Source organism: Chiloscyllium punctatum, chromosome 11 (genome assembly GCF_047496795.1).
Source record: "Chiloscyllium punctatum isolate Juve2018m chromosome 11, sChiPun1.3, whole genome shotgun sequence".
NCBI lineage: Eukaryota > Metazoa > Chordata > Chondrichthyes > Orectolobiformes > Hemiscylliidae > Chiloscyllium > Chiloscyllium punctatum.
In genome coordinates, this window is record NC_092749.1 from 111,732,705 (window position 1) to 112,309,420 (window position 576,716).

The window sequence follows — 576,716 nt, forward strand, 5'->3', positions numbered from 1 at the left end:
GTGTGGACACAGGGTGCATTTGGCCAGTGGACATGGAGATGTGAGATGTTGGTGCCCGGTGTCCAACCTGAAGATTCTTCAGAGCAAGCAGCAAGCTCAATCCACCCATGCTTGGCTTCTGGCTTCCACGTCGTGTTTTCTCCAGCCAGTTTGGTCAGATAGGGAGCTGAAAGTTAATGAGGCAAGTCAGGCAGTTATCAGGGTGTTTATCAAGCAACTATCCCCTTTAATTGGCAGTTCGTCACTGCCTAAGAAGAATCTCACCACGCCACTTGTCAAAATCATGGAAGGTGGAGTGAGCTATGTCCAATGTAAAGATTAGTGTAGCCAAATTCTCATCTGATTCTGTCTCAAATCTCACCACAGACTATGTTGCTCAGACACCTACAAGATTCTACCCCAAGTCTTTGAATATTTCTAAGGTACAGGTGGATAGGTCTTTAATAAGCAATGGGCTAAATGGTTATTGGGGCTGGGGGGAAGAGGACAGGCAGAAATGTGAAGTATTCAGATCCACCATGATCTTATTGAATGGTGGAGCCAGCTCCTCATTTGTATGTTCACACGTCATTCCTGTGACTTTCTGAAACTGCTGCACTGTCAGCCCAAGGACAGAACTGGAAGAGTGATGGCTAACAGAAAGCTGGACTTTTGAAAACAATTCTACCACTAACAATGCAGTCTCCTTCTTTATGTGAGACACATAAATCAAATTGGCTTTGATTTAATGAGTATATCAATTATAATGAAGGGATGATGTATGAAGAATTTAATTAGGGCTCATGGTGTTGTTTAATGTGTCATGAACTGTGTAGGATTACTACAGTTTAAAGCAACAGGTACAATTATAAGTTGATATATGAACTACAAACGATCAAATCATGGAGTGATTCACTCATCATGCCTGTGCTGGGTCCTTAAAAGCTATCTGTTTAATCCTACTTCTGCTCTTTCCCCATAATCCTGCAAACTTTTCTATCCTTTTCAAGAACCCATCTAATTCTCTTTTAGAAAATACCATTGAACCAGCTTGCACTTTCAGCTAACTTCTCATAAAAAAAACTTCCCCATCTCCCTTTTGTTCCTTTTGTCAATATTGCACAATATTGTAAATTCCCTTTGGTGCAATTATTTCAAAATCACCTTTTGTGCAAACACTGGTACTTGTTGTCTATGTAAGATGTGAACCAAAATCTGGCCCCAGTGCAATCAGCACAATAGAATAATGTGTATAGATCACATTGGAGGAATGGTACTGATGTTTATAGATAGAATCCCTGTAGTGTGAAAACAGGCCATTTGGCCCATAAAGTCCACATCGATCCTCCAAAGAGATCCTCCGAAGACCCTGCCATCCAGATCGTCTGCCCAATCCCACTCTCTCCTAACCCACCCAGCCTGCACATCCCTAAATATTACAGGCACGTTAGCATAGCAAATCCACCTAAGCTGCACATCTTTGGACTGTGGGAGGAAACGAGCACCTGGAGGAAACCCACACAGATACAAGGAGAACGTGGAAACTCTATACTGGCAATCATCTGAGGCTGCAATTGAACCCGGGTGCCTGGCACTGTCAGATATAAATATTCGTCTGAGTGCTGGCACCTTAGATGAGAGAGTATGAATGATTAGCTCTCAAAGCTAGACTGTCATGTGTCACATAATTTGTATAAATATTGTGTAATAGGACAGACCATTTTTAATTTACCAGTGCCGATCTTAAAGTCTACAAAGCTTTAAAGGTTCATGCCCTATACCACAAATATTTGCAAAATGCTTAAAAAGGTATTAAGATGTAATATGAAAGCAATTCAAGACAAATTAGAGTGCATCAAATTGCTAGTTGACCTCTGTTAACTATCTTTTTTCTATAATACCAATTGTGATATTCTCACCATTGGGTAATATCTGCAAATCATTGAAGTGGTGGATTTGAACGTTCAAAACGCATTTGGATAAGTACATCAATAGGAAAGGTTTAGAGAGATAAAAGCCAGGAGCAGGCAGGTGGGACTTGTTTAGTTTTGGATTACGTTCGGCGTGAGCTGGTTAGACCGAAGGATCTGGTTCCATGCCGTATGATTCTATCTACACAATTGATAGTGAAATCCTTTTGTTCCCAATCCGCATGGAGAGCTGGAGCTTTCTTCATTCTACCAATGTTGACTTCAGGGTAATGTATTTGAGGTATCTAGGATAATGGAAGAACTCAACTTTATCCAGTGCAAGCATAACATTTCAGCCCTTAAATACAATACTGGAAAGACATAGACATCTTTGGCTGAACCAGCATTTATTACCCATTCCTTAGTGCCTTTGGAGAAGGTGGTGGTGAGCTGCCTTCTTTACCATTGCAGTCCTGGAGTGTAGTGACAACCACAATCTTGTTAGGGAAAGTAGTAACAGGATTTTAACCCAGTGACAGTGAAAGAACAGCAACATATTTCCAAGTTAGGATGGTGAGTGGCTTGGAGGGGCGCAGGTTGTGATGTTCCCATGTACCTGCTGCCCTTGTCCTTGTAGATGGTAGGAATCACAGGTGTAAAAAGGAGGAAACATTTACATTCAGATGAAGCAGAGCAAGCAATTAGAAAGGCAAAGAGTAGGTTAACTTTGCTACAAAGGGCTTGAAGCAATCATACAAGCTATTAGTGAGGCCACACCCAGAGTTGTATGTTGTTTTGGTCTCCTTAATAGAATGCATTCTTGGCTTGGAGAGGGATTGTACTAGTTCCTGGGATGAGAGGATGATCTCACAAGATAAATTTGAGTTAATGATGTCTATATTCTCTGTAGTGGTAATCCAAATGAAACAAAATATTTAAAGGAGTTTGAAAGGGGAGACGCTGAAAAAAATATTTTCCTCCTGGCTGAGGAATCTACAATACAGGGTCACAGTCTCAAGTCAACTGTTTAGGAAGAGACCTTTCTTTGTTCAAATGGTTATGAAGATATGGAATTCTCTAGCCCAGAGAGTTGTGAATGCCCAGTCAGACAGTATATGCAAAGCATCAACAGTGTTAATGTGGGATCCAAGATGACGGCGACTTAGCAAGTCTGAGTCTATAGTACTCCTCCCAAGATTTGTGCAAAGTGGGCCACCCGCCTCTACCACACTTACCAAATGATTTAAAATAGCTTTTACTTAATGTAGTTAGTTGCACAGTACTAAATTTAAACAGTCTACTCTCCTGTAAAAATGACTAGGGGGAAAGGAGCCTGCAGTTCTCAGCAGGGAGGAGCCCCTCCCCCACCCTCCCCAGCCACCCCGGGGGACTTACCTACAGTGGCGAGCCTTGTGGAAATAATCTCCAAACTTGATGTGAAGATCGATGCTTTCATTGAAGAGTCTCAGAGCCGATGGGACTCACTCTTGGCCGCGCTACAAAAGCACGACCAAGACATCGAGGAAATCGAGCGCCGAGTCAGAGGGGCGGCGTTAAAGGCCACGACCTCCGAGGCCATTGCAGAATCAGCCTTGGATCGGGTCTGGACTCTCGAACAGCACGTCTGGACCTTAGAGAATCACACTCCAAGGTCATCGAAAAAATATTCGTTTGCTGGGCCTTCCTGAACGGGAAGAAGGCCAGCTTAGTGTTCCTCGAGCAGTGGCTTCCACAGCTGTTAAATCTGGAGGCTAGATCTGGCCAGGTAAGGGTGGAATGGGGCTACTGGGTTGCAGTGCATGGGCCTGGCTCGAACCACCCCCCCGCCCGGTCCTGTTCTGGCTGCAGAGCTACAAAGAGAGGCAGATGCTCTTGAAAGTTTCCAGAAATCTTGGGAAAGATCCCCAAGCCATGATTTATAAAGGATCCAAGATTATGTTATTTCAGGACTTTTCCCCAGCTTTGGTCTGAAAGAGGAAGGCATTTGACGAAGCGAAGAAGTGCTTAAGGGACTTAAATATTCAGTACTCCTTGCGCTATCCAGCTATGTTACTCTTCAGCCATGAAGGGTCCGTGTATAACTTCGGATCGCTGGAGAAGGCCAAGGAATTTTTGAACTCTCTTAGATAAATTGTAAGAGTTCATTGATGTTGTTTTGCCCTCCCCCCCCCCCCGGTTTAGCCCCCTTTTTTTCCTTTCATTACCTTACTGTTTAATATTATCTCCGGGGGGTGGGGAGAGGGGTTTAACTCATTGTTAATTCTAGCTCAGTAGTATATTTGAATTTTCTTTATCCTATCATGGGGTGCCTGGGTCAAGGGTAGGGCACTGGTTGGGAGAGGTTATGATGGGCTTTTGGAAAGGAAGTGATGCCCCCTGGGAACAAGGGGGAAGATCTCCGTTTAAATAAGTTTTATTTTTTTTATTTAGAAATAGTTTTTTTATTATATTGATCTGAGTGTACTAAAGACCCTTTATTTTTGTGAATTTTATATGCTCTATGCTCGGGATGTTTTGGATAGGGTTTCTTCTCTCGAGCGGTCTCGAACTTGCCCGATGATTATGGTTAATCAGTCTATTAAATGGTGCACCTGGAATGTCACGGGGAGTAATTCACCAATCAAAAGGAGGACAATAGTATCAAACCTCAAGAAAGAAAGAAAGAATGATATAGCTCTCCTTTAGGAGACATATTTATTGGATAAAGAACACCTGAAATTATGACAGGGAAGAGATTATTTTCCATTCTCTCCTTCTGTGCAAGGAAAAACATTTTGGTAAACTGGGTGGCTGAGGGCCCTCATGGACTTTCGAATTGGCACAGAATTCTTTTGGAATATACTCCCCCTGACTTCCTTACAAATATGGTGCACCAAAAAAAAACAAATTATTCCACAAAATATGGCAGCCCTTCTTGAAATACACAAATATAGGTATTTCGGTTATCCTAACAAGGGCCTTTATTTAATTGAGAGGATGAACCTGGCTGGTCCGGGGCTCCTTGGGAGAGGAATCCCGCACGAATACGGGTTTTGTTATGATCTGATGTGAACACATTCCGAGCATGTATCTCACTACTCAATTTCTGTGTTATCCATCGTTTATTTTTTCTCTTGAATAATGTAAGAGATTTAATCATACACTCTGGTTAGTTGTAGGTTACATGAGTAGTAAGTTGAGTTTTGGTTTGTTTTCCTCTTGGTATTTCTTTTTTTTCTGTTTGATAGATTTTGGCTATTATTTATTTAAGATTTGATTGTATATCAATGTTTATACTTGGGGTTTATTTTAAATTTTCTTTGTTTTTACACGTTTACATGTTGAATTTTCAATAAAGATATCTATTAAAAGAAAATGTTAATGGGTAGATGGGGAAACTGAGAGAAAGGCAGAGTAAGAAGTAGAAGATTCAGCTACCAGCAGAGTCTGTGGCCTTGTAAATGGAGTGAAGAGTCAAGAGATAGTAAAGGTAAAGCTGCCAGGTACTGGGAGGGGGGGGGAGCAGGGCGGGGTTGGAGAGGACTGGTGGTGGGCTTAACCTTAGCATCAGCACACCTCAGGTGAGGGGAGAAAGAGTTTGAAAAGCAGTATCTTTCATGATAACCTCATGGGATTGAACCCACACTTTTGATATCAGTCTGCACCACCAACCAACCCCCATGTCAGACATATATGTGTATGTAGCAGAGGTTTTTTTAAAAAAACGGGGATAAGTGAGAGAAGTTGTACAATAACAAGGTAAGTGCGAGGATGCATAGAAGTCCAGAGGCTATGGCTGCCTTGAAGCTCACAAAGCCAAAATTTAGCTTGTGACTCCATATGGCGTTGTCACCCCTCACTGATCCAAATCATTAAACTGGCTTCAACTGTGAGAAGTGAGCTCCAAACCAAACTGGAAACCCAGAACAATTTACACATTTGGAGTTGATTTTCTTTCTGTTTGAGTCTGTCAACACAAATATCATAGCGCCAATAACTGTGAACAGTTGAAATTATGTCAGATGACAATCAAAAAGCAAATATTGTTAAGTGCCTCCAGAACAAACTGTCCTGGGAGGAACTTGTTCTGCACTGTCAACCAATTTTTTTTTGCTTTTCATTTGGGAACCATTAATAGGTGTTAAGAGGTGAACTTGTAAATAATCGTTCAAATTCTGCAATCTGACTGCTTTCAGTAGTTTGGAAGCACAGCACTGTCAGTTTCAAGCTGAAAGATTACCCAGTTTTTCACTGAAGTCCTCCAGTGTAAATATTGCAATAATCTAGAATTGAAAATACTAAAACAAAAACACGCCATAAAATCTAGCCGAAGTAATATTCAACAGAGCAAAAGTTCAGATTTAGTGGGGACATGAAACTGTAGTGTGGGAGGTCAATTTTATTGTCATTACTGGGGGGGGGTACAGCAATTATCTCCTATTGAGTTACACTTCCTGTCCAGTCTGCAGGATGTTATTAACAACTTGAGTTACACTTCGATGACAATGTTGTTAATGTACAAGAAATGGCATAGAGAAAATATGTTGAAATATTTTGTCCCTGAACATGGCCTGAAAAATCAACGAATGCATGATCTGGTCATAAAAGTTGACTTTTCAGGAGCACAACAGGCAGTGGGAAACCAGAAAATGTTCACATCTATAAAGACACCATGTTATTGCTGAGTATGATTTATCGGTAGACTTTATCGGTATAATGACTGATAAACCTCCCTGAAACAGAGGCAGAGGTCCATTCAAATGTCACAAAACACTGACATAAGATGAAACAGTTTTAGAACTGATGAACTCCTGTACTGGTGGTCACTGTTTCAAAATGAGAGGGAGAAATGAAAGGCAGAGAGGGAGAAATTCTCTCACAGAGGTTAGTGTCTCTTTGGAACTCTCCTACACAAAAGCCATTGGAAGCTGACAACTTGAATATTTTGAGGCAGATGTAGCTAGATTTTGATAAGGGGGTGAAAGGTTATCAGTAAGTGGGAATGTGGAGTAATCAACTCAGTTATGGTCTTGCAGCATGATAGAATAGGGCTCAAAGAGCTGAATGATCTTATTTTGCTTTAAAATTTGTATATTGTCCATTTGCAGTTCCAGTGAGCTTGGTATTTCTCAGTTTGGCTACAATTAAATCCACAGGCAACTATTAAAAGGCTAAAAGAATTATAATTCTTTTTTGAGGTGCATTTTTTACATTGGAGTTCCTTTATTAATTTTGACGCTGTGTTTGGTTTTTCACTTATTTCAGAAGAGAGAACTTTCTTTTCCCCCAGCAGCTCAGTAGAATCGAGAGTTTGGTTCAGAAGGGACAATAGTTTTCTCTGAAGAGGGGAACCAGTCATTCTAGCTGAAGGGTTGTCTGTTTGTGGAGCTTCCAAACCAGGAGAGTTTGTATAAAATTCTTCAATTAGTTAGAACAGAGAAAGTTTTGGCCATCAGAATTGTGAAAAGTTCATGGCAATAGAATTGGAAAGGAATTAAGCAGTTGAGTAAAAACATTAAATAGTTGACACACAAGCATACTTCTCTGAAATTAAGCATCTTGAAAAGGATAATGTTGGGAAATAGCTTGAAACTTTGTTTTGCAGTTCACATTAAGATCTTTCTATCACATTGATATAGTATTTAATGCTAAAAATCACAACACCAGGTTACTGTCCTACAGGTTTACTTGGAAGCACAAGCTTTCGCAGCGCTGCTCCTTCATCAGGTAGCTGTGGAGCAGGATCATACGACACAGAATTTATAGCAAAAGATCACAGTGTCATGCAACTGAAATTATGTATTGAACAAATCTAGCTTGCTGTTAATAATGGGTTGCAGGTTTCAGTTCATTAATATGTAAATCCCAGAACTTCTTTTAAGTCACATTCCTGAGATAACTTGTTTTATAAAAAAAGTGACATCTCAGCTCAGACAATGAATGCATTAAAAGGTGTGAGGTTAGAGTCTGGCTATATCCTAATCTTGAGTCAGACTAGTTCTATTTGCAAAGTGGAATTTATAAAATATTACATGGATTGACTGCCTGCAGACCGCGCTTTTTGAGTATTCTGGGATATGACTTGTTCAGTATTACGATCTTAGAATAATGAAACATCCCAACGAAACTCCTACAGGTAACAAGATAGGTGAATGTGTCAACTAATCAGTCTCTATCCTAATGGACACTTCAATCATTTATGCATCTAAAAATTATTACACTTATCATTTCAACCATTACACCAAACTGATTTGGCCTTCAGCCTCCTAATTATGTAGTTCATGAATACCAAATATAAATGCATTAGCATCTGAAAAATAGATTAAGCATATTTATTTGAATTCTTCTGTTATATCCATTAGAAAAGAAACATTTATTTTCTGTAGGCCACACGTATAGATCTAAAGATTCATTTAATGCTTCAGATTCATTACACTATTCATAACCAATCTTCTCTTGTATGTCTTCCATTTAACTCTAATGCCTTTGATTCAATCTGCCAATTTTCATAGGTCACCAGAATTGCCCTTTAAATCCAGTCATTAGATGTAGATTAGACATGATCTTAAGAGAACGGCAAAACAGGCTCAAGAGGCTTATATGATCTACTCTTGCTCCTATTCCTTATGATCTAACAGTCTAGATTAGAGTGGTGCTGGAAAAGCACAGCAGGTCAGGCAGCATCCGAGGAGCAGGAAAATCGATGTTTTGGGCAAAAGCCCTTCATCAGGAATCCATTCCTGACCTGCTGTGCTTTTCCAGCACCACTCTGATCTAGACTCTGGTTTCCAGCATCTGCAGTCCCCACTTTTACCTTATGATCTAACACCATATTCATGTGTGCTCTTAGTCAAATATCATTTTGAATGTTAATAGAGCAAAACACTAAAAACAGATGCAATCACAGAAAATTTATACGTAGGTACTGCAGGTGACTAAGGTGGCTAGTGAAATCTTGATGTTTATTACAAGAGGAATTAAATCAGTGTTTCTAAAGCTCTACTGGGTATTAGTAATACTTGGAGGATTGTGCCTAGTTTTGATCTCTTTATTTAAGACAAGGGGTGCACGGTGGCTCAGTTGTTGGCCCTGCTGCCTCACAGTGCCAGGGACCCAGGTTCGATTCCAGCCTCAGATGACTGCTGTGTGGAGTTTGCACACTCTCCCACACTCCAAAGATGTGCAGGTTAGGTAAATTGGCCATGTTAAATTGCCCATAGTCTACAGGGATGTGGGGATGTGCACGTTTGGTGCATTAGTCAGGGGTAAATGTAGAGGAATGGGTCTGGGTGGGTTTCTCTTTGGAGGGTCAGTGTGGACTTGTTGGGGCAAAGGGCCTGTTTCCACACTGTATGGACTCTGTGATTCTATAAATGGTAGGTTACTAGATGCTCAGAGGAAAAAGGAATCTTGAGTTGTTTGCCCACAGATCCCTGAAGGCTGTTAAAAAAAAAAGTTGGTAGGGTGGCTAAAGCGGCACATGGGACATTCCATCATTCATGACAGGGATCACAAGAGCAGGCAGGTCATGTTGCTTTCTTCAGAGCAAAGGCGGCTAAGGAGGCACTTGTCTGAGAGGTATAAAATTACAAGGGGCATGGATAAGGTGGATAGAAAGCAGTGGCTCCCTTTTTGAAGGGTCAATCACGAGGGGGCATAATTTTAATTCCTTTTCTCCAAAAAAAAACAATACAAATTTTATTTCAATGAACGTGCTGAATATTTTTCAGATTTCAAAATTTGAAGTTTCGAAATAGAAAATTCTGCAAGCCGAGAATAATATTCTGTGAGCACAATTCTTCCTAAGGCAAGGTGAGATATTTGGGAAGAAGCTCTTGGCAAAAATATTCATTCCAAATTTACATTTCTGGGAAAGACCAAGACTTTTAATTAAAATCTTTAACGGAAGCATTAAAAGACACATTAATAGCTAAATGCAATAACTCTGTTGTGGATTGTGCCATTTAAACTAAAAAATTTTAAGTCTAATTCTAAAAGTTAGTGCAAGATGAGAAATTCAGAAGTTATTTTGAATGATTGTATCTCTGATGGTTGTAGCAGTTACTGTGTCTCAGTAATCACAAGTATTGTAGATATTTTAGTAGTTGCCAATGAGCCACCACATCCTCATATAACAAATTTAAAATATGAAGTGAGCCAACACAGCAACTCAAAATAGCAAGACAATTTGTACATAGCTGAAAATGATGTTTTGTTGAAGTTTTTTTTTTGCCCTGCATTATTCAGGATAATTAGCAAGAATACCAATTCAACAGGAAGAACACCACATACTGTACAGGAGGAGAATACAGACTGGTTGGTAAGTGGGCTCTGATTGGTTGACATGTTAATGATGTCTGACACTGCTTGCAAATTGCCCTGATGAATGCAAATTGAAACGTTTTGGCAAAATGTCTTTCTTTAGCAATAATCATTTCCATATTACCAAAAACATTAAGTGCATACTGTATTGACAAATCTGTACACCAATTATTTTCCAAGCCAGCTTCATTTAAACAAAATTCAACATTATAAAAATAATTATTTCAAATATATATCCAACCTACAAGGTAAAAAGATGTTATGATTTTAACCTATTTTTGGTTTATCTAGAAGCAGTGCACATTACAGAGAAATTCAACTGCAATCAACGATACTGCTTTTAAATAATGGCCATGAGCACGTCACACCAAGACAAGATTTCACTTTGACTTTCTCACCATACCACTGCTGACAACTAAAGAGCCTTGCCACGTAGAAGGAAATTGCCAGATTTACTGGGGAGATAGACAGGAAGGGACTCTGAAAGTGTTATTTCACTGGGATATTCACCAAATCCATAAAGAAAGTTGAATTTGGAAACATTTTTAAATTAATACATTTCTATCCATTGCTATGCAAAACTCAGCATTTATAGCGACTTCCCAGATCTAAGTCCATTCAACACGAACAATGGCATTCACCTTTCCATCAGTTTTAAAACCTGATGAATGGCTTTTGCCCGAAACGACAACTTTCCTGCACCTTGGATGCTGCCTGACCTGCTGTGCTTTTCCAACATCACTCTAATTTTGACATCAGTTTTAAAACCCTATTAATCTATAGGACCATCATCAGCATCAGCCTTCTCTTCAGTAGCAGTACTGTTACAAATGCACATCCAGCTGGTGATCAACAGGAATTCTATTACTGGGGGGAATAGAAGGAGGAGTGCTAAAAGCCCCTTATATTGAGTGCACACTGCAGAGAACCCACAGAGGTTAGTTTCAGAGTCACCTTGGTGGTTAGGTAGTCAAGGAGAAAGTGAGGACTGCAGATGCTGGAGATCAGAGTTGAGAGTGTGTGGTGCAGGAAAAGCACAGCAGGTCAGGCAGCATCTGAGGAGCAAGAGAATCAGGCATAAGCCCTTCATCAGGAATGAGGTAGTCAGACCCACACCAACCATAGAGGAAGGATGGTTACCAAAATCAGAAGTTGAAATTAGCATTAGACACCTCAATGCATTAGTGCACCACTCCAATCTGAAGCAGTTCAGCCAGATAAGCCTAGACATCCCTTTCAGATTCCAGGAATTCCATTGACACCAGAGCAATTTGTGGGCATTTCTGTAATCAAATCAGAACTTTGAAGTCAGTCACATAGATTTTTTTTCTTTAAATTTGTTTTATTGCTTTACATCTGAACTCAAACAGACTGGTTGCTGTAAAAATGCACACCTAAGGAGGTATTAGGCATTCAAAAACAATGTGCACTCTGGCCAAAAAACGTATATTCTTCACTGCCTCTCTAGTACAAACCAGAGATGTTTTGCAAATTTTACTCAGTAGTTGAACTTAATTCCAGTGGGGCATGCTTGAATCAGTTGACAAATGTGGACACTAACTCCACAGTAAAACTTCAAAACTGCTTTATGTTTGGCTCTTTCCTGACCTGTCATTGAGGTCCTCTTTAAATGAAAGACAAAACTAGACTTTGCACTGAAGTTGCCAAAACCGGAGGACTCTTGTGCTAGCACATGTAGCTTGCTAGGACGACTAAAAAGCCCAAAAATAATCCCCTTGTTTTCACTAGTACAATGGTAACAATAAACTGAAATATCACTCCTTAATGCTTATCTAGCAACAAGCAAAATTCTGAAAACTTTATGTCCTTCCCCTAACTATCCATCAAAGCAGACACTGAAAAGGCTCAAATTCCATTTCCAGAACTCAGTGAACTAATAATTTTAAAGTGACAGATGATTCAAACCTAGATATGAATTAGTAACAAGAGGGCAGTCATGTGATTCTGAACATAAAAAGTTAATTCAAGCCAATAAACGTCAGTGCTAGTGCAATCAGAAAGAAAACAGATTCGCTCAGTGCTCCAAGGTGAAAGGTACAAAAAACAAGTTTCATTTTTTATTTCTTACAAATCTATTAGCTTCTTTTGTTAGTGTTTCAATATCTTCATCACTATCTGAACTTGGCTCCCAATCAGAATCCTCATCAGTTGGTTCCAGATCCTCCTCTTCATCGTCAATAAAGCTATCATTCAGGTCATACTGGTTAGGTTCACCATCATCATCACTCTCACCATTCAGACCTCTTTTATCTGGCAGAAGAAAAACATTTGAGATTGACAATTATTGGCACATGAGGTAAAAACAATGACTGCAGATGCTGGAAACCAGATTCTGGATGAGTGATGCTGGAAGAGCACAGCAGTTCAGGCAGCATCCAAGTAGCTTCGAAATCGACGTTTCGGGCAAAAGCCTTGCCCGAAACGTCGATTTCAAAGCTACTTGGATGCTGCCTGAACTGCTGTGCTCTTCCAGCATCACTAATCCAGAATTATTGGCACATATTAGTTCCACAACAGAGCATTCACTACATATCAAGAGTTATACCATTGCAGTAGAGGGGAATGATGAGCTCCTATTTGACAACATTAATCCAACTTGGTCTTAAGCTTGCTTCTGTTTGCAGTGTGGAATTGTAATATTTCTTAGATAATTCTGCTCATAGCTTCAAATCTTGAAGTGTTTGTTGGATTCAGATGTATGCCTGTTTTCTATTTCCCAATATGAATTGACAATGCTGTGTATGGAGATATATTAGAATAATTGAGGATTTAGATAAGACATGTTGCTTGGCAACTGATCCTAACTGAGTTACATGCATATATGTTACTTTCTAGTGGACATTAAAAATTATTTACAAAATGGGGACACATAAATGAACCGTTCAGCTCCTTGAGCCCGATTTGTCATTCAGTTAGGTTTTAACCACTCGGAATGTCAACTCCCTTTACCCACTATTTGATCAGAATCTTTTGATGCCCTCACGTTAAACAAAATGCTGTAGACTTTGGTCTTGAAAACAGGCAGGTATATTAATACAAAAGCAAAAAAAAACTACAGATGTTGGAAGTCTGATGCCATGGTAGGTTTAGGAGGTCAAATTATTGAACTTAATATTTATGCAGAATTAAAAGATATATTCATCAATACACAGGATGTCTGAGACAACTATTAGAAATTTAAGCACATTATATTAGATAAATCATGAATAAGGGTATTTGACAGATACAAGATTTTTCTCTTTGTATATAACTTCTGCCATTATTTCACCAAACTGCGTATTAAGTAAACACAAAATTCACATTGAATGTTGTGCAGTCTACCAAACAAAGAATGTCATTTTATCCAATGTTGGTTTCGCTTTCACTTTTAACTCTATTTAATGTTTCGGGGTCCTTCTTCCACATCAAATTCCTGAAGAAGGGCTCATGCCCGAAACGTCAATTCTCCTGCTCCTTGGACGCTGCCTGACCTGCTGCGCTTTTCCAGCAACACATTTTCAGCTTCCACATCAAATGTCAAGCTAAGAATGTGGGTATACGTTAATTGGGCTCTTTAATAACAAGATCACCGTATACAATCAAACATACTGTTCTGTTCCATTGCCTATCTAATCCAAGAACACCAATTTTCTGTAACAAAAACTGAACACAAATGTGAACTGATTGGAACATTGTAAGCTCTCAGCATAACATCTCTAGACTTGTCCATTATTATTCGAATAAGATACCTTAACTATTGGCTTTTCTAATCCCTTTGTCTGAACACTGATAGTAATGGCATGTCTATGATTAATGTCGTATGACGATTTAAATCAAAAAAGTTTCCACGGCCTTTTAGAGTGAAAAATCTCCACATTTCTAGTACCCCTTTTTTATGATAAAGGGCTCAAATTTCATTTGTTATTGGTTACAATTTTGAAGACTGTACACTTTTGTTCTGAATTTCCTTAGGTGAATAAAATAGCTTCTCTTCATTAAGTCTAAATCTTGACTCCTTTTATTATTGTCATCATCTTTCAACTATGGACCAACTATTTTATGCAACCTATCCTCATAATTTAACTCTTTGAAGCAATGCCGTAATTCTAATACTGTGTCTAAAGCTGAACGTCGTTCTTCATAAGCCAGTTTTAAAAATGTATGCCATTATGAGATGTGGATATTGCTGACAAGGCGACAATATCGCCTGACCGTAACAACACCTTTAACTGAGAACCTTGATAGGCTATTTCAGAGGCCTATTGAGTACAACCACATTGCAGTGGATCTGGAATCAGATATCCACAAATGAGGCAAATGACAAATTTTGATTGCACTGGTTGAAGAATGACAATCTAAGTGTGATTTTTAAAAAACTCTTACCTTTTTGAGACCCTTTCCTCTTTGGTCTTCTGAATTCACTTTCTAAAATTATAATGTTATCAAATAAGAAAACCCAAATAACATGATTATAAATGACAAATTACAGCAATCTGAATTCTTGCACAAAATTCAACCAGTCTGAAGTAAATAACTATTTTTGCAGGTGATAAGGTGATGTCACTAGTTAATGCAGAAATCACATTCATTTATGACTGACTATAATGGTTTTGTTTACAAACACATGCAAGAACTGGTACCACAATGGGTTATGCTTACTATTAATTCATCTTTAGAGCCTTGGTTTGAACTTTCCACTGAAGAAAAAAACTTCTCTCTGCTATAGGAGCAAATTATTGCAGATGCTGGAATTGGTACTGAAAACAAAGTGCTGGAGATCACAGTGGGTCAGGCAGTGTCCATGGAGAGAACACAAGCTGGAGGGAGCAGCAATGGGGGGTAAGAAGGGGAGAAATGTGGAGTGAAACTGGTTGTTCTTTCCAGTCTGACAGTTAGACACACCATTTGTTCTGCAATTCCCACATTCCGATCACTTAATCTGCCTGATCAGGACCCTTTCTCCCCTAGCACTCCACAGCTTTGCCTCCCTGCTCCCCACCTCCCCTCACCACCCCACCACCCCACAACTTCCACATATACACTGATCCCTCCACACATCAGTTCTGATGAAGTTTCATCTAGACTCGAAACATTAGCTTGCTCTCTCTCCACAGATGCTGCTTGGCACGCTGTGATCTCCAGCATTTTTCATTTTCATTAATCTCTGCTGGCCTTGAGCATTTACACAGGAACCACGATTATCCAGCATTTGATTAACCGAACTTCGGATCATCCGAACAAGATTGCAAGGTCCCAATGCATGGCTAACTATGTTATCCGGTATTCGATTAACCGAGCGAAATACTCCCGCCTGTGTCCTTTCAATAATCAAGGTTCCTCTGATATGAAATGGGTTTCAACAGTCTTGAGACAACAACTTTAGCCCCGGGCACAAATTACAGCACTGGTTCTTACGTGGCAGCAACCTGCCATCTCCCTCACCGAAAGTGTAAAAGTGAACAGTGCGTAAAGGGGATAGTGAGAAATGGGGAAAAAAAGAAGTGATTGACGTGGTACAGACTGCTATTCTGAACCCGAGGTTAAGTCACCTCGTTGAAGAAATACTCTCCATATGGCTGTGATAAGCTTAGCCTGACTGTGTTGAATCCTGACCGGGAGTGCTTGAAAGAAAAGAAAAAGGCTTCCGCTTCTCCAGAGAGATATTCCATTCACTGCTCAGCATCAAATTAATCTTTATAACATCTTAATCATAAATATTTACATGTCTCTTAGATGCACATCGGTCTATATCGTAGCGCTGGTAATTTTACTTACCATTCTCTTAGAACAAAGCACACACTTACTTATAAACTGCAAGTGAAACTATGATTTATATCTATTTTGCTCAACCATACTATGCAATAAATGAATCAAAGAAAGGTACTTCTATCTATCTTGACTTAAAATGGAAGCTAGAACTGAATTAAAGTTTATTGGGAATGAATGTGACAACGCAGATGATGATGCAATTCTGATATCAGACAGAGACATGCTTTTGGGATCCAAAGACAAAAGGAACAGAACTATATTTTAGATGTGTAATCAGTATTCTCTGTTTCAGTATTTAAATAAAGAGTTCACCAGAACTCCTAAGATTCAACATCTTAAGTCGCACTCATATAAGGCGGAGGTAGAAGTGCCACAGAATCAGAGTGAGAACAGTCTGGCTAAGTACAGTATTCTCAAGAGTGCAATACAGAACTGATCACACAGAGCCCATTGTAGGCAGAATCCACCAGGGCAGAATTAAATACAGTGCAATCCATGGAATCCACAGATGACTATGTTTCATCCATGCATGAATAACAGTTAACAGAGAAATGGAATTGTGGACTTTTATGATGGCATAGAAAACTTTGTTATAACTGGCACCTTATGAAGTGGCACTCTTGATAAACCAGCAAAAATTACATATCTAAAATACTGGAAGTTTACTGTATTATTGCAACCTCCGCAATGTCGAGTGGTCAGTTGAAGGCGAGAGTGAGAAGGCATTCTGCGGGTAAGCTTTATTTAAGGTAAGCTTGTATTATTTAAGTGCTTTATGGTGTAAGCAATGTATAACAGTGATGTGCATCCTCTTGCATCACATTTCTATTATTTAGTCTGTGTTTTTACGTTGACCATGCGGTCCTCTTGAGCAAGTAGAATATTTGTCAACTGGCACATTCCTGGTCTAAGAGGTACTGGTTACGAAATCATTTGCTATAACATTATTTACATTTGAAATTCAGGTCAAGTTGACCTAGATTTGTCATTACACTAAAAAAAAGGTGATTGCTTTTCATGGCACTAAGTCATTTACTACTTTCTGAAATTGCTGTATCATAAAGGAGTATCTATAAGACACAGGAGTGGAAGTAAAGCCATTCAATGCCACTTACCCGCACTCTAATATAGTTCTGTTCCTTGCAAGGTCAAGAATTTATCAATCTCTGCCTTGAAGACATTTAACTTGCCAGCCTCCACTGCACACCGTGGCAATGAATTCCATAGGCTTGCCACTCTCTGGCTGAAGAAATGTCTCCTCATTTCCGTTCTAAATTGACCCCCTCTAATGCTAAGGCTATGCCCACGGGTCCTAGTCTCCCCGCCTAATGGAAACAAATTCCCAACGTCCACCCTTTCTAAGCCATGCATTATCTTGTAAGTTTCTATTAGATCTCCCCTCAACCTTCTAAACTCTAATGAATACAATCCCAGGATCCTCAGCCATTCATCCTATGTTAGTCCCACCATTCCAGGGATCATCCATGTGAATCTCTGTTGGACACACACCAGTGCCAATATGTTCTTCCTGAGGTGTGGGGCCCAAAATTGGACACCATATTCTAAATGGAGCCTAACTAGAGCTTTATAAAGTCTCAGAAGCACATCGCTGCTTTTATCTTCCAACCCTCTTGAGATAAATGATATTACATTTGCTTTCTTAACCATGGACTCAACCTGCAAAGAATCCTGGACTAGCACTCCCAGATCCCCTTTGTATTTTGGCTTTATGAAGTTTCTTGCCCAAAGTTTTGTTTTATGTCATCAGTGAATCATAAGGGCTCCTTCCATGGAAGTTTTCATGGAAGAACTGACAAGTTCAAACAAAGATTGCACATCAATTATCAGAAGGTACAATTAAACCTAATGTTATACCTGGAGTTGGAAAACGTGAAATAAAAGTCATCCTTGTTATTTGTTAACTTGTTGATATAATCTACTCATTATTTCCAGCATGTTGATGTTTGAAATGTCCAACTCAAAGTAAAGAAAAACTTTAAAAACATTTAAAATACTTTGAAAAATTACCATTTATGTTTGTGTGAAAAATGATAGGGATATAGATGAAAGCAGAATCAAATTTATTATAAACTTCTGTAGTTAGAGAAAATGTATAACAAAACCAAGATATCAATTAAACTTTATGGATACTGAAATCAATACCTGGAGGTTGCGTGTGCTTGTACTCCTTCTTGTGTTGGGGATTCTTCCTGTAAAGAAATGAAACACGTTAATTTATTAATTAAACACAATATATGCCCTAAACTGCTAACATGCTTCATTCTATTAGCCTTTACAAATGGTAGTAGGATTATTTAAACAGGACAGTGGAGTGATCAGAAATATTCACTGGCTACACTTTTCCAGTTTTGCCTTAAAACATTCACCATGTTTAACAATTTTATTTCCAATTCTATTCTGAAGGCATTTTATTTCTGTTGGGTGAAAGTCCCATAGGTTCCAATCTCACCCAAATTGCCTACATCGAGGGCTTTAATATTCAGCTCTCCATTCACATGGAGATCAACAAAGGTACTATTTTTGCAGATGCCACCTAGAGGAAAGCTAGGTTATAAAATATTGAAAAAACAATGAGCATAACGGGGCACACATCACCTCTTACAAAAGTGAGGTACTTTAGGGAACTCAAGTTCAGAGCGACATCCACCTAGTCCAGTTTGATTCTCTAGGTGAATTGTGGAAGAATTTGAGAGAGACTGTTTCCAAAATTGCCTAATATTTTCATCCTTTGTTTCATCGCTCCTTAGAGATTACAAGGTTTATGGGTAGCATGTGAACTGTATTTACCAAGATGTGGAACCTACTGCAGCTGTGTGGGACAGGCTGGACAGAACATAGAGTATTGACCTATAATTATAATTGACATCATATTTTTATGTAATTCATCTCTGAAAAGTAATGTTTCTCTGTGACAGTTTCACAATTCCTTGCAGCTATACTGTGTGATACCAGAATACATTGATAAAGTGTGTAGAACTGGTTAAGGTGTCAGTTTTGAAGCTGAAGTCAATCAGCACGAATGAAACTAATTTCAGCACCTCAATAACACTTTCTAGGAATTTGTTTTAATTTTACTTTGTATGTTATAGTAGATAGGTGCCTTTGAAGGTGGTCAAGTATATTCATTATGTTCTGTAAACATTACGGAGCAAATAACAACCATGCAGGTATAAAATAATTGTCTTCAAACTGCCATTTCTACAGAAAGAACACAGTCTTTTCATAGCAATAACTGTTAACTTCATCACTGGGCTAGGAGAAAGGGACATGGCCACTGTTAAAATAAAACCCATCCATCAAATCACTTAAGTGCTTGGCACCCGCAAAGTGGTGTTAAGTATTAACTGCACTTAAATGTGAATTGCACAACTCAAGGATGGGTGGGAATGCACAGAACATTTTCACCTGTATCTTAACAAGATAGGATTCAGAGTAGCAATAAGATGACTGGGTTGCCCTTATTTTGAAAAGTTTATAAATCTAAGTTAAATCAACAATTAATAAAACATAACTTCAATAGGATTGAATTTTCCACATGACTTGTCAGTTTCATGGTATTAGGGGATTCTGAGGTTTTCACCCATTAAGCGACCTAAGGAAATTTATCTATTAAAATCAAAATAGCTTTAAATTGAAGCGAATATACAACAATTTTTCTCTCCCCGCAAAATAATTGTTGTAGCATAAATTACTAACCTATAGCAAGCAGTACCAAAAGGACACTCTGGTTTGTCATCATCTTCCTCCTCACCTGCTAACTCCTCGTAATCAGGATCGCCAGGATGACTCAACTCTTGAAAATGCAATGGATTTTTCCTGAGGAAAAGGTGAGTTTATACATCATGTAAGAATAAAAGTGTTACAATTATGTAGTTATTAGGTCATTATAACTGAAACTTTATCTTCAAAATGAAGATAAATGAAGGGGGTCACTGATCTGTTCTACAGGTAGCTGACAGCAAGCATGAGCTGCTCCATTGCTAGAGTTTAAAGGGAGGCAGAGATTGTTTTAATTGGAAGATGCAGCAACATATTTAAGCTTGGAGACGGTCTCTTCAGTTTATAATGAGCAGACTGGTTTTCCTAAAGTCTTAGAAAAAAAATAGTAAATAGTTGTGCTGTGAATTATTCTTTTACTTCTAAGGTGAAATAGAAGTTCAGGTCAAAACAGTCCATTGCTACTTGAAATGAGGTAAATGAGTTTCTCATTGTTATGGAGAAGAAAACAAAGGCAGCCTGCAACCTGTTGTCAAAAATAGCTATGTGACAAATAAAGGTCTGTATGGTCAGCAGAAAGAAATGGCTACTGGCTATATGGAACACCATAGCCAGATGCAGGAGAATGGCAGAGTCTAGTCTATGGGGTGCATCCTGCAACAGTTTAGAGATTCCAGGTGGTTTGCTCTGGCATGTCCAGAGAAACACATCATCAGAATTGGCCTGACTGCCGGGGTGATTTAAGAAACTCTCTGAAAACAAAGGACAGCACTTAGAGACAGTCACCTAAAAGTTACTACACAATGAAGTGTGATTACGGAAACCTACTGGAAACTGTAGCAACTGTGGACTGTTTCCCAAGATGATTGTAATTCTTTGGACAATGTGATATCTGATGAATATACAGGGGAACGGCTGTAGTTAAAGAATTAGTCACTGCTAAATGAAAAAAGTGTTTAGTCAATAGCAGTTCTTCAATAATTTGTTACAGTAAAAACTTTACAACTTGGAATCTAGTCAGGTCATTCTTTCAGGTAACAAAACAGAAATATAATTTTTAAACACTGTCAGTCTCTAAGGAGACGGCAGCTTTATAATGTGAAAATGTCAAAATACTTATTATGTTACACAATAATAAAAGCCATAGATATAGCTAGAATTAGCAATATTTACACTAATGTGAATGCTTCTAAATGTGACACAGAGAGAGGTCTTTGGCTCAATGACTATTGTAATTAACTCTAAGCCAGCTCAGTGTTTAAGTCTCACTCTGGGACTTGGTCACATTCTGTTGCAAAGTTGTATGCCTCTCCTGCTCAGCCAAGATTGTGAGTTGGTTGCAGCCCAACAACCACCCTGCATTAAAAGGCTCCACCCACAGGTCCTTGATACATGATATAGTCCACAGCAAGTGTCTTCCACAAGACTGCAAGCAAAGGAGAGAGAAATGTGCTGCTTTTGCGAAACATGGAAAATCAATTTGCTAAATATTTTAAGTTGATAGTTCCATGTTGTGATTTGAATTGGATAGCAAGAGCATGCACACTTCTAACCATGGTAAATCCTTGGTCAATGCAGCATATTTAGGAGTGGCATTAGCAGGGGAAAACATTACCAAATTGCATAAAGATGTGGTGAACTCATAATCCCAACTAGAATGCATCTATAACTGAGTCACTATTCAATCAGAATACATCACACAGCCATTAAAACACAAATCAGTAAAAAAAAATTTCATTAACTGGTTTTATGTTTGAGGTTTGTTCGCTATGTGAAGTAGGTTAGAACGGTCAAATAAAACAGCAACGATGTCAACAAATTCATTAAAACCAGAGACAGTCCAGCAAGCTTTGTCTACAGCATGTAGGTTTTCCCATCTAGAATTCTCCAAAAACTCTTCTAATCAGACATTAGAAGTTTTCCCGATTAAATGGAGCACAAAATAACTTTAATTTTAAAATCAAGTTACACTCCATAAATGGGAATCTATATTTCTGCCTTTTATCTGTAGCTTAGGGGCTTCAAAAGTTTGTTTGCAGTAAATTCAAACTGATATTCAGACAGAGAACAAAACTCTTAACTGTCCTGCATATTGGCGTTTCAGCAAGACTTCCAAACTCTCAGGAAATCAAAGAATAACTATATTTGCACAGCGAGAAACCGTAATGATCTCCTCAGAAGACAGACACACGCTGCAACAGACAAAGTACTGTTGTCCTATACTTCCCGAGAACCAAATGACTACGCCATGTTCTTCGCAGTCTGCAACACATTATCAATGAGGATGAATACCTCGCCAAGACCTTCCCCATGCCACCACTTCTCACCTTTAAACAACCACCAAACCTTAAACAGATCATGATTCGTTGCAAACTGCCCAGCCTTCAGGACAATGCCACCGTACAAACCCTGCCACAGCAGTTGCTGCAAATGTTAAGAGTATCGACACAGGTAACACCATTACACATGGGAACACCTCCCACCATGCACGCGGCAAGTACTCATGTGACTCTCACAGGATGCAGGCAAGGACGGCCTGAGATATGGTATATTGGTGAGATCAAGCAGAGACTATGACTATGGATGAATGGACACTGTATATCAATCACCAGGCAGGAATATTCCCTCCCAGTTGGGGAACACTTCAGCGGTCCTGGACATTCGGCCTTGGTCCTTCGGGTGACCATTCTCCAAGGCAGACTTCGGGACAATGCAAATGTTGCTGCGCTGAGACTGATAGCCAAGTTTGGCATCCATGAGGATGGCGTCAACTGGGACCTTGAGTTCATATCACACCACAGGTGACCCCATTTCACGATGCACTCTCTCACATACACACACTCTCTCTTTCTCATATGCACACACATGCACCTCCCACACACACATCAACACTTGCACCCTCTCACACATATCCGATCACACACACACACTTAACCAAACTCACACACAACTATCACGTGCACTCACACCCACATGCACATGCTCAATCTGTTGCTGCAACATACCCACACATATAAGCTTATGGGGTGAATTTGTTTGTAATTGAAAAGAAGTTCTGGGGTTTACATATCAAAGAACAGAAACCAGCATATCCCATTATAAAAGATGAAAGAGTTAATCTAAGATTGTTTACTGTATCACATCTCCCTGACACTGGACTCCTTTGGCTATAAATTCTGTGAGCATGATCTTAACATCCACAACCACCTGATGAAGGAGCGTCGCTCCGAAAGCAAGTGCTTCCAAATAAACCTGTTGGACAATAGCCTGGTGTTGCGAGATTTTTAACTTTATATTTGCGAAGTGAACAGTCAACTCTTCAGAAACCCCAAAGAACCGAAGCCATAGACATTATGCTTTCTTGCAGTTTTCTCTCAGTTTTCATAAACCCAATTATTTCTTTGCCTCATTATTTTTCTCTAACTCTCATCATTTTTGCTCCGTTTCTTTTTAAGAAAATTACCATCTAAGTTAGTCATTACAATTTCAAAGTTGGATTGAATATTATGGATCAGTCTTCCCTTCATAATGCATGTACTACTTAATGCCAAAACTTTCTTAACCCTTTCTAAACCTTGCCTAGAACCGATTTTCTGTGCCATTTAGTATAGTCTTTAAGATACTTTTCCCAACCAGTGCACAATCCATAATCTGCTTTCTACTATTCAGAATTATCCTGATTTATTACATTTTGTTCTTCTTACATTTAGGGAAAAAAAATTCTAGAACGTGAACTTTATTTTAAAATTGAAGTGTTATTGATTAAACAACAACTGCTAGAACCAATGCTTTGAGAGATACTGCTCCCTTGTGGAGAAGTCAATATAAGATGCATTCCTGATAAGTTTAACTCCAGAGCTCCATTGTCAGTCAGTCATATGCAAATCTGAACCTTGAGACCAGGAAGGTTCACTTCCACATTAAATGTTGGGCCATAATATAAATCAACACTGAGCTGCAAAATATTTGCTAAGCTAGATATCTTAGACATCAAGGTAAAATCTACATGATGGACCGGAGCAGTAGCCATTATGAAATAAAATGCACATCTTTTCCTGGCAGTCCCACAGAACAAGAAGGAAACTTTCCAGGGAGTCTTTACAGAAGGAGGAGGCTATCACACTGCAGCAACTCACTGTTCTGGCTGACCAGAAACTCTCGCATTTATTTCATCTGACATAAGTGTACAGGCCGTTCTGCTATAACACGACAGCTGTGTTCTTCTGCAACCTTGCACTACAGAAAATCACACTGTGAAAAACTGCCATGGAAAATCACATTGTAGAAGATCACTAATAGAAAATCACTAAACCCATTCAGTAGAAAGCTCGCATTATCCAAACAACGTCCCCAATTATTCAATCGCGTTATACCCAATTTGTGCTGATCAAACATGCCTTATAGCAGAGTGACCTGTATTAAAAAGGATTTTCAGGGTGATGACCAACCTGACTGGCCACATCATATCTTCCATGGCCATTAAGTCTTAGAGCGTGACCTGAACGTGGGGTCTCTGCTTCAGAGGCAGAGACACTACCACTGCACCATAAGGCTTATTACTACAGCAACATACATCTACAGAATTCAAACAGCCAAGACAGCTCAACATTTACAGCACGAAGCTTTAAAGTTAAATAGTTGTTTCAAAATGTAAACAAAACAAAAAAAAATCCCATTCCTGGGCCAATGATTTGGAATTATATAAAGTCTTTATTCCCTTTAAATTCATTCTAGGAATGTGAGAACTAATGGCGTTTATTGTCAACCCATGTCTCTTCAACAGGCAATTCAGAGTACAACACTTTCCACCTCACCCCTTTACTGGTTGCCCTATTGGCTTCCCTCACTCTTTACCATATTTATCTGCACTTTTTCTGCCAACGTTGGAAGTTTTGGTTGTACTGGATTGCACTCACCTCTGTGTCATCCACCCCCAACATTATCACACCTGTACATCTTCATTCCAAGTTCATATCTGTTCTAAACATCTACATAGCCTGAAGGTAAACTCTCAATTGATGACCACATATATTTGCACCCTACTCTGCCAACATTGACTGCTCCAACTTATCCCACCCAGACTACATGGAAATATGGAAGACTGATCGCTTCCTTCACTTACACTTGATCCCAACTCTTGATGGAAGCTTTGTCTCCATTCCTGTTCTCCTCAACACCACTCCACAAGATCAAGAATCCATCTGTCTTCTTAGCCTTGAATATACACAGTGACCTAACCTCCACAGTCCTCTGGCACAAAGAATTCCATAAATTTACTACCCTTAATGAAGAAATTTCCCCTCAACTCAGTCTTAAATGTGAGATCCCTTAGTCTAGGATTATGTTCTCTCACCCTCAAGAGGTAACAGCCCTTCTGCATCTACTCTGTCAAGTCCTCTAAAAGAACCTTAAAAGTTTCAAGAAGGTCACCTCTCATTCCTTTATGTTCTAACAAGCACATACCCAACCTATCAACCAGTCCTAAGAGTCCCTCTGCACTTGGTATCAACCTAGTACTTGCATTCCAAACATTACCCATTCTCAAGGTTGCCCACTGCTTCACTGAGATCCCTCAATGTGATTTTTCAACCATCATTTCTAACTCCAAAGAGCCTTGATGTACATATCTTGAGTCACTGCAGTTTACATGTGTTCTGAAAGATATAATCCAGCAATTGCCTGAGATTCTTGTGCTAACATTACTGGCTCAGAGATCTGGCATCCGCTTGCTCTGGTTTCACTTAGATTTATATTCCTGGAGGCATTCATTCCCAATCTTCTTCACTTTCTCTTGAATTGTGCAACTTGTGTCTATCATATTACAAACTGTGCTCCCAATTCTAAGTTACCAGCATAGTGAAGCCAAAAGGATTTAAAAAAAAATAAATGTTGTGTGTAAATTCTCTTCTTCAGTTGCAAATTTTGCTGACAACTCCTATTTGAATTCCTGCTTTCACATCTTCAGCAGTTGCTACTGAATTTTCTAAAGTTTTTTTTTAATCATTGAAAAGCTTGCTTGATAACTTCCTTTAAATCTTCAAACGTAATCTGTTTCACTCCTCAAGCAAAACACAAAGATTAGTACTTGAAAGATGCAATAGATACAGCCATACACACATTTCTAAAATGTGATTATACTTATCTGTTAATATACAAATTGTTGATACCTGTAACAATTACTTCCATACATGCAGGGGGCTCTCCGAGGCTTGCTCTGCTCTACAGTTTGAAAAGTCTTTGTGCCTTCTGCTGCTCCTGCTTCATCAGGAGCTGGCCTGCTGCTTTTATCCCTTGTGTGAGAGGTCTCCAATGTCTGTGCACTCTTCTGCTCACTTTGTCTGCTCATCAATTCCACTTCTTCCTCCTCCTCCTTCTCTTTAACATTCATTTCCCAGTCACTTAGCTCATGGGACCGCTGAGAATCAAGACCGTGTCGGTTTTTGGCTTCCCCACTATCACCGACCATCAATTTGTAATTACACCTGGAAGGTCCATCGAGATTGTTCTTCTTTTCCTCTTTGCTTTTCGCATTAGCAGAATTTGCACCTGGAGTATTCCCTTCAGTATTGTTCTAGGAGACACAGAATTGTAGCCATCTGTCACAGAAGATATTTACTTATTTTTGCACAGAATTATACAAAATTGCATAAAGAAAATTTCTATGAAAGCACAATACAATGGATGCTGGAAATCTGAAATAAAAAGCTTAACTACTCAATTGGTCAGGCAGCAGCGAAGAGAGAAAGAGTCAATGTCTCAGAAATGGTCAAATTAGAGATCATAATTTCAAGCAACTACAAAGACAAAAACAGGAAAAGCCAAATAGAGGGATGATAAAAATGAACTTCAGACCAGATTTAAAACAAAAAAAACTCTCCACCTAACATGTCAACTTTTCATTGTATTTCTCGCATTTATCTTCTTCATCATAGTTCACTGCTTTCAAGTTGGTGACATGACAACCATATGTACATATTAATGCTGACTTGTTTGATGATAGAGGGTACACACTCAAAGCATCAAAATCATTTTCTCTTCAGAGATGCTGACAAGCCTGCTATACATTTCCAACATATTGAGCTTTTACTTCAGCTCTGCAGATATTCCTTCTTCAAAGTAAGAAAATAGATATTTTAAAAACCCAGTTTCAAAATACACAATTATAAATTTTTTGCCATTAAAAAAAAGTACTCTCAATAAAATTTCATCATAAGGAGCTGATTTTTTTCCCCATCAAGTTGCAAGCTCAGAAAACGAAATGATGAACACTTCAAGAATATTACAGAAAAATCCTTGATTAAGTAGGAAATTGAAATTAGGATTGGTAAAATTGGTAGGATTGTCCAGTTAAACCAAGATCCCGAGAATAGACTTTAAACTGGTCCCAGCTTGTTACGGCAAACATGCTGCTCATTCATTACTTTAATATTAATGTGAAGCATGCAGAACATAAATTATGAATACCATACCTTGCTTTGGTCTTCATCTTTATTTGGTTGTGTTTTCCTTCTCCTACCTTTTTTCTCCTGTGGTTGATCTGTTGCTTCATTCTCTCGGACATTCTCACCAGACTCATGTCTTTTTCTTCCTGGTTGTGTTACCTGAGTTTTTGTCTGCCCTGCATTACCTCTTCCCTGCCCCATTGCATTTCCTAAAGTAAAATGAAGACATAAAAAACCATGGATATGACAAAGTAGCCAAAAAATAACTGGAAATGCAAAGAAAGAACAAAGAAAATTTACAGCCCAGGAACAGGCCCTTCGGCCCTCCAAGCCTGAGCCGATCCAAATGTACTGTTTAAACCTGTCGGTCAATTCCTAACCATCTGTATCCCTCTGCTCCCCACCTACTCATGCATCTGTCCAGACGCATCTAAATGAATCTACTGTGCCTGCCTCTACTACCTCTGCTGGCAACACGTTCCAAACGCCCACCACCCTCTGTGTGAAGTACTTACCATGTGTACCCCTCCTTAAACTTTCCACCTCTCCTCTTGAAAGCGTGACCTCTCGTTATTGAATCCTTCACCCTGGGAAAAAGCTTGTCTCTATCCACCTTGTCCATACCCTTCATGATTTTGTAAACCTCAAATCAGGTCCCCCCTCAATCTCCTTTTTTCTAATGAAAATAAACTAAGATTAACAGGGAAAGATACTTTCCAAAGATAACAGTTCCCAATAGATTCTATCACTATTCCACAACAGATGCACAAGTGGATGGTATATCGCTAATATAATAAAAAGCATTAAATCAAATCTGGAAGGGAATGGCTTGTAAAGAAGCCATCATGATCATGCTGTGTATTGGTATCTGACAGAATTAACATATTAATGACTGCTATATGATTGCATAGCAACCTTATGAAAAATACAACAGCTTTTGTTAACAATCTCAATGATTAGAAACATTGTTAAATGTCGAAACATCTTGCTGCACCATTATGTCACCGGATCATCTCGGAACTGAAACTTTGATTACTTTCAACAACTCACATTTGTTTTTTTTTGACATACAGAAACATGACAGCACCCGATAGGGAGAAGCAGGAGGGTTACTGGGGAAGAGGAGTTGTTTATTCAATCCTTAGCAGAGATTTACTTTTTATAACAATGGTATTTTCCTGCAGCAAATAAAGATGTCCCTCCAAAGAACTCAACATTCCTCACTGTTTCTCTTAAAACTCAGAAATAAATTTATCTTATTGGAGATATGCACCTCCCTCCCTTCAACTGCATAACTGGACAAACCAAGAATAACGCCAAGGCAACAACTTAAGATATATTTTCTCCTTTCTCCATGTCCCATTTATTTATTTGAAATAAACTGTCCAGAATTCATCTCATCAGACAAAGTTAGTTCATGTGTTTTGTAATTTTTAATACATTGAGTAATGCTGAGAATTCACCTTCAATGATACTTTGATTAAACTAATGCTGGGCATTCTATTTGGATTTGCAGCATGAATTATAAAATATTATTTCAGAGATTTAGCTTGGAGCTATGTGATAACTTACTTGTGAAACTTGTTTATTTGCATGTCAATTCTTACATTTAACAAGTAACTTTTTAAAATTCAGTCTATTTTATTTGATAAAAGCATGTGGCGGCACGGTGGCACAGTGGTTAGCACTGCTGCCTCACAGCGCCAGAGACCCGGGTTCAATTCCCGCCTCAGGCGACTGACTGTGTGGAGTTTGCACATTCTCCCCGTGTCTGCGTGGGTTTCCTCCGGGTTCTCCGGTTTCCTCCCACAGTCCAAAGATGTGCAGGTCAGGTGAATTGGCCATGCTAAATTGTCCGTAGCGTTAGGTAAGGGGTAAATGTAGGGGTATGGGTGGGTTGCGCTTCGGCGGGGCGGTGTGGACTTGTTGGGCCGAAGGGCCTGTTTCCACACTGTAAGTAAAAAAATAAATAAATAAATAGCTTGAGATTGGTTATCAAGATCTTTCAGAGTGTAATTTTTAATTAACAAAAGACAGCCATATGTTTAAATTGCAATTTTCACAAAACGCCTACACTGAAAAAGGAATACACTGAATTGCTGAAGGCACTGGAGACTGCAAAGGCCCTGGCAACATTCTGGCAATATTTGTGCCCCAGAACTAGCTCAGCCTATTGCCAAGTTGCTCCAATACAGCTACAATACTGGCATCCACCTGACAATGTGGAAAATTGTCATGTATGTCTTGTGCACAAAAGGCAGGACAAATCCAACCAGGTCAATTACCACCCCATCAGTCAATTCTCGATCATCAGTAACAGATGAGATCATCAACAGTTCTGTCAAGTGACGCTTATGAAGAAATAACCCGCACACTGACTAAGTTTGGGTTCCACCAGGATCATGAAGCTTCTGGCCTCATTAAACCTTGGTACAAACATGGACAAAACAGCTAAACTCCAAGAGTGAGATGACAGTGACTACCCCGGACATCAACACAGCATTTGGTTGAGAATAGCATCAAGGAGCCCTAGAAGGTAATCAGGGGATTGGAGGAATACCTACCAAAAAAAGATGTAGTTGGTGGAGGTCATCAACACAGCCACTGGACATCACTGTAGGACATTCAAAGGATCGTACCCTAAACTCAAAAATCTCAGTGGCTTCATTAATGATCCTTACTCCATCCTAGCTCTGATGTGGTGATATTTGCTGGTGACTACACAATATTCAACACCATTCACGATACCTCAGCTACTGAAGCAGTCCAAATCTATGTGGGCTAAGACCTGAACAACATTCACGCTTAGACCAACAGGCAGAAGTAACATTCACAGAAGTGTCAGACTATGACCATCACACCATGATATTCAACAATATTATGATCAAAGAGTTCCCCTCACCATCAATATCATGCAAATTGCTATTGGCCAAAACTGGTCACTGAACTGGACCAGCCATATAAAAACTGCAGCTATAAGAGCAGGTCAGAGTTTAGGAAGCTAACAGAGAGTAATTCACTTGTCAGTCAAAGCTTGCCCATCATCCAAAGGCATGAGTGATAGAATGCTCAACAACTGCCTGTATGAGTTCAACCTCAAAAAACACCCAAGAAGCTCGACACCATTCAGGACAGAGTGGCAGTAAAGTGCGTCTATTACCTTCAACATGCACTTGCTTCATCACCAACAAGTGAAGGCAGTGTGCACCATCTACAGGACATACTGCAGCATCACCCAGATTCCTTCGACAGTACCTTCCAAACCTACAACCTCCGCTACTTAGAAGGACAAAGGCTTAGGAACATCACCACTTGCAACTTCCCCTCTAAGTCACACACAATCCCTGACTTGGAAATTTACTGCATTTCCTTCACCCTTTGAGGTAAAACCCTAACACCACAAGGACTGCAGTGGCTCAAGGACGTAGCTCACATCGCAGCAATAAATGTTGGCTTAGCCAACACCACCCAGGTCTCATGAACAGAGAAAAGAAAATGCTGCCAATGGATACACGTAGGCTGGGATTTTATCAGAGTGATGCAGGTTTCATCTAAGTTGGTGAACTCTCAGTTCTGTCTTGATGTAATCAAAATCCACTGTTGGGTCTTTGCTATGATTGAGGTTCCCAAATGTTCCATCCATCAAACAGAAGCCAGCAGCCTATCTCACTGCCAGTACAGCAGGTCTGTCACTGTTGGTGGCACCAACATGGCATCCCCTCCCCCACAGGCCAAATGTAAATAAAGGTGGGATGGGTGCAGGTACCAGGGAGCTGGAAGCAAAACCTGGGGATAGCTTTCAGCTCCCAACTGATACAGGGTTCCTCAGGATGCCTGACCATGCTGAACTCCCACCTGAGAAAGCTGCTGGGGAGACCAAGGGTTCTCTGAGCCATTCCTAAATGAAGAGCTGCCATGTAATCCTTGAGCATCTGTTCAGAAATAATAGACTTAAATTGGCTCATCAGTGATTCATCTGACATCCTGTCTCTGGTGGCTGGAATCCAAAATCACCCCCTTCTACTTTGCTGTAGCAGGAGACTGATGTAGGGTCTCTCCTAAGACGAGCTGGCCACTGTAGCCAAATGTTCAGCCACAACAGACAGTATTAAAATCCAGCCTATTGTTTCACCGTTATTTTTGTCAGACATTAAATTCCTTGAATTATCGACCTTAAATGAAACAGATGGAAAAAACAAGTTTTTATATATATATATATATAGAGAGAGAGAGAGAGAGAGAGCACGAGAAAATACAATGACAAGTTCTCTCATTTAACTATAACAAAAAAAGAAATTTAAAAATCCTAAGTAATGGAAAAGCCATTAAGTAATGTCGAGTGTAGTGTTTTGATCACAGTAAAGTCTGTTGGAAAATAAAATATTCAGTCCAAGTGGAATAGTATTACAGGCTATTATGCACAATTTTAATCTGGCAAAAGCTAGCTATTATTTGGTTTTCAGTTAAAATGAAAACCTAAAAATGGCTATAATAACTAATATCATTTAGAAACTGTTGGATATGCTTGACTGCAGCCTCACAATTGGCTAACCTTTCCGAAGGGAAAAGGACTTGTATTCAATAAAACAATTAGTTCTTTAGAGAAGAGATAGGGAATTCATAAGGCAATTCAGTTTTCTGAAAAGTATGTGTTTAAGAGTTTAAATATAAGAACACTACATTTTGTTTAAATAAATTGAATGAATTGCATATAGTCCCTCTCTAAACATTTAGTACAGAGCATGAAGATGCATAACCTTTGAGTGCTTGCGTCGCCTTCTTCACACTAATTACCTCATTATAGTATTGTCATTTACACACCGAGAGATGTATGGGATGGTGGCAATGTTACAGGATTAGTAATCTAAGGGGCCAAGGTAAATGCCCTGGCAACCTGTTCAAATTCCACCATAAAAGGTGATGAAATTTAAATTCAATTTAGAAATTTGGAGTTGAAGGAAAATGAAAGTAAGAGCAACTATGAAAAACAACTACAGATTGTTGTAAAAACTCATTTTGTCCATGAATCTCCTTTAGGGAAGTTTAAAAAGGTGTTATGCCTAGTCTGGCCTACATCTGACTCCAGACCTACAGCAACGTGGTCAACTCTTAAATGCCTTCTGAAATAACATTAAAGCAAAGTGTGTAACTTTACACTAGAATGTGATATGTCACAATGTCATGTAACTATCTCAAACGTACTGGTCTGTAGTCTCAATTATAATGCATCTTCAAAACATCTCAAAAATATATATCTTTGACCATTCTTTTCATCGCTTCAACTCCTCACTTCATACTCTCAGTCCTGTTTTCCTCACTTCTTTTTCCTCTTTCTTTGAAGTATTTCAGGACATTTATCCATTTAAACATACCTTCCAACCACAGGATTTGACAGGAGTTAGTTACATTGTCGAGTGCAGTGTCTGAGCAAACTTAAGCAACCTTCTTGTCTTGAGGCTGTTTTAAGTTGCTGCAAAGTCACTGTTGTGATTTTGGTAGTTGGTTCACTGTGGTTCAACATTCAATTCCAACAGATAATGCACATGGCACAATTTGGTTTCCATGATACAGAATTTTATTTAAAACGTCCTGAAGACAGTTACAAGGCTAGAGATGACGACTTGTCCTAATGATAGGATCCAGCTGCAGGGTCTGTTTTGGATTTTTCACTGGTATATTTCTTACATACTTCCCACAATTGATTATTTCTCAACATATATTTTAACGAGATCAGCACTGCAGCATGTTATCAATTTGCTGTTGAAGTAAAGAAAGCAACATAAAAGTACATAAAGCTCTGAAAACAAAGTATATCAAACTTCAGCTGCTGATCACCCCTATCTGCTGTTATTCTTTATGTATTCAAAACCACTAGAAAATCCCAGCAAATGAAATGCTGTGCTAAAGGATTTACATCAAAATATTTATACTATTCATCTTGCATATGTTTTAAAAAAAACAAAAACCCTTCCCTAAACAATAACCTATCCAGGAAAATTTTAGAAATCTGAGCCAGGCTAATTTGCTGACACAGTATGCTTCTTGCTTCATCAAGTGAATCATTTGTGTTTTTGTCTTCCATGCAGAGATATTTGCACTAGCAGCAAGCTGCTTCAGTTAAACCACAATTTCAAGTATTTTCATCTACAAAGGACAGATGTAAACAAGTAGTTGGTTGTGACTACTCTAAATGGTCATATTACTACAATATGGAACTATTTTTACACTGTATCATTTACTTTACTAATGAAATTTATTTTCAAATTGTATAATGTCAGAACACATGATTTCCAAAGAAATCTGACTTCATTCATTGAAGGTCAAAACCAGAAATAATATCTTCTTGCTAATACAAAGTCACCAAAAATAGTTTCCATGCTCCACATTATATTCTTCTCAAGATCCTTAGTGGACAGATCAGGTTGCAAACTACAACCTTGAGGATTATACAATTCAATTTTGCACTAGAGGATAAACTTAACTAGAAAGCCACTGAAAGGTAAGTATTTCAATGCTATACCATTAACCTGAAGGAAAGCTAAATTTGCTTATTCGCCCAAGAACGATGGCAAACAATTTCAAACAGAGCATTCTTTTTAAAAATCCACAGATGCAGAATGAAGCCTTCTTCTTCCTGGCTGTAAGAGCTGTGTGAAAACAAACCGAGAATGCTTAACCTAATTTCTGATGGCTAAAGACTCACAGAATAAGTCTGTACCTTAACCAGCAGCAAACCAATAAACGTGCTTCATATAAAAATACTGTGTGTGTGAACTAATCAGATCACATTGGTGCAATGGGATACTCATCTCAGATTGGGGTTAAAATAATAAGAATAGCGTAAAGAATGTTTGTAAGGCTGTATTTGTGCTAGGTGGAGCACTGTCCACATGCATGCAACAAAGTGTGGCTTTTAAATACATGTCCTGCTGCAGAGCGCTATGCATTCTGAATAAATGTAAATGAGGTCATCAGGACAAAAGAATTGCAAGAACATCTGGGTGGAGCCCTTGGCAATTGTTTTGAAAGTGCCGAGTGAGTTTAGAATTTTGAATAAATCATTTCTGCTGTGTTTTAATATAACCTACGTACATCAATGTCATTTACCTAGCTCTGACTTTCAGTCAAGGGCGCTCTTTCTGTTCACTGAGAAAATATTAAATTCTACGATAGGGCATACAATAGCAGAGAATTTAGAAATACATTACATAATCTAATCAAGACGACTCAACATTGTCTGATGAAGGAGATATTATACCTGACAAATATTAGATTCTTTAAGATGAGACAAGCAGGAAAGTTGGGAATTGGAAGATGCAATATATTTGCATTATCAATAGGCGTACAGTAAAGTACCACAAATAAGGCCACATCATATTAGTATAGATATAGAATTGGCTAACTAATAAAAGACTTGGGATAGAGGGATGCATTTTCAGGGTGGCGATCTTAACTACTGGAGTGCTGGAGCCTCAACTGCTTACATATCAATGAATTACATAATAATAACAGATGAAGGAAGTGAATGTACTAAAGCCAAGTTTTGAGATGACATCGAAGTAGGGAAGGCAGCAATTATTGAGGGGGACGAAATGAGCCTGCAAAGGGATACTGACAGATCAAGTGAGCGGGCAAACATTCGACATGGAATTTAAGATGGAAAAATGCATTTTGACAAGAGGAATAAAGAAGCAGAATATTAAAGTGGAGAAAAACTACAGAAAGCAGCACTGAGATGTGGGCTCCTCATGGACATTAGCTTTTTATGATTTGTGCAAGTTCAGCCAGTAATAGGGAAGACCAATGGACAACTGGAATTGGAACATAAAAGTAGGGAAGTCTTACTGAAATCATACAAGGTACTAGTTAAATCAAAGCTGGAATACTGAGAACAGTTATGTCCAACGAAAATTACATTGGCATTCGAGGCAGTTGCGAGAAAGGGAATTAGGTTGATTCAAGGTACAGAGGGATTTTCTTTTAGCAGGAGAGATTCAGTAGTTTGTACTCATTGGAGTTTAAAGGTCTGAGGTGCAATCTTATTGAAATATATAAGACTTTTAGCGGACTTGATTGTATAGATGTGGAAAGGCTGTTCCCCCTTGTCGGAGAGTATAGGACCAGAGAGTGTAATTCCAGAGTAAGCAATTACCCATCTAAGACAAAGATGGGAATGAATTTCTTTCAGAGGATATTGAATCTGTGGAATTCATTACCAGAGAGAACTGTAGAGGCTGGGTATGATGACATTCAAGTTTTAGACAGATTTTTCACCTGTAAGGGAGTGAAATGTTACAGAGAAAAAAAAGCAGGAAAGCAGAGTTGGCGTTATCAGAATGCTGGAGATCTAAATCAAAAGCAGAAACAGAAATTGCTGAAGAAATTCAGCAGGACTGGCAGCATTAGACATGGTCACATTGAATAGTGAAGCAGACTTGATGGGTGAAATGACCCATTTCTGGTTCTATATCTTAAGACCCACCAGCTTCCTGTTTTTAATTGTGGAAATAAGTCTGACTGATTTTACAATCTTTCGGCTTTTGTTTAACATCCTATTATTTGGCGCACTGGTGGTTTCCAACTTTGAGATGTCATCAAGAGCTTTTACATTAAATACCTGTCAAGACATTCTTCCTATTAAAGCAAAGTACTGTGGAAACCAGAAACATGCTCTTCCTATTTGAGCCTGTTGCAAGTGCACTGTGGGTGCATCAATACATGCGCCAAAGGATCATTGCCATTAAAAATACGCACTGTGCCCTCTCATCTACTTTGGGAACACAGCTTGTGCAGCTTAGCATTTTATATGATGGCTGGAATAAATGACTAAACTGAGAATGTTGTTGCACATGTCAGCCCACATCTCTCATCTAAAAAACACATTAGCTATACCGAAAACCTTTACTCACTGCAATACTCATCAGATGAGTTTTGATGTGGCTTCTTTAGAAAAATCCGTTAACCTTCTATTACAGAAATCTACATCAAAGTTTGTTAATTTTTTGAAGACAATGACACAAAAATCCAACACATAGAAACTTCACAAATTTTAAAAGGAATTTACATGAGGAACATAGTTTTCTAAAGTATTTGGAGAACGAAACCCAAAGTAGACAATTGTAAAAAGCTATTTTAGTGAACGCTCATATGGTAACTATAAAAAGTGAATTTGATATACTGCTAAGTTTCTTGCATTACTCAAGTGACACTGAAAATCAGGATGATACTTCAACTAAAAAAAATTCATTATTTAAACTGAAGTGATCAATAAGCCAGTGAACCATAACAGATAAGAAATAAAAACAAATTGCTGGCGAACCTCAGCAGGTCTGGCAAGGGGTTCTGAAGGTCCACTGTACTCAAAGTGTTAAAGCTGCTTTCTCCCCACAGATGCTGCCAGTCCTGCTGACTTTCTCCAGCAATTTCTGTTTCTGCTTTTGATTTGGATCTCCAGCACTTACAGTTCTTCATTTCATTTTCATGATAGAAAGGTCCTGTAGCAAGTATTCAGTAGAGTCAGCACTGCATAAGAGGTCAAACAATTTTACTATTATTGCAACAGATCTGCTTCTATGCTTAATTTAAATTCAAAATTAAAATACAAATATAAACTATTGTAATTAACGTGCAACTCAATGCTACCGTCATTGAGCCAGAGTACCCACTGAAAAATGACTCAAAACTATATGGAGAAGAATCAAATGGCAATTTTCAGCATTTTTAGAATTAATGTTCAAACCCAGCAACCTGTTTAAACAATACTGCCAGCAATACTTGAATTTATACAAGCCAAACATGTTTACTGAAAGGCTCCAAATTTGTCATTTTAATTGCTTTAAAGATTAACAATCTTCCAATTTTATCAAAACAAAAGCAAACTCTTATGCTGCACTTCAATTTCTGAAAGACTACCCATAAACGTCAAGCCATGTACATTCATAATGATTTGTGACTGCAGACAAGAGTTATTTAAGAACTGATGCCAAAACTAACCCATATTGCAAGAATAAATGGAGAATGATTCAATTATTGTAAAGCGCAATGGAAAAATAAAGCTTCCGCCCTTTTAAATCATTTAATGAAATAGAACATGCCATTTATATAACAGACAGAAGCAAAGAAGAATATTGACTGGCTGGAGGTCATTGGTCTCAAGTTATATACACTCTGACCCTCCTGGAAAAGTGCCCCAACACTGGAGTGATAATAATATTGAGTTTCATTATGATTCTCTGCATGATGGATCACCCTGGCTATATCAAACATTTCATACGTTACAATAGGCCACTGAGGTGACAAGGCAGAAAAGTGGATTTGCCTGCCACACATGCCACAAAACCATCCGGAAAAGAGAGGACATGTGAGGAAACCTTTTCCCCTGAGATTAGCTGGTGAATTCTTTGCTATGAGTTCGAGAAAGTTAGATGACTGAAACTAACGTCAGTCAAAGATTTACTTACTCAAACTCAGCATTTTTGAAATTTGAAACCTTTTGAATGATACAATGCCATCTTGATTTCTTGCTGTGATTAATACCAGTGCCTTCCAACCTTGGAATGTGTGTCTGACAACAAGAAATATGATAAACTATTAATAAAAACAAACAACTGCGGATGCTAGAAATCTGAAACAAAAAGAAACTGCTGAAAACTTGGCAGGTAATAGAGTCAGAGTCATAAAGCATGGAAAGTGTCTAGCAGCATCTGTGGAGACAGAAATGAGAGTTAACGTTTCAAATGTGATATGACTCTTCTTCAGATAAACCAGTGTTCATTATCTGCCATTATCAATTTCCCTCTCTACATTTGTTTACTTGCAAATAGCAAGTAGAAAACTCTAGTCCTTTTAGAACTCCATGAGGAAATCCCATGATGACGCAGTATTCTGTTGAAATCACTCTCCCTTCCCATTATTTGACACCTATTCCAGTTTTTGCTTCACCTGCCTGATTCTGGAACTGTTAGATCTCGTTAGACTCTTCCCATACAATGTTCGTGTTTATCTTAAGTAGCCAAGAGACTTCCAAACAGCATCTTCAACAGTGCAAATGATACAAAATGACATCAGCAGATCTATGATGGAATGACATTCGGATCCACTAGGCATGCTCAGCACAGATAATGCTGGACAGTTACCAAGGTGAGACAGTGGTGCAGTAGACATGTCACTGAACTGTTTATACACAGGCCCAGACTATTTGCGCTGGGGGCCATGGTAGCCAGTGGAATTTGAATTCAATAAATAAACCTGTATAATAAAGCTGAACTCAATACTGGTGACCTTGAAAACTATCTTCTACTGTAAAAGCCCTTGTGATTCATCAATGTACTTTATGGAAGAAACCCTCACCTACTCTGGCCTACATGTGACTCCACACCCACAGCAATGTGGATGAGTAGCCTATCAAACCACTCAGTTCAAGCATAATTAGGAATGGATAACAAATGTTGACCTTGACAGAAGTATGCAGAGCCAGTGAAAGAAATAAAAAAGCTATTACCTTTAGCATATTTAAACGTTTCTTTGCTAATATTAAAACTTTTGAAGTGAGTCTTTTGAAGCTCATTCCTAAATCCATTTCTCCAGCTCGCTCAATATCATCATTGCCTTTATTATTAGACTCCTTGTCTGACATCCAATCCTGTTAAAGTTAAAAATCTCACAGCACCAGGTTACAGTCCAAAAGGTTTATTTGAAAGTACAAACTTTTGGGGTGCTGCTCCTTCTTTAGATAGCTAATGGGGCAGGTATACAGGACACAAAGTTTATAAGTAAAAGATCAAAGTGTCATACAGCTGATGCAATGTATTGGACAAACCTAGATTTGACCAATACATCACATCAGTTGTGTGACACTTTGAGCTTTTACTTATTAATTCTGTGTCCTATGCACCTGCCCCACTAGCTACCTGATGAAGAAAACTGGTACTTCCAAATAAACCTATTGGACCATAACCTGGTGTTGTGAGATTTTTAACTTTCTCCACCCCAGTCCAACACTGGCACCTCCACGCCCTTAGATAAAAACCAGGGTACACTGAAGTAACTAGGAGAAAGATTTGTTGGTGTACACAAACTTACATCAATTCTTCTGGAGCAATGAAAGCAGCACCTCAGAAACAAAGTACTCCCTCACAGTCTTTTACTTTGCCACAATCTCCAAACTGTCACATTTCATTCTATTTCCTTTTCAACTATTCTTGGGTAGATCTTGTTGAAACATTCAAAAGTCTGAAAGGACTTAATTAGGGTAGGCACTGAAATGATGCTCCCTCCCCACGGGATTCTAGAACTAGGAGACACAGTTTAAAAACATTTGGTCCTTGATTAAATGTATTAATGTTTTAACTTGAAAGCCTTAAACATTCTCAAATATCAGAAAGTATTTGTGGTAATTTTCTTTACAGCTTTCCCAATGTGCCAGCAATTTGCTGGAAGACTCAGTCTAAGCATACACAGCATGAATTTGACATTGGCACGATATGTCCTCATAAAATCAGAGCCTTCTTAGTTAAAGCACACAAATAAAACAGGAATTTCAGTCAGGATTTTCAAGTTTTTTTTCCCAAATTTTGCTTTAGAAAGGCATATACTCTTATTTTGGATCTTTATTTTCTGGATTTGAGCAGATTCAGAGGCAATCTTGTTGAAATATATAAAATTCTTGGATGGTTTAACATATGCAAGGGCTTCCTTGGCCAGAGCACCCAGAGTCACTGACTCAGGGTAAGGAGATGGTCATTTCAGACTGTCATGAGAAGTTTCTTTGCTCAGAAGGTTATGAATCTTTTGAATTATCTATCTCACAAAGTTATGGATGCTGAGTTGATCAGGATATTGAAGGCCAATTATGAGAATCAGGCAGCAACACCATCCACTTCTTCTCAGCAGCTTGCTTGAATTGCCTTTATATTCCTCCTAGTCAATGAATGTTAACACAAGACAACAGATTCTGTACCACTCAATGTCCCTGTGCAAGTATGTTGAACATCGTAGAACAGAAACAATGGAAAAAGTAGCAGCCAGAATTTGCATCATCACGTCTGACTGACTTCCAGCTCAGATCGATCTGCTCAGCATCAATCTTTGCGATATATGCAGCATATTGATATGCTGAACCTGTAAATCTGAATAGGTACTCCTTAAAACAAAAAGTATCCTCATGTGATAACCAACCTTAGGATTTGTAAAAATTAAACATGTCTGGAAAAAGTGAGACTTAAAATTGATAAATGATAATGCATCCAACCTGCTTCACCCCCAGTGGATGAAGGAATAAGTCCTGAACTCATGATTTTGAAAAAAGTTACGCTTGCAGGCGCTTTATTTTGTTTCAAAGCATAATTTGAATGTAATATTAAAATTGCCATTCTGGACAGCTAAAAGAGGAATTATACTGAGGTTTCTACAAACAGGTCAGATGCCTACACTGTCTTTTTGTGCTCCAGTAACTCTGATTAAGGAAGGACCTACAGAAGGATTTAAATCGCTCTCCACATGAGACAGAGTTTAAAGTGATACAAGTGTCTAGGAGTTATTGCCACAAGGAATGTGAAATTATGTCCTTGGAATTTCACATCTACTTTCTGGATTGTTGTACAATGAGGAAACTCACCTGCAGAAACTCATTCCCAGTTGTAAGCAGAGTTCTAGCTTAAGAAATACATAGGTATGATAATTACAAACATAACAGTAACACATATTTAGTTGCTTAAGGCTTTACTTTTGTTGGCTCTATTTAATGCAGTTAATGAAAGCAGCCGCAGAAGATTCAACAGACTATTTAATTTTACACAGTGTGAAAATGCATCATAAGCATCAGAAATTAAAGCAGCTAGCATCAGCAAGCTTTCTGACTGAAAGCCAGCTGCACATTACACATTCCATTGGGTTGCTTACTCAAAATAAAATAATGAAATCAAACCACTAAATAAAACAAAATTGACCAAGAACAGCAACTTGGAATTATTTCAACAGGCCACTGTCAAAATAAAAGTAATTAATGCAAATTCTAATCAGAGTAATACCCCAATTTCTTTGCGATTACTTAAATGAAAAGCAATTTTCAAAACGAGATGATAAAATTATGATTCTGAGTTGTCAAGTAGAGTTTCTTGATTCTTGATTCAATATTGTGTGTCTATACATATAAAGATGTATCAGGAAAATACTAATCAGGGCATGACAGTATCACAGTTATGATATTAGATTAGGAGGAGGATACTAGGAAACGTAAGTTCAAATATAAGCTCAAATCCACCAAAATAGTCAAGCAATTTACATTTAGTTAAATAAGTAAATCTGGAATAAACAGCCAGTATCAGTAAAAGTAACAAGTAGCTACTGAATTGTCCTAAAACCCAATCAGATTCACAAATACTCCTCAGGAAAAGAAACTCGCTGTTCTTACCTTGCCTGACTTGATAGGGGGCTTCAGACACATAGTGCAGTCACACTGCCAATGAACCAGCATATCAAGCCACACAATTGTGCTCAAGAGAGCAAACACAGTTGGAAAATAAATACTGGCCTTGCTAGTGTTACCCTCATCCTGAAAAAGGAATGATAAAAATACAATCTAGAATAAAAGTACACTGTTCAGTTAAGACAATTCAGTTCATAACTGAAGTAAGGCAAATTTTAATGGTATGAAACAAAAACTTTCAAAAGTTGGATAAAGGGACGACTGACAAGTGCATTATGTCCCTGTTCGAGTACAGTAAGGTTGGTAAGACTAGGGAGCAATGAATGAATAAAGATCTTGAGGTTTTCGTCAAGAATAATAAGTATTAAGTTAGATATAGACTACTGGGATCAAATGAACCCCTTGAAGTGTATAAAGAGAGTGCAGTAGCATTCTTAAGAGGGAAACCAGGAAGGCAAAGGGGTGGTACGAGATAAGGCAGATGAGGCTAAGGATAGCACAGTGGTTCAGTGGTTAGCACTGCTGCCTCTCAGTGCCAGGGAACTAGGTTCAATTTCAGCTTCGGGTGACAGTCTGTGTGGCATCTGCACATTCGCCCTGTGTCTGCGTGGGTTTCCTCTGAGTGCTTCGGTTTCCTCACACAATTCAAAGATGTGCAGGTCAGGTGAATCGGCCCTGCTAAATTGCTCATAGTGTTCGAGGATTTGTAGGTTAGCCAGGGGTAAATGAAGAGTAAGAGAGTAGGGGAATGGGTCTGGGTGGGTTACTCTTTGGAGGGTCAGTGTGGACTTATTGGGCCGAAGGGCCTGTTTCCACACTGTAGGGATTCTATGATAATCCAAAGAAATTCTACAAGTACACTGAGAGAGAGAGAGAGAGAGAGAGAGAGAGAGAGATAGAGAGAGATAGAGAGAGAGAGATAGAGAGAGATCCCTTAAAGACCACTGAGTTGCCTTTGTGCTAAACTTCAGGAGATGGGAGAGATATTAAGTTAATGTTTTGCATGAGCTTTTACTACAGAGAAAGAAATTGAGGCTGGAGAACTCAGGGACATAAATATTCATACTTTGAAAACAGTTCACATTACAGAAGAGGAAGTCCTAGAGGTCTTAGAAAACACAAAAGGTGGATAAATCTCCAGGACCTAATCAAGTGTATCCCAGGACATTGTGAAAAGTTAAGGAGGAAATTGCGGGGCTCCTAGCAGAAAATTCATATTCATATCATCTATAACCAAAAGACTGAGGGTGGCTAAAGTTGTGCCTTTATTTAAGAAAGGATGTAATGAGAATCCTGGGAACTACAGACCTGAGAGTCAGTAGTGAGTCAGTTGTTGCTGTTGATTCTGAAGATGGGATTTCTATGCATTTAGAGGGACAAGGAATGATTAGGGATAGTCAGCATAGTTTCGTGCAAGGGATATTGTATCTCACAAACTTGATTGAGTTTTTTCAGGAAGTAACCAAAACGATTGAGGGCAGAACAGTAGATGTTGTTTACTTGGACTTTAGTAAAGCCTTTGATAAGATTTTGCATGGTAAGCTAATTAGCAAAGTTAGATTGCATGGGATTCAGGGTGAGCTTGCAAATGGATACAAAATTCGCTTTATGGTAGCAGAGGGTGGTGGTGGAAGGTTTGTTTTTGGACTGGAGACCTGTGATGAGACATGTTCCACAGGATTGGTACTGGGTCCACTATTGCTTGTCATTTATGTAAATGATTTGAATGAGAATATAGGAGGCATGGTTTGAAAGTTTACAGGTGACAGCAAAATTGGTGGAATAGTGGACAGTGCAGGTAGTTATCAAAAATTACAAAGAGATAATGATCAATGGAATGAGATGTCAGAGGAAATGGTGGAGGCTGGTACCCAAGGGGCAACTTTTTCAAACAGAGGGTGGTACGTGTATGGAATGAGCTGGCAGAGGAAGTGGTGGAGGCTGGTACAATTGCAACATTTAAAAGGCATTTGGATGGGTATACGAATAGGAAGGGTTTGGAGGGATATGGATCAGGATACCCGGTCAGCATGAACTGGTTGGACCGAAGGGTCTGTTTCCGTGCTGTACATGTTTATGACTCTAATTGGATCAAGGCGCTAAGAAGTAGGAGATAGAAGTTAACTTGGATAAATACAAGGGGTTGCATTTTGGCAAAACAAACAAGGGCAGGACTTTTACAATTAAAGGTAGACCCCTGGATGGTGTTGCAGAACAGAGATACCTCGGGGTTCAAGTTCAAATTCTTTGATTTGGAGCAACGGTCTGAAAGCTAATGCTTCCAAATAAACCTGTTGAAGTATAACCTGGTGTTGTGATTTTTAACATAATCCTTTGAAATTTGAATCACGGTAGACAGAGTGATTAAGAAGGCATTTTGCACACATAGCTTTCATTGCTCAGACATTCTGAGTATAGGAGTTGGGGTGCCATGTTGAGGTTGTACAGGACATTGGTGAGGCCTCTTCTGGAGAACAATGTGCAGTTCTGGTTGCCCTGTTTATAGAAAGGATATTATTAAACTGGAGACAGTACAGAAAAGATTTATCAAGGTGTCGCCAAGAATGGAGCGTTTGAGACTGGATAGAGTCATAGAGATATACAGCATGGAAACAGACCCTTCGGTCCAACCCATCCATGCTGACTAGATATCCTAAATTAATCTAGTCTCACCTGCCAGCACCCGGCCCATATCCCTCAAAACTCTTCCTATTCATATACCCATCCAAATGCCTCTTAAATGTTGCAATTGTACCAGCCTCCACCACTTCCTCTGGCAGCTCATTCCATACACGTACCACCCTCTGTGTGAAAATGTAGCCCCTTAGGTCTCTTTTATATCATTTCCCTCTCACCCTAAACCTATGCCCTCTAGTTCTGGACTCCCCAAACCCAGAGAAAAGACTTTGTCTATTTATCCTATCCATGCCCTTCATAATTTTGTAAACCTCTATAAGGTCACTCCTCAGCCTCCGATGCTCCAGGGAAAACAGCCCCAGCCTGTTCAGCCTCTCCCGATAGCTCAAATTCCCCAACCCTGGCAACATCCTTGTAAATCTTTTCTGAACCCTTTCAAGTTTCACAACAACTTTCCGATAGGAAGGAGACCAGAATTGCACCCAATATTGCAACAGTGGCCTAACCAATGCCCTGTACAGCCGCAACATGACCTCCCAACTCCCGTACTCAGTACTCTGACCAATAAACAAAAGCATACCAAACGCTTTCCCACGTACAAAACTATGTTGACTATCCCTAATCAGACCTTGCTTTTCCAAATACATGTACATACTGTCCCTCAGGATTTCCTCCAACAACTTGCCCACCATTGACATCAAGTTCACTGGTCTATAGTTCCCTGGCTTGTCCTTACCATCCTTCTTAAACAGTGGTACCACGTCAGCCAACCTCCAGTCTTCCAGCACCTCACCTGTGACAATCGATGATACAAATATCTCAGCAAGAGGCCCAGCAATCACTTCTCTAGCTTCCCACAGAGTTCCATGGTACACCTGATCAGGTCCTGGGGATTTATCCACATTTATGCATTTCAAGACATCCAGCACTTCCTCCTCTCTAATTTGGACATTTTGCAAGGTGTTACTATCTATTTCCCTAGTCTATATCTTCCATATTCTTTCCACAGTAAATACTGATGCAAAATACTAGTTTAGTATCGCCCCCATTTTCTGTGGCTCCACAAAACGGCCACCTTGCTGATCTTTGAGGGGCTGAAAATGTGTTGCTGGAAAAGCGCAGCAGGTCAGGCAGCATCTAAGGAACAGGAGAATTGACGTTTTGGGCATCAGCCCTTCTTCAGGAATGAGGAAAGTGTGTCCAGCAGGCTAAGATAAAAGGTAGGGAGGAGGGACTTGGGGGAGGGGCTTTGGGAATGCAATAGGTGGAAGGAGGTCAAGGTGAGGGTGATAGGCTGGAGTGGAGTGGGGTGGGGTCAGAGAGGTCAGGAAGAAGATTGCAGGTAAGGAAGGCGGTGCTGAGTTCGAGGGATTTGACTGAGACAAGGTGGGGGGAGGGGAAATGAGGAAACTGGAGAAATCAGGAGTTCATCCCTTGTGGTTGGAGGGTTCCCAGGCGCAAGATGAGGCGCTCTTCCTCCAACCGTTGCATTGCCATGGTCTGGTGATGGAGTCGTCCAAGGACCTGCATGTCCTTGGTGGAGTGGGAGGGGGAGTTGAAGTGTTGGGCTACGGGGTGGTTGGTCCGGGTGTCCCAGAACTGGAGAGATTTCTTCAGTTTCCTCATTTCCCCTCCCCTCCAGCCTATCACCCTCACCTTGACCTCCTTCCACCTATCGCATTCCCAACGCCCCTCCCCCAAGTCCCTCCTCCCTAACTGCTGGACACACTTTCCTCATTCCTGATCTTTGAGGGGCCCTATTTTCTCCCTAGTTACCCTTTAGTCCTTAACGTATCTGTAAAGACCCTTTGGATTCTCCTTACTTCTATTTGCCAAAGCTATTTTTTTGCCCTCCTGATTTCCCTCTTAAGTATATTCCTACTGCCTTTATACTCTTCTAAGGATTCACTTGATCTATCCTGTCTATACCTTACATGTGCTTCCTTCTTTTTCTTAACCAAACCCTCAATTTCTTTAGTCATCCAGCGTTCCCTATATCTACCAGCCTTTCCTTTCACCCTGACAGGAATATACTTTCTCTGGATTCTTGTTATCTCATTTCTGAAGGCTTCCCATTTTTCAGCCGTACCTTTACCTGTGAACATCTGTCCCCAATCAGTTTTCGAAAGTTCCTGCCTAATACCATCAAAATTTGCCTTTCTCCAATTTAGAACTTCAACTTTTAGATCTGGTCTATCCTTTAAACTTTAAATCTAATAGAATTACGGTCGCTGGTCCCAAAGTGCTCTCCCACTGACACCTCAGTCACCTGCCCTGCCTTATTTCCCTACCGTAAGTATAAAACTTGATCTTCTCGAGTAGGTACATCCACATACTGAATCAGAAAATTGGGACTTTTTTCACTGATGCGGAGGTTGAGGAGTGAGCTTATAGAGATTCATAAAATCATGAGGGATGTAGATAAGGTGAATAGCAGAGGTCTTTTCCCTAAGGTGGGTAGATTTCAAAACTAGGAGGCAAATTTTAAGATGAGAGCATAAAAATTTAAAAAGGACATGGGGGCAACTTTTTTTTCCCCCAGAGAATAGTTAATGTGTGGAATGCACTGCCGGAAGTAGTGGCAGATGTAGGTACAGTTACATTAAAAAGACATTTGGATTAGTACATGAATAGGAAAGGTTTGAAGGGATATGGGTCAAACGCAGGTACGTTTGGGAACATGGTTGGCATGGACTAGTTTAATCAAAGGTTTTGTTTCCTTGACAAAGCTTCTTTCCATCAAAACTCTTGCACTAATTACCCACTGGCATCCGAAACTACCCTTCCTCACTATATCACTTTAACACTATTGCTGTCAGCTCTCCTTCTTAGTTCAATCAGACAACAGAATGATAACTCTCACTCCTGACTTTCAATCTTGGCTCTGCCTCTCCATGTTTACTCAGCTAGTTCTGCATCAGCCAGAATTAATTTTAAGATGATGTAAGATGCGTTAATAATTAGAAAATTCAAGTTTATAAGGAAAAAGCTCATAAGCTGTTACATTCTATCCATTCTCCTGTCTGCCTCAGAAATCTGGACAATGAATAAAGATTGCTAGAAGAAATAAGAGGCTCTATAAAATAATAAGACATCTGCTAAAAAAAAAACTCCCACATACTGACCAGAAGATAAGTGAAGAGGTACTTGAATTTCTAAGCACACAAAGAACTCTTAAAAAGTGGCATCCAGAAATGAAAATGTCAGTATATCAACAATTTTATCGTAGACGTAAAACTACAGAGACCTAGAGGGCAAAGTGGAGGGTGGCAGATAGTGGTATAATCGACATCACTGTGGTCACAGGTGAGCTTCAGTGAATGTGAGAGATTGGCACAAAACAGATGAATGCGACATACCATGATAACAGATCGCCGAACAGAAGTGGCGACAACAGCAATATCTAACACGGTGCCTCCCTTCAATTTGAAATCTGCCACAATTCAAATTTGTTAGAATGAAGGTCTGCCATTCAAATATCACAGATTTGGTGGAGCAAGAAGACAGCTTACAGGGAATAGGGAAGACACCTCAATGTGTGTTCTTCCTCCAGTTTGTAGTTTGTCTTTATTGCATTTGAAAAGTAATGATAAACAAAATACAGTCGCGTTTCCAGATTGAGGCAGAGATTTGGATTGTTTTTCTTCTAATGCAACAGGGCCAGAGACAGTTGACAGAAACATTCTGCACCAGTTCTTGCATGTGATATTTGAAAACATCTCACTCTTCCGACTTCACGCGAGATATCTATGCTGATTTATCTGGCAGAGGACAGTGGTCAGTTAGAGTGCCAAAGTATGAAAAATTCCCGGTAGCAGCTTCTCCACCTCACCACAGGTTTAATAGCCAAGATAGCAACTCATTCTCCAAACTCCAGACTTCACTCTAAACTTCTGCAGATGCTGCTATCTGGTCAGTGAAGCAAAGCAGTCACCATCCACATACAAAGATTATTATTACTGCTAATGCTGCAAATATTAGGTTCTCATCTGGCTTGTAAGAATACAGAATGTTACATTATGAGCTTATGGTGCACTTCAAACATTTCTCAAAGATTTCACAGAGGTATATCCCACACAATGAGCATAAGTAAAATGTGTTCCTTAAAATATTTATCCATGAAGGGTTGCATTCTCTGAGCAGAAAGCATAGCTTGTCGTTCAGCAAAATCCAAGTTATCTCATCCTGTTTAACCACAAAATAGTTAGCGATATTCAACAGTTACCAAGGCAAACATCTGTTTAAGCAGTTTCCACATTAGACTGAAACATCCACATCATGTACTCATGAGAGATCTAACATATTGTAATTGTCATCGAAGTGCCATTTCATGGGTGTGCATTGTCTTTCCGATCACAGCAACAGTGGGTGGCTTGGTTGTTGGAGCTCAGATTAAGCCAGTCTTTGATGTTTGTTATGGACTGGGCCAGAACCCCTCAAAACATTTCAAGAAGGTAGCCCAGACCTTAACTTTGTTATTTGTTTTAAGCAAGTGAACAGTGGATATTCCAGGAGAGAACCAGCTGGGCAAACTACTTAGTTTTAGACAAAACAGAATTTATTTACAAGATTACTGAACGAAACACAAAGAACAGAAAATAGAATACACAGAATAACCTATCCTATCTGAAAACCAACAAGCTTCCAAAATACTTGCAACAGAGTGAGAAAGAGAGAGGGGAGAGCAGAGACAGTGAAGAGAGGAAGAGAGAAGAGGTGAGAGTAAAAGAGAGAGAGAGAGAGAGAGAGAGAGAGAGAGAAGCAGACTTTCTTCTCTCTCACACACACACACCTGCATGAAAATCAAACCAGAGAAGAACTGAGCTGGGAGAATTGGCCACCCACTTTTCATTATACAAGTTTTTTTAAAACTTGAAAGCCTTCTGCCTGCAGCAGTATCTGTTAACTATTATCAAACTGACCCTAAAACCCATCTAAACTCAGACTTTTCAGAACCTGTGTTTTTAATGACCACCTGAAGAAAAAAAAAACAAGGACAGCATAACCTTATTAAAGGTACAACTTCATCACATGTTGTCTACAGGCTTCCATCACTTTCAGCTGCTTTATCTTTATCAGTTAATTCTTTTCGTATTGATTAAACACGTCAACACTTCTGCATGGATAATATGCCTGAAGAGCTCCATCGTCTTCTCTTGACAATTTCGGAGTTCACTTGTTCTTTTTGCCTTATTCACTACCTTGTTAGTTCATTTCTCCATCCAGGTTACCCTCATAATCCTTTAGCACCATATTTTAAGGCTGTCCCACACTTTGGTAATCTACTGAAATTCAAACCAGAATCACCAAGTATCCAAGACATTTATTCATCAAGTCCCTAACTATCAACATTCTAGGTGACACTACTGAACAAGATCAACTTGGCAACAGGAGGTTTATACACGAGCAGCATTTAATTGCCTAATCCTTTGGAGCCTCTACACAACCTACGTAGCTCATGTTAAGACTATGATACAACACTCAACAAGATGCAACTTCAACAACAATTAAGAGGTTCAATGCCATTCAGGACATGGGAGGTTGCTTTGATTGACACTTATGCTATTAAACTCAATTTGCTTTCTAGCTTTGGCATGCTGTAGGCACAACCTGCAGAAACTAACAAACCTCACTTTAACACCAGCTCTCAATCCTCCATGGGCCAAGAACTGTATGGTCACAGAAACATCATTACCTATTAACCTCAAAGGCACACACCTGCCAGACTTGGATGTATATCATTCCTTCACCATTGTAAGGAAAAATGCTGAAATTATCTCCTCTAACACCACAGTACAAAAATGAAAGACCATGCTAGCTTAAAAGCTAACATATGCCACCATCTTCTTGAGGCAATGAGTTGTTGACAAATATGCAACCTTTGCAGCATAATTTATATCGAGAATAAGGCAAAACTATTCCACGAGTTTGCATTTTCATCAAGTGATTGGCTGCTTTCCATTGGATTAAAATCAAAAGATGCCTTCATTGATAAGTAATAAAAAAGGCAACTGCAAATGGAAAAATACACCACAGAGCAGATAAAGACCTCACAAATTTAGAATTTATATCATTTCTGTCTGAGAGCAGCAAGGAAGTAATAATAACAGAACCTTCTAAACAAGTGGGCAAAGAAAGGCTTTCGCAAATAGTTAGCCTTCAAAGGCAGTGAGTTGTGAGAGCCTTCACTAGCACAAGAGATGTTGGAGGACAGTTGTAAACCATCCTTCTACAGTGAAGTAAGATAACCTACTGATGAGAAAAGCATGGTGTGTTCTTTATGTTTGATGATTATTTGAAAATAAATTATGCAGACAGAATTGAGTAACTTAGTTCAATGATAACTGTTATTTTATTATGATGGTATGACAGTGAAAGGAAGCATCTGGCTCCAATTAAATTCAACCTGGATTCATATTAGCAAGATTGAATCACAGAATGGCACAGGACAGAAAGCAGTTACTCAGCCAACTGAATCTGCATTATATTAATTAAACATGAATTAAAAGACAGCTGAAATTTGGACTTGGGTGAAGGAATTGAAAGCATTGTTACAAAGTTGGCAGATGACCCAAAGATAGGTGGTGGGATAGGTAATGCTGAGGAAGTGGAGAGGCTGCAGAACGTGAACAAGCTAGGAGAGTTGGCAAAAAAGTGGCAGATGGAAACAATGTGGACAAGTGAGAGCTTACACACTTCGGTTAAAGAATAGAGGTGTACACTATTTTCTAAAAGGGAAAGGCTTCAGAAACCTGATCATAACTTAAAAACTAGGAGCAGGAGTAGGCCATCCAGCCCCTCATGCCTGCTTTGTCACTCAATAAGATCCTGGCTGATCTTTTCGTGGCCTCAATTCCACTCCTTTACTGATCAAAACATTTTCTCTCTTAACGTTAAAAAGATTTACTGAGGAAGCCTCAACCACTTCACTGGACAGAGAATTCCACAGATTCACAACCCTCTGGGTGAAAAAGTTCCTTCTCAATTCAGTTGTGAATCTGATCCCCCTAATTTTGGTGCTATGCCCTCTTGTCCTAGTTTCACCCACCAGTGGACACATCCTCTCTACTTCTAACTTATCTATTCCCTTCATAATTTTATATGTTTCTATAAGATTCCGCACCCCCCCATTCTTCTGAATTCCAAAGACTATAATCCCAGTCTACTCAGTGTCTCCTCATAAGCCAAACCTCTCAACTCCAGAATCAACCTAATGAACCTCCTCTGCACCCCCTCTAGTGCCAGTATATCCTTTCTCAAATAAGGAAACCAAAACTGCACGCAGTACTCCAGGTGTGGCCTCACCAGCACCCTATACAGCTGTAACATAACCTCTCTACTTTTAAATTCAATTCCTTTAGCAATGAAGGTCAAAATTCCATTTGCCTTCCTAATTACCTGTTGCATCTGTAGACACCCAGGTCCCACTGTACATTATTCAAGTAATAGTCCTTTTTACTGTTATTCCTACTGAAATGGATGACTTCACATTAATTAACATTGTACTCCATCTGCCAGACCTTTGCCCACTCACAAACTATGTCCTTTTGCAAAGTTTTACAGTCCACTGCACACTTTGCTCAACCACTCAGCTTAGTGTCATCCGCAAACTTTCACAAACTACACATGGTCCACAACTCCAAATCATCTATATAAATTGCGAATAATTGTGGTCCCAACACTAATCCCTGAGGCACACCACTGGTCACTCAGAACAGCACTCATTTATTCCCACTCTTTGCTTCCTGTTGGTTAATGAATCCTCTAACCATGCTAATTGATTGCCAGTAACGCCTTGCATCTTTACCTTATAAAGCAGCCTTTTGTGTGGAACCTTGTCAAGTGTATTTTGGAAATCTAGATGATACACCACATCTACTGGGTGCCACTGTCCATTACATTCGCACTGCCTTCAGACAATTCCAAAACATTAGTTCAGCATTATTTGCCCTTCATGAATCCATGCTGCATCTGCCCAACAGAACAATTTCCAACCAGATGCCTTGCTATTTCTTCCTTGATAATAGACTCAAGCATTTTCCCCAGTACAGAAGTTAAGCTAACTGGTTTATAATTCCCCATATTTTGTCTACCTCTTTTTTAAACAGTGGCATCACATTTGCTATTTTCCAGCTTGCTGGAACAGCCCCAGAGTCCAGAGAATTTTGGAAAATTACCGCAATTGCAATTTCTCCTGCCATCTCTTTCAGTACCTTGGCATGCATTCCATTAGGGCCAGGAGACTTGTGTATCCCTAGCTCCATTAGCTTGTACAAAACTACCTCTTTTGTGATAATGATTGGTTCCAGGTCTTCATCTACCTTTGTCTCTTTGTCAAGGGCACGTTATTCATGTCCTCCACTGTAAAGACAGACACATGATACCTATTCAATGCCGCGGCCATTTCTTCATAACCCATTACTATATCTCCTTCTCATCCTGAAGCACAGAAGAGACTTGGGAGTCCTAGTTCAGACTGTCTTAGGTTAACATGTAGGTTCAGTTGGCACTTAGGAAGGCAAGTGCAACATTCACATTCATTTCAAGAGGACTAGAATATCACAGCAGAGATGCATTGCTGAGGCTGTACAAGACTCTGGCCAGACCGCATTTGGAATATTGAGAGTAGTTTTGGGCCCTGTAAGGATGAGCTGGCATTGGAGGAGGTCCAGAAGAGATTTACAAGAATGATCCTGATACTGAATGGCTTGTCATACAAGGAGTGGTTGAAGACTCTGGAGTTAATGGAGTTTAGAAGGAATGGGGGGGGGGGGGGGGGAATCTCAGTGAAACTTACAGAATACGGAGAGGCCTGGATAGAGTGGGCATGGAGAAGTTGTTTCCATGGTAGGAGATACGAGGATGTGAGAACACAGCTTCAGAGTGAGGAGGAATTTCTTCAGCCAGACAATGGCTAATCTGTGGAACTCATTGCCACTGTAGACTGTGGAGGCCACATCACTGTGTGTATTTAAGATAACAGGTTCTTGATTAGTGAGGGGATCAAGGATTACAGGCCGTTTTTCATCATTTGTATAAATGAATTGGATGTGAGCCTATGAGGTATGCTTAGTAAGTTTGCAGATGACACCAAAATTGGAGGTGTAGTGGACAGCAAAGAAGGTTACCTCAGATTACAATGGGATGTTGATCAGGGCTGAGGAGTGGCAGATGGAGATTAATTTAGATAAATGTGAGGTGCCGCATTTTAGGAAAGCAAATCTTAGTAGGACTTATACACTTAATGGTAAGGTCCTAGGGAGTGTTTCTGAACAAAGAGACCTTGGAGTGCAGGTTCATAGCTCCTTGAAAGTAGAGTCGGAGGTAGATAGGATTGTGAAGGCGATGTTTGGTATGCTTTCCTCTCTTGGTCAGAGTACTGAATACAGGAGTTGGGAGGTCATGTGGCGGCTGTACAGGACATTGGTTAGGCCACTTTTGGAATACTGCGTGCAATTCTGGTCTCCTTCCTATTGGAAAGTTGTTGTGAAACTTGAAAGGGTTCAGAAAAGGTTTACAAGGATGTTGCCAGGGTTGGAGGATTTGAGCTATAGGGAGGGGCTGAACCTGCTGGGGCTGTTTTCCCTGGAGTGTCAGAGGCTGAAGGGTGACCTTATAGAGGTTTATAAAATCAAGAGGGGAATGGATAGGATAAATAGACAACGTCTTTCCCTGGGGTCAGGGAGTCCAGAACTAGACGGCATAGGTTTACGGTGAGAGGGGGAAGATATAAGAGCGACCTAAGGGGCAACTTTTTCATGCAGAGGTGGGTACGTGTATGGAATGAGCTGCGAGAGGAAGTGGTAGAGGCTGGTACAATTGCAACATTTAAAAGGCATCTGGATGGGTACATGAATAGGAAGGGTTTGGAGGGATATGGACCGGGTTCTGGCAGGTGAGATCAGATTGGTTTGGGATATCTGGTCGGCATGGACGGGTTGGATTGAAGGGTCTGTTTCTGTGCTGTACACCTCTATGAAGCTAAAATACAACCGATCCATTTGCAATTGATGCAAATTCTTAAAGCTCCACTTCCCACCTTCCACTTCAGGACATCTAAAGTTCTAAGTCCCATTTACCTATGCTTACTGATTTCCATTGGTTCGGAGTTAAACAATTATTTGCTTTTTAAAAATTTGTGATTCACATTTTCAAAACTTTCCATCAGTTCATCCCTTTTAAACGTCTTCGCCATCTAAACGTCTTCCTATCTCTGTAACTTACCCTAGCCCGAGACATCTCCCTCCTTCTCGAGCTGCGAGACCCCCTCCCTATCCCTGTAACCTCCTCCTGCACTTCAACCCCCTCCCCATCGCTAACATCTCCAGCCCCATTTATATTCAGTTACCTTCTCCAACCCCAGACCTCTCTCATCTCTATAACCTCCTCTGACCCATACACTTCTCACTATATCTGTCATCTCCTCCAGCCCATAAAACTCTCCCATCTCTACCCCCTCCCTCTCTCCTAAACTTCCCCCAACTCCTAGACCTTTCCTTATCACTATAACTTTCCCATTGCCCTTTCAAACCTCTTCATCACTGTCAACTCCTCCAGCCTCACAACCCACCACAATACTTGTACTCCTCTACCTCTGGCCATTTGATCATCCTGATTTTAATCCCTTCACTGTTGGCAGCCATGCCTTCAGCTACCCAAGCCCTTAGTTCTTCAATTTCTTCAGTAAATGTCACCTTGCCTCAGTTTCTCCTCCTTAAACCTTACCTCTTTGACTAAGTTTTCTTTATTGGTCCTATTATCTCCCGATGTGGTTCGGTTTGCTCTAAAGCACTTCTGTGAAACATCGCGGGGTGCTTGACTACATCAAAGGCAGGATATGAGCACAAGTTGTTTTTCTGGAGCTGCCTCCTTAAGTTGAAGTTCAAGATGACAACACACAGACAGCATTAACTCCAGAAAGCAACTAATGATAAAAATATAAGGAGTTTTAGAGCCAATCACATCACTAAACAAAACTTGGGATTACACCCTATGACAAGCCAGTGATCCCAGAGTTTATTTTGTATCAAAGGGTAATTACCACTTTCTCCACTCAACATCAGTGTGGTTTAGTGAGACAGATAGGTGAAGGTAGCACTGCCAGAAAATGCGAAGCTGTACCTAAATCCCAACACCAATTGCAAACCTCCAAAGCCCTTGAATCTGTATAGCACTCATTACAAATCAGGATGTCTGAAAATGTTTCAGTCAGGTCCTCCCCTGCTCTTCTAAGAGTGTCACAGATATCCTGGAACTTAAATCATAATATTAGTCTGCAGCTGCAGTGAGGGATTGGTAAGGTAAATGGAATGTTACCTTTTATTGCCAGGGGAATGGAATATAAAAGTAAGGATGTTCTGTGACAACTGCATTTTGCACAGGTGAAACCTTAGCTGGGGTACCGTGTGCAGTTTTGGTCTCCTTATTTAAGAAAGGATGCAATTGTATTATAGGCAGTTCAGAAAATGAGACGGCTATTTTATGAGGAAATATCAGACAGGCTGTGCTCCATCTACTGGAATTTAGAAGATAAAAAGCGATCTGACTTTTCAGGCTAGAAGGTGGCATGTAGTGGTTAGTATTGAGACGCTTGCCTTTTCTGACATACATAAATGATGTGGACCTTGATGTATAGGGGACAATTGTGAAATTTGTAATGACCCAAAACTTGGGAAAACTGTATCCAGTGAGGACGACAGTGTAGAACATCAACAGAATATTGACGTGTTGGTGGGGTGGGCAGATGGGTAGCAGAAGTGAGAGGTGATGCACTTTGATACAAAGATCATGGAGAGTCAGTATAAAATAAAGGATACAATTTGAAAAAGTGTGCAGGAGTAGAGAGACTTGGATGTGCCTCACGATGTGAAATACATGAATGCATTGCTGGGGGGGGTTGCAAAAGGTTATCAGAATGGTGGCAGGGATGGGACACTTGAGAAATGAGGAAAATGTGTAGAAGTTGGGCATGTTTTTCCAGAGAGAGAAGGCAAATAGGAGATTTGATGACAGTTTTCAAGAACCTGAGTGGATAGGGAGAAACTATTCCCGCTCATAAAAGGATTTAGATCTAGAAAGCACAGTTTTAAAGTGTTTTGCAAAAAGAAGCAAATGTGAGGTGAGAAAAATCTTTTCCATGCAGCGAATAGGAAGGATACAGAATGCACTGTTTGTGATGGAAGTAGGTTCTACTGAGGCATTGAAAAGGGCAATGGATGATTATTTAAATAGAAACAATGGGTAGAGCTAGGGGGGAGAAACGCAGGAGGGTAGCATTAAAGTTAAAGCTCTCAGAGCCAGTGCAGACATAATGGGCTGAATGGTCTCCTCCTGCACTATAACAACTGAGAGATTCTGTGAGGCATACAAGATCCCAAAAGGAGTTGAAAGGTTGGATGCTGAGAGGATTTCTCTCCTGTGGAAGAGACTAGAACAAGGTAGAGAATTTAAAAACAAAAGGCATTCTATTTCAGACAGAGATAAGGATTATTTTTCTTACAGGGTTGAGAATTTTTGGAATTGTCTTTCCCTGAGAGGAGTGCAGATGAAATAACTGAATATTTTGAGGTAACCATCAGCAACTGTGACCTTACTGAATGGTGGCACAGGGTAGAGGGGCCAAAAGGCCTACGCTTGCTTCAAATCTGTGTGTTAACATAGGGCCTTTAGCTGCATCCGAGAAGGCAGAAATTGCCTCAGTGAAATATCCCAACTAAGTGCCAGTGGACTCCTCTACCAAAGTGTAAGATTTAAAAACTCTGATCTTCACAATGTCAGGTTTTCAAATCTATTTTAAAAACGTAAAGACATTATTGCAAAACCTACAGCAGTTTGATCTTTCTTTCCATTTAGAAACAGCAGTGACAGTATGACATGCTATGATATTTGTTTTGTCACACTAATGATCAGAAGTTTGGATCTGCAGACAGCAAAGAAGGTGCATGACTCAACAGCCATAAAAGGATATTGCTGGACAAAAAAAGTATTATTGCATTAAACAAGAACTCAATTAGAATTATTTGCTGTTAATGCAGCAAACATCTTTAGTAGTCTGCAGTCCTACCTTTTTTACTGACTGCCGATGAAGAGTCTTGCATTTCTGCAGTAACTTGCAGCATCCAAGCTGGCAAGATTCTTTTCCTTTGTACAGTGGCTGGTGCTGCATGACCACTCTTCAACTGCTCGCTCTCTGACTAAAAGAACACAAGATTGGTTTGGTTAGCAGAGGATGGGTCACACTACCTCAACTTATTTTAATACTTGTCTCAAATGGGATTAGAAAATTGGAACATTACAACAGAATCCAATCACATCGTATTTCAAGAGTGACAGTCATTTCATTGTGATCAGGACCTAAAGCTGTGACCAAATGGTTTTTCTTGACTTAATAACTGAGCTGAAAGCACTGATGTTAACTGAAGGTCTAAGGTGAGGTGCTAACCTATATGATTCAGCAGCTTACGAGATGACTTTACTGATACATTGTGAAAGCCCGAAGCAGTAATTTTCAATGTTTGTTAGAAAGGACTTCTCTTGTTTACTTGGCTATTGCTTAAAAAAAGAGTTTTTTTTTAAAAACTTGATTGAATTATCAACTTCTAAAGTCTAGAAGAAAGGGCAGTAAAAGACTACATTTTTAAAGGACAATCAGAAAGCTTTCAGTTGTTTCTTTCAATTCCAAGAACCTTAAATTCATATTTCATGAAATCAAACTTCTAGCTTGTTCCTACAAGATTGGAGCAAACCATGTACTTTGTGGATCAAATTTCCCAATTGGGAAATGGATTCAGAACATTTTAAGCAACTATCTGTCTGCAAGTGCGGAGAGTACCTACTGTTGCAAAGTCGGGCTAACTGAACTAACGAATACCCATTAAGACCATCAGCATAAACAACATTAATCTTCCAGACTCCTGATATGAAGAAAACGATTGGTATTTATATGACACTTTGCATGACCATATAGTATCTGTAATGATCTGGAATCAGAGAAATAATGCAAATTGGCAATGGCAACGAGCTAAAACAATCAAACCAGGGCAAGGTGTGAAGTGGAAGGGATTAAAAAGGACTTTAGTTGAGTATAAGTAAGTATTTGTGTTTATTTCAAATAACTGGTTATAATTCTTTCACCTGTGGTTAGCTTTGCTTCATTATAATTTCAGTAACTTGCATGATGTGTAATAACCAAAAAGAAATCAAGTTAGAAAAAGTCACTGTATAAAAGCACGCATACAACAACTGTGACGTCTAAGTGAGGACCTTATCCTACTCTCTTTTCATTCACCCATGAGACATGGGCACCGCTGACTGGCCAGCATTTATTGCCCATCCCTAGCTGCCATTGTTACAAATGGATGCGTGCATATACTTCTTTTTAAGGCAATAAGATGAATTTAAAAAGAGGATTCTAAATCTCCCCTGTGCCTTCAGCCACATTAAAAAACCCAGAATGTCCTTCTCCTCCTTTAACAACTATTCTCAAAACACATCCTGGTCAAACCTTTGGTAACCTTTGACTCTGTGTATCTTTGTCGTCTGTGCCTCTGAAGGTCCTTGGGTCAGTTCACAACATTAGAAAGTTCTATATAACTGAAAACTGAAATTGCTATCACAGCAATTCAAACATTGTATTTGAGATGTACTGTCTGTGAACTTGGCTAAACAGCCTTAACATTCTTAAAAACTAGAACTAGATATAAAAATTAAAATGAAGTGGCAATGTTCTCTTCAAACCACACTTAATAGATAATATCAGGCAATTCAAATTCATTCAAAAAGTGATCGCTGCATGGCAAGAATTCTTACTTTATAATAGACCATAAAAACTCTTCGGGTTTACATCAAAGAAAGAGGCAGTGTTTGTGTTCTTTAATTTTTTTAAAAATGGTTAACAAAGATCTTACACTAATTATATTCATAATATTTGGGTGTAAAAGTGTGTACTTGGACTGAGGCAAAGTGACAGCCTCTTTAAAACTCCACAGTAATCAAGGTAAAAGAGAGTTAGATTAAATAACAAATCAATTAAAAACAAACAGGACCATTTGGTTACAATTTTAAGTTAAATGGATGGATTTCACCCAAGTTGTTGTTCCTTTCATGCAAGCGGAGCATCAATAATTCAAATATGTAAATCAGTAATTCAATCCAACCGACATGTACACTTGCAGCAGAAAAATTAGTAGATTCCAATCAGCATTCAGAACCAGCAACTCAATCTATTGCCTCCCTTGTCCGAGAGCTGTGGCAAATTGTGACTGACCCAAGTAAGTTAGCCTACTTTAATATGTTTGCATACTTCAATATTAATTTGCTTACACTGAATAATCCTGCAGACCAAGTCAAAGATCCACAACAGTCCTAGTTCTAAAAGCTTCAGACTGAATCCTAGAAGATTACAGGGAGTTGATCCAGTCCTACCTCAGCAGGTGCAGTATTAGACTGGGGTTAAATGAGTATTCATTGCTTTAAACATTTAAGTGTAAAATCGGCTAATTACATGACCCTTACCACTTTCTGCAAGATGCCATTTGGTTCAATTCTGCTGGATTGCTGTCGGAAATAATTATCTGCTGTTAATGCCTCAGATGATGTCGTGGGTTTTTGTGAGTAACCCAGAGGTATATCTGGGCCCTCGCTGACATCCCCTTTCTCCTTATGCAAACTTCCTGCAGGATTAGATTGCTCATCATCCTCAAAACTTGACAGATCGCTGTTTCTGCAATGCATTAAAAGGTGGCATAAATGCATTTTCATAGACTAAAGAAAAATCTTCTAGACATGAATCAAAATTCGTAATTGAATTTGCTTGTCAATATAATTACCATTTCAGGTTTCAGTGCAACATATGAATCTAAATTTCTTCTCGCAGTTTGGTTCAATTTAACACCACCTTTTAAAATCCACCAACAAAACAAATCCTTCTCTCAAAACACTATTGATTAATGAAGGCATTTTGAACAGAATATTTATAATTCATGTTTAATGAGTATTACAAATATTCAGTTACAAGTTAATAAATATACATTTATTTCCTCAAAGCATATTTTAAATATCCTCATTCAGGTGAGAACCTACACTGGTAGTATAGCCTTATGCAGTATATAGTTGATTACACTTGTCACTAAAAGTGAGTTTTGTAGTACACTTCAAAGGTTTTATGAAAATAACATGGTGTTACAGAGACCCAAGTTACTTTATTCCAAAATTTACTTTACATATATATTTCACTAACTCTTCAAGCTAATCAATTCAGGACACGGACAAAACTGAAGGATAGAAAGAGGTTTAAGGGAAGGGAAAAATGTCTGAGCCAAAAAGATACTGTTAAGAATAATTTTTATTATTAAGAACAAATTATAACCTTACTGCAATACTTATTTTCTATATAGAACAGAACTTCTAAAGCACTGAAGCACAGAAACAATTATCAAGTAGGATAATACATTAACTTTTCTCCATTGTATACCTTCCAGAATTCTCAAGTGCAGAGGAATTGAGGTGTTCCAGTGCATCAGTTACAACAGATTTGCATGGAGGTACAGCACTTAATTATGAAGTCTACTGGAGTGCTATTGTTTATTATAGGAAGAACTGAAAACAAACATAAGGATGCTACACTTCAGTTATACAGGGCTTTGTTAAAACATCTTGAATACTGTGTGTAGTTTGAATCTCTGTTTGAGAGTTGGAGGTGGTTCAGAGGAGCTTTACTAGTCTGGATGGGTTGTCTTAGGTTGGACAGACTGGACTTTTTTTCTACTGGGAGTTTAGAAGAGTGAGAGGTGACTTGATGGTAGCGAATATGATCTTGCATGGCATCAACAAGAGTCGATACAGGAATGATGTTTCCTCCTGTGGCTGAGTCCAGAAGTAGAGAGCACGGTCTTAAAATTAGTGATTTTTCTTTCTCTCTCTCAAAATGTGGTGGAATTTTGGAACACTCTGCCTCAGAAGGTGGTGGAGGCAGTGTCACTGACTATGTTTGAAACAGAGGTGGATAATCTCCTGCAGGATAAGGGGAGTAAAGGATAATCAGCAGTAGATGGCAATTTGAAGGATAAACATATCTACCACAATCTTATTGGATGGTGAAGCAGGCTTGAGGAGGCGAATGGACTGCTTCAGTTCTTAGTTCATATGATTCTAAGCATTTTCATGGACAGCAGAGCAAGTTTAAACAGATTTATCCATCAATTTATGGCAACTGTGAAAATAGAACCAATCAATTCTCATACAAAAATAGCTTAAGATACGAACTATTCAACATGAGTTAGATGATATATTGATCTAACTGTTCAAAGACATAGTTCACCAAAAATGACCATGGTAGCTTGTTATAACAGGGTTCAATGTGGTTTGAATTTGCTTATTGCTGGGAGTTGCACAGCTCCCAGAAACCAGCAAATAGTTATCTAAATCCTTGTTTTGCTGTTACAAATAGGAAAAAGTAAGCATTTTCTTATTAGTGTGGCCCAGCTAACCAATTCACGTTTAGGACTGGAAACATCTGGGTTACAACAGACTTCTACCATACTGTCCTAACCTTTACAATATCGGAATGGGAAGTCATTACATTACATTAGATAATGTAATGTTGTTAACTTTCTGTGAAAACATCATACCATTAATGTTGAATGCATTCATAGACAGAGATATGATTAATGTTCATTTGCTTCTGATTTAAAGATGAAGTCACCTTAACGTCTGTTCGAAGCTGGGTAAGATTACTTTGAATATGTATTTATCTGGCAGTAAAGAAAAACAGTCTCCTGGGTTCAGCCAGTGCCATTCATCCTTAGCCAGGGGCAGAAGCTGGTCTCCATTTGATGACCGATAGAAGCATGGATTGGTGTGTAACTGGAATAAAGAACAGAGATGAGCAATACCTGATGCAAACTGACATCCTAACAATACTAAGTGGTTAAATAATGCACCATTTCTCTATCTTGAGTCCAGAAAGGCTTTTCGGGAGGTCCACAAAATAGTTAATTCACCCTGCCACAGCTCACCTGTTGTTGAAATGATTAAATCTTGCTTCTGTTAGCCAGAATTGATTTATAAAACAAGATTTACAAGCTGGAGTTGACCATTAGGCCTTAGAGCATGTCTGGACCACCATTTGATAAGATCACGAATGATCTGATTGTGGTTTGAGATCTACACCTCCTAGCCTGCCTATCACACACCCATCTCCAACATTACTGAAGTAGGGATACAAGTGATAATTGACAGTTAAACCTCAAACTTTCAACACAATTGGCAAACATTAATGAGTCTGAATCATTGTTTCTTCAACCACAGATGTTGCCTGACTTGCTGAGTACTTCCTGCATTTTCTGTTCAAATTGCTGGTTTCACATTGGTTTCTGAGGTTTCATTTTTGGAACTCCAACTATTTTTCCACAAAAACTGGATCATTTGTCTTAACAGTAGCCATTGCAGAGACAGCAGTTTACAGAGGAAATTGTGTGAGTGACAAATAGCTACCATGAGATTTTCTTTTACAAGTTCACATAGGAGGAGGAGAACGAGATTTGGATCATTGAGTCACACAGCACGGAGAGAGACTCTTCGGTCCAACCAGTTCAGGCCGACCATAATCCCAAACTAAACTAGGCCCACTTGCCTGCACTTGGCCTATATCCCTCCAAATTTTTCTTATTCATGTACTTATCCAAAAGTGTTTTAAACGTTGTTACTGTACCCACATCTGCCATTTTGTCTGGAAGTTCATTCCACACACAAACCACTCTGTATATAAAAAAAAGTTGCCCCTCGTATCCTTTTTAAATCTCACCTTAAAAAGATGTCCCCCAGTCTTGAAATTCACCATTATCGGGAAAAGACACTTGCCATTCACCTTATCCACACCCCTCACAATTTTAAGAACCCCTATAAGGCCACCACTCAATTGCCTACACTCCAATGAAGACAGTCCCAGCCTGTCCAGTCTCTCCCTATAATTCAAACTTTCCATTCCCAGCAACAGCCCGGTAAATGTTTTCTGAGCCCTCTCCAGCTTAATAATAGTGGATAGTGGAATCAAGGGTTATGGAGATAAGACAGGAACAGGATACTGATTAAGGATGATCAGCCATGATCATATTGATGGTGGTGCAGGCTCGAAGGGCAGAATGGCCTACTCCTGCACCTATTGTCTATTGTCTATTATCCTTCCTATAACAGGGCAACCAGAACTGCACATAGTACTCCAGAAGAAACCTTACCAATGTCCTGTACAACCTCAACATAACTTCACAATTCCTATACTTAATGATCTGAGTAATGAAGGCAAATATCTTCTTAATCACCCTGTCTACATGACATAAACTTCAAACAATTACATGCCCGAATCCTTGGGTCCCTCTGTTTTACCATTCTTCCCAAAGCTCATCTTTAACTGTGTAAATCCTGCCCTTATTTGTTTCATCAAAACGCAATACCTTGCATTTATCCAAAATAAACTCCATCTGCTCCTCTTCAGCCCATTGACCCAATCGATCAAGATTTGTTTGTAATCTTCGATAACTTTCTTCACTGTCCACTATACCACCAATTTTGGTGTCATCCGCAAATTTACTAACCAGATCTTCTATATTCTCATTTAAATCATTTACATAAATGACAAACAAAACACCGATCCCTGTGAAGCACTGCTGCTAACAGACCTCAAGTCCGAAAAAACAACCCTCAACCACCACCAACGTCTCCTGCCAATAAGCCAATTACATATTCAATTGGAAAGCTCACCCTGAATCCCATGCAATCTAACTTTACCAGTTAGTCTAGCATGCAGAATCGTTACCAAGACTTTACTAAAGTCCAAGTAAACAATGTCGCCAGCTCTGCCCTCAACAATCATTTTGGTTACTTCCTGTGTTTTCTCTTTGCAGCCGGACACTTCTGCTGTGCTGTTCACAAACAAAGGCCATCATCCTCTTCCCAGGAACCAATCAACATGTTGTCAGGCAGTCATCGCTTAATATACAATTTATAATGCTCCTGGAAATTTTATTTTTAAAGCTGCAAACATCTCTGCACAATCTTCATGGCTTAAAACAATATATTTTCCCATCTTGAGTCCACAGTCTAAAAGGAAAATGGCCTTTACATTGACTAGGAGAAAGTGAGGACTGCAGACGCTGGAGATCAGAGCACTGGTGAGGCAGCTTCTGAAATGTCAATTCTCCGGCTCCTCAGATGCTGCCTGACCTGCTGTGCTTTTCCAGCACCACATTCTTTCCATTTACTATAGTTGGAAATTGAAGTTGGACAGCTACATAACTAAAGATAGTAGGAGGGTTTTAGTAACTTGAGGATCAAGTGGGATTATGTCGTGGACAGTTCAGCTGCACAGGCTTCTGCTACTTCACTGAGTAGTAAAGTGGATAATTTATGGGACAGAATGACATTAGCAGTCTCTGAGTTGAGGAAATAATAATGACAACTTGTTCTTGCCCCTAACGACAGCCCTTGGATTGGTCAAGCCACAGATTGTTACAGAACTCAATGTCATCCAGAAGCCTGTATCCAAAAAACATCTTTCACCATCTGACCATGAAAAACACACAACCTGAAACCTCTGAAAGGAAAGAATTTCAAATCAACACCTAGTTCTACCCAATCAGCTACAGAATCAAACCACCATTCTTCAGACATTGTGTCAACGTTGCTAAAATAAAAATCAAAAGGATCAAACTTGTATAAAACTTATTTTAAAAAGCTATCTGGTTCACTAATGCCATCTGGGAAGGATATCTGCCATCTTTATCCAGCCTTACCTACATGGGATTGCAGACCCAAAGCAATATTCTGCCCTCTGAAATAATCGAGCTGTTCACTTGGTTCAAGGCAGTTATGGGCGGGTAACTCTCATGCATGAAAGAATTTAGACAAGGATGACCAGAATTTTGGGTTCAGATTCCATAATTCCATCTTTCTTTCATGTAGCAGATCAGTGACTGAAAACTAATAAGTCAAGTTCTATTTTTCACTACGCTGGTTTTATGACTTTTTTTAAACAAATGTTTTGGTAATTTCTTTCTGGAGTTTCAAATACTTACAACATATCAAGTGATATGGAAGCAAATACCATCTTGCTTTGCTGGAACATGCTGTAGAGCCTCAACAGTTCTACAGTAAATAATGCAGAATTTCTCAATATAAAACAAGCACGTTCATGTGTTACAATCACCAGTATTTAGTTTGAAACAAATTCAATCAGACTTATACTAGAGAAATGTCATCTTAATGCAGAAGGCCTGAATGGTCATCAATTGGACTATGCTAATCATTTGCCATTAAGGTTTAAATTGAAGGGAAAAGAGGTGTATGATGGACACTGAATTTTCATGAATTACCAACAAGTGGTGGGCATGTTCAAGAGTTTAATTTTCTAATTTAACAAAACGCATAAATATACTACAAAAAAAAATCAATCCAGATATAAAATTCTCTACTCCTGCTTAATCATTACCTTGCCTTCATTTATTTTCAGCAGAACTTTACAATATTAATAAAAATTAGGCCCATATTTTAATAGTTTCAGAATGGCCTAAAATAATTAATAACTAGTTACTGGTTATCCTTCAAAAAATTCCAATTTATACAGGTACATTGTAACATAAAACACACTTGCACAGGTCTAAAAAGAAGTTATCTTAACCCAGTGCTGCATCAGAACAGATTAAATCCCAAGAGTATGAAGAACCATGTTGTCATTTTTATTTATGGCTTAAATAGATCCCACTACAGAAGGTTACTGTTTTGTTTCTCCAGAATTAATTTTAAACATGAAAAATATAAGTGATATAAAACAACTGTTGAACTGAGATAATGCTGTTAAATCTAATATTTTCTGAAAGAAAAGTGCTAATTTGCCTCAATGTATTTATAAATTTTATTTGTGGATTCTGCTGCAGAAACCCATATCCATACTCGTGTTCTTTCTAAATTCCACTATTCAGTAAGATTTTAATAATGCTGGAAATGCTCAGCAGGTCAGGTAGCATCTTTGGAGTCAGAAACAGAATTAACATTTAAGGTGTGGGGGCGAACCTTTCATCAGGTCCACTATTTGAATGTTCTGCAATCACCATCTAATTATCCATCCCTTGTAAACGTTGGCTCGCCCAAAGCTCTACATTTCATACCTTGTAATAAGTACTACAGGGTACTTACTAATCAGCCCTGCGCCCTCTTAGCTGGATTAGGAGCTAAACTTTATAACCTGAAAATTGAAACCCCATTTTAAAATCCTTCCAGTACATTATCTTACCCTAACCCTATAATCTCCTCTAGCCTGAGGGCACAGAGATCCTTTCATACCTGCAACTGCAATCTCTTACTCAGTTTATATATGAACATACAAATTGAAGGAATAGGTCATTCAGTCGATGTGAAGCTAGAAGAGTACAGCATGTCAGACAGCATCCAAGGAGCAGGAAAGTTAACGTTTCCTGGGTCAATGGAAAGATTCTTGGTAGTGTGGATGTGCAAAGGGATCTTGAAGTCCATGTACATAGATCCCTGAAAGTTGCCACCCAGGTTGATAGTGCTGTTAAGAAGGCATACCGTGTGTTAGGTTTTACTGATAAAGGAATCGAGTTTCGGAGCGGTAATCTCATGCTGCAACTACATAAAATGCTAGTGCGGCTGCACCTTGAATACTGTGTACAGTTCTGGTCGCCCCCTTACAGGAAGCATTGGAAAAGGTGCAGAGGAGATTTACCAGGATGCCGCCTGTTCTGAAGGAAAGGTTTTATGAGGAAATGCTGAGAGACTTGGGTTTGTTCTCATTGGAAAGAAGGCTAAGAGGGAATTTGATAGAGACATACAAGATGATCAGAGGATTAGACAGGGCAGACAGTGGAAGTCTTTTTCCTAGGATGATGATGTCAGCGTGTATGAGGGGGCATAGCTACAAATTGAGGGGTGATAGATTTAAGAAAGATGTCAGAGGCAGGTTCTTTACTCAGAGTGGTAAGGGTGTGGAATGCCCTGCCTGCCAATGTAGTTAAGTCAGCCACATTAGGGAGATTTAAACAATCCTTGGATAAGCACATGGATGATGATAGGATAATGTAGGGGGACAGGCTTAGATTAGTTCACAGATCAGCGCAACATCATGGGCTGAAGGGCCTGTTCTACGCTGTATTGTTCTATGTTCTATGTTCTAAAACCTTTGTCAGGACTGAGGAGGGGAAGGGGAAGGGGAGCCCAGATGTAAATAGAGGGACAGGGGTGACACTTCGCCCAGCGTCAACTCCATCCCTCTATTTACTTCTGGGTTCCCCTCCCCCTCCCCAGCCCTGACAAAGGTTTTCAGCCCGAAACGTTAACTTTCCTGCCCCTTGGATGCTCTCTGACCGGTTGTGCTCTTCCAGCCTCACATCTATTGACTCTGACTTCTGACATCTGCAGTCCTTACTGTCTCCCTGTTGCAAAGGCCATTTAGTCCCTTAAGCCTGGTCCACTTTCCAGTAAGATCATGGCTGATTGGATTGTGACCTCTACTCCAACACGCTTTGAACCCCTTGTTGTCGAGAAACTATCTCTGCCTTAAAAATATTTCATTCATCCTGCCTCTATCACACTTTGGGGAAGACAGTTCTGCAGACTTTCAACTCTTAGAAACAAATTCTCATCTCCATCTGAAATGAGATATATATATATTTACTTTTAAACTGTATTCTTCTAGCTTATGTCTTGCCCACAAAGGGAAACATCTGTAAAACTTGAAAGGGTTCAGAAAAGATTTACAAGGATGTTGCCAGGTGTTATGACACGGGGTAAACCCTCCTTCTTATTTTAAAACCAGCAACACAGCAAAGATTTATCCCGCGCAGTAATCTGTAAAAACTTGAGTTGCCAAGAACTATTTAAAGTTAAAACTTACCAACATTATTTCTTTCAGTATAACAGAAAATAATTAACTAATAACTATTTATCATTTCTTCCTCTAACTTATCTTTTACCTTTCTTTCTATAATATTAGTACGATAAAACTCCCAATTAAAAATTTACAAAACTACACTTCTTATCTCAAAACCAGGCAACTTTCGTTCTTCTATTTTGATCTCCTGTGTCTTCTTTCCTTTTTGTTAGGAATTTCTGTGTCACAGGCTATTGATCGAAAAGGTCCTTTTACGAGAGCTATTTTTCGAGCAGTTTGTTTACAGGCTAGGCTTGGCAGTTCTCCTCCCAGCTGTTCAATTTTCCCCAGTCTTATACCCCCAAAGCATCAGATCGTGTCATTGGCTTTTAAGATTGTCAATATATTCAATTCAAACTGGATTGGAGTTTGATATTTTTCAGGGTATAATTTAAACTAATTGGCCAAATTCAAATTTATTTTTGTCTCCAGGCAATGAACTAATCGAGTTGCTCCACCCAGTGCTACATTGTTACCTTATTGAGAACACTTGGTGCTGTGTCCAGTAGTTCTGCTGCTTTTAACTCTTTTAAAGTATACGCATATCTTCATAACACAGAGGTGGAGGATTTGAGCCAAATGGAGAGGTTGAATAGGCTGGGGCTGTTTTCCTGAAGCATTGGAGGCTGAGGGGTGACCTTAGAGGTTTATAAGATCATGAGGAGCATGGATAGGGTAAAAAGACAAAGTATTTTCCCTGGGGTGGGAGAGTCCAAAACTAGAGAGCATAGGTTTAGGGTGAGAGGGGAAAGATTTAAAAGAGACCTAAGGGGCAACCTTCTTCACAGAGAAGGTGGTATGTGTATGGAATGAGCTGCCAGAGGAAGTGGTGGAGGCTGGTACAATTGCAACATTTAAAAGGCATCTGGATGGGCATATGAATATGGGCCTGGTGCTGGCAAGTGGGAGTAGATTAGATTGGGATATCTGGTGAGCATGGACGAGTTGGACCGAAGGATCTGTTTCCATGCTGTACATCTCTATGACTCTATCCTTTCAGCATCCACCAGTCAAGTGCCTTACTTTGCTGTGCACTGTTAGCAATCATGGCCTTCAACTTGGTCAAAAGCCTGGAAATCTCTTCCCATTAGCACATTACTGCTGCAGCAGTACAAGACAGCAGCTCAGCACCATCTTTTCAAGTGCAATTAGTTGTCTGTATGAACAAAATAAACAGAAACTGCTGCAACCCTAAGTTCTGCAATTCTCTCCCTATCCCAACCTTGTCCTTCTTCAACATCTACCTATTCTCAATTTGTCCTGAACCTCATGCCCCTCAATGTTACATCTGGTCGGACAACAGATCCCATGAAGTGTCTGAGAATACTTCACTATATTAATGACAATATACATGCAAGCTGTTGCTGCAGTAGGCACTATCTAAGTGCAAGCTCTTGCCATAGCAAATATAAAGTTCTACTCAAATGTGGTTTAGATGTCAGTTGAAACGAATTAAAAATATGGCCTGGTTCAGAAGTAGTTTCTCTCTTTCCAAAATGATTGGGAACTAGCTGCCCTCTACCAGTAACCTGGTGCAAAACACCTTGCAGAACTTGATTTACATTCTAGCAAAGTATTCTATTTCTCTTTCCTGACTAATACCAAAATTTTAAATAAAAATCACACATAACAATTACAATATTTGTGGAAAAGATAGATCACTGACTTAATAGACACAGGAAGAAATATATTTGCAGGTTTAAATTTATCAGGGTTTAGTGCAATCTGCATAATAGATATCAAAGTGTAAAATGACAAACATACTTTTTTTAAACACATTTTTGAGGATTATAAATCAAAATTTCCTTCACCTCGTGTTGGCAGCAATTGTAGCTAATGTACATGTGTTCAAACTCCCCTTTTAGTTAATGGCCCACATACTATCAACTTGACCAAAGATAATATGTGGTCAGTATAATTGTCATTCTGCTGAAAATAAATAAGTTACAATTTTTAAACATTGGCAGAGACACCCACAAACGCATATAAAGAATTACATTTTCTGCAAATATCGATTGCGTGTTTTGGAACTAAATCCTTTGCTGTCACATTTAGATGATAAATCAGCATCACAGTGATGAGCACAAGTCCAAATGAATGTGACAAACTTTCAAAATGTCACTTTCATAAACAATAAACAAAAGATTGAATAATTATTCAAAGAATCTACCACAGCATTAAATCTCAGTATTCAAAGCTGAAAAGTAAGCATGTATTTCTCAGCTCAAAGACTTGGATCCCAGTATAAAAATATGGCCTGGTTCCTGAAAAAGGACTTATGCCCGACATGTCGATTTTCCTGCTCCTCGGATGCTGCCTGGCCTGCTGTGTTTTTCCAGCACCACGTTTTTCAACTGTGTTGATGACAGAACACCCACATTTTGCCCTCCAGTATGCTTGAGCCATTGTATGCATTCAGAAATTAATAGACCCATATTAACCTTTGTTCAACCTCATACTTCTTTCTATTATTCATTCTTGGGAGTTGGGTATCGACCAGCACTTATTGTCCACTCCTAATTGTTCTTGTGAAGGTGCCTTTTTGAACTGCTGAATCGGTACACCCACAGTGCTGTCAGGGAGGGATTTCCAGTTTTTTTTTGACCCAGTGACAGCAAAGGTAAAGCTATCGGAACCACGTGAAATCGGCATAGTCAGAACTTGTGAAACCCTCTAATATGAATTGTGCTTTTGTTTTCACTAGGCCCATAATGCACTGTGTATCTCAATATTGCAGAATAGGAACAGCGCCACTAATGTTCCCATATGAATGTGGATTTAATAAAATCCAAAGTAACTTCTGTAGAAGCTAAGTCATAAAATGAAGCCAATCTAATGACACAGCACTGCTGTAATGCCGAGCCATCACAGAAATCGATGAAGATTATAATCTATGACACCCAATATTCCCAGAGAGAACACCATTTAAGGACTAACTAGGCCTGACTCTGATGCTTTAGAGATTAGGTAAAAACAATGACTGCAGATGCTGAAAATCAAATACTGGATTAGTGGTGCTGGAAGAGCACAGCAGTTCAGGCAGCATCCAACGAGCAGCGAAATCAACGTTTCGGGCAAAAGCCCTTCATCAGGAATAAAGGCAGTGAGCCTGCAGCATGGAGAGATAAGCTAGAGGAGCTAATATCACTAGTTATAAATTATTATCTATACTTGCAGAAGTTTCACTATTAGATAGAAACCTACTCACTGGTTTGATGCGCAACTTCCCATCGAGCACTTCCAGCAGACCATGATTCCTGGACACTCGTTTATCAGAAACCTGAAATTGAAAGAATCCATCAAAAGAGTTACATATAATTACCACAGCATTGTACTTACCTATTTGAATGCTAAGATCCCGAACTGAAAATAAACTAAGAATAGTATAAACCAGAGCAGAACATTTGTTAGACAGATAAAACAAGCACAGAAAATGCCATGAGAAGGAGAGATGTGAAAAAGCAGAGAGATATGTGGGTTCAGTGATTGGCAGTGGTAATGCCCCATAATTTGTCTCTGTTCTCTGGCCTTGACTCTTTAAAATTGCAACACAGCCATCTTAAAGGGAATGCTGATTGTCCACACCACATTCCTAATTGCAGCAAAGCCCTTGGGTAATGTAGTGAGTACTTGGCAGACTTTTGGGCCGAAGAGCCTGTTCTATGCTGTATTATTCTAACCTACTGGAGATTTTTGGCCAAGAGAAAGGAAGAGTGACGACTGATGAGACTGTCTTAAATTCAGCAACAATATGCTTGCAGTTTCCTCATCTGAGATGAGGGTGCAGGCAGAGGACTTCAGGGAGACAACTCATTGAAGACAGATGAAGCAGGGGGTTATCTTCACTTTCCATGTTGATTCTGTAAGGAGAACCCATTCTGACAATGACTGATGCTGTACAATCAGATTAGAACAAGAAACAGCAATGCCAATATGCATGCCTTAGACTGGAGAAGGATGGCAAAAACTGAAGTAAACTAGAGGGAACAATTAACATCAGAAACAGTGATGTGTCTTCTACTGGTCAAATTTATGAAACAGAGTTCAGAATGATTGCTTGTTTGTTAATTGTTGGAATCTGGCAACTAGGAGAGGTTTTTGTGTGTGCAACAAAGGAAATAGGATTGAAAGGGGTTAGTTATAATACAAAAAATATTACCTCCCTGCTTTTAAACTCAATCCCTTTAGCAATGAGGGATAAAATTCTATTTGCCTTCCTAATTACATACAAACCAACCTTCTGTGATTCATGCACAAGGACACCCAGATCCCTCTGCATAGCAGCATGCTGCAAATTTTTACCATTCAAGTAACTTTTTTTTATTTTTACTCCTATCAAAATGTATGACTTCACATTTATTAACATTGCATTCAAGCTGCCAGACCTTTGCCCACGCAACGTATCCATATTCCTCTGCAAACTTTCAGTCTTCTGCAACTCATCTTAGTGTCATCTGCAAACTTTGACACTATACATGTCCCCAGCTCCCAATCATTTACATAAATTGTGAATAATTGTGGTCCCAACACTGAATCCTGATTGCCAGGTAGAAGTGCACTCCTTCATCCCCACTCTTTGCTCCCTGTTAGTCAACAAACCTTCTATCCATGCTAATACTTTACCCATTATGCCATGCATCCTTATCTTACACAGCAGCTTTTTGTGTAGCACTTTGTCGAATGCCTTTTAGAAATCTAGGTGCATCACATTGACTGGGTCTCCGTTGTCCACCGTGCTCATTGTGTCTTTACAGAATTCCAAAAGATTTGTTAAGCATGACCTGCCCTTCATGACCGCATGTTGCATCTTCCCAATGGGACAATTTTTATTAGAATGCCTTGCTATTTCTTCCTTGATAATTGACTCACCATCTTCCCCACAACACAGGTTAAGCTAACCAGTCTATAATTCGCCATCTTTTAAACCATCTATCACCATTTTTAAACAGTGGGGTCACATTTGCTGTTTTCCAATCTGCTGGGACTGCCCCAGAGTACAGTGAATTTTAGAAAATTACCACCAGGGCGCACGTGCTATTTCTCCCGCCATCTCTTTTCGTACCCTGGGATGCAATTCATCAGAGCCAGGAGACTTGTCGGTCCTTAGCTCCATTAACTTGCCCAACACTACCTCTTCTGTAATAATGATTGTTTCCAGGTCCTCATCTACCTTCACCTCTGTCAGTACTGGCCTGTTATTAGTGTCCTCCACTGTGAGGACCGATACAAATACTGGTACAATGACTTGGCCATTTCATCATTTCCCATAACTAAATGCCCCTTCTCATCCTCTAAAAAGAGCAATGTTAATTTTAGACACACCTTTTCATTTTATATTAGCCAGTTTTGAGGAAATTTGTTACATATATTTTATATATTTATGGAAACCTTTGCTATCTGTGCTAGCTTTTTTTTCTCATGTTCTATCTTAGTTTTATTGTGGCTTTCTGTTGACCTTTAAAGTTTTCCCAATCTTCTAGTGTCGAGTTGTTTTTGGTCACTTCGTACGTCTTCTCTTTTTTTTTGATAACCTCACTTAGACACCCCTGGCAGATTACCCTTTTTCTAGGAAGGGGTGCCCCCCAGGAAGTGGTGCGGGGTCAGACACGGCGAGGGATGGAGTGTTCGGAAGACAGAGGGAGTGAGGGAGGGGAGTGAGGGAGGGGAGTGAGGGAGGGGAGTGAGGGAGGGGACTGGGGCAGCTGCTGAGGCGCAGGGGGGTGCAGGAGGGAGGGGGGTGTGGTCGGTCTCTCACCCGGAGCAGAGGGCCGCGGCCTACGGCGGTCAGGCCTCCCGCTAGAGCGATATTCCCGCTCCCGTCCTCTGGCTCCAGTTCCATCTACCTCCCGTCCCTGGGAAGAAGCTCACATTCCTCCCGCTGCTCTAAGGTGGCGCTCACCGTGCGTGCCCAACACAAACTGTCCCTCCGCTGGGACCGGGAGAAAGAAGAAGCGAGGAGTACCGTCAGAACTTGCCTAAACTACAACTCCCAGGATCCTTCGCGGCCGGCTAACGGCCGCCGGCCCCCCACGCGCCTGCGCCCTGCTGACGGCTAACGGCCGCCGGCCCCCACGAGCCTGCGCCCTGCTGACGGCCGCCGGCCGCCCACGCGCCTGCGCCCTGCTGACGGCAAACGGTTGGATGCCCCGTGCGGTGTGAATGCGGAAGCGGTGCGCGAGAGAGTGACGTCGCAGAAAAACAAACATCAACGGCCGGAGATTTAAACTGAAAACAAACAAGATCAGAATAAAGTGAGAGAGAGAGAGGGAGTGGGAGAGGGAGAGGGAGGGAGAGGGAGAGGGAGAGGGAGAGGGAGAGGGAGGGAGTCAGAGGAGAACGAGGGCTCGGGGGTTAGTGAGGGGAATAGGTGAGAGGGAGTCTGTGGGGATAGGCGAGTGGGGAGTGGGGAGTGGGGAGTGGGGAGGGGGGAGCGAGGATGGAGGGATGATGGGGGGGTGGGGAGGGATGATGGGGGGGTGGGGAGGGATGATGGGGGGATGATGGGGGGGTGGGGAGGGATGATGGAGGGGTGGGGAGGGATGATGGGGGGGAGGGGTGGGGAGGGATGATGGGGGGGAGGGGTGGGGAGGGATGATGGGGGGGAGGGGTGGGGAGGGATGATGGGGGGGTGGGGAGGGATGATGGGGGGATGATGGGGGGGTGGGGAGGGAGGATGGGGGGGTGGGGAGGGAGGATGGGGGGATGGGGAGGGATGATGGGGGGGTGGGGAGGGAGGATGGGGGGATGATGGGGGGGTGGGGAGCGAGGATGGGGGGGTGGGGAGGGAGGATGGAGGGATGATGGGGGGGTGGGGAGGGAGGATGGGGGGATGATGGGGGGGTGGGGAGCGAGGATGGAGGGATGATGGGGGGGTGGGGAGCGAGGATGGAGGGATGATGGGGGGGTGGGGAGCGAGGATGGAGGGATGATGGGGGGGTGGGGAGCGAGGATGGAGGGATGATGGGGGGGTGGGGAGCGAGGATGGAGGGATGATGGGGGGGTGGGGAGCGAGGATGGAGGGATGATGGGGGGGTGGGGAGCGAGGATGGAGGGATGATGGGGGGGTGGGGAGCGAGGATGGAGGGATGATGGGGGGGTGGGGAGCGAGGATGGAGGGATGATGGGGGGGTGGGGAGCGAGGATGGAGGGATGATGGGGGGGTGGGGAGCGAGGATGGAGGGATGATGGGGGGGTGGGGAGCGAGGATGGAGGGATGATGGGGGGGTGGGGAGCGAGGATGGAGGGATGATGGGGGGGTGGGGAGCGAGGATGGAGGGATGATGGGGGGGTGGGGAGCGAGGATGGAGGGATGATGGGGGGGTGGGGAGCGAGGATGGAGGGATGATGGGGGGGTGGGGAGCGAGGATGGAGGGATGATGGGGGGGTGGGGAGCGAGGATGGAGGGATGATGGGGGGGTGGGGAGCGAGGATGGAGGGATGATGGGGGGGTGGGGAGCGAGGATGGAGGGATGATGGGGGGGTGGGGAGCGAGGATGGAGGGATGATGGGGGGGTGGGGAGCGAGGATGGAGGGATGATGGGGGGGTGGGGAGCGAGGATGGAGGGATGATGGGGGGGTGGGGAGCGAGGATGGAGGGATGATGGGGGGGTGGGGAGCGAGGATGGAGGGATGATGGGGGGGTGGGGAGCGAGGATGGAGGGATGATGGGGGGGTGGGGAGCGAGGATGGAGGGATGATGGGGGGGTGGGGAGCGAGGATGGAGGGATGATGGGGGGGTGGGGAGCGAGGATGGAGGGATGATGGGGGGGTGGGGAGCGAGGATGGAGGGATGATGGGGGGGTGGGGAGCGAGGATGGAGGGATGATGGGGGGGTGGGGAGCGAGGATGGAGGGATGATGGGGGGGTGGGGAGCGAGGATGGAGGGATGATGGGGGGGTGGGGAGCGAGGATGGAGCGATGATGGGGAGTGAGGTTGGGGGCATGATGGGGAGTGAGGATGGGGGAGCGAGGATGATGGGGAGTGAGGATGGGGGAGCGAGGATGGTGAGGAGAGGATGGGGAGCGAGGATGGGGGGATGATGGGGAGTGAGGATGGGGGAGCGGGGATGATGGGGAGTGAGGATGGGGGAGCGGGGATGATGGGGAGTGAGGATGGGGGAGCGGGGATGGGGGGATGATGGGGAGTGACGATGGGGGAGCGGGGATGGGGGGATGATGGGGGGGTGGGGAGCGAGGATGGAGGGATGATGGGGGGGTGGGGAGCGAGGATGGAGGGATGATGGGGGGGTGGGGAGCGAGGATGGAGCGATGATGGGGAGTGAGGTTGGGGGCATGATGGGGAGTGAGGATGGGGGAGCGAGGATGGGGGGATGATGGGGGAGCGAGGATGGTGGGGAGAGGATGGGGGGATGATGGGGGAGCAAGGATGGTGGGGAGATGATGGGGAGATGATGGGGAGCGAGGATGGGGGGATGATGGGGAGTGAGGATGGGGGAGCGAGGATGATGGGGAGTGAGGATGGGGGAGCCAGGATGATGGGGAGTGAGGATGGGGGAGCGGGGATGATGGGGAGTGAGGATGGGGGAGCGGGGATGATGGGGAGTGAGAATGGGGGAGCGGGGATGATGGGGAGTGAGGATGGAGCGGGGATGATGGGGAGTGAGGATGGGGGAGCGAGGATGATGGGGAGTGAGGATGGGGGAGCGGGGATGATGGGGAGTGAGGATGGGGGAGCGAGGATGATGGGGAGTGAGGATGGGGGAGCGGGGATGATGGGGAGTGAGGATGGGGGAGCGGGGATGATGGGGAGTGAGGATGGGGGAGCGGGGATGATGGGGAGTGAGGATGGGGGAGCGGGGATGGGGGGATGATGGGGATGGGGGAGCGGGGATGGGGGGATGATGGGGAGTGAGGATGGGGGAGCGGGGATGGGGGGATGATGGGGAGTGAGGATGGGGGAGCGGGGATGGGGGGATGATGGGGAGTGAGGATGGGGGAGCGGGGATGGGGGGATGATGGGGAGTGAGGATGGGGGGATGATGGGGAGTGAGGATGGGGGAGCGGGGATGGGGGGATGATGGGGAGTGAGGATGGGGGGATGGTGGGGATGGTGGGGAGTGAGGATGGAGGGGATGGTGGGGAGTGGGGATGGGGGAGTGAGAATAGGGGAGTGGGGATAGGGGAGTGAGGATGGAAGGAGAGAGCAGGTAGTGAGGATGGAGGGGGGAGACAGCGGGAGAGTGAGGATGAAGTGGGTAAGTAGTAGAAACAGAGAAGGCAATGCCTCCAGAAGTAAGCAACAGATTGGACCTCTCAAATCTCAAATCTAATGTTGATCGTGTTTTTTATGTACCTTCTTCGCAGTCATAACTTTGTATTCCTCCCTCTGTTCGATCACTCTATTATCTTTGTATGTTATGCTTTGTCTGTACTACACACAAAACAAAACTTTTCACTATTCGTGGTACAAGTGACGATAATAAATCAAATCAAATACATGTCAAATCAGGACAGTCATCTCTTGATGATAAGCCATGGAACATGAAAAATGTGTCATGGTCCTGTGATGAATACAGAAAAACATTGACAGAAGATGGGGTTTAAAAAAAACTAAATTTCAGATTAATTTGGCAGGTACAGAGAGTTAAGCTGTAAATAGTTGTGCTAAAAGGACAGGCTAAACTATACAGACCAAAATATGCACTTTACATATTCAAAGATATCATGCCCAATTATCCTGCATTTGATTATCCGGAATTCGATTAACTGAACAAAATACTGCCTGTCCTGTGTCCTTTGGATAATTGAGGTTTCTCTGTACATGGATAAACAGTGTAGACTGATGATTTACAGGCAGTGAAAGAAGTTTCACAGTTTGCAGATTCAGGTACAGATTCAGGTTATGCAATTAATAGTTGAAGGATAACTTGGTATAAATTAGCAATTTGTAATCCAGGACCAATTACATATTCTGTATTTTAATTTAACAGGCAGCAGGTTAAAACTGACATGCTAAAGCCTTTCTACTAATGATGAAATCAGAAGTTGCTGTAAAAAGTCAGTAGGTCTGGCAGCATCTGGGGAGTGAAAGCAGAGTAAACATTTCAGGTCCAGTAACCCTTCTTCAGAACCTTTACTGGATCCAAAACGTTAACTTTGCTTTCTCTCCACAAATGCTGCACAACTGCTGAGTTTTTCTGGCAATATTTTGTTTCTGATTTCCAACATCTGCAGTCCCTTGGTTTTTCCTTTCTGTTAATGATTTGCTGTGTGTCTCGAACATTAAAAAATCTAAAAAAGAATAAATCTGTAAACAATATTTTTCAGAGGTCTGCAGAGTAGCACATGGCCTGAGGAGAGGAGACTGAGGAGCTCATAAGACAACCGAAAGAAAGGAGACTAAAGAAAAAAACAGCAATAACAGTGATGTAAGAAATTCACAAAAAAAGGGATCAGTAATAAATAGAAGGACAAGCAATTTGGTGATAACGTCTTATGTCAGTGAGACAGAGAATCAACTAATAAGATTAGTTAAAATTTGATTTGGTTGATTTAAAAGATCTCTTGAGATTCTGGAACAAAAATAAACTATGCAAAGGTCTTGCAAAAGAAATAAGCAGATTGCTATTCGTGAAGACAAAACTATTTTCTCCACTGGGCAGAAAAAACTACAAAATCGTTATGATTTTGCCCAGTTTTTGCCACGAGAGTTAACTCTGAAAATTTTCAGCGAACTGGACATTCGAAGCCTGGCTAATGCTGCAATGACATGCAAAGCATGGAATGATCTGATCGAAACCAGTGACAGCCTGTGGTACAATCATTGCCTGACCGTATTGGCTGTGTGCAAGAGAGAGGTACAGTGGGATCGAGCACATGGACTTTCATGGAAGGTTTGTGCAGTTGGCAGTGATTTGCATGAAAGTTTAAGCATTTTTATTGTCGACCTCCACCCTATTCCTTTTTTCTCAAGAGTGTTTCACTGTCACCTCTGTTTCTCTTTTTCACCAGTATTCTCCCTGCTGTAGTCCAATATATCATTATAGATGCAAATGTTATAGGAATGGAAGCACTTTAAGGAGAATGCTCATTCCATCCAGCAGGGAGCAGCATGCACTTCTGATATAAAAAATTATTAGCGAAGTCCAGGATAGACAAGTATGGTAATGCCAAAGACCATATGAGATGAAGAAGACCATGATAGATGTTAAGAGGATATAGAAAGGCTGGTGGAGTGGACATCATACAGTAAAGCAGGTAAATAGCTATATAGTAGTAGTGTCATTGGACTAATGATACTGGTACTACTTTGGACATGCGGGTTCAATTGTAAACAGGCCTGTTTGAAAAGAATACAGAGTTTGGAGAGAATACAAGTATTCTCTCCAAAATCTTTGTGTTCTTTTCAAATTGAACCCAAATCTCCAAAGCAGTACCACTATTATTAGTCCAGTGACACTACTACTACATCACCAAGATAGTTCAAGGGATGAGGGATTACAGTTATGCAGAGACACTGGAGAACTGGGATTGTTCTCATTGCAGAAAAGGCTAAAAGGAGGTTTGATGAAGGTATTTAAAATTGGAGAGTAGAGAGGGAGTAAGATCTATTTCCAATTGATAACCAGAGTACACAATTCTGAGTTGATTAGTAAAAGAATGCGGAGTGATATGAGAAAATCATTTTTGCAGCAAGCGGTTATCATTTGGAATATGCCATTTGATAGGCTGATGGAAACAGTTTTGACAGGAGCCCCCTCAAAAAAGAATTGGATAAAGACATGAGAAAGAAAATGTTTCAGGAACTTGGAAAAAGAGCTGACTAATGAGAGTAACTCAATTGATCTTTGAAAGAGCTGGCACAAAATTGATGATCCAAATAGCCACCTTCAGGATATTTTCTGATCAACCTGTTCAGAAATTTTATTACACGCCTCTGGAGCAGATGCGACTTGAAATCCAGACCTCCTCCTATATTAGTCAATGATTTTATGACCTCTGTTTATGCAGTACAGGTCATATAAGCATAACTACATTTTGTAATGTGACTTTCACAGAAAAAAGATATGAATATAAGCAGAGTTGATTAATGACTAGATAAAAAGCAGATTGATAGTTTCAAAACAAAAATAGGGAATGCTGGTATTACCACATCAGGTCTTTCAGCATCAGGTTGATGACCTTTCATCAGGACTGGGTGAAGTTTAAGATGAAATAGATTTTGAATGAGGACTGGGTGAGATAAGGATAAAAGAAAGACCTGTGATGGAATGGAAATCAGGAGGAACTGAGTGGTAGAAGAGCTAGGCCCCAGGGCCAAAGAAAGTAAAGGTGGAACAAGGAAAGAAACAAAGATGTCCCGAGAACAGGTGTACAATGCTAATATGGTCATCCATATAGTGGAAAAAGAGTTTAAGGAGGGGATCTGAGTAGGACTGGAGCAAGGAATGTACCCCATATCTGATAAAAAGATTGGCATGGCTAGGATCTAAATGGATATGCATAGAAACACTTTTTTGGAGGTAGTGAAATGAATTAAAGGAGAAATCGTTAAGTCTGATCGCAGATTTCGCCAGATGGACGGTGCTAGTGGTCAACAGGCACATTTTTTATTTGCATTAATTTATTTTTCTTTCGGTTTGGCACCCGTTCTTGGCACATCATTTAGAATCATAGCACAGAAACATATCCTTTGGTCCAACCAGTCCATGCTGAACATAATTCCAAACTAAACCAGACCCACCTGCCTGCATTTGACCCATATCCCTCCAAATATGTTTTTATTCATGTCCTTATCTAAATGTCTTTTAAATGTTACAACTGTACCTGTATCCACACCCTCCCCTGGAAGTTCATTCCACATATGGACTACACTCTGTGTAAACCAATTGCCCCTCATGTCTTCTCAAAATCTTTCTCCTCTCACCAGAAAAACATGCCCCCAATCTTGAAATGCCCCACCCTAGGCAAAAGATAACCACTATTCCCTGGAACTATATCTGTCATAATTTTATAAATCTCTCTAAGGTGACAACTCAAAACCTTCATTTGCAGCACCATCCTAGTTAATCTGTTCTGAACCCTCTCCAGCTTAACGATATCTTTCCTATAATAGTTAAAAATCACACAACACCAGGTTATAGTCCAACAGGTTTAATTGGAAGCACACTAGTTTTCGGAGCGACACTTCTTTATCAGTCCAGATAAAGGAGCGACGCTCCGAAAGTTAGCGTGCTTCCAATTAAACCTGTTGGACTATAACCTGGTGTTGTGTGATTTTTAACTTTGTACACCCCAGTCCAACACCGGCATCTCCAAATCTTCCTATAATAGGGAGACCTGCTGTCAGTGCATCTTTTGCCTTTTTCCTTGTCCCATCTGCATTCTCTTTGACCCATAGGTTTAACTCTTCTGTATTCAATTCCTCCTGTCTTCCTATCACAGACCCTCTTTTTGTTCTTGCCCTACCCAGCCCTCATTCAAAACCTATTCTATCTCTTTAAAAAAATTATCGACTTAAATCATTAACTCAGTTTCCCCTGTCCACAGAAGCTGAGTCTTTCCAGCATTTTTGGTTCCTGTTTCAAATTTCTGGCATCAGCAGTGTTCTGATTGCCAGTCATAGTGTTTCCTTTTATTGATATTTATAAACCAGTGTAGTTTCTGAATCACTTCACCATGCTGATTTTGAAACTTATCACTATTCCTTCAGTGTCGGGTGGTGACAATCCTGGAACTCCCTCCCTAACCTACAGTGTCTACCTAGAGCACATGGACTGCAGCTGTTCAAGAAGGCAGCTCTCCACTACCTTCCCAAGGGCAACCAATAATAAATGCAGGCCCAGCCACTTAAGCCCACATTTCCATCAATAAATAAAAAAAACTTTATTTATATGACCCACATTTGTAGAGTTCTGCAATAAACATTTGTTGCAATCTTTCTTAAAAACTTTTGTATTGTATTGAAAATTGGATAATTCCATCTGTAATAACCGTGGGGACTGCAGTGTACTTTAGTTTGGCATACTCAATGTTTTGACTGTGCCAAAGCAGGTCCTGAAGGGAATATTAATGGCAAAAATATGAACACATCCACATCCCTGAGTTCATGATCATCACTGTTTTCATTTTTCAAGTTGTAGCAACATAGGAGAAAGAATATGTCGTTCAGCTCCTCAAGTCTTCTCCGCCATTCTAATTAATGGGCTATAATCTACCACAATGTTATATTACCATGCTAGCTTCATATTCCTTGATGTCATTAGTAACTAGAAATCTATAAATCTCTGCCATGAACCTACTTAATCACTGAGCTTCTACAGCTGTCTGGGGTAGAGAATTTCAAAGATTCACTATCCTCTGAGTGATTTCTTCTCACCTCATTCCCAAAGAAGTTGCGGGTTATTCTGAGACTATGCCCCCCACCCTGAGTGTAAAGCAACATCCCTTGTGCATCTAATCTGTCTATCCCTTGATGAATTTTGCAAGTTATTTGAGGCCAATTCTCATTTTTAATGTAAGAGAATGCAGGCCCAGTTTCCTATTTCTCTGCTCCTGGATAGCTCCATCATCCCAGGAATTCCTCTGTGGCAAGTGTACCCTTCTTTACTGCACACAGTATTCCCAATATGCTCTAACACAGGTTCTATGCAATTGAAATTTTCCTACCTCTGTGCTGCCATCCTCTTGTGATTAAAAATAAACATGCTGTCTACCTTCCAAATTGCTTGCTTTCAGCAACTTTGGAATGAGGTCATCCAGGTCCCTTTGGATTTACTAATCTCTCATCATTTCATAAATACTCTGAACCTTCATTCCTCCTACTTAAGTGAATATTGTCACACCTATCCACATCATGGTCCACCTGGTAACCTCTTGCCCCATTCACTCAGCATGTCTAAATCCAGCTGAATCTGTTTGCATTCTCCTCACAACTCTCATTCTCTCAACTATCAACTTCAATCTTAGAAATAATACAGTCTGTCCCCATATCCAAATCATTGACATAGATTGTGAACAACTGGGACCCAAGCACTGATACCTGTAGTACCTCGCTGGTCACAGCCTGCCAATCTGAGAGTGATCCATTTATTTCTGCTCTCTGTTTTCTGCCTGTTAACATCTTCAATCCATGCTAGATTTTGCTTTAAACTTAAATAACTTTCTGAGTTGGACTTTATCAGAAGTCTTGTGAAAATCCAAATATTTCCACTGGTTCCCCCACACCAACTTTATTGATAATATCCTCAAAAAGCCACATCAGGCTTGTCAAACGCGATTTCCCCTTCATTAATTCATGTTGATTCTTCCCAATCAGACAATTATTTTCTGTGAGGCGCCTTGGGTAGACAAGGTCAGAAGTCACATGACACCAGGTTATCGTCCAACAGGTTTATTTGAAATCGCAAGCTTTTGGAGCACTGCTCCTTCTGCAGGTGGCTTCATCTGAAAGGTTGTGATTTGGAGTTCACCTGTTAACTTATAACCTGCTGTCAAATTTTTTTTTCTAACTTTCCAGAAATCACAATCTTGTATAATAGTTTAGAGTATTCTTATTATTACTAAAGTCAAGCTAACAAGTCTGTAATCCCCTGCTTTGGAAGCCCCTTCCTTTGCTGTCTGGTTTTATGCATCTTTCTGTTTACTTTCATATTCTATTCAGTTTGTCTTAATTAATTGCTTGGTCTTCCTTAACTGAATTCTAAAATTCTCCCAATCCTCAGACTTGCAACACTTTTCTATCTTAACCAGACGTTTAGCACATTTTCATTCACCTTTAGGACCTAGCTTCAATCCATCTTAGACTGATGGAAAAAAAAGTTTATTTTTTTTCTGTTTGAAGAAATTATGCATGCAGTTTGGGCATTTTTAACCCAGTTTGACCATATGTTTATTCTATAATCAGCCACACTGTTGGGATTGTAGGATCCCTCAGCAACCTGCCATCTATTTCTAGTAGCAATGTAAAGTTTCCTCTTTACAGGGAGAATTATAACCAAGATATCATAGCAAAGTCAATACTTTGCATCTATTTTTTAAACAGAGATTTCAATTGTATCTTTCACTAGTAAATCTTAAAAGAAACTCCATGTGAGAGCTCCTAGCACAAGAGTCTCTGTTCATTAACCCCGATATTGTTGTTAAAAAATTAACAAGTGTTTGCCGATCTATTGTTGACTAAGAGATCACGAAATGTGTGGTTATGACAAAAACAGTTTCATGTATTTACATAATGTCATTAATATAATAAGACATACCTGCAGGAAAGTGCTATGAAGCACAATTTCTCACCAAATCCCAAGTGGGTAGATGACCAAAAGCTTGCTCAAAAAAGTCAGATTAAGGAGCTTCTTAAATGAGGTGGAGAGGCCAACCAGTTTGGGGAGGGAATTCCATAATTTGCGGCTGCATTGGTAGGGCAATGAAAATTCAGGGTGCTTTTAAAATTGAAATGTTTGACCAGGATACAAGGTAGATCAGAAAACAAAAAGGTTAATGGTTAAGGCAACAGAGTTTAATGATAAATTATAACATGTATTGTATAAAAATCATGCCATGCTGAAAAATAACATTGCATTCACAACATTTTTAAACAACTGACCAGCCTTTTTTCCTCAGTCATTCAGAGATGAAATCAGATATTGTGCAGCATTTTCATCAAATGTAACTTTCTACTTAGTGCAAATACATTCTTGGCAAGTGGAATGACCTTAGTTGTTGATTTAGCCCATATACGCTGTTTGGCTTTTATTTCATAAGTGATAAAAGGAATATTAAAATTGAAACATTTTATTTGCTTAATATTTAGGTTACTCTGATGAGGAACTACAAGAAAAGCAACATAAAACGCGCATGGTTAGATGGTCAATACAGTCACATTCATTCTGCAGAGGAGCTTCTGCACAACAGTATGTGTGAAATGGATGCAGATGCTTGGGGAGAGATACTGAAGGCAGAACTGGAAAGATAGTATTGTGTTAAGTTGGGGCATTTTTTTTGCAGCATCATGCACTTACAAAACAAAGCTAAAAGCACTAAAATAAAAGTTTTATTTGTCAAATGGTTTATGCTTTAAAAATAGTAAATAAGAAGTTTTATTGCATTTGTAATCTTTGAATAGTTAGAAATGGAATTTATTTTGAAGTTGCAATTTTATTGGAATATTTAAAAGTATAGCTCCTTTTTCAAGAAATGTGTTCCACTGTTTTAAGCACTTTTGTTTTTCTTTGTAAATTGATCATGGAGGTGTGATAACACTATTTTTGATTTCTTTCTGTTTGTAATGTACAGTCAGAAATAAACCTTGGACCTAGTTGTTTTGACTCATCCGTCTGCTTCCAATTTTTGCAATTCTGTACTTCATTCAGCACCACTTTAAAAAATCTAATAGATTTAGGTGTGCTGCATGAGTGAATATAATCATTACCTTTTTCAAATCTTAATAATATTGAATTATGCAGTCAACGCATTTGTTTCTGGTTTCTGTTAACTTTGAGGTTTGTTTTATTATGAAATTAAAGTTATCAATTTTTTGATGACTTTGTTGATCAATGCAAAGACTGAAGAAAACAGACTGAAAGGTTCACTGCTGGTCTGGGCTTGGTTAGCTATCCTCAACTGAAACTACGGTAGAGATATCGTAGTTCACCCTCATGGCTTTTATGAGAATTGGAATAATAATCACATTTGTAATCATATCTTTTTATTCCTAGAATGTGAGTTCAGATGCTAAAACTAGACAGCATAGTTTAAAGTGAGAGGAGAGAGACACAAAAGGGTCTAGTGGGCCAATGTTTCCATACAGAGGGTGGTGAGCGTCTGGAACAGGCTACCAGAGGTAGCAGTGGAGGCGAGTACAACATTACTTTTTAAGAAACATTTGAACAGGTACATGGATGGGATAGATATGGACTAGACAAACGGGACAAGTTCCTTTAATCAGCTCCATGTTTTGATTGTCCCCACCCCCTGCACCTTGCTGCCCCATTCTATGCCTCCTAAGTCTTGTCTAATCGCATTATAATTGCCCTTCTCCCATCTATAACTCTTGCCCTTTGGAATGTACCTATCCCTTTCTCTCACTGAACTAAACGTTACCAATTTATGGTCACTCTCTCCAAAGTGCTCACCTATCACTAAATCAAACACCTGGCCTGGTTCATTACCAAGTACCAGATCCAGTGTGGCTCCTCACCTCTTGTCAGTCCTTCGATATACTGTGTCAGGAAACCCTCCTGCACACATTGGACAAAAACTTTCCCCAGAATGAGCCTCAATTCCATAAACCTGTAACCCTCCCTCCTGCACCATCCCTGCAGCCATGTCTTCAGCTGATAACTCTCTCTATTCCTTGCTTTGCTATCACATGGCATGGGTAACAAACCAGAGATAACAACTCTGTTCTAGCTCTCAGCTTCCACCCTAGCTCCCTGAAATCCTGCCTTACATCCCTATCCCTCTTTCTACCTATGTCGTTGGTGCCTACATGGACAACGACTTGGGGCTGGTCACCCTCTCCCTTCAGGACCCCAAAGACACGATCCGAGACATCACGGGCCATGGCACCTGAGAGGCAACACACCAACCGTGAGTCTCTTTCGTTCCCAACAAACCTTGTATCTGACTCTCTCACTACTGAGTCCCCAATGACTAACACTCTCCTCCTTTCCCCCCTTTCCCTTCTGTGCAACAGAGGTAGACCCTGTGCCAAAGACCTGAACCACAGTGCATGCCCCTCGTAAGTTGTTGCTCCCCAACAGTATCCAAAAGGGTATACTTGTTTTCCAGGGGAACAATCACAGGGACCTCTGCACTGGCTGTTTTTCCCCTTCTAAAGGTTACCCAGCTTTCTTCATGCCTAGGGGTAACTACTTCCCTGTAACTCTTATCTATCACAGCCTCTGCCTCCCGAATGATCCGAAGTTCATCCAGCTCCCGCTCCAGTTCCCTAACACAGTCTTGGAGGAGCAAGAGTTGGGTGCACTACATGCAGATGTACTTGAATGTGACACTAATGGCGTCCCTCACCTCAAACATCATGCCGGAGGAACGTTCCTCTCCCTGCACTGCCATCCCAGCTCGACTTCTTATCAGAAAGTTTAAAAAAAGAAGAGAAGCTTACCTGATGTCTCCCTGGTGTTTAAGGTTAGAGGAGGTGGATGGGTGGGCGGCCCTTCAAGCGTAGAGTCTCAGGTTTAGAAAACACTCACTTATAAAGCTGAGGGGGAGAAAATGTCCCTCCTTTGCCAGAAACCTCTGCTGTCCAAGGTGCTGCTGACGCTCAAGGTGACTTTTAAAGTTTAAAATCAGTGACTCACCTTTCCCGACAGGCCCCTGGTCCAAGCTCCTGTTCTTCCTGCTGCTGGCAACTGAAATGGAGGGCTCTGATGCTCGAGGGAAGCACAAGTGGTAAAATCCCACATGTAGGAAGTTCAGATTTGCTGATCTTTAATAAGATGCAGATGTTTGACTGTACTGGCATGTACATATATTAGTGCACAGGGGCCTTATTTTTGCAGACAGAATATGCATGCACTTGGCCTTTTCAACTCAACAAAGTAAGTGACAGCCGTTTCCTAGTTTCGTTCTTCAGGGCAATGCCTTGGCCAAGCAGACTCAATCAGACTGGTTTAAATTTAAACAAGCTCGGTAGTTAACTGTCGGTCACCATTCAACTGGTGCATTCTCCATGGCAATGCCTCTACCAATCAGAGCTCACTTGCCAACCAGTCAGTACACTCTTTTCACACAGGAGAGAGATGCAAATAATCCTGGTGGGTGCAAACAAAAAAACTTCAAATTTTTTGTATGTTTTTCAGCAGAATTAAGTTGCGTTGTACTATATTTGAGATTGGTGGATGTTAACAAAAGGCATGAAGGAATATGGGACAAAGGTGGGAATGTGGAGTTAGATTGCAATGAGCCATGATCTGATGGGAATGGTGGGACAGCCGCATGAGGCTAAATGAACCCCTTCTCTGTGACCCCAAATGGTAATGTATCTGGGCCAACAGCATTCTCTCATACTTTACACTGTGTAATCCAATAGGATGAATTGATTATATTTACTCGAGCTTGATTGAATTCTGAAAAAGAAAATGATAGGAATCTGAAAGGGAAGACTGAGAGTCACAGGAACAGGAGTAGGCCATTCAGCCCCTTGATCCTGCCCTGCAATTCAATAATATCATGGCTGTGGGCAGCTCTTCTATATTCATGAGGAGTCAATTCCAGCGTCACCTCTCCAATGTTCAAGTGAAGACAGAAGTACAAGAATGAATTGTGTGCTATACTTCACACCAATAGTTGGCAATGCAGCTCACAAATTTACGTCATTGTAGGAAGTGCCGCTTAGCTAATCAGCTCAGCACAGACACAGTAATTCACAGACTATTAAAAATGTACTTGAGTGAAAGTTGATCAAAAACAAAGTTTCTGCCCATCCATATCTCTCTTGTGTGGAATTAACAAACAGTGACATTTTAACAATGCCAGAGGTTGGATAACTTTTCTGTTAACTTTGAGTACACAGCAACACAGTAAATATGGATTAATAGAGCTGAACATAGTTTATTAGTTAGTCACGGCAAATGTTAGATTCCACTTGATGAATTTATTCCTTATTTGTCAAGAATAAAGGTGACCTCCTTTACATCTCTCATGGGATACATCATGTTTAAACCTAACTTGGGATCAGAACCTTCTGGGAGAAAACAATTCCTTACTTTGTACACATTCTTGAAGAACGTTACAGTTATGTAGAACAGACGATGGCCGCTCTGTCCATTGTGTGTGTGCTGGTTCTTTGACAGTATGATTGAGCTAGTCCCACTGCCGCCGCCTTTCCCATCAGCATTGCATTTTTATCCTCTTAATGTATTTCTCAGTTGCAGTTTGCAATATCAGATTTGTTTATACCATCCTTTCAGACAGCCTGTTCCAGAATGGCACACTTTTCTTTCCTTCCGATGGAGATTGCAACCATGGGAACTGGACAGATCTTTAAAAAAGCAGCCTCAGATTGAAAGAGCACCTCTTTATGGTTCTTTATATTGAATGAAGTACTTCTGAAACCTAGAAAATGAGGCAAACAGTTGGAGCATAGCAAGATCTCACAACCATTCATATAATTAAAAACTGGCACACCTGGGTAACTCAGGGGCTAGCACCAGGGACTCGGGTTCAATTCCACCCTCGGGGCGACTGTCTGTGTGGGGTTTGCACATTCTCCCCATGTCTGCGTGGGTTTCCTCCGGGTGCTCTGGTTTCCTCCCACAATCCATTCTCTGGCCTTGCTAAATTGCCCATAGTTTCCAGGGATGTGCAAGTGAGGTGGGTTAGCCATGACAAACGCAGGATGACAGGGATAGGCTGGGTCTGGGTGGGATACTCTTCGGAGAGCCAGTGTGGACTCACTGGGCCAAATGGCCTGCTTCCAAGCTGGAGGGATTCTATGATCTGTTAACAGGGTGATGCAGATGGAGGCATCAGTTTTGTGGAAGGAAAGCAGGAAGAGCTGCTCTGCTATTCTTAGAATCGCGTCATGAGACTTGAACCCACAAGTCTGCGACGCTACCACAGAGCTGAAGCTGGCTCTTGATAATCATATTTCCAGTTCAAAACTCAGCCCTGCTCTCTGTGGGTTTTCCAGCAAGGACAACAGCAATGAGCTCAAAGGTTTGCACCTGATCCCTCCCAAGAACAATCCAATAGTATTTCTTCACTTGTGGATATTTGACAATCATGGATCACTGTGGTGATGTGCTGCTCTGATATCCCCCAGAACATATCTGACCATAGACTGGACCTTTTGTGTATCCATGTGTACAGTAGCACAGTGGTTATGTTACAAGACAAAATTAATGCAAATTCAGTCTGCAATCTAAAGGACATTGCTAATAGTGAGCAAGAAGCTACCAGATTGCTGTTAAAAGAATCCCCTCACCTAATTTACAAATGTCCTTCAGAGCAGGAAGCTTGGCAATCTTCCTCAATCTGTCTGACCTGTGGGTCCAGACACACAAGGTTTCCTCTTAACCACTATCTGAGGTGGTGAACAAGTCACTCTGTTGTATCAAACCAATATGAAAACACTGAATAAGAACAAAATTGGTCAGACCGCCAAACAAAATGGAGGCACATTCTGATAGGCTCACACTGCAAAGTCTGACACGACCACTCTCTATGACTCTATGACTCTGTATTAACATCTTGGGATGGGGTTCAGGGGAGGGCATGCGCCAAAATTGGGAAAGCAATCCCCAGATCAGCACAGCTACAATACCGGTATCTGTTTGGTAAAGTGGAAAATAGTCCAGGTATGTTTGTTGGCAAGAGGAGGTTAAGAGGGGATTTGATAGAGGTTTCTAAAGCCTGGTAACATGAGAGCAGCAGAGAAAGATTCTGCTGAACGCTGCACAGATTAATATAAACATATAGCATTGAAATTGGCCATTCAGCCCAACTGGCCCATGCTGGTGTTTATACAGCACACAAACCTCTTCCCCCACCCTGCTTCTCTTCATCCTACCCTAGAGTATATCCCTCTCTTTCTTTGTCTTTCATCTGCTTGTCTAAATTCCCCTTAATCTGTAACACTCAACCCAATTCCTCAATGTAGTATCAAGGTCCACTTTCTCACTACTCTCTGGATAAAGAGTTTTCTTTTGAATTTCCCCTTCGGATCTGTTAGCAATTATTGAATATTTATAGCCTCCTGGTGTTCGTCTCCCTGACAATTGGAAACAAAATCCCCATGTTTACCCTGTCAAAAGTTGCAAAATTTTATAAACCTCCAGCAGGTCACCCCTCAAATCTTCACAGAACCCCAACCTCTTTGACACTTTCAGAGGGAGATAATATTTTCAAATGTCTCTGCTTCCTGTTCATCAATGTGAGGTTCTGCATTTTGGAAAAGCAAATCAGGGCAGGAGTTACACAATTAATAGTATGGTCCTAGGGAGTGGTGCTGAACAAAGAGACATTGGAGAACTCATTGAAAGTGGAATCACAAGTAGACAGGATAGTGAAGAAGGTGTTTGGTATGCTTGCCTTTATCAGCCAGTGTATTGACTATCGGACTTCGGAGGTCATATTGCAGTTGTACAGGACATTGGTTAGGCCACTTTTGGAATGCTGTGTTCTATTCAGGAGAGGCCGAATAGGCTGGGGCTATTTTCCCTGGATCATCGGAATGACCTTACAGGGGTTTATAAAATCATGAGGGACATGGTTAGGGTAAGTAGCCAAGGTCTTTTTCCCGAGGTGGGGGAGTCCAAAACTAGAGGGCATAGGTTTAAGGTGTGAAAAGATAGATTTAAAAGGGACCCAAGGGACAACTTTTTTCACGCAGAGGGTGGTACGTTTATGGAATGAGCTACCAGAGGAAGTGGTGGAGGCTGGTACAATTATATTTAAAAGATATCTGGAGGGCATATGAATAGGAAGGGTTAAGAGGGATCTGGGCCAACTACTGGCAAATGGGACTAGATTAGGTTAGAATACCTAGTCAGCATGGACAAATTGGACTCTCTATGAGCTCACCTTTGCTCGTATTGATTTCTAGCTCCAACAGAAAAGCATCTTTGTCTAAAAATTGTCTGCCTTATTTCCAAAAGCCTCTATGGTTTCATACCTCCTTATTGACTGAACCTCCTTCAGCCCCACAATCTCTGAGCTCCTCTGATTCTGGCCTTTAGAGCACCTCTCATTTTAACTGCGACATCATTGGTGACTATGCCTTCAGCTGCCTGAGCTCTAAGCTCTGGGGTATGCACCCCTAATCTCTTCATATTTCTTTCCTCTTTTACCAAGCTTCTTGAAGCCTATCTCTGCGACTCAAGCCTTTTGTTCCTCCTTTTAATACTTCCCCATGTGGTTCAGTCTCAAATCGTAGTTGATGGAACCTTTAGTTAATGGTCTTGGGTCATTTTTGGGTGACAAAAGGAATTGGCTAAACGTTATTGTTGATGTTCATGAATCATTTCAAAGTTAGATTTGCATAAATGCTGTGACAGTGTGAATACATTTCATAGTTCTTTACAAATGAGGCATTTCCTGTGTGGTCATAGGTCAGGGTCAGCTGAAATAAGGTCTATGTGTGTGACAGGAAATGAGGAACTTGTAACTATTTGAAAATTACCAACAGCATTGAAGGGAAACTTACCGTGCTGAGGGGGTTGTGATCTTGTATTCATCTGATATTGCAGCTTCTCCGACATAGAACGTAGAACATTGAACATTCCTTTGGCCCTCGATGTTGTGCCGACCTGTGGAACCAAGCTGAAGCCCATCTATCCTACACTATTCCATTTTCATCCACATGTCTATCCAATGTCCATTTAAATGCCCTTAAAGTTGGTGAGTTTACAACTGTTGCAGGCAGGGCATTCGACGACCCTACTACTCTCTGAGTAAAGAAACTACCTCTGACACCTGTCCTATATCTATCACCCCTCAATTTAAAGCTATGTCCCTTCATGCTAACAATCACTATCTAAGGAAAAAGGCTCTCACTGTCCACCCTATCTAACCCTCTGATTAGCTTACCCAGTGATTGGAAAAAATCTGAACTGTTCCAAACAAGAGATTATGAAAGAAATTTTGGCAATGGGCCACTTAAAGAGACAGGTAAGCAGGTTACCGGAAACCTGGACAGAGATATCAGGTTTTTGAGGTGGGACTTAGAGAAGAGAGAGAGAGCTAAGGGAGCCTTAAGGAGGGAACTGCAGACTAGGCAGGCGGACAAAGAGATGTTTGAGTGATTGGATTCAGGGGTGCTCTCAAGAGGCTAGAATTTGGAGGAACATAGATAGCTTGGAGGCTTGTGGAATTGGAAGTAGTTGTGGAAATAAGGAAGGTGGAGACTGTGGTGAAAATAAGGATAAAAACTTTGAAGTTCAGCATTTCTCATTTTGACTGCTTTTGGAACTTAACCGTACAGAAGAGCACTCTGAGAGCCAGTCAAAAACCACTCCTTACGATCAATCAACATTCTCCTGTTGCTAGTAGGTAAGAATGGTCACAGATTTGTTAAGGTGTAACCAAACAAGGTCTAACTGTTTAAATCAAGTTTGATGTTGCATTTAAGTCAACTTCAGGAAGTGTTAAATATTAATAGTCCCTGAGACTTGCTTCCTCAGTCAATTCTCTCTCCTTGCACTTTATTTTTCAATCATTGAATCCCTACAGCAGGCCACTCAGCCCACCAAGTCCCTCTGACCCTCTGAAGGACGTACGATCCAAACCCACCCACCACCATATTCCTTTAACCCTGCATTTTCCATGCCAACCACTACACTTCCAGGAAGTGCATTCCAGACCACAGCCACAGGTTGTGTGGAAGAAGTTTTCCTCACATCACATTTGCTCCTTTTGCAAATTCTTCTCAATCTTGTTCTTGATCCTTTTCAAGTGAGAACAGTATCTCCTTATCCCCTCAACCCAGTTCCCACACGGGTGGACATGACACCCATCCAAGAAAAACTTGCCAAATGGAATTGAAAACTACATTGAGGGGGCTTTTCAATTTTGAATTTTCAACTGCGTTGAGGGGGTTGTAATCTTGTATTCATCTGATATTGCGGCTTCTCTGGCATAGAACATAGAACATTAGAGCACAGTACAGGCCCTTCGGCCCTCAATGTTGTGGTGACCTGTGGAACCAATCTGAAGCCCATTTATCCTACACTATTCCATTAAAATTGAAAACTCCTCACATAAAATAAGAATGGGACCAATGTCCTAGTGGCAAGGATAAATGAATTAAAAATTGAAATTGTGGACATCTGAATGTTACTGCTCATGTAATGTGTGGAGGAGACATACTAAACAGTTCCAATTTGTCATTAGTTCCTGTGCAGTAAGATCTTGCTGTCGCTCACTTCTCTTTCACCATCTGGTGCTTTCTCCTCTCCTTGCGTACGTGTGATCTCTGTGAGAAAGTTTCTATTTCTGTTCCCTCACTACCGAGCTTGGTGGGATTGTTAATGTGATAGAGCTTTTGCTGTTCCTGGCCTACAGCAATGATGAGGAGCAGAAATCTATGGAGAGGCTGGATTTGTCTCCATGGGTACGCAGGACAGGGATGGATGGAGGTTTTGACACAGCATTGATGCCTCAGTTCTCACCAGTATTTAGGTTCCACCATCTGAAATGATTCCAGCAGAATCAGGGGTAACAGTATCACCAGACAGAAAATGGAACTGTAAGCTGGCTGTTACTATTGGCACTTTTCAACACAGAAAAGAAACAGGAGCCGGGGGGGGGGTGGGGGGGGGGGAGGTGGAGGCAGTGAGTTGGCTTTTCTACAGGAACAGGAGGCAAATGTGCGCTGACTTTGGCCATTCGAAAAGAGGAGAGTCTCCTAAGTGACTTTTAAATATCCAGTTTCACAGGACAACTTCCAAGAGGGGGAGTGACACCCCAGAGAGCGGACAACCACCTGATGAAGGAGCAGCGCTCCCAAAGCTAGTGCTTCCAAATAAACCTGTTGGACTATAACCTGTTCATTGTGTGATTTTTAACTTTGTCCACCCCAGTCCAACACCGGCATCTCCAAATCATGACAATCTCTCCTGACCGACAGAGGAACGGAAACAAAAACAGGATCATGTGTGAGCTGGTATAGGGGTGTATTGGATGTAGACCTTAGGGATGACTTTCCCTCAGACAGTCAGGAACCATTCCCTGGTCCCTATTCTTGGACATAGCAAGACAGTTTTGGGGGAGATGTGTTGGTGGGTCTCTGACCACCATCCACTTTGGGATGGGGAAGACACTTCCAAGGGACAGGAGGTGATGAGCCCCAGAGATTAACCTCCCCTCCACACACACACACACAGACTGGAAAACTCAGCTTCCACCAGGGACAGGACTGCATGACTTCCACTTTGCTGACTTAAATGGCAAAGTACGGTTTGGCTACCGCTTTCATCCAAAGGTTCCTGCTCTGTAGCCAATTCCTCAGTTTGGATAAGGTACTGACACAGCATGGTGCTGACACTATTATACAAGGCTGTGGTTCTGAAAGGGTTAAGGTTGGACATGGCATCAAGTTCCACCCAACCTGATGATGTCATACAGTTTTGGGGCGGGGTAAAGAGGAGTCTTGCTTGAATGGAGACCAATGTGTCCATGCTATTTATTTTTTTTTTTTCTTCTTTCTTTATTTTACCAGGAAGATAGGAAAGACACCCGAGTGGCCAGTGACAAGCACTGCCCACAGGGCAATGCTGTGTGAGCAAAACAGTGAAGGGGAGGGTAGGGACTAAATCAAAATAGAGTTGGAGGGAGAAATGATGCACTCCACTCCCTGCGGCGCCCACCTCTCCCTGAACGACTCCAGGGTGTTGGTGGACACCGCGTGCTCCTTCTCCAAGGACACCCGGGCTCTAACGTAACCCCGGAAGAGGGGCAGGCAGTCGGCCCTAACGACCCCCTCCACGGCCCGCTGCCTGGACCTGTTGATGGCCAGTTTGGCCAGGCCCAGGAGCAGACCCACGAGTGTCCATGTTATTATGTGTAACCAGCCAATGTAACTTTCCTATCATGCAATAAACTCATTAAGCTAAATGCCTCTTTTTGTTGAGACTTCTTATCCTGTACCAGTGTTCACCAAATAAGCCCTTAGACTACAGGCTAATAGGAGGATTGGCCTCTAGAGACTAGTGGGCACTACGATGGCTGGGGTGCATCAGCCCAGATAGTGATACTTTGACTTGGTATTTATACATTTCCATTGATCGTCACATTTTGGTTTTGTCACTATGCCCCAGTGGGTGCTGTTTAATTTTGCAGCACTTACAACACACCCCTCTGACAATTATAGGACACCAACGACAAATACCTCATGCAAACCAGCTTACTGCTTGCTCACTGTTGCCGGGTAGGCAGGCTAACGTCACTGAAACATTGCCAGGGGACAAATTGCTTGGAGGTGGCAACAGGCCAGTAAGCCACCTGCCATCTCCTTGCATAAAAATTGCCATCAATCCAGGCTCTGAACCCACCATCCCCATAATAGCAAAGTTCCAATCCCACAACAATGTTTAGCCCAGTTAATGGGACAGGCTCAGAGAATAGTGTCATTCTTCAGGTAAGGCAGAGATAGATGCAGAGCAGACTCTGAGTGAAGACAGACTCTGTCTAAGAGAACAGCCATCACAATGCAGTATAGAAGCTTTAGTCTGAGATTCATGGGTAGAATCCCTGAGGACAGAGTGACTGAGGGTGATATCCCTCGAGGCAGATCTACCCACAGTCCAGCTCAAACCATTGGAGGCTTTTCTGAAATATAAACACCACTGTCATGGCTCAGATGGGCTGAAAGTACAGTTTTGGTCCCCTTGTTTAGCGAAAATATTACATCATTGGGGGCAGTTCAGAGAAGGTTCATAAGGATTCCTACAATGGAAGGTTGAATTCTGAGCGAAAGGTAAAACAGGTTGGGACTCTACAGACTGGAGTTTGGAAGAATGACAGGTGATCCCATTAAAACATATCAGATTCTTAATGGGGCTTGACAGGGTCAATTATTAGAGGATGTTGCTCCTCATGGGAGAGCCCAGGAGCAGAGGGTATAGTCTCAGAATAAAGGGGCACCAACTTCAGACTGAGATGGGGAGGAATTCCTTCTCTCAGCAGGTTGTGAGTCTTTGGAATTCCTTGCCACAGAGAGCTATGGTAGCAGTGTATACTTAAGGCTGAGATGGATAGATGCTTGATCAGTCGAGGAATGAAGGGTTATGGAGAAAGGGCAGGAAAGTGAACATGAGGAATGTTGGATCAGCCATCATCCTATTGAATGGCACAACAGGATTGAGGGGCTGAATGGCCTCCTCCGATTCCTATTCCTTAGGTGAAATGGTCTTAAGGTGAAATGTTCCTGTGCTGTACACTTTCTGTTATTCTATGTACACTCACTGCTGGTTTTTAAAATTGGACATCCACGAGGGAAGGCACAACAACCTCCAATACTGGGAGCTTCTGACAGTTCCATTACACAAGGCAGTTTGCATCAGTGCAGAACAGCTTCAGCTGTGAAGTCAAAATGCGCCCACATATCTCCTTTTTTTCAAAAGATAGCACCAAAACTTGTTCAAGACTTTCAAAATGCATTATCAGGCCGTGAGTTAGTCAACATGCTATTACTAAATGTGGAACTGTCAGGCAGATAGAGGGATGGCCATAATGTCGCATATCATTCCTGACAAACCACACGAACCATGTTTACAGGGAGGTTTTGTATCTTTCACAGCAACCAGCATCCTGCGTGTCTGTGTGTACGTGTGTGTGCGTGCGTGTGTGTATGTATGTGCATGTGTGTGTGTGTGCGTGTGTGTGTGCGCATGTGTGTGCATGTGTGTGTGCGCATGTGTGTGCATGTGTGTGTGCGCGCGCGTGTGTGTGTGTGTGTGTGTATGCATGTGTGTGTGTGTGTGTGTGTGTGGAGGTTGGGGGCGGGGTTGTTGGGTGGTGGTTTCGGTGGATGGAGCTCCTACACACAGTAACCGGTCAGAATTTGTGAGAACATATTCCCACAAGGCACATCATACTTGAATGAACAATAAACTGGGCACAATGTTAAGACCTGCATTTGTTCTCACATTCTCATTTATTGGCGTTGGGTGGGTGTTGGTGACTCTTAGAGTGGACGTATTCTTGTATTCAAACCCAAGGATGTCTTCAGAGTGAAATTCACCAACAGCTGGGGAAATCAACTCGTGACTCACTGGCAGCTGACTTTTTGCCTGTGCTTATTTGCCATTGACTTGGAAAATATAGACAAAATTTTAAAATCCAAATTGAGTCAAAATGACTGAGACTTGGAGTTCAGTTTTCCAGGCAGAGCTGGGACGATTGGTGTGTGAACTTCAGTGAAAAAGTTTTGGTGAAAAATCAGCTACTAATTTGATGCGAGATTCTTTAGTCTTGATACCTTGGATTGATTTCACTCTCAACAGTTCTTCACTTCCTCAAGACCATTCATATAGGAGCCGAATTTGGCCATTCAGCCCATCGAGATTGCTCTGGCTAATGAATCATGGCTGATGTGTTTCTCAGTCCCATTGTCCTGTCCTGTCTCCATAAACCTTGATCCCCTTACCAATCAAGAATCTATCTACCTCAATGATTTGCCCTCCATAGCTCCATGTGCCAATGAGTTCCATACATTCACCACCCTCTGGCTGAATAAATTCTTCCTTATCTCAGTTCAAAATGGTTGCCTTTTCATTCTGAGCCTATGCCCTTGGGTCCTAGTCTTTCTTATGAGTGGAAACATTTTCTCCATGTCCACTCTATCCAGGCCTGTCAATAATCTGTAAGTTTAAAGAGATGGGTGGCTCAAGGGGCCGAATGGCCTACTTCTGCTCCTAATTCATATGTTCACCTGCCGAACCCCCCCCCCCACCACCACCACCACCCCGCAATAAGTATCGACTTACTTGTTAGCCAAAATCTGTCTTTCTCTGCCTTAAAAATATCCTTTGATCCTGCCACCTCTGCTGCCTGGGCAAGAGCATTCCAAAACCTCATGACCATCTGAGAGGAAAGGTTCTCCTCATCTCTGTCTTAAATGGGAGATCCCTTTCCTCTTCTCCACAGCATTGAGAATGTCTGCCCATTCAGGTGTTTATTTAATTCCCTTTTAAAAGCCACAATTGAATGCACCTCCACCACAGTCCCAGGCAGCACATTCCAGGACTTAAGCACTCAATGCGTGAAAATGTCTTGCCCTTTGATGTAATTGGTGCTTTTTCCAGTCACACTGTGCGGTGTTCTCGAACCTTACACCCTAAGAAATAGTTTCCACCTATTCACTTTTCCACCTATCCACTCTGTCCAGATCCCTTATAACTTTGAACCACTTTACCACAACCCCATCTGTTTTATAGTTGTAAAATGACTGAGCCTGAATGGAATAAATGCCTTTTGTCACATTCTTGACCTTTGTTACTCTGTGCAGTGAGAGTTTGGTGAATTGCAATAACTTGCAATAACTTTATTGCTCAATCTAACTCTACGGTGATGTAATGCAGTGTCATTTTCTTTCTTCTCTCATGGCATATTAGAATCACAGCATCTCGAAATGCCCTTGAATTGCACGGCTTGCTAGGCCCTTTCAGAGGGCAATTAAGAGTCATAGTCATACAGCACAGAAACAGCCCCTTCGGCCCAACCAGTCCATGCTGAACATAATCCCAAACTAAACTAGTCCCACCTACCTGCTCCTGTGCTTCCTAGTCTTGAAATTCCCCATTTTAGGGAAAAGACAACTACTATCAACTCTATCTATAGCTCTCATTATTTTATAAACTTCTATCAGGTCACCTCTCAACCTCCCTTGCTGCATGTAGGCCAGACCAGATAAGGACAGCAGATTTCCTTCCCCAAAGGGGCACCAGTGAACCTGATGGTTCTTATCGATGGTGGTTTCATGCCATCATTATTGAGGATTGCTTTACATTCTGGGTTTATTCATCACGTGATTTGAACCTGTGTCCCAAGAGCTAAAGGTCTGGCCTTGTGGACTACTCAGTCAATGACATTGCCCCTTGTAACATGGCCTCCCTCCATAGTTGCAGCAAGTGAACAGCCTGGCCCAGAAACACAGACAAACGTTCAAACGTGGGAGTACTTGCAGAAGTGAGCACTGGGTGTGGTGCTGAAACTAAAGAGGTGACAAACTGCAGCTGAGCTGCTGAGTTAAAGGGACTTTGTTCTCTGGCATCAAGTAACGTTGTGGTAAATAAACCGAGCAGCTATGACAATATGCCAAAGACTGAACAGTTTACACAATGTCAAGAGATTGATTTTGAGTTTGTGACAGAGACCATTTCCATATTCTGTTCATAAAAGTACATATTTGCCCAAATGTCAAAACAAGAGTGCACTATCTGCTCAGCGGCATTTATTTACCTAACCAGTCATTCCTAAAGGGTCATGTAAGGGTTTTTAAAACTCTATTCATTAGATGTGGGCATTACTGGCTGGACCTACATTTATTACCCATCCCTAACTGCCCTTGAGAAGGTGGTGGAAAGCAGCCTTCTTGAACCACCACATTCCACATGTTGAAGGTAGACGCACAATGCTGCTGGGGAGGGACTTGCAGGATTTTGACCCAGTGACACTGAAGGAACGGTGATTTTTTTCCCCAAGTCAGGATGGCGAGTGGCTTGGAGACAAGCCCCAGGTGGTGGTTTCCTCATGAATCTGCTGCCCTTGTCCTTCTAGATGGTAGATGTTGCATGTTGGGAATGTGCTTGGTGCATTCCTGCACTGCCTCTTGTAGATAATCAACTCTGCTGCTCCTGAGCGTCAGTGTTGGAGGGAATGGATGTTTATGGAAGTGGTGCCAATCAAGTGGGCTGCTTTGTCCTGGATGGTGTCGAGCTTCTTGAGTGTTGTTGGAGCTGCCCCCATCCAGGCAAGTGGGGAGTATTCCATCACACTCCTGAGTCAGGAGGTGAGCCTCTGACCTGCTCTTGCTTATTTGACTGGTCCAGTTGAGTTTCCAGTAAAGCATCGATTTTAGTGAGGGCCAGGGGAATCATTAGTGCTTTTCCCAGCTTCCCAAACACTTTCACCCCCCACTGTTGCTTAATCCGAACAGGCTGATGCCAAGGAGAACCACACCTTCAAAATGGAGTGGGGCAATGAAGTGTGGGTGCTGCACCCACCCACTGCCCAGTCTCTGGCTGCTCCAGGACACTATCAGCCCCACTGTAAAACAGCCAAAGGTCAGCCCAGACATTAAGGTCATTCCATAATGTAATTCCTCCCCCTTCCCCACCCTGAGGTAGGAGTGGAGTGGGGGTGGGGGTGGGGGTGGTGGTGGGGAGTTATAAATCAGCCGGGGGTGTGATCTAATGCCTTCGCTGGGGTAGGTGTGAAAGTAGTAGGGGTCTTTGGTTTGCTTCTTTGCCACCAAGCCACCTCTACCTGATGACATTCGGTGCAGAAAAGCTCACAGTTATTTTGCCTTAACGCTGAATGAAGCCTTTCGAGTTGGCAATGGCAGAACTGTGGAGCAGAACAAGTTCATTCAGTCCATTGGTTTGTGCTCGCTGAGCATTTCAACTTTGTGTCGAATCCCTGCCTATTGCCCGTAGCCCTGCATGTCGTTTCTGTTTATCCAATGCCCTCTCAAATGCCTCGATTAAATCTACTCCCACCACAGGCAATACATCCTCTCACCTGTGTGAAACCGCTTTTCCTTGTACTTTCAAAACAATTTAAAATTGTGCCTCTGGTTGTCAATGCATTTATAAGTGAAAACAATTTCTCCCTATCAATTCTCTGGACCCCTCAGGATTTTGAAGACGTCTATCAACTCGCCCCTCCAAGGGGGAACCACACGAATCTTTCTGACCATTCCACATCCCTAGAACCATTCGTGTAAATCACATCGTTCCTAAACATGCAGTAGTGCCCATAACTACACAGAATACTCCAGCTGAGAACTGAATAGTGTCCTATGTAGATCCAGGTAATTTCTCAGCTCCTGTATGGGACTGACATGAGGAGAGATGATTTAGAATCATAGAATCCCTACAGTGTGGAAGCAGGCCATTCAGCCCAACAAGTCCGCACAAACCCTTCAAAGAGCATCCCTCCCAGACCCACCCTCTTTTTTATCCTTGCATTACTCAGAGGTGGCACTGTGGCTCAGTGGTTAGGGTCCATGGTTCAATTCCAGCCTCAGGTGACTGTCTGTGTGGAGTTTGCGCATTCTCCCCGTGTCTGCGTGGGTTTCCTCCGGGTGCTCCAGTTTCCTCCCACAGTCCAAAGTTGTGCTGGTCAGCCAGCATGGATTTGTGAGGGGCAGGTCTTGCCTTGCAGGTCTTATTGAATTCTTTGAGGAGGTGACCAAGCATGTGGATGAGGGTAGAGCAGTGGATGTAGTGTACATGGATTTTAGTAAGGCATTTGATAAGGTTCCCCATGGTAGGCTTATGCGGAAAGTCAGGAGACATGGGATAGTGGGAAATTTGGCCAGTTGGATAGAGAACTGGCTAACCGGTTCAGCCTAGAGCCCAGTTACAAGTGAAGTTCTGCAGGGATCAGTTCTGGGTCCTCTGCTGTTTGTAATTTTTATTAATGACTTGGAAGAGGGAGTCGAAGGGTGGGTCAGTAAATTTGCAGACGATACGAAGCTTGGTGGAGTTGTGGATAGTGAGGAGGGCTGTTGTCGGCTGCAAAGGGACTTAGATATGATGCAGAGCTGGGCTGAGGAATGGCAGATGGAATTCAACCCTGTCAAGTGTGAGGTTGTCCATTTTGGAAGGACAAATAAGAATGTGGAATACAGGGTTAACGGTAGGGTTCTTAGTAAGGTGGAGGAGCAGAGGGATCTTGGGGTCTATGTTCATAGCTCTTTGAAAGTTGCCACTCAGGTGGATAGAGCTTTTAAGAAGGCCTATGGTGTATTAGCATTCATTAGCAGAGGGATTGAATTCAAGAGTCGTGAGGTGATGTTGCAGCTGTACAGGACCTTGGTAAGGCCACATTTGGAGTACTGTGTGCAGTTCTGGTCGCCTCACTTTAGGAAAGATGTGGAAGCTTTGGAGAGGGTGCAGAGGAGATTTACCAGGATGTTGCCTGGATTGGAGAATAGGTCGTACGAGGATAGGTTGAGAGTTCTAGGCCTTTTCTCATTGGAACGGCGAAGGATGAGGGGTGACTTGATAGAGGTTTATAAGATGATCAGGGGAATAGATAGAGTAGACAGTCAGAGACTTTTTTGCTGGGTACAACAGAGTGTTACAAGGGGACATAAATTTAAGGTGAAGGGTGGAAGTCAGGGGTAGGTTTTTTACCCAGAGAGTGGTGGGGGCATGGAATGCGCTGCCTGTGGGAGTGGCAGAGTCAGAATCATTGGCGACCTTTAAGCGGCAATTGGATAGGTACATGGATGGGTGCCTAAGCTAGGATAAATGTTCGGCACAACATCATGGGCCGAAGGGCCTGTTCAGTGCTGTATTGTTCTATGGTCATGCTAAATTGCCCATAGTGTTAGGTACATTAGTCAGAGGGAAATGGGTCTGGGTGGGTTACTCTTCGGGGGGTCGGTGTAGACTGAAGGGCCTGTTTCCACACTGTAGGGAATCTAATCTAATCCATGTAACCTTCACATCCATGGACACCACAGACAATTTCACAGATCCAATCCACCCTAACCTGCATACTTTTGGACCGTGGGAGGAAACCGGAGCACCCAGAGGAAACCCACGCAGACACGGGGGGAATGTGCAAACTCCACACAGACAGTCACCCGAGGGTGGAATCGAACCCAGGTCCTTGGTGCTATGAGGCAGTAGTGCTAACCACTGAGCCACCGTGCTGCCCACTTTTAATCCAAACTTTTAATTAACCTTTTAATTCAAAAGGTTTTGAAGTCTTTACCTCAAAGGGTTGTGAATACACCAACATTAAATATATTTAAAGCTGAGATAGAAATTTAGTATCCAAGGGAATTCCGGGATATCTGGAACAGGCAGGAAAGTGGATTTGAAGACCAAAATTGTATAGAATGGTGAAGCAGTGTCAATGTGCCAAATGGTCTACACATACTCTATTTCTTGTCATCCTTTGTTTTTGTTAGTCGTTCCACTACATTAAAGGTGCTACATAAATGCAAGTAATATTGGAGAAAACTGAAACATGAGACGCTTTTAAGTTGCTGAACAAGGAAGAAAGGACTTCAATTGGAATTGATGAAATAAAGAATTTATTAATTCTCCAATAACAAAGTCTTCTCAGTGTAACGGTTTATTAATAAACTTGTAAGGAGTGCCATCAGTTTTAGATTTGCATCAAATGCTAGTCCAGCCTCTGTACTGAATTTTGCAATGAAAACAATCTCCTGCAGGCATCACAGAGTGACAATTGATTAGTATCATTCACATTATTTCTCCACGATATTACCAGCATAGGGTGCATGCTCGACATATCAACATCATTGCAGCGCTTGCTATAAATACACTGTTAATATTTGCCACAAATAAAGTTTAGAATAAAAACGAATGAAGCATACAATAAAAAGGAAGTGAAAAACAGCCTGTAATTGTCTCTCTTCGGCTAGAGAAATATTCACTAGTTACCAAGAGACAATAAGAGACATTGCTGGAAAAGCTCAGTAGGTCTGGCAGCATCTGTGGAGAGAAACCAAAGTTAACGTTTCAGGTCCAGTGACCCTTCTTCAGTATCCTAAACAATAACTCTGAGCTTTTCCTGCAATTTCTGTTTTTGTCTCTGATTTACAGCGTCCACAGATCTTTCGGTTTTTATTTAGTAATGAGTTACTAAGACACTGCTTTAGCCATTGTGCGTATACATCTAGTTGTTTATATCACTGCTGCCAGCAATAAAAGAGATGATTATTTATTTTGAGAGCTAGTTAATGTCTTTAAAGTTCCGGAGAATCAACAATGTGGTATTTGCTTGGTTCCATTTTTATTTCCCGGTACTTGCTACACTTTTAATAACCTTTATCCACTCAGTGAGCTCTTCCCGCGTTGCAGCCTGGATCAGGTAGTGCACTTCATCTGATGTGATGATTTCAAAGAGATTCCCCTTAACATCAGATTTCTTTCCTGTAAAGGAAATTCTTGGCATGAAATATTTGGTGATTAAACTCGATACAGACCACGAAACCATTATCTCCACAACCAAAAACTAAAAACAGATAAACACGGCAGTGCACCTACTGAGTTCCGTCCCTTTGGAAAAGACTTTGCTTTTAGCTCAACAGAGTTTTTTTTAACCAAAGGGTCCAAACAGACTATAATGGACCCAACCACTGAAAGTATACCTTATCAATAAGTCAGCTGTTCTGAGATTTTTGGATAAAGGATTGCTGGCCTATATCAAAAAGAAATCATCAAGACCTTACTGGCAATAATGTGCCCTCCATCAGGCAAATTCGGTAAAATACATAAAAACATTGAAAAAAGGAGCAGGAGTCGGCCTTTCGGCCTTTCAAGCCTGCTCCCCCATTCGATTTGATCATGGCTGATAATCCAACTGAGTCTCCCCTTAAATAGATTAGGAGGGCTGTGAAGACTGGATCAGGTTAGAGAGATTGTGTAGATTGTAGGGGCTTCAGGAAGTTACAGAAATAAGGAAGAGTGTAGGGGCTGGAGGGGGTTACAGAAGTAGGGAGGGGTGTAGGGGGCTTAAAGGGGTTACAGAATTAAGGTAGATTTTAGGGGAGGGAGGAGTTTACGGAATTAGGGCAGATTGTAGGGACTGGAGGGGGCTACAGATATTTGGAAGGGTCAGGGAGGGATTGAAACCAAGGAGGAGAATTTAGAAATTGGGGTGTTGATGCCTCAAATCAGATTACTGCTTGGAAATTACTTATAGGCATTCTTCTTGATGGGTTTGTAACCTGGTATCAGCGTCCCCTATCTCCGATAAAGAGGGACACTTACCATCTGAAAGACCATCAGTTGCTGTCACTACACAACTCCGCAAGTGAATGGAACCAAGAGGCTGGTCCTGATCATCCTGTGGAGGCAACAGAGTAGAAAACAGAGTCAATACATTCCAACCCCTGGGACTGGCCTCTTAATGGATCATGTCAGATTGGCACAAGAGTAAATAAGGAGGAGGGTTAGTAACCAGTGAAATGTCAATTTCATGCAATTGGCGAAAGAACCAGGCGTGCGATGAGGATAGAAAAATGCAGCAAGTTATTAGGATCTGGAATGAGCTGCATTAAAGGATGGTGGGAGGAGATTCAGTGGAGACATTCAGAAAGGATTTTGATAAATACTGTACTTGACAGGATAAGATTTCCCAGAGATTAGGGGAAGTGGGATTGATGCAACAATTCTACCAAAGAGTAAGTACAGGCACAATGGAAGAATGGCCACCTTCTGGGCTGTCCTGGGATCTAAGAACTCGAGCATGATGTCTCTAAAACGACATCTGTCTGCTTTACCATCGCTTGTATCTTGTGGCCTGGTGGCATTGATTAGATTAGATTCCCTTCAGTGTGAAAACAGGCCCTTCGGCCCAACAAGCCCACACCGACCCTCTGAAGAGTAACCCACCCAGACCCATTTCCCTCTGACTAATGCACCTAACACCATGGGCAATTTACCTAACCTGCTCATCTTTGGACTGTGGGAGGAAAGCGGAGCATCCATAGGAAACCCATACAGACGTGGGGCAAATGTGCAAACTCCACACAGACAGTCACCCGAGATGGGAATCGAACCTAGGACCCTGGTGCGGTGAGACAGCAGTGCTAACCACTGAGCCATCGTGCCGCCCAATAGGCTCAGGATAGCATGTGAGCTGCTGAAGCCTGTACCAACGTGGAATTGCTGAGCAGTTTCTGCCGGGCTGGACAGACTTTGTTTCTCTGAATGAGTCTCGGTGACCCACCTGGAACAGGGCGGAAACCTTTCCATCTCCAGCTGGCAGAAACAAGAATTAAAGACACTAACACACCATTTTTATTGAATGGTGGAGGAGAGAGCAGGTTCGAAGGGCCGAACGGCCCACTCCTGATTTCAAGGGAGCAAGATACAAACCGTGCACAGGCACAGTTCCTGCAGATAAGTTGTCAGGGTGGGGTTGCAGGAAGGGATAGGCATTGGAGCAGTGGGGGTAGTGCCCAGGAGGAGGCTCAGAGAAGGACAAAGGCTGATGGAACGCAGCAGGAAAGGATGGTTAGTACATGCTTCGTCCGAACTGGTGGGGGAGCAGAAGGTGCAGCGAAATGTCTGCAGGGGACTGTGTACCGCCGCTGGGTCGTAGTAATGCAGGTAGGCAGGATCATCGTGCAGAACAAACTTTCGGACTTTCCAGTTCTTCCTCCGGTGACCCTGTTGGAGAGGAAAGATGATGGCATCAATACCCTCAGCCAAAACTTCCACCTGAACAAATGTGAACACTTAGGGTCACCATGTCCACACTGACCATAATCCCAAACACAGTTAATGATCCGAGTCTGATAGACTTTCCTTCAGATCCAAAGGGGATTGGGAAAGTTGCAGCTTTGATACTGTTAAAAAAAAGGCGAAGGAGGAGCAAGTGGAATAGATGGGAAAGGTGAGCCAGTGCAAAATGGAAGGCTGGAGCTAAAGGTAGTAAAGAAGTGATAGAAATGTGGAATAGGTGTTAATGGTAGGTGTTAATAGATCAGAAAGAAAATTGCAGGAAAAACTCAGCAGGTCGGACAGCATCTGTGGAGAGAAATCAGAGTTAACATTTTAGGTCCAGTGATTCTTTTTCAGAACTGGAGAAAATCTGCTTCAGAAAATAGACCAATTCTGCTGAGAGCAAACCCATACAAACAAGATGACAAAACTCTTCCTGCCCTCACTCCCAGTGCAATGCATGCACACGTACACACACACACACTTACCCTCACCCACACCGGTGCACAAACACAACACACACACTCCCCCCCATCCCTGCCAGACACACACTCACACTCTCACAGATAGGCACTCACACATGCACACATAGACAGGTACACACACACACACACACACAGGTACACACACACACACACACAGACAGGTACACACACACACATACATACACAGTTTGCTAGTGTCTACTTGTAGGAGTAGAGAGTTGCACTAAAACAAATCAACTATGGTACAATACTGTTGTTCATCTCATGGTTTCACACTTTTATTCCATAGAACAGTATTGCTGTCTCTTCACCCCTGGACTCTCAAATGACCCAGGTCCAAGTCCTGTCTTACCCACCTGCTTCAGCAAACAGCCCTGTTTCACAATGACTCCTCGAAACTCCTCTTTTAAAATTTCTTCGTCATCATCTGAGCTTCCTTCACTGAAAAAGCCGCTGTCAGCCTGGAAGGTGAAGGAAATGCCTGCAGTGAGACACAACAAACACCCTCCCAAAATAAGGAATATTCAAATTGCACTGAACTGATCGAGACACGTCTTATTTTTGCTGGTTGTATGAGCAGCATAACTGGGTATAGCTGGAACTGATTATTGAGTCATCAGATACAGAAACAGATCCTTGTTGGAACAGTACCTGCATCTACCACTTCCTCTGGCAGTTCGTTCCACATACGAATCACCTTGTGTGTGTCAAAATGCTGATTCTCAGGTCCCTATTAATTCTTTCTCCTCTCACCTTCAAAATATGCCCCCTAGTTTAGAACAGCCCCACCTGAGGCAAAAGACCTTTGCTATTTACCTTATCTATGCCCCTCGTGATTTTTAAAATCACTATAATGTTACCCCTCAATCTCCTATGCTCCAGAGAAAAGAATTCCAGCCTATCCAGCCTCTCCTTGTAACTCAAACCTTCCACACCCGGCCATATCCTGGTAAATCTATTCTGAACCCTCTCCAGTTTAATAACATCCTTCCTATGACAGGGTGACCAGAACTGCATGCAATACTTCACAAGAGACCTCATTAGCATCCTGTACAACCTCAACATGACATCCCAACTCCTATACTCAAAAGGTCTGAGCAATGAGGGCAAGTGTGCTAAATGCCTTCTTAACCACCCTGTCTACCTGTGACACAAATTTCAAAGAACTATGTACCCGAACCCCCTAGATCTCTCTGTTCTACAACACTACCCTGGCCCCACCATTGACTGGACATAAGTCTTGTTCTTGTTTGTTTTACCAAAATGCAATATCTCACATTTATCCAAATTAAACTCCATCTGCCACTCCTGAGCCCATTGGCCCAATTGATCAAGATCCCTCTGTGATCTTAGATACTTTCTTCACTGTCATCCTGAACCATACTAACCACGCCTCCTAACCTCACAATCAAATCATTTACATAAATTACCAACCCTGCACCAATCCCTGTGGATCAGGGGATTCCTGGGGAGGCAATGGCCTAGTAGTATTATTGCTAAACTATTAATTCAGAAACTCAGCTAACCTTCTGGGCACCCTTACTGACATTGTGGGCCACAGCCAAAATTGGGAGAGCTGTCTCACAGACTAGTCAAGCAACAGCCTGACACAGTCAAACTCACAGAATCACGGAAAAGTGATGGAAGGTGTCATCCACAGTGCTGTCCAGCAGCACCTGCTCAGCAATAACCTACGCAGTGACGCCCAGTTTGGCTTTTGCCAGGGCCACTCAGCTCCTGACTCATTACACCTTCATTCAACTATGGGCAAAAGAGCTGAATTCCACAGCTGAGGTGAGAGTGACAGCATTTGGCATCAAGGCTGCATTCGACAGTGTGGCATCAAGGATTAGATTAGATTCCCAACTGTGTGGAAACAGGCTCTTCAGCCCAACAAGTCCTCACTGACTCTCCGAAGAGCAACCCACCTCCCTCTGACTAATGCAGCTAACACTATGGGCAATTTAGAATGGCCAACTCACCTGACTTGCACATCTTTGGACTGTGGGAGGAAACCGGAGCATCGGAGGAAACCCATGCACACACGGGGAGAATGTGCCCAAGTAAAACTGGAATCAGTGGGTATCAGGGACAAACTCTCCACTGATTGGTGTCATAGGACATAGGAAGATAGTTGTGGTTGTTGGAAGTCAGTCATCTCAGCTCAAGGACATCTCTGGGTAGTATCCATGGCCCAACCATCTTCAGCTGCTTCACCAATGACCTTCCCTCCATCATAAGTTCAGAAGTGGGGATGTTCGTTGATAATTGCACCATATTCAACATCATTCCTGACTCTTCAGATACCGAAGCAGTCCATTTTCAAATGCAACAAGATCTGGGCAATATCCAGGGTTGGATTAACAAGTGGCAAGTAACATTTATGTCACACATATACCAAGCTATGACCATCACCAATAACAGACAATCAAACCACCGCCCCATGATATTGAATGGTCTCACCATCACTGAACCACCCACAATCAATATTCTGGGTGTTTTCATTGACCAGTAACTCAACTGAACTCACCACATAAACACAGTGACTCCAAAGAAGAGGTCAGAAGCGAAGAATACTGTAGCAATCCTGACTCCTGAAGAATCCTGACTCCCCACATCTCTCTATCATCTACAATGCACAAGTCAGGAGTGTGATGGAATACTTCCCAACTGCCTGGATGAATGGAGCTCCAACAACATTCAAGAAGCTTAACACCATCCAGAACAAAGCAGCTGCTTCATTGGCACCACATCCACAAGTGTCCACTCCCTCCATCACTGGCACTCAGTAGCAGCAGTGTGTACTATCTACAAGATGCAGTGCAGCAATTCACCAAAGATCCTTAGATAGCACCTTCCAAACCCACGACCACTTCCATCTAAAAGCACCACCACCTACAAGTTCCCTTCCAAGCCACCCACCATCTTGACTTGGAAATATATCGCTGTTCTTTCAAGGTGGCTGGTCAAAATCCTGGAATTGCCTCCCCAAGGGCATTGGGGGATCTATCTACAACAGGTGGACTGCAGTGGTACAAGAAGGCAGCTCACCCCTCCTTCTCAAATGGCAACTAGGAACAGGCAATAAATGCTGGGCCCAGCAACTGTGCCCACATCCCACAAATGAATGAAGAAAAAGACACTGCTGGTCACAGGCATCCAGTCTGAGAAACAACCCTCCACCACCACCCTCTGTCTCCTACTTTCAAGCCAATTTTGTATCTAATTTGTAAGCTCTCCCTGAGTCTCTTGGATCTAACTTCATTAATTAGCTGACCATGTGAAAACTTATCATTGGCTTTAGTGCCTGATCCAGTGAATGGAGATTGGAAGGGGGAGGGAGAGAGAGAAAGGGGGGGGAAGAGAGAGAAAGGTGGGGCGGAGAGAGAAAGAGGGGGAACGGGGAAAGCGGGGGTGGGGAAAGGGGGAAGGGGAGAAGCAGAGAGGGGGAGAAGCAGGTAGGGGGAAGGGGGTAGGGGGCAATGCCCTTTTTTTGCTGCTAAACTGCCTCTTCTTGTCTGCTCTGATACCACATCGAGATGTTTTTCTGAGGCAGCTAACATTTCAGTGTTCAAAGTAATTAGTGCTGAAGGACTCCTGCACCGTCAGAGACCCTGTCCTTTGGAAGACATGCCTGGAGACTTCACCTGGAATTGTTGTGAATTGTTCCACAAACAACAGGAAGAAAGGAGTGTCTCTTTGGAGCAAGTGTGGTGTCGATTCACTAGAAGAAGACCTGGGTCAGTGATTTTTTAAATCAACTCACTCAGGGGATGTTATTACAAACTTCTCAACAGGTGGAACTTAAACCTGGGCTCCTAGTTCAGAAGTAGGGACACTACCACTGCATCACACAAGCCCTTCAGCCAGGATTGTTTTCTCTGGGATTTAGGAGGCTCAAGGAGGATTTGGTTCAAGTTTTCAAAACACGAAGAAAAACAGAGAGGGTCAACGGAAATCCACTACTTCTGCTGGTTGGGCAGAGGTGTCTAGAACTGACATTTCAAGCTGAATTCCTGAACATTAAAATTCAGAACTGACATGAGGAAACACCTCTTTAAACAAAAAGCGATTGGTATTTTTGTAAAAAAAAACCAAAGACCTGCAGGTGCTGGAAATCAGAAACAAAAACAGCAAAAGTGATGTGAACTTTTTGGGTCCACCGACCCTTCTTCAAAATTCTTCTGATTTCTGCTTTCTCTCCCAGATTCTGCCAAGGCTGCTGAGATTTTCCCACAATTTCTGTTTTTGTTAGACTATTTTGGACCTCTTCTTCCAACAGCTATTGATGCTACGTCAATAGTTAATTTTAAATCAGAGAGACTGATGGGGTAAGGACAGCCATACGGAGTTAGGTCACAGATCAGCCACGATCTCACTGAATAGTGGAACAGACCTGAGGGGCTGAATGGCCTACTCAAGATTCAAAAGGGGCAACATTTTTCATACTGAAGGAATAATCTGCCAGGGTAAGTGGTGGAGGCTGGTACAATTACAACATTTAAAATACATGTGGACAGGTACATGGATAGGAAAAGGTTTAAAGGGATATGGGCCAAATGCAGGCAAATGGGACTAGATTAATCTAGGAAATCTGGTTGGCATGGGCCGAAGGGGGTGTTTCAATGCTGTACAACTCTATGACCCTAAAACAACTTATCTCAGTGATGTGTGTGAACAAATTTGTGTACATTTCCAAACTGACTAAAATACTATTCACCCTGTGGAAATTCAGCAAAGAATTTAACTATACTCTGATAATTGCAAGCATTTTTCTTGCCATGGAGAAAAGTAAAAGTTGCTCCAGTTGGTGTGATGATATCAAAGCACAGGCAATGGGGATAAGGCAGGGGAATGGGATAATTTGAAAAGGTCTCCACAGATGCTACCTGATCTGTCGAGTTTCTCCAGCATGCTTTGTCTATCTGATCTCCTGCCCATGTACTATTTTATTTTTATTCACATGTCAGCACAAGCCTAAGAGACTAGGATCTGTCCCTCCAGGTTGTATCCTTCTATGCCTGTATAAGTGAAGATGTTACAGAACCCAGAGGGATTGTTGATGCATGAATGATTTCAAACATTTCTGTTAAGACTCCCTTTCAAACCCCCACCCACCCCATCCAAGGTCGTACGTAATCCAAGCAGAGAAAGGGATAATGTTTTTGGTTGCATTCGTCTTTCATCCAAACAGATCCATTGATTTCAGACACACCACAAAAACATGATAATGGAATGCAAGACAGAAATCTTCTGAGCTCTTACGAAGTAATAATATGCATTGGAGTCATCAATAAAGCAGTTTTCAGTGATGCGCTCAGCTGCTGATTTGGCCTTCTCTTCAGCTGGCTGAACGTAACCATCACAAACAAGGGCTGCTGCCAGCATCATTCCCTCTCGTCGATTCCTGACAAAGTTAGATGACAGCAACCAGTCAATCACAGAGGCACCTGCAATAATAACGCAAAAAACAAATCACTTTGTGTTCTTTATTCTAGGGATGCAAGCAACACAGGGGCAAGGTTTTATTTCATACCCACCCATAATTGCTCCTAAGATCGTGATAGGACAGTCAATCACTTATTGCAGGATTGGAGTCTAGATTAGGAAGGATTTGGTATCTCAGAGGCCCAGGCAAACATTCATGGCGTATGGGTTCAAATCCTACCATGGTAACTGATGGAATTCAAATTCAATTGGTAACATTTGTAAAAGAAGGTTCATCTGAGCAATAGCGATCATGAAACTTCCATCAATTATTGTTAAAACAAAAACATCAGGTTCACTAATGTCCTTTGGAGAAGGAACGCAAATCTGCTGTTTCCACATAGTCTGGCCAACGAGTGACTCCAGACCCACTGCAATGTGGGTGACTCTTAACTGATGTCATCGACATAGAGTCATAGAGATGTACAGCATGGAAACAAACCCTTCGGTCCAACCTGTCCACGCCGACCAGATATCCCAACTCAATCTAGTCCCATCTGCTAGCACCCGGCCCATATCCCTCCAAACCCTTTCTATTCATATACCTATCCAAATGCCTTTTAAATGTCTACCTGCGACTCCACTTTCAAGGAGCTATGAACCTACAGTCCAAGGTCTCTTTGTTCAGAAACACTCCCTAGGACCTTACCATTAAGTATATAAGTCCTGCTAAGATTTGCTTTCCCAAAGTGTAGCACCTCGCATTTATCTGAATTAAACTCCATCTGCCACTTCTTAGCCCATTGGCCCATCTGGTCCAGATCCTGTTGTAATCTGAGGTAACCCTCTTCGCTGTCCACTACACCTCCAATTTTGGTATCATCTGCAAACTTACTAACTGTACCTCTTATGCTCGCATCCAAATCGTTTATGTAAGTGACAAAAAGTAGAGGACCCAGCGCCGATCAACTGAGTAAAACTCAGTTTGAAGGGTAATTAGGGATGTGAAACAAATACTGATCTTGTTTGCAATGCCCACATACTGCGAAAGAATAAAACGTAAACACTGATCAATTCATGAACCTTCACATTAATTATGTGAGTGACAAGACTTTAATACAGATCACCAGATTTATCACAACATGCAATAGTGAGGTTTGAGTTCTTGTTTATATTTATTCACGGGCATTGCTGCTGGGTCAGCATTTAGTGCCCATTCTAATTATCTTGAAGAAGGTGGTGGTGAGCTGCCATCTTGAACTACTGCATTCCTGAGGGTCCACATTATCCTGCTATCTAAGTGACTTATCAAATAGAGTCATAGAGTCATACAGTGTGGAAACAGACCCTTCAGTCCAACTAATCTATGCTCAACATTATCCCCAAACTAAACCAGTCCCACCTGCCTGCTCCCAGCCCATATCCCTCCAAACCTTTCCTATTCATGTACTTATCCAAATGTCTTTTAGATGTTTTAATTTTACTTGCATCCCCACTTCCCTCAGGAAGTTCATTCCACAAGAGAGCCAGCCCCTGTGTAAAAAAATTGCCCCCATGCCTATTTTAAAATCTCACTATTCTCACCTTAAAAATGCGCCCTTGAGTCTCGAAATCCCCCATCCTAGGGAAAAGACAGCTACCATCTATACCTCTCACTGTTTTATAAACTTCTATAAGGTTTCCTTTCCCCCTTGTAATCTTAATAGTTTCAAAGCCTTATTAACATGCACATTTATCATATATACATATCTTCCATTGAAATTAATGTCCATTTTTCTTTGATTAGCTCAAATAAATTTATTAGCCTGCATATATACACCGACACAGACTCCACAACGGAGCATATTGTATCTATGTAGTTTTCCATTGTTCAGATTTTACCATCAGAGACAACGTTATTCTATTTGCCACTCACTCTGAGGAGAGATGCAATCTGTGTCACAGATTTGCCCTATCCTGATGCCAGTTTGAATCTGGTGCTAAGTTAAGGGGGATCTACAGGAACCCAGCAACAGTGACATCATCAAGCAAGCTAACGACCAATAGCATTAATGTATTCTTGCTGACAGCAAATCAAGAACGGATGATTATCTTCCACTTTTTATACATTTTATAGAAGGCAAAATAAATGCTTAGACAATGCACAGAAGAAAATGAAATATCACATTTTTCTTTTTACACGACTTTTTAAAAATACACTTTATTACTTTGGAATACCAGGCAATTCGCATCAAACTGGAAAAAAAAATTGATCTCCCTCAAGTGTACAATTATTTGTCGAAGGCCAGAACAGTTGTACAGAAGTGGTTACGATTTTGCATACAATTTTATTTCATTAACAAGGATAATGTAAAAGTGACATTAAAAGGGAAGTTACATCCACTTTGTTGGCAAAAACAGGAAGAGAGACTGTGATCTGAATGGTAGCAGTTTAGGAAAATGTGAGATGCAATGAGAGCTGGGTGTCATGGTGGAACAGACGCTGAAGGTTGGTATGCAGGTGCGGCAGGCAGTGAGGAAAGCCAATGCCATGTTGGCCTTCATAGTGAGAGTATTTGAGTATCGGAGTAGGGATGTCTTGCTACAGTTAAACAGGGCATTGGTGAGGCCACATCTTGAGTATTGTGTGCAGTTTTGATGTCCTAGTCTGAGGAAGGACATTCTTGCTATTGAGGGGGTCCAGAGACGGTTCACCAAACTGATTCCCGGGATGGCAGGAGTGACATATGAAGAAAGACTGAGTCAACTGGGCTTCTACTCACTGGACTTTAGAAGAATGAGGGTGGATTGCATAGCAATGTATAAAATACTGATGGAACTGGACAGGCCTGATGCATGAAGAATGTTCCTGATGCTGAGGAATTGCAGAACTAGGGGTCATAGTCAAAGAAGAAGGGGCAAGCCATTCAGGACTGAGATGAGGAAGAATTTCTTCAGAGAATTGGGAGCCTATGGAATTCTCTCCCACAGGAAGCTGTTGGGGTCATTTTGTTAGATATATTCAAGAAGGAGCTGGATGTGGCCCTTGCTGCTAAAGGGATTAAGGGGTATGGGGAGAGGGCGGGTGTGGGATACTGTGATTGCATGATCAGCTAGGTGCAGGCTTGAAGGGCCGAACAGCCTGCTCCTACACCTATTTTCTATGTTTCTACACTCTCATCAGGACAGTGACTTCTGAGGATCATTGTTTGTGGGGACTTCATCAGAACATCCTGTGGTCCCTTACGGTAGTCAGTCCATCGTAAAGTGTGAACAAATTGAAAGACAAAGACATTTTTCATATATTCACTGAAACACCACAAATTCATCTTTTTGTGGACATACAGTCCATTTGTGAGCAAACTGAGTTACACAGGGGTCTTCTTGGACATCTCAAAGTTCCAAATGACACAAAGATTTGGGCAGGCCCCCCTGTTATTTGACTTCTCCTGACTTTACTGCAGTAAAACATACCCCAAGACACTCTGCAAGGAGGGATTATTAAAATCCAACTCCAGGACATCTAACAAAAATCAGGACAAGTAACCAAAAGCAAAGACGAAAATGCTGAGGAGTACCTTAAAGAAGGAAAGGGAGGTTGGGGAATTAAGAGATAGAATCTCAGGATCCAATCACCTTTAGGCAGGGTTAACAACGCTGGAGTGATTAAATTTGGGGATGTGCAAGAGATCAAAATCAGTAGAATGCAGAGATGACAGAGGGTTGTAGGGCTGGAGAACATTACTAGAGATTGTAGAGTGTTAAAACAAGAGTGAGAATTCTAAAATGGTGGCGTTGGCAGATAATATAGGTCAATGAGAACAGGGATGATGGGATGAAGGGAACTTGGCATGGGCAAGGATATGGGCAACAGAACATTGTTACACAACACAAACAGCAAGTAACCATTTACCTGCGAAGCAATGATTGAAAACTTTCCTGTCTTTTTGCAGTTTCAGTTCTTTGACTCCGGTCTCAGGGTCCTTCATTGAAAGATATAAAGCACTAAAGTGTGGGGAAAAGAAATCAGATTTCTAAAATTAGGACAGTATCTTTGGCATCGCAAACAACATTAAACAAGAGTTTGAAGCTGTTTTAAGAGGTTTATTGATAGGTATGTATTTAGTATGAAAGCAAAGTAGTTCCTCTCATGGTGCTCTTGACTAAAGGTGAATAAATAAAGCAACAAAACTGAATGGGGAATGGCAGAATAATTACAGTTTTGCTTTTGAAGACTGATGACTTCCACTTGAGAAACATTTATTTCCTCTTAGACTAATTAATTGTTTCTCACAAACCTGCACTCACCAATGCACACATACACCCACATGTACTTTCCAGCCAGCTATTTGAATGAAAAGAGCATTAATATCAAGAATTATCATCTCACATCTAGCACAAGAGACAGAATTGGGGGAATGGGCAGAATGTGACCAATGGTGTTCCACAGGGATCTGTCTCAGGGCCTCATAGTATTTATTAACAACTTAGACCGAGAAGGAGAGGACACAGATTTGTGGTGAATGACAGAAGAAACAACAGCATGAGGTTCAGGCACCAATCTGGAATGCATTGCCTCATGTTGTGTTGGAGATTCAATCCAGGCATTCCAGAGGGATTTGGATTATTATGTGAAGAGGAAGAGAAGAGGAGAGGTTCGTGAACCGTTGTAAATTGCACATTGAGAGGCAATGGGCTGAATGGTCTCCTCCAGTGCAATTTTATAATTCTGAAAGCCACATATCCAATTTGTAAATGAGACAAAAGTGGCTGACATTGTAAACTGTAAATATGAAAGTGTAACTCTATCAGTGAGGTACTAATAGAGAATAAAATGAACAAAACAGTAGTCAAAAGGATTCCATGTTAACAAACGTCAAGTCACCTACTCTGGGCCCAAGAAGGATGGAACATCAGACCATAAGACATAGGAGCAGGAATTAGGCCATTCAGCCCATCAAATCAGCTCTGCCATTCAATTATGGCTGATAAGTTTCTCAACCCCATTCTCCTGTTTTTTCCCCATAACCCTTGATCCCCTTGATACTCAAAAACCTATCTACCTCAGTCTTAAATATACTCAATGACCTGGCCTCCACAGCCTTCTGAGGCAATGAGTTCCATAGATGCACCACTCACTAGCTAAAGACGTTTCTCCTTATCTCCTAAATTGGGAAACATCAGAAACAGGAGTGATTCGAAGCAGCATGGTTCCAGCAAGACAGATCATTCAAATCTCACAAAGAGGCACAGAAAATAATCACAAAGGCTACTGAAATGCTGTTCTTTAAATCAAAAGGACGGTAATACAAGAGGATAGAAACCACGGAAATCTCACCGAACAGACAGAGGCTGTTCAGCCCATCATGTCGACAGTGGCTACCCGGTCTACACCCACTTTCCAGTGGTTGCTCTGTAGCCTTGCAGATTGTAACACTCTGAATCGAGTGGTAACTGACCTCTCCTCTGGGAGAAACAGGTCTTTCCTGTCCTGTCTATCCAAGCCCTTTGACATTTTGTACACATTGAGTACATCCCTCCTCCTGCTCTCTTCTAAGGAAAACTCTATCCAATGTTTCCTCATATCAGGAATTTTCAAGCCCTGGCTTGAAATTTCTTCTGTACTCTCTTCCTGGAGTAATTATGACACTTTTGTGTGCAGTGACCAGAACTACACACAGAACTCTGGCACTGCCCAAACCAGAGTCTCATATAGTTTCAACACTGCATCCCTGTTCTTGTATTCAATACCTCACCCAACTTAGAAGGGCATGCCTTCTTTACCACTTCACCTACTTGTCCTGCCACTGTCAGGATTCTGTGGGCAGGCACGTATTCCCACACTTGGTTTACCTTCCAAAATACATAGCCTTGCACTTTCTGGATTGAATTTCAATTACCACTTTTCACTCATTCAACAAAATAATTGATTGATATCGTCCTGCAGACAGCCATCCACTTTACTATCAGCTACCAAGGCCAATTTTGTGTTCCCACAAATGTCCCAACCCTGCCTCCCACATTTAAGTCTAAATCATTAATATACACCACAAGCTGCATTGGACCCATCTCTGAAATCTGTGGAACATCACTGGAAATCACTTTCTGCTCACAAAAATCCACTACCCTTGTATAAAAACAAAACAAAAAGAACTGTTGACACTGGAAGCTAAATTAGTTCCGAAGAACAATCATGCTGGACGTGAAATGTTAATTTTTTTTTCTCTCCACACCATTCTCTGCCTTTATCATTATTACCTTCTATTTCTGTGTCCTATGATCTTGCCCCACTAGTTTCTCAACAAAGGAGCAGCGCCCCAAAAGCTTGTACTTTCAAATAAACTCAATGGACTATAACCTGGTGCTGTGTGATTTTTAAACTTTGTCCACCCCAGTACAACACTGGCACGTCCACATCACCTCTATTTCCTGTCACTGAGCCAAGTTTGGATCTTAATTGTTCCCCTTCCTGTGCACTCCATAGGATTTTTCTTAACGGCCTGGCTTTTGTCAAATGCCTTACCAATAACCTTGTACATAACATCCACGGCACAATCCTCATTAATCCTCCTTGATATTTCCTCAAAAAGTTCAATTATGTTAATAAGCCATAACTTTCCCTTAACAAAACCATGCTGACTGTCCCTGATTAATCCATTCCTTACCACATCACATGAATTAAAAGTCAGACAGATTAGCAGATAGTAATACGCTTATCCCTCGCATCATTTGGAATAATGGTACAACATTTGCAGATCTCCAGTCCTCAGATATCTCAGAATAATTAGAATGTGTTCCTCAGAGCACTCATTATTCCCTCCCTGTTTCTTTCTATCAGCCTGGGATACAATTATGCTGGCATTGGTCACTTATCCATCTTCAAGAAGGCCAGTTCCTCATGGAATTCCCTTCTTGTTATAAAGTTAGAGAATATACTTCAGTGACACAAAGCCCTGAAGAGACAGGACTTAGAACATATCTGGGCACCATGCTTTGGAATAGAGACACAGGTAATGGTGGGAGTGCAGCACTGATTTACCAGAATGATAACTGGAAGTACAGAGTTAAAGGATAAGGTAAAAAAGAGTCTGCACAGGGATTCCGAAGATCAGGTTACGTTGACTAGGATAATGAAAGTGAGTGCTGTCGTGTTGATCAGGACAGGTTTAGTTTGCATAGATGTGGAGGTGCTGGTGTTGGACTGGGGTGGACAAAGTTAAAAATCACACAGCAACAAATAAACCTGTTGGATTGTAACCTGGCGTTGTGTGATTTTTAAACTTAGTTTGCACAGACCAGTGATTTAATTATGGATGATGTGGTTTTCAGTCCAAGCTACGACAATCAGGTAAACCTATTTTACCGCCTCAACTGGGGGTGGGGATGTGCCATATTTTCTTCTGATGTTTACTGACAGGATATACAGGGTCACGTGCGTAGTGAATGGTTGGAATGATTACAAAATGTCATACAACACATGTCAAAGGAGCAGGTATTTGGTTCGGTAAAATGTCAGGATTTGAGCACATAATTTAAGGGTTAAGGCAGACATAGTTAATTCTGTTCATCTCATTATCATAGGTGACCTTCATGCCCATATGGGCACCATTATTGATAAGGTTTCTCCAGCCATATTCTTAACCATGTCCTTCCACACATGTCCAATCACTGCCCAAGTTCAAGAAAACTGACGTCTCAAAGATCTCAGACTCTCATTTGAACAGTAACAATTTTGCGACAGGTCAAATAGGACCAAATACACAGAATATTAGTCTTCTACTTTATCCACAGAAGCAGTAGACAGAGAAATATAGATCAAGTGAATCCTTTTGTACCCCAAGTTTATATTTTCAGGCAACTTGATAGACTTCCTCGTTGACTTGCGTGCAAACTTCTGGCCACCTTCAATACATTGAATCGCTGTCTTCACATCTTTCACCCAAGCATCACGTTCTTCCAGGTGGGAAGCTTGCAGATAATGGTCCTGATTCTTTGTTGTGTGTAACTTAAAAAGAAACTGGGAGAAAGAAGGATAAGGAAATATAAAATGGAGTAAAGAATAAAACCAAGACAGAAGAAGTTAGGAGTATGGGAAATCCACTTGGCACTTTCAGCTTGCTCTGTCAGTCACTAAGCGTGTGCTGACCCGATTACACCACATTCTCCATTCTCCTCATAAATAAACTTTCACTACCTTTGCTTATTAAGAAATGATTTATTAATTTTCATTAAAATCAATTGTTTTTTTTAATTAATTTCTTCACAACAGGGAAAAGTACTAGAAGAGGAAAGGTGGAAACTGTTGTTTGTGTTAAGCTTTAGATTTCTAACAAAATCCTCGCACATCTCTGAAGATCTTTTAGTGTCAAATTCAACATATGGATATCAGTCTGTTAAACACAGACTTCTACACAGTGATCACAATTGTGATCTTGGGGACTTGCTGCATGCAAGAAGGGTGTAAGGAAATTCCATTTCAAAAAGGAATTAGATATATAATTGAAAAAGAAAAACTTGCAGGAGAGAATGGGGAATTGGACATTATTCATTTCTGCTTCAAAGATGGGCTGAAAGTTCAGGATTGAATTCTAACACAGGTCCTGAAGGTAAAAAAGTACTGTGCTTATTTGCTTCACTGTTCAATACCACTTATAAAAACACACAATAGAGGATAGCTTTTTAAAAATGTTACTAATATAATTTACTTGCAAATATACATACTGCAATGGAACCTCGGGTTTCACAACCTGTTTTTTGGGTCAGTGCTGAATGGAAAGGGAAACAAAAAAACTAAAATTGAAACTCTTTGAAACCAAATGAAATTTGCAGAGCCATCTAAATTTAAATTGCCCGGTCATGCAGTTAAAAATAGAGAACATGAAGCCTGAATTTTGGGAGATACAGTTAGACAGCATGAAACCAGACCCTTTGGCCCAACTTGTTCAAGCTGACTAGGTTTCCGAAACTGAATAGTGAAGAGGGTTACCTCAGATTACAACGGGATCTTGATCAGATGGGCCAATGGGCTGAGGAGTGGCAGATGGAGTTTAATTTAGATAAATGCGAGGTGCTGCATTTTGGGAAAGCAAATCTTAGCAGGACTTATACCTTAATGGTAAGGTCCTAGGCAGTGTTGCTGAACAAAGAGACCTTGGAGTGCAGGTTCATAGCTCCTTGAAACTGGAGTCGCAGGTAGGTAGAATAGTGAAGAAGGCGGTTGGTATGCTTTCCTTTATTGGTCAGAGTATTGAGTATAGGAGTTGGGAGGTCATGTTGTGGCTGTACAGGACATTGGTTAGGCCACCTTTGGAGTATTGCATGCAATTCTGGTCTCCGTCCCATTGGGAAGATGTTGTGAAACTTGAAAAGGTTCAGAAAAGATTTATAAGGATGTGCCAGGATTGGAGGGTTTGAGCTACAGGGAGAGGTTGAATAGGCTATGGCTGTTTTCCCTGGAGCGTCGGAGGCTGAGGGGGTGACCTTTTAGAGGTTTATAAAATCATGAGCGGCGTGGATAGGATAAATAGACAAAGTCTTTTCCCTGGGGTGGGGTAGTCCAGAACTAGAGGGCAGAGGTTTAGGGTGAGAGGGGAAAGATATAAAAGAGCCCTAAGGGGCAACTTTTTCACACAGAGTATGTGTATGAGCTGCCAGTGGAAGTGGAGGAGGCTAGTACAATTGCAAAATTTAAAGGCATTTGGATGGGTATATGAATAGGAAGGATTTGGAGGGATATGGGCCGGGTGCTGGCAGGTGGGACTAGATTAGGTTAGGATATCTGGTCGGTATGGACAAGTTGGAATGAAGGGCCTGTTTCCGTGCTGTACATTTCTATGACTATGACTCTATAACTAGTCCCATTTGCCCACAGCCTTGTAAACCTTTCCTATCCATGTAACTGCCTTAATGTCTTTTAAAATGTTGTAATTGTACTCACCTCTACTAGTTCATCTGGCAACTTGTTTATAAAAACACCACACTGAGTGAAAACGTTATCCCTCAGGTTTCTTTTAAATCTTTCCCTTCTCACCATAAACCTATACCCTCTAGTTTTGGACTCCCCTACCTTTGGGAAAACACATTTGCTATTCACATAATCTATGCCTCTCATGTTTTTATAAACCTCCAGAAGGTCACCTTTTAAATTTCTACGCTTCTGGGAGAAGCATCCCAGCCTCTGTTTATAACTCATACCTCCAGTCTCGGTAACATCCTTTTAATGAGATAAAGGAAATTAAGATGACCATCATTGCTTTAGTTCATAAAGGAGTCAGTTGACCAGAAGCAGCCAAACAGTACACAGTGTGTGATGTACAATTTGGATAGATAGATAAAAAACTACATTCTAATCAATCTGTTCCAAGATGTTATTACACACCTCTAGAATAGGTGGGACTTGAACCCATGCCTCTGAAGTAGGGATATTACCACGGCACCACAATAGCCCTCTAGATAGCTCAAGTCTGACGAGAGCAGAACAGAGGGCAGTCTGCAGGTTTTTGTGGAACTTGGGCTGGTTGTTGGAGCTGCTGATAGATGAGAATCGGTAGCTGAATTCCATCTGAAGAAGGTTGGAACTTTGAAGGACTTTGCAGTAGAGCCTTGCGTCATACACGCTGAGGTGGGCCGCCCTGAAAATCCACGAGATCTGTCTTTGACACATTTGCTATTTCACATGTAATTGATAGTTTTTATTGACTGCAACCTGTCTGGTAATTCCTGTTTAATTGATGTTGATTTTAGTTCAATTGTTAAAGTTTTAAAAAGTGAAATATTGTCCAGTGGTTTTCCCTTTGTGGTCATTTGGCAAAATGGGTTCTTTTGGTTTGTGGTTCCATGGGGGCCAGATTAAAAACACCTAGTAAGTTTTATCATAATTTTTTTAACAATTAATATTTACAAACAACCCGTCCCCATAAAAATACAATGACCAGTGGGATTTACGCACCATTCTCTTGATGTAGTCTGTACACGGAGATGTAATCGAACTTCCCTTCAGTGGAATGACTCCTTTGGGATTCACATCACCTTTTTTACTGTAAAATTCAAACGTATCTTCTAAAAGAACAACCCAAACTGCCTTCCAGGTATTGAACATGTTTCCCTAGAACAGAAAGGAAAGAAAATATCAGATTAGGAAGAGTTATTAACACTCGCAGTGACTTCCCAATGACTACCATAAACACTGACATCAGAGAAGCCACTTTATTTGGATTGCCAGACTTCTGAACCTCAAGTCCAATATTGCTCACTGTCACTGGATCAAAATCCTGGAATTCCCTCCCTAATGATATTGAGAGTTAACCCATAACAGCTGGACTGCAGTGGATTAAGAAGGCAGCTCACCACCACCTTCTCAAGGGGCAACGAGGGAGGCCAATAAATGCTGGCCAACCAACTTCACTCACATCTGACAAATGAATAATAAAAAAAACAGGATCCTTTGTAGGAAAAGCATTTCATTAGCGTGCAGAGGAAGCCAATCATGCTTACGCCAACTCAAAACAAACTATTTAAGATAGCTCTCTGTGTAAAGGATTGTAACAAAGGTGTGTACCTAACACGTGTCATAACAGCTCCAGGCTATAGAACAGATTGCCAGTGTAGCTTGGAGTCTTACCAGCCCTACAATGGGTTCACTTTGGTTCTGGTGACTAAAAGATGCCTGTCTGTTGCAAGTTTAGATGCTGCAAGCCATGAAGGGGAGAGTTACTTTTCATTCAGTAATATGCAGAAGGACTGAACAAGTTAAATTTGCTAATTCCCAGAACTCTGGACGACAGATAGGAGTCAACAATTGAACCAGAGATTGGTGTAGCTCTCAATAATCAGTGAAGTAGCAATGGTACCAGTAAAAGCAGTTCTGGGACTGTTAAATCCAAACAATTATCTTTATACACCGGTTTCCCTTCTCGGGCACCAGCACTCTGGAATTCCCTCTTAAACCTCTTCCCCTTCACTACCTCTCTGTTTTTCAAGACTTTCCTTAAAACCAACACTCTGACTAATTTGTTAGCCCCATATTCTTACGTGCCTATTGGAAAAATGTTGTGAAACTTAAAAGGGTTCAAAAAGGATTTATAAGGATGTGGCCAGGGTTGGAGGGTTTGAGTTGTAGGGAGAGGCTGAATAGGCTGGGATTATTTTCCTTGGAGCGTCGGAGGCTGAGGGGTAACCTTAGAGGTTTATAAAGTCATGAGGAGCATGGGTAGGGTAAATAAGATCTTTTGCCTGGAGTGGGGGAGTCCAGAACTAGAGGGCATAGGTTTAGGGTGAGAGGGGAAAAATCTATTTGGGACCTATGGGGCAACCTTTTCATGCAAAAGGTGGTGCATGTATGGAATGAGCTGCCAAAGGCAGTGGTGGAGGCTGGTACAATTACAACATTTAAAAGGCATCTGGATGGGTCTATGAATAGGAAGGGTTTAGAGGGGTATGAGCCAAATGCTAGCAAATGGGACTAGATTAATTTAAGATATCTGGTTGGCATGGATGAGTTAGACCGAAGGGTCTGTTTCTGTGTTGGACATCTCTATGACTCTATGCATGTTCCCGCAAAGTGCCTTGACATTGTTTACTGCAGTGCAGTCATTATGTAAATGCAAGGTCTTGCTGTTATTTCAAATTTGTCAATCATCTGCTTTGCAAATGCGGCTGTATTCTATTGTGCAAAATGCTTTCAGACAATTTGGTATGAGATTAGGATACTTAAAATTGTTTTAAATTTGCAATGGTTGTCAATCTGAAAATTAAATACTTTGTAAAATCTTCTCTTTATTTTGAAAGGAAGGATCAGCCATGATCCTATTGAATGAAGGAGCATGCTCAAGGGGCTAAGTGACCTACTTCTGTTCCTGTTTCTTCTGATCTTATGGTCTTGAGGATTAAAATGCCAAATGTGAATGAACTGGATTGGGAAAATGTTTTCTAATAGCCTTTCCTGGTGAGGACATGAAAACCGATAGCCAGGGCTACAGGTGTATATGTGTGCAGAAGGTACAACACTTGTCCATTTACCTCCTCCCTCTTCAACATCCAAGACTCCAGACACACCTTCCAGATGAAGCAACAAAGCCAACGTGTACTTCTCTCAATCCAATCAATTGCATTGGCTACTCAAAGTTTGGGTTCCTTTAGACTGAGGGGACTGCTTTGTAGAACACCTCTTCTCTGGTCAATAGGAATGACCCTGACTTTCCCATTTGTTACCATTTCAAGAAACCTCCTTGTTCCCATGTTAACCTTTCCATCCCAGGCTGCTGCAGTGTTTGAATAAAGGTCAATGCAAGTTGGAGGAACAACACTTCATTTTCCACTTGGGCATTTTACAGCCTCTAGGACTCAATGTTGAATTCCACTAATTTGCAGCATGACCTCCTTCCTCCAGGGAAGTTTTCTTACAATACCCCACTTCTGGGGCTATGTCTTGTTGACTTTGCTGCCAGCAGAGTGGATCCATTTTCTCCATTTCACACCGAACATTAAGACCTATTTTACATCACAGCCATGATGTGGAGATGCCAGTGTTGGACTGGGGTGGACAAGGTCAAAAATCAAATGACACCAGGTTACAAATCAACAGGTTTATTTGAAATTGCAAGCTTTCGGAGCTCAGCTCCTTCTTCAGGCAGGGTATGATAGAGAGTTATAAGACACAGTGTTTATAAGCTCGGAGAAAGTGAGGTCTGCAAATGCTGGAGATCAGAGTCAAGTAGTATGGTGCTGGAAAAGCACAGCAGGTCAGGCAGCATCCCAGGAGCTGGAGAATCCAAGTTTCGAGCATAAGCCCTTCATCAGGAATGCAGTTATGCTCAAAACGTCAACTCTCCTGCGCCTTGGATGCTGCCTGACCGGCTGTGTTTATCCAGCACCACACGTTTTGACAGTATTTATACGTAAAAAGGTAACAACTTTATAACTATAGCCCTTGTTGAATCCTTTAAACCATTAGGAAGTAGACTGCTGAGAAATTTGATGTCTGTGTCTATATGCACAATTTTCTTGGAGATCGTCTCTACTTTGAACCGACAGTTCGTGCTATCGATCGTAGCTATAATGTGGATGTTCCAGAGTTGAACTGGGGCAGATAATGTCAAAAATCCAATGACACTGGGTTATAGCCCAACAGGTTTATTTGAAATTGAAATATACTTCTCTATCATACCATGTCTGAGGAAGGAGCAGCGGTCCAAGAGCTTGAAATTCCAAATAAACCTGTTGGACTATAACCTGGTGTCTTTTGATTATTGACCTATTTTACCTCTCTATATCTCTTTTACCAACATTAGTACTCCTTTTGTCTTTTGCTCTGGGCACTCTGTTCCACTCTCACTCCATTCTCCCTTTGTCAAAAGCAGAAAAACTCCATTTTCTGGCCCCTTTCAGATCTGAAGAAGAATCTTATCATATTCAAAGCATTAATTCAGCTTCTCTCTCCACGCATGCTACCTGACCTGCTGAGTTTCTCCAGCGGTTTCTATTTTAAAACCGGTGCCTTCTCCTAGTTAAGTGGACAGAAAGTTAACAGGGGGTCCATGTCCAAATTGCTGATGTGTGATCCGCACAAAGAAAGCTGAAGTAACGCACCATCCTGTTCCAAGAAAGTCTATCTCAATCTGAAGGTCTTTGTCTGTTATCATCATGTCAACTGTGGGTAAATTATCTCCTTTATCTTTTCCTATAAATTTGGTGTCCTATGATTCTGCCCCACTAGTTACCCAATGAAGGTGCAGTACTCAAAAAGCTTGTGCTTTCAAATAAACCTGTTGGACTATAACCTGGTGTTGTGTGATTTTTAACATTGTCCACCTCAGTCCAACAGCAGCACCTCCACATCATGGTTCCTTTGTTTCAGCAGCACATTCCCTTGAGCGATCCTAAGCACAAGTGCAAGAATTGTGGCAGGATGTCTAGCCTTCGGTGGACTGCAAATATCAATCTGGGGATGAAGAGGAATAAGTCTGACGACCAAATTGGAAGGCCTTAGCTTCATTGTTGTAACAGCCTCCTGGCTGTGAAAACACAGGTAGATTGGTAACTTGGCCGTACCGCAAGGAATGATGGGTACATTGGCTAAGTAAAACTCTAAAATCACAAAAACCCACACAGCAGACACAAGGCAAATGCAGCAGCCAGGTACTAATGACCTTAGTAGAATGTAAAGGCAACAGTTACCCTGGAATGACATACCCCCAACAACCTCTCCACTAAACAAAGGAGGGCTCAGACAGAAAGGCAAGGGTCCTGCTACACAAAGAAACTAACAGTAACGTGCCATTCAAATGATTGACTATTGTTTCAAACTATTGTCTATCTCCTTGATTGGCCAGAACTACAGAAAGATCCAGAAAACCATCTGAAAGGTATAAAAACAGCATTCACCTGCAGAGCTTGCTCTTGGAATCTTCTGAGGCCTCCTGAGGAAACCAGCATGGCAAGAGCCAGAGATCCGCTGACCATCCAGAGAAAGAACGAGAGAGAGCGAGAGCGAGTGAGAGAGAGCGAAAACGCGAAGAAGAAAGCAGCTTCCTAGACCCAGCACCAGAGCCAGAGAGAGAAAGAGCAAGTGTGTAAATCTACAGGAGACTCAGGAACTATCATAACCTTAGGGGGCCAAATAGTATTAAAAATTACTTTACTATTAAAGATTATTGTAGCTTTGTTTCCAATAAAGTTGGGATTGTTTTGTATTGGTACTGACTTGTGTTCGTATTGATTTGACCATTTTGGTATTCTGGGACACTTGGGCAAATTCATTCATAACATTTTGGTCAGAGTTGTCTTAAGTTGTTTTAAGGAGAGATGAAACAACATGGTGCTGTACATGCTGCACCATTCATCAGAGCAAACATATTCACTTCAACTGCTTTTCGAAGCTTCTGGACATTGGAGAGCAGGATAAAATATGGGCGGGATCTTATAGCAGGCAAAGGAAGCACCACTCTGACCAATTCACTCTGGAGCTTTGATAATGACTTCAAGACCTGGGAGAAACTCTCATTGCACAGCCAAATAAAAAGCTGTGCCTCCTCCCTCAGAAACAGGCGCCTCTCACAGGGAGAAGAAAAAACACAGGGAGTGAAAATCTCCAGCCAGCAACTCAACCTGAGTCTGAGGTTTCCTCGCCTGTTTGCAGCAGTACATTCTGGGCACTAGGCAGCCTGGACATTCATCTATAGCCCCATTGCAAACTGTCAAAGCCAAGACATGGACACAGTCACCCTCACTTCATCTGGGAAGGCAGACAGGATACTTGAATCGCCTTGATAAATTATAGCCACCTATGCCTAAAATTCTACAGAGACAATGATTGGACAGTCTTGTAGCTAATGCGGGAAGAGACACATGCACTGACTGCAAATTAACAAGTCGAACACACTGGGTCAACAAAATCCCACCCGTTACATTTTCAAACTCTTGCAAATGATGATTTCTGTTCTTCCAGGTTAACCCTGCTGTGTTGTTTGCTGTTGATGGACTGTTACAGCTTCATTGAACACTGGGAAGGATTCCATGTTTCACCAGATTAGGAATCTCTAACTGCAGATCACTCCAGCCCTGAGCTTGCCGACCTACAGTGACTCTCAGATCAAAAATGTCTCCACTTTTAACTTCTCAATCACTCCACGGCCTTACCCTTCCTAATTCTATAATCTTCTCCAGCCCAGCAACCCTCCAGGATCTCTGCTCTCCTCCAGTTCTGGGCACTGTGGACTTTAATGCCCTTTCTACTGCCTGGACATTAGAATTCTCTCCAAAAACTTGTCTGTTTCTTCACTGCTTTTTCACAATATATACACCATAAAACCTACTACTTTGATCTCACTGTAGATAGCCTATTCCTAATGTCACCTAGTGTGGTTTGCAGTTAAATCATGCTTTTGTAAAACACATTGGTAAGGTCCTAGGGATTGTTGCTGAACAAAGAGACCTTGGAGAGCAGGTTCATAGCTCCTTAAAAGTGGAGTTGCAGGTAGATAGGATGGTGAAGGTGGTTTTTGATTAGATTAGATTACTTACAGTGTGGAAACAGGCACTTCGGCCCAACAAGTCCACACCGACCCTCCGAAGAGCAACCCACCCAGACCCATTCCACTACATTTACCGGTTCACCTAACACTATGGGCAATTTAGCATGGCCAATTCACCTAAGCTGTACATCTTTGGACTGTGGGAGGAAACCGGAGCATCCGGAGGAAACCCACGCAGACACGGGGAGAATGTGTAAACTCCACACAGACAGTTGCTCGAGGCGGGAATTGAACCTGGATCTCTGGCACTGTGAGGCAGCGGTGCTAACCACTGTGCCACCGTGCCACCCACTGGTATGCTTTCCTTTATTGGTCAGAGCATTGAGTATAGGATTTGGGAGGTCATGTTGTGGCTGTAGAAGACATTAGTTAGGCCAGAGTTGGAATGTTGCATGCAATTCTGGTCTCCTTCCTATCGGAAGGATGTTGTGAAACCTGAAAGGGTTCAAAAGAGATTTACAAGGCCGTTGCCAGGTTTGGAGGGTTTGAGCTGTAGGGAGATGCTGGACAGGCTGGTGCTGTTTTCCCTGGAGGGTCAGATATTGAGGGGTGACCTTATAGAGGTTTATAAAACCATGAGGGGCATGGATAGGGTAAATATACAAGGTCTTTGCCCTGGAATGGGGGAGTCCACAACTAGAGGCATAGGTGTAGGGTGAGAAGGGGAAAAATTTATTTGGGACCTAAGAGGCAACATTTTCACACAGAGAGATGGAATGAGCTGCCAGAGGAAGTGATGGAGGCTGGTACAATTACAGCATTTAAAAGGCATCTGGTTGGGTACATGAATAGGAAGGGTTTGGAGGGATATGGGCCAAGTGTTGGACTAGAGTGAGTTGGGATATCTGGTCAGCATGGACGAGTTGGATTGAAGGGTCTGTTTCCATGCTGTGCATCTCTATGAATCCATGACTCTATGTAAATACATGGGGTTGTTGTTGTATTGGAGCAGGAGATGTTCGAACCATGCAGCAATAGTGAGGAGCAGAGAAGACGGAGGTGAAGAGGGAACCTGAAGCGAAGGGAGGTCGGTCAGGATCTGGGTACTGACTGAGTGCTGAACTAAACAACTGGCGGGAGATATCAAACTAAGGTCTAAATAATCCTCACATTTCTTCAGTTCAGGTGGGTGGTCATTGATCTCCACTGATGCCTCCTGGCCTGCTGACCACTTGTCTTTATATCAAACCACGACCTTTTCTACCTCGCTGGAGATGTAAAAGCTTCCGTTCTCCCAGAAGGGCAAAGATTTAGCAAGTGTGAAAGGACAGAGAGGTAAAGGCAGAGTATCAGAGTGAAGTGGCAGTGATGAGGATAAGGAGGAAGAGAGCTCCCATGAACTTGAGAGAATAGTGCAAAGAGGGTCTTCATGTCACCATGGCAACCGTCTCAACAATTTTGAAACAAACTCAACAATTATTTTAGTAGCACAGATGTCCATTACAGGTTAGAAGTATCTCCTCAAGAAAAATATTCTTACAACTACCCTCTTAAAGGACAAGGGCAACAGATACATAGGAGCACCCCACATTCCCTACTCCTTGGAATTCCCCCTCTGAGCCACATACCGTGTGGAAATGTATCACCATTTTTTCAAAGTCAAAATCCAGAATGCCTTTCATAAGCGTACCGTGAGTGTCCTTAACACCTCAAGGACTGCAGCGGTTCAAGAAGGCAGCTCACCCCCACTTTCTCAAGGGGCAATTAAGGATGGGCAATAAGTGACACCCACATCCTGTGAATGAACTCTTAAAAATCTTCACTACAAACCTACACAGGTGATTGAATCAAAAACAGAAATTGCTGGGAAAGCTCAGCAGGTTTGGCAGCATCTGTGGAGAGAAAACAGACTGAAGGGTTCTGAAGAAGGGTCATTGGATCCAAAATGTTGCCTCTGCTTTGTCTCTCTCCAGATGCTGCCAGATCTGATGTGTTTCCCAGCAATTTCTGTTTTTGTTGCTTGTTTTTTTCTTGTTAGGTGATTGAGTGTTGGGTTCATCCATAATTTCTGTTATAGCAAGCCTGTGTCCCACTGCTGACAGACCTAGTATACAACTGAATGCTTCAAGGGTAAGAACTTCAGTGAACAAATTAAGACAGATGAAATGGCCTTGTTCATTCATAGTTATCATAAAGGAGCAAGCTTGCCTTTGTGAAGTTTGGAGGGGGTGTGGAGTTGATCTTAGGGATTGCAGCAATTGTGGCTTTGTGAAGATTTTGAGAACGGTGAGTGATTAGTAATGGTAAGAGGTTGTTTGGAAAAGACAATTATGAAGAGAATGAAATGCCAGTTACATTTCTGACAAATGTATGATCATTGAAGTGAGAAAATGTCTGAACTTTGATGCATCAATTTTAATATTAAAGTGTACCTTGGGGAATCCAGATTCACTCCTTCAATGCATAGACGAGTAATAATCAGCAGAGAGCATGGGTGCATGGAGAAGGAGTGGACAGAGAGAGAGACAGACAGACAGACAGACAGAGAGAGTGAGAGAGAGTGTGTGAGAGAGAGAGAGAGTGTGAGAGAGTGAGTGTGAGAGTGTGTGTGTGCACGTGCTGATAATAACAGTGGGAGGAGATTGGGAGACAGAACCCACTTGAGTTCATCATGTAGAATTTAGAATTTATATCCACTTCACTGAATGAGGGGACCTGTCAAAGGGTTCTTCTGAATGAATTGTTAAAAATCTTTGTTAAAAACCTACATATGTGATTGAATCAAAAACAGAAATTGCTGGGAAAACTCAGCAGGTCTGGCAGCATCTGGGGAGAGAAAGCAGAGTTTTTGAGGAAGGGTCACTGGACTTGAAGTGCTTTGGGTCGTCACGGTTACTCAGTGGTTAGCACTGCTGCCTCACAGTGTCAGAGACTTGGGTTTGATTCCAGCCTCGGGCAACAGTCTGTGTGGAGTTTGTACATTCTCCCGGTGTCTGCGTTTGTATCCTCCGGCTGCTCCAGTTTCCTCCCACAGTCCAAAAATGTGCAGATTAGTTTGGCCTGCCAAATTACCCCATAGTGTCCAGGGGTGTGGTGGCAACATAGGTTAGTCAGGTGTGGGGGGGCAATGCAGTGTGTCTGGGTGGGATGCTCTTTGGAGGGTTAAAATGGACTCATTAGGCTGAATGGCCTGCTCCCACACTGCAGGGATTCTATGATGCTAACTTTGATTTCTCTCAAGCTTTCAGAGTGCTGCTCCTTCGTCAGGTAAAGTCACTTCACTGAGGAAGGGGCAGCGCTCAAAAGCTTGTGATTTCAAATAAACCTGTTGGACTATAACCTGGTGTCGTGTGACTTCTGACGTTGTCTACCCCAGTCCAACACCGGCACCTCCACATCTTGATTTCTCTCCACTGACACTGCCAGACCTGCTGAGCTTTTCCGCAATTTCTGTTTTTGATCTGTCTGCGAAACTACCTAACAGCATAATTATCATGGGATTTTCAGGTTTTTTAATCTATGGGGTCAAAAGCAACCCTGGGTTTCAACACTGCAGCACTGTCCCGAGTGAGTTAGTACAGACACACTGTTTCACATATTCAGCAGCACACACATTACAACTGACTGTAGCAGCTGTGTGGTTCAGCCTGAACAGAGAGAGCAGTCCATGATACAGAGAACCACAGGAATTATGCCACTCACTGCAACACTGTAAACCCTTGCATCAGCTTCCCCAAGCTGATAAAAAAATCCCATAATGATTAAGTGTATAAACTTGCTGATTGTGGTGAGCTGAATGCAAGATTATAAATAAAAAGGTGGAAGTCACTCCGAGGACAGCAACTGTCAGGCAGTTAGCTTTCATTTGAGCTTTGTTAACTTCCCGGATCATTTGAGAAAGTGAGAAAGAGAAAGGGAAGTTTCAAAATAATACAATCAGATTTTGAGAAGGACGCTTCCACTTAACAAGAGAATCACTTACATTAACTTCATTGCTACCATTTTTGCAGCTGATCCATCCACCCTGTTGTAAGGCACCAAGACAACCAAGATCGCACCATCTGACAGATGGCATCGGTCAGGCTCCTTGCACATTGACTCTGCCAAAGGGGCGGTTGTGATTGTGACACTGATCTGACACTGTGGAAAGCACGGACCGCTACCTGCCCCACTCGCATTTACAAACAGGATGGCACGTGCAAGGTATAAAGCTCTTGTACAAATGGACTCACTGTGGAGTCACAGAGTCAGAGAGATGTACAGCACAGAAACAGACCATTCGGTCCAACTCGTCCATGCTGACCAGATATCCTAACCTAATTTAGTCCCATTTGCCAGCATTTGGTCCATATCCCTCTAAACCTTTCCTATTCAAATACCCATCAAGAAGCCTTTTAAATGCTGTAATTGTACCAGCCTCCACCACTTCCTCTGGCAGCTCAACCCAGAAACATAGCACCCGCTGCATGAAACAGTTGCCCCTGAGGTGCCTTTTAAATCTTTCCCCTCTCACCCTAAACCTATGCCCTTTACTTCTGGGCTCCCCCCACCACAGAGGAAAGTATTCATCTATTTATCCTATCCATTCCCCAGCTTCGTGAAACAGAGGCTAGTGAATTCAGTCTGGAGAACGAGAATGTGGAGGTGCCGGTGTTGGACTGGGATGGACAACGTCAGAAGTCACACAACACCAGGTTACAGTCCAACAGGTTTATTTAAAACCGCAAGCTTCTGGAGCACTGATCCCTCATCAAGTGGAAGTGACTTCTGACTCGGGCTGGAGGAGTATCAGTCTGAAGGAGTGTGAGGTGGTGTATTTGGGAAAGACTAACTGGACACGGGGATAACTGGCAGAACGCTGGCACGTGTAAAGGAGCAGAGGGACCTTGGGCCTGCCCACAGACCCTTTATGGTGGCTGTGCTCACTCTCCAGATGATCACCAATCCTACTACTTCAGGGTATTGTCCACCTGCATCAGCATGTGATACTGCACAAGTGTTGCTTGAGATAATTCCCTGCCTCCAATCTCCTCCCCCTTGTCTTTAGACAAACCAAAAGAACTGCAGATGCCGTAAATCAGAAAACAAAAACAGAAATTGCTGGAAAAGCTCAGCAGGTCTGGCAGCATCTGTGGAGAGAAATCAGAGTTAACATTTTGGGTTGAGTGACCCTTCCTCCGAACTGTGGCTTGTAACCTTTGACTCTGATCCTGCACATCGCCGCTTCCCCTCTCTGTCGGTAAAATTTTCAGCTGCCTTTAACAATCTGTAGCAACAGCTGATTCCCCATCTCTGAACCAATCAGCTGCCTGTAAGGGGTTTGCTGGCAATCTCCCAGACAGAAAGCAATGCATCGCACAGAACCTGGGATGAGTCCACAAAATACTTTAAGAAGGATTAGGATTTGCCTTAATTTTGTAAGATTAAGGTTATTTTGTTTCCTTTTCGCTTCAAAGCTTGCAATATTGTACTGTAGAATCATAATTAACGAGGCGGAAATCCATTGAGCCCATCTTTAATGGGCTGGCCCCCTCCAGCACTTCCTGTCTATCTCCACAATCTAATTTAAGACAGAGATAGAAAGGTCCTTGATTAATAAGGGCATCAAGGGTTATGGGAGAAGGCAGGGGAACAGTGTAGTGAAACAGATCAGCCATGATCAAATGGTGGAGCAGACCTCGCCGATTCCCTAGTGTGGAAGCAGACCACTCAGCCCATCGAATCTACACCGACCCTCCGATGAACATCCCACCCAGATCCCTCCTATCCTATTCCTGAAACCTTGCATTTTCCATGGCCAATCCACCCTAACCTGCACATTTTTGGCGTATGGGAGGAAACCAGAGCAGCCCGAGGAAAACCACACAGACTTGGGAGAACTGCAAACTCCACACAGACAGACAGTTGTCCAAGGGTGGAATCGAACCCAGGTCCCTGGTGCTGTGAGGCAGCAGTGCTGACCACTGAGCCACCATGCTGCAAACCTGATGGACCAAATGGTCCAACTCTTCTGCTATATGTTATGGTCTAATCTTTTACTCCTCCATTTCTCCTTCTGGAGGATCTGTGCATCCGTGAATTTCAAATCCTAAAGGATTCTAAGAAAGCTTAACCTTACATCAGCTCGGCTTCATTCACCTTAAATCTGTCTCTTTTGGCTATTCAGCCCCTTTATGCTATCCAAGTGTTTCATGATTTTATACAAATCTTATCTTAGCTTTCTCTTTGACCCCAGCTTCTCCAGTCTATCGATGTAACTACAATCAGTTATTCCTGAGACTTTTATGGTAAATCTCTTCTACACCTTCTTCAAAGTCTTCACATCCCTCCTAATGTCTAATGCTCAGAATTGGGCATAATTCCTTTCCTTTACATGTTCATAGGATACAGGCATCATTGACTCACCCAAAATGTATGTTCCATCCCTAACTGCCCAGGGAGTTACTAGTGCAGTGGTAATGTCACTGGACTAGTGTCTTCCCACTGGGATAGGAGGGGACCTGTGTTTTGTGTAACTGTCGTTCTATCTCCTCTCCCTGTTTCGGAGGGTTGGGACATGGGTTTCGATTGGATTGATCCATGCTTCTGGGAGAAGCTCAATCGCGATTTTGTCATGGCCTTTGGCAGGATGACTGACCAGGGGACTCTCTCGTTCTTACTGCCTGGTATAAGGGGCATTGGAAGGATTTACAAACTGACTGTCAACTTGGTCACATCTCTTGAATGTACCTTCCAAGGCCAACATGGCCAAGGAGGAGTCAAAACGTGTGGCACTGGAAAAGCACAGTAGGTCAGGCAGCATCCCAGGAGCAGGAGAGCCGACGTTCTGGGCACAAGCCCTTCATCTGGATTATGGAAGGGGAAGGGGGCTGAGAGATAAATAGGGGGTTGTGGGTGGGGGTGGGGGGAACGTAGCTGGGAAGCTGGTAGGTAGATGTAGGTGAGGGGTGATAGTGGTAAGTCGATGGGGAGAATGGAGTGGATAGGAGGGAAGAAAGATGGACAGGTCAGATGGGGAGGGTGGGAGCTTCTGGCCCAGAGACAGTGATACGCATCTCTCATTACAATTAGGCAGCTTCTTGACGCAGACATTGATTTTCCTTCGCTCTGGAGTTGTGAATCCTGGAGGTGACTAAACAGTCTGATGCTGATCTGTAGATCTGGTTGTGTGGGAGGAAGTGGGTGTTTGGGTGGGAATGCCTGGGCTTTAGCACACTCTTTGCCTCTGGCCTCCTCCTGAGCCTGTCCAAAACACTTAAGACAGCTGGCACCTTCGCGGATGCTCCTGCTCCACTTCGGACACTTTGACGGCAAGAGATTTCTAGGAGGCTGGGAACAGAATGCAGCCCAATGTGCCACCAGCCCTCCTGAACTGTAATTGGATGGAAGGCCATAGCTAAGTAGCTTATTTCATGTATTCCTCAAACTCCAGATGACATTTAGCAAGATCAGTATTTGTCAGCACCAAATAGCTATATTTTTTGCAAGAAGCAGTCAGTGTACGGTCAGACTGCACTGTAAAAAGAAGCAAGTGCAAACCACTAACAAACACAGCAATGATCAATAGATTAATCAGGGAAACCAAGAAACAACTGCTATCTCATCACAATAAATTATCAAACAACAAGAGGATGACCAGAGACCCATTAAAGTCAAAAGCTTTTCCTTCACACAATTTGTACAAAGAGAATGGACAAAAGAATAAAGTCAAGGTTTATCTCTCTATCTGGATCAAATGTGGACATCATTTTTTATTTGGTTCTGCAATTACTGCTCAAAATGTTGAGGACATCAATAAGACTTGGTCAGTCTCAAGGAGAGAATACTTGCAAATCAAGATAGCATAAAATATAAAACTGTAGCTGACTTTGCTAGTCAGATGTTATTCGCACATCATCCACCAAGATTCCAAACATGGCCACAAGGTTCTACCTGATAAGTTATGTTCCTTCTAATTATTTTTGTGTAAGAGGAAACTTCCAGAGTTGGAAGTCAAGGTCAGAGTACACAGGATTCAGAGTGACCACACAGCTTCAAGGGAACATTGTTAATAAGCTGTTGTACTTGTATTTTCTTTGGAAAGCAAAAGTAGACCAGTCAGCCCTTTGAGTCTGCTTTGCCATTCAATAGACTAGAGCTAGATGTTTCAGCCAAACACCATTAGCCTGCATCCTTTCAAGTCTTTAACATTGAGAAGCCTATTGATCCCTTAAACATGCTCAATGACTGAGCCTCCACAGTTCTCTGGGGCAGAGAATTCCAAAGATACACTGCTCTCTGGGTGAAGAAATTCCTCCTCATCTCAGCCCTAAACCAACCTGCCCCCACAGTGAGACTGTGTCCCCGAGACGGAAACGATGGTGAGCATATCAACTAAAGTTAAACTGCAATCGTTGTTTTCCTGACTAGAGCACACACACGGTGGTATAAAGTGAGTTACTAACTTAGGATTGGTGCAGAGAGAACTTACAGTGAAATAAGTATCCGATTGATGTCAGGACTCAAGATCACTTGCCTGTTGGGTGTTCTTCCCAGGGTTCTCATTTGAAAAAGAACAAGCAGCAGAACTGTCAGCATCATGGAAATATAGGGAGTGACACTCATGACTAAGAAAACACAAGGCTGTGTCTGAGATTCTTAACGATTCAGAGACACTCATTTTTACCAGAATGGAATACCTAAAAATAGATACACAATCAACCAGGACGTGTGTCTCACGTTTGGTTGAAGACCTTTTAACTCGTAAAAGTAGTTATGAATGATTGATTAAAGCAAAGTAACAGAAGACTTGAATCAGGAAATGTTAGCCTTGCATGAGAAAGGATTACCAACTTTGTAAAGATGCTGCTTTCAATAGATCACTACCTATTGAGGGAGTGCAGCGTAGGTTCACGAGGTCAATTCCTGGAATGGCAGGATTGCCTTACACGGAAAGACTGAAGCGACTGGGCTTGTATACCCTTGAGTTTAGAAGACTGAGAGGGGATCTGATTGAAACGTATAGGCTTATGAAAGGACTGGACACTCTGGCAGGAGGGAACATATTTCCGTTGATGGGGGAGTGCCGAACCAGAGGACACAACTTAAAAATACGGGGTAGACCATTTAGGACAGAGATGAGGAGAAACTACTTCACACAGAGAGTGGTGGCTGTGTGGAATGCTCTGCCCCAGAGGGCAGTGGAGGCCCAGTCTCTGGATTCTTTTAAGAAAGAATTGGATAGAGCTCTTAAAGATAGTGGAGTCAAGGGGTATGGAGATAAGGCTGGAACAGGATACTAATTAGGAATGATCAGCCATGATCATATTGAATGGCGGTGCAGGCTCGAAGGGCAGAATGGCCTACTCCTGCATCTATTGTCTATTGTCTATTGTCTATTATCTAGATATTGTGAAGGCCATTCTTTATTAAAACAGGAAATATTCAAACTAGATGGATAACAGTATATAAACAAGGATCATTGGAATGAATATAAATAAAATAGGGTGAACAGTCACACACACATATATATATGTGATTGAATATGTATAAACGAGAACGACCATATATAAACTAGAGCGAATGTATATAAACTGAGATGAATGTGTATAAACTAGAACTTATATGCATATAAATGATAATTAATGTAAATACACTTAGGTAATGTATACAATCTGGGATGAATGCAAATAAACTAGGCTGAACATATATAAATTAGGATGAGTGTGTGTAAAGTAGGTTGAACATATGTATATAAACATGGTGATTTATTCACATCTCCCTTGGCCAAAACTAAATCTCCTTCATTCCCATGGTAACGGATGACTGCAGCATCATGTTTTATTGAACAAGTCATCCAAAAATATCCAAAAGCAAATCCTCATTCATTTTAGCTCTTGGCAGAGTGTAGAAACATCCTGGTTTTTTTCCCTCCCAGAGTCTTGGTTCTGTACCAGGAGTTCAGGAGGGCAGAATGGCCTGCCCCTGTCTCTGAAAGAGATAACCAATCTGATGGTAACTTTCCCTTCAGTTTCACAAGGTCTCTGTAGAGTTCCCATCATTTACAGCTTTCGAGCACATTTCTAAAAATTGTGGTAGATATTCAAAGCATTGGATTATTCTGAGGACCATTTCCCATTTCCTTTTCAGATGGAGCACTGATTCATTCATACGGTTGTCACCAGTTCTTGCCTCCAGTATGAAGTCTAAGTGCCATTCTTTGGGCTTCAAACTCCTATTTTCAATCTCACATCAAGGCAGTGCTATTTTCATAACATTTAGTCATAGAGTCACAGAGACATACAGCACAGAAACAGACCCTTTGGTCCAATTCACCCATGCCAACTAGATATCCTCACTTAACCTAGTCCCGTTTGCCAGCACTTGGCCCATATCCCTCCAAACGCTTCTTATTCATATACCCATCCAGATGCCTTTTAAATGTAGTCATTGTACCAGCCTCCACCACTTCCTTTGGCAGCTTATTTCATACACACGCCACCCTCTAACATATTGAATAGACAAGTCCCTCAGGGTTCCTGCAGTCTCTGTTCTACTAGAAGATCAGCAGAAGCACTATGCAAAAGGTGTACTGGTCCACTTTCGGTCATTAGCACTGGTTCCTGATGGAAAGGATGGCATGGGGATGTTATGAAGTTATAGCAGGTAGTTAGAGAACATGGTGACACCAGTACTGCTCGCTAGCCCCCACCCTTCCCTCCAACCCAAGGACATCCTGCTGAGTGACTCCATACCATTCATATATTCACTCAGGAAAAGTGGCCAGTTCAATCACACCCAATCTGCTGGTCCCTCCTTCACCAGGGAGATGTGGCAGCAGGGGACACCCAAGCTGGGCACCAATAAGAACCAACTTCCTGAGACTTCTTACTTGTGTAAGTCATGAGACAAACAGTCAACCATTAGTCAAAGGATCACCTTAATGATTCTTTATACCACCAGAACTCATTGCCTTTAATTAACGATATTCTCTCTGATGTTGATGTGCAGGTTAAGTGGATTGGCCATGTTAAGTTGCCCTGTAGCATCCAGGGATGTGTAGGCTAGGTGGTTAGCTATGGGAAATGCAGAGTTACATGGATAGAGTTGAGGCTTAGGTCTCAGTGGAACACTCTTTGAAGGGTCAATGCAGACTCGATGGGCTGAATGGCCTCTTTCTGTAGTTGTAGATATTCCATAATTCTATGTAACTATTGTTTTCCCAACCAGGTACTCTAATATCATTACTGCTCTGTTTTGGTGACCAGAATACCATCTAAAAAGGGGAGCAGGCTGTCTATGAAATATAGCAATAAACCAACAAAGGGTGGAATAAGAGACAAAGATTTGATTCATAAAATTCCCTTCCTGTTGTTTACAAAAAAGAAGAGAGGTTTGGGTAACAGTAAAGTTTGTCAAATGAACATATTAATAAAAGTATATACAACAAAAAAAGGCACATGGCTGTAGAATAGAGAGTACAATCTGAATCACTAGTTGCACAGGGACTGAGATGGAGATAGGAACCAATATTTTGCAAGACTTTAAGCATCAGGGGTGAACAGGTTTACCCTCCTGCACTTTGGTGTCTGATTTTCAATGTTTTTGGGAACAAAAACATTTCAAAGGAGACCACTTGGCCAATTGAGTTTGCGTCAACTATTTCAGAGAACAATCCAGTGCACCTCACTCACCTCTGTTCTCTCCCACATTTCATTGTACCTTATTCCCCTGCAGGACTGATTTAATTCTCTTCAGAAAGCAGCTGTTGAATGTGTAACCATCACCTTATCAGGGAGCACATTCCAATTCCTAACCATTCACAAAAACTGTCCTCTCGGATCATCTGTTTCTTTCAACTTCACCCACTGCAAAGAATTTTGCTTCATTCAAAATGCTTCATGATTTTAAAGGCTCCTCATTGGAGCACACAAGGGCCAAAGAACAATCCCTTTAAGGCAGTAACCAAAAGATACTTTTCATAATCACAAGGGAAATAAAAATCAAAGAAATCAAACAAAGTAGCCTGAGGAAAGTAAAAGAGTATTAACATTCATAAAAAATGACCATAAGCTGTGTTGTCAGGTTGCAAAAATTGGTTTTCAGGTGAACAGTTTACAGTTAGAAACAAAGATTTCCGGGTGGCACTGTGGCACAGTAGTGAGCACTGTTGCCTCACAGCACCAGGGACCTGGGTTTGATTCCAGACTTTGTCGTACAATGTATTTGTACATGTACTTGGATGTACATGTATTTGGAAAGGCAAGGACTGATTCGGGATAGTCAACATGGCTTTGTGCGTGGGAAATCATGTCTCATAAACTTGATTGAGTTTTTTGAAGAAGTAACAAAGAAGATTGATGAGGGTAGAGCAGTAGATGTGATCTATATGGACTTCAGTAAGGCGTTCGACAAGGTTCCCCATGGGAAAATGATTAGCAAGGTTAGATCTCATGGAATACAGGGAGAACTAGCCACTTGGATACAGAACTGGCTCAAAGTAGAAGACAGAGGGTGGTGGTGGAGGGTTGTTTTTCAGACTGGAGGCCTGTGACCAGTGGAGTGCCACAAGGATTGATGCTGGGCCCTCTACTTTTTGTCATTTACATAAATGATTTGGATGCAAGCATAAGAAGTACAGTTAGTAAGTTTGTAGATGATACCAAAATTGGAGGTGTAGTGGACAGCGAAGAGGATTACCTCAGATTACAACAGGATCTGGACCAGATGGGCCAATGGGCTGAGGAGTGGCAGATGGACTTTAATTCAGATAAATGCGAGGTGCTGCATTTTGGGAAAGCAAATCTTAGCAGGACTTATACACTTAATGGTAAGGTCCTAGGGAGTGTTGCTGAACAAAGAGACCTTGGAGTGCAGGTTCATAGCTCCTTGAAAGTGGAGTCGCAGGTAGATAGGGTAGTGAAGATGATGTTTGGTATGCTTTCCTTTTTTGGTCAGAGTATTGAGTACAGGAGTTGGGAGGTCATGTTGCGGCTGTACAGGACATTGGTTAGGCCACTGTTGGAATATTGCGTGCAATTCTGGTCTCCTTCCTATCGGAAAGATGTTGTGAAACTTGAAAGGGTTCAGAAAAGATTTACAAGGATGTTGCCAGGGCTGGAGGATTTGAGCTACAGGGAGAGGCTGAACAAGCTGGGGCTGTTTCTCTGGAGCGTTGGAGGCTGAGGGGTGACCTTATAGAGGTTTACAAAATTATGAGGGGCATAGATAGGATAAATAGATAAAGTCTTTTCCCTGGCATCAGGGAGTCCAGAACTAGAGGGCATAGGTTTAGGGTGAGAGGGGAAAGATATAAAAGAGACCTAAGGGGCAATTTTTCATGCAGAGGGTGGTACGTGTATGGAATGAGGAGGTGGTGGAGGCTGGTACAAATGCAATATTTAAAAGGCATTTGGATGGGTATATGAATAGGAAGGATTTGGAGGGATATGGGCCGGGTGCTGGCAGGTGGGACTAGATTGGGTTGGGATATCTGGTCGGCATGGATGGGATGGACCTAAGGGTCTGTTTCCATGCTGTACATCTCTATGACTCTCTGTGCAGTTTGCACATTCTCCATGTGTCTGCATTTGTTTCGTCCGGGTGCTCCAGTTTCTGCCCACAGTCCAAAGATGTACAAGTCAAGGTAAGTTGGCCATGCTAAATTGCCCCATAGTGTCACAGGGACGTGTAGACTAGATGGGTTAGCCATGGGGAATGCAGGATTATAGGGATGATTTGGATCTGGGTGGGTTGCTCTTCAGATGGTCAGTGTGGACTCGATGAGTCAAATAGCCAATGACACATATCCTTGTTGACCGTGTCATTTATTTTTAAGTATTCCATTCTGGTAAAAATGAGTGGCTCTGAATCGTTAAGAATCTCAGATACAGCCTTGTGTTTTATTAGTCATGAGTGTCACTCCCTATATTCCCATGATGCTGACAGTTCTGCTGCTTGTTCTTTTTTTAAAATGATAATCCTAGAAAGAACACCCAACGGCAAGTGACCTGGAGTCCTGACATCAATCAGATGCTTATTTCACTGTATGTTCTCTCTGCCCCATTCCTTAGTTAGTAACTCACTTTATACCACTATGATTACCTTTAGTTGATATGCTCACCATCGTTTCCTGACTTGGGGACGCAGTCTCACTGTGGGGGCAGGTTGGTTTACGGCTGAGCTGGGAGGAATTTCTTCAGAGAGCAGCATATTTGGGCATTCTCTGGCCCAGAGGGCTGCGGAAGCTCAATCGTTGAGCAGGTTTAAGAGATCAATAGACTTCTCGATCGAATTGAATAGCTGAATAAGCCAAGTTAATCTACTCCTGCCCGTTATTGTGATGTTTGGATTCAGTCACACATTAAAAGGATCAGATTGTGATCGAGTTGGACTGGACTTAGCCTCCTTCGGAAATGGGGAATGAGAGGTGGTTCTCAGAGCTATTACTGGTTATTTCTGCAAGCACAAGGTTACAAAGTACGGTTACCAGGATGGACCGGTGACCCATGACCCATGAATTTCCTAGCTCCATTGCAGGGGAGTGAGCAGATCAAACCATTCCCCTGCTCTTCCCCCCCCCCCTCCCCCAGCAAACTGCCCCACTCAATAACTTCTTATGGCGTCCGGTCCCTACTGTAAGGATACATGGTTCACTGCACTTCAGAGGTGTCATGCATCACAGGAGAAACCCAGCCTCTTGGCGGGGGGGGGGGCGGGGACTATAAAGGAACTGTCACCTGCTGTTGGATGCTTTTGTTGATAGGCTTTGAAGTACAATAACGATATGTTCTTTCAGTTTCAATAGCTAGATGCCGTATTATAAGCTGGGTGTGTTTTTACTGTGGTGGTTAATTAAAGGGATCTGTTCTGCAATCAAACATTAATGCCCCCGCACATACGTGTAACAATATATTAAAGCACTTTTCCCAATTACATTCAAAACCAATAGATTCACTGCTTAGGACCATGAGCTGTCCTGATGCAAAGCAACTTAACTGTTCACACCCATTTTAAATTTCAAAAGAAAGTTGCTCTGCAGCTTCCCATAAACAGAATAATAACAGATATCTGTTCTTGAAATGCATTGATCAGCTGGTCATCTGGTGTAGTTTAGGAAATGAAGTAAGAGTGTTTATCTTCGCTGCTTTGTCTGTGAGTTTTACTGGTTCATTTGGAGACTGGACCGATTATAAATGCTTTATTGAGTTTGAAAAAAAACAACAAGAGGCTGTGTAAACTACTTGATTGACAGTTCTAAGAGAAGATGAAGGATTCTCTTTCTTTGAAGTTGTTTTTTTACAACAGATGGATCTCTTGACGGAATTAAAGTTTTTGAATTGGTTTGTTTAATTAGAGCATTTTTCAATCTGAAATGACAGCTTTTTTAGATTTGCTGAAAATGTAGTAATTTTAACATCCATTTCAAAGATATGTCTACTGAGGTCTATCCATGAGGATACAGGATACATAGTTACCAAGGATATATCGGTAACATGGTGGGTGGTATTGGGCAGAACTGAGGAGATCTAGGAGGCATGGATTAAAGAGAGGGTGTGAGAGACATAGTTGGTGGTTAGAGGGTGAGAAGGGGGGAAGGGTTTGAGGTTCTGACATTCACTATTACAGCTTGAACTTCCTGCCTGCTCCACAAAAATATTCAGTTACTGAACAGTGGGCATGTACTTATTGACAGAAGTTTAAAATAGGCAGGTGTCTTTTCCCATTCAGTGCATTCTGGACTGAAGTCATCTGCAAGTGACTCAAGGATTGATTCTGTGACTTTTCTGGCCTGTATGATTCAGTACCACACCGTCCAGTCCATGAACTACTGACCAGAGACTCTTTTGTCCAATACCCAGGGAAGAACACATCATTTTCTTTGCCATACATGGTCATTCATCCTTGCTATTGTCCCCTGGATCTTTCATAATGTGTTGAGAACAAAATCACAGAACAACTGTATACACTTGTGTGAAAGTCAGGCTTCTGATACAAAATCTGAGCCAAAGTGCCAGAAGTTGACTTTTACACAAGTAATATTTTCAAGGGGTTTCAGTCCACTCTCTTGGGTTGTCACAATGGAGGGTGTTCTCACTAACCCTTAAAATAATGCAACAGGAGCCAAAGGCATTTTTGAATTGCTAGTTATAAATACAGAACAACTTGCATGGAGGCAGACTTAACATGGCTACAATAAATTCATCCATAACATAAGCCATATGTACAAATTTATAGGATTCCACTCAATTTGTTCACAGGACAGTAAGGAATGTGTATTAGCAGTAGAGCACGCAGTGACTGTCCATTAAAAATCCAAAAATTCATCTGTCTCCTCATTTTCAGAACCAAATAATGTGTCTCAATCTGCTTCTTGAATGGAATCTTCAAGGTAATCATCAGCATCATCTTCATCAGCAAACATTGGCCATATCATTCCATAAGAAATCAGATTCTGTCCCATCAAGTGCACTGGATCTCCCAGATTTCTGAATATGATGCCAGCCTACAAACCAATCAGCCAGGAGGTGATCTCATCCGAGCCTGTACAGTGTCTCACTTGGTGAATGGCTTCGCTCTTCTGATCATTCAGTCATTCCATTTTCTCTTGTGCTATCGTCCAAGGGCTTGTTTGGAGACATATTCTACAGTTGAACAAGTTGATCTCTGGGAATTTGTGAGCTAACGTCAACAACAGCCTCCGTGACAAGGTGTGATCTGAAAACCGCCCAGGTGATCACTAACTAATGGCTCTTCAGACCTTTCGCTTCAGGAAAACCTCCTGGCTGGAGGCTCCAAAGTTCCCTCAGCTGTATCTTAAAGATACCTTCGTGGATCCATCTTTATCACCAACATGGGAAACTACTCATTTTGGCAGCTGCTGTTTCTTGGAAGGTTTCCAACTGGATATCACCATCAGTTTAAACTTTGCCCCCCACCCCCCCAGACCTTCACAATGATACAATTGTGAATCTACCCTTTCCATAGCCAATTGGCTTCATGAGCGCCATTTTATCTCCAACTTTTCTCACCATTTGATTATGAACCATCGATAGGTGATAAGCCTGTCATTGAGTCCTGCTGGGAGCTGCTGTGAAATCCTGATATTCTGTCACAGTACAAGTGGTTTTCTCTTCATAAACCTGGTAACCATCTAGGATTTGCTTTGAAATCTGTAAGGCCTGATCTTCTGGATTGCCTTCGGGTCAAGATTTGAACAGTTCCTTGAGAAACTGAGACTTCAATCTGGCAATTTGTACTGACATATTTTCCAAATGAGGCCGCATGCTAGGCGATTCTCTGCTAGCATGTTTACTCTCTCATGTTCTTCTCAGTTATCATGAATTCTGTAGCTGCTACTCAATTATTTTTCCGCTCCACAATCTCAGTGACTTTAGATCAAACTGGATTGCATGCTATATTGAGCATTACTCAAGTGTTCATGGTATATAGCACAAAAAGTGGCCATTCTTCCCATCATGTCTGTGCCAGTCCCTGTTCTGAGGGAGTTAGTGGCATCGTGCCAATGTCACTAGACCAGCAATTCAGAGGCTCAGGTCAGTGTTCTGGAGGCATGGGTTTCAAATCTCACCACAGCGGTTGGTGGAATTTAAGTTTGATTAATAAAATCTGGAAGTGAAATCTGGCCTCTGCTATGGCACCATTGCAACTGTCATCGATTGATATGAAATCCTGGCAGGTTCACTAAGGCCCATTTAGGGAGGGAATTTGCCACCATTACCCAGTCTGGCCGATGTGTGACCCCAGGCCCACAGCAATGCCATTGACTCATAATTGAAGTGGTACAGCATCCACCCAGTCCAAACGCAACGAGCAACAATCATTGGCCTGGCCATTGACTCCCCATCTCATAAAATAAAATTTTAAAAACTGAGCTCAGCCAGGGCAATGATAGTTCTACTGCAAATCCAAGTGCTCTCAGATCACAGGAAGAGAAATCAGCCATGGTTCTGATCCCAATGACACAAAAGTCACTCTCAATTCTTTTCTTGTCGTTGCTAGGGTGACACCTTGTACATTCTCCAGATTAAACCGGCTCTTTCAGGACCACAGCTGGTGAGGCTGACATTTCCTGCTGACAGGCTTGACTTCGACAGAGGGAAAAAAAACAGCACAACCAAAAATGCCAACAGCAAGGCCAATTCCTAGTCTTCTACCAGCGCACTCCTGCCCATTGGTAAAAAAATAAATTGACTGTTCCTACGTATCTGTTCTTTAAATAAACATCAAAGACTAATTTTTACCTCAGTTACTGTTCAAAACTAAAGCAGCTGCAGTTATTTTGGTTCATGGTGTTAAAATAAAGGAAATAAAAAGACCTGGTCTTTACAGCAGTCAGTTCCTGTCAAAGAACTGCTGGCAATCCAACTTCTGCCTTATTTGCATGCTGCCATTATAAGCATCAATGCACACAAAATGTTCTCCATCACAAAAACATTCACTAGATCACCATTTGCTCACTGTCGCTCCATCAGAATCCTGGAACTCCCTGCTACTCTGGGTGTCCTTACACCACAAGAAATGCAGTGGTTCAACTAGGTGATTCACCACCAGCATCTAAAGGATAATCTTCTCCACCAGTCCAGGAGACACAGTGGTAATGTCCCCAGGAATCCAGAGGTGTCGGTTAGTGATCAGGTGCTCTGTATTCAAATGCCACCGTGACAGCATTTGGATTCGGATTCCGGGATTGCAAGCTAATCTCAGGAACCACGAATATTGTAAAAAACCCGCCGGGTTCATCAATGTCATGGGAAGGTAGTCTGCTGTCCTGACCCCTGACCCACAGCAATGTAGCTGAGCCTCCGAAATAACCTGGACAGCCATTCCGCTCAGGGGCAAATAGGACAGACTACAATAGGTCCTGTTAGTAATGCTCACACACCCTATGAAAGAATACTGGAAAAATTAGGGATGGGCAATAAATGTTGGCCCAGCCAATCACACTCTCATTCTATGAATGCAATAAACACATAATGAAATATGTTCTTTTGTAGGTAACCATTGTGGACAGAACCTGGGTACACAAGAAGCACATTCATTATGTGGGGCATTTAAAAGGAGGTTTATAGCTAAAAGTTGAATTGAACAAATGAAACAAGAATGTTGAATTCCAACAGAGATACATTGACAATGTACATTTCTGTACTTATAACCTGATGTTTACAATTAGTCTATTCACCGCTGTAGCCTTTAATAGCATCAGCATCTTACTTACACACAAAAGCCACATCAATAAAATCTGGAAGTAAACACCAGAACCTGAATCAGCTGCTGACAGCTTACGTAAACCGTTAAAAAGAAACTTGTGTAAATATTACTCTGCATAGGGCCTTTGGAAATATTGCTTCCTCCATGTTTTTACAATACTGCCATACACAGTAACCAGTCATAGAGTCATCGAGAGTCATACAGCACAGAAACAGACCCTTCAGCCCATGCCAAACACCCAGTCCCAAACTAAACTAGTCCCACCTGCTTGCTCCTGGCCCCTAACCCTCCAAACATTTCTTACTCATGTACTTATCCAAATGTCTTTTAAATGGTGCAATCGTACCCGCATCCACCACTTCCTCTATACGTTCATTCAATAAATGAGCCACTCTGTGTAAAAAAATTGTTCATGTCCTTCTTAAATCTTTCTCCTTTCACCTTAAAATATTACCCCTAATATTGAAATCCCCCCACCCTAGGGAAAGGACACTTGCTATTCACCTTACCCTCATGTTTTTATAAACCTCTATAACGTCATCCCTCACCCTCCTATACTCCAGTGAAAAAGGTCCCAGTCTAACTCAAACCCTCCATTCTTGGCAACATCCTGGTAAATCTCTTCTGAACTCTCTTCAATTTAATAATATTCTTCCTGTAGCAGAGCGACCCGAACTGTACATAGTACTCCTCACCAGTGTCCTGTACAGCCTCAACATGAATCCCCAACTCATACACTAAAAAGTCTGAGCAATGAAGGCAAGTGTGCTAAATGCCTTCATAACCACCTTGCCTAGATGTGATTGAAGTCAGGTTATTCTCTGCAGGGTAGAGGCCTGAGTAAACATAGGCATGAAACTGTGTGGGCTCTCAAAAAAGGTTCGGCAGTAGTAACAGCTTTCATTCACCGAGTGTCTTTGAGGTTAAAAGACAAAAAACAGGTAATGACAAATATGGAGATATTAGGAAAGTTGGGACTTCAAGAAGCAAAGAGGAGAGAGTAATGGAGAGTTGAAGGGGATTGGGTATGGAATTACAGAACATGCTGACTGGATTGGTGGAGGCTCAGCCACCATGTTTAAAACAGTTCTCTGGAAGTTCATTCCACACATAAACCACCATGCAAAAAAATTGCCCCACATGTCTTTCTTAAAACTTTCTCCTCTCACCTTACAAGTATGCCCCTTGGGCTTAAAATCCCCCACTTTAGGGACAAGACACCTGTCATTCACCTTATTTATACCTCTCATGATTTTACGAGCCCTGATAAGGCCACCCTCAACTTCTTGTGCTCCAGTGAAAGAAGTCCCAGCCAACCCAGCATATCTTTGTAACTCAAACCTTCCATACCCGGCAACATCCTGGTAAGTCTATTCAGAAACCCTCTCCAGCTTAATAATATCCTTCCTATAACAGATCGACCAGAACTGGACAGAGAACTCTAGAGTCCTGATGAAGGGCTTTTGCCCGAAACGTTGATTTCGAAGCTCCTTGGATGCTGCCTGAACTGCTGTGCTCTTCCAGCACCACTAATCCAGAATCTGGTTTCCAGCATCTGCAGTCATTGTTTTTACCTCATTGTTTTTACCTTGAGAACTCCAGAAGACAACTCACCAACTCTTATACAACCTCAACATTATGTCCCAATTCCTATTCTCAATGGTCTGTGCAATGAAGCGCGCTAAACATCTTCTTAACCACCCTGTCTACATGTGATGCAAACTTCAAAAAATTATGTATCTGAATCCCTTGGTCTCTCTTTTCTACAACACTACCCAAGGTTCAGGCTATCCAGACGGCTGCTATTAAAGCACTTTGTCTTATTTCTAATGTTACCTGATCTAATTATATGGGAGATGTGGACACGATATTTGACTTAACAGTGGGATTTTACCTAAGAGTACATCAGCAGGCAAAACAGTACTGGACCTGACTTTAACACTAAGCAAGTGGGTAGATTTTGAATGGGTTAAAATCAGACTCATTAAGTTACAGAATGTCAGAATTTTATTTAAATTGAGAAAAAAAAACACAAATGGACTTGAGGGGGAACTTGTACATGAGACACAGAAAGCTAGCACACAGGTAATCAGGAAGGCTAATGGTATGTTTAGCCTTATTTCACTGGTTGGAATATAAGAGTGGGGAAGTCTTACTGTAACTGTACAAGGTGCTGGGGAGACCAGTTTTGGTCCCCTCATTTATTTCATTGGAGTCAGTTCAGAGAAGATTCACTGGGATAAGCCCTGGTATGGAGGGACTGTCTTATGGGTAAAGGTTAAACAACTTGGGACTCTATTCACTGGAGTTGAGAGGAATGAGAGAGGATCTCATTGAAACATATTAGACTCTTAAAGGGCTGGAACTGCTGAGAGATTGTTTAACCTCATGGGAAAGTCGAGGACACAGCCTCAGAATAAAGGGGCACCAATTTCAGACTGAGATGAGGAGGAATTTATTTTCTTAGCGGTCTCCACGTGTTCTGCAAACCTCTTGGTGGCAAAAGTTGAGCGGTTTTTACCCTCTCCCCCCACCCCCCTTCAAAACTTCTGCAGAGTAACGCAGCTGTACGAACACACTCGACATCACAAAGTTGGTAAAAACAATGACTGCAGATGCTGGAAACCAGATTCTGGATTAGTGGTGCTGGAAGAGCACAACAGTTCAGGCAGCATCCGAGGAGCAGGAAAATTGACGTTTCGGGCAAAAGCCCTTTATTCCTGATGAAGGGCTTTTGCCCGAAACGTCTATTTTACTGCTCCTCGGATGCTGCCTGAACTGCTGTGCTCTTCCAGCGCCACTAATCCAGAATCACAAAGTTGGTACGACTGGCCTTTAAAAAAATGAAACTTGAGAGAAAGCAATGTAGTAGACTTTGACTCTTAGAGAAAACCGTTTTCTGCGGGCACTTCCCTTTGATAGTTCAACTCCTAGATAAACAATGTCTCAAAACGTCAGTAAACCGCGAGTTACAAAAAATATTGTTTTTCAACTGTAAACAGTGAGTCAAACAAAAAAAACTTGACGAATTCATGATAATAACTTTTAATCATAATGAAAGCAGTTATCTTTTGCCTAAGTCACTGCAATTTGGGTTTAAGAGCTCAGCGTCAGTATGAAGTGAGAGGGGAACTGGGTCTTGCTCAAATATATTGCGTATAAGCACAGAGAAACAGTCTCTCTCTCTCTCACACACACATTTGACCACTTCTTGTTGGAGAAGTTGCAATCCACAGTGACATTACAAAGTAACCAGAGGAAAATTCTTAGACTTGCAAATAGTCCTGAAGAATACAGAGAGCTGCTCAGCGTGGAGACAGATTCCAACTGGGTCCTGTCAAAGATATTGACCCATTGTGGGGTTAGACCCCGAACCTCTTGCAGAACCTCTATTTACAGAGGACAATGTTGGCAACATCCCAGGGGCAATTCTGAAAACCCCAGTTCAGAAACTACACCCCCACCCCCTCCTCCCAGTGGATCCGCAATAACGATCTACCTTTTTCACAAGGTATCCCTCCCGGATAACTTTGGCCTCCTCTTCCATGGCTTTGTGCTCCTTGCTCAGTGAGCAGACGGACCTCAGGCTATGTTCCAAATGACCGTCTTACCCACTCACCGCCCCTTTTTTGTTCTATATAGAACGTTATTTCCTTGTGTTACATCACGAGGACCAGGACAGTAAGTTTCCGTTCTCAACGCTTGTGTAAAAACCTCAAGAAACGATTGCTGATAAAGTAAGGCAGTACCCTGTTCGACAATTCATTGAGAATGGAAGTGAGAGATGAATTTTCGCTGCTGGTTAATCCACTTGAGGTGATTATGTATTGGTGGCTGCAGTCAACTTTACCCAGCAGAAACAATTCTTTTTTTAGTATGAAAAGACATACATCTATAATTTGAAATAGTTTATAAATACAATGTTTTACAACATCCTATTATCTCACTATGTTTGGGCGTCTGTTCACACCCCATCTGAATGAGGCAAAGTATTGCATACCAGGCGAAAGTGGGTACTGCAGAAGCTGGAGATCAGAGTCTAGATTAGAGTGGTGCTGGAAAAGCACAGCAGGTCAGGCAGCATCCGAGGAGCAGGATAATCGATATTTCGGGCAAAAGCCCTTCATCAGGAATAATGGCAGGGAGTCTCCGGGGTGGAGAGATAAATGGGAGGGAGGTGGGGCTGGGGATGAAGGTAGCAAATAGGTGGATGGAGGTGGGAATAAAGGTAATAGGTTCGAGAGGAGGGTGGAGTAGATAGGCCGGTAGGACAGGTCATGGGGACAGTGCTGAACTGGAAGGTTTGAACTGAGGTAAGGTGGGGGGAGGGGAAATAAGGAAACTGGTGAAGTCCACATTGATGCCCTGGGGTTGAAGTGTTCTGAGGCGGAAGATGAGGCGTTCTTCCTCCAGGCCTCGGGTGGTGAGGGAGCGGCGGTGAAGGAGGCCCTGGACCTCCACGTCCTCGGCTGAATGGGAGGGGGAGTTGAAATGTTGGGCCACGGGGCGGTGTGGTTGATTGGTGCAGGTGTCTCGGAGATGTTCCCTAAAGCGCTCTGCTAGGAGGCGTTCAGTCTCCCCAATGTAGAGGAGACCACATCGGGAGCAACGGATACAATAAATGATATTAGTGGATGTGCAAGTAAAACTTTGATGGATGTGGAAGGCTCCTTTGGGGCCTTGGATGGAGGTGAGGGAGGAGGTGTGGGCGCAGGTTTTGCAATTCCTGCAGTGGCAAGGGAAGGTGCCAGGATGGGAGGGTGGCGTGGACCTAACCAGGTAGTCACAGAGGGAACGGTCTTTGCGGAAAGTGAAAAGGCGTGGTGAGGGAAATATATCCCTGGTGGTGGGGTCCGTTTGGAGGTGGCGGAAATGTCAGCAGATGATGTGGTTTATGCGGAGGTTGGTAGGGTGGAAGGTGAGCACCAGGGGGGTTCTGTCCTTGTTGCAGTTGGAGGGGTGGGTTTGAGGGCAGAGGTGCGGGATGTGGATGAGATGCATTGGAGGGCATCTTCAACCACGTGGGAAGGGAAATTATGGTCTTTAAAGAAGGAGGCCATCTGGTGTGTTCTGTGGTGGAACTGATCCTCCTGGGAGCAGATACAGCGGAAATGGAGGAATTGGGAAAATGCCTCTGCCGTATCTGCTCTCAGGAGGACCAGTTCCACCACAGAACGCTACCACTGTCTACAGAGCCTGGACCTTGTCATTAAGTCCTTGAGAACAGAGGTCAAACCCACAGCTTTCTAACACAGGATGGCAAAAGTGGAATCTCAAAACCACTGGACACCTCAGCTGGGGATGTAATTGAAGTTTTACAGTGTTGATGTCTCATTGAACCATACAGGATTCTCAAGGGATTTGACAGGGCAAATACTGGGGGAATGTTGACCTCATGGGAGAGTCTAGGCATTTATTTTTCCATCTACTCTCTATTCTGGGCACCACTTTTATGCCGGTCCATAGCTTCCCTTGAACTGAGTGGCTTGCTAGGCTATTTCAGAGGGCAGTTGAGAGTCAACCACATTACTGTGGGTCTGGAGTCACATGTACACCAGATCAAATGGAGGTGGCAGTCTTCCTTCCCTGACAGACATTATTGAATCACGTGGGTTTTCCTGACAATCAACAATGGTTTCTTGGCCATCGGTAAATTCTTAATTCCAGATTTTATTAAAAAAATTTTAAATTGAACTCAAATTTCACCACCTGCCATGGCAGCATTTGAACCCAGTGCCCCAGAAAATTAACTGAGTTTGTGGATTAATAGACTAGCAATGATACCACTAGGCCATCACCTCTGCTCTGAAGGGGCATAATCTCAGAATGAAGGGTCACCAATTTAAGGCTGAACTGAGGAGGAATTTCTTCTCTCAGAGGACTGGGAGTCTTTGGAACTCCTTGCCCCAGAGAACTGTGGGGGCAGAGTCCTTGTGTATAATTAAGGATGTAATAAACAGATTCTGGATCAGCCGGGGAGTCAAGGGAAAGGGCAGGAGAGTGAATGTGGGGAATGTTGGATCAGATATGATCCTGTTGAATTGTGGAGCAGGTTTGAGGGGATGAATGGCCTCTGCCTGTTCCTATTTCTTTTGGTCTTAAACAGATGTAGGAAGTTATGGTGCAACAAACTCAAAAGAAGTACATGGTCATAGTTTTTTTTTAAACATCGAATCATACAGGATGGAAACAGACCCTTTGGTGCAAGGGGCTTTGAGATTAGATAAGATTACTTACAGTGTGGAAACAGGCCCTTCGGTCCAACAAGTCCACACCAACCCACTGAAGCGCAACCCACCCATTCCCCTACATTTACCCCTTTTACCTAACACTATGGGCAATTTAGCATGGCCAGTCCACCTGACCTGCACATCTTTGGACTGTGGGAGGAAACTGGAGCACCCGGAGGAAACCCACGCAGACACGGGGAGAATGTGCAACCTCCACACAGTCAGGCGCCTGAGTCGGGAATTGAACCCGGGTCTCTGGCGCTGTGAGGCAGCAGTGCTAACCACTGTGCCACCGTACCATGGTAATCTTATGGAATCGTGGAGCAGGCTGGAGGGTCTGAATGGTCTACCCTTCTCCTAATTTGTATGGTCATATGTCCCTGGCATGGATACAGAAGCTCTGGATTTGAGTCCCATTTCCAGGACTTGATGACCAAGGAAGGTGCATTCATAATAAGGTTAAACGGTCAAGTCAAAAATCTTTCCAACACATGTCAATGGTAGGTGGTAAGATTAGGAGAGATTCCTGGTCAGCCAAATTATGGAAATAAATTGGAGCCTCGACCAAAACTGTCCATAGTTCCAGACTACAACCTGCATGTGAAAGGTCCCATAGCAACCTGAAGTCTGTGGGTAAACTGTGACATAGACTACCACAAGAGGCTTGGGGGCACAATAGTGGAGAAGCTATTTCCTGTGACTTGAGTCATAGTTTTAAAACAATTGGCCCAGGAACTATAAGGAAAATAGAAAGCAACGGTTGAAGCAGTGGTAAGGTCAGACTTCGCTGTAGCTGTCAACTGGCTATTGGAGATGCATTTGAAGAGATAAAGTTTACCCATTTATAGGGTAATTGTTTGGGAGTGAGATAAGTTGGATAGTCTTTTGAGGAGTTATGAAGACAGATTGGAGAAGTTAGGATTGTTTTCCCTGGAGAAGAGAAGGCAAGAGGAGATTTGAGCAAGGGGTTCAAAATCATGAGGGGTCTGGACAGAGTAGATAGGGAGAAACTGCTCCCACTTGGGAAAGGATCAAGAATGAGAGAGCACACATTTAAAGTATCTGATTAAAAAGAGCAGAAGTGAGATGAGGAAAGGCTTTTCATGCAGTGATTGGCTAGAATCTGGAATGCCATGTCTGAATCTGTGGTGGAGGCAGAATCAGTTGGAGCAAATGGGATTACACTGAAAAGGAAGAATATGCAGTTTATGGGGAGATGACTGGAGAATGACAGTTCGGGGATTGAACATTTAGAAAGCCAACTCAGAGATGATGGGCCAAATGGCGTCCATCTACACTGTAAGCATTCTGTGATAGTGGGTTGATAGCAGATCTCCACATTGCAGAGGATACAGGAGGCACTGTGCTTCCCTACCTCTATTTAAAGGATGAATTTTGAAACAATTTCCTATTAGTAACAGTGTCTAGAGGTATCTCAAGGACAGGGATCCAGGCTCCATGTGGAGTAGCTCATAGTAATTGAAGGGCTTGAGCAAAGGGAGAGGCTGATAGACTGGGGCTATTTTCCCTGGAGTGTCAGAGGCTGAGGGGTAATCTTATCTAAATTTATAAACTCATGAAGGGCATGGACCGAGTGAATAACCAAAGGTTTTTCCGCAGGATAGGGGAGTCCAAAACTAAAGGGCATAGGTTTAAGGTGAGAGGGCAAAGATTAAAAGGGACATAAGGAGCAACTTTTTCATGCAGCGAGTGGTGTGTGCATGGAATGAACTGCCAGAGGAAGTGGCGGAGGCTGGTACAATTACAACATTTAAAAGTTAGCTGGATGGGAACATGAAAAGGAAGGGTTTAGAGGGACATGGACTAAATGCTGGCAAATGGGATTAACGTAATTTAGGATATCAGGTTGGCATCACTGAGTTGGATTGAAGGGTGTGTTTCCGTGCTTTACATCTCAATGACTCTAAGCAAAGGATTTTCGGGATAGATTGGAAAATAGATACAAGACCTTCTCTTAGAAAGTTGTCTTTTTTGGACAGTTCAATCAATATAACAGTTCTAAATTTGTCTGCGTATACCAATTGCCTCCATAAACTGGAGTCCCAACCACTTTTTATCTTATCTGGGAAGCAAAGAATAGCTTTCACCTCTAACAAGCTCCTACATGGACCCCTACAGCACAGCAATAACCACATCCTCATAATTTCAGGAACATTTACTTTTTCCTGAGCTTTGCTGTCATGATCCTAAGTATCCTGTATTTTTGCATTAGTCTCATACATTCCTATTATCTTACTTTTTGCAATGAGTTTCTCACATAAAGCCTATTCATTAGCAATTGAACCCCATAAGTACAAATTTTACCACATTATCTTTCTCCATACTGTAATATTCTTGGTCTCATTTGTTGCTAAAGGACAGTTACAGAGCTTGCTGAGGTAAGAAAAATATTAATTTATTTAAGAAACATCTTACTGTGACTTCATCTTGACACAAGGCTGTAAGAGAGAAAGCAAGGTCATTCGACATTGTACATGTACATTAAGAATAATAGTTACATGTAACATGTACTCATTGATTTTCCAAAATCTTCACTTAGGAGTAAGAAAGTAAAGTCTAACAAATCCATGTTGACTGCATGAATAAATCCACACCTTCCTCAATATTTCCATGTTCACCACAACTGACAGGAACTGACTCCAGTTTCATCTGTTCGTCATTGCGTGATCAAACACAAGGTGACCAATGGGCCAGCATTTATTGACCATCCCTAATTTCCCTTGAGTAGGTCCTAGTGGTGAGCTGCCTACTTGGACTGCTGTCGTCCTTGCGGTGTAGATTCACCCACAATGCCACTGGAGAGGGAGTTCCAGAGTTTGACTGACTGACCATGGAGGAACAGTGATATATTTCCGAGCCAGGATGTGAAGTGACTTGAAGAGGAACTTAAAGGTGGTGGTGTTCCCATGTATCTGCTGTTCTGGGTAGTCTCTCACATCTGAGTTGAAAACTTGCATGTCTAAGTTCCGGTCCAAGCAAGAAAACCTGACAGATCCCAGGCTGACCCTGCAGGTCAGTACAGGTTGTTCTGCTATAACACACATTTCGTTAACACAGATTCACTATAACCACAATTGTCGAATTGGGAACACTGTTTCTAAAGCATGTCTTCGTGATTCCGGCCCTATTAGTTTAAATGGTGCTGCTATTACACGAGTTTCTTATAACACAGGATTGCATGAGAACGGGACTATTGCATTATAATGGAACCGACTGTACTGGACAAGAGCCGAGCTGTATAGTTGGAGGTGTTAACTCTTGGGCCTTCTCTACAGTCACTTGACCAATTATTTATCCTTCGCTCAACATCATGAGACAGATTATCCTATCAGATTGCAGTTTGCAGTTTGTGGGAGTTTCCTGTGGGTAAAGTTAATGCCACATTTCTTTAGAACTGTTGCTGCACTCAAAAACCTACTTCATTGGCTGTCAATGGAATGATCTGAGGTTGTGAAGAACAGTGCAGAAACGCAAGTCTTTATTTTTAGTTGTCTTTGCAAGCAGAGATTAAAATGTTCATTTTCATGTCTGGGACTCGCTGTAACTTTCTGAATCACAAGCATTTGCTCAAATCTCCCCTCAGTTGCCCTAATTTATTGCTTTTTTTTATTGCCAGTACATATTACAACGGAGAACCTTACTGTATAGATTGATTTGTATATCCCTCCTCTTTAGTGGTTTTCTGCCATTTTCTTATTTAGAACAACTTTTCGATTCAATGTGGCTGTTTCTCATCACTGTTCACTTTGTTTGCACAAAGGAATTATTCATTCCCTGCTATTGTCACACAAAAAGTCACCCGGTTCTTTGTGACAAATTTCATCTGTCCAATGGCAGGCTTTGTACGCCACAGTAAGAGTGGTCCTTGCTAAACAGGATCAGGACAGGCTGTGTTCCCTGTGCTGGATTAGTGGTGCTGGAAGAGCACAGCAGTTCAGGCAGCATCCAACGAGCAGCGAAATCAACGTTTCGGGCAAAAGCCCTTCATCAGGAAATGATGAAGGGCTTTTGCCCAAAACGTTGATTTCGCTGCTCGTTAGATGCTGCCTGAACTGCTGTGCTCTTCCAGCACCACTAATCTAGTATTTGGTTTTCAGCATCTGCAGTCATTGTTTTTACCTTGTGTTCCCTATGCAGCCAAATGCCACTCGTGGGGCTTCAATACAAACCCCATGTGCATGTGGAAGAGGCAGAAAGCTGTACTTTGCTGAGGGTGTACCTTCTGCAGATGAAGTGGTGCCCTCATCACCTTAAGGTCAGCGAAAGAGGAAGCAATTGCTTGGCTTTGGGGAATTTGCGTTCACTAAACAAATAAAATAAAATGTCAGACATAGTTTAGGTAAAACAGACCTTACAGGCACATGCCTGTCTTTAATTGCCTGTCAGAACCTGTTTCTCAAAATCTGTGTTCTTCAAAACACTGAATTAGAGTTAGATTTTATTGTCACATGTACTCAAGTACAGGGATACATGAGTACAGTGAAAAGTCTTACAGAGTCACCTTTCCCACAGCCATCTTAGGTACAAAGGTCACTAGGTACAAAATCTAAGGTACAAAGTGGGGGAAAAAGATAGAAGTTCAATATTACAGTTCTTCTTGGTATAAAGTAGGAAAATAAAGAAATAAAATTAAAACTTCAGCACTACTGCCTTTCTTTAGCCATGGGTATTCAGAAACTCAATGCTGGGTTTTCCCCACAAGGAAGTTGGGAGGTCATGTTACAACTATACAGAATGTTGTGAGGCTGCTATTGGAATATTTGGTCTCCCTGCCATAGGAAGGATTTTGTGAAACTGAAGGGATTCAGAAAAGATTTACAAGGATGTTGCCAGGGTTGAAGGGTTTGAGCTGCAGGGAGAGGCTGAATAGGCTGGGGCTATTTTCCCTAGAGCATCGGAAACTGAGGGGTGACCCTAAAGAGGTTTATAAAATCATGAGGGCCATGGATAGGGTAAATAGATCTTTTTCTTGGGGTGTGGGGATCCAAAACTCAAGGGCATAGGTTTGAGGTGAGAGGGGAAAGCTTTAAAAGGGGCCTAAGGGGCAACTTTTTCACGCAGAGGGTGAGCATGTATGGAATGAGATGCCAGAGGAAGTGGTGGAGGTTGGTGCAATAACAACATTTAAAAGGCATCTGGATGGATATATGGATTGGAAGGGTTTAAAGGGATATGGGCCAAATGCTGGCAAATGGGATGAGCTGAATTTAGGACATCTAGTCAGCATGGATGATTTGGACCGAAGGGTTTATTTCCATGCTGTACAGCTCTATGACTCTATGAAGGGCTAGCACTCCCCACAAGGGCTCGTGCTCTCCCGCAGCCTCTGACTGCGCTGGCCCTCAATGATGCCGCAGTGTGGCTGATTGCTGGAGCTCTGCCCAGCTACCAGACGCCTCATCGCAGTGCCAAAGTTCCACTCCGGACCCCAGGCGCTGCCCCACTCCGGACCCCAGGTGCTGCCCCACTCCGGACCCCAATGCCATTGCCTCCACGACTGAGCTCTCTCCAGTAGGTAAGTAAAAAAACCTAGAAAACTAAAAAAAGAAAATACAAGAAAAGAAGAAAAAAGAAGAAAAGCTGGCAGAGTGGACGTGCTCCGGGTTCAGAGCCCAGACGCTGCCTATGCCACTCCACTGTTCAAAACCTATAATTTTTGCCAAGATTCTGCTCACAGAATGGTCCTAATGTGTCCTTATCAAGTTCATGCTAAAGATTGGTTGATAATCACTCTTGACAGGTGCTGGGAGCCATACCTTACCGGTGCTACATCAATGTGAACCATTGTTGTTATTTCATCACACTCCTGAAAAAAAAGTTGATAATATTTTCACTTTAGCTCATTTCCGTCTGTTGTTATACATTTCCTTGGTGATATGAACTTAGATAAATTAAGAGCAATGCCCACCTCCTTTCTACAGTTTGCATTTCGTTCAATATCTGCACAATCATTTTATGATATTATCCTCCATTATGCACCATCCATGCAGATTCTTGCATTTAGAAATGCTGTGATATTACAATTGCAAAGGGAGTTTAGAAGAATGTACCAAAGGATTTTGCCCAAGCTTTGATGATCGTTTGGAGAAAGTGAGAACTGCAGGTGCTGGAGATCAGAATCGAGAGTGAGGTGCTGGAAAAGCACAGCAGGTCAGGCAGCATCTGAGGAGCAGGAGCATCGACGTTTCGGGCATGAAGGGATGAAGGGATTATGCCCGAAACGTCGATTCTCCTGCTCCGCAGATGCTGCCTGACCTGCTGTGCTTTTGATTATAGTTTGTAAAGAGGAATCTTGCATACAATTGAATGTACTTTAGATTAAGTGACAGTTGGATGTGGGCACACATTTGTCATAGACAAGTCTTATTGAATGCCCTAATCACATACAAATCACTGCTGCCACTGAGAGGTGCAGTCTAGGATTATTTTTTGTGACTACACAGAATTGAGCAAAGACAGTGTTGCAAAAAGGTTGTTCGTATTTGAAAGCAGAGGACTTGTGGATGCTGGCAATCTGAAACAAAGTAAAACAGAAATTGCTGGAAGAATTTAGCATGTCACTCAGACTGAAGAAAGGTCAATCTACTTGAAATGTTAACTCTGTTTTGTCTCCACAGGTGATGTTGGATCTGTTGAGTTTCTCCAGCAAAATTAGCTTTCATATTGTTGTCGTTTATAAAGAGAAATGTGTAGACATCCCATTTTGTGAGTGAACTTCAGTGACTGGATTAAAATCGAAGTCTTTCAAAATGCATTGGGTAAACCTTTAGGAAATTTCTTCCCATGTAAATGTCTCCTGCAGAATAATGTGAAGGACTCATTCTGCAACAATAATAGCTTAAGTTTACAAATTGCTGATACCCTGAATGTTGGAAATTTGAAGGGGAACATATGCTGAGAGTCACTGGAGAAGCCAGGCTGTGGGGAGAGAGAGAGAGACAGAGAGAGAAATATACATTTTCTTAAATGTATAGTTTGTTCTCAATCATGATGTGGAGATGCCAGTGTTGGACTGGTGTGGACAAAGTCGGAAGTCACATGACCTCAGGTTATTGTCCAACTGATTTATTTGAAATCACCAGCTTTCGGAGTGCACATCTGCCAAAGGAGCAGTGTTCTGAGAGCTTGTGATTTCACATCAACCTGATGGACTATAACCTGGTGTCATATGACATCTGACTTTGTTCTCAATCAGTATAAATGGTGCTCTTCCTCCTTGAATTGGTATCCTTGCGAGTTGTCCTGATGAGAGCAAGATGAAAAGCTTGACAAAATGTGCCTTTTGTTCAGCAATCCTCAAGTTCTGAGCTACATTTTAAACATTTACATTATTGATCTGGGAATATTCATTCATAAACCTGGTGCCCTAAACTGTTATCCCGATATTGTAAGGAAAAGGGGCTTTCTATTTGAACCAGGTGGCTAAGGTTGAGGACATTACCATGTGATGTTTAACGCTTCCCTGAGCAGAAAGGTTCATGAGGCAGGGTCCTGACAGTGTCGTGCTGACGTCTGTGTATTGCAGCAAGGGATTATGTCTGCAATCAGTCTGCATTTAGCGTTGCCTGCTTGGTGTTTGCAGCGCTGCGTGTGCATCCTGCCCATATTGAGGGGGGTTTGTACTGGCGCTGTCACTGTCCATGGGGTAAGAAGCCCAACGCTGTAGCTGAGGGTTTTTATTTTAAAAATCAGCCCATCATTTCTCCCAGCAGTAGACTGCAAGGTTTTCTCGTCTCTCTCCCTCCACCACCGGATCATGGGGGAGATTCCCAGTTTGCTGAAAATCGGTGTCTCTTTGAGAATCCAGCCCGGTGATGGCCCGGTGTATTTCAAAGTGGACGGTCAGCGATTCGGACAGAACCGCACTATTAAGTTGCTTACAGGAGCTAAGTATAAGGTCGATATTGTACTGAAGCCGGGGATTGTAGCAGTCAAGTGAGTAAAACAGGGAGAGGCTGCTGGGTCGGTGGGGTGGGGTGGGGAGTGGGAGGGTGTGGTGTTTGGGCCGTGGGTTTGGATAATTTGCTCCCCCACCTCAAAACATACCCATTGTTTGAATTTCCTAGCGCCTGTCTCTTCCCTTTGACTTCAGGTTCCCGGAGCAATCTAAATTGGGGGATGGCAGTGCAGGGTTGGAGGGAGGGAGGGGGGGGGGGGAAGGTTTCTCTGGCTGAGCAGTGTTTGCCAGACACGCTAACGTTATTTAACAAGGGAACATCCTAGTGGATTGTCAGCGTTTCCTATCGAGGTCAACTTAAATCTCGCTTGATAACAGAGAGCAAATAAAACGCACCTGAGGAAGATTTATGAAAAATAAAACCAGCCTGACCCGCAGGGAGATTTGCTGCTGTTGTAATGTTCGAGAAATGAGTAAACAGCAGAAGGTGCAAGATGGATTGTCAGAGGGAGTGGGGGAACTGGGAATCTGCTGATGGGATTTTCACAAGAAAATTAATTATTATTATCCCCTCTCTTCATGCTGCAAAAGCCAAGAGGAAACCTCTGATTTCATTAAATATTGATCAGGTTTTGCTGTCAAAGGTGTAAATTTACAGTCTGACCTCTTGTGATATTCATGGACATTTTATAAAATTCACATATTGATGAACCCTAGGGTGGGGTGGCTGTGTTTCTTCTTTCAATATCACCTCAAAACTTTAAACCTTGCCCCTTTCACTGATAGCTGGGGGTGGAGGGTGGAGGGGGGAGGGGGGGTTGGCTGAGGAGAAGCTCTGTTTTAATTGCTATCGTTGAATGGCAGGTCGATGATGATCGGAGCAGTGCCAATTCCTCTGGGGGAGAAATCGCGGGACCCCCAAACTGTGGATTACACTGGCATCTATGACACGGAGGGGGTGGCTCACACAAAAAGCGGGGAACGTCAGCCTCTACAAGTCAACATCCAGGTGAGAGATGGAAAAGATTCAAAACCACAGTGTTGCATTGGTCCAAATGTCTTAACCTTTGACATCTGTTCACCAGATCCAGTTTGGGAAGAGCAGCAGGGATTAGGTGATACGATGGCAAAGACAGCGCTGACTAATGCAAACAGAATGGCAGACATTCTCTTTCACAGTTCCTTTGGGAATGTGGATTCTTTGGTGACACAGCTCTCTCTCAACAACACAAATAGAAATTGCTGAGGGAAAAATCTCAGCAGGTCTGGCAGCATCTGTGGAGAGAGAGCAGAGTTAGTGTTTTCGGCTGTTCATAGAATTCCTACAGTGTGGAAGCAGGCATTCGGCCCACAGTGACCCTTCCAAACAGCAGGCCACCCAATCCCTGTGAGCCTAATTTCCCATGGCAAACCCACCTAAACCACACAGCTTTGGACTATGGGAGGAAACCAGAACACCTGGCAGAAACCCACACAGACACGAGGAGTAGGTGCAAACTCCACACAGTCACCTGAGGGTGGAATCGAACCCAGGTCCCTGGCACCGTGAGGCAGCAGCACTAACCACTGAGCCAGCATTTCTTCTTCAGGACTAGGTTCAGAACAGATCACAGTTCTGAGGCAGGGTCGCTGGACCCAAAACGTTAACTCTGCTTTCTTGCTCCACAGATGTTGCCAGACCTGCTGAGTTTCTCCAACAATATCTGTTTCTGATTTCCAGCACCTGCAGTTCTTTGGGTGTTTTTTGGTTCAGCCCCCTCAGCAGTTTTTCCACACTGCAGGACGCGGTATCCTTTTTCATTAATTGATTTGGGAGAGAAATAAAATGCGATAGCACAAACTGTCAGGAGCCAGGGCTTGTGCATCATTCCTTCCTGAACTCTGAAGACACAGACACAGACAAACTATAGGGAGTGGGCTAATCAGTCCCTTGAGCCTGCAATAAGATCATGGCTGCACTGGTTGTGATCTCAACACCTCATTTCTGCTAACCACTGAGAACTTTTGACGTCCTTGTTAGTCAAGAATTGATCTACCTCTCCTCAAAAATATTTAATGCCCCTGTCTCCACTGCTGTTTAGGGAAGAGAGATCCCAATGACTCAGAATCCTGACAGAGAAGAATATTTGTTTGTTTGTTCATGGGATGTGGGCTGATGGTTGGCCTACTATTTATTATCTCTCTTCCTAATTGCCATTGAGGTGGTGGGGGGTGAGTTGCTTTCTTGAACCACTGCAGTGTGTGTGCTGTAGTCCACCCACAGTGCCCTTAGAGAGGGACTTCTAGGATGTTGACCCAGCAATAATGAAGGAACAGTAATCTAATCCCAAGGCAGGATAGTTTGAGATCTGAAGGGGAACTTTCAGACACCATCATAGAATAGAATACCTACAACATGGAAGCTGGTTGTTCAGCCCACCAAGTCCACACTGACCCTCTGAAGAGCATCCCACCTAGCCTACACATTCATGGACAATTTAGCATAGCCAATTCACCCAATGTGCACATCTTTAGACTGTGGGAGGAAACCAGAGTATATTGGAGGAAATCCACACTGACACAGGAAGAATGTACAAACTCCACACAGTCACCCAAGGGTGGAATCGAACCCAGGTTTGTGGTGCTGTGAGACAGCAGTGCTAACCGCTGAGCCACTGACCCTCCATGATGTTCCCATGCATCTGTTGTCCTTGTCCTTTTAGATGGTAGTGATCGCAAGTCTGGAAGGCACTGTCAAAGGCACCTTGGTGAATTATTGCAGTGTATCTTGTAAATGGTACATACTTTGGGGTGGCACAGTGGCTCAGTGGTTAGCACTGCTGCCTCACAGTGCCAGGGACCTGGGTTCGGTTCCTGCCTCGAGCGACTGTGTGTGTGGAGTTTGCACATTCCCCCGTGTCTGTGTGTGTTTCCTCCGGTTGCTCTGATTTCCTCTCCACAGTCCAAAGATTTGCAGGTTAGGTGAATTGGCCAGGGTAAACTGCCCACAGTGTTCAGGGATGTGTAGATTAGGTGCATTAGTCAGGGGTAAATATAGGGCAGGGGGAATGGGTCTAGGTGGGTTACTCTTTAGAGGGTTGGTGTGGACTTGTTGGGCCAAAGAGCCTGTTTTCACACTGTAGGGATTCTGTGGAACTCTATTCTATGGAACTGTTGTCATTGTGCATCATTGATGGAGGGAATGGATATTGAAAATGATGGATGAGGTGTCAGTCACCAGGCTGTATTGTGCTGGATGGTGTTGAGCTTCTTGAGTGTTGTTGGAGTTGCCCCCATCCAGGCAAGTGGGGAGTATTCCATCACACTCTTGAGTTGTGCCTTGTAGATGGTGGACAGGCTTTGAGGAGCTGGGTCGTGAAGCACTCGATGCAAGATTTCTAGCCACTGACCTGTACCAATTGCCACTGTGTTTATATGGCTGCTCCACTTCAGTTGCAGGTCAGTTATAGCCCCCAGGATGTGGGAGATACAGTTTTGGCAATGCCATTGAATGTCAAGGGTTGATAGTTAGATTCTCTCTTGTGGAGATAGTCATTGCTTGGTACTTGTGTGGCATGTATGTTGCTTGCCTCTTATCAGCCCAAACTTGGATATTGTCCAGGTCTTGCTGCATATGGACATGGACTACTTTAGTATCTGAGGAGTTGCAAATGGTGCTAAACATTGTGCAGTCATCAACAAACATGCCCATATGATGGAGGGAAGACCATTGATGAAGCAGATGAAGATGGTTAAACCTAGGATGGTATCATGCAGGTACGTCCTGGAGGTGAGATGACTAACCTCCAACAACTGCAACTATCTTTCTTTGTTAAAAATCACACAACACCAGGTTGTAGTCCATGATGAAAGAGCAACACTCCAAAAGCTAGTGCTTCCAAACAAACCTATTGGACTATAACCTGGGGCTGTGTGATTTTTAACTTTGTACACCCCAGTCCAACACCGGCATCTCCAAATCACATCTTTCTTTGTGTTAGCTATGACTCCAATTGTCACAGAATAGCCCCCAGATTTGTATCAATTCTGATTCTGCTAGGACTTCTTGTTACCTATCTGATAGGGACATAGGATATAAGAGCATAGGAAATGGAAGCGAGAGAAGGCAACTCAGCCCATCAAGCCCACTCCGCCATCTAACATGATCATGGCTGATGTTATCCTGGTCTCAACTCCACTCTCTTGCCTCTCCCATTAGCCTTTTATCCCACTCATCAGAAATATATTTCAGCATTAATAAACCCATTTCAGCATTAAATTGGAGGCCTTTTCTTTTCAATGTGCCCTCCTGGTCCTAGGCAATTGATTAGGAAACTGTTAAGATGCCAATCTGAGGCCATTCAGCCCCTCAAGACTGTTGTACCTATCAATGAGATTGTGACCCACCTTTATCCCACATTTCTTCGTGTCTTTGTTTAGCAGAAATCCTTCCGTCTCAGTTTCAAAATTCACAGTTGACCCAGCATCATTTGCCAATTTTAGAAGAGAAATCAGGAATTTTACAAAACAGAAGTTACCTCTGTGCAGGAAGGGGGGTTGCTGGTTTGTGAGACAGAACAGTGGAGGAATTTGTAGGGCGTGATATATGGCATTGCATGAATTGATGTCACTGCTGACATGAGTATGTGGCTGCTTTCTGAGCTGAGATAGTAGGAAGCAAGAAGATTTATTTATGTTATTGTACCAAATTGAGGTTGAGTTAATAAATAGTTCAGTGAGCTGTTCATCCCGTGCAATACTGTGGGAGATACTTTATCTTCTTTGTCTGAGGATTAATCTATTCTGATGGAATCTTTCTATTTTTAGCCTTTAAAATAATGTTTCATGTCAGTACGGATGGAATTTTGCAGCAGTTCCCTACTTTTATAAATTAGTTATGCTATGGCCATTGTGGGGCATTCTAGCTACAGGGCCAGAAAAATATTAATGTTTTAGAATCTTCATAGCTGAATTCTTGTATTATGCGAGGCTTGATATGATAACTAATAAGACTCCTTCAACAGCACCTTCCAAACTCATGACCTTGAGCATCTCGAAGGACAAGGGCAGCAGATACATGGGAACACCACTCCCTGCAAGTTCGTCTCCAAACCACTTACTGTCCTGATTTGGAAAGATAGAATCAGAGTCCCAACATTGTGGAAGTGAGCCATTCGGCCCATCAACACTGACCCTCTGAAAAGCATTCCACCCACCCTATCTCTGCATTTCCCATGGTTAATCCACCTTGCCTGCACATCCCTGGAAACTGCAGGGAACTTAGCACAACCAATCCACATAACCTGCACATCTTTGGACTGTGGAAGGAGACTGAGAGCACTTGAAGGAAATCCACGCAGACATGGGGAGAATGTGCAAACTCCACACAGTGAGTTGCCTGAGGGTGGTATCAAACCCAGGTCCCTGGTACTGTGGGGCAGCAGTGCTAACCACTGAGCCACTATGCCATCCAGTGGATATCACCATTCCTTCAGTGTTGCTGAGTGGAGATCCTGGAACTCATCCTTCCCTAAGAACATTGTGGAGGTACCTGGACCTCAGGATTTCAGTGATTAATCAGAGTCATACAGTACATAAACAGATCCTTCAGTCCAACTATAATCCCAAACTAAACTAGTCCCATCTGTCTGTGTTTGGCCCATATCCCTCCAAACATTTCTTATTCATGTATTTCTCCAAAAGTTGTAACTATACCCACATCCACCACTTTGTCTGGAAGTTCATTCCACACACAAACCACACTCTCTGTAAAAAAAGTTGCCCATCATGTCTTTTTTAAATCTTTTGACTCTCACCTTAAAAATATACCCTCCAGTCTTGAAATCCCCCACCCTAGGGAAAAGACATCTGCCATTCACCTTATCCTTGCCTCTCATGATTTTATAAACTTCTGTAAGATCACCCCTCAACCTCTTACGCTACAGTGAAAGAGGTCCCAGCCTATCCCAGCCTCCTTATAACTTGAACCCTCCATTCCTGGCAACATCCTGGTAAATCTCATCTTAAACCTACCCTTCCTAGAACAGGGTGACCAGAGCTGGACAAAATACTCCAGAAGAGGCCTCACCAATGTCGTGTACAACTTCAACATAACATCCCAACTTCTGTACTCAAAGATCTGAGCAATGATGCAAGTGTGCTAAATGTCTATATATGAAGCGGACTTCAAAGAATTATGTACCTGTACCCCCTAGGTCTCTCTGTCCTACAAAACATCGAGGGCCCTATCTTAAATTGCATAAGACCTGCCCTTATTTGTTTTACTAAAATACAATACCTGCATTTATCCATCTGCCATTCTTCAGCCTATTGACCAAAGATCTCTTTGTAATCTTAGATAACCTTCTTCACTGCAAAGAGGGCAGCTCACCATCAGCTTCTCAATGGCATCCACAGACAGGCAATAAATGCTGACATAGTCAGCGACACCCACTACTTAGATATAGCCCGAGCATAGGCAGGTGGGGCTAGTTTAGTTTGGTATCATGGTCTGTTTGGATCAAAGGGTCTGTTTCTATTCTGAATGTCTCTATGATTAATTACTGAAAACCTTGGGGTGTAGGTATCCTCACAATGCTGTTAGGGAGGTGGGAGGTAGGAGTTCCAGGACTTATACCCAGTCCCACTAAGGAATGGCAACTACTTGTGAACAAATTTAAAATAGTGAATACTTCTGCTACTACACTGAGAATTTTCAAATAAATATGACGTTTATTTTTAACAATTATATTATGAAAAATCTGAAATTAATCTTTTGGGAGAGGAGTAATCGTATTTCTGCTTAATAGAGTAGGCACCGGCTGCAAATACACTCTGGCGCAGCAAACAGAATAATGATCTTGGCCGTTGCTACAAGCAAATTATGCTCAACTGTAATATAATTTGCACTTGACCTTTGCATGCCTTTATGCTGCAGTGCATAAATGCATCTAATTAATGAAGACTGAAATAGGTTTGAGGAGGAACAAATTTTTTATTAACTCCATTCTCCACTTCTTAAATTGAGGTTCTTAATTCAATGAAATGGCACTTCTGTCAGCATCAGATAACTTCAGATCGAGAAATAGAAAAGCCAAGAGCTGGAGAAACTCCGCAAATCTGGTAGTGTTTATTTTGAGAGAAACACTGTTGGTGTATCAGGTCCAATATGACTCCTTCAGTTCTGAAGATTGAAAAGGAGTCATATTGGGTTTGAAACGTTAACTCTGTTTCTCTCTGCATTGAGACTGTCAGATTTGCTGCGTTTTGCTAACAGTTTATATTTCTGATCTCCAGCATCTGTGATATTTTGCTTTTATAACCTCAGTGCAAGATATGCTTGATTAAACCGGATTAACAACATGTCTCACCCACAATCTCAGAAAAATACCCATAAGGCAACAGCAATTAACCACAACAGTCTGCATCCAGCTTGTTTGAGCAACAGTGCTAGTTAATTGCAGAATCAAGGGCTATTCTGTGGACTGAAGAAGCTGTATTGGCAATGATAGTGCAAGACCACTTCATATACTGTTGTACAAGCTGATGGTCTATGAAAGAAGTAGTCGTTTGGTGGTACAGAATAAGTGCAAGATGAAAGGCTTCACCAAAATATGTCTCTGTTTAGCACGACTCAGGTTCTGAAAGAGTTAATGTTGAAGCTGCATTAAGCTCCAGCTAGTCAGGCTGGAGAAGAAGCAGACTGTGATGAGGTCCCTGTGGAGACAGACCTGTTATCTCTGGCTCCTGATTGTAATTACGCCTAACTAGTCAAACTTGTACTTACTGCTATTGTACAGTAAACTACATCTTTCTGTATAAGACAGGTACTTTATCTCATTAAGCATCAGTAGTGGTTTATCCTCTACTGTTGCTAATCACGAAGGCCCTTAGACTCAGTACAGAAAGGAGGACATCAGCACTCTTGTGGTGCACTGGTAATGTCCATACCTCTGAGCCGGAATTCCTGGATTCAAAGAGATAGTGAGGACTACACATGCTGAGAAGTCAGAGTGATAAAGTGTGGCTTCGGAAAAAGCACAGCAGGTCAGGCAGCATCCGAGGAGCAAGAGAGTCAATGTTTTGGGCTTAACCCTTCATCAGGACTTAAGTCCTAGCTTCTCCAGAAGAGTGTAATTACATCTAAGAACAGGTTGATCAGAAAATGTCTAGAAAGGACATCATCCATTTGTTAAGTTAGTATTTGAGAGTGTAGGATGGAGAGATTGTCTTCAGGGACCAGTGGTCTCTATGGAGCTGGGGTGCGTCATCACTCCTGGAGGTGACATTTTGATAAGTTTCTGTGACAGTTGTGGAAGTTTCCATTGACTGTTTGATTTTTGTTTTTGGAACAATGCTCCCATCAGGACTGTCTAACCTGTTTATGGCTTATTTAAAAGTACATAAAGGAGAATCAAGCAGAAAATACCCAAGCCACAAGCTGCTAGCAGTTGGTTGTAACCTATGACACATAGGACACTTAGTATCAACAAAGGATAATTTGATCCCATTGGTCTGGGTTGAACTGAGGTTACAGAGATCCGAGAGTTGTGGGGATGTGACAGAATACATTGCTCCGAGGAGGGGCTTCGTTATTCTTTAAATTATCTTGAGCATTTCATGCAACTTAACACTTCTTTGAAGAAAGGAAACAATGCCATTTGTACCATTTCCTTGAAACTGGTTATATTTTCCTTTAATTTATACATTTTGGTAAAATGAAAGTGTGACAGTAAGCCTCCACGATGACTCAGTGAGGTTAGCTAGCAATTATCTGCATACTATGAAACTATAACATATGTTACCCAGTATTCCATCCAGTTTTGATAGCCTCATTTACTTGAGGAATTGAGACAAATGTCTTTTGAAGCTTAACTATCCAGGTTTTTTTTTGCTTGACGATATCATCCAGCCTTATTTTAAACGACATTACACCACCTCACATTTACTGACATTAAATTCCATCTGTCATACTTGGTCTGTTTCATGGCTTCATCAGTATCCATTTGTAGTTTTCTTTGCACCTCAGAGCCCATTGTCTCTAACTCTAAAATGCAAATCACTGATGTACATAGGATTTGATCAGGAATAAAACAGTAAGTGCTGGAAAAAACTCAGCAGATTTGACAGCATCTGTGGAGAGAGAAATAAAGTTAATGTTTCAAGCTTGATATGACCTTTATCAGAACTTCAGTATGAAAGAAGAGTCATATTGGACTGAAAATGGTTAACTCTGTTTCTCTCTCCACAGTAGCTAGAATTCTGTCCATAGATTATTGAAATTGGGGAACAATTGGCCAAATTGTCTATGTTGGCTTTTTTTGAAAATGTGCTAAAGCTTTAGTTTCATGTCCCTTCTTTCTTGTCTGTAACCCTGTAAGCTGTCCAACTCCCATGATGAAATTATACTTGAAATCGCTTTTCAGGTTGCATGTTCCAGATCCTAACAATGTAGAGCTTATTATGAAAAGAGGTTTGCTCTGCCTTTTAATAGAGAGGTCATGCTGTTTTTATGATGTAGTCCAGTGATAGTAACTGGTTGACATTATTTGAAGTTGAATATTGCTATAAACTCACAGCTGTCACATGTCCTGGACCGTTCCCATCACTGCCAGCATCCTCCTCATTAGGGCTGAGGGGCCACCCAGAGATTTGAGGAGAGGTACCAGCTGTTGGAATGATAGAATCCATGCTGGGACCACTGGGATCCGTGTTGGGACCACTGGGATCCGTGTTGGGACCACTGGGATCCGTGCTGGGACCACTGGGATCCGTGCTGGGACCACTGGGATCTGTGCTGGGACCACTGGGATCCGTGTTGAGACCACTGGGATCCGTGCTGAGACCACTGGGATCCGTGCTGGGACCACTGGGATCCGTGCTGGGACCACTGGGATCCGCGCTGGGACCACTGGGATCCGCGCTGGGACCACTGGGATCCGCGCTGGGACCACTGGGATCCGCGCTGGGACCACTGGGATCCGCGCTGGGACCACTGGGATCCGCGCTGGGACCACTGGGATCCGCGCTGGGACCACTGGGATCCGTGCTGGGACCACTGGGTTCCGTTCTGGGACCACTGGGATCCGTGCTGGGACCACTGTTGTTTGTGATACATGTAAATGATCTGGAGGAAGGTATATATAGCCTTATTAGAAAGTTTGCAGATGACACTAAGATTGGTGGAGTAGCAGATAATGAAGTGGACTGTCAGAGAATACAGCAGAATATAGACAGATTGGAGAGATGGGCAGAGAAATGACAGATGGAGTTCAATCCGGGCAAATGCGAGGTGATGCATTTTGGAAAATGCAATTCAAGAGCGAACTATTCAGTAAATGGAAAAGTCCTGGGGAAATTGATATACAGAGAGACCTGGGTGTTCAAGTCCATTGTTCCCTGTAAGTGCCAATGCAGGTCAATAGAGTGGTCAAGAAGGCATACGGTATGCTTTCCTTCATCGGATAGGATATTGATTACAAGAGTTGGCAGGTCATGTTACAGTTACATAGGACTTTGGTTCGTCCACATTGGGAATACTGCATACAGTTCTGGTCACCACATTACCAAAAGGATGTGAATGCTTTGCAGAGGTTGCAGAGGAGGTTCACTAGGATGTTGAGAGTGTGGTGCTGGAAAAGCACAGCAGGTCAGGCAGCATCCGAGGAGCAGGAGAATCAACCTGATGAAGGGCTTACATCCAAAACGTTGATGCTCTTGCTCTTCGGATGCTGCCTGACCTGCTGTGCTTTTCCAGCACCACACTCTTCGACTCTGTTCTCCAGCATCTGCAGTCCACACTCTCTCCTAGTTGATTTTAACCTTACTATGGAGTCTCTTCCAAAGATGCCTACCTTGAAGTTTTCTTTCTCTCTCTACAAGGATTTTAATGAGTCCCTCTCTCGCTGCATGATTCCTGATGAAGGACTTATGCTCAAAACACTGATTCTCCTGCTCCTCGATGCTGCCTGACCTGCTGCGCTTTTCCAGCACCACACTCGCGACTCTGACCTCCAGCATCTGCAGTCCTCACTTTCACCAGGATATTGCCTGGTATGGAGGGTGCTAGCTATAAAGAGAGGTTGAATAAATTGGGATTATTTTCATTAGAAAGATGGAGATTGAAGGGGGACCTGATTGAGGTCTACAAAATCATGAGGGGTATAGACAGAGTGGATAACAAAAAGCTTTTTCCCAGAGTGGGGGACTCAGTTACTAGGGGTCACAAGTTCAAGGTGAGAGGGGAATAGTTTAAGGGAGATATGTGTGGAAAGTCCTTTACACAGAGGGTGGTGGGTGCCAGGAATGCATTGCCAGCGGAGGTGGTAGAGGCGGATGGTAGTGTCATTTAAGATGTATCTAGACAGATACCTGAATGATCAGGGAGCAGAGGGATACAGATCCTTAAAAAATAAACGGCAGGTTTAGACAGAGGATCTTAATCGGCACAGGCTTGGAGGGCCAAAGGACCTGTTCCTGTGCTGGAATTTTCTTTGTTCTTTGTTCTTGTTCTTTGAATGAAACAGTACAGAAGAAGATCCTTTGGCCCGTCATCCCTGTGCTAGGCCATTCAATTCATCTCACTCCTCTACTTTTTCCCTAAAACCCCTGAATTCATTTTTGCTCCTTCATGTATTTATCTAATTTCCTGTGGAAAAAAAATGATTGAATCTTCTTCCACTGCCACTTCAGGCAGAGAACTCTAGATCAATGCACTCAAATGTTTGATTTGGAAGAGAAAGCAAAAGTGTCCCATGGTACGGGGAGCACTTTCCAATCGATCATCTATTTCACAAACTTTTTCACGTTTGTACATAAGGCTGGAGTACTCACACATGGCTTGTTAAACTGTAGTAACAGTGTTCTTATTGGTATAGAGATAGGGTTTAATGAAGATGCAGATCAGCCTCTGAGATATGCTGCATGTAAGGGTGATATGGAACATTGAACAGTCCAGGGCCCCTCGGCCCACCATGTCTACATCGACTATGATGACATCTTAAATTAATCCCATCTGCCTGCACATATCTATCTCTCCCTATTCCATGCCTGCTTTTTTTTAGTTAAAAATCACACAACACCAGGTTAGAAATGTCTGAATGTCTCTTAAATGTTGCTATTGTATCTGCTTCTGCCACCTCCCCATGGCAATGCATTCTCTGTACTTATTGTGTAAAAAAAATATTTTGTCTCTATGCAGTCCATATCCCTGTATTCCCTGCCTATTCATATATCTGTCACAATGACTCTTAAGTGATGCTGTTGTATCCATCTCCACCACCACCTCTGGCAGCACATTCCAGGCACTTACCATCCTTTGTGTAAAAAACTTGTCGCTCACATCTGCTTTAAACTTACCCCCTTTTACCTTAAACCTATGTCCCCCAGTGTTGACATTTCTAACCTGGGGATAAGGTTCCAATTTTCCATTCTATCTGTGCCTCTCATAATTTTGTAAACTTCTATCAGGTCTCCCCTCAGGCTTTGGTTTGTTTTCACTTGAAAATGTCAATCTCTCTATCCTCTCTCCAGTCTGATTATACCCTCTCCAATGCCTCCGCATCCTTCTTGTAGTGTGGAGACCAAAGCTGTACACAGTATTCCAGTTAGTGGCCTAACTGAAGTTTTATACAGCTGCAACCTGACTTGCCAACTTTTATACTCAATGCCCCAACTGATAAAGACAAGCATGCTGTATGTCTTCTTTACTACCTTATCCACTTGTGTTGCCACTTTCAGGGAGCAATGGATTTCCACCCCAAGACCCCTCTCTATATCAGTCCTCCTAAGGGCTTTGCCATATACTGTTCATTTTTCTCTCGCATTTGACCTCCCAGGGCGGCACAGTGGCTCAACAGTTAGCACTGTTGCCTTATAGCACCAGGGTCCCAGGTTCGATTCCAGCCTCTGGAGACTGTCTGTGTGGAGTTTGCACGTTAAGACCATAAGACATAGGAGCGGAAGTAAGGCCACTCGGCCCATCGAGTCCACTCTGCCATTCAATCATGGCTGATGGGCATTTCAACTCCACTTACCCACATTCTCCCCGTAGCCCTTAATTCCTTGTAACATCAAGAATTTATCAATCTCTGCCTTGAAGACATTTAGCGTCCCGGCCTCCACCGCACTCTGCGGCAATGAATGCCACAGGCCCACCACTCTCTGGCTGAAGAAATGTCTCCGCATTTCTGTTCTGAATTTACCCCCTCTAATTCTAAGGCTGTGTCCACAGGTCCTAGTCTCTTCGCCTAACGGAAACAATTTCCTAGCGTCCACCCTTTCCAAACCATGTATTATCTTGTAAGTATCTTATCACGTTCTCCCCGTGTCTGCGTGGGTTTCCTCCGGGTGCTCCAGTTTCCTCCCACAGTCCAAAGATGTGCAGGTCAGGTGAATTTGCCATGCTAAATTGCCCGTAGTGTTAGGTGCATTAGTCAGAGGGAAATGGGTGCGGGTGGGTTACTTGTCGGAGGGTCAGTATGGACTTGTTGGGCCGAAGGGTCTGTTTCCACACTGTAGGGAATCTAGTCTTAAAAAAAATGCACCACCTTAAACTTGTCCAATTAAACTCCATCTCCTTCGAGCTGACCTATATCCTGCTGAATCCTTTGTCAACCTTCCTTACCGTCCACAACTCAACCTATTTTTATGTTGTCTGCAAATGTACTTATGAAAGAATCCACCTATAGTTTCATTCAATCATTTATATGTATTACAAACAATGGAGGTCCCAGCACCGATTCTTGCAAAATATCACTGGTCACAGATCTTCAGTCAGAAAAGCACCACTCCACATCTACCCTGTCTTCTATAACCAAGCCTATTTTGTATCCAACTTACCAACTCACTGTAGATCCCACATGAGTTCACCTTCTGGACCAGACTACCATGAAGGACCTTGTCAAATGCTTTAATAAAGTTCATGTAGAGAACATCCACTACCCTATCCTCATTAATCACCTTCATTATTTCCTCAAAAAACTCAATCACATTTATGAAACAAGATCTCCCCCATACAAAGCCATGCGCAGTATCCCAAAGAAGTCCATTCTTTTCCAAATGTGAGTAAATCCTGTCTGTAAGAATCTCCTCCACTAATTTCCCTACCACTGATGTTAGGCTAACTGGTCTATTCTTTCCTGCATTATCCCTATTGCCCCTCTTAAACCAAGGACCAACATTTGCTATTCTCCAGTCTTATGGGGCCTCCCTTGTGGCTTGTCTTTGCCAAGGTCACAGCAATCTCCTCCCTTGCCTCCCTCAGTCTCCTGCATTAGATCCCAAGAGACCCTGGGGACTGAATCCCTGACCTTGGTAAAGACTCTGCTGGAAGGTTGGAATGAGTGCAACTCAGAGCTGGAGCTCTGCTGCACTGTTATCAAGTTTACAATGTTAATGAACATGTTTTGAAGAAATAGCTGGAGGTCTGGCCTGACCTTATCAGAAGATAATCCGAGACTAAAACTACTGGCAGGCGTTAATGGGGAATTGCATACTGTTTTTTTGAAGTAATTGGATTCTTCAGTAGTCACTCTATGTTCTCATGCTTTGCTTGTTGTTCTGCCTATGATACAAAATTGCTTCCAATCATAGAGTAATGGAGCTGTGCAGCACAGAAACAGACCCTTCGGTCCAACTCGCCCATGCTGACCAGATATCCTAAATTCATCTAATCCCATTTGCCAGCATTTGGTCCATATCCCTCTAAACCATTCCTATTCATATACCCATCCAGATGTCTTTTAAATGTTGTAATTGTACCAACCTCCACCACTTCCTCTGACAGCTCATTCCATATGCACATCACCGTTTGAGTGAAAAAGTTGCCCCTTAGGTCCCTTTTAAATCTTTCCCCTCTCACCCAAACCTATGCCCCCTAGTTCTGGACTCCCCCACCCCAGGGAAAGGACCTTTTCTGTTTACCCTATCTTATCATTATTTTGTAAATCTCTATAAGGTCACCCAAGAGTCTGTTTTGTTAGTTTGCACATCATTGTGACATTACTGTGCTCAGTTTGTTTCGATAGCAGAGGGTAAGCATAAATGGGTCATTTTTGGGTTGTGTACAGGTTTGTCTCCTTATTTAAGAAAGGAAATAAATATATTAAAAGCAGTTGAGAGAATGTTGAGTTGACTGATACCAGGGATGAGGAGGTTATCCTCTGAGGAAATATTGGACGTTTTCTGCCTGGATCATTGAAGATGAGAATTGTAATAGGTGAGCTTATTGAAACATTTACGATCCTGCGGTGACTTGACAGGGTGGCTGCTAAGATGGTTGCTAAAGTTAGTCTCACACTTTTAAAACCATGGTAACTCAGTGGTTAGTGCTGCTGCCTCACAGTGCCAGGAACCTGGGTTTGAGTCCACCTTCAGGCAATTGTCTGAGTGGAGTTTGCACATTGTCTGTGTGAGTTTCCTCCTGGTGCTCCAGTTTTCTCCCACATTCCAAACGTGTGCAGGTCATGGTGGAATTGCAGGGTTACAGGGATGAGGTAGGTCAGGGTGGGGTGCTTTTCGGAGGGTCGGTGTGGACTCAATTGGCTGAATGGCCTGATTCCACATTGTAGGGACTCTATATATTGCATGTTTAAAAATAAGGGGTCTCCCATGTAAGACAGAGATGAGAAGGAATTTTATTTTCTCTTAGGTGTTTGCAAGTGTTTGGACTCTCTTTCCCAAAGAGTGGTGGAGGGAGGCTCATAGAAATTTTTTAAGACTGAGGTATGTCTTAATAAGGTAATAAGGGAGTCAACATTGTCAGGAGTAGATAGGAATATGAGAGTACACGCTGATGAGCCATGTCCTTACTGAATGGTGGAACAGGCTGAAAGGGGCCAAATGGTCCTCTCGGCACCTAATTCTATGTTGGTTTGGTGAAGGGTGGAAGGTATAGGGGAGATGTCAGGGGTGGGTTCTTTACCCAGAGAGTGGTGGGGGCATGGAATGCGCTGCCCGTGGGAGTGGTAGAGTCAGAATCATTGGTGATCTTTAAGTGGCATTTGGATAGGTACATGGATGGGTGCTTAATCTAGGTTAGAAGTTCGGCACAACATCGTGGGCCGAAGGGCCTGTTCTGTGCTGTATTGTTCTATGTTCTATGTTCTATAACCTTTCCCAGACTGCACCTGGAGTCATTTATGGGGCTTTGATCTCACTTCTTAAGGCAAGATACGTTTCCTGTGGAGGAAATGCAGCAGTGGTTCACCAGACCAATTCCTGGGATGTGTGCAATTCTCCTTTGAGGAGAGGTTGAGGAGAGTGGGCCCATATTCTTTGACGTTTAGAAGAATGCAAGGTGATCTCAGTGAAACTTATACATTCTTACAGGGCTCGACCAGGTAAATGTGGAATGGGAGGATCTAGAACAATAGGAGACAGCCTCAGAATAAAGGTATAGATAATTTAGGTTTAAGATGAGGAGGAAGAATGTCTTTCATGTGAGGGTGCTGAATCTTTGGAATATGTTGCCTCAGAGGTTTGTGGTTCAGAATGTCTCATTACCAGTCACATCAAGAGATCTGGGGCAGCATAAAGATATAGCGTTGACTAACCATTATTTGGAATGACAGAGTAGGCTGAAGGAACTGAGTGGCCTCCTTCGGCTACATGCTCCTTTGCAACATCTGTCTAACACAGCACCTGTGGGAAAGGCAATGAATGTGAGCAACACCCTACCTGACCCCCTGTGCTACTCTCTCTGCTTTTGCACCACTCGCTGTGCCCCAGCACCATTCTCTCACCTCCCCTCACTACTTTTTCTGCCCCTCAAACAGCACTCTCACTGCCCCACACCCTCACTCTCGTCCCCTGCACCAGTCTCTCTGTCCCATACTCTCTCTCTCGCCCCGTCACCAGTCACTCTATCCAACACTTTCTCTCTTGCACCCTGAACCAGTCTCTCTGTCCCACACCCGCTCTCTTCCTCCTGCACCAGTCTTTCTGTCCCACACCCTCTGTCTTGTCCTCTGTACCAGTCTGTCCGTCCCACACCTTCTCTCTTGTCCCTGCACTAGTCTCTCTGTCCCATGCTGTCTCTCTTCCCCCGCACCAGTCTCTCTGCCAAACACCCTCTCTCTTGTCTCTGCATCAGTCTCTCTGTCCCACACCCTCTCTCTTCCCCCTGCACCAGTCGCTCTGTCCAACACCACCTCTCTTGCCCTCTACACCAGTCTCTCTGCCTCACACCCTCTCTCTTTTCCCTGCACCAGTCTCTTTGCTCCACACCCTCTCTTTTCCCTGCAGCAGTCACTCTGGCTCACACCATCTCTTCTCTCCTGCACCAATCTCTCTTTACCCCTCACCTTCTCTCTTCCCCCTATATCACTCTGTTCCTGCATTGTTTTCTCCTCCCATTCTGCACCATTTTCCCTGCAATCAGGTTCCTAGACTGGGATTTTTAAAAAGGGTCAATGATTTCATCTTTGCGTTTTTCTTAACAGTTACTCCCAAAAATAGCATATGATTATTGTGTGAAATCAGCCTTACAGCAAACACAGCTGCTATCGTCTCCTTAACCACCTGCACAGAGGGGATGGCTGGCCTTGTTTCGAATTGCAAGCCCATAGCACCTGCCCTATTGTTTCATATAAAACTTGGAGAGCTCAGTGCTGGCTTTGGCTTGTTTCACGTGGGCTACAGATTCATTTGAGAACCAGTGCTGGTGTGAGATGAAACATCAAAGCAATCCAGGAGAGTGGATTTTTGGTTCTGAGTCTGATTGATTCAGCAGAATATCTTTAATTAATTCAAGGAAGATTGAGTCATTCGAGGAAGTCAGCTCATTTGTTCTACAAGTAAATAGCAAAGTTAGTGGAATGTTATTATTTATTCCATGGAGAATTCAATTAAAAATGTAGGGAGGTTGTGCGTCAGTAGCTCAAAGCACTGGGGAGAGCACATCTGAAGATCTTTGTACATTACTGGTCTCTGCATTTTCTTGCATTGAAAGCAATTCAGGGAAGTTTTCCTGGACTAATACTGGAATGTGTGGATTGTTTAATAAGGAAAGGTTAAACAGGCTAAGCTTATATATGCTTGAAGTGATTTGACTGACACTTATCGGATCCTACAGGGTCAGGACTGGGTGGCTGCGTAGACGATAGTCCCTCTTATGGGAGAGCTTAGAACTAGGAGCGCTATTTTAAAATACAGAGTCGCCCAATTAAGCAAAGAAGAAGAGAACATTTTTCTCTTAAAGGGTTGTGAGGGTTTGGGATTCTCTTCCTCAAAATGTCATGGAAGCAACATCTGGAATTCTTTTAAGGCAGATGTTGACAGTTTCTTAGTAGGTAAGGGGTGAGCAATTATCAGGGTAGACTGTAATCAAATCAGCCATGACCTTGTTGAATGGTACAACAGGCTGGAGGGGCTTAGTGTCAAGATTAGAGTGGTGCTGGAAAAGCACAGCAGGTCAGGCAGCATCCAAGGAGCTTGCTGCCTGACCTTCTGTGTTTTTCCAGCATCAATCTAACCTCGAGTCTGATCTCCAGCATCTGCAGTCCGCACTTTCGCCTCGAGGGGCTTAGTGGTGAGTCCAACTCCTAATTTGTATCTTCGTATTCTGACCTTGCGGAGATCTGGCGTTGAGAATCTGATTTGTCTCTGAGATATACTGTTCCAGTGAACTCCCATTTTAAGGGTTTTCCTTCTCTCTCCTCTGCAGTTTGATGACATTGGCACCTTTGAGACAGTATGGCAAGTGAAGTTCTACAACTATCACAAGCGCGATCACTGCCAGTGGGGAAACAGCTTTGGAAGTATTGAGTATGAGTGTAAACCCAACGAGACACGGAGCCTGATGTGGATCAACAAAGAAATGTTTACTTAGGATGCTATTTTACAGAAAATCTTCTGAAACATCAGCAATGGACAAATTATAGCTGTCTACAGTCAAGAATAAAATCACCACGCCTTAATGTAGACACATTTGGGTTGAAATTGCAGTGTGCAATATTAATAATGGAAGCAGTAAACGCTGTTATAAATTTGTTTTGCCTACCATTTTAATGTGGGGCAATTATTCTTAAACAGATATATTCAATGTGAATACATTTGAGACACATTTGTTATCAATATCACTCAACACAGTTTAAACTCCAGTATCTCCATTCTATTACAATATTTACGGTTGGCATTAACAGTAAGGAGGGTGCATTTTGATGTGAAGTTTCTGTAAACTATCTTAACAAATGGAGTGCTGATCTGGTACAACTCAGCTAAGTGTTGAGAGAAAGGTATAAATAATTCTGCATGGGCAACTGTTTAAGTTACCGTTGTGATATACAGCTCACCAGACGGACACCAGTAATTTGTGTTCTTTTATGTACTAAATTGATTTAGCCTACCTCGAATTAGGTACAAGTGGTAAGTTGTGGGAGTGACGCGTTCTGTATCTGGAGTTAGTCATTGCAAGACGAATTTGAACAAAGGTTGGCTGAAAATGTGTATGTCATTCAGTTAGGTTTTAATATGTGTTTGTGATTCAATGTATTTCTGAAATGGTGTTTTTTGAATTATGATGTGTTGCTGTTTGCACCCAAAGGTTTTTGTATAATTGTGCAATGTAGTGTTCTCTTTTGTAATATTTTTGGATTAGGTTTGGGGGGAGGTAATGAGCATTCCCACAAAATATGTTAGCTGTGGATAAACAGCTGCAAAAGCAACTATTGTATCTGTATTAAGAATTCCATGAAAATTAAATTCTACATTGAGAGCCAGTGGTGGCCAATTGAAAGTGTCAATGTGCAAAAGTTTCATTTGGTAAAGATGGAATGGAGAACAAGTTTTGCTGAAGGCTTTTACATTGTCTTCACATTTGCAGTGGATAGCCTCACATTTAGAGGATACAGTGGCCTCCTGTCATTAGCAGTAGGCTTTTAATCCACAACCCCAGGTAATATTCTGGGAGCAAATTACTGCAGACGCTGAAATCTGTACTGAAAACAAAAAGTGCTGGAGATCACAGCAGGTCAGGCAGCATCCATGGGGAGAAAGAGCAAGCTAATGTTTTGAGCTCTTCTGATGAAGAGCCATCAAAACCCAAAATGTTGGCTCTCTCTCTCTCCATGGAAGTTGCCTGACCGGCTGTGATCTCCAGCATTTTTTGTTTTCATTAATATCCTTGGGACCTGGGTTCAAATCCTGTCATGAAGACGCTGGAATTTTAATTCAATGATTAAGGGTTTAATGATGGTTATGGAGCCACAATCAGTCCCTAGGGGGGAGTACCTGGCTGGTTCACTAATGTCCATTAGGGAAGGAAAATGCTACCCTCACCTGGTCTGGCTCACCTGTGACTCCAGACCAACAGGAATGTGGTTGACCTTTAACTGCCCTCTGGGCAATTTGGGATGGGTAATTGATGGTGATCTGGCTCATGATGCCCGCACACCGTGAATTAATACATTTTAAAAGCATTACATTCTGTCTAGTTTACAGCCAGAGGAAATGGGCTACAATATGAGCCTGACTGATCATCATAAATGTGTTGTTAGCGTAATTACTCACACACTTGGGATCATTCAGTAAGTGTCTTCCAATCGTGGAATGAAATCATGTTCTAAGCTTTGCACATTGCCATATTTAAACCTCTTTCCTTTATTGAACAGAGATGTAACATTTGCAATCCTCTAGTTCTCTGACAGTAGCCCCATGCTTAAGAGGGACTACTTGCCTGTTACATCCCTATCTCAAGTGAAGTAGTCATTTAGTACTTGGCCAGGCCCTCTGCATCTATAGGAGTATTCCCTTTTCACTCTCGAATCACTCCCATTCTTTTATCAGCTGACTTGCTACTTATGGGATTATAAAAGCTTTAAAATTACTGTCAGTGTAGTTACATATGATAAATATCTGGGAGTGAGTCAGAGTTAGTAACAGCTAATAAGCGATATTTTCCACCAATGAAGGATATGTGTCCATCACTCTTTGATTAGATTAGATTACTTACAGTGTGGAAACAGGCCCTTCGGCCCAACAAGTCCACACCGCCCCGCCGAAGCGCAACCCACCCATACCCCTAAATTTACCCCTTACCTAACACTACGGGCAATTTAGCATAGCCAATTCACCTGACCTGCACATCTTTGGACTGTGGGAGGAAACCGGAGCACTCGGAGGAAACCCACACAGACACGGGGAGAATGTGCAAACTCCACACAGTCAGTCGCCTGAGGCGGGAATTGAACCTGGGTCTCTGGCGCTGTGAGGCAGCAGTGCTAACCACTGTGCCACCGTGCCGCCCAATTGCTCACATGTAATTAATTGACAAATGAAAGAATAGATCCCACTCTCTCCCATGTAAAGGTTTGACTCCAAGTCATTTCAGGATTTTTGAATTTTCTGGATTATGGAATGATGTTAGAGTGCCGAACCATGTGGGCCAATCAGGCCAAAAATGTTTACCTGAAGCATAAAACAGCGACAAAACATTATAAAGCAGCAATGAAAATTGTTTTACACAACCATATACTGTACCTTTCACATTCCATCTCCCAGAGTGTTGTGCTAAAACGGTGCCATGAGTTACTTGGCAATGTACAAAAAATGTTTCTGGACGCTGAGTGTTTCTGACTAACAGATTTCCAGACTGTAGAGATTGTAGTGTATGGTGATTGTAGTGTATGGTGATTGTAGTGTATGGTGATTGTAGCGTACGGTGATTGATTGGTGTATGGTGATTGTAGTGTATGGTGATTGATTGGTGTATGGTGATTGTAGCGTATGGTGATTGATTGGTGTATGGTGATTGTAGTGTATGGTGATTGACTGGTGTATGGTGATTGTAGCGTATGGTGATTGTAGCGTATGGTGATTGATTGGTGTATGGTGATTGTAGTGTATGGTGATTGACTGGTGTATGGTGATTGTAGCGTATGGTGATTGTAGCGTATGGTGATTGATTGGTGTATGGTGATTGTAGTGTATGGTGATTGTAGCGTATGGTGATTGATTGGTGTATGGTGACTGTAGTGCATGGTGATTGATTGGTGTATGGTGATCGAGTTGCAACCAATTTCATGGATGTAAATGTTTTTCTTTCCGGGCTACCATCTCTAAAATGCAGCAGCTGTGAGTTTAATCTCTGTTGATGCCACATGAGGCTTGTGACTTCTTAGGGATGCTTCTAATCAGGCACGTGGCTCATCCTCTTCAGCAGGCATCACCTACATACATTAGAATCAAGTAATGGGATGCTACCCTGACGTGGTACAGGATTTGGAGAAGATGGTAGTATTGTGGTATGAACATAGAATCATAGAACCGTTACATCATGGAAGCGGGCCGTACGATCCGAAAAGACCACACTGACCCTCCAAGGGCATCCCAACCAGACCCACCACCCTACCCTACCCCGTAACCCTGCATTTCCCACAGCTGACTCGCCTAAACCTGCATATCACTGGACAATTTAGCATAGGCAATTTAGCACGGCCAATCCATCTAACCTGCACATCCCTGGAACTATGGGGCAATTTAACATTGCCAATCCATCTAACTTGGACACTATGGGGCAATTTAGCATAGCCAATCCATCTAACCTGCACATCCCTGGACACTATAGGGCAATTTAGCATAGCCAATCCATCTAATCTGCACATCTTGACATCATCCAGGACAAAGCAGCCCGCTTAATTGTCACCAATTCCACAAACTTAATTTCCTACACCACCAACACAGCAGTATGTGCCACCCAGAAAATGCACTGCTGAAATCACCAAGTATCTTTAGATAGTACCTTCCAAACACATGACCACTTCCATCTAGAAGGACAATGGCAGCAGGTACATGGGTATGCCACCTCCTGCAAGTTCCCCTCCAAGCCACTCACCATCTTGACTCGGAAATATATTGCTGTTCCTTCAGTGTCACTGGGTCAAAATCCTGGAATTCCCTCCCTAACAACAGCATGGATCTACCCACAGCACATGGACTGCAGCGATTCAAGAAGGCAGCTCACCCCCACCTTCTCAAGGGGCAACTAGGGATGGGCAATAAATGCTGGGCCCAGCCAGTGATGACCACACTCCATACGTGAACTTAAAAAAACAAACAAGATACAAGGGGAGGTCACTCGGTCCTTCAAGTCTGCTTCGCCATTCGATAAGATCATGGCTGAGGGGATTTTAACCTCAACTCTACATTCCTGCATATCCCCCGATAATTTTCCATTCCTGTGGTCATCAAGAATCTTTCTACCTCTGCATTAAAAATAATTAATGATTCTGAATGAAATTCCAAAAGTTCACAACCCTCAAACAGAAAATAATCTGTCTTAAATGGGTGACCCTTTATTTTTGCCAAGTCCAAGATTCTCCCACGTGGGAAAATGACCCTTCCCTATGACATCACCGGGTCACGACCCCTCAACATTCATAGCCCAGAGACCCAGGCTAAAGTTGAGGGATACAGGTTCAAATCGCACAGTAGTTGGTGAAACTTTAATTAATTAATTAATCTGAACTGGAGTCACGGAGTCAAATGGCACATAAAAAAGGTTTTCGGCCCAACTCCTCCATGCCGACCAAGTTTCCTAAACTGAACTTGTCCCATTTGCTTGCATTTGGCCTATATCCCTCTAAACCTTTCCTATCCATGTATCTGTCCAAATGTCTTTTAAATGTTTTAATTGTACCAGCCTTTACCACTTCCTTTACCACAGCCTTTACCACATATAGAGACATAGAGTCACAGAGATGTACAGCATGGAAACAGACCCTTCAGTCCAACCCGTCCATGCCAACCAGATATCCCAACCCAGTCTAGTCCCACCTGCTGGCATCCGGTTCATACCCTTTTAAATGTTGAAATTGTACCAGCCTCCACCACTTCCTCTGGCAGCTCATTGCATATACGTACCACCCTCTGTGTGAAAAAGTTGCCCCTCAGTTCCCTTTTAAATCTTTCCCCTCACACCTTAAACCTATGCCCTCTAGTTTTGGACTCCCCTACCCCTAGGAAAAAGAACTTGGCTATTCACCTTATCAATGCCCCTCATGATTTTATAAATCTCTATAAGGCCATCCCTCAGTCTTCTGTGCTCCAGGGAAAAAAATCCTAGCCTATCCAGCCTCTCCTTATAACTCAAAGACCCCAGTCACAGTAACATCCTTGTCAATCTTTCCTGCACCCTTTCCGGTTTAACAATCCTTCCTATATGAGAATTGTACGCAGCACTCCAAATGTGGTATTACCTATGTCTTGTATAGCTGTAACATGACATCCCAGCTCCTGTACTCAATGTTCTGACTGATAGAGGCAAGCATGCCAAACGCCTTCTTTACCACCCTGTCTACCTACAACGCTACTTTCAAGGAACCATGTACCTGCACCCCTCGGGCTCTCTGTCCGAAAACACTGCCCAGAGCCCAACCATTGACTGAGTAAATCCTGCCCTGGTTTGCCTTGCCAAAATGCAACATCTTGCATTTATCTAAATTAAACTCCATCTGCCATTCCTCAGCCCACTTGGCTCAATTGCTCAAGATCTCTTTTTAATCTTAGATAACCTTCTTCGCTGTCCACTGTACCACCAATTTTGGTGTCATCTGCAAACTTACTATCCATTCTGTTATAGTTTCATCCAAATTGTTTATATAAATGAGGAGCAAGAATGGACCCAGCACCAATCCTTCCACCACACCGATGGTCACAGGCCTCCAGTCGGAGCAACAACTGTCAGAGAAAGTGAGGGCTGCAGATGCTGGAGATCAGAGTCAAGAGTGTGGTGCTGGTTGAGCACAGCAGGTCAGGCATCATCCGAGGAGCAGGAGAATCGGTGTTTCGGGCAACAGCCCTTCATCAGGAATGAGGCACTTTGTTCCTGATGAAGGGCTATTGCCCAAAATATCGATTCTCCTGCTCCTCGGATACTGCCTGACTTGCTGTGCTCAACCAGCACCACACTCTCGACTCTGAACAACAACTCTCTACCACCAACAACTCTCTACCACCACGCTCTGTCTCCTTCTGTCAAGCCAATTTTATATCCAATTGGCTAGCTCTCCCTGGTTGCCACATGATCTAATCTTACTGCTATTATGCGGAACCTTACCAGAGGCCCTACTAAAGTTGATGTAAAGAGTGTAAAGTTAGTTTCAATGCCGGTGATTATGAAGCTATCCAAAATTGTCGTAAAAACCTATCCAAGTTGACTGATGTCCTTTAGGGAAGGGAATTTCTCCTTACCTGGTCTGACCTACATATAACTCCAGATCCACAGTAATGTAGATGACTCCTAATTGCCCTCTGAAATGGCCAAGCAAGCCACGCCGCTGAAGTGCAATTAGGGATGGACACAAATGCTGGCCTTACCAGTGACACCAACATCCCAAGAAAGAACTTCGAAACTGGAGCTACAAAGGTCCAAGCAATGAACTTATGAAGTGCTTTGCAAAAAGCAAGCCCTGAGCTGGTATGGTTAACTCAGCTCCAGTGCTGTTCAAAGGGCACAGTAGTATTCTGAAGATTTTTCACTTTCAGCCTGAGTTTGTAGAAGGACAATCGAGTAATTTTGGGAGCCACTGATTATAGTCAGGGGAGCGCAGAGCAATACTTGAGGCAGCGGTGGAGCTGTGAATGTAGTACCTCTTGGCCTGGACCAAGAGATGGAACAGAGGATGCATAGATGGGAAGTTAGAGGCAGCGGCATCCTGGAGCCTTCTCACCTAGACTGTCTGTGAGAATGTGGATTCTCAGGCTCCAATTTCATCGTTACAACATCCATAGATTAACAAGGATCCATCATTCCCCATTGATACATCCACTGGAGTCATCACATTACATGACTCCACTTGACTACCATCCAGTCATAAAAAACACCTGACATCCTTATCCAACAACACTTCTACCTTTACAAATAAAAATGAACAGTGCACTCATGTGCACTTAGTGAGTGATTTCTTGCTGGTGCCCACAGCATCTCTGACTTCTTGGGAGGTGGGTTGGCCGGTCTGGATCTGAATGGTGCCAATAGCATGGGGGTCCGATCTCTGGAGGTTGGATTCCCGTTCTGCCTCCTTGGTTGACCCATAGTGGAGGTTGTAGTCCTATGGGGCGGACCTGTCTTCAGGCAGGGGACCTGAGGAGAAGGTAGCAACAGTGTGACCTCTGATGGAGCTTCCACTGCAGAACCAAGACGTTGGATGGAGATGCTAGATGCTCCAACATGGCAGGGGACAGATTAGCTCAATGGACTAGATGACTAGCACATTTTTTTTATTTTAAAAATATACTTTATTCATAAAATGATTTGATGGTCTGTACATTGGTCATGCCATACATATGTCAACATTTACATACACAGATCAGAATTTATCATTGTTATATACAGGTCTGTGCATTTCTCAATCATATGCCCATATATCTAGCTGAGGCATCAGCAGAGCCCAAACGACTGCGTGGGCCCCCTGTTCTTCTTTAGGCAGGCAGACGTTACACGGTGGTCTTTCCCCACCGCGCCTTGACTAGCACATGGTTCAGGTGATGCCAAGGGTGTGGTTCTAAGTCCAGTTCTGGCTGAGTTAGGACTGGAGACCTGGCTTCTTGCTCTGACTGTGATAGTAGAGGTGATGGGCAACTACCCATGACCCAAATGTCTCAGAACAAAACATCCATTGGCAAAAAGCTAAGGATCTGGCACTGGGTAGAGAACACAGACCACACCAATGTGGTTAGATATAAAAACTAAGAGTAAACAATCAAACATGCACAAACTTTAGGTACAGACTAATTAAAAGTAGATGCAGCGTTGAGATGGTTTGTGTGGATAACAATACTCACGAGTAGGATTCTGAAGAGTAAAATATGCTGTCACCCACAAATAGATGTGATGTATTTGCAGCGCATGCTATTCGTTTATTGTGTAGAATGAAATTAAATCACACATTGCCACAGTACAGGCCCCTTGCTTTATTTATGAGAGGCTATTCTCTTAACACTGCTTGCCCTGGTATCGATTTTCAACCACAAAAGATATTAACCTGCTCAAATTGAATGCTCTTATTGTGGAGTTGTGCATGTTGGAGTGCATTTGAAAGCTCTAACACAACGCAGATTCAATGAAAGTTAATAAATCTTCTATTTCATGACAAATGGAAGCCAAATTCCACCCTAACAATCATGGAACACAGGAGGTAGGGCCTTCCCAGCCTTGTATATTGTCAGCAAATTGGGAGGAGAGCATGAGATTAGCAGGTCAGGACCTTCTCATCAATGAGAGCAAGATGTTCCATTTTCCAACCAAGTGTTGAAGGATGAGATGGGTTCTCACTAGTGATTGGTCAGAGGCTTATTTACATGCAACAGTGTCCTTATTATTCCCTCATCTCGCCTCATGAATATGCAGATTCATTTCTCCCAGCTGCCTCAGAGAAACCAGGTATGGACCAGGCTAGATCCCCTCAAAATATTTTAAGCAGGTAGCCTAGACCCTAACTTTTCTTATTTTAAAGGCAGATGTGGAGGGGATATTCCAGGAGTGATGCAGCTGGTCAAACCACTCAGCTTTAAGCAAAACAGAATTTGTTTAAACACTATAATTGAAAGATGAACAAAAGAAAACAGAATTCAGAATAATTTAACTATTGGAAAACCTGACCACCTGATACAGTAACTATTAATAATGAACTGTTCCAATACAGTAATATCCCATCAACACACCCCACGGCAAAAAGGTGATTTAAAACAGATTCTTACAGGCAGGAGGGAACAACATCCATAGAGAAATTTCAGAAGAAAATCAGAGGAATTCTTTACTGAAGCTTGCAATTCTCCAGGATTCACACATCTTGTGATGCCACTGCTAAAACAAACGAGAAAAAAAACCTGAACTGGGAGAACTGGCCATTCCCCTTCCATTGTGAAAGTAGACGCTTTGGTACCTTTGCCTTTATGACCTCTCTTCAAAAAACCAAAGACAAAGTAACCTTTTTAAAGTGACAGCATTGTCACAACTTGGAGTAGGTAACTGGGCACACCAGCTCACCGTTAGCTCCTTCAGATCTGCATCACTCGCCAACATCTCAGGCCACACTCCATGAGCACTGACTGCATACACCCCGTCATGGAGCAGAACCTCCAGGTGCCCAAGGGCGAAAAAGGGGGCCAGTTACCCTTTATCAAACATGGCCTGGACAAATAAAATAAACCACACAGGGCAGCTGTGGATGGCTACCGTTTGACTGGATGCACAATTGGGCTTTAAAAGTGCCAGCAGTACCAAGAAACCCAGGAGGTCCCTGCAGTGGGCATTTCAGCAATGAAGAGATGCTGGACAAGCACAGGTTATTTTCTTGAGAGCAGAGAAGGCTGAGTGGAAAATCTGATTGAGGTGTATCAGATGAAGAGGTGCACAGGTGGGTGGATAGGAAGCAGCTGTTCCCCTTAGCTGAAGGGTCAATGATGAAGGAGCATAATTTTAAGGTGAAAGGCAAGATGTTTGGAGAGGATTTGAGGAAAACATATTCACCCAGAGGACAGTGGGAATCTGAAATGCACTTCTTTATGAAGACAGTAGAGGCAGAAAACCTTACAAGTTTTTAAAAGCTGTGTCGGTGAGTACCTGTAATGTCATAATATCCAAGGGTATGAGCCAAGGGCTGGGAAGTGGAACTAGTGTGGATAGGTTGGTGTAGACTTGACGGGCTGAATGGCCTAGTCTGTGCTGTATGACCTGATGACCCTCTGACTCCATGACTCCACTGCCCCCTGTTGCAAATGGGAGAATATAATGAGTAGGTTGCCATGGGGACATGGTGTGTGGGTCATAAGGTAGGTTTGGGAAGACAGTGTGAGAAAACCCACTAAGATTCGCAGAGAGAAACCCACCAAAACTGACACTTTGCCAATTTCCAGTAAGATTCAGCCCAACATATTTTATGTTGAGAGTGTGGTGCTGGAAAAGCACAGCCAGTCAGGCAGCATCCGAGGAGCAAGAGAATCGGCGTTTCGAGCATAAGCTCTTCATCAGGACTGAATGTGGATAGGTCAGTGCAGGCTTGATGGGCTGAAGGGCCTCGTCTGCGCTGTACAAACCAATGACTCGTTGTCTCCATGACTCTACAGCCCCCTGAGGCGAATGGTTCCTGATGAAGGGCTTATGCCTGAAACATCGATGGTCCTGCTCCTCGGATGCTGCCTGACCTGCTGTGCTTTTCCAGCACCACAATCTCAACTCTGATCTCCAGCATCTGCAGCCCTCACTTTCTCCCAAAGTATTCTATGCATTATCTGAGTATCTCACTTGTTATGACGTTTTTTTTTTAAATATTGGGTAAATTTTCACCTTTATCATTTGGGTGCTGTTTGCGTACTATTGCGGAATACAGCAGATTTTATAATACTGAGATCAGCAGAATGTCAGTACCTCCAGGTAGTGAAGATGCTTCATTCTTTCAGTTCTAATAGGACCACAATTGTTCTCCCGCACCTGCAATACTGGCACATACCAGCAGCAATCCATCTTTGGCTTATATGGTGGAGTGATTTTATAACTTTCACCCTCAGCCATGAATCCTCCACGGCCCTGCCCCACTCTACCTCTGCAACCTCTCCCAACCTGACAAACCCCTGAGATCTCTGTGCTCCTCTCAGTCTAAACTCTTGCGCATCCTTGACTTTAATCCCTCCCCCATGGGTCAACATTGTCGTATAAAGTAATAGATGTGAAAGGTTTAATCCGGGAGCTGTGCTGAAACCCTGTCCAAGCTGATGCTTAACACAGCCACTCGATGGAGCATTGGGCAGGTCAGGAATCATAGACTCTCTACAGTGTTCCAGCAAGTCCACACTGGCCCTCCAAAGAGCATCCCACCCAGCCCCAATATCCTATCCTATTCATGCAACCCTGCATTTCCCATGGCTAACCCATCCAGCCTGCACAGTTTTGGACTGTGGGAGGAAACTGGAGGACCCAGGGGAAACCCAAGTAGACACGGGGAGAATGTACAAACTACACACGGACAGTACCCCCGAGGCTGGAATCGAACCTGGATCCCTAGCGCTGTGAGGCAGCAGCGCTAACCAGAGAGCAGGGCAACACCGGGTAGTTCTGACAATTGCTCTTAGAGACAGTCTTCTATTTTTCATTTTATCATCAGTACAATTCTAACAGGTACTAAGGTATAATAAATATTACCTCATTATCTCAGATAAGTACCTTATCTGTGGCACAGTGGCTAGCACAGCTTCTTCACAGTGCCAGGGACCCAGGTTCAATTCCAGCCTTGGGCGACTGTCTGTGTGGTGTTTGCACATTCTCCCCGTGTCTGCATGGGTTTCCTCCCACAATCCAAAGATGCGCAGTTTAGGTGAATTGGCCCTGCTAAATTGCTCATAGTGATAGGTCCATTGGACAGGGGTAAATATAGGGTAAAGGAATGGGTCTGGGTGGGTTACTCTTCAGAAGGTTGATGTGGACTTGTTGGGCCGAAGGGCCTGTTTCCACACTGTAGGGAATCCAATCTAATCTTATCTGCTGAGACTCAGGTGTGGTTCATCCTTCACCACAGACTCATAAAAGGTTCCTAGACTAGCATGGGAAGAAGGATTGGCAGCAGTCTGCCCATGGCACCCAGGCCTTATCATCCTCATTATAACGGTCAGGTCTTCAATTGCCTGGCCCTCAGGCTCTGGAATTTCTCTAAGTAAACCATTCCCCAACTCATTCCCCAAAAGGCTCGTGAAATCACTTTGACTGAGTTTTGGGTTGCTTTGTGTCCGGCTTTAGATTAGATTAGATTACCCAGAGTGTGGAAACAGGCCCTTCGGCGCAACAAGTCCACACCCACCTTCCGAACCCACCCAGACTCAATTCCCTACATTTACCCCTGACTAATGCACCTAACACTACAGGCAATTTAGCATGGCCAATTCACCTAACCTGCACATCTTTTGGAAAGTGAGAGAAAACCTGAGCACCCGGAGGAAACCCACACAGACACGGGGAGAATGTGCAAACTCCACACAGACAGTTGCTCGAGGTGGGAATCGAATCTGGGTCCTTGGCACTGTGAGGCAGCAGTGCTAACCACTGAGCCACCTTGCCACCCTTGATGGGTAGTGTCTCCTGTGAAGCATTTTGGGATGTTTCACACACACCAAGCCCCAGGGTATGGCTTGGCTTTTGTAACGCCAGATATCCTGCCAAAGCTCTGTGTTAAGGCTGGTATTAAAATGCAACATTTGAATGAAGCGTATCAATTACAATACATGTAAATTCATACCGCCACCAGATCCAGAACATTGCAGAAGGAGGTTTGGGAATTGAATGAAAAGCTGAAATACACTTCTGTTAAGTAACTGAATAATGTTAAACAAATAACACGCTTGTGACAAAATGAAAGAGAAAGGGTAAGAGGAGCCAATTGACCACAGATGTAAGAACTGAAGCAGGCCATTCAGCCCATTGAAACTGCTCTTCCATGCAATGAGATCATTACTGACCTGACAGCCCACAACTCTAGCTCCTGCCTTTCCCCTATAACCCTTGATTCCCTTAATGATTAAAAATCTGTCTCTGTCAGCCTTCAATATATTTAATGGCCCAGCCTCGACAGCCCTCTGATGTAGAGAATTCCACAGATTCACTCACTTCTGAAAGCAGAAATAGCTCCTCATCGCTGTCTTAAACGGGGGCCTCCTTATTCTGAGATGATGCCCTCCGCTCCTGGGTTCTCCCACAAGGGCATCAACGCTGTCAAGTCCCCGAAAGGATCTTGTATTTTTCTTTAAAAGGAAAAATAAAAGCCAAAGGGAAAGAAAAGGACCAAAAAGCCGTGATGGTAAGAAGCATGAGGGAAGAGAAACACAGTGTAGGAGAATAATTTTTCTTCCATTCATGGGATGTGAATATTATTAACTGGGCCAACATTTATTGCTAATTCCCAATTGTCCTGGAGAAGGTGGGGGTGAGCTGCCTTCTTGAGTCACTATAAGCTATAGGCGCATCTCTACAGCACTATCAGGAAGGATCCACAGTGTATTTGAAAGCATATTCATGAATTGATTGGTTGTCATTTCAAAATCAGTACAAGACAGGGCACCATGACTGTGATTAGGACAGTATTTAGGGCAATTTCTGACTTTCTCACAGAGCAACTCCCTTTCCTATGCTTACAATCGAGAGATACATTTGCCATCCTAACTCTGAATCTGATTTTCAATTATATGGGTGTTGCTCCGAGTGTCTACTATTGTGTGGGATTGAGCTTCAGATCCCTGACATTAATGCATGGAACAAGCAAGATTGGACATGAATGGTGCTGGGGCTGGTTGGGTGAGCATTTGGTGAATAGCCCCCTCTGGTGGTAGGTTTAATTTCAGCAGCTGTTTGAGTTGGCTGAATTTCGTGCTGGAGAAAGTGAGGACTACAGATGCTGGAGAGTCAGAGTGGGAAATTGTGGTGCTGGAAAAGCAGAGCAGGTCAGGCAGCATCCGAGGAGCAGGAGACATTCCTGATCAAGGGCTTATGCCTGGAACATCGACTCTCCTGCTCCACGGATGTTGCCTGACCTGCTCTGCTTTTCCAGCACCACACTTTTAGACTCTGAATTTCATCCAGGGCTATACTGGTCTGAAAACAAATTTTAGAAAATGAAAGAACTGCAAACATTGTGAATCAGAAACAAAAACATAAATTGCTAGAAAAGCACAGCAGGTCAGGCAGCATGTGGAAATGTTTCGGGTCCAAAGACTTTTGCTCAGAGCTTTAAAATGAGCCTTCTTGTGGTGGGGTGGTAACATCCCTATCCCTGGACTGGGAGACCCAGGTTCAAGTCCACCTGCTCCTGAACAGATTGATAGGGGAAAAAATAGGAGCAGGGATAGGCCATTTGACCCTGTGAGTCTGAATATAGCCCAAATCATTCAAGAGACAGATGGCCTGGATTTGGATTAACTCTATCAATGCAGCAAGCACTGGAATTGATTATTAATTCATTGCGTTAGCATGAGCAAGTGCTCTAACTCTGAAGTTTAAACAAAAAGATTGGTAGTACAGAATTTGAGTACTGCGGAAAAACAAAGCATTTTGTTGGAACTTTTGGTCTTGCATGCTTCAGGACAGTTCACAAGAATACAACATAAAGGGGAACAGAACCTAGGAGCAGGAGTAGGCCATTCAGCCCTTCAAGCCTGTTCCACTATTCAAAATGATCATAACTAGTCCTCGATCTCATATTCCCACTTTCTGCCCACACCCCTTGATGCCTTTAATATCTAAAAGTGTATCCATTCTTTAAAATGTATCCTTTCTTTAATATATTCAGTGACTTAGATTCCACAGGCTTCTGGTGGTACAGAATTCCATAGATTCACAACCCTATTGAGTGAATAAGGTTTTCCTCATGTTAGTCATAAATGGCCTACCAGGGAAACCAGCCTCCCTGCATCTATTCTGTCCAACCCTGTTAGAATGTTTTATGTTTTAATCAGATCCTCTTTCATCCTTGTAAACCTGACTAAATACAGGCCTAATTGAACCAATCTCCCCTCATACAATAGTGCAGCCATTCCCAATGCTGCATGCTCCCTATGGCAAGTATACTCTTTTCTAAGTAGGGAGACCACAACTGTATGTAGCCCTCCAGTAATAGTCTCATCAAGGCCCTGTGGAACTGTAGTAAAACATCCTTACTTCTGAACTCAAATCTTCTTGCAACGAAGGCGATTATAACACTTGCCTTCCTAAATGCTTGCTGCACCTGCCTGCCTACTTTCATTGACTGCTGTACGAGGACATGCTTTGTACAATCCACATTTCCCAATATATCACGACTTAAATAATTTTTTTGCTTGCCACGTGAAATATGTAACTTTACATTTTAGCCATGTTGTGTGACATTGTTTGTCAACTCACTCAATTTGTCTAAACCATCTTGAAGCCTCCTTGCATCCTCCTCACAACTCTGCCCTATTTTGTGTCATTAGCAAACTTGGAAAAGTTGCATTAGGTTGCCTCATCCAGGTCATTTATCTATATTGCGAGTGGCTGGGGCCCAAGCACTGATCCTTTGCTGTACTACACTAGTTACTGTCTGTCACTGGAAATTGATCCATTTATTCCCACGCTCTGTTTCCTGCCTGTCAGCCAATTCTCAACTCATGCTAATATATTACCCTCTACCCCGTGTGCTTCAATTTTGCCCACTGGCCCCTTATGCAGAACCTTATGCAAAAGCCTTCTCAAAATCTAAATACATCATTTCCACTGATTCTCCCTTATTGATTTGTTAAGCATGATTGACCTTCCATAAATCACAACTCTCTTTGTCCAATCCCATTATGCCTTTCAAGTGATCTATTGTCACATCTTTTATAATAGACTCTAGCATTTTCCTCATTACTGATGTTAGACCTGTTACAATTCTCCTTTTCTCTCTCCCTCCCTTTTTAAATAGTGCGGTTACACGTACCATCTGCTAATCTGTAGGAACTCCTCCAGGATCTCTAGAATTTTAGAAGATCATTACCAAAACATCCATTATTTCCATGGTCAATTCCTTACTACTCTGGGATGTAGGTTATCAGGCCCTGGCAAACTGTCAGCCTTTAATCCCATTATTTTCCCTGCAATTTATTTTTACTCATTGTGACATTCTTCAATTTAACCCTCTCACCAAACCATTAGCTCCCTAACATTTCAGAGAGGTTACTTGTGCCTTCTCTGTGACAGAATGACAGAACCAAAATTTTGTTCAATTCTTCTGCCACTTCTTTGTTACCCATTATAATTTCCCAGGCTTATAACTGAGTTATTAATCTTTTCTCTTCACATATTTAAAGACGTTTTATGGTCAATTTTTATGTTCCCTGCAATTTTATTCTCATGCACTTTTTTTGTCCTTATTCCTCAAACATTTTCCCTCCTCTGCTCAATACTAAAATGCTCCCAATCCTCAGGCTTACTGCTTTTCTTTTGGCAATTTTATATATCTCTTCTTTGAGTCTAATATTATCCCTAATCTCTTTTGCAAACCATGGTTGAACCAACTTTCCTATTTATTTTTGTGTCAAACATGAATGAATTGTTATAATTTATATATATATTCTTTAAATATTAGCCATTACCATTCACCATCAATTGTTTTAATATGGCTCCTCAATCCTCACATCCTCATACATCCCCATATTTAGATGCAGGATTGTAATTTTAGCTTTGATTACTTCACTCTCCCTTTAATGAAGAATTTGCTCATATTATGATCACTCTTTCCCAAGGAATCACAGACAACAAGATTGTGAATTAATCATTTCTGATTGCACAGTGCTCAATCTCTGGTTGGTTCTTCAACATATTGGTCTAAAAAAAATCATGTACACACTCCAGGTAATCTTCCTCCAAAATTTCATTGCTAGGTTTATCCAGCGAATATGTAAATCAAAGTCACCCATGATTAGAGTTGTATTAAGGATTGGGAGCATTTTAATACTGAGCAAAATACGACAAATGTTTGAGAAATAAGGACAAAAATAGGGTATGTGAATAAAATTGCAGGGAACATAAAAACCGACCACAAAAGCTTATTGCAAACATCTCTGATTTATTGTTTAATGCTTTCCCTTACAACTCTACTATTGTTTGGGGGTCTATATACAATGTTTGCTCCAAATCACCAACAATGTTTGCTGTCTCTTTATGTTTCATATCTCTACAGATTCCACATCTTGGTTTTCTAAGTCAACATCCTTCCTCACTATTGCATTGATTTCCTCCTTTACTACCAATTATGATAATTATGAAGAGTGTGGTGATTGGTTGGCAAATGGCGATGTTGCCTTGGAGAAAAGAACCCAGATAGATGATATCTGACAGCCAACTGCCAAGTTTTCTTTACATTGATATTTCCTGAGAATTGTCCTGATAAATGCAAGATGAGAGGGTTTGACAAAATATGTCTTTCCCAACTATATTGAAAAAAAGTAAAAGAATTACCCAAGGCTTGCAAGATGACATAATAAGCAAAAGTTTGAAAGTTATTAATATAATCAATACTATCGGCTTTGATCAACTCCTGTCCTTACAAAGTTTGTTATTAAATACTTACAGCCAAATTTTATCTTCACTGAGTTTTAATCCAGGTTCCCTCACTGTATTCTTGAGAGATCATGCATATTGGGGTTTCATTTGCTGGTTGTGTTGGCAGGGTCCTTGTTGGGTAACCTTACAGTCAGATTAAACATCATGTTATGGTATTTCGTACATTGCACAGAGGTAAATGTGCTAGCATTTTTTAACTGATTACTGTTAAAAGCCACATGAGCCATCGGATCAATGGACAGCAACACAATGCTGTCAATTCTCATTCATAGAATCATAGAATCCCTACAGTGTGGAAACAGGCCATTTGACCCAAGAGGTCCACACCGATTCTCCGAAGAGCAAAACCACTCCCCCACCCTATTACTCAACATTTCCCCTAACTAATGCACCTAACCTACACACTATGGGCAATTTAGCATGGCTAATTCACCTATCCGGCACATCTTTGGATTGTGGAAGAAAACCAGAGCACCTAGAGGAAACTCATGCAGACACAGGGAGAATGCACAAACTCCACTCAGACAGCAGATCAAGGCTGGAAGCGAACCCGGATCCCTAGTGCTGTGAGGCAGCAGTGCTAACCACTGAGCCACCATGCCACCCCATTATTCAAATTTCACAAAAACAGCAAAATCTAAAGCTTAACACCCTATTGTTCACAAAACGTTGAAATCAACTTACACATTGAACAGCAGAGGGAGATGTTGGTATTGTGATAAAATTCCAGAGTTGCGATAAGGTTTCAACTCCCATTTCCATTTAGGCTCAATTAATGAAAACTAGAATATAAAGCTTCCTCAGAGCATGATCAGAATGTGGAATTCAAGGTGATGGATGAGATGAATAGCATAGGCATGTTTAAGAGTAAGTTTGATAAGTCAATGATGAAGAAAGGAATGGAAAGATATGATGATGAAAAATGGAATAGTGTAGGTTAGATGGGCTTCAGATTGGTTTCACAGGTTGGCACAACATCGAGGGCCGAAGGGCCTGTACTGTGCTGTTATGTTCTATGTTCTATGATGGGATCAGATGTTGCAAGTGCATCGGAGGCTAGCATTTGATGGAAATTTGATGGAATTCTAAGAGAAACTTCAGGATAACTGCTAAACATTCTGTAATAATTATAATTATTTCCCTACTGCAGATACTATGATGATAAACCAATACTGGGTGGCACAGTGGCTCATTGGTTAGCACTACTGCCTCAGAGTGCCAGGCCCTTGGGTTTGATTCCAGTCTTGGGTGACTATGTGTGCGGAGTTTGCACATTCGCCCCATGTCTGTACAGGTTAGGTGGATTGGCCATGATAAATGAAGGGTTACAGGGGTGGGATGCTCTGGAAGTTGTTGTAGACTTGATGGGCCAAATGACCTGCTTCCACACTTTAGGGATCCAATGATTCTATGAATACCTCTGTGGCACAGCACAGAGTATTATTTAATTACCACATTGTTGAATGTCCTTGATATATTTGACATCCCCTAGCCACAGTGTGCAAATGATGTTCATAATTATCAATTGCAGATGTGTACATTTTCTTAAAATAAATAATCTTTTGAGAATTGCTTACACAGTACATCAAATGCTACAAGGGTTAGTGCCTGATCATTGCTTGTGTTGCTGCTGCTATAGCTGTTCCCACCCAGAGGATCTGCTGTCAATGGTACTTCCTGCTTGTCTGTCTTGTGCCACCCTGTGGCATGTCTATAACCACTCAGTGACATGTGTCATCCAACTACGCCCATGCCAACCCCTCTTTCTGGTGTTCCCTACATGACAGCTCTGATCACATTGATAAAATACTGACATTTTCTTTTCTTAATGTCACTTTTTAGAGTTCTTTTCACTTTTGCAGGTTCAATTACCTCTTCGTTTGTCAGAAGTCACACAACACCAGGTTATAGTCCAACAGGTTTATATCAAATCACAAGCTTTCGGAGCGCTGCTCCTTTGTCAGGTGGCCTGCTGAAAGCTTGTGATTTGATATAAACCTGTGGGACTATAACCTGGTGTTGTGTGGCTTCTGACTTTGTCCACTCCAGTCGAATACCAGCACCTCCACGTCATGGCTCTTCATTTGTGTTATACTCTCCGGAATGTTTAGCATACACCTTAGTATGCAAATGTAAAAATCCTCTAATTTCTTTCATGACCTTTGCTTATTGTTCGGCTTTCTGAGATGTACAGGGAAGTGTGTGCAGAACGTTGCGTGTTGCATGTGCCCAATTAAAACAAAAGCTATTAATTTGTTTTAGCCCCTTGAGACATTTCCGTCACCTTTTTTTTGCCTGTAATCCACAACTGTGACTTGAATGGTAGACTTTTCAGTATTGTGGTCAAAATTAGAAAATGATAGAGGATGTTCTTTCACTGAAAATTAATCAGAATGTAGCCTGGCAACACTTAAATCTACCAACTGGAGAATACCTCAGCTCTCGTTTGTTCCATATCCCGTGTGCAATCAGAACAGGTTAGATAAGACACACAAGTTGTTTCATTGTCAGTCTGCTCGTGCTGCTGGTTTTACTTCGTTACTCTTCAATTTAACACATTAGTTCATCCATGAGTGTGACCTGCTGATTCTAATTTTTGGCATAATGCTGGATTTGAATCCAAACTTCCAATGTGGCCATCAAGAAGAAAACAAACCACAGTGCCTATTGAAGGAACAACACTTTATCTTCCACCTGGGCATCCTACAGCCTGGAGAACTCAACATTCAAATAACTTCCCTCCCCATCCCCCAACTCCCTTCCCAGCCCCTCCCCTTCCCTTCCACTGCTCTCGCCACCAACCAGATTTATTCCTCCCATTGACCAACCAGGTCATAGCCCCTACCTGTCTTCATCCACTTCACCACCCTGCCCCGGCCTCCCTCTTTATCTGCAGCTACCCTATACCCACCCCCAGTCCTGAAGAATGGTTACGCCTGAAATGTCGACTTCTCCACCTCCTGATGCTGCCTGACTTGCTGAGTTCTTCCAGCCTCCTGATTGTCTACCTTGGATTCCAGCATTTGCTGTTTTTTTGTCTCTATCTGAATTCAGATCCAAGCCAGTCAGTAAGACATCTCTGTTCACAGACAGATTTTATTAACAACTCAGATTTATTATTTTTTTAAAAAAACCTGTTCAGCCATGTAAATAAATTAATGTTAATTCCTGATGAAGGGCTTTTGCCCGAACCATCAATTTTCCTGTTCATCGGATAGTGCCTGATCTGCTCTGCTTTTCCAGCACCACACTTCGACTCTGATCTCCAGCATTTGCAATCCTCCCTTTCGCCATGTTAATAAATAGCCTTGGAGCACATGGGACTTGAACAGAGGCCTCTGGCTCAGAGGTAGGGACACTATGGGGTCATTAAGGACATGAGCCCACACTACCCAGCTTCACTTTTGGTTTGAAGTTGTTTTTTCTTGTTTACACTCAGAAGTGTTATCACAAACAGATGAACAGCTTTCTTCCCACCATTAAATCACCTGGTGGTATTTGTCATTTAATAAATGCTACCACTAGAATTATCTGTACTCCAATTAGTCTAATTCTTGAATGGAAAAAGTGAGGACTGCGGATGCTGGAGATCAGAGCTGAAAATGTGTTGCTGGAAAAGCGCAGCAGGTCAGGCAGCATCCAAGGAATAGGAGAAACGACGTTTCGATTCCTGAAGAAGGGCTCATGCCCGAAACATCGATTCTCCTGCTCCTTGGATGCTGCCTGACCTGCTGCGCTTTTCCAGCAACACATTTTCAGCGCTAATTCTTGAAGGGCTAATGCCCACAACTTCGACTCTCCTGCTCCTAGAATGCTGCCTGACCTGCTGTGCTTTTCCAGTGCCACACTTCTTAACTGACTCTCCAGCATCTGAAGTCCTCACTTTCTCCCAATTATGCACAACACCTGGTAAGGGAAATGCAGACCACCAGAGATGAGGGAGGACTAAGGAGAGGGGAGAGGAGAAAGAGGCTAAAACAAAATAGAGTTGGAAGCTGTGATAATGCACTCCACCCCTGCGGTGTTCACCTTTCACTTGGTGGAACCTGCATGCTCCTTCTCCAAGGACACTTAGGTACAAACCTAACTACTCAACATCATAAATGTAAAGGCATCACAGTGCCAGAGGAACATGAGGCTGCTCCCTCAATGAAGAGAGACAACTGATGGCAAGTTTAACCTGAGGATCACCAACACCTCAGTCAAGGGACAAGGCTGAGAGGGCAGGATCTTCATGGTAACTTCATCTAATGCAGGAAGGTTTACAAAATTGTGTGGGGCACGGATAGGATGAATAGCCAAGGTATTTGTCACAGGGTAGGGGAGTCCAAAACTAGAGGGCATAAGTTTAAGGTGAGAGGGGAAAGATTTGAAAGGGGCCTAAGGGGCAACTTTTTTGCGCAGAGGGTGGTGCGTGTATGAATGAGCTGCCAGAGGGAGTAGTGGAGGCTGATACAATTACAACATTTAAAAGGCATCTGTATGGGGACATGAATAGGAAGGGTTGAAAGGGATTTGGGCTAAATGCTGGCAAATGGGACCAGATTTATTTCGAATATCTGGCCGACATGAACAATTTGGATTGAGGGTCTGTTTCGATGTTATACATCTCTATGACTCTATAATTGAACACATTCTGTTGGCATCATGCTGCATTGCAAAACAACCATCCAATCATTACTCAGCTTCACATTTTTTACATCATCCAGGAATGCTCTTACACACAACTGATCTTTTCCCCGTCACCAAATTACCTATGGTATTTTTATCCATCTTTTAAATCACCACCAGCATACCACCCACGTTTTCAGTTGATTAATTTACATGCAAAGCCCATTAACTACAATGCAAACCATCAAAAATGCGGGAGAGGGGAACAGGGAGGGAGGGAAACCATATTGGAGTTGAAGGGGATGACTCAGCTTCACCTATTTTCTAATCAACCTGTTCACCACTGGAATAGATAGACTTGAACCCCGCCTTTCTGACTCAAAGGTAGGGATACTACCCTGCACCATAAGAGCCCTCAAACTACTCAGCTTCATAGCCTTATTCACACACTAGTTCCATCTGTTCCTTCTTTATATCCACCCAGTCAATTTTTTTTATTCATGAGATGAGGGTGTCACTTGATAGGCCACCCATCCTCATTGACAGAGGACAGTTAAGTGTTAACCACATTGCTATGGGTCTGGGGTCACATGTAGGCCAGACCAGGTAAGGACAGCAGTTTCCTTCTCTTCCCTGAAGGGGATTAGTGAACAAGATAGATTCCACCAGGCCTCCCAAACAATGGATTCATGGTCATCATGCAACTCTTATTTCCAAACTTTCATTGAATTCAAATTCCACCATGTACCATAGTGGGATTTGAAGTTGGGTCCCCAGAACATCACCTGGGTCTCCAGCAATAATACCACTCGGCAATTACCTCCCCAACCCAGTCAATAAATTAATCAATTTACCCAATTGATCTGCTTAATAGTTTGCTTTATTAAGAGATTTCTCTCCTTTCTAACTAAAATAATTGAAGAGATACAAACAATGCTTGAACAAAATGAATTAAAATCAAACTTTTCCTTTTCACAACTGATCAGTATCTTTTCCTTCTTATTCTATAAAATACAATCAATATTCCATATTTCCATTTCTTTCTCTGATGAAAGAAAAAGTTGATTTGTTTTCTTGTTGGACAAGATCAGAAGTCACACAACACCAGATTATAGTCAAACAAGTTTATTTGAAATCACAAGCTGCTCCTTTGTCATGTCCACTGCAGCTGATGAAGGGCAATGTTCCAAAAGCTTGTGATTTCAAATCAACCTTTTGGACTATAACCTGGTGTCGTGTGATTTCTAACTTTGTTCACCCCAGACCAACACCGGTACTTCCACACCACATTTTCATGTTCTCATAACTCCTCAGACAAATGGTTATTCCTCTACAAAATTTGCCAATAATTTCCTGGAACAAGCATCTTTCTTGTGAAACATTCAGACAACCGGTGACTTATTGTCAACCCACTTTGTTTTGTAAACCTCCTTTCTCTCATTTATATGTTATTGCAAATTGACTTGCCCCATGCTTTCAAGTCCATCACTACAATTTAATTAGTCTCTTGTTAATGGAAGACTCATTATGCACCATGATGGTGTTCTCCAAAATTGTAAGTGTCTCACATATGTATCACTGATCGCTTCTGTAATGTTAAGTGTACTCATCACTCCTTATTCCTATATCCCTTAAAAGTGATTTTTAACCTGTGTGAAAATGGATGGGTAAACTGCCAATGTAGTTTTATGGTCATTAGCATTTCCTTTTAAACTTCTGTTGCCCGATGCCAATAATATCTACTTAATAGTTTGCTTAGAGCATTTAGGTGTTGTTAAACAAATGCAATACCATAAAGTAAAGCCATTAACTTTGCAAAATCAATTGCCTTTTTGTGTTTCATGCCCAGTCCCTTTTGAACCTTTTTCCATAGATAGCCTGGTGAATAGTAAAGGCATTTCACCTGACACCATGTCGGTGCTGATAAAATGTTGTGGGGAATTACCACTCCTTTTTAGTGATTTCAGCAAATCCAAAATCCTCCTATCTCTACCTAGATTCTCTCAGTAATATGGATGAAGTTATTAACCAATCCACACTGTGCAGGTGCATTCATGTACTAACACAGAGCAATTCGATGAGTCTGTGATATCTGATATATTCATCACTGATCTGAAGCTTCTAGAAGCTAATACACTCCTTGTGACTGATCAGTATCATCACCTTCTTCTGAACCTTCTATTTCAGGCATACTTTGAAAATTCTGCTATTCCATTTAAATAAACTCTTTGCCTAATGATATTTTGAGTTGCATCTGAAATACCTGTTAACTGTGTGGCATTGTGCCAGTTTCAATGGACTAGTAGTTCCTCTGAAGACTGGAGCTCAAGTCTTAGCATGGCAGCTGATGAAATTTAAATTCAATGAATAAAATCTGGAATTGAAAGCTAGTCTGAGGAATGATGACTGCAGTAACTATTGTATTGTCATAAGAGCCATTTGGGTCATTTGTGTTCTTTAGGATAGGAAATCTGCTGCTCTTACCTGGTCTGGCCTTGAGTGACTTCAGACCCACAATAATATGGTTGACTCTTTATTGCCTTCTGGAAAAGCTGAGCAAGACACTCAGTTTAAGGGCAATTAGGGATGGACAACAAATGCTGGCCTTGCTGGCCCATGAAAGAATACAGAAGAAAAAACTACTCTGGACATATCTGTTATAGTTCCATAATGTCTGTTGTCTCTTCTTATGGCTAGAGTTTTCTCTGTCCTCACTCCTTTTAGTTAAGATTCTCCTTTCATATTTATGCTTTCAGCCTATACATGGCTGGTCGCACAATGCTGCAATGATTGAATATTTTGTGTTACAACAGAATGTCTCACTTGAGCTATATAGCCATGAATATCTTCCCTAGAATATTTTAAGGTTATGACATCTTTAAAAGGCATTTGGACAAATACATGGAGAGGAAAGATTTAGAAGGATATGGGCCAAGTACAGGGAAACAGGATTAACATTAATGGACATTTGGTCGACATGGACCAGTTTGGGCCAAAGGCCTGTCCATAGATCTCAATGACTCTATCTGTTTCTATGGTGTTTTTTTTCTGAAAATCTAATTCCAATTAATACTAGGAATCTATCAATGTAAGACACCTTACCACAGCCTAACAATTTAAAGGCAAGCACTGATTTAGGAACTTCCAATTGGAATTTTTGTAACCTTGCACATAATCTGTCAAATACATTCTTCGATAGAATATTCATCCTTCTTTCTAAGTTTATCGAAGTCTAACCAAGTGTCATAAACATTTAATCGTTCACCTTTCTCATAAATTTGTCCATAAATTTTAATTGATAGTTTGAACCTTCCAATTGTTGAGCCTTTACCTCTGAGAATGCTTGATACTTGATCTTGCTTTGAGGAGGAAACAAGAATGTCAAACATTGCTTTTTTTCTTGATAAAGATATAACCCATAACCATTTCATTTTTTTCCATTTATCATAATATTCGGTTCACAAAGCATCAGTGAAAAATCATGTCCCAATCATTTGCACTTGGTTCTAGTCATTCTTCTTCAAAGTAACTCCAATCATGATCTTCTATCAGAAAATAACTATCCACATCAAATTGTAATTGATGAAAATTTGTTTTTGTTATTTGTTCCATCTTCTCTCAAACTTAAACATAATTCTTGTTTGAGTTCAGATAACCAGACTGTGAGGAATAAGATTGGAGCCTGGGGCAGAATCTTCTTGAGGCATCAGGGGTCTTGCTGGCAGGCTAGAGAGCTGGTGAGAGATGCAAGTTAGCTCTTTTAAGAGGAGGCCTGCCATATTACACACCAACCAGGAAGTGACAGGGTCACTGGTAGTCCTTCTTTTGGAATCAAGACCCAATGGTGGAAGTCTTGCTCAGGAAGAGCTGCAGAGGAAGCCAATGGCTGTTGGCAGAAGAGCCTAGACCAATGAAGAACTCAGGACAAAGGCAAGTGATGTGGGGGGAGGTGGTATGGAAGCAAAGGCAGGGAGGTGTCTCTCTTGTCCATTCCAGTCCCTCAATTAGGCATTATGTGACTTTGGTGGTTCCAGGTCCACCTGCAGCCTCAAAGACCTCAATTACCAGCAAGGCTGAATAATAGACCATGGACCTCCTGCCCAGGCTTCACTGCTGGTGGTGGTTGCAGGGTGTATTGATGCCATCATCCTGCCTAATTAATGCTCTGCCAGGTCCACGCTTGCCAACACAAGTAGAAGATTCCGTCACTAGTCTTTATTGACAAAATCCACATGTATTGTGTATCTCAATTAACAATCCCGTCTTTAAGTCTGCTCCTGAGCATGGATTAATCCCCAATAAGGTAAAGTCACCATAGTCCTACTAGACCATTGGGACTGCTCTCGCTACAGAAAGAAATGTGACTGTGATGGTTTAATCTGAGGGTTACCATGCCTCCAACCACAGAAATATAAGTATTCAAATGATAGACAAGCTGTTAACCTTGTTGTTCTAAACAAGTTATTAACAAGGACCTGGTGTCTCTACTTGGAGAGCCCTTGTGGCACAGAGGGTAGCATCCCTACATCTGGGGCACAAGCTCCAGGTTCAAATCTTATCCTAGGAAGCTGTGTCTTAACGCAGTCAAACACATTCATAATCAATCTGTAAATCCTTTGGAAACACCTTTGGTAGCCAATCAGAATGGGAGGGTTTCCTGGTCAGTCAAAACTGTTGGTAGCTGCAGGACAACAGCCTCCCCATGTTAAATGACTCCACACACATCAAGTTGTGATCAAGTGCATGCATATTCTGAAAGACTATTACATACGAAAGACACACACATACAGGTACTTGACACGATTTCCTGTGAGGAGTAACCTGGGCTTTCCTCATGTCTTTCTCTTGAGAGGTGACTGAGAATTCAGCACCATGTTGGGAGAATTTCATCAGTCCTGCAGTGCCTGGTTATCCAGTGCACTGCTCTGTTACAAATCTGCAGCATGTATTGTGCTGCCTTTGAGGGAGATATGATTGATATAACCAGACAGTTTGTTAACACAGGCTTCCACGCAGTTGCAGGGTTTTTTGTAATCATGCAGTTAAATGTACAATTAGAACCAAAAGGATGTGCCTGCATTTATTATGAATCATCTCACTCACTCAGATCCTATGACACCACTGCAATATGAAAAAGAGTTCAAATCATTGTCCAGTTTTGATAAGCATTTTGCAAAATCAACTCAGCAAAATCCATTTATTATATGATAATTAACATTAAGCGCTGTGACACACAAGCACCAGATTAACAGCTATTTTTAGAAATTGGGAAAGATTGATCAGGCTAGATGTGTATTTGTTGAAGTCTGGAAATGTAAGAGGTCACTTGATTGAAACACGTGAGATCTTCAGAGGTCTTGACCAGATGGATGTACTAAACATGTTTCCTCTTGTGGGAAAATCTAAACCTGGGGTCATTGTCTAAAAGTAAGGTGCTGTCCATCAAAGAACTGAAGATTTTTTTTCTCACAGGGCATTGTGAATCCTGACAATCCTTTTCCTCATAAAACAGTAGAAGCAGAGACTTGATTATTTTGAAGGGAGATGGAGACAGATTATCGATAAACCTGAGGGTATAAGGTTATTGGAGGTAAGTAGCAACACTAGGAGCCATAATTGAGAAAGACCCTTGGTATCTCTGTTACAGAACAACAGTTTTTTTTATATAGCATGAGGGTAACCACTCCACAAGTGTGAGATGAGGTGAGGGGCCTCCATGAACTACCTCATTTGGGAACTGAACCCATGTATTGGCTTTGCTCTGTACTGCACTCCAGATACCCAGCCAAGCGAACTAACTGAACCTCCAATCAGGAATATGATGGAATCTAAACAGCTGTAATCTTATTGAGTTAGGGATCAGACTTATGGAGCTGGGCAGCCTAGTCCTGCTCCTAATTCATATATTCATAAAATAAAAACATACATTCCAGACAGATAACATATGCTTAATGCAGAGTTTAAGAAATTGTGTATTTATTACAGAACAAAATGTGTGAAGAAAATGATTCTGTAGGCATGCTGGGACTTTGAATGCATTGTATGTGGAAGGAGGCCAGTTAAAGAATAGTGTAATAACTACATAACCTGGATCATTACATTCTCACCATTGTTTGCAAACCTTTCCATTGTCTTACCCACCTCTGTAATCTCCTTTTCTATAGCCCTCCAAGATGTCTGCCCTCACCAAATTCTGGGCTTTTGTTAGACACTAACTTTCCTTGCTTCACCAGTGCTGCTTAAGCCTTAATCTCTGGAAATTCCTACCCACCCCTTTTTTAAAGACGTTCCTTAAAACCTACAATGGTCCTAGATTAACACAATAGTTATGCTCCTGAAAACGACCACATTAAGCGAAACCACATTATTAGAAGCCCATATTCCCATGAAATCCATGTAAACTTTTGAATTACATTTACAGAATGCAAGACAAGTACAGAATCCAAGTGCAAAGTTAATATCAACACCAAAATGAACACAAGAATATGTATCAACAATATTTTTTAATATGCACGACTGCTTATCTGGAGGTGGGAGGCTTAGCTACAGCTTGGAAGTTAAAGGCTGAGGACCATCAGACTGTTCTTTTGCTGCTTTGGAGGTAGAGGCTTCAGAGTCGAAACGTGTGATGCTAGAAAAGCACAACCAGTCAGGCAGCATCTGAGAAACAGGGGAGTTGATGTTTCCAGCATAACCTCTTCATCAGGAATATGGAGCCAGTTTTTCAAAACTTATCCAGTCATGAATGAGGCAAGCAACAGCTAAATAAACTGAATGAGCAGGAACTTGCCCAGGAGTGCTGAGTTTGGCACACATTTATTCCTTGGTGAACATGCATGCATTATGGACAGTTAAGTAAAAACGCATGTTATGGAAAAACCATGCTAATTGAAGACTTCTTTCTATCACAAGTGGCATGGTGCCAGAACTAGCTTGATAATCACTCCTGTGAAGAACGCTTTAATTTATTTAAGGTATCATATAAATACAACTTCTTGTTGTTCTGAGCTCTGATTGATTTCATTCATTAATCTTTACTTCTTGGAATTTTACTTGCAATCAATTTGCTTCCTCATGGAGGCTACATTAATTTGAAAGAAACCATTGTTATTCAAATGACAACTAAGCTCAGAAAGGAATGAGTTTGATAAACTAAATAACATTCTCTTGAATCTGCAAACGCCTGGAGGGGAAGTAACTAGGAAAACCTTAATGGCTTGTAACCTCACAGTGGTTGGAAATGTTTGTGAACCAGATTCAATGAGAATTCAAATATTCCGTCTTTGAGATAAAGCAAGGCTGTGACTTGCTTCAAAATGGTTAAATCAAATACTATTTACATCCTCTGCATCATCTGATAAATATGCTGCCAAATTCTTTTGTTGTTTTAGATGTTTGAGATTATGTGGAAGTTGCCTGGATGTGCAACTTGACACAATAATGTGTTTTGCAATGCTTTGTTCGTTCCATCACATTCAAGTAGTGCCAAAACTCCTCACAAGTAAGTTTTGCTGCAAGCCCAAGTGTTCTTGTAAGGCTTTAAAAGTGGTTTGTCTTCTTCTTTTGCTCCCTCAGGTTTCCCTGTGTGTTGCCACCTCTCAGGCAAGGAGGCCAAGCTGAAAATTATCTCCTGGCATTCCATAGGTGGCCACCAGGAAGCGCATAGGAGCAGTAAAAAAATTCCCTTTCTCCCTGTGACTGCCCAATCAATAGCCCTGTTATTGCCAATCGACTATGTTTCTTACTGAGGGAAAAAAGACACTATATACTCAGACTTGTGTTAATCCTCTTTCTTATCATTACCATTGTTATTCATATGCTCATACAATGATTTTCCTAAAACTGTAATGTAGATGATTATTGTCAATGGTTGTTACTGTTTTGCTCATGGCTTCTGCATATTAAACATACAGACAGCCATGGTTACTACAGGGTTGTTGTAACCATGGCAATATATCTATTGTAAAGCCCACAGTGTTTCATTTTGACAAAGGTTTAACTGTTTAGTTTCCTGTGTTATGACTGCTGAAAAACAGTGTCAAAAACTGAACTAATTTATCATGTCATTAGCCCTTTGAGCATGTTCATTAGGGAATTTCACCTTTTAGTACATTCTTCCCCACAGTGGCTGTTCACTTCGAAATTTTTCCCAATTTCAGTACTTCTGGCTGGAATTTAAATCCCTTTAGTCAATAGGACAAGGAAATTAAAAAGTTACTGCTGGCTAAAATTAGGGAAATGTGTTTTTAATGGAACCCCACACACCCCAAAAAAAGCAAAACAGTATAGATACAGGAAAATCTGAAAGAGAAACAGAAAATGCCGAAAATACTCAGCAGGTCAGGCAGCATCAGCGGAGACTCAGAGAAACAAACTTATTGCAGATGGTGGGGGCAACTTTTTAATCTCAAGCAGTGGGTGGATTTGATGCTAGTGGGAGCTTAATGCATTGAAAACCTCAACTTCCAACCACCTTTGCCACTTCCACCCCTGCCAATATGATTTTAATGAAGGTAGGTTAATGGGTGGGCTGGCACTTTAAACATTGCAGTGAGGGTGTAGGCCAAGTAGAGGAGCAAATTTATCCCTTCTCCATAGATACAAACCTTTTATATTCTGAGCAATGCCCAACAGCATATGTTCCACTTTTATTTGTAGAATGATTGAAATTATGAAATGATTAAAATGTTCTATTGTTCTCTATCCACTCCCCACCCCTCCACCCATTCCCCACCTCCATGCCAACACATACAGTATACTGTTAAGAAGGAGGAGTAATGAACCCTTGAGTCTTTATTGTATGGTCACTGGATCTGAGTTGCCTGAACACATTGTTTTGCATCACTGCTTTGCATAATTCCTTAATGATGTATAAATGGCAAAAAGCCAAAAAAATGGCTTTTGGTAAAAGCAGCTTGCACTCAAGTATAATGGACTGGGATTTTTAACAGCTATATTACTATGGAGATTTTTATTGTTTCAACAACAGTGAGAGAGAGGGATTATTTTTCTGGCATCTTCTGAGGCAATGAAAGCAAGATGATCTGTCAAACTTTCTAGCTCACTGGTCACCAGGACAAAGAGAACTGAGAATCACAGATTATTACAGTGTAGAAGGTGACAATTCAGCCCACTGAGTCTGGGACAGCTCTCCAAGTTATCATCTTACTCAGTGCCATTTTCCAGTTCAGAGAAGGTGGGATTGTTAAGGGGCTTGACAGGGTAAATGCTGAGAGGATCTTTCCCCACATGAGAGAATCTTGGACAAGAGGACATAGTCTTAGAATAAAGGGGCATCAATTTAAGACTGAGATAAGGAGGAATTCTTTCTCTCAGAGGGTTGAGTCTTTGGAACTTCTTGCCACAGAGAGCTGTGGAGGCAGAGTTCTTGTGTATATTTAAGGTTGAGATGAATGGATTCTTGATCAGTTGGGGAATCAAGGGTTACCACTAAAATGCAGGAAAGTGATTGGAGGAATGTTGGATCAGTCACAATCCTATTGAATGGTGGAGCAAACTTGAGGGGCTGAATGGCCTATTACTTTTCCTATTTCTTGTGGTCTTCTAGTAAACCTGCTCATTCTAAATTATAAAATAATCATCAAATTTCTTCTTGAATTGAATCTGCCCTCACCATACTCTCAGGCAGTACTTTCAGGCCCTAACTATTTGATGCGCTAAAAGTCATTCCTCAAATCAATTTGCCACTTTTACTAATGACTTTAAATCTATGTCCCGTCATTCTTAATCCATGCAGAAGCAGAACCATTTTCCTTAGTCTCTTGATTTTGAGTACCTTCATCAATATTTCTCTCAGCCTCCTCTTCTCCAATGAATACAATCTCAACTTCTCCAAAATTGCATATGATTGAAATTCCTCAACCTTGGGAACATTCTCATAAATCTCTTCTACACTCTCTCCAATATCTTCATATTATTCCTGAACTGTGTGACACCCTAAACTAGGTGAGGTACTCCAGCTGGGATCAAACCAATGTCTTACTTAAGTTTAACACAACTTCCTTGCTCTTGTACTGAATGCTTTAATTAATAAAGCCCAGAACTCTGAATGCTTTGATAAGTGTTCTCCTAAGCAGTTCTGCCACGTTCAACAACTGATGCACATATACATCCAGGTCCCTCTGCTTTTGCAACGTTTCTAGAATTGTATCTTTATATTGTCTCTCCATAGTCACCCCTCTAAGTGTATTATCTTACAATTCTTCTCATTGAGGATAACAAGGTCTTTTAATTTATTGAATGGTACAAAGCGGCATTTTATGCTTCTGATTTTACTAAGTATGTTAAAGAACATTGTGACGATTGACAAATTAGAAATAAAGTAGCTTTCTGCTCACAGTATATGAACAAAACTGGTTCACTAGCTCTTACAAAGTAGGTGACAGAAAGTAATTTACTGTAGCAATTTTGACCAAAACAAGTTGAATGAAAACTAGGGACAGCACAGTGGCTCAATAGTTAGCACTGCTGCCTCACAACGCTGGGATCCAAGTTTGATTCCTGTCTTGGGTGACTGTCTGTGTGGAGTTTGCAAATTCTCTGTGTGCCTGTGTGGGTTTCTGCGGGGTGCTCTGGTTTCCTCCCACAATCCAAAGATGTTCAAGACGGTGAATTGGCCATACTAAATTACCCATAGTGTTAAGTGCATTAGTCAGGGGTAAATATAGGTTAGGGGAATGGGTCTGGGTGGGTTACTCTTCAGAGGGTCACTGTGAACTTGTTGGGCCAAATGGCCTGTTTCTATAGTGTAGGGCATCTAATCGAATAGACTGAAATATATCACTAGGCGAAAGTAAGGACGGCAGATGCTGGAGTTTAGAGTCGTGAGTGTGGTGCTGGAAAAGCACAGCAGGTCAGGCAGCATCTGAGGCGCAGGAGAATCGACGTTTTGAGCAAGAGCCCTTCATCAGGAGTGAGGCTGTGAGCCAATGAGGTGGAGAGATAAATGGGAGGAGGGAGGGGGGAAGGTAGCTGAGAGTGTGTCATAGATAGACAGAAATGGGGGTAATGGTGATAGGTCAGAGAGGAGGGCAGAGTGGTTAGGTGGGAAGAAGATGGACAGGTATGAGGGCAGTGCTGAGTTGGGAGGTTGGAACTGGGATAAGGTGAGGGGAGGGGAATGCAGAAACTAGTGAAATCCATATTGATGTCTTGTGGTTGTATTATCCCAAGGCGGAAGAACAATCTAAAGGTGCATTCTGAAACTATTCATAGTTCGGAAACTCGTATTTTCCTGAATTGTACTCCAGTTGTAACTACCTTGTGAAATGCCCTGGCACATGTGTCCCAAGGTTGAGAATTGGCTTGATTACTCATAAGAAGACCCATGGAAGAATCACAGATCACCCATGTGATCTCGAGTAGACATCATCTTCAAATTGAGGGACTGCTGGCAATGCTAGTGCTGATAGAAGAAGAAGAATTAACGTCAGTCATAAAATATATTCATTTAAAATGTATTACCATTGTTTACTCACTACAGCTCTCTTTGTTGTTCTTGTGATAATCAGTTCTAGCCTGGGGCTGTTTTTTTGTGTGTATACCAGGTGAGGTAACAAGTAGCTGCAATCAAAGACAATTAGAACAATGAAGATATCTTACAATTTTGACCTGATAATGTCTGCCAGTGGACTGACCTGGAGTGATTATATTATAGCTACCAGGCACCAAGTCACCATTGATTGAGGTACCCTGGGATACCAAAAATTGCTACATCCCTCATACAATGCTGTTTCAAACAAGGTCCCTTTAATTTTGACATCAATGTGCAATGTGTGATTCGTGGCTTATTCATCATAACATAATTACATAGATGTTTTGTTGAGGTTGTACAGCACCTGCCTCCCTGTGAGAAGCACACTACGGCAGGGTGTCCAGAAGGCAAAACCAGGTTTGGTTCTTCTGGTGAAACTTGTTGGGAATGATGGGGCATAGGAGAAGGCTATTCAGCCCATCATGCCAATGCTAACTCTTTAAAGAGCTACCCATATAGTCCCACTCCCCTTGCCCTTCTCCGTAGTCCTGAAAATTTTCTCTCTCAAGTTTTAATCCAATTCACCTCTGAAAATTATTAAATCTGATTCTACTTCTCTTTCAGACAGCACATTCCAGATGATAATAATAATGGAGCAGTGCATTATGCTAGAAAATTGCCGAAGCGGTCTTTTGAGGAATGTCAAATGCCGTTTTTAGGTCAAAAAAATTAGGTTGTATCTAGCTCTTCTAATTAGACAGAATGTTGTCAGTTTGAAAAAGAACTTGCATTATTAGCAGACAGAGGAAAACATTAGCCATTAGCTTTCCTGCTTATGATTCACTGCCTGGTTGCTGCCATACATTCTAACTGCAAATGAATGAAAATATGGAGAAAATTATTGACACGAAGATCATTGCACAAGGTGACAGAATTCATCCACATATCATTGATCTGAGGCAAGTTTAGAACAATGTAATGTCTTAGTCTATTTCCTTTCATCTTGAATATTCTTGGCCAACTGAGATCTTACAAGGTCAGGTGAATTGGCCATGCTAAATTGCCCGTAGTGTTAGGTAAGGAGTAAATGTAGGGGTATGGGTGGGTTGTGCTTCGGCGGGGCGGTGTGGACTTGTTGGGCCGAAGGGCCTGTTTCCACACTGTAAGTAATTTAATCTAATCTAATCTAAAAAAATCACTTAGTGAACAGTGCCATTTTGTAGCTTTGAAGGCAGAGGAGCACTTTTCAATGAAAGGTTGACTGAAGAAATTATCCATATATACTCAGCAGATCTCCAGTTTTGTCAGATAACCATGACAAAAGGGATTATTTGTCTCTAATACAGTGAAGTTTAGAGGGAGGATTAAAAATTCTGAAATGTAAAGTGGAATTAACATACATGTTCAGGGTTTTATATTTCTTCAGTTCTATAACAACAATGGGCAGTATTTATTACTTATGCCAACACACTAACACGCATTTGAAAGGTTTCTAAGAAAACTAAACAACAATTCTGTAGTCTACTGTCATGGCAATATTAAAATGGGGGACAAAAAATAATAATGTCTATTTACATAGCTGCATAAAGACATCTGGAATTACTTTTAAAAAAGGCTTATTAGATTAAACATAAATGGTTTCAATTCATAAACAGGCCAGTGTGTTGAGTATGTATTGGATATCAATAAAAGCAAACCAATTATTCTCACTCCCTCTCTTCTGATCCCACAGCCCTACAAAATATTTATCTAATTCCCTTTTGAAGATATGATTGAACCTGCCATCATAATTTTTTCAGCCAGTGCATTCCTAATTCTAAACATTCACTATGCAGAAAAGGTTCCTCCTCATGTCTCCTTTAATTGTTCTCCCAATCATCATAAATCAGCACTCTCTAGTTGTCGACCCTTCTGCCAGTAGGAACAGCTTCTCTCTATTCTTGTGACCACTTCTTATTTTGAACATCTCTATTAAATTTTCTTGCATCCTCCTCTCAGAGAATCATATTAGATCGATTTTACGCAATTATATCAATGGTTTCTCATTTTTAAAAGATAATATAAGATACTGTCACCAGAACAATAATGTGTATTTGTTGTATCTAATTAAACCTCCCCCACACAAGTCTGCTAAACTAGACTTTAACAAGCAAAACAATACAAACTAAAGCTAGGCAGAATATGAATGAATTGTTAGGACATAATGAACTAGATTCTTGTTCCACAGGTGGTACATAAAGGCCTGGATATCTGTGCACCCAGACTCCACCATCACTAAACATTCCTCTCAGGTGCTAGTCAGACATACTAGGAGCAGTTGGGATGTTGAGCTGTGAGGCAGATGCTTTAGTGTGATTTGGACAAGCTATGTGAGTAGGCAAATGCATTGTAGAAGATGCAATGTAAGGTGAATAAATATAAGGCTATCCACTTTGGTAGCAAAAACAGGAAGTCAGATTTATTATCTGAATGGCTATAAATTGAGGGAGAGGAATGTGTAATGAGACCTGAGTGTCCTCATACATCAGTTGCTAAAGATAAGCATGAGGGTGCAGCAGGCGATAAAGATGGCAAATGGTATGCTGACTATGTAATATGAGGATTGAAGCAGGGATATCTTGCTGCAAGGATTCAGAGCCTCAGTGAAACCACATCTAGAATATTGTGAGCAGTTTGGTCTCCTTATCTGAAGAAGAATGCTCTTACTATAGAAGGAGTGGAGCAAACGTTTACCAGACTAATTCCTGGTGTACATGAGGAGAATTTGAATCAGTTAGGATTCTATTTGGTCAGTTCATGAGAATGAGGGGGGACTTCACAGAAACCTCTTAGATTCTAACAACACTAGACAGAGCGAGTTTTGAGAATATTTATAGCTCAGGTTGAGGTTCTGAATGTAAGTTTGCTCACTGAGCTGAAATGTTCATTTTCAGATGTTTCATCACCATATTGGGTAACATCATCAGTGAGCCTCTGGTGAAGGACTGGTATTAGTGACCCGCTTTCTATTTATGTGTTTAGGTTTCCTTGGGTTGGTGATGACATTACCTGTGGTGATGGTGGTTCCTGTGATGATGTTATTTCCTTTTCTTTTTCTCAGAGGATGGTAAATGGTTCCTGTGGTGATGTCAGTACCACCCTCTGAGAAAAAAACAGGAAATGAAATCACCACAGGAACTTACATCACCACAGGCAATGTCATCACCAACCCAAGGAAACCTAAACACATAAATAGAAAGCAGGTCACTAACACCAGTGCTTCACCAGAGGCTCACTGATGATGTTACCTATTATGGTGATGAAATGCCTGAAAATGAACCTTCCAGCTCAGCAAGCAAACTTACATCCAGACTAGCCAGAGTAACTTCAGAAAGGAAGTAGCTGATGGTAGGGAGTCTAGAACCAAGGCTCACAGTCTGAGGACATGGTAAACCATTTAGGACTAAGAGGAAGAAAAATTTCTTTGCCCAAAGTGTGGTGAGCCTGTGGAATTTGCTACCACAAAATGCAGTTGAGGCCAAAATATTGTGTGATTTTAAGAAAATAGTTGGATAAAGCACTTGGGGCTAAAGGAATAAAAGGAAGTGGAGGAAACGTGGAAAAAAGCTATTGAGTGGGATGATTAGCCATGATCATAATGAATGCAGCAGGCTCTAAGGGCTGAATGACCTACTCCTGTTCTTACTTTCTATGTTGTAATACTGCACTTTATTAGATTGTTCAAAGACCCAATAGCCAGGACAGATAAAAGGCCTTGTTTTTAATAGAAGATGTTGTACTTCTTCAAAATGAGCCTTGCCACTTCTTTTGAACTGATATTTTCCTATTTTGTACATGAACTGTCAACATCAAACAAGAGTTCAGACACAGTCAACCAGATTTCTAGTAAAACTTCTTTTAAAACAACCTTAACACAGTATATTCAGAATATCAAGATGTGAAATGATAGTGAGTGACATTTATTCTTCATAGGAATTTCTCTATTCTACATCAAAGGATAACATATGCTTTGATGAAGTGTTGAGTTGTAGTGTTCATGAAGAAGCCCTTTTGAAGAGGTTTATGCTGGACAGGTGTGAGGTTTCTTAGAAATACAGCTGTAGGATGAACAAAGCATATTTTCTTAAAGAAAGCACCTAATAAGATAAATATATTGACAGTTACTTGATCAGCTGGGTCTGAGACTTGCTGAAACCAATAGCATGTTTGTTTCCAAACAAAGTTTCTAAGTTTCCATGTCATGTAAAGAATACAGGATATGTTGTAATCCTGAAGCTAGAGTTGTGGCTCCTCTTAGCTTTGGGATAGGTGTGGAGGACACTAGCTATATAAGAGATGGCTTCACATTTGCATTGAGCTATGATTCATACTGCCTCCATTTGTCTCGCAAAATATCTGGCTTAGAAAGTAGAATGTTAAAAATAAATAAATTAGTAACTATGATCTTTGAAGAATTAAGATAAACAAAGATCATGGCTTCAGGATGGCACAGTTTATAGAATATGACTACCGATGTGCGAACTTAAATCCTTAAAACCATGTGAACAGTAGGCAAATGGGTCTTGAGATTGTGGACTATTTTGACTGTCTAATAGCACAATCTGCCATGCAGATGATACCCTATATCTAGCAATAAATGAAGAAGAATTTAATTGCTTTATACTGTTTTAAGGGAAAGTGGTAGATATATTCAACTGCAAGGAAACATACAACATGGTAATGACAAAAGAAAAAGGTAATTTCAGCATGCAACACCACAATTAATGGCAGCAAATTAGAACACATCCGTCAATTCATCCAGTAACACATGATGCCAAAAATAGTGCAGAAATCCAAAAAAAGTATTATTACAAAATGAAGGAATATTCTAAAGAACATTAGCTTGAAACCAGAATTTATGTGCTTATATATTATGCCTGGTCAGCAATGAATGAGGGATATGAAGGCTGGAGAATTACACAAAGGGGAAAAAAAATAAAACTGACTTCAAAATGTGGCGCTTAAGAAGGATCCCAGTGTAAGCTGAATGGAGAAAAGAATTAATGAAGAGGAATGAGTGATAAGAACCCCCGAACTCTGAAATAGTATCAAAAGAAGACAAATAGAGTCCTTTGGACATGTCATAAATGCAGAACAGTTGGAAAAGGATTAACAGAGAGGAACAAGAAGTTGATGGCGAACTTAGACAACATCAAAGACTGGTTTAACCAGAACCCCAACAGCCAGGCCATCCACTGTTGCTGTGATCAGAAAGTTTGGAAGACCATGCATATCAGTCCACTTAACATGACACTTAGACGGTGTAAACAAATAGCACAGCCACATGCTGAACCTACAGCCCTCTTCAGTTCTGAAGAAGATTCACACTGGCCTCAAAATGTTAACTGTGTTTCTCTCTCCAAAGATGCTGTCAGCCAGACCTGCTGAGTTTCTCTTGCAATTTGCTTGCATTTCACAGTCTGAACCTGACAGCCACACAAGATACCCAACTGGGTTGATAGCCTGTTTTGAATTTTACTTGTTTTGACTAAAGGAGTAATTCCCTTCTGACACTCCCAAAAAAAAAGAGGGATTCTCTCAGGGAAGACATTGCAGAAAATCACACAGCTGCAATGAATGGTTTTCTGTTAGTTATTTTTAATGGATAAACAATCCAAGCTGTGTACCTGTGGTATCTGAAAATGAGCTCTCTGCAAGTGTAAACATCCTGTTGGGAGAGCTAGCTCACAGAATCATCCTTCATATTTTGTATTATAATGAGCATCAGTAGCACAGTCTCAATCAATGAGTGGGAACCAGAAAGTCTCCTAATCTGATCTGGAGGTAGGTAGAGCTGCCCACTTTCTCCTGCATCGTTTGTGAGTGGTCTAGAGCCTTTTTCCAAGTCCATCAGGAAGGATGTGAGCCCGAGAGGGATGACTATTCCAGGCAGCAGAAGACTGCAGATCTTGCCTCCTTGTACATGAATGATGTTACTTGTTTTCTGTTTGGATCCACTGTCAGTGCACAGACTCATAAGCTTCTGCAACTAATTTGAACTGGCCTCAGGAGCCAAGGTTAATCAAGGCATGAGCAAAGCCACGTTCTTTGGGAACTGGGTCAACCGATCCTTTAATCCCTTCGTCGTCAGCACAGATTATCTGAAGGTGCTGGGAATATGGATTGATGATACCAGAGCATTCGCAAACACTTGGGAGGACTGGGTCACTAAGGTGAGGCAGAAACTAGGCCTTTGGTAGCTCTGCTCCCTCTCCATTGCAGGATAAAACCTGGTCATCAGGTGTGAAGTACTCTCTCTGTAGTATACAGCACAGGTCTGGCCTATTCCCAGACCTCCACTGTTGCAGTCACTCAGTCTTCATCTGGATTTCTAAGATTGACCATGTCTGCAGGTCTGGATAAAAAAACTCTGGATAAGTGGGGGAAGAATGTACCCAATGCTGCCCTCATCCTAATTGTCACTTTTGTGTCTGGTTGCATCAAGCTTTGTGTAGACCCTTGATGTACAAACACCAAATGTCATTACACACTGAGATTCTATCTGTTCCCGGTATTGCAAAGGGTGGGATGGTCTCGGCGCCATGGAACGCTCCAAGTAATTGGACCATTCTGCATCACCTGTCCTTCATCAAGAAATCTGCAATGAAAACACTTTTGACTACTGGTCCATCAGGAAGTGGTCAGCACAAAGCATCCTTGAGCCCCTGTGAAAACAGGAGAGGGTAGATCCTGTTCCCTGAGCAGACTGTAAGAATCATTTGACAAAATGCCTCATGAGCAAAACTTTCCAATAAGCACCAATACATCGCTTGGCTGGTGGCAAGAAGGAAACAACCTGTGAGATCCGTCACGTACACCTGGATTCTCTGTGCATCCTCGAAGTGGATGTGGGGGGGTGGGGGGGAGGCTCCTGCTGGCATGTGCCTTTGAAGTCTGGAAAGAGATGCAGTGGATTTTGTTGAGGTTCATCCTGAGCAGATCTGTGATGTAGGGCTGTTTCCCAGGATGCACACCGAGACAAACATCAACTGCACTTGGAGCATCACTAACTCCGGGAAACCCACTCTTTGGTCTGCCTAAAACTCGTTAGTCTTCTAGAGCAAGGAGTTATACTTGACCCAGTGTTGCAGACTGGCACATTCTAAAGTCCAGGACTATGAGCTAAGGGATGCACAAAAACTTGGGGCAGCTGCCACTAAGGTGCAGTGGGGAAAGAACACTGTCTAAGGACTTTCTGCCAAAGTACAATGGGGGTTTGTTCAGTTATTGGACCCTCTTGGTGCTGCAAATGTAATCTTATATAAATAAGAAATGCCTTGGATTTGTTTGTTTTCCATATGTAAAGACTGTTCAGAACTGAACTGCTGTAGTGACTGTATATAAAGATTTTTAATGTATTAAGTATATTTTTGAAATAAACATTTGCAGTATAATGAACTGTACTATATTTATATGTTAATGTATTGTGTTTGAATTTGATTCTACAGTTACATCTTGACTATTTGACTTTACCCGGTGCTTCAGTTCCAGGTCTCACGGCACTACTGCCACCTTGGTGAATGGTGAGCACAAGTCCTGATGTCCTCAAGTAGTCATTGTTCCTTTCTGGATAACTTTAGTACTTTTTCTGATCTTATTTAATTTTCATTAATTTATTTGTTACATTATAATTTTGTACACTTCATAACTTACATACTCCAATGTAAGATATTTTCGCATACTAAGAATGTTTCAATGCATTATGGATTCAATTGAGATGTAAAGATCATTCATGTATATAAAAATGAGATCACTTAATTGTTTAACAATTTTAGAAAATGTCAGTTTTAATCACATATTTAATTGATAGTTATCACATCCCTCTCATTCAACATGGTTTTTAACTGATACAATTACAGAAAATCATAAATAAAAATGTCTATTTTTTGATTTCTGCAAGGAGGTTGCTAGTCTCTGGTTTACTGCTTCATACTTATTTATGAAGAAGCACTGAGAAAGAAATTATAACTAAACTGTTTACCGGAAAGAGAACATCAATAAATATTGTGTCATATCCAAACATGCGAATTAAAGATGAATATTGGGAGCCTTCACATAGTAATAGGCAAAGAGCAAGCACAATCCTACCAAAATATGGTTAGAGCTTCATTAAAAAGAATACAAAATAAGTAATGGACAGAGTAATAGACATGGTTATGAGCCCAACACAATTTTATGGATCTATTTCTGTGATTCACTGTTTATTGATGTGTATCACAAACAGACAAGAACTGAACAATTACAGTATTTGCCATTAAAGAATGTTGTTGCCTATACACCCACAGTTCAGCTCTGCTGGGGATCAGAAATCACAGTAATTTGTTTTGACAAGTGCTTGCATGATAAAAAAAAAGTGTTAAATGGAAGTCTTTCCTTCTAGTTCACCAACAACTAACTCTGGAATGCACCACATGATACTTGCTACTAGAATTCTAGTTGGCAAACATCCTCTTTTGTCTATCTCGCTTCCCTCTCTCTCTAGTTCTGGTATTATAAAAATGTAAATAGAGAGATGAAGGTCTTTCCTCCTTGCACAGAATCCAGTCAGGTTGTGCAACTAAAGGTACAAGATTCTTAGATCCAGGTAAGTCCTCTTGTTTACAGACAAGATTCACGTGTCAACAGGCCACTACAGGAATAGCAAGTTAGATGCATATTTAAAAAGCAAACACGGACAACATGCATAGTATAAACATTTGGTATAGTCAGAACCTTGACTTAATTAATAATACATTTTAATCCAGATGACCTTCTTCTGCAGATAAAGTGACTCCTGAGTTAAGAGCAAGGATTTTGCAACAGCACATTTTTAAAATGTATATATCAAGAAATATACACAGTATTTTTAAACTGCTAGCATTTGCCAGCTTATGTTTTGGATCTCCCTGCTTCAGTAGCATATTTACTGCAAGACTGACCTGAATTCAGAGTCAAAAATGTGGTGCTGGAAAAGCACAGCAGGTCAGGCAACATCTGAGGAGCAGGAGAATCAATGTTTTGGACATAAGCCCTTTGTCAGGAACGAGCCTTGTGGACTGAGGCAGTTGAGAGACAAATGGGAGGGGGATGGGGCTGGGGGAAGGTAGCTGGGAACGCGATAGGTAGATGAAGGTGGGGGAGAAGGTGATAGGTCAGAGAGGAGGTTGGAGCAGATAGATGGAAAGGATGATGGACAGGTCAAGAGGGAGGTGCCGAGTTGGAGGCTTGGGAGTGGGATAAACTGGGGAGAGGAGAAATGAGGAAACTGGTGAAATCCACATTAATCCCGTGTGGTTGCAGGGTTCCAAGGTGGAAGATGGGGCGTTCTTCCTCCAGGTGTTGAGTGGTTAGGGTTTGGCAATGGAGGAGGCCCAGGACCTGCAGGTCCTTGGTTGAGTGGGAGGGGGAGTTAAAGTGTTCAACCATGGAGCGGGGGGTTGGTTGGTGCGGGTGTCATAGAGATGTTCTCTGAAATGATCTGCAAGTTGGTATTCTGTCGCCCCCGATGTAGAGGAGACCACATCGGATGCAATGGATACAGTAGATGACAAAAGTGGAAGTACAGGTAAAGGATCCTTTGGGGCCTTGGATGGAGGTGAGGGGAGATGTGTGTGTGCAGGTTTTGCACTCCTTGCGGTGGCAGTGGAAGGTGCCGGGAGGGGTGTGTGGGCTGGTGGGAAGTGTGGATCTGATAAGGGAGTCTCAAAGGGAATGATCTCTCTGAAATTCTGATGGGGTGGGGAGGGAAATATATCCCTAGTGGTGGGGTCTGTTTGTAGGTGGTGGAAGTGGTGGAAGATGATGTGATGTATACAGACATTGGTGGGTGGAAGGTGAGGACCAAGGGTGTCCTGTCCTTGTTGTGTTGGGAGGAGTGGGATTCAAGGTTGGAGGTGCGTGAAGTGGAGGAGATGCGCTGGAGGTAATCGTTAACCACGTGGAAGGGGAAGTTGCGGTCTTTGAAGAAGGAGGCCTTCTGGGACATTCTGTGATGGAATTGGTCATCCTGGGAACACATGCAGCGGAGGCGGAGGAATGGAATAAGGGATGGTGTTTTTATAGGAGGCAGGGTGGGAAGTGTAGTCCAGCTCCATCCAGAGCTGCAAAGGATCCTTTCATGTCTGGCAAATTACCCAGAGTAAGTTAGCTAGGTTGACTACCAGGTTTTAAAACAGACAAAAACTTATTCACAAAATTACTGGGGTAAACGTAGAATGACGTGGAATGGGCTTGGGTGGGATACTCTTTGGAGGGGTTGGTGTAGACTTGTTAGGTCAAAGGGCCTGTTTCCCCACTGTAAGGATTCTTAGAAAAAGCTCAGTCTATCTATGTTGTTCCAAAAAATATGTGCAATAGTCTCAATAAACAAACCGCTTAAACACAGAGCAAAAATGAAGCAAAGGCTTATAGGTCGAAGTTAGAAGGGCAGAAGGAGAAAGAGTCCAGAAGCCTGTTTCCACACAGCCCACAGGTGACTCAAATAAGACTTCAGTTTCCAAGGACTGACCACTCTTCTTTCGGTTATACAGGTTATTTCTAAAACATGAAAGCTTTGGCCTAAAGTCTCATCTGTTTACATATAAACAAAAAGGCCTCTCAGTAAACTCTTTCATCTCTGTACAAAACCAGTTGTTTCGGAATCCAGATTGTTTTATGTCCCCTCTGAAAAAAAAATCAAAGACACAGTATCCTTGAGAAAAGGTACAGCTTTTAGAAAAAGGACCAGCTTTGTGACACTTCCTCCCTTAAAAAAACCCATCAATATCCAAAGATGGCATCATTTTTTAAAACCCTCCAAAAAAAACTGGTTGGTACCCTAAGACACACATATACATGACACTGCCATGGCACCCCCACCACCAAATATCTCATTCAAGCCTTGATGACACATCGGCAGTCATGTTTTCGCAGCCTGCCACATGTACTATTGTCAAATTGAATGGCTGCAATGACAAGTTCCACCTAAACAGTCTGGCATTTTTGTCCTTAAATTTCTCCACAAATATCAATGGGTTTGTCTCAGATGCGTTGCTGGGAATATAAACACTGAAATGTTGTAATGCAACACCAAGCTCAAAATGTCTTTCACAACTGTTGAATATTTATGTTAATGAATGTTCAACTTCCTGGAAAAATATCCGATGGGTCTTTCTACTCCCTTGTTATTCTCCTGCAGGAGCACCGCACCAATACCTACATCACTGGCAACGATAACCACCTTGAAAGGCTTCGTGTAATCAGGTCTGGCTAACACAGTGTTTAGGCTGTCAAATGCTTTTTGACAGTCTGCTATCCACTGAAATTACTTGCCCTGTTTTAACAATTTGGTGAGTAGAACAGCCACACTGCTAAAATTCAACACAGACTTTCAGTAAAATCCACTCAACCTCAGCAACCGCAGTACTACTCTTTTCATTGATGGTGTGGGAAATTCCCCAATTACTTTAGTTTTTGCATCTTGTGGGGCCACTTGTCCATGTCCAATAACATGGCCGAGGAAGGTGACTTGGGCTTTGGAAAGTTCACTTTTATCTGGGTTTATCACTAAGCCTGCCTTCTAAAGTCGATCGAACAAGTCTGATAAATGCTGTAAATGTTCCTTCCACAAGTGACTAAAAATCAGCAGGTCATAAATATACACTACACAGTTGGGTAAATCCGGCAATGACCTTATTAGTTAATCTCTGAAATGTGCCAGAACGTTTTCCATACCAAATGGCATGACTTTAAACTGATATAGTCCATTTGACATTACGAAAGCCAAAATTGCCTTTGCTCTTTCTGACAAAGGTACCTGCCAGTCGCCTCTGAGCAAGCCCAACTTAGAAATGTAAGTTGCCTGTCCTACCTTTTCAACACAGTCCTCCAACTGTGGAATTGGATATGCATCAGTCTTTGTAACTGCATTGACTTTTTGATAGTCCACACATAACCGTTGGGTACCACCTGGGTTTGGCACCATGACTATGGGTGAGCTCCAGTCACTGTAACTCACTTCGATTATGCCATCTTGGAGTATGCGTTCTATCTCCTTCTGAACCTGTGCCAACTTTAGAGGGTTATGCCTATAAAGATGTTGCTTAATCGGAACAGCATCTCCTATCTCTACACCATGCACAATTAGGTTAGTACTTCCCAGTTTATATCTGCATATCTCCCCACGTGATAGTAATAACTCTTTTAGGTTATTTCAATTTTCTTGTGGAAGGTAACTCAATAATTTATCCTAATTTTATACAACTTCCTCATTGTCCAATTTGATTTGAGGAATATCCAATTCTGAATCCTCTGAACCTTGTTCTTCCTTGTGGGTTGTAATCATTAACACCTTCTCTTGCTTTCCCTCTCTGTCAAAATACCTTTTGAGCATATTCGCATGACACGCTCTGTGAGATTTCTTCCTGTCTGGAGTCCCGATCAAGTAGTTCACCTCACTCAATTTCCTCTCGATTTGATAAGGTCCACTAAACTTTGCTTTTAAAGGTTCACCTAATACTGGATATAACACCAATATCTTATCCTCAATGGAAAAATTGCACATTTTTAATTTCTTTATCCACTTTTTGTTTCATTGTATGCTGCAATATTTTTAAATGCTGTCTAGCCAACTCCCCAGCTCTATTTAGTCGTTCTCCAAAATTTGACACATAGTCAAAATGGGTGATATCTGAATTCTGACTTATCAATTTCTCCTTAATCAATTTTAACAGCCCTCTTACTTCATGCCCAAAAATTAGTTCAAATGGACTGAATTACGTTGATTCATTTAGTGTACCTCTGCTTGTAAAAAGCACACACGGAACTCCCTTATCCCAATTATCTGACAGTCCTGACTATAAGTCCTCAATGTGGTCTTTAGTATTTGATGCCATCTTTCTAGCGCTCCTTGCGATTCTGGATGGTACGCAGTAGATTTGAATTGTCTTATTCCCAAGCTAGTCATAACCTCCTTGAATAGTTTGGATGTGAAGTTTGACCCTTGATCTGACTGCATCTCTATTGGTAGTCCGTATCTAGTAAACAATTTGAGTAATTCTTATACAACCCTTTTTGCTGTGATATTGCGTAATGGAACTGCCTCAGGAAATCTAGTTGATACATCCATCATTGTTAATAAATACTTATTCCCACTTCTTGTTTGAGGTAGGGGACCTATGCAATCAATCAAAACTCTTGTGAAATGCTGGAATAGGTATTAAAGGTGCAGGTTTTATTACTGTCTGTGATTTTCCAATTAGCTGACATATATGACATGTCTAGCAAAACTCAACTACATCCTTTTGTAGTCCATGCCAGTAAAAATGTCTTTGTATTTTAGCCTGTGTTTTCCTCACTCTTTAATGAACTCCAAGTGGTAGCTCACCCACCATTCGCAATACCTCCTTTTTATACCCTACTGGCAAAACAATTTGATGAATTTCTGCCCATTTCTTACCTGCTTGAATGTGTGACGGTCTCCATTTCCTCATTAAGACATCCTTTGTTAAGTAATAACAGACAGGGATGCATTCACTCTCCTCTGTATATGCCTTTTGATACAACTGCTTTAAGTTCTCATCTTTCTGCTGTAACTCAATAAGCTTAGCAGAGGTAAAGATACTTGCATGTTTAACTATTTGCTCTGCTCTGTCCCACTTATCTGATCAAAAAGTCTTTGATTAGGCTACTTCAGCTTCCTTATATGTGCCTTTTGATCTCTCCTCCTTCAGCTTGTGACTCTGTCATCTTGTTAAGACACAATCTGGGAAGATTCGTGAATAAACATCCTGCATTGCTTCAGTTGCCTGCGTCTCCACTGGCTTTTCAACCAGGGGAGGCAACACACCTACCGGTGTATCGGCTATATCATTTGCAAGGACAAATTGTATTCCTGGGGCTGAGAGTTTGTCCAGTACTCCTACCACAAATTCTCCACTCTTTTTTGGACTCTCTAGCCTCACTCTACATAATTGAGGGCTTTTTGTTTCCCCATGAATTCCAATAACAAGTACCTTTTCTGGTAATAGTCCTTCAGGAGTACATATCTCCTCATTCGTCAGCATCACAGACTGAGAGCATCCTGCCCCTTAATATTGTAACCTCATTACCTGTTACTCATGGCCAATGTGAATAAACTTTACTCTTGCATGTATATTTTTTTAAGCAGATCTGGCACTTCCTCCCTAATCAACCTCTGATGCAGGTTTCTAGCTTCCACTGTGCTTTCAGTTACCATGCCAACAAAACTTCCAGGCTTGTCCTGTTTTCCCACATTTAGCTTTCTCCTAGCCCACCAACACTGTGATTTTATGTGGCCCACTTTATTACAATGAAAACACTGAGGCTTTTTATCTTCTTTGTCCCCTTCAAGGGTTTCCCTTTTACCCTGTGGTAAGTTATCCTTATGATCTTCACTGAGATCTACCTTTCCCTTTCCACGTGAGGACTGTGGTAAGTTATCCTTATGATCTTCACTGAGATCTACCTTTCCCTTTCCACGTGAGGAATTCTCTTTGACCCAATTTCTATCCCTCCTGGACGCCAAACTGCGTTTCATGGACCAGCTCATAATCATCAATCGCTTCAGCTGTTAACCTTGCCGTTTTAACGCTTTGCTCTTCTGCACGGGTTCATGCTGTTTCAGGCAGTGATTTTTTGAATTCCTCCAAAATTATTATCTCTCTAAGGGCGTCATAGGTTTGCTGCATTTTTAAAGCTCACAACCACCTATTGAAATTATTTTGTTTGATCCTTTCAAACTCAATATAGGTTTGACTAGGGTCTCTCCTTAGATTCCTGAAACGTTGTCTATAGGCTTCTTAAATAGTTTCTCACGAGGCTTTTGACTACCAGGGGCTTGCTCAGCCTCACTCTCTTTCTCACTAAGCCTGCCTTCAGCCTTCATCTCCATCTTTTTATGCTGACTTCCCTTTTTAAGTGTCAATTTCTGAAGTTCAAATGCTATCTCCTTTTCTCTCTGTCCTGCTGCTCTCTCTTTTTCCCTCTCTTCTGCTTTTAATTGTAACTCAAACTGTTTCATTTCTGCTGCTCTTTCCTTATCTCTCGCCTCTAACTCAAGCTGCTTGTATTGCAATTGCAATTATCATCTCTATAGATCCTGATGGTGTTTCCAGCAAATTTAAATGCTAAGCTACTGCTGAAATCATCACATCTTTCCTCACATTTGGAGGTAGCTTCAACACTAGCTTGTCTACTTGCTCCTGCAGCTTGGTCACCTTCTATAAAACTTCCAAAGTCACCTCGTTCACCTCCAGAAAACTCTTGGCGACTGAAAGAGCCATTGCTATCCCAAGCTTTGTCTATCCAACCAAACCAACACCCGAAATAAAGACATGAGCACCTACTACTCGCTGTTCAAATCAAGGACAAGCCCCCAATCTGTTATGGTCTAGGCCAGATCACTCAAAACATTCTTAAGCAGCCAGCCCAGACCGTAGCTTTGTTATTTGTGTCGGTAAGTGTATAGTGAAAATTACCCGGAGTAAGTTAGCTAGGTTGACTACCACGTTTTAAAAATACGTGCAACAGTACCAATAAACAAACCCCTGAAACACGGAGTAAAAATGAAGCAAAAGCTTACAGGTTGAAGTTAGAAGGGCAGAAGGAGAGAGAGAGTCTAGAAGCCCGTTTCCACACAGCCCACTGCTTAACTGACTCAAATAAGACTTCAGCTTCCAGGACTGACCACTTCTTTCTTTATATAGGTTCCTTCAAAAAAATGAAAGCTTTGGCCTAAAGTCTCATCTGTTTACGTATAAACAAAAAGGCCTCTCAGTAAACCCTTTCATCTCTGTACAAAACCAGTTGTTTCGGAGACCAGACTGCTTTACGACCCCTCTGAAAAGAAAAATACTGTTGCACGTATTTTTCAGATCAGCATAATTAAGTCTAGTTTGGATAGACTGAGTTCTGTGGGTATTCTTTATTCTGTTCTTCGTGTTTTATTACGACACGGGGTAAACCCTCCTGCTTAATTTAAACCAGCAACACAGAAAAGATGTATCCTTGAGAAAAAGAACAGCTTTTAGAAAAAGGATCAGTTTTGTGACAGACACCTCCTACTACTACCCCCTTGACCACGACCTCACCTCCCATCGCCAAACCATCACCTCCGAAACCATGTACAACCTCATTACATCTGGGGATTTCCCATTGACAACCTCCAACCTCATGGTCCGAGAATCCTATACCACACGATTCTTCCTCCTAGCGAAGATGCACAAACCTGACTGCCCCAATCAACCCATTGTCTCAGCCTGCTCCTGTCCTATCGAACTTGTCTCTACATACCTTGACACTGCCTTGTCCTCCTTTGTCCAGGAACTCCTCACCTACGTTCAGGACACCACCCACGCCCTTCACCTCCTCCAAGACTTTTGTTTCCCTAGCTCTCTACACCTTATCTTCACCATGGATATCCAGTCCCTGCACATATCTATCCGTCATGACGAAGGCTTCCTCTCACACAGTCCCAACCAGTACCCTTCCACTGACAGCCTCATCTGTTGGTCTGAACTGGTCCTCACCCTCAACAACTTCTCTTCCCGATTCTCTCACTTCCTCCAAACCAAAGGCATAGCCATGGACAACCACATGGGCCCCAGCTATGCCTGTCTCTTTGTTGGGTACGTGCAACAGTCCATCCTCCGCAGCTACACTGGCACTAACCCCCACCTTTTCCTCCGCTACATCAATGAATTTATCAGCGCTACCTCGTGCTCCCACAAGGAGATTGAACATCAACTTTACTAACACCTTTCACCCCAACCTCAAATTCACCTGGTACATCTCGGACACCTCCGTCCCCTTCCTGGATCACTCCATCTCCATCTCTGGTGACTGACTAACCATGAACATCCACCACAAACTCGCCAACTCCCACAGCTACTTGGACTACACCTCCTTCCACCCTGCCTCCTGTAAAAACACCATCCCTTATTCCCAATTCCTCCACCTCCACCATGAGTCCCCAGGGAGACCAGTTCCACCAGAGAATATCCCAGATGGCCTCCTTCTTCAAAGTTTGCAAATTCCGCTTCCATGTGGTCGATGATGCCCTCCAACGCATCTCCTCCAATTCCCAAACCTCTGCCCTTGAACTCCACACCTCCCAATGCAACAAGGGCAGAAACCCCCTCCAGTCCTCACCTTCCACCCTACCAACCTCCATATACATTGCATCATCATCCACCACTTCCACCACCTACAAACAGACCCCACCAATAGGGATATATTTCCCTCCCCACCCCTATTAGCATTTTGGAAAGACTATTCCCTCCACAACTCCCTTGTCAGATCCATGCCTCCCCATCAGCCCACACCCTACTCCCAGCATCTTCCCCTGGCTCCGCAAGAAGTGCAACACTCCCCCCTCACCTCCATCCAAGGTCACAAAGGATCCTTTCACATCCGACTGAAATTTACCTGGACTTCAACAAATGTCAAATACTGTACCTGTTGCACCCGATGTAGTCTCCTCTACACTGGGGAGACAGGATGCCAACTTGCGGATTGTTTCAGACAACATCTATGGGACACCTGCACCAACAAACCCCACTGTTCCATGGCTGAACACTTTAGCTTCCCCTTCCACTCCACCAAGGACATGCAGGTCCTAGGCATCTTCCATTGCCAAACCCTAACCACCTGGTGCATGGAGGACGAATGCCTCATTTTCTGCCTTGGGACCCTGCAACCACACGGGATTAATGTGGATTTCGCCAGTTTCCTCATTTACCACCCCCCACCCACCCCACACCTTATCCTAGTTCCCAAGCCTACAACTTGGCACTGCTGTCTTGACCTGTCCATTGTCCTTCCCATCTCTCTGCTCCACCACCCTCTCCGACCTATCACCTTCTCTCCCATCTTCATCTATCCATCGCATTCTCAGCTACCTTCCCCCTAGCCCCACCCACTTCCCATTTATCTCTCAGCCCCCCCAGCTCCACAAGCCTCATTCCTGATGAAGGGCTTATGCCTGGAATGTTGATTTCCTGCTCCTCAGATGCAGCCTGACCTGCTATCCTTCTCCAACACCACGCTCTCGACTCTGATCTCCAACAACTGCAGTCCTCACTTTCTCCTGATCTGAATTCAGTATTAAAGCAAGAATTTGTCAAAGAAACAAAAGTTTTTGATGGAGCTGAGTGACCAATAGCCCCAGTCTCTTTCTCTTCCCAATACTGGTGCCACTGTTAATATTGAAGTGAGAAGGATCATGAGAGTTTTCCTTGTCTGAAAACCTGAGCGTGGAAGCATCATGTGTCACCATTTGTCAAAATTTTAATATACAGTTACACCAAGACTGATCCAAAGATTAGATCCTCACTTTCAAGAAGTCTATGTCTGCTTCACAGTTGGCTCTAGTTGAAGAAAGGTCTGCATTGAGTCTATGCGCAGTCTTAATCAGAGGGTTGTAAAATGGTGTGATCAGCTATGGTTGCAAAGGGTAGTCTTCGACTCCCATCTTTGCAATGCATCCAATCCCTTAAATGAAGATGGAGCCTGAGAGTTCCTGGGTACCTGGCTCAGACTTCTAAAATGTGGTACCAATGGACAGAGAGGACTTGAATGCTGTGAAATGGAAGGCTAGCCTCTTAATGAAATCAGCTGCAGTATGATATAGCACTCTCAATGCAACATATGTCGAGTCTGTAGTGCACTTCACCTGGGGGATGCCAGCTATGCTGGCAAAGCATATTACCCAGGCTGTGGCACCAACCTCATCATGGGGAAGTGAGATGATGTGGAATGATCTCACACAAATTGCATCAGTAACAGCCTTGATACCTTTGTGGGCTGAGGATTGGGAGATCCTATACAGGTCCCCTGAGAATCCTTGGAAGCAGTTACAGAAAACTTTAATGCAGCTGTCACCCAACCACTGGGATAGGATTGCCATCCACCCCTTTAGATCATAAGTCCTGCTCCAACAGATCATAGAAGAATCATAGAACCCCTACAGTGAGGAAACAGGCCATTCAGCCCAACAAGTCCACACTGACCCTCCAAAGAGTAAACCACCCAGGCCCATTCCCCCTACCCTACTACTCTACATTTACCCCTAACTAAGGCACCTAATCTCTCCACATCCCTCTACACTATGGGCAATTCACCTTACCTGCACATCTTTGGATTGTGGGAGGAAACTGGAACACCCAGAGGAAACCCAGACAGACACAGGGAGAATGTGCAAACGCAACACAGGCAGTTGCCTGAGGCTGGAATCAAACCCAGGTCCATGGCGCTGTGAGGCAGCAGTGCTAACCACTGAGCCAACGTGCTTCCCAAGATGATACAGTTCTGTTTGCTGGTGCATTTGTTCCTCCTAAATTGCCCTGCATCTTTGTTGCACCATGGCCACAGTGACAATACCTCTTGCTGTGGCCGGATCTATTGATCCTGGTTCTAGTGAACCAATGTGAGGTATATTGGAAACTGAACAGGTCCTTAGAATATGATTTGGAGGTGTCGGTGTTGGACTGGGAAGTACAAATTTAAAAATCACACATCAACATTATTCAGTCCTACAGGTTTATTTGGAAGCACTAGCTTTCGGAACCATCTGATGAAGGAGCAGTGCTCCGAAATCTAGTGTTTCGAAATAAAGATGTTGGATTATAGCCTGGTGTTGTGTGATTTTTAACTTAATAATGTGAGCAGTCAGCATTCACATCATTGTTGAACAGTCTTCGATGCAATGGAACACGAACGATTCTGATAAGGAGGGCCATAAAAATGTCTGAACATGGATCATTGATATAATAGATGTTATCCAGCTGTATGTAGCACAAGCCATGTAATCCAAATATAGTAAGAGACTGTAAGGTAGATTGATAAGATTAATGAAACCAGGTGTCCCCTAACTCACACATCACCAAGAAAGGCAGCATTGTATCTAAGTGCGTGTTGTGAAGTACATAATGTTCAGTATGAGAGTAAATCATCTCAGTGTCCTTGTGCAGCTTGTGACATCTTGGAGAGTCTTTGTGAGTTGAGGCCTGCAGGTGATATTTTTATGGTCGTTTGTAATTACTTTTGTTTCACAAAAATGATCAAAGATCAGTGAGCAATGGTCTGGATTACTTTTGGCCAGGATTTGTATGCCACATATTTGTTCACTACATGGATTTCAAATGTAGGATTCTATAATTACAGATTTCTTTAATTTGTACTGTGTAAGTGCCTGATGAATTTAATCACAACTGCAGTTCAGTTCTGTACAGTAGCATATCAAGGAAACAAACAAACATTAGAGCTTGACTTTATCCAAACAAACCAAAGGCATCTCTTACCTGAACCAGACTATATTCACATACATTTTAGGCACCAGGAGGGCCAAATAACTGAACAGACACCTATTAAACTTCAGCAGGAAGTCATTTGACAGGGATCTTTCCACACTCCGCCTTATGGCAGCTGTCCCAAACTTTAATGCAAGCTTCAGCATGTGTTACGCCTGAGGAATACCATTGCCCCTTGAAGGATCTCAGACCACTCACAGGTCAAGCCCACATTCTCAGACAGGTTTAAACCAGTCATTCCATACATCGGTTGTGGTGGACCAAGAAGTGAGATGGAGCATCCAGGCACCTGCTCTGACTTTGATGTTGGGAAGTGTTGTCACTGAGTTTCTCTCCCCGCACGTGTAAAGAGCAAACTTCATACAAATTAGGAGATGGGCACTAATGAGGTGCTAATACAAGCAAATAGCTCTCTCACTGCTCGATAGCAAGATTTTTAAGAATCTAATTTTTTGGATCTCACCATATTTTCCCAACTAACCCGCCATTGCCCACATTGTTCAGCTACAGGCAAAATTCTGCCATATGGCTTTACATTAAAGAGGTCCTAAGGCACACAGAGTTCAGTCCTCAACTAAAAAAATAAGACAAGTAACTGAGGATGCTGGAGATCTGAAATGAAAACAGAAAATTCTGGAGAAAGTCAGCAGGTCAGGCAGCATCTGTGGGAAAAAAGCAGTTACTATTTCAAGTCTGGTGTCTCTTTATCAAACTGACAGCAGCTGGTCCTTACATGGTCCCCATTTCTTACTTAGCACCCCATCAGCCTCCACATCCAAAGGATTGTAAGCCACCATTTCAGTTACCTCCAGCAGGACATTACTGCCAAACACATATTCCCCTCCTCTCCCTTGTCAGCCTTCCATAAGGACTGTTTCCCTGGGAAACCCTGGCTCACTCCGGGCGTGACCCCACACCTTCATGGCACCTTTCCAAGTAATCGCGGAAGATCTAACATTTGCCTAACTAATTCTCCCTCCTCTGCGAAGGCCCCTAATTTATCTTCCAGGTGAAGCAGCAATTTATCTGCACTTCATTCAATCTAGTCTACTGTATTTGCTTTTCATAGTGTGGTCTCCTCTGCAAAAGAGACATAATACAGATCGGATGACCATTTTGCAAAACGTTTACGTTCTGTCTGTAAAAATGACCCCGAGCTTTATGTCACCTACATTCTGTGTTCCCACACCAACATTCTGTCTCAGGCCTGTTGCAGTATTCCAGCAAGGTTCAGCACAAGCTCAAAGAACAGGGTCTCATCTTTTGCTTGGGAATCCTGTTGCAGCCCCTTAGACTCAACATTAACTTCAGTAACTTTACAGCATGATTACGTCCTTCATGTTTTTTACCCACAAACATACCCTGGTCCTGTCATGATAACCAACCCATTCTCATCCACTCTTACTACTATATTCACATTACAGGTCTTGCTTTCAGCACAGCCTAGCAATTCCTCCTACTCTTAGCCTTCATTACAGGTGCCTGTAATTACTTCTGTTTTACAGAGATGAACATAAGCAGTTAGCAAAGGTCTGGATTGCTTGTGAACAGGATTTGTAACCTGCATATTTACATGGATTTCAGATGCAGGATTCTACACTTATAGATGTCTTTTATCTGTACTGTGTAAGTGCCCTCAGAGTGATAGACCTTGACACTGAGTCTGCACTCGATAGAGTATGGCATCAAGGAGTGCTGACAAATCAATGGTTATCAGGGACAAACTTTCCGCTGGTTGGAGCAATACTTGGCACATTGGTAGATAATTGTGATTGTTGGAGGTCAGTCATCTCATCTCCAGGACATCACTGCAGGAGTTTCTCAGGGTAGTGTCCTAGGCTCAACCATTGTCAGATGCTTCAATGAACTTCATCATAAGGTCAGAAGTGGGGATGTCTGCTGATGATTGCACGGTGTTCAGCACCATTCGCAACTCCTCAGATACTAGAGCAGTCCACGCTCAAATTCAACAAAATATGGACAATATACAGGCTTGGGCTGACAAGTGGCAAGTAACATTCACACGACATAAATACCAGGCAATGACTCACGAGTGATTTAAAAAGACAATAAAAATGTCTCCTATTCAGCTTCTCTTCTGTCCTGCCTTACTATCAATAGTCCTCTTGTATGCCTATCCCTTTCGTATCTCTATCTGGGCTCTGACTTCACCTATCCACTCCTCCATACTCTGTATCAGCATAAATACCCTTTTCCTTAGCTGTGATCAGTTCTGATGAAGAGTCACCAGACTCAAAATGTTACCCCTGCTTTCACCCCACAGATGTTGCCAGACCTGCTGAGTTTCTCCAGCAATTTCTGTTTGTGCTTCAGTCCTTAACAGTATTGCTTGGTTTTAATAAAGATCTTAGTGTTGTAATGTATGTAACAGTTTATGTATTTTGAGTGTAGGCAAGAAAAAAAATTCAGATGATTTGCCCAAAGAAACAATTAAATTCGAGGAAAATATATTGAAAAAATATTCTCATAAATAACATGCTGTTAATATCTTTATCAGATATTTTTGCTTGTGATTTATTTGATTTGTAAGTGAATCCAAGACTGCAATATTGCTTTGTCCACTCCCAAAACAAAAGCATTAAGGAATCAGAAACAGTCATAAAGACTGTTTGTGGGCAGCATGGTGGCACAGTGGTTACAGGTTCAATTCCCACCTCAGGCGACTGACTGTGTGGAGTTTGCACGTTCTCCCCGTGTCTGCGTGGGTTTCCTCCGGGTGCTCCGGTTTCCTCCCACAGTCCAAAGATGTGCAGGTCAGGTGAATTGACCATCCTAAATTGCCCATAGTGTAGGTAAGGGGTAGATGTAGGGGTATGGGTGGGTTGCGCTTCGGCGGGGCGGTGTGGACTTGTTGGGCCGAAGGGCCTTTTCCACACTGTAAGTAATCTAATCTAAAGACAATGAATTCATTTTAAACAAAATGTAGAAAGTTGCAACTACTTTTCAGTATGATTATGAGCGTCAGTTGCAATTTGCAGGTTTAGTCAGAAGCCATAATTATTTCAAATAATCAGATCAAGCTGGGGATTACAGGTCAGTGTTCCCAACTCCGAGTGGATATATTCATGGGGTATCGTGGTATGACTGCTTAAGCTGCCACTTTCAACCACTTCACAAAATCAAAAAGCCTTTTGCAGTTTCCAAACCTCCAATACTTTATTATTGAGAAAAAGATTGCTTTTCCACAGCACTGTCAGATATCCCAAAGTGATGTTACACCCAATTAAGTACTTTTTCAAATAAATTCACAGCCATAATGTAGGAAACATCACATTCAATTTGCACACAGCAAGCTCCCAAAAACACCAACGTGCTAACCTATTTTTGTCATGTAGGACGTAGCAGAAATGTGGCCCAGACATTAGAAATAACTCCACTGCTCTTCGAGGTAGTGCCACGAGATCTTTTACATTCGCCCAAGTGGGCAGATGATGCCTCCATTTAAACATTGGTTTAAACCCGAAAGACAATGTCTCCAACAGTACAGCACTTTGAGCTCCACCCCGATTTAGGACTTGAATCCAGATGATTCAGTGACAAAAGATTGATAAGCCATAGTTGGCACAAACAATAAATACTCAAAGAAAATGAAAAATAAACACATACAATTTAATATCCTCAGTCATATATTTTTCTCCAGGGTTTCACACAGACAACAGTGGTATGGAGATTGATCTGTTGATGCAAACTCTGGGACAAATCATGGAGTGTTGGTAACTTAATTATAGGTAGGTAGGTGGAGGGAAGAGGTGGGTGCAGAGTGAGAAACTGTTAGACTTGCAACCTCCACAAACCTGAGTTCATTGATAACTCTGCAATCATTAGGCATAGATAGGGTGAGTAGCCAAGGTTTTTTCCCCAGGTTAGCAGAGTCCAAAATTAGTGGGCATAGGCTTAAGGTAGGGACCTATGGGCGAACTTATTCACGCAGAGGGCTTTGAGTTTATGGAATGAGCTGCTAGAGGAAGTGGTGCAGGCTGGTACAATTTAAAAAACATCTAGATGGGTATATGAATAGGAAGGATTTAGATGGATATGGGCGAAATGCTGGCAAATGGATTCATTTAGGGTATCTGGCCAGACTGAAGGGTCCATTGCCATGCTGTACTGCTCTACGACTTGAAGAAATAGGTTCAGATTATCAGAGATGATGGTTAAAACATGGCCCTGTCCCAGAATTAGAATGCCTAGTGTGGAAACAGGCCCTTCAGCTCAACACATCCACATCGACCCTCCAAAGAGTAACCCACCCAGACCATTCCCCTAACTAATGTACCTAATCTGCAGATCCCGAAACACTTTGGGCAATTTAGCATGGCCAATTCACCTAACCTGCACATCTTTGGACTATGGGAGGAAACCCACGCAGCCCCAGGAAAATATGCAAACTGCACACAGATAGTCACCTGAGGTTGGAATTGAACCTGCGTCCCTGTTGCTGTAAGGCAGCAGTGCTAACCACTGAGCCATCATGCCACTCCTCCTGCATCATCACGTGGGAGGCCATTTGGCACATGTTTCCTTTCTGTTTCTCAGGTGGATATAAAAAATTCCAGAACACAGTTTCAAAGAAGAGGAGAGTTAATCCTCCTTCAAACTCTCCACCTCTTTCCTTCTTTGAGACACTCCTTAAAACCCTACTTCTTTGACAAAACTTTCAGTCATCTGCTGCAGTTTTGACTTATGTGGATCAGGAATAAAGCTTACTTGATGACTGCTCCTGTGAAACGCCTTTTGTCACTTTAAGACTGCTATACAATTGCAAATTATTGATCTGAAGGAGGTCACTGGACCTGAAATATTAATTCTGCTTTGTGTCCAAAGGTGTTGCCAGACCTGCTGTTTTCCTAGCAATTTCTGCTTTTGTTGCAAATTATTGCTGTTGTGGATGATCTAGTGTCAGTGTGGTTGACGGGAGGTGTCTGCGTGCAAATCGGTTGCTTCATTTCTTACAATGAAGACAAAGACTACTTCAAAGCAACACTTCATTGGCTCTAAAGTGTCTAGAATGCCTCATAGGGCAATGAAAGGTGCGGTACAAATTTGACTTCTTTCTTTCCATAACAAACTATCCAAACAAGCTTTTGCACACCTTTGCCCTGCCACATGAATTTCAATGGTTTGGACAGTGGTGGGTTGGAAATACGTGAGTCAATATTCCTACCTTTAAAAGCACCGTGCCCATGCAAGTTGTCAATCCTGTTCTCTTGGAAGAGAGGGGCAGAGATAGATAGGTTCTTGAGTTGCAAAGAGATCATGGGTTACAATGAGAATTAGACTGAGACATTTATCAGCCATAATTGAATGGCAGAGCAGACCCGATGGACTGAATGGCCTAAATTCTGCTCCTATGGCTTATGACGCAAACAGAAAGTAAGAAAAAGGGAGGGAGACTCCACTTGAGCTGCAGTAGGCACCACGACAAAGGGGCTAGTGTTGTTGTTGTAGTGGAACGACATAACGATTCTTGATGAAGGGGCAGCGCTCCGAAAGCTAGTGCTTCCAATTAATCCTGTTGGACTATAACCTGGTGCTGTGTGACTTGTAACTTTCGAAAATAAACCGCCAGAACGGTAACGTTAATTCTACTTTTTTGTCTCTCTCTCTCCATCGATGCGGAGTTTTTCCAGCAACTTCTGCTCACATTTGGTCGCCGACGGGATGAAGTGACACGCCTGTCGGGGGCGCGGGGGTAACGCACGATAGGCGTGCCAGCGGGGACGCGCGGGGGGGGGGGGGGGGGGGGATGCTAAAGCATGACGCAGCCGTCTGGCCACGCGCGCGACGACGTTTGACGTGAGTCGGCGAGGGGCAGGGACGCGCGCGCGGGCTAAAGCACGACGCAGTGGCCACGTGCGCGATGACGTATTACGTAGGCCGGCGAGGGGCGGGAGACGGAACGCGCTCGACGTTGGTCGGCGAGGCTGTGGGTGGAGGAGGAGGAGGAGGAGGAGGAGGAGGAGGGGGGGGGCACGCGCGAGACGTTGGCGGACGGGGACGTACGTACGTACGTACGTGAGTGAGTGAGTGAGTACGTGCGTGCCCGGATGTGCGGCCGCTCTGTCCTCCTACCCCTCCCCTTGCGGATTTAGACGGCGGCACCGTGCGCTCAGTTCGGGCTCAGAGCTTTTTAATTCCCTTCCCCCTCCCATCACCACCGAAAAACAAAAGACAGGGGGGAAAAAAAAGCTGGGGTTTGGGGAGGGGGGTTGGTGGCGAAGAGAGGAAAAACTCGGCTGCGGATCAGGCGTCTTGCAGCAGGAGCGGGCGTTAACGTTTTTTTTGGGGGGAAAAGAACACCATCCTTCTCTCCCATTCCCCTTCTTTCCCCCCCTCCCCTGCCCCCTCTTCCCACCCCCCACCCCCCAAAACCGCCGGTGCTTGGGTCAAAAAAAAAACATCCAGTCACAACATCCAGGTGAAAACGGCGGTTGATCGAAGTCTCTGGAAGCTTCACCTTCGGCGGCCAGGATGGTGAGCGTGCCCTTTTATTTCGGGGGGTGGTGGGGGGGGGAGTGCGTTTTTATGATCACTTCGCGCGGGTTTGTTTGTATTTGTGTTGTGTGTGTGTGTCGGCGCTGATCGTGAATGTAGTGTATTGTCTGAGCTCCTGGGCGGGCGGCCATCACGGTGCCACCGCCGCAGTGTGGGCCCGGACTCAGCTGGGCGCAGCCTTCGCCTTTCTCTCTTTTTTTCTCCCCCCCCCCCCCGCCGCCGCCCCGGGGTTCCCCTGGCCTCGAACCCCCCACCCATCCTGCCGTGCCTCCAGGCCTTGCTACCTCTCCCCAGTTCTAACCCGGCGCCTCCCTCTTACCTTCTGCAACCTCCTGGCCTTGGCACCCGTTCCCTCCTCGGCTCGGCACCATTACATTAAACGTTTATTTTATTTCACACCCCGCCCTTTCCCTCATTGAGCTGCAGCTCCGGGTCTGCGTCCCACTCTTGCACACTTGCTTTGACTTGCAAGGCTGATTCTTATTTGCCATCCCCGTTTCCTTTTTCCTCCTTTATTTATAGGTTGCACATTGACACACTTCAGATGACTTGATTTTTTTTTCGCTGGCTTCTCGGGGGGGGGTCAGGGAGGGAGGGGGTAGTGGGGTGGCTTTTAAAACTATTTTGTCCTTTATTCGGAACCCTCCTCCTGCCTCAACATCACAGGAGCGTTAGGTGCACAATCTAACTTTTTTCCTTGGCAGTTGTATTAAGTAATCATCTTTTTGTGTGGGCTATCCAGGTGGAGTTTGTTTGGTCGCCTTGAGTCAGGGCAATCTTTTGAGTTGTGCATTTGTGTTTTGAATGCTTGTTATGGATAGTGGAAAACATTTTTAGCTCAGCGTTGAGTTCAAGTTAAGTTTAAAATGGAGGGGAAGGTATTGGCTAGTACTCAAAAAGACAAATGTTTTACTGTAGGAATTTGGAGTGGAGCTGAAATGGTAGTTAACCTGTTGTCCAGTGAGGTATGTTATAATAACTTAACTTATCTGATTTCAGTCTTATCTATAGTAATTTCTAAGTGAAGTGGAATGTGTTAGATGGTGGTGATCTTGAATAGAAAATACTAAAGATGTTCAGTAGATCAATCACCCTTTCTGGAGAGAACAGAAGTTTCAGAACTTTATACAAAATTGTTTGCAGCAATTGTAAAATTGAGCTTTGTAATAAAGCTTCAGGTATTGGAACTTCTAATCTGTTTTATCTTATATGCGTAGAATTTAATTTTAACTTGGCTGACAATTTTTTCAACATGGATTGTTTTGAACCTTTATTATAGGGAATAGGTGACAGTTCATTCCTCTGGTTTCTAAAATATAAGTTGATTTGTTGGAAACAAGTTGCAAAATGGAATAATTTAAGAAATAAGATGGGGTGGCTTTTATTAGAAAGTTGAAATAAAATCTCCTGAGGAATCTCCCTGATCTTTAATAGAAAATTTGTGATGGCATATGATTTCTTTTACTGTTTTTGAAAATGTAGTATGTCATTGTTTTTGAAAATGTAGTATGTCATTGTTTTTGAAATGTTTGAAACTCCACACAGGAGTTGTGTAACTTGTCACAATGAAAAATTGCTATCAAATAATTCTTAATTTGAAACGAAGACTATTTGACTGATAGAAGCAATCAACTGTTTAAGTTACTGTAAATCAAATTAACTTTCAGAAATTTGAGATGTGGCTATGATATATTTGTACATCTATTGGAAAAACAAAATAGCTGGTGGGAAATTTAAATCAATACTTCCCTTGGGAAATGTTTCACTAAGTTGATGCTTGGGGGAATAGGATCTACCATCACTCCTTGCAACTGTGATCCCATGAGATGCAATGTAATGATCCTGCAAGACTACTTCTAACTAAGAACACCTGATGATTTAACATGTTTAGGTTTCTCTTGTGGATAGGTAAATTTACACCAGTTAATCACAATCATCTCATAACTCTTGTCTGAGAGTTCAGATACTGCTTTGATACAGGAAACAGGTGAATATTAATGTAAGCCCACGTAGTTAATTTTCCTCTGTAGCCCATAAGTGCTGACTTAAGTTATTGCAGGGCTAGTAATAACCAAACTGAAATCACGTACTTGAGGGCTTCGGACGTGGAACCTTTTCTGCTCTGTGACTCGTGACTGCATTGAGCAGCAAATTTATTAACTGTGCTTTGGGATTATGGTTATGCTTGTAATATGTTTTTTCAATTTTTGATTTTAAACATGTGCAAAAGTCTTCAGACAATGTTACATTTTCCACAAGTATTATTCAACTATGTTAAGCCATAATGAAATGGCCCAAACCAGTTCCATTAGCAGCTGAACTGGTGTATTTTCCTTTTTCTGTCGACCTCTGTCTTTCTGCAGCCATGGACATGGCCTGCCATGCCATCTTTCTGCAATGCTTCTCCTTTGTTTCTAGAGGGTTTCCTTTGGTGTCTTTGACAATTGCTCTCTGTTCTCATGCCATTGCCACAGGAGTCTCCCCAGGGATCTAACCTAGATTATGTCCTCTCCCTTTTGTGTGTAACACCACTTGCAAACATACCCAGGGTCTCCCAGTGTACATGGACAAAACCCAGTTCCATTTCTCTGTCCTGTTGCTGCTGTGCTGTCAGACTGTGTTTCTGACACCCAGTTATGGATGCGCTGACATTTATTCTGGTTTAAATGTTAACTGAAACAATTGTCACCCCTCCAAACTTCCCTCTTCCACTCCCTCAAACTTTCTTTGCTACTTCTTTTGTATAGACGTTTGTATGATGTATACATTGTTTTCAGTACAACTCTCTGGAGAGCATTTGGTAGGGAATTTATAAAACTGACAGATCCATTACTGGAGAAAGGATAACTCTGCAACCATTTTGCAATTCCTTCTCCTGTAGCTTTTAGGTCAATTTACTTAATTGAGCATCTGCTGATTTGTCTTGGGACTTGCATTTAAGTAGTGCTTTTTGTAGCCTTGAGGATTTCTCAAAATGCCTTGCAGCCATTGGGGTACTTGGTGTGGTCTTTGTCATGCTGAAAACCTACACATGCCAAGATCCCTTAAGCAGCAGCTATACAGTCATACAGCATGGAAACACCCTTCAGTTCAACTCATCCATGCCGACCATGTATCCTAACCTGATCTAGTCCCATTTATCAGCATTTAACCTATATCCCTCTGAATCACTCCTATTCATTTAACCATCCAGGTGACTATTTAAATGTTGTAATTGTATTTGGCTCCACTACTTCTCTGGCAGCTCGGTCCATGTATGCACCACTCACTGTGAAATGTTGCCCCTCTGGTTCCTTTTTAAATCTTTCGTGTCTCATCTATGTCCTCTAATTTTGGATTCACCTACCCTGGGTAAAAGTCTTTTACTATTCCCCCTCTCCAAGCTCCTCATGATTTCATAAACTTCTACAAGGTCGCCTTGTAGTCACTTCAGGGAAACAAACCCGAGCCCCTCCAACCTCTTCCCTATACCTTGAACCCACAGGATCATCTCCAACCATTTGAAAGGCTCCGTGAGATCTTTTGTTTAGCACCCCATCAAATAAAGTTGATTGTCTGGTAGTGCAATATTCCCTTAGCAATATATTGAAGGGGTCAGTTAGCTCAGTTGGTTGGGCACCTGGTTTGCAATGCTGTGTTCCTATCCCATACTGGCTTAGGTCAAAGTGAAGGTCCTACCTTTTCTATGTCACCCCTAACCTAGGGCCTGGTGATCCTTAGGATAAATCGCCAATTTTGTGTGTCTAATGAAAAAGCTACTTGGACTATGGTGACTTTTACCTATACTGATGTGTCACGTTTGGTGTGTGCTCAAGTTGTGAGGCTTGAATCTGAAGCCCGCTGATTTATATAACGCTAATGTTGGAACTCAGGGTATGAAGAATTATTTACTTTATAAAGAAATTGGAAACAAGATGCTACAGTTTCAATTTGCAGTTATCCTAAATCTTGCATTCCTAGTATCTCTGACTAGGCTTGGCCCACTATCTAGCAATTCATGTACATTTTAAGTGATTGACATTAGGCAGCAGTGCATAAATTTGTTTTTGAGTAGACAGTCAGGTTTTGGGGAAATGCAGCTTTCTGAGAAAGTTGCAATTATACTTTTTGAAATTGTCATGTCTTTTCCTTCCATTCGTTACAATATTTTCTGTATTTTCCTTTAAATAAATGTATTTATTACTTGTTGGATGGTGTTTACAAAGCTATATTAGGTAACATTCAGGAATTATCTTGGAGGCAATTTTGGTGGTATAAATAGTAAAGTAAAACTAGAATTGGTGCTTATGATGCATGTTTTGAAGTACTTATCGTTGATTTAGTGATTGATTCATTTCTAGAAAAGAGTTGAATTTCCTTTTGTTTAACTTTGTTCTTTCCTGAGTTCTAACTAGTGAATTGTCTCCAGCATTTTCGGTCCTCTTTTTGATCCTTTTTGTTTTTGGCTTATTTGAATAGAATCCAGCTGTTTCAAAATGTTAATTGCTCTAAAGGATAGATAGATAGGAATTTCTGCTGAATCTTTATTTGTGTTTGCAAAGGAATCAATTGAGATGTAGAGGTTTTAAAATGTAGAATTTCATTAAAATAAATTGAACTCTAGGTTTGCTGTTCAGTACAAGTAGAAGTCTCTTAGATAAGTATGGAAACAGGCCCTTTGACCCAACAGGTCCGCACCAACCCTCCAAAGAGTAACCCACCCAGACCCATTCCCGCACCCTATATTTACCCCTGATTAATGCTCCTAACACTATGGACAATTGAGCATGGCCAATTAACCTGACCTACACATCTTTGCATTGTGGGAGGAAATCCATGCGGACGTGGGGAGAATGTGCAAACTCCACACTCCTGAGGCGGGAATTGAACCCAGGATCCTGGTGCTGTGAAGCAGCAGTGCTAACCAGAGCCAGCATGCCATCCCTTTTGGTATACAGCCATTGTTTATATGATCCTTTCTAGTTTTTTTTTGTTCTGAGCAGGGACTGAGTACGTGATTGCAATTTATTTTTTAAAAACTGTAAACACCATATTGAGAGATTGGCAACCATACAGAAGTAGTCTCTCATGAGTAGCAATCTTCATGGGATAACAAAACACCTGTAGTCTGATTTACACTAGATCTACAAAACTAGATTTTAAATAATTGAGATGCACATTTTGTAAAACTATAGGAGGAAAAGAGTTTTCAACATAACTTCCAAATGATTTTTATTTTTAAACACAAATTTGTAAGCCACCTGTCTGTCAAAACCAGATGTGTAAATGCATTCAAGTGGCAGTTTTGAATCATAGAATTTCAGTAAATACAGTCTTTCCAAATGAGACCCCATATGTTTTTAACTTTTGAATAAAGGTGAAGATTATCTACTGTATTTTGCAGCCAGAGATGCTATTTGAAGTGTGGTTTTTGTAAAATTGGGAAACTCTATTGGCAAGTCTTCACTGTCAACAAATATGTATATAATAGCCTAATCTGTTGGTTTATGATACTGATGTTTTTCTGAGGGTGGCATTGAGCAGGCATCAAATGAACTTCTACAGTTGCTGATGTGCTGAGACATAGTTCTGCAGCTGCCAACTGTCCAGTAGATGTTCTTGCTGAAATTTTCATTTCAGATTCATGCTGGTTGTTGAATGGTGGGGTTTCTTTTGGAATATCAATGAAACTTTGCACTTAGAGAAAGCACAAAGAGCACATTCAGTTGGCGGTGATCGAAGCACTATGATTAATGCAGGCAATGAACAAAAAGTGTACAGATTTTCTGCCCTTGTTTCCCAGGACTGGGTCCTTTATATTTTTGCCCAGGTGAGATCTGATGGCTCAGCACAAACCAAAATTTTACACTAGGACCTTTCTTTGTCATCAATGTTGAATTAAACCGTACAATCAGTCAATTGAATTAAAATATTTTAGTTCCTATCTTGAAGAATTTTGGTTCTTTTTTTAATCACTTGCAAATACTTTTCAGGTAGTGGTTAGTACTTGGTGGATAGGTTGAATGGAATCTAATGATTTGGGTATGAGATGCTCTGGCAGTACGCCTTTTTATTCTGAGTTGAATAAGATAGTTAAGAAATTTGAGAGATTCTTGTTGGTAACAGCAGAACCCTTATTTTCTTTCTTTGAGTGCATGTTGAGAATTTTATCTGTAGTTGGATGTAAGTTGGGAACCCAGATTGTTCAATTCTCTTCACACTTTTTTAAGAATGGTTAGTTGAGTTTAAACATTGATATTCATGTGCAGGGCCTGCTGTCTTGGAGCTGGAAACATAAGCAACTGAAGGTATTTTATTCTTTGGATAACAGTGTCAAAACATCTAAAACTGACGTTAAGCAGACCATCATGGTTTTCCCCTTGAAATCTGAAAACTTTTTTGGCACTCAGTCAGTCAGTAGCTTGACATATAATTGTTCAGTGAATAAATCTGCATTGCTTTGCTTTTCATTCAAACTTTTGCAGATATGTGGGTATCCTTCACTGTTTTGTAACTGAACTTTTCTTTTGCAGTGATAGTGTTAAACATGTTTAACATAGTATTTTTCATCAATTTTTAGAGTTTTATCAGCAGTCAGTGTCTTTCCCTCTACTTCTCTCTCCACTCTTGCACTCTCCCTTCCATTCTGCCACATAACTGGCACTTAATGAAGAGCATACGTCAGTTATTGCATACGTCAGTTATTGCATACGTCAGTTATTGCATACGTCAGTTATTGCATACGTCAGTTATTGCATACGTCAGTTATTGCATACGTCAGTTATTGCATACGTCAGTTATTGCATACGTCAGTTATTGCATACGTCAGTTATTGCATACGTCAGTTATTGCATACGTCAGTTATTGCATACGTCAGTTATTGCATACGTCAGTTATTGCATACGTCAGTTATTGCATACGTCAGTTATTGCATACGTCAGTTATTGCATACGTCAGTTATTGCATACGTCAGTTATTGCATACGTCAGTTATTGCATACGTCAGTTATTGCATACGTCAGTTATTGGTTACTTTGCAATGGAACAATTGTGCTTTTCTTGCTGACCACCTTCGTTTTGTCAAAACCCTCTTTTCTTTCCCCCACAAAATAAAGAAATAATCTGGATAACATATCCATATATCTGCAGCAAAATAGTAACTTTACATGCAGCCTTCATTCAGAAGGACAAAAATCTTATCACTTGTACCATTGGTTGTTTTATAAAGTTCAGGGAGACAAAATTTAAACATTCGTTCCTGTGTCAATGCACATCCACTGGAATTCAGTAAATGGCAATTTTATCGTTGCTGTTTGTTGTTGGCATCTGTCCAATGCATCACTTCAGCTAGATGTAATGTTAATATATTTATACTGTTGACAAAAAATTTCTGCTACCATCAAAATAATGAGGTGATTATCTTTCCAGGACTCGTACTGTTAACATCTAACAATTCATATAGCTAGTTCAAATTCAAGTTGTTTGCTCCTATTCCTTGCCAAAACAAAGCCCTCATTAGTTCACAACTTGAAAGGATATTGTGTCAGCGAGTTTTGAGAAGATGTGTCGTTCAGGTTGAGGTTCTGGATGTAGGTTTGCTAGCTAAGCTGGAAGGTTCATGTTCAGACGTTTTGTCACCATACTAGGTAACCTCTTCAGTGAGCCTCCGGACAAACCATTGCTGACGATTCCTGCTTTCTATTTATATGCTTGGGTTTCTTTGGGTTGGTGATGTCATTTCCTGTTCTTTTTCTCGGTGGTGAATCAGGTCCAAGTCATTGTGTTTGTTGATAAAGTTCTTTTTGGAATGCCATGCTTCTAGGAATTCTCGTGCGTGTCTCTGTTTGGCTTGTCCTAAGGTGGATGTGTTGTCCCAGTCGAAATGGTGTCTTTCCTCATCTGTACATAGGGATATTAGTGAGAGGGGGTCATGTCGTTTTGTGGCTAGGTGATGTTCATGTATCCTGGTGGCTAGTTTTCTGCCTGTTTGTCCAATGTAGTGTTTGTTACAGTCCTTGCATGATATTTTGTAAAGTTTTGCTTGTTTGTATAGAGTCTTTCAAGTTCATTAGCTGCTATTTTATTGTGTTGGTGGGTTTGTGGGCTACCATGATGCCGAGGGGTCTGAGTAGTCTGGCAGTCATTTCCAAGATGTCTTTGATGCAGGGGGCAGAGTGGCTAGGATTTCTGGATGTGTTTTGTCTGCTGGTTTGGGTTTGTTGCTGAGAAATCTGTGGACTGTGTTCATTGGGTACCTGTTCTTTTTGAATACTTGGAAGAGGTGATTTTCCTCTGCTCTGCATAGTTTCTGTGAGCTGGCTCTTTGGAATAATGTTCTGATGCAGCTTCATTTGTGGATGTTGGGGTGATTTGCTTCTGTAGTTCAATATTTGGCCCCTATGTATTTTCCTGTAGATGCTGGTTTGAAGTTCCCCGTTGGCTGTTCGCTCTACTGTGACATCGAGGAATGGCAGTTTGTTGTTTATTTTCCTCCTCTTTAGTCAATTTTATGCTACTAATGGTGCTATTGATGGTTTTGAAGCTATCTTCTAATTTGTTCCATTTAGTGATGACACAGGTGTCGTCCATGTAGTGGATCCAAAGTTTGGATTGGCTGGTTGGCAGAGCTGGTTTGAGTCTCTGCTAAGTACCCTGATATCGGAGATCCCATCCCGTTGGCTTGTCTGTAGGTTTTGTTGTTGAAGGTGAAGTGGGTGGTAAGGTATAGGTCCATTAGCTTAACAATACTGTCCTTGCTGATGAAGTTGGTGGTGTTTGTGTCTTTTGGGTCTTCTCATAGTGTAGTTACTACACTCCTCTCCTACATCAAAGACATCTCTGAAATGACTGCCAGACTACGCAGACCCCTTGGCATCATGGTAGCCCACAAATCCACCAACACAATAAAACAGCAGCTAATGAACTTGAAAGACCCTATGCAGACAACAAGCAAAACTAATGTCATTTACAAAATACCGTGCAAGGACTGTAGCAAACACTACATTGGACAAACAGGCAGAAAACTAGCCACCAGGATACACTAACATCACCTAGCCACAAAACGACATGACCCCCTCTCAGTAATATCCTTACGTACAGATGAGGAAGGACACCACTTCGACTGGGACAACACATCCACCTTAGGACAAGCCAAATAGAGACATGCATGAGAATTCCTGGAAGCATGGCATTCCAACTGGAACTCTTATCAACAAAGACATTGACTTGGACCTGATTTACCACTCCTTGAGAAAAAGAACAGGAAATATAGAGAATGCAGACTTTTTAAATGGGTAGCTCAGAGTGGTGGTAACAAATGATTAATAGGCTGAAGATGGAACCACTGGTCTGAGGCTAAGACACAACTATATATAAAAATATTTAATAAATGGTTAGTTATGCAAATCTTCAAATAAAGATACATACTAAGATTTTTGCATTGATTTTGTGATGCACACCTATGGGTATGGCCTATCTGAACCTGCTGTAACTGCAGTTTTAAGGAATACAGTTTACTTTGGTGTAATACTTTTCTGCAGATGCCATAGTTTTGTTAGATTTTTGAACTTTATTTGACTGGCGTCCTGTAGAAGTGTTTTTATTGTATTCAAAGCAAAGTCAAGTGTGTTGTCACTTTGCTTGGATAAAGTTAAAATATCTGTACTTGTATTAGTTTTGTTTGCTGACAAACCGTCTTCACACATGGTTTTGATTTTCTTTTTATTTGCAAATTTTTATTTGTTTCTTTTTATTTTATTGCTTTTTATTTGTTTGGGTATCTTTCCATTAGGTAGTTTTAAATCTTGAGTGAACTTGGGTTTCCGGCCGAACCAGCTAGTGTTATGTGTACTGTGCTTTATGGTTTCAGCATAGATCAAAAGGTTTGTACCTGCAGAATGAGATTATTTGGTTAATGTCCAATCAAGAGTTTATATACATTGGATTATTCTTCGACTTGTGAATATGACCCAAATTAAAACCCTTCACCTTATATGGTAATTGAGTCTTCCAATACAAAAGTGCCTATTGAAGGAGTTTGCTTGAAAATGAAATCAAGATTTAGATGGTTCTTGGAGCTGATTTTTTTTTTTAAAAACCAAGTAGTGAGGCAATGGAGTGACTTGCTAAAAGGATAATGACTTTGAATTCTTTTGGGGATCCCATCAAAAACCCTTTTGCTTCTCACCTTTCATTCTCTTTCCAAACATGTCCAGGGTTCAGCTCAAAATTTCAGATCTCGCTCTTGGTTTTTTTTATCTTGCCGTTTGTTTCCTTTCACTGGTTACACTTTTGAACAGCACCGGACCAGTTTGACATTAAAGCTGATGTACAAAAGGCAGATTTCTCAAAGTACAAGACAGTTCTATTTTTTTGTAAAGGTACAGTTGGGTAGAGCAATGTATGCAGCTAAGATAAGGTGGTGTGGTAAAATGGAGTAGTCAATCATCAAATGCCATGGAGAGGTTAAGGGTTCCCATTTCAAGGCTATTGCTGCTTAAGCAGATCATTGAAATTGAGGTTAACTTGCTTCTACTTTAGCTTAATGAATTCCTTAGCTGGCTGATAAGTTCATTCTGTGATATACAGACTCCATAACGTGGGGCAGGTGGTGCTTGAATGATTGGGCAGAAAGTGTTTGGAGATTTATGAATTTGCTCTGAAGCTTCGTCTTCACTTCTACAGTCCCAACAAAATGACTACATTCATTACCTTCCATGTTTTTGATTATGAGCTAGGAACTCTGGTGAATTATCAAAGTTAAATACTATTGGTGGTGGAAATCAGAAAGTGTGCTGGAGAAACTCAGCAGATCTGACAGCATCTTTGGAGAGCGGGAATGAATATTGAATCCAGTATGACACTTTGGAGCTTAAGCTCTTTTCTCTCCACAGCTGCTGCCAAATCTGAGTTTATCTAGAGCATTCTACTTCTTCAAGTTCCCATGAATTGCAGGGATAATTGATTTAGAATGCTTTCAGTATGTTGTCTTTCTGTTGGCTTGCTGGAGTCCCCATCTGTACCTGAGTTCTGAGTAGAACAGTTAGGAGTCTGGTGTCCAGAATACAAATTACTTGTTCCAACTGTATTTTCATAATTAGTGCTGAATGTGTATAGGTATAAGCAGGCAGGGAAAGAGTTAAGTTCTGAGTTTTCTGAAATAGGAGGTTCAGTGAGTTTTGTGAAGATTTGTAGCTTAGGTTGAGGTTATGGATGTAGGCTTGCTGAGCTGGAAGGTTCATGTTCAGATGTTTCATCACTGTACTAGGTAACATCTTTAGTGAGCCTCCAGACAAAGCACTGCCAATGATTCCTGCTTTCTATTTATGTTTGGGTTTCTTTGGGTTGGTGATGTAATTTCCTGTTTTTCTCAGAGGGTAGTAGATCAGTTCCAAGTCAGTGTATTTGTTAGAGTCCAGTTGGAATGCCTTGCCTTTAGGAATTCTTGCGTATGTTGGGACATGACTCAGATCAGATAAGAAATTACAATTAACAATGGGATGCTGGAGGCAAAGGTAATGGGCTAACCAGGTGGAAAAGCAGTCATTAAGTAGAGCCATTTAACAATATTGGAAGCAATCAGTATGTTAAGGTCAGCTAACAAGGAGAAAAGTATCCATTATATGAATCCAGTCAACAAGAACGTTGTATAAACAGTAAAGTGCTTGGTCTCTGCTGTCGATACTCATTGATTGTAACGGTCACCTAATAAATATGTATGTTGCCATGTCTGGATGCTCCTCCCTGTAATATGACTCTATAATTAATTGAGAACCTATTGTTGAGAGAAGACGGTGAACTCCTGTCCCTGTGCACATGGGCGATCATTCTGTCTCCCTCCAGGGGTTGGAATAAAGATGGAGGTAAAACTACACTGTCTCTCTGAGCGTTTTGCTTTGACCGGGGTGGGGGGTGGGGGTGGGGGGGGGGGGAAACTGGATGACAGTACCTCAGTGCTGAGCATGGAGGCTTGACGAGGATGTTGCCTGTTGGACCTCCTTGCTTCTGCACTTAGAGGATTTTGTGAAGACAGAACTGATGGTGGTACTCCAGTGCTTTGCTCTTGTGGGTTATGAGAGCCTCAAAAGCATTTAGGAAGCACAGTGATCTCTGGTGCCCAGTAAACCAAGAACTTGGTCTCTGGTTTGAGAGCATATTTTTAATAACAGATATGGTGGTTTTGGGGAATGTGAAAACCAGACTCAGTAGATTCAAAGGAGAACTTGTGGGAGAATGGTGTGCACATCAGAAATGAGAATGCATTGATGAATTGGCAACTTAAAGTGGCTGGAGTTGAGCAGAGGGTTTTGAGGGGGTTTTTTTAGGGAAAAAGAAATTATGCCAGACTGTGTTGGTGTTTCCCATCATTTGAATGAGATGCATCTGTAGTGGATTCTGAGTTTTGACCATTGAGAATCATTTGGAGAATTTTGACATTAAATTAGAGGTTAACGTTATTGGGGAGGAATGGGGATAGGTGTTACCAGTCAGTGACAAAGCTAGCCACTTCCAGTAATATCTATATTAATAACACTCCAACTTCCATTTGCTTTTTTGCTCGAGACATGAATGCTTAGGGTAAGGTCCAGTGTGAGAAAACATGAATCTGGAATTTCATACCTTCCAGCATCATTTGTCTTAGACAGTAGAATTTGTGCTTTAATCTGTTGTTGATTATCTGGCAGTAGGTTTAAAGTGCCAGAGTAGGAGACTTGAACTTAATACTGTCCTGTCAAATACAATCTGATCAGTCGTGTTAATGTGGCAAGTGAGTGACTGAGGAGAGATGATTGTGATTGATGCATGTCAAAAAGTGAAACTGAGCTGAAGATGGACACTTTCACAGTGGCAAATCCACATGATGTAGAACCATGACTGGGAGTGTTGATATGGAAAGTGAGATTGAGGGCACAACAGTGATGTTTTGACCCCAATCCTTGGAACGACTCGCGGAAAAACAAGAATCCTGATTTGATTTGTTCTATTAAACTTTTCAACTAGACTGATCTTGCAAACTGGAACAGTGCTGATTGACATCTTCATTTTAAGTGTTGTGGTATTGTAATATTTCTGATCAGTTAAACTGTTTTAAGTGTTAAGTTAATTTCATATTTTTTAACGCAGTTGCTTGGATTGATATTACCTGTGCTTTCTCCAACTGCTGGTACTATGGTTTCTACTGGTATGTTTTTAATTAAAGTTGTGGATTAGTCATAGTTTACTTTATAATCCACTGAATTAATTTAGTTTTATTTCATGTTTCTGGACTTTTGCACTTGAAAAATCTTTTGAAAAACATAATTAGTGGAGGACCACTTTGCTATAACTAAAATGAAATACTTCAACCTTTTGCCTCGTACTTAGTTTAAATGGTCTGCATAATTTGGGATTTGCATAAAATGATATATCGTACGATTTTATATTTGCTATTATAGTTTCCAGCTTTTATTTTCTGCGTACTTGAAATTGGTGCATAATTGTGATTTAAAATCGCATCTGTGCACTTTGTTAACTCTGGTTCCCCTTTGCAATGATTGAGAAAACATGCTGAAATTTTGCAATGATAATGACAATGAAATTATTGATCCTTGTTGATACCTATTGAAACTGACAATTTTAGGGTACTGCACAACCAGAAATTCAGATGTTGCTGATTCTGTGCGCTCAAGATGTAATTTTTAAAGTATTTGAAGGTTTCTGAAGATGAACCAGAAGCATTCCATCTTCAGTGTCTCATCTAGTTGCTGTATCAGGGGAAAAAATAAAGTCCCAGCAATGGTTCTTGCAAAGTGCCGTATAGCTCTGCCTGCTCGTCAGAGCTTAGCCTTGTGAAGCTTGAAAGGGTTCAGAAAAGATTTACAACGATATTGCCAGGGTTGGAGGGTTTCAGCTATAGGGAGAGGCTGAATAGGCTGGGGCCGTTTTCCCTGGAACGTCGGAGGCTAAAGGGTGACCTTATAGAGACTTATGAAATCACGAGGGGCATGGATAGGGTAAACAGACAAGATGAAAGTGAGGACTGCAAAAGATGGAGATCAGAGTTGGAGTGTGGTGCTGGAAAAGCACAGCAGGTCAGGCAGCATCTGAGGACCAGGAGAATAGACAAGGTCTCTTCCCTGGCTTGGGGAGTCCATAACTAGAGAACATAGGGTTGGGGTGAAAGGGGAAGGATATAAAAGAGACCTAAGGGACAACTTATTCACTCAAAGGATGGTGCTTATATGGAATGAGCTGCCAGAAGAAGTGGCATCTAGATGGGTTTGAGTGGGAAGGGTTTGGAGGGATATGGGCCCAGTGCTGACAAATGGGACCAGATTAATTTAGGATATTTGGTTGGCATGGATGAGTTAAGCCAAAGTGTCTGTTTTCATGCTGCATATCTCTGACTCTGCTGGGTTGGTCATGTGGTTCTCATGGAAGGATCCAGGATAGTAAAGGCATATGGTACAGCCAGCTGGGTGCAGGATTCCACTCTGCAAGATATTCCAAACTGGGGTTGAAAGGCAATCTGAGCTTTGCATTTTGGATCCTAGAACATCCAAAAAAAGAACAACCTTAGACAGACCCAAAAGCAAAATCTACGTTTAGGGTGAACAGAGTCAAGTGACTTCAGGAGAAGAGTGTGGCACAAAGCCAGTGTCTCCATCTGTCGCACAAACACCAACTTCATGTGCAGTGGTTGCATTCGTTAAGTAAATTGAGACTTGGTGTAATGTCATATGTGAGATGACATCAACCTTGTCTGTAAGCCTTTTTCACCTTTTTGCTGAACAGACATTCATTGAAATGATGGAGAATCCATTAAATAATTAAGTATATTTAAGTAGTCATTGGCATTCACGTTTGAGAAAGCCATGAATTGAGGGGTAAGCTCAATAAATGTCAGATTGCCTTTGACTGATGAAGCAAATGGTCTTTTCAGCTTAATGAGCAAATGCCTCCAATGTTCAGTTGCTTACTGAATGATCTTAAACATTGTTACACGGGTGCATGATTAATATTGACTGCTCATCTCTGCTTAAGTGAGTTATGCTTAAATGTAACTCCAAAAGCAACAGCTCAGTACTGAGGGAATGCTGCATTATTGAAGTTGCTGTTACACGGATGGCATACCACTACACTATTTGAAGAGGACTAAGTTCTCCTGTTGGCTTGGTCTGCATTCCTCCTTCTTCCAGCATGATCAAAACATTGTCCCTTGTTTGTGTTTGGGGATATAGCTATATGTCTGTGCTTTACAAATAATCAAGATATATTGTAAAATGTGTTGAGGATGTGAAATAGACAATAGACGCAGGAGTAGGCCATTCTGCCCTTCGAGCCTGCACCGCCATTCAATATGATCATGGCTGATCATTCCTAATCAGTATCCTGTTCCAGCCTTATCTCCATACCCCTTGACTCCACTATCTTTAAGAGCTCTATCCAATTCTTTCTTAAATGAATCCAGAGACTGGGCCTCCACTGCCCTCTGGGGCAGAGCATTCCACACAGCCACCACTCTCTGGGTGAAGTAGTTTCTCCTCATCTCTGTCCTAAATGGTCTACCCCGTATTTTTAAGTTGTGTCCTCTGGTTCGGCACTCCCCCATCAACGGAAATATGTTCCCTTCTGCCAGAGTGTCCAGTCCTTTCATAATCCTATACGTTTCAATCAGATCCCCTCTCAGTCTTCTAAACTCAAGGGTATACAAGCCCAATCGCTTCAGTCTTTCCGTGTAAGGCAATCCTGCCATTCCAGGAATTGACCTCGTGAACCTACGCTGCACTCCCTCAATAGCCAGAATGTCTTTCCTCAAATTTGGAGACCAGAACTGTACACAGTACTCCAGGTGTGGTCTCACCAGGGCCCTGTACAGCTGCAGAAGCAGAAGCACCTCTTTGCTTCTATACTCAATCCCTCTTGTTATGAAGGCCAGCATGCTATTAGCCTTCTTCACGACCTGCTGTACCTGCATGCTTGCCTTCATTGACTGGTGGACAAGAACACCCAGATCTCTCTGAACAGCCCCTTTACCTAATTTGATACCATTGAGGTAGTAATCTGCCTTCCTGTTCTTGCCACCAAAGTGGATAACCAGACATTTATTCACATTAAACTGCATCTGCCATGCATCTGCCCACTCACCTAACTTGTCCAGGTCACCCTGTAATCCCCTAACATCCTCATCACATTTCACCCTACCACCCAGCTTTGTATCATCAGCAAATTTGCTAATGTTATTGCTGATACCATCTTCTATATCATTTACATATATTGTAAAAAGCTGCGGTCCCAGCACGGATCCCTGCGGTACCCCACTGGTCACTGCCTGCCATTTCGAAATGGAGCCGTTAATCACTACCCTTTGTTTCCTATTAGCCAACCAATTCTCTATCCAATCTAGTACTTTGCCCCCAATCCCGTGCGCCCTAATTTTACTCACTAACCTCTTGTGTGGGACTTTATCAAAAGCTTTCTGAAAGTCCAGGTACACTACATCCACTGGATCTCCCTCGTCCATCTTCCGAGTTACATCCTCAAAAAATTCAAGAAGATTAGTCAAGCATGATTTCCCCTTCATAAATCCATGCTGACTCTGTCCTATCCTGTTACTATTATCCAGATGTGCCGTAATTTCATCCTTTATAATAGACTCCAGCATCTTTCCCACCACTGAGGTCAGACTAACTGGTCTATAATTTCCTGCTTTCTCCCGCCCACCCGTATGGTAGAAACATCAGTTTGTGTCCATACATTAATTTGGTGATCCCTGTATCTTTCCAGAAATGCCTCACTATAGTGTGGTGATATTCAGTTTTTTGTTCTTGTATTTTTGAGCTTGTAGCTAGGCCCAGTTGACCATGTGCCTCCAGATGTTTGTTTGTTTTTTGTGTGAAATTCATTGCCAAATCTGATCTTAGATGTATATCAATGAAGGCATAGTCACATTTTTCTTTATAACCCAGACAATTTAGAGCCTAATGGCAACCTCTTAATAGAAATTACAGGATGATAGCGAGCAAATCCTCCAACTCTGGCAATATCTTTGTAAATCTTGTCTGACCCCTTTCAAGTTTCATAATTGCAGAACTATTTTGAACTTATGACTAAATTTTTGACAACATCCAAAAAAATGGTTATGCACCACGCAAGCATGTTTGATAGATCATTCAGGAATTCACTTAGCCATATGCTTTTGTTTTATAGGTCCAGTCATCAAGACTTAAGTTATTTTTTTGAGATTATTACACACTTGATGCAACTGCAATCCACTTCTATGAACCACAACCAGAATTTCATTAGCAAATACAGTACAACCTTTGGAGAAACTCTTGACACTCTTCACCATGCTTGCGAAGCGTGTTGAATTCTCTCTGAACAAAGGTACAGTCCTTCCTTTATACAAAATCTTTACATTACAATCACTAATGCCCACAAGACAACCTCCAGCCACTTCCCCACAGTCACATGCCACTTGATACAATGCAGTGACCACATCATCTCCAGAAAGTGTAATGTAAATCATCCCGTAATGGTCAAATCCGTTGCAAATCGTTCTTTAACTACAGGGAGTAGTCAAAATTGCAACTGTAATGTTCTTATTGATTTTGAATAAGATGATGATACAAATGTAAATTATCTCTTAATAATACGAAATGGCCATGTAAATGTCTCTGAATGGCAAGGGATGGGAACGTAACTTCCTTAGAATCTACCTGTAAGTCAAAGGCATCCCACCCTAGTCTCGGGACATCCAATTTCCTGCAGGTCAGCAGAGCAAATTATAGCACAGAAAATCAACTTTTGGCGCACTGTTTTTGACCTGCACGGATGCAATCACCTAACGATACTAGTCTCATTTTCCAGGTCTTGACCGTATAACCTCTTAATGAGAAAGTGTATAAGGCATGAGTGGGTCAGGAAAGAGTTAAGTTTAGGGTTGCTTGACGAGGTTCAGCTAGCATGACTTGAGGTGCTAGAGGCAAGGGTAGTGGGTTGACGAGGTGAAAAGCCATTTAACAAGGTTCCGATCATTCGTTGTCTAACACCAGATGGATTAATCTTTACTGTTGACACTTGCTGCTTGTAACGGTCACCTAGTCAATATAGGTGTTCCCTATTTGGATGCTCTTTCCTGTGCTTGACTATATATTTCCTTAAGAATCTGCTGTTTGAAAGGAGACTGAGAACTCCTATCTCTGTGCACATGGGCGATTTGTTTTCTCTCCCTCCAGGGTCCAGAAGATGAAGGAATTAAAACTATACTGTCTCTCTGAGCATTTTGCTTCAACTGATATGGGAAAAGGGAAACAGGATGACAATAAGCCTTGCATTGCAGGTACCCATCTGAATACCACAAGTGTTATAAGTTTCAGATTCTCATCACCCTCTGCGTGAAAACGTTGTTACACTCATCTCTAAATCTCTCATTTTCCCTTAAAGTGAGAACTGCTGTTGAGGGAGAGTGCCAACTTCAAAGATAGACACACATGTATCTGACTTCCCATCACTACAGATCTCTGCAGCATCTTGTAGGTGGCTGCATACTGATGGGCATCTGTCTCCCAGGTGCTGCAATAACCTCTTCACAGCTATTGGACAACAAACTGGAATCCAACAGGGCATTGTGGGATTAGACCATAAGACCATAAGACATAGGAGTGGAAGTAAGGCCATTCGGCCCATCGAGTCCACTCCGCCATTCAATCATGGCTGATGCGCATTTCAGCTCCACTTGCCAGCGTTCTCCCCGCATTTCAGCTCCACTTGCCAGCGTTCTCCCCGTAGCCCTTAATTCCTCTAGACAACAAGAACCTATCAATTTCGGCCTTGAAGACATTTAGCGTCCCGGCTTCCACTGCACTCCGTGGCAATGAATTCCACAGGCCCACCACTCTCTGGCTGAAGAAATGTCTCCGCATTTCCGTTCTGAAATGACCCCCTCTAATTCTAAGGCTGTGTCCACGGGTCCTAGTCTCCTCGCCTAACAGAAACAATTTTCTAGCATCCACCTTTTCAAAGCCATGTATTATTTTGTACGTCTCTATTAGATCTCCCCTTAATCTTCTAAACTCCAACGAATACAATCCCAGTATCCTCAGCCGTTCCTCATATGCTAGACCTGTCATTCCAGGGATCATCCGTGTGAATCTCCGCTGGACACGTTCCAGTGCCAGTATGTCCTTCCTGAGGTGTGGGGACCAAAACTGGACACAGTACTCCAAATGGGGCCTAACCAGAGCTTTATAAAGTCTTAGTAGTACATCTCTGCTTTTATATTCCAACCCTCTTGAGATAAGAGACAACATTGCATTCGCTTTCTTAATCACAGACTCAACCTGCATGTTTACCTTTAGAGAATCCTCGACTAGCACTCCCAGATCCCTTTGTGCTTTGGCTTTATTAAGTTTCTCACCATTTAGAAAGTAGTCCATTCCTATATTCTTTTTGCCAAAGTGCAAGACCTCGCACTTGCTCACGTTAAATTCCATCAGCCATTTCCTGGACCACTCTCCCAACCTGTCTAGATCCTTCTGTAGCCTCCCCACTTCCTCAGTACTACCTGCCTGTCTACCTAACTTTGTATCATCGGCAAACTTCGCTAGAATGCCCCCGGTTCCCTCATCCAAATCATTAATATATAATGCGAACAGCTGTGGCCCCAGCACCGAACCCTGCGGGACACCGCTCGTCACCGGCTGCCATTCTGAAAAAGAACCTTTTATCCCAACTCTCTGCCTTCTGTTAGATAGCCAATCCTCAATCCATCCCAGCAGCTCACCTCGAACACCATGGGCCCTCACCTTGCTCAGCAGTCTCCCGTGTGGCACCTTATCAAAGGCCTTTTGAAAGTCCAGATAGACCACATCCACTGGGTTCCCCTGGTCTAACCTACTTGTTACCTCTTCAAAAAATTCCAACAGGTTTGTCAGGCATGACCTCCCTTTACTAAATCCATGTTGACTTGTTCTAATCAGACTCTGCTCTTCCAAGAATTTAGAAACCTCATCCTTAATGATGGATTCTAGAATTTTACCAACAACCGAGGTTAAGCTGATTGGCCTATAATTTTCCATCTTTTGCCTTGATCCTTTCTTGAACAAGGGGGTTACTACAGCCATCTTCCAATCATCCGGGACCTTTCCTGACTCCAGTGACTCTTGAAAGATCTCAACCAATGCCTCTGCTATTTCCTCAGCAACCTCTCTCAGAACTCTAGGGTGTATCCCATCGGGGCCAGGAGATTTATCAATTTTAAGACTTTTTAACTTTTCTAGCACTATCTCTTTCGTAATGGCAACCATACTCAACTCAGCCCCGTGACACCCTTTAATTTTTGGGATATTACTCATGTCTTCCACTGTGAAAACTGACGCAAAGTACTTGTTAAGTTCTCCTGCTATTTCCTTATCTCCCATCACTAGGCTCCCTGCATCAGTTTGAAGTGGCCCAATGTCTACTTTTGCCTGTCGTTTGTTTCTTATGTACTGAAAGAAACTTTTACTATTATTTCTAATATTACTGGCTAGCCTACCTTCATATTTGATCCTCTCATTTCTTATTACACTCTTCGTTATCCTCTGTTTGCTTTTGTATCCTTCCCAATCTTCTGATTTCCCACTGTTCTTAGCCACTTTATAGGATCTCTCTTTTTCTTTAATACATTTCCTGACTTCCTTTGTCAGCCAAGGTTGTCTAATCCCTCCCCGGTTAATCTTTCTTTTCTTGGGAATGAACCTCTGTACAGTGTCCTCAATTATACCTACAAACTCCTGCCATTTTTGCTCTAGTGTCTTCCCGGTTAGCCTCTGCTTCCAGTCTATTTTAGTCAGTTCCTCTCTCATGCCCTCATAATTACCTTTATTCAACTGTAACACCATTACATCAGATTTCGCCTTCTCCCTTTCAAACTCCAGACTGAACTCTACCATATTATGGTCGCTACTTCCTAAGGGTTCCCTTACTTTAAGATCTTTTATAAAGTCTGGTTCATTGCAAAGCACTAGGTCCAGAATAGCCTGCTCTCTTGTGGGCTCCATGACAAGCTGTTCCAAAAAGCCATCCTGTAAGCATTCCATGAATTCCCTTTCTTTAGATCCACTAGCAACATTATTTACCCAGTCCACCTGCATATTGAAGTCACCCATGATCAATGTAACCTTGCCTTTCTGACATGCCTTCTCTATTTCCCGGTACATGTTGCGTCCCTGGTCCTGACCACTGTTAGGAGGTCTGTACACAACTCCAATTATGGTTTTTTTGCCTTTGTGGTTCCTCAATTCCACCCACACAGACTCCACATCATCCGACGCTATGTCATTCAATACCATAGATTTAATTTTGTTCTTAACTAACAAGGCAACCCCACCCCCTCTGCCCACCTCTCTGTCTTTTCGATAAGTCGAAAAACCATGGAGGTTTAACTGCCAGTCCTGACCCCCCTGTAACCAAGTCTCTGTGATGCCTACTACATCATAATCATTCACTATTATCTGTGCCATTAATTCATCGGCTTTGTTATGAATGCTACGAGCATTCAGGTAAAGTGCCTTAATGCTAACTTCCTTATTAGAGATGTTGTAAGTCATATGTCCTAAGTTATCCTTGCTTTTTTCTGCATTCTCAGTCTGCCTCAATTTTAAATCCGCCTGGAAACATGCTATCCTGCTGCTTATCTTTCCATTTACCTCCATACTCCCTGTCGCTTTCACTTTCCCTTCCCCCCAACTCAGGAGTTTAAAGTCCTACTGACCACCCTATTTATCCTCTTCGCCAGAACATTGGTACCTGATCGGTTCAGGTGGAGACCGTCCCAACGGTACAGATCCCCCCTGTTCCAAAACTGATGCCAGTGCCCCATGAAGTGGAATCCCTCTTTCCCACACCAATCCCTTAGCCACGTGTTTACTTGCCTAATTTTCTTGTCCCTATGCCAATTGGCACGTGGCTCGGGCAGTAATCCGGAGATTATGACCCTTGAGGACCTGTGCTTCAATTTCCTGCCTAGTGCTTCGTAATGCCCAAACAGGTCCTCCACCCTAGTCTTGCCTATGTTGTTGGTACCAACGTGGACCACAACAACTGGATCCTCCCCCTCCCGCTCCAATATCCTTTCAAGCCGGTCAGAGATGTCTCGCACCCTGGCACCGGGCAGGCAACACACCATGCGGGACTCCCGATCCGGCTTGCAAAGGATACTATCTGTCCCCCTAATTATAGAATCCCCTATAACCACTACCTGTCTATTAGCTCCCCCCTCTTGAATGGCCTTCTGCACCATGGTGCCTTGGTCAGTTGGCTCATCCTGTCCAGAGCCCTTTTCCTCATCCGAACAGGGAGCAAGAATCTCGTACCTGTTGGACAAGGTCAAGGGCTGAGGCTCCTCCACTCCTGAACTCTGGGTCCCCCTACCTGCCTCACTTACAGTCACACTCTTTTGTGCCTGATCACTAGCTGAGTGGGAATTAATTAATTAGAGGGAACTGTCTGGTACTTGGTGTAATTACGTGACCACCTGTAACATTCATGGTAATTGTGATGACCAAGGGGATACTGAAGCCTTGGAAGGGAACCTTATGCTGAGAGAAGCAGGAGGAATTTAAGTCAAAGTGGGATGACTTTGAACAAAGGTGTCCTTATTGTAAGATGTGACCACCTGACCCCTCACAGAAGGGGATATATAAGTCCTGTGATATATTGGCAAGCTTTAGCACAAGCTCTCTGGGGACAACCAGCAATCTTTGGGTGTGTGAATTCCCACCCCAAAAGCTTACTTGGTCAGGGAAGACATCTATATCAATGAAGAGTTCATAATCTGAAACTCTGTTTCACCCCAGAGGGCTGGTTCTGGCACGCAGCTCATGCATCTTGTATTTTTTGGGAGTATCTAGCCCTAAATGTCAGATTTAACATAGCTTTTAACACATTGTTATTGGAGAGACTGATTTCCTTCTCATTTCAGGGGCTGGCTGTATGACCTAAAAATGAGAAGGGATATTTGGTGGCAAGTAAGAATGATCTGTGTGCCGGAAGAATTTGTGGCTATTTAAAAGTATGAATATTTTGGTGGACATTTGATTGTTGGGACTACAATGTAGACCGCCAGAAGGCTGGAAGAACACAGCGAGCCAGGCAGCATCAGGAGGTGCATAAGTCAATGTTTTGGGTGTAACCCTTCTAGCACATGTTGTGGATCCAGTATTCTTTAATGTTTGTGGGTCTTAGTATATTCAGAGTTGTAGTGAAATATTTATTTTAGCATGCATTAGAACACCCAGAGGCAGGACTGTTGCAATGTTTAGTGTTGATCAATTCTTTGTTACAGACTAATAACAAGATAAAATGAAGCATTCTACCAGCAAGTGTGTGTTGTTAAATGTAGTCTGGTTGTTTAAATTAATTGTTTTGCATGTAGAGAATTTTGCCTCTTTGTCCAGATTTGAAGTTGCTTGAAATTGCTTGAAGTTATTTCCTTGTGAACTTTTATTGCTGCAGTGTCAAATCTTGTTGACTAAGGTAATGTTCAGACCTTGTACTGAGGCTGAGATAGCAATGCGAGAAGCAAAATAGGATGCTGTGGGTTGCCAATAGATAAAGGTAATGTCTGATAGGATGTAAAGTATTGCCTATTTGGTGTATAACTGGATATGAAGGTGCAGGTTAGATTTCTTTTATAAAGGTAGGTTGAGTTTTGAGATTTTTAAAAATTTCTAAATTGATTTGTGTACAACAGATTTGGGCAAGGGAGTGAAATAGTAGCAGCACAACAAGAGGGCACACAAAAAATGTAAATGAGGTGTGTTTTCTGTCTCCCACCCCCTCTCTCCCTCCTCTCTCTCCCTCCTCTCCCTCCCCCTCCTCTCCCTCCCCCCTCCCCCCTCCCCTCTCTCTCTCTCTCTCTCTCTCTCTCTCTCTCTCTCTCTCTCTCTCTCTCTCTCTCCCCCTCTCTCTCTCTCCCCCTCTCTCTTCCACCCCCCCCCCCCCTTCTCCCTCTCTCTTCCCTTTCGCGCCCCCCACCCCTCTGGTGGTGGTAGTAGTAGAGGTGGTAGTATGGCTAATATTGAAGTAAATTAACTGGCAAAAGTTAGATACCTCCAAAACCTGCAGGTTTTCTATATTAATGTAAGTTGGTGCAAGTGAGAAGACTAGGTTTTGTTTAATGAAAAATTACCTTATATTTCATTTATTCTGTAAATAGAATATAGCAGTGTGTGTATACCCCTTTGATTATGTTTGTATTACTGAATGTAAAAACACGGCATTATGTGGACTTTTTGATCAACTAGCACAATCTTGGTCCCACAGGTGCTCATTAACAAAAATATCAAAAACTTGTTCCTTGTTCATGTTGATTTTACATTTATTTTTATATAATTGTTTGCATTCTGGTAACAGGAAAATGAGAATTTAGGTGGTGTAGAGAAGGCTTGTTTGGAGTGCAAGCACTGGCATAGACCTATTGGTCCAATTGTATGCCTCTGGTTCAGCACATCTGAACTCACTGATGCACATACGGTGGGCAGGATCCCTTCCTTCTGCATCCATAACATTTTGATTGTGTGAACTCATTGAAGTTTTTGTTATCCCATTTGGCGTTCTCCTGATTGATTGGCTTCCATCTTCCAAACCTCCATACAGTTGAGCTCAGCCAAAGCCCTGCTGCTAGCCTCCTCAACCATATGTTGTTCCTCCCCTATGCTTGGCCCTGGTCTGTATCGCCTAGCCCTGGTCTGTATTGCCTAGCCCTGGTCTCTCTTTGTAACCACTTCCAGACCTATAACTTTTCAGGGTTTCTGGGTTCCTCCAGTTCTAGCTTCTTGCCTTAATAGCTATTATTTATGAATGCTAAATCAATTAACATTCAAATTGCCACACCCTCAGGTGGTGCTACCAACGTGGAGTTTGGAATCCCAAGTGGGGTCGTGAGATCAGAGATAAATGGCAGCTCACACCAAGTTACAACAGATGTGCTCCTCTAAGTGCTAATTGCATAACTTGAGGCATTGCAGCAAAAAATGTCATGAATTGTAAAGGATGAAAAAGAGAAGAATTTTACTTACAAATGCTGTAATTTCAAAGGCACCGTCTATTTAACTCGTGTTCTTAGATATGTGATTGAAGTACTTGTATGTTTAAAGTAAGCATGTATGCAGTTGATTAAAACAAAAATATGCTTTACAAGTACTGAGCTGTTTACTATGCGTTCACTTCTGGCTAGGCAAAGATATTAAAAAAACCTCAGCCACTCAATGCATGCTGAACTGCGTTAATTTGCTTTTGAGTTTAATTTATAAACTTTGATCTTTTTCAGGGAAATGAAGCAAGTTATCCCCTTGAGATGTGCTCACACTGTAAGTAGTTACTCTATTTAAAATAGGTTTTCTATTTGTTAATATTTGTTTTACTTAGATATATATTTTGTGGTATACATCTTTGTGATGCGTCATAAGCACCAACTTCTAGGTGGTTTGTGATCCTGGAGTGCTGAGGAAATTTTAGACAGGTTTTTATTCCTTTGCTGTCAGGTGAATAATAGTTTTGGAAGATGAACATTCCTGAATCGTACCCTTTGTCCATTGAATCTATACTCGCCAAAAACATATAGGCACTTCTGCTATGATGTGGTAGTTCCATTCTTTTGCAATTCTGTGTTATAAGAAAATTGCTTAATAACAGCACCATTTAAACTAGTGCGTCCAGAATCTCGTTATAACCAATGCATGCTTAAAGATTTGCGCTTTATAAACAGTGTCCCAATTTATCAATTGTGTTAATGAATTTGTGTTAACAAAACATGGATTACAGCAGAACGACCTGCACTCGACCCATAGTCTTATAATATTAACGCACTTCAAGTGTTTGTCCATGTTTTCTGTAAACATCTCCCTGCTATCGGTTATAGTGTCCTTAGCACAGTAATTATCTTTCCAGGCCAGTTCTCACCGTAGATATTTGTCTTTGCTGTCTGAGTTAATTGGTCTTTCATTTTGTGGATTTTATGACAACAAATCTTTCTTTAACAACATGTTGCAGTTTCAATTTATATAGATTGCTGTGGTTTTGTGACATTGATTTGACGAATGAGAACTACTTCTGTTCTTGTGTGGGATCTGGGCTATCCCTAATTGCCCTTGAACTGCATGGCTTAGTACGCCATTTCAGAGGGCAGTTAAGAGTCACCTACATTGCTGTCGTCAGATCAAGTGTGGGCAGTGGGTTTCTTTCCTTATAGAACATTAATAATTCTGATTTTTTCATTTTTATAGAAGTCAATGATAATTGTCATGGCCATCGTTTTTGAGATTAGCTTTATATTTGATTGAATTTAAGTTCCAGTAGCAATTATTGTCGAGTTGAGCCTGTGCTCCAGAGTATTAGCCTGGCCCTCCTAGGTAACTTAACCAGTGACGTTAGTACTATGTCACTAACTTTCCCCCATTTAATATCTCAGTGAAGCTTATTTAAAAACTGATTTGATTGATTTTATTCATTCATTAGAAACATAGCATCGATGAAATAGATAAATTTATCTGACAAGTTTCACAGATCAGTTCTCAGAATATAGTATTGCTCATGAGTACCCTTTTGACGACTCAGATCTTTTTAAATATTACCCTCCCGTATCCCCAAGCAATTTTGTACTTAACATCTCATGTTGCTCAAGCAGTGACTTGGAGAAAAGTGAGGACTACAGATGCTGGAGATTGGAGTCAAAAAGTGTGGTGCTAGAAAAGCTGGCAGCATCCGAGGAGCAGGAGAGTCGACTATGACTCAACCTCTGCAGTGTCAACTTTAACCCAGATTCCCCTAAGACTTTCTTCTGATTTTTCTTTGCACTTACTTTCTATTTGTCATACTGTAACTTTGATGTCTGATGATTTATGGTCCGAGTCTCTGCCATTCTGATTTAAAATGAGGGTTTGTTGGGGGAGGCGATGATGCATGCTGGATCTTCTATGAGCGCAGTCTGTAGTATAAATAAATGCGAGGTGCTGCATTTTGGGAAAGCAAATCTTAGCAGGACTTATACACTTAATGGTAAGGTCCTAGGGAGTGTTGCTGAACAGAGACCTTGGAGTGAAGGTTCATAGCTCCTTGAAAGTGGAGTCGCAGGTAGGTAGAATAGTGAAGGAGGCGTTGGGTATGCTTTCCTTTATTGGTCAGAGTATTGAGTACAGGAGTTGGGAGGTCATATTGCAGCTGTACAAGACATTGGTTAGGCCACTGTTAGAATATTGCGTGCATTTCTGGTCTCCTTCCTATTGGAAAGGTGTTGTGAAACTTGAAAGGGTTCAGAAAAGATTTACAAGGATGTTGCCAGGATTGGAGGATCTGAGCTACAGGGAGAGGCTGAACAGGCTGGGGCTGTTTTCCCTGGAGCATAGGAGGCTGAGGGGTGATCTTATAGAGGTTTACAAAATCATGAAGGGCATGGATCGGATAAATAGACAAAGCCTTTTCCCTGGGGTCAGGGGGTCCAGAACTAGAGGGCAGAGGTTTATGGTGAAGAGGGGAAAGATATAAAAGAGACCTAAGGGGCAACCTTTTCATGCAGAGGGTGGTACGTGTATGGAATGAGCTGCCAGAGGATATGGTGGAGGCTGGTAAAATTGCCACATTTCAGAGGCATTTGGATGGGTATATGAATCGGAAAGGTTTGGAGGGATATGGGCTGGGTGCTGGCAGGTGGGACTATATTGGGTTGAGATATCTGGTTGGCATGGACGAGTTGGACCGAAGGGTCTGTTTCCATGCTGTACGTCTCTATGACTCTATCCAATTCGGTTCAAATATCAAAAGTAGTACGTAACTACTACTTACCTTGGCTCACTTCTTCTATGCAACTGTTTTAGGATATTTGAAAATATTCCTCAAAAATGATGACATAATTTTGGCCAATTTGACAATTCACATGTTGACAATAAAACTGTCTTTCTGAAAATACATTTTTAAAAAAAAAACTTCTAATATCTTTTAGATAGGATCAAACCTGAAATATGAGCCTCTTTTCACTTTTTATTCCCTCTGACTCTTCCCAGCATCACCAACCTATTCCTTTGTGGCGCCCACTGAAATACATAATTCCATTTATGTCAAATGCAACCTAGCAAGTTTGACAAACTGGTGGAAATGGTCCTACTCTACTGCAATTTACAGTTCGTGTTGCGATACAGATCAAGCATGATCTAACAGGTTGGCAAAACAGGCATGAGATACTAAATGGCTGCTTCCTATTCCCTTGTTTCTACTGAATTGAGAAATGAAGATCATTGCAGGCAAAAGTAGTTTACCAATATTAATAGATCAAACTTTGTTTTGAATCAAACTTGTATGTTTCATAAATGACTACATGCAAGGCTGATTAATTGTTAATTCTGGCTAGAAATCCAAACATAGTGGAAGAACTGGGCGATTTGTCATCTGTGTAGAACATTACATCATAAAAGCACACCAATACAACAGCAGCAACTTACTGATGTAGAAAAACTGCTTCACCTAAAAATTCTTTTCCTTAATTCTTGGTTTTTTAAAGCTCCAACATTTTAAACTCTTGATGCTTAAGTATTTCAGTAATGCGCACTCACTTTTAGGCTGGAGTCTTGCTGTTTGTTGCTGAATTTGATTTGTAAATAATTATTGCTTATTTTTACCCTGTTTCTGTTGTATTTATTTTTCAAAGGTTATATAAGCTGAATATCCAGTGGTAACAGCCACAGAAACTGTATTTATGAAGTGCCTTTAGCATAAGAATGTTCTTCATGGTCCTTCAGGAGCACAGTTGAAGTGATGCTGCCTATCATATCTATCTTCAAGTTTGATTTTAGGGAGTGCCTCATAGAATGAGGGAGGGATGAAGAGCTCCCTACGGAATTGCACAGCTTTGGACCTACATCACTGGAAAGCATGGTCGATGGTCTTTTGTTTGAAGGGAGTAGTTAAAACACAAAACTAATGTTGGAGGAATACAGCATCCTTGGGCTATGAGGCAAGAGCTGATTATGAAGAAGGCCTTGTGGTTATGGAGGAAGTTTGAACATGAAAATTTTAAGAACGATATATTTACGAACAGGAAATCTGTGTATGTCAGCAAGCATGAGAATGCTGGAAGATTAATGCTTTGTTTGCATAACAATGTGTGGCAGAGTTTGGGTGAAGTGCTATTTGTGAAGGACAAAAACTGTAAGACTGGCATGACAAGTCATGAAGTCTATGCGGTAGTTGATTGGAAAGTAACAAAAGCATGAAAGAAATGTTAACACATTTCAGCTGAGTCAGAAGTGGAGACAAAAAATGAAGGTGCTTTTTGTGAGAAAGATAATACTAAGGTTGGAAGGTCAGTGTAGGGTCAAATTTCAGTTGTGAGCAATATGATTAGATGGGTTGAGTTCTCCTAGTGGTCTTAGTCATACAACATGGATACAGACTCTTCGGTCCAACTTGTCCATGCTGACCAAGTTTCCCAAACTAAACTCGTTCCGTTTGCCTGCACCTGGCTCCCTATTCCTTTAAACCTTTCCTATACACGTACCTGTCCAAATGTCTTTTAAATGTGTTGGGTTCTTTTTTTTTTTCTTGAGATTCTTACACACCTGGTGCAACTGCAACATGCCACCTTCCTGTGAACAAGCAAAATGTTACTAAGCATAGTACAGTACAAGCTTTCGGAGGAACCCTTTAACACACGACACAGTGCTTGCAAAGCCATGTCAGGAGATCTGTCTGAACTAAGACCTGTCCTTCCTTTATACAAAAACTTTACATCACAGTCAGTAATGCCCACAAGACAACCCGCAGCCATCCCCCATGGTCACATGTCACTGAAGGCACAATGCAGTGACCTGATCATCTCCAGAAACAATGTAATGTAAGTCATTCCTTAATGGCCAAATCTGTTGTGAATCATTTTTTAATTAGAGGGGGAGTTCAGAATTCCAACTGTAATATTCTTATTGATTTATGAATAATTAACTCTTTTACTCCGAATAACTAGGAAATGGCTGTGCAAATGGCTCTGAATGGCATGAGGTAAAAACAATGACTGCAGATGCTGGAAACCAGATTTTGGATTAGTGGTGCTGGAAGAGCACAGCAGTTCAGGCAGCATCCAAGGAGCTTCGAAATCAACGTTTTGGGCAAAAGTCTTTCATCAGGAAGGGCTTCCTGATGAAGGGCTTTTGCCCGAAATGTCGATTTCGAAGCTCCTTGGATGCTGCCTGAACTCCTGTGCTCTTCCAGCACCACTAATCCAGAATCTGAATGGCATGGGGTAGGAATGTAAATTCCTTACATTCTACCTATAAGACACAGACATCCCACCCTCGCCTCGACATCCGATATCCTGCAGGTCAGCAGAGCAAATTAAAGCTATAATATTTCAAATGCCGTAACTACCTGCATCTACCAATTCCTGCAGCAGTTCATTCCGCATACGATCCACCCTCTCTGTGGGGTGAAAGGAGTTGCCCCTCAGGTCCTTTTTTAAGGTGATATGGGCAAAATTTAAAAACCTGTGTTCTTTAGTTTTGGACTCCCTGACCCTGAGTAAAAGACCTTTTTGCTGTTAACCTTATCTATGCCCCTCATGATTTTATAAACCTCACTGTCCTCCACCCCAGTGAAAAATGTCGTCATATTCAGCTTCTCCTTTATAACTCAAACCCTCCATTCCTGGCAACATCCTTGTAATTTTTTTGAGTCCTCTCCTATTTAGGAATCTGTTCATTTGGAGAAACTGTGGCCCATCTGTGGTTAAGTGCCAGGCAGTGTGACAATTAAGATGGGAAGAGCAGCTGGTGTGAGTGGATGCCATAAGCATATATGGGCTTGCCAAAAGGATAAGTAGTAGGGGGGCGCAAAAATAAATCTTTGGACAGGAGTCTATTATATAGATTGGCTAGTTCTGCTTGTTACCTCGTTACCACACTGTAAAGAACCTTAGTGCTTGCACAATACCTTACATTTTTCAACTTTGGCTGTGCCAGATAAGTAGGTTATTCTTAACATCCAAATATTGTTCCCAAAACCAACATTTTGTATTTGGATTTCTGATGTACCAAAGCAATCTTGAGACAAGTTGTGAATTTTAAAATAAGATTAGATTGCCCTCTTCAGGACAAGTATATAAATGGAAAAATAAAATATTTCTTTCTTAGTACAGACAACTCTTCTACCAGATGATGCGAGAATGGGCAAAGCATGACAGATGGCTTAATAGACACTGATTATGGTATTTTACACTGTGGAATTTCCTGCGAGTGTGCTGGTATGTAATTCTTTTCAGTGCTCACTGATGAAATACATCTGCTTTTATCAAAACAAATTAACATCTGTTTAATTGAGTCAGCATGCAAGAAAGTTCAGATGTGTATGGATTAACTTATTCAATCATTTGAATAAAATCCTTGTGGACCAAACTAGACAGTAACTTGCCAACTTGTCCTTAAACGCACAACTCACTCAAATAATACTATTACTATGATCTACATCACTCAGAACCCCAATAAATGAGCATAAAAAGCTAAACTGTCTTTTTTCATGCTTAATTGAAGTGTGGTTGGATCTGTCAGATGTTGGTTAATGTTGGTGCTATGGGACCAGGACCATCAGTGTTGCAGCCTTGCTGAGATAATGTGTACTCATTTATACCTAAATCAGCACTGACATGGTAAATTAATGTTATATTACTTTTGACCTGTCCAAGGAGGTGGTCATGTTTTTATGTTATGAATGTAACATTGCTTGAGCCTAGTAGGCGATGGACAGCCTTCAGATTATGTACCCCTTTGGAAAGGCAGATTAAGATGGCTATGTATATGAGAGATTAGAAGAAATATTACACACCTCATGGACAGACCTTTTTAAGGCTATTCTTTTATAGCTCTCCAACTCTTAACTTGGAAATATATGGACAAAGGTGAATTATCTGTGAGCACACAAGGCTGGGATGGGCTTGAGAAAAGATGACAACTTGCCTTGACTGTCATTGAATGCTTTGACAACTCGCTTCACTACAAACCAGGATTTGGATTAAATAATTGGTGCTGAGTGTGCTTGGATTATGACAATTTTGGACTTTTGAGAATATCAAGATGGCTAGCATATTGGAATTTGGCCCATGTATATCTTTGCCCATTCTGCACTTGAATAACGAAACAGATATTTCAACTGTGGTCATACTTGAAGTATATTGCCTGGGTATGAGTACAAAAGCTCTTGTGTTTAAGGTTTTGGTCCATGATATGACTGGCCAGAGAGGATAAATATTCTTATTGAGGCTACTGGCATCATGAATTGAAGAGACCTGCAGTGATCTAGCAATGAAGTTTTTCAGTGATTTAACAATGAGTAGATGAGTTGTAGCTAATTTCAATTCTAGATTGCATCTAAAATCTATGATTGCCCAATTACAGATAAAATCTCTGTATATTTGGCTGAAAGTCATCCCTAGGAATGTAGGGGATGAGTGTTCACAACTGGTATTAAATGCAGCAACATAGGTTGGAATTTACAAAGGTGGTCAATTTCTAGGTGTTCCATCTGAACCAGCCACCTATTTGAATTAGAAGAAAAACATTAGTGTCAGTAACCAAATACTCCCTGTATTGCCTAAACATTTCAAGTTGTGTTGAATCAGAGTTATGTTTTTGCCTGGATTTACCTGGCGTACTTGTACCATCTGGTTTTTAGATGAGGGAGCTATGAAGGATGAAATGCGTGAATTTCCTAGCTTTTATTGCCATTGGCCTCTTGGGCATATACTACAGAACTTGCATTCAATTTGTCAGCATTCTCATTAGCTTGCCTAATATCTTGAATTTCTTGTGATTCTAACAATTTTCTGATTTGGTTCATTTTATTAAATGACCCAAGAGCAACACTTCAGAAATTTTATACCTCTCTAATTCAAATCAGAAACTAATGAGCTAGAAATATAAATGCACATACTACTGAGATTTTGTTTAATTGATGGAATGAATATATGAGGACTAAAGTATGGATACCTGCAAGCATGATTACAGATATTTGAAAAGAAGAAAAATGAAGAATGGCCTAATTGAAGATTGTTTCACCTTGTACTATACCTTAAAAGGGATCTTGCTGAAGCCAACAAAACACAAATTAGATTCCCAACTGTTTTTCAGATGCAGAGCTTATGTCAGTAGCAGTCACATTAGAATATGCCGTCTTTACAATCTGAAGCTTGAAATTTGTTTGTATTTGTTTCTGATCAATTTTTTAATTTAAGTTTTGAAATTTGCAAGAATCTGATGAGAGAGACTTATCTCATTCGCCTCGCTGGCTGAGGAACAAGATTTAAAGCCATGGTTACAAAATGTGATGTAAACAATCCTCTGGGTTTTGCTTTACACTCAGCCAAATGCATGAGTGGTTTATTTCTGGTCTGTTAATAAATCTCTATCCACTTTAATGTTTAGCCAAATATCTCCCTATGCCATGAAAGCTGCATTCTTAAACTGAGTCTGAAATGTAGTTTTTTTGGAAAGTATGAATTCTGTTCATGCTAAATAGGCAATTTGACAGATGTTTTAATGCTTATGCGTTAACTGCTTATATTCGTAAGTAAAAGGAGTGAACTTTAGTACAAGAGTTTCCATTTTCCTTTGATTTCTTTATGGCAGTTTTATTAAATGTACAGTTAGAATTAACCTGCAGCTAAACTCAACTGTGAAGGCTCAGTTTTAATACTTCCTGTTTTACATTCTCCAATGCATCAATTAATGAGTTATTGTTGTAAAATGATTTTGCTCAATTCTTCCTATGTGATACATTCACTTTCTCGAGTCTGACCAGTTGGATTGTGGCTAATCTGTTTAACTCCATTAGCTGAGTTGGTTTCATTCTCGTTCATACTTTTGATAATAAGTTTTCATGTGATCTGTGAATCTAAACTCAACGGATTTTGGGGAGCAGCCTTTCAGCCTTCCTAAGTACAACTGAAGGGCTGAACACAAATTTTAATTTAAAACTTCTATTTTGCAGATGTTGTTAAGAACATTAATTTTATGCTAATGTTATTATTGCTCCCTTGATGCTCAAGCGTTTTTGAACTTTAGGAGATGAGCAGTTATCTTCCCACTTTCTTTTCTCATGTGGATGCAAGTAACAGGAAAGTAAGACCTGCATTATGCTCTTAGTTCTTTTAGTTTTAAGTCTCATTTAAGTATTTTTTTTTTAATTTTGGTCTGGGAGGAAACCAAGCCATTTGGGGCACTGGAATGGGGGAAGAAAAGGGGTAGATCACTAGAGATACCAATTCTATTTGGTGATTAAGCTCCACAATAGACTAAAATGCAGACTATCCAGATTTTTCACTTTATTCGTAGCTACTGGTATATGTGTAAATACAATACATGTTGAATTTTACAAAGTGAACTATGATGCAAAAGCACTCCCTGAAAGGGTGATGGAAGCATATTGAATAACGATGTTCATAAAGCAAATTGGATAAATACTTGAAAAGGAAAGATTCCCAAACAGTTGGGAAGGACCTGGGGAATGGAACTAATTAGATAACTATTTCAGAGAGTCTACATAGGTACAAATGGCCTCCTCCAATGCTGTGTCATTACTTGATGCTATAGAAGTATTAGATTTTGTTAAATATTTAGCATACATGTTACAAATTGTATTATAAATAGTATTAAAGGTCAAATGCAGGCCAAGCTGAGTTGTAGTTCTTAGCTGATCTTTTATCATCTTTCCTCCTTTGCTTGTCCTAAGGAATGAATAGGATTTAGTCCCAGCCCAGTCCCATTTGGGCTTTGAAATACTTACTATTTTGCTCTATCTTCTAGGATGTGCTGTTAAGGGAGTGGTAGAAGCAAATATAATAGCAAAGTTTGAGGTATTTAGACAGACACATGAACAGGCAGAGAATAGAGGGATATGGATCATGTGTGGCCAGATGGGATTCGTTTAGATTTGCATCATTGGAGAAGTATGGAAAAAAGTGAAATACTGAGGGGAGAAATAAGTGCAAAGATTTAGGTCATGCTGAGCAGGTTGCATGTAGGCTCATCCATCGTGGTGGAAAGTGAGAATTACATGTCCAGTGCATAAATTTGTTAGTGTTGAGTGAACTGGAAGTTAGATTAGCTCAGAGAATGAGGAAGGGAGTCAGTATGTTGAGTGAAATGCATCAGGTTGAAAAATGGAACTGGTGAGTTTATAAGTTGCGTATAATGAAATACAATGTCAAGGAATGTGTAGTGTTGTGGATGAGAGCTTGTCTTGGTTTTATCTCATTACTGTCATGTGAGAGAGGGCTTTTTGATGAGAAAATAGAAATCTAATATAATTGCCAGAAAATAACAATGGCAAGCAGAAATATTGTGCATATCTCAGTCACAAAATAACTTTTTGAATAAAAATGTAAAGTGCTGGAGAAGCTCAGCACATCTGGTCATGTTATTCTGAAGATTCATATTGGGCTCTAACTTTATATCTCTCCTCACAGATGCTGCCACACCTCAAGTTTCTTTAGCATTTTCTATTTTTATTTCAGATCTACAGTATCTGCATACTTAAGAAAATAAATCTAAGTCAAAATATTCATGTTTTTTCTTCAGATACAGTTTTTACTTCAGGATTCAGTAATTGTAAAGAGATGCCACAACAACTGGAATCCATTCTTGATTGCTTGGATGCACTAGAGACAAAGATCATACAATAGCTAACCCACATTTTTTTAAAAAATATACTCCCTCCTATTCTGCTTAAGTATCCCAGTGGTAGGTTTTAAAATAGTTTTTATTAGCTTAAATACTGACGTCAAGAATAGATCATTCAGTTTCACTTTTCAACATGGTTTGTAAAATTAGCAGTTGTTCCACTGGTGATGAACTTGTTCTAATTACTTTGTGCCAACAGTCCAACTGAAGAGATTGATTGGGGCACTGCCGAATTGAATGTTGCTTAGCCTTGAATGTGCATTTTGTCAATAATTTGGTCTCCAGTTTAAGAAACTAAATAAATTGCTTGTAATCACTTCGTAATAGCATTATTTTTCTGTGGGTTATCACTTTTATCCAGAAGGAATGAAACAGATTTAATTCCCATTGCGTAGGCTGTTTCTTCAAAAGGTCTGATTGTAGCATTAGGGAACAAATTAAAAGCCATCATCTGACATTTTGTGAATACACATTATAGATACATTTTATTATGAGTAATTATTCATGAGCAGCTGGCACTGTGAACCAGCATAGCATAATTTGTTTTGTTTTAGAAATGGCTAATTGGTTTCCAGTTAAACATGTTATAGTAACATAGTATTTAGAAATCTGCAGTTTTGCTTGAACTTGGTTTCTTTGATTTAATTGTATCATCAGCTGGTGTGGCTTCGTGGTGGGTTCGATTCCACCTTCAGGTGACTCTGGAGTTTGCATGTTCTACCTTTTGGGTGGGTTTCCAACAAGTGCTCCTGTTTCCTTCCCAGTCTAATGATGTGCAAGTTAGGTGGATTGGCTATACTAATCTGCCCTGTAGTATCCAGGGATGTGCAGGCTATGTGGATTAGCCATGGGAAATGCAAAGTGACAGGGATAGGGTTATAGGGTGGGTCTAGGTGGGATGTTCTTCGGAGGATTGGTGTGGGCTTGATGGGTCAAATGGTCTGCTTCAACACTGTAGGCATTCTATCAAAAAGTGATGGTCCATGATATGGAATATTTGATATCTGCATACTTCTTGAAAATTTGGATACTCTGATTTAGAAGTTTAAATCCTTTGGAGCCTTCCAGCTTAGACCTGGATATCATTATTTGTGTTACAAAAAATAATTTGCCATTATGCAGCATTTAAATTTAAAGATATTATGAAGTGCAATTTGCCACAGAACCACAGGTTTTGGGGATCAAAAATTTGATTAAAGGTTTATGTTTCAAGCTTCTCAAAAAGAGTAACCTGACTCCGAGCCTGTCAACCATGTACAAGGCATAAATCAGGAGTGTGGTGGAATGTACTCGTTTGGATGGGTGCATCTCCAACAACCACTCAAGACACTTGACACCACCCTCAGCACAAAGCAGTCCCACATGATTGGCATCCCATCCTAATGTCTTCAATATTCATTCTGTCAACCGTTGACTCTCCAGTGACGGTAGTATGCACCATCCACAAAATACATTGTAACAACTCACCAAGACTCCTTTTGTCAGAATCTACCAAACTCATGATCTCTTCCACATAGAAGGACAAGAGCAGCAGATATTTGGGAATACCACTTGCAAGTTCCTCTCCAAGCCCCATTCTGTCTTGATTTTGAAGCTATATTTCTGTTCAATCACTGGAGCTGTGCAGAAATCCTTTAACTTCCTCTGCAACAGTAGCTAAAGGTGTATCTATGCTCTGTGGTTTGCAGCAGTTCAAGAAGCCATGATGTGGAGGTGCCAGTGGGGTGGACGAAGTTAGATCACACAACACCAGGCTATAGTCCAAAGGTTTATTTGAAAATGAAGGCAGCTCGCCACCCTCTTGTCAAAGGCAACTGCGAGTGGGTGATAAATGCTAGCCCAGCTAGTGATGTGTGGGTTGAGGAAAGGAATTTCAGAATTTGGGGTTATGCAGGCCAAGGCATAGCCACTAATGGAGCAGTCATGAAAATCGGGAAAGCTTCAGAGTTTAGATTAGAGAATTGCAGATGCCCATTGGTCTCGCCCTAACATTATGTTTGCATTTAAAATGCTGGTTTTAACTTGCTGCTTTCAGCAGTTCACAAGGAAATGTTTTTTGGGCATTTGGCATTTGGGCCACTTGTGTTGGCAGTTTTGGGTGGATCATAGTACATTAATTGTAAACTTTGTGTTTAACTGTACGTTATCATTTACTTGTAAATGATATGCTTAGGCATGTCACAAATGTCTGGTTGTAGCTATTAGTAAATGTACCTTGATATAGTTTTAAAGTGGCAAACTAATACTCGATTTAAAAATTAGTTAATTGGTGGAATGGCAGTTATGGGCTTCAGTTTATTTAAGTTTGTACTGATATACAGAATAGAGCGTTAAACCCAAACACACTCCTGTGCTTTTTAACTGATCTTCACTGTTGAGAAAGTGATTAGTTCATTCGGTTTGTCTACTTACACAATGCAAATAAATCTGCATCTTCTCCACAGATTCTAAGGCTTTGTACATATCTTGTAAATGAAGGGAGGCATGTAATGTGATGTTTTCTGGATTGATTCTCTCCTGTGCAATCACTGTCAAGCCAACAGCAAAAATAACATAACTTCTGTAAGACATTCACAAATAGGGCTGCTGTGAGGTTGTCAATAAACTGGTTCCAATTTCAGACATGGTTACCAAATGCATTTTCTTTTTTTTTTGTTAGCATATGCTCCGAACACACACTTTTCCAAAGGGTTAGAAGGATAGTATTGAATAATTTCTAATAGCTGAACATAAATAATATGGAAAAGACAAATTGTTGATAATGACTAAGAATAAACATTGAGTTAATTTTGAATGCAAACTATCAAACTTTCTGTTAGCAGATACCAAATACTGCGTGTCTTTCCTACCAGTGCAATGTATACCTAGAGTGGCTGAGGTAAATGAGAACAAGTTTTTATAAGCCTTGCTGAAATATGGACTTATAGTGTACTGATTGTTTTCCTCATCACACATTTTCTTGGTAAAATCAGGCAGTATATTTGTGCCAACAAATCATTAAAGCTTCTACACTGGCAAAATGGTGGGAGTAAATTTGGGTTATAAAATGAGTGAATCATTTTCTGGTTAACCTATTAGAGATATTGTGACAAATGTCTCTGGAGCAAGTGAGACTGGAACCCAGACCACCTGGTTTAGAGGCAGGGGCACTGCCACTGCATCATGGAGTGAGTTAAATTAAAATATCATTTAAACACGTGCAGCTGTGGAGACTGAAATCCCAATAAATTGTGTATAAACTGAAAGTGAAATTACAGTATCTATTGGAGTGATTAATTTTAAACAATTTTAACTTTGGATCCATTCATTGGTATGAAGGCCAATGGCTTTCATGTCTTTTTCTTAGTTCTAGCAGTTGATTTTCTTTGCTTTGTTTATGTTTCATTATGGATCTGTCAGTGTGAATATTGACCGGCCATTCTATGCCACTGGACTAATGCATGAGGCCACAAGCGGAAACTTTGAATTTCTTTGTATAGCCAGATGATTGAAGCTTGCTTTCCAGTTTCCTTTCCACTCCTTCAGTGGCTAGGATGATGGTGACTAATTTTGTGCAAACTAAGAATTGAAGTGGAGTGACCTGAGATTTTACTGCTGACAAGTCGTATACTTTAATCATTAGTAGTCACTTTCATGTGCGGAGCATATAATTGGTTGGCCTTCTGTAATAATGAGGGAAATCTACAATGCTATTCCTCACGGCCTATTCAGACTTATGTCTATGCACTTACAAATAACTCAGTGTGAGCATGGAATTCTGTCCCTTAGTGCACACATTTCAAAAGTCAAAGGCAATGGTCCATTTGTGAGAGAACAAGTGCACTTTATTCAAAATATTTCAGAGGTGCTTCAGCTGAAGAGTCTGGTTTTAAATGTTTGTTGTTAAAGAGCAATTAGTTTGCCTTTATGTTGCATCTTTTCATCATGCTCAGGACATTCCAAAGAACTTCACTTCCAGTACATTATTTTTGGTGTAATTGAATTCAAGTACCAGTTTGTACATAACCAGATCCCACAAACAGCAAATAATGAATTCCAGCTGATCCTTTAAATCCTTTTTACATGAAAATATTAGCTTGCCTGTCCTCTTCCTCCTCCCAAATGTGGTTTTTAGTCCATTGAACAGTCAGAAATGCCCATCTCTATTGTCTCATTAGCTTCAACATTGCTACTTGCTCATTATGGTGTCCCAAAAAAAAGGAGCAGATGTAGAACATTCAGCTCTTCGAGCCGAGTTTGCCATTCATTATGATCGTGACTGATCATCTAATTTGATGTGGAGGTGCTGGTATTGGACCGGGTTGAACAAAGTTAAAAATCACACGACACCAGGTTATAGTCCAACAAGCTAATTTGAAAGTACAAGCTTTCAGATTGCTGCTCCTTCGTCGGGTAGCTAGTAGAGTAGGATCATAGGACACAGATTCTGCACTTCCAAATAAACCTGTTGGACCATAACCTGGTGTCCTGTGATTTCAATCTAATTTGATAGCCTGTTCTTGATTTTCCCCCATATTTGGATGTAGGTTAGGTCGCTGAGCTAGAAGGTTTGTTTTCAGACATTTTGTCACCTTACTAGATGACATCTTCAGTGAGCCTCCGAATGAAGCACAGGTGGTGTAGCCTGCTTTCTGTTTTTGTTTCCTAGGGTTGATGTCGTTTCCTGTGGTGACATCATTTCCTATGGTGATGTCATTTCCAGTTCTTAGGGAGTGGTAAATGGGATCCAAGTCTGTGTTTGTTGATAAAGTTCTGGTTGGATCATGTCACCTGAAGATGTCACCCAGAATCGTGAGAAAATATCTGAAAACGAACCTTCCAGCTCAGTGACCAAATCTACATCCAGAACCTCAACCTGAGTTACATATCTTCTCAAAACTTGCTTTTCCCCCATATCCTTTGATTCCTTTAGGCCCAAGTGCTATCTCTAACTCTTTCCTGAAATTATACAATGTTTTGGCCTCAACTGTTTGCTGTGGTAGTGGTTCCTCAGCAGTCTGACTGAAGAATTTTTCTCCATCTCTGTCTAAATGGAAAACCATTTTAGAACTATGACCCTGGTTCTGGATTCCCCCACCATTTGATACACCTTCGCTGTTGTCTTCCTTTTATAAAAAGAATATCCTCCCTCTCCGATAAGGAGACCAAAATGACATGCTATTCCAGGTGTGGCCTTACTAAGGCCCTGTATAATTGCAGCAAGACATCCCAGCTCCATACTCAAATTCACTTGACTGTCAATCTGGCTCAGACTTTGGTTTGTCTGTCTTGAGTGTTTCCTTTAGTAGAAAGTCAAGAGGCAGGAAGAACACAATAAGCTAAGCAACATCAGGAGGTGTACAGGTCGACATTTCGGATGTAACCCTGCACCTCCTGATAATGTCTGGCTCACTGTGTTCTTCCAGCCTCCCACCTGTCCACTTTGGATTCCAGCATCTGCAGTTTTTTTTTCATCTCTAACCATGAGTGTTTAGTTTGACGGTTGGTTTTGTAATCTCAGTGGGACTTGATTCGAAATAATTGCTTGTTATCTTGATTGGTAACTGACCCATTGTGAAGTGTTGTTTAGAATTGGTGTTGTCACTCAGTGAAGTTATCAAAGCTGATGGGTACTTTTGGTCACCAAGAAACCTGCTTTAATACCAGAAAATTGAGCACTTGTTAAGGTTTCCCTCTAGTTTTCCAATTGTGCAATTTCTCTGAAAATTGTCACATTAATTTTTTTTGAAAAGTTCAATAGGTTTCCCTGAAGTGAGTCCTTAGAGGGTGTCAATGTTAATTTGTTGCAGGTTGTTCCAATCCATAATTGTTCTTGAGAAAAGAATTCTAAGAGTCTTATTTTTTTCTCTCTTTGTGCATAAGCCACTGGCAACTCCAGGAGTAGTCCAAAGAACTTAATTTTGAAGCTGTAACAGTTATGGGTGAGTTAAGACAACCAGTCCAGTAAATTCCAAGTATTTCTCCATAATTTTTCTTTGTTTTATCTGAATAAATAAATCTGTACAAATATCTTAATGCGTGCTCAGCTTCTAGTATATTTTAGAGCAAATGTTAGACCTAACTGGAGGTTAACCCAAATACAACAAATTAAGGTCACCACTTTGTTCACTGGTGCTCTTATGGAAACTAATGTTGAGCTCTGATTATGAGAAACTGTTGGGAATTACTCTGTTTGCCTATTTGATTTCAGGTGTGTGCTTTTGTGACGAAAGAGGGAAAGGAAATCTTCGGGATAGAAGAGATTGGAAAGGATATGGGCCAAACGGGATTAGTTTAGCTTGGCAACATGTTCAGTATGGACTGGTTGGACCAATTGGTCTGTTTCCATGCTGCATGACGTTATGATTCAGATTTTTTTGAGATTAAGATTCTGAGGAATTCCTTTCTCTCCAAAAAATCTGAATATTCTGATGACACAAGTGGACAGCATCTGCCTCCTTTTGTTAGGGGTATGTCAGGGGTAGGTGGACTTATGGATTTGAGACCACAATCAGTACAGACATGATCTTATTGAACACTGTCAAGATCAGGTGCTGAACAACCACATTTTACTCCTAATTAATTCACATATTTGCATGCTGTTGACTAAGAATTGATCGACTTTCCTTTTGAAGATCTAAAACTTGAATACATGCTGACGTAACTAGTTGTCAGGAACAACCACTTAATACCCATTCTTACAAACTTAGGTGCAATTTCTATGCTGTAGAGGAAGCATTGTCTGCTAATCTTTGTTGAGACAGACTATGGTTAGTTAGTTATGCTGCTTTAACAGGTTTAAAAGCCATTTCAGGCAGTTTTGAGCAGAATTGCCAATTTGCAGTCTAGAAGCCATTTTGATATCTTATTTGCAGTAAGAAGTCATCTTATTTCCACCTAAGTTAGTAAGAATATGTATCAAGTGGTTGTTCCTGACAACAACTAATTACTTCAGCCTGTATTCAGGTTTCAGATCCTCATCTTAATATCAATTTCAAAGTTGATAGTTTTGTATCTCGTGTCTAATGAACTAGCCTTAACCCCTTCAGAATATTTAGAGATGCCAGACTGTAACCTTTTCTTGTTTTAAAGGTAAATGTAAAGGATTGCATTCCAGATGCAATTTGATTGTTTTGCTTTAAATCCAGTAGTTTGAGCAATTTATTCATCTTCTATAGTTAAAACACAACAAATGGATGAAGGAATTGGAATAATTTAACTCTATTGGAAAGCTTAATAGATTAATACAGTAACTATTACTGATTGGATGTTCCAATATAGTAACATCCCATAAGCACAACCTTGACAAAAGATAAATTCAGAAAATAGATTGGAGGTCAAATGAGATGGCAGCTCAGGAGAAAAACCCCTCAAATTCTGTGTGTGTCTAGCAGCCAGGCGAGATTTCTTGCAGCTTCCAAATCTGAGACCCCAACAATAACAATTTTAAAAAAAAAACTAAACTGAAAATCCTGGTTCTTTTAGGAGTTTGACCACACCCATCCAGGTTGTTTCTTATGTTCCAACTTTCTAAAAATCCAGGGCCCCTCGAGCTGTTTACTGTCGTGGCTATAGTAGACTACTCGGTAGCTCTGTCTTTAAGAAAAAGAAGTTTTAAAAGGACAAAATAACCTTTTCAAGCCATGGTATAATCACAAATGTTCTATTAAATTGGATGGGAACAGTTGTATTTATTGATTAGTGCACATCCCTGTAAGGTGTTTATTTAAATCCTTTTCCAAAACTTGTTAGTTTCAGAGTTGGACATGTTGCATTCTGACCAATTCACATTTCACAAATTTGATGTTGCCAGTTGTTGCACTGAGAGGCTGTGGCGTTTTTCCCTGGCTACCTTGAATTTTGGCACAATGTGGAAGTATTTGGATTGGTGATCCCAAATTTAATGTCAAGCTGTAAACACTGACTGCTAATTTAGCATATGAATCTGGTTTTACTTATACTTCCAGAGTGGGCCCTTTATCCTAAGAAACCTTGAAAGAGATATCCCTTCTTCTGAGACTAACCCAGGGCATACCGTGGCCCTCTGAAATTCACTTGAATTTCGTGATGTTCCACTTATCCTCCAAGTTGTGAAGCTTTATGGGAAGCCTACCATTCGTTTGTAGCTAAGTGATTCTTCAACTTCTCATCAAAGACACATTATTTTTAACAAAAATCATGTGGATTGTCGGTGTTGACTGGGCCAGCAATTAATGCCCATCTCCAATAACCCTTAAAGGTGCCAATGAGCTGCTGCCTTGAAATGTGTAATCCGTATATGTGGTTGGTACACCCACAGTGTTTTTAGGAAGGGGGTTCAAGAATTTTGACCTCGTGGCATTGCAGGAATGATATAGTTTCAAGTCAAAATGCTGTGTAACGTGAAGCAGAGTTTAAAAGTATTGTTCTGATGCATGTGTTGTCCTTAAGATGAGATTTGAAAGGTGTGATTAAAAGAGCCTTGGTGTGTTGCTGCACTACATTTTGTAGGTGGTACACACTGCTCCTACAATGCTGAGTTCGATGCCGTCAAATGGATTGTTTTGTTCTGGATGGTCGGGTTACTTGAGTATCGGTGGGACTGTTTTCATCTGTACAATTGAGGTGTATTCCATTACTTTCTCGGCTTGTGCTTTGGTGGTGGTGGAATGGATTTCAGGGGTTGAGAAACGAGTTACTTGCTACAGAGTTACCAGCTTATGTTCTGCTCTTGTAGCTACAGTAATTATATAGTTGGGCCTGTTCAATTTCTGGTCGGTGGTAACCCTCTGTTAATGGTGAACAATTTTTAGCAAAGTTAAGTACCTGTAATACAATTGAATGTCAAGGAGTGATGGTTACATTCTTTTTGTTGTGAGATTGTCTGGCACTTGTTTGGTCTGGACTATTACTCAAACTTGCATTTCACTGCATTCACCCAAACTAACTTCTGGTTTTCTCTTTGATAACTATAGACTCTTTTACTAGCTCTAACAAGACCATTCCTACAGCCTGTTTTCCCCTCCAGTTCTGTGTTCAAACTGGACATGAACATTGACCACATTCCATGTAATGAATGAAGTCAGTATTTTCTCTGCTTATAGTTCAGGCTTTATTAACATTTACCTCTTTTTGTTTCTCTCGCGCGCGCGCTCTCTCAACTCTGGAGCTGCCACTTTGATGTCAAAGCTGAACTGTTAACTGTGTGCTTGCTCATAGTCTCTGCCCTAGGGTTCCCCTCAATCCATCTCCGTGGTAACATGGTATGCTTTAGGATGTTTAAAACAAAAATGCAAACTAATCACTTTTTTGTTATTCAAATAACTTTTTTTGATTCTGTCACCTGTGTGAATAATTTATTCCCAGTGGAACTTACAACTTTTTCTAGAATTATTATTGGTCCTGGCAAGGGACTCTTATTCAAATTGGGCTTGAATTTATTTTAATCTGGGAGCTATATAAAATATTTTCAGTATTTTATTGGGATAAATGTCCTCCTGGCTCTGTTGAGCTTGAGATATGCCTTTCATTGTTAACAGTATCTTTTAATTCTAATTAATTCGAGCTTGTTTGATTTTGCATTCATTTGAGGTGCATATCCATTTCTTTAATAGTGTTTGCATTTATTTATCTTCATTATGATTCCTAAAACTAAAAAATTACTTTAAAATGTTACATGTGAAACTAGCTTTTTGCAACACTGGATAATGCAGATTTGATTTAATGTTTTTTTTAAAATCTGGACATTTTTATTTTCCTTTTTAAAAAGGTTGGAAATTGGAGGAGTTGCAGCATGCTCATCATTGATTTGGAGAGAAAACTAAACTTCACACTAAGTCTCGTATAGTAGATAATTGTTTTTGTGTGCATGCTGCAAGTCATGTGCACAGTGTAGGATCTTTGGATATATCAAGCGTGATGCATGAAAAGCCCTTTCTGGTACTGCAGTTCTTAATTTACATAGACCCCTGTTGAAGAATGGAGTTGCAGCCAGGATTGAAGTATGCTGATTAACTTCACAGTTAACCTGCACTACAGTAGAAAATCAGTACTGTTAAGACAGCACTCAAAGATCTATCTTTGCTAGAGTGCTGAGGATTACCTATCACTAGAAATACTTTGATTACTTCAGTAATCAGATCTTGAGTAATATTTTCTTATATAAAGCTATTCATTGGAAAGTGTTCAACAGTGCGAATAGCTACTGGATCAACCAGCAATCATCCACTTACAATTTTTATTTGAACAGATTTTAAATTTGGGGGAGACGTTGCTGTTTCCAACAAAGAATTATGTGCCTTCAACCCTAGGCCCCTCTGTTCTACAACACTATCCAAGTCCCTACCATTAATTGTATAAGCGAAACCCTGGTTGTATCAAAATGCAATACCTTGCAGTTATCCAGCTTGAACTCCGTCTGTCATTTTCAGTCCATTGACCCGTTTGATCAAGATCCCTTTGTAATCTTCACTGTCTACTATTCCACCAAACCAACTAAGCATGCCCTCCATCAACTCATCCAAATCCTTTCTGTAAATGACAAACAAGGGTACCCAGAACCGATCCCTGTGGAACACTGCTGGTTATGGGCTTCCAGTCCAAAAAGCAACACTATTTACTGTCTCTTGCCATTAAGCCAATTATGCACCCACTTGGCAAGTTCACTCTGCCATGTCACCTAATGTTACTGATTAGGCTACCATGTGGAACCTTGGTCAAAGGCTTTACTAATGTCTACAGCACTGCCATCATCCTTTCTGGTAACTTTCGCAAAAAAACTCAGTCAAATTTGAGAGACATGATTTTCCTTTCACAAAGCTATGCTGATTATCCCTAATAAATTTTTACCTCTTTAAATGCCTGTAAATCTAACCTTTTATAACTCTCTTTCCCCCCCCCCCCCACCCCAAACAACTTACCCACAACTGAAGTCAGACTCACTGATCTATAGTCCCCTGGTTTCTCCTTCCACAGTTTCTTAAAGTTACATCATTAGCCACCCATCAGGCATCTCACTTCTTGTTATACATGCTGCAAACATTTCTGCAAGAGGTCTCTTACTTCCCACAAAGTTCTGGGATTCGTTAAATTAGGTCCCAGAAATTTATCTACCTTTTTATATTTTTAAGACCTCCTGAACTTCCTCTTCTGTCATCTAAACTGTTTTCAAAACATCAATATTTATTTTCCTGAGTTCTCTAGCCTCCATTTCTTTCTCCACAGTAAAACCTGACATGAAATATTCATTTCGTATCTTTCCCATTTCCTGTGGTCCAGTGCAAAGATAGAACCTCTATCTTTATTCATCCATTGTTCCTTAATCTTACCAGCCTTCTATTTTCATTCTAACATATTGCCTCGAAACTCTTGTCATCACACTGTTGAACACCTTCCACTTTGCAGGTGCCCTCTTACCTGTAAACTGTCTACTCCAATCAACTTTTTAAAGTTCTTGTCTCATACCATTAAAACTAGCCTTACTCAAATTAAAAACTTTAATTTTTATGGAAGGCTTATCCTTTTCCATAACAATTTTGAAACCAATATCATTATGATCACTAGTGTGATCATAGGCAAACACACCCAAAGTGTTCACCCAATTTGCTCAGTCCTTTTGAGTGTAAGAGTTGGGAAGTCAGATTGAGGTTGTATAGGACATTGAAGCCTCTTCTGGGATATTGTGTCCAGTTCTGGTCTCCCAGTTATAGGAAGCCTTTTTTCAAGCTTGAGGGTTCAGAAGAGAATTTACCAAGATATTGCTGGGTATGAAAGGATTGAGTTATAAAGAAAGGCTGGAACTCTTTTCACTGGAGCGTAGGGGATTGAGAGACCTTATAGAAATTCATAAAATAATGAGAGGTGTAGGTAGACTTAATGATTCTTTTTTTCCTCAGATGGGGGGTCCCAAGACTAGGGGGCACATTTTTAAGGTGAGAGGAGAGTGATTTTAAAAAAAAGAGGTAAATGTTTTACAGAGAGGATGGTTTGCGTGTGGAATGAACTTCCTAAAGAAGTGGTGGATATGGGTACCATTACTAATTTTTGGACATATGGATAGGAAAGATTTAGCAGAATATGGGCCACGAGAGGTAGGTGGGACTAGTTTAGTGTGGAATTATATTCAACATGGATTAGCTGGACCTAAAGGTCTACGTCTGTGCTGCGTTACTTTATAAAAGTACAGTGCAGTTGTCTGTCTTATTCCATCCAAATAGGTTGCTATCTTTCTCATTGTAACTGATGTCCAGGAAGGTCAAAGGGATATAAAATGCTATGTCACTTATGTTGCAGCAACAGCCCTGTCTATAATTCTAACTTGCTGCAGTTTGAGATTTCCTCAAGTATAAACTATTACTGAAATCATTATATTTAAAGAATAATATGAGGTTTTATAACTGGGTTGGATTGGGATCCTCAAATATTGAATGGGCATGAAATTGAATTTTGATTTAATTTTTCAATTGTGCTCCGTTGCTCGTAGAAGCAATTACTTGTCATATAGTACTTAGCCACCAGGACCAGGAGAGTCCCATCCTGACTTCCTGCTCTTTCATATTTCACTTTTAGTGAGGATTTTGAGCTGGCCTCAGCATTACTGGTTGGGCATGGTATTAAACATGTCTTTATCCAATGAATTGCTGAAAGTGTGGTACGGTGGCTCAGTGGTTAGCTCTACTGCCTCACAGCATCAGGGACCTGGGTTCAATTCTACCCTCGGGTGAATGTCTGTGTGGAATTTGCACATTCTCCCCATGTCTGCGTGGGTTTCCTTAGAGTGCTCAGGTTTCCTCCCACAAAGATGTGCGGGTTAGGTGAATTGACCATGCTAAATTGCCCACATAGTGTTCATGGATGTGTAGGTTAGGTGCATTAGTCAGTGGTAAATATAGAGTAATAGGGTAAGGGAATGGATCTGGTATGTTACTCTTTTGAAGGGTTTTTGTGGACTTGTTGGGCCAGATAGCCTGCTTCCATGATGTATGGATTCGATGTCTCACTTGGGTCAGGTTAATTTCAGGTTTGGCAAAAATAGTATTGATGGTGAAGTATTTGTCAGCATTTAGGCTTGATGATGATCACAGAAGGTCCATGCCAGTATGATATTCTGCCCACAGATATGCTGTAAGGAGAGAGTTAGGGAAAAATAAGTGAAGTCTGTTGGACAAATTTTGTTCCAAACATATATTTGACTGAGTGCCAGGTCTTGATTCCCTGAGTGGTGTGCCTGAATCTGACTCTGACTTCCCCATGAGTACTAATGTTATGGCTAATCGCCCCAGTAGCGGTTCTGCCGCTCAGAACCTGAACCACCACCAACCGTTTCCGCTGCGCCATGTACTCAATCCAGACCCCAATGCCCACGATCCCCCATCTATAACCTATGAAAACCACAGGGAATGTGGATGATTATAATAACGCCCCAAACAAAAAGACCCGACCCAAAAATTCTATTGAACATCTCATGAGTACTATCTAAATCTACCAAGCCATACCGCGGGACGTTTTTAGTTTTCGCCTCTAGCGAGCGTGAAAAATGGCAAGAGTCTTTGCGCTACTATGCAACTTGGGAGGCCTTTGCTGCTGCTGTCCCAAGAGAAAATGATCAGTCCAATGCAATCCGAAATGCCCTACACCGCACCCTTTGTAAACCCATTGATTTTACCAAAATTATAAACTGTAAATCTAAGAAAGATGAAAACGGTCTGGACTTTATGACTGGTTCTGATCCACTTATGCCACCTATGCTGGCGATACCTCCTTTAATGCAGGTAGCATTTCCGCCCATTTCAACGCACTCTTAATGCTGTGTCGTCCTGACGAAATAGGTAAAGCCATCAATGCTCATGCCCTAGATTGGTCAGAAAAAAGTATGTCCCAGATGAAATTACTGGTCACTCACTTCTGGGGCTTGAATAGGTCCGGCCCGCTTGTGTCTGTTAAGCATGAAATGATATGGCCTCATGATATGACACCGCAGGCTATCGAATGGAGCTGCTGTCCTCTGTCATGGGGTGGACTGATTCGTATAGCCACAGTTATATGACATACCCAAATGGTCCTGTGACACCTGCCTTTACACCAGGCGTCCCTCTTTGCCCTGGCCCGAACTCTCAGGATTTTTGAGATCGGGACTGGGGACCTCAATGCGTCCCCCAAATTTATTTCACCTGTGGTTCATTTGGCCACTGGAGGCGTGACTGTCCACATAGACAATCCTTCGTTAGGCCCATTCTCCTCCCCCCCCCCCCCCCCCCCCGCAACAACAGGCCCTGGTAAAACCCTGACCCCTGTGCCCTTTTATCCACTCACAGCCTGTTCTCTCACTGACCGGCACTCTGCCGACAAGATCCCCCTCGAGAATGCAGAAATTTTCTATCCTCACCACCTCTTCTGAGGAGGAGCCCATCCTTTAACTTTGGGTTGTGCTTACCTGCTTACCCATCCTCTTAGATCTCCTACGCTAGATATCAACACATGCTCACAGTACCAATTCCCTTTAACTGCTGAAAAACTGCTCTTAGGCCTTTCCTGTCAGGTTCAGGAATTCCCCTTGAGCTCTAAACTCACGATTTGTTATGGGCAACAGAGTTCCATTATTCAGTTTGTGGTCACTCCCTCTCTGGGCCTCAACTCTGCTAGTAGAGACATTCTCTGCCATTTGAATCTATCAGTCACTTATGCAGATGGGGGAATTAGTATTTCTAGTATTACTGACCATCGTACCCTTTGGGTACATAGACCACCCCAATGGTGGTCCTTGGACATCTCCGACTTTTCCCTGCCTCCTGAAGTACCCCCACCCAGTGAAAAATTCAAACCTCGTGTTACTGTTGCATATGATTTTTCTGGATATTCTGATATATTAAAGGCACCGTTTGCCCCTTACTTGGGTTGTATTTGGGAAGTTCCATCCTATTTAACCAATGTGCCCCTGGCCATCACTGATCTTACATTTTACATTGACAGCTCTGCTTCAGTTTCTACGGATGGCAGTGCCTCTCCGGTTTTGCTGTTGTCTCTGACTCTGAGACTATAGAGTTGGCAGCATTATGCCTTGCTGTTTCCGTGCAGAAAGCGGAACTTTTTTTGCCCTTACACATACTGCATTTTGGCCACGGTCAAAGCTGCCAATCTCTATACTGATTCTCGTTCTGCCTTTGGTGCAGCCTTTAAATTCAGGATGCTATGGGCTCAAAGGGTTCCCCACTTCCGCAGGCACTCCCATCTCCAACACAATGTATATTGAAAACCTCTTAAGAACCATCCTTCTCCCCAAAAAGCTAGCCATCATGAAATGTGTTGCTCACCTTCACAATGGTAGTGTTGTTACCGATGGGAACGCAAGGGCCAACTTGGTAGCTAAGCAGGCCGCAGCTGCTCAATCCTAGATAGTAGACATGGGTGCTCTGCCAGTTCTCCATGTCAGAGGAGGTCCAGATATGTCCACCATTTTACAACTTCATGGCAACGCCCCTGCTTCAGAAAAGGATATGTGGCAGAAACATTGTTGTATACTATCCCCTGTCACGGGTCTCTGGCATACCCCGGCTGGACAAACATGCATTCCAGAGACCCTTCCACCTTTACTCGTTGACAGTCTACACACAGACACTCACTTGGGAAAGGAGGGAATGTGTGCACTCTTATTATGAACATGGTGGAGCCCACACCTAAATAAAACAGCTGAACAAAGGGCCAGACACTGTCTTACATGCCAGAGAGTTTACCCAGGAAAACCGATTCAATGTGGCAAAGAAAGAACGCCCAATTCCAAGTAGCCTTTTCGACACTTTACAACTGGACCTCAGAATTACGATGAGTACAAGACTGTAAACATTGCCTTATTATCATAGATACATACAGCAAACGGATAGAGGCTTTCCCAACAACCAATAACAAAGCATCTACAGTGACCCAACAGTTCCTGCTATGGGTATACCTGAATGACTATCATCTGATAAGGGACCACATTTTCTTGGAAAGATTAAGCAAGAACTGTGTACCATCCTCAACATTGTGCATATAATCCTAAGGCAGCAGGAATAGTGGAACATGCAAACAGAATTTTGAAGGACAAACCTACTAAACTCACTCTAGAAACATGACTGATTTGGCTGCCCCTCGCCCTGTACCACATGTGCATTACTCCCCAAACCAGTACCGGTCTCTCAGCACCTGAAATAATGTGGTCACCCTGGATGAACTCCATGGGACAGCAACCTGGCCTCACCACCCCAGATTGATCTGCATGTAATGGGAGATGAAATGCATGTTATTTAAACAACTGACGACGAGTCTAAAGCGCCTCTACTCAGGTGAAGGATACCACCAAACCACCCTCCAATCACAATCATGACTTCGAAGGAGTAGAAAATGTGTCTTAATCAGAGACTGGGAAAGGCCAAAGCTGGGACCCTGCTGGAAAGTGCTGTTTGGGGTGTTGCTCCAACTGTAGTGAAGGTTAAAGGAAAGGATTGCTGGATTCATCTGAGCAACTGGAGGAGGAGGAGGAAAAAGACTAAGAAGGGCTGATTTTTTTTTTTAAAAAAACCTTTAATCTGTACCTCTGTATAGCCAGCCCTGCTATTGATACACTGTGCGCCTCAACAGTTGTCTGCAGTAAGGTGACCAGATGGATTTGTCAAGGGAAATTAGCATTATGGTAGGCTTAGCAGGATATGTCTACTTCTCTTCAACCAGGCTCACGAAGGGAGGATCAAGATTTGTAGCTGGGGTAGACATAACCAGGCCATCATTTGTGCAGGGCAGACATTCTCATTTGTACCAATAAGCAAGGGAGCCCATTTGAGATATGGAATGTGACTAAAATTGATTACTGTAATAGACTGTTTGTCCAAACTGATCGCAATTTGGTCCTGCACCAGAGAAATCTGAGATTCCAGTGTTGGCATTGGGGCTACAAGTTTAAGTTTACCTGCCAAAGGAATCGCCTGGAAGGGAGTGACCATCACCTATTGTATGACGGGAAGTGCTATAGTGAGGCCCTAGAAGTTAACCCCTCCCTGCTGAAGGAAAATTCTATGGTGGGAAGGCAAAAGAGGGAAACTCCCCAGTAACCACCTGGAATACAAAGGAAAATTCTACTGGTCATGGATGAGGATGTTTGGAAGTGTTCATGCCTTTACCGCTCCTGCCACCATCACAACTGTGGACTTACCCAGGACATGCAAGGTGTAAATTGCCCTTGCGACAGATCAGATTGTGTTCTCTTCAAAAGAAGGGAACAGCTACTATGTCGAAAAGTCAATGAAAGATTTAGTTGCAGAGTACTTCAGGAGTGATGACTGGGTTGAAAGTCAGTGGGGTTTATGGAAGGGAAAGTGTTTGAATCTAGTGGAATTTTTTGTGGATATCATTGGTATAGTTGACTGGGGGAGCCAGTGGTGTGACTGACTTGGGCTTCGAGAAGGCTTTTGATAAGGCCCCATAAGAGATTAATGTGTAAAATTAAAGCACATGGCATTGGGGGTAGTGTTCTGACTGGCAGAAATGTAGGAAAGACTAGGAATAAGCAATCATTTTCTGAGCAGCAGCCAGTAGCTAATAGGGTAGTACAGAGATCAGTGCTTAGAACCCAGCTATTCACTGTATGTGTTAATAATTTTAATGAGGGAACTGAATGTAATATCTTCAGGCTTGCAGATGATACACAACTGGGTAGGTGAACTGAGAGGAGGATGCAGAGATACTTCAGAATGGAGAACTTGAGTGGACAAATGCATGGTAGCTGCAATTAGTGTGGATAAATGTGAAGTTACTCACTTTGATAACAAAACTAGGCAGCAGATTATTATCTGAATGGTAAGTTGAGGAAGGGCACGATGCAGTGGGACCTGGTTGTCCTTGAACACCCATCCACTGAAAATAAACACGTAGGGTGCTGCAGCTAGTGAAAAACACAAATTATATGTTGGTGATCTTGGTGAGAGGATTTGAGAACAGGAGCAGGGGTGGATGTCTTGCTGCAATTGTATGGGGCCTGGAATATTGAGCGTAGGTTTAGTTGTCTCATCGGAGGACGGAAGTTCTGGCAATGAAGCAAGTGCAATGAAGATTTACCAGACAGATTCCTGAAATTACAAGACTGACATATGAAGAGAGTGGATTGGTTAGGACTCTGTTCACTGGGGTTTAGAATAATGAAGTATCTCATAGAAATCTAACAGTCTGAGGGTAGGTCAATTTAAGACTGAGATGTGGAGATTTGTTTTCACCTGGAATGTGGGGAGTCTGTCACAGAAAATGGTTGAGGCCAAACATTGAATATTTTTGAGGAGGAGCTGATCTTTGGGGTTCAAGAGATCAAGAGGTATGAAGAAGTGAGAATAAGGAATGAGTTGGATGATCGAGTGGTGCTGAATTTTAGCAATTTGACATTATAAATATTGACAAATTTCCAAATCAGCTTGCTAAGTGGTTTGTTGGACGAACTTGCAAGTGGTGGTGTTCCGAAGTATCTGTTGCCTTTTCCCTTTTTTTTAAATCAATGATTGAGAGTTTGTAAAGTAGTGTTAGAGGAACCTGCAATGCATCTTGTAGACAATAATGTGGAGGTGCTGGAGTTGGACTGGGGTGGACAAAGTCTTTGTTTTAAAGAAATTCTCAAACACTGGATTATAGTCCCAACAGGTTTGTTTGAAAGTATAAGCTTTCAGAGCACTGCTCCTTTGTCAGGTAACTAGTGGGGCAGGATCATAGCGCACAGAATTTATAGTAAAAGATAAAAGTACCATGCAACTGATGTGGTGTTTTAAACAAACCTAGATTGGTGTTAAATCTTTAATCACTTAATGGAGTTGCAGGTTTCGATTTGATTTAATGTGTAAATCCTAGAACTACTTTCAAGTCATAGTCCTGAGATAACTTACTTTTTCTTCATACTGATAAAACTTGACAGCTCAGATAATGCATTAAAGGTGTTAGGTTAGAGTCTGTTGTGCACACTGCTACTATGAACAATATTATTGGAATGCTTGAATGTTTTTGAAAGGACTTTGAGTATGGCTGTAATACTATTTGTTCAAAAGGATTTTGAGATTCTAATATTCATCCTCCCTAGTAGGATCTGGATTGTCAACTATTTCTGACAGGACTGGTAACTATTGGAAAGTTAGTCAAATTTGCTAATGTCAACTGCTTGTTTTAATTTGCTTGAATGATATTTGCCATTTGTAACAATGGTGTAAGTAAGAATCATTTAGTGTCCTGCATTCCTTATGACTTTGTAGTCGTTACACCAGTCAAAGTAAATGTTACAGCACAGGAACCGGCTCTTTGGCTATCTAAGCCTGCACCAATCCAGATTTCTCTCAACCTATCGCCTATTTTCTAAAGGTCTGTATCCCCCTGTCTATTCGTGTATCTGTCTAGATACATCTTAAATGATGCTATCATGCCTGTCTCTACCACTTCAGCTGGTAATGTGCTCCAAGCATCCACCACTGTGTAAAAAAACATTCCACGCATATTTTCCCCTAAACTTTTCCCCTTGCTTCGAGCTTAGACCCCTAGTAATTGAGTCCCCCACTCTGGGAAGAAGTTTCTTGCTATCCACCCTGGTGGATCAGGTCCCCCCTCAACCTCTTTCTACTCAACCTCTCTTCATAGCTAGCATCCTCCATACCAAGCAATATCCTGATGAATTTCCTGTGCACCCTCCCCAAAGCATCCACATCCTTTTGGTAATGTGGCAACCAGAGCTGTACTCAGTATTCCAAATGTGGCCGAACCAAAGTCCTATAGAACTGTAACATGATCTGCTAACTCTTGTACTCGGTACTCCAGCCAATGAAGGAAAGCATGCTATATGCCTCAACCAATTTATTGACCTGCATTGCCGCCTTCAGGGAACAATGGATCTGAGCACCCAGATCTTTCTACATAGTTTCCTCAGGACTTTTTTGTTTACTGTATAATTCGCTCTTGAATTGAGTCTTGCAAAATGCATCACCTCACATTTGCCTGGATTGAACTCCATTTGCCACTTCTCTACCCAATTCTTCTGTAATCTCTGATAGTCCTCTTCACTATCTGCTACTCCATCCATCTTAGTGTCATCTGCCATCTGGTTGCAGAGGCTTATGTCATAAATTATCTAGCTGGAATTTGTTTCAAAGTGAAGTGCATAGCCACTTCCAAATGTTTCTCTATCATGTCATATTTTAACCTTTTTGTACGGTTCTGTAATAGAAGTTGATGTTGAAGCAAGATATGTCATTTATATCAACTGGCACAATTTGCCAGCTATTGGTCTTAGATTAGATTCCCTACAGTGTGGAAACAGGCCCTTAGGCCCAGCAAGTCTACACCAACCCTCTGAAGAGCAATTCTTCCCATTCCCCTACATTTACCCCTGACTAATGCACCTAACACGATGGGCAATTTAGCATGGCCAATTCACCTAACCTGCACATCTTTGGACTGTGGGAGGAAACCCATGCAGACACTGGGAGAATGTGCAAACTCCACACAGACAGTTGCCCGAGGCTCTGGCGCTGAGAGGCAGCAGTGCTAGCCACTGTGCCGCACCTCTTAACTGCTGAGCTTCACCACATCAATTTGAATGATTGACGACTAGATGTTTTGCTGTTGTGCGCAATTTCCTGTTGTGAGCTTAGTGGGATTTTTGGAATTTGTCATTTACTGAGAGCTGTCGAGGGATGAGGGTCGAATTGTCCTTAACCCTTGTTGCTTCTCCATTTTAAATATCTTTTTTTAGATATTTTTCAATCAACAAAATGTGTAAGGGAGTGCATCAGTCCATAAAACAAACACATGAGGGTAACTGCATAATCTATTTTGATCTCCTCAGTGTTCAGCTGATATAATTAATATCTTAAGGTGAGAATGTTTTCTTTGTTTGAAACATCCCCGATCCTTCACTTCCTCTTCTCTTCCAAACAGGACCACCCCCCTCTTGCATAAGGGGTGACGGGAGGGGTGGGGCTAGGTTTTCGTGGCCTGTCATGAAACTCCAACAGCCTGTATCTGTTCTGAAATGTCTGGTCAATTCATGGTCTCATTTTTCATGTTTCATTTTAGATGTTGCTTCCTTCTATTGTTTGTGAAAGGCTCTGGATTTGAACCATATACAGTCCAAACTGTTCTTGTACATGGAATCAAAAGTGTCTAAAGTATAGAAGCTGTCATGGGTGTGTTTGATCTGGAAGCATCAAATCCATTCAATCATTGTTTTGTTTAATGTCCAAATCTCTACCTGCACTGGCTAAAGATTAATAGGCTTTTTGTTTGCTCAAATGCACGAAAGCCAGACTCAACTCCTTGGATAGAACAAGGATTTGATTAATCTCTAGCAGCTGGGTCATATGACAATCTACTGAAGCTTGGAGTTCGTAACCAATGTATTGTCTGGGTCTGCTGTCAGCACTGCACCAGCAGAGACTGGATCAAGATGGCTAAGGCCAGGGCAAGCAAGAACCTGAGTGAGCAGCATGTTAAAGAGCTACTTCTGAATTTAGATTGGCATGGAGAGGAACATTTGTATACCTGGAGTTTGAATCTTCATCTATCCTATAGTTTTGTGAAGAAAATGGAGCTACTTTCCAACTCCTTTTGGTGGTTACAGCTTTGTATGCAAAAGATATTAATACGCCAATTTTATTTTTTTCAGTTGATGCTGATGAGATTAAACGGCTAGGAAAGCGGTTTAAGAAACTGGATTTGGACAATTCTGGCTCATTGAGTGTAGAAGAATTTATGTCCCTACCCGAGTTGCAACAGAACCCACTAGTGCAACGGGTTATAGATATATTTGACACCGATGGAAATGGTGAAGTTGACTTTAAAGGTAAGGTCCTTTTCAGCAATTAAGTTTGAAAACATTTTTGAGCAAAATATTTAATTTTCAAAAAGTTTTAGTTTCGTGTCTGCATTTCTACTTGCTCTTTAAAAGGAAACCTATGAACATAAAGTATTCATGTAAAAATTATATTATTGCATTGCTTAATAAATAAATTCAAGTTGTTTGTTAACATTACTCAGGAAAGGTTTATTATGTTTAGAATTTTCTGCATAGGAAGATGTGCTTACTGAAATTCAGAAGATAAAACATATTATTCATCTAATTTTGAAAATCTGGTTTGGAGAATTTGTACTGCAGACCTTAAACTAGAAATTCCAAACTTAAATTACTCCACTGTTGAATCTTAATATACTAATAAGGATTCAAGCTTAATTTATAGTTTGTCAAAATTGTATTATAAGGCACATTTTTCAGTACTAAAGTAGATGAGTATGTATAAACAGAGCTCCATAGAATTGGTACATTCTCAAGCACATAATTCAATATGCCACAAAATTAAAAGCACCTTTTTAGTGCGAGTGCAATTGTTTAGTTTCCAAATATATTGTTCTATGTTCTATATATGTTAAGTACATTAGTGTATCTGAATTTTTAAACATAGCCGTTGGGAAAGTCAGAGATTTGGGACAATATTTAATATTTTATCACCTATTCCAAGAATATTTGATGGGCTTTCTGGATATCCTTTAAAAGTATATTAAATTTGTATGATTTGAGTAAATTGAATTTGTCATATTTAATATGTTGGTAATTTCAGCATTGCACCTTCGATTTCAAAAGGTTCCAATCTGTGTATCAATTTTATACAGTTGAGCTGCTAAATTTCAAGTGAAGTATACCTATTTTATCAACATCCCTATTTCATTTCCCTATATTTTGCAATCGAGCATCCAGTTATAATTTGTTGTACAAAACTAATCAGATTTTGCTTGATAAAAGCTAATTAAAAAATAGAAAAATGAACTGAAACTGCTTCAACACTGATTGTAGATGTATTCAGGATCAAAAAATATTCCATAGGGGAAACTTTCTTGCTTCAACTTGGCTCCTCTGTTCAAATGATTGAAACATAAATGTTGTGATTACTTCAAATACAGTTTAATAGAAACAGAATTTTTAAAAAATCATGCCTGAAATTGTGCAAATGCCAAGAGACATGTATATATGTGGCAATCACTGAATCGGTAAGCCATATTTGCCTGTGCTTTAATTATTTTGGGTTGGTTAGCTTTGTTAGCTGCACGCTGGTTTGTAAGGCAGAATAATGCCAAGAGTGTGGATTCAATTCCTACTCTGACTGAGGTTACCATGAAGGGCTGTCTTTTTCAAACACTCCCCTTGCCAGACGTATGGTGATCCTTGGGTTAAACCATCACCAGTCATCTCTGTAATAAGAGGGAACCCCTATGATCCAGAAAGAACTATGGGACCTTTTATCTTTTTTTTATGTCTAGAAATAAATTCAGCTAATTTAAGAATTGTTTATCAGATATTGATGCAAGTTTATATTTGATGCAACTAATGGAATATTTGTTCAGTTGTTTTTTCTCAACTTGTTAAGTTCATTTCACAAATGTTCAGTGACACTCTTTTTTTTTCCTTTACCTATAATTTCCTAGATTTAAAGGAATGAATAGTGTCTTTTGTTTTTATAAGAATAAATGTATCTTCAGGACAGGTATTAGAAGTACAGTTTTAGTTCAGAAGTCCTTAATACAAATTGACTTAAATTACTCAAGTAGTTTACGATTGTAAAAGGAGCCAGTTTCTCCCAAAAAATTATGTTCGGAGTGTTAGATTTCTACCCAGATTGAGATGTGACTGACAAGTATAGTCAGTTTGCATCAGCCTTAAGCTGGTTTCATCTCCCATCTGGTCATGTGAAGTCTTTTGATGTAATTCCATGAGACCTTGAATAGGATTTAGTTGAAGGTGATGTAAAGCTCCACTTCCATGGTTATAAAAATAACACTCAATAATCTGAGCTTGACGCACAGCAAGGGATAGCCTGCCTTTGTTTGACATTTTCTAAACCATAAATAGTTTAGAATGATTTGCTACATCATCTGGCAGAATGTTTGTTAATTTTGGAATTTTAGGTGCAATAGATATTACGTTGGGAGTCCTGACGTTTGCTGGATGAAATGCTTAGGTGATTCATAGTGATTCAGAGTCGTGAGTTCATGGAATGCCCTGCCCAAGTCATGAGTTCATGGAATGCCCTGCCAGTAGCAGTGGTGGACTCTCCCTCTTTATGGGCATTTAAACGGGCATTGTATAGGCATATGGAGGATAGTGGGCTAGTGTAGGTTAGGTGGGCTTGGATCGGCGCAACATGGAGGGCCAAAGGGCCTGTACTGCGCTGTATTTTTCTATGTTCTATGAATAAATGGTGAGGGTTTGCATTTCACCATCTCCATAAGGATGTTGAATATAGTCTTAAACTTATCAACTTATTCTATCCTACTATATGAATGCAGCAAAGTACCATTTATAATATAGAGGAGAAATTAATTTTCTTCAAGCTGCTTTCACTCAAAGGTGCAGGTTCAGGTCTTCCTTTTGGTTGAGGTGTGGGTGCAAATATGGTTGCTATTGGCAGAATTTACTTGAGGTCCTTTTTTAAAAATGGATAGCTGTGTTTGAGGAAATTGCTGCAGTTAGTGCTTCTAAGTGTTACTTTTACATTTAGGGTAAACTCTTTTAGGATGGACTTGTTTAAAGAAAAAATAAACCTACCACATTAACAATTCCACTAAATGTGGTGAAAACATTTTAAATCTCTTAAGGTAATACTGCTAACAATTTTATGTAAGTCAATGTTTAAATATTTCAGGTGTACTCGTCCTGTTATCCTTTTTTCTCTGTGACTGTTCCCAAAACATTCAAGATGGTGACCTAGAGCCAGTTTCTGTAACGCTGTGCTGAATTTTCTACTGAAGGATACTAACATTGTAGCATCTGTTTTGGTATAAATTGTCTTAACTGAGGAGGTAGGAATGTCTCCAGGAGGGTAACACCATACGAGTGAAGCAGATTGCAATGACAATGTCAAACCAAGGACAAGCAGCGTCCGATTTTTTTTAACTTCTCAGGCTTGTCTTGGTATTTGTATAATGGACCCATTGATGTGTGATAATCCTAAATGAGCTAGTGTAATTTGTAAGGCAATAATTATCTAAGATGTACTGCAGTGCATTGTGCTACTTACAAGGTGTTGCTTGATCTGTAAATGACACACCTGTATTTCTTTCTTAGTCCCTGTTTTTTTTTCCCATGCACCTGCACAATAGTTCAGGATATATATTGAGATTTAGTGCGTGCATGCATGATGCTCAGCCTAGTGGTGGTGTTGCCACATGTGCAGCCTTTCTCTATTTGCATTTTTTTAAACTTGAAATTCTGTGCTTTCTATTCCAGTACTAAAATCATAGAGGTATACAGCATGGAACAAACCCTTCAGCCCAACTCATCCATGCCAACCTGATTTTCAAAACTGAACAAGTCCCATTTGCCTGCATTTGGCCCATATCCCCCTAAATCTTTTATTTTATATTTTACTATCTGCTTCCAGTTGACTTTCAGATGACTGGCCTCTGCAGACTGACAGCCCTGGATGATTTGAGCTTTTGAGATGTGAAACTGCTAATATAGGGTGTAGGTTTGCTCGTTGAACTGTAGGTTTGATATCCAGACGTTTCATGACCTGGCTAGGTAACATCATCAGTGGCGACCTCAAAGTGAAGCGAAGCTGTTGTCTCCTGCTTTCAATTTATATCTTTCTCCTGGATGGGGTTCCTGGTGATGTCATTTCTTGTTTGTTCACCTTCCTCTTCTCTTTCCCCCCCCCCCCCCCAAGCCACCATCTGAAAACATCACGGAGCTAGTGGACCTGTGCCTCACCACCCACTTCACCTTCAACAACATAGTCTACAAACAAACCAACAGCACACCCATGGGATCTCCGCTATCAGGATTCATAGCAGAAGCGGTAATGCAGAGACTAGAACAAACAGCCCTACCAACCATCAAACCAGAAATCTGGGTCCACTATGTAGATGACACCTTCGTCATCACAAAACGAAACAAGATCGAGACATTTAACATCATTAACAACACCCTCACAGGCATAAAGTTCACCAAGGAGGAAGAAACCGACAACAAACTCTCATTCCTGGACATCACAGTCAAAAGAAAGGTCAACGGAGAACTACAAACCTGCGTATACAGAAAACCAACAAACACTGACCAAATACTTAACTACACCAGCAACCATCCCAACACACAAACTAAGCTGCATCGGCACACTATTCCAACGAGCCACCGCACACTGCAGCACAGACTAACTTCGGAAAAGAGGAGAACCACCTATACAACGTATTCAAGAAGAACGGATACTCAAAAAATACAGTGCGCAGATTCCTTAAGAGCAAACCACGACAAGCAGACCAAACACAGCCAGAAACCCTAACCACCTTACCATACATCAAAGAAGTTTTAGAAATGACAGCCAGACTACTGAGACCCCTTGGAATCCTAGTAGCACACAAACCCACCAATACTCTTAAACTAAAACTAACAAACTTAAAAGATCCAGTTCAACCCATGGACAAAACCAACGTGATCTACAAAATTCCATGCAAGCACTGCCACAAACACTACGTAGGACAAACAGGAAGAAAGTTAGCCACCAGGATACACGAACACCAGCTAGCCACAAAAAAGACACGACCCTCTTTCCCTTGTAGCCCTACACACGGAGGGAAAAAAAACACCATTTTGACTGGGACAACACCTCTATCCTGGGACAGCTAAGCAAAGACATGCCAGAGAATTCCTAGAGCACGCCAACCACAACGCCATAAACACACACACAGATCGAGATACCATCTATCTATCCCTCAGAAACTGAACAGGAAATGACATCACCACAAACCCCAGGAACCCCATCCCGGACAAACCTATAAATAGAAAGCAGGAGACAACAGCTTCGCTTCACTTTGAGGTCGCCACTGATGTTACCTAGCCCGGTAATGAAACGTCTGGATATCAAACCTACACCCTAAACCTCAACCTGAGCTACAAACCTTGCAACTGCTAACATATTGTCCTGTTTCAGTTCCATAATAAAATGGGGAATTGTGTTGCTCCTTTTCAATGAATATCTGGTATTCAAAGAAAAAAGTGGTTTTCTTTAAAGTATTTAACATTGTTATAGGCGTGCTCAAAGCAAGAAACACTTTGGCTAAAATTTGAAAAACATGGCCCCAAAGGGCTTGTACAGTTTTTGTCCGTGATGAGCTCATCAGTTGCTGTAATTAGTCATATGCTGAATTTGATATACTTTGCCTCTGACGGATCTGTCTTATTCTTTGACATTCCCTTTGTTTGAGGCAGTTACTTGCACTGTATACAATTCTTTTCCTTATCCACAGGAGAGGCTACAGTTCGCGATAGTAATGGATTATTTGGAGTCTTTCATCTTGGGTAGAATTTTGCATATAGTTGACATGGTATTTTGAGCATTGGAATTATGTAAATGTTGAGCTAGCTGATATTTAATTGTTTAGAAGTACAGAAGCTTAGTTTTGGTCAGAGACATGCTATTTGAAGTTTTTCATCTTGCCCTCATTAGGACAGAATCTCAAGAGTATCAAACCTCAGGGCAACATCTCACCTTGTATGAGAAGATTGTTTGGTTGGCACATGGGAATTTGATTCTTAGAGGTGTTGCCATAGAGAATATGCCAAGGAATAGTTAACTACCAACCTTTCATTTAAATTTAAACCAGGCAGCTCTGCTTTGGTTAAGATATTGCCATGGTAAATACACAAGGGAATAGTTGGCCCATAAGTTTTTGTTTATCTGCAAAGGTGCAAGTGGACTTGTAATTCTGTTTGCAAAGATCAGAGCCCCGCATACGAAATATATGTGGCTACTAATATTTATACCAATTTAAGTATTCAAGTTCCAACAAGTGCAACTTTTATGTACTTGAAAAGTTTGGATAACTACCACATAAATGCCGGTTATAACATTTTGGTTTTACAGGCACCAAGATACTGCAACTTACATTTGAGTTCATGTTTTCAGAAATTGCTAACTGATGTAGTGTTATATTATATTTAATCTTGGATTATTGCATCACAGAATTGGTATGATGCAATAAGAACCTGTTAGCTCCTTGTCTGTGCCAGCTCTCCAACAAAATGTTTAGAGTATAAAGAGTGTCAGGGTGTTCCTGAGAGGCAGGTCAGGAAGGCAAAGAGAGGATATGCAATAGTTTTGGAAATAGGGTTAACAATGATAATTGCCCACTCCTTTTGAGATTAGCAGTTTGGGATATTATGTGGAGGTTCTACAGGACATTATTGAGGCCTATTCTGGAGTTGTGTGCGCAGTTCTGGCCTCCCTGTTATTGGAGGATTTTATTAAGCTGGAGGGGGTTCACAAATTTTGAGGATGTTGCCAAGAATGAAGGGTTTAAGATATGAGAGACCCTGCATAGGCTGGGACTTTTTTTCACTAGAATGTAGGAAATTGAGAGGTGACATTATAGTGGCTTATAAAATAATGAAGAGTATAGAGTAAGGTGAATGGCAGGTTTCTTTTCCTGAAGGTGGAGGATTTCCAGACTAGGGGGTATATTTTTTAAGGTGAGAAGAAAAATTTTAAAGACCTATGCAATTTTTCTTTTAAAACACAATGGTTCACAATGGTTTTAAACACAAGGCTTCACAGGAGGCTCCCAAGCACTGAGGATGTCACCTAGACAGGGGACAAAACGTTTGCAAGACAAATTCCCAGCTCGGCAAACAGAACCACAACAACAATGGTTCATGTGTGGAATGAACTTCCAGAGGAAGTGGTGGATACAGGTATCATTGCAATGTTTAAAAGACATGTGGATAAATACATGAGCATCAAGTGTTTAGAGGGATATGGCCCAAGCACAGGCAGGTGGGACTAGATTGTTTCGGATTGAGTCAGCAGGGACTGGATGGAGTGGAGTATACTGTGACTCGTTTTTATATTTTGACTGAAAATTGAACAAAACCAGTCCCTAAACTCCTCAAAAAGATGTCAGCATTTTTAACTGGGAGAAATGTTGAGTAGCTAGTGTATTTATTAGGTCTGGAAATTAATTGATGGACTAAAAAGCAAGGGTGATGTAAGAAAAAGCATTTTCACTCAAGGTAGCAGTTAGAATGCACTGCCTGGAAGTGCGGTAGAGGAAGGCTCAATTTGGGGCATTCAGGAGGGCATTGGATGGTTAATTGGAGAAAAAATAGTAAGCGAGGGCATGGTGAGAAAGCAGGTGGTTGACACTAGGAGATGATTTGAATGCAGGCATGATGGACTGAGTGGGCTTTGCATCATAATACTTCTGCGTTTCTTTGAAAAGTTTGAAATGTTGAATTGGGTGAGTGAAATTGAAATGAGTTGTTGAATTTGTCTGAACTGTAGAGTACTTTCTGCCTCTAATTTTGTTTATTGGTTATGTGTGGCCTGTTTAAAGTGGTCCATCCACATCCAATACAGTGGACCCCCTACAGTGTGGAAACAGGCCCTTCAGCCTATCAAGTCCACACCGACCCTCCAAAGAGTAAACCACACAGACCCATTCCCCTACCCTATATCTACCCCTGACTAATGCACCTAACACTATGGGCAACTTAGCACGGCCAATCCACCTGACCTGCACATCTTTGGACTGTCGGAGGAAACCGGAGCACCCGGAGGAAACCCACCCAGACACTGGGAGAATGTGCAAACTCCACACGGGCAGTCACCAGGGGCTGGCATTGAGCCCGGGACCCTGGTGTTGTGAGGCAGCAGTGCTAGCCACTCAGCCACCGTGCCGCCTTATGTGTAGATTAAATGTTGCACTTCAGTAGTAAGCAGCATCAAAATGTGCAGGTGCTATAATTATAATTCTAAAAGTTTCAAATCCTAATGTACCATCCTGCAGAAGGTTTAACAAAATGAGTCAAATAGTTTGAGTGTGCATTTGGATGTTATCAGTCACTGTTTCACTTTTGTAATTTAAGTATAAAAGACAGGACAGCAGGAATAAATGGGTTTTTTTCCACCTCCTTGGGTTGAAGGGCAGTAGTTCTTTGCCAAAGCTTGCTTTGTCAGTAACGATTAACTGTTTTACAAACTTTCAGACCCTCTAGTTGGAGAATCAAGTCACTGCTGTGTGGTTCTGCTAATATGATTTTGTGAAAAGGTTGTGTGCAGAGGAGCAGCTTGTAAACAGCAGGGTGTGTGTATTAAAATCTGCCCAATGACTGCAGCAGAAGTGCTTGACCATTGGAATCAGGAGGGCCTGAGTGTACATTCCCCAGCCTATAGTTTGTGACTGGTGGCTCTGGACTCTGGAGTGGCATAGGACCCAACTGAAGCCCCTGTTAAGGATGAGCTTCCTTGAATCAATTTGCATCCAACCAATTTTTAAAATATTTTCTGTTCAAAAAGTTGTGAAATGCATAATTGTTCTATTTTAATTTCACAAAGGCAGGCTTTAAATTTAATATCTTGTTGTGTTTGTGCAGTGCTGAAGATAATTAGACTTCGAGTAACCAGACAGTATTGTTAGAAGTAGGGAATGGGACATCACTCCCTGTTCTTAATGTGCAATACAGAAAACTCTCCTCATATCGGGCAAAGGGACTTCAGATATGTTTGGCAACGGTTTTTTTTCATAAAAAGCCATTCTTCAGAAGGCGTGATGTATTTTATTGTCATTGTCACAACTTACTGAGATTCAGTAAGAGAGTGCACTCTATACCCTCCAATGAAAAATAACCATCCATCTGCATAATTGATAGTTAAGGTAAGATAAAACACATGAAACAGTCAAAATGAGTGAAGCAGTCAAAAAGATGAGAAACTGGTTGTGCATTTGTTTGCATAAATTTATGCATGGTCAGTTTGGACTCAATGCAGCATTTGTTCTTCATGGAATAGTTTTCCAAGATGTTTTTCCACCCATATGTGAATGTGTGATGAATGCTATCAGTTCACCAAGGAGGAAGCTTTCCTTAAAAATAAGGGTTAAACTTAGATCCAGTTTAACCCTTTTAAGTAAAAGCTGGTCTCTTAGTGAGCAAAAGGGAACCTCTTGTAGTATTGGTAGTGTCCCGAACCGTGGACTGGAAGGCCCGTGTTCAAGTCTCACCTGTTCCTGAGGTGTGAAAATATCATCGCTGAACAGGTGAATGAGAAAAATAGGTTAAAGTTAGCTAGAATACTATGCTAGTTTGAAGTCTCCCTGAATTTGGATGTTGAGTATAATAACCATGTATTTATAAAGCATTTTGAAACAATTGGAATGCAATGTTTGATTATTGTTTAAAAATGATTAGATTATTTTGTGATTGGTCGTTTCAAAGTATCAACCAACTCTGTTATGGAATTGTTCTTGTAGAGTTTATTGAAGGCGTCTCCCAATTTAGTGTCAAAGGTGATAAAGAACAGAAATTGCGATGTAAGTATGATTTTAATGTACTTGAATTTTGAGTGATTAATGCATATTTCCTTTCTTTGACTGCATTGCTTATTGTTTGGTACTGAAGGTAATTGAAATATTTGTGGACTTAACCATTTAAAGTTCGAAAGAGGAGAAAGCCACTACATTTTAATTTTTATTTTGAACCTTCTGGGTATTGATTGACCTAAGCTGAGTGAGAAGTACTCTTTTCCCCTGATCCAGGAAGCCAGTGGGCTCAAGCCCAACTCTAGGGATGTGAACACATAATTTTGACTGCCACTTGTGTAGCATTATTAAAGTTGTAGCCAAGTTTACTTTCAGTTGCCAGGATACTCAACTCTGGAATTCCCTCCGTGTCTTCCTTAACCCTTTACTTTTCTCCTTGAAGATATTTTTTTGTTTGAAACACAACCTCTCTGACCAAGCTTTAGTTAATCTGACTGTTTTATAATGCTATTGCAAAACACCTTTGAGCACACTATTATGTTAAAGGTGCTATATAAGTTGTTAGTTAAGTCATAGAATCCCTACAGTGCAGATTAGAGGTCATTTGACTGATCGAGTTTCCCAACAGCATTTTGCTCAGACCAGAGCACCAGGCAGACTCTGGGAGAGCATACAAACTCCGTAGTTACCCAAGGTCAGAATTGAACCCAGGTCCGTGGTGCTCAGGTAGCAGTGTTAACCTTTGTGCCACTGTGCTGCCATAGAAACTATTTTAAAATGAATATTAGCTGAATACTTAATGTTCAGACGCATCTTGAAATTCATATTGTTACTCTTCATGTGGTAGAAAATGGATTTCCCCCATTACGAATTAATAATTATCTGCTCAAATGTACTTTCAACCCAAAGGTGAAAGTAACTCAAAATTGTCTAGAAGATTCCTAAAGTAAAACTTTTAAAATTGAGTTTTACAGTGTCATGACTGCAACAGCAACCCAAACTATTTTTCTTTTTCAGTTGCTTTCCGCATCTATGACATGGATAAGGATGGGTACATCTCTAATGGAGAGCTTTTCCAGGTGTTGAAGATGATGGTGGGGAACAATCTAAAAGATACTCAGCTACAACAAATTGTAGACAAAACCATAATTAATGCAGATAAAGATGGAGATGGGAGAATATCTTTTGAAGAGTTTTGTGCAGTAAGTAAATCTGCTTTCTGGATAACAACATGCTGCAGCATTTGCGTATCTCTTGTCTGAACAATTTGCCAGAACAGATCATTGCAAAGTTATTAGATTTGTTCTGTTAATAAGAGATAAAATGAGAAGTTTTTAAATATTGACATTAAATTAGACATGCTTTTATTGAATTTTATTGATATATGAAACACCTTATCAGGGCAATGTTTTATTAATGTCAAATTTTAATGCTGTTGGGAGTATTGAAATATTTGACTAATTTGATTAATTTTTTAAAATTTCATTTTCCTGCTTGATCAAGTCATAGCCAAAGCAACCTTGATAAGTATTTGAAGGGGAGCTTACTCCGGGCAGTTTAATTTACAATAGACTTAATTTTCCAGCACCAATGCTGCTGAAAAATGAAATTATTTATCACTGGGAAAATTTGTGATTGTCTGCGAGGCTTTCCCTTCAATCATGAGATGCATGTAGAGTTAAATCATGATCCAGCCATGTGGAATGATGTTTGAGTACATTCTTTGTGTCTAGGCTTCCTCTCCTTCAAATTCACCATTGCCCTTGACTGAAATAGTCTTCAGCAATGGCATGTACTCACCTGCTAAAATGGTTCCAGGAGTGACTGCCACTGAGAAACACTCCGCAGTTCAATGCTCAGTTAATTGACACAGACTATGCCAGTTCCAGTTTATCATATACTTCATTGCCAGATGATGTAAATACAAATGAGGACAGTAGCTTGGAACAATCCATATACTGAGCATTACTATCCAAATGTAGCTGTGTAAAGGCCTATATGTTTAGCACATCAGACCTTACAGATGGTGCTATGGATGCTAAACAGTAGCTTTCCTTAGCTAAAATGGATTCTCCTTCATATGCATTTGTTGATGTTTTTGAACTGAAAATGGATGAGTTAATAGGTCAGTCAGCCATCCTGAACATGAGGTGATATCAGCTGTTCAGTGCTAAGCAGGTTAGTTTGAATTTGGTAGCCTTTGAATTCTGCATTGGGTCATTAAAGTGGAGTGGGAAAGGTTGTAGTGTTTGTGACAGGCAAGTAGATTGTGTGGCATTATTGCAGCATTCTGATGCAGTTTTCATATGTTGAGCCTAGGTTCCTCAGAACACAGTAGGTTATACTCCAACGGTGGATGCATAGTCAAAATGTGAACTGATACCATAATGGTTTGCTTTATTAGTTTGATTTCTTTTTTTTGTACCAGCTGTTTCAAGAGCTGCAACTGAGCCTAGTGCTGTTCTTCCCCTATCCAAATGTATACACTTGACAGCTGAGGTGTCACTGCACCTAAGAGTGTATTTATGTTCTCAATCCAGCAGCACAAACTGTTGCCTTGGCTACTCTTGGCCAGCTCAGCACAGGTGGACTGAGCATTTGCACTAGCCATCGAGAAGCTCAAGTTGTTTTTCAGTCACTGCTGTGTTCTGACAGCTGTGTGCACCTGACCTGTTGTAATACATAAATTGCAGATATTCATGACTTTGTACAAAATGTAAGAAATGTTTGTCTTGCAGTATGTTGAAGATTAGTGCTAAGATGAGGCTCATCTTGCTTGAAACGCAAAAGCAGTGGGGTTGAAGGGGAAAAAAATGGAGGGACATACCTTTTGTTGGTTATGTAATACAGAGTAAGAACCTATAATTCCCAAAATGGGAATTGAACTTTACTCCAGTTACGTGAAACACAATCTTGGCATATTAGAATCTATTTAGTTTGGTGTAGACACATCTATGGCTAATCTGGAATGAGACTTCCTTATTCATATTGCTATAATTTTCTGAATTTTGATTTTCTTATTGAAATGATTAGTGGCAATCCATTATAAAATAGTTCAATATAGTGCAATTTTCTTAATGCAGAGGTCTTGCTAAAACAGAAATCTTTAAATCTTGCTAGTTAAGAGTAGGAGTTTTCATATTAACATGCTCTTGTGATATAGCAATTTTAATTTTGGACTCCAGTACCTGTTGTTATATGCTTCTGGCTTGTACTATTAATTCTGCTATAATGCATGTTTCTTCAAAGCGAATTGGCTACAATGCAATCAAAGAATTTAGACCATTATTTGTAGAATGTGAACTTACCTGTATTGGCTATAATGTGATTATAGTCCCATTGGTTTAAATGGTGCTGGTATTATGCGATTTTCTTAACACAGAATCGCACAGGAATGGAACTATTGTTTTCTATCAGAACAGACTGTGTATGTATTGATGATTTAAAGACCCTGTCTCCTAATTATCGAAGATGTTGCATGTTTTGCTGCTCTGTATCGTTCAATGACTGAGGCAAATACTTACCATTTGTACTTTCCCACCCAGGTTGTAGGAGGCCTAGACATCCACAAAAAGATGGTTGTTGATGTGTGACCTCTTTCAAGGCTCTACCCAACACTTCTGCTTTCTTCTCCATTTCTGAAGATCTGCTCAAGATGTCCAGCAATGCTTTCTGTGTATTTAATGGAAGTATTTTCTCTGTGAAGCCACTTTTTCCAACATGAGCCTCAAGCCAACTAAGTGTTATTGAACTTCAATTCTCTCAATAACCCAGTGTAGCACTTTAAAAAGTCTGAAGGACAGCTGTAAAGGAGCATCTCAGTGTGGCGGAGAAGGGGAAGGGGCTGGATTCTTATTTATTTCATTCTCATCTTTTATAACAAGGAAGTATATCTATAGCTTTGTAAATGTAAAAGTAGTAGTTTGGGCTTTAATAAAACTTGATGCAGAGACTTGATTTGAAATAATAAAACAAAAGGTAGTCTACGAAGTGCCAAGCATGGATTACACAAACCATTTTAAGATACTTCTGTCATAACGTTGTGTGTTTTTATTTGCTTTCCCATCATATGTATTTCATGTCTGGTAATAAATTTAAAAACAGTTGAAAAATAGTTTTCATGTGAACAGGGTTTTTTTCACTGTTCTTGTTTTGGTATGTTGACTTTTGAACATTTTTTGCTTCTGGTCACAATTATTTACATTTTGTTAATGAATGTTCCATATTTTGGGTTCCTTTATTAGGAACTGTCTCTTTAGTTAGTTCTTCTTGGTAACTACTCCAGCATAATTGTAGATGCCAAGACTTCCAAGTAAAATGGCAGGATGATTAGTGGCATGTTCTTGTGTACTGTTGTGGTAAGTTGGTGAGTAAGACACTTGATCAGAATTCATTGTTTTTGAAGTCTCACCAGATTTAAACTAAACTACAAATTGACCTTGCAGGGACATGTTTCAGGACAAAATATCCCAATTACACTCAAACCATTTTAAAAAGATGCAGTTCTGTTCATTTCAGTATTTGGACAGGAAATTTAATAATCTGCATCTGTTAACGTGGTCTTTTGTTCAGGAGAAAACTTTACATTCAAAGTTAGTTAACTATACCTCCTGGTTATCCTCTTGTCACGTGTAAAGTTGTAATTTTTAAAAAGTTTTTGAAATTATTCTTCCTTGTCTGATTGCAGTTTGTTCAAGTGCAATACAATGCACTGTATTTAGAGTTCCTTTTCCCTCAAACTATCCCTTTGGCTTTCTAGGATAGGTTATTAAGGAAAAAACAAATTTACACCCAGAATACTTTCTATAATTGACGTAATCCAGTCTCTTCATTTTAAGATCTGTCATGGGGAAAAGGGAGCAGTCAAAACTCCTTTGTGCTAAGATCAAAATCATTCATGTAGCTCTCTCCCATTGCTGTTCCTTCAGCTAAGTGCTGCACACTGGTGGGCTCTAACTTTGTGTGAGAGATCCAGGTGCTTGGTGTCCTTGCATGATTAACTTTTGCATGTAGATTGAAATATTCCTTGTTTACATAAATTGCAATGTTCATATAAAAGTTGCCAAATGTTGGTAAATGTTGAAGAAAAAGAACTCCACTAACTATACTCTCTCTTCCTCTGGATCAGTGCATGGCTCATAACCACAGCCAGTTCTATCTGCTCCACTGTCAATTGCCATGTGCTCTGTTTCAAGGGGAATCTAGTCTTCTGTGAATTTACTTGTACATAAGTATTTGTTAGTCATGGAGGGAATGCTCTTTCCCACTGCTTGTGCATAAGTTGACTGCAGTCCACTGTAGAGCACACATCTTTTTCCTTATGTGGGAATGTTTTTAGTTTGTGTAGGGGGGGGAAGAAGACAGTTAATGTTGAATGTTGAGTTTTCTTCTCTGCATGTTGCATCATATGCTGTGGGATTATTGGAACCTTCATCTGTAAGTACATTAAGTACATTGAAAATAAAATATTTGAACCTTCTTTGTCTGATTAGCTTACTTTTGAGGGAGAGTAGTTCTGTTAAACATGGTTAATATTGAGTCTGGTATGACTTCTTAGACCAGTTCTGCCAAAGAATTAATCATAATGTCAAGTCTACTGTTGCACTGAGTTTCTCTTTCCCTGGAAACCTTGAACTCTTGTCCATTCCTGACTTGAACCAAGCCTTGCTTCATCTACTGTAGTTTACAAGATGTAGTCATCTTGTGGCATGACGCTCTAGTACATATTTCTGAAATTGCTGCATCTTTATTTTGTTTTTGTCAAGACAATGAACAAATGGATGTCAAATGCTGTTCCAAATCACACCTATGAAAGTGCTAAGAAATTAAACTTTTGTCAGTAATCAAGCAGTTATGATCATAGTAACTGATAAGTTGTGCAAAGTAGAACAATTTATTTCTGTTCAATCCTGACTTGTAAATGCCAGTACCCTAAGGGACAATATTCTGTAAAATAATAAATAGGTATTAAAGAAAAACACTCCCAAACCAGTTCCTTAATTTGTGCATTGAGATCACTGCACACGAATTGCATAATCAGAAACGTTCTGCTGCTCTGTTTGCTACTGCTCGGATATTGCCATAAACTTTCGATGGAGGGCTCCCTGTAATTAAAAATGAGATTAGATTAAATCAGTCAGCTACAATGATAGGATTGAATACAAAACATTCACATTTCAGTAAAACATCTTTGCACAGTGAACCTGAACCTAACTGCTTCGTATGAGTTAAAAGCTAGACCTAAAAGATAACACACTTTTTAAAATGTGAAGCACAGGCGCAGCTGAAAAATACTTTATTTAAAAACTAGGGAGGATGAGAAAGCAAGACATAAATTCTATACGGAAATAACTCAAGCAGGTAATTCTAAGTTGCTGAGCAATACAGCATAGAAACAGACCCTTCAGTCCAACATGTCCATGCCATAGATATCCTAACCCAATCTGGTCCCACCTGGCCCACATCCCTCCAAACTCTTCCTATTCATTTACCCATCCAAATCTCTTATGGTGCAATTATACCAGCCTGTCCTACCCTCTGAAAAAATTGTCCCTTAGGTTTAGGGTGAGGGGAAAAGATGAGACCTATGTCATCTAATTCTGGACTCCCCCAAGGAAAAGATTTTGTCTATTTATTATTATTTTGTAAGCCTCTAAAGGTCACCTGTTTAGCCTCCCCATAGCTCAAATCCTCCAATCCTGGCAACATCCTTCCAATAGGAAGGAGACCAGAATTGCATGCAATATTCCAACACTGGTCTAACCAATGTCCTATACAGCTGCAACATGACTCCTGTACTCTGACCATTAAAGGAAAACATGCCACCTTCACTTTCAAGGTTTTTGTTTAGCAACACTGCCTCGGACCTTTAAGTATATGAGTCCTGCTGAGATTTGCTTTCCCAAAATGCAGCACCTCACATTTGCTACTTCAGCCCATCGGCCCATCTGATCAAGATCCCGCTGTAATTGGAGATAACCTCCTTTGCTGTCATCTGCAAACTTACTATACCTCTTATATAGTGAAAACTAGTTGACCCAGCACAGATCCTTGTAGCATTCTACTGGTCACAGGCCTCCAGTCTGAAAAACAACCCTTTGAGTCAGTTCTATAACCAAATGACTCGTTCTCCATATTCCATGAGATCTCACCTTGCTAACCAGTCTCCCATGGGGAATCTTGTCGAACACCTTACTGAAGTAAGGTCACACCTACACATCAATCCTCAGGTTTTTTTGAAGTAACAATCAAGTGTGAGATATGATTTGCCACACAAAGCCCTGTTGACTATCCCTAAATCAGTCCTTGCCTTTCCAAATACATGTACATCCTGTCCCTCAGGATTCCCTCCAACATCAGGCTCACCAGTCTATAGTTCCCTGGCTAGTCCTTACCACTTAAACAGTGGCACAATGTTAGCCAACCTCCACTCTTCTGGCATCTCACCTGTGACTATTGATGAAAGTAATGCTGGATAAACTCCATGTATAGTCTTACTGGTATAAGGCTAGACAGCAAAGGAGTTGCTAATATGAATTTGGTTTCCCAGCAAAAAGCTATTCTGCTTTTATTGATGACTTTGCTTGGAATATTCAGGTTTTCATTTTTACCATAAAGATATGAGCAGAAATTAGGCCATAGACCCATCAAGTCTACTCTGCCATTCAATCATGGCTGATTTGTTTCTCTACTCCATTCTCCCACTTGGTTCTTGAGTACCTTTCTAGCTCGGTCTTAAATATATTCAATGACCTGGCCTCCATAGCCTTGACAACTGGGAACACTTATTCACCCTACAAATGACCAGTTTTTTTTTTCTAAAGATATGGTCCAGTTGTCAACTTAAAGCAAAACACAGACAAGACACTTTAGAATATGATCGTGCAACAGGAAATAAATTTTTTTTCCAAACTGTTTAAAAAGTAACATCCTGTCAGCAGTAAAGGGAATTCCATGCATTTGATACTCGTTTCCAAATGCTTGCAGATTAAGATCACTACCGTACCTAGGATAAGGTTGCAGATTGCTGTCCGAGCCATCTTAATATTCTGAAAAGAACCAAGGATGTGGACTTTCCTATTAAAACAATAATTCACACACATCATACTTCTTGGAAGTCAGCAAATGTTCAACTCAACAATTTAGTCTCCAGCTATATTTAGCATTCTTAAAAAACACAAGTTAATAAGGGAGTAGCTAATAAGAATGAAAAGCATGTAGTATATTTCAAACTACTGTCTCACGTAAGAAGTCTTCAGAGAAAAACAAACTGTTAGATCGCACTTCCAAGAAACCAGCATTGAAATATACTGTCTATTCTTCAGTCACGTATTTACACTTCCTTATAGTCTGTAGTATTACTGTATTGTAGTATCAAATGCAATATAGCTTAATAATTCATCTGCTCCAGTCCTCATTCTTGCATATCCAAATTGGACATGGTGTACATTTTTAAAAGATGTTTCATAGCACAGTACAAGCTCTTGATATTGTTCCAACTTTGTATCCTACTCTAAGATCAAACTAACCTATATACCTTTCATTTTACTATCCATGTGCCTATCCAAGAGTTGCTTAAATATCCCTAACTCCACTACATTACCACCACTGGCTGTGCATTCCATGCACACTCTATATGGTGTAAAGAACCGACCTCTGACATTTCCCCTCAATGTTCCTCCAATCACCTTATAAAATTATGCCCCCTTATGATAGCCATTTCTGCCCTGGGGAAAAGTGTCTGACTATTCACTATTTATGACTCATCTATCTAGTCACCTCTCACCTTTTTTCGCTCCAATGAGAAAAAGCCTTAATCTTTCTTCATAAGACATGCCCTCTAGTCCAGTCAGCATCCTGGTACATCTTCTCTGTCCCCTCAAATAGGTTCCACATTCTTCCAATAATGTAGTAACCAGAACTGAACAATATTCCAAGTGTGGTCGCAACAGGGCTCTATACAGCTGCAGCATAACCTCACGGCTCTGAAACTCAACCCCCTGCTAATGAAAGTCAACATATCTCATACGCCTTAACATCCCTATCAACTTGGGTGGCAACCTTGAGGGATCTATCGATATGGACTCCAAGATCTATCTGTTTCTCCATACTGCCAAGAATCTTGCCTTTAACTCTATTCAAATTTGACCTTCCAAAATGAATCACTTCACACCTTTCCAGGCTGAACTCCATCTGCCACTTATCAGTCCAGTTCTGCATCCTGTTAATGTCCTGATGCAACCTACAACAGTCCTCCACAACTCCACCAACTTTCATGTCATCAGCAAACTTACTAACCCATCCAAATCATTTATAAAAATCACAAAGAGCAGAGATCCCAGAACAGAATCCTGTGGAACACCACTGGTCACAGAGCTCCAGGCTGAATACTTTCCATCTCCTACCACCCTGTTTTCTATGGGCCAGCCAATTCTGTATTCAGACAGCCAAAGTTTCCTGTCAAAGATCATCGCCAAAGGCACAGCAATCTCTTCCCTCACCTCCTGTAGGAACCTTGGGTATGTCCCCCTTCTTTTGCTTGTGAAAATAGTGGAATTTGCACAATTGGCAAGTTGAAGACTAGTTTTGATTAGCTTCCAACATCACAATGCTAACATATCCTTATATTTCAAGCCAGTGTGCCACTATGGATTTCTTAACTTGGCCAAGGTACAACAGAAATCCACAGGAAGATTAGATGCTCTCCAACAGAATTGAAATACTTGTAATTACTTATTATGCATTTTCCAGAGGTGATTCATCACAATCCAAAATGCAGGATGTCTCCCAGCTAAGACAAAACACACTATATCACTTGATTTCACCAGCAAGAATATTTGAAGGAAATGGTACAGTAAACCTAGTTTTAACTGGCACCCTCTATAAACCAGCAAAAATTATACACCTGAAATACCAAATGTTTACTGTAGTATTGCAATGTCTGAGTAGTCAATTGAAGGTACTAGTGAGAAGGCTCTCTGCCGGCACAGATGCATTATTATCTAAGTGATTTATGTTGCAAATAAAGCACAACAGCGATGTATCTACCCTGCATTCGGTTTCTATTAGCGTGTGCTTTTACATCAATTATGAGGATTGATCAACTGGTCGCATAGGTGCTGGTTAATAAAGTGTTTACTTGATGTTTTAGCTTTTAATGCTAATCCCACACAGAAAATTAAAAAGCAAGATGATTGTATACTTACGAGTCAGCAAGAACTATTCTTGTTCTTGTTACATTCTCTATTGTAAATTTAGTTTTTCCTCCTTTACCAGCTATTCGTCCTATTGCCCTGGAAAGGTGGTCACCTTTTAATGGTTTCACTGGAGGAAGAAATCAAGTTTGAATTGTTTTCTCTATTTATACTTTCAAACTTAATGCATAACCAGATAAAAAGTTTAGATGTTGAGAATTGACTATTCCTATTTGAAAGTGATTTAGGCTTCCCAAGATTTCCCCCAACTATCATAAAACAAATTCCATCTTCCATTGGTAGTATTGCCTGTTGAGCTGAACTGCTACTAAAACACATCTCTATACATTTGTCACTTCCAGATTTGAGTGACCCTAGTCTGCCATCCTCTGTACACTTCAAATTATCTAAAATCATTAATTTAAAAACCAAACTTTTCCCATCAATTTCAATTTAAAAGATGTTCCTCATTTTCATGACTATGCATTACAGCCTCGCAAAGCTCTTCCAGCCTTACTATTGGCTCCTTGCATCCCCCAGTACATCCAAAAAACTGCATTCCTTCAAAATAGCCTCCAGCGCCAACAATTCTGCACTCAATTGCAACTTTGTGCATTAAATCAATCGCCTCCCACCACATACTTCTCCACCTTTCATTATTTTAAGGTCTTTCCTAAACCCACTTTAACCCTCCAAAATTTCTTTGTAAGTCAATTTATGACTATTTATACCCTTGAACCTTTCAGGATGTTAATATAAATATATAATGGAGTTCCAGCAATGCCTGACAGAACCAAGTTAACAAGCCATAACTTTATCACAGTCAAAATCAATTTTGACACCCATGAAACAGCCATAATAAACTCACCATCTGTAATGTCAAATGTTTCTAGGAAGAGGTCATCCAACCGAATTAATGCCAAGGCATCCTATATAAGTAGATAAAATAAGTGAATTTTATGCATTGCAAGTTTAAAAATTAAAAAATGCATAGCTAAAGATTGAATTTCCTGAGTAAGATGCTAAATCAAGATTCTATTTGCCTATTCCACTTGCACAAGATTCAGTGGCTCTGTTCTAGCACACTATAGATTTGTGTCTTCACTCTTTCATGGGATCTTAGAGTATCACTGGCTAGGCCTGTAGTTACTGCCCATTTATGATCTTTCAACAAAGAGGAGTTAAGAATTAACCACACTTGTGGATCTGAGTGACATTATCTCTCCTGCCACTGAAACCCACATCCACAGTTATATCACTTTCAGATAGATTGGTAGTTTCATATTCTTAATTCACTGAATTTAAACTCCTCCCACTGCTGTGGTAGGATCTGAACATATCGCATTACCTTGTGCTAGTCGACTGACATTGCCAGTATGCCACCATCCCCTCACAAGATGGAATAAACATGAAACCTTGTTTTGCATTCTGCTGGAAAAGAATGCATTAAACCATTTCATGTTAAGAGTTCAATTTTGTGGATAAATGTCAAACGGCACCATTAGAACTTTTAGTTTCACAAAAAATCCTGAATTGTATCTTTATAAGGCTTTCCTTAAGTTTAGATGTCTAGGCCTTCACAATTCTTAAGTGCTCCCTTCTGCTTCTCATTGCAGATCAGTTACTAATACGACACCAAGTGTCATAGAATTCCTAGTGTGGAAACAGGCCACTTGGCCCAACAACTCCACACCAACGCCCTGAAGAGTAACCCACCCAGACCTATTCCCCTACCCTATGTTTCCCCTGACTAATGCACCTAACCCACACACCTTTAGCATAGCCAATCTACCTAACCTGCACATCTTTGGACTGTGGGAAGAAACCTCAGCACCCAGGGGAAACCCACACAGACATGGAGAGAATACACGGACATCACCCACAGTTGGAATCGAACCCGGGTCGCTGTCTCAGAGGCAGCAGTGCTAGCCACTGTGCCACCCCCCCATGTTAATGCGATTGATCATTATAGAATTTCAACAAACCTCGGTACTTTAAAAAGGATAATAAAACTATAATGGCACGAAGGCCAAATACAGGGCAACATTAATTGTCTGAACACCACGGACGGGGAGTATTTCATTCAGAAACTGATCAATGCAAGGTTTGGGTAAGTTAGATAAAATTAGTTATGGGATGTAGATGCTGCTGACTATTAATGCTTGGAGGACAGTTAAGAGTAAACCACACTGCTGTGGTTCATATTTATACAGACCCTTCTTAAGAGGCATTAGTAAACCAGGTGAATTTTTTAATGACAATCAACAGCGGTTACATGGGAACCATTAGCTTCTTAAGCCAGATTGTTACTGAATTTAAATGTCACTATCTACCATAGTCAGACTTAAATGCATACCCTCAGAACACAACTGCTGGGGTTCTGGATTACTAGTCCAGTGGTAACACCATGACACCACCACTTCTTCTGACTGAAGAACATTCAACCTGTATTCTAACCAAGTACTGTTTTAAAACATTGGTATTTATTGGTAATTGAAGAGGAGTACATGTTACTTCACTGCAAGATATTTAGCATTAACTCACCTCCACTTGGAATCCAAGAACAAAAGCCTTTACAAAGTCTGCAGCCTTCGTCAACGCACCTATATCTTGTGTGTCTTTACAAGTCTGGCAAAGAATTGCACAAATACTTTTACAGAACAGCTATGGATGTCAAGCACTCAGGTTCGCTAGTATCTTAATGAACAATATCAAAACAAGCACAGAACAAAGATTACAAAACAGCAGAAAATGATAAATAGTCAGTAGATCAGAGAAAATTTGTGGAGCGAAAGAATGTGACATTTCTGCCAGAATCTGCACAGGCATAAAGTCCATTCTTCTCCATAGACGATGCAAGACTTACTGAGCATGCTTTTAATTTAATGTTCCCAGCATGTCATGTGATGCTTTTGTAAACGTTATGACATAATCTGTTCAAACGTTATCATGTACCATTGACCAAAAACAAACCAAACCAGACTTGAATGTATAACACACTACCACCGGGAATCAGCCCAGGCGTCTAGATCCATAGTGAAACTGATTAAACCACATGATGAGACAGACTAGGTCTTTGCTCAGTTCAAAGCAGGTGTAATACAATTTCCCTTAGCAGCATAAGAAAGAAGAGCAGGAGTGGACCATCAGTCCCTCGGGACTGCTCCACCATTCAATAGGTGGATGGCTGATCTGACATTCTTTACATCCACTTGCCTGTATTTTCCACATAACCTTTGGTTCCCCAAATGACCAAGAATCTATTTGAGTTGGATGGAAGCTTGCTCGCTCAGCTGCAAGGTTTGTTTTCTAACATTTTGTCACAGTACTAGGTCACATCAGTGAGCCTCCAGTGAAGTGCTAGGGGATATTTCGCTTTCGATTTGTGTTTAGGTTTGTTTGGGTGGTTGATCTCATTTCTAGCCTTTTTCTCAGAAGGCAGCAGATGGGGTCAAAATCAATGTCCTAGGATGGATGTGTTATCTCAATCAAAGTATGGATTTGGACCCGAACTATCTTGCTCTGAGAAAAAAGGACCAGAAATGACATCACCCACCCAAAGAAAATCTAAACACAAATAGAAAGCAGGACATAGCACTGACGACGTTACCTTATATGACGACAAAACATTGGAAAACAAACCTTCCAGCTCAGTGAGCAAACTTCATCCAGAACCGCAACCTGAGCTACAAATCTTCCCAAAAATCGCTAATCTATCACAACCTTAAAACATAAAGAAGGACTCAGCCCCCACAGTTCTGTGACAAGGAGTTCCAAGGACTCAAATCTCAAGAAATTCCTCTTTATCAGACACTAGGCCCTCTGGTCCTAAAAGTGAGTCAGTTATACTGCAAAAGGACTGGAGTGCATTTATAAATAATTTACATTAGAAATCCTTTAACATTAAGAATTAGATTCTGGTCTTGAAACCAAAGTGAGTGGTTTGGTTCTGGAATACATTGCTCAGATGTGACAGAAATTAATTCAACTGTGGCTTTCAAAGCAGCACAGGATAATTACTTTAAGAAATATGGACGGCTACTGGGGAAAAGCTGAGGAACAACATCAGGTGCGCTGTTAAGATGGGCCAAATGGTCTGTTTCAGTGCTACCAAATTACGCCTACCATTCTGTTATAGAAAAACCTATTTATGCAAAACCAGGTTTATAGAAAGGAAATGGATCCATTCTAGCCCCTGCCCTGAACAGAACACCTAAATTAGGAGCTGGTCACTGACACATTTTATTTCCTTTTTTTAAGTACAGTTCCCAGTATAATTACCTTGATTTCAATATTTCTGGTTTTCAGGTTAAATCTCACTTGGAGCTGCAAGTGTTCAACAATTGGGGTGAAGATTTTCAACCAGTTTTCTTTCAAAGGTGTATATCTGTGTGCAGGTACAGCTACTTTGCGAATTTCATCCTTGCCATCCTGAAAGAAAAATGGGTATCACTCAGGATTAATGTAAACTTAGAAGATAGCACCATGTCATCTCTTTAATGGATCAGTAGAAAGACAATAAGATAGAGGAGCAGAATAAGGACATTTGGCCCAAATGAGTTTGTTGTGCCATTTGATCACGCCTGAGGCATTTCTCAACCACATTCTCCTGCCATCTCTCTGAAATCCTTGACCCCTTAACAATCAAGAACTGTGTCCGCGTGCATGTGCTGGGGGTGGGGGGGGGGGGCGTGCGTGTGGGGGGGGGTGGGGGGGGGGGGGGAGGGGGAGTGTGTATGTGTGTGTGTGGGGGTGGGGGGGAGAAGTGGGGGTTGGGGGTGGGGGGGGAGGGGGGGGAGTAGGGGTTGGGGGGAGGGAGTGGCGGGGGGGGGGAGAGTGGAGAGGGTGGGGGGGGGGAGGAGTGGGTGGGGAGAGGGGGGGAGAGGGGGCGGGAGGGGAGTGGGGTGGGGGGGGGGGAGAGGGAGTGGAGAGGGTGGGGAGGGGGGGGAGAGGGTGGGGAGGGGGGGGGAGGGGGGAGTGGGGGGGGGAGGGGGGAGTGGGGGGGGGGAGGGGGGGGAGTGGGGTGGGGTGGGGGGGGAGTGGGGTGGGGTGGGGGGGAGAGGGAGTGGAGAGGGGGGGAGAGGAGGAGAGGGTGGGGGGGGGAGTGGGGGGGGGGAGAGGGAGTGGAGAGGGTGGGGGGGGGAGGGGAGTGGGGGGGGGGGGAGGGGAGTGGGGGGGGGGGGAGTGGGGGGGGGGAGGGGAGTGGGGGGGGGGGGGAGGGGAGTGGGGGGGGGGGAGGGGAGTGGGGGGGGGGGAGGGGAGTGGGGGGGGGAGGGGAGTGGGGGGGGGGAGGGGAGTGGGGGGGGGGAGGGGAGTGGGGGGGGGGAGGGGAGTGGGGGGGGGGGAGGGGAGTGGGGGGGGGGGGAGGGGAGTGGAGGGGGGGGGAGGGGAGTGGAGGGGGGGGGAGGGGAGTGGGGGGGGGGGGAGGGGAGTGGGGGGGGGGGAGGGGAGTGGGGGGGGGGGGAGGGGAGTGGGGGGGGGAGGGGAGTGGGGGGGGGGAGGGGAGTGGGGGGGGAGGGGAGTGGGGGGGAGGGGAGTGGGGGGGGGGGAGGGGAGTGGGGGGGGGAGGGGAGTGGGGGGGGGGGAGGGGAGTGGGGGGGGGAGGGGAGTGGGGGGGGGAGGGGAGTGGGGGGGGGAGGGGAGTGGGGGGGGGAGGGGAGTGGGGGGGGGGGGGAGGGGAGTGGGGTGGGAGGGGAGTGGAGGGGGGAGGGGAGTGGAGGGGGGAGGGGAGTGGAGGGGGGAGGGGAGTGGAGGGGGGAGGGGAGTGGAGGGGGAGGGGAGTGGAGGGGGGAGGGGAGTGGAGGGGGGAGGGGAGTGGAGGGGGAGTGGAGGGGGAGGGGAGGGGGAGGGGAGTGGAGGGGGGGAGGGGAGTGGAGGGGGGGAGGGGAGTGGAGGGGGGGGAGGGGAGTGGAGGGGGGGAGGGGAGTGGAGGGGGGGAGGGGAGTGGGGGGGGGAGGGGAGTGGGGGGGGGGGAGGGGAGTGGGGGGGGGGGAGGGGAGTGGGGGGGGGGGGAGGGGAGTGGGGGGGGGGGGAGGGGAGTGGGGGGGGGGGGAGGGGAGTGGGGGGGGGGAGGGGAGTGGAGGGGGGAGGGGAGTGGAGGGGGGAGGGGAGTGGAGGGGGGAGGGGAGTGGAGGGGGGAGGGGAGTGGAGGGGGGAGGGGAGTGGAGGGGGGAGGGGAGTGGAGGGGGGAGGGGAGTGGAGGGGGAAGTGGGGAAGTGGGGGGAAAGTGGGGGGGAAAGTGGGGGGGGAAGTGGGGGGGAAGTGGGGGGGGAAGTGGGGGGGGAAGTGGGGGGGGAAGTGGGGGGGGAAGTGGGGGGGGAAGTGGGGGGGGAAGTGGGGGGGGAAGTGGGGGGGGAAGTGGGGGGGGAAGTGGGGGGGGAAGTGGGGGGGGAAGTGGGGGGGGGGGGAAGTGGGGGGGGGGAAGTGGGGGGGGGAAGTGGGGGGGGGAAGTGGGGAAGTGGGGGGGGGAAGTGGGGGGGGGAAGTGGGGGGGGGAAGTGGGGGGGGGAAGTGGGGGGGGGAAGTGGGGGGGGGAAGTGGGGGGGGGAAGTGGGGGGGGGGGGGAAGTGGGGGGGGGAAGTGGGGGGGGAAGTGGGGAAGTGGGGGGGGGAAGTGGGGGGGAAGTGGGGGGGGGGGGAAGTGGGGGGGGGGGGGAAGTGGGGGGGGGGGGAAGTGGGGGGGGGGGGAAGTGGGGGGGGGGGGGAAGTGGGGGGGGGAAGTGGGGGGGATTGAACCACATTCCCCCCTCCCCCTTCTCACCACCAGCTGGTGTCCGGAGACAGCGGGGAACTGAGGCCTCTTTCTCGGCTCCTCCGCCTCCACACTGCCCGCTCCCGGCTCCATCTTCCTCTTACACTTCCCCCGCTTCTTCGCGACACTGAGGAACTCCGAGTCTTTATCTTTGACTGGGTTTGGGTCTGAGCCCGGCTCCCGATCTGTCTCCATGCCCCCAACCGCCAGCGCCGCCGCCATGACAGCTGCTCCTGAAAGACCCCAGCCCAGGGCTGCCCGCACCACTCGCCTGATTCCTCTCCCATTGCCGCGAATAGACCGTATTCAGCGTGACGTCATTACAGTCAAGGACCCCTCTGGAACGTGCTGTCTGCACCACGTGCACCCTGAAGGCTCCATAAGGCCGTAAGAAATAAGAATAGGAATGGACGTTCGGCCCCTCAAGCCTGTACTACTATTCAGTTGCCATCATGGCACATCCAACATTCCTCACGTCTACTTTCTGCCCTTTCTCCGTAAACAGTGATTCCCCGACTGATGAAGAATCCACCTATCTCGGCCCTAAATATACACAATGACTCTGCCCCCATATCTCTCTGAGGCAAGGAGTTCCAAAGACTCACAAGCCTCTGAGTGAAGAAATTTTTCCTCATTTGTCTTAACTTGGCATTTCTTTATTCTGCAGATGACGGGATCGGGGCGAATTGAGGAGGTGTGGGAAGTAGAATAGTTGAGGGGGAGTGATGGGGCAGGGCAGACGAAGGAACTGGGGAAAATGGTGGGATTGGGAGGCAAATGAGGGAGATGGGGCATAAGAGAGGGGTGGGAGTAGTGCAGATGAGGCATGGGGAGCAGATTAGGGAGTTGGAGTGATGAGAGTGGGGTGATGAGGGAGTGATCTGGTCCTGCACTTTCCAGTGAGGAGGAACATCCTCCCATCATTTACCCTGTCAAGGTCATTATGAATCGCATATGTTTCAAGGGACCACCTCCTATTCTTCTAAACTGAATGAGTAGAGTCTCAAGCTGTTTAGCATTTGTTCATCAGCAATCTCTCTATTTTGGGTAACATCTTAGCAAAACTTCTCTGAAGCCATTAGTCCAACTATACATCCATCCTTATGCTGCACTATCAATCAGAAAATATGAACATTGATTACCAAATTGGATGATAATTCTCCGTCAGATAAAAAGCCTGTTCATTCAGTCAAATATCACCACCTAAATATTTATGTTTTTATGTCTGCTAAAGAGAAGAAAATAAAATCACAAATAAATCTAAAGTAGTGTTTCCATGATTGTTTGATACTGCAGAATTTAAACATTGATCTATAATAGGCATAAAGTATTTTGATTTGATTTGATTTATTGTCACATGTACCTCAGTACAGTGAAAAGCTTTGTTTGCAAGAAGTACAGGCAGATCATAGTAAGCAAGGACATACAGATCATAGGATGCTTCAACAGAGTGAGGCATAGAGGTTACTCTGCACAGGAGGTGTGCGAAGTAAGGTCAACATTAACAAGATCAACATTATTTGAAGATAGAGAGTCCATTCGTCAGCCTAATAACAGCAGGGAAGAAGCTGTTCTTGAACCATTTGGTGCGTGTTTTCTGCCTGATGGAAGAAGTTGTAGAAGAACATTACCTGGGGTGGGAGGGAACTTTGATGATGTTGGCAGCATTTGTGTGGCAGCATGAAATATAAACAGAGTCCATGGATAAAAGATTGACTTCTATGATGGCCTGGGCTGTGCACACAACCTTTTGCAGTTTCTTACAATCCTGGAAGAGCAGTTGCTGTACCAAGCCACTATGTACTCAGACATTTTTGTCTCTATGGTGCATCTGTAAAAGTTGGTGATGGTCCTTGTGGACAAAGCTGAATTTGCTGAGCTGCCTGAGGAAGAAGAGGCCTTCTTGACTATGTGGGAAATCGAGGACAGGTTGTTCAGTAATTGTCACTCCAAGGAACTTGACACTCTCGACCCTCTCAACTGCTGCTCCATTGATGTAGATAGGGGCTTGTTCACCTCCTTTCTTCCTGAAGTCAATGATCGGTTCTTTTATTTTGCAGACATTGAGAGTTGTTGTCATTGCACCATGCCACCAAGCCCTGCATTTCCTTCCTGTTTTTTGACTCATCATTGTTTGATATCTGTGCTGCCATGGTGGTGTCATCAACAAACTTGTAGATGGCATTTATTTGAAATTTGGCAACACGGTCATGGGTGTAGAGGGAGTACAGTAGGGGCCTGAGAATGCATTCTTGGGGTGCTCCAGTGTTGAGGGTTATTGTGGAGGAGGTGTGGTTGTCCATCTTCAGGAATCTCAGGATCCAGTTGTGGAGGGTGGAGCCAACACCTAGGTGTCGGAAATTTGAGATCAGTCCAGAGGCGATAATTGGGTTGAAGGCAGAGCTGTAATCAATAAGCAGGAGACTGATGTAGGTGTTCTTGTTGTCCAGATGTTCCAGGGATGAGCGCAGGGCAAGGGAAATGGAATCTGTTGTGGACCTGTTACATCAGTTGGCAATTGTGGGGATTGAGGCTTGAGTTAATGTGGGCCATGACCAGCCTATCAAAGCACTTCATGATTATGAAGCAGTAGTCATTAAGGCTTGTTGTGTGTGCTTTCTGAGGTACTGGGATGACGGTGGTCTTCTTGAGCAGATGGCAACTTCGACTTGTAGGAGGGAGAGGTTAAAGGTGTCACTGAATACCTCCAACAGCCGGTCCAAACAGGATCTAAGTGCACGGCTGGGGACTCTGTTCAGGCCTGTCACTTTTACCTTGTACTGATCAGGTCTAAAATATCACAACAACAAATTTGGAAAAGGAATGCCAATTTATATGGCATGAACAAAGGGTGTTCATATGTTGGGCCATGGTTGGCACAGAGATGCAGCAGAAACTGATAACTGTTAATCCTAGTTACTCGAATAACCACAAATCAGACATGTACATTTGGATTAGTCAGGATATTGAGAAACGCAGAGAGCATTGGCAATTTCTATAACACTTTTTTTCAATGAGAAAGCTGCAAATAAAGGATAGATTATTTTTGTACACTAAGAACAGTGTCCTTTGTGTTAATATATGTTATTTCTGCATTTGTATACACAAATAGAGCAATACAGTCATAGAGATGTACAGCACGGAAACAGACCCTTCGGTCCAACTTGTCCATGCCGACCAGATATCCCAACCCAATCTAGTCCAACCTGCCAGCACCCAGCCCATGTCCCACCAAACCCTTCCTATTCATATACCCACCCAAATGCCTCTTAAATGTTGCAATTGTACCAGCCTCCAGCACTTCCTCTGGCAGCTCGTTCCATACATGTACCATCCTCTGTGTGAAAAAGTTGCCCCTTAGGTCTCTTTATATCTTTCTCCTCTTCACCCTAAACTGATGCCCTCTCGTTCTGGACTCCCCCACCCCAGGGAAAATACTTTGTCTATTTATCCTAACAATGCCCCTCATGATTTTGTAAACCTTTATAAGGTTACCCCTCAGCCTCCGACGCTCCAGGGAAAACAGCCCCAGCCTATTCAACCTCTCCCAATAGCTTAAACCCTCCAACCCTGGCAACATCCTTGAAAATCTTTTCTGAACCCTTTCAAGTTTCACAACATCTTTCAATAGGAAGGAGACCAGAATTGCATGCAATATTCCAACAGTGGCCTAACTAATGTCCCGTACAGCCACAACATGACTTCCCAACTCCTGTACTCAGTACTCTGACCAAGAAAGGAAAGCAGACCAAACGCCTTCTTCACTATCCTATCTACCTGTATCCTGTATATACCTGACATATGCTTCCTTCTTTAGTCATCCAGCATTCCCTATACCAACCAATCTATCCTTTTACCCTAACTGGAATATAGTGTCTTTGGACTCTCGTTATCTCATTTCTGAAGGCTTCCCATTTCTCAGCCATCACTTTACCTGCAAAATCTGCCCCCAATTAGCGTTTGAAAGCTCTTGTCTAATACCGTCAAAATTGGCCTTTCTCCAATTTAGAACTTCAACTTTTAGATCTGGTCTATCCTTTTCCATCACTATTTTAAATCTAATAGAATTATGGTCGCGGGCCCCAAAGTGCTCCCCCACTGACACCTCAGTCACCTGCCCTGCCTTATTTCCAGAGTAGGTCAAGTTCTGCATCTTTTCTAGTAGGTACATCCACATACTGAATCAGAAAATTGTCTTGTACACACTTAACAAATTTTTCTCCATCTAAACCCTTAACCCTATGGCAGTCCCAGTCTATGTTTGGAAAGTTAAAATCCCCAACCATAACCACCCTACTATTCTTACAGATAACAGAGATCTCCTTACAAATTTGTTTCTCAATTTCTCTCTGGCTATTAGGGGGTCTATGATACAATCCCAATAATGTGATCATCCAGTTCTTATTTCTCAGTTTCACCCAAATAACTTCCCTGGATGTATTTCTGGGAATATCCTCCCTCAGTACAGCTATAATGCTATCCCTTATCAAAAATGCCACTCCCCCTCCTCCTCTTGCCACCCTTTCTATCCTTCCTGTCGCATTCGTATCCTGGAACATTAAGCTGCCAGTCCTGCCCATCCCTGAGCCATGTTTCTGTAATTGCTATGATATCCCAGTCCCATGTTCCTAACCATGCCCTGAGTCATCTGTTAGGCCCCTTGCATTGAAATAAATGCAATTTAATTTATTAGTCCTACCTTGTTCTCTGCTTTGTCCCTGCCTGCCCTGACTGTTTGACTCGCTTCTTTTCTCAACTGTACAAGTCTCAGATTGATCTCTTTCCTCACTATCTACCTGGGTCCCAGCCCACCACCTTACTAGGTTAAAATCTCCCGGGCAGCTCTCGCAAATCTCCCTGCCAGTTTATACGTTCTCTTCCAATTTAGGTGCAATCTGTCCTTCTTGTACATGTCACTTCTATCCCAAAAGAGATTCCAGTGATACAAAGATGTGAATCCTCCTCCCATACACCAGCTCCTCAGCCATGCATTCATCTGCTCTATCCTCGTATTCCTGCCCTCACTAGCTCGTAGCATCAGGAGTAATCCAGATATTACTACTCTCATGTACGTCCTTTTCAAATTCCTGCCTAACTCTCTGTAATCTCCCTTCACAATCTCAATCTTTTCCCTTCCTGTGTTGTTGTTTCCAATGTGTACAATGACCTCCTACTGGCCCCTCTCCTGCTTGAGAACATTCTGCACCATCTCTGAGATGTCCTTGATCCTGGCACCAGGGAAGCAACACGCCATTCTGATTTTTTGCTGCTGGCCACAGAAACATCTGTCTGTACCTCGAACTAGAGAGTCCCCTAATACAATTGATCTCTTGAAACCAGTCATACCCCTCATTGCATTAGAGCTAATCTCAATACCAGAAACTTGGCTATTCATGCTAGCTGAGAATCCATCACCCCCTACATTTTCCAAAACACCATGCTTATTTGAAATCGGGATAGCCAAGGAAGATTCCTGCACTACCTGCCTACCTCTCTTACCTTTCCTGTAGTTAACCCATCTATGTGACTGTATCTGCGACTTTCCTCCTTCCTATAACTGCCATCCATCACATCCCATTGCTCTTGCAAATTCCTCATTCCCTCTAACTGTCTTCCCAACTGATCCATTTAATCTGATAGGATTCACAACCAATGGCATTTATTGCAGATATAATCCTCAGTAAAACTTAAAGTCTCCCTAAATTCCCACATCTGACAAGAAGAACATATCACTCTACTAAGGGCCACTTTTGCAACACTACTAAACAGGTACATCGGCTAGAAGCTAGATCATAAGAGAAACAGTGGCAGACAAATGAGATATTTCAGAATACATAGAATATATTCCTACAGGGAGGACTCACCATTGAGGTTAACAAAGAAGTGTATTAACTTCCATGGTGCCACTGCAGTGGCTCAGGGGTGAGCAAAGTTGCCTTACAGCACCAGGGATCCGGGTTCAACTGCAGCCTCGGGTGACTGTCGATATGGAGTTTGCATGTTCTCCCCATGTTTGTGTGGGTTTCTGTCGGGTGCTCCGATTTCCTTCCACAGTCCAAAGAGTAGGTAGATTGGACATGCTAAATTACCCATAGTGTCCAGGGATGTGTGGATAAGGTTTATTAGCCATGGGAAATGCGTGGTTATAGGGATAGAGTAGGAGGATGGGTCTGGGTGGGATGACGGACAGGTAAGATTATTATTCAAAAAATAAAAAGAATGGCAAAGAATGCATGAACCAGGAGGAAGAAGTTGGGAGTATGAGCTACCTAGAATCCCACAAAAAAGATAGCGAGAAGTTCCACAGGTGTCTAAAAAGCAAATGAGTAAGTAAAATGACAGCTAAATAAGTGTCATATCAGACTCAGAATATTAACTCTCTCCTCAAAGCAGCTGCCTGACTTAAATAAAAACTGAAAGAACCGTGGATGCTGTAAATCAGAACCAAAAATAGAAATTGCTGGAAAAGCTCAGCAAGTCTGGCAGCAATCCGAGTTAATGTTTTGGGTCCAATGACCCTTCCTCAGAACCTGAGGAGTTACTCCAAAATTTCCATTTTTATTTCAGATTTCCAGCTTCTCCAGTATTTTGCTTTTATTTAAGTAAAATAAGCTTTGACCCTGTAGACAATAAATATATAAGGACATGTTGGATGAAAGGAACAAGTAGAGTGTTTGTCTTCACTATAGAAGTTACCAAACAAATCCCAATAATAGCTCTTAATCAGGAGGTTGAAGAGAGAAAGGAATTTAATGGAATTACCATCACCAGGTGAATAGTATGAAGCAAACTGATGGAAGGTGTGGGCTGACAAGTCCTTAGGTCCAGAAGAACTTCATTTTAGGGTCTTAAAATGAAATCGCTAATGGGATAGTAAATGTGATGGTGACAATTTTCCAAAATTCCCTTAATTTAGGAAAAGTTCAAATGAACTCACAGTAGAAAATATCTAATCAAAGAGGGTGCGAGGCAGAATGGACTTGAAGCGCTAACTCTGTTTCTCTTTTCACAAAACGCTGCCAAAATTGCTGAGTTTTTCCAGCACTTTCTGCTTTTATTGCTGGAGGTCGATTTGCAATTTCTGGGAACTCCAGGCTAATCTTAGTGGTTTGGCAGCCTTTACAAATGTTGTGGTTCTGTTCGCCGAGCTGGGAATTTGTCTTGCATTTTTTAGACAAAAAAGTAAGGTGATGCATTCTGGAAAACACAAAAACAGTAGCAAGGGCAATTTGTCCAAAATGGCACAGTCCAAAAAAATGCTGATGAAGCACTGAACCTGCTGAGTTGCAATTATTGGAATTCGAAAATGGGAAGACATTTTGCGAAGGTAGAGGGAACGTTTATTTGATCATAGTTTCTTCTGCAGAAATACGTATTAGGAAAGAATGAATTTTATTCAAAGTTTGGGAGAAGATTTGTAGCTCGGGTGCTCGTTGTTGTGGTTCTGTTTGCCGAGCTGGGAATTTGTCTTGCAAACGTTTCGTCCCCTGTCTAGGTGACATCCTCAGTGCTTGGGAGCCTCCTGTGAAGCGCTTCTGTGCTGTTTCCTCCGGCATTTATAGTGGCAAGACAAATTCCCAGCTCGGCGAACAGAACCACAACAACGAGCACCCGAGCTACAAATCTTCTCCCAAACTTTGAGCCTTTACAAATGCAAAAGTGCGGTGCTGGAAAAGCACAGCCGCATAGTGTGGTGTGAGAAAAGCACAGCCGGGCAGGCAGCATCCCGAGGTATTCATCCGGAATTCCTGCTCCTCGGATGCTGCCTGACCTGCTGTGCTTTTCCAGCAACACACTATCCAACTCTCAACAACTGTAGTCCTCACTTTCTTCTAGCCCTTAAGAATGGGTGAGTTGAGAGCAGTGGAGTGGAAAGGGGACGAAGGAAATTTGTTCTCTCTCCACTAATGCTGCGATCTCCAGCATTTTATTTTGCTTTCAAGTACAGAACTGCTGGCCTGGATGGCATCGCCCACGTGGTTTGAGTCAGGCAGCTCGGGTAATTGCGCCTGCGCTGCGGGGCAACAGCCGTCAGCCCGCCGGCACCTGCGTCTGCGCTGTCAGCCCCCGGCCGACCGAGCGACGGGAGTCGCGCCTGCGCTGTCAGCCCCCGGCCGTCCGAGCGACGGGAGTCGCGCCTGCGCTGTCAGCCCCCGGCCGTCCGAGCGACGGGAGTCGCGCCTGCGCCGTTGGCAGAGACCGTGGACGCCATGAGTTCGGCGCTGGAGAAGCCGCAGATCATCGCCCACATCCAGAAATCGCTCAATTACACCGTGTTCGATTGCAAATGGATCCCCTGCAGCGCCAAGTTCGTCTGTATGGGCAACTTTCCCCGTGGCACCGGCGTGCTGCAGGTCTACGAGGTGTCGCACGGGGAGCTGGTGCTGGTCAAGGAGGTCGGTGGTCAGTCAGGAAAGGCCAAGGCTTCGGGCCTAGCCCCTGTTGCCTGGTTACTGGCCCGAGGTTGCTATGGTGACGGGGGTAACTTTGCAAACGCGAGATTTCTTACTAAGTGCTTTTTAACAACAAATAGGAGGAGGTGCACTTGTTGGGTTGGTTTTGTACCAAGTTGGTCTAATCTATTGCTCCATTTCTGTCTCCAACCCCCTTTTCAGACATTTGTTCAAATAAATCATTAACGCGATGGGCTGAATGGCCTCCTCCCGTCTTGTTTCTGTCCGATTCTATTGTATCAACAATATGTACAGTGGTCATCCAGTGCATGGTGATGTTTATGCTGTGCAGGTCAAGCTCCTCATTGTTTCACCCCATCAGTTTCCTTCCATTACTGCTGTCAGGTGTGGTTTAGCAGGTAGAAGACCCACCTCTGAATTGTGTTTAAATTCCACTCCACAGCTTACAAACAAAAATCAAAGCTGACATTCCAGGGCAATGCTGAGGGAGAACTGCACTGTTAGAGCTGTTGTCTTTTGCACGAAACATCAAACTGACACTGCCTGCCCGAATAGGTGGATGCAGAAGATCCCAAGGCAACATTTTGAAGACATTTATCTAAGATTACAAAGACATCTTGATCAGTTGGGTCAATAGGCTGAAAAGTGGTAGATGGAATTTAATTTGGTTAAATGTGAGGTATTGCATTTTGGTAAATGTTGTAATGTGACAAAAGGTTTAAGGTGACAATTCTCTCTCCTCTCCATTTCTCTCTCGAAATGTTGATGCTGTTTCTGTCTCTGCAGAAGCTCCCAGACCTGGGTTTTCCCAACATTTTGTGTAGTTTGTTGGAGCACATGGGATTGGGATAATATATGGTTGTCAATTGAGAACAATCTAGCAATCAGAAAACAGAGGAATTAGTGGTTAATTCTCCGATGGCAGGCTGTCAGTAGTGCAGTACTGCACTGATCAGTTCTAGGATCACATCAGTTCACAATCTGTAAATGATTTGGATGAGGGGTCTAAATGTAATATTTCTAGATTTGCTGATGACACTAAACCGAGTGGGAATATAAGTTGTGAGGAGAATGCAGGAGGGTTTCAAGAAGACTTGGGCAGGTTAAGTGAAGGGGCTAGAACATGGCAGATGGAATATAATGTGTATAAGTATAAAGTTATGAATTATGGTAAAAAAAAGAAAAACACAATTTCTGTTAAATGTGAGAGGATGGGAAGTGTACCCAAAAGGACTCAGGTATCTTAGTTGCTGCAGGTACAGTAAACAATAAAGAAGTTGAATGGTATGTTGGCCTTCATTGCAAGGGGATTGAATATTATGTAAAAATTCTTGCTGTAATTGTATATAGCCTTGGCGAGCCCACATCTACTACAGTATTATGTTAAGTTTAGATCACTTTAACTAAGAAAGAATAGAAACATTTCAAAAAGAGCAGGAACAGGCTATTCAGCCCTTTGGGCCTGCTCTGCCATTAATTATAATCATGGCTGATGATCTGACTCATTAGCCTGTACCTGTTTTTCCTCCATATCCTTTGAATCCTTTAGCCACATGCAACTTCTTGAAATCGTACAATGTTTTGACCTCGACTGCTTTCTGTGGTAGTAAATTCCGCAGGGTCACCACATCTTGGGTGAAGACATTTCTCCATATGTTGGTGCAAATTGATTTGTTTGGTATCCTTAGACTGTGACCTTGGTTCTGACTCCCCTGCTATCAGGAACTTTGTTCTTGCATCGATGCTGCCTTCAGTGAGTATACTTGCCATAGAGACAAGAGTAAGTTTTGCAAACGGAGAGATTGCAGAATCAGTGCCTTTATTCTCTTGAATTTCAAAGAATGAGAGATGGTCTAATTGAAATTTATCAAATTTTGATAAGCTGAATGAGGACAAGATGTCTCTGACTAAGCTGGTAAGTCTAGCAAACCAAAGGTTAGGAAATTTATGACTAGGCGAGGAGGGACTATTTCACTCAAGGTGGTGAATTTTTGGAATTCTGTACTCCAAAATGCTCTGGAGGTGGAGGGGGGGCAATCCTTGAGTATGTTCAAGATGGGAATAGGAATAGCACAAGGACATGGCATTAAGGTAGAGGATCAGCCATGATCTAATTGAACGATAGAGTAGCCACAACAGGCTGAATGGCCTATTCCTTACTGAAATTCTTCTTGTAATTCAGAATTTAGCTCACTGTCTACTGATTTTCATAATTTGAAAATAAATTTCTTTTCAGATAGAAAAATCAAAACCTTTTAAATGCGGTACCTTTGGAGCCACCTCTTTACAACAGAGGTACCTGTCAACTGGGGACTTTGATGGAAACCTGCACATGTGGTATGTAGTCAAAACATTGAGAAGCTACTGTTGTAGAAATTGTAGTCTTGAAGCTGTGATGAGAGTTGATCTGTTCTTAATGGAAGAATTATTGTTGTGAAGACAGTTGAACAGATAAGTAGGATGGTCATTTTTTGAACCTAATATGGCATCTCATAGGTCCTTTTAGCAAGGTTTATGTGGCTTCTAAATTTTCTGATGAAAGATGTTTGACTAAGTGAAGGGTGGAATTTTCAAACCTGGTTTATTACTAATTCATGGATTAAATCGATAATTCCCATTTAACAAATTATGGTTGCATAAATAATTTTCATGGTGTTGATTAGGATGAGACAGTGGAATCCTGTTCAAAAACTGCTACACCTTTTCGATCATTCCATATAGTGATGACAGTAGAACTGTTACATATATTTTTCTTCATATGAGTGCTGATCATGCGCTTACCTGAACTACTCCTCAGAATTTTAAACTAGTAAATGCTTTTGTATTTTCTGTTCCATAAAATAGTGTTGTATTTTCCTCCTTCCTCACCACTGCCCTGTATTTGCCAGGGCTTAAATGGTTAAATTATGAGGTCTCACTGCATACACTTGGGTTGTATTCCCCTGAATTTGGAAGGTTCAGGGAGTGACCTCACCAGAATAATCTAGAAGTCATTGGTTGACCCCGTTAATTTGTTTGAGCAGGTTCTTGTAAAACATTTTACGATGGTATAAGTGTTATGTAAATGCAAATTGTTATGTAGCACGTTTTAATAGAGTATGATCTCTTAGACTTCACAGGACCATAATAAAGACATGGTGTAGGATGGGATTTTAACATGACTAAATGATTAATTAGCTAGCAAGAAGCAGAGAGCAGAGATGCATGCATCGCTTTGCAAGGTGTGCACAGTGGAATTCTGCAAGGATCAGTGTTGACACTTAAATTATCTACAAAGTATGTCAAGGCCTTGGATGTTGGGACCAAATGTATACTAGCTAAATTTGGTTTTGAAACAAAAGCAAGAAAGAGTGCAAATTGTGAAGGTTATCCTTAGACAGCACCTTTCCTCTTGAAGGATAACTGCAGATGCATGGGAACATCACACCTGCAACCACTCCTTGCCACTTACCACCCTGACTATGAATTATATCACTGTTCCCTTGTGGTTGCTAGGTTAAAATCCTGGAACACACTTCCGAATGGCTTTGTCTCTCCCTATGTTAAATGGATTACAGAGGTTCAAGAAAGCTGCTTACTACCACTGTCTTGAGGACAGCTAGGGATGGACAAAAACGCTGCCCGTGCCAGCAATGCCCCGGTCCCATGAGTCAATAAAGAAAAGAGTTCATATCGTCTAGTGATATAGATCAAGCAATATAGACAGATTAAGTGAGTAGGCAAAAACTTGGCACAAGGAGTACAATGTAGGAAAATGTGAACTTGTCCACTTTGGCAGGAAGAATAGGAAAACAGTATACTATTTAAATAGAGGGAGAGATGGCAGAAGTCTGCGCTACAGAGGCAGCTGGATATCTTTGTACATGAATCACAATAGGTTAATCTTCAGTACAGCAAGTGATTAGGAAGGCAGATGGAATGTTGTTGCTTATTGTGAAGGGAATAGAATATAAAAGTTGGGAAAGTTTAGTGCAGTCATACAGGACCTAAATGAGACTGCATTGGGAATAAAGTTTTAGCCTTCTGATTTGCAAAAGAATAAAGTTGTATTAGAAGCAGTTCAGAGAAGGTTCTCTCAACTTATTCTGAGGGTGAAGAATTATGAACAGGATTGGAGTCTATATGAATAAAAGGTAATTTATTGAAACATAACATTCTGAGGAATTTGGTAGGGTGAATATTAAGAGGATTTTTCCTCTTGTGTGGGAGAATAGGACTAGGATAGAGAATTTATGAATATTCAAAGGTGAAGAGAAATCATTAGTCTCTTCCTCAGAAAGCAATGGAGGTTGAGTCACAGACTTTATTCAAAGATTTTAGAAAGACAAATGAGTTGAGGATTATGGTGAACAAACAGGAACCATAACCAAATCAGTCATGCTCTTATCGAATGGAATGTGCTAGCTTCCTGTTTCAATTAAACAGAAATTGAGACAAGTCCAAAAGAAAAGTATCTGGAGGGATGATCACATGCCTGGTCAAAGAGTGAGTGTTTTTGAAGCATTACCCTAAAGGAGGAATGAGGGGTGTGCAGGTTTGGTTTCTACTCCCAAGGCCCCGGCAACTGAAGGCATGACTGCCAATCAGGGAATGGAGAATATGAGTTCAACAAAAGATCAGGCTTAGGAAACAATGTTCTTAAAGGGTTGAGGGGCTGGAGGAGCTTTATATAGTGTGTATAATGAGGCCACAGTGTGATTTAAACACGAGTCTGAGAATGTCACTGTGGAGTTATGTCTGGACTGGGAGCCAGGACAGAGCAAATATAAGGATGTTGGAGCCATAGCACTTGTGTGAGATTGGATACAGATGACAGCTTTGGGTGAAATGAAGGTTTAGAGGCTAGGTACAGAGATGCTATTTATTTCAGATGGAGAATCCAAACAAGTGACTATAATCTTAAAATTGGTGGCAGAGCATTTAGGGTTGACATTTCGGAGTGAAAGGAGAGAACAGAAGATAATGGAGACCTGAGACTTTTTTCCCAAGCACTGTGAATATTGGATCAGTTGAAATTTTCAAGGACAAGACAGATAGACTGATCAAGTGAAGATATTTATGGATATGGCTCAAAGACACAATATTAGAGTAGAGTTATTGATCAGTCATGACCTGCTTGAGTGCGAGAAGAGATTTGAGTAAGTGAACTAGTCCTATTCCTATATTCCTGATTAGCTGTACTACTTTTTTTCAAGTTTTAGCAATAAACACACTCTTAACCTGATAACTTGTAGGAGCACTCTACTGGAGATAGGCAATAAATGCTGGCCTAGCCAGTGCCAACCACATTGCATGTTTGATTGATTGAAGAAAGATAATGTGTGCCTTTGACATTATAGTGTCTGCAGACTTGTATCTCCATTCCTGGAATGTGTGCACAGAACTGAATTGAACAAGATAAAGCCATTGAGATCACAACACATACCAGAAGGCTGGGGTAACTTGTGTTACTTGTGATATCTTAACATACAAATTTGCTAAATTCACTTCTATCCCAGCAACACTTGTAGGACAGTTTATCTTTAAACCAGTAATGTTTTGTTTATTTTGTTAGGCTGGCTAATATTTGGCTCAGATCTTTTATCATTTTTACTTCTGTCTCTTTGGCTGAATGCATCACAAACATTTGTATCATGCAGCTTTTAACAGAGAAGAAAATATTTGTCTCTTAGCTGCCTGTGTTTAGTTTTCTTTAACCTCAAGTCGATTAAATAACTTGCCTAATGACCTGCAAACAACCAGTTTCACAGAAGTGGGTACAACAGCAGTTTACAGCCATCATGTGCCAATACTTTGACAGGAACCTGTTTTTTAAATCATTTCAATCTGAATTAACATTCTATTCCATAACTTAATGTACACACTCTGGAATCTTAATGTTAACTAACCTCATAGTACAGTTTAAAAAGAAAATTTGTCCAGTAAGTTTTGCACTGCTTACATTTCCTGTCGCTGTTTAAATTGCGTGGTATCTTCTTATTTTTTATCATCAAGATTGGATTGACTAGAGTGCAAACAACCAATGTTGGCCATCACAGCAGGTCAGACAGCAAGCTAATGTTTTGACTGGCAACGTTAGAATCCATACATGTGGGGACAGGCTTTTGACCCAACAAGTCCGCACCGACCCTCTGGAGAGTAACCCTCCCAGACCCATTCTCCCTACCTATATTTACCCTTGACTACTGCACCTAACCTACACATCCCTGGACACTATGGGTAATTTAGCATGGCCAATTGACCTAACCTGCACATCTTTGGATTATGGGAGGAAACCGGAGCACCCAGAGGAAACCCATGCAGACACTGGGAGAATGTGCAAACTCCACCCAGATAGTCGCCCAAGGCTGGAATTGAACCGGGGTCCTGATGCTGTGAGGCAGAAGTGCTAACCACTGAGCCACCTTGCCACCCTCTCTCCACGGTTAGCTTGCTCTCTCACCATGGATGCTGTCTGACCTGCTGTGATTTCCAGCATTGGTTGTTTTCAGTCCAGATTCCAGAACCTGTAGTAATTTGTTCCTACACTTTGAATAGGCTAGAGTCGTTTCCCTTGGAGCAGTGAAGTTTGAGAGTGGGCCTGACAGAGTTGTAAAAGGAAAGGTGGATTGCAGGACACTTTCCACTAATAGATAGTTCAATAACAGGGGGTGAAGATTTAAGTTAAGAAGTGGAAGACTGAGTGGAAAGTTGAGGAAGTTTTACATCTGGAGGGTGGTGGGAATCTACAATTCACTGCTTGAAAGCATGGTGAGTCAAAGCTTTTTTCTAATGTTTTAAGCAGTATTTAGGTATTCACTTGCATTTCCATTGCGATCTTTATGAAGTATTGTCTGTGCTGGAAATAACTTTGAGCCTGCGTTGCCAGTAGCTGCAATGTTGTTGCACTTTGCCAGATTTATTTTCCAGGGATCTTATAAACGTTTCTCCCCTTTCTCATCCTCTTTACCTAGGAATCTGGAGGCTCCGGAAATGCCTGTTTATTCTGTAAAAGCGCACAAGGAGATCATAAACAGCATTGATGGTGTGGGAGGCCTGGGAGTTGGGGAAGGAGCTCCAGAGTTGGTTACTGGCAGCAGAGATGGTAAATTTTATTCTTGCTCTTGTAACCGTCACCTGCTTTTTTCTGTTGAGATGTGCAATGATTAAACCTGTTGAAATGTTTATTTCACTGGTTGACCGTGGAAGTTTCTCCAGTGTTGTGAGCAGCTAGAACTTTCTTGACTGTCATTGTCGAATCATTAGACATGCATGCCCTATATATCGTGAAACCGAGGAATGCAGACCAGCCATCATTAATCTTCTAGTTGGTGTATTTCAACTTCCTTCCCAGCTTTATTATCAAGCCAGCATTTGCTTGCTTAGAGTTTGTTTGTGGGGCATGGGTTTCTCTGGCTTGACCATCCTTATTTGTTAACTTTTGTTGTTCTGGAGTGAATGGTGCTGAGCTGCCTCCTTGAACCACTATCTCCCCATGTTGGGTAGCTACACCCACAGTGCTGTTAGGAAAGGAGTTTCTGGATTTTATTTAAGTGACAGTGAGGAGTGGCAATATAATTCCAAATCAGGATTAGTGAGTGGCTGGTAGAACCTGTAGGTGGTGGTGTTTCCATGTATCTGCTACACTAGGTGATAGTGGTCACGGTTTTGGAAGGTGCTGCCAAAGGGGCCTGGATAAATTAATGCACTGATTGTTGTAGTTGTGCATTTCTGTTGGAATATTTGGAATTTTCTACCAGGGACATGCTGCTGCCCAACAAACCATCTGAAAAGATGCAACTCCTCACACTTGCAAGAAATTTGGGTGGCACAGTGGCTCAGTGGTTAGCACTGCTGCCTCACAGCACCAGGGACCCGGATTTGATTCCAGCCTCAGGTGACTGTCTGTGTGGACATTGCACATACTCCCCGTGTCTGTGTGGGTTTCTGCCCGGTGCTCCAGTTTCCTCCCCCAGTCCAAAGATGTGCAGGTTACGTGAATTTGCCATGAAATTACCCATAATGTCCAGGGATGTGTAGGCTAGGTGAGTTAGCCATGGGAATTGCAAGGTTACAGGGGGTGGGTCTAGATGGATGCTCTTTGGAGGGTCAATGTGGACCGATGGGCTGAATGGCCTGCATCCACATTGCAATTCTATGAAACCACTCGAAACAAATGTGATCAGTTAATTTTTAGACAGTGTCTGAGATTGTAGTTAGCATACTTTTCAGAGAATAAAATCAGAGACGCAGATGTCAGTGAGAAGTGCATTAAGTTGGAGTTGTCCCATAAACGTCTTATATATTGCTGAGTTTTCACTGTAAACGACGTTGAACTTTTGTGTTTATGTATTACCCCATGCACATGTGATCATGTAGATTGTGTTTTCGAAAGGAATGGTGAAAGTCTGGGACCCAAGGCAAAAAGACACTCCTGTGGCAAACATGCAGCCTGCAGACGGAGATACCAGGAGGGATTGCTGGACCGTGGCATTTGGTATGTTGTAAATATAGTTTTTATATTGAAATCATCTGTAATGTTTAATAACGACACAAGGAAACAGAATACTATATGAATGAATATTTTACAATGATATTCTTTCTATTAAAAATGGGGTTCAAACTTGACCATCATGGGAACAACGAAAGTAAAAGTGTTTGTTTCTTGATATGCCTTGACTAAATGATATGGTCATCCACTTTAGAGTTTGACAATAAATTTGGTTTTGACTGGATATAGCGGATGTTATATTTGTTCTCTCTGCTTGATTTACATTTCAAGCACCTTGAACATAAAAACGTCATTTAGCCACATTAGAACTATTTTTTATTTTGATAAATTAAGCATGACTTGACAAATCATGGAAGGAAAACAAAGTTTTGGAGAAACTCAGCAAACTGGGAGAGAAAACAGAGTTAACGTTTTGAGTCCATTTTGACTCTTTTTCAGAAACTAAATGGGGCTGAAAAATGATGGTTTTTGTGCAGTTGACAAAGTGGGAGGGGATTGAATGGAACATACGGTAGGGTTACCCAGAACAAAAGTCAAATGAAGTGCTAATGGTAGTAAAGGAGAAATCTACATGCAAGATAGGTGTTAATGACAGATGTGAATATTCAAAAATAGGTTGACTTTGAAGAGCAAAGCCATTCAAAAGAGAAAATTCAGAGGAAACTCAGCAGAGAAAACATAGAGTTAACATTTTGAGTCTGATATGACCCCATTAACAGATGTTGCCAGACCTGCTGAGTTAATCCAGCATTTTCTCTTTTCGTTGCATAGTTCAGCAGTCATAGTTACCTTTTATTTTTGCAAACCAGACGTGGGGAGAGCGGTTGTAATCAGAATTCATGTTCTGAAGTTATCGGATTCTTATTTTCTCCTGAAGACTATAAGGTTTCTTACATTGGGTTTTGCTGGAACATTGCACTAGGGCCGGGGACAGAAGTGTTACCACAAGAGCCAGATGATGCATTGGCAAGCAACTACTGTATAAGGTCAACATCATTCGTTATAGACAGAGCAGAGGTGTTCTGCAGAGCACTTGTTTTATCTGCATTGGACCTGCAGAAGCCATTCCTTATGCTCGAAATGTCAACTTTCCTGCTCCTCTGATCATGTCTGACTGGCTGTAATTTTCCAGCACCACACTCTTCGACTCTGCATTTGACCTCTGCTATGTAGGGAAATCCATACTGTCAGCAGCAGATACAGTAGACTAGATCGGCACAAATGTGAATAAAACTCTGCTTCATCTTGAAGGTGTGCTTGAAGTCTTGGACAGGGAGGTGGAGAGAAGTAAAAGGCAAGTGTTACACCTTCTGCGACTCCATTAGAACTGACATGAAGGAGTGACAGAGGAGCTGACTGGGGTGTCACAGACAGAATGCTGACAAGGTAAAAGTGGGGTGGGGGGGATATATTTGGTGGTTGTATCTTGCTAGACATGGTGGAAGATCATCCTTTGAATGTGGAGAACGGTGGGATGGAATGTGAAGACAAAGGTTTCCTATCATTGTCCTGGGATGAAGGGGAAGGGGTGATGGCAGAAGTTTGGAAAATGGGTCAGATATGTTTCAGGTCCTGTCAATTATGGTGGGAGAGAAAGAATCCTTGGTTGAGGCAAAAGGGAGATGCGTTAGATACATTTCTGTAGAAGGTGAAACTGGGAGAATGGAGTCCTTGCAGGTTGTGTGAGCAAGTGTAGTCAGGGTAACTGTGGGAGCCATTGGGTTTGTTGCGGATATCATTGTTTCCATTTCTAGGGACAATGATGTCAAAGCTGGAAAGGAAAGATTCAGAGAAAGACTAGGTGAAGGTGTGAGAAGGATGGCAGTTGATGACATTTTTTAAATTTGGGAAGAGAGCAAGAAGCAACTCTGACAATGTCATTGATATACAGGAGAAAGAGATGTGGGAGGGCCCTGAGTAGGACTGGAACAAATATATTCCACAAAGGTCACAAAGAAACAGCACATCACCCATACACATGCCCACAATGACACCTTTGACTTGGAGAAAATGGGTCAAAGTGAGAACAAGCTGAGCCAGGTGAGGAGTACTGAGGTGGATGGTGACTATTCAGACATCTTTTCAGCCCACGGTGGGGGTGTCGAGGTATTAGACATCCACACTGAAGAGGCAGTGGCTGGGGCCACAAAAGTGGGAGTTTGAGGGACTGATGTGCAATGTCAGCAGAATCACAAATCTTAGTGGAAAGAGACAGGAAACTGTTAACTCTGTTTCTCTTGACATGGATGCTGCTAGATCTGCTGAGTTTCTCCAGCATTTTGTTTTCATTTCAAATCTCAACATCTGCAATATTCTGCATCTATTTGTCAAATCATGGATTTCATGCAACTCAATCTGCATGCAAAAGTCAAGAGCATCTATTCTGTTTGAGATTGTTTTATTCTGAGAGGCTTGGGAGGGAAATCACATCAGTTGACTTGTTTATTCTTCCCTGAACACATTCATGCGGTGGTGCCTTCACGGAAAGGTCATGCCTACAGCTCCCAGGAGCGCTGTGTGTGTGCTGGATATGACAATGGTGATATCAAGCTATTTGATCTAAGAACTATGTCGCTCCGTTGGGAAAAGAACATCAGGAATGGGGTAAGAAACAAAACTAGATTTTAAACCAGGCGTAAGACCCAAAACCACCCCTCTTGTGGTGAGGAAAATGGAGGTACTTGGCAGAATGCAAAGACAGTGACACAATTGCAGTCAGATTTGAATCAAGCAATCTCCATTTGACAATTCCATAGTAACCACTTTTCAAAATATGTTTTCTCCCTCTATTTGTTTTCTATTCCTTTAGTCTTTCTGCCTCTTATATCTTTCCTCATCTTGTTCTCAGTTGGTATCTGTCTATCAGAGACACTGCTCATGAGCCAGTAGGCGTGTCTTTTTGCCTCCCCTTTCTCTTCAGTGGTAAATAGTACTCCGGGAGACCCTGCGAGTTCAGTTTCTCTCCCTAACTCTCCTCTTTGTCCCTTTGTCCCCCCAATCAAGTTAAGACGTGGGGAAGTTTGTGTTTGTGCCATTTGGGGTTTTTCAGATACAAATGTCTGTCAAGGGGTTTTAAGAGAGCATTTGGTCATGGTGGTGAATGTGGGTACAATTGCAAAGCTTATTTGGAAAGCTGTATGAATAGGAAATGTTGGGAGGGCTATGGGCCAGGAGCAGGCAGATGGGACTAGTTTAATTTGGGATTATGGTCTGCATGAACTTGTTTGACCAAAGGGTTCCGTTTCAGTGCTGTATGACTGAATGACAAAAAGACTTAATCTTCATTGTTTATTGGATAGTTGGGGTAGAATTACTCTGTCCCCTTATTCTATCCCCGTGCCTGAAAATGATTAAAGTAGAGAGTTCGGCCTTGCTCTGCCAAACCAGTTTCAGCTCAGACATCAAGTCTTCTGATTCACATTCAGGGGAATGTGTTTCTAATTGCAACAAAGAAATGTTGGACTATTCAGTAGGTCAGGCAGTATTTATAGATGCAGGTCTTTCTGCTATAATGCACATTTTGTTAGCGTGAATTCGTTGTAACGTGATTGAAATTGGGGACGCTGTTTCTAAAGTGTGAAATTTTAAAACGTGTTGGTCACAATGTGATTACATCGCCAACACTTTCAGCGCTGTCTTAACGTGCAATTTTACTGGAATGTGGGATTGCCCAAGATTGCAACTGTCGAACAGAATTGATTGTATAGACCTAAACTGTTTATCTGAACGCTGTTTTCTCTCCAGGAACGGTGTATGCTATTTTGTAAACCAGTTACTTTTCTCTTTGTTCAACTATGTCCAGGATGATGCTTGGTTTAAACGACTCTTAAGTAAAAGCAGGTAGACAGGTTATGACAGTAGACAGCCTTCTGCTTTTTGAATATGTGTCATTGGTTTTAACTGCAATGCCAAGCACTCCTGGCTTTATTTTCATTATTACAGTTACCTTGGCATCAAATATCAAAGAAACTTTCAAACATTTGCCAAGAAATAAGCAGTAGCATTCCTTGTAAATTCTAAATGTGCATTTTCTCCTCATTCACTGTGGTAAAACTAATTATGCCGATGTGAGTCACGTGTAAATCCTTTTACTTTTGCTCTTAAAATGTCCTGTCTTTATAAAAATGATACATTCTCACGATTGACAGATAAATATGCTACATTTGGGATCTTCCCTTCCTTTACAGGTCTGTTGTGTTGAGTTTGATAGAAAAGACATCAACATGAATAAGCTGGTGGCTACTTCCTTGGAGGGCAAGTTTCATGTGTTTGACATGAGGACCCAGCACCCAACCAAAGGCTTTGCTTCAGTCAGCGAGAAGGTATTTGACTTGGAGAAAGTAGAGTTCTTGTGATTTCTGAGGGTGGATACAGAATGGTGAATCTTGGCTGAAATTTAAAGGACTTGGGTTTTTGTCTCTTTGATAACCAATTTCCTACCAGGATAGCTGAGTGGTTAAGGTGTTGGACTTAAGATCAAATGGACATATGTCTGTGGGTTCAAACCTGACTCCTGGTAGCTGCATTTTAGGGTGACATGGCAGCTCAGTGGTTAGCACTGCTGCCTCTCAGCGCCAGGGACCCAGGTTTGGTTTCACCCTCGGGTGACTGTCTGTGTGGAGTTTGCACATTCTCCCCGTGTCTGCGTGGGTTTCTTCCGGGTACTCTGGTTTCCTCCCACTGTCCAAAGTAGTGCAGGTTGGGTGGATTGGCCATGCTAAATTACCCACAGTGTGCAGGGATCTGTAGGATGGATTAGCCAGGAGAAATGCAGAGTGTTGCAGTTGAAGGGTTGGTCTGGGTGGGATGCTGTTTGGAGGGTTGGTGTGAATTCGATGGGCTGAATGACCTGCTTCCACACTGTAGGGATTCAGTGATTCTGTGAAATGACACAGGCTGCAGTGGGACAGTCCACTCAAACATAGAATGGCTGTGTCACGACTAGAGGCTGTTTGGCCCATTATGTCTGTGTCTAATCTCAGAGTGGGCAACTCACTCCCACTCTCCTTGGCTTTCCCTGTAGCCTAATAATTCCATTGCTCTTCAGGTAATTCTCTGATGCCCTTACAGAAGCCACAATTAACCTGCCTTGATCACACTGTTGGTTTCCAGATCCAAACTGCACTACACGCAGCCTTTATAACAGAAGCCAACTTGGAATCAGTCCCCTACTAAGAGCATTAGTTTGTAAAACCACCCAGTCAGTCCAGTCTTTTAAGTATATCAGATTTCCAGCTGTGATAACTTACTGCAGTATGTTCAAGTTTATTCATGGCAACCATAAAGTAAACATTGTCTCAAAAAACAGATACCAGCTAATACAGAGACAAAAATCTTTCCCAAAAGATTAATGCATAAATGGTCCAGGAAAATCCTCAATTATGTGCAAGTAAAGCCTAACACAGTTTTATTAATTGGAAAATGAAAAATAACATTTCAGACTGGTTATTCCAGGTGCCGCGTTCATTCTGTTACTCTGCTTCCAAGTGATCAGTGCATAACTTTTGGATTTTTATGCTTTTCTTGGAGTTTATACTCTGTGTAGGTTTTTGATTTTGGAATCGTGTGAATTGGGTACAGTTTGGTCATGAAAGGCCAAACAGTTCACTGCTGGAGATGTAGTTTGCATTCTATTTCGGACTCAGCCAGTGATCATTGATCATCCCCAGCCCAATAGCCAGATAGATTTGGGGCCATTAAGTAGGTTTTTGGAGCTCTGTAGTAAGAACAGCTCATTCGGTGTGGTTGCTGGATAAGCTGTTGACAGGTGACTGGGATTTAGTACGAATAAGGGCAGGAGGCAGTAGAGTTTTTATTGATCTCCAGTTTTCAGAGGTCAGCCGGAAGAATGCTGGAATAAAAGATAAAATCACCGTGGTGTCAGAAGGACCATAGGGCTGCTCTCTTTCGCCTCACGTGAGGGGAGAGGAGGAGAAGGTGGGATCTTCATGGTAACCTCAGCTGGTAGGGGAAATGAGCCCATGTTGTTGGCATCATCCTGTATAACAAACCAGCTGTACAGCCAACAGAACTAACTGAACACCTCACCCTCTCACTGTTGCACGTCCACGAGGTTTGGATTTTCCCGGGAATTAAATTGAGCCGCGTTCCCTTCACCACCTCTGCCAGAACCTCTGGTGAGGACACTGAGAACCTGTCTGCAGTCTCTTGCTCAGTTCCTCTTGGCAGCAAGGTTAGTTATGTCAGAACGAGGGGCAGCAACCAAAGGACATGGTTTCTAAGAGAATTGATGCAAAATAATCCCTCCCGGGGATTATGTTGGTTGAGTGTTTTATTAAAGCTACAAACTGTTTTCAGCTGGAACACGCAGCCTAAAAGGACAGTGCAAGTAGATTCAGTCATTGTTACCAAGTGGACAGATAGTGGAAAATGAGAATACTTTCAGGGCTGTTGGGGACAGACCACAGAGAGTGGGGCAAAATTTGATAACACGCTTTAAAAACACCTGGTCCAGACAATGGTCTTGCACTGTGCTGTGGAAGTTTATATGTGAATTCAAGCCTCCCTCTTCCCCCTTTAAAAGGAGATTTTATTCATGCTTTCTGTAAGCTTCCAAAGAGCCTGTAGAAAGCCTGTCCTGACATTGGACTTGAGAGTTAAATTTGGGGGAATGGGCTTCATTTTGATGGCCCCGGGCAGGTTTCCTGACCAGTTTAAATTAAAACTCCCCCTGTGAATTTGCTGCAGTGACTCAGTCTGTATCCATTGTAGCTGTCCACTGTGGGTGAAATGGAAGGGAGTGAAGCCTGAGAAGCACCTGTGTGGTCATTGTCATAGATAGCCAGGCTGGGGGTGGTTGGGTGTGTGTGTGTGTGTGTGTGTGTGTGTGTGTGTGTGTCTTTCTCTCTGTCTCTCTGTCTCTATCTCCGTGTCTCTCTGTTTTTGTCTCTGTCTGTCTCTCTCTCTCTTTCTCTGTCTCTACCTCTCCACACCCCCAGATTTTATAATATATGAAAACAATTCTTTCATTTGTCTGCCATTTTCCCCAGGCATATAAATCCACCGTCTGGCAGGTCCGCCATTTGCCACAAAACAGAGACGTTTTCATGACAACAGGAGGTGCTGGTAATCTGCACCTTTGGAAATAGTGAGTAACCACCTCCTCACAGTAACATGTTTTAAATACATGTGAAGTATCAGCTTTGTGGCTGCTGCTGATGGGTGATGACTGAGCAGTTAAGCATTGGCAAGTTTGAGTTGATATCAGGGAGCAGGCTTATGTTATGGGGAGACCAGTTTTGTGGAAGATGATAAATGCAAGTTATTTTACTCGGTGATGGGTTCTCGGTGTTGCTAGCTGGGCCTTTATTTATTGTTCATTTCTAGTTCCTCCTGAAAAGGTGGTGCTAAGTTGCCTTCTTGATCTGCTGTTGTCGGTTTGGTGTAAGGTACACCCACACAGTGCTGGTAGGGAGGAACGTCCAGGATTGTGACCCAGTGACACTGAAGAAATGACAATATATTTCTCAGGAGACCAGTGTGTGTGTGTCGTGGAGGGGAACATGCAGGTGTTCCTGTGTGTCTGATACATTTGTCCTTTAAGGTGAGAGAGGTTACAGGTTTGGAAGGTTCTTTGTCAAAAAGGAAAAAAAAAACGATTTTGTAGTTTTTTTCAACATTTGAGGTCAGATTTAAATGCTGATTTTCACCTCCTCTCAACTACCACTCCAGTACAGTCAAGCCTATCTAACCCCACTGACTTTTCAAAACAAAATCCTGAATCTGGTTGAACTTCTGAATTCAGATATTGCATGTACTAATTCTGACCCCAGTGGGACCTCTGACTGAGAGTGAATATTTTGTTGCTGTCTGGGTTTCTGGGTCTCTGGCCTGCTGCTGTTTTTTTTTAAAAAAAACTAGTTGGCGTCAAACATTTCTTCCGGGTATGCTGGCTCCAATGAAATTCTGAAATGTGTGAATCTGGGGAGAGGCTGGAGGTGCCTTTTCTGATTATGAAAGACCATGACATCCTTTAAAATTGACCCTCTTCTGACGTTAATTACTAACAGAATTGCAGGTGCATGACTTGTAAGATATTTAATGATGTGTTATTTACATAAACTGTGAAGTTCTCTGCCTCCACTTTGAGGATGTACCCAGGGTATTGAGGCTTGTTAAGGAAGGTTTTGATTAACTTTTGTCAACCTCCATCCCCAAAGTAGACATTGTAAAGATCTTGGGCCCCTTTATCTGTACCATGTTCTTGCTCATTGTGCATTTTAAGGTTTTGACAGCCATATAAGTCACAAAATCAAACCTGAGTTCTGATACTTGTTGATGTTTTGGGGCAGTGTCTAATTTGTAATTTTGTACAAGTGGGTTTCCAGCAGTTTTCTGTTTTGAAATTGGGAGGTGTGGAAATTGAGTTCAAGATTTGAGAGGTGTGGAAGTCAGTTCTTGCTTTTATAGCTAAGCGTTGGAACTTACTCCCAGATTTGGATAACAGCGGTGGTTTTTATTTATTTGTAGAGTACTAAGAATTTGACCTTATTTATTGTTTCCTCTGTCTAGTTCTTTGAGGTCCTTAAGTAGGGTTTTGATTTTTGACTCTGTGCAATAACTGCTAAGGATTGATAACAAAAAGATCCTGTCTTAATTCATGTGTCAGAATCATGACTTTGTAGTGCACAAGACAAAAGTTTACAAAGCGCCATTTACAGCAATTCTACACTTTGGAAGAACATTTGAGGGATAGAGCTGGTGACTGGGTCTCATTGTGACTAGCTGTTATTATAGGACTGGTACAAGTGGGGGCTGAATATCCTTCTGTCCACCTTGTTGTGTGCTATTTATTGTCAGGGCAATAGCTGAAAGGTATGGTTGTCTGAAACTGACATGTCCCTCTTCTCATGTGTTCCCCAGTGAGTACCCCGCCCAGCGTTCAAAAAAGGACTCTGAGAACATGGATATGGGAGTTGCAGGCACAGTCACACTGCTCCAGAATGTGACTGTGTCCACCCAGCCCATAGGAAGCCTTGACTGGAGCCCAGATAAGCAGGGCCTCTGTGTCTGCACAGCATTTGACCAAACAGTGCGAGTTCTGATTGCCACAAAACTGAATCGAGTTTAACAAATGGAACAAGGTATTATGTAAACAGCCAACTCTGATCAACAGCAGATTGTATTCTTTGTACAATATAAAATGTTTCTGATGAATGTATTGAGAATTTGAGGTTTAATATTTTTAATACTGAATAGAGAGACATGTTATTGAGTATTTTATGGCCTCCATACAGGACAAACACAAGAATGCTGAACTTTAAATGATCACAACAATTTCTACTACTGGAGGAAAGGGCAGACAAGTCAGGAGCAGGAGTAGGCTATTCAAGACTGCTCATAGAATCCCAACAATGTGAAAGCAGCCCATTCAACCCACCAGGTCCACAGTGACCCTCTGAAAAGCATCCCATCCAGACCGACCCCTCTACCCTATCCCTGTAACCCTACATTCCCCATGGCTAACCCACCCAACCTGCACATCCCTGGACACTATGGGACAATTTTTGCATGGCTAAGTCACCTAACCTGCACATCTTTAGACAGTGGGAGGGAACTGGAGCACCCAGAAGAAACCCACACAGACACTGGGAGAATGCAAAGTCCACACGGACAGTCACCCGAATTAAACCCAGGTCCCTGGTGAGGCAGCAGTGCTAACCACTGTACCACCATGTACTCTACCAAAAGATCATAGTAAGATCATGCTGGATATTATCGGTAGCTTTAAATCCACATTCCTGGCTACTCCATATAAGCATTTATCCCCATGCTTACTTTGCTTAACATGAACCTATCTCCCTGAGCCTTAAAAATATTCCTCCCATCACCTTTTCAAGAAGACAGCCAAAAACTCATGCCGCTCTGTGAGAAAATATTTCAGCTAGTCTCTGTATAAATGTGTGACCCTTGATTTTAAACAGTAATCCCAGATCTAGATTCTCATAGGAGGTAACATCCTTTCCACATCTCAAGAGCCATCAGGATTATTTATGTTTCACTCCAGTCGCCTCTCACTGGAGCTTGTCCAACCTTTCGTCGTGAAGCAACTCATCCATTCCAGATTTGGCTCTAGTAAACATTCTTTGAACCGTGTCCAATGCATTTCCATCTGTCCTTAAATAAGGTGAACAATACAGTACATAATACATCAGATGCCATCTCACCCATGCCCTGTATAACTGAATGGAGCCTGTAACATCAACTGTGATCAATAAAATTTGGCATTCTTTCATTTTGTCTGAACTGGTGCAAAACAAACCGCTTCATCAGCATGGCTCTTTCCAGCAAATCAATTCACTCATACCAAACAATTTATCAATATTTCGTTTAAAAATCATTTGCAAAATAGCTGATATTATCTATTTCGTCCTCCCTTTCTAGGATATGCTGTGCTGACTATTCTCTTGCTTTTTGATGAGAGTGATTTTGGAGCCCTGTACCACCAGCTAATAAGCTTTTGTTCGGGTGGATTATGTCCAATTGCTCGTCTTGAGAGAACATTTTTCTTCTGATGGTGCTCCACCTGGTGGTTTGAATGAGGATTGCTCAGCTGAAGTGTCAGTCTGATGGCCGTGTTCTGGTAGTGCAACGTTTGCGCTCAGTGACCCCTGCAGACTTGTATTTAAAGTGTTTAAAATGTTTGGTTTATTGGGTCAATTCCAGCTTTATATTCAGCTCATGGTTACAAAATTTCCAATTGAAATAGGGTGTGAAGAATTAGCACTTTTTCTTGTAAATTTATACGTAAGGTGTTAAATGTGTTCACATTCTAGGGGTGTCCAGCTTGGTTGCTAAACAGTTGGGTGCTTGTAGAATCCATAATTGAATTGTATCTGATTATGCACACATATAAGCTTCCATATAAGAATGGGAGTGCCTTACATGTACACACATGTGCATGCATGTTGAGCTGCTCCCTTCCCATCACATTTCCAGCGCCTACTTTCCCCTTTTCTTGAAACTCTCAAAACAGAAAATCCCACCTCTTTTAACCATTTGGTCTGAAGAATGGTTACAGGCTAATTCCTGTTTGTTACAAAACCTTTACTTCCTGATCAGTGAGACATTCACTGTGACAAGAACAGCTTTTTCTATCTCCATGTGTAAAATAATCTGTGTGCAAGCAATTTCCTTTTTTTTTTCTTCACTGTTTCAGGACAGGGACCTGACATCTAAATTCTGCTGCTGTCTTTACTTGGGGAAGTAAATTGTTCTTGGGTTATTATGATCTCCCATAGGGAGAGGTTGGTTTAAACCTTTTATTTTTAGCTACATTTGTAAATAAAGTGAATCCAAAAATATTTCTGGCATTTTGTTTTAAAGTTGAGTTTACTATTTGCTTAACATATTTTGCACATTAGTGTGTACATTTGCATGAGAAAGTGTTACTGATAATTTGTCACCTCTCAAATAAACTGTACAAACTGTAAAAATTTAGTCAAACATTTGCTGGATTTTTATTTCTATAGTAACACCTTGTTCTCTATGTGAATTTGTTGGCCAACTGAATTTTTAACATGAATGCAAAACCTATTGCTAAGTTTATCAAAAATAATTGCATTTATATATAGTATATTCTGCATTTTCAGAATGTCCCAAAGCAATACTAAGCAAGTATGATCAATATATGATCACTATTGGGAAATAACTTGTGACCCACAAGCAGCAAATGAGATAAATGACTGATTTAATTGTTTAATGGTGATGTGTTGGCTGTGGATATTGGACAAAATTCCTTGCCATGTTTTGAATAGGACCAAATTAAGGATGTGTTCTCCCTATAAGGGGACTGAAGTAAACACAGATAGGATGGGTTCTAGCTTGGGTACTTTTAGATGTACATGAAAGCAGCCTTGCTGTTTCAATAAAATCATGTTGCCCACTAGATTGAATACCGTTAAAGCTTACCTCATTTCTGAGCCTAAAACTGTTCTAAACACCAGAGCTGGAATTGAATAGTAAATGTCCAGCCCATGGTAAACCTTACTAGCCTTTTGGAATTAATTGGAGAGATGGACAGCCTGTTTAATTCTCTATGCTGTTTCGCAGGACTGAACACTCGGCTGTATTATCAGGTCAACCACCATCTGTTCTCAACTTCTAGTTCTGGGGAATTACATCTTAGGGCCAATAACATCCTCAAAAAATCCACTTATAAGCTTCCTCACAGATTGAAAATTTACAGCATTACTCTTAAACAGAGTAGGTATGTTTCCCTAGTTTGAATGCTGCTGCCTTTGCCCAGGTATAGATTTTTATTTTAATCATGTGGTTTTTCTGTGTAATTATAAGTGCTGAATTGATTTGCTTTTTTCATTTGTTAAAATTGAGATGTGTTGCTTTTAAAACTTACACCTGAGAATCCAGGACTCTTTCGGTAGGCTTGGCATAACTGATAGAAAATCACTGGATCAACCCTAATCTTGATCAGGATCCAGTTACAGCAGATGCCAGCCTTCTGATAAATGTTTCTAATCTGCAGATACAAACCGAGCTAGCAGCAGAATCTTCCAATGAAGGTGTACGTCTATCCACGTGTCAGTGCGCGTTCCCTGTCGTCTTGTTGACAATTGTCAATGTCGACTTTTCAATTTTAATCTCATCCAACTAACTCAAAAATCCTGGATTTAGAGAGAAATCAGTTAAAACTCAATTGGAAGACTTTAAAATAGTCAGTCACCTGACCTGAAAGTAACCAAGCTCAACAGGAATTTTCAAAGGCAAATCTATCCAAGTCTAATTATAAAAACATTAAAATTCACCATCTCAAATGCATAGTTCACAATTAGACTACTTGAATGATGTTTTTGCTGGAAAGAACTACCCTCTGAAACTCATTTTAAAAAGATTATTGAACAGTGCACTTGTCTGAGGTATATCAAAGGCTAACAGAAATTCTGACAATTGACTGTCAAAACCTGGTTAAAAATAGATGGTCTCTATTGTGGACCAATGGCCAGTTTTCACACATCGAAACACATTCAGGGAGATTATGACAGACCTCTGGAGCAAGAGGGACATGAGCCCACACCTCCTGGCTGAGAGGTAGGGACAGCACCAGTGCACCTTAAGGGCCCAAGCCATGGTTATAACTTGCTACAGCATACAGTAACACAAAGAACTTGTAGAATGTAAGCTGTCATTTGAAATAGTATGCCCAGTTCTAAAACAAAAGATCAATGTTGGAACATGATTGACTGCACAACAAGATCTCCTAAAATGTGGAAACTTGCTCTGTGATTCTACCTCCCCTCACTTTGTACCTCATATTTGTTCACATGGTAGCATACACTAGAATGTGGGATTTTACTAAGTTTGGTACCTTTATAGTTGTTAGTAACATGGGTCTTGAGTATTGGTGAAAAAAGCCATTTTTCCAAAACTCTTTGTGATAAACTCATCAGAACATTGACAAGATACCACTGTAAACATTTTCCACTGATGAGAAGAGAGTGCTTACTGATTGGCCAATGAACACTGATTGGTATAGTATTTTATAATGGAGAATGCACCAGTGAGGTAATGACTGAGAATTAACTAGAATCGCAAGTTTACTAGATAGGTACTTTAATCAGTTAAACCAGAGGTCCTCAATTCTTCCTTAAAACCTGTTTCATCAGAATTGGAATATGTTCAGGGCACAAAGGTCAGTAATCTGAAACATTGACAGTGAAATGCTGTCAGATGTGCTAAGCATTTCCAGTTTTTATACTTGAAAATTAAATACAGAGTGCTGTAGTATTAATAGTTAACACAATAGTGTAGGGATGAGGAATTTGATGCATTTTCTTTCTCTTTATGTTGGGTTGTCAACTCTTCAGAATTTAAAGATTAATCACCAGGATACTGTCATGAAAATCATGGATTCTGTTAGCTAAATTATCCATTTTTTGTTTAATGCTTTGGTTGTAGAAATGACCTCACAAAGAATGGGGAAAAATCAGACTGGGGCATACCACTGGATTGCAATTAAATATCTCTTGCTGACTAACTCAGACTAGATTATCCAAACCACTAATGATGTAGAGGACTACCTAGATGGGGCAGGAAGGGGACATATAAAAATTATTTATAGCAATTGATGAATTTGTTTGTGGTTGATGATAGAATACATTGAACAGTGTTAATTCAGTCAGTCATTTAATTCAAGTCAGGAGCAGGTTACACAATATTGAATTATTATCTTATAGTATTAAAGTATAAATTACTCATTCAATATTCATTTTAAAGTGTAGGGTGAAAAAGTATTAGGTGTTTGGGCACAAATAGCCTGAGAATTCTGCAATGCAGTGTACTGCAAGATTGCCAGCATGTGAAACATATGGTCACCCCAAGTTATTGGGTTGAAGTTGTGTGACAGTGCTCTGGTAAAATAGGTTCTTGTGAAGCAGTCATAGTACAAGACAGAGGTAGTTGTATTCCACTTCTCTTTGTACAAATAGTAGTTTCCTGGAAATTAATTAAATTATCCAGTCGAGTAAGTAACCAACAAATTCTAATTCTGGAAGTTGTTCTGTAAAACAGTCCCATCATCTTATAATCAGCGTCTGTTACTTAAGAAACATTTACCTCAGAAATGCTAACAATGACGCAAACCATAGAACTATTTTAAACCTACAGAATGTTCAGTGAAATGAACGGAAGGAAAACACAAAATTGCTGCTTGTTTAGGCTGATACAAAATTTAACACAATTGACAAAACCTTTTGACAACATATGATTCCATTCAACAGGTTAACCTTTAACCCTGAAATCTTTCTATGCAGACTGCAGATTTGTGACACTTTACTGCTAATAGCAAGGCATCCTATATCCAATGTTTGAAAGTGAAGAATGCTTGAAGTTCTGTATCTTCAATAGATTTATCATGGATTCCTGCGTAGACTTTCATCAAAAGCTCGTTCTTCATTTTCCGGTCAAGGGTGTTAACGTAATTATCGATGGAAGCTGCAAAGCATTGCAAATATTACGTAGAGGACACAGACTTATGGTAACAAGTTACTATTAATGCAAACTGAATCCACATAAGTATGTTTTAATTTTTTGGATTTTTCTCTTAATTGTAATATGGATAAAAGGTTAAACTTTAATTATTCCTGCCTGCTGATCAGGTGCACAATGTTTTTCACATTTTCATATCTTAGCTTTGTTAGCTTTAATATCTTAACATGTGCTCCTCAGAACTTATATTCTGCCAAATTGTCTCAATCTAATCGTACACACTTAATGGCACGAATCCATTTGCTGTGTATCATGCTTTTGATATAACTTGGCAACAGCCATTTTATGCAGAACTCTTCCTTTTGATGTATTGAATGATAACTGTTACTGTCTAACTCACTATTCCCATTGTGATCTTGTATCAAGGTCTGCCAGGGGATCCTCATGGAATGAGTTCCCCGATTGGGTCTGTTAAATCTGGCTCTAGCTGACAGATATAAACAAGAATGGTAAAGATTTGTATGAATTGTGTCTTTCACTGTGTCTCACACCTGCAAAAAAAAATGAAAAAGAGAAGGAAAAAAGAAATAAACAAGAATGGTAGAATAAAAACAAGAGTGGCAGAGGCTTAGTTCACTCTGAGAGCTGGCTCGAAGGGAACTGGATGAGTGTCATGGACTGTTCATTTGTAAGTCCAAGGGTAACTTAGTGATGGTACATTGCCCTCTCTGGAGCTATTTCTGATATGTCACTGGAACAATCTACATCATGTAGGGTTGAAGAGAATTCTGCATAAAATGTCCCCTAGCTTTCTGAGATGCACAGATTTAATACTAATATGATGATGCCAGTGTTGAACTGGGGTGTATAAAATTAAAAATCACACAACATCAGGTTATAGTCCAACAGGTTTATTTGGAAGCACTAGCTTTCAGAGCACTGCTCCTTCATCAGATGGTTGTGGAGTATAAAACTGTAAGACACAGAATTTATTTTGCTATAAATTCTGTGTCTTACAATTTTATACTCAACAACCATCTAATGAAGGAGCAGCACTCCAAAAGCTAGTGCTTCCAAATAAACCTGTTGGACTATAGCCTGGTGTTGTGTGATTTTTAACAGATTTAATAAAACCTGATTGAGACAATAACGACGGCTCCTTTTATAACAGAGGATCAGGTAACAGTATAAGAGAATGCACTGCCTCTTATTAAACCCATTCTATGTGTTTTTTTCATAACCAAACTGCTACATTTCTTTTTATTTAATGTCATGTGGGTGTCACTGGCAAGAATCTTTAACTGTCCTTGAACTGGGTGATTTGCCAGGCCATTTCAGAGGCAACCCCATTGCAGTGGTTCGGGAATTATATGTAGGCCAGACTGGGTCAGGATTTCCTTCCCTAAAGGACATTAATGAACTAGATAGGTTTTTACCAAAATCTGTGATGGTTTCATTATTGAGACCAGCTTTTGACTCCAGGTTTTATTAAGTGAATTTAAATTTTACCAGCCAATGTCATCTCCTCCTCTACCCAACCCCCAACCCTAACAAAAAAAAAACAGGATGGGTTGTCTTATCTCTGCATATCGTGCTGAAACTGCATTTTGTCAAGTACATGAGCAATGTTGAAGTAACTAGTAAATATGACACAAGTTTTTCATTTAGCAGCATCCACTGTACGTGGGCCATTATGCTACTGGGTGCTGTAGCAGAAAGGACATTCTAATGACAAGTTTATGACACTCCTGTAAAGTGACATGTCACAGTGTTCATGCTGCCAAGATGTCAATCTGTTACTAATTTCTGCTGACACAGTAGTTCCTATACGCACCTAGTCCCATTACTCTCCCATACGCAATCAGGTTTGGTGCCAGGCGCTTGTCATCGTACTTTTCATACTTCATTAACAGGCGAACAATCTCTCCAGTAATGAAGGCATCGTCGTATGTTTGTGAATTAAGGGGTTTTAAAGGAAATTTGCTGTAAACGTCCACTGCTTGCAGGGGATTGGTCTTGAGGAGAAGATCTGCTAATTCCATGTAAGCATCATGGACCTGAAAACCAGAAGGTCATTTCACTTTATTCAGTGAGATGTTTAAATTTGCATTGTATACAGACATGTCCAATCTTTGTACTGCTTAATCTCACATTCAAAAATTTTGCTGTATTGCATAAAGTTTGTGAAGTTTCAGACTAGTTGCTTCTAAAGGCTTTAGTACCTCCCTAATCTCACTCTACTTCAACCTTAATTCAATTCCCAGGGGTTCGGGCCTGCAGTCAGAGAATATAGACTTGATTTCCACCATGGAACCATGAGTTGATTTGATTTATTGTGGTCATGTGTACCTAAGTACAGTGAAAAGCTTTGTTTTGTGAGCAGTACAGGCAGATCATAACAAGCAAGGACATACAGATTATAGGATGCAGAGTTTACATTTAGAGGTAATCGTGCTCCCAGTACACTACTTGAAATGCCAATGTATCATTGCCCTCAGCTCTGTGACTTAGCTTTCAGTACTCAGTCCTTTTAAAGTGAGTGTGACTCTGTAGGAATCTCATGGCAGATATCTCATCTCCCATTTTCAAAAAAGTGAGGTTAGGAGTCAAATGAAGGCACAAAAAACAGTCAGCCTGTAAGATCCAGGGTAGTTGGCTGCTTTCATGTTGGCATGAATCCAATGCATTGCAATCTCATTTAAATATTGTGGGAATTAGAATCAATAGCATCAAAAATAAAAAAAATACTTGAGCCTTGACATCCATGGTTACAGCACTTATTGCAATTATCCCAAATCTCAACCCAATTAATGACCCATCACTACTACAACATTGCCTGCAATTTCATTTCAGCAAACACTTTCTAACACAGGGGCTTACCAAATCCATGCATATGACATGCATTCTCTCTTTACCAACTTAGGTGACTTTATCAAATCATTCCATTAGGCTATTTAGATTTAACTGCACTACACTACAGGGTGGAATCTGAGCTAGCTGAAGCCAACAACTGTAGTCGCACACTGATTCCAGGCAGAGCAGTAAAGACATTGTATGGACACTCACAGCAAAGCAAACTCAAAAGAGAATGAGGATCAGTGATAGGCCCTACCTCTGCCCACTTAAACAAAGGTATCTCACAAGGGATTGTAGGATCAGGAGAAATAAGTGCTGGTAGGTAATGACAAACCAATATCCTGCACTGGTTGCTTATTAAACCTCCGAGAATTACATGATTGAAAATACAAAGGATTAATTTGCTGTACCCCTGGTGCCATTTTGATCACTTCATTGTAGTAATTCTGGGCCTCAGCGGATAATTCATCCAAGCGTGACAAAGCACGAGCCAGTGCTAAGCGATAGGCAAAAGAAACTGGGTTTATAGCAGGGGGCAATGTTGGTGACTTACCACCCTGACCAGTACCAGTGGCTACAAAAGGAAAACAAGAAAAAAAAGTTATTTATCAGCTTGAACTTAATGCAACCTAAAGAAAAATTATTCTAAAAATATCTAATACCTTTATGGTGTCTGATTTCAATTAAAAAAAACTGCCAATGAAGCAATTCAAGCTTTCATTTTGAAAGAATTAAAATCCACTCTCTTAATGAGTCAGATATAATTTATGTAACAACATTGAAAAAGAAGATTAGGTTTCTAAAAGGAGACCATATGATTCTCTTACTGTCATGGTGGGACTGTATAAAGGAGATCCTAACAGCGATTGACAATGGTCAGAAAGCTGTGGGAGCCAGAACAAGGCTGGTGCAGTTGTAATATTAGTAGAACCTTTGGCCTTTTGGAATTAGCACTCTTATTTATTTTGAAATTTTAGAAATGAGAAAGTGATTTACAATATGACAGAGTAGCTATTGCAGTAAAATGGTAATGTGCAGATGTACCAAGCAACAATCGGTCACAGTACTGATATACAGGTTACACGTCATAGTGAGAGCTGTAGAACTCAAGTGACAGTACAATACAGGATTAAACTGTATTATTATTATTATTTAACCAATTAGCAATGCTCTCGGAGTGATTTGCCATTATTGTGAAACTACATATGTGCATGGAAAATACTGCACAACAGAACGGTGGCTCAGTGGTTAGCACTGCTATCTCACAAGGACTCAGGTTCAATTCCATCCTTGGGTCACTGACTCTGTGGAGTTTGCATGTTCTGTCTGTGTCTGTGTCTATGGGAGTTTCCTCTGGGTGCTCCGGTTTCCTCCCACAATCCAAAGATGTGCAAGTTAGGTGGATTGGCCATGGGAAATGTAGGGATACAGGGATAAGGTGGGTTCAGGTGGGATGCTCGTCAGGGGGCCAGTGTGGACCCAATGGGTCAAATGACCTACTTTCACATTGTTGGGGTTCTATGATCTATCAGGTTGTGTCTGATACCCACAATCCCCACCCTTCTTTATCTGATGATGATTGTCCTGCTGTGGTTTGCAAACTTTTCTTGTTTATTTCCTCTCATATTTATAGCATTTGCCTTGGAAACACTGTCATTCTGATCATACAAACTGTTTTTGTGATCTGCTTTTTAAAGCAATGCATCTGCTTGAAACAAAGACTTGTCAATATTAGGATGACCAATGGAGAAACATGAGATGCCCAAAATTTCATAATTAGGATTTTAAATGTTTGGACATTTGTAGAGTTTGATACATACCACTGTTTTAGAATATTCCTGAATCTTTCCCTAAGCAATTGCCAGAAATAGTCATTCTTACAGAAACATATCTTACGGACAATGGTTTAGACACTACCATCATGGCTCTGGTTATGTTCAATCCCACTGACAGGACAGACCAACAGCACAATGATATACAGTCGAAATGAAGTTGTCCTGGGAGCCTTTCAAATTGGCTCCAGAACCCATGTCATCCGTGGGAGGTACTAAAGCATCTGCAGCAATTTTCAACCAGAAGTGCCAAGAGGATGATCCATTTCCTGTGGGCCCCAGCATTACAAATGCTTCAGACAATTCAATTGACTCCACGTGATATCAAATAATGGTTGAAGGCACTGAATACTTCAATGGTTGTGGGTCTGACAACATTCCAGCAATGGTACTGAAGACTGGTGCTCCAGAACTAATCAGTTATAGCCAAGCTGTTCCAGTACAGCTATAACACTGGCACATACCTAACAAAGTGGAAAATTGCCCAGATAATATCCTATACATAAAAAGCAGGTCAAATCCTAGCCTCATGCAGTTTCATCCATCTCCATCATCAGCAAAGTGATGAAAGATGTGGTCTTCAGTGCTAATAATTTTTGGCAGAGCGGCATGGTGGCTCAGTGGTTAGCACTGCTGCCTCACAGCACCAGGGTCCCAGGTTCGATTCCAGCCTTGGGCGACTGTGTGTGTGGAGTTTGCACATTCTCCCCATGTCTGCGTGGGTTTCCTCCGGGTGCTCTGGTTTCCTCCCACAGTCCAAAGAGGTGCAGCTCAGGTGAATGAGTTGTGCTAAATTGTCCATAATGTTAGGTGCATTAGGCAGAGGGGGCTGTGGACCGAAGGACCTGTTTCCACATCGTAGAGAATGTAATAATTGGCACTTACTCGCAATGACCTGCTCACTGACACTCGGTTTGTGTTCTGCTAGACCCACTCAGTTCCTCACCTCATTATAGCCTTAGTTCAAACACAGTCAAAAGAGCTGTAATCAAGGAGAAGATGAGACTTCCCTTGTCATCAAGGCCGCAGCATTTGATTCATCGTGGCATCAAGGAGTCTTAGCAAAACTGGAGTCAAAGGGAAAACTATCTGCTGGTTGGATTCATACCTGGCTGAAAGGAAGACAGCTATGGTTGTTGGAGGTCAATCATCTCAGCACAGGGTAGTGTCCTGTACCCATCCTTCTTCAGCTGTTTCATCAAGAATTTCTCTGCATCATAAGGTCTGGAAGTAGGAATGTTTACTAGTGTTTGCACAGTGTTCAGCACCATTTGTAACACATCAGATACTGAAGTATGCTGTGTTGAAATGCAATAAGACCTGGAAACATCCAGGGTTGGGCTGATAAATGGCAAGAAATATTCATGCCATACAAAGCAATAGAGAGTCCAACCCCTCCACATGGCATTCAGTACCATTACAGCTGCTGAATCGCCCATTCTTAATATCCTGGGGAGAACTGACCACTGGCTAGAAACTGAACTGGATTAGCTTTATCAAGTAGTTAGGCCTCAGGAGCAGGTCAAAGGCTGGAGGTTCTGCAGTGAGTAACTCACCTCTTGATTCCCCAGTATCTGTCCATCATTTACAAGGCACAAATCAGGAGTGTAATGGAATTCTCTCCAATTTTCTGATGAATGCAGCTCCAATAGCACTTAAGAAGCTAACATTATCCAGGACAAAGCAGACGACTTGATCAGTACTCCATCCACAATCTTCAACATTCACTTCCTTCACAGTAGTAACAAAAATCTCACAGCTCCTTAGACAGCACCTTCTAAACCCATGACCTCCACCACTGTGTAAGGCAGCAGATTCATGGAAGTAACGCCAGCAGGAAATTCCCCTCTTAACCACATTCCATCCAGGCTTTGGACTGTATCACTGTTCTTTAACAAATGCTGAGTCAAAATCCTGGAACTCTCACCCAACAACACTGTGGCTGTTCCTACACCATATAGCCTGCACAAGTCAAGAAAAGCAGCTCACCGCCACTTTCTCGAGGATAATAAATGCTGATCTAACGAGTGCCACCCACATCCTGGAATGAATAACAAATAGATGTGCTCTTGGATTGGCAAAGTGGTGATGACAGCCTTCATTGGACTGGTCTAGTTAAGACAGTGGAAGCCAAGAGGAAATTTGATAGAGCTGTACAAAATCATGAAGTATTTTGGTAAAGTGTGGAAGGAGGAATTGTCACCAGAAGGGTAATCAATCCGATGGCAGGATTTAAAATGAACAGAAAAAAATCCAGAGGTTACATGAGGGCAAAGAATTTTTTCAGCAACTTATTCTGATCTGGGATTCACTGACTGAAAGGGTGGTGAAATAATTCAACATATATTTGAAGGGGAAAAATTGCCAGTGCTGCAAGGAAAGAGCTGGGGAGTGGACTACTAGATGTTTGGCAGAGTCCCTTTTTTTTCTGCTGAATCATTTTTAGCTTGGATTCTGATATCAATGACTTTAGAATCTCCAAAACCAATCCATATTTAACCAAAGATTCAAACTTTTCCCATTGCCTGAGATCTGAAAATTAAAAGCACTCCATGACAAGAAGTGTACACATCAAATATGCCCGTCTGGTCAGAGCAGGAAATATACTTTCCTTTCAACATGAACTCTGCCAGGCAATGATATAAGAGAACATATCTGGTTTGTAATTGAGATGACAGAGATAGCTACGGGTATCAGAGTTTTAGAGCTCTGCTTCTTACAGGTGCCAGGGACTGCATCTTTTCCAGCTGGTTTTTCAGGTTGTCTTGAAGGAGTCATAGGCTTGGCAGCAGCACGTCCCCTGGTGGAAAATGCAAAATACTCCGATTATTGTCACGTCAAACACTACATGCAACATTTACTTCACAATCATAGTAAAACAAAATACACACAAGCTTTTAAAAAATCTCAAATCAACCTTTCTCATATTTCCATAAGCGACACTCCTCTTGCGGAATTCCTGAGTAAATAATGCGGTTGGTGAATAAAAACCTTTAGCTAATCTCAGGAAAATAAAGTTCAAGATGAGGTAGATGGAGAGTAGCGTGGAGCATAAACTCTAGCAAAGATTTACCTGAGGAAGGAGCAGCACTTCAAAAGCTCATGATTTCAAATAAACCTGGTGTCCCATAGCCAGGTGTCTTGTGGCTTCTGACTTTGCCCAACTCAGTCCAACACCAGCACCTCCACATCATGGCTGCCCACGCTTAGAACTTGGAACATTACAGTACAGTACAGGCCCTTCAGCCCTCGATGTTGTGCCGACCTGTGAAACCAATCTGAAGCCCATCTAACCTACACTATTCCATTTTCATCCATATGTCTTTGCAATGATTATATAAATACCCTTAAAGTTGGCGAGTCTACTACTGTTGCAGGCAGTGCGTTCCACGCCCCACTACTCTGAGTACAGAAACAACTCTGACATCTGTCATATATCTATCACCCCTCAATTTAAAGCTATGCCCCCTCATGCTAGCTTAATTGAGCAGACTGGCCAGTTTCTCCTCAGAAGTGACTACCACTCCGAGTTGGGTAACATTAAAATGTTGGGAAAGTACAAAATCAGGATGTATTGATGAACCTTTATGAAATGCTGTTTCAGCCTCTACTGAAGCACTGTCTCTAATTCTGTGCACCAGAAAAAGAATCATAGAGTCAGAGATGTACAGCATGGAAACAGACCCTTCAGTCCAACCCGTCCATGCCGACCAGATATCCCATCCCAATCTACACCCACCTGCCAGCACCCGGCCCATATCCCTCCAAACCCTTCTTATTCATATACCCATCCAAATGCTTTTTAAATGTTGCAATTGTACCAGCCTCTACCACCTCCTCTGGCAGCTCATTCCATACACGTACCACCCTGTGTGTATGGAGTGCAAGTTCATAGCTCCTTGAAAGTGGAGTCGCAGGTAGATAGGATAGTGAAGGCGGTGTTTGGTATGCTTTCCTTTATTGGCCAGAGTATTGAGTACAGGAGTTGGGAGGTCATGTTGTGGCTGTACAGGTCATTGGTTGGACCACTGTTGAATATTGCATGCATTTTTTGGTCTTCTTCCTATCAGAAAGATGTAGTGAAATCTGAAAGGGTTCAGAAAAGAATGTTGCCAGAGTTGTAGGATTTGAGCTATAGGGAGAGGCTGAACAGGCTGGGGCTGTTTTCCCTGGAGCGTCGGAGGCTGAGGGGTGACCTTATAGAGGTTTATAAAATAATGAGGGGCACGGATAGGATAAATAGACAAAGACTTTTCCCTGGGGTGAATTGATGAGAATGAAATCTCCCACCGCTGGAACCAGTTATGTTAACACACTGGAGAAGATGAGACTGTTCTCCTCTCAGTGAGGAGATTTGATCAAGGTATTAAACTTTAGCAGATGGGTTGAAAACCAGAGGCCAATGATTGGTGAATGGGAAAGAACAAAAGATGATTTGAGGAAACTACATTTTCAATCAGTGAATATACTGTCTGAGTAGGTGGTTGAGGCAAATTCACTTATGAAATTCAGAAGGGAACTGGATAAGCATTTGAACAAAAAAAAACAGTTTTCAGAAATGTGGGAAAGGGTGTAAGAATGAGAATAGCTATATTACTCGTGCACTGAGTCATAGTTTTATGCTAAGGGATAGCAGATTTAAAACAGAGGTGGTAAATTACTTCTGAAGAGTTATGAATCTGTGGAATTTATTAGCTCACAGTGCAGTGGATGCTGGAACACTGAATAAATTTAAGGAGGAGGTGGAATGATATTTAATTTGCAGTGGTTAAAGGGTTATTGAGGGCAGGAAAGTGGAGCTGAAGCTGAGATGTGATCAGCCATGATCATACTAATTAGTTGAACAGGCTCAAGGGGCTGAATTGCATTCTCTTGCTCAAGTTCTTATGTAAAGGAAAGGAAATTCATATCTGAATGTGACGAATGAGTTTAAAATGTTTTGTTGATTCTTCTTGGAGTCAGTATAAATTGGAAACACTAAATCCATTTGGTTACTCCTCCTTCAAGCAATGCTAGCAATGTGCTTTAGTGATTGAGGTTAGGGGCATCTCATTATTAACTCCTAAATAGATTAATTATTGGAAAACCTGCGCTAATTTTTAAATCATGTGTATATTATTTTTGCATATGTTTTGGCAGGAAGAAGCATTAGTTCCCTTTAAATAGTATTGTATTTGTAAGATTTTAAAGTTAGATCAAATGATACAGAAATTAGTTACCTGCCCCCTCTCGCAGCTGCAGCTGCACCACGGGGTGCGTTGGCAGCTTTTTGAGGAGAGGCTGCTGCAGGTCCTTTTGTGGCAGTGGCCCTGCCCCTAGCTGCCCCACCTTTTGGAGGAGCAGGAGCTGCTGATGCTGCACCTTTCAGTGCCTGTTGCTGCTGCTGCTGCTGCTGCTGCTGTTGCTGGTGCTGCTGCTGAGCTTTGAGGGACTCGTCCATTTTCCAATCCCGCCACCATTTCTGATCTGAAATAAGAGAGAAATAAAAATACCCAGATCTATGAAAGTGACAACACTACTCGACAGGCAATCCATCATTTCCTAGGCTTCTCATTCTTTTCAATCAGAGAAACTGTAGAACACAAAGATCTATGCATTAATTTATAAGTTTAAGAACATAAAAAAATGGGAGGTGGCCAGTTGGCCCCTTAAGCCTCAATGAAATCATGGCTGGTCTTTTACTTCAATACAGTTATCCTGTACCATACCTCAACGTGCACAAACCTATCAGTTTCCGTCTTGAACACAGTTAATGATTGAGCCTACACCATCCTCTGGAGAACAGAATTCCAAAGATTCACCACCTAATGAATGAAGAAATTCCTCACCTGTCTTAAATGGCCTGCCCCTTATTCTGAGTTGAAGAGTGTGGTGCTGGAAAAGCACAGCCTGTCAGGCAGCACCTAAGAAGCAGGAGAATCGATATTTCAGGCATATGCCCTTCTTCAGGAATGAGGCTTGTGAGCAAAGAGGGCTGAGAGATAAATGGGAAGAGGGTGGGCTTGGGGGGGGTGGGGGGTGGGAAGGCAGCTGGGAATGCGATAGCTAGATGAAGGTGGGGGAGGTGATAGATCAGAGAGGAGGGTGGAGCAGATAGGTGGGAAGGAAAATGGACAGGTGGGACAGTTCAAGAGGGTGGTGCCAAGTTGGAAGGTTGGGAGTGGGATCAAGTGGTGGGGGTGGGGTTGGGGAATGGTGAAATCCACATTGATCCCATGTGGTTGGAGACTCCCAAGGCAGAAGATGAGGCATTCTTCCTCCAGGTGTCGGGTGGTAAGGGTTTTGCGATGGAGGAAGTTCAGGATCTGCATGTCCTTGGCAGAGTGGGAGGGGGAGTTAAAGTGTTCAGCCACAGGGTGGTGGGGTTGGTTAGTGCGGGTGTCCCAGAGATGTTCTCTGAAACAATCCATAAGTTAGCGTCCTGTCTCCTCAATGTGAAGGAGACCACAACAACAGATACAGTAGATGATGTGGGTGTAAGTACAGGTCAATCTCTGCTGGATGTGGAAGGATCCTTTGGGGCCTTGGATGGAGGTGAGGGAGGACGTGTGGGTGCAGGTTTTGCACTCCTTGCAATGGGAGAGAGAACAGTGAGTTGGTTGTTCCTGTCAGTTTTGTGTCATTGCCATCCATTTTCAGTGGCAGGGCACAGAGGCAAGTCCCATATGTGCCTTTGCCAGATCAGGAAGTGAACCTGAATTGATGGCTTTAACCAGATTCACAATACCCGGTCTACAGAACTGAGTTAACAGTGCCCCCATCTCCCCCGCTACTTTCAGTATAGCGACTTTAAATAATTGGAGGTGTCGTTGTGGAGTATGCAGAGTAGGTAATGAAGAGCTATTTAATGCTAAAGTTATTCAGCATTTTTCAACCCCAACACAGACAATTTGCATAGGTAGTATGACTGGAAGTTATGTATTTGAGCTCCCATAGGCAGATTTATGGGAATTGGTTTAGCTCAGTTGGCTGGATCATTGGTTTAGAGAGCAGTGTGACGTGGACAGCATGGGTTCAATTCCCCTCACTGGTTTGAGGCCACCATGAGGGATGCTCCTTCTCAGCCTCGTCCCTTGGCTGATGTCTGGTGGCCCTCAGGTTAAATCACCACCAGTCACTTCTCTCTAATGAGAGCAGCCCCTATGGTCTGGTAAGACTATGGTGACACAACAACTCAGATTTATGTAGAAAGTCTATAGTATGCATAGGTTGCTGCTTGAGTACAATACCAAAGGGTGCTGCATCCATTGCTGGAGTTCATTCTTGGGTAAAACTTTAAAATGAGGCATATCTCATTCAGATTTCCTTAACAGATGCTGTGTTACTAATGGAAGGAATGGAGAGGAGTTCTCTTGGTAACTTTGCCATTAATTATCCTTCAAATGACCCCATCAAAAAAACAAATGAATCATTCATTTACTTCATTGCTTCTTAGGAACCTTGAGGGGAGTAAACGAGCTGCCTTAAAATAATAAATGCGCTTTTTTAAAGAATATATTTTTATTGAAAAAAATAGATTTTTAAAAAGTATTCCAACAAAACAAAACAATACAATTCAAAACAATACAAAGAAAAAGGCCTTCTCTGCATCTAGAGAAATCACCAATCCCTGTATTGACTGTTGACATACTTGAATTACATTATTGGAGGATCTGCAGTCCTTTATGAAGGCTGTCTGGTCCTCTTTAATAATAGGAAGTAACACAGTCTCCAGCCTTAATACAAGAGTCTTTAAAATCCTCAAAGTCCACATTTGAGAGAGAGATGGGTCTGTACGAAGCACAGTCCTCCGGGACCTTCCCTTTTTTAAGTTATAAGCAAAATATTGACTTCTCTTACAGATGCAGGATATAATCACGGCTGTATAGTCATTAAACATATTGAGCATCGGGCCTGATAATATGTTTATAAATTCCTTTTAGAATTCGCTGGGAGGTCCATCAGGACCAGGCGCCTTCCCACTCTGAAGCTGCTTCACAGCCTCCTGCACCTCTTGCTCTGATAAGGGGGCATTGAGAAAGGACTCTTGTCAGAGGTCACGCCCGGGAGCTCCAGATCCTTATAAAAGGATTCCATTTTGGCCCATCCCTCCTCACAATCATCAGATTGGTATAATTCAGAGTAAAATCTCTGGAATGCCACATTAATCTTTTTGGAATTACATGTTAGGTTCCCAGACCCTTCCCTAATTGCCGTAATGGCTTGAGGGGTGCTCCTTTTCCTGGCGAGATACGCTAGGTACTTGCCTGGTCTGTCACCATGCTCATATAACCTCTGTCTTGCAAAAATAAGCTCCTTCTTGCTGTTTGCATGAGCACAGAATTCAATGCAGACTGCAGTGCCGTAATCCTCTGTAGCTTGACCAACGAGGGCCTGTCAAAGTAAGCCTACTCAGCTGCCTTCAACCGTGCTTCGAGGAGATGTTGCTGCTCGCCCTTCTGCCACTTCCTACAGGCAGAGTAGGAAATAACTAACCCCCTGGCATAGACTTTGGCAGTTTCCCAAAGGACGGACAGGCTACTAACCAAGCCTGAGTTAATATCTCGGAACGCCTGAAATTCCCTCGAGAAATACTCCACAAGCCTATTATTCTTAAGGATAAAGGGATCCATTTGACAATGCCTCAGGCCCACTATAGCGTCCTTACACTGGAGCGTGATTGGAGATGGTAATATTACTAATCGTACAAGATGCCACCAAGCCCAGAGGTCAGAAAAATAAATCAATTCTGGTGTGACATCTGTGCGGATCGGAAAAAAACGCCTTCTGCTGTAACATTTAAATTCCAGCGAGGAGGAACTTGAACCACAAATCGCTGAGCCTTAGTGTCACATAATCCATCAAAAATAAAAACAACAAACTAAAACCACTCCAGTTGACAAACTTACAAAACTACCAAAGATTATACACAATAAGAACCAAAGAACAGACCAACACAAAGCACCAACAGCGCTGAGTAGGGGAACTCACCTCCTGCCCAAAGGGGGCAACTACTCATCGCAAACTGCCCGTAATTAGGCATCTAATCATCCCAACCATTTTCCCTCCTCCTAGCTAGAGCTGTACCACAAACACAAGCAGAAAAGGAAGTAAAATACACCATGGAATAGCAATATGTATAAAGAAAAAAAAAAATTTAAAGAAAAAAGGGGTAAATACCCCAACCATCCTTTGGTATAACTTTACTTAGAAATTGAAAGTACACATCTCAACTGCCGCCAAACATAGGAAAAGAAAGATCCAATCTGACTTGCTTTGTTTTATCAAAAAAAAGACAACATGTCTAAGACGTGTCAACGAGATGTACGGATCCATCTAAGGTGATCCAAAGCACCGCCAGATACCTCACAGAGTACTGGATCCCAAGATCCCTCAGTCTTCTCTTGACACCGTCATAGGAGTTTTGTTTCTGGATCACCGCCGCTGAGTGGTTCTGGAAGAACATGATCTTAGAGCCCTCGTAAACAAGTTCCTTCGGATCCTTCCCCTGGATTCTAGAAGCTTCCACGATTCTCTCCTTATCTCTAAAAAGTGATTAAACTGCACCAGGAGAGGATGAGGATGTTGACCCAGACCTGACCTCCACACCGTGACCCGGTGAACCCTCCCAATCTTCAAGCCTCTCATGCCAGCCTCCAAGTTAAGGAATTTCGGCAACCAGTCCTCAATAAGTTCCACCAGCCACTCACCTTCCTTACCCTCTGGCAGACCGACAATCCTAATATTTCTTCTCCTGCCCCTGTTCTCAACGTCATCCACTTGGTCAAGCAAACTACGGACCTGCCTCTCCAGGGCTTGGATCCTATCCTTGGAGGAACTGGCATCAGCTTCCACCACTGTGACCCTGTGTTCTAACTCATCCGCCCTTTTTTCCCAGGTCTCCCAGCTGCTGTTTATGCTTCTGCAGCATGATAGAGGAGAAGCTAGTCCCAATCTCTATCTGCTTCCCCAACATGGAGAGATTTTGTGAGCTCCTTCACCAGGGCCTGGTAGGAAATAGAGTCCGAGGATCCTGCAGGCTGAGCCATGGGCCGCCTCGGACACTCCTCCTCCCTTCTTTGGCATCTCTGGACGGCAAAAAACACAGGTAAGTTAATTTTTAACAGTCTCCTGGGACTCTGGAAAGGCCAGAGTCCCAGGATAATGCAATGGTCCGGGTTGGAAATCTTCGAAGTTCGTCCTGCAGTGTGGAGCTCTGCAATGCGCTCCTCCTAGGTCACCACCATCTTGGATCCCCCCATAAATGCATTTTTAAGGGAAACCCATGCACTTACTTTTAGAGGTATAAGTTCTGGTTCCTGCTTTCTTACTTCACTGGGCTCACAGTGTATGTTTTTCCCATTATTTAAAAACAGATGGGTGTGCAGAACCAGTTCACTTACTAGTCAGTTCCACTGGTGGTGTTCCAACGACTGGTTTGTTCTCCAGGGTGATGCTGGCTCGAAAACAAAGGCAGGCATCTTCAAGGAGAACTTTTTTATCTTTTGTGGGCTCACTGTCATATTCAGCCATGAATGCCAAGCCAAGCATATACAGAGCATTACCATTGCATGGTGTTGTTTCAACTCTTAATTGGCACACCTATGAAAAGAGGGATTGATTTGTCATTGAGGAAAAATGCCAGCAACATCACAAACTTAAAAAACAGCTGAGTGGTGAGGCTGATGTAACTATTTAAGACCACAAGAAATAGGCAGCTGCTTGGCCCCTCGAGTCTGTTGTGCCATTCACTAGGATCATGACTGATCCAATATTCCTCAGGATCACTTCCTGCCTTTTCCCCACAACCCTTGATTTCTCTCCTGAGCAAGAATGCATCCCAGTCTTAAATATACAGAGTGACTCTGCCCCCACCCACAGCTCTCTGTGGTAAGGAATTCCAAAGATTCAACTCCCTGAAAGAAGAAATTCCTCCTCATCTCAGTATGAAATTGGCTTCCCTTTATTGAGGCTATACCCTCTGGTCCTAGACTCTCCCATGAGGGGGAACATCCTCTCAGCATTTACCCTGTCAAGCCCCTTAAGAATCTAATAAGATTTACTGAAATTACCTTTCATTCTTCGAAACTCCAATGAGACCATGATGCTATTGTTTCTAATTTTTGAGGTAACAACCATTATATGGTCACGTCCTGAAAAGTGTTTTATTGAATCATGCAGCTTTTGTTTGCCGTGGCTGCTGTATATACGTTTGCTTCCTCCAGGCCATTCACATGTTTTGCTAACATTTGCAATCTCAACACTGATCCCTGTGGAATCCCACTGGTTACTGGCTGTCAACCTGAAAAAGAACCCCTTATGACCACTCACTGCTTCCTGCCCCTTAGCTAATTTTCTATCCATACCATTATACTACCCCGAACACCATAGGGTCTTATGAATTAACCTCTTGTGAGGTCCCTTGTCAAATGCCCTCTTGAAGTCCAAATACAACACACACACTGGTTCCCCTCTACCTACTCTGGGTGGGACATCTTCAAAAAAACTCAAATAAATTAAGCGTCGAAGGGTGACCTCATAGAGGTTTACAAAATCATGAGGGGCATGAATAGGATAAATAGACAAAGTCTTTTCCCTGGGGTTGGGGAGTTCAGAACTAGAGGGCATAGGTTTAGGGTGAGAGGGGAAAGATAAAAGAGACCTAAGGGGCAACTTTTTCACGCAGAGGGTGGTACGTGTATGGAATGAGCTGCCAGAGGATGTGGTGGAGGCTGGTACAATTGCAACATTTAAGAGGCATGTGGATGGGTATATGAATAGGAAAGGTTTGGAGGGATATGGGCCGGGTGCTTGCAGGTGGGACTAGATTGGGTTGGGATATCTGGTCGGCATGGACGGGTTGTACCGAAGGGTCTGTTTTCATGCTGTACATCTCTATGACTCTATGACTCTATACATTAGTCAGACACAATTTCCCTTTCATGGTGCCATATCAACTCAGCTTGGTTAGATAATGATTTTCCAAATGTGTTGCTATTGTTTCCTTGATAATTGATTTCACACCTGGGTCTCAAAGGTGGACACTTCAAGAAGCAACTTCAGTCTTTAGTGGAAACTCATTCACTCGTATAACAGACGGGTCAGGTTCACAATATTATAATGTTAGTTGAGGAAACTGACTTTCAACAATAGGAAATTGCTAGTAAAATAATCATTACAACTAAGCATCACACCAGAATGGAAACATCGGATGGGTAACAGCTTTAGAAAGCAATATTTCAATCAAATATCACAAATGCCGAACAATGGAATAATGCAATATAAATTTGCCTTCCTCACAAAGCCAGTTCCAGATCTCAGGGAATGTGGTTGTCAAGGAAAAGTTGATAATAGTATCTTCAGTTCTTTGCAAGTAGTTGAGAAAATTGAACAGAAGTCACACTATAGAGGCCATTCTGCACTGTCACTGAATATTATTGACGGGGACAGGAAGTAGATTGCCTGTTCAGTTCAGTTCAGAGAGAGATGAATGGGGATAGGTTGAAAACAGAAACAACAGATTTTTGAAGGGAAATCTATAATGGATGCATACAAGATAATCTTAAGAGTGTCCATTTAGAGTCTCTTTTGAAAACAGAAATTATTAAATCTTAGTTATATTGAGAATGACAATGCGTCTACAATGTAGGAATAGATCAAGATTAACAAATTAAATTATTTATGTAAGCAGAAAGGTACAGTAGCAGGAAAATAATGTCTTTGTTATTACTTTTACATCTCTAAAACATAAAGCATTAATGATGAAATCACAAATGAACAGCTGAGTACAATAGAAAGATTAATTAATTGGAGTGCCACTTAATCAATATTTGATTGTCAATATCCAACACTGAATAACAGTAATTCTGGGTTTCATACCGTTCGTTGCATCTCTTGGAGCTCTGCATTGGTTTGAAGGTTGGTATTTTTTATCAGTGCAGACAAAGCCTGGCATCTTTTAGAAACCAAATCCTCATTTACCAATGTCTGATGGGCAAGTAATTCTAAAAGGGTAAAATGAGCCTCAAGCAGTAGCAGTTCCAATTCCTGACTTAAAATTCCACGGTACGGATATTTGCACAGGCTTCGGGAAGTTAAATCGACAGCACTGACATCAATACAGAAAAATAATTGCAGATGAAATATTCAGTAAAGACTTAAAATAGAGTGTTAATCATATCTAACAAATTAGTCTTGAGGAGAAGGGGAGAGACAAATTTACCCCTTTCAAGTACTGAGTCATATAAAAACTTGCATGTCTATAGTGTCTTTCATGACCTGTGGATGTTCCCAAGTACATTACAGCCAGTTACTTATTGGTATAATAACTATCACATTATAAGAAATGCATCAGGCAATTTATTCTCAGTAGGACTCGACAAGTATCAATATAATTTAGAAAATGTGTTTGGGAATGTTAACTGAGAGATTACTGTCGATTTGGGTATAGGGAATGGTATTGGCATGGGATCGTTTCAACACCAGCAAGGAGTCCAAATGGGGCTGTGACTTAACATCTCAACCCAAAGATTGAACTCCAATGCCTCAAAGGTTATGAGTATGACCCCTGTTCGGAGCCACCCAACTTCCAGACTGTTAGCAATGTGAGTGCTGAAGTTCGTTTCAGTATGAGAAGGCTTCTGCTCCTGATCAATGAAGCTTTGTCGGCAATGGGACTGCTAGAACTGACTGAGGCGACTGTTGGGCTCAGTATTCATATTTTCCATTGTTCAACAAATCTCCAACACTCACAGCTGAAGAAAGACTTTTGGTGGAAATGGTGAGGAACGTCTGCAGTTCATTTTGTGTCAGTCTTCACTAGAGAGGGTACAAGCAATATTTCAGAATTCACTGGAAATGAGGAAATGGAAAGTAGGCAGGAACACATTCCTGTCAGGGTGAAAGGAAAGGCTGATAGGTATAAGGAATGCTGGATGACTAAAGAAATTGAGGGTTTACTTAAGAAAAAGGAGGAAGCATATGTCAGGTACAGACAGGATAGATCAAATGAATCCTTATAAGAGTATAAAGACAGTAGGAGTATACTTAAGAGGGAATTTAGGAGGGCAAGGAGGGGATATGAGGAACTGGATTAGTGGTGCTGGAAGAGCACAGCAGTTCAGGCAGCATCCAAGGAGCAGCGAAATCGACGTTTCGGGCAAAAGCCCTTCATCAGGAATAAAGGCAGTGAGCCTGAAGCGTGGAGAGATAAGCTAGAGGAGGGTGGGGGTGGGGAGAAAGTAGCATAGAGTACAATGGGTGAGTGGGGGAGGAGATGAAGGTGATAGGTCAAGGAGGAGAGGGTGGAGTGGATAGGTGGAAAAGGAGATAGGCAGGTAGGACAAGTCCGGACAAGTCATGGGGACAGTGCTGAGCTGGAAGTTTAGAACTAGGGTGAGGTGGGGGAAGGGGAAATGAGGAAACTGTTGAAGTCCACATTGATGCCCTGGGGTTGAATTGTTCCGAGGCGGAAGATAAGGTGTTCTTCCTCCAGGCGTCTGGTGGTGAGGGAGCGGCGGTGAAGGAGGCCCAGGACCTCCATGTCCTCGGCAGAGTGGGAGGGGGAGTTGAAATGTTGGGCCACGGGCCGGATCAGGAGCAACGGATACAATAAATGATATTAGTGGATGTGCAAGTAAAACTTTGATGGATGTGGAAGGCTCCTTTAGGGCCTTGGATAGAGGTGAGGGAGGAGGTGTGGGCGCAGGTTTTACAGTTCCTGCAGTGGCAGGGGAAAGTGCCAGGATTGGAGGGTGGGTTGTAGGGGGGCATGGACCTGACCAGGTAGTCACAGAGTGAACGGTCTTCGCGGAAGGCGGAAAGGGGTAGGGAGGGTAATATATCCCTGGTGGTGGGGTCTGTTTGGAGGTGACGGAAATGTCGGCGGATGATTTGGTTTATGTGAAGGTTGGTAGGGTGGAAGGTGAGCACCAGGGGCGTTCTGTCCTTGTTACAGTTGCCCTCCAACGCATCTCGTCTACATCCTGCACCTCTGCCCTCAGACCCCACCCCTCCAACCGTAACATTTTGGGAAAGCAAATCTTAGCAGGACTTATACACTTAATGGTAAGGTCCTAGTGAGTGTTGCTGAACAAAGACTTGGAGCGCAGGCTCATAACTCCTTGAAAGTGGAATCGCAGGTAGATAGGATAGTGAAGGCGGCGTTTGGTATGCTTTCCTTTCTTGGTCAGAATATTGAGTACAGGAGTTGGGAGGCCATGTTGCGGCTGTACAGGACATTGGTTAGGCCAGTGTTGGAATATTGCATGCAATGCTGGTTTCCTTCCTATCGGAAGGGTGTTGTGAAACTTGAAAGGGTTCAGAAAAGACTTAAGGATGTTGCCAGGATTGGAGGATTTGAGCTATGGGGAGAGGTTGAACAGGCTGGGGCTGTTTTCCCTGGAGCGGAGGCTGAGGGATGACCTTATAGAGGTTTACAACATCATGAGGGGCATGGATAGGATAAATAGACAAAGTCTCTTCCCTGGGTCGGGGAGTCCAGAACTAGAGGGCATAGGTTTAAGGAGAGGAGAAAGGTATAAAAGAGACCTAAGGGACAACTTTTTCACGCAGAAGGTGGTACGTGTATGGAATGAGCTGCCAGAGCAAGTATTGGAGGTTGGTACAATTGCAACATTTAAGAGGCATTTGGATGGGTATATGAATAGGAAGGGTTTGGAGGGCTATGGGCCGGGTGCTGGCAGGTGGGACTAGATTGGGTTGGGATATCTGGTCGACATGGACGAGTTGGACCGAAGGGTCTGTTTCCATGCTGTACACTTCTATGACTCTATGATTCATGAAATTTACTATCACTCGGCCTGAAGGCTTACAATCCTGGATCCTGATGGATTTTATCATAGGATCTTAAAAATAATGGGTAGTGAGATATTTGATGCATTCTCAAGAATTCCCTAGACTCAGGGACAGTTTCATTAGAGAAAAAAATAAGAGACTGTAATTCCTTTATTCAAAACAAGAGGGAGACAGAAAGCAGGAAACTACAGGACAATTAGATTAGCATCTATTATAGGGAAAATGTTAGAAGCTATTATTAAAGATGTCATAGCTGGGCACTTAGAAAAAAAAAGGTAATTGGCAGGGGAAATCAAGTTTAGCCATTTTATTGGACATCTTTGGAGAAGTAACACATGTTGTGGATAAAAAGGTAGATATGCTATACTTAGATTTCCAAAAGGCATTTGATAACGTCCCACATCACAAGTTATTGTGGAAAATAGATGATCATCGTGCAGGCATTAACATAATAATGGTTAGCTGACAAGAATTTCAGACAAGGCATCGATGGGTATTTTTCTGTTTGGCAAGATCTAGTGGGTGGTGTGCCACAGCGATCAATGCTGTTTCATTCAATTCATAGAAATGTCTTGGATGAAGGAACTAATATACGGTTGCTAAATTTGCTGAAGACATGACGATAGACAGGCAAATAAATTTGACAAAAATGAGCACTGCAGATACTGGAGATTAGAATAGAGAGTGTGGTGCTGGAAAAGCAGGTCAGGCAGCATCCGAGGAACAGGAGAATCAATGTTTCAGGCAAAAGCCCTTCATCAGGAATTACAAAGTTAAAAATCACACAGCACCAGGTTATAGCCCAACAGGTTTAATTGGAAGCACTAGCTTTCGGAGAAGTTGGAACCACTGTTTAAAACTAAGTATTAGTCATTTAAGACAGACATAAGGAGAAACCTTTCCTCATAAATAATCCTGGGTCTTTGGAAAGGTCTTTCACAAAAGAAGGTGAAAGTAGAGTCATTGAATACATTTGAGGTAGTGGTAGATAGATTTTTGATAAGCAACGGGTGAAAGGAGCAGGCAGATACATGGAACAATCAGATCAGCCATGATCTTTATGAATGGTGGCAGTCGTTCGTGGGGTTGAGTGGCCTGCTCTTACTCCTAATTTAATTGTTCATGGAACTGCAATTTAGTAAATGTAACCCAACATCAGCTATTGCTTTCAGGTGAGATAGAGTAAGAGAAAACAAAAGAATGTATAATTCAATACCTATTGTGGTTTGTGAATTTTTGATGCTGTATTAGATCTCAAATATATCGATCTTTTATTGAATGATAAATCCTTGAAACCATTCATTAAAATGACAGTGATGAAACTACATTGTGGTTACGGTAATGATTATTTTTAAGAGTCTTCTATCCTTCTAACAATAAATTATTTTCCAGCTTGCATCTTAGGTCACTCTCATGAATAAGTTTCAATTCCTAATTCTTTGAAAGTGTCTATCCCAACTTTTAAAATGCAAGTATTCCTCAGCAACATGCTTGAAATAACGAATTGTAAGCAGTCTGCAAATTATTTTTAGCATTTATGCAATGCATTTAAAGACCATTCCGATCTTAAACAGCGATAAAGGATCACTGTTTCATTGCTTCAAATTTAAAATATTAAATGAATTTATTAAACAACCAGCAAGCAATTGTCATATAGATGTGATTTCTGAAAAACTAATTTAGGATATTATTGACTAGACATTTATCCACACCTTAGACTTTTTGGAAAACAGTACTTTGTAAACCAGTGGAGGCTGGCAGCAGCAAGGGAAAAGTTGCATTTACAAAGAACACAAATTAAGATGTTATACTCTAGTCTTTATATTTTTACCAAGACTTTGAGGGTGTGTTTTTGTCTGTTTGTATATATTTGCATGTTTTAAATCTTGTGTTAATAATCTCGACATCTTTGTTTAAGTAATTTTCACTTTCAATAAATTAGTTTTTTATTGTTTCTTAAGGAACCTGGAAATTGTTTCTAAGACCGAGCTATATCCTAGTGGTCCATGTTGGTGTTTATAATCAATTGAAACCTCCTCCCATCCCTCTTTATTTAACCCTACCAGCATAATCTTTCTGTCCTTTCTCGCTTGTGTTCATTTGGCTTTCCCATAGATGCAACACATTGTCCTTTCGACCCCTCAGCTAGGTTTTGATTCTCTGCGAAGACTGCAGTCAAGGAGACATTTGTCCACATTTGGCTCAATCAAAAGACATCATCATCCATACAGCTTTTCCTTGATTTCCTATAGGTTGTTTGGCTTTTCAAAACAGACACCCAGGGCTTAACTTTAACTCTGGGCATTTTTATCAAGTTTTGATGGTTTATTGCATTAAAAATGCTACATAAATGCAATTTATTGTTTCTGAAGTTCATTAAAACAACATTTAACACTTACAAGTGAAGAACTTGTTCGGGAGACATTGTTCTTTCAGGTAATCCTGCTGGTGGGTTGAAGAGAAATGTTCCTAGCCTGTATATCCCTTTGATCAACTGAATGTTCTGAAGAGAAAATGTATCTAAAGCCCGAAGAAATGAGAGTTCATGACTAGACGGGAAAAATGGATAAAAATTTACTTACAAACTATTCAAAACATCAGAATAAACTTAATCTGCTAATCCACTGAAATAAACAGAGAGATAATGGTTAACATGGGTAAACAGGGCAACATTAGAGTCATAACATAGAAGTTTACATGATGCTGCTGGTCCTGCTTATGAGTTGGCACACCTTTGCGGCAACCCTGCCTTGGCCAATTCTGGGTAGCCTGACTTGTTGGTTAGTTGGTGACAAGATGCCTATACCTTGAAAGTAGCTTGCAGGAATGGTGGTCACAGCTGAGACTGTACCCAGTTCACAGCAGCATCATGGAGGCCATTCTGGAATGATGGTAAGTGGGTGCGTGTTACAGAGGAGGTGCTATTGCTTTGAGAGCAGTACCTTGCTGGGAAGCTCTCCATACGATGCATGGATGCACACATGCACACCTCACCCCCTTGCTTTTTGGTCACCCCGCTTCCAGATCACAGCTCAAACGTTACTATAATGATTGCTACCCAGTTGATGCTGCATAGAGGAGATCATTTGGTCCACTGGATTCATACTATCACTCTCTAGAGCTCTGTCAGCCTTGTCTGACATTACCACCAGAGTCAATGCAGTCTCAGTTGTATGTAGGAATGCTCAGCAGAGTAGGAACAAGATGAACAACTTTGTCCACTCCATCAGGTTAAAGTGCCACCATATTAATCTCTGCTTTCATAGACTGTGCACCCTCATGGAAGGTGGCTAACACACTCACTATCACAAGCAAATCTTGCCTCAGTTTCATCCCCACCCTATTAACTCATGCAATGGCCTTTGCCCCTCCTACTCACTCCCTCGAAACATCTCACCACCTTTCTCCCAGCTTCACCAGTATGGACAGCTGAGAATCCTACCTTCATTTCTCTTAATACCTCCCTTTCCCTCATTACAGGAGAAGACTGCCTACAATAGGACAGAGTGTCCCAAAATTGGTGACAGCTATCAAACATTTGTGTCCTTGTCCCTCATGAGAGGAACCGGATTCGGATTGTCCTGAGCAACTGACTGACTAAGTCCAAGTTCCTGGTCTGACTTTAGAGGTTGCCCTGGACCTACATTACCTCTAATTTCACCTTTTGCTCTGTGGACCTCCCAGGTTCCTGCACAGCAGGTGGTTCTGGAACCAGAAGTCAATGTGTCTCTACATCAATTGCTTTTCACAGACATTTGGTGTGGCTGCATGGGGCAATGTGTTTGATTTTCTGTGTCAGGACCACCTGACTGAAGAGTATCTTTTGATTTGACTGAAGACTGCTAACACTTGGCTTTGTATCTACATTAAAAGGCAAGAGAATATAACAATACTGTGAGCATGGTAGCTCTGGCTGAGAAGTCAAACCATAAAAGGCAAGACAAGGCTAGAAAAAGTATGTGAGCATACAGGTAGACTCAATGTGAGTGAGTGCTAAGAGATTGACAAACAGACCTGAGGTGTAGCCTGGACCACCCCACAACTTCAGTCCATGTCCCTGCATGCAAAGTATCCTTGTAAAGATGTTGCAATGATAGGTGCCAGAGCACCCTGAAGTTAAAAACAAAGTGCTGCAAATGGATCCAAGATGTGCCATGATAATATAATGAGGCTATTACGTATTAGATGTCAATAGCTGTGAAACTGGGGTGTAGGCAGTTCTGAGGCACTGTGGCGTGTGTCAAAGGTGGGACCCCAGAGGAGCAAACAGCAAGCTGGAGTCACGAGGTATGCATTCTCACTTTCGTGACAGGAGTTTTCAGCATCTAGTTCCCTTGTGGCAGGTGGTAGCAAATGAACCTGCATATTAATGAGGCTGGATTTGCAAATAATAGAAGAGTATTAACAAGCAATAATTCTTCTTTAACAGACATCTTGCCAATCCCTAGCAAGAATCTTGTTTGATGTCTGGAACTCTATTGAAAAATAATAATCAGTTACTCCTGATGTCAAGGAAAACCTCACTGAAGGACTCAAGATTCTACCAAATTTCTTTCCAAAGCCCTCATCATTCAGACCCCTATAAAGATTCTGCCCCCACTATTCCCATTATGAATCTAATATGGATTGAGTGTAGTTTTGACAGTGCAGACCTGATGGACCAAAGGGCCTTTTCTATATTATTTGATTCTATGTCTCTAGTGATTTAATTTGTAATGTATCGAGTGCCTGTTGAGTAGCATTTAAAGCACATGGTGTGGACCAATTTGAAACTTCCCCCAAAATGGCTTATGTCATTCACCCAATTTCAGGGTCAGAGGGTGTATATCATTTTAGCTTATTCTCTCTGCTTGGTTGCGATGTTCAACTAAATTCTCCATGGAATGGAGAAAAGCATAAACATTCACATTAAATGACCGACTATTAAATCAATATCATACAAGAAAGGCCAAAAGAATTACTGGTAAAGGAAGATTACCTCAGAGTACAACAAGGTATGCTCTCCTCTATTGGTCAGAGTGTTGAGTACAGGAGTTGAGAGGTCATGTTGTGGCTGTACAGGACAGTGGTTAGGCAGCTTTTGAAATATTGCGTACAATTCTGGTCTCCTTCCTATAGGAAGGATGTTGTGAAACTTGAAAGGGTTAAAAGATGTACAAGGATGTTGCCAGGGTTGGAGGATTTGAGCTATAAGGAGAGGCTGAATAGGCTGGAGTGTCACAGGCTGAGGGGTGACCTTATAGAGGTTTATAAAATCACGAGGGGTATGGACAGGATAAATTGACAAAGTCTTTTCCCTGGGGTGGGGAGTCCAGAGGGCATAGGTTTAGGGTGAGAAGGGTAAGATTTAAAAGGGATCTAACGGGCTACATTTTCACAGAGGGTGGTGTGTGTATGGAACGAGCTGGCAGAGGAAGTGGTGGAGGCTGATACAAATACAACATTTAAAAGGCATCTGGATGGATACATGAATAGGAAGGGTTTGGACGGATATGGGAAAAGTGCTGGCAAATTGGACTAGATAATGTTGGGATATGTGGTTGGCATGGATGAGTTGGACCGAAGGGTCTGTTTCCGTGCTGTACATCTCTATGACTCTAAGACCTTGATAAGATGTGCCAATGCGCTAAGGAGTGGTGGATGGAGTTTAATTTAGCTAAATATGAGGTGCTTCATTTTGGAAAGGTAAATCAGGGCAGGATTTGTACTCTTAATGGTAAGGTCCTGGGGAGTGTTGCTGAACAGAGACCTTGGAGTGCAGGTTCATAGCTCCTTGAAAGTGGAGTCCCAAGTTGGCTGGATAGTGAAGGCGGCATTTGGTATGCTTTCCTTTATTGGTCAGAGTATTGAATACAGGAGTTGGGAGGTCATGCTGTTGCTGTACAGGACATTGGTTAAGCCACTTTTGGAATAGTGTGTGCAGTTCTGGTTTCCTTACTATTGGAAAGATGTTGTGAAACCTGAAAGGGTTCAGAACAGATCGACAAGGATGTTGCCAAGGTTGAGGGTTTGAGCTATAGGGAGAGGCTGAATAGGCTGGGGTTATTTTCCCTGGAGCATTGGAAGCTGAGGGGTGACATTATAGAGGTTTATAAAATCATGAGGCGCATGGATACAGTGAATAGACAACATCATTTTTTTTGGCATAGTGTTAAGGTGAGAGTGGAAAGAAATAAAAAGGATCTCAGGGGTAACCTTTTCACTTAGAGGGTGGTGTGTGAATGGAATGAGCTGCCAGAGGAAGTGATGGAGGCTGTGCAATTACATTTAAAAGTCATCTGGATGGGTATGTGAATAGGAAGTGTTTAGAGGGACATGGGCCAAATGCTGGCAAATGAGATTAGATTGATTTCGAATATCTGGTTGGCATGGACAAATTGGATCAAAGGGTCTGTTTCCATGCTGTACAGCTCTATGACTCAGAGAAAATGTCATACTGGTGCAGTATGTGCATTCCCTTGAGATTAGGAGTAAACAAAATTGCTGGGAGAATGGAGGGAGCTTCACACTCAATCTAGAAGTACTAGGAATGTTTGTTCCTGAAGCTGGTATTGAATTTCCCATCTGGAACGATGAAACACTAAGAGGCCATTCATACCCTCAAGGCTATTCTACAATTCAATCAATTCAAAGCAGACCTGTACCTGAACTCCATCTATGTGGAGAAACCCTTTATGCACTAATAGAGAAACATAAATAATGCTGTACATTACCAAACAGTGTCCCCTCAATACACCCAGCATTGGACTAATCACCTCAAGCTCTGCAAAATGAGGTTGGCTCCAGGGATTTGTGAAAAAAAATCTACTTGCCCAGATTCAACGACCCTGATGGCCTTATCTATATGAAGAGTGTTTAGTCTCAGTTTCAAAATTTTGGAATTTAATTCAGAAATGTGTTATATCTCCAAACATGTATCTAGTGTATTATTGTGGACAATAAAAACTTACTTTGCTGAGTTGTCACTTGGAGTTTGAAGGTCAGTTAGTAATTGTTCTAAGCCCTGTTGGAGGTATTGAATGGCATAGCGTGTTTGAGGACCCAGGCCATCATCCTGATCTAGCACAAGCAAGCCAGCATAAAATCTGAGGATAAATAAGCAATATGTACATTTACGTCCCATTTGTTCAACTAAAATATCAGGATAGATTATCACAATGCATATATCTAAGGTTGCACAAATCCTCAATTGTTAATTAATACTTTAAATTTATATAGGCTAACCTGTTGGGGAAAATATCACCAAGAAATTCTATTAATCTTCATTCTCTTGTAGGGTGAGTGTCATTAGCTAGGCCAACATTTGTTGCCCATTCCTAATTGCCCTTGAATTGAAAGGCAGGCTGGGTCATATAACAGGACAGGTAAGAGTCAACCATGTTGTTGTGGGTCTGGAGTAACATGTAAGCAAAACTAGGTAAGGACAGCAAATTTCTTCCCTAATAGACATTAGTGAACCAGACAACCAGACACTGATGACTAGCTATCAATTCCAAATTGGAATTAAGAATATAGAAAAGTACAGCACAATAGAGGCCCTTCCGACCTCAATGTTTTGGCAACCTTTTATCCTACTCCAAGATCAAACTAACCTACATATCCTTCATTTTACTATCATCTATGTGTCTATCCAAGAGTCGCTTAAATGTCCCTAATGTATCTGGTTCTATTACCGCTGCTGACAGTGCATTCCCCGCACCTACCAATCTGTGTAAAGAACCTACCTCTGATATCACCCCTAAACCTTCTTCCAATCATTCTAAAATTATGCCCCCATTAACTGAATTGAAATTTCTCCTGGTGTCATGATGTGATTTGAATTCACGTCCCCAGAGCATTGGCTTAGGTGTCTGGATTACAGTCTAACTCCAATAACATTATCACTGCCCCGCCATTTCCCTAATTTAGTTATTATTCAGGTGGGAGTGTGCAAATCACATTTACAGACACAGGTTTTGGACACAAGGTATTTGGTCTCTGGTCACAGTTAAAGGCTTCTGGGTCACTTTCCCATGTCTACTAGCATTGTTCCTTTGGTCCAAATGATGTATCAGCCTGACACTTGTCAGCACCTCAAGACCATTCAATCAGGGATCAGTAGAACAGCACAGGAAATGAAGCTCACTACTATATAGTGGAGTGCTGCAGTGATCAGTGCTTGGGTCTCAGCTATTTATGCTTTATATTAATGACATTAGGCGGCACGGTGACTCAGTGGTTAGAACTGCTGCCTCACAGCACCAGGTACCCGGGTTCAATTCAGCCTCGGTCGACCGTCTGTGTGGAGTTTGCATATTCTCCTGTGCCTGCGTGGGTTTCCACTGGGTGCTCCGGTTTCCTCCCACAATCCAAAGATGTGCAGGCTAGATGGATTGGTCATGCTAAGGGTTCAGGGTTGTATAGGTCAGGTGCATTAATCAGGGGTAAATGTAGAATATTGAGGTAGGAGAATGGGTTTTGGTGGGTTACTCTTCGGAGGGTTGTTGTGGACTTATTGGGCCAAAGAACCTATTTCCACATTGTAGGGATTCTATGACATAGATGATAGAACAAGCAAAATTGGAGACCAACTTTCGATGATGATCTTTTTGAATGGTGTAGCTGCCTTAATAGGCCAAAACTTTCTCCTACTTTTTGTGATCTCATGACCAGGGTAAGTATTCAATTGCTTAGTTTCTGCTGAGTGGAAAGAGAGGTAAAATCTCCTCCTTACACCAACAGCAGGCCATTTAATAACACAAGAAAACATAAAATGAGAAATCAAGACTGCTTCCCACACAGAACAACCATATTGGAGGTGGCATCCATTTAATACTTGAAGGAAGTGCCCTGCACACATTTCAATTTGCAAAAAGAATCATTCAATATTTTAGGATATTCATGCATCATGATGTTATGTTAAAAGTATTCCATAATATTTGGATGGCCCACTAGGCCCTTAATATTTATGTTCTACAATAGCCCCCATTACCTTTTCACAACTAACCCCATCAAATTATCCTTCTGCTCCTTTCTCCCTCAAGTGTGTAGATTTGCTTTCCTTTAAAAGCAGCCATGCTTGTCACATCAGCACCTTGGTCTTGTTTCACCACAACTGCAAATCTCCTGACCCTCGCCCCAACATGAGAGAACTATCATATCATATGGACATGAATCAGTTGAACATGTCAAATTGTATCTGAAAAATCATCCCAACACATTTTTATCAAAACCTTTTTTTTTATAATAGTAGGTTTTCTCAGTCTCAGCTGAGATAGGAGGAGGAGTGTAATTGAAACATTAACACTTCCTTTCACCGCTGATGCTGCCAGATCTGTTGACGTTCTCCAGCATTTGTTTTCTTTACAGATATCCAACATTCACAGCATTTCGTTCTTGTTTTAGTCTCAATTGATTTAGCCAGAAATTCACTATCCTGTGACTATATAGCTCCTGCAAACCTGTTGCCTGACTTGGGCATTGTTAGTTATAAAGCTACATCCTCTTGCACAATATAGCTTGCTCTTCAAAAGGCTTTTTCTACCCTGCACAGTAGATTCTTATCGATCTTCTTAATGAAAGGAAAGGTGCTGCCCAACATCAATATTAGAAATAGTTAACAGATGGCTATGACCAATTTGGTATTGAATGTGAGCCAGCCTAATAAAACATCAAAATTGCCTTTCCTTACAGAAACAATCCAAGGACAGGATTAGTCTGTGAGAGATTTGGACCTATGAACATCAATATCCTTTATCTATATACTGTAGATCCTTTAACATAATGAAGCCTCCCAAGGCATTTCACAGAAGCTTATAGAATTAAGTCGGACACCAAGCCAGAACAGGCAATATTCGAGAAGATGATCAAAAGTTTAATGCTTTAAGAATTGTTTAAAGGGAGGAAAATGAGGTAGAAAAGCAGTGGTGTATTAGGAGCAAATACCGGAGCTCAGGTCCAGGCAAATGCTGCAGGAATACTGCATATTGTCATTGACAGGACTCTGCTGTCAAGCCAAACAGGTATTCTGCTAATCACAGAAATGACTAATGTGCTATACAAATTTAATTGCTGAGTGAATAGGTCATACATCTTGCCTTCATTAATCAGAACATTAAGTATAGAAGTTGGAACATTATGTTATGGCTGTACAGGACTTTGGTGAGGCTACTTTTAAAATACTGTGTGTAATTCTGGTTGCCCTTCTGTAGGAAAGATGTTAAACTTGAAAGGGTGCAGGAAGGAATTACAAGGATGTTGCCAGTACTGGAGGGTTTGGGTTATAGGGGGAGGCTGGAGCTTTCTTCCCTCGGAGTGTTGGAGGCTGAGTGGTTATTATGGGCATGGATTGAGTGAATAGCCAAGGTCTTTTCCAGGGGTGGGGTGTCCAAAACTAAAGGGCATAGGTTTAAGGTGAGAGGGGAAAGTTTTAAAATGGAGCTGAGGGATACTTCTTTTCGCGCAGAGTATGGTGCGTGCACATAACGAGCTGCCAAAGGAAGTGGCAGAGCTGGGTGTAATTATAACATTTATAAGGAATCTGGACGGATATATGAATAGGAAGTGTTCAGAGGGGTTGGTTGGGATGACTGGTTGGCATGGATGAGTTGGACTGAAAAGTCTATTTCTGTGCTGTATGATTCTATGACATGGCCATTTTGTATCCTAATCACCATAAACAGTGAGATGGCCTAGTCAAAACTGAAGTATGCTTAGGTTTGTGTAAGAGACTGACATATATAATTAACAGAATGAAGATAAATTTCTTTCCCTTTAAAATATTGTAAAACATCTTGTCTATTTTTAAACCAGTGATGTGTATTTCCAGGGCAGAAACTACACTAAGTTAGAGCACATAAGTATATTGTGCTTCACAGGAATATGGCAAATTAGTTCAGAAATAGTGGAACTCAATGTACTTAAGACAGCAAAGTAAAACTCAAGATGATAAATTCATCACTGTACACTTGTCGGCACATAATTAAGATATATCTGGGAATAGATCTTCCCACCTTTGTCCTTGCAAATGGACTGTTACAGGAGAAGGTGAGGATTGTAGATGTTGGAGATCAGAGATGAAGAGTGTGGTGCTGGAAAAACACAGCCAGTCAGGCAACATCCAATGAGCAGGAGAATCGACATTTCGAGCTTTGTCAGAAAATGTATTGTTATGCAGAATTACAAAGTATTTATGGCACTCAAGCAGATGATTTGACCTCACTGGTTTATACTGGTGTTTTATAGCCCAGAGAAACCTTCATTCTACCCTATAAGTAAATACTTTCATTCTTTACTTCCTCTCGTGTTTATCTCGCTTCTACCTAAACGTATCTGTACAATTCACATCAACTGTTTCCTACAGTAGTGAGTTCCACGTACTAAGCACTCTGAACTTTCTCCTGGATTTCTTACTGATTTTATGAGCAACCATCTTAGATTATAACCTTAGCTTTGTTTAGTGGAATTATTGATCAATCATTTTAATAATTATATAATTTGAAATAAGTAGTGCAGAACACAGTGAAAGTCTATAAAAACTTAAAAATACGATGCAAGATTTTTTCATTAATTGTAAAGAAAATCAAGACACTTGTCCTTGTATACAACTTCAGTATTGCGGAAAAAAAAACACATTTTGTTGGACCTTTTCGTCTTACAATCATCAAGATAATTCCTAAGAGTACCAGTGTAAAAGGAGAACCACAATATGAAAAATGCTGATTGGTTGACAAGTGGATGGTGATTGGTGGAGCTGTTGCCATGTTTCATGCTGCTACAATGCAATATCAACATGAGTGGTGTTTATCACTGACAGGACATTGCTGTCAAGCCAAAAAGACATTCAACTAATCACAGAAATGAATGATGTGCTATACAAACTCAATTGTCCAGTGAGTAGGTCATACATCTCAAAGACTGGGAGATCGTACCAAACAGCATATCCATTTGGTTTGCACATTCAGCAAGCTACTAACCATACCAATCAGCCTGTGCTTGTGAAACTCAAAACACAGTATCTAACTTTAGTTGTGCATTTGTGATTGGTCATTGGCTAAATAATTCTGAGTGTGCTAAGAATCAGGCTGACAACCAATTTATGAATGTCATTTGGGCTTGCAGTGTGATATATTTGTGTGCACTGGAAGTTGTGTCTACTAATACACTGGGTCCTGTTATTTGCAGTCAGAAAATAATAATATTGTACCCGTTTCAACTAAAAAAAAACTTAACCATTCTCTGGTTAATTTCTCAGGGAAATGACTGGACTCATAGCCAATTTAACTGGTTTAAATTTAAACAAAGCTTGGCATTTACTGTCAACTGTCATCTAATGAATGAATGTCCGTGGTGTAGTGTGCATTCTGCTTTGAAGCCATGTCAGAGTTGACTTACCAACCAATCAACACTCTCTTCTCATACACCATAAAATGTTGATTTTCCCATCACATTAGTATTTCCTGTGAATTTTCCTGAAGAATGCAAAATGTTTTGACAAACGTGTTGTTTTTCAGCAATAATCCTTACCAAGGTGGTGTGAGCAAAGTTTGTGGTTTTAGCTGCTCACCTGATGGAAGGTTCTGTTGGTTTCTGTGCTAGTGCCACCTGCAAATGTTTCAGTGCATCATTGTTCTTTTTTTGGAACAGGTACAACCGACCAACATGAAAATTGTATTTCCAACTCTGAGGTTGAAGAGACAGGGCATCTAAGTATTTCAGCAGAGACCATTCGATGTACTTATGCTCATCGGAGACCACTGGTTTCAATTTACCATCCTATATTATGTAGCCAGTCAATAAAAATAAATAATATAGAGCATCAGTTATGTGATCAAAGCTCTTGCCATTAAATTACATACGTAAGGATTTATGCAGAAGTGGATCACAGAAATAAACTATTTTTTGGTACTGGATCAGTGTTTTTCATGTTACATGTTTTGTATTTCATGGCTTCCAAATTTTGTATTATATTACATACATGCTTATGAATCCATCAAGGCAAATTTTCACTTATTCATGCTGATGATTTATGCAGACTGTGTAACATAATCAGCATTATTGCCCAATTCAATCCACCCAACTGAGTTCAATGCAAAGGACTGAACTCTCGTCTGGGACATATAACAGGTTCTCAAAGATCACCATCTCAGAATCATGGTTTCTGGTGTAATTGTGTGAGAGAATGCAGAGAAGCTATAGCATGTGATTCTCTCACTGTGACTGAACTATGAGAAAGCAACCGGACAAGTACAGTCTGGACAAAGCCCACTGGAAAAGGATGATGTGATCAGAAGTGGCTCACAAGTCAAGAAGTACTGGGATGGCCAGTGTATAAACTTCCCTGAGATATCATGCAGGCAAATGAAGTTCAATTTGTCTCAATCTGTTTGGTATTTTTTGAACATACAATATTAACAGTAATTTCTAGATTCATACCTTCCCTGCTTGCTGAGCTTTCCAGCTGTAGAGTGACTGTACATAATCAGATTTGGCAGCCTGTCCCTGTTCCTTTAATTGGTGGTATTCCATGTCCAATGCCTTCAGTTGTTGCTGTAGTGTGCATTCTGCTTTGAAGCCATGAAGTCTACAAATGACTGCAATTTCATCATTTCTACCAGAGGTCTCAGCTGCAGAGAGCTTTTCTGCACCCTGTTCTTCAATCTGAGGGCAGATTAAAATCATCCTAATGTTAAAAATTAATAGACCAATTCTCCAAGGTGGTTTAAATTGTAACAATCCTGAACACAAAGGGAAATGTTCACAAAGATTACTGCCAAAACATGTTTTATTAACATAAATGAGATTCAACCCTTAGAATGTTAGCAGATAAAATGTTTTGGAAATTATACATAATTTATCCACATAAATAACAGTTAAAAGGACAAAGCATTGTTGCAATGACTGGTGAGATAAACTGCATTACTTCAGTGGTGTATATCAGTGCAACTAAGACCCAATTGTGATTCATCTTAGGTAAGAAAATTTAAACAAGATAATTGGAAGAATTGCAGATCCTGGAAATCAGCAACAAAATCAGAAATCCCTGGAAAAGCTCACCTAGTCTGGCAGTATGTGTGGAATGAAATTAATGTTTCGAACAATGGTCATAGAATCATAGAGATAGAGCGCACAGAAACAGACCTTTCAGTTCAACTCGTTCATGCTAACCAGATATCCTAACCTAATCTAGTCCCATTTGCAAGCACTTGGCTCATATCCCTCAAACATTAACTTGGATTTCTATCCACAGATGCTGCATTTTTTCAGTTATTTCTGTTTTTGTAAAAAAGATAACTTATTTATCCAGTATGTTCAGAATTGTTAAGGACAAGAAATAAAAATAGTGGTGAAATCTTCAATCTTTTGTAAACTGATGGTTTAGGTTGTATAGGAGGACAGAATAAGGACTCAAAGATCTTGTGGAACGATTTACAAAAACTCTATTTCTGTCTTGATCTTTACTCACATTCTCTTCACTCTGTACAGCAGAGCTACTCTCTTCCTGCTCACTCTATTTAATCATGTAACTTTGACATCATCATCATGGGTGCTTCTGACGCTAATCCCATTATTCTACAAGCACCAACCAAACTATTTTGAAGTCCATTCAAATAAAGTCATGCATGACTCAAGCATAAAGTGTACAGGAGATATTCCAGATGAGAAAACTGACCACCTACCGTACTCATTTTCCAGTTTAGACAACACAGTAAGCAGATAAAAATCTCTGCCTGTGTGCTCACTCAAGAGGAGCCCTGTAACAAACATCTTTCTCAAATGAAGATCCAAAGCTTTCAAGAAACTTCTTAATTAAAACAATTCAATTCTCATCATTTCCTTCAGAAAACATCACCATCTTGGAAAATATTAAGGTATCAAAAAAGAATGGAAGCATTATTGCTCATATTTGGTAACAGAAATTTTAATACTTTGACAAGTGTGCTTCCTTTTCAGATCTATAGGGTTTAGCCTGCTACTGTTATCTTACCTTTTTCACCACACCATATATCACAGCCGCATAGTAATGTTCCTCTAACACCACACCTAGGTGGAAATGCAGCTCTGGGTCCTTTGGTTTCAATTTTATAGCCAAGGCATAGTCCACCGCTGCCTTATGTAAGGCATCCAGAGGTGATTTTCCTTCTTCATAGAAAGGCACTAATCAAATATTAGAAAATAATCAAAATATATAAAGAAAAGCAACAAAACATTTCTAACCATAAAATTTGCAAATAGCGCGTCATTCAACAAAAGTAGGTACAATCACATAAGATACGTGAACTATGCAATATACAGAGTCGAAGAGTGGGGTGCTGGAGGAGCAGGAGCAGGAGCAGGAGCATCAACGATATGGGCACAAGCCCTTCATCAGGAATGAGGCTTGTGGGCCAAGGGGGCTGAGAGATAAATGGGAAGGGGGTGGGGCTGGGGGAAGGTAGCTGGGAAAGTGATAGGTAGATGAAGGTGGGATGATGGTGATAGGTCAGAGAGGAGAATCCACCCTCTCAACATATCCAAGGCTGCAAAGGATACAATCTCAATAGTCTTTTCACTGGCCAACCTTCTTCAAGAATCATAGAACAATACTGCAGAGAAGGTGACTATTCAGTCCATTGTCTATCCAATTAGTCCTAATTGCCTGTTCATTCCCCACAGTCCAATGGTAACAATTTCATTGAATGTTAATTTCTCTCTGTTGGAAATGGTCATTACTTGGCATTTGTGTTGAATGAATGGCACCTGCCATCTTTCTTCAGGAAGATCATTACGAAGAGTTTAGACCCTTAACTAACAGCCAAGGACCCCACACCTGTTTTGGGCAGCCAATAGGGATGGCTGGCAAGACACCTTTACAATGGCTGCAGACTGTGTGTGGAACATTTCATTCTGCATTTTTGTTCCTTTTTGCCCATTCAGAAAATGGTGCAATGAATACTAATTTTGACTTGATCTTCAAATGCTTGAAAAGCTGGAAATGAAATCAGTGGACAATGGTTCACTATGATCCTTTCATACTACTGCAGAAAGTCAAGACCTAACCTAAAATTAATGCAAATCCTGCCATGTCACATTGTATAACTGAATTCAATGAATGTAGTAAATTTGGATTGGCATCAGAAAAATAAAAATGAATTTCTGTAAGGACCCAACTTGTTCACTACATTGTCCATTATGGAAGGGAACCTGCTGTCCTATCAGGTCTGACCTGCAACTAACTCCATTAGCACAGGAAGTGATTGATTTCTATTGGCTTTGGGCAAACGAGGAATGGTCAATAAATACTACTTTGCCTATGTTGTACACATTTGAAAAATAACTTTATGAGACATTTCTTTTCCTGAAGAAAAATATTTAATTTCCCATGTTTTCAAATTAAAAGGGTATTTTTAAAAATTAGACAGACAGATAATGGTTGGAAGGATATTCCCCATCACAACAGCTCCTCTTTATCAGTTTTGCAGTCAGTTCCAGAATGTAACTTAATTGTCAAAGGGCATTATGTATCTACAAGGAAGTGGGAATTTGCAGTGTCAATTTCACTGGTCTACTAAAACGATGGCATTGGGAAACAGTCATATTATTTGACATTTAACATTATTTGTTAAAATTATTTGTTCTTCCAAAGGAAAATCGTTACTTTGATAAATTGTGAGTTATTCCTCCATGGAAAATAAAATCCAGTGTTACAGAACTTGCCTGTTTTGGAAACCAATTCTTTATAATTTTTAATTTCATTTCTGGCATTGCTGCAGTGTTTCTCAACGTTGCCTTCACTTGCACGTTCACGAAGGTTCTTTTCCCAGTTACGCAGCTATCAAATAGTACAGGAAGAAAACAGACAGCAATTATCATGGCCTAACAAATGCAGAATAATTACACAAATTTCCACTCAGAACCTGCTTCAGTTCTTTGATGCTATTAAAGTACCAGACATTCATTGAACCACAGTAAAAATGCAATCTTGAATTGCATCGAAAGTTTCACTTGGGTACGTATTGCAAACAATGTATGTACAAGGCACATCCAATCTGCAACTGCACTGGTACACATAGTTACACTGCTATTCTCAGCTAGAATGACAATGCTTGGGAATTCTCATGTTATTTATGCCTGCAGTACTTGCTCATGTAATTGACAAGCACATTGCTGTGCAAGTTTGAATTTCTTACTCTACAATGATGCTTAATACTAAAATGAAGAGACAAAGGAACTGTGCCCTATTCCCCAGCAGTTCCATGTAGTATCTCAATTAGTATTTCAGTTGTGAAAAGAGTAATTTTAAAAAATGAAACATCAAGATTATTAAGAGATATAAGCGATGAAGCAAAGATCACTTTCACATTAAGGATTTCAAATACCTTGAGAGTTGCACTGAATCTTTAAGCACAGTAGCCTTTCGTCATTATCTACCATGATTTGTTCTCTATGTTGTGGAACCCTGCCAGAAATGTAACATAAGACCTGAATATGCAGAAAGCCCGAAGATCACGAAGCAAGGTTCCACTAGAATCAGGTCATGACCATCAGTAAGGGAAATTGAGAATAAACCGGGAACTAATTACAGTATGTACACAACCGAAGCTTGTGGATTATATGGGGTTGAGGGATCCTTTGTCGATCTGTTCCCCCTTCTTATCAGCCCTCCTTGCACCAAAGACACTTTGTTTTTCCAGCGAGAGTCCATTTGACTGATCCAGTTGTTTCCCATTCTTGTTGCAATCTGCATATAGAGATCCTGGTGACCTTCTCAGCTTGATTGCTCAGTGCCCTCCATTAGCATCACCACCTATTGTTGGAAATTCTGTTACATAAGGCTGTGTGGGCTGAAAATTCAACTGAGTAGACAGACGTGCACAAACGCAGTAATTAATATTATTTCGCTTGTACCATGTTACATGAACTGCACACAATTGATGCCTTATCTGTAGCTCCACATTGGTGACTACAAATACATAAACAATTTCTAATACAAACTTACCAGTCGAGGGTTAGCCTAGTTGAGTATATCCAATTGGAATAAGCACTATGACACTACGTCAGCTGCAGCTGTTTAGCAGTATGTTACTGTATGTTCGTAGACTTTAGTTCTGCATTTAACACTATCATTCCTTAACACCTGATTGGAAAGCTGAGTCTGCTGGGCCTTGTACAGGATCCTGGGAGATCTCGGTCAGTCTGGATTGGGAACAGCATTTCCAACACCATGACACTGAGCATGGTTGGGGTGGGGGGGGGGGGGGTGCGGGGGGAGAACACAAGAAAGCCCAGCAGTGCCTCTACTTTCTGCTCGGGCTGAGGAAAATCCACCTCCCACCCATCCCCATCTTCACCATATTCTAAAGAGGGTTTGTGGCTGCATCACAGCTTCGTTCCAGAATTGCGCCACCTCAGATCGTAAGGCCCTATAACGGATAATGAGGACAGCTGAGAAGATCACCGGGGTCTCTCTTCCCTCCACTGCAGACATTTACACCACACGCCACATCCAAAAGGCTAAGAGCATTGTGGAAGACCGCTCATGCCCCCTCACTCAAAGTCTTCTCCCTCCTGCCATCTGATGGAAGATACCAGAGCATTTGGTCTCTCACAGCCAGACTGTGCTACAGGTCCTCCCAAGCCATCAGGCTCCTTAACATTGGACTCTTTCCCATCTGAAATTCTTTGCACAACTTTGATTTGCTGCTAGAACAATGTCTATTAATTATCATTTTTTTATTACACTGTACTTTGTGTGTTTTGCATTTCTTATGCACTTTCTGCAGCCCTTTATATGAACGTGTAGTTTGTGCTGTCCATGTAGCACCTTGGTCCTGGAGGAACATGGTCCCGCTTTTACTGTTCTATACATTAGAAATGACAAATAAAAGCTACCCTACACTTTAAAAAAATGTCTCTGAAATGGCTCAGCAAACTGCTCAGTTGTCAAGCTGGAAGCCCACCAATACCTTCAAGGATAATGAGAAATAAATATACTAGAATGTCAAAAGCATCACTGTTACACTGTGAATTCAACCCAGTGACAGATGTAACACACACAATCATAATTGTGAATGATGCAAATGCTTGGCAAAACTACAGCACAAAAAAAGGAACCAAGAAATATCATTATTAATACTAAGACTACTACAGAGAAGTCATCCAAACAAATATTACCAACAGTAACTCAAACCAACTCCTTTGTTAGCTGATTTTTAAAATGCAATTCAATCTAAAGTTTTCTTTAAAAAATCCTCAAAACACTGCTGTGTCCATTTGCTTCCTACCTCTATAGTGTGTCTGAATTGGTGTCTTGGTTTGCTTGTGAGGCCAAACTCTGTTTGATACCATGAAGTTCCAGTCACATCCTAAAACAAATCAAAATTTATAAAATATTATCCAACAATATGTTTTTGCACAACAGATTGGGTGGGAGTTTAGTTTTGTGTTTTGTTTAGTGGTCCGCGATATCTGCACTGCCTTGGGTTATTATTCTCATGCAGTTTTCTGCTCTTAATCATTCAACTACACTCTTGAATACCTTTCTTGAGAAATAGCATGGGGTAAGAGATTGAAGAACTTGCTACTCCAGGTCCTTCAGGCTTTCACTCCACTGGCACTATATATAAAGCCCATATGTACACTTTAGGGACTGCAAACTGGAATTTGTCCCTCACAAAGTGATGCTTGAAACTCAACAATCAGTATATCGCCAAGAGGAAAGGAAAGCTCACTTTCCACTTCACTCATGAATTTTTAATAGATGGGGTAGTGGAGAGGCCAACAGCTGACTAAAAACAGTCGACATTTCCAAACCCAGTTAGCCTGGATACAAGATGCTGCCTCGGTCAATAGTCTGTCTTGAGTAAAGCAGGATGATTAGCTCCAGGAAAAGGTTAATAATCTTCTGCACTCCACAACGGTACATCACCATGTCGCCTATGTGCCCTCAGATTGTTTCCTTCTTCTTCTGCCTCCCATTACTAAGCCTTCCTGTACTCAGCACTTCCTACTCTCTCAAAGAGCACACTCCACCACCTCGCCTGCTCACTCGCTACCACTAACTACTCTTGTAGCTGCTTCCCTTAGAATCAGTCTTTTCTTTTGTCTCAATGTGCATACAATTGGCTCATTACCAGACCTAGAGGTGTGTGTGTGTACCCAAAATGAAACATCTTCTCAGCACAAGTGCTCCTCCTTGTTTATAATACTATAGCCTGCAGCAGGTCAAGGTGAGGATGGAGAGCCTGCAATCTGGACAGGTGACTCTCAGTAAGTTGCTAAGCCAAAGGCATTAGGGGATAACTGCCCAAGTTTTCCAATCTAACAAGGTCAACTGTTCAGTGTACTCCACTGTCACAAGCTGCCTGCCTCTCCTTCTGTAACTGATCATTAAAGACCTTGTGCATGAAGAAATCAATGCAGGTCCCTACAAAGGCTGGCTGCCCATAAGACAAGGTGAAATGAGTATGCAGTAAGTAAACAATATGAAGTATACAGAGGCTGGTAGCCTCCAAGTATGTAGTAAAGTGAGTGGGCATTAAGAAAGCAAGCTCCGAGCCAGAAGATGCATCCTGTTCAAATGCATGTGTCTCTGAACACAACGTGATCCAGCAGGAATATGCAAGTCTTAGGTGTCCCAGAGCTCCGAAGTAAAGTGTGGTGTCTGAGGAGGTCCAGAAGCAGATGCAATGACATGGTGAGGCCGGTGGTGTGCCGATGCTAACCGATGCTGAGGAGGCTAGTGGCCATGGAACATTCTGGAATGTTGCATGTTGGCTGGGACAAGCATTTGTTGAGCTCCACTGCCAGGTACCTGCTCTAACTTAGGTTCATAAGGAAGGAGAGAAGAATTGGAAAGGATGTATAAATAAGACAAGCTGGGGCTTTAATGAGATCCAAATGTATGGAAATAAGGTAGTCACTACTCAAATGGCAAGGTTTTGAAGTCACCATTCATGGCTGGAGGGGAAATTTAGGAAATCTTTCAAAATAAAGAGAATCTGGTGTTTTCATTCTCACTGTAATTTCAACCTTTCTCACCCAGACTCACCAGGGAAGAGAAAAAAAATCAGTATGTATATCACCCATGCATAGTTCCAAAGTGCAAGGAAGATAAGATATTTGATTCAGCTCTACGGCCTGCTTGCCATTTTTACCAATAGAATGTTTAAGTTTCAGTACAGCTCTTTAATCTTTGAAGTGTGTTTCAATTGGATTAATAAATGCTAGCCTTAACAGTGACATCAATAAAAAATAAATTTGGTTAGAAGACTTCAATATGCCAAGAATTGAGTAAAACATATTATGATTTCACACTGCAAATGAGTGTGACTTACTATGTTGCATAAAAAATCTCCAGTTTAGTTAGCTGATTAAACTATTATAATTTGCACCTATCAATATGCTTAGGTTTTAATCAACTTTTGTTAGTAATTACACAGAACAGAGTAATTTGGCCTAAATCAGTGCCAGGTCTTTATTCTATATCATACTCTTATTTCTGACTATATGATGAACTGAACTGTGATGAACTTTGGCTTTATTTTACTTTTTTAAAAAATCACTATGTATGACTTCTGTCATTGACACTGTAGATACTGTGATGGGGTGATGTATAAAACTTCTCACTGTATTGTTCATGTAAAAGTACACGGGACAATAAATTTCTATTTTATTTTGTTCTGTTATATTCTATATTTTAAACAGTTATCAACTCTTAAGAAAAAGTGCAATGTCCCCTGTCTCTTATATTTCTTGCAGCAAAACATAAGCTTTGACAATTCTTGGTATCTCAAAAATTATTTTACATATCCACCTTAAACTCTTAATGATAATTTTGAACCCAATGACCTTTTGTCACTCATTCCCTAGATTGTTACTGGTATTTAAGGGAGCTGCTGGGGCTTTGTCTGCTGGACAGAGAGCCAGTAATTGCCTCAGGTAACCGTTTTTAGGGAAGGCCTGCTTCATTGCGTGAGATCTCCACCCTACCTCTGCCTTCCCAATTATATGGTTACCACTCTCACTCATCCCACCCTGCCTTCAGAGGAAAGCAGTAGTTACTACTCAATGAAATTACAAAGTTGTTATTTAGGAAAGTTAATATGTTATCCTTATTTGGTCTGGCCTATGTGGGATTTCAAACTCAATGCTGTGGTTGACTCTTGACTACATGTGAGATGGTTTAGAAATCCATTCAGTTCAAGGACATTAAATGCTGGCCTCATGAGTGATATCCACAAACTGTGAATGTATTTAAAACAAACAGCTCAAATTACATAATTTATGAAGCTTCCCCATAGATGGTCAAACTGATGTTCAGTAGTTGCAAATTAACATTACTCACTGAGAGTGCAAAAACAATTAGAAGCTTATTTAGTTTCCTCAAATAACTGACCTTTGAATCCAGTTCACTTGGTGGTTTAAATGGACACTCCAATGCATGTTTTCCAAGTTCTGATAGCTCAAACGTACCAGTACAACCTTAACAGGAGTAAGATGGTGAATACAGAATGTGGTCACAGGACTATAAAGGCTCAGAACATCTAAGAGTGATGGTAATTTATATGTGCACAAAGAAAACCAGCATTTTAGCAGCAAGATTCAAATGAAAATGAATAAAATTAATCCCTGAATCTCCATGTTGTGCATCATTGAATGGGGGATTGCAGATTGACATTCACAACTTTTTAAACTGATTTTGCTTTTGAGAAATAAGACAGTGTTTTCTTTCAAGAAAGGGAGCGGGGGGGGGGGGAATTCAATCAATATGGGGCATTCTGGTACCTGCTGTCTCAGTGGATTCAACAGAAAGTCCTTTCTCCTTACATTCTAGGGAATGGCTCATTGCCATGAGAAATCAAGTAAAATGAATGACAGGAAAATGTGAAATATCTGAAAGACAAATTCTAATCAAAGGCATATATCTTGCAGATATTACTTTTTTGAAGGAGTTCTAAGCTAGCATTCAAGTCAAACCTCACAGCTATTTGTTCCTGTTTGCCTCACTGATGGGTTTGTTTTAGCATCCCTGTCCAAACTCAAATTTGAAGAAATGGAGTGCAGGAGGGTAGGTACAAATCAATCAAATTTGCTAATGTGCATTCTCCTTTCAATAGTATGGACAGCAAATTAGAAGGAATCTTGCTGCATCTGGATATTACTCCAGTAACTGAGGAGTGCAATCATCAACAAAACATTCCCACTTCTGACATAATAATTGGTAATGTAGATGCTAATGTAACATAATAATTACAATTGCATTGAAAAAATACTCAATTATAAATATATCAACAATATTTACAGTGTATTTTGGTAACCTTATTGGAATTTTAGCAGTTTATTGACATTGATTTAGGATTCAAATCATGCTTACTTGCTGAGTTAATATTCTCCATAATAGATTTTAATTATCAAATTAACACATATATATCAGTATTTCACAGGATTTGTAATACCTTTGTTCAACTAACATGTCCAGAGGTATGTGATAACATCCCTGAGCAGGTTGTTTACAGAGTAAAATAGCTACTATATTTGTGTGAATATATAGGCTTTTTATGCATAATGTAAAGTAAGAAATTAAAACTGCCTGTAATCAATCCTACAGGCTTAGAAATTTATCAGGGTATGTTTGAATTCCTGTTAGACAGACAATAAAATGTTGGATTGTCTATCTTTGGTGATCAGCTGCAATGGTATCGTAATTAATTGAACCAAGGCCATTAGTCTACTCCTATTTATACTTGACATATGAAACTTATGTGCAATAATCTTCATCACTAAATAAAATGAGTAAAGATAAAACGTTACTCAAATAGTGTGTGTGTCAATATAGAGAAAGGACTTTGAAATCATTTCATGAAGACTGTGGATATAATCTTTGTTCGTTATTTGGTAGAAATTTCAGCGTTCCCAAATTTAAAAGCAAAAAGAATTTTGTTTCAATAAATCTGGCCACATAGTTTGTAATAGAAGCATTCTATACACATTCTAAACTGTTGTGGGAAACATTTCTGTAATCATGCCCTGATTTTAACCTAACTGGTCTGAAGAGAATGGAAATGAAATAAAAGTGTCAGTCATGAATCAGTTAGTGACACTTGTCCCTCTAAGGCAAAAGGTAGTAGGTTTAAGTTCAACTCTACAGAGGTGATCTTGAAAATCTTGTCTGATACTCCAGTGAAAAACTGAGAGACTGCTGCTCTGTGGGAGATATTGCCTTCAGATTGAAATGTTAAAACAATACTCAACATAAATGTATATGGTGACTCAAAGAACCCAGCACAATTTCAAATTAGGACAACAGAGTTATCTGTGGTGTCCTGGCTAGTATTTATCCCTTAACCAAGAGCTTCAAAAGATATTATAAGTCAATGCTCCATTGGCTTTAAAACATTTTGAGGCATCCTGAAGTCACAGGCTGAAAAATACTTCTAAGTTTTTTCTTCAAAAATATGTTTTAGACAGGAGTGTCTGATGACAGTTTCATATTCCACCTGATTCAACTCTATATTGACCACAAAATCAGAATATCATCAGAGCTGAAAATTTGAAATGAAAAAAAATGCTAGAAATATTCAGTAGGTCATGTACATCTCTGCACACCATAAACGGAGTGAACACATCAATGACCTTTCATCAGAATTGCTGTGAAGAGTGGAATTGGGAGTGCAAAATGGGCTTCATTCCCTATTTCCTTTGCGGCGAGGGTAGGTTAAACCTTGATGAGATAGTCCACTTTTTCAGTATGCTTGTGTCTTATTTCTTCTATAATAATGGACATTTTTAGGTAGTAAATTTCAGCCTCATTCTCTTCCAGCATAAAAAAAACACAGGGTAACAGCTTCATTTTCCTAAATGGTGCTCCTTAAGTTTAGAATGGACAGAAACCAACCTGTTCAGGGGGCTGATTTTGAACTTCATTGCCTGGATAATGTGCAGTAGAGGTTCCCATTAAGTTTAAGCCAAAGATTGAACACCTAATGTGTTCTATCAAGGATGGGGGAATTGCTTCAGTATATTACTACCTGGCAGTAAAACTGACCACCACCCCATTCCATGTTATTATTATTTTTCTTTCTTAAATAAAGAGTTGCATGAGCCCCTTCATAAAGGTCAGAAGAAAAGGATGGTCTTTTCAAATATTAGACTAGTGGAGCAAACTAACTGGTCACCTGACAGTGCCAATGTGGGATTGGAATCATGTAACGGTGGGCTCTAACAAAACTGCTCCATTTCTACCTTGCAGTACCAGTTAAAATCTTGCCCATGTACTTGAACTCAACAGAAGTACACTTTCCGCTTATATCAAATCAGGAAGGTTGAGGAATCCTCACAGGATGAAGGCACTCAGCATCATTCATTCACAATTCACTTCCATGAACTAATGACTCTTTTAATTTGGGATTATGCAAAAAAGGTGGAATAGGTTTCAAATAATGATGTGGAAAAGCAAGATTATTTCACTGATCCTTTTAGATGGGTGATTTACATTACTGTTGTGCTCAACAGAATAAGAAGTAACTTCAAGTTGGAAAGGAAAACTGCAATTTGTAATGCAATAAATACGTTAACTTAACCCATAGATGTGCTGAATGGGACAAAAAAGGTGGACAAGGACCTAAGACAAAGAGAAATACAACAGTACTGAAAAGACTTTCAATAGCATGGAGTTGGCATTGTGAACTGAGCCCCATAGAGCTTTAATTAACTTCTATTTGAATTAAATATTTATTAGTGCTTGACTCCAAATACATACTTGCAATACCATCAGGAAGATTAGTTAAGGACAAAACAAAAACAAAAGCATGACAACTATTTGCAAACACTATGTTAACTGAAAATTTTTTAAAATCCCTGCAACCAAAACCAGCCAGTGTTGAAACTGCCCTACAATCATCTTTTGCCTAGAAGTATACTACATATCCACAATTGGCTCAGGATATCTCAATGAGCAATGCACGCAGTACTGTAGGTTACTACATACATGGCTCAAGTGTGACACTTCAAAGATATTAATGGAAGGTGCTGCACAGGCCTAGTTGGTAGCAGCCTATGGGCTGGCTGCACTTGGGGAACTCATGGAAGTCTGATTATAATGTGAATGAACCTAACTCCACATAAAGTTCTTAAATGGCTTGATAGAACGGATATTGGGTAATGGACCTGCTGGTTACAGTCTAGAACTACGGATTTTATCACCTTACCACTCTCTGAGAACAAGAACAGGAAATCACATCATCAACCCAAGGAAACCTAAACACATAAATAGAAAGTAGTTCATAACACCAGTGCTTCACTGGAGGCTCACTGATGATGACGAAACATCTGAAAATGAACCTTCCAGCTCAGCGAGCAAACTTACATCCAGAACCTCAACCTGAGCTACAAATCTTATCAAAACTCACTAAGGATCACATTCTCAGGATTGAACACACAATAGGATAAAAATGAGTAGGAATTCTTTCAAAGAGTTATGAACCAAAGGCCAGAAATATTGAGTTGAGGGGTATTTTCAAGTTGTAGATCGAAAGGTTCTTGGGTATTACAAGGACCAATGGAAATGGAGATATGGTGGGAAAGTGAATTTGAGGTAGAAGATCAGGTATGAGGTCAGCAGACGAGGTCTAATCTACTTCAATTTCTTGTATTCAGTTTTTGACCTCAGTCATGTTGCATCTATACAGATAAAAACAAAATATTGTAAATGCTGAAGATTTTAAAAAAAACAGAAAGTGCTGGAGTAACTCAGTAGTTTCAGAATCATCTACTGAGAAAGAAACAGAGTTAATGTTTGAGTCCAAATTATTCCTCTTCAGAACCAAGAATCACAATGCACTGGAAACCTAAACTCCATCTCTCTGAGCAAATGCAGCCAGACCTGATGAGTTTCTTCAGCACCTTTACAGAGATTGTTTGAAATGTGTTTTATTCTGTGTAGATTAATGATAAAAATGAACATAAACCTAAAGCTGAAGAATTAGAGGAACTTTTTTTTTGTAATACACCTAAACTAATGAGACAGTAAGGTTTCCTTCAATGTAATCAACACAATATTTCTATTTGAACTTTCAAAAATGTTGTAAAATATTCCCAGAAGGGGGCTGTACCTCTATATCTGAAGCAACAGTAAACAGAAGCAGCTGACATTCTTTTGTCCACCTCATATTCTGGGACACACCACTGTGCATCAAAAGGAGTATCATCGAAAGGATTACACTTTGTCTTTCGAGTGAGGAACTTAATTAACGATGATGAGAATATGTGCTTGGGATCACTTGGCAATAAGAAACAGTAACAGTAATTAGAAAGATGTACAATCATAATCTAGTTTGTACACAGTAGATTGGTATTGTGAGAGCACCACTTTGTATGATTAGGGCATTATGATCTGGTTCAAAATTCAGGTTGTTGTTCCAAATATAGCCTTAACCACAAAAGTACTGTCTCATTAAGTAGAAACTTTCAACAGTAACAAATTGTGTTATAGAAGAGTCAATAGCATGTCAGAAAGCTGGTTAACAATCTCGGAGTCATGTCATTAGACTTGATTCTTCACTGGTATTCTTTTTTTAGTTTCTAATATCTATATGACATGATTCCTGGAGTTTGGTGGGACAGCACTTGCTGGTGCCTTCCAGCAGCAATCCTGCTAAAGTTCCTGTTGTCAAAAAATTAGACCTCAGTTGCATAGAGAATGGAATACTCTTTGTCAATGCAGATAACCTCCATTGTTGATGATCCATTTATTTGGAAAGTTGTGTCTGCCCACCACTTAAATAGTTTTCACAGCACAACTCCCTCTACCCCCACCCTTCATCACTCTATCAAAGAATACATTCATGTCCCAGGAGCCCCCTATGTACAGGAAGATAATTAAGAAGTTTAAACAAAAAGGTCTCATGTTTCAGGAGGCCCAGTCTGTTTGTGTTGTCATAGGCAAGTCTGATCTCACTGGATCTATCATGCTCCGAGATAATGCTTTGTTCTGAGAAAATCAGAGAAGTTGGGGTCACTACTCTGGTTACAGACAAAAGACATATGCTTTGTGGGCAGAAAATCCATCCCCAATGAAAAAAATCATTGAAATGATGTGATGCCTGGAGCCTCTGAATCTTGGCCAAATTCTAATGAGCTATTTTGATCTGACCCTGGAATTACAGCTGAAAGCTACAGATGCCCTCAGAACATTTGTCATCATCATCTCTTTTTCTTAGTTCTCCCAAGATGGCGGTGGACATCTACAACCAGGGTACACAGGCTCAGAATAAAAAACTCATTGAGACGAGAAGAAAATTCTTCATTCAGAAGGAGTTGAATCCTTGGAATTCTCTACCCCAGTGGGGCTGTGGGAGCTAGGTCATTGAGTAAGTTTATGATAGAGATTGAGGGATTTTGTTATTATACTGACATTAATAAATATGGGCATAGCATGTTAATCTGGTGTCAAGGTGGATGATCAGCCATGATCTAATATGGCAGGCTCAAAGGATCAAATGACCTACTTATGCTCCTATATTCCTCACCCTAAGCAGTGACATTTTCATGAGAAAGCTGGATAATATTTTAGTTCTTGTTACCATTTTTTTAACATAAATAATTTAAAAGAAAACAGTTACTAAATAATGCAGTTAGTAGTAGCTTACAAGTGGATAGTGGAAATCAACTGAAAGGGTCTATTGCTATGAGAACACATTGTCTTTGTTAAACCTTTATAACTGGATGCAGATATCAAAGAATTTACCCACCAAGAAGGTACACAGAGTCATACAGATCACTAGGACAAGAACAACTGATATCCTATGTGTTTTTTATTGGAGTTATTTCCACTGCTAGAGTTATCCCTTCCATTTCCCTTTTTTTTTCATGGACTCTAACATGTTTCTCTTATAGATATTTATCCAATCCCTCTTAAATGTAGTAATAGTTTTGATTCAATGTTAAAGTTTGGTAAAGGATTTCATTGCTCAAGAACTTTTTGTACAAAATAATTCCTTAATGCCCTTCTTACACTCGTCACTGCTGAGTGTAGTACTTTTCACTAAGTAATGGACATAATCATCCACAAATTTGCCCTTTCATAATTTGAGAAACTTCTCTAAGATCCTCCTCAACCTTCTCTTAATTCAGTAGTTTCTCAATTTTATTTTACTTAAAGAAAGACCAAAGGATAAATTCCACATGCCAAATTGTTAGCATTCAGTACTATTGGGAGTATTTGGAAGCTAAACTTATCTGATATTTAGCATCTCATTCTAAAAACATACCTCAAGACTAGAATGTTTATCAAGGAATAAGAGAAGTAAAATGGCTTAAATTCAAAATCTGGAAAAAGGATTTCTTAAAAGGATTGATTTGCCTCTTGTTAGCTAATTCTAGGTTTTTATACTGAAGATTGTATTTCATTGTTTATTTTTAATTTTGTGAATGATTTTTAGCTGTTAATAAATGACTAGCTCCTTCTCATACAAATGCTCAAGTCGTTGAAGTTAATAGGCACATTCAGGGCAGCAATTTACTGTGATTTAAGACCATAAGACATAGGAGCGGAAGTAAGGCCATTCGGCCCATCGAGTCCACTCCGCCATTCAATCCTGGCTGATGGGCATTTCAACTCCACTTACCCGCATTCTCCCCATAGCCCTTAATTCCTTGTGACATCAAGAATTTATCAATTTCTGCCTTGAAGACATTTAGCGTCCCAGCCTCCACTGCACTCTGTGGCAATGAATTCCACAGGCCCATCACTCTCTGGCTGAAGAAATGTCTCCGCATTTCTGTTCTGAATTTACCCCCTCTAATTCTAAGGCTGTGTCCACAGGTCCTAGTCTCCTCGCCTAACGGAAACAATTTCCTAGCGTCCACCCTCTCCAAGCCATGTATTATCTTGTAAGTTTCTATTAGATCTCCCCTTAATCTTCTAAACTCCAATGAATACAATCCCAGGATCCTCAGCCGTTCCTCGTATGTTAGACCTACCATTCCAGAGATCATCCATGTGAATCTCCGCTGGACACGCTCCAGTGCCAGTATGTCCTTCCTGAGGTGTGGGGACCAAAACTGGACACAGTACTCCAAATGGGGCCTAACCAGAGCTTTATAAAGTCTCAGTAGCACAACAGTGCTTTTATATTCTAACCCTCTTGAGATAATTGACAACATTGCATTCGCTTTCTTAATCATGGACTCAACCTGCATGTTTACCTTTACAGAATCCTCAACTAGCACTCCCAGACCCCCTTGTACTTTGGCTTTACGAATTTTCTCACCGTTTAGAAAGTAGTCCATGCTTTTATTCTTTTTTCCAAAGTGCAAGACCTCACATTTGCTCACATTGAATTCCATCAGCCATTTCCTGGACCATTCTTCCAAACTGTCTAGAGCCTTCTGCAGCCTCCCCACTTCCTCAGTACTACCTGCCTGTCCACCTAACTTTGTATCATCGGCAAACTTCGCTAGAATACCCCAAGTTCCTTCATCCAGATCATTAATATATAATGCGAACAGCTGTGGCCCCAACACTGAACCCTGCGGGACACCGCTTGTCACCAACTGCCATTCCGAAAAAGAACCTTTTATCCCAACTCTCTGCGTTCTGTCAGACAGCCAATCCTCAATCCATACCAGTAGCTCACCTCAAACACCATGGGCCCTCACCTTGCTCAGCAGCCTCCTGTGTGGCACCTTATCAAAGGCCTTTTGGAAGTCTAGGTAGATAACATCCACTGGGTTTCCCTGGTCTAATCTACTTGTCACCTCTTCAAAGAACTCCAACAGGTTTGTCAGGCACGACCTTCCCTTACTAAATCCATGTTGACTTGTTCTAATCCGACCCTGCTCTTCCAAGAATTTAGAAACCTCATCCTTAATGATGGATTCTAGAATTTTACCAACAACCGAGGTTAGGCTAATTGGCCTATAATTTTCCATCTTTTGCCTTGATCCTTTCTTGAACAAGGGGGTTACAACAGCGATCGTCCAATCATCCGGGACTTTCCCTGACTCCAGTGACTTTTGAAAGATCTCAACCAACGCCTCCACTATTTCCTCAGCCACCTCCCTTAGAACGCTAGGATGTAGCCCATTGGGGCCAGGAGATTTATCAATTTTAAGACCTTTTAGCTTTTCTAGCACTTTCTCTTTTGTAATGGCAACCATACTCAACTCAGCCCCCTGACTCCCTTTAATTGTTGGGATATTACTCATGTCTTCCACTATGAAGACTGATGCAAAGTACTTATTAAGTTCTCCTGCTATTTCCTTATCTCCCATCACTAGGCTTCCAGCATCAGTTTGAAGTGGCCCAATGTCTACTCTTGCCTGTCATTTGTTTCTTATGTATCGAAAGAAACTTTTACTATCATTTCTAATATTACTGGCTAGCTTACCTTCAGATTTGATCCTCTCCTTCCTTATTTCTCTCTTTGTTATCCTCTGTTTGTTTTTGTAGACTTCCCAATCTTCTGATTTCCCAGTGCTCTTGGCCACTTTATAGGATCTCTTTTTTTCTTTGATAGATTTCCTGACTTCCTTTGTCAGCCATGGCTGTCTAATCCCACCCCGGATAATCTTTCTCTTCTTGGGGATGAAACTCTGTACAGTGCCCTCAATTTTACCCTCAAACTCCTGCCATTTTTGCTCTATTGTCTTCCCAATTTAGTTTAATTGTTAGACTTGCTTTTTTCCCATATGATGGTAAATTAAAACTACTGGCTTTAACCGGTAGGAAACGGATCTTCTCAGTGAAATTGGTACCAATTATGCAAGGAAGCTAAATAAAAAGTCATTTGTACCAAAATGGAGTACATTTTTTGTCACCCTTGTCAACTCCTCCTAAAATTATTAAACACTGAAATGTCTGGCTCCACGCAATTAATGTAGTTCCTCCTGTCATTCCTTACCGCTGAACATGGGACTTAATAGAGAAACCAAAAGGGCACATCAATAATTTACTTTGTAGAATAATCTGAAAACTTTTCTTACCTTCCTTTGATAGAGACAGGCCGGTAGTAAGCCTTAAGGGATACTGGGCACTCATACTCTTGGGCATCATTAAGATCTGAGAAACTAATAGACCATGGAAACTGTACCCGGGAGATAACGATCTGATATATCTGTTCAGGAAAGTTTGAGAATTATTATTTCAAAAGGTTTTTCTAAAGGGCTGGCTTTAGAAGTTGGCATGGTCAAACAGCACGCAAGAAACTGGACTAAGAACAAACTTCAATCGTGCCCACCATTTGAAAATGGCCAAGCTTCTGCTTTGGCTCCATTTCTCCCCATCTGTTGCCTACATCTACTTACTCCCCAATTCCAACAAACTCAGCCTGATTCCTTCACTATTGCTGGATAAAAGTTCTGGAACTTCCTCCCTAATAGCATTGTGGGCTTATCTACATTGTAGATTGCAGGGGTTCAAAAAGGCAGCTCACCACCACCTTCTCAAGGGCAAGTAGAGATGGGCAATAAAGGCTGGCCAGCCAGTGATGCTCATATCCCATGAAAGAATTTTTAAAAACTCAGCACTAGAGTACCACAATGTCAGGGTTGAAAATTTCAAATTGAAGGATGGCCTGGGATCTTACAGTGATTGTGTACTCTATGCTTCTCAAACTTTTGCCAATTGTCATTGGAGGCCACTCCTGACAAAGTCCACACTGCTGTTCCCTACAATGAGTTTACAGCTAAGTGCCTAAAATGCCAGAACTTACCCAATACTGGAATAGTCTGCTTACAGTGCCATAATTGGCATGTTTCAAATCCCATTCCAGGAGGTTGCCACTACTTCCAATGGCAAACATTTTGGGTAATTGCAGTTTACATTGTACAATAACTTTCATGTCTAGTGCTCATCGAGTAAACAAAGGCCCCAATGTGTTTCAAACGTAGAAGGGAAAAAAAAACTAGTGGGGTCAATGATTCATGTTTTCAGAAGATGATGTTAAATGCCTTTAAATTGCTAGAAAACAACAAATTAAAGGAAACTTTGGCCAAGCAGATTGATTGCATTGTACCTGTGAATTAGTGCCATCTGCTGATGTAACATTCACTTCCGCTTTGGTATGTCCTACATTTAGGTATGTTTGATTCCCGACTTCTGAACCATTAACAGTCACATGCATATTATGGTCTGGGGAAATTGGTTCAACGATTACACTGATCATATTTAGTGGTGCTGTACCTAAAGTTAAGAGAATAATTTTAAATATGTGAGCATGAATTTAGCTCTGATTTAAAAAAACAGATAGCTCCAAACTGCTTTCACCATGTAGTGTACACATACATTGGAACCTGCATGGATATATAATTAAAATATAACTAAACCGATTATTAAATCTCACTGTATAGCCACACTGCTTCAGACAATTGAGATGTCGTAGCTGTTCATACACACACATCTACAGTTTCATAGTTAACAACTTAATATTTCAGCATCCATGCACATTAATAAGCTCTAAAGTAAAATGGGAATGATTAGAAAATACAGGATAGATAATGCTCAATAGATCCTAAGAACTCTTATGTTCTTAATACATTTCCTTATGAGAATGTGTTGTGCATTTTTCCATTGGATTCTAAGTTTTAAAAGGAGGTTGCATCTGCACATGCACTATGAGAAAGCACCCTTCCAGAGGATGTTTTATTTATAGTCATACTCCTGGTCACAAATAATCTCATAAATTTTTCATCTGGTAGAGAGTGACAGTAATGTGGTGCTTCAGTGCTTTTGCGTATTTGCTGTGCATAGTGTTGGAGCAGGTTGCAAATTCATGTTTTTATCGTTCCAAAAGGTATTGCATGTCCACAACTATTCACTGTATTCTGATCCATATTGTTCCCCTCGACTCCCTTACAAGCATTACCCTGGTGCTTCACTGGCTTCCTCAGTTAGTTCTCAATTAATGTTTCAAAATCCCACAATTTCTAGATTAACAAACTTTACAACTGGTTGAATCCCTGAACGGTTTAAATTTGATATTGTACTGTAGTAAAATTCAAAGATATTTTTGAGATTGTAATTTTAGTCTAGGATCTATAAATTGCTTATATGAATTTCAACTAAATTTGGCCAGATTCCTGATTAAAATTCAAAGATGTACTTGATTTTTAAATAATTTTAGAAAATAAGTACATAAGTTAGCTTGCTGACCTGCAAGGTTTGTTTTCAGATGTTTCGTCAGCATGATTAGGTAACATCATCAGTGATAATCTGCAGTGAAGCACTGGTGATATATCCCACTTCTCTATTTGTAGGTCATGGTTTACATACATACATAATTTCCATAAATACAGACAAAGGAGGACACCACTTTGATTGGGACAACGCACACATACTAGGACAGGAGAAACAAGGACACACACGACAATTCCTAGAGGCGTTCTAACTAGAACTCCATCGACTTAGATCCCATCTACCTTTCCTTAAAAAAAACAGAAATGACATCACCCACCTTAAGAAACCAAGACCTATAAATAGAGAGGCTGGACATTTGACCAGTGCTTTACCAGAGACTCTCACTGATGATGTTACCTAGTCATGGTGACGAAATATCTGAAAACAAACCTTCCAGATCAGCGAGCTAACTTACATACTTATTGTCAATCTGAGCTACAAATCTTTTCAAAATCATTATTTTTAGAAAATATTTAATTGTTTAATGTCAAAACAGTATTCCATTGATCTGTATTTTTTTTTGGCTTAAAAGCTAGCAGGCTCTTAAGAAGAATGTGAGGCCATTATTGAGTTGTGTTAATAGGCAGTTTTCAAGAAACCAAAAGATTAGCAAACATGGAAGTTATGTAAAAACACCTTTTGGAATGTTTTGCTAATGGGACTAGACTATTTTGTTGCTAAAGAAAAAAATCAGAAGTTCACATTTTAAGGTATTTTTATACTACTTGTATACAAATGATATAAGCATGATATTTGTAACGGCTTCGTTAGAGAGTCTGAGCTATCAGGAGAGGCTGAAGAGGCTGGGGCTATTTTCCCTGGAGCGTCAGAGGCTGAGGGGTGACCTTATAGAGGTTTATAAAATCATGAGGGTCAGGAATAGGGTAAATAGACAAGGTCTCTTCCCTGGAATGGGAGAGTCCAGAACTAGAGGGCATAGGTTTAGGGTGAGAGGGGAAAGATCTAATAGGGAGTTAAGGGGCAGCTTTTTCACTCAGAGGGTGGTGCATGCATGGAATGAGCTGTCAGAGGAAGTAGTGGAGACTGGTAAAATGACAACATTTAAAAGGCATCTGGATGGGTTTATAAATAGGAAGGCTTTAGAAGGATATGGGCCAAGTGCTGCCAAATTAGATTAATTTAGGATATCTGGTTGGCATGGACAAGTTGGACTGAATGGTCTGTTTCTGTGTTGTACATATCTATAACTGTTTACATAACACGTGAATAAAGCAGTCAAATTCAGCATGCACATCTCTCCTCTTGCATTTGATATTTCTATCTTCCAAATGAGACTGCAAATATCAAAGTTATGGAAAGTTAAGTTTAATGCAATTAAAAGCCAGTGATAATTCTGGGCTATGCAATTTCTGAAGACATTGTTCATAAGAACAAAATTGGCACACTGAAAGCACTGTCTAATCACTGAAAAACAAGAGTTAATCTGCAAGACAGAAAACAATTAGACTTTCTGGCAGGGCAGTTGATCAGAAAGTGAGGGAATGGAGGTAGATAACTTAATTTTAATTTTGGTGAGCTTGATGTTAAGTTTGTTGATTGCTGTGAAACATTTTCGTTCTTTGTCTCCAGCCTTGCTAGTGCAAGGTCATTGATCAACCTACAATGGAGAAAATTAATTTACTTCCAGGATTCATCAAAGAAACCACCCACATACATGTATATTTATATTCACTGATAGAAAATGGAGGATCAAGTGTCAAGTTTTCAGCTATTTTCAGTCCACTTAGTACTGGGGTGTTTGCACTGAGCTTGGTTGCCTCTATTTTATACCGCTTCAAAGTTCCATCTTCTGCAGCAACTTCAATCTCAATTTTATTTAGACCATCTTGGAGACCGACTGTTTTACTGCCACCTGTACCCTAGAGGAGAAAAAAAGCAATAATTTCACCAAATTATGGAATATTTCACGGACAATTATTTTCTTAATTGTTTGGATGTACAGTTGTTACCTGATAAGGCATTAGGAATGAGCTCATTGGTCAGTTCATCAAGCCCGAGCACTATTACTTAAATACTCTCAACAAGCAGCGAAAGTACATTTACTATTAGTGACACTGGGGAAATGCAGGACACTTGTGTGAGCAATTTCTTGTTAAGGAATGTCCCAGAAGTGTCAGCTGTTTGCATTTAGCTGCAGCATTGTCCACCGACAGACCAGCAGATTGTACGCTCAAATCCATTCCTGCATTGGATAAAGGAGTCAAGCTGATGCTCAAGAGCAGCACCAAGATATGGTGAACCGATACCATTCATCTAGGTAGATGAGATCTATGGTATTACTTGAAAATGATCTGTACCTTTTCCCTGTGGCTTGCCACCATTCATCTCTCTCAGCTAATACCACCATAACATTGAATTTCTTCATCGTTGGCAATTCCATGCGAAGTGCAAGGTAGTGATTAGGTTTCCTTACAAAGCAACAGTTCAAATATAATTAAATCTGTGCTATCAAAGTGATAATGTTTGCCAAATGAAAGACTTCATAATCTAATTGTTCATCAAATGCAAAAATTGATGTTGCATTTTGCCACAACAGCAAGTTAGAGACTGGGAATTCTGCAGTTTGCAGCTCATCTCTTGTCTTCACCATCTAAATGTCAGGGATATGATGGAATACTCTATAGTCACCTGAATGAAAATAGTCAATTGGCTTGACTCCATCCTGAACAAAGCAGCCTGGCATCCTATCTACTGCCTTAAGCATTCACTCACTCCAACACCCATACAGAGGAAGCAGTGCATACTGCCTATAACATACACAGCAGCAATTCATCAACACCTCTTTGACAGTGTTGAGAGTGTGATGCTGGAAAAATCACAGCAGGTCAAGCAGCCTCCTGCTCCTCGGATGCTGCCTGACCTGCTTTGCTTTTCCAGCATCTGCAGTCCTCACTTTCTCATAGCTTCTTTGACAGTACCTTCCAAACCCATAACCTCTACCACCTAGGAGGGCAAGGGCAGCATATACATGGGAACACATCACCTCTAATGTTTCTGGTCATTTTGCCGACCTCCGAGGTCCATGTGTGCAGGTGGATTATGGAAGTATTTGCAATTGGCATGTGCAGAACTTGCCAACTCTTATTTCTCAAAGATTTTCCTTCAATATTATTTCTGTGCCCAAGCTTTTGGCCATCTGCCCTAATATCTCCTTACACAGCCTACTATCAAACTTTGTTTGACAATACCCTTGTGAAACAACTTGGAATGTTTTATAGGCATGATGTAAATGCAAACTGTTGTTTAATAGAACAAACTATGGAGAAACATGATTATCCATCTTACATGATTGCAGAACCTACAGCAAGAATGGGTAGTAAAGGCCTGGCAAGATACTCAGTTTTATTCAACAAAGTGACATACTACCATTTTGTCAAGGGACAGTCAAGAAATAGGCAACACCCTAATGAATCTCTTCAGAATACCCTCTTATACTATCACATCCTTCCTATAGTGTGGCGACCAGAACTGTACACTTTACGCTAACTGCAGCCTAACTATACATACAATTCCATAATAACCTCCTCTTCTTGTATTCAATGCCTTGACTAATAATGCAAGTAGAATGGTGCTGGAAAGGCACAGCAGGTCAGGCAGCATCTGAGGAGCAGGAAAATCGAGGTTTCGGGTAAAAGCCCTTCATTCCTGATGAAGAGCTTTTACCCGAAACGTCGATTTTCCTGCTCCTCAGATGCTGCCTGACCTGCTGTGCTTTTCCAGCACCATTCTAATTTTGACTCTAATGTCCAGCATCTGCACTTTCACCTAATAATTAAAGTATCCCATATGCCTTCTTAAGCACCTTAGTGACCTCTTTTTCTGCCTTCAAAGATCTACAACATCCACACCAAGGTCTCTCTGATCATCTGTACTGCCTAGGGTCCTACCAGTTGAAATGTATCATCTTGTCTTGTCAGTCCTACCAAAATGCCTCACCTTGCACATTGCAGGTTAAGATTCCACTTACCACTGTGCAGGCCATCTGACCAGCTGCCTATCCTGTCCTGTAGTCAAAGGTCTTTCCTTCTCATTATTTACCACAACACCAATTTTTGTACTATCTGTGAACTTACGAATCATACCTCCTACAGTCATGTCTCGATTATTAATGTACAAAACAAACAGCAAAAGAACCAGTATCAGACCCTGTGGTGTGCTATTAAATCCATTAAATCAGGGCTGCACGGTGGCTCAGTGGTTAGCAATACAGTCTCACAGTGTGAGGGACCTGGGTTCGAGTCCGGCCTCAGGTGGCTGTGCAAATTCCACACAAAAATTCTCCCTGCGTCTTTGTGGGTTTCTTCCCATAATCTAAAAGATGTGCAGGCCAGGTGAATTGGCAAATATAGGGTAGGGTAGGAGAATGGGTCTGGGTGGGTTATTCTTCAGAGGGTTGGTGTGGACTTGTTGGGCTGAAGGACGTGTGTGCATATTGAGGGAATCTAATCTAATCATGAATTATCTCCTCAAAAAAGCAACCCTAAACTCAATCATCCTTACAAACAATTACCTCTGATTTCACTTTCCTCTCCATCACCTTGAAGTTCCCATGGATACAAAAGTCAATATCGGATATCAGCTGGAAATTGGCAACAAAAATGGAAAATCTGGCAAGTGACCTTCTTTTGAACATAAATGAGTTCCTTTGTGAGTGCAACAAAAATAAACTATTCCTTAATTCCTCCTCATCGCTGTATTGTCCTATACTCCTATAATGCTCCAAGCTATTTGCATTTATTCAATTCCGACCTCTTAAGCATCCCTGATTTTAATGATTCCACAACTGGTAGCTGTGCTTTTAGGTGTATACTCCTTAAGATTCAGAGTTCCTTCCCTAAACTTCAAGGTGTGTTTACCTCTCTTTCTCTCCTCTTTTAAAACCACACTTCTGGACATCTGACCTAAAATCATTTATATGGCACAGTGTCACATTTTGCATTGTTATGCTGCACAAGAACGTGGGCCATATATTTTTATAGCACTTTTTCTTAACAAATATTTCTATTCTTATATTCACTTTTGCCCAATGTTCCTCGATACCTTTGGTTACTAACAATTTATTAATCATAGATTTAAAATTAACACTTGATCTAGCATCAACTATCATTTGCAGAAGGGAGTAAACTTCTACCACCCTTTGCATTTGGAAATGTTTCCCAACTTCACTCCTGAAAGACTTGGGTTGAGAGTTTAGGCAATTCCTCAGGTCATTGAGGTTCCAACGTAATTCTAACCCTAATCCTCTTTTTACATGAATGAGTCTCTTTCGAAACTTTAATTCAATCACACCTTAACCTTCCAAATTACAGGAAATACAACCTCAGTGTGTGCAATCCCACTTCATTGAGGACACGACTATTAGGACACACATATGGAGCTGCAGGTAATCAAAACCCTGGTTAGACCTAACTTGGAGCTCTGAGAGCAGATCTAAGCACCACACCTTAAGAAGGAAACGTTGGCCTTGGAGGGAGTATACTAACTAAAACCATGGCTAATCTGACTGTGGTCTCAACTTTACTTTCCTCCTTAGCTCACCCAGTACCTTTTGAATCCTTGTTAGTCAAGAATCAATTTATTTCTGTTTTAAAGATATTCAATGATTGTTTCCATTGGTCACTGGATGGAGTTCCCAAAGATTCATGACCCTCAGTGAAAATAAACTTTCTAACCTCCACCTAAAATGGAAGACCCCTTACTTCTAAGTTGTCGAGTCAGAGTCATACAGCACAAAAACAGACCCTTCAGTCCAAATCATCCATACCGACCAGGTATCCTAAACTGAACTAGTCCCATTTGGCTGCGTTTGGCCCACATCCCTCTAAACGTTTCCTATTCATGCGCCTGTTTAAATATCTTTTAAATGTTGTAAATGTACCTGACTCTACGACTTCCTCTGGCAGCTCATTCCATACAATGCAACTCGCCCTGTGTGAAATATTGCCTCTCAGGTCCCTTTTAAATCTTTCCCCTCTTACCTTAAACTATGTCCTCTACCAAGGTTTGTAGTCAGGTTGAGGTTTAGGGTGTAGGTTTGCTTGCTGAGCTGTAGGTTTGATATCCAGACGTTTCATTACCTGGCTAGGTAACATCATCAGTGGCGACCTCCAAGTGAAGCTTCACTGATGATGTTACCTAGCCAGGTAATGAAATGCGAGCAAACCTACACCCTATATCCTCTAGTTTTGGAGTCCCCTACCCTTAGAAAAAGACCATGGCTATTCATCTGATCTATGCTCCTTATGATTTTATAAACCTCTGTAAAGATCAGCCTTAGCCTCCAACTCTTTAGGGAAACAAGTCCCAGCCCTATCCTTACAATCCAAGCTCTTCAGCCCTGACAACTTTGTGAATTTTTTCAGCACCCTTTCTAGTTCAACAACATCCTTGCTTAGCAGAGTGACCCAAACTGCGCAAAGTATTCCAAAAGTGGCCTCACCAATGTCTTGTATAGTCACAACAAGACATCCCAGGCCCTATGCTCAATGCTCTGACCAATGCAGACAAGCATGCCAAATGCTTTCTTCACCACCCCTTTCACCTCTGATGTCATTTTCAAGGAATAATGAACCTATCCTCCTAGGTCCCTCTGTTCAACAATGCTCCCTATCTCTCCAAGAGAAAACACTCTTAATGCATCTAGCAGCTGGCTCAATCAGTACAGCGTGAGACTCTTAATCTGCCAACAATGAGATCCAACCCAAATTAAGTGAGTTGCTTCTAACAGGGTTCTTGTCTCATTGCAGTAGTGTCCCAATCTCTAGCTGCCATTTCAAATCCCACCTACTATAGAGGTGTAGATATTTTCAAGTCAACCCCCTATTCAGTGAGGTTATGATACATCTCAGGTGGGAGAGACACTACCACTGTGCCACAAGGGCCCTACCATCGAGGTTTATTGCAATATCCATAAACATGTTGATTTAAAGCATTTTAATGCATCTACCAAGTTGTTCTCTTGTTTACTTCCAGAAGTGCTCTGACACAGAACTGAACTTATATTTTCCCCATCACCAAATCACCCGCGTTTTCTTTCATTTATTAACCACCACCAGTAAATTACCAGTGTTGTCCAATTGATTGATTTATATGCAAAGCCCATTAAGGTTGGGGGGGGGGGGGGCACGGGACTAAATCAAAATGGAGTCGGAAGGTAAGATAAAGCACTATACCCACACCAACCAAATTGTTAACAAACAAATTATATCCTATCCAATGTGACTCAGTTAAGTAGCACTATTTCCTTTCCCCATGGTAGGCTGATGGATAAAGTGAAGTCACATGCAGTCCAGGGTATACCAGCTAGATGGATAGCAAACTGGCCGGGCAACAGGAGACAGTAATAGTGGAAGGGAGTTTCTCACTATAGAGAACTGTGACCAGTGATGTTCCACAAGGATCTGTGCTGGGACCACTGTTGTTTGTGATATACATAAATGATCTGGAGGAAGGAATAGGCGGACTGATTAGCAAGTTTGCAGATAATACTAAGATTGGTGGAGTACCAGATGGAGAAGGGACTATCAGAGAATGCAGCAGAATATAGATCAATTGGAGAGTTGGACAGGGGAAATGGCAGATGGAGTTCAATCTGGGCAAATGTGAGGTGATGCATTTTGGAAGCTCCAATTCTGGAGCAAACTGTACAGTAAATGGAAAAGCCCTGGGGAAAATTGATGTACAAAGAGGGTGGTCAGGTCCATTGTACCCTGAAGGTGGCAATGCAAGTCGTTAGAGTGGTCAAGAAAGCATAGGTATGCCTTCCTTCATTGGATGGGGTATTGAGTACAAGAGTTGGCAGGTCATGTTACACTTGTATAAGACTTTGGTTCAGCCACATTTGGAATACTGCATACAGTTCTGGTCGGCACATTACCAGAAGGATGTGGATGCTTTGGAGAGGGTGCAGAGGAGGTTTACCAGGATATTGCCTAGTATGGAGGAGGCTAGCTAGGAAAAGAAATTGAGTAGATTGGAATTATTTTCATTGGAAAGACAGAGGTTGAGGGGGTCTACAAAATCATGAGAGGTATAGATAGGGTGGATAGCAAGAAACTTTTTCGAAGTGGGGGACTCAATTACTAGGGGTCACTAGTTCAAGGTGAGAGTGGAAGAGATTAAGGGTAATATACACGGAAAGTTCTTTACGCAAAGTGGGTACCTGGAACACTTTGCCAGCAGAGGTGGTAGAGGTGGGCACAATAGCGTCATTTAAGATGTATCTAGACAGATACGTGAATGGGCAGAGAGCAGAGGGATACAGATCCTTGGAAAATAGGTGACAGGTCTAGATATAGGATCTGGATTCACGCAGGCTTGGAGGGCCTGAGCTGGAATTTTTTTGTTCTTTGTTCAACCAGTTCCCCAATCCCCAAAGTTTTGTGGGTTCAAGCCATCAGACAAGAGTACAAAAATACAGTCAGTGCAATCACTATGGTGAGCTGTAATATTGGAGGTACATCGTTTGGAACAGATACCAAACCAGTGGCTCTGTCCAGCCAATGGATGTGAGAGATTTTAAAGACAAGTTAGAGAGCTTCTTCAGAATATTTAGGCCTGAATCAATGTTGTTAAAAATAAACAGATTATTGTGGTTCATTCTGGGCCAGAAAGCTTGGGTCCAAGTCCCACTTGCTCTGAAGTGAGGAATAACATATTCCATAGAATCCCTACAGTGTGGAAACAGGCCCTTTGGCTCAACAAGTCCACATCACCCTCTGAAGAGTAACCTATCCAGCCCCATTCCCCTACATTTACCCCTGACTAATGCACCTAACGTACACACCTTTGAACACCATGGACAATCTAGCATGGCCAATTCACCTAACCTGCACATCTTTGAACTGTGGGGAAAAAAAAATCAGAGCACCCAGAAGAAACCCACACAGACACAGGGAGAATGTGCAAACTCCACACAGACAGTTGCCTGAGGCTGGATTCAAACACAGGTCCCTGGCGCTGTTAGGCAGCAGTGCTAACCACTGACCCACCGTGATTGACTAGAAGTATCTAAGGAGGGTCTATGACATTGCTGCTTGAGGGAGCTGGCTGTGTGTGAAAAGGCTGCTCTGCTGCATGCATCCTCGGGGTAAGGTTATCCTGTTAGACCATTGGGCTACTTTCTCATTAGATTGTGACGATTGGTGGTGGATTAACCTGAGGGTCATCACGCCTCAGGAGAGGAGTGAAGTTGAGAAGCCAGTTATCCAGCCAAATAGAGCTAACCAACAGCAGCTTCACACGCACCCCCCCCCCCCCCAAACCAGTTACACTTCAAAATGCAGCAAAATAAATATGCGGAAGAAACTCAGCAGGTCGGACAACATCTGTGGAGAGAGAGAAACAAGAGTCACTGAAGCCGAAATGTCAGCTTCGTTTCTCTCAACTGCCAGACCTGTTTGACTTTCTAAGGCATGTTCTGCTTTCGTGCCAAAGTGCGACGCTAGAGCGAAGAAGAGAACTTTTTTTTTGGGGGGGGGGGGGGGGGGGGAGTGGGTGAGTTTCCAGAGGAGGTGACAGGCGCTATATCAATTCAGTTTATCCTCTCTCTCTCTCTGCAGCACTCACAATGATTTGGTACGAGGCGTGGTTGTCGCTGGTGACCGGGTAGACGGTCAGATTGACCGTGTCGTTGCCCAGTGTCACTCTGTAGTTGAGGATGGACGGGTTGAAGGCAGGGTCCAGCATCCCGGCCGAGAGCGACAACTCCTTCAAGTTGCAGTCGTCCATCGCTGTGTCGCCGTCTCTTCTCCCTCTGTGTGTGTGTGTGTGTGTGTGGCGGGTGGCGGGGGAGCACGGTGGTTACAGATGTGAAGCTGGGAGAGAGCAGCTTCTCCTCAGCCCGGGTCCACGGGGTTCACTCTCTCCGTACCCCGGCGGTCAGCCTCTCAACATGTCGCCGCTCCCATGGCAACCGACGCCTCTTCCCTCCTTTCTCCTTCTGTCCGACCGCCGGCCACGGGACGATCGTCAAAACGCTACCACCACCGGCCGATTACCCTCTTCCGCCGCCGCCGCCGCCACTTCTCCTCGGTCGGTTGTGAAGCCGCACGCTGAAGGCTCGGGGCGCGGGTTGATTGATGCCCCGCCCCCTCAACGGACAGCCGTCCACTCTCTCCCCGAGCCGGACTACAATTCCCAGCTGCCTCTGCGCGGCGCGCGCACGCGCACATCCGAACGGCCGTTTCCTCACCTCCCACCAAAACAAATGGGGGTGGAAAATTCTCCCGGCTCCTGGGTGAACGTCCAGCGCACTCATCCTCGACTGAATTCATGTTTGAATCCCCGATCTGAATGTTTATGACCCAATCCTTTACTTGACGCCGCAACCAAAACTACCGGCATGCCCTGCATTTCGACGCGGCGCATTGATAGCCGTTTCCCAATTTCGAAAAAAAGTGGGATTATTTTATTATGTTCTTCAAATACACTTGCAATAAACGACAATAAGTCGCCGGTTGCAATTGTTCCGTGTGGTGCTATTTCTTAAAGGGTGTAAAACCAGGTTCCGGCAGGCTCTGGGCCTGCGGCGCATGCGCGTGGGGCGGTGATCCGGAAGTGGTTCCCCTTTGTTCCGGCGCCGCCGCTGCTGCGAGATGGCCGAACCTGAGAGTGAGGAGTACCCCACCGAGATTCACGAGTTCCTGGTGGGATTCGAGGAGTCCCTGAAATCCGCTGATGGGACGCTGCAGTCTTTGATGTCGGTGCCCCGGAGCGAGCTGCTGCAAAAGGTGAGCCCTGTCCGGATGTGACTGGGAGCCGCGCGCAGTGTTCTCCAGGCTTCGGCCTCACGGGCACAGAATTAGGCCACAGCTGGAGCATAGAATCCGAGGTTTAAAAAAACAATGACTGCAGATGCTGGAAACCAGGTTCTGGATGAGTGGTGCTGGAAGAGCACAGCAGTTCAGACAGCATCCGAGGAGCAGCGAAATCGACGATTCGGGCAAAAGCCCTTCATCAGGAATAAAGTGCTGCATCAGTGGTGCTCTTCCAGCACCACTAATCCAGAATGGAGTATAGAATCCCCACAGTGCGGAAGCAGGCCACTCGGCCCATCTCGCCTGCACTGCCCCACCCCCACCCCCACCCCCACCCCCACCCCCACCCCCACCCCCACCGAAAGAGCATCCCACCCAGATACAGCCTCTCCCACTTTATCCCGTAACTCTGCGTTTCTCATGGCTAACTCACATAGCCTGTTAAAAATCACACAACACCAGGTTATAGTCCAACAGATTTAATCGGAAGCACACTAGCTTTCGGAGCGACGCTCCTTCATCAGGTGATTGTGGAGGGCTCGATCCTAACACACAGAATTTATAGCAAAAATTTACAGTGTGATGTAACTGACATTATACATTGAAAAATTGATTGTCTACTAAGCCTTTTATCTTTGAGAATACAGTGATAGTTTCACTTCACTTCTTTCATGTGTAAATCACAAAACCTTTTCTTTTAAAAAGTTGCATTCTCGGGTTAGCTGTTAACAATGGTGATAGCGAGACAATATGTTGAAGGTGTTGGCCACCTGTGTTGTCTGTCTATGTCATGATGTTTAAATTGATTAGAAACAAACATTATCTCACTTTTTTTAGATTAGAATCGATCTAAACGTCATGGCATAGACACAGAACACAGGGGGCCAACACCTTCAACATATTGTCTAGCTATCGCCATTGTTAACAGCTATCCTGAGGTTGCAAACTTTTAAAAGAACAGGTTTTGTAGTTTATACATGAAAGAAGTGAAACTATCACGGTATTCTAACAGATAAAAGGCTTAACAGACAATCAATTTTTCAATATATAAGTCAGTTACACCACACTGTAAATTTTTGCTATAAATTCTGTGTGTTAGGCTCAAGCCCTCCATTATCACCTGATGAAGGAGCGTCGCTCCGAAAGCTCATGTGCTTCCAATTAAACCTGTTTGGTCTATAGCCTGGTGTTGTGAGATTTTTAACTTTGTATACCCCAGTCCAACACCGGCATCTCCAAATCACCTAGCCTGCACATCCCTGGTTGCTCTGGGGCAATTTCTCATGACTAATCCACCCAGCTTGCACATCTCTGGATGTGATGGGGTCATTCCCCATGGCTAGTCCATGTAGCCTGCACATTCCTGAATTCTATGGGCAATTTAGAGCGAATCTACCCCAATCTGTGCATCTTTGGTTTCTGGGAAGAAACTGGAGTACCTGGAGGAAACACCCACACAGGTGGGGAGAATGTGTAATCTCCACACAGAAGTTGCCTGAGGATGGAATTGAACCTGAGTTCCCTGACTCTGTGAGGCAGCTGCTAACCACTGAGTCACTGTGCCCCTGACAAGTTGTGTGTGCAGTTCCAATCACAGCCACATAGGAAGAATGTGATTGCACCGGAGGGAGTGCAGAGAAGGTTTTTCCAGGATGTTGCCTGGGATGGAGCATCTCCACCGTGAAGAGAGGTTGGATAAGCTCAGGTTACTTTCTTTGGAGCAGAAAAGAAGGGTGGTGGAATTTGATTTGAGGTGTATAGGATTATGAGGGGCATGGACAGACTGAATGGAGAGTTGAAGGGAGTCATTGGACTCAACATTAATTCGATATCTCTCTCTGCATATGCTGCCAGACCTGCTGAGTTTCTCGAGCTCTTTGTTTTTTGTGGGTAAAAAGTACCTGTACCCTTTTAATTTTAAAATTCAAGAACATGATGCCACAATTAAAGTGGAAGGAAAGGGGATTAGAGAAAGAGGAAAGGTTTTTTCCACCAAGAAGTTGGTGGGGATCTGAAATCTGTAAAATATACTTGGATGGACACTTGTTTTATTACATTGAAGGCAATGGGACCAGTCTAGGTAGATTTGTATTTTTTTGGGGGGAGTATGGATTCAATGGGTCTCTTTTGCATGTATGATTCAGAGCTGAATTGTTAAGGTGCAGAAGGAGGCCGTTCTAGCCATCGTGTCTCTGTGCCCACAGCGGATATTCCCCATGAGCATTGTGACTTTTTTATCATGAGATGTGGATGTCTCTTATCAGAACAGACCAGAGAGTTTTCAGAAGAGGAAGTGCTTGTTTTTCCGGACAGGCATGTTACAGCCTTCAGGATCTCAACATTGGGCTCAGCAACTTCAGAGCATGAATGCTGTACTCCATCTTGACTATCAAGGCTCCTTACCATTTTTTCAAACCCATGACCTCTACCATCTTGAAGGGCAAGGGCAGCAGGTACATGGGGTGACTACTACCTGCGAGCTCCCCTCCAAGCCATCTTGATTCAGAAATATGTTTATTCCTTCAGTATCACTGGGTCAAAAACTTGGAACTCCCTCACAAATTGCACTGTAGGCTGGGATGATTTATTTGGAATAGTCATGGCTGGAACTCAGTGCCTGAAAGGGTAGTGGAGATAGAAACTGTTATTGCATTTTAAAAAAAATAAATCTAATGTGCTACTGAGCCACATTACCACACAGAACCACAGTTCAAGATCAGGTAGGAATGTTTAAGCTGGATAGCTCTGTGACCACCTCCTGTTGTGTAAATGTTTCTTTGGTTGTTAGTGAACCAGATCAGATCTTACGACAATCTCGTAGTCACTTGGTTGCCACTACTGATATCAGCTTTTAATTCCAAATTCAATTTAATTCACTCCTTTCGATTTTAATTTGCCAAATTAAAAAATTAAAGAGTATATCTGTTTTTATACATAAAGTCTCAAATATTTGATAAAGGTAATGGTAACGTACTTTGTGACAGATTATCATACTTTTAGTGAGAGTTTTTGTGTGCAGGGTAATGTCCCTCCCTCTGGACCAGAAGACATGGGTTCAAGGTCCACCTGCTACGGAGATGTACCATAACATCTCTGAACAAGTTGATCTGAAAATACATTTAAACTGAACACTAGGATGATTGATCGCTGATCTCCAGTATGGCAAATCTAAGTTTCTTGGATGGTTTAACACTATGAAGTTGATTTTGGTCTCTTGAAAAGTGAGGGATTCTCAGCTGGCTGTAAGCTTTATTGTATTTGAATGCCTGAGTGTTTTGTTTCTAAGGTGAATTTTAAAGTGGAACAGGTCATGTACTTCTGGTTTCCTGATGAAGGGCTTATGCTTGAAAAATGGATTCTCCTGCTTCCTTGGATGCTGCCTGACCTGCTCTGCTTTTCCAGCACCATACACTCGACAGGTGCCTAAGGTTTCAAAGCTGACACTGATTCATTGACTAGAAGTTCCTCTTAGAGCATAGAACATTACAGCGCAGCACAGGCCCTTCAGCCCTCAATGTTGCTTTGACCTGTGAAACTAATCTGAAGCTCCCCTAACTTAAATTATTCCATTCTTGTGCATATGCCTATCCAATGACCATTTAAATGCCCTTAAAGTTGACTAGTGTACTACTGTTGCAGGCAGGGTGTTCCACGCCCTTACTGCTCTGACTAAAGAAACTCCTCAATTTAAACCCCTCGTGCTAGCCATCGCCAGAGGAAAAAGGCTCTCGCTGTCCATCCTATCTAACCCTTTGAATATCTTTTATGTCTCAATTAAATCATCTCTCAACCTTCTTTCTAATGAAAACAGCCTCAAGTCCCTCAGCCTTTCCTCCTAAGACCTTCTTTCCATACCAGGCAACATCCTAATGAATCTCCTCTGCACCCTTTCCAAGGCTTCCACATCCTTCCTATAATGCGGTGACCAGAACTGTACACAATATTCCAAATGTGACAGCATTAGAGTTTTGTGCAGTTGCAGCGTGATCTCATAGTTTCGAAACTCAATCCCTCTACCAATAAAAGCTAACACACCTTATGCCCTCTTAACCCTATCAACTTGGGTGGCAACTTTCAAGGGTTTATGTACCTAGACACTGAGATCTCTCTGCTCATCTACACTACCAAGAATATCTCTGGAACTGTTCAGAGGCCTATAGAAAAGGCCCAACAGGGTGACCCCTCCTTTCCTGTTTCTAATGTCAACCCATATTACCCCAGTAGACGAGTCCTCAAATGTCCTTTCTGCCACCGTAATACTGTCCTTGACTAACAATGCCACACCTACCCCTCTTTTACTGTGTTCTCTGTTCTTACTGAAACATCTAAATCATGGAACCCGCAACAGCCATTCGTGTCCCTACTGTACCCATGTCTTCAAAATGGCCACAGCAAGGAAGTCCCAGCTACCAACCCATGCTGCAAGTTCACCCACCTTATTCCGGATGCTCCTGGCATTGAAATAGACTCACTTTAAACCACCTTCCTGCTTGCTAGTGAACTCTTTCGATCTTGAAACCTCACTTCTGACCTCGCTACTCTCAACCTCCTGGACCCTGGATCTACAATTTGGGTTCCAATCCCGCTGCTGAATTTGTTTAAACCCTTCCAAAGAACATTAGCAAATTTCTCCCCCAAGCACATTGGTACCCCTCTGGTTCAGGTGTAGACCATCCGGTTTGTAGAGATCCCACCTACCCCAGAATGAGCCACAATTATCCAGGTATCTGAAACCCTCCCTCCTATAGCATCCCTGTAGCCACGTCTTTAACTCCTCTCTCTCCCTATTCCTCACCTCGCTAGCATGTGGTACGGGCAACGCACCAGGGATAACAACTCTATTTATTCCAGCACTAAGCTTCCACCATAGCACGCTGAATTTCTGCCTTAAGTCCCCATCCCTTTTCCTACCTAAGTCATCAGTACCTGTGTGGACTTGGGGCTGCTCTCACTCCCTCTCAAGCATCCCAAAAACATGATCCGAGACATCATGAATCCTGGCACCTGGGAGGCAATGCACCTGTCATCCTGATATCTCTTCTCCCCCCCCCTCCCCCCCCCTTGTCGAAGCAAAACACTGCAAGACACAGTATGGTTTTACCTCCTTCATCTTTATTCCAGGCCTTGGAGGGAGAGAGAATGATCGCCCACGTGCACAGAGATATGAGTTCTCGGTCTTCTCTTGAACACCAGTTTCTTAATGAATTATGTGGTCATTTACAGGGAGGAGTAGCCAGATAAGGTGACATATGTATTGATTGATTGGGTTACTGTACAATCAGTGAGTCTCAATTGTAGAGATTAAGCCTTCTGCTGTTACACAATGAATGTTCTTAACCTTGTTAACTGGCTTCACATAATGAATACTTTTCACCTTGTTCACTGACTTGACACACTTAATGTTTCAGTGAAACCTACTTCACTGTGAACCACTGTAGGTCAGCGAACCAAAGGGCTAATTGGGAAAAGGACTTTCTGCAAGTTCAAGTTGGGCAGGCGCAGTTTTGAATGACTTCAAGTTATTGGAGGGTATAATGTGGAAGACTAGCTAGGAATCATTGGTGTGATCTTGCAGGGAATGGGTGAGGCTTCCAGCAACAAATAATCAGATAGGGGTACAATCGAGTCACAATATGGAAGTAGGAATTGGCGGTCTTGGTACAAAGATGAGATCTGAAGCTCCTTTAGGATTCAAATGTGGTGCTATGGTTGCGGACATACTGTCTTAAGCTCAGACTGTTGCCAAGGAGGCAATAGTTCGGCAGCAGAGTAGTTCTCCCAATGTTTAACTGGCACGTTCTCATCTAGCACTGGATATCAGACAAGTAAACTGCTAATTTCATGAAGGTGAAGAAGTCGAGGGAGGTGACAGTGAGGTAGAGCTGTCTGTGCCTTCAAATGTTGTCAAGAGGGGCAGCACGTTGATGAAAAATTGGCAGTGGATGTGTGCAAAAATAATTTTTTGAAGGACAGTAAAGGTAACAGAATGGGAATTGCAAAGTGAAGCCATGGCAGGTAATTGTCTTGTTGCAGGTAGATAAGAATAGAACTAGATGACAGCAGTTCCACCCAGCTGGACAGTGGTGGGAAGATATTCAAGGAGCATGGTGTAGTCAAAGGTTGCAGACAGGATGAGAAGGGCATGTTTTCCTTTGTCACAGTCACATAGAATAGCATAGGTGACTTTGAGAGCCGGCTAGCACTTGCTCAGAGGACATATGCTTAAAATAAAAGAAAACTAACACTAGGATAAAATAATAATAAATTTTGTGGTAATGGAAATTGCTGAGTATTTTATGCAACCTTGGAGAGATGATACAGCTGATGTATTGGTTAAAAGCTCTGCTCATAAAATGGCACTCAATAACACTTAATGAAAAAAAATAAAATTACTGCTGGTGTTGTAATTCAAGTTCAGTCCTTATCCTGATGTATCAGCATTTGGCTAAGTTTCTCTGTCTTTTAATAAATGTGCATATATTTTTCTAGGGCATTGCCTCAATTTTTCACAATGACCTAGGATTTACTACACTGCTTTGGAGTGCATTCAGTGCAATTACTAGAAAATGCTAAGATTTGTTGTTTTTGGGTTGAACTTGCAGATACTGAAGTAGAGTTGCAGCCAAGTTCTTATGTTGATCCAAACTTAAGCTGAGAAAATAGTTCAGAATAGATAAATGCCTGTCCTAATGCGAGAAACATTTCTGTGTGTTTGCTGTTTCATTGTGGACAGTTTATTACATTCTACAGGTTCCGTAAACATCTCTGTTGTGCAAGATAAGCTTCAGTGTTTTAACTCTGATATGTTGCTGCAGTCTGCGGTGTTATTGCGTTTTTCATTGAGCGCACTGCAATTTTATTTTCCTGACGAGTTTATCGTTCTCTGGCCAAGTTCTTGAGGTTGGCCGCTGTCACTTAGTGTGCTGCTCCAATTGGAGATTTAGAACCAATCTGGTTTTGTTTTGCCTTTAATAAAACCTGTTTTCTCTTTTGTTTTCATCAAAATAAGGGTCTAATTTAAACTGAGGTGCACAAAAAAGGTCCTTTGAATGTCTGTAGTACAGAGAATAATCCGTCTGGTGGTAAAATTGATTTCATTTTTGTGTGCTGGCTTCATGAGGTTTTCTTCACTACAATGGTAAGGTAGCCAGTTTAAAAATTAAACTATGCCATGTACCTTTGGTGAATCTAGTTTAACCATTTTAATGTAAAATCCTAGTGTTTTAAAGCTCCTTCGAGCATCTTGACAATCCTTTCCCTGTGCTCTGAAATACCACTTGAAAAGTCTTTTTTTGGTGGTCAGAGCATGTGGAGTCATGAACCAATTAACAGAATACATTGAAAGATGCCTTGAAATTTTAACGTAAGAGCAGAAGTAGGCCATTCAAGCCCCTCAAGGCCGCTGTGTCAGCCAAATTGTAGTGTTAAATGTAATGGTTGTGACTTTGAGTCCACCAACTAGACAGCTGGAGGTAACCCCATCACAGCCAGACAGGTGCTAGCATGCCTTATAGTCATAGAGTCATATACCTTCAGTCCAACTCGTCCATGCCAACCAGTTATCCTAAACTGAGCATTTGCCTGCCTTTGGCTCATATTCCTCTAAATCTTCCTATTCATATCCTTGTCCACAGCCCTCCTTACCACTTTCTCTGGCAGCTCATTCCACATATGAACCACCCTGTGTGAAAACGTTTGTGCCTCCGGTCCCTTTTAAATCTTTCCCTTCTCACCTTAAACCTTTGCTATATAGTTTTGGATTCCCTTTTCTTTGAAAAAAGACCTTGGCTAAACCTCTACAAGGTCACCCCTCAGCCTCTAACATCTAGGGGAAAAGTCCTTGCCTATCTAGCCTTTGCTTATAATTCAAACGCTCCTAGTCCCGTCAACATTCTTTATAATTTTTGATTCTGTTTAACAACCTATGTGGTATTCTAAAAGCGCCTCACCAATATCTTGTACAGTCGCAACATGATGTCCCAACTCCTATACTCCGCTCTGACTAGCTTCACCCTGTCTACCTGTATACCACAAAATGGAGCAACAGTACAACCAGTACTTTTGATTCCAAGTATTATTGTTTTTTTTTGGTTTTTCACTCTGTGGAAGAAGCTGCCCTTAGATAGCCATCTTTGTTATATTTTGGTGGGGAAATAACATGAACATGTGCTTTCAGGACCTATTGCAATATGGATTTACCAAACCAAATTAATATGCCTACTCTTGAAACCCTTTCTCTAAATAAACAGGAACACAGCGAATGATCCTTATTCTAAATAAGCAGGGACGTAATGAGTAACCTTTATTTTAAATACTTGGGAATAGAGAGAAGCCCTCTTCCACAAAAGAAACAGCAACACAGTGAGTAACCCTAACCCTAAATAAACAGGAACACCGGGGAAAAAACAGGCTGCAAGTAAGCAGGGTCACAAGAGTAACATCTACTCTAAGAAACCACGAACCGTGAAAAATCCTTGCTCTAACTAAACATGAATACAGAGTATAACACTTGCTGTAAATCAACAAGAACAGGAAAGGCAGACCTTGCTCTAAAAAAACAGCAATACAAAGTAACCATTACTTTAAATGAACTGAAACACAATGACAAGACCCTTGCTTTAAATAATTACAACAACAAAGAGAATAAGATTTACTTGAAATGAGCAGGAACATAGTGAGTAGCTCTTCCTTTAAATAAAGAGGAACACAGTGAGTAACCCTTAGTCTAAATAATGAACAAGGACAAAAAAAAATTACAGCACAGGACCAGGCCCTTCAGCCCTCTAAGCCTGCACTGATCCAGATCCTGTATCTAAACCTGTCACTTATTTTCTAAGGATTTGTATCCCTCTGCTCCCTGCCCATTCAGTTATCTGTCTAGATACGTCCTAAGTGATGCTATTGTGCCCGCCTCTACCACCTCTGCTGGCAATGTGTTCCAGGCACCCACGATTCTTTGCATAAAGAAGTTGCCATGCATATCTCCTCTAAACGTTTTCCTCCTCACTTTGAACTCGTGACCTGCTAAATTGTCAGGCTGCTATCCAACATCTGGTACTACATGAACAGACATTTCCTCCAGTTAAATACAGGGACGACAAATATCATTACTCCCAGTCCCAGCTCCAGACTCTGTTCCTTGGCTATTGAAACTCAGTCCCTCTCCCTAGCAGCAACCTGGGTTGGAACCTGTCTGTTTGTAATGCATTTAATCCTAAAATGAACTACTGGCCTCACATCTATGCCATTGTTAAGCCCACCTCTCTCCACCTCCTCTCTCTCTCTCTCTCTCTCTCTCTCTCTCTCTCTCTCTCTCTCTCTCTCTCTCTCTCTCTCTCTCTCTCTCTCTCTCTCTCTCTCTCTCTCTCTCTCTCTCTCCCCTGCTGAAGCCTACATTCATGTCTTTGTATCTAAATTCAGTGATTCCCTAATACATCTGGCTATTTTCTCAAGCTCTACTGGATTAGAAAAAGAGAGTTTGTGACAGAACAGTAGAAGTTAGGATAATTAATCAAACATTTACGATTGCCAGGCAGACTTTGAAAGTGTTTTATAAGGTGGAGTAACATGAACTTAATTTAAATATCTCTCCTAATGTTCATCAATCATAAATAGAGTTCAAAGCATTTATAATTGTTACCAACACCTTAAAATTTAATTTTTCACAAGCTGCAGATTTATGGAATAATTTCATGCTCCAGGTATTCAGTTGACTGGATTTTGAGAGAATTTGAGAGTCAGTAGTAAATGCTGTGTTCGTTTGATTTGACTTTTTTCTTTTATTTGTTCATTGTGTGTTGGCTTTGCTGAGAGTATCAGCATTTATTGCCCATCCCTAATTGCCCTTGGTGGTGGCGGCAGCTTGCCTTCATGAGCTGCTGCAGTACATGTTGTAGGTGGACCTCAGTGCTGCTAGGGAAAAGGTTCCATGGTTTTAAACTGGAAGCAACAGTGATATAGTTCCTGGGCAGAATATTGTATAGCTTGCCAGGGAGCTTGCAAGAATCAGTGTACCCACGCAAATGATGCCGTTGTTTGTCTGTTTTGCAGAGATCACAGATTTTGAGCATTCTTATTTTGCTAGCAAGGTGGTTTTGTTGAATATCCACCCAGAACTTTGTGCTGTATGGAAGAGCACAGGCATGTGCAAGCGAATGTATAATCTGTGATATCATAAACTAGAATATACGGTTTTGGAAATCAAATACTGTTTTGAATCAAGCAAGAAAAAGTGCTCTTTGTTCTGCTCTTCAAATGAAATCTGAATTGTTTGCTTTCTAGCATTAAAGTTAGTTTCAGTATAAAATGACCTTATATGATTTTATTTTTCCCTCTCTTTCAGTTGGGCCCTCTTGAACAAGCCAAGTTAGATTTGGCCTCTGCTTATGCATTGAATTCTATGTTTTGGAGTAAGTATTGCTGATCTCTTCTGTGGCTGGTGGATACTATAATTTTTTTTTTGAAGGCATATTGTAATAAGTTATTTCTTTTTGCTCCTTAGTATATCTCATTACACAAGGAATCAATCCTAAAGAACATGCAGTCAAACAGGAATTGGTAAGTAGCCTGTCCGTGATCACCATTTGGGTCACTGTGAATCGTCAGAAAGATCTCCATTAACACTCTAGCATGTCGCTGACTGTACTATCTCACTACTGTATCACTATTCCAAGCTTCAAAACTATACAGTAGACTGACTTTCTATTGTTGTTACAGTTTTTCAGCATCTGTTTTTGTACAGAATGAACTGAGTCAAGGATGCATCTAGTTTCTGCTGTCTTGTGAAGTCCTAGAAAATTCCGTCTTTTGGAAAGCATTCTTTGAGTGTTTCTAAAGTACAGCTCATTGCAATAATACATGAAGCATAATTTTGGACAATTTTCATTATTGTGATACATCCGAAATAGGACCAGGGGTCATCCATAAGCCTGCTCCACCATTCAATGTGATCATGGCTCATCTGATTGTAGCCCCAGCTCCACTTTCCAGCCTATATCTGATAACATTTTTGCTTCACTGTCAATGCTTTCAACTTTACCTTCATATCAAATGTGCAGACGATTTGTAACCTGCTTATTCCAGTTGTGAGGTTTACAATAACTTATGGTCTGACACTTAGTAATAAGATCTATGCAAGGTATCTCTGAACATTCACTAGATTTCTTTTGCACATTTTATGTCTGAAGTGTGTATAGTAACATTTATCACTCTTTTATGTCTCGTATGGAGGGTGGGAAAGAAATGTAATTATTTTAACGGTTTAGAATGACCCAGGCGTCTCATATTGGATTTGAGATAAATCCCATCTCAACATCATGAGCTGCTATGGTGTGGGAGCCATGATTACATACTGGATTGATACGTTTTATTGCTCAGATTCTTAACATCTTGCAATAGCAAGAAAAGTTCTAAGCAAATCATTGTGAAGGGACATAAAAGTTAATCTAGCACATGCTCTATTTTATTTGATTCAGAAATTCCAGTCTTGCATAAATAACTCACATGGTGCCACGCGAGTGGCTAGAGTGATGTACGTGGGTTGGAGCCAGATCTTAATAAAAAGTAAATTTAACTCCCCAGAGTTATGAGAGGGAGTACAACTGATCTGAAAATATGATCCTAAGAAGAATTACTTATGGCATGCTTTGAGTACTAAATATTAGGAAGTACTTTAATAATTCATTGACCAACGTTATTGTGTATAACTAGCGCACTGTTACTGTTAGTTTCTGTCCCTTAACTTGAGTTATCTTCAAATGTTTAATGGAGAATACTTAAAATAGAGAGCGAGCATCTCCCTAGATCTTTAATATGTTCCCAGACAGAAACTACTAATCCATTCTTTTTACCCTTTGTGGCCTCAGATCTTTGTGACTCTCAGCTTTTGCATCATCCTAGAATGATTGACTGATTCCCAATAATCTGCTTCCAGATAAGGCGAGTGACATTGTGCTAATCTAAATGTGCTGTCACACTTGATAACCGTGCCGTGAACAGAAAATTAATGCCAAAGTGACTAGACCTGGAAGCAAGTCAGTAACTGGACTGCTCCTGGTTTTTGAATCTGTCTGGATGTTTCTGCTGTGATGTAACTTTCAGCAATATTCTTTTTGAAAACTGAGTAAGATGCCTCATTGGAGGTTAAACTGTAAAATGGAAAATAAGGGTGGGGAGGGTAATGGGATTAATCATAGCATTTTATCCAGTGCCTTTTCATGATTCAGATGTCATAGTGTTTTACAATCAATGGATACTTTTGAAGTTTAATTGCTGTTGTAATGCAGGGAAATGAGTAATCATCTGTATTGCACGTCCCACTGGGAATAATGAAATAGAATAGATTATGTAATTGTTTTAAAGGAACGTCGATGGTCAGGGCACTGAAAAACTTAATTGCGCCTTACGGTAATATATGGAACGGTCTATCCACCTTTCGATTAATAGGTCGATGGGCCGAATGGCCTAATTCAGCTCTTAGAACTTACGATCATCTTTCATGGGATGTGAATAACTCTAGCCAGCAGATGTTGCCCGTCGTGAATAGCTGATGAGCTGAGTAGCTAGCCCCCATTTCAGAGGGCATTTAAGATTCAACCACATTACTATAGATCTGGAGTCACATGTAAGGCACACCAGGTGGGGTTAATAGGTTTCCTTTCTTAATCTGTATTAGTGAGCCCCGAATACATTTCAATGGCAATTGATAGCTTTATGATCACCTGCTAGCTTTTAATTCCAGATTTTATTAGTTGAATTTAAATTCCACTAGTTGTTGTGGTGGTATTTGAATCTTTATCCCCACGCTATTAACCTGGGCCTCTAGATTACTCATCCAGTGCTGTTACCGCCATCTCCCTCATGGAGATGATGGGGCCATCTTTTATTGGTTTAGATTGAGAGACAGTACATCCAACAGTGCAGCAATCACCCCATGCTGCGTGAATGTGAGGCAAGTTTCGGTCAATTCTTGATCTGTGTGCTCATATTCCTACTTCAGTGTTTGAACCCGCAATCTTCTAACACTTACCTGAGGCAAGAGCTGATCCAGATCCAGTCATTAAAGCAATACAGTTTTTAAAATTTACATTCTCATCCTCCCTCAATACTGAGAAAGCTTGCCTGAGAATTGGAAGAAAGTGAGGATTGCAGATGCTGGAGTTCAGTGTCAATTGTGTGTTGCTGGAAAAGCACAGCAGGTGAGGCAGCATCCGAGGACCAGGAGAATCAACATTTCAGGCATGACGTGCTTTTGCTTGAAACATCTATTCTCCTGTTCCTTGGATGCTGCCTGACTGGCTGTGCTTTTCCAGCACCATACACTCACCTGAGAATTGGGTGGCTTTCTCCAAATATAAAATTTGATGTCCTGAAACATTTTTGATGTCCTTTTTCATTTTAAAGCTGTTATTTATTTAGTATACTTGTGGTCACCGAACCAAGAACTAACATCAGTAGATAGGTGGAGACTTTAAGCCTGTTATGGACTAAGCCAGAGCACTCAAAACATTCTTAAGCAGGCAACCCCAGACCATAACTTTGCAATTTGTTTCGGTAAGTGTACAGTAAAAATTACCCGGATTAAGTTAGCTAGGTTGAATAGATTTTAAAACAGACAAAAGTTTATCCACAACATTACACAATGAAACATACAGAACAGAGTAAAGAACTCCTACAAAACTCAACCTATCCAGCTATACTTAATAATGCTGTTGCACATATACACAACAATCCCAATAAGCAAACCCCTTTTAAAACTCAGTATAAATGGAACACATGCGTACAGGTTGAAGTTGAAGGAAAGAAAAGAGAGAGTGTCCATACATCTCCCTGTTGAATTTCCCAGTTCAAGACTGAACTAAAACTGCTCTGCTCAGCTCAGCTAGAGAACTAACCACTCCCCTTCCATTATACAGGTCACTTCTAACCACTTTGGCCTGAAGTCTCATCTGTTTACATACAAACAAAAGACCTCTCAAAATCCTTTTCATCTCTGTACCAAACCAGACTGATCGGAGCCCAACCCGGTTTATTACCCCTCTGAAGAAAGTCAAGGACAGAGTCTCCTTGAGCCAAGGAACAGCTTTTAGAAAAAAAAGACTAGTTTTGTGATGAGCTTTTAACTGTCCTCTGAAATGACCGAGTAAACCACTTAGTTCAATTGTAATTCAGTTGTGACTGTAGTCAATGGACACACCTTGACAGTGAGAGTCATTGTTTGAACTGCTCTCCAGCTGCAGCCTGGATAGTCACCCAGTCCCTATTGATACCTAAACAGAAAGCACTGAAGAAGCTCCAAGTCTGGCAGCATCTATAGAAAGAACAACCAGCATTAACGTTTTGAGTTCTGTAACCCTACTGATGTTGGATGGCTGCTCATTGGTATTGGCTAAGTCTAAAAAAAAGCTTTGACTACCCACTATGAACATCAAAGATCAACACAGCTGAACAAGCAGAGAGGTTTGTGATGACAGTGTGGTTTCTGGGGAATGTTTTGTCCTTCTAATCTTCCTCTATAGATCCTCAGTTTTTATTCCTCATTGTGGAGCTTTTATGCACATAAGGTGGGTGAGGGAAGCAAGCCGCATGTCATTTGCCTGTTTGCAGTCGCTTCCCCCTGATGTAGAGGGAGCAATGGTGTGCAGGATTGGGAGCTGGGGGAGTTGGTTTGGTCACAGAATGCCTGTGATGGGGTCCTAAGCTAATTGTGACATGAAAGCTAGAGACTTTCAGAATCTAAAATGTTTTGTTGCTGTCAGCAAATGTAAGATTGTAATTGTGTCAATTTCAGTAGTGAACTATATTGAAAACTGGACACCATCTCTTGCCAGCTTTTCAGTCAAGTAAGTCCAATTTTTATCCAACTATGAAGTCAGCAGTTTTCAGTGAAATTTACACAGCAAAATTGATGTTAGCTGTTCACATTTTTTTAATTGGGAGTTCTGTATAGCATGTAATATTTTGAGCATTTTTATATTTCTTTATTTGCTGTGACGTCTTACGACAAGCTGCAGTTTTCTTTTCTTTAGGGTCTGGTGCCACTGGCAGGGTCAGATTTGTTGTCTGTTAAGCAAAAGTGAGGACTGCAGATGCTGGAAACCAGAGTTTTAGATTAGAGTGGTGCTGGAAAATCCCTTCATCAGGAATAGATCCTGCTCCTCGGATGCTTTGTTGTCTGTTGTTAGTTACAATTGAACTAAGTGGTTTACTCGGTCATTTCAGAGAGCTGTTAAAAGTCAACCACATAGCTGTGGATCTTGAGTCACATGCAGCCCACATCATGTGAGGATGTCAAATTTCCTTTCCTAAGAGACATCAGTGAACTATATGGGATTTTTACAACAACCCAACAATATACAACAATGGTTTCAAGGTCACCATGGCTGAGATGAGTGTTGAAGTCTGATTTATTAAATTGAAGTTCCAACCTGTTGGGATTTAACCCTATTAGCCCAGAACATTAGCTTGGATCTCTGGATCACTAGAACAGTAAAATTACTACCATATCATCTTAAATTATGGGAAATAAGTAAATATCAGTAATGAGCTGGATGTTATTCCTTCATACTTTTCATTCTTTTTAAAATAACAAACTACTTTCTGAGGAAAGGAGGAGGACTTTGCACGTAGTCTTCTCAAACTACCAATCACTGTATAGGTTGGACCTCATTTGCAAATTATTGAAACTTCAGATCTATGGAGTTTTCAATGTAACGGCATTCTGAACATGTTTGTTAGTATGAAGAGAATCTGAACTGTATGACCCAAGTGTGTTCAAGTGTTACGTCATTGGGTAAACCTCTCTGCTAATTTAAAACCAGCAACACCGAAAAGGTTTATCCCATGCAGTAATCTGTGAGAATTTGAGAGGCCAAGAACTAGTTAAAATAAAAACTAGTTAATTTTTTTTCTTAAAGTATAACAGAATAATTAACTAACAACTATTTACAACTCCTTCCTCTAATCTATCTTTTACTTTCCCCTCTTTAATACTCGTCCAATAAAACTCCTGATTAAGATTTATGAAACAAAACTTCTTATCTCAACACCAGGCAGCTTTCAGTTCTTCTCCGTATTCCTGTCGTTGTCGTCTTAGGGGTTCTGCTTCACATGTTACTGATCGACAGAGGTACCTTTTTAAGAGAGCTATTTTTCAGCAGTCTTTACATACTGGTAGCTTGGCAGTTCTCCTCCCAACTGTTCAGTTTTTCCTGGCTTTATACTCCCAAAGAATCATTGGCTTTAAGATTGTCAATATACTGAAATCAAACTTGATTGGGAATTGGTACTTTTTGGGTGTATTTTAAATTGATAGACCAAATTCGAATTTGTTTTTGTCTCATAGCAACTCAACCAATGCTACCTGTTCTGAATCAAAAGTTAGTTTGTAAATTCTCCAGCACTTGGTGTGCTTGCCTTCACTCTCTTAAAGGCACAGTACACTTCTACACCTTCATAACACCTCCTCCCTTAAGAAAAAAGAACCATCATAATGAAAAGATGCCTTAATTTTTTTCTATTCTTTAAACACATTACCCTAACATACCGATAACTTTAATCTAAGTTCACCTCAAGTTCTTCCCATATAACTGTGGGTGTGTGTGTGTATATAAAACACTAAATAAATACAAATCTCATCAAAACTTTATCAATTAAATCCGCAATAATGCATCTGCAATTACATGTATGATTTTTAAAAGTCTGTAACATAACATTGCAATAAAATAGTCTCATATTCATGTCTTTAAAGTGTTCAAAGAATGTAAGCGGATCGTGATCCGTGTGCACAACTGTCTCCAACACATTGTTTGTGACATACACGTTAAAATGTTGTAAGGCCAGGGCCAAACTCAATAGTTCTTTGTCAATTGTGGAGTATTTCCTCTGGTGGATGTTGATCTTCTTCAAAAAGTAGCCACCTGGCAGTTCAATCCCAACCCCTCTTCCTGTAGGAGTACAGCTCCAACTCCAATGTCACTAGCATCAATGGCAACTTTAAAATGGTTTGAAAAGTTTGGTGTAGCTAAATTGGTTTGGTGGTTAATGTGGCTTTCAAATGGTCGAATGGCTCCTGGTATTGTTCTATCCACCGAAACTGTATTGTCTTTCAGCAAATTGGTTAACGGTGCCACGATACTGCTGAAGTTTGGAACAAACTTTCGATGGAATCCACAGAGTCCAAAGAATCGAAGCACCTCTTTCTTCGAGGTTGATCATGGAAATTCCTCGATGACCTTCATCTTTGCATTCCGTGGGGTCAACCTTCCGTGACCAATGTTACGTCCCAAGGACATCACCTCTGCTTTTGGTCTATTTAGGTTTATCACCAGTTTTGCGTCTCGTAGTTGTTCAGAGTTCTGCCAAATGTACTATGTGATCTTTCCAGGAATTTCTAAAGATCACTACATTCTCTAAATAGACTGCACAGTTTGTTAACCAAGCCACAACTCTGTTCATGAGGTTTTGGAATGTGGTGGGTGCTTTCTTCATTCCAAAGGACATCACTTTAAATTGATACAGCCCATTTGGGGTTACAAACCCAGACGTTTCTTTCACCATCTCTGATAAACTGATACAGCCCATTTGGGGTTACAAACCCAGACGTTTCTTTCACCATCTCTGATAAACTGATACAGCCCATTTGGGGTTACAAACCCAGACGTTTCTTTCACCATCTCTGATAAATTGATACAGCCCATTTGGGGTTACAAACCCAGACGTTTCTTTCACCATCTCTGATAAATTGATACAGCCCATTTGGGGTTACAAACCCAGACGTTTCTTTCACCATCTCTGATAAAGGTACCTGCCGGTAACCACACATTGAGTCCAACTTGGTGATGGAACTGGTTTGTCCGACTTTCTTCACACAGTTCTCCAATCTCGGAATTGGATATGAGTCTGATTTTGTAACGACGTTGACCGTCTGATGGTCCATGCAGAATTGTTCAGTCCCATCCAGTTTGGGAGCTAGGACAATCAGCGAACTCTACTCGCTCTGGCTTGGTTCGATGATGTCCTAGAGTGGTGCTGGAAAGGCACAGCAGGTCAGGCAGCGTTCGAGGAGCAGGAAAATTGACGTTTCAGGCAAAAGTCAATGAAATGCTGTGCTTTTCCAGCACCACTCGAGTCTTGACTCTAAACTCCAGCATCTGCAGTACCCACTTCCAGCTCGATGATGTCCTTGTCAAGCATAGCCTCCATCTCTGTCTGACTTTGAAAGGGTTAAGCCAATAGGAGTATTGTTTTATCGGAGCAGTATTCCCTACATCGACTTCATGTACAAAAGCATTAGTCCTCCCCATCTGATTGTTACATATGTCCTTACACTGCAGTAACAGATCTTTCAACTGCATTCTATGCTCCTGAGACAGATAGCTTACTAACCTATCCCACTCCTCAAGGACCTTTTTTCATTTTTTAAATCTATTTTGAGGTACATCAAAATCCACATCTGGATTTGATTCCTCACTCCCAAGGGGCAGTAACTAACACCTGTTTCTCCAGTTCTTTCTGTCCGTATGATATAGTTTCAGCATGTTACAATGACATACCAGATACCTTTTTTTCTATCTGGCATCTTTACTAGATAGTTCTGATTCAACTTTTTCTCAATTTGATAGGGGGAACTAAACCTGACTTTGAAGGGATCTCCTATCACTGGTAACGGTACTAACACATCATCCCCTCAGGAAAACATCCGAGTCTCAGAGCTCTTATCTGCCACCTGCTTCATTGTACACTGTTCTGTTCAGGTGCTCTTTAGCTAACTCACCTATTCGATTTAATCTCTCCCTCACCTCTGATACATATTCTAAGTGTGAGATCTCTGACTTTGGTCCAGTCAATTTTTCTTTAACTAATTTCAAAGGGCCTCTCACTTCATGCCCGAATATTAACTCGAAGGGAGTGAACTGAGTGCATTAGTTTGGGGCATCTCTAATGGTAAACAGTATGAATGGGATCCCTTTATCCCAATCATTTGGGTAATCCTGACAGTATGTTGTCAGCATGGTCTCCAAAGTCTGATGCAACCTTTCTAAAGCTCCTTGGGATTCAGGATGATACGCACTGGATTTAAAGTGCTGTATACCTAAGCTATCCGTAATCGCCTCAAACAGCCTCGCAGTAAAATTTGACCCTTGGTCAGACTGAATCTCTCTGGGTAGCCCATACCGTGTGAAGAAAGCTACTAACTCCTCTATCACCCTTTTGGCCTTGATACTCTGCAATGGAATTGCCTCCGGAAATCTGGTAGACACATCCATTGTCGTTAATAAATACTGGTTCCCACTTTTAGTTCTCAGGAGGGGACCTACACAATCAATTATAACCCGTGTGAAAGGTTCTTCGAATGCAGAAATTGGCAACAAAGGGGCTGGATTTACTATCGCCTGTGGCTTACCTACCATTTGGCATGTGAGACACATACAGCAGAAGTTAACCACACCCTTGTGCATTCCAGGCCAATAAAAATGTTTTTGTACCTTAGCCTGAGCCTTTCATACCCCTAGGTTACCTCCTCCAGATAGTTCATGTGTTACCCGTAACACTTCCTGTCTGTATGCTCCCGGCAACATAATCTGGTGCACTTTGGCTCATTTCTCCTCTGCACTAACCTGCCGTGGTCTCCATTTCCACCTTTAGGATTCTATCTTTCAGATATTAACCCTCTGGAAAATTCTCTGCCTCCTTTTCAAAGAACACGTTCACATATATATCTTTTATCATCTTGTCTTTCTGTTGCAAGTACCTTAGACTTTAAGGACTAAATATTTCTGTCTAGCCCTCTGCCTGTTCAGGGTTTTCCTGCACCATTCCATCAAACAGAGTATCCACTAACTTAGCCTGAACTCCTTCATCTTTCTCTTTAGTTTTCCCTTTTTTATGTGACTTATGATAGTTACTCTGCAGTCTGGAAAAATATCAGGATATTTTTATTTTAACTCCTCGGTTTCTTGGTCTTTCTTGGGCTTCTCCACAAAAAGGGGTGTCGCTCCCACCTGGATCCTACCAAATAATTCCCAAGAACAAATTGAATTCCTGGAACTGACACTCTTGTCAATCACTCCCACTGTAACTTCCCCAGACTTGAGTTGGCACTCCAACCTGATCTTATGTAGGCGAATGCTAAATTTCTGTCCTTCTAACCCATAAATTACCACGTGCTTGGGTAACAGATCAGGAAGAATGCCGATTGGCTCGTCCCTTACTATCAGCGACTGGTTAGATCTTGTATCTCTCAACATTATAACTTCTTGTCCTTCTCCCCTGTTCTTTGAGTAAATTTTACCCACAGAGTTGAATTCTTTTGTAGGGCTCGGATACTAACCCAGCCCCTGCCTAGGCTGTGCACTCTCCTGCAGCTCCCTTGGCTCTTTTTGGGGTCTCCTTTACTACCTTCTCTAATGCCACTGGCTTAGCTTCTTTTACCTCATCTTTTCCCGCAGCGCCTTTCTTTAATGACCAGCACTGTGTCTTTGTGTCCCACCTTCTGGCAGTGGAAACACCTTTTCCCAGTGCTCTTCTGAAACCACCGGCACAGTGATTGTCTGTGTCCCACTCCATTACAGTGAAAACACCTGAGGCTTTACCTCCTCTCCACCTCTTTGTCTTTTTTATCCTGTGGTAAGTTATTACCAGTGCTCTCTACTCTTGGTTTCACAGTGTAGGATCTCCCCTTCTCCCAACGTCTACCCCTCTCGGGGTGAAATTCTGGCCAGTACTCATCTTCTAATTCTGCTGCCCTTCTCACTTCCTGAACTTTCTGTTCCTTTTGCATGAATTCTTACCATCTCTGGAAGTGAGTTTTTAAACTCCTCCAAGAGAAAAATCTCTTTTAGAGCCTCAAAGGTCTTATCTATTTTCAAAGCACGCATCCATTGATCAAAAAGACTGTTTGATTGTTGTGGTTCTGTTCACAGAGCTGGGAATTTGTCTTGCAAACGTTTTGTCCCCTGTCTAGGTGACATCCTCAGTGCTTGGGAGCCTCCTGTGAAGTGCTTCTGTGCTGTTTCCTCCGGCATTTATAGTGGCCTGTCTCTGCTGCTTCCGGTTGTCAGTTCGAGCTGTCCACTGCAGTGGCCGGTATATTGGGTCCAGGTCGATGTGTTTGTTGATAGTCTGTGGATGAGTGCCATGCCTCTAGGAATTCCCTGGCTGTTCTCTGTTCTGGTGAATTCTGGTGAGTTGTTCACCAGAACGAAGGACCCGATACCCAGCATGAGCAAAACCAATGTAGTGTACAAAATCCCATGCAAGGACTGCACAAAACACTACATCGGACAAACAGGAAGACAGTTAACGACCCATATACACGAACACCAACTAGCCACGAAACGACACGACCAGCTATCTTTAGTAGCCACACACACACACGACAAGTAACATGAATTCGACTGGGACAACACTACCATTTTCGGGCAAGCCAAACAGAGAACAGCCAGGGAATTCCTAGAGGCATGGCACTCATCCACAGACTCTATCAACAAACACATCAACCTGGACCCAATATACCGGCCACTACAGCGGACAGCTCTAACTGACGACCGAAAGCGGCAGAGACAGGCTACTATAAATGCCGGAGGAAACAGCACAGAAACGCTTCACAGGAGGCTCCCAAGCACTGAGGATGTCACCAAGACAGGGGACGAAACGTTTGCAAGACAAATTCCCAGCTCGGCAAACAGAACCACAACAACGAGCACCCGAGCTACAATTCTTCTCCTAAACTTTGAAGACTGTTTGATTCTTTCGAACTCTATGTAAGTCTGACTTGGTTCCTTCGCTGTGTTTCTGAACCACTGTCTATATGCTTCTGCTACCAATTCATAAGCAGTTAAAATAATCTGTTTAATCTCATCATAAAGTCTTGGCCCCTTATCTGACAGTGCGGTAAATACCTCACTAGCTCTGCCTACCAGTTTAGTCTGAATGAGGATTACCCATAAATCCTCAGACCACTCCATCTGCCTAGCCAATTTTCAAATGAAATAAAGAAGGCTTCAACATCTTTCTCATCAAAATGTGACTGAGTTTTGACATATTTGTATATATCAGTAAGTTCTCTTTTAATCTCCATCCTGTCAACTTTGCTGATTAAGTCAAATTTCTCCTCCAGTTTAAATTCACCCACCTTTTGTCTCTCCCTTTCTTCTCTCTCTCTTTGCTCAGTTAAGAACCTGCTCTCTCTTTTTCCTCTCTCTTTCTTCTTGCTCCCCCGTGTGCTGTTCTCTCCCTTTATTTACCTTCTAACTCCATTTTCCTCAATTATAATTTAAGTTTTTATACCTCTACTACACTTGTCTGTTTTTCTGATACACCTAAGTGAGTAACTCCCTTACAATTTCAGCTTTACCTTTGTCCGTAGTTAAACCCAAATCTGACTTAATGCTAATTCTAGAAGTATGGCCTTTTTCTTTCCTTCTAAACTTTCTTGGCAAATTTGAGAATCATCTTCAAATCCCAGAACCTCTTCAGCAATTTTAAGAGCCATTTCTCTCACTTTTAATTTAATTGCCCACAAGTCACCAAAAGTAAACAAATTGTCTCACCTACGTTTTTATTTAAAGATTTGGACACTAACCTGCGAATGTTTAAATCTGCTGGGATTTTTTTGTATCTCAATGTCTTCAAGTCTGTCTAAGCCAGTTCAGATCCCAATGACGATCCCCCAAACTGTTATGACACTGGGTAAACCCCTCTGCTAATTTAAAACCCGGAACACAGAAAAGATTTAGTACAGTAATCTGTGAAAATTCGAGTGGCCACAAACTATTTAAAGTAAAAGTTAACAACTTTATTTCTTAAAGTATATCAGAGAATAATTAATTAACAACTATTTTCAACTCTTTCCTGTAGCCTATGTTTCACTTTCCCCTCTATAATACTAGTCTGATAAAATTTCGGATTAAGATTTATAAAACAAAACTACTTATCTCAAAAAACTAGGCAGCCTTCAATTCTTCTCTGTATTCCTGTTGTCTTTTCTTTTTCTTGGGGATTCTGCTTCACCAGTTACTGATCGATAGAGGTACCTTTTAAGAGAGCTATTTTTCAGACAGTCTACACTTTGCTAGCTTGGCAATTTTCCTCCCAACTGTTCAATTTTCCCCGGTCTTATACTCCCAAAACATTGGATTGTCATTGGCTTTTAAGATTGTCAATATGCTTGATTGGAATTTGGTATTTTTGGGGTATAATACACTGGCCAAACTTGAATTTGTTTTTGTCTCATAGCAACTCAGCCAGTGCTCTCTGTTCTGCAGCAAATGTTTGTTTGTAAATTCTCCAGCACTCTCTGTGCTTGCCAAGTCCTTCACTCTCTTAAAGGCACAGTACACTTTTACACCTTCATAACATGTATTTAGCCTTGCGAGATCAGGGTGCCCCTATCTGCCTGAAGCTCCAATGTTACTTTCATGAGGGAGCATTAGCACACTGTAGTCAAGCGGTAATAACAAATATTAAGGTGAATTATATTCTTCTGAGTTTTATTGTTTTTGAAATTCTGTGTACATTTTGTGTTACATTGGCTTCGTATTGATCTAAACTAGAATTATTTCTAGTTACATCATGTTAATCTGCTAATAGTTGAGATTTAAGGCGACAGTGATTAAGTGTCAGTCACTAATTCCTTCAAGTACATTTTTTTTTTGTTATTAACCAAGAGCATATGACCAGCATGTGCTGTGATACCTGGTGTTAGCAATAATGGGATGGTTTGATCGAGAGCCATGGTTTGTACCTATTTCACTTTCTCCATGTTAATGCCTCTGTCTTTCTTTCCCCTTCCCAAAACAATTCTGAAGTTTGAAGCTGGAGGCATGTGTGTCTTTTGATTTCAATGCCAGTTTTGCATATTGAGTTTGATTTAGATTACTTAGTATGGAAACAGGGCCTTCGGCTCAACAAGTCCACACCGACCCGTCGAAGCGCAACCCACCCAGACCTATTCCCCTATATTTACCCCTGCCCCTAACACTACGGATAATTTAACATGATCAATTCACCTAATCTGCACATTTTTGGACTGTGGGAGGAAACCAGAGCACCCGGAGGAAATCCACGCAGACACTGGAGGAAAGTGCAAACTCCACACAGTCAGTCGCCTGAGGTGGGAATTGAACCCGGGTCTCTGGCGCTATGAGGCAGCAGTGCTAACCACTGTGCCACCGTGCCATTTTGGTCGTTCTGCAATGTCTTCTGAACTTGCCAAACGATACTCTGAGTTAGCACTAAAATAAAATAATCATGTCAAAAGCAAAATACTGCAGATGCTGAAAAGCTGTTTGTTTTTAAAAAAAAAGCATGCTGGAAACACTCTGGTTTGGAAGTGTCTGTGAAGTGAGAAGCAGAGGTAACATTGCAGGTCAGCTACCTTTTCTTCAGAATTGTTCAGAGCAACCATAAGTGATCTCCGGTAATCATTTTAATTGTACACGTCGGAAAGGCGTTGGAAAGAATTTCCCGTGGTGGGCTGTTAATTAACACACAGCCTGTGGACTGAGGGTATATCTCGGGAATTTATTTAAAAATAATAATATCTGGGTTGAATGGTGATATTTGGGAGTTCGAAGTGGAATGTTTCAGATCAACGTTAGATCCAAACTTTGATTCAGGAATTTAAGAATGTCAATCAATGTATACTAGGCAAATAGGAGCAGGAGTAGGCCCTTCAGCCTGCCTCATCATTCTGTATGGTCATGGCCCAAGCCTCAACTTTTTCATGCCAGTTCTTCATTTTCCTCACCACCTTGAGATTTCAACATATCGTCTATCTCCTCTTTAAATACTTTCCATGACCTAACTTCCACAGCTCTCTATGTAAGTGAATTTCAGACTATTCGTTACACTCTGTGAGAAGAAATTCTTTTGCATCTTAGTTTTAAATGAGTGACCTCTTATTTTATAGTTATTTTATAGCTCTTATTCTGTAGTTATGATCCCTGTTCAAGACTCCCCCCACTCCTGGTAACTTCATCTCAGCACCATCCCTGTTAAGCCCACACAGAATCTTGTATGCTTCAATAAGATTCCCCCTTACTCTTCTGAACTCCAGTGAATAAAGGTACAACCTTGTTTGCTGTTATCAGTTAGTGAACCTCTTCGTCCCAGGAATCAGCCGAGTGGGTCTCTTTTGAGCTAACTCCAATGCTAGTGTATCCTTTTTTAAACATAGGGACCGAAACTGTGCACGGTACTCCCAGGTACAGCATCACCAACACATGTGCATTGTAACAAGTCTTGGCTATTTTTAAACTCCAAACTCTCAGCAATGAAGGCTACAAATCCGTTTGCCTCCTTATTTACTTGTCAAAGCTCCGTGCTAACTTTGTATTTTATGCACAAGAACAATCAGACCACGCTCTGCATTTTTTTTTCGTGTCTTTCTCTATATAATCTTGTCTTTTGATTCTTCTTACTGAAGTGCATGACCCCTCACTTTTCTAGATTAAACCCTCATCTGCCAAGCTTGTGCCCACTTAAAAGACCCACCGAAATACACTTACATATTCCTAAGTCCTCATCAAAATACGCTGATTTTTCAGCAAATTTTGGATGCATCACACTTTGTCCCCACCTCAAAGTTATTAATAATAATATGAGACACTAAGACTGATCTTTGTGATACTCCATTAGTTATGTCTTTCTGACCTGAAAATGACCCACTGATCTTGACTGTAATATATTTTGCCCCCAGTAGTGTGAGCTCTTGTGTTTTGCAATACCTGTTACATAGCATCTTACCAAATGCCATCTTGAAATCCAAATACGTTATAAGTACTGGTTCCCTTTTGTCAACTTTGCTTGTTATTTGTATGAAACTGATGTAATAAAGTTCGAAGAGGTAGATTTAAAAAAAACAAGATGAATGAGCCAAAAATTATGCTTTGATGGATGAAGATTGGTGTTATCTGGAAGAGGAACCAATGCAAGAAGTTCCCTTCAGAGCAGCATTTGTACACCTCCAAGGACTACAGTTCAAGAAGGTGACTCTCCACCACCTTCTCAAGGGCAGTTAGGGATGGACAATAAATGCTGCTCTGGCCAACAATGCCTGCATTAGTCATCGAGTCATAGAGATGTACAACATGGAAACAGACCCTTCGGTCCAACTCTTCCATGCTGACTAGATATCCTAACCTAATCTAGTTCCATTTGCCAACACTATTTATGTATCCATCCAGATGCCTTTTAAATGTTGTGATTGTACCAGCTTCCACCACTTCCTCAGGCAGCTCATTCTACACATACACTACCCTCTAAGTGAAAATGTTGCCCCTTAAGTCTTTTTTAAAACTTGCCCCTCTCACCCTAAACCTATGCCCTCTAATTCTAGACTCCTGTATCCTGGGGAAAAGACCATGTGTATTTACCCTATCCATGCCCCTCATGATTTTATAATCCTCTGTAAGGTCACCCCTCAGCCTCCAATGCTCCAGGGAAAACAACCCCAGCCTGTTCAGCCTCTTCCGACAGCTCAAATCCTCCTTTCTTGAATGAATTTTTTAAAAAATTGTGTGAATGTTGTAAAAGCTATGGAATGTCTGATTTTCATGATTAAAAGCAATTTTATGGGTTTACTTTTCTCATTTTAAGTTAATATACAACAATGGAGCAAGAGTATATGTTCAGTGTAATTGGGTATTTCGGATTGATATTAGAAATAATTCATAGACACTGATGAAAATATGGAGTGGACTAAGTAGTCAAGTCAAAAACTATCACTCCTTTACGAAACTATTTGTTGGTGGGAAATAAAACTTTTATGGACACGGCATCATAAATTCAAAAATTTGCTGACACTTAAATTTTGGTAATGATTGTGTGTGCATGTAATTTAAGCATCCAGGTGTTTCAAAATTCCAACCGCAGTGGTCATGAAATTTTTTTTTTCTCTGTTTTGAGAGTGTAACTCCCTCAGGGTGGAGCACATAAGGTAAATAGAACAAGGATAGACTTACAGAATGTGCAAACCGCTGAAGCTGTAAACCTATTGAGTTATTCCTAATTTTCAAGTGAAACATCGGAACAGTTTGCTCATCTCAATTTCTTACTACTTTATGCCCTTGGTAAGATGAAAACTATGCTGTGATTGATTTACTAGTACAGCATAAGCCATAATTACTACTACTTATTCCAGATGCAACTTTCTCACTCTCTCGTATATTTAATTCCTCACTGTAAAGTATCTAGTTCAGCACTTAGGCTGAAAGCTTTTTTGGCATCCGTTATGCCTGTCCTGACCTGTCCAAATAACATTTTCATCTGGTTTTCATCACTTTAAGACAACATGTCTCTCGATGAATATTTCAAATCCTACTTTCTTTTCTTTCTTAAAAGAAATAAAAGTCAAAACTACAACCAGTCTGTCTGGGACTTAACAATTCCTTTGCTGTTCCAACCCAAATTTTGCCATGTTCAAGCATCTACACAATGAGACAGAGCTACTCCATTTGTGCCTCATATGTTCAGAGGCTATGCATAACTAATTTATAAATTACATAATTATTTTGTAGATTATCGCTCTAAATGTTCAGTCCAACTGCAGCTTAACCCTTTGTAGCGTATCTAGTCAACAATAAATAATAAGAATTCTGAAGGCATCTAATTCTTGCTGGTTCAGAAGTTCATTTGAACTTGATGTTTCAGCTACAATTCTATATCATCTGCCAAGTTTGCCTCGAAGACGCAACTAGATTTGCTGCCGCTTTTGATTTGCTCAGTGATTACTTTGTTTAATTTTGTCGACTGTGATCCGTCTTTTTCTGAACTGGAATTGTTGAACTTTGCAGCATTTCCTGAAGGTGGAAGTTGCCACTGAGCTTGAGGTGGGTGTGGAGTTTTGGCGTTTTTATGTCAAATTAAGAGATTTTGAAATTGCATTGGTTGATCTGAATGACCCACATCATTACCGGATATGGGAGATTTATGGGGCTGAGGTAGAGAAACAAAAGCAATTTAGCCTGGAATTTCTGCAAATGTTCGCTATTGATTTATCTCCCAAAGAGTTGTTTATCCAAATCACATTTTTGGTAATTTTTGCACACGTTGTCTTTTCATACCGCCGGAGCATAAATCTTCATGAAGATATTGGGGGATGGGTGGGGATGTCTGTGCATTGTGTTATTGAAATTTGGCCAAAGTTTCTTTTTTGGCACTGAATAATTATTCTTACGTCTGGGGTGGAATTTTTTTAGAATATGAAATACACGCAGCTTTGCAATGTGAAGTAATTCCCAGCTCAGAATATTTGCAAAAACCTTAAGCTTGCTCCAAGTGATTAAATGCAGAAATACCATTTTTTTTAAGCTGCTTCATGCAGATGACTTGGGTTATTAAATGTGTCATGAACAAAAGATGGAAATTATAATGAAATGTATGTGGAGTGTTAAGATGATTTGTAACATGAGCAAAGCTTAAGTATTTTTATTCTTTGCTGAGAATATAAACATTTGCCCTTGTTTATCCTTTAGAGGTCTTATTATCAAAAGCAAGAGTCGACCTCAGGAACCAAAAAGTGTGCAGTTGGTTTTTGATTTCCTTCTCTTTCCATCATTGTACTCATGTGGATGATATTTGTCAAATTAGATTGGATTCGGTGCAATAGAGAGCTTGAAATGGTGTAGACGCATTTGAGTTCATTTAAAAATGTGTATAATTGAAAGGATAACGCTGTCCTATTCTTATGATGTGGGCAGTAAATGCCATATAAATTCTCGTGTATAGATGTTTAGAAGGCTGATTGGATCCATTTGAGTAATCCCTCCAGTCGTCTTTGATCTAACAGGGATGTCTCCAATCCAGAAAACACCGTTTTATGAATTTTATTGTTGCAGGAGCGAATAAGAACGTACATGAACAAAGTGAAAGAAATAACAGACCGCCAGAAGGCATCGCGACTGGACAAGGGAGTGGCCTCACGCATTGTCCGACATGCACTGTGGGATGCCAAGCCAGAAGGACGGTCAAAAATGCCATCCAAATCCTCCCATCGTTGAAAATACAAGAAAGAGAGATCAGCATTGTCAAAATAAATGAGAAGGAACTTTTAGAACTTTTCTCTGTAACACCACTGGGTGTCAGCAATGTTTAACAACATTATAACTGCTTTCTACGTGCAAATTCTAAATGGATCAGATGTTGTTTTTCTTTGGTGAATTTACAAGAAACCTGTCACTGCAGGCGTAAGCAAAAGCATTCTTTGAGTGTAACAGTTAAGAACTTCTAATTTAATAAAATGTATGGTTTTTTTTTCTTAAGTACCTACTTTTTTTTTGTAAGGAGTTGATCTTAGTTCTAAGGTTATATTTTTTTTAATGAAAGGTTGTTTCCGATATGAGTACATCAGTACGTGCTGCAGTGGTTTGATGGGCAATCGTGAGAAATGTGGCCTCTCTGCTTTGTTTTATCACCCTCATCCAACCCCTGCCACCCCTTTAGTTTGGATAAAGAGCAAATTATTTCTGATTTAATAAATAAATAAAAATAAACTCTGCAGCTCTGTTAGCATCTGTGGAGAGAGAAACAATTAAGGTTTTGAGAGCTGAGATTCTGGAGATATATTGCACTCAACGTTGCCAGTTCCTTTCCACAGATGGAGCCAGATTTCCTGAGTTTTTCCAGCACTTTGTTTTTTTTTCTCATCTTTGGGCTCCTTTGCTTTCATTTATAAGAATCTCCAGAAGGTTCTTATGTGACACTGAATTAATACTTGAACAGTCATCTCCCTCTAGAGCTTGTGGTCTGAAAACCTTTTCATTTAAGTACCAATTTGATCATGTTCATATGTATATGGTACATTTCCTTTTTAGGCTGAGACCTGGGTTCAAGCCCCAACATCTGTGGAGCAGGTTAGTTAGAAACATTGAGGCACCTGGTATTTTCCTGATGGCGGAAATGACATAGACAGTCTTGAATGTGGCCATTTGCTGTTCTGATTTATATTTCGTAACAAATAGCAGACTCCTGGGCTTTGAGAAGCAGCAGATTCTGTTTATAACAGTGATACTGCAGAAGGGGGTCAGTGAAATTAACTTGGATTTGTGTGGTGGGGTGCTAGAATGAGCTTGGATACCACACTGTTGATGATTCCAGCCTTATAAAATCTGCTTTTGTGTCCACCTTGCTAGAAGTGGCCCACAGCTTGATTGACTTTGTCAAAAATGGAGTTCTCTGTGTCTGAAGAGGCCACTCAGCCCCTCCGTTCCTAACATACAACAAGATTGTGGTTGCTGTATTAACCTTAACTCGTGTAAAGATTAGTTATCTCAGAGTCAAGAATGATTGAGCAAGCGTACTGATTTTTATGGAAGGGAATTCCTCACTTTTGAGCAAATGTGCAATTTTCAGCTTCTCTCTCATCAATGGCCTGAGGAAAAACATCCTACCCTATCATTCCCTTTATTCCAATAAGCCGGAATTCAATCTAGAAGCTGCTTTACCTTTAGATTACAGGCACCACATCCTAACTTGTATAATCTCTCTTTCGATCAGAGTTTTGAAACGTTGGTAACATTTTCGTGAGCTTGCACTCTTTTCAAAACCAGTTTCTCATTTCCAATTGTGCAGTGTCCACAGCTATATTTCAGAGCTTCAGATTTTTTTTAGATTAGATTCCTTACAGTGTGGAAATAGGCCCTTTGGCCCAACCAGTCCACACCGACCCTCTGAAGAGCAACCCACCCAGACCCAGCTCCCTCTGACTATCGTGCCCAACACTACGGGCAATTTAGCATGGCCGATCCACCTGACCCGTACATCTTTGTGACTGTGGGAGGAAACCGGAGCACCCGGAGGAAACAAAGCTTTTATACTTAAAGACAAACTTGCTCCCCTTTATATACTGTAGTCGGACGGTTATCTAAGTGAATATGTCTTTAATGTTATGATTATTATTTGTACTTGACTATAATTTTAATGATTTGAGTGCACAGACTCCAAAATCTTACTGAATTGTCATTTTTCAAGCTTTCGCAGACTTGGATTATTTGATTTGGTGCACTCAAAGTCATGATTCCATTCCTTTCTCTAAATTACTTCTGGGAATTATACAGCAAGATTTCTACATTCAAATGTTAAAGACCCTGACAGGCTAGGTGCAATGATGCAGTTTCCCTTGTTAGAGAGTGTGGGACTAGGGGCCACTGTCTTAGCTGAAGGTCTCAGTTGTTTAGGGCTAACATGGTGAAGTTTCTTCATTTAGAGGTTGCCAATCTTTGAAATTCTCCACCCCGTAGAGCGGTGGATGTTCGTTGAAAACTGAAATGATAGTGTCCAGGAATGAAGGGGTAATATGGGAAAGTGAAATCCATGTAGAAGATTGGTCACCATTATATTGAATGGAGCGACGCACTAGCCTTCTCCAGCTGCCACTTGTTTATTTTCCTGTGTAATAGTGCAGCATTTATGAAATAATATACTTAAGTGTTTCAAAGTTATATTTGGTTTTCAGAAGTTATCCTGTCAGCACTGTGAGCAACACAAACTGGCTGCATTGCACTGAACTGAAATTGTGCCCTGTACCTAATGTCATGGGGACACAGCTATACATAATTTTGCATCATCTTGAGAGTGTAGTTTCATTATAGGTAGATAAATTACTATCCATTTATTTGTTTTCAATGCTAACTGCATTGTTATATAAAGAAGTTTGGAAACCACATACCAAAGTTGATTTGTAGCTGTCTACATAGTTACTGGTGAATCAAGGGAAAGGCCCTCCGAAACACGAAGAGACAAGGCCCCATGAGTGAAACAGAACCATTGAGTTCCTTGCTTCTAGAGAGCAGTCACTTTCCCTGCTAGAAGGTTGGAGCCAACACTGCAGAGCTGCTCAGTACTAGGATGAACCTCTGCCACCACAAGAAAATCAATTAGAGGCTACCTTCAACCATTTTAAAGGATGTAACAGATTAATATCATTAAATGCTGAAGATTTTCATCTTGCAGCAGTGTTCTAACTGAAACTTGGGGATTTAATTTGCAGCTTTATTATTCAGGAATCACAACAGTGCAAAAGGAGGCTATTTGGCCCATCATATCTGTGCCCTCTCTCGGTGCACAATTCACTTGGTGCTATTTTCCTGCCCCCTCCCCATAACCCAGCCCATCTGTTCTTTTCAAGAAAGCTTCAAGTCTAATTCCATTTTGTATGGATTGATTGAATTTGCCTCCACCGCACCTTAGGCTAGTGCTTTCCAGACCCTAAGTACTGCCAGAAAAGTAAAATCTGCCATCCTTTTATGATCCCATCTACATGAGTGACTCTGCCATTCAACTAGATTATTGCTGATCTTCTGTTTCAACAGCATTTTCTTGCACTATCCCTACATAGCGTTATCTTAAAAATCAGCAAATCTATTGATCAGGCTAGAGACTGCCATGGAATATCTTTGGCAAATATTCTAATTTGTTTGCAGTTGCATTTCACTATATTCAAGTTTTTTTTTAAAATCCTTACTTTTCCGTGAAGTTTTTGCAATAGTCAGTTCTGTGACCTCAGAAGTTTGCTTTAGTATTTATTTTCAATCTGCACTTGATGCTTATGTTGCATCCTCCTGACTCAAAATGGAGTTGATCTGGCCTTGGGGTGGGGGGGGGAAAAGTGAGGACTGCAGGTGCTGCAGACTTCCTGAAGAAGGGCTCATGCCCGAAATGTCGATTCTCCTGCTCCTTGGATGCTGCCTGACCTGCTGCGCTTTTCCAGCAACACATTTTCAGCTTTGATCTGGCCTTGCCCAAAGAGAGCAAAAATTAAGATTTGGAAATTTCGCAATGTTATGAGGAGCAAATCCGTGACTGTCCACAGGAATTTATCAAGATGTGCCACTGGAAAAAGTATAAATAAATTTAAATTTGGCTTGATGCATTTACCTTTCTTCCAAAGTTTCCAAGATTATTTTGAATTCAGGTGCCCTTGTGCTTTTAGCGTGTTTAAATTTCTCTGCTGTGCAGTCATTTTTAAAAACTGCAGTTGTTTGGCATTTCTTTTTGTTTCAGATTTCAAAGAAACTCAGTAGCTCTGGCAGCACGTGTAGAGAGAGAAACAGTTAAATGTTTTGAGCCCAGAGATGATTTCACAAATATCCTTGTACCTAAGCAGGTTGGAGCACGTTGCTCTAACCTTAGCATCATGTACAGTGTAAAAATAAATTGTTTAATCATAACATAAGTAGTCTGAGCATGTCTCAAGAGCTGGAGATCGTAAGATATAGGAACAGAATTGAGCAATTTGATCATGGCTGATGTGTTTTCAACCCCATTTTCCTGCTTTCTCCCCATAACCCTTGATCTTACTAATCAGTAAGGCAGAAAATGCCCAAGGATCTGAACCAACGCTAATGTTGATTATTGGCTGTGGTAGCTGACTTAAAACAAGCACTCATCCACCTGTTGCTCACTGTTGAATTCCTGGGCTGTAGCTATGCACCTAGGCATTTTCAGACATTAAGGTGATGTAGTGCTCAATATCTTTGCTGACACACCGCATGCCTCACTTGGGAGTGTTCACTATCATACTTATCACTGCATATAGCACAAATTCTTTTATAAGCCTCTGCCAAATGTCATCCTCCTGTCTGTAAAACACTGAACTCTACTGCATTTCCTAATTCATTCTTTGTGCATCCACCCAGCAATGGCCTGTAGACACTTACGTTATACTCGTTATGTAGTTGACTAGAAACTACTTTTTTTCACAAATGCTTCTGGAGTATTGGGCTCATGGTAAGATTCTTGGTAGCGTAGATGAGCAGAGAAATCTTGGTGTCCATATTCATAGATCCTTGAAATATGCCACCCAGGCTAATAGGGTTGTAAAGAAGGCATGTGGTGTGTTAGCTTTTATTAGTATAGGGCTTGAGATTCAGAGCCATGAGGTCATGCTGCAGCTGTACAAAACTCTGGTATGGCCACACTTGGAGTATTGCATCCAGTTCTGGTCACCACATTATAGGAAGGATGTGAAAGCTTTAGAGAGGGTGCAGAGGAGGTTTACCAGGATGTTGTCTGGTATGGAAGGAAGGTCTTGCAAGGAAAGGCTGTGGGACGTGAGGCTGTTTTCGTTAGAAGAAGTGGTGATTTAATTGAGACATACAAGATAATCAGTGTTAGGGTGGACGGTGAGAGCCTTTTTTCACTGATGGTGATGGCTTGCATGAGGGGATGTAGCTTTAAATTGAGGGGTGATAGATGTAGGACAGATGTCAGAGGTAATCTCTTTACTCAGAGAGTAGGAAGGGTGTGGAATGCATTGCCTTCAACAGTAGGAGATGTGCCAACTTTAAGGATATTTAAATGGTCACTGGATATACATATGGATGAAAATGGAATCATGTTAGTTGGGCTTCAGGTTGGTTTCACAGGTCAGCGCAACATCGAGGGCTGAAGGGCCTGGCCTGTACTGTGCTGAAATGTTCTGTTTGCTTATTATCTAAATGGGCTAATTTCACCCATATGCATACTGCACCAGATTAACCACTGCAAATTAGTTAGGTTTCATAGAATCATACAGGAAGCAGGCCATTCAGCCCATCAAGTCACACTACTCCTCCGAACAGCATCCCATCCAGACCCAGCTCCCTACCTTGTCACTGTAACTCTGCATTTCCCATGACCAATCCACCTAACCTGTACATCTTTGGACTGTGGGAGGAAACTGGAGCATTTGGAGGAAACCCACGCAGATGCAGAAGCACTGTGTAAACTCAACACAGGTAGTTACTGGAGGGTTTAATTGAGCCCAAGTGAGGCAGCAGTGCCAGCATGTTCATTTGTGAGCAGCGCATGTTTGTACAGATGAAACAAGAGATGCCTGCTCATTGCTTGTTCTTTTGCGAGGAATGTGGAAGGATATGCGGAAACTGTAGCCCTCAAACATAAACTTTGCACGGACGACTTACAGGTCTGGGCAAAGAAAGGCAAAGGGTGTCCAGAGAGAATCTCCACATCAATCAGTGAGTGTGTTTGCTGGGAACGTTAATGTTAGCTCGTCATACGCCATTTCCTTTGAGTGGTGAATGCACATGACAATTGGTGACCCTTTCAAGGCCTGCTCATGATCGATAATCAGTGGCAGTGACGCAAATAGTCTCTCAGCTGAGGTAAAGAGTGCATACACAATGAGAAAGTTTTAAAGTTATGTGATTAAAAACCTGCCCAAATTTTAAAGAGGGCAAGTCATTCAACCCACCTGCCCCATACCCAACACCATTAAGATCCCCAATTGTAACCCTTCCATTCAGAAAAAAATTCCACAGGTTTCCATTGTTACTACTGGATGTGTTGAAGTAAAGTTTGAAGTATTTTAGTTTTTATAAAAATGTATAAATGATAATGTTAATGGGCAGCTATATACTAACTGGCAGAATTCCTTCCTTAAGAGACATCAGTGAACCAGATGGATTTTTAAAAGATGGAAAGCAGACAGGATTTCCTATTAACATCCCATCGAAAATATAGCACCACTGACAGTACTGCACACCTTCATACTAGATTTTTGTGCTCAAGTCTTGGGGCTAGCTGCAATTATGGCTGACGTCCGTGTTTTGAGATGTCATAACCAATGGAGAATTAAATAAAAGATGTTAAGGTTCCTTTGTGCCCATTCTATCTGGCACTTGAGTGGAGCTCTATCAATAATCAATTTTACTAACTTGGCAAATTTGAACAAAAACCTACTTGTAAAGTAACTGATGGAAGATCTGCATAATATAGCAATCTGGCAGCTTATCTGATTAGATACTAGTTTTACTGACAGATAGATCAAAATCCAGTGAGTGTTTACATTTCCAAACTCAGCACCCACAGTTCTTTGTTTTATTTTAAAGTGTTTGATGTTCCTTATCTTTGGCCACAGTACCAGGTGAGATGTGTATCTCACATTGCACAGAAATGCCAGAATGTGTCAATCTGTACAATGTCCATATGATCAAACTGTCAGTGCACCTTAACAGGGTTGCAATTCTCTATCCTACTCTGACCACTCTTGGCTTGTTCCAACGTAACCCTAGCAAGCAACACCTCATCTTTTGATTAGAAAATTTACAGTCTTCCAACCTCCCTGTTTTAAGGGAGGTGTCGGTATCTGATAATGTAACTAGACTGGCCATCCAGGGTCGTGGCTTATGCCCTGGGGCCCATAAGTACATATCTCACCAGGGCAGTTACATTTGAAATCACGAACAGTCTAGTTGATAAACAGTCACGTCTGCGTGGGCAGCTTGTGAGTAATCCCAGGACTTGAACATCACAACTTAGTCTGGTGACAGTGTGCTGTTGAGGGAGTGCTGCACTGCCAGAGGTGCCATCTCGTCGATGAGGTGTCAAGCAGAGACCTGAAATGCCCCCTCAGCTGAACATGAAAAATCACATAGCGCTATTTTGGCGGCATGCAGGGGACTCCCAGGGAATAAACCAAAGAAATGCAGGTGCTGGAAATCTGAAACAAAAACAGAGATGGCTGAAGAAACTCAGCAGCACCTGCGGAAAGCGAAATATAGTCAAATTCAGTGACCCTTCTTCAGGTTCCCAGCAACCTGGCCAATGTTTATTCCTTAACGTCACAAAAACGGATTCTCTGGCCATTATCGTACTGCTATTTGTGGAGCACAATGTGCATAAATTGCAGAGCTGTTTCCATTAAGTTGGGGCAGCACTGTAAAAGTATTTTGAGGTTTGTAGAGCACTTTGAGATATCTGAAATAAAAGAGAGAAAATATTTGAGAAATTGCAACAACAACGGCAGCATCTATGACGAGAGAAACCGGAAGGAAAGTCAGCGACTCTATTTGTCTCTCCACAGATGCTGCTGGACCTGCTGTGTTTCTTAGAAATTTCCCTTTTAATTTCTGATTTCTAGCCTCCACAGTAGTTTAGTTTTACTCTGAGGCGCTGGTGCTATATAAATGCAAACCTTTCTTAACACAGAGGATAATCTGATCTGAAGGTAACACCCCTTTGTTTAAAAGGTACAGGATTTGTAAAATATATCAGACACAAAAATTTCTGATCACAACTGTGGCTGATGCTGCTGGAAGGAAAGGATAATGCTTTGGAGATGGGAAACAGGTCTACAATCCCTACAGTGTGGGAAGAGATTAATCAGCCCATCCAGTCCACACCAACCCTCCGAAGGACATCCCACCCAACCTACCCTATCCCTGTAACCCTGTGCTTTCCAATGCTAACCCACCTAACCTACACATCCCTGGATACTATGGGCCAAAATTTAGCATAGCCAATCCACCCTAACCTGCACATCTTTAAAATATGGGAGGAAACTGGAGCACTCGGAGGAAACCCACACAGACATGTGCAAACAGACAGTTGCCTTGAGGCTGGAATCAAAACTGGGTCCCTGGTTCTGTGAGGCAGCAGTGCTAGCCACTATGCTGCACTGTTTTTTTTTAATGCAATTCCTATTTTGGGCTCGTTTTCAAGGATACTTTGATGGGAAGAGTAATCTGATCTTGCAGCTACAGTCTGTGCATAAACTTGGGGAGGCCATTACATACAGAAAAAAGGAGAAACAGGTTGAAATTCCTTCAACAACATATAATTACCTACATAAATACATGAACAAAAAATATGACATCGTGTCTCTGTCCAGCTGGCAGCAATTAAAGGCATTTATTCTTATCATCATCTGCAGTTTTTTTTAATAAAAGCGATCTTCAGGAGAAGCAAGTATTGAACATTCACATTCCTATGCGCCTTGTCAGCCATGCTCTTAATACTGAACACATGGAGTTGGATTCTGATTTATTACCCAGAGAAATCTATTGCCTTGATTTAGAAAGACCACGTAAAGAAAAATGCATGATGGAGAATGGCAAACATAACTGCTTCCTAAGGCCATATCTTACTGCACACGAACAGGCTATTCAGCCCATCTGGTCTCAGCCAGTGTTAACGTTCCACACAAGAATTGTGTCGCGTGTCAATCTGATGTCATGTCAAAATTTTGAAACGACTGTGGGTTTAGATACACCACATGGACTGTCGTGTTCAAAAAGGTGGCTCACCACCACCTCCTGCAGGAATATTAGACGTTGTTAAACTTGAAAGTTTTCGGAAAAGATTTGCTAGAATGTTGCCAGGGTTGGAGGATTTGAGCTAGAGGGAGAGGCTGAATAGGACTAGGGCTATTTATCCAGGAGCGTCAGAGGATGAGGGGTGAGGTTTATAGGAGGCATATAAAATCGTGAGGGGCTTGGATAGGGTGACTAGCCAAGGTTGTTTACCCCAGGGATGGGGAAGTCCAAAATTAGAAGGCATAGCTTTGGGGTGAGATGGGGAAGTTTTAAAAAGGACCTAAGGGACAACTTTTTTGTGCAGAGGGTGGTGTGTGTATGGAATGAGCTGCCAGAGGAAGTGGTGGAGGCTGGTACAATTACAACATTTAAAATGGAATTTGGATGGGTATATGAATAGGAAGGGTTTGGAGGGATATGGGCCGGGTGCTGACAGGTGGGACTAGATTGGATAGGGATATCTGGTCGGCATGGACGAGTTGGACTGAAGGGTCTGTCTCCATGCTGTACATCTCTATGACTCTATAAATGGGACTAGATTAGTTTAGGATATCTGGTCGGCATGAACGAGTTGAACCGAAGGATCTGATCCATGCTGTACATTATTCTATGACTCAATGACTCTATACACTTGAAACAAATGCTGGCTTAGCCAGTGACACTCCCATCCTGTGGAAGTTTACCAAGTGAAAAACAGGCCACATCTCATCCTAATGGAAGCACTGCAGATGCTGGAACTGTGAAATAAAAACAGGAAGTGCTGGAAATACTCAGCAGGCCAGGAAACATCAGTGGAGATGGAAGAAGAGTTAGCATTTCAGAGCAATGACTTCTCGCTTGACATTTGAGACTGTGGCTGGTCTTTTCCCCTAACCCCAGTATTCTGTCTTGGCTCCAGAACTTCAAGTTGCTTTCAATCCCCTATGGTGTCATTCAATCTCTGAAAGCTTCCTGTGCATGGCTTTCAACATGTACCCATTTTTCATGGTCATCAGAGTGTTCAGCAATCATCTGAAAATTGGCCATTCCTCAGAAACTCTGTGTGACCTCAATATTGGACCACAGCTACAGGACTGGTGTAATTTTCCATTTATCATAATTCAAAAGCATGGCAATCTTTCTTAATTGATCATCAGCTTCGCTGAAGCCCAATTTTCCCCGTAACTGGGCAGGGTTAGAAATACACTGCCAAGGTAAGCAACCAGAGCTCCCTGGGTTACAAAACAAGTAGATAGTAAGTTAAAAATTACACAACACCAGGTTATAGCCCAACAGGTTTAATTGGAAGCACTAGCTTTCGGAGCGCTGCTTCTTCATCAGGTGGTTGTGGAATATAACACAGAATTTATAATTTTATACTGCATAACCACCTGATGAAGGAGCAGCGCTCTGAAAGCTAGTGCTTCCAAATAAACCTGTTGGACTATAACCTGGTGTTGTGTGATTTTTAACTTTGTACACCCCAGTCCAACACCGGCACCTCAAATCATAACAGTCGGGAGTAAGATGGAGTAGAAAAGGGTGAATATGAAAGCTGAAGTGTGGTGCTGGAAAAGCACAGGTGGTCAGGCAGCATCTGAGGAGCAGGAGAATCGATGTTTCGGGCATAAGCCCTTCACCAGGAATCCCTTATGCCCGAAACGTCGATTCTCCTGCTCCTTGGATGCTGCTTGACAGCTGTGCTTTTCCAGCACCACACTCTTCGACTCCGATCTCCAACATCTACAGTCCTCACTTTCTCCCTGCATATGAAAGCTGTCACGTTGGTAAACAAGTAAGAACCAGGCTGAATCTAAACTGTTCTAAATGATTGTTAAAGAGGGCCTGAACAATCTACACCCACATGTATTTCTTATGTTGACAAAGTGAAGAGTTACAGTTGCTTACTAAACCACTAGATGACAGCAAAGGTTAGTTAATAATTCCCCCTCCCCCTCAAAAAAACCCTCCAGGGTTGGATATCTTTGGCAGTTTGCATTAAATCCATAAAAAGCTAATCTGGTCTTGTGTTTATGGTTTAACTATGAATAGCAAACAAAGAAAATCATCTCCCATTGTGGCAACAACATTTTATTTGCTATCCTCTTGTGCACCATAATGTACAACAACAACAATTTGTAATTGTATAGCACCTTTAATATAGTGTCCCAGGATGCTTCACAAGGAGAGTTATCAGACAGAATTTGACATTGAGGCATGTAAGGAACTGTTACGAAGGCAGTTCATTACCACCTTCTCAAGGACAACTAGGGATGGGCAATAAGTGTTGGCCCAGCCTGCAATACTATCATCTCATGAATGAAGTAAACAAAAAAAAATTAAGTTAGATTGGTCAAGAGAGTTGGTTTTAAGGAGGACCTTGAAGTAGGAATTGAGGTCGAGACAGAATTCCAGTGCTTAAGGCCCAGGCAGCTGATGACACGGCTGCCTCTGGTGGAGCAATGGGAACTGGGGGTTGGACAAGAGGCTGGAATTGAGGAGCACAGAGACCTCAGTGGGGTGCGTAGATTGGAGGTGGTTACAGAGATGTGGAGGAAATCTTCACGCAGTGAGAACTCAAAAGGTTTCTACGAACACAAAACCCTGATCACGCCCACAAAGTCCATTAACTCCTCACGCTGAGTCTTTCATTAGTCACTGCCAAGTTGTTAAAAGATCGAGTTTAGGACAGGTTGTTTTTTTTGGCAAAATGATCGCATAGCTTCGTCGTTTCATGCAGCCTGTCACATAATGATGGGAGCACTGACCTCCAGGAAATAGCAGTTTACCTTCCCATGGCTTTTGCAAAGTAGGACATACCAGTATTATCGACAGGTGCTAGGACCTAAATGCACGAGTAAACTGCTGCCATATGACAAAGGCATTCACAGACAGAGCCACATGAGTCTATTTTTGTAGAGATAGCATCCCATCAGTTCCTATACATACGCTCAAATTCATATGACATTTAATCACACAATTTATAGGCTGGGACCTTACCAAAGTGAGCTCAGGCCTTTGAAGGAAGATCGATCTCTAAAGGTACTGGCTAAGGGACTAAATAGCTGGGGAAGAAAGTGTTGTAAACCGTATTTTTCGGGACTTGGAGGTGCCAGTGTTGGACTGGGGTGTACAAAGTTAAAAATCACGCAGCACCAGGTTATCGAAATGGGTCTCCTTATCTGTTCTGTGTTGGATTTGTGGTGGATGACTTATTTGACAGTGTCAAACAAAATCTCTTTTTGTCCTCTTCTGACCTCCAGCCCAGGTAGCTGTGATCAAAAAACTCTAAATCCTGAAGGAAAGTTTGTTTCGCAAACATACTTGGTGCATATGCTGGAACCCAGTCAGGCCAGTTTAATCCCTCACTGACAGAGCGATTCTCTCCTTCTTACTTCACAGCGTATAGACACACACACACAGATAATGGAGGAATTTGGTAAACATTGAATATAATTTATTAGCTGTTAATTCTGTTCTGAAAAGGGTCATAAGGTTTTTTTGATTTCTTCCCAAGTTCCTTAGCCACAAATCAAACAGCTGCTCCCACTTGGTGTGCGTTTGAGGAGGAACAGAGGGAGGGAGGATTGAGGAAATTGTTCCCCAAATAGAGTTAGTCCCATGTCAGTTTTTTTAAAGAAAGGCATTGCACCCAGCAGCAGTGTAGGGGAGGCAGACAGGTTTAGGGAGGGACGCCAGTGCTTAGGGTCCAGGTTACTGAAAGCACAGCCCATGAAAGGCCAGAGAGTCACAGTCATAGAGCACAGAAGTGGCTTTTTAGCCCATTAATGGAATCAAGGAGGGGTCTGGAGGACAGTAGGCGTCCTGGGTGTTTGTGGAGCTGGGGAAGATTACAGAGGTAGGAAGTGACAAAGCCATGGTGGGAAAACAAGAGTGAGAAATTTGAAATTGGGGGACTGTCCTATTTGGAAGCCAATGCAGTTCGGGAAATCCTGAGGGTGAATGGGACACAGGGGCGAGTTTGGATAGAGGCAGCAGAGTTTTGAACAAGTTTGAGTTTACAGAGGGCGAGTCCAGTTAAGGAGCTTCACTGCAGGAACTGTAGTTGCTCGTTTGTACAGTAGCAAGTACCTGACATCACAAGGTAAGCTCCACCCATCAGAATATAAAGGCCTGATCCAGTGTTTGTGAGTTTTGGAAGTCTCTCTAAGTTCTTGCTCTGGTGTTAAGTCCTTGTGACTAACTGTAATATGAACTTATGCTTAAATTGAGACAATTTATCACAAGAGCCTCATGTATCGGAGGTGGATATAAGGAGCTACTAGGTTCTACATATTAAACCTGTGGTTTTTATAAAGACTGAGTCTTACTTCTGTTAATGAGTTAATATGTTCATCCTTCCCCATTTGATTTCAGTATCTGAGACTAATACCATGAAGAAGACTTGGTGGCAGTGTATGTACCCAAGGCATTTAGGTTGTTCAGGAGCATATGAGCAGAATATATACTGTGCTGACAGAGGAGCAGATTTAGCCATTTATCTTTCCTGACCTTCCAGCCTTTGAGCAGAGCACTTCTGGAACACCTCTGGAGCTGTGCACACAACTCTGTTGGCAGACTCTTGAATCTGTACCTTCTATTCGGTGTTCTGAAGGTCCAAACGTTTGAAGCTTTCATCATCAAGTTGAATTTGCCAAAGTTCTTAGTTTGCATCTAACACTGAGGAGATTGTTGCACTGTATATGTCAGCCTCCAGTTATAGAGTCATAAAGATATACAGCACGGAAACAAACACTTCAGTCCAACCTGTCCATGCCAACCAGATATCCTATAATAATCTAGTCCCATTTGCCAGCATTTGGCACATATCCCTCTATAACCTTCCTATTCATATGCTCATCCAGATGCCTTTTAAATGCTGTAATTGTATCAGTCTCCACCACTTCCTCTGGCAGCTCATTCCATACACGCACCATCCTCTGTGTGAAAAAGTTGCCTCTTAACTCCCTTTTAAATCTTTCCCCTCTCACCCTAAACCTATGCCGTCTAGTTCCAGACTCCCCCATCCCAGGGGGAAAAGACTTTGTCAATTCTATCCATGCCCCTTGTGATTTTATAAACCTCTATAAGTTCACCCCTCAGCCTCTGACACTCCAGGGAAAACAGCCCCAGCCTGTTCAGCCTCTCCCTGTAGCTCAAATCCCCCAGCCCTGGCAACTTCCTTGTAAATCTTTTCTTAAGTTTAAAAATCCAGAACTTAGCTCGGCTAATGGTGACTACGTAGTAAGCATTTGGTTCACTAATGCCCTTTAGGGAAGGAAATCTGCTATCCTTAGCCGGCCTGGTGTACATGTGACTCTCGACTCAATGTGGGTGACTGTTAATTGCCGTTGTGGCAATTAGAAAAGGGCAGCAAATACCAGAAAGAGAACATATTCAAGTAATGTAATTCAATTGAGGAAGGACCTAGACTACAGGAAATTGCTATCTGGGAGATTTCTAGCTTATTGGGATGCCATGGAAGGAGTTGCTGTGGAGGACAGCTGAAGAAATATTCACCAGGCAGCTGCAGAGAAGGCTGTTTTCACTAAAACTGGTTCCTCTTATGTTGCATAGTTTGGTAAAAGAGCAGGGCTGTATAATAAGCATTTGGGATGCATCATTTTATGAATTAATTTGGAAATATTGAAAGCCATTTCAGGAAGATCATGGAGATCAGAAAATGTGCTGGAATTTTCCTTCCATTAAAATTAATGGGCGGGCATTCCTGTGGGAGAATTTGGAAAACTTACATGTTGTACGTTTTTGCTGGCAAGGAGAAAGCTGTAGAGGAGTTATATTCCATATATGTAGTTTCTTGATTGTCAAGTCCCAGAGAAAAAAATTTTTAATGTCTGTTTTTGTCTAAATAAGAATATTTTATCATCGTGTTTGGGAGCCTGGGATTATCTTGTGTGGAGTTTTATTTAAAATTATTAATTCTTGCTGATTATTCAGGGTTTGGAGAAACAGATGAAGAACATTCAGCCCATCTTGTCTGCTCTTGTTCTTTGAAAGATTTTTCCAATTAGTCCCCACTGCTCTGGTCTTTCCCCACTGCTCTGTCATTTGTCTCCCTTTAACTCTTTGTCCAATAGTTAAAAGGAGATAAAATTATTATTGAATCCACTATCTACAGTGGCACGGTGGCTCAGTGGTTAGCACTGCTGCCTCATGGTGCTAGATAGCTGGGTTTGATTCCACCCTCGGGTGACTGGTCTGTATGGAGTTTGCACACCCTTCCTGTGTCTGTGTGGGTTACCTCTGAGTGCTCTGGTTTCCTCCCACAATCTAAAGATGTGCAGGTCAGGGTGAGTGTGCCATGCTAACTTGCCCAAAGTGTCCAGGGATGTGCAGGTTAGGTGTATTAGTCAGGGCTAAGTATAGGGTAATAGGTCTGGGTGGGTTACTCTTCAGAGGGTCGGTGTGGACGTTTTGGGCCGAAGGGCCTGTTTCCACACTGTAGGGAATCTACGCTTCTGCCACCATTCAGACAGCATATTCCAGATGATAACAGTTTATTTCTCTCTCACTTTGCATCTAGTTCTTTTATTAGTTTTCTTCAATCCTGATCCCAGATGCTGGAGATCAGTGTTGAAGAGCGTGGTGCTAGAAAAGCACAGCAGGTCAGGCAGTATCCGAGAAGCAGGAGAATCAACACTTAGGTTATAAGCCCTTCATTTCTTGCTCCTTGGATGCTGCCTGACCTGCTGTGCTTTTCCAGCACCACACTCTCGACTCTGATCTCCAGCATCTGCAGTCCTCACTTTCTCCTAGTTGATCCCTCTGCCCACTCACCTTCCTGTCACTGGAAATAACTTATACTGGGCAGGAAGGTGGAGTTAAGGCCAAGATGAGATGAGCCACGATCTGATTAAATGGGGGAGCAGGCTTGAGGGGCTGAACGGACTCCTCCAGTTCTATCTCCTTTTGTACCCAATCAAAACCTGTCATAATTGCAAATATCTCCATCAAATCTTCTTTAGCCTTTTCCGATGTAAGGAGAACTACTCCAGTTTCTCCAGTTTCTTAGACGAACATGGAGAAGTGGATCAGTAGTAGGCTATTTGGATCCTCAATCCTTCTCTTTCATTCAAATAGATTATCTCTGATCATCTACTTCAACATCACATTCTCAAGTTATCTCCGTATCCCTTCATGCCATTGGTTTCCAGAATTCTATCAATCCCAGCCTCGAATGTACTCAATAATTGATTCCCACCCCAAGGGGGGAAGATGGTTCCAAAGATTCACCTGCCCCTGAATGAAGAAAAGCCTCCTCATCTGGGGTCTGAATGGCCAGCCTTGTATCCTGGTTCTAGACACGCCCAGTAGAAGGAAGCATCAAAACGGTGAGAATCTTGTACGTTTCAATCACATTGTTGCTTATGGGTCTGGAAGGCTCTGAAAGGTTTAATACATGACTAAGTGCAATAAGCACGGCCCACTGTGATGATGCCATGAGGACTTGGTGGGACATTAAAGTAGGATCTCTCAGGAGATAGAACTAGGGCTATGTTCCCCTCTCTTCCCTGCCACAGTCTTTGCAGTAGTGGACAGTCTATTCTTATAACCCGTGAATAGCTGCAGAGAAGCAATAAACTTCATGTTGTTTATGTTGCAAGACTCTTCTTGTTAGACCTGAGGGTGACTCCACTCACTCACACAAGCCTTAAGGCAACCATACACTTAGATGATATGGATGACAGCATAGGGATTTGATGACCTCATGCAATTATTGAAATTTTTTTAATCCAGAGAGCCGGGTAATGTTCCCGAGACCTCGGTTCAAATCTGGCTAGAAGGGAGTTTGTGGAAATTTGAATTTGAATTAATGAAAAAAATCTGGAATTAAGGAGCTAATGATGACTGTGAAACCATTGTCGATTGTTGGGAAAAACCCATCTGGGTCACTAATATCCTTTAAAGACGGAAATCAGCCATCCTTAATTAGTCTGGTCTACATGTGACTCCAGACTCACAGCAATGTGATTGACTTTAACTGCAGTCTAGGCAATTAGGAATGGGCAAGAAATGCTGGCTGATCCAGTGACACCCCTATCCCATGAACAAATAAAGAAAACACACAATAGAAATCACCTCTCGATCTCAGATGTAAAGAATCACTCGTTAATGGTTCTCTAGTAAATAGCAATGAATACACAGGTGAGACATCCTCTAACCCGCATTGTGTCATTTGATGCTAACCCGTAGCTGCTTCAATCTCAAATCTTGATGAGGCTTCTCCTGAGAAGGAACATGAATACTAGCATGAATCTGGTAGGGATGAATGGCCTGTATTGAGTTGTTAAAGTTTTTCCGCTGGATGTGAACATTAGGAGGACAGTGAAAAGTCAACCCCATTGCTGTAGGTCTGGAGTCACATGTGAAGAAAGAGCAATACAGCACAGGAACAGGCCCTTCGGCTATCCCAGCCTGCACCGATACATTTTGCCCTTCCATACTAAAACTGTCTTCACTTACAGGATCAGTATCCCTCTATTCCCTTCCTATTCATGTATTCGTCCAGGTGCTTCTTGAATGCTGTGGACCAGACGGGGTAAGGACAGCAGATTTCTATTCCTAAAGGGAATTAAATAATCAAATGGTTTTTTAAAAAAAAAATTGGTGGTGGTCACTATTAGACCAAATTGCTATTCCGCATTTTATTGACTTTTTTGTAACCATTTACTATGACAAGATATGAACCCAGAACACTGCCCTGGCACTCTGGATTATCTGTCAAATGACATTACCACTTTGGCATTAACATATATTGTTCTTTGTACGTGTTCTTCAAAGGTAATCTTATCAGAACATAGCGCTGCTCCCTCACTAGAGACAGAGACGCACACAAATGCAACGGGGGTGTTTTAATCTGACATTCACCACACCTCAGGTGACGGGAGATGTTGAGAAGGAGAGTCCTTTGTGGTAACCTCAGTCACTGTGAGAACGAACCCACACTGATGGTATCACTAACTAGCTGAGCAGCCAACTGAGCTAACCAATTCTCCTTTAGGTAGCAAATACCTGTGAAACAAATTTGATTGCCCACCACTCGGTGCCTTAAATAAGTTGTTTTTCCCCCGATAGAGGCAGGGGTAACATCCTGCAAGAAGCCGGTGTGAGACAGCTTTGAGAAATGAGCCAGCTGATGGGGGCAGTGACAGAGGGCACTCTTGAAGCTCCCTACACTCAGTTACATGCTATTTGCCAAAATGAACCCAGAGCCCAGCACAGTGACACATCCAGAACCATGGTCCCATTCATCACAGATTGCAGACGCTTTGTGACAATGTGTTCAATGACCTGAAAAAAAAAATAGGATGTGGGTGAGGGGCTTAGCTCTTTGCTCAGCATTTTTTCAAATTGAATATTTGAAGCAGAGCCAAGCAAAAAAAAAACACAGATAATTTAAAGTTTAAATTGATGGCAGTGTCAAGGTCACTGCTTTAAGTCTGAGCAAATCTTATTTTTAAACTCTTGAATGATTCAGCAAATGCATCAAGGTTGAAACTAAACGTCATTTGCACCTTCTATTCTTGCGTTTAACAACCTCTCCAAGCTTGCTCACACAATGTATGGGATGCAGTGCAATATGGTCCCAATACCTCCACTGGGCATTACATCACCATTTGAGCCTCAAGGAGGTGATTCGATTGCATTATCCCCTTGTCATCTGTTCAGCATGTTGGAATGAAGATACCCATGTGTGAGTGTCAAAGGCTGAAATCGCTGTAGACTTGTTGTGTTTGAATTCCTGCCCACTGGAGCAGAGTGGGATGTCTCGATGACACACTAATTTCAGAGTTTCACTGACTCTGCTTCTGCAAGCTTGGTCTGGCTAGGCTCCAGCTCAAATCCTGAGGTCAGGGTTGGGGGTCGGGGGTGAGGGCAACACATAACCAGCTGGGTGATCTACTTATTCGTCAGATGTTATAACCTTGATTCATTTAATAATTAAGTAAAATAGCAAAAGGTGCAAGGCATGGACAGAATGTTGTGTGTGTTGATGTGTGATTGTCTAAGAATGTGTGGGTATGTGAATATTTGAATGCATGTGCAAACATGTGTGTGTATGTGTGTGTGTGTTGGTGCAGGTGTGAGTGAACGTGTGTACATGATTGTATGAGTATGCGCGTGTGAATATGTCTACACATATACATGTTTTGTGTCAGTTCATCCTTTCATAGAGAAGTACAGCACGGAAACAGACCCTTTGGTCCAGCTTGTCCATGCCGACCAAGTATCCTAAATTAATCTAGTCCCATTTCCCACCATTTGCCCCAATATCCCTCTAAACCCTTCCTATTCGTATACCTATACAGATGCCTTTTAAATGTTGTAATTGTACCAGCCTCCACCACTTCCTCTGGCAGCTTGTTCCGTACACACATCACCCTCTGTGTGAAAAAGTTGCCCCTGAGGTCCCTTTCCCCTCTCACCTTAAACCTATGCCCTCTAGTTCTGGACTCCCCCACCCCAGGGAAAAGACCTTGTCTGTTTACCCTATCCATGCCCCTCATGATTTTATAAATCTTTATAAGGTCATCCCTCAGCATCTGATGTTCCAGGCAAAATAGCCCCAGCCTATTCAACCTCTCCCTGTGGCTCAAACCCTTCAAACCTGGCAACATCCTTGTAAATCCTTTCAGAACCCTTTTAGGTTTCACAACATCCTTCCAATAGCAGGGAGACCAGAACTGCACTTGTGTGAGTTGGTGCAAATGTGTGTGAATATATGTGTGTATGTACATTTGTGTGAAACAGTATGTGCATCAGCATGTCTGCCTGTAGTATATGTTTGTGTTAGTGTAGATATACACACGTGTGTGTTTGTCTGTGAGTGAGTGTGAGTTTGAGTGCATGTGGAAATGAAAGTGGGTATCTTACAGGTTGTACTTTTGTTTCATTAAGAACTCTAAAAATGTATTAAGATTTACTACACAGACTAAGCGGTGCAACAGTTACGTTCATAAGGCAAGCCAAAGATACTGTATTTTGAAATTGACAGAAAAGGCATACTCTAACATTTCCCACTTAAACAAAATGACACAGATAATGCCAAAGACCAAAAAGTAAATAAATGAGCAAAAAGTGAAATCTAGATCTGCATTGAATACATTCGTAAGAAAAGTTAGAAAGGTGAACAGGAAACAAAGTAGAGAATTAGAGTACAACATGGTTCCATCAGACCAGAAACAATATCTGTGATATTTGTGACTTCCTGATACTGTTCTCTGCTTTTGGAAACTGATAGCCTCAGAACACTATCTTATTTAATGTAACAAAGTACCATACCATAGTAGCAGCTAAATAGCAAAGGGAAAGAAAGCTGTAGGAATAAGTCATATAAACATTAAATATTTACTCTAGATGCTGTGCATTAAATATTCATTTACTTGTTTATTTTTTATTAATTCAAAGGATGTGGGCATCAAATTGCCCATCTCCAATTTGTTTTTTCTTCATTCATTCACAGGATGAGGGCATCACTGGCTAGGCCAGCATTTACTGCCCATGCCTAATTGCCCAGAGGGCAGTTAAGAGTCAACCACATCACTGTGAGTCTGGAGTCATATACAGGCCAGGCCAGGTAAAAGGTGGCAGTTTCCTTCCCTGAAGGATATTAGTGACACAGATGGGTTTTTCTCAACAATCAGCAATGGATTCATGGTCATCATTAAACTCTTATTTCCAGATTTTTAGAAAAAATTGAACTCAAGTACTACCATATGCCAGAATATTGTCTGCATCTCTGCATTAACAGCAATAATACCACTAGACCACTGACTCCCACAAGAATGCCCCCGAGAAGATGATATTAAGCTGCTTTGTGCTTTACGTGAACCCTACAATTAGAAATTGCAGGATTTTGGCCAAGCAACAGTGAAAGAATTGCTTTTTGTGCCATACCTGAACAATTTTACATCTTGTCGGGTAGATGCCAGTGTTGTAACTCTACTGTAACAGCTTGGAGAGGGAAGCGGCAAGTTCTGGAGCACATGTTTTCAATGTTGTTGACGGAATGTTGTCAGGGCCCGTAGCCTTTGCAGTATCCAGTGTCTCCAACTGTTTCTTGACATCACATGGAGTTAATCAAATTGGCTAAAAACTGATATCTGTGATGCAGGGGATCTATGGCAGAAGCTGAGATGGATCACCCACTCGGCACCTCTGACTGAAGATTGCTGTGAATGCTTCAGCCTTATCTTTTACACTGATGTGCTGAGGATGGGGATATTTTTGGAGCCTCGTCCTCTAGGTGAGTTATTTAATTGTCCACCACCATTCATGAATGGATGTAGCACGATTGTAGAGCTTAGATCTAACCCATTGGTTTTGGAATCACTTAGCTCTGTCTATCACTTGCTGCTTATTTAGTTGGCAATGCAAGTAGTTCAGTTTAGTAGCTTCACCAGGCTGGCATCTCAGTTTTAGACATGCCCAATGCTGCTCGTGGCATGGTTTGATTTGAAATTTTGGTATTCTCCTGGTGTTCTCATTAAACCTCACTAAAATAAAACATCTTGCTGACCATTACCTCATTGCTTTTTGTGGGAACTTGCTGTGTGCAAATTAGCTGTGTTTCCTACATCATAGCATTGACTGAATTATCTCATTGGCTACAAATGTCTTGAGACATCCTGAGTATGCGGTGCCATAGCAATGCAAGTTTTTCTTTACTTCTTTCCTTCACATTCAGTTACCGCCAACACATTCTACATTTTCAACACCGAGTAAGTCCAGGTCAACTACAATAACAAACGACAACAACAGCTTGCATTTATATGGCACTCTTGACATATATTCAATCACAACGAACTTGCTAAGGGGCAGTTATCAAACAGGCATTCAACAGACAGAGGCTGGGTGTTTTGATAATGGCGTGCAAGTGAATGGGGGAGATTGGCATGCAGTAGTGATGCTTGTTTGAAGAGCTGGTGCAAGCACAGTGGGCTGAATGGCCTCCTCCTGTATCGTAACTGCTCTGTACTTCTGGAAGAATGTGATCCTGAGCCAGTAAGGGGGGAAGGGGGGTATATTCGGAACAGGTGACCAAATGCGAGGCAAAAAAAACTAGAGAGTTAAAGGAGTGCCCTTAAGGACAGCAGAGAGGCAGGGAAATTTATCAAGAGAATTCCTGAGACTTGGACCCAGGATGAGAAAGACATAAAAATGGAGACAGGAAAGAAAGAGAACACATCCAGGCAGGTCTTACTTCCTGCTACACTGAGACCACAGAGACAGTGAGAGTAATAATCTTTAACACAACATCTGTTGTGCCAGAGGAATTACAGCCTCTGTGACTCACAGCCTGTTTTACATCTCTCCCTGAATTTTATATCTGTTGAGTTCAATACTTACCAATCCGAACCTCCAACTGTACTAGAAATTAGAACATAGAACATAGAACAATACAGCACAGAACAGGCCCTTCGGCCCACGATGTTGTGCCGAACTTCTAACCTAGATTAAGCACCTATCCAAATGCCGCTTAAAGGTCGCCAATGATTCTGACTCTACCACTCCCACGGGCAGCGCATTCCATGCCCCCACCACTCTCTGGGTAAAGAACCCACCTCTGACATCTCCCCTATACCTTCCACCCTTCACCTTAAATTTATGTCCCCTTGTAACACTCTGTTGTACCCGGGGAAAAAGTTTCTGACTGTCTACTCTATCTATTCCTCTGATCATCTTATAAACCTCTATCAAGTCACCCCTCATCCTTCGCCGTTCCAACGAGAAAAGGCCGAGAACTCTCAACCTATCTTCGTACGACCTACTCTCCATTCCAGGCAACATCCTGGTAAATCTTCTCTGCACCCTCTCCAAAGCTTCCACATCTTTCCTAAAGTGAGGCGACCAGAACTGCACACAGTACTCCAACTGTGGTCTAACCAAAGTCCTGTACAGCTGCAACATTACTTCACGACTCTTGAATTCAATCCCTCTGCTAATGAACGATAATACTCCATAGGCCTTCTTACAAACTCTATCCACCTGAGTGGCAACCTTCAAAGATCCCTTTTTCTCTTTACGCTTTACATGGAGGGAGACAGTGGCCTAGTGGGAATATCTAAGAACTGTTAATCCAGAGACCCAGGTGATGCTCTGGGGATCTGGGTTTGAATCCTGAATTCAAGAAATATCTGGAATTAAGAGACAAATGATGACTATGAATCCATTATTGGGGAAAAGCTCATCTGGTTCACTAGTGTCCTTGAGGGAAGGAAACTGCCACCCTTGCCTAGTCTGGCCTACATGTGACTCCAGACCCACAGCAATGTGTTTGACTTGTAACAGTCTTCAGGGTAATTAGGGATGGGCAATAAATACTGGCCTCATCAGTGATTCCCTCATCCTGTGAATAGATTAAAAAAACTTAGCCCCACCTGCGATCGGAAGATGTCTCGTGTCGGACTTGAAATGTTAATTCTGCTTTCTCTCAACAGCAGCCGCCTGACTTGCTGAGTTTCTTCAGTCATTCTGATGTTCACTGGGTTGAAGTTATTGTAAAGAAAGGCTCCTCACCACCAGAGTAGAATTTGTCAAGTTAGGATTTCTTGGTGCATTGCCAGACCAGTTTCTCCCATTTAGTCTTCTAACCTCGGATCGGTCAGATACACGTAGGCTCTCCAATTTATGAACGTCTGACTTAGGAACTTATGAATGTTATCTCATGCAAAGGTGTAATTGTAAAGATCTGACATGTGAACATTTCCCGTACTTGCAAGTGGCTGCTTTATATTGTCTTGCTTTGTGTTCTGACTTGCATACAAATGAACTTGCAAATAGACTCTGGAGCAGAACCTGGTCGCAACATGGGGTCTACCTTTATCATTATTAACCTATCAATCAGGAGTAGGCCATTCAGCCCCTTGAACTCACTCCATCATTCAATAACATCATCTCAGAGCTACATTTCCAGCTACTTCTGACAACCTCACATTCTTACCAAGAATCTATCTCCTTCTGAGTTAAAAATTCTGTGTAAGGGAGAACATGTCACAGCTATATCAGATGTGCAGAAAATTACAAACTAATCACAGCTCTCTGTGATATCCCAGGATAAACTCCTCCTTGGGGCTGTGACAGACTCACTGCAAGATTTCATCTCCTCTGAATTTGCGAACCTGCAAGATTTGCACATATCATGGTTAATGACAAGAAAATGAATTTTAACTCGGTTACCAGGTCAGGTGTCTCAATTCTTTCAGAGGCTTCACCATGGTTAAAGAGAAAGGCTCTTACACCATCCTTCACTCGACATTAAGGAAAAGGGGATCTCAAAATCAGAATGAGAGAGTGAATGCAAAGTACACTTCTTCACAATGGGAATGGCACAGTGGCTCAGTGGTTAGCACTGCTGCCTCTTAGTGCTGAGGGCCCAGGTTTGATTCCAGCCTTGGGTGATTGTCTGTGTGCAGTTTGCATGTTCTTCCTGTGTCTGCGTGGGTTTCCTGGGACCTGGGTGTCACTCTGAAAGCAAGTATGTGGGTGCAACAGCAGATAGGAAGGCAAATGGTATATGGCCTTCATTGCAAGAGCACAGGCGTAAAGAAGTCTGACAAGATGAAACATTTCAATGAACTGTGACCCTTTTGCAGCAGCACATAACTGAGAGTGTCACAACAGGCAGTGCTGTGCTAGTGATCATCAGTTAAAGTCTTCTTGTTCCATGCCAATTCATCACTTTGTTCCCTACACACAAGCAATAGGTTCACTGTGGCTCAGTCGACAAGGCTTGAACCTTTGAGTTCCAGGCTGTTTGTTCAAATTTCACTCTGACAAAAATGTGGACTAACAGTATAGCACAGGAAGAGTGCAGCATTGCTGAAAGGGCTATCTTTTTGTTGAGATGTCAAACCAAGTCACTGCCCAGAGCCTCAGAAAAAGCAGGTATTTTAAATTATAGCAGAGTAATTACCCCCAGTGTCCTGATTATTATGTACATCAGAATGGTCATCTGAATGGTCATTATCATACTGCTGTTTGGGGAGCTTCCTGTGTGCAAATTATGTTTCCCACATTACAGCTGTGAGTACACTTCCAAAATTGTTTAATTGGCTGTCAAATGCTTTTGGGAATTTCTGAGGTGGTGAAAGGGGCCATGAAAATGCAAGTTTTTTTTATTGGAGTCGGCTTCAGAAAAAGGTAGAGACTGTTCTCTTTCAAGACCAGGTTCTCCTTTCTTCAAAAACCTCTACAAACAATATCTGAAAGGTTGGATTGAAGATAGGTCAGTATATTGTGAATTCAGCATGAACCTGAGATACTTTCTGAAATGAATTCTTTTTAACTCCAGTCTGAGGTGCAGGGTAAAATACACATATTTGTCAGGAGAGTAACCAGCCAGTCTCCTGGTGGGATGTTGTTGTCACAGACAGTCTCTGTTGCTTTTGAAACAATGAAGTATTTAAAACTTGCGGTTTCTGCCTGTTGTTGATCAAACTATTTCATATTCAGGTAAGCTGATACAAGACAATGCAACTCATTCAAACTTAAGACAGCGTATTCATATAAGCATAGACTAGGACAGCACAAATGGTGGCCATTTGGCCCATTGGATTGGCACCACTTCTTTTGCAGAGTAATCCAATTACTCCCGATTAGATTGCTCCTTCTCCACTTGGCTACAATTCTTCTGCTACTTCTGGTATTTAACCAATTCCCTTTGGAAAATCTGATGTCTGATTCCACTATGCGCATTCCACCTACCTATGGGTGAAAATTGATGAAAACTTATTTGCAGAAGCTAAGGGAGAAGAAATTGTTGGCAAAATGTCTATATGGGGTGGTATACACGATTTTCCCATCCTGCCGCAATTATCGTCAGACTGTTTCCTCCTGTCTTTTGAATCTCAGTGGTGAGATGCTCTTTCACATTTAGAAACAGCTCATGTATCATCGTCAAAGAGGAAATGAAAGATTTTGAAAAGGACTGCAAGATTTCAGGAAGTTTGGAATCTTTAAGCCATTTTAAAATAATGCGTCACTGCATTGGCCTTTAGAATGCTATATTCCTTTATGTTTCTGTGTAATTTAAATTGGGTAAATAAATGTGATTTGTTGTTTTAACCTGAAAAATCAATTTCACAATGAGAGAAAGAAAGACCTATATTTCATATTGAGCCTTTCACGGCCTTGTTCCAACATGATCGGCAGTTGATATAGAGCCTTTGAGTGGAGTCATGAAGGAAGCAATTTTGTATACAGCAAACTACCATAAACATCAACGTAATAAGAGCTAGATAACCTGGTTAATTGATGGTGATTGTGGAATGAATATTGGCTCACACACTGGGGAGAACATCATGGTCTTTCTTCAAAGTAGACCCATGGGATTGTTCGTATTCAGCTGACAGGTCAGATAGAGGTCTCGTTAAACATGTTTTCCATTTATGTAGGAGCTCAGGGCTAGTGTGGTCCATGTAACATTGGAGCCACAGGAGTTAAGAGGTAGATTAGGCCATTTGGTCCTTTAGAATCCACTCTGGCTTTTGATAAGACTATGCATAACCTGGTTTTGGCCTTGGTTCCATTTTCCTTTCTGACTCCCATGACCCTTGAAACCCTTGTCAATCAAAAATCTAATTTGTAATGTGAAAGAATTCAAGTACAGGCAAATAATTGCTTAAAAGTCCCTTTGAAGCATGAGGTCACCAGAACACACCTCAAGAAACTGAACTTTTGTCAGGTTGATTCTAGCTACAATACAGTGAAACACTGACATTTTCGATCAATTAAAAATGAGTTGATAGAAAAATTGGGAGATTTGCAACATGTGACAGCATGGCAGGATCTCTATCTGAGAATAGATTTTTTAAAATAAACAAATTTCAGGCCAAAAGACAGACCTTTAAACTCTTAAGAAGCAGCATCTGTAACAGCTCCAAAGCTGTCTCGCCCTCTCAGTCAACATTACAACGCTGCCTGACATTTGGGTGTGTAAGGAGCTCAAGTAAGAATTCCTGTGGATGTGAAAACACTTCCTTTAATCCTTAGCAAATAATGGCAAATATTTCCTCCAAAGCTGGGCTCTGCATGAAAGAGAACATGAACCCCCAACAGAAAGGGAAAATGCAATGTGAGGTGTTAATAAATTACTTTCTTCCTTATACATTATGAGTCAGTTCACATGCAGTCTTACTGGGTGTATGATGATGGACTGGGTGTAGACAGTAAACAGAATACCAGTTTGACTAGCCATTACTATTGAATGCAAATCTTTTACCTTATCAGATCTATCTCTGAAAGAAAAAGCATGTCTTTCAAACCAGCCCATTTACGTTTGTACCGCAACTGATATTTTTCTACTTAAAGTCAACAAATCCAGCTATCAGATTGAAAGGAACAATTTTATCCTGAGTCACTTTTTACACAAGTTTTGATTCTATCTTTTCAAAAAAAAAACAGACAGGCTAGTTGAAATGTTCACGTTACCCAATGTTTACAATTGCTGTTGCTTGTTTCAATAGCTGTAAAATAAAAATAAAATGATTGGTTGCATCAGGTTACCATCATTAATTTTCTCCAAGACTGACTGCCTTATGTTTATACCAAAGAAAATTGTTGCACCCTTAAAATGTTTAAATCTGCTTTTTATTTATCACTTTTGGTGCTTCTCAGTTACTGAATACACAGGAAAGTACTTGATTAATGGAACATACTTTCCCAATGGGATAATTAGTCTAGGCACCACATCAGTCTATTCATTTATGTTGAACTTATTGATGTGGTGGTGCCGGTGTTGGACTGGAGTGGACAAGGTCAGAAGTCACATGACATCAGGTTATAGTCCAACAGGTTTATTTGAAATCACAGACTTTCAAAGCGCTGCTCCTTCGTCAGGTGAAGTTGTTCAGCAGAACTATTGTAGACTAGAGTGTTTCTAGATTAATGAGGACAAAAGTCATTCAAGGACATAAGACCATAGCAGCTAGATGAGGCCTTTTGGCCCATCAAGCCAGATCTACAATTCAATACATTCATGGCTCATCTGACTATGACCTTAACTAAACTGTCCAGTCTGTGTGCCAAAACCCTTGAATCACTTGTCAAACAATAATGAAGAGATAAAGATGGAGTGAGAAATGTTCAGCTTTAAAGGTGGAGAAACTCATCCTTAAAGAGCTGCAAACTGAGAAAGGTGAGAATTTTTCATTTTACAGACTCCTGAGAGAATCTATTTTAGGCACATCATAGCAATAATGAAGGAATGTTAATATAAGTTGTGAAGGTAGCGGTAGGTTGTACTGGTTATGCTGGTTTATGGATAGCACCTGCCATGATATTAGGAATTATGATACAGTGTGCACAATTAGTTGGCAGATATCTGGGACATTTTTGCTGCCAACATGTATATGCTCACCATTCCAATTCAGCTAGATCAGAATGTTAAAACAAATCTTTTAAAATTAGGACAAAACAAAATTAGCTGTTGCATAAGTTAACAATGACCACACTTTGAACACTGGAACTATTAGTCTGATAAAAGCAGAATACTGCAGATGCTGGAAATCTGAAATAAAAACAGAGAACCTGGAGAAACTCAGCAGGTCTGACAGCATTGGTGGAGAGAGAAACAGACAACGGTTCACGTCCAGTTTTTGAAGAGTCATACTGAAGAAGGGGTCTGAAGAAGAATCATATTGAACTCAAAACATTAACTCTGTCTCTCTCTCACTCTCGCCCCAGATGCTGCCAGACCTGTTGAATTCCTCCAATATTCTCCGTGTTTGTCATTTCTTTACCTTGTTTCCAGCCTCTACTCCATCTTCCCTTTTTGTGATTGATCCCACTCACCCCTTTTCCATCATAAAACCCACCACCTTTTTACTTTCTATTCTGAGGAAGAGTCAAGCAAGCCAAAACATTAATTCTGATTTCTCTCCACAGAGGAGACAGTGAGGTCTGCAGATACTGGAGATCGGGGTTGAGAGTGTGTTGCTGGAAAAGCACAGCGGGTCAGGCAGCATCCGAGGAGTAGGAGAATCGATGGTTCGGGCATAAGCCCTTCATCAGGAATGATGAAGGGCTCTGGCCCAAAACACCAATTTTCCTGACATGCTGTGCTTTTCCAGCAAAACACTCTCCTTTCTCTCCACAGATGCTGCCAATCTGTTGAACTTTTCCAGCAATTTCTGTGTTTACTTTCCTTCAATTCTGAAGAAGACTCACAGGAAAATGGAGCAGATGTAGACCATTCAGCCTATCAAAACTGCTCCACCACTCAATGAGAGTGTGGTTGATCTGTCTGTGCTCCAAATCCCACATTCCCAACTACCTCCGACAAGCTTTAATATTCTTCTTGCTGAACAAGAAGCTATCTACTACTGTCTTAAAACTATTCAATGCCCACTTTCTGAAGCAGAGAATTCCAAAGACACACAAAGTCGCTCAGGGGGAAAAATATTCTCTTCATCACTTTCCTAAAAGGAAGACTCCATTTTATTAGATTAGATTACTTACAGTGTGGAAACAGGACCTTCGGCCCAACAAGTCCACACCGACCCGCCGAAGCGCAACCCACCCATTCCCCAACATTTACCCCTTTACCTAACACTTTGGGCAATTTAGCACAACCAATTCACCTAACCTACACATCTTTGGACTGTGGGAGGAAACCGGAGCACCCGGAGGAAACCCACGCAGACACGGGGAGAATGTGCAAACTCCACACAGTCAGTCACCTGAGTCAGGAATTGAACCCAGGTCTCTGGCGCTGTGAGGCAGCAGTGCTAACCACTGTGCCACTGTGCCGCCCATTAATGCTTTTTCTCTCTTCACAGAAGCTGCTGAGAATTTCTAGCACATTCTGTTTTTATATGCAACTCGCGAGTTTTACTTTTAACATTTTTGCTGCTTTTGTGCACCTCCTGTGCAACTGTAATCTCTACCTAAGCACCCAATGTTCTGTATGTCCCTGTTTGCTATGATCTACCTGCACTGCTCTCAAAACAATGCTTTTCACTGTACTCAGATACATGTGACAACAATACATCAAATCAAATCAAATATGTCGATAACTTTGGTTTAACTGAGAACCCGTGTAGTTTGCCAAAGATTAGGGATGATTTCCCTTTTTAACCTGAGATGAAACACACCTCAGGGAAGTAAGGGTGCATGAGTTACACACCTCTCTGGTACTAACATTCAGCATTCGGCACTCTAACTGTTGTGCTATTTGTCATGTTCGCTGTTCCTTTGGGATTCAGAGAGTTGATCTGTTTCTATCTCAGTCTCCTTCCATGTGTAGTTATCCGTGGAAGAGTAATCACAAAGCCTACCACAGCTTTGTTGCTGTAAAGAGTTGACGCCGCACGTTGTAAACAGAAGCAATTACACCAACTCTCTGGAGACGAACAGGTTGAATTGACTCAGAGTTCATACTGGCATGATGTGTAGCCAACGGATCGGGTACGTTTAACCGGTCTTTCAAACACAATCCCCAGAGAGTGGTGCAAAGAATTTCAGAAAGAAAGAAACATCCGGGGTCATAAGGGAAAGAAAATATTCTGTAAAATTCCTCTCAAAACCCCTTGCAATACCAAATCCAGACCAGGTGTTATTTATAAAGGTAGGACATGCCTTCTGTATGATGTGATCACCGCCCCAGTCAGAATTAGCCCAATTCCTTCCTAAAGTGAGAGTGGACTATGGTAATGAGCCTGATTCTGGAATGACATGTACACTAGACCAGGTAAGGATGGAAGATTTCCTTCCCTAAAACATACAAACAGGAGTAGTCTATTCAGTCTACTGGGTGGGACTGCAGCCTCATAGTGCCGGGGACATGGGTTCGATTTTGGCCTCGGGTGACTGTCTGTGTGAAGTTTGCACATTCGTCCTGTGTCTGCGTGGGTTTCCTCCAGATGCTCCAGTTTCCTCCCACAGTCTGAAGACATGCAGATTAGGTGAATTGGCCATGGGAAATTGCCCGATAGCATCCAGGGCTGTGTAGGTTAGGTTGGTTAGCTCAGAGTAATGCAGGGCTAGAATAGGATCAAAAAGTGTGGTGCTGGAAAATCATAGACGGTCAGGCAGCATCCGAGGAGCAGGAGCATGAACATAAGCTCTTCATCAGGAAGAGCTCCTCGGATGCTGCCTGACCAGCTGTGCCTTTCCAGCACCACACTTTTTGACTCTGATTTGCAGTCCTCACTTTCTCCTAGGGATAGGGTAGGGGCTTAGGTCTGTGTGGGAAGCTCTTCGGAGGGTTGGTGTGAACTTGATGGGTTGAATGGCCTACTTTCACACTGTAGGGATTCTATGATTCAGTCCCTAAAGCCTTTTCCATCATTCACTGTGATCATGGCTGACCTGTGGCCTAACTCCATTGTTGAGAGTGTGGTGCTGGGAAAGCACAGCAGGTCGGGCAGCATCCAAGGAGCAGGAAAATCTGCTTGACCTGCCGTGCTTTCCCAGCAACTAACTCTCAACTCTGATTTCCAGCATCTGCAGACCTCACTGTCACCTAACTCCATTGGCCTTTGTCCAATTTCCCTTCGCTTAACAAAAATATATTTACCTCAGACAGTAGCAAAGCAAGTTTATCTATACAACAATTGATGATGGCCGCCATTAAGTTAGCTTTTTATTCCAGATTTTAATTATCCGAGCCCATATTCCCAGCCTGGGGTTCAGGATTGCTAACCTCGTGTCATGACCACCCCTCCATCAGTTCCCTTGTAACTCAGCCTCATCCCTCTGCCATATGCCCCACATGTGCCTGTTTTAGCTAAGGTCATTGAGCTTAGGAATGTCCAATCAAAACCTACTGACCCTCCAGTCATCTTAACAGAGATCAGGAATTGAACCTGAGCAAACGTGGTTCAGCACCACATGACCCAGCCCTTGCTGATAGTCTAGGTCTTGCTTGTCATGGCTGGCTGTCTATTCACCAACTAATTGCAGAAGATTGATCCGACAGAACGTGGTTTCCACACAGGCATCTCCTGCCTCAGTCCTGTCAAAACCCCATGGTTAAAGTCATATGGTGCAGGTTATGTGAGCCTGGTGATTGGACAATCGATGGGAATGAACCTTTCCAGCGGTAAGGATGAGCAAGATGGTGTCCGCTCCATTCCCCCTTGTCATTGTACTGTAGCATTGTCACCAAATCTGCTGTATATGCATCTGCTTCTTCAGCTCAAAGCAGTTCTCAATTCACAGATCTCAATGTTTACTCAGATCTATGAAGCGAGTGAGATAGGTGGGAGGATTTCCAGGCAGGAAACTCTTGGGAAGAAGATTCAGGAATTTGGACATTGCATGTTGGGAAGGGGTAGGAGAAAGCCACCTGCTCCCCTTGGCCCACCAGCAGTACTGTAAGGGCACTTACCTCATGGATATCAGAAGTAGGTGCACGGGGTGGGACTTAACATTTACATTCTTTCACTTTTCTCCTTCTCCCAACCTACCTATATTAAAGTTTAAAATTCTTCTCTTGTATATGAAGCATGACGTGAGGCCATTCAGGTCTGTATTGCTAGCCCCCTGCAATTACCCCGTGGGCCTCAAACATGTTTCTTTTTTCAAGTATTTATCCAATGCCCTTTAGAAAATCCTAAATGGCTTCATTAGAATCCCTACAGTGTGGAAACAGGCCCAAACAAGTCCACACTCACTCTCTGAAGAGAAACCCACCCAGACCCATTCCCCTACCATTCCACATTTCCCCTTACTAATGCACTAGCTGACACTATGGGCAATTTAGCATGGCCAATTCACCTAATCTGCACATCTTTGAATCATGGGAGGAAACCCACACAGACACAGGGAGAATGAGCAAACTCCACACAGACAGTTGCCCAAGGCTAGAATCAAACCAGGGTCCCTGGCGTTGTGAGGCAGCAGTGCTAACCACTGAGCCATTGTGGATCAGTTTACAACCTCAATGAAACCCAGCTCCTGGTCAACAATTAAGAAGATAAGATTATAATCTGGGTTAGGTTCCAGAAAAATTAGTCAGGACAAACAGACCTATCAATATGAGGGGAAATGTGAAGAAAGACATTCATGATCAGCACTAATAATATAGATGGTAAGCCCATTTAAAATTACGAGTGATCATTTGATGAGCTTGCAGATTTAACTATGGCCATTAGCACACATATTGGAGAACTGGAAGTAGAGATGAGTGGTTTTGGCACTTTGTAGATCGCAACTCCTTGAGAACCAAAGTTGCCCTCTAAGTGTATTGATCCATCAAAATTCTTTAGAAGAAAGACGCAAGGTTGTGGATGCTCACTTCACATACTCAATATCCAGATCAATAGATTCACAAACTCTAATGGAATTGAGGGAACTGGAGATTCGCTGGGAAATTGGAGGTGAAATTCAGAATCAATCACAATCTTATTGAAAGGTGGGCTAGGATTGAGGCATGAAATAGAACATAGAAAAGTACAGCACAGAACAGGCCCTTTGGCCCACAATGTTGTTCTGAGGTTTAATCCTAATGTCAAATATAGTAACGTAACATACACACCCCCAACTCACTTCTATCCATGTGCATGTCCAGCAGTCACTTAAATGTTCCCCATGACTCTGCTTCCACCACCACAGCTGGCAACGCATTTCATGCATTCACAACTCCCTGCATAAAGAACCTACCTCTGACGTCTCCTTTATACCTTCCTCCTAATATCTTCAAACTATGACTTCTGGTACCAGTCAATCCTGCCCTGGGGAAAATGGCCTTGTTCCTTTATTTTCGAAATTTTAAAATGGTAGTTGCCTTTTCCCTAGGATGGAGGATTTCAAGACTAAGGGGCATACAATTAAGGTGAGAGGAGAGAGATTTAAAAAAGACATGAAAGCAAACTTTTTACATAGAAGGTGGTTCGCTTGGGAAATGAAACTGCCCGAGGAAGTGGTGGATGTGGGTACAATTATAACATTTAAAAGACATTTGGATCAGGACGTGAATAGGAAAGGTTTGGAGGGATATGGGCAAGGAGCAGGCAGGTGGGATTAGTTTAGTTTGGGATTTGGGGCTAGTTGGACCGAAGGGTCTGTTTCTGTGCTGTATGACTCTCTGACTTTAAGATTGATTCTGGCTCCCGATGAGTGATATTAAAAACCTGGAAAAGAACCAAAGCTTCCAACACAATGTTCAAATGTAGTTAATGCTATCTCTACCAGTTGAACAAAACCTGATTCTGTGCTCTCACTTTTAACACCAAAAGAAGTTTAGTTTTAGCTTCATTTTAATATGTGGCAGCTTGAATTAGACTCTGTTTTGCAGTTGAAAGTTGGAGGAAAATAAAGTTAAAAATCACACAACACCAGGTTATAGTCCAACAGGTTTAATTGGAAGCACACTAGCTTTCGGAGTGCTGCTCCTTCATCAGGTGGTAGTGCCTGATGAAGGGGCAGTGCTCCGAAAGCTAGTGTGCTTCCAATTAAACCTGTTGGACTATAACCTGGTGTTGTGTGATTTTTAACTTTGTACACCCCAGTCCAACACCGGCATCTCCACATCAGGAGGAAAGTAAAGCTTCGGCATTTTTGCACCAATCATGCACCTGGAGTCCTTCATCCTCTTGGGATCCTTTTGCCATTCAACTAGATCACAGATAATCAACTAGATCACAGATAATCAACTAGATCACAGATAATCTGCATCTTCACTCAATTTGCTTGCCTTGTTTCATCAAACCTCTGTGTTTACTAAAGAACTTACTATTGGAGGGTTTGAGCTATAGGCAGAAGCTGAATAGGCTGGAGCTATTTTTCCTGGAGCATCAGAGGCTGAGGTTTATAGAGGCTTATAAAATCATGAAGAGGTGGAGGAGTCCAAAACTACAGGGCACAGGTTAAAGGTGAGAGGGGAAAGATATAAAAGGGATCGAAGGGGCAACTTTTTCACGCAGAGGGTGGTATATGTACAGAATGAGCTGCCAGAAGGAGACGTGGAGGCTGGTACAATTGCAACATTTAAAAGGCATTTGGATGGGTATATGAATAGGAAGGATTTCGAGGGATATGGGTCGGGTGCTGGAAGGTGGGTCTAGATTAATTTAGGATATCTGGTTGGCATGCACAAGTTGAACTGAAGTTGAACTGAAGTATAGAACCATGTTCTATACTTCTATGATGCTCCTGCTAACAAATCTGCGCTTAAATTAGGCAACCCAGTTCTTTTGAAAAGGTGAGCTATTGTGCTGCGAGGAAGGTCTAAATCACTTCCTTTTAAGTTATTCTGGAGCTCCGCCAGCAAAGGGTTAATGAGAACAAAAATCTCAGAATGTGCTTAGTCCTTACCACAGACAAAGGGAGCGACACAGTTAACACTGAACTGGATGATTTCAGAATGCACATTTTACTGCTTAAGTCCTCTTTCTTTCAAAGGCACCTTTTCCCCCTGCTCTCTCCAAATCCGATTTTGCATTGAAGGGACCTTTGCCAGGAGGTGATGGAAACTCAGTTGCCATAAATCATTGAGATCAGTTTCTGTGACCATTTCACAGAACTCTGCAATATTGCCATTAAACGCTGCTGCCTCTCCACTCAGAAAGAGGTCAATGACTGGGAACCTCTTGTCTTATTGCTTAGACTGTTCACTCTATTTGCCAGCGCTTTGGGGGGAGAAAAAAGGTCTGAGCTCCGAAGCCTGCAAAGTAGAAAAATATGTTACGTTGGAAGAAGGTTATAAGCAACAGGATAAGTCCAATTTTCTTCTGGACTGATTGCATTGTAACGTGCCTGGCAGCATTCCAACACTGCAATTCTCAAGGAGTGTCTTTATTGAATTCCATGCTGAGACATCATAACCTCCGAAAGGCTACCTATAGCCAGAGGGTTGCACATGAAGCTATCCAACCATGACTTTCGAATTGTAAGGGGATGACAATTTCCATTTGACAACATGGGACCTTGTTCAGGCAGGCCGACAGTTCACCACCTCCCCACCCCCTTTGCAGTGAGTGTCCTCAGACGCTGAACAAGATACGGACCCCAGACATCAAAGGGTTAGAAACTCCCCCACCTCCCTCTCAAACAAGCTCATTACACAAGAGTGGAGTATAAATGCTTGGTATTGGGATTCCTTACAAATCAATTTCCCTAGTATTTACTGTGCAGCATGAGATTTCATTTAATAGCTACTCAAGACAGTAATTAGCTTTGCAAAATTCTAGCAGGGAAAACAAAAGGAAAGAATTACAAGCAACACAGATGTCATGATGTGCCAACTATTTGTCATCTGGCTCCAAACGCACCAGATTGTCAGCGTGTTGCTTTCAAAAATAAGAAGGCTTTGTCCTTAGAGAAAACAGTAAACTAACCCTCAGCTATTGGTGGGCAAGGGGACAATGAACATCCGACACCATCATAGCTGTCCCGTTAGTGTTGGTCAAGAGGGGTGATGGATGGCTCACCCCCAGAAGGAATATTAACAGGGACAGGAAGGGGAGGGAGGGGCAAGAAGTAAGCCACACCACCTCCTTGGAGGACAACCAGGAGCTCCCCGACATCAGTCCTAGGGAAAAGCAAAGACCAAAGTACAAATTATTGGGTAAGCTCAGCAGGTCTTGCAGCATCTGTGGGGAGAAAGCAGAGTTAATGTATCGGGTCCAATGACCCTTTTGAGTGTCCTTTTTACTGACAATTCACACCCAGGAATCGTCGGCTGCATGATCCCTTAAATCTTGTCCAAATGACAATTTCTCAGCCTCAGCAGGGCACCTTCATATGGGCAAAAGTGAGGACTGCAGATGCTGGAGATCAGAGTCTAGATTAGAGTGGTGCTGGAAAAGCACAGCAGGTCAGGCAGCATCCGAGGAGCAGGAAAATCAATGTTTCGGGCAAAAGCCCTACACCACTTTTAATCTAGTCCTGGATGTGTGGATTATTTTGTAAATGAGCTAATAGAGAAAAAAGCATGAGCCAGCTGCCATATTCGCACTTTGGTGAGAACCACTCCCGTTCCTCAGGGCTGAATACAGCAGTTGTGAAATATCAGGGACAGATGTTGGATGTAATAGCTGCAGTCTCTTCTGCAGCTAAGTCTTGTGACAATGCTGTAACTTTAAAAGGTTATTTTGTCCTGTTTCCTTTTTGAAGAGATGTTGTAACATAGAGGTGAGGAGTTGCCTATTGTGTAAACAGCTTGAGGGGCCTTGATTTTGTTTAATGCAGCCTGAATGGGTGTGGCCAGTTCTCACAAATCAGGATTTCTGAGTAGCGTCCGAAGCCATTGGGATCTCAACAGAGCTGGAAGCTTCAGTGAATATCTCCAGGCTGCTACTCTCTCTGAATTTTCTCTTGATTCTTTTTTCCTCCTGGATTGGAGAACTACATGTGAGAGTCTGTGTCTGAATTTTCCTTTTTGCCAAAGGGTGTGTTTATGGGATGTCATTATATTGGGACAGTTAATTAGTTAATAGTTACTGTATTTATTATTCTGATAAGTTCCCAATAGAGTTAAGTAATTCTAAATTCCTCTTTCTTTAGTTGTATTTTAACTACAGTGTTTAAAGAAATTGTGTTTTGCTTAATGTCAAGTGGTTTGACCAATCGCTTTGCATTGGGAACAGACTCTTTATGTGTGCCTTTGAAAATGAGGAAACGTTAGGGTCTAGGCTACCTTTGTAAAGTACTTTGAAGGGATCTGATCTGGTCCATAACAGAGCTCTCTCACCCAAGATCTCTTGGTAAGCTTCTCATTTACTTTTTGATTATTTAAGGAGAAGGGAAGTGGGCTTTATCAAAAAGGTTGGGCTGGGTCACTCAGTTGTGCCAGACGTACTGGCTAGAGACCCAACACCCAAGAGGGACTTTAGAGTTATAAAAGATTCAATAGAGTAGAAGTGCAGAAGGTGATTCCAGTTGACCTTGAATATAAAACAGTCTCACATCAAACCATTAAGTAACTAATGAGAAACATCTTTGTTCGGAAAATGTGAGAATGTGGGAACTTGGACTAGTTGTGGACAAATAGGTAAAAACTAGTTGTGGACAATAGTCATAATGCATTCAAGGACTAAGCAGATACATACACATTGGTGGAAGGAACAGAAGGATTTTTTAAAAACTGCAGAAATTTGAAATCTGAAATCAAAACAGGAAGTGCTGGAGAATCCCAGCAGTGCCATCGGAGAGAAAACACAGACAACATTTCGAGTCCAGAACCAGTTTCGAAGAAGTGTCATACTGGACTTGAAATGTTGAAATATTGCTAATCAGTGGGACAGGAATGCAGGGCATAAATTTAAATGATTTATTAAAGATTTATGAGGTGAAAATGAACCTTTTCACATGGTGAGGATTGCATAGCCTGCAAGTGTGGTGGAGGCTGGTTCATTGAAGCTGTCGAGGGGATGCTGGATGGTTGTGTAAGTAACAACAATGTGCATGGGGGAAGGAGAAAGGCCACTGAGTTATGCTGCTCATTTGGAGAGCTGGTGCAGACACGATGGGCTGAATTGCCTCTTTCTGGGCCATAACAACTCTGTGGTAAGAAGACAGAGATGCACAGAATGATGTAGCAGTGACATCTGTCATCACGTGGGTGAGACTGCATTGAAAGGAGAGAGAAGTCTGTCCCAGTGAGAGATGTACTTAGTAAGAACAGTATTACCTACATTAGTGTAAATCAAAGAACATCGACTTCACTAGTTTCCTTATCTCCCCTCCCTGCCACCTCATTCCCAAATCCAATCCTCCAACTCAACAACACCTCTAGACCTATCTCACCTGCCCATCTTCCTTCACACCTATCTGCTCCACCGTCCCCACCGACCTATCACCATCAGCCCCCATCTGCATCCACCTATCGGCTCCTCACCTACTTTCCCCCAAGCCTCACCCCCACTACTCTATTTATCTCTCAGCCTCCTTACCCAACCCCACATTCCTGATGAAGGGCTTATGCCCAACACATCGACTCTTCTGCTCCTCGGATGCTGCTTGACCTGCTGTGCTTTTCCAGCACCACCCTCTCGACTCTGACTCTCCAGCATCTGCAGCCCTCACTTTCTCCCGAAGCTCTCAGAGTCAGACACCAGTAGGTTGGAGGTAAGCAGGAAACTATTCCAAGCTCCAAGTCTCCAGCAGAGACAGGGATAGCTGTCTCTCTAATGTGCAGAATAGAGCCCAACCTCCTTGAATTACAAACCTCGTGACCCCTGAGCTATAATCCCATAGCAGGATTTGATCTAATATGCTGATGATTAACTGGGTCTCTCGATGATGACCTGAATGAAAAAAAAACAGGAAATAGAAGCAGGAGTAGGGCCTTCCAGCCTCCTCCACCATTCAATATAATCACAGCTGATCATCCAATCATCCCCTCCTCCCACATTTCCCTCACTTCCTCTTGATCCCATTAGCCCTTAGAACTGTATCTAACTCCTTCTTGAAACATTCAGTGTTTGGTCTCAATTCCTTTCTGTGGCAGAGAATTCCACAGGCTCCCCACTCTCTGGGGACATTTCACTTCATCTCCGTCCAAAATGACCTACCCTGTGTCTTTAGACCATGACCCCTGGTTCTGGACTCCGCAGTCATCAGGAGCACCCTTCCTGTTGTCTAGTCCTGTTCGAAGTCTGTAGATTGACGGACACTTTTGACTATCCCACTTTATCTGGTGTGAACACAATGACATTGCAACCTCGTTACAAATTGTGAGGCCAAAGTAGCAGCAATTCCATTAAAACCAGCAGAAGATTGAGTCCTGATAAAAGTGCCAGGTATGTCCAGTGGAAAAGGCCTGTTGTGGGAATGGGTGGCTGTGAGGGAGGTACAATGAAGTCAAACTGTATTCGCTGTTCAGCCCACAAAGTTTTCCCGTGTTATTTGACACCTAAAGGCAGGAGGATATCATTGGATAGGGAAAGATAAAAATCAACTGTAAACCATTTCCAGACTGACAGAAGCGAGCAGCCAGATACAATAATGGAACCATTCAATTAGACTGATGGCACCTCAGTAGTGACATCAGCTGTTGAATCAAATTATTTAAACATTATTGATGGTCTTCTTGCCTGTAATTGCTGAAGAACAATGCGGTAATAAGGGCAATTAATATTTGTAAGCTGACTGTGTTGAAGAAATCCTTGACATTCCAAAAATGACAAAATGCCTATTTAGTTGGAATTAATAAAATAAAGCTGTTCTGAGACTTTGGTTTTGTCATGGATTAAGAAAAATACCTGCTATAAAAATATTTTAAAACCTTCCAAATAATGGATTGACCACTTAATTAGAATGAGCATCAGTGGGTTCGAAAATCTGGCTGTGACACACACACACACACACACACACACACAAAGCACACACACACAAAGCACACAGAGAGAGACACATACAAGCACACATACACACACAAGCACACAAAGACACACAGGCACACATGCATACAGGCATACACACATACAGACACATACACACACACAGGCGCACACACACATACGCAGACACACATGCTCTCTCTCACACACATACACACACAGAGGCACATAGAGACACATAGATGCACACACATACATACACAGGCATACTCACACATGCAGGCGCACACACACAAACAAACACAGGCACACAGAGACACACATAGGCATGCACACCCACAGGCTCACAGAGACAAAAATAGAATCACACATACAGACACACAAACACACACACACATTCACACATACCTGGAATCACATAGACAGACACACATAGACAAAATTTCACACACACACACACGATTTCAGGCAGAAATTGACTCTAATTTGCAGCTTACAAAATATGAAACCACTTGACCATTGTGTCATTGTGTCTGTGCTGGAAACATTGGTCAGGAGAGCTGTCAGACCCTTCACAGGAGTGACGCTGGAGTTCCTTTTACATCCATGTGAGTGAGAAGATGAACATCAGTTTAACATCTCACCCTGAAGTAACACCTCCAGGAATGCAACACTCCCTCAGTACCTTTCTGGGAGCATCAACCGCAGTGGGGGGGATTGATGAAGTGGTGAAGTGGGATTTGAACTCACGACCACCTTGAACGTCTGAGTTAGGAACAGGGCGAGGCCATTCAACCCGCAGTAACTTGCTCTGTTATTCAGTAAGGTCATGGCTGAAATGACTATGACCTAAACTCCACATTGCCATTGACTCTCCCAACAACCTTTGACTCTCTCCCAACAACCATTGACTCCCAGTCCTGTAAGAGCGAACCACAGTTGGCACTTACAAGCCAATCATAAGAATGTTTTGGTGGCGCATTGCCAGGATATTTCTGGTGGAGACGATAAGACTGAAATATGCAAAACAGAATGGGAATTCTTGACTGCGAGAGTGACCTGTGGGTTAGTCCGTCTACTGTCAATAGCAGAAATATTTGGCTTACCATCAGCTGGCTGAAGAGGCCACAATGGATCTAAGGGAGAGGTTACACACGTTAGAGAGCAGGATGAAGCAGAAGTGTTACTAGGGAATAAAAATTAAGCACACATGTATCTGGTGTTTGTAATGTACCTTATTCTCACATTGTCATTATCCCACTAATTTTTAATGGTTTAGTTTTAGCATTAAGATTAAAAGTGGAAGGCTGTTTTCCCTGGTTAGTTAATATAGAACTAAGGGCACAGTCTCAGGGTAGTTGGAACTGAAACGAGGAAAGGTTTTTCCACTTAAAGCTTAAAGGAGTAAAGCTGTGGAATTCTTGACCAGAGAAGGCTACAAATGCCAAGTCACTGAATATATTCAAAAATGAGATGGATGCATTATTTCATTTCAAAGGCATCAAGGGGTATGCAGATAAAGCAGGAATGTGGCATTGAATTACAGGATCAGCCATGATCAGGCTTGAAGGGTTGAATGGCCTGCTCCTAGCCTTATGTTTCAGTTCTAGGTTGCATACCTGTGATGGAAATACGCAGTTGCAAAACTACAGATTGCCTGTAAATAAACTTTTGGGATGTTCTCTGGCCATGAGAGGCACTATACAAATGCAAACTTTAAGCATAGTGAGGATGGCATGTTTAAAACACCTTACCTGGCCACTGGGCATTCCAAAGCTGTTTACAGGGCCTGAGGAATTTTGAAGTGTTATCACTTTTGGAGCATAGGAAATTCAGGAACCAATTCATCCACAGCAAATCCCAACAAGCTGCAACATGATAGCGATGGATAAGTGTGGTTTGCAATGTTGGTTGATATAAAGTCACCATAGTGCCACTCCTTCATTCGGGAGAGACAGACAGTTGTGATTTATGGGGAGGCAGTTGCCTGGTGGTATTATCACTGGACTGTTAATCCCGAGACTCAGGTGGTGTTCTGGGTACCTGGATTTGAATCCTGCATATTTGATGGTGGAATTTGAATTCAATAATTATCTGGAATTAAGAATCTGGTGATGACCATGAATCCATTGTCAGAAAAACCCATCTGATTCACTAATGCTCTTTAGGGAAGGAAACTGCCATCCTTACCTGGTCTGGCCTACATGTGACTCCAGACCCACAGCAATGGGGTTGACTCTGAACTGCCCTCTGGGCAATTAGTGATGGGGCAATAAATGCTAGCCTATCCAGTGATACCCTCATCCTATAAATGACTAAAGAGCAAAGAAACCTAAGGGGCACCATGCCTCAGTAATGTAATGGGAGTGTCAGACCTGACTCCCATGCTCAGAATTTGGAATGAGACTCGATCGTATTGGCGCAGAAAGGAATGTGTTACCAACAGAGTGACAGTTCATGCTGCTGCAGGGCTGTGCAGACAAGAAGGTAGTAAGGTATCAGTCAGAACTTAAAGGTTTTTATAAAGTAAAAAAATGCAAGTCAAAGTAGACCATTATTATTGTGAATCCCATTAAGCCATTGCTGGGATCCCAGGGTGTCAATGATGTTTGAGGAGAAAGTGAGGACTGCAGATGCTGGAGGTCAGAGCTGAAAATGTGTTGCTGGAAAAGCGCAGCAGGTCAGGCAGCATCCGAGGAACAGGAGAATCGACATTTCGGGGCAGTTTCCTGAAGAAGGGCTGATGCCCGAAACGTCGATTCTCCTGTTCCTTGGATGCTGCCTGACCTGCTGCGCTTTTCCAGCAACACATTTTCAGCGTCAATGATGTTTGTCTGCATCATGATCTCAGTTCCAAATTGGCCTTTGAATATGATCCGGTATCATAGTTCCCTCCTCACTGCAGTGTTTGATTCAGGAGGGTCTGGATCCTGTTACTGACCTAGCAGGACAAGGGGGTTACTGCATTTCTCTCAGACCGCTCACACACACAAGGATTAGTGCAATAATGATATGGGTTCTTAATTTGAAGACTGGACCCAGCCAGTGTTTACTGGGAGACTGTAAGACACATGCCTGACCTGGGTGACTGAAGCTTCAGACTGAGTAACAAGTCATGGGACTAATGCGTCATATCTTGGTAAAGGAAAGGACTGACATTGATCAAAGACATGCCCCCTTAGAGGTGCATGTCAACCTATTACAACAGAGCACTTTCAGTGCCTCAAATCTCTTCCACCGTTCAATTAAGTCATGGCTGATCTGAAGAAGGTCACTGGACCTGAAGCATTCACTCTGCATTCTCTCTCCACAGATGCTGCCAGACCTGCTGATTTTCTCCAGCAGTTTCTGTTTGATTTCCAGCATCTTTGTTTTTGTTTAATGGTTGATCTGTGCTTCAATTCCACGGAACACCGCGTGCAGTTTGATGAGAAATCTGAACTTGCATGTACAAATAGAGGAGACAAGAAAATTGCTGCATTCTTACTTCTCTGGTTGGGTCAAGTGAGGGATTTTCACAAATACATGAAGAACCACAACCTACATGAAGAATTATGAAACACAGACAGGTTTAGATAGGCAAATGTAATTCCAAAACATTCAAATCATTTTGTTGACCTTGATAACTCTGATAATTCAGCTGCTGGAGCAGCTGTTTTTGCAGTAAACACTGTTGCAGAACTTCAGCAAAGTTCTTCCACATCTGATTCATATCTGCTGCACAATCGAATCATCAAAGGTTTATTAAGTATGAAAAGGAGGGATAAGTATTTCCGAATCTTGTTTGAAAAAATGTGGGGAACTGATGACAAGGAGAATTGCCAGAAGCACATTCATCCTAAATCCAGAAAGATGGAGAAACAAAACCAACACAATTAATTTGAAGTGGGATCACTTGAGGCCCCACATCTGTAGCGTTCTACAGCAAGAACGCTGGAAATGTACACTGAGAAGCGATTGCTGCTGCAGTGATTCATGCACGCATCCTGCATGAAGAGATGAGTTATAGAAACGTGAGGAATAGCTGTTTGAAAGAAAGTGCTGTTTTTGATGACACATTCATGGGATCAGCATCATTGGCTTGACCAGCATTTATTTCCTTGTCCCTAGTTGCCCCTTGAGAGTGTGGTGGTGAATTGCCTTCTTGAACCACTACAGTCAATGTGCTTGCCTGCCAGACCATACCCTTAGGGTGTGAGTTCCTGGATTTTGACCCAGTGACAGTGAAGGTATGGTGATAGACTTCCAAGTCAAGATGGCGGAGACTCGCAGGAAGTGGTGTTCCCATCTATCTTCTGCCCTGTTGATTAAGATGACAGAATTTGCAAGGTACAGTTGGAGGAATCTGGGAGATTTGCTGCAGTACATCTTGAAGATAGTACACACCATTGTGACTGGTGGATGAAGTGAATACTAAAGGTGGTGGATGTAGTGCCACACTAGTGGGTTGCATTATCCTGGATAGTGTTGAACTTCATGAGTGTTGTTGGAGCTGCACTCATCCAGACAAGTAAGGAAAGCAAAAATGCCATTTGATGAAAAGAAAGTTATAGAGCTTATCAAAGGTAATAAATTAGATTCCCCACAGTGTGGAAACAGGCCCTTCGACCCAACAAAGTCCACACCGACTCTCTGAAGAGTCATCTATCTAGATCCATTTCCATCTGATTGTATTATTTTATAAATTTGGGGTGCATTCCTTTTTAAGAGCAATAAACATTTCTCCAAGATCCTTCGGGATCAGACATTCATCACCCCCACTGGCGCGTGTTGAAAGGTGCAGGAATATATTAAGAAAGCTGAGCTTGCATATCAGACCGAGGCCAGCTGAGGACACTGAAGGCCTGGACAATGAGGAGTAATACTCTTACTGGCCCTGATCTGGGAGCACATCACTGCGCCCCAGAACAAATTCAGCTGGATTTGTGGAAGATGTTTTGCCGGTTTTTCTTCCAGGAATATTCCATCACTTTATCAAGGGGTCTGTGCATGGAAAGGAAATCCAAGTGATGGAAGTAAGCTAGTTGATGTTACCTTTGATTCTATAGAAACAAAAGTTAGATTAATACATTCAGCATCGTTTGTCCCTGAGTATTTGGAATCCTGGTGTATTCCTGGTGCAATTAGTATGGTGCTACGAAATTATACTTCTTTACATTCTATCAGAGTCTTGCTCATTCATTGGGGCAGATTAGATTATATTACAGTGTGGAAACAGGCCCTTCGGCCCAACAAGTCCACACCGACCCACCGAAGCGCAACCCACCCATACCCCTACATTTACCCCTTACCTAACACTATGGGCAATTTAGCATGGCCAATTCACCTGACCCGCACATCTTTGAGATGTGGGAGGAAACCGGAGCACCCGGAGGAAACCCACGCAGACACAGGGAGAATGTGCAAACTCTGCGGGAATTGAACCTGGGTCTCTGGCGCTGTGAGGCAGCAGTGCTAACCACTGTGCCACCGTGCCGCCCACGGTATGCTATGATGCGACAAGTCACGGATTATAACTTGCATGAGACCATCATTCTGTCTGATATGGCCCTCAATAGAATCTTAGAATACCAGGAAGTAGTCTCATCTAGCTGAGTTGCATTATAAACCTGAATGAACAAGGTACATCCCCTGTTTCAATTACTCCAAAACCTGGCAACAAGTTTTTTTAAGCCCTAGTGTCTGTGATGTAAATGTTAATGGGCTAATAATTAATCAATGGGTGAGTTTCATCAAACCAGTAAAACACACGATGTTGTGAAGCAGATATTGCAACGAGCCAATTGATTACTGTGTGGTGCCGTGCGCAGAACCACAGCAGACTAGACTCTGCCAGACAGAGTCACAACATTGTATACACACTGTAATCAGAGTCCTCTAAAGTGACCCCCTTAAAGAAAGGCTACTCATACAACAACATCACCCTCTGTGAGCCAGTGTCAAACACCTTGGGCCATTTTCCTACAGGAAACTGGGGAATCAAGGGCATGGGAAAAGTGCAGGCATGTGTATGTGAGGAATGTCAGATCAGCCACAATCCTATGGAATTTTTTTTTTTATTTCAAAAATATACTTTATTCATAAATGATTTGATGGTCTGTACATTGGATAATGCCATACATATGTCCATATTTACAAACACAGATTCGACTTTATCCTTGTCCTTTACAATCCTGTGCATTTTTCAATCTTGTATATATACATATATTTGGCTGAGGCATCAGCAGAGCCCAAAAAAAACGTCTGTATGGGCCCCCTGTTCTTCTTTAGGCAGGCCGATCTTACACGGTGGTCTTTCCCCACCGCGCCTTGGCGGCAGCTGCCCCAAGCTTCAGCGCGTCCCTCAACACATAGTCTTGGACTTTGGAATGTGCCAGTCTGCAGCACTCGGTCGGGGTCAACTCCTTCAGCTGGAAGATCAACAGGTTTCGGACCGCCCAGAGAGCGTCCTTCACCGAGTGGATGATCCTCCAGGCGCAGTTAATGTTCGTCTCGGTGTGAGTCCCGGGGAACAGGCCGTAGAGCACGGAGTCCCGCGTCACGGCGCTGCTCGGGACGAACCTCGACAAGCACCACTGCATTCCTCTCCAGACTTCCTCTGCATAGGCACATTCCAGAAGGAGGTGTGTGACAGTCTCGTCCCCCCCGCAGCCACTTCGAGGGCAGCGTGCGGTGCGGCAGAGAGTCCGGGCGTGCATAAAGGATCTCACGGGCAGAGCCCTTCTCACCACCAGCCAAGCCACGTCTTGGTGCTTGTTGGAAAGTTCTGGCGATGAGGCATTCTGCCAAATGGCTTTGACAGTCTGCTCAGGGAACCGCTCGACAGGATCCGCCCTCTCCTTTTCCCGAAGGGTCTCAAGGACGCTACGTGCTGACCACTTCCTGATGGACTTGTGGTCAAAGGTGTTTTTCCTCATAAATTTCTCCACGAAGGACAGGTGATACGGAATGGTCCAACTACTCGGAGCGTTCCGCGGCAGCGAGGCCAGGCCCATCCTTCGCAACACCGGGGACAGGTAGAACCTCAGTACGTAGTGACACTTGGTGTTTGCGTACCGGGGATCCACGCACAGCTTGATGCAGCCACACACAAAGGTGGCCATCAGGGTGAGGGTGGCATTGGGCGTGTTTTTTCCCCCATTGCACCGGTCTTTGTACATAGAGTCTCTTCGGACCCGGTCCATCTTTGATCTCCAAATGAATTGGAAGATGGCCCGGGTGACTGCAGCGGCACAGGTCCTGGGGATAGGCCAGACCTGTGCCGCATATAGCAATACTGAGAGTACCTCACACCTGATGACCAGGTTTTTTCCCGCGATGGAGAGCGACCGTTGCCCCCATCTGCCTAGTTTCTGTCTCATCTTCCTGATCCGCTCCTCCCAGGTCTTGGTGCACGCCCCAGCCCCCCCGAACCAAATACCCCGCACCTTCAGGTGGTCAGTCCTGACGGTGAAGGGGATAGAGGATTGGTCGGCCCAGTTCCCGAAGAGCATGGCCTCGCTCTTGCCTCGGTTTACCTTGGCCCCCGAGGCCCGTTCGAACTGCTCACAGATGCACACGAGTCTGTGCACGGACAGCGGATCCGAGCAGAAAACAGCGACGTCATCCATGTACAGGGAGGCCTTAACCTGCAGGCCCCCGCTGCCAGGAATAGTCACCCCTCTCAGGCTCGCATCCTTCCTGATGGATTCGGCAAATGGCTCTATGCAACACACAAACAAGGCGGGTGAGAGGGGGCATCCCTGCCTGACTCCAGATCTTACAGGGAAGCTATCTGATTCCCACCCATTGATTGAGACTGCACTGACAATGTTGGTGTAGAGCAGTCTGATCCAATTTCCGATTCCCTCCCCAAAGCCCATTTTGGAGAGGACATCCCTCATATATGTATGCGATATCCTGTCAAAGGCTTTCTCCTGGTCCAGGCTGATGAGGCAGGTGTCCACCCCCCTGTCCTGCACGTAGGCGATCGTATCCCTGAGGAGTGCGAGACTCTCAGAGATCTTCCTGCCCGGTACAGCACAGGTTTGGTCCGGGTGGATCACCGATCCCAGAGCAGACCTGACCCGGTTGGCGATGACCTTTGACAAGATTTTGTAGTCTGCATTTAACAGTGAGATCGGTCTCCAATTTCTAATTTCCTCCCTCTCCCCCTTCTGCTTGTAGACGAGGGTGATGATGCCTTTCCTCATGGATTCACTCATGGTACCTGCCCGAAGCATACTGACATACACCTCCAGCAGGTCCTGGCCGATCAAGTCCCAAAGAGCGGAATAAACCTCGACCGGTAAGCCGTCGCTTCCGGGAGTTTTATTCTTTTCAAAGGACTCGAGGGCCTTGGTCAGTTCATCCAGAGATAGCGGCTGGTCCAGCCTCTCTTGTGTTCCGTCATCTAGGACCTCCGTGATAGAGGACAGGAACGACTGGGAGGCCGCGCTGTCGGTTGGCTTCGAGTCATACAGGCTGGCTTAGAAGGATTTGCTGATCCTCATGACGTCAGCCTGAGATGACGTTACCGAGCCATCTTCTTTCTTCAGGCTGCTGAGCACGGAGCTCTCTTTGTGCACCTTCTGGAAGAAGAAACGTGAGCACGTCTCGTCCTGCTCCACCGAGCGGACCCTGGACCGGAAGATTATCCTGGAGGCCTCCGAGGCAAAGAGCGAGGCTTGCTGGCCCTTCACCTCCTTGAGGTCCTCCGTGACATCGACCCCCATCGTCTGCAGCAGGAGCAGGTTCTGCATACTTTCCTGGAGCTGGGACAGTTTTCCCCGCCTCTCTCTCGCCTCCTGGACACCTTTGAGGATAAAGAACCTCTTGATGTTCCCTTTTACCGTTTCCCACCAGTCTGCTGGAGACTCAAAGAGGGGCTTCACGGTTCTCCAACCTGTGTAATCCCTCTTGAGCTCTTCGATGTTTCCCGGGGTCAACAGCTTAGTGTTCAATTTCCACGTTCCCTTGCCCGCCCGCTGTTCGTCCTGTAGGTGACAGTCGGCCAGCAGGAGGCAGTGGTCAGAGAAGACCACCGGCTTGACGTCGGTGGATCTGACCGAGAGCGTTCGGGACACAAACAGGTAATCTATCCTTGAGCGGATAGACCCGTCTGCCCGTGACCAGGTGTATCTACGCTGCGCTCCATCTGCAGGGGTGCTGAAGACGTCGTGCAGCTTGGCGTCTTTGACCGTTTCCATCAGGGCCCTGGACGTAGCGTCCAGTTTACTGTCCCCCCCGCCGGATCGTCCATCTGCATCAATGATACAGTTGAAGTCTCCGGCCAGAATGACCGGCCTGGACGTAGCCAGCAGCCGTGGAAGCTGTTGCAGGACGGCCAACCGTTCACTCTTACCCACTGGGGTGTACACGTTGATTAGTCTCACGGGAGCGTTTCTGTATTTAACGTCCGCGACGAGGAGGCGCCCGCCCACCACCTCCTTAACCTCGGAGATGGTGAAGTTGCCTCCCCGCAACAGGATACCCAGGCCGGAGGCGCGGCTATCGTTGCCCCCGACCACACTGACGGCCCGTGGGCCCACAAGCTCGACCATCTCCTGTAACTGCTGAGGTGCGGTATCCCACACTCCTGCAGAAACAGGATATCGGCTTTGACGTTGGCCAGGAAGGCCAGCGTTGAAACACATCGCATAGCCGCTTTAATGCTACGCACATTTATGCTGGCAATTTTAAACCCCATTTTAACAGTTTACGGGGTTCCCAGTGTCCATTTGCTTCTGGTCTTGCTCCAGTGGGGTAGCTGCGTGCATCCCCGTGGTGACAGAAAACTGCTGGACCTTCCCAGGGCTGAGGTAGTTGTCCGGCTCCACGCTGGAGTCATTTCCCCGCTCTGGTGTCATCGTGTCAGACCCAGGGTCCTCATCGCCCCGTTCTCCATCTGACAGCAGGGCTGTCACTGGGACGCTGCTCCCAGTTCCCTGGAGCTGTGGGCCGGTGGGTACCCCTTGGTTCTCACCGGGTAGGGGGAGGCCTTCACCCATCCCCTCAGAGGGATCGTCTTTTCCTTCTTGGGCGGTGTTGCCCTCCTTTCTCCCCACAGCGCTCTGCCTCTTCCTCCGGAGGCGACCCTTCTTGCGCCCGTCCTCACCCTCGGAGGAGCTGCCTGTATCCTCCTCTTGGAGGTGTCTCTTCCCCCTTCGCTTGGTGGCTTTGGGGCCCTCGAGAGGTTTCCTTTTCCTGTTTTTAACGATAATCCACTGCTCTGCCTCCTTTGATCCCTCCTCTTCCATTTCCTCCGTCTGTCTTGCAGGAGCTTGGGTCGGCTGCTGCATCTCCCCGCTGTCTGCCGCCTGCTCCTCTACAACCTTCCCTTCCTTCTGGGTGCCTCCAGGCACCGTTCCTTTGCTGATTCGCGGTACCTCATTGGACTTGGTCGGTCCACGGCTCGTGTTGCCACCCCTGGCCATCTGTGCGTAGGTGGCAGCTCCTCGTCTTGGGCAGGCCTTGTACATGTGGCCCACCTCCCCACACAGGTTGCAGCTCTTTTCCTCCCAACAGTCCTTAGTCAAGTGACCCTCCTGTTTGCAGTTCCTGCAGATGGTCTCTTTGCAATCCACCGCCACGTGTCCCGACTTCCATGGCACAGCAGGATTAAGGGGCGGAATGGTCACCTCCTGTTCCAAAGTTTTATGATCTTCTGAGAGGAGCATAGATTCAATACTACATCCAGGTGAGCCTGATATTGGATTTGGGCAGGCGGGGGAGGTGGGGGAGGTGCAAGTTGCTGGAGGGTAGCCTGAGGGACAGGATTTACATCTATTTGGAGAGGCAAGGACTGGTTAGGGATGGTCAACATAGCAATATTAAATCCCCATGTTAATTATATTCATGGGGAATGGCAGTGTTAACTCATAATGTTAATTACATGAATGCGGAATAGCAGTGTTAACGCTCCCTGTGAATCACATTAATGGGGAATGGCAGTGTTAACTCCTGTGTTAATTACATTAATGAGGAATAGCAGTGTTAGCTGCCCGTGTTAATGACATTCATGGGGAATGGCAGTTTTCGCTCCCACTGTTAATTACAGTAATGCGGAATAGCAGTGTTAACTCTCCAAGGCAAAAACAAGGACTGCAGATGCTGGAAACCTGAGTCTGAATTAGAGTGGTGCTGGAAAAGCACAGCAGGTCAGGCAGCATCCGAAGAGCAGGAAAATCGACATTTCGGGCAAAAGCCCTTCATCAGGAATAAAGGCAGAGTATCTGCAGGGTGGAGAGATAAATGAGAGGGGGGTGGGGGTGTGGAGAAAGTAGCAAAGAGTAAAATGGGTGAATGGGGGTGGGGATGAAGGTGATAGGTCCGAGGGGAGGGTGGAGTGGATAGATGGAAAGGAAGATAGGCAGTTAGGACAGGTCATGGGGACAGTGCTGAGCTGGAAGGTTGGAACTGGGGTGAGGTGGGGGAAGGGGAAATGAGGAAACTGGTGAAGTCCACATTGATGCCCTGGGGTTGAAGTGTTCCGAGGCAGAAGATGAGCCGTTCTTCCTCAAGGCGTCTAGTGGTGAGGGAGCGGCGGTGAAGGAGGCCCAGGACCTCCATATCCTCGGCAGAGTGGGAGGGGGAGTTGAAATGTTGGGTCATGGGGCGGTGTGGTTGATTGGTGCGGGTGTCCCAGACATGTTCCCTAAAGCGCTCTGCTAGGAGGCGTCCAGTCTCCCAATGTAGAGGAGCAACAGATACAATAAATGACATTGGTGGATGTGCAGGTAAAACGCTAATTCAGATTCTAATTCAGTGTTAACTCTCCATGTTAATTACATTCATGGGGAATGGCAGTGTTAGCTCCCAATGTTAAATACATTAATGAAGAATGGCAGTGTTAATTCCCCATGTTAATTACATGAATGGGGAATAGCAGAGTTAACTCCCGTGTTAATTACCTTAATGTGGAATGGCAGTGTTAACTCATTGTGTTAATTACATTAATGGGGAATTATAGTGTTCACTCCTATGTTAATTACATTAATGGGGAATGGTAGTGTTAACTCCCGTGTTAATTACATTAATGGGGAATGGAAGTGTTAGAACATAGAACATAGCACATTACAGCGCAATACAGGCCCTTTGGCCCTCGATGTTGTGCCGACCAGTCATACCAATCTGAAGCCCATCTAACCTACACTATTCCATGTACTTGTCCAATGACAACTTAAATGTACTTAAAATTGGCGAATCTACTATCGTTGCAGACAAAGCATTCCATACCCTTACTACTCTCTGATAAAGAAACTACCTCTGACATCTGTCCTATATCTATCACCCCTCAATTTAAAGCTATGCCCCCTCGTGCTCGCTGTCACCATACTTGGAAAAAGGCTCTCACTGTCCACCCTATCTAATCCTCTGATTATCTTATATGTCTCTATTAAGTCACTTCTCAACCTTCTTCTCTCTAATGAAAATAGCCTCCAGTCCCTCAGCCTTTCCTCTTAAGACCATCCCTCCATACCAGGCAACATCCAGGTAAATCTCCTCTGAACCCTTTCCAAAGCTTCCACATCCTTCTTATAATGCGGTGACCAGAACTGTACACAATACTCCAAGTGTGGCTGCACTAGAGTTTTGTACAGCTGCAGCATAACCTCATGGTTCCAGAACTTGATCCCTCTATTGATGAAAGCTAAAACACTGTATGCCTTCTTAACAGACCTGTCAACCTGGGTGTAACCTTTAAGGATCTGTGTACAAGGACACCGAGATCTCTCTGCCCATCTACAGTACCAAGAAACTTACCATTAGCCCAGTACTTTGTATTCCGGTTACTACGACCAAAGTGAATCACCCCACACTTGCCTGCATTAAACTCCATTTGCCACCTCTCAGCCCAACTCTGCAGCTTATCTAAGTCTCTGTAACCTACAACATCCTTCGTCACTATCCACAACTCCACCGACCTTAGTGTCGTCTGTAAATTTACTAACCCACCCTCTGCGCCCTCATCCAGGTCGTTTATAAAAATGATGAACAGCAGTGGACCCAACACCGACCCTTGTGGTACACCACTAGTAACTGGACTCCAGGATGAACATTTCCCATCAACCACCACCCTCTGTCTTCTTTCAGCAAGCCAAATACTGATCCAAACTGCTATATCTCCCACAATCCCATTCCTCCGCATTTTGTACAACAGCCTACTGTGGGGAACCTTATCGAACGCCTTGCAGAAATCCATATACACCACATCAAATGGTTTACTCTCATCTACCTGTCTGGTCACCTTCTCAAAGAACTCAATAAGGTTTGTGAGGCACGACGTACCCTTCACAAAACCATGCTGACTATCCATAATCAAATTATTCTTTTCTAGATGATTATAAATCCTATCTCTTATAACCTTTTCCAACACTTTACCAACAACTGAAGTAAGGCTCACTGGTCTATAATTACCAGGGTTGTCTCTACTCCCCTTCTTGAACAGAGGAACCACATTTGCTACCCTCCAGTCTTCTGGCACTATTCCTGTAGACAATGACAATTTAAAGATCAATGCCAAAAGCTCGGCAATCTCCTCCCTGGCTTCCCAGAGGACCCTAGGATAAATCCCATCCGGCCCAGGGGATGTATCTATTTTCACACTCTGCAGGATTTCTAATACCTCTTCCTTGTGAACCTCAATCCCACCTAGTCTAGTAGCCTGTATCTCAGTGTTCTCCTCGACAACATTGTCGTTTTCTAGAGTGAATACTGTCAAAAAATAGTCATTTAGTGCTTCCCCTATCTCCTCTGACTCCACACACAACTTCCCACTACTATCCTTGATTGACCCTAATCTTACTCTCGTCATTCTTTTATTCCTTAAATACCTATAGAAAGCCTTAGGGTTTACCCTGATCCTATCCGCCAACAACTTCTCATATCTCCTCCTGGCTCTTCTGAGCTCTCTCTTTAGGTCTTTCCTGACTACTTTGTAACCCTCAAGTGCCCTAACTGAGCCTTCACATCTCATCCTAACATAAGCCTTATTCTTCCTCTTGACCAGAGATTCCACTTCCTTCATAAACCACGGCTCCACGCTCTACAGCTTCCTCCCTCCCTGACAGGTACATACTTATCTAGGACACACAGGAGCTTTTCCTTGAATAAGCTCCACATTTCTAATGTGGCCATCCCCTGCAGTTTCCTTCCCCATCCTAAATCTTGCCTAATTGCATCATAACTGCCTTTCCCCCAGCTGGCACTCTTGCCCAATGGTATACACCTATCCCTTTCTATCACTAAAGTAAACATAACAGAATTGTGATCGCTATCACCAAAGTGCTCACCTACTTCCAAGTCTAACACCTGGCCGGGCTCATTATCCAGTACCAAATGTAATGTGGCCTCACCCCTTGTTGTCCTGTCTACATACTGTGTCAGGAAGCCCTCCTGCACACACTGGACAAAAACTGACCCATCTATAGTACTCGTACTATAGTGTTCCCAGTCAATATTTGGAAAGTTGAAGTCCCCCATGACAACTACCCTGTCTCTGTCACTCCTATTGAGAATCATCTTTGCTACCCTTTCCTCTACATCTCTGGAACTATTCGGAGGCCTCTAGAAAACTCCCAACAGGGTGACCTCTCCTTTCCTGTTTCGATACTCAGCCCATACTACCTCAGTTGACAAGTCCCCAAACATCCTTTCTGCAACTGCAATACTGTCTTTGACCAACAATGCCACACCTCCCCCTCTTTTACCATCTTCTCTGTTCATACTGAAACATCTAAATCCTGGAACCTGCAACAACCATTCCTGTCCCTGCTCTATCCATGTCTCCGAAATGGCCACAACATCGGAGTCCCAGGTACCAACCCATGCTGCAAGTTCACCCACCTTATTCCGGATGCTTCTGGTATTGAAGTAGATACACTTCAAACCAACTTCTTGCTTGCCGGTGCCATCTTGTGTCCCTGAAACTTGATTTTGGACCTCCCTACTATCACCATTTTCTATACTCAAACTACAATTTTGGTTCCCATCCCCCTGCTGGATTAGTTTAAACCCACCCCAATAGCCTTAGCAAATTTCCTCCCACCCCCAGGATATTAGTACCCCTCCGGTTCAGATGAAGACCATCCTGCTTGTAGAGTCCCACCTACCCCAGAAAGAGCCCCAATTATCCTACAATCCAAAACCCACCCTCCTGTAGCCAAGTGTTCAACTCCTCTCTCTCCCTATTCCTTGCCTCACTAGCACATGGCACAGGCAACAAACCAGAGACAACAACTCTGTTCGTCCTAGCTCTAAGCTTCCACCCTAGCTCCCTGAATTTCTGCCTTAAATCCCCATCTCTCTTCCTACCTATGTCGTTGGTGCCTATGTGGACCACGACTTGGGGCTGCTCCCCCTCCCCCTTAAGGATCCTAAAATCACGATCAGAGACATCATGAACCCTGGCACCTGGGAGGCAACACACCAACCACGAGTCTCTCTCGTCCCCACAGAACCTCCTATCTGTCCCAAAAACTATGGAGTCCCCAATGACTACTGCTCTGCTCCTCTTCCCTCTTCCCTTCTGAGCAGCAGGGACAGATTCTGTGCCAAAGCCCTGTGCCCCACTGCTTTCCCCTGGTAAGTTGTCCCCTGGTAAGTGTTAACTCCCTGTGTTAATTACATTCATGGGGAATGGCAGTGTTAACTCCTGCATTAATTAGATTCCTGGGGAATGGCAGTGTTAACTCCCCATGTTCATTACATTAATGGGAAATGGCAGTATTAACACCCAAAGTTAATTACATTAATTGGGAATGGCAGTGTTAATGCCCGTGTTAATTACATTAATTGGGAATGGCAGTGTTAACTCCTCGTGTACAATAAGTGAATGGAGGTGGCAGGTCAGAGAGGAGAGTGGGGAAGGTAGCAAAGAGTACAATGGGTGAATGGGGGAGGGGATGAAGGTGATAGGTCAAAGAGGAGGGTGGAGTGGAGAGGTGGAAAGGAAGACAGGCAGGTAGGACAGGTCATGGGGACAGTGCTGAGCTGGAAGGGGAACTGGGGTGAGGTGGGGGAAGGGGAAATGAGGAAACTGGTGAAGTCCACATTGATGCCCTGGGGTTGAAGTGTTCTGAGGCGGAAGCCAAGCCGTTCTTTCTCCAGGCGTCTCGTGGTGAGGGAGCAGAGGTGGAGGAGACCCAGGACCTGCATGTCCTCAGCTGAGTGGGGGGGGGGAGTTGAAATGTTGGGCCACAGGGCGTGTGGTTGATTGGTGCAGGTGTCCCGGAGATGTTCCCTAAAACGCTCTGCGAGGAGGTGTCCAGTCTCCCCAATGTAGAGGAGACCGCATCGGGAGCAACGGATACAGTAAGTGATTTTGGTGGATATGCAGGTAAAACTCTCCGTGTTAATGACATTCATGGGGAATGGCAGTGTTAGCTCCCAATGTTAAATACATTAATGGAGAATGGCAGTGTTAACCCCTGTGTTAATTACATGAATGCGGAATAGTAGTGTTAACACTCCCTATTAATTACATTAATGGGGAATAGCAGAGTTAACTCCCATGTTAATTACATTAATGGGCTATAGCAGTGTTAGCTCCCCATGTTAATTACATTATTGGGGAATTACAGTGTTCACTCCCATGTTAATTACATTAATGGGGAATGGCAGTGTTAACTTCAGTGTTAATTACTTTCATGGGAAATAACACTGTTAACTCCTGTGTTAATTACATGAATGGCAGTGTTAACTCTCTGTGTTCATTACATTAATGGAGAATGGCAGTGTTAACTTCCCCTGTTAAATAAATTAATGCAGAATGGCTGTGTTAACTCCCAATGTTAATTACATTAATAAGGAATAACAGTGTTAACTCCCATGATAATTTCACTCATAGAGAATGGCAGTGTTAACTCCTGCGTTAATTACGTTCATGGGGAATGGCAGTGTTAACTCCCCATGTTAATTACATTCATGGGGAACGGCAGTGTTAACTCCCCATGTTAATTACATTCATGGGGAATGGCAGTGTTAACTCCTGTGTTAAATACATTCATGGGGAATACCAGTGTTGGCTCCCCGTGTTACTTACATTCATGGGGAATGGCAGTGTTAAATTCCTGTGTTAAATACATTTATGGGGAATAGCTGTATTAACACCCCATCCTAATTACGTTAATGGGGAATAGCACCTTCTGTGTTAGTTACATTAATGGGGAATGGCAGTATTAACTCCCTTGTTAATTACATTAATGGAAATGGCAGTGTTAACTCCCTGTGTTAATTACATTAATGGGGAATGGCAGTGTTAACTCCCCGTATTAATTGGATTAATGGGGAATGGCAGTGTTAACTCCCCGTGTTAATGACATTCATGTGGAACGGCATTGTTACCTACCCTCGTCAATTGCATTAATGGGGAATGGCAATGTTAACTCCCAATGTTAGTTACATTGATGGGGAATAACAGTGTTAACTCCCCGTATTAATTAGATTAATGGGGAGCGGCAGTGTTCTCTCCCCATATTAATGGCATTAATGGGGAATAGCAGTGTTAACTCCCCTGTTAATTACATTAATGGGGAATGGCAATGTTAACTCCCAATGTTAATTACATTAATGGGGAATAGCAGTGTTAACTCCTGTATTAATTACATTAATGGGGAATAACAGTGTTAACTCCTGTATTAATTACATTAATGGGGAATGGCAGTGTTTAACCCCCATGCTGACTACATTAATGGGGAATGGTAGTGTGAACTCCCCATACTGACTACATTAATGGGGAATGACAACATTATTAGAATAATTAGATTATTGGAAATGGTAGTGTTAACTCCCGTGTTAATTGCATTAATGGGGAATTACAGTGTTCACTCCCATGTTAATTACATTAGTGGGGAATAGCAGTGTTAACTCCCCATATTAATTACATTAATGGGGAATGGCAGTGTTAACTCCCCATGTAAATGACATTCATGCGGAATGCCATTGTTTGCTACCCTTGTTAATTACATTCATGGGGAACGGCAGTGTGAACTTCCTTGTTAATTAAGATAATGGGGAATGACAGTGTTACTTACCCTTGTTAATTGCATTAATGGGGAACGGCAATGTTAACTCCCCGTGTTAACGACATTAACGGGGAATGGTAGTGTTAATCCCCATGTTAATTACATTAATGGGGAATAGCAGCGTTAACCCCCCATGCTGACTGCATTAATGGGGAATGGCAGTGTTATCTCCCCATTTTAATTAGATTAATGGGAACGGTAGTGTTAACTCCCGTGTTAATTACATTCATGGGGAATGGCAATGTTAGCTCCAATGTTAATTACATTAATGGGTAATGGCAGTATTAACTCCTGTATTAATTGGATTAATGGGGAATGGCAGTGTTAACTCCCCGTGTTAATTACATTAGTGGGGAATAGCAGTGTTAACTCCCAATGTTAATTTCATTAATGGGAATGGCAGTGTTAACTCCCCGTGTTAATTACATTAGTGGGGAATAGCAGTGTTAACTCTCCATGTTAATTACATTAATGGGGAATGGCAGTGTTAATTCTCCATGTCAATTACATTCATGGGGAATAGCAATGTGAGCTCCTGTGTTAATTACATTAATGGGGAATGGCAGTGTTAACTCGTGTATTAATTATATTAATGGGGAATGGCAGTATTAACTCTTGTGTTAATTAACACAGGAGTTAACACGGCCATTCCCTATTAATGTAATTAGCATGGGGAGTTAACACTGCCATTCTCCATTAATCCAATGTTAACATGTTAACTTCCATGTTAATTACATTTATGGGGAATGGCAGTGTTAACTCTCAGTGTTAATTAAATTAATGGGGAATGGTAGTGTTAACTCCCATTTTAATTACATTAATGGGGAATGGCAGTGTTAACTCCCCGAGTTAATTAGATTAATGGGGAATGGCAGTGTTAACTCCCATTTTAATTTCATTAATGGGGAATGGTAGTGTTAACTCTTTGTGTTAATTACATTAATGTGGAATAGCAGTGATAACTCCCTGTGTTAATTGCATTAATGGGGAATGGCAGAGTTAACTCTCTGTGTTAATTATATTAATGGGGAATGGCAGTGTTAGCTCCCTCGGTAAACTTTCTCAAGTTACCTCCAACATAACTACTGAGATCATTGTTTGTGGGAAAAGACATTAGAATCAGAATTCGATTATATTTTCTGTTTGTTTCAAATTCTGGTTTTGTATCCAAAATGGAACTGGGGTATGGCGAGTTTGTACCTTTTTCATTGTACTCATGTATTCTTATACTGAGTACACTGTGACTATAGTATCTAATTCTCATTCAAATTTCAATTCTAGTAATTACTTTGATCATTGTTAGAGGTGAAATGGTTTAGTTCTAAGCAACATGAGACTGCAAGTTGGCTCAACTTCTGAAATGTTCCCTGCAGCCAATCTGGTTACCGGTGAATTTTAACAGTAGAAATGGCCTGGGATGTTAACAAAATGACACACCAATGCTTGATTGAGCATGCCTGGGCACAAAGCCTACACGTGCCATTCCCCATTAATATTTTGGCTCTGTGTTTCAAAGCATACAGACTTTTCAATCCAAAACATACGATCTAATCAACAAGGTTGGTTGCACGCACTACGTAGGGAATAAACTCAAGCAAACTGAAGAAAAGTCTTTGTCATTGTTCCTGTGTGTAAGGATAATGGTAGCCAAGTCAATTGTGGACAAAGTATGATAAGTTATGGAGCAATGTACAAGTACAGAAGTGAAAAGCAACTTTAACTCTTTGTACTTCCGATATGAAAGAAATGACAGTTTCTTAATTAAAGGGTTTAAAAAAAAAATTATTAACAAGAGTGCTGACAAGTCCAGCATTTACTGCCTATTCCTTATTGCTCAGAGGGCAGTTAAGAGTCAACCATATTGCTGTAGGTCTGGAGTCACATGTTGGCCAGACCAGGTAAGGTTGGCAGATTTCCATCCCTAAAGGACATTAGTGAACCAGATAGGCTTTTACCCCAATGATTGGCAATGGCTTCATGGTTATCGTTAGACTCTTACTTCCAGATTTCGCTGATATCGAATTACACTATCTGCCATTGCAGGATTTGAACCTGGCTCCCCAGAGCATTACCTGTGCCTCTGGATTAATGGTCTAATGATAATACCACTTGGCCATTGCCCCCCTGAAATTCAATTGCGTAATGTCACTTATGTGAACATATACAAATTAAACTTAATTTGCGCCAACGATATTGATATTATTTGTGTTTTTAATATTAGGCGCTGCTGAAATTTCCTGTCTGTGATTGATCTGAAGTTTTTGATTCTAATTTTAGTATCTTGTAATTAGATTATAACTTGCTCTCCCTATAGAGTATCCTTCAAAACTTGAATTAGCTGCATTAGGAAATGCTTCCTATATTTGACTTCATTTATTACACAGTAATTCATGTTTACCGAGGAATAAGTCAAATGTGTGTGCAGTAGTAAGGTATGCATCTTGAACATAAGGTCATGAAACAAATGGCAGAAGACACCTGGACTGAAAGCTTAGACACCAATATCCTCAAATCAGTGACAGAAGAAATGGCCAAACTCCTGTCCATCCCGTTAAATATTTGAAAAGGTGGTGCTTTGCCACAGACGACTGGGGGACACTGAATATCGTTTCAAAGTTCAAAGCAGGAGTGAGGTAGAAGCCAGGATCGTGAATGTTTTGATTGGATTAGATTCCCTACAGTGTGGAAAAAGGTCCTTCGGCTCAACAAGTCCACACCGACCCTCCGAAGAGCAACCCACCCAGACCCATTTCCCCTACTCATGTACCTATCACTATTTAGGCATGGCCAATTCACCTAACCTGCACATCTTTGGACTGTGGGAGGAAACCGGAGCACCCGGAGGAAACTCACACAGACACAGATGGTCAGTGAAGAAAATGATTGAATTGAATTGACTTGAATTGAATTTATTGTCCTGTGTACCGAGGCACAGTAAAAAGCTTTGCCTTGCGAGCAATACAGGCAGATCAGAGAGTTAAGTTGCATAGATAAGTAAATAATAGGTAAGCAACGGCAAAATCAAAAACACAGGTACATGTGAAGTGTTTGTGAGTCCATTCATTATTCTAACAACAGTAGGGTAGAAACAGTTTCGAAACTGGCTAGTGCGTGTGTTCAGGCTTCTGTACCTTCTCCTTGATGGTAGAGGTTGTAGAAAAACATTGCCAGGGTGGGATGGATCTTTGAGAATGCTGGCGGCCTTTCCTTGGCAGCGGGCCAGATGGATTCTATAGATGGGAGGTTCGACACAGTATGTCAGATACTCTCAATGTCCCTTAAAAGAGTATACAGATTGGTGGCAGTTTGGTCCCAGTGGGTATTTTAACTGCTGCAATGATCCTGTAACACAGAGTCAGACAGCACAGAAACAGGCCCTTCAGCCCATCATTATCTATGCTGACTAACAAACACCAAACTACACTCACCCATTTACGTGCATGTAGCCCATAACCAACTATGTCCAGGCATTTTACATACTCATCCAGACATTGCAAGAGTATCTACCTCTCTCACCTTCTCAGGCAGTGTGTTCCATGGACTGGGCATGAATATTGTGGCATTGAAGAATCCAACAGACAGTTACTTCAAACAACCATTATGTCGTCATAGAATCCTTACAGTGCAGAAGCAGGCCATTTAGCCCATCAAGCTCACACCAACCCTCCAAAGAGCATCCCATCCAGACCTAGCCAATCACCTTATCCCGGTAACCCCCATTTCCCATGGAAAGCTCACACAACCGTAGACATAATGGAACAATTCAGTGTGGCCAATCCACCCTAACCCGCACATCTTTGGAGTGTGGAAGGAAACCAGAGCACCCAGAGGGGACCCACACAGACAGTCACCCGAGGCTGGAATCGAACCCAGGTCCCTGGTGTTGTGAGGCAGCAGTGCTAACCACTGAGCCACCATGCCACCTCTTTATAGCCATTGCATTCCTCAGGCGCATATCAGTCCAAAATAACATTCAGCTATTAGTCTACAACAGAGCAGCGTGCTTCCAGTAGAGTGCAATGCTTCATGTGATCAGAGGAGGAATGCATACAGGACCCTTATACCATCAGGACACGTGGTAGAATCCAGTGATAATCTCATGAGCATGTCTCTTAAAGGTACCGATATACAAACCATAGACATAGCAGGACATCCCCTCTTCTGACCACTTTATACCATTGGCATGGTGTGCGACAATATGGAAGAATGGTTCATCTTCTGAAACTTTGCTTGGTTGGTTCTGAATTTCTTGGATGCATTACCTTCTTAACACTTGCCTTGATGCCAGGTGAAGGACAGGGGGTTTTGAGGGGATTGAGGATTTTTCTTTCACTCAGAGGCTGGTGTGAATCTGGAATGTGCTCTCTGGGAGAAGAGTTTAGATTAGATTAGATTCCCTACAGTATGGAAACAGGCCCTTCAGCCCAACAAGTCCACACCGACCCTCCGAAGAGTAACCCACCCAGTCCCATTTCCCTCTGACTAATGCACCTAACACTATGGACAATTCAGCATGGCCAGTTCATCTGAGCTGCACATCTTTGTGACTGTGGGAGGAAACCAGAGCACCCGGAGGAAACCCACGCAGACACAGGGAGAATGTGCAAACTCCACACAGTCAGTCATCCAAGGCTGGAATCGAACCCGGGACCCTGGTGCTTTTGAGGCAACAGTGCTAACCACTGAGCCACCATGCTGCCCAAGGTGGGAAATCTCAAAACCTTTACAAAGAACTTGATGAGCACTTGAAATATCATAACAGGAGATGGGAATTGGGATTGGTGTAGATTTCAGGTAGTTTTCCTCAGTGCCAAGACAGTAGACTGAAGGACTGTATGATTCTGTGAATTCCACAGATCATTAATGAACCCAAACCCAAAGCTTTCTCGTGGCAATTTTGAGCTGGATGGCAAGCCAGGGAAACAGATCTTCTGTTCAAGGTAGAAGCTGCCTCCTTTCAATTCCGATGGAACGGAGGGTGAGTGGATCGACAAGTAGATATTCTGCCATCTTGACTGATTTACTTTGGCAGGGGAATAATAAGGCAAAACTTGGCTCAATTAAATGATCTGGGAAGAAGCAATTCTTTTTGTAATGTGCTGTAACTATTGCCCAAAAGGAACATTATAAAAAGAGTCTGCTTTGAACAGTTAACCAATCCTGAGGTCTGAGAACATAATATAAGTTAATCATTCCAAGACATTGCATGTTATATTAATAGACTAGTTTATGGACTACTCCTAGAATCTTATTCAATGTCTCTAGGAGCCATTTGTGTCTAATATCCCAATAGGAGGATGCTATTATATTTTAGTTTAATCATTAATCATCCAAATATTAAATGTTGATATATTGGCACATGAAATGCTGTGCCTCAAGCAGTAAGTTACATATTTTGCACAGTACATATGACATCCAGATATTTTTCTTTGCATCATTTATAAACATTAAACAGTCAAAGTTTGTAAATAGTGTTAAAGACTGTGTCTGGCATAGAAAGAGGCCATTTGGTCCATTGAGCCAATGTCTTTGGGTGTGACCATTGACCAGAAACCAAACTGCTCCAGCCAGACAAATACTTTGCCAACAAGGGTACATGAGAGGAGTAACCCACCTCCTACAAGGCACAAGTCAGGAGTGTGATGGAATACTCTCCACTTGTCTGGATGGGTCCAGCTCCAACAATACTTAAGCAGTCTGCTTGATTGGCACCACATCCACAAACATCCATTCCATCCACCACTGACGCTCAGTAGCAGCAGTGTGTGCTATCAACAAGCTGCACTGCAGAAATTCACCAAAAAACCCTTTGATAGCACCTTCCAAACCCACAAACACTTCCATCTAGAAGGATAAGTGCAACAGATACACAGGAACACCCCATCCTCTGCAAGTTCCCCTCCAAGCCATTCACCATCCTGACTTGAAAATATGTTAGTGTTCCTTCACTATCACTGGGTCAAAATCCTGGAATTCCATCCTAAGGGCATTGTGGGTCAATCTATAGCACATGGACTGGAGTGGTTCATTCCCACCATCTCAAGGGGCAACTAGAGACCGCCATTAAATGCTGGCCCAGCCAGCCATGCTGATCCCGTGAATGACTAAAAAATTCAGGTCAACCTGTCTTGTTGAAAAGGCTGATGATTATTATGATGATGTTGAAAGTAGTGACAATGAGCTGAAAAATGTGTTGCTGGAAAAGCGCAGCAGGTCAGGCAGCATCCAAGGAGCAGTAGAATCGACGTTTCGGGCATGAGCCCTTCTTCAGGAATTCCAGAAGAAGGCTTTATGCCTGAAACGTCGATTCTCCTGCTCCTTGGATGCTGCCTGACCTGCTGCGCTTTTCCAGCAACACATTTTTCAGCTCTGATCTCCAGCATCTGCAGTCCTCACTTTCTCCTAGTAGCCACAATGTCCAGAACACTATGTGAATATTGGCTTTGTTCACCTTTGGCACATCCAGAAGGCCATATTTTCAATCATGACAGTCAATGGTGTACTTCCTTGAAGTGTAGTTAATTGCTGTAATGTGAGCAGACAATAAGATCCCACAGCCAGCTAGGTGACAATGATCAGATTATCTCTTGTCGGAGAGGTAAATACTGTACAGGGTATCAGGGATAAAACAACGACCCACTACTCCTGCCCTTTTGCTGTTCTTTGACATTGTGCCTTGAGATTTCTCAGGTCTGTAAAGCAGGATTGAGAGGTCGAATGGCCTACTCCTGCGCCTAAATCATTATGTCTGGGACAGCAGTTAAACCCTCACGTTACCATCCCATCTGCAAAACAGCACATCTATAAGTGCAGCACTCCCTCAGTGCACAGTACACCAGATGTAGTCTAACCTGGCCTTTCCTGGAGCGTTATATGGATGGAACAAAACCTCTTTGTCTTTATTTTTGAATCCTAGTTAGAAAGGATAACATTCCAATAGCCTTCCTGATTATTCCTGTAACTGACAACTGGATTTCAGCCTTCTATTCTTGGACCCTTGAAACTGTTGTGACTGTGATTGTTCCTAAATTTACATCACCGGAATAATACTCAGACCTCTCCATGTCTTTGGTCCAAAATGGATGATCTCATCCTTACTAAGCTCAATGTTCTGGTGCACATTAATCTCACGTCACTGAGGCTGAGACTGAGAATTCGCCCCACCAAAATCAATCCCATCTGTTTCTTTGTTGTCGCTAAAAGCGCGACGCTGTCGAAGCAGCGTAGAAATATGAGTTGACAGAGCATGAATTCCACTCCGATGAGTCACTATCACAAACCTGACCAGCACCTGATTCTCCATTTCACATTGTTCAGGGCAGGCTGTGAATGAGACTAGCACGCGATCCACCCTCTGCCTCAGTCAACTGTGGATACCTGGGCATTTAGACCCTCTCACTCACTGCACTGCTATGTCATAGGAGCAACTGCATTGAACCCAAGATGGCCAATGATGACACAGATACCTTACTGCTGGTGGTATCTTTCAGAATTTGCCTAGTTCTACAGAAATATGCTCAGACCATTCCATTACACTCCTTTTATACGTCTTAGCAACACATGAATTTGTAATATTGCTGGGCTAGTAATCCAGAATTCCAGGCTCACATTCTGAGGACAAGCACGAACATTAATGGAGAAACTCAGCATCTGTGGAGAGAAAATCAGAGCTAATGTTTGAGTGACCCTTTTTCTGAACTGTTCTGGAGAAGGGTCACTGCACTTGAACATTAACTCTGTTTCTCTCCACAGACTCTCCCCAGACCTGTTGAGTTTCTCCAGCAATTACTGGTTTTGTTTCAGATTTCGAACAACTACAGCCCTTTGATTTTTTTTAAAGCTGTGGGGATATGGGTTCAATCCCCACCATGGCAGATGGTGAAATTGAAATACAACACAACAAAAAGCCAGCTTAATGGTGGCTGTATAACCCTGTGTGTTACCATCATTGTGTACTTGCTGTACATTATTACCACAAACTTACCTGATTCACCAATACCCCTTTAGGGAAGGACACATGACTTCCTTACCTGGTCTGACCTACAAGTCAGTATAGATCCACATGAGTGTGGTTGATCTTTAACCACCCTCTGGGCAATAAGTAATGGTGATAAGTGATGGCAATGCCAGCAACACTCACATCCTATGAAGAAATGAAAAAAGCCTCAATATAGAATGGAATGTTGCCTCACACAGATAGCTGGTCCCAGGGGTGTTACTGAGCCCGTATTTCTGGCTTAGCTCAGCTGCTGGAACCTCTGAGTCTGAAGTCATAGAACATAGAACATAGAAGAATACAGCGCAGTACAGGCCCTTTGGCCCTCGATGTTGCGCTGATCCAAGTCCACCTAACCTACACTAGCCAACTATCCTCCATAGGCCTATCCAATGCCCACTTAAATGCCCATAAAGAGGGAGAGTCCACTACTGGCAGGGCATTCCATGAACTCACAACTCGCTGAGTAAAGAACCTACCCCTAACATCTGTCCTATACCTACCACCCCTTAATTTAAAGCTATGCCCCCTTGTAATAGCTGACTCCATACGTGGAAAAAGGTTCTCACGGTCAACCCTTTCTAAACCCCTAATCATCTTGTACACCTCTATCAAGTCACCCCTAAACCTTCTTTTCTCCAATGAAAACAGCCCCAAGTGCCTCAGCCTTTCCTCAACGATCTTCCTACCATACCAGGCAACATCCTGGTAAACCTCCTCTGCACCCGTTCCAGTGCCTCCACATCCTTCCTATAGTATGGCGACCAAAACTGCACACAATACTCCAGATGCGGCCGCACCAGAGTCTTATACAACTGCAACATGACCTCAGGACTCTGGAACTCAATTCCTCTACCAATAAAAGCCAGTACGCCATATGCCTTCTTCACCGCACTATTTACCTGGGTGGCAACTTTCAAAGATCTGTGTACATCTGCTCATCCACACTACCAAGTATCCGACCATGAGCCCAGTACCCCATCTTTTTGTTACTCTTACCAAAGTGAATCACCTCACACTTAGCTACATTGAACTCCATTTGCCACCTTTCTGCCCAGCTCTGCAGCTTATCTATATCCCGCTGTAACCAGCCACATCCTTCCTCACTGTCAACAACTCCTCCGACTTTTGTATCATCCGCAAACTTGCTCACCCAACCTTCTAACCCCTCCTCCAGGTCATTTATAAAAATGACAAACAGCAATGGTCCCAAAACAGATCCTTGCGGAACACCGCTAGTAACTGCACTCCAAGATGAACCTTTACCATCAACAACTACCCTCTGTCTTCTTCCAGCCAGCCAATTCCTAATCCAAACCTCCAACTCACCCTCAATGCATACCTCTGTATTTTTTGCAGTAGCCTACCATGGGGAACCTTATCAAACGCCTTACTAAAATCCATATACACCACATCTACCGCTTTCCACTCATCCACCTCCTTAGTCACCTTCTCAAAGAATTCAATAAGGTTTGTGAGGCACGACCTCCCTTCACAAAATCATGCTGGCTATCCTTGATCACATTATTCCTATCCAGATGTTCATAAATCCTATCCCTTACAATTCTCTCTAAGACTCTCTAAGTCCGTGAGCTTGAGCCCCAGTTCTGAAGATTGGAGCAAAACACTGTAGGCTGCGACTCATATTGGCCGCATGTTGGTTTGTGAGACAGGGTGGTGCCAACGCCCTGTGCTCAGTTCCTGAACCAGCTGAGGTCACCTACCTTTTTCTGAGGTGTGCTGCTCCTCAGGTTAACCTCAGCCCCAGTCCTCTCTCTGTGCTCCTCTGGGACAATGGTGACTTCAGTTTGCAGTACTGAAGGAATACTGTGCTGTTGGAGGAGATCTTGTCTGTCCCCCTGTAAGGTGGTACTGCAGAACAGTGGATGATAATCCCTCAAGCAACACCTAAAACAGCTGGTCACGATCACTTTGCTGTTTGTGGGAGCTTGCTCTCCAAGTTTCCCTCTAGTAACACAATAGATACAGTCTCAATGCGATTAGTGATGAGGGAGAGCTCATTTTCACTATGATCTCGAATGCACCATTGGAAAGGGTGTAGAGTAAATTTTGAAAGGCCATTTGATAAATAGTTGAGAAGGAAAAATGCACAAGGCACTGGGGATAAAGCAGAGCAGTGACTTTATCTTACAAAGAACCAGCATAGGCACATGGGCCAAATGGCCACTTCCTTTACTATGTCAGTCTAGGATTGTGTGAGATGATGAGTATGTTGTTGTTCCTCTGCCCAGGTTCGAGTCACGATCTCAGACAGCCTCGTTCGGCTACGGCTGATTTCCTTGATGCAGACAATGTTGAGGGAGGGTCTGACTGAGGTGTACAAAGGTCTGAGGGGTATAGACATGGTCAGTGGGTAAGAGGGGCAGTAAGGTAAGGGGTAGAAGGTTTAGCCAGATTTGAGAAAAATGTTTTTCACCCAGAAGATGTCGGGTATCTGGAACTTGATGCCGAACAGGATGGATAAGGCAGGAACGCTCACAACATTTGAGAAGTAGTGAAGTGAACACTTGAAATATCAGAGTATACATTGCTATGGGCTAAGTGTTGGAAAATGGGATTAGAATAGATGGACATTTGATAAACAGTATTGAAATGATGGGCTGAAGGGCCTTTTCTATGCCTCTATGCCTGCAGACTAACCAAGTATCGATGGAGTAATATTCTTCTTGATTCATGAACCAAGGAAATCTGAACCATGATGCACTTAGGACCAACCCAGGCCCTCATATTCAGAAAACTGTTGGGAAAGACCACGACCACAACTGGTATAGTGAGGGATATTCAGAACTGAGAATCTGCCAAAATTCTGTCTTTCCATTATCTGCCATTTTTCACATTTGTTTTTGTAAGAATCTTACTAACTTTATCGATGGGAATATAGCCAAAGGTTTAAAACAGCATCAAAGTCAGAACATGAGCCCAAAGAAACATATTAAAGTTAAACTTCATGCTATTTATGTCTTAAAGTGACTGATGCTTCTTTACTGGAAGAATTCTGAAGATGTAATCAAATCAACATGGACAGCGTTCTGAAGTAAAATCAGCGTGGAAATGGCAGGTAGCGATAATGTCCCAAACTAGTAACTCAGTGGCCTGGCTGTTACTGTTGGGGCAGGGGGGTGGCTGAGTGGCGGGGGAGAGGGGGTGAGGTCAGGGATGGTAGGTAGGGTGTTCAAATCATATCACAGCAACTTGTGGAATTTCGGCTCAGTTACAATATGCTGGGCATAGTGCTGGTATGGTCACTAAGCTTGTATTTCCAAACCCCAGGCTAATGTTGTGGGGGAATGGGTTCAACTCCCAGTTGAAATTATGCCATTCAGCCCCTGAAGCCTGCTATCCCTTTCAATAAGATCTGATATAATTGCAGGCACAACTACATTTTCTTGTCTGGCCCCTTCCTAACACCCAACTCCCTCGTCTAAAGAAAAATCTCTCTCATTCAGCCACTACCTTCTGGAGAAAAGAATTTCACTCTCTAGCCACTTTCTGATAGAGGAAAAAGGCATTCTATTCATCCCCCTCTCTTAAATGGGAGACCTCTCACTCCTAATGTATCCTCTAGTTTTAGATTCCCTCTATAAATACTGGCTGTGCCAGTCACGCCCATATTCTATTGTGGGGGGATGGTGGGAGTGCTGGGTGGGAGGAGGTGGTGAAATCTGGACATTCTGGTGAGCTAGCAGCGAAGGAAACCTCCATCCAGCATCGAACCTCTCCAGTCCTCTCAAGATCCCATACGTTTGCGGCTGAAGGGTGACTTTACAGAGGCTTATAAAATCATGAGGGCCATGGATAAGGTGAATAACCAAGGTCTTTTCCCTGGAGTGGGGGAGTCCAGAACTAGAAGGCATATTTTTGAGATGAGAGGAGAGAAATTTAAAAGGGACCAGAGTGTGGATCGTATGTGGAATAAACTGCCAGAGGAAGGGGTTGTTGGAGGAACAGTTACAACATTTAAAAGACATTTGGACAGGTACATGAAGAGAAAAGGTTCAGAGGGATATGGGCCAAATGCTGGCAAGTGAGATTAGTTTAGTTTGGGAATCTTGGTTGGCATGGACAAGTTGGATTGAAGGATCTGTGCTGTATGACTCTATTACTCAGAGATCACTTCTCCTTATTCTAAGCAGGCCAGGCCCAGTTTGTTCAACCATTCTTCATATGATAAGCCTTTTATACCAAGGAAGAAGTTCAGTGAACATCTGCTGAACTACTCCTAAACCAAAACATGCGATCTCACACCAATCTACAGCTGCCAAACTTTCTGTAATTATTTAAATCCAGTCAAATGTTAACAATGGATATGTTTTGCGTCTTTGTTCTGACCATAGCCCCTAAAACTTGGAGACAGTCCAAGAAAACAAACTGATAACTTTGCCACTTATATGATGGCACTTCATTTAAAGAAATTATATCTTTAAGATAGCCGCGTTTTAGATTTTTGACTTTGACCCTTGCGCTGGCTAGACAACACATGTCTCATCTTAGCACCGCACTATCAACATTTTAAGAAGATTCATGCAATGAAACATCCACAGCCCTTGACAGGATCAATTTCAATTTAACATTTGGCAAGTTCCAGCTGATCATATCATGGCTTCGTTGTAGTCAATCCTACCTTTTATTAGGTTTTAAAGAGAAACACGTCCTTTCTGTTTGGGATAGATGGAAGAGGGCAGCAGGGAGGAGGTGGATGTTAACTGGATGGATCTTTGGGTTTGTGATAAAGCTGGTGATAGAAGCTATTTGTCTGTCGCTGCAGCTACTGTTTGCATAGTGCAGCCCCTAAATTTGATGCAATCACTGCATTTGGTCTAAAGGCTCTGTGGTAATGTTGTTGAGCTGGTAACTTGGAGGTGCAGGCTAATGGTCCCAAGGCATTGGTTCAAATGTCAATTCTACACCAACTGGTAGAATATAAACTCTGGAATTGGAAGCTAGTAATGATTACAATGCAATAAATCATTTCGATAGACTGAGTTCACTTTGGGGAAAGTTCTTCTTACCTAGTCTGTCCTGCATATTGACTCCACACCCACTATGGTTAACGCTTAACTCTCCTCTGAAATGACTTAGTGGGATCGTCAGCCCAAGGGGCAATTAGGGTTGGGCAACAAGTGCCATGTCAGAGATACCCACATCCTGTGAATGAATAAAAACAAGTTCAGGTCAATCTGTAAATTTAAAAAAGCTGATGGTTATTAAAATGATAGATTGCACATTCCAGGAAAGGATGAATTAAAAAATAAATAACAATCCAACTAAGTACTAATAAACAGACCTTAGAGTGCTGGCAAATGGGATGAGACTAATTTAGGATATCTGGTCATAATGCATGAGTTGGACTGAAGGGTCTGCCTTCAGTGTTGTAGTACTCGATGACTCTAATTGGAAAAAATGAAACCCTTCACATCTGCAGATTTAGGACCTCCACCAACACCACCCCATTCCCGCCCCCCCCCACATTGCCTTCCAAGCATTTTCAGAATAATTTTGCTGGGGATATTTTTCCCAGCAGTGTTCATTTTGCCCGCCTGCAATGCTTTTCGGGCTGACAATGTAATGCTGTGGTTGTGCCGGCGTTTTATTAAGTGCCTCATTGTGAGTGTTTTGATGAGCACAGATGTGGTGTGGCTGGAATGTGGATCTCAAGCCATACAGTCAAGACAGCTGGTGCAGTGGACTATCACATTTCCGATGGTATTTAAAACTAGTTATCCCTCTGTTAGCCCCTTCGACAATCCAACTGCATTCAGGTGCTTTAACTTCACATTGACAAGCATGCACGTGTGTCTAAAAAAATATTTAAAACTCTGCTCCACAAATAGATTAATGTGGATAATTCCATTTGAGACAGCCTTGAGTGTTTACAGGAAGCAGATTATTTTTCAGCCCTGAGCACTGACCTGGGATCCACATTCAGTTGAATATTTCATATTGTCGACAACCTCTGTTTTGTTGTAGTCGTTCAGTTAAAAAGATTGTGCAAGTCCATAGCTTTTTGTCTCTGCTGTTTATTCTTCTGGACCCTGTAGCTTTAAAGGATGTTATAGATTCCACTCTGAGAGTGGAGCCTTAAGTTCACAACGTATTACAGTCAAGGTCACTTTGGACAGAGGTCAAAGGTCAATAGCACGATGACCATTCTGTGTTGGCCAAGCATAGGGTCACATCTAGCGCTGGCTGTTTTGGTGAACTGCTTGAAGTTTGTTCTTTGTTTGTTTGTTGGAGATTACCTCTCAATTCATGGATGATGCCCACTCAGGATGGCAGGTACATGTCATGTTCTTTGTGTGAGTGAACAGGTCAATTCTTGACCCACACATTGATGGGCACAGGGGGTAAGAGGTTCCACATAGCACTGGGACCCAGAGAACAGGATTTGCTTCCATTTCCTTCCTTCTCTGTCACCCTCGAAGCACCCAGTTAGTCAGAGCCTGCCAACCTGTGAATTACTCTTTTATTCCCACTCTCTGCTTTCTTCCTACTAACCAACCCTCAATTCATACAGTTTAATATATAATGGTTCCTCCCTTTTTCACAGATAACTACGGACATCCAACCCCGAATGGATAGTAATCGTAATGACTGCTGCTTGATTGTAAACAAATATCTCTACATTTCATCTGCATCATTGCATGTCACATGCTAATCCTCAGGCATATAATTATAATAAAATTACTTTGCTGTATAACTGATGTTTTTGGTCTGCTGGGAGGAATGCCAACAATGGAGAGATTGCATCAAATGTCTATTCTAATTGTTACTTGAAATATCCCATTCTTCTGGTTTAGCTGCGATGGAAGATGATAGCTTCCTCCAGCAACTGGCAGCTCAACTCCAAACCATTTGCTCAGGCCTGATTTCCCCATGGACGGAAATGGCGGGATCAGAGAAAAAGCTAAGATTCCCTGCTTGACATTGAGTGCAAGTCAGAGGTCAGGAATTCTGCAGCAAGTTATCTCCTGACTCCCCAAAGCTTGTCCACCATCTACAAGGTACAAGTCAGGAGTGTGATGGAATATTCCCACTTGCCTGGATGGGTGCAGCTCCAACAACACACAAGAAGCTCAATACTGTCCAGGACAAAGCAGCCCACCTGATTGGCACCGCATCCATCAAAATTCATCCCTTCCACCATTGGTGTACAGTGACAGCTGTGTGTACCATCTACAAGATGCATTGTAACAACTTGCTGTGGTTCCTTACAAACCTGTACCACCTAAAAAGACAATGGCAGCAGATGCATGGGAACGCCACCCCCTGCAAGTTCCCCTCTGAGACACTCACTGTCCGGATTTGGAAATATATTGCTGTTCCTTCACCATCACAGCATCAGCATCCAGGAACAACCTACCTAATGGGTCTGTGCCATGCTGCATGGACAGCAGTGGCTCAAGAAAGCAGTTCACCACCAACTCCTCAAGGTTATATGGGGAGGGGCAGTAAATGTGTTCATGGCACCCATGTGATAGTCCACAAAAGCAAAAGAACAATTTGTATTGATGTCGCATCTTCTCTGGGATAAATGTCCCAAGTCATGACCAAACAGAAGTCTTACCCTGAGCCACTTAGTTGGAGAGATGACCATTGGTTGGGAGTAGGAATCACAAGATTCATTGGAGATTTGGAGAGCCCTAGGCAATTTGATTGGAGTATGTAATACACTGAGGGATCTCGACAACTTGGGTATGGAAGAAACTAGAAGCAGGAGCAAGCAAAAACAGAAAGTGCTGAAGAAACTCAGCAGATCTGGCAGCATCTGTGGAGACAGAAGCAGCGTTAATGTTTCAAATCCAGTGATCCTTCTTCAGAACTGGAATCTGTAATTAGTGTTGACTGTTTCAAATTAAAAGATTGCCCATTTAAGACAGAGATGAGGAGTTTAGGAAGTTTAGAACACTAACCCAGTCATTTAGCTACTTTGCACATGACATTGTTCTTAATGACTGGTATTCATCACACCTTAAAGTGTCTAAGGGGTTCATGCTGTGCAAAGAACGTTCCACAACTCTGCCTGTGGATGGGCCTATGTTTGGCCATGGATTTTTGATAACTCAAGGGTTATTACACAGTTTGTTAAGGTACTGAGCTGGGGAGATTCTAGATTCAGTCTGTGTGGGATAAACTAGGATGTCTCAAAAGTGATGAAGTAAAAATTATTTGGATCTGAGATACATTACTGACTCATTCCACTTTAGAAATAGAACCAGTCTGACTCAAGATTGGGATAAAGACAAACTTTAACCTCACACCTTTAATGCATTGTCTGAGCTGAGATGGCACCTATTGTTAGAAAACCTGAATTTATCTTGAGGATGTGACTTAAAAGAAGTTCTGGGATTTACATATTAAAGAACTGAAACCTGCAACCAATTTTAAAAGATGAAAGACTTAATCTAAGTTTATCACTTCAGCTGCTTGACACTGTAATCTTTTGCTACAAATTCTGTGTCTTATGATCCTGCTTCAGGTCAGGGTGAATTGGCCATGCTAAACTGCCCATAGTGTTCTGTACATTAGTCAGGGGTAAATGTAGAGGAATGGATCTGGGTGGGTTACTCTTCGGAGGGTCGGTGAGGACTTGTTGGGCCGAAGGGCCTGTTTCCATACCGTAAGGAATCTAATCTAATCTAATCTAGCCACTTGATGAAGAAGCAGCACTCCAAAAGCGAGAGCTTCTAAATAAACCTGTTGGACGATAACCTGGTGTTGAGTGATTTATAACTTTGTCCACACTAGCACTAGCTAACAGTCTAACACTAGCACCTCCACTTTATGACTCATTACTGCCATTATTCCCTTTGTTACTGGAGGTGGCCTTCTCTTGTCAACAGAGAGTCACCTGTTCTGCATTCTGACATGGTTATGGAGCGTGATGGATGACCTGTTTGCTTTTTCATAGATGAGGATAAACAGGTGAATGGGATGTGAGTGAAGGAGTTGGTAAAGTACACAAGAAACATCAGTGTGAGTTGGTTATGGTGGAGGTCGCCCGCATTTTGCTAACCCTGCATTTTCGGCCTTGCCTTTTGGTTACCAGTGCCTTGACAGAACAAGATGGATGAAGACGTGGTTAACTTCAATGGATCATCTGCATAGCCCTCTGAGCGAGTGCTGACTTGTCATTCTTTCGATTTAATTGTTATTTATAAATCAGAAACTCCATATTACATCATTATAAAATCTGAGTGTCCAGGACTTGACACCATTTTAAGAGGTAACACCTGTTTGGGTACTTCAATGCATCAAGGGGAAGTCAAAGTAACTTTCAAGACTTCCTGGGGATTCTAATTCTTTCACGTCATGTGAGTGTTGAAGGCAAGACCAGCATTTGATGCTGGAAAAGCACAGCAGGTCAGGCAGCATCTGAGGAACTGGAGAATCGAACTTTCGAGCATCGATGTTTCGTCAATGAACGGCTAATGCCCAAAACATGATTCTCCTGCTCCTCGGATGCTGCCTGACCTGCTGTGCTTTTCCAGCACCACACTCTCGACTCTGATCTCCAGCATCTGCAGTCCTCACTTTCTCCCAGCATTTGATGCCCATTAGTCACTACCCTCAGGAAGTGCTCCGAATATAAAAAGAACTGCTCCCGTCTTTCTGGTGTGAGGAAGGGCCACTCGACCCGAAACGTTAACTCTGATTTCTCTGCACCGATGCTGCCAGACCTGCTGAGTTTTTCCAGCAACTTCCTGTTTTTGTTCCTGACTTTCTGTGGTGGGATGACATGACTCAAATGGACCGCTAGGCCGCATTGCTGTGGGTCTGGAAACACACGTTGGTCAGACTAGGAAAGGACGGCAGATTTCTTTCTCCAAAGAAGGAAAGGCAACTAAATAATAGCATACAGCAATTTTACATACACACTCTTGAAATAGCTTAACATTGCATACTTTCTAACTAACCAAGTTTTCAAAGTCGCCAAGGTAGAATTGGATCCCATTCCAGGAGAGCAAACACAGGTCTCCAGGTTAAGTGACTGGACCACTGTATCACTGGTTCACTTCACCAATATTGCCCCACTGTGTCCCAGCATTCCTCAATGGAGAGAGTGGTGACACCAGGCTAAGACAGAAATTGTCTTTTAGCTGAACTTATCTTGGACTGGGACCACTGAGCACAACTTTGCCCGTGTGCTACTAGACGACAACAGTAATATTTCTGCCTCCACTTTTAAACCAGATATTCAAAGATTTCCTGGACTTTGAAGCTTTTAACAACAGGTTAACAAAAATAATGAAATCCCCATGGTAGTCACAGACAAGTGCTTAAAGGTAAAGTATCATATTCAATGCCCTGTAGGTTATAATCCTGACCTCTTCCTCAGAAAAATATCTTGCAGTGTATCATCTGACAATCTCCCATTATTGTACCTTAAAGGTTCTCTGTAATTTTCCTGAAACTTAAGCAGGGGTACAACAAAGCACTTTTATTGGTCTGTTGATAAATTTTACAGCTTTTTTTTCTTACAGTACAACTGTCGTCTTATGTTACTGAATTTATTTAAAATACCTTGAGCTATAGGACAAAGCTTATATAAGTGGAAAAGAATGCTGTGTGCATACTTCATCCTGACACTGTCACAATACATTCTTTGTGAGCATACAACAGGTATGCTGTTTCTTTAAAGTCACAAGTGATTAGATTCCTCTGGTAGATCTTTTATCTTCTTTTATCTAGTTAACCCTCAGTACTAGACTATTTACCATGGAAATGGAGCTTTAGCTTGCTACATCTGATAAGCTCATGTCTAACTCAGCATAGCTGGCAGATGCAGTGCCAGTCTGCTTTTGTTAGTTAAAGCAAAATGCTGTGGAGGCTGGCAAAAAAGCCAGAGAGTGCTGGAGAAACTCAGCAGGTGTGGCAGCATTGGTAGAGACAGCAACGGAGTTAGCGCTTTGAATTCAGTGTGACTCTTCTCTCTCTCTGCAGTTGCGGCTGCACCTGCTGAGTTTCTCTAGCATTCTCTATTTTTATATTAACTTGGAGGCGTTGGGGGGAGTGAATGGCCAATGATGGCAGGGGATATGGATGAGTGGATAGGCAGTTAATATGGTGGGTATCACATTATTGATGCCACTTTTGGGGTAGGATTGGGGTGGGAATGGGGTCACGGTAAGGGCGAGTTTGGGGTTGTGGAGGTGGATGGAGTGGAGGAAATAATGTTATTGAACTAGAGACTTAGGCTACTGCACTGGTTCGAATCCCAACATAACAGCTGATGGAGTGTAATCTCAATTAGTGCAAGATGAGTTATTTTATTTTCCAAAAATCGCCTGGATTACTAATTTCGTTAAGGAAAGGGAGCTTGCAGTCCTCACCTGATCTGCCCTAAATGGGACTCCAGAAAATCAGCAAAGTTGTTGCCTCTGAAATGATCAAACAATTCATTCAGTTCAAGGACAATTAGGGATAGCTGAGCATGGTCTAGCAAACTCATCAGATCAAGAACGGTTAGGGAAGGCCATATTCCATGAAAAGAATGGTGCTGTTTAGGTTATTTCATAAATACTTTGGATGGGCCAGTCATCAGTAAAATTCAAATGGCTCATAATGAAGAAACTTGATTGGACTGGTTTATGTCTTGGAAGGGTTCAGAAAAGATGTACGAGGATGTTGACAGCATTGGAGGATTTGAGCTACAGGGAGGGGCTGAAGAATCTGGGCTGTTTTTCCTGGAGTGTCGGAGGCTGAGGGGTGACCTTATAGAGGTTTATAAAATCATGAGGGGCATGGTTAGGGTAAATAGACAAAGTCTTTTCCCTGGGGTGGGGGAGTCCAGAACTAGACGGCAAAGGATTAGGGTGAGAGGGGAAAGATATAAAAGAGACCTAAGGGGCAACTTTTTCACACAGAGGGTGGTACGTGTATGGAATGAGCTGCCAGAGGATGTGGTGGAGGCTGGTACAATTGCAACATTTAAAAGGCATTTGGATGGGTATATGAATAGGAAGGGTTTGGAGGGATATGGGTTGGGTGCTGGCAGGCGGGACTATATTGGGTTGGGAGATCTGGTCGGCATGGACGGGTTGGACCGAAGGGTCTGTTTCCATGCTGTACATCTCTATGACTCTATGAATGGATTTCACTCAGTCCCCCTATTCACCTAGCGTCTCTTTTGTTGCATACATTTCCTGATACCAGTTCAAGTATGAGGAGTCATATTCATCAGTCTTAAAATCTATCTGCTTGGGTCCAATGGATAGAGTTATGGAATCCCGTCAGTGTGGAAACAGGCCCTTCGGCCCAATAAGTCCACACTGACCCTCCAAAGAGTAACCCTCTATTTACCTCTGTTATCTTGTAAACAAAATACAGAAATTGCCAGGAAGGTTCAGCAGGCCTACAACACCTATGGAGAGAAATCAGAGTTAACATTCAGGTTGTGCGACCTTTCATCAAAGTAATTGAATATTGATTTAATCCTGATTTCTTTGCCTGTCATCCTTGTCCCAACAATATGATGCGCCAATGCATACTCTTCCACCTTCTCCTCTCTGAATCATAGACCATTATCACACTAGACTAGACTAGTCATTTGCAAGGCCTTGGTAAGATGATGTCTTGAATTCCATGTGTAGATTTGGTCTTTATATTCAAGGAAGAAGAGACTTCCATTGGAGGCAGTACCACCATTCGATTGGTCCCTGGGAGGAGACAGGGTTATCTTCTGATGAGAAGCTGAGTAATTGGGTGGATGCTCTCTATAGCTTGGCGGCATGAGAGATGATTTAGCTGCAGCATGCAGGATTCTGAAGAAACTTGGTGGAATCGACACTGAGAGGCTTTTGTACCTAATCAGGGATATCAGAAAACAAGGGTGCAGTCTCAGGCTACAGCTGAGATATGGAGAAATTGCTTCACTCTTTAGAATTGTGAATCTTTAGAATTCACTGCCCCAGATGGTTGAAGACCCTCCACTTTTAAACACATTTAAGCTAAGAGAGACAGATATTTGTTCCCTTGTGGTGTCAAGGCATACGGGGAGTGTGTGAGAAAAACATGGATGAAACTCAAGTTCAGCCATGATCGTATCAGCCAGTAGAATAGACTCAATAGGTCGAATGGTCTATTTCTGTGCCTATTTGTTATTTTATTTTGTTCTTGTTTACCTGGCCATGAATTCACCATCAAGCTTTGCTTTCTCTGCTCTGTAAGGACGGCAATTTGTGAAAAGTCACATTGTGTCAATCTTTTCATTTATGCACTCATCTGGACAACTTACAAGAATGTCAATTCAAGAGGAAAAACATCATTTATACTTCATGACAGGACAGTGCTGATCAGTAGAGGCATTACTATGGCAAATGCAACAATTAATGATGATTGACAATTAATTGCCAGTCTTTGTTTAAATTTTAAACCAAGCAGCTTGACTCTGATTGGTCAGGGTGCTGCCCTGGGAAATGAACAAGTGAATAGCTGTCACCAGTCTTGAAAAGTTGAAACAGATGGCAGAATTTCTGCTTGGATGATTTCCACACAAAAGCTCGCATCTAAAATCAGAGATCCAGATTTATGATCATTAGGACTTTTCAATAGGAAAATCTCCCATCACCTTCCTTAAAGCACTCTGAGAGCTTTATACCCAGCACAGAGTCTTCCAAAATATGTGACAGTCTTATTTCTGTTCGATATTGCAAAGTAAGCCCACAGTTGGTAAGAGAATAACTAGGGTTGGGTGGATCTCTGTGAGTTACAGCTTTCAGTTTCATTGACAAGAGAAATCAATTGAAGCAAGATTGAATGACTGATGAGTGGAGACAGGATCTTGAAAAGCTGAGGGTGTTCCAGTTACAGCAGGAAATAACCAGCCATTCTGTGACAGGGGACACTGCACATTGGGCAGATGAACACAGGAACAGAAAACATGCCTGGAACAGGCTCAGGCTGAAATCAGATGCCACCCCAACCCCGATTAATTAGCCAGGAAAATATTCGTAACCAAATTCTCCATGTCATCGTGTTCAGCCCTGTGCCTTATATTGTCCACAAAAATAGAGCAGTAACAATCAGAATGAATTATTTCCACCAGTTGACGTTGTGTCCAATCAAGTGGTTATCATATGATGATAAGGCTGTTCGGGCTGAGACAGTTCCTAACATTAACAAGCTTCTGTGTATATTTGTGGCTGCAATTCCAATCTTAGGAATAATGCAGCTACTGCGCTATGAGCTATCATATATATATTTACCTACACTATTGGCAGTAGTTCAGTACTCACTGCTTTTGGAAATATATTTTAATTCTTAACTACTATCCATAGTAATTAGGTTGTAATTTATTTGGAACAATTAAACAGCAATGATTCAGAGATAATGATCCCTTAGTTATTTTAAGTTCAGGATGTTCCAAAATTCCGTATGGTATTTAAAGTGTGGTCACAGCTGTATGCCAGCAGGCAAATTGCACACAGGAAGCTTCCACAAACAGGAATGGGATGGTGACCAGATACTCTGTTCTTATGATGTTGATTGAGAGATAAATATTAGCCAGGACACTGGGGATGACACCCCGGCTTGACTTCATGTCACAGGATCTTTTACATTCACGAGAGAGAACAGCTTAATATCTATTCCAAAAGGCAGTAGCTTTAACACTGTACCCTCACTTTGATGGGCCGTTATCTGTCATTTCTGTGCTGAGTCACAGGCTGAGACCTGAACCCACAACCTCCTGTGACTGAGCATTATGAAATGAGCTACAAATCACTCACATAAACTGATAGATGCATAGATGGATAGACATATGAATAAATGTAAAGACAGAAGGATAGATATAAAGACACTCAGGTTGATAGAACGATAGATGGATAGTATTCCAAGATATTATTTAAGTGATAAACAAGCAGTAAATTTGTCATCGATTAAAGTCTGTAATGAGTTTTTATGTATCCATTCTATATTTATATAGAAATGTACTTGCAAAGTATGTCCTCATATTAATATTGATTTTTTTTACTAGACATGTTCATATTATTTATCTCTTTGACTTTCAGGAATGTATGCAGAATGATCAATGTTATAAATAAAATCCAATAGTTGTAGAGTTTTCTCCAGCAGAGATTAGTGGAAAGGTGGGAGAAATGAATAAAAACACACATGTTCAAGTGAGACAGACAGACTAACAGTTTTCCATTATTGACCTACTTAAGCTCTTTGTGATTTTGGACACCAACATCCAATTTTCTCTGAGCCTTCTATCTTAAAGGAGAACAATCCTCGCTTGTCTGTGCACAGAGGCATAGCCCCTCATCCCTGGAAGCTTTATGGAAGTTCCAGAAGACCCTCTCCAAACACCCTCCATTTCCTTGATGATGTATCAAGCCCAGAAGTAGACTCTAGTGGGCTGGGTTGGTATTTGATACAGGTTGAACATGAATTTATGGTTATGAACTAGAGACAGGATTCAATTTTTCAAAGCAAACTTGGAATTTTTGATTATTAAAAGTCATATGGTTGCAAAAAACTTGAGTATAGATCCAATTTGTTGAAAATTCTCATCTTGAATTCATCAGGACCTTTTGCAAGAAACTCAGTGGAAAAGACAACTTTAATTCTGTATGACAGGACTGTAATGATTGGTTGGCAAGTGATTAGTAGAGGTGTTGTCATTTGAGAATGCACCAGTTCTCAGGGAAATGCCATGATAAATCAGACTCACCTGCTTGGTTTAAAGCTTAAATAAAACCTGGCAGTCAACTGTCAATTATCATTAACTGGGACAGATGACACTTTGATTAATCAGGAGTGGATTGCAACAATTTTGAGGGTTTTAAAATAGAGAGTTTCGTGGACACCACTGAACCAATTATAATTAGATTTAAGGGCACACAGTACACCTCCATGGTGACTGGCAAAGGATGTTTGCAATGATCAATGGCCATTTCACAACTCATTGCACATGACACGGAGCCAGCCAAGTTGCGCAAAATTAGTAAGGCTCACAGAAATCCATCAATGTCTCTTAAAATTCAATTCACTGTAATCCACCACTCCAAAATATAATTATGCTCATTTATAAAATATTTAAGACCTCCAGAATCAATCGAGTCTACCCAATCAGGGACACACTCAGCCCTATCCATGGCTAGTAATAAGATAACAACTGTTCTTTACCAGGGATGGATATTATCGCATTGCATTTCAAACCATCAATCCCTCTCATGTGATTGATCCTGTCAACAAAAGGATTAGAAAATAGAGGACAACTGATACGAGATGAAATATTTTCGATTTAAGGTCATTATTTGGAATTTTAGATACCACTACTCAAGAATGTAATTGGATCAAATATTGATTGATTTTTGAATTACTTTGAACAATTGCTGCTTAAGTGTATCATTTTATGGTCCTGCAGAAAGTATTTTGTATGCCCGCACGCCCAAGAAGAATGAGCTGGAGAGGAATCATTAAAGTTTTGTGAAGTTACGGAGCAAAAACTCATTGTATCCCACCACAGTGGGGAGGTGATGGCTGAAAACCATAAAGTTGAATTATGATCATGAATAACTTGAAGCAACACTGGTCATATTAAACTGACAAAGTTTATATACACATATATAATAGAGAACATAATTTAAACAAGATTTGAATTTTGATGCAACTGCCTCAAATGGAAACTTTTCACAAGGGGAATATATTTTTTAAAGGGTTCTGAGTTTTTTTTTCAAACTTGAATGGGGACATTGTTAGCAAGGCCTTAATTATTTTTGGCCAGCTTTAATCATTCTTGACCTGAATGACTGACAAAGTCAGAGGGCAGTGAAGAATCAACCACATCGCTGTGGGTCTAGAGTTCCAAGTAGGTCAGGCCAGAGTAAGGACAGCAGATTTCCTTCCCAATTATTAACAGTTGCAATGGTCATTGTTGAAACTAACATAACAACTGGATTTAAATTCCACTAAATTTTGTGGGTTTGTTCTTAGGGCTAAAGGGATCAAGGGGTATGGGGAGAAAGCAGGAACAGGGGACTGAGCTGGATGATGGGATTGAATGGTGGAGCAGGCTTGTCGGGCTGAATGGCCTACTCCGCCTGTTTTCTATGTTTCTATGGATTGGATTGAGTGAAAGCTATCTTCTGTAATGGGACAAGGAATTCCTTTGTTGCCTGGATCACCCATTTCCCAATTACTCTCCATCCATTATTGTCCTGAAATCTTGTCCCTCAAGTTGCCTGACAAGTCTGAACAAAAGCAGTGTATGCGTGGGCCAACATGGTGGCTCAGTGGATGGCACTGCTGTCTTGCAGTGACAAAGACCTGGGTTTGATTCCACCCTCAAATGGCTGCCTGTGTGGAGTTTGCACATTCTCCCTCTGTCTGTGTGAGTTTCCTCCAGATGTTCTGGTTTCCAAAGATGTGGGGGTTAGGGTGGATAGGTCATGCTAAATTGTGCAGCATGGGTGGGTTAGCCATGGGGGGAGGCTGGGTGGGATGCCCTTTTGAGGGTTGGTACTGAACAGCTTATTTTTGTAGGGTACGCATTCTATGATTGTTGAGATAACTCTCAGTGCATCCACTCAATAAATTCTCTTGTGGTTTCCTGGGCACAATCTGTGGATCCAAAAGGGGAAATGAATAATTTCAGATACTTTGCTTATTGTGCCAGAAACCCATCAGTCTAAAGCAAAGCCTGATCCAAGGTGAAAGTCACGTTGTTTTGTGAGGATTATGGGTAATCATTAAGGTTGGGATTCAAACCTAGTCTGTGTTGTAGCTTGATAACAAATAAGAATTAAGAATTAACTTGTTGGTTGCAGGATTGATGTCGACAAGAAGATCCTGAGTTTTAAAGAAAAGCGGAAACATTGCAACATAAACAGCGAAGTATTTCAGAGGCTGGGAATCCAAAATGGAAACAGATGAGGCTGGAAATTGTCCACAAGCTGGACATAGTGAGAAAGAGAGCTGACTTCTTTCTGTTCTAACGGGAGCTCATCAAACCATTAGCCTTCATCAGTTTTCTGATGAAGGGCTTTTCCTGCTCCTCAGATGCTGCCTGACCTGCACCAGCACCACTCTAATCTAGACTCTTGATTCCCAGCATCTGCAGTCCTCACTTTTGCCTAACCTTTAGCCCTGTTTCCCTCTCCAGCTATGCTGCTTCACTGTGGAATACTTCCAACATTTTCTGCCTTAATGTCATCGCTGTTGGTGGAAGACTCAGTTTCAATATGACAAATATGCAATCAAATTGAACAATTCACTTAAATAACGATTCTGCTCTGAACACGACCTGCACCCATACCAAAACTGATTGTGGGCTGTTGGCAGTTTCTGTTTGACTTGTAATGTTTTTATAACTTGCTTTCACACTGAATAGTGGTAGGTCTTTATTATCATGGCTATTTATAGTCCATATGAATATGTTGTATGTGCCAGGCTTCGTGGTTGTAATGACTATGAAATTGTCAGAGTTCACGGTCATTACTCTGTGAAATTATCAGTAACTTTGGCTTCCACACATTTGCTGTTCAAGAGGGAAACTCAGAAATTACTGTCAGTGATTCCCTCTCGGCCTTAGGTTATGTTGTTGAAGCTAAGATTTTAGAAATTGCTTGATTAAGCAGCAACTTTCACTTTTTATGTTATTCATCTGTCTGAAAATATTTGCTTTAGAAAGCTGTAACTTGTTTGATGTATAACTCATTCTTCATTAACTCACTCTTCATTTTTGTACTAATACATTATTAGTCAGACTGATGGAACACTCAAGTTGAGTTTTTCTGTAAAAGGGACTAATCCTGTCAAAACTTTCCATCTTGCACTCTTCAGGACAATTTGCAAGAATGCCAATTCAAGGGGAAAGTCACCGTTTACACTGTGTTAGAGGACTGTACTAATTAGTTGGCATGTGGACTATGATTTGTAGAGGTTTTATCATGAAGAATGTACATATTATTGCTGATTGACAGTTAAATGCCTGGCTTAACTTAGTTACAAATCACACAACACCAGGTTATAGTCCAACAGGTTTAATTGGAAGCACTAGCTTTCAGAGCGCTGCTCCTTCATCAGGTGGTTGTCTCCAATCAGGTGGATGAAGGAGCGTCGCTCCGAAAGCTAGTGCTTCCAATGAAACCTTTTGGACTACAACCTGGTGTTGTCTGATTTGTAATTTTGTACACCCCAGTCCAACACTGACACCTCCAAATTATGGCTTTACTTAAATTTTAAACCAGGCAGTTTGACTCTGATTGCCCTGAGAAATAGGCCAGTGAATGGCTGTCATCTATTTTGGTGAGTTGAAACAAGTACATCATGTTCTTGCACAAACAAAGAACCTTTATACTTTTTGGACCCAAAAATAACTAATATTATACCTGCAGAATGCCAAATTTCTCCATTATAGTCAGAAATGTTCAAAATTGTTTATTAAGCAATAATCCATCTATTAATCCCAAGAGTAAAAATCAACCTTTATTTTGTTCTGTTAAAAATGGTTAACAACTGATGGGTAATCCGTACCTTATATTTCCCAGTCTGCTGTCTGTGAGAATCCTTCAATGTGATTGGCTGCTGAGCATTTGTGATGAAATCAATGTCACTGAGGTTCCCTACAGCTAGAGATGGAATGAAATTAACATTGACCAAGGTGAAATCCATACCACAGAGATCATTAGATTCACAGGCAACCTCCATCAGAGTCAGCAATGACCACAATTACTTTGTGCTGACATCAAAATTCAGGTCATTTTATACTTAGATTTGATCATCCACCTCTTGTTTAAAATTGTCATGGTGTCCACTCGATTGTCAGATTGTCACAAAGAATGACAGAATTTTCAGCACAAATTAAGTTTAGTGCAAACTGAGTTTCTGTGACCATTGTTGCTGGTTTAGAAACCAGTTAAGTTAGAGCTGCTGACATTAACGTAGCTAGCCGCACCCAAGCACACTTTACTCACCTGAGCTGGTTTCTGTTCATTGTGCCTGTTTGTTGGCCCTTTCTCTTGGCACAAAGACACCAACAAGCACAAGACTGCCTCACTTAAATATATCAGTTAAACCCACAAAAGGCAACTATTTCGCAAAAATAATTTCATTTCAAAATGCCGTCAGATTGAAGTGTTTTATGCAAAGTGTAAATTTTTGTCCTCAGTTCCTTGGTCCTTTCACGAGTGAGAAGGGTATCTCAGCAGGTCTGGCAACATCTGGGGAGAGAGAAAACAGAGTTGTTTCGATATGACATTTCTTCAAAATACTCTTCTTCAGGGGCTCTGAAGAAGACTCATATCAGACTCAAAACATTAACTCTGTTTCACTCTCCACAGTTGCTGCCAGACCTGCTGAGCTTCTCCAGATATCTGTCTTTGTCTCAGCTTTGCAACATCCACAGTGTTTTGCCTTTATTATGGGAACATTTTTGCTTTATTTACTCTAGAAACACCTTTGAAGAATTTGAGAGCTTCGATCAGATGTCCCCTTGACCTTCTCTTTTCCAAGGAGAACAGTCCCATCTTCCACCTCTTTTCACCCCTTCTACATGAAATCTTTCTCCCCTCCTTTAAGACCCACGTCAGTGACCAGGTTTTACCTCTCTCTCCTCAATATCTTCGTCCGATATACAGTGCTGAACATTATTTGATCACCATCCCTGTGAATGCACCATTTGCAAACGGACGGTCTTCCAAAACTAACATAAGGAGAGAGTGAGGGCTGTAGATGCTGGAGAGTCAGATTCGAGAGTGTGGTGTTGGAAAAGCACAGCAGGTCAGGCAGCATCCGAGGAGCAGGAGAGTTGACGTTTCGGGCATAAGCCCTTGTTCATTCCAAAACATTGACTCTCCTGCTCCTTGGATGCTGCCTGACCTGCTGTGCTTTTCCAGCACCACACTTTTCCACCCCAAAACTGTTATAAGGAAACTTTTGTTTGCTCTCTGTATCATCGGTCTGTGGAATTCTCTTCTGCATTAAGTACTGGGTGAAATAACTCCACTCCCATCACCAAGTCACTGTTTATTTACATGAGGAGAGGCCTTGACACTGATCCAGCTCCCTCAGAGCCAGCTCTCAGACTGAGCAGAACCTCTGACACGCCTGTTTCTATCTGTCAGCCAGGGCTCCCTGATTGGACCAGATTAACAGCCCCAATCAGGGAACTCAGATTCCATGAGGTCCGCCTGGCTGACCTTATTCCAAGCACTACGCTGGGTTGTTGTGTTTGCTCAAAGCAGAGTTTGATAGATTTTTGACAGACAAGGGAGTCAAAGGTCATGGGGATGGGGGAGGCAGACAAGTCAATGGATCACAATGAGATCAGCCATGACCAAGACAAACAGGTTTGAGAGACAGATGGTCTGCTGCTGAAGTGCTATGGAATGCCTTGTGATATCCTCCATGCCTAGTCCATATCAAAATATATGATGTTGCAACTTTGACTTTTTTCCAATCTGTCTAACGACGGAAGAAAACCTTATGGAAGTGTCACTTTGGGAACTAACTGGACACAATGGGGTGTGGTTTGGATCATTAACCTCTCACTGATGACTGTGACGTTCCTTGAACCTGCAGGAGCTAAGTATTGAGTTTCATTAGTTCCTCGCTCCACAGTTACTGAAAAGATTGTATGGACTGTCAGGAGATGGCAGTGTTGTACAGCACAGCAGGGTTGTGACAGAGAGACAGATTACCTGTGATTTGGTAGCACGAGTCCTGCTAAGGCTCCTGTTATAAAATGAGGGCATGTGATTTTCATTGCAGTTCAGCTCCAGGTTTCCAGGGTAAAATAGAGCAGGAAATTGGAAGGGGATCTGTTCCATCCATTCTCCTCCAAGTGTGCACAGATTCCTGGCTGGAAACCACCCGGGGACTGGGTGTTTCTTCCTGAGCTCAGGTGAAAACTCAAAAGCTGTGTAAATGTCACTTCAAAGACTATTAAAGTCTCCAACAAATGACACTGAATACTGCTGCCTTCCTATGTAATACACCCTGATGTTGTCCCGGTATAGAGGTGGAGGCAGGTTTACCCAATTTGGGAGAGATTACATCAGTGCTGCAGGTTTGGCATTGTGCCCAGGTACTGGCACCTTTGCGCCTTCCTCTTTGGATCCAGGTATACCCCTCCTAATTTGAAGGAGGGTTTACTGATCGCAGAGGCTGTAAGCTGGGGAGTGAATCCAGGCTGGATTGGGAATGCCTGTCTAACTTTACCCTGGCTACTCTTTCCCTGAGTCTCTCCCATCAGTACATCACACTTCCAGTGGCAATGCACATACTAAATTCTCCCATAGTGTGCAGGGGATGAGCAGGTTCGGTAAATATAGGGTTATAGGGATAGGATAGGGGTGGTGGGTCTGGTTAGGATGCTCTTTGCAGGGTCAGCATGGATTTAATGGGCTGAATGGCCTGCTTCCACACTGTAAGGATTCTATGGAGAGCCTTCAATAGTTCCACCACATGGCACTAACCATGTCTGTCAGCTGTGGCACATTCCTTTAGCCACAGCTTACCAATTACTCAGATGAAGAAACATGTCCAATTGCTCCATCTAAACATGCTCCTTAAAATCATGACACCTCCTGGAGATGAACTGCAAAATTACAATTGTCCTGTGGGTTTGGCACGTTGAAACTTTCTAAAACTTTGGTTAGGACGCACTTCAAGTTTTGCTTTCAATTCTGTTGTCACATTAAAGGAAGGATGTGGAGGTTTCAGAGAGGGTGCAGAGGAGGTTTACCAGGATGCTGCCGGGATTAGAGGGTATGGGCTATAAGGAGAGACTAGAAAAACTCAGGTTGTTTTCTCTGGAGAAGCGGAGGCTGAAGGGAGACTTCAAGTCTATAAAATTGTGAGATGCATTGATAGGGTCGACAGTCAGAATCTTTGTCCCAGAGTTGAAATGTCTAATACTAGGGGGCATACATTTAAGGTGAGAGGGGGCAAGTTCAAAGGGGATGAGAGGGGCAAATTATTTAAACAGAGCGCAATAGGAGTGTGGAACGCACTGCCTGGGGTGGTGGTGAAGTCAGATACGATAGGGGCATTTAAGGCACTTTTAGATGAACACATGAATACATCAGGAATGGAGGGATATGGGCCAAGGGCGGGTAGAAGAGATCAGTTTAATTTGGTGTCACATTCAGCACAACATTGTGGGCTAAAGGGCCTGTTCCTGTGCTGTACTGTTCTGTGTTCTACATCAGGGATTGGTTGTTTTCCAGTAGACACAAAGTCGTTGTAATCTTTGTTCCCCAATCATAAAAAAACTTCCCTCATCTTGATCGATGGACCTTAATGGAGGCATGAGGTGAACTGACTGAATCTTCACGTCTGACCCTAAAGTATGTGCGGACTCAAGTTCTTTCGATGCAAAGTGTGCTTGCGATTAGCTCCACGTGGAATTTGGGAATGGGTTGCTATTAAGTGATCATTTTCAAGTCTGATTAATCTAAAGTCATGCAGTACAGGGGTGAGGACTCCATTGCACAATGTTTAAACAATGTTTAGGCCTGTGCTCAGTGATTTATTAATGTTATATAAAATGAATTAACCTGTGCAAACCAGTGTTGTGTTATGTCTCATAGCACTATACCTTTAAAAAGACCTTTAATGTTCATCATTTTGCCGTATGATATTGGATGTGACCTGGAGGTGTAAAGATTGGAGACTGCATCTTAACTGGGGGCATTTGACATACTGATGGACAAGTGCTGTTCACAACCAATGAGCTTGATATTAGCCCCAGATTACTGATGTGCGTGTGACTGTAATATATGTATATTTCAAGACCCAAAATAAATGTATGTTGAAACTTTCAATACCATGTTATACCTTATACTGCAAAGAAATTGCCTTATCAGGTACAAATGTCCTGCTAGAGACAAAGACACAAACCATGGAGGCAGCATCTATAGTGGTAGAATCCTCAGGAGGGGGTCAGCTGGGACTATCTATGAACACTTCAGCTTTGCCTGATGCACACAGGATTCCAACCTTCATTGTTATCTTTCATGTGCTTATGTTTATTTATCTTTCCAGTATAGGTTTAACAACAAAACCAGACCATTGTTGGGAATGCTCACTTAGTGGGTTATTGTAGAGGGAGAGAAATAGATTTAATGTTTCAGAACAATGGTCTTTCACCAGAACTGGGGTGTCAGAGGTTTAAACAAGTGAAGGGGGGTAGAGTGGAAGAGAAACAGAATGGATAGGCTGTGATTAACTGAAAGACAGGCAAGATTGGATCATAACGGTATTGATAATCCAAGACCAAATTAAATGGGATGGGGAAGGGACATACCATTCGACTAGGTGAGGTGTGAATGGCAGAGTGAGGGACAGCTGCCATCTGAAGGCAAACTCAAGTGAAATATGAGTTATAACCAAATGCTGCAAAGTGATCCTGAACGTTTACGAGGACCTGGCAATGTCATTGGGCCAGTGATCCAGTGCACCAGCTAATATTATCAGTTCAAACCTTAGCATGGCAGGAGGTGGAATTTAAATTCAGTCGCTAAATCTGGATTGATAGTTGCCACGAAACTATTGTTGGTTGTTGTGACAATCAATCATGACCCTTTAGAGGAGAAAATCTGCCGTCCTTACCTGGTCTGGTCAACATTTGACTCCAAACCCATGGCGATGTAGGTGACTCTTAAACACCTTATGGATTAGCTTAATAAGTCTCTCAGTTCAGGGGTGGTTAGGGACGGGTATCAACACTGGCCTTGCCACAGTCACATCATGGAAAATAATGCAAATTAAAAATAATATATTCAGTTCGAGGGACCACTGTTGAGGTTGCTGCGTTGATCTTTGTGGGAACAAGGGGTTAAGGGAATAAAAATGTAGAAAGCAGAGCACAGTCAATTCACTGCAAGTGTTTATGCAAAAATGCATTTCCGAAATTCAGGATACAGGCAATAATATGAGCAACAAACCTGTCATTATAATAGGTCAGGAAATATGGCAATGGTAACGAGACCTATTATTATCACGACACTGTCAGAAAGTATCTCAGGGAGGGAACCTTGAAACTTCTTCTAATGACATTGGGGTCACTGTCGTAGTGTGGACAAGATGGTTTGACCTGGCTGGAGGCATCTGAGACCAAGGGACACAGTCTCAGAATAAGGGACAAGCCATTTCAGACTGAGATGAGGAGAAATTTCTTCCCTCAAGGGCTGGTGAACCTGTAGAATTCTCTACTCCAGAGGGCTGTGGGTGTTCAGCCTGTTCAAGACAGAAATTGAATCGATTTCTAGATATCAAGAACATTGAGGACTATGCGGATAGTTGGGAAAATGGTAAAGAGGGAGATAATCAGCCCTGATCTGTTAGAGAGGAGGAGATTAGGCTTGGTGGGCCAAATGGTCTACTCCTATCCAATGTTCCCTGATGGATGTGAGGGCTTTGAAACAGTGTAAGGGAAGCTGGAGCTTCAGGAGCTCTTGTAACAGTCAAAAAGGCCATTTTGAAACAATGTCACTCCACCTTTGACCCCTTGTTAAGCTGAATTTGCCAGGGGAGGGGGAGTGGGATGGGTAGTGGGGGCAACTCATTTCTGATCAGCAGAGGTTTTGAGCACATTTCTAGGGGGTAAAACTGCGACTACATTTCCTTGTTCCTAGGCCAGCACATGATAAAGTACATTTCTTCTCCGGGGGTCTGATCTGATCAGGGCTCTGGGTCTGAAGAGGGACTAGGGTATTGGGGAATATCATTCAGAGAATGTGTAATACTATAGCCGTAGTGATATGGTGTTATCAACAGTATGCAAAGAGGCCCTTTGGCCCATCTAGTCTGTACTGGTTATCAAGCATCCATCTATTCTCACCTCATATAAGCCTGGGGCCTTGTATGCTCTGGCATGTCAAGTGCTTATTTAAATTCTTCTTCTCCTGCCTCTAACACCCTTCAGGCAGTGAGTTCCAGACACCCAATGCTCTCTGGATAGAAAAGACTTTCCTCAAAGCCCTTCTAAACCTCCTGCTTCTTATCTTAAAACTGTGCACATCGTGTATTGACCCGTCTATTACAGGGAAAGCTTCTCCCTGTCTTCCCTGCTTGTTCCCCTCAGAATTTTATACATCTCATTCAGATCCTGCTCAGGCTTCTCTGCTTGAACAAAACATCCCCAGGACGATTGAATCTCTCTCTCTCTCACTCTTTTTAGTCTCTTGGTCATGGTGAAGCAGAGAGTTGGAGCGAAGCTTTGGATATAGAGACCCAGATGATTCTCTACCGATGCAGACACGGGGAGAATGGGCAAACTCCACACAGTCAGTCACCCCAGGCCAGAATTGAACCCAGGTCTCTGGCACTGTGAGGCAGCAGTGCTAACCACAGATCCACCATGCCACCCATATGTTCCTATGTTACTATGTTTCTCTGCCCAGAACCTCTCACTGAGAACAAAACATACAAATAGATTTCTCTCAAATCAATTATCTCCTCATTCTATAAATTGCTACAGAAGATGGATTCTTTATGGACCTGCTCCACCCAGCTCTCTGTTTTAATTAGAGCAATTTAAAGAGATCAAGAGATTGAGGGGCAAGCCTGCAGATTTTTGAGAGATTCAGATTTTTGGGTGTCAGCCAGGAAACTGGATGTGTAAATCTTTGATCCCATAGTTTAAATTAAGATCATAAGACCATAAGATATAGGAGCAGAAATTAGGCTATTCAGCTCTACCTATCAGTTGATAGATTTATCAATCCCATTTTCCCACTTTTTCCCTGTTACCTTTGACCCCCTTGGCAATCAAGACCTTATCTATCTCAGTTTTAAATATACTCAGTGACCTGGCCCCCACAGCCTTCTGTGGCAGTGAATTCCACCGATTCCCCACTCTCTGGCTGAAGAAGTTTCTCCTTACCTCCATTCTAAAAGGTCTTCCCTTTACTCTGAGGCTGTGCCCTTGGATCCTCATCTCTCCTCCCAATGGAAACATCTTCCCAATGTCTGCTCTGTCCAGGCCATTCAATATTCTGTAAGTTTCAATTAGATCGCCCTCATCCTCCATCAAGTGTAGTCCCAGAATCCTCAAACGTTCTTCATTTGTTAAGCCTTTAATTCCTGGGATCATTCTCGTGACCCTCCTGTGGACCCACTCCAAGACCAGTACATCCTTCTGAGGTAGACAATAGACAATAGACAATAGGTGCAGGAGTAGGTCATTCTGCCCTTCGAGCCTGCACCACCATTCATTATGATCATGGCTGATCATCCTCAATCAGTATCCTGTTCCTACCTTATCTCCATAACCCTTGATTCCACTATCCTTGAGAGCTCTATCCAACTCTTTCTTAAATGAATCCAGAGACTGGGCCTCCACTGCCCTCTGGGGCAGAGCATTCCACACACCCACTACTCTCTGGGTGAAGAAGTTTCTCCTCATCTGAGGTACAGGGCACAAAATTGCTCTAATTAAAACAGAGAGCTGGGTGGAGCAGGTCCATAAAGAATCCATCTTCTGTAGCAATTTATAGAATGAAGAGATAATTGATTTGAGAGAAATCTATTTGTATGTTTTGGTTCTCATTGAGAGGTTCTGGGCAGAGAAACATAGTAACATAGGAACATATGGGTGGCATGGTGGATCTGTGGTTAACACTGCTGCCTCACAGTGCCAGAGACCTGGGTTCAATTCTGGCCTGGGTTGACTGACTGTGTGGAGTTTGCCCATTCTCCCCCACGTCTGGGTGGGTTTCCTCCGGATGCTCCGGTGTCCTCCCTCTATCCAAAGGTGTGCAGGTCAGGGCGAGTTGACTGTGCTAAATTGCCCATAGTGTTAGGTGCATTAGTCTGGGTTAAATATAGGGTAAGGGGAATGGGTCAGGGTGGGTTACTCTTTGGAGGGTCGGTGTGGACTTGTTGGGTCGAATAGCCTGTTTTTACACTGTAGGGAATCTAATCTAAACAGGAGTAGGCCATTCGGCCCTGAGAGCCTGCTCCACCATTCAACATGATTATGCCTGACTGTCCATCTCAGTTCCCTGTTCCCCTTTCTCCTCACACCCCCTGATTCCTTTATCTTTATGAATGGTATATAACTCCTTCTTGAAAACATTGAATATTTTCATCCCACCCCATTATGTAACACAGAATTCCACAGGCTCCCCACTCTCTGCACGGGGAGATTTCTCTCATCTCAGTCCTAAATGTCTCACCCTGTATCCTTAAACAGTGAGCCCTGGTCCTGAAATGAAATTAATCTCCTTTTCACCAGTTCTTGGCAAGTTATTCATATCCTTGTGATTTTTTAAAACATTGTTCTACAAAAGGAATTTTACAATCCTATATCTTTGGCAATCTGTAATTGTGCTATTCAAAACTAAACGATCACTTAAATGTTGCACTGCTTCTCGGTGGATGTTTGGGCCACCCGCTGTAATCATTTTTTTCCTGCACTTTTCCTCCACTCTTACTCATCCTTGTTTTCAACTCTTTTTAAAGATCCTTTTTCAGTCTTGTTGCAGCCTTCATCTTATTAACCACTGATAGTAAAGTATTACAGACAAAGAGAACCCCAATATTTGGTAAGCCTCATATATATTAAGTCTGGATAAAACTCATCAATTGCAATAGAATTGTACTGAACCATCATTGTGCTTATGGACCCACACTGACACCCAGTAGAGCACAGCCACCATTTGCCGTCAACTGGTGATCAATGAAGCTTTTGTGAAGCACTTTGGGGTGTCTAACTACATGGAAGGCTTGAGGGAAACGCAAGCAGTTGTTGTTACTGCTGTTGTAGCCTTATCATCAGTCCCAGTGTTGTCCTCTGAAGACCATAAAATGTAAGAGCAAAAGGAGGCCATTCAACACATCGAGTCCACTCTGCCATTCGGTGAGATCATGGCTGATCTGATAACCCTGAACTCCACTTTCCTAACTTTTTCCCGAAACTCTTGATTCCGTTACTAACTAAAAACCTGTCTATCTCAGTCTTGAGTATACTTAACAACCCAACCTAAACAGAATTCCAAGTCCTAATCTCTTCTTTAAATGGATGACCCCTTACTCTGAGATGACGCCCTCTGGTCCTAGACTCTCCCACAAGGAGAAATAAGCATCGACTCTGCTGAACTCTCTAAGGATCTTAAATGTTACAACAAGTTTGCCTCTCACTCTTCTCAAAGCCAACAAGACCAAACCCAATCTATTCAATCTCGTCTTGTAACCAAGTCCCTTCATACCTGGAACCTATCTCACAGGTCTTCTCTAACTGCCTCCAATGCTCGTATGAAGGAGACATGGCCTTATGAATTCATAACCAACTCTCTGCTTTTCTGTTCAATGTTCCATGTGTAAGAACCAGGATTAATGTTATTTGGGTAAGTCAACAAAGATCATTCAATGCAGCAAAGATCAGAGAAGAACTTTGTGAATCTAATCTTTCCTCATTATTTGGGACTGTTGCTGAACAAAGAGACCTTGGAGTGCAGGTTCATAGCTTCTTGAAAGTGGAGTCACAGGTAGATAGGATAGTGAAGAAAATGTTTGGTATGCTTTCCTTTATTGGTCAGAGTATTGAATATAGGAGTTGGGAGGTCATGTTGTGGCTGTACAGGACATTGGTTAGGCCACTGTTGGAATATTGCGTGCAATTCTGGTCTCCTTTCTATCAGAAAGATGTTGTGCAACTTGAAAAGGTTCAGAAAAGACTTACAAGGATGTTGCCAGGGTGGAGGTTCTGAGCTACAGGGAGATGCTGAACAGGCTGGGGCTGTTTTCCCTGGAGCGTCGGAGGCTGAGGGGTGACCTTATACAGGTTTACAAAATTATGAGGGGCATGGATAGGATAAATAGACAAAGTCTTTTCCCTGGGGTGGGGGAGTCCAGAACTAGAGGGCATATGTTTAGGGTGGGAGGGGAAATATATAAAAGAGACCTAAGGGGCAACTTTTCCTCGCAGAGGGTGGTATGTGTATGGAATGAGCTGCCAGAGTAAGTGGTGGAGGCTGGTAAAATTGCGACATTTAAGAGGCATTTGGATGGATATATGAATAGGAAGGATTTGGAGGGATATGGGCCGGGTGCTGGCAGGTGGGACTAGATTGGGTTGGGATAGCTGGTCAGTATGGACGGGTTGGATCGAAGGGTCTGTTTCCATTCTGTACATCTCTATGACTCTATGACTCATTCCCGCGATGAAGGGCATACCTTATGAGTAAAGGTTAGGCAGTCTGAGCCAGTATCCACTGGAGGTTTGAAAATTGAGTGTTAAATCTTATTGAAACAAAGAAGATCATATGAGGATTGTACAGACTTTATGGTAAAAGGTTGTTCCTTCTTGTGGGAGAGACTAGAACTAGGGGACACCAGTTAAGATAAAAAGGATCACCCATTTAGTACAGAGTTGGGAAGAATTTGTTTTCTTCTGGATATGCATTATTCTGTGCAATCCTCTTCTCTGGTGGAATCATTGAAGATTTTTAAAGCTAAGTTAGATTGATTTTTGGTGAATGAGGGAGTCAATAGAGTTATGGGGGAGCAGGCAGGAATATGGAGCTCAGCCCACAGTCAGATCAGCCAATATCTCATTGGGTGGTGGAGCAGGTTTGAGGGGCTGAATGGCCTATTTTCGCTTCCAATTCTCGCGACCTTTTATTCATAATCTGGAAGTTTTCACCTTGAACTTATCATGCTCCACAGAGCTCATCATGTTGCCTTGAATGAAATTTGTTGCCTCATTGTCTGTGATTTAACAGAAGTACCTAGGGTTGGTACTGCAAGTGACATCATTTTGATGTTGTCACTATGGTAACATGCCCATAGTGAAACGGCACAGCATCAGCACAGTCTATGATCAAATCAAGACATACCATCATCTAGTTTCCCCTTTATTTTCCTTTTCATCCTTAATAATGTCTTTAATGTCTCTAAATGGAAGGTGTCCTGTTCATTGACTGGAAGGTAAAGTCACCCAAAGTAGCTACTTTATTGTCGATTGACTGTGCTCTTGTTAAAATCAACAGTGATGCTCCAATTCTCTTTTATGTATGATGAATTTTTTGATCCTTAAGAAGAATTGCACTAGCTGGGGATAAGTATCCTCTCGGAGAGCAGCAGGCCTTCTGACTTGGATTCTGCCTTCTTTCCAGTTCACAGCCTGTAAAGGCTATGTACACATGAACTCAAAGTCAAAGACTGACCTCAGTGTACGAGCCTTCCTTTGAGGCTGCTTCGGGTTTGAAGAGTCATTCTCACTTTTATGATTAGAAATGGATCCGCAATCACCCTGCCATCAGGGAAAATCATTAGACCAAGGTTGAAAATCTGTTCATGAGTGTAAGGAAACCATCTGTAAACACCTTTGACTGGTATACTTACTTTGGTGATTAGTGCAACGGCTGTAATATAATATGCAAGGATGCGTCTGTGACACGTGATAGCTTAAATCATTGGTCACATCAACTCTTTGCCTAGAGATATATTGGAATGGTCGATATTGTGTTAATTGGCCAAAAGATTCTGTTCAAAGGAATAACCTGTCCCCTCCCTTTTACTTTAAATAATCTGTCCTGTGGCAAATTTGATCTAAACTTAGAGATGAGAAGCAATGATTATGAGCAGCTCTTTCAGAACATGGGAAATAATCTGTTGTTAATTTCAGCTGATAGTGATGGAGTTACCTAACACACATTCCTTTTCATCCTAACTTAGTCCGGATGCAGGAATTAAAACTTTTGTTTTGTTTAATCATTTTTGCTTTTGCCTAGAGAAAAATGCGTGCGTTTAATTTGGAAATATATTCCACAGTATTCTGTGACACATTATGCTTTCTGTTGCTATCCGGTGTTACCATTGGCTCTCACGGTGACTAATTTCTCAAAATTAATTGGCTCTGTCTGTCATTGACGTTATGCGATGTAGCATTTTCTTGTGAAGTGATAAGTATTTGTTTAAATCAGTATTTTACATTTTAAATTTTAAACGACACTTTAAAATGCAATAATGTTTGGAAACACGTTGAGGTCGTCAGATAGCTACATTTCTATTGAGTGTGGGTGAGTCTATGCATGTATGCACAAGTGTGCATGTGTGTATGTGCAAGTGTGAGTGTACATGCGTGTAAAAGTGTGTTCGTGCATGTGTGAGCGTGTGTGCATATGTGAACATGTATTTGGATACGTGAGTAAGCACGTGAACGTGTATGAGTGTACACATACAGAAAAGTGTGGAAGTGAGTGTGTGTAAATGTATATATCTGCATGTTTATTCCCATGGTTTGTAAGCGTGCTTCAGGATAGACAATGGCAATGTGACCTTTCCTGTCTACCCCAGTGTTCAGTATTACAAGGCCATGTGGAATCAGCAGATGTTGTGGCTTCTTTTTTGATCATTCCTTACCTATGTCAGTCGGGTTCATCAATCATCTTAATCACTCGAAGGGGCAGCCTGTCAGCAGAGGGGGAGAAAAAGCCCTTCCCAATTTGATGCATTCCCTGATAATGGAAAGGGTTTGGAAAAGCTGCACAGCAGGGTCCATATGCTTCTGATTATTGCACGGTTTAGTTCCAGAACATTAACCCCTTAACAGCTGACTCCCCTGGAGGTTTCATTTCTAGCTAATGGTGCTCATTAAAAGTTTTATTCATTTTTGCTTCAAGTGTATTACAAAGCGGCAAATTGCTTCCCAAACATTTCTAATGTTTATTGTGGAACCAAATCGTTATGCCCTGAAATGCATATGTAAAACGACACAGTTAATACTTTATAACATGAAATGTGCAATTAGTAAAATATAACTGGGACCCAGAACAACTGAGAAATCACACAACTGAAATTGGAACCCTAATTAGTTAATGACCAAAGAATCATTGAAGTGATCATGAGTAATCTGAAGATCTAAACACAAAGAAAAAAATAGATCAAGGCATAATCTTTTGTGGCATTACACACAACAGACTAGGCTGTTTCTAAATGCCTGACAAGAAATGGTTAGAGATTGTGGATAATTGGAGCAGGCACAGCAACCTTTATTGTGCTCTCATTATAAAACTGAGGCAGGAGATATTCAGGGAGAAATGGGAAAATAAATCCCCAAATTCTAAATGGTGTACTTATGAGGGCTCCCAGCAATGTACCCACTCTGTATTTAGCATTCCTGATCTGAATTGCTCTACTGTTGTCATGACCCTGAAAGCCATTCACCCACACCCATGCCAGCCAACCCTTCCAGCTCCCTACTTCACACGCCTCAATAAAGACTCCAATCAAAGCCTCAAACTGATCTTTTGGTGATCTGCCTGCTTTTGAGGCTTCATATCATGTTTTGTTTTAAGTATCTGAGGAAGGATCACTGGATTAGAAACATTAACTCTGATTTCTCTCCACAGATGCTGCCAGGCCTGTTGAGCTTTTCCAGTAATTTCTGTTTTTGTTGCTCATTTCCAGCACTGGCCGTTCTTTTGGTTTTTATTTTGTGTTTAATTCATTGCCACATCTCTCCCAGGCATGCCCACTTTGCCTCTCTCCGACAGGATTTCAATTTCAATTGTTTTTCTTATCCAACGTCATTGTTTTCATGGTCATTCCTGATGTTTATCAAGGCATTTGCTAAAACTCATTTCCACAGACACATCACATTCCAAAGTGACTGTCTCCGGCACAGATTCACCCTTACCGGATCTGAAACGTTAACTCTGATTTCTCTCCACAGATGCTGCCAGACCTGCTGAGCTTTTCCAGCAATTTCTCTTATTGTTTCTGTTTTAAGTACCTTTTGACCTGTCACAATGCAGGGTAAACCCTCCTGCTTAATTTAAACCAGCAACACAGAAAAGATTTATCCTGTGCAGTAATCTGTGAAAAACTCGAGAGGCCAAGAACTATTTAAAGTAAAAATTAACAACTTTATTTCTTAAAGTACAACAGAGAATAATTAACTAACAACTATTTACAACTCCTTCCTCTAACCTATCTTTTACTTTCCCCTCTACAATACTGGTCTGATAAAAATCCCAATTAAGATTTACAAAGCAAAACTTCTTATCTCAAAACCAGGCAGCCTTCTGTGCTTCTCTGTATTCCTATCTTCTATTCTTCTTGGGGATTCTGCATCACAGGTTACCGATCGATAAAAGTACCTTGAAATGCTATTTTTTCAGAAAGTCTTTACATGCTGGTGGCTTGACAGCTCTCCTCCCAACTGTTCAATTTTCCCTGGTCTTAACCCCCCAAAGCATCGGATTGTATCATTGACTTTTAAGATTGTCAATATACTAAGTTCAAACTGGATTGGAGTTTGGCAATTTTGGGGGCTATAATTTAAACTGATTGGCCTAATTTGAATCTGTTTTTGTCTCCAGGCAACCAGCTACCCTAACTAGCCCAGTAGCAGAACCACATGTTACATTGTATATTGGTGCTGTCAGGTAGTTTTGCTAGCTTTTAACTCTCTTAAAGATACATTACACCCACATCTTCATAACAGACATTAGCTCAGAAGTCAACTTGGAATAATTGAGCAATTTAAAACCAGCATGCTGTCCTCAGCCCTCATTTACAATCATCTGTCAATTGACTAGCCCTGTCGGGCAGACTCATCACCACAGTTGTCTATCTGAAAGGGCTTAGGGGCCAAATCTATTCTTTGCATAACTTTTCTTTTTGAATTTTGCTGAAAATGAAACAGCACATTTTGTTGAAATTTATTGTCATATACTCATCAGGACCACTTGCAAGAAAAACCAAAGAAATGTGCATTTCAATGCAACAAAGTAGGTGACAGTCATTCTTCAATTTCTCAAGACAATTCCACAATCAATCAAAGTCAACCTGTCCAGTTTAAAATGTAAATAAAGATTGGAAGTTAGCTGTCAGTCATCACACATTAGTGTATTCTCCATGGGAGCACACCTTCCAATCAGAGTCCACTTGCCAACCCATCGGCACTCTCCTTTCCTATGGTATAAATGAGAAAGCAGCCCATCCATCACCTTCAACCTTCTCCCTCTCTGCTGCCAATTTACAGGGATGTTGCATGTGCCATTTACAAAAAAAAATTGAAATATTTCACCAAAACTCTTTCCAAATCACAGCCTCTACCATCTAGAAGGTCAAGAACAATACAGACTTGGATGCATCACCAAGTGCAAGTTCCCCTTCAAGCCAAACCCAATCCTTAGTTAGAACTCTTTTGCTGTTCCTACATAGTTGCTGAATCAAGACTCAGTCATTCCCTTCTGGTTTTTTTTTGGTGTACCTATACCCCAAAGACTGAAGTGCGGCAAAAAGGCACCATCACTTTCTCTGAGGGAACAAATACTGGCTTACTCAGTAAATGAGCACAGCAAAAGAAAGGTTGTTTTTCCTTTGTGTTGGTATTCTTGCAAACTGTCCGGATGTGTGCAAGATGAAGTGTTTTAACAAAAGTGCTTTTCTTCAGCAATACTCAATTCCTGTAGTTCCAAACAACTCCTCTGACATTCCTAAAATAACTTCTAATAACTGCATTTATAATAGAAATTGCCCACATAAACTCACCACTGGGTGATAAGGGGAGATGGTGATTTAGCACTGATGTCATTGGGCTGGAAATGCAGAGGCTGGCTCGAATGGTCTCGGCCCTGGGCTTGAATCCTTCCTCTAGAAGGAATGTACAACCTGCAGAAATATGTCTCCACTATTCCCTGTCAGGATCACAACTGTATTTTTAACAGAGTCATCACACTCTATGATATAGCAGCCCTTACTTATAGTGGGAATATGAGTTTGAATTAAGCTGTGAACGCACAACTTCATTCATAAGAAACTATCATTTTCACAATTCTAAACAGTGGAGCCATGCAACTCGTTGACTAAGACATGATGTTTTTTCATGGGATATGTATACCGCTGGCTGGGCCAGTACTCATTGCCCACCACCAACTACCTTCGAGAAGGTGGTGGTGAGCTGCCTTCAGTCCATGTCTATAGGAATGCCCCCATAATGTTGTTTGGGAGGGGTTTCCAGGATGTTGACCCAGCAACACTGAAGGAATAGTGATACATTTCCAAAGTTAGGCAAAGAATGGTGATATATTTCCAAGTCTAGACCGAAGGGAACTTGCTGAGTGTGGCGTTTCCACCTATCTGCTGCTCTTGTCTTTATAAATGGGAAACACCATGGGTTTTGAAGGTGCTATCTCAAGAATTCCTAGGATTAGTGAATCTCTGCTGTGCATCTTGTAGATGGTACACACTGCTGGCCACTGAGCGTTGGTGATGGAGGGAGTGGATGTTTGTGGATGTGGACCCAATCAAATGGGCTGCTTTGTCCTGGATGGTGTCAAGCTTCTTGAGTGTTGTTGGAGCTGCACCCATCCAGGCAAGTGGGGAGCATTCCATCACACTCCTGACTTGTGCCTTCTGGATGACGGGCAGGCTTTGGGGAGTCAGGAGTGAGTTCCAAACATTTTTTGGATAGTCCAAAGCAGTTTCACATCGATTGTAACCTCTGGGATATTAATCTATGGATCCTGCAATTACAATGCCATTACATATCAAGGATTAGGAATTAGGATTCGCCTTTCCTCTTCACAAGCTGTTCAGGTTTCTATGCACTATTAAGCCCGCTGTCAATTTCTGGGTAACTTCTGACTCCTTAATGCCCTGAGGATGTTAACTAAATAGGAAGCATGTACAAGTCACAATCAAATTGGTCTTTTACATGCAATGATTTTTCTTCTATGACAATGAATTGACAAAATATTTCTTTGTTCCTATCTTACAGAAATTTGCAAGCAAACACCTTGGAATTACAAAGGGGTGATGTTTCACTTAAAATATCAATATTGCATTATACTGGAGTGAAAGTATCGATACCAAGATTTCAATCATATTGCTACTGCACTTGCAAGAATCAATGAACTTTTTAAGCAACTTCTAAAAAAATTATATTTCCACAAAATCCTATTTCCCCAAGAGCCTAAGGTATTAATGTTTCCCTGAATAAACAATCAGCTCATTAGCAAATTTACATGAATTATAGACAAAACAATTTGTTTCTGTTCGCATTAGCACATGAAAATCAAGCTAAAACAGAAACAGGCTGCAGCCCATCGCAGCGGAAAACTAGGCCTTGAATCAGAGATGAGGCCCCACAAGGGTCTTCCACTGCTCGGAACATCTCCCCTCTGATTACGTTGGAGGTGGAAAGGGACCCAGTGGGAGAGACTATGCCCCTTGGGGCTGGGTGCTGTCAACGCAGTTATTATTGAGTGAATTGGTACTGGTTGTTCCTGAGTTCACTGGGAATTGGTATGGGTCAGAGGTGGTATGAGAGTGGCATGTGCTTTGGAAACTGCCCAGGAAACCCTCTCTCTCTAATGAGCTTATGTAGTAGTGAGAAGGTTCGGGGTATCTAACATTGAAAGGCACCTAGTACCCAATCAAGAAAGCTGATGCTGGGATGTGAGCACCTCCAATATAATTGGCCCCCCACTATCCCCTTCCTCCCTCTATCCCACCCTCCCTCACCTTTGCCTTGATCTTGTCGGTGGCACGGTGGCTCAGCAGTTAACACTACTGCCTCACAGCACCAGCGACCTGGGTTCAATTCCACCCTCAGGTGACTGTCTATGTGGACTTTGCACATTCTCCCCATGTCTGTGTGGCCTTCTTCTGGGTGCTCTGATTCCCTCCCACAGCCCAAAGATATGCAGGTTTGGGTGGACTGGCCATGGAAAAATGCCCATAGTGTTCAGGGATGTGTAGGTTAGGTGGATCAGCCATGGGAAATGCAGGGTTACAGGGATAGAATGGGAGGGGTTGTGTCTGGGTGGGATGCTGTTCGGAGATTCTGTGTAGACTCGATGGGCTGAATGGCCTCTTTCCACACTGTAGGTATTCTATGACTAATCCTAGGCCTCACAGAATCAGGAATTGTGTAACGGAAAAGAAGGAGGTGCATTGTGTCTGTGCTGGTTATGTGTAGCCTTGAGAACATGCATTGCCAGTAATTATCCACTCACACTCTGCTGCAGTGTTGACACCAATGAAGAACCAGTGAGATTTCGACCTCCTCCCCAGGGCCCTCAATCTTGCAGAAGGCCCAGCACTGGGAAGGTAAAGGCTGGCTGGGCACTCAATTCCTCCAGGCCTTGCCCAGAGATCTGATGGGAGGTCCCATGTTGTTCTTCGACTTAATGGATGAGATCCCTCCCCATAGGCTCCATTATGTCCCAGCCCTATCCATTGATGCATATAGAGTCATAGAGTCTTGGGCAGAGAAACGGACCCTTTGGTCCAACCAGTCCGTGCCGAACATAATCCCAAACTAGACTAGTCACACCTGCCTGTAACCTGTTTGACAATTCAGTTGGAATCTCAAGGGAACTACTTTTGTTCATTCAGGTTACTCTGCATTTTTTCTTAGCCCTTACTTTCTGGAAGCAGTCTAACCATTATTTATTTCCTTCTCCCTGTTAAAACCCTGACACTGGCCGTTCTAATGAATCCAGAATCAGTGCAGTTCCCACTCAAATTCTTGAACTCAATCTTCTTTTTGTAAAGGAGGTGACTGCAGGGTATGGAGGCTTTGGGGAAATGTCAAAAAGTATTGACTGAAGTGATACATGGATAGAGAAGATTTGCCATTAATTACATCTGTACTGGCTAGGACACATTTCTCTCGAACAGAAATCACTGAGCAGGGACTTGACAGAAGCCTTTAAAATGGTAAAGGCATTTGATCAGGTCAACCTCAGGTAGATGTCTCCACTTGTAGGAAATTCAAAAAGTAGGAGCTTTTTAAGTATAATAGTCCCAAACAAAAAAACAATTCACTCAGGAATTCTTAAAGCGGTGAGAATGTGAGACTTGCTACCAAAGGGAACAGCCGAGCTCATTAGCACAGATACATTCAGAGAATGTAGGTGAACACATGAGGAAGTAAAGAGTCAAAAGTTAGTTTCCATTTGTCTTGAACATAACTGGGAAGGTTAACATTTTTTGCCCAGCTCTAATTGCCCTGGTTACCTTGCTGTGGGGGTCAGAGTCTCTTATTTGGCCATTTCAGAGTCAGCCACATCACTGTGGGACTGGAGTCAGACAGAGCCGGGTCCGCAGGGGCAACTAGACCTCCCAGTCTCTGCCCATTTTAATTCCCCTTCCCACTCCCTTTCGGACATGATAATCCTTGGCCTCCTCCATTGCCACAGTGAATCAGACTGTAAATTGAAGGCACAACACCTCATCTTCCACCTGGGCAGCCTACAGCCAGGAGGACTCAACATTTGGTTCTCCAATTTCAAATAACCTTCCTTCCCATCCCCTGACTATTCCCAGCCCCTTCCCCTCCCTTCCATTCCTCTCACCGACCCTTCCTTCCAACCCCAACGGATTCATTCCTCCCATCGACCAACCAGGTCGTACCCTCTACCTGTGTTTACCTATCCTTTCCTCACACCCTGGACCCCCACCCCCTTTATCTGCAGCTTCCCTTACCCCCACCCACACTCCTGAAGAAGGGTTACACCTGAAATGTTGACTTCTCCACGTCCTGATGCTGCCTGGCTTGCTGAGTTCTTCCAGCCTCCTTCTTGTCTACCTTGGAGCTACATGTAGGCCAGACTGGGTATGGATGGCTGATTTCCTTCCATGACGGACATGAGTAAACAGACATGGTCTTTTATGATGATCCAGTGGTTTCAGGCTTATTGATAATGCGTTGAGAATTTGATTCCAGATTCAGTTGAATGTGAGTTACAGCAGAACCTCTGGATTACTATCCCATAGTATTACCATGAAACTGATCAGGGTGAGATAATGTAGGATGAGGGTTGTGGGGGCAGCATGTTTGTCTGGAACATAAACCCTGACTTGGGGCAATTGGACTGACTTACCTGTTTCTGGCCTTGCGACGTGATATAACTCAACAATAGGGCAGCACAATGGCTCAGTGGTTAGCACTGCTGCCTCACAGCACCAGGGTCCCAGGTTCGATTCCAGCCTCGGGTGACTGTCTGTGTGGAGTTTGCACATTCTCCCCGTGTCTGCGTGGGTTTCCTCCCACAGTCACAAAGATGTGCAGGTCAGGTGAATTGGCTGTGCTAAATTGCCCATAGTGTTAGGTATATTAGTCAGAGGGAAATGGATCTGGGTGGGTTATTCTTCGAAGAGTTGGTGTGGACTTGTTGGACCGAAGGGCCTGTTTCCATACTGTAGGGAATCTAAAAAAAATTGCAAAAAAAGCCCCGCAAATAGGTGCAATGAAAGTTGGCGCTGTCCTTTGTTCGTGTTGAACTGGGTCATGTCTCTGAGCACATTGAGGTTTCTGAATGTTACAAAGGTGCACCCCAACCCCAGAGCAATCGGTTATTCTCTGGACTGGCTTTTGCAATTTAAATACATTTCCTCTGCATCTAAAGCAGGACTGGATTCTTAGAGCAAGCAACCATCCAACATTGACAGGATCAAATGACGGAAAATGTCCTGAGTGATATATTTCTATGATTTGATGGCAATTTCAATCGACCTGCTCATGTATGTATTGAATGTCATCTATCGATCCCCAGTGGGAAATCAAGGTGAATGATAACTCACTTTTAAATATCGTGTTCTCAAGGGCAATTAGGAATGATCAACAAACGCTGGTTTTGACAGTGGCACTCATATCCTGTGAAAGAATATATCAAGAGATTTAACCTCCCTGCTTCCATTCAGTTTCAGACAAAGGGAAAACAGAGGATAATAAGCCTTTATTTACAGAATTTGGTAAAAACAGTAAAATCTATTTGAATGCACAGTTGAAGCTCATGTGCAACAGGTTGTGGGTGAAGTTAGGGCTTTCTCATGGGGTTTCAGACAGGCTGTAATATCATCCGTTGCATTGTGATATCTTCACCTCAGAGAAAAGTATCTCTTCATTCCACATTATTGATCACTTTCATTGTCCTGACAAACTGATCCATCTCCCCCCAACATATTATTCCAATAGAAATTGATTTTACTCCAATTTTTAATGGCTGTGATCGAAAGCAGATTTTTCCCCCACGGGGTCCGTGTATGTATTGTGATCACTGGACTTAATGCTAGACCCGATCTAATACTGAGTTGGAGTCAGTATTGGATTCTTGTTCTTATATCAGATGATTTTCATCCTACACATTGAGTTACATCAAGATTACAGCTCAGAAACAGATCATTTGCCCCAGTGGATTCTCGTCAGTATTTCACCTGTTCTACAAGAGTTTGCTCCACCCCACTTTATCTAATTCTAACAATGTGTCCTTTCTATTCCTTCCTCCCTGATACTGTGATGGAATGCATTGTGCCATTGAGGCCTATTATGCTTGAGCAGTCAGCAAGCAAGTTAACCCATAGCTGAAACACAATGGCCAACAGTCAGAACCCATTCTAAAGTGCACGAGACAACCCTTGATATCTATGTTTGTTAAGATTTGGAGGAACTTGTGTTGGATAGGGTGGACAAAGCCGCAATGAAGCAACTTTTTGTAATACGTGGGAAAACTAGAGGAGCACAAGAAATGCAAACTCTTTTAAATGTTGATTTTTAAGTATCTTTGTTAAAGCATTAGAGAGTGATGGATACACAGCTTGTTTGTAAGTAGACAAAACCTTATTGAGAGGCCAGTTTCAGTCATATGAGAAAGACAAGTGATCAGGATGTGGTCTGGATTGACTGTAAGCAACAGAAGGCCAAAGCTTTATCATTGGAATGTGCACGAAATTAGCTGAGTTTAAATTGGGACACAGCAGATCTCCTAACAGAATTCAAATATTGAAGCGGCATTCAAAACTCTGCTTTCTGGATTGAGGTGTGACCAATGAAGAAAAAGAAAAGTTTTGCTTAACAATTTGGTAAGAAGATCTACAGAGATGAATCAGATCAAGATTGACAGCTGACATGCTAACAGACCTACGAAAGATATGGATCAGATTAGAAAACTAATTCGGAGGCAGATTAAACTCTTGTAGTTATCGAGTAAAATTATACTACTTAGAGTACAAAATCCATAGATTGTTTCTGAGCAGATACAGAGAAAAAAAGCTCTTTATGTGACTTTTCAGATAAGGAAAACTGGAAAATTGTTTAGTTGGTGATCCCATCCATCCCATGAAAACTTCCCAGACAGATTTCCTAATTAAACTAGAAACTTAAAGTGTCAATGAGCTACTGAAGGATGGAATTAAGTATGATTTGATCCTTGCTGGTTGACAAAGCTTGCAGGTTCTGAGAATGAACTCAGCAGTTGAGTCAATCACTACAACACCGAAACATAACAAGACATGAATAAGGTTCTGTATTCTGCATGCATCAAGGAGAGGGCAAGCTTTCAAACAATTCTGTAAGGTGTGTTGCAGAAGAGGTGATTGGCAGAGGCAGTACACTCGATCAAAGACTAATACCGCGATATAGAGCCTTGTTCCAACCCAAACTAACTATATTCACGAGGAGTCTTCCAGTGACAACAGAGACCACTTGGCATCCCAATTGGGGCGGGGGATGGTACGTCTGAGTGAGTTAACAAACTAGAATCTGATGAAATACACAATGAAACAAAGCGTAGTGAACACACATTTCATACTGTCAGTCATACAGTCATAGAGTTGGTCAGCATGGAAACAGACCCTTCACTCCAACTTGTCCATGCCAACCAGATATGCTAATTTACCAGCATTTGGCCCATATCTCTCTAAACCCTTCCTATTCATGTCCCCATCCAGATGCCTTTTAAATGCTGTATTGTACTAGCCTCCACCAATTTCTCTGGCAGCTCATTCCACGCACGCACTACCCTCCATGTGAAAACGTTGCCCCCTTAGGTCCCATTTAAATCTTTCCCGTCTAACCCTAAACCCTCTAATTTGGGACTCCCCCACCACAGAGGAAAGACCTTGTCTATTTACCCTATTCATTCTCCTCATGATTTTATAAACCTCAATAAGGTCACCCTTCAGCCTCTGACACCCCAGGGAGAACAGCCCCAGCCTATTCAGCCTCTCCCTGTAGCTCAAACCCTCCAACTCTGGCAACGTCCTTATAAATCTTTTCTGAGCCCTTTCAAGTTTCACAACATTCTTCCTGTAGCAGGAATACAATATTTCAAAAGTGGCCTCACCAATGTCCTGCACAGTCGCAACATGACCTTCCAACTCCTATACTCAATGCACTGATCAATAAAGGCATGGTGGCACAGTGGTTAGCACTGCTGCCTCATAGCGCCATCGACCCGGGTTCAATTCCCGCCTCATGGCGACTGACTGTGTGGAGTTTGCACATTCTCCCTGTGTCTGTATGGGTTTCCTCCGGGGTGCTCAGGTTTCCTCCCACAGTCCAAAAATGTGCAGGTTAGGTGAATTGGCTGTGCTAAATTGCCCGTAGTATTAGGTGAAGGGGTAAATGTAAGAGAATACATCTGGGTGGGTTGCAGGTCGGTGTGGGCTGAAGGGCCTGTTTCCACATTGTAAGTAATCTAATCTAATATACCAAATGCCTTCTTCACTATCTGATCTACCTGGGACTCCAGGTCTAATGGAAAACATCAATGTCACAAAAGTGTTTGTGAAAATTCAACTGATTTGTCTTCAGAAAACTGTTGACTATGCATTATTGGCTAAGATAGACACAGGACCAAATGTCAACATACTTATCCCATGAATTAAAAAGGAACATAGCAACAGACATGGGAAGCCATGGTCAAACATTTAACGTAAAGCTTTCAGCATACAATACATCACCAATTCCATGTGTAAGATCAATGGTGCTGCAGCGTAAGTATATTGATTTGCCTTGATATCTCAGACGTTGTATATTCTAAACACCGGTAGATGAACAATTGATCATACAACAGCATGTTTCGTGACCCTGCATTAGTTACAAACTATGAAGTTAGTCAAACAGAATTGAAACTGCAGCAGACTATTCAAGAAACACTTGTGGACCTCAATATGAAAGATGACGGGCCAACTTCACTTTCTTCTGAATGAGTGGAGCTAAAATCTCAGCTCTCTGATATGGAGAGAAATAAAAAAATCAAGGAGAAAGGGATGATCAAGCAGTGCAAGATAAATTCAAACTTGAGAATGCACTTTCTGAGACGATGAAGTGATTAGTGTACAAAGATGATTGAAAAGGCATATACAAGATCTGTATCAACAACCCAATGAAATGATTGACAGTTTACTGGAAGTTTCGGAGCATTGCACAAATAGAACAGATCAGGGTCAACAGGTGCAGCTACAGAAACATCAGGGAAAGTGCAAAGACAGGTGGAGGTGCACAGCACTCACAACAAGGAACTGAGAAGCACTCAGGAGAAAATGTCTTCATCAATAAATGCTAGCAATGAAAGCACCCAAGCAGGTCTGAGAGGAAACCAAACAACTAAATGGAAGTGATTCGAAGGCATCAAAGAAAACCAAAAAGGAAAAGAAAATGTTGGAGAGGCTGGACAGTTATCAGAACAGATTAGGAGAAAGTGAGGACTGCAGATGCTGGAGATCAGAGCTGAAAAATGTGTTGCTGGAAAAGCGCAGCAGGTCGGGCAGCATCCAAGGAACAGGAGAATCAACATTTCGGGCATAAGCCCTTCTTCAGGAATGAGGAAGGTGTGCCAAGCAGGCTAAGATAAAAGGTAGAGAGGAGGGACTTGGGGGAGGGGGGTGAAGGTAAGGGCGATAGGCCGGAGAGGGGGTGGGAGCGGAGAGGTCAGGAAGAAGATTGCAGGTCAAGAAGGCGGTGCTGAGTCTGAGGGTTGGGACTGAGATAAGGTGGGGGGAGGGGAAATGAGAAAGCTGGAGAAATCTGCATTCATCCCTTGTGGTTGGAGGGCTCCTAGGCGAAAGATGAGGCGCTCTTCCTCCAGGCGTCGTGTTGCCATGGTCTGGCGATGGAGGAGGCCAAGGACCTGCATGTCCTTGGCGGAGTGGGAAAGGAAGTTAAAATGTTCAGCCACAGGGTGGTTGGGTTGGTTGGTGCGGGTGTCCCAGAGGTGTTCTCTGAAACATTCCGCAATTAGGTGGCCTGTCTCCCCAATGTAGAGGAGGCCACATCAGGTGCAGTGGATGCAATAAGTGATGTGTGTGGAGGTGCAGGTGAATTTGTGATGGATATGGAAGGATCCCTTGGGGCCTTGGAGGGAAGCGAGGGGGGAGGTGTGGGCGCAAGTTTGCATTTCTTGCGGTTGCAGGGGAAGGTGCCGGGAGTGGAGGTTGGGTTGGTGGGGGGTGTGGACCTGATGAGGGAGTCGCAGAGGGAGTGGTCTTTCCAGAACACTGATAGGGGAGGGGAGGGAAATATATCCTTGGTGGTGGGGTCTGTTTGGAGGTGGCGGAAATGACGAAGGATGATAAGATGTATCTGGAGGTTGGTGCATCTCCTCCACTTCCCGCTCCTCCGCCCTTGAACCTTGCCCCTCCAATCGTCACCAGGACAGAACCCCACTGGTCCTCACCTACCACCCCACCAACCTCCAGATACATCGTATCATGCTTCGTCATTTCCGCCACCTCCAGACAGACCCAACCATTAAGGATATATTTCCCTCCCCTCCCCTATCAGCGTTCCGGAAAGACCACTCCCTCCGCGACTCCCTCGTCAGGTAAACACCCCCCACCAACCCAACCTCCACTCCCGGCACCTTCCCCTGCAACCGCAAGAAATGCAAAACTTGCGCCCACACCTCCCCCCTCACCTCCCTCCAAGGCCCCAAGGGATCCTTCCATATCTGTCACAAATTCACCTGCACCTCCACACACATCATTTACTGCACCCGCTGCACCTGATGGGGCCTCCTCTATATTGGGGAGACAGGCCGCCTAATTGCGGAACGTTTCAGAGAACACCTCTGGGACACCCACACCAACCAACCCAACCACCACATGGCTCAACACTTTAACTCCCCCTCCCACTCCACCAAGGACATGCAGGTCCTTGGCCTCCTCCATCGCCACACCATGGCAACATGATGCCTGGAGGAAGAGCACCTCATCTTCCACCTAGGAACCCTCCAACCACAAGGGACGAATGCAGATTTCTCCAGCTTTCTCATTTCCCCTCCCCCCACCTTATCTCAGTCCCAACCCTTGAACTCAGCACCACCTTCTTGACCTGCAATCTTCTTCCCGACCCCTCCGCCCCCACCTCTCTCCGGCCTATCACCCTCACCTTAACCTCCTTCCACCTATCGCATTCCCAACGCCCCTCCCCCAAGTCCCTCCTCCCTACCTTTTATCTTAGCCTGCTTGGCACACCTTCCTCATTCCTGAAGAAGGGCTTATGCCTGAAATGTTGATTCTCCTGCTCCTTGGATGCTGCCTGACCTGCTGTTCTTTTCCAGCAACACATTTTTCAGTATTAGAACAGATTATACAGGAGAAAATGTATGATCTTAACAGAAGGCTAAAATATTGATAGGATTGAAGTAATCCACCGTACGAGATCAGGAATTTCAAATTGAGCTGGAATCTCTTAAGGAACAAAGTAATAAATACCAAGAAAATTTGAACCACTTGAAACATCTTGGGAAACGAGATCAGTCAGTGGCTAATATCATACAAAAGCTTGGCTGTAGTGCCTTAATAAAAACAAATTATGGAACAGAAATTGCAATCCTTGAAAGAAAAACATAACACTACATGTCAGCAAATTAAGAGGCCTGGCGCATTCTGGTTGAAGGACTATAATGTTGAATGTTTTGTTTCTTTATTTTTCAAATTTGTTCGTAAGATTTTATACCGAGATACCTTGTACCTAAGGTAACGCCTTGGACTATAATGCTGAACTTCTTAATTCTTTATTTTAACTATTTTTTCCCTAAGATCCTGTTTCTAGGTACTGTTGCACCTAAGATGGCACCGTAAGACTTTGTAAACTTTTCATTGCACTTGTTTGAGTACATATGACAATAAATCTAATTCTAATTCTAATTCTAATTCTAAGAAGGAGTTGTCTTACTGGGAGTAGAAGGCTGTCCATTTTTATAGATGTCAGGGTCCATGATGGTAGCTACACTTGGGCCAAGGGCAGTCTGTAACAGAAACGGTATACTCATCCATGAGGTAGCAGACTAGGAGCGATGATATTTTGTGCACACAGCTGGTATGGGGGAACTGCAAAACCCCTGTCTCAATCTGTAACCTGTGGAGCCCATCTCTTTGGTAGGACTGGGAATTGAATGTTCGGTTTTCTACCCATTGGTAATCCTGATCGTGTGAAGCCATGCTGAAAAGTGATGGATCGATAGTTTAACATGGCTGTCTAAAAGTCAGCAATTTCTGACAGAAGGGATTTGATGACTGGACCCTTGCTAGGTTTCCCCATTGGATTGTGGGTTGGCAAATTGGTTGCATGTTCAAATCCAGACTGGCTGCAAGCAAACTGTGATTCACTGTCTGGCACAGCCATATCAATGATCCCAGGAGTAGTGAATGTTACATACAAAACCCTGACAAATACCTCTCTGGTGGTAATATAGAACGTTTTCACTTCAATCCTCTGAGAAATATTCTGGACAGTAATACGGTAAGATTGTCTGTCCAACATAAATAGGTCACTTTCGACTTATTCCCATGGCCTGATGGGGATGTAATGGGGATCAGTAGATCTTGCTGCTGAGGGCTGTTTTACAGTCAGTTATGAAGCCATCGCTCTCTTTTGAGATACATCGACAATAAATGAAGGAGGCGATGGCCCAGTTGTATTATAACTAGACTATCAATGTTCTGGGGACCCAGGCCTGAATCCCACCATGACATATGGTGGAACTTGAATCCAATAAAATACCTGGAATTAAGAAACTGTTGCTGATGGTTGGGGGAAAATCCATCTGATTCACTAATGTCCTTTAGGAAAGGAAACTGCCATCCTTACCTGGCCTGGCCTACATGTGACTCCAGGCACGCAACAATTCGCAATTAGGGCTGGGCAATAAAATGGCCCACCCACAACCGGTGAATGAATGAAAAAAATGCACCATAACTTGGTAACTCCTAAGGCTCTCTGCTGAAGCTTGTCTGGGATATCTCATTGGAGTGCAGCTGGAATCACCAGTGCTCCATCAAACCCCAGCCAGTCACCTACATCGTCAATGCTCAAAATAGGTCTTCATGGCCAATTCTTTGGTCTGGCCACTGTTTAATACAATACTGACAAATACTCTGGGTCCTTCTTTAACTCCTGGTGGATTTGATTCGGCCTGTTTCGGGTTGCTGATCAGTGTACTACCACTGCCTGAGTACATCTTTCAATTTCCCCAGGAAATTCCTCATCACTGATTGTAAAAGGCTGTCAATTGACATTTGGGAGAGTGTATCCGTTATCGATTGTAGCTTCCTCTGCCCATATTTCACCTGACAGGCAAACCTCATAAGGAGAGTCAGAATTTCTGTATTGTAGAGGCAACCTTGCTCATTTTCTCTAACAGGGAAACCCATGATAAATGGCTTGTCTCTTTGAGCATTCTCAGGCCAAGGGTGTAATCTGAAAATCTTTTAATTTCCGATTGGACGGTAGAAAACTTAAATATTGTCCCAATGAGACATTTTTTTCACACGGTGGCTCAGTGGTTAGCACTGCTGCCTCACAGCGCCAGGGACCGGGGTTCAATTCCAGCCTTGGGTGACTGTCTGTGTGGAGTTTGCATATTCTCCCCGTTTCTGCGAGTGTTTCCTCTGGGTGCTCTGGTTTCCTCCCACAATCCAAAGATGTACAAGTTAAGTAAATTGGTCATGCTAAATTGCCCGTAGATTTCAAGGATGTGTAGGTTAGGTGCATTAGATAGGGGTAGATATAGGATAATAGGGGAATGGGTCTGGATTGATTACTCTTCGGAGGGTCAGTGTTGACTTGTTGGGCTGAAGGGCCTGTTTCTACACTGTAGGGATTCTATGATTTTATGATTTATGACAGCATTGTCTTCAAACTATTCTGTTTGGTCTTCATCACATTCCCAAAGTAAAAGGGAAATTATGTAATCTGGACTCTGTTGCTAGTGACTCTCCCATCAGTGTCACATTTCAATGCCTCATTGGTTTTAATGTTTTAAAATGCATTCTCAGGAATGTGGGCGTTGCTGGCTGAGCCAGCATTTATTGCCCGTCCCTAGTTTCCCCTTGAGAAGGTGGGGGTGAGCTGCCTTCTTGAACATTTGCAGTCCACCTGCTGTGGATTGTCCCACAATGCCCTGAGGAAGGGAATTCCAGGATTTTGTCCCAGCGACAGTGAAGGAACAGCGATATATTTCCAAGTCAGGATTGTGAGTGGCTTGGAGGAGAACCTGCACAGGGTGTGGTTCCCATGTATCTGCTGCCCTTGTCCTTCTAAATGGAAGTGGCCGTGGGTTTGGAAGGTGCTGTCTGAGGAGCCTTGGTGAATTTCTACAGTGCATCTTGCAGATGGTACACACTGCTGCTACCGAGAGTCAATGGAGGAGGGAGGGGATGTGTGTGGGTGTGGTGCCAATCAAGTGGCTGCTTTGTCCTGGATGGTGTCGAGCTTCTTGAGTGTTGTTGGAGCTGCCCCCATCCAGGGCAAGTGGGGAGTATCCCATCACACTCCTGAGTTGTGCTTTGTGACTGATGGACAGGCTTTGGAGAGTCAGGAGGTGAGTTACTTGCTACAGGATTCTTAGTCTCTGATCTGCTCTTGTAGCTGCGGTAATTACATCACACAATCACAGATTTGTTACAGTGCAGAAAGAAGCTATTCGGCCCATCATGCTTATACTGGTCTCTGACTGATCCGGTTCAGTTTCTAATCAATGGGAGCCCACAAGATGTTGATAGTGGGGGATCCAGTGATAGTGATGCCACTGATTGTCAACAGGGCATGGTCAGATCCTCTCTCATTGGAGATAGTTATTGCCAGGCAGTTGTGTGTGGCACGAATGTTATTTACCACTTGTCTGCTCAAACCAAACGTTTGACCATGGACTGTGTCAGTGTCTGAGGAGTGGCAAATGTTAATGTGTGAAACTTGTGGAGATTACTCAGGCTGTACCACTGAGGCTGCCAGTCAAATCTATTGCTGCTAATTCCAACCTGTTAGCTTCTTTTTATTATTCATTCATGGGACATGGGCATCACTGGCTCAACCAGCATTTATTGTCCATCCTTAATTGCCCAGAGGGCAGCTAAGCGTCAGTAACACTGTTGTGGATGTGGAGTCACATGTAGGCCATACCAGGTGAGGGATTAGAGACTCCAGCCTCCTACTTGTCGACCAAGTAAGGATAGTAGTTCCCTTCCCTAAAGGACATTAGTGAGCCAGATGGAATTTTCTGACTTTCGACAACTTTTTCACGGGCATCCTTAGACTCTTAATTCCAGATGTTTTCATCAATGGATTCAAATTCCAACATCTGCTGTGACAGGATTCGAAACCAGTTTCTAAATGGGGTTTCCTGTTGGAACATGTTCATCGCTGTGTGGAAAGGGGTGGACTTTGGCTGGTGATGGGAACTGGGATGAAGTGGATTGGGGTTGGGAGAGTAACATCCCAGTGGGCAATATCTTCTTGTTTCTCCACCAACCTCAACTTCTCAATAAAAATCACTGTTTCCTTAAGAGATATTTAAGTCAAGTGCTATTCCTCCAATGTAATCTCACAATCACTATGGTAGCTGGATAAATATTTGTACATTACAGTTTCTGCAAATGTAATCCTTTTGGATAGAAAGGTAATACACAGACATGTTTTTGTTCTCAGTGTGTTTCAGTAGAATAAGGCTTTGGCATACAACACCTGCCCTGTGCAGTTCATAAAGGGTTCATTTGGATGTTCATTCTGTAGAAAATCAGATTCTTTCAACACTCAGTGTTGAAGATCTGTCATCGGTCTCACTCAAGTGCAACAAAAGCCCTTAGACATCAAAATGTTCTCTAGTCATTCCAATCGTGCATTGCAATTCATTTCATACTTGAAGCATTGTTGACCTTTTAGACAGACATATATTATTTGCCTGCTTATCTATTATGTGATTATTTATTTAAAAACGCGCCTGGCAGTGTTTGACTTATGACAGTAAAACAACAATTATTTGAGGCAAACATTTCTCCATTTTTAAACTTTACTATGTGGCCGTATTATATTTTTATGAGGGTTTCTGTCTGTGTTTGCCATCAAAACTAAATGGGATGTGTATGTATATATATATATATATATTACATATATGTATATCTATATATCTATTTATGTATGTGTATATGTATATAAGGGGCATGCTTTAGTGCAATTGCCCCAGGCTCCAGAGCAATCAGCTTGTCTGCTTACTACGTTCAAAGTCTGACTGATTTAAACTGAAAGAAAATTAGAGACCTGTATTTGCTTAGCACCTTACCACATCTCCAGAAATACAAACACCAAAGCATGTCATAGAGATGTGCAGCTCGGAAACAGACTCCTCAATCCAACTCATCTATCCTGACCAGATATCCTAAATTAATCTAATCCCATTTACCAACATTTGGCCCCTATCCATCTAAACTCTTCCAGATGTCTTTTAAGTATTATATTTGTACCACCTCCATCATTTTCATCATTCTGCATGGAAACAGTTGCCTCTTGGGTCCCTTTTAAATCTTTCCCCTCTCACCTTAAACCTATGCCCTCTAGTTCTGGACTCCCTTACCCTGGGGAAAAGACCTTGTCTATTTATCCTATCCAGGCCCCCCATGATTTTATAAACCTCTATAAGGTCACCCCTCAGCCTCCGACGCTCCAGGGAAAACAACCTGAGCCTATTCAGCCTCTCCCTGTAGCTCAAACTCTCCAGCCCTGGCAACGTCCTTGTAAATCTTTTCTGAACTCTTTTATCCTTCCGATAGTCGTGCAAAATGAATTGGTTAGCCATTGTCAGCAGTGTCACTTTGTTAGGCAGGAAAGGACGGAAGTCACAGCAAAATCCCACAGATATGGCTGCCATATTGTTATGTATCTATAAAGCCAAGGCCACATTTATCCCCAGATGTAAGCAGCCTTCATTGATTGAATTTGTACAGCCTCAAGGTATTGGATTTGGAGGAACAAGGATGACAGAAAGTGGTTAGCCTCTCAGTAGGATTCCCAGCACCCCATAGTTGGAATGATCATCTCAGGAGCAGGATTATCCACTCTATCCATGCCCCTCATTATTTTGCATACTTTTATCAGGTCACCCCACAGCCTCCAATGCTGTATCAAAAACAATCCAAGTTTGTCCAACCTCTCCTAATAGCTGATACATTCCAATTCAGGCCACATCCTGGTAAACTTCTTCTGCACACTCTGCAGAGCCTCCACAGCCTTCCCATAGTATGGTAATCAGAACTGCACACAATGTTCCAAATGTGGCCTAACCAAAGTCTTATGCAGCTGTAACATGATTTGCCAACCTGTACACTCAGTGCTGCAACCAATGAAGGTAAACTCCTTCGTTAACACCTTATCCACTTGTGTTGCCACTTTTAGGGAGCTATGGATTGCTCTGTATATCAATGCTCTGTTACGATACTGGGTAATCTTCCTGCTTAATTTAAACCAGCAACACAGAAAAGATTTATCCCGTGCAGTAATCTGTGAAAATTCGAGAGGCCAAGAACTATTTAACAACTTTATTTCTTAAAGTATAACAGAGAATAATTAACTAACAACTATTTGCAACTCCTGCCTCGAACTTATCTTTTACCTTCCCTTCTATAAAACTAGTCCAATAGAACCCCTGATTAAGATTTACCAAAAATTCAAATTTTCAAAACCAGCCCGATGTTGAATCTTCTCATTATATCTTCCTCTGTCTTCTTTTCTTCTTCTTAGGGATTTCTGCTTCACAGGTTACTGATTGATAAAGGTACCTTTAAGAGAGCTATTCTCCAGGCAGTCTGCCGCTGCTGCAGGCTTGGCAGTCCTCCTCCTGACTGGGCAATTTTCCCCTGTCTTATATTCCCCCAACTATCAGATTGTGGCATTGGCTTTTAAGATTGTCAATATACTAAATTCAAACTTGATTGGAGTTTGGGATTTTTCGGGGTATAAGTTAAACTGATTGGCCTAATTCGAATTTGCTTTGTTGTCTCCAGGCAACCAGCTAATTGAGTTGTTTGACCAATTGTTACATTATATCTTGTTTAGAAACTTGGTGTTGTGTTAAGGTAGTTCTGCTAGCTTTTAACTCTCTTAAAGATACAGTACACCCACATCTTCATAACACCGACACATTGTTTGTGACATACACATTAAGATGTTGTAAGGTCAGTATAAAACTCAGTAGCTCTTTTTGATTGTCGAATATTTCCTCTGGTGGATGTTGATCTTCTGCGAAAAGTAACCAACTGGCAGTTCAATCCCAACCTCATCTTTCTGTGTGAGTACAGTTCCAACTCCTATGTCGCTAGCATCAATGGTGACTTTAAAAGGTTATGAAAAATTTAGTGTAGTTAAAACTGGTTTGGTGGTTACTATGGCTTTCAAATGGTTGAATGCCTCCTGGCATATATCTGTCCACTGAAACTGTGTGTTCTCCTTTAGCAAATCAGTGCCACTATACTACTGAAGTTTGGAACAAACTTCTGATAGAATCTGCTGAGTCCTAAGAATCGAAGCACCTCTTCCTTCGAGTTTGGTCACGGAAATTCCTGGATGGCCTTTCTCTTTGCTTTCCGTGGGGTTGACTTTCCATAACTGATGTTATGTCCCAAGACGGTCACTTCTACTTTTGCAAATTCAGTTTTAAGTTTATCACCAGTTTAGGGGCTGTTTAGTTAATTCACCTTCCTGAGCTAATCTCTCCCTCACTTCCAATATATAATCTAAGTGTGAGATCTCCGACTTTGGTCCTGTCAATTTTTAAAAAAATTAATTTCAAAGGACCTCTCACTTCATGCTCAAATATTATTCTCTCTAGTGAGTGGTGAGGGGAGTATTTACATGCACTTGTATCTCACTATTCCTCATCTCATCTCATAGATACGCAGTTTCACTTTCTCCCACCTGCCTCAGAGAAACTAGGCAACGACAGTTCCTGACATGGAACGCGGAATAGGTAACTGGTCACACCAGCTCACCGTTAGCTCCTTCAGATCTGCATCACTCGCCAACATCTCAGGCCACACTCCATGAGCTGCGACTGCATACACCCCGTCATGCAGCAGAACCTCCAGGTCCCCAGGGGCCAGTTACCCTTTATCAAGCATGGCCTTGACAAATAAAATAAGGGCAGCTGTGGATGGCTACCATTTGACTGGTGCACAGTTGGGCTTTAAAGATGCCAGCAGTACCAAGAAGCCCAGGAGGTCCCTGCAGTGAGCAATACTCTATTCTGTGGTGACTGAGTAGTGAATGGGACACTGTGAGGACATAGTGGTAGTTAGCTTTGGGAAGGCAGTGTGAGAAAGCTTGTTAGGATTCACAGAGAGAAACTCTCCTTGAATTAAGAATCTAGAATTAGCTGACTTCTGTCAAGACTCAGCCCAATAAGTTTGAGCAGTTACTTTCCTTTATCCGAGAGATATAAGTCCAGATTGGCTCACAGAAACCTAACAGAAACCTGCAAACTCTCACGCCATATCAGTGCAAAGTAACATTTAGCTCCATTGTATCACTTTTAACATATTCTACTTGAAGTTTCCATTAACATTGTAGTTTAAAATTGGAGGAATGCAGATATATTTGTTGGTTCAAGGGTTGAAGGAAATTGCAGACATATGTTAGAAAATCTCGCCATTCTTAGGTTCAGTGCAAATCTATTGCTAACTAAACGGTTAGCTGAACTATAACTAACCATTTTTAAGTGGTTGGCATTGAATTTGACTTTTATTAAATCATTTCCAATAATTGTTGGCTAAGTTAAGCATGCTTACAATGACAAATTATTACTCCATGTCTCGTCTTTTGGTTTGAAGCAAACATATGTCTTCCAGGATCATTTATCCAGATAGCTATTGTGTTTGCTACACCTTAATCTGCTGCCAGGAGATCAAGGGGAATTGAATTTGCCAGATTTAACATCAAAACCAGAATCCCACAGTTAGTGACTACTGTTAAGGTCAATCTCAGCTTTAAGCCTGAACTCCTTGTTTGGGAATCCAGCATACGATCTGTAAATAAATTTAAGAAGCCAGCAAACCTGAGACACTGCAGAGAAATGTTAGACTAGTGAAAATGTAAATGCTTTTATCGAAATATAGAGGATCTCAACTTTAAACAGCCTGGAAAAAACAACTTGCTTTTTCTGAACCACACAATATCAATAACTTCTCCTTTGATAGACATGGCGTACTGCTGTTTTCTCAGGCTTAATTGAATGACTACACTCCTAATTCATTCCAAAATTGTGATGAGAGTTGATAATTAAAGCATAAAATGGGCATGTAGCATTGAGTAGTCAGGTTGGGACTGGACTCAGAGGACGTCTTTGTATTTGTGCAGTGTTTAGTTATTATTTGGGCAGGCTGAATTCTCTCAGGTGTGTCTGCACTCATGGTATTTGGAAGTGAGAAACTTCCTCATTTTGGCTTCTGGTACATAGAGCTAACCCTTTAGATGCTGAAGCACCACTCAATAGTTCCTTGTACTACTTCCAATATTTTTACATGGAAACATAGAAATCAGGTATGGTGTGGGCCGTTCGGCCCTTTTGAGCCTGCTAGAGTCATAGAGTCATAGAAACCTTCAGACCAACTCATCCATGCTGACCAGATATCCTAACTGAATCTATTCCCATTTGCCAGCACTTGGTCCATATCCTTCTACACCCTTCCTATTCCTATATCCATCCAGATGCCTTTTAAGTACTGTTATTGTACCAGCCTCCACCACTTCATCTGACAGCACATTCCATACACGCACCAGCATCAGCGTGAAAACGTTGTCCCTTCGGTCCCTTTTATATCTTTCCCCACTCACCCTAAACCTATGCCCTCTAGTTCTGGACTCCCCCACCCTAGAGAAAAGACCTTGTCTATTTACCCTATCCATGCCCCTCATGATTTTGTAAATCCTCATAAGTTCACCCCTCAGCCTCCGACACTCCAGAGAAAACAGTCCCAGCCTGTTCAGCCTCTCCCTATAGCTCAAATCCTCCAACTCTGGCAACATCCTTGTAAATCATTTCTGAACCGTTTCAAGTTTCACAACATCTTTCCAATAAGAAGGAGAACAGAATTGCACGCAATACTCCAACAGTGGCCTAACCAATGTCCTATGAAGTCAGAACATGACCTCCCTACTCCTATTCTCAATATTCTGACCAATAAAGGAAAGCATACCAACTGCCTTCTTCACTATCCTAACCATCTGCGACCCTACTTTCAAGGAACTATGAACCTGCGCTTCAAGGTCTCTTTGTTCAGCAACACTCCCTAGGACCTTACCATTAAGTGTATAAGTCCTGCTAAGATTTGCTTTCCCAAAATGCAGCACCTTGCATTTATCTAAATTAAACTCCATCTGCCACTTCTCAGTCCATTGGCCCATCTGATCAAGATCCCGTTGTAATCTGAGGAAACCTTCTTTGCAGTCCACTACACCTCCAATTTTGGTGTCATCCACAAACTTACTAACTGTACCTCTTATGATCGCATCCAAATCATTTATGTAAATGACAAAAAGTAGTGGACCCAGCACCAATCCTTGTGGCACTCCACTGGTCACAGGCCTCCAGTCTGAAAAACAACCCTCCATCACCACCCTCTGTCTTCTACCTTTGAGCCAGTTCTGCATCCAAATGGCTAGTTCTCCCTGTTTTCTGTGAGATCGAACCTTGCTAACCAGTCTCCCATGGGGAACCTTGTCGAAAGTCTTACTGAAGTCCATATAGATCATATCTACCGCTCTGCTCTCATCAATCCTCTTTGTTACTTCTTCAAAAAGCTCAACCAAATTCATGAGACATGATCTTCCACACCCAAAACCTCTGCCATATGATAAGATCATGACTGATCCTCCATCTTAATGTCGCATTCTTATAGAAAATTATGAAGAGAATAGATGAGATAGAAGCAGAGACATTGTTTCCACTGGCAGGTGAAACTAGAACTAGGGAGTACAGCCTCAAAATAAGGAGCAGCGGATTTCGGGCTGAGCTGAGGAGGACCTTCTTCACCCAGGGGGTTGTGAGTCTGTGGAATTCCCCGCCCAGGGAAGCAGTTGAAGGGACCTTGTTGAATGTTTTTGAGCTAAAGATAGATAGACATTTGAACAGTGAAGGAATTGATAGTGATGGTGAGCGGGTGGGTAAGTGGAGTTGAGTCCATGAAAAGGTCAGCCATGATCTTATTGAAGGCGGAGCAGGTTCGAAGGGATAGATGGCCTACTCCTGCTCCTATTTCTTAAGTTCTTATGTTCCTGCTTTCTCCTTATACCATTGATGTTTTTTTAAAATATTAACATGTATCAATTTTTTGCTTGAAGATATCCAGTGACTTGGCCTCCACAGCCTTATGTGGTAGAGAATTCCACAGGTTCACTCCCCTCAGAGTGAAGAAATCTTTTCCTATCTCAGTCCTAAATGGCCCACCCTGTATCCTGAGACTCTGTGCCCTGTTTCTAGACTCCCCCAACCAGAGAAACATCCTCCCCATCTCTAGTCTGTCTCGCCCTCTTAGAATTTTCTGTGTTTCAATTAGATTCCTTCTCATTCTTTCAAATTCTAGTGAATACAGTCAAACTAATCTCTCATTGGACAGTCCAGCCATCCCCAGTGAACCTCTGCTGCACTCTCTCTATAGAGATTATATCCTTTCTTAGGTGGGGAGACCAAAACTGCTCACAAGATTCTAACTTACCTCAGTATAACTGCAATAGGACATCCGTCTTCCTGAATTGGTGGAGGTGTTGGCGTGATGGTCACGTCATTAGACCTTAGCGATCAAGTACCTGGAGATATGGGATCAAATCCAGTCACAGCAAAATTCAATTTAAAAAAAAGGAGGAATATTGGAACCAAAAACTTGCCCATGGTGAATGTGTGTTGACTCACAACTGTCTGGGTAAAGAGGTTCCTCCTCAGCTCAGTCTTAAATGGGCTTGCTCCTTATTCTGAGACAGTGTCTGCTTGTTCTGGACATGTTCTGGATTCCTAGCCATGAGAAACATTCTTTCTGAATTCATCCTTTTGAGGCTTTTAAGCATTTTATAAGTTTCAATAAGATCACTTCTCATTTGTCAAATCTCTGGAGGGTACAGGCCAAGTCTTTGAATGTCCAATCCCTTCACAGGATGGAGTAAAAACTTTCTGCTTCTTCATTGAACATACACCCGAACCGTCCAGAATTGA

At 42.0% G+C, this 576,716-nt stretch overlaps 9 protein-coding genes across 13 annotated transcripts; 5 read left to right on the top strand and 4 right to left on the bottom strand.

Annotated features, from left to right (window-relative positions):
- Positions 1-8,184: 8,184 nt before the first annotated feature.
- On the bottom strand, positions 8,185-74,125 carry aplf (aprataxin and PNKP like factor). The gene is made up of 11 exons (XM_072581532.1): positions 73,895-74,125; positions 71,348-71,419; positions 61,903-62,063; positions 59,715-59,922; positions 57,265-57,394; positions 27,167-27,348; positions 25,865-26,268; positions 19,677-19,796; positions 18,123-18,169; positions 14,574-14,615; positions 8,185-12,461 (listed from the first exon to the last, which is right to left on the bottom strand). The coding sequence occupies exons 1-11, from the start codon at positions 73,976-73,978 to the stop codon at positions 12,262-12,264; spliced, it is 1,650 nt and encodes a 549-aa protein (XP_072437633.1). The 5' UTR covers positions 73,979-74,125; the 3' UTR covers positions 8,185-12,261.
- Positions 74,126-74,151: 26 nt separating this feature from the next.
- On the top strand, positions 74,152-85,402 carry fbxo48 (F-box protein 48). Its single transcript, XM_072581533.1, has 3 exons — positions 74,152-74,390; positions 78,427-78,992; positions 84,908-85,402. The coding sequence occupies exons 2-3, from the start codon at positions 78,690-78,692 to the stop codon at positions 85,067-85,069; spliced, it is 465 nt and encodes a 154-aa protein (XP_072437634.1). The 5' UTR covers positions 74,152-74,390; positions 78,427-78,689; the 3' UTR covers positions 85,070-85,402.
- An 18,411-nt stretch (positions 85,403-103,813) lies between these two features.
- Positions 103,814-241,328, bottom strand: plek (pleckstrin). 2 transcript variants are annotated; one of them, XM_072581536.1, is made up of 9 exons: positions 240,843-241,328; positions 123,834-123,989; positions 120,721-120,902; positions 116,799-116,890; positions 112,745-112,929; positions 107,836-107,940; positions 106,857-106,940; positions 105,537-105,612; positions 103,814-104,696 (listed from the first exon to the last, which is right to left on the bottom strand). In XM_072581536.1, exons 1-9 carry the CDS (start codon positions 240,861-240,863, stop codon positions 104,557-104,559), a joined length of 1,041 nt encoding a protein of 346 aa, XP_072437637.1. In that variant the 5' UTR covers positions 240,864-241,328; the 3' UTR covers positions 103,814-104,556. The 2 variants fall into 2 exon arrangements, with proteins under 2 accessions (XP_072437637.1, XP_072437636.1); XM_072581535.1 differs by lacking the exon at positions 240,843-241,328 and adding an exon at positions 152,564-152,670.
- cnrip1b (cannabinoid receptor interacting protein 1b) lies at positions 162,821-182,929 on the top strand. Its single transcript, XM_072581534.1, has 3 exons — positions 162,821-163,250; positions 164,077-164,221; positions 181,856-182,929. The coding sequence occupies exons 1-3, from the start codon at positions 163,072-163,074 to the stop codon at positions 182,018-182,020; spliced, it is 489 nt and encodes a 162-aa protein (XP_072437635.1). The 5' UTR covers positions 162,821-163,071; the 3' UTR covers positions 182,021-182,929.
- A 397-nt stretch (positions 241,329-241,725) lies between the features above and the next one.
- Positions 241,726-314,515, top strand: LOC140483341 (calcineurin subunit B type 1). Of its 3 annotated transcripts, XM_072581539.1 has the most exons (6): positions 241,726-242,152; positions 267,443-267,482; positions 299,434-299,610; positions 309,060-309,119; positions 310,086-310,270; positions 312,614-314,515. In XM_072581539.1, the coding sequence occupies exons 1-6, from the start codon at positions 242,150-242,152 to the stop codon at positions 312,659-312,661; spliced, it is 513 nt and encodes a 170-aa protein (XP_072437640.1). In that variant the 5' UTR covers positions 241,726-242,149; the 3' UTR covers positions 312,662-314,515. The 3 variants fall into 3 exon arrangements, with proteins under 3 accessions (XP_072437640.1, XP_072437639.1, XP_072437641.1); XM_072581538.1 differs by lacking the exons at positions 241,726-242,152; positions 267,443-267,482 and adding an exon at positions 273,285-273,394; XM_072581540.1 differs by lacking the exons at positions 241,726-242,152; positions 267,443-267,482 and adding an exon at positions 299,162-299,245.
- Positions 314,516-314,794: 279 nt separating this feature from the next.
- On the bottom strand, positions 314,795-326,252 carry pno1 (partner of NOB1 homolog). Its single transcript, XM_072581537.1, has 7 exons — positions 326,020-326,252; positions 323,543-323,692; positions 321,806-321,889; positions 320,130-320,190; positions 319,274-319,391; positions 317,074-317,144; positions 314,795-315,172 (listed from the first exon to the last, which is right to left on the bottom strand). Exons 1-7 carry the CDS (start codon positions 326,230-326,232, stop codon positions 315,105-315,107), a joined length of 765 nt encoding a protein of 254 aa, XP_072437638.1. The 5' UTR covers positions 326,233-326,252; the 3' UTR covers positions 314,795-315,104.
- A 7,942-nt stretch (positions 326,253-334,194) lies between these two features.
- On the top strand, positions 334,195-354,375 carry dnaaf10 (dynein axonemal assembly factor 10). 2 transcript variants are annotated; one of them, XM_072581542.1, is made up of 9 exons: positions 334,195-334,406; positions 336,661-336,761; positions 341,378-341,508; positions 342,783-342,900; positions 345,417-345,519; positions 347,103-347,237; positions 349,926-350,023; positions 351,799-352,019; positions 353,320-354,375. In XM_072581542.1, exons 1-8 carry the CDS (start codon positions 334,221-334,223, stop codon positions 352,004-352,006), a joined length of 1,080 nt encoding a protein of 359 aa, XP_072437643.1. In that variant the 5' UTR covers positions 334,195-334,220; the 3' UTR covers positions 352,007-352,019; positions 353,320-354,375. The 2 variants fall into 2 exon arrangements, with proteins under 2 accessions (XP_072437643.1, XP_072437644.1); XM_072581543.1 differs by having other exon boundaries at positions 342,799-342,900; positions 345,404-345,519.
- A 2,150-nt stretch (positions 354,376-356,525) lies between these two features.
- On the bottom strand, positions 356,526-423,116 carry LOC140483342 (uncharacterized). Its single transcript, XM_072581541.1, has 20 exons — positions 422,083-423,116; positions 414,170-414,374; positions 411,335-411,501; positions 410,304-410,434; positions 405,431-405,597; positions 400,717-400,802; positions 397,604-397,684; positions 395,037-395,151; positions 393,328-393,497; positions 391,776-392,000; positions 390,907-391,115; positions 385,313-385,447; positions 380,762-380,911; positions 375,426-375,654; positions 372,950-373,148; positions 367,787-368,033; positions 365,288-365,367; positions 361,146-361,309; positions 359,714-359,936; positions 356,526-357,885 (listed from the first exon to the last, which is right to left on the bottom strand). The coding sequence occupies exons 1-20, from the start codon at positions 422,242-422,244 to the stop codon at positions 357,746-357,748; spliced, it is 3,285 nt and encodes a 1,094-aa protein (XP_072437642.1). The 5' UTR covers positions 422,245-423,116; the 3' UTR covers positions 356,526-357,745.
- c1d (C1D nuclear receptor corepressor) lies at positions 423,062-452,533 on the top strand. The gene is made up of 4 exons (XM_072581544.1): positions 423,062-423,245; positions 433,615-433,681; positions 433,774-433,829; positions 452,111-452,533. The coding sequence occupies exons 1-4, from the start codon at positions 423,111-423,113 to the stop codon at positions 452,270-452,272; spliced, it is 420 nt and encodes a 139-aa protein (XP_072437645.1). The 5' UTR covers positions 423,062-423,110; the 3' UTR covers positions 452,273-452,533.
- The last annotated feature ends 124,183 nt before the right edge of the window (positions 452,534-576,716 follow it).

Coding starts and splice junctions, on each gene's coding strand:
- cnrip1b (XM_072581534.1), top strand. CDS start 163,072: ATGGGGGAGATTCCCAGTTTGCTGAAAATCGGTGTCTCTTTGAGAATC. Junction 163,251..164,076: donor CCGGGGATTGTAGCAGTCAA/GTGAGTAAAACA, acceptor GTTGAATGGCAG/GTCGATGATGATCGGAGCAG. Junction 164,222..181,855: donor CTCTACAAGTCAACATCCAG/GTGAGAGATGGA, acceptor TCTCCTCTGCAG/TTTGATGACATTGGCACCTT.
- aplf (XM_072581532.1), bottom strand. CDS start 73,978: ATGGAACTGGAGCCAGAGGACGGGAGCGGGAATATCGCTCTAGCGGGA. Junction 71,420..73,894: donor GCCGCGGCCCTCTGCTCCGG/GTGAGAGACCGA, acceptor TTTCAATTTCAG/GTTTCTGATAAACGAGTGTC. Junction 12,462..14,573: donor GAGGAAAGGGTCTCAAAAAG/GTAAGAGTTTTT, acceptor TTCTTCTGCCAG/ATAAAAGAGGTCTGAATGGT.
- dnaaf10 (XM_072581542.1), top strand. CDS start 334,221: ATGAGTTCGGCGCTGGAGAAGCCGCAGATCATCGCCCACATCCAGAAA. Junction 334,407..336,660: donor AGCTGGTGCTGGTCAAGGAG/GTCGGTGGTCAG, acceptor ATTTCTTTTCAG/ATAGAAAAATCAAAACCTTT. Junction 342,901..345,416: donor TTGCTGGACCGTGGCATTTG/GTATGTTGTAAA, acceptor TCATGCCTACAG/CTCCCAGGAGCGCTGTGTGT.
- LOC140483342 (XM_072581541.1), bottom strand. CDS start 422,244: ATGGACGACTGCAACTTGAAGGAGTTGTCGCTCTCGGCCGGGATGCTG. Junction 385,448..390,906: donor CCAACAGAACCTTCCATCAG/GTGAGCAGCTAA, acceptor ATTTATCCTCAG/ATTTTATGCTGGCTTGCTTG. Junction 373,149..375,425: donor TCCAAGAGATGCAACGAACG/GTATGAAACCCA, acceptor CTCTTTTCATAG/GTGTGCCAATTAAGAGTTGA.
- c1d (XM_072581544.1), top strand. CDS start 423,111: ATGGCCGAACCTGAGAGTGAGGAGTACCCCACCGAGATTCACGAGTTC. Junction 423,246..433,614: donor GGAGCGAGCTGCTGCAAAAG/GTGAGCCCTGTC, acceptor CCTCTCTTTCAG/TTGGGCCCTCTTGAACAAGC. Junction 433,682..433,773: donor ATTGAATTCTATGTTTTGGA/GTAAGTATTGCT, acceptor TTTGCTCCTTAG/TATATCTCATTACACAAGGA.
- pno1 (XM_072581537.1), bottom strand. CDS start 326,232: ATGGCGGCGGCGCTGGCGGTTGGGGGCATGGAGACAGATCGGGAGCCG. Junction 320,191..321,805: donor TTCTTGGATTCCAAGTGGAG/GTGAGTTAATGC, acceptor CTACTTATATAG/GATGCCTTGGCATTAATTCG. Junction 315,173..317,073: donor AATCTGCAACCTTATCCTAG/GTACGGTAGTGA, acceptor TTTTAATTACAG/GGAGCCCTCCATCGAAAGTT.
- plek (XM_072581535.1), bottom strand. CDS start 152,611: ATGGAAGAGGAGGCCAAAGTTATCCGGGAGGGATACCTTGTGAAAAAG. Junction 120,903..123,833: donor CAGACTACATCAAGAGAATG/GTGCGTAAATCC, acceptor TCTTTCTCCCAG/TTTCTTTTTAAGTTACACAC. Junction 104,697..105,536: donor AACTGATGGTCTTTCAGATG/GTAAGTGTCCCT, acceptor TTTCCTTTACAG/GAAAGAAATCTGATGTTAAG.
- LOC140483341 (XM_072581538.1), top strand. CDS start 273,328: ATGACAGATGGCTTAATAGACACTGATTATGGTATTTTACACTGTGGA. Junction 273,395..299,433: donor AATTTCCTGCGAGTGTGCTG/GTATGTAATTCT, acceptor TATTTTTTTCAG/TTGATGCTGATGAGATTAAA. Junction 309,120..310,085: donor TAAAGAACAGAAATTGCGAT/GTAAGTATGATT, acceptor TTTCTTTTTCAG/TTGCTTTCCGCATCTATGAC.
- fbxo48 (XM_072581533.1), top strand. CDS start 78,690: ATGCAAAGGTCTTGCAAAAGAAATAAGCAGATTGCTATTCGTGAAGAC. Junction 78,993..84,907: donor CACATGGACTTTCATGGAAG/GTTTGTGCAGTT, acceptor CTTAATATTTAG/GTTACTCTGATGAGGAACTA.